This window comes from Phascolarctos cinereus, unplaced genomic scaffold (assembly GCF_003287225.1).
Source record: "Phascolarctos cinereus isolate Bilbo 61053 unplaced genomic scaffold, phaCin_HiC Scaffold_2;HRSCAF=192, whole genome shotgun sequence".
NCBI classification, from domain to species: Eukaryota; Metazoa; Chordata; class Mammalia; order Diprotodontia; family Phascolarctidae; genus Phascolarctos; species Phascolarctos cinereus.
This window is the reverse complement of record NW_027555625.1, coordinates 23,465,858-23,941,722: the sequence shown is the minus strand read 5'-3', so window position 1 is coordinate 23,941,722 and position 475,865 is coordinate 23,465,858. Positions and strand designations below refer to the sequence as shown.

Sequence of the window (475,865 nt, the reverse complement as noted above, 5' to 3'; positions counted from 1 at the left end):
CACAGGATAACTAATGTGAAAATATGTTTGATATGATTGTACATGTATAGTCTTTATCAGATTGCTTGCCATCTTAGGGAGAGGGAAAGGGAGGGAGGGAGAAAAAAATTGGAACTCAAAATCTTATAAAAGTGAATGTTGAAAACTGTCTTTACATGTAATTGGAAAAATAAAATACTATTAAGTGGGGTGGGGGGGGGAGGGGGCAGCACATTTCAACACAAGTCACTGCATTGATCATTTCCTAAGTCTTTTAAAGCTGATTGTCTTTACCGTGATGTTGTCATTGTAGAAATTGTTCTCCTGATTCTGCTCATTTTCCTTTTCATTGGTTCATGCAAGTCTTCCCAAGATTTTCTAAAACCATCCCCTTCATCATTTTTTTATAGCACAGTAGTATTCCATCACATTCATATACCCTAACTTGTTCAGCCATTTCCCAAATGATAGGCAGCCCCTCGGTTTCCAATTCTTTAGCACCAAAACAAAGGACTGCTAGAAACAGAAATTCTGTCCAAATGGGTCTGTTTCTTCACAGGGGGGATTCTTGGGAGGTTAAAGTAAATGACTTTTAAGGCTTAGATGACCTTCTGAATCTCAGTGCCTACTTTTCTAAATCCAGGAATTGTTTAATTGTGATTAAGTGGCCGATAGGCACCGGGGGAACGGAACGAATGGTGAGTGCTGCCCTCTGAATCTGCTACCTAATAGAAGATCAAGGCCGGCAGGCATGTTTTCAACAGAACTATGTACAAGTACAAAAAAAATACAGCGCTTACTCAAGCGTGCTGAGTGGGAGGCCAGAGTCAGGGAATGTCCTGGAAGGCGGGGGAGCAGGAAAAGTACATTAGGGAATATTTCCTGAAGAAGGTATCCGAGAGCTTTGGTTTCAAGCAAGGGAGGGGCACCATGGTTAGCAGGAGGGGATGGCCTGTGCCAGGAGGGTCCTTCCCAGGGGTGGCTTTGAGTCGGCAGAATGCTGGACATATGAGAGTCATCATAGGAAGCCTGGGTTGGGTGTCCGTGAGAAAGCAGCTTGTCAGATCACAGGCAGTGAGAGGCGTGACTGCAACATCTTAAAGAGGCTATTGAGTTACACGCCTTGGGGTTCCACCGGGGGTTGTTGTTGAGTCATTTCAGTTGTGTCTGACTCTTCGTGACCCCATTTGGGGTTTTCTTGGCAGACATACCAGAATAGTTCACCACTTCCTTCTGAGGAAACTGAGGTAAACAAGATTAAGTTACTTGCCCAGGGTCACACAGCTAGCTAGTAAGTATCTGAGGTCGGTTTTGAACTCAGGTCCTCCTGACTCCAGGGCTGATACTCTATCCACTGAGCCACCTAACTGCCCCCCTCCCCCTTTCTTAACTCCTTACAACCTAGCTTTCAACTTCATCATACTACCAAAACTGCTCTCTCCAAAGTTACCAGGGATCTCTTAGCTGCCAAATCCATAGTCTTTTCTCAATCCTCATTCTCCTGGACCTCTCTGCAGCCTTTCACACTGTGGATCACTCTCTCCTCCTTGATGCTCTCTCCTCTCTAGGGTTTCTCTCTCCTGGTTCTCCCCCTCCCTCTCTGACTGTCACCCCTCTCTGTCTACTTTTCTGGATCCTCTTCCAGATCACACACTCTAATCACAGACGCCCCTCGGGGATCTGTCCTGGGTCCTCTTCTCTTCTCTCTCTATGCTACTTCCCTTGGTGATCTCAGCAGCACCTAAGGACTTAATGACCATCTCTGCACTGATGATTCTCAGATCTGCTTTTCCTGCCCCAATCTCTCTGCTGACCTTCAATCTCTCATCTCCCATCTCCCTTCAAACATCTCGCATTGGATGTTCAGTAGACATCTTAAATTCAATATGTACAAAACTGAACTCATGATCTTTGTCTCCAGTCCTCTCCCACTACACACACACACACACACACACACACACACACACACACACACACACACACAATCTTCTGTATGACCACAGAGGGCACCACTATCCTCCCAGTCCCTCAGGCTCCCAACCTAGGAGTCATCCTAGATTCCTTACTATCTCTCATCTCCCATATGCAAGCTGTCACCATGGCCTGTCAATTCCACCTCTGCAGCATCCAGTACTCATCTTCTGTCCTCTGACACTGTCCTCACCCTGGTCCATGCCCTCATCACCTCATGCCTATAGTACTATTGCAATAGCTGCTGGTGGCTGGGGGGTCCTGCCTACCATAAGTCTCTGCCCCCTCCAGTTCATCCTTCATTCAGCCATTAAAGTGATTTTCTTAAGCACAGGTCCAACCATGTCACCCTTCTACTCAATACACTCCATTGACTGCCTCTAGGAGCAAATATAAAATTCTCTTTTTAGCCCTTCACATCCTAGTCCCCTCCTACCTTTCCATTCTTCTTACACTTTAATCCCTAACATATATTCTTCAATCCAGTGACACTGGCCTCCTGGCCATTCCACAAACAAGAAGATTCATCTCTTGATTATGGGAATTTTCTACGGCAATCCCCCATGCCTGGGACACTCTCCCTCCTCTGCTCCAACTACTGACCTCACTGGCTTCTTTTAAGTCCCAACTAAAATCCTGTCTTCTACTGAAAGCCTTCCTCAATCCCTCTTCATTCTAGTGCCTTCCCTCTGTCAATCATGTCCTTTTTATCCTGTATATAGCTTGCTTCATACATATTTATTTGCATGCTGTCTTCCCTGTTACAGTATAAATTTCTTGAGGGCAAAGACTCTTTTTGTATCCTCAGCACTTAGCACAGTACCTGGCACACAGTAGGCACTTTGTTGTTATCCACTCATTTTCAGCCATGTCCACTCTTCATGACCCCTTTATGGGACAAAGATACCAGAGTGGTTTGCCATTTTCTTCTCCAGTTCATTTTACAGATGAAGAAACTGAGGCAAACATGGTTAAGTGACTTGCCCAGGGTCACATAGCTAGTAAGTGTCTGAGACTGGATTTGAACTCAGGAGGAAGAGTCTTCCTGACTGCAGGCAAGGCACTCTACCCACTGCACACTTAATAAATGTTTATTGATTGACTGATCTAGCCCTAGTGTGTTTGACTCCTGACCTTCAGTTCCATTATCAGTAATAACAACAACAATAACAATAATGACAACTAAGACTTATATAATATTTTAAGGTTTGCAAAGCACTTTACAAAGGTCATCTCATTTGTTCTTCAACACAGCAACTTGGTGAAATAGGTGCTATTATTATTCCCACTTTACATATGAGGAAACTGAGGCAGTTCTAGGTTATATGACCTGTCCATGGTCACACAGCTAGCGATGTCTGAGGCTAGATCTGACCTCAGGTAGTCCTCACTCCAGGTCCAGCACCCTATTTGTCACATGCCTTCGTGGGTTGTATCACCAACTATCCATTGGACAGTTTCAACTAGATGATTTCTAGGTATCTCAAACTCCCTATGTCCAAAACAAAACTCAATTTTTTCCCCCTCCAACCCACCTCCCTAATGAACTTCCCTGTTTCTGTTGAGGCCACTAATATCATTCTTTTTTTTTTCTTTTTGGCTAGGCAATGGGGTTAAGTGACTTGCCCAGGGTCACACAGCTAGTAAGTACTGTGTCTGGGGCCGGATTTGAACTCAGGTCCTCCCGAATCCAGGGCCAGCTGCCCCCATTAATATCATTCTAATTACCTGGATTCACAAACTCAGAATCATCCCTAGTTCTTCATTCTCACTCACCATAAACATATAACCAGTTGTCAATCTTGTCAATTGTCAACAATCTTGTCAGTTGCGACATCTCTTGCAACCATCCGTTTCTCTTTACTCACATTAGCCGCCATCTTAGTTCAGGCTCTTTCACCTTTCACCTGGACCATTGCCATAGCCTCCTAATTGGCCTCCCTGCCTCCCGTCTTTCCCCTCTCCAATCCAGCCTCCACACGTGGCCAAAGGGACATTAATAAATCACAGATCTGATGGTGTCACTCCCTGTTCAAGAAGCTCCAGGGACTCCCTCTTACCTCTGGATAAATTACAGGAAAAGCAAACTGCGTAGGAAAGTTTGCAGGATCATCCTCTTTTTGTGTTCTACTTTATATATGGAAATGCTTATTTTGTTTGTTGTTTTTTAAAGTTCAGAATAATAAATCAATAAAACTGGAAAAGCCACAGATTCCCTTGGTGTTTGAAGCCCGTCACAATCCGGGCCAAGCCTGCATTTCCAGACTTATTATTCCTCGTTCAGCCAAATTGGCTCACTCAGGATATCTTGCTGCCTGCCATTGAACCTTTACCTAGCCTGTCTCCCACACCTGGAATTCCCCCTCTTCTACCTTCTGCTTTCTAGAATCTCTAGCTTCTTCCTATAACATTAGAGCAGGTAAGGATCATTGCTTAGGGTATAATTGACTAGAGACAGTAGATAAAATTATCACTGCCCTTTACTTCCTAACCTTCTCTGTGTCTTGAGATTTAATCAGCCATACTAATTTTTTCTAATAAATTACAATAATTAACTCATTTTAAGCCCAGGGCCAACATAATGGCCCCTAAGATTCAGGTGGTTCTCCCCTCTTTTGCTTTAGGGAGTTTACATTAAACAAAAATTTAGAAGTACAATCACAGTTTCTCAGAACCCTCAGGAAAAATGCTAATATTTTAACAGAGTTTTGACTCTCCCTTGAACAGCTAGGTGGCACAGTGGATAGAGTGCCAGGCCTTGGAGTCAGGAAGACTCATCCTCCTGAGTTCAGATCTGGCCTCAGACACTTACTAACTATGTGACCCTGGTCAAGTCACTTAACCCTGTTTGCCTCAGTTTTCTCATCTGCAAAACAAGCTGGAGAAGGACATGGCAAACCACTCCAGTATTTCTGCCAAGAAAACCCCAAATGGGTTTTCTGAAAATGACTGAACAACGACAACAAAAAGTTTGGCTCTCTGCCTTAGTTTCAGTTGGTATTTCTGGCTGGCTAACTCTTGGCCTCTTTGTGTTTGAGGAAAAATTCGGATTACCAGAAACATTTGTGTAAAGAATCAGAGGATGTTACAGTGTTTGTTAATAGGCAGAAAGGGAAGCTGGGGATGCATAAGAACTTTTTCTTATGACTTCCCTCAGTCTCTAAAAAGATGGGTTCATGTGCCTTCTGATCTGAAATGCCTCAAGGGTTAATGGCTCTCCTTGAGTCCTTCCTTCTCTGGGTCTCAGTTTCCTCATCTACAAAATGGGTGTTTTGGTCCTTTTTTTCCTTTGGCCTCACAGTTCAGTCCTGCTCTTTTCTTTCTCCTTTATCGGTTGTCTCTGTGCTACTAATTCTTTCTAACCCAGCTCCTAAAGCCCCTACTTCTCTCTCTGGGCTGCCAGATTCTCAGATTTCCACATTTGGAGCTGATCTCCTGTGTTATACAAATCCCACAGGGCTTAGCCAAATCTCCCCAGCTAAAATCACCACACTTCCCTGCGTGGCATCATTACTCTGGGACTTTTCACATCTAGTTTAAAGCCTTTGAAGTGTTTAGGTCTTACTCCCCTTAGACTTCAAAGCTCTGCTCAAATGCTGCCTCCTCCTTTACCAATCCCTCAGGTCTTAATACCCCTTCCCCCTCAGTTTGTATTCCCTTTGTGTGCGTTTTGTGTTGTTGCCCATGATAGGATATCATCTGCTTCATTAGACTGTGAGCGCTGTCTGATTGTGGGACTGCCCTTTGCCTCTTTTTGTCTCTTCAGTGCTTAGTACCATCCTGGAGTGCTTAATAAATGTTTATTTACTGACTGACGACTTAAGGATAGGAACCTAGATCATAATAGGTGTTTAATAAATGTTTGTTGAGTGGCTGAATGACTCCAGAGGGGATGCCAAGGAAAAGAAACCCAACAATTCCTGCCCTTAAGGGGCTTATATTTTAATGCTTTAGACTGACAGACAAAGCACTTATTAAGGCTTCAAAAGGGCCAGGCACAGTGCTAAGCACTGGGGGGTCGAAATATAAAGAAACAAGACAGGCCCTGTCTTCCAAGGGCTTACATTCTAAAGAGGAAAAGACCCCACAGAAAGGGGAAGGGGAATGCTAGATGCATGATGATGTCAACAACCTAAGCTGGAGGTCTAGATGTGGGCAAGGGGAGGCAAAGCTCACCTGTCAGAGCTCAAGTGGTTTTCGGTGGGGAAGAGAATGAGATGATGGTGGAGTGGAGAAGACATGCATGTATATGGCAGGGCTGTGAATGTTGGACCAGTAGTTGGCCAGGGAAAGATAACTTGTGGTGGCGGGAAGGGAACAGCCTGTAGCCAGGAGTAGGGGTCAGTCTATGGCTAGGGCTGTGGGCCAGCATGTGGCTAGTAAAAAGAGGGAAGCTAAAAGCCCTCATTCATTAGCCCAGTGCTTTGGAAGAGGCCTAGATTCGATTTGCCATTTTAAAGCTCACCCATAGTGGCTGCCCAGCTACAAAGAACATCTAACTGGCCCTCCACCCAGATTCCCAGAGGGCTAGAATCTGCTCCCCTTCTCACGGGCAAAAGCTAGAACGAAGCTCAGAGGTTTCTTTCCAATAGTCCAGGGGCGTCAGCAAAATTAGGAAGGAGGCCACACAGGCCAACACAAGCAGCTTCCAGTAGGTAGATATGAAGGTAGGCGGGCTGGGCTAATTGTTTTTACCAGTGGAAATGTCATAAAAACTGCTTTGTAGAATACTGTTGCACCATAAAGATGACGAGAGGGACTTTTCCAGAGAAACTTGGACCCAACGCCTGCGGTGTAAAGTGTTTACAATCAGGAGAAAGATTTATACAGAAACAACAACATTTTAAAGAAAATCAGCTTGGAAGGAATTCTGATCAGTGCAGTGACCCACCTTGCCTCTGGAGAAATGATGAAGTATGACGGTCAACTTGCTCCTGACAGAGGCACAGAATCACATTTTTGGACACCTGGAACTCGGGGACTAGCTTTACTTACCTACACTTATTTGTGCTCAAGGATTTGGGGGAGAGGTGAGGAGAAGGAAGCTAGAGAGAATTTCCCCCACCTACCTACCAAAAAAAAAAAAAGAAGAAAAGAAAGAAAAGAGAGTCATTAAAGCATTTTTAAAATAGCCCAGAAAAAGCAGAAGGAAGTTCAGAAGCAAAAGCAGATAAGGACCAAAGTTTTGGAAGTTACATGTTGAATTTTATATATATATATATATATACTTAAAAAGCAGTATGTAAACATTTATGTTTTCACAGTTCTGGTTTACTTTGTATATAGAAATATTATTTGTTTGTTTGTTTGCATTCACTAAATTCATAATAAATAAATTTGAAACAGAGAGAGAAGGAGAGGTGGGGGGAGAGGGAGAGAGAGAGAGACAGAGATACAGACAGAGACAGAGACAGAGACATAGACAGAGAGAGAGCATTCTCCTGGGATATGTGAACCTGAACTAAAGGTGAGGTCTGATGGGTGTTAACTGCCATCTAGAGTAAGAGAGTAAGTGGCAATTCAGCTCACTCCACCCTTACTGGCCGGGTAGGAACCACTCCCTGTGTGCCTTACCTGAAAAGAGTGGGACAGAAAGTCTTAAACAACTCTGAGCCTTTCAAAGGACCCATTGTCCAGTTATAGGATAGTAAGGTTGAATCTGGAAGGGACCTTAGGTCATTCAATGCAAACACCCATTTTGTAGATGAGGAAACTGAGACCTAAATAGGGGAAGTGACTTAACACCCATCCAACCCTGCTCTTTCAGCTACACTAGGCTGTCTCTTAACCAAATCTTTTATAAATTCTGCCTCTGGTCCCTTCAACAAGGACGTTGTTCCCCTCAGATTCGCCCAGACCTATGCCTGGTGCAAAAAGGGCTAAAGAAGAAATACAGTCGCTAGAGAGCTGGCCTCATATCCTGGGTTTGAGATCTGCCAGCGACAGATCTGTGTGACAGGCTGTGTGACCTTGGGCAAATCACCTAAGCTCTTAGTGCCTGGCCTTGTAGGGCTCTAGGCAGCTCTCTTTTGTGTAGATACTAAGCTGCTAAGAAGCCATCTGCCAACATTGGTAGAAGGAGCCTGGGAGTCGCCTGTACTAATAAAATCAAAGGTCCAGTCAGTATGCTGTCCCTCAAGGACCTTCCTGCCTCAGAAAGATGAACCAAGGACCTGGGAGACTGAGGAGGCACAGTGTGGGAAAAAACAATGAGAGCAGCCACGGAAAGAGTGCAGATTTTGGAGTCAAATGCCCAGGGTTTGAATCCTAGAGCTTCTTACCTGTGTGACTTTGGGAAAACCGCTTACCTCTCTAGGCCTCAGTTTCCTAATCTGTTAAACGAGTGAGTTGGATTAGATGCCCTCTGGGGGATCTCTTCCAATTCTAGATTCATGAATATATTGAAATTCAAAGGAGGGAGAGAGCGGCATTATTTCAAGTGTTCACAGAAACCTTCATGGTGTCACAGTCTGGGGGCTGTCATCAGTCCAGCTATTTAATTAGATGGATATTACAAGGGCATACAGTTGCTGGCATCTTCTAATTGTGCTGTAAGGGTTGGGTTTTTTTTTTCTTCTCTCCATGCCCAAAGAAGGTGTAGAGGTAGAAAGGAAGCCCTTAGAAAATTTAAAAACAAAAGCTACAAAGCTTCAAAGTGTGTATGAAGTTGGCTCAGAAATGCAGCTTGTGTTTTCTGAGGGAGAGAGAAAAGAAGAGAAACCGATAGAAAGGGGGGAAGGGAGAGAGACCTACAGAGGGAAAGAAACCTAGGCAAAGAGTAGTGAGATGGAGACAGAAGGAGAAAGAAGGATGGAAGGAGGGAGTGAAAGTGAGACAGAGGGAGAGAGGAAAGGAAAGGGGGACAGAGAAGGAGGGAGGGAAGGAAGTGGTGATAGGGAGACGGAGGGAGAGGGGGACAGAGAGGTAAAGAGGGAGGAAAGGAAGAAGGAAGGAGAAAGTAGAGAAAGGAAGCAGGAGAGAGGGTTGGAAAGAGAAAATGAGGGGCAGAGATAAAGACAGAGATGGAGAGAGGGAGGGATGAAGGGAAGGAGAGGAATAAAGAGAAGAGGGAGGAGGGAGAGAAAGCATACAGTAGAAAGTGGTGGCACTGATCTATGAACTATGTCTAAGCCTTACCTCCCCCCAACACCCATACCACAACTCAACAATACCATTGTTGGGGGCCATGATGAGAGCCCAAATTAGATTCAATATATATGCACAGCAGAGCTCTGAATTCCTTGTAGTCTCCATAGTGGAAAAGAGGAAGAGGAGTAGGGGGTCCCTGAGCCATGGAGCAATCCTGCCTCCTCCCAGGCATTCCAAACAATTAACGTGCTGCAGTGGTCAGACTGGTCTGTACTTGGGGGCAAAGGGGCAGCCTGGCTATGAGAGCTGAGCTTGGCCTGGGGCCACAGGGCCGGACATTCTATTCTTAGCCCAGTCACACATTCCCCATCTGGCCTAGGAAGAGTTTCTCCTTCTGACTTTATGTGTGAAAGTCATAAATGAGATCCCTACCCAGCTCAGAGCTGGTGGAGAAGCAAAGTTCTGATGGAGGATAGAAAAATAATGCTAAGGATCTCCTAAACAGAAAAGAGGGACAAATGACATGCAACTGCCATTTCTGTCCCTCCAGAGCCTCCAGGTCCTCTTCCTGACTTCCTGGTATCCAGCAGTCCTTCCTCCTTCTCGGTAGCTGCAGCTCGCTGCTGAGGCAGACAGCCTGGCCAAATTTGAAACTGCTCTGTGGTCTGCCAGGTCTGTTCTGCTGACAGCTCTAACTGCTGTGTCTTTATGACTAGTGAAGAGGAGAGGTATCAGAAGATTCCAAGCTGGGTTTACCCCAGGTGCTGTGCAATTAGAAACTGGCTGCATCAGCTATTGAGGTCAGTGAGGGATTTTCCATTACAAGAGGAGTAAATTTGGAACTTAGAGGTGTCCTCACAATATTGTTTCTCTGGTGTCTAACCTTGGGCCCATGGGGTTGAAGTACTAAGGTGTTCCCATCCACTCAAGGGGCTCTTGTGCTGCAGAACCAGGTGTTTTGTTTGGACTAGGTTCATTCTTGGGGAGCCTGACCTCTAAGGAGAAAGGGCACCCTTTTCTTACCCTCCTTCATTGGCTCACTATCCTCCCACCCTGGCATCCTCAGGGATGATTTTATTTATGAATCATGTCTAGGATTTCCTCCAAAATGAGAGGAATAAGAAAAATACTCAATATATAATATGAGTCAGGTATGGGACAGGTAATTTATTCCTGCACACCAAAGGAATGCTAACCACAGCAGGCTCACAAACTGCATTTCACTGGACAAGCTCAGGAAAGGATTCCCTAACTCAAATTCTAACTACTGTTACAATCTATCCGAAAGTGGATACTTTACACTGCATCAGCACATGAAGTAGTCTTCAGTATGCCCATCAGACATTGTACATTTCACATTGGCACTGCACTGTCCAAATCATTCCTGGCACACATCTACTGGTAAAACTCAGACGAATCCTCTTTTTGGAAGTTGCCCTGTCCAAGGCAGAAGTTTTCCCTGACACTTGCCTGTTTCTGTCACTGCCTCATTGTACCCAGAACCTCTGGACCTCTTGAATTCACAACATTGTCTCCAAGCCTGAAGATATCTATAAATTACATGAGTTCTATTGGTCAAGAGAGTTCTCACACTAACAGAATCCCATTGATATACTAAAGGTAGCATAGATATTATAGACAAAAATCTAGGCTTATAAAACAGATCAATTAGGGAGCAATTAGTTTGCTTTTAAAAAAATATTCACCGTAGGGTTTTTTTTTTAAATTAGCGACCTGAGAAATGTTATTTGAATATCTATTAATATAAAAGACCCTGTATAGGCACTAGGGTTTGGAATCGGTATATGACATGCCCACATGAGAAGGTAAGTAACAATCCAAGGTGACGGATGATAAGGGCCACATGTAGTGACCTGCTTGCTCAGGGCTCTGGGCTCTTCTAAGGGCCTTTTCTTCTGTAACCCCTAGATAAACCTATGCCCCTAACTCCCCTTCAAAGCTAGTCTTCTGCACAAATAGAATGATGCATCGGGGTATTCCCTTCTACTCCTGTTATGTAAAACGCAATCTTCTCAAGGGGTGAGATTGTTAATCTTGCTCTTGTGTCCCTGGTGTTCCTTATATGAAGGAAATTAGATATCCAATCCCTATCCCTATCCAGGGCCACATGTGTTTTGGGTCGTTGGTTTTTCTTTGACCACACCTATAATTTCACTGGTACGTGGCAAAGGCCAAACGTGAGGCCAATGAGGGGCACTATGGCTCCTGTGGCTGGAACTAGATTAAAATGCAAAAATTGGGAAATATTTAACAAAGGAAATAAAAATGCAGCAATTATACAGCATCATACTGTATCTGGCAACCTGGAGGTGGGGTGGGTGGGCAACCCCATACATTCCATAAAGCACGTACAGAGCTGCCCTGTCAACCTAGAGGTCACTTACGGCTCAACTCTGCCAGGCCTGTAGCTTGAAGCTCATGAGTGACCCTTTGTGCCCCTCCAAGCTCCTGCCGGAATGAGAAGGCTGTGTCAGAGCAGAAAGGATTGACTGACGACCCCAGAAGCCACTGACCACCATCCACTAGAGAGACTTTAAGAGGGATGTGCCAAACCCTTTTCCCCTCTCTTTCTAGCACAGTGCTTGGGACATAGTAGGAACTCAAATACATGGTGGGTTTCTTTTTTTGTTTGTTCATTTGTTTTACTCTCTGGTGAGGCAATCAGGTTAAGTGGCTTGCCCAGGGTCACACAACTATTAAGTGTCAAGTGTCTGAGGCTGGATTTGAACTCAGGTCCTCCTGACTCCAAGGCTGGAGCTCTATCCACTGAGCCACCTAGCTGCTCCCTCAAATGCATGTTGAATGATTAGATCCATCTTCTTTTCTGTCTTGCTCCTGTTCCTGATCCTGTCCCATCCTAGTTGGTCTGCAGCACGGTCACTTTATATAAAAACTGGTTTTGATTCTAAGGATGTTAAAAATAGAAAGGTCCGTATTCACCCACATATTTATAGGAGCATTTTTGCATGTGTGATAGCAATGAATTGGAAACAAAGTAGATGCCCTTCCATAAGAAAATGGCTGAACAACTGTGGCACATGAATGTGATGGAATATTACTGTGATCTTGAATGAATCTTGAAAAGCAGCATGGTATAGAAAATAGAGAGTTGGCCCCAAAGCCAGGACAACCTGGCTCTGACACATGACACATACTGACTGTGTGACCCTGGGTAAGTCATTTGACTTCTCTTTAAGTATTCAGCAAGAATATATGTTGCAGGGAAAAAAAAGTGAATCTGCAAAGGTAGAGGGAATTCCCCATGTTTACTGATTGATTGCTCAGTTATTTTCAGTCCTGTCCAAGTCTTCATGACCCCATTTGGGTTTTCTTGGCAGAGATACTGGAATGGTTTATTTCTTTCTCCAGCACATTTTTCAGATGAGGAAACTGAGGCAAATAAGGTAAAGTGACTTGCCTGAGGTCACACAGCTAGTAAATGCCTGAGGCTAGATTTGAACTCAGGAAGATGAGTCTTATCAACTCCAGGCCTGGCAGTCTATCCACTGTGCCGCTCAGGTCCAGGTCATGTCCCTATTTTACATGCCAAGCACCTGTACTAGAAGCTGGGGATATAACGGAGGACATATAAACTGATACAGAGTGAAGAAAGAAGAACCAGGAAAACAACGTACAGAATGACTACATTAATATAAATGGAAACAAGAACCACCACAGATCAAAACTAAACACTGTGATGTTATAATGATCAAACTTGGCCCCAAAGAAGAGTTAGAAGAAAACCCTTCCCTTCCTCTTCCTTCTTTTCCCTTCCCTTCTTTTCCCCTGCCTTTTTTGTAGAGATTGGGGACTTTGGTTATGGAACAATGGTAGACCTGGTTGATATGTTGATTAGTTTCACCACACTGTGTTTTTTTTTAACTCTTTGTTGCAAGAGATGGCTTTAGAAAAAGGGAGGAAAGTATTAGAAAATGAAAGTGACATAAAAACAAAAAGTATTGATAAAAATGTAATGAAAAACAATCTCCTACTTGATTTGAACTAGCTCCTGCTGTTGCCCCAAGTCTTCAGGAATTGGACTCCAATTTTTGTTCATTGGATCCTAGGATTTAGAGCTAGGAGGGACCTTATGGACCTCTTATTTTTACAGATGAACAAATTGAGGTGCAAAGATGTCAAATGTTTTATCCATGGTCACACAGCTATTATAAGAATCTCCACCCAGTCCTAGCCCATATGGCTAGCAAACCTGCAGCTCTATCCCCCTTATCTTGCTCCAGTAAAGGGCTCATTTCTGGAGGTTTGTGTGGTGCGTCTACGCTGGGTCCCAGAGAAAACCCCTGGCAATGCCCAGAGTTTGGACTCTAGCTGTGGTTCCTCAAAGGTCATTCTGAGCATTGCTTTGCAGAGGCACATGGAGAATGTCCCTGGACTTCTGAAACTCTCATCCTGTGATACTGGGCTCTGTAATCCCTCTTACAGTTAGATTGAAAGGGGGAAAAAAGAATCCAGCCACTCAAGTAGTGAGGTTCAGACAACTGTGACTGGGAAAAATCCTGCTCAATGGAGCCTGGAGCCTGGGACCCAGGAGGAGCAACTGTTGGTTGGCTGCGCCCTCTAGGACCAGCGCAGCCTCGGCAATGTCATCATACCCAAAACACCATAAGGGAAAGGTTCTTTATCCTTCTAGCAGCAAGGTGGCTTATTAAGCAAGAGGCAGATAAACAAGAAAGAAGGGAAACGTCAAAGCCTGGAAAGGCCTTGCACCTGAATATTGCAGGTGATAAAGTACTATGATTTCAGAGCCACATGGATCCTAACAAAAAGAGAAACTACAAAGAAAGATCCTTGTGAACGAATAGGGAGCTATTTACATTGGTTGACAGTGCACTGGAGTAGACTGAGTTCCATAACAGTATCCAAGGCAAGGAAATAGTCATCAACCAGATGACGGAACATAAATGGAAGCCCTGTGGAGGATGCAGTATGGACATTCCTGGCCTTGGGAAGACAAAACATCTGTGACCTTAAAGGGAAGGGGTGGTGATCTGATGTAATGACCCAGCATTAAGCTGAGAAAACTGCCAACGATGGAGCTTCTGACGAGGATACAAAGAAAAATGGTGTCCTCCTAGAAGAAGAGGGAGAAGAGACAGCCAAGATGTGCTGAGGAAGTGCCTCAATCTAGCTCTGATTTGACTGAAGAAGAAATAATTATAATATCATATGTTCAAATATTGCTGGTAAATACTCTGGTTAGACAGGTTTACACAGTTTCACTCCTATTCTTGTCTGGGAAGCAATATTTGCTATGCAGTTTCAAAAGAATATGTTAATGACTTTTATTTGAAGAAGAATGATTGATGTTTTAATTTAAGCTACAAAAAAAGAAGTAGATGGTAATGATCCTTTTATCTGAGTGTGTCTGGATGAGGGGGAAATGAATTGTCATGTTGGTCCAGCTCTTGTTATCACACAGAATATTAGAGCTTGATAGGCCTGCCAGGTTTAAAGCACCTTTAAATTTGTTGTTTGGTTGTTTTTTGGTCTCATTTAACTCTTCATGACCCCGCTGAGGATTTTCTTAGCAAAGATACTGGAGCAGTTTGACATTTCCTTCTACAGCTCATTTTACAGATGAGGAAACTGAGGCCAACAGGGTTCAGTGACTTGCCTAGGGTCACACAGCTAGTAAGTATCCGAGGCTGGATTTGAACTCAGGAAGATGAGTCTTCCTGACTCCAGGCCTGGTGCTCTGTTCCCTATGGTGCCACCTAGCTGCCCATCCAGCCTATGCTCAGCTCTATGACAGCTATCAGTTGTTTCCAGAGGGAGCCCCTTCCACTCCCGGATAGCTCCCAATGTCAGGAAGCCTTTCCCTGCATCGAGCCTCTATTTGCCTTTTTGCAACTCCCAGCTGTTACTCTTACTTGTATATTTCTTCCAGTATAGTTCTTAACACCCTCCTTTATTACATTTGAGGGCAGGTGTAAAGACTTGTTTCCCTTAGTCTGCAGATGCTTTAGTAGCCCTGCTGATGGCTGAGTGTTCTTTCCCATTACTAGCGTCATGACAAAGCTGACCTTTTAATTATTACAACACCCCTCTATTAGAAAGCAGAGAAAAAGCATGTGGAGTTGAGCAGTAGCATTCATCCCTGGCATGTTATTCAATGCCTTCACAACCAAAGAGAGTGGAGAAATGAGTAAGAACCCCAAATACCTTGTGGTGTTAACCCTCTCTTGCTTGGTTAATCTTTCTTTAAAGTGGGGCTAGAAGTGAATTCAGATTGGCCTCCCTTGGCTGCGGATTATTTTCTAATTTCCCATAATAAACTTTGATAGATCTTCCTGTTAGTGAATGCTCTCTTAAGATGGAAGAAAGCATCTATATGCACAGTCTTCTTTCTAAGGAGTCTTCTTAAACTTTATGCTCCTCACTACAATCCAGTGACGCTGGCTTTCTTGCTGCTCCTGAAACAAGACATTCCACCCACCACTCCTGAGCATCGTCACTGGGCGCTGGTCCCTCGTGCCCAGAAGGCTCTCCCTCCTCATCTGCACCTCCTGGCTACCCTGACTTCCTACAAGTCCCAACTAAAATCCTACTTTTTATAGGAAGCTGATTCTGACACTAACTGCTAGTGTCTTCAATTTATCCCGTATAAAGCTTGTCTGTACCTAGTTATTTCTATATTGCCTCAGAACAGTGCTTGGCACATAGTAGGTGCTTGATAAATGCTTCTTGACTGGCCTTTTTTATAAATCTTAATTTTTTCCCTTACAGACCTGGTTGGTCATAGTGCGGTAATTCACTGATTAATTATGGTCTGGCCTGAGAAGCCTCTGATCCATCCTCCTGGTGTAACTGAAAGAAATAAGCTTGATGGGAACTTGATTAAAAAACTCAGTTCAAATCCTGCCTTTGACACTTAAGAGCTGCTTGACCCTGGGCAAATCACATAACCTCTCTGAGTATCAAGCAACTTCCTGCTAACTAGCTGGTTGTCCCAGTGAATAGAGTAGTAGGCTTGAAGTCTGGAAGACTAGGTTTCAGATCTTGCCTTAGATACTTACTAGTTGTGTGGCTCTGGGCAAAATCACTTAGCCTCTGTTTGCTTAGTTTCCTCAATTGTAAAATGGAGATTAGGACAGCTAGGTGGCACGGTGGACAGAGCACCAACCCGGGAGTCAGGAAGATCTGAATTCAAATCCAACCTCAGACACTAGCTCTGTGACCCTGGGTAAGTCACTTAACCCTGCTTTCCTCAGCTCCTCATCTGTAGAATGAGCTGGAGGAGGAAATGGCCAACCACTCCAGTATCTCTGCTAGGAAAACCCCAGATGGGGTCACAAAGAGCTGGTCAAGATTGAGGAACTGCTGAGCAAGATAGGGATTATAGTAGCCCCTACTTTATAGGGCTGATGGGAGGGTCAAATGAGGTATTTGTCAATCCCTTTGCAGTCCTTAAAGTGATATATCAATGCTAACTATTATCAGCAATACCTAATGACTTACAGATTTGTAGCCATCTTTATTGGGTCAACACATCCGCACACCATTGAAATCATGGCCCCATAACCTCTTGCTCCTCTGTAAAGTGCCTGAATGGGATCAGTCAATCAACCGACAGTCATTGACTGAGTGCCTACTGTGTGCCAGGCACTGTGCTAAGCGCTGGGGTGAAACAGGCGCTGCCCTCACAAAACTGACGTCAGAATGCGGGAGACAGCACGCGCATATTTGGGTTTGGACGATAATACAGCCAGAGCAGAGGAAAGGAGCCTCAGAGGGGAGGGGTTGGGCAGCTGGGGAGACCAGGAGAGACCTCACTCGGAAGCTGAACCTTCAGTGCTGCTGATAATAAAGGAGGGGGTGGTACTCGGAGTGACTGACTCACAGCAGCTAGTGCATTCATCAACCCTTTATTAATTGCCTGCTTTGTGCTAGGTACAGGGCCAGCAGCCGTAGGGGCACCAGGGAAGCCCTCAAGGCATATCTTGCCACATCTGGCTTGCAAAGGACTACAGCACATTCATAGCCTGCCCTAGGCAAGACCTGTCTCTGGAGCTCCCTTCTCTCTCCTTCCTCATGCTTCTGCATGGAGAGTCCTTTTATTTCCAAAGACTAGCTTTTACTCCAGCTGATATAATCTTCCCTAAGGGTTTACCTAATAAGGACTCAAGACATTTTCTCTTCCAGAAATGCTTGTCTTTAAGTAGGGACTCAGAAAATTGGAACATCAACAACCAAAGGAATAAAGCTATAAAGGTAGAACTGGTGGTATCCTACAGGCTGTTGAGGGAAATATTTTGCAGCCAGGCAGCCTGCTCAGCCCCTCTCAAATCACACAGTGCCTGGCACATTTTGCTTTTGAGCAGTTTCAGTAGTGTCTGACTCTTCATGATCCCAATGGGGGTTTTCTTGGCAAAGATACTGGAGTGGTCTGCCATTTCCTTCTCCAGCTCATTTTCAAGATGAGAAAACTGAGGCAAACAGAATGAAGTGACTTGCCCAGGGCAACACAGCTGGTAAGTGTCTGAAGCTGGATTTGAACTCAGGAAGATGAATCTTCCTGACTCCAGGCCCTATACTCTATTCACTGTACTACCTAGCTTGCCCTGCCTGGCACATCGTAGGCACTTAATTGATTCACTTATAAGGACTGGAATGTCTTCTCTCATTTCCTTCACCTGCCAAATTCTTACCCATCCTTTAAGGACCACCTCAAATATCCCCTCTTCTATAAAGCTTTCCCTGATCTCCCCTCTTGGTACCAATGAGAAGGTCCTCCCTTCAGGACCTTCCCTCAAACTTTGCTTCACACTTCTCTGAAATGTCTATGCATTATTTTGTGTTACAGTAATCAGTGTGTGATATCTCCCACTGTCTTCGAAGGCAATGGTGGCTCTTGATTGTTGCATGCTCCCCATTGCTAGCATAGAGCCTTCCCACTCAAAGGCTTCATATTTGAGTCCCAAGGATCCTACATCTAGACTTGGAATGGACCTCAAAGACCATCTTGTTCAACCCCTTCATCTTACAGCTACAAAATCCGAAGCTTGGGAAGATCAAGGTCACAGAGGTAGTAAGTGTCAGAGGTGGGATGAAAATCCAAGACCTCTGACTAAAGCCAGTGATTTTTCCTTTGGACCAACCTGAATCTATCCTCCAAGATGGCACTTGGGAAAAAATATGGATCGATTAGCCTCTTCCCTTAAATAAAGGACTGAAAAAATTCTCAAGTTCTCTGGAGATTCTTTACCACCTTTGTCTGAGTCCTAAAGGTGATAGAGATAAGGTGGGACAACCCCTTGGTAGTGGAAGCAAATGCCCAGGAGTTTTCCCTAGGGCCCTTCTGACCAACCTTCTGGAAAAGGGCTAAAATCATAGGTTACTCACAAACTGGCCCTCTAGACTCCTGGCCAAGCTAAAACTTGGAGAAAGCCTTGGCTTTCTGCGGGCAGGGGGAGGCTGTCCCCCTCCTTGCACACAGGGGCTTTGTTTTTCTGCTCTGGGCATTGCAGAAGGCACCAAACACGCTGCTGTCTCTGTGGCTAAAGCCCCGACCTCCTCTCTTTATCCCTATAACCAAGGTGGTGACAGAGGAGCACCATGGATGACGATGGGGGAGTGGAGGCTGCCAGCAGAGCAGTTTCTGTGATTTTCCATCTTGGAGCTGGGCAGAGACCGAATAGTTACTCATTTTACCCATGGGCCATCCGAAAGGAGCAGTTACCAAGAAAGACCTGTGTTGGGCTCAGTCACACACCCCGAAAGTTCCCTCATCCTTGGCTTGAGGCTGAACTGCTGGCGGAATTCTCCCAGCAAGAATTCAGGCAAGGGAGGACCCCCTGCTCCCCCCTAGCCCCACCCATCCCTCCCTCCCAGGTCCCAGCCCCAGGGGTGGGGGTGGGGTGGCAGGATCAGGTGGTGGGCAAAGCATCAGCTTTAGAGATAGAGGCCCTGGGTTCAAACCCCAGCTCTGCTGCTCATTCCCCAGGAGTCCCCTGGGCTCAGAGACCCTTATATGAGGAGTGGACTCAAAGGCGCCTTGGCTTGACCCAGGAATCTCTTGTCCTGGCCTGCAAGGAAGGCCTGATGGAAGCATTTCTCTCTGGTTCTCTGCTGCCTCCTCTGGGAAAGGATGTAACTCAATTAGACCTTTTCCCCACTAATTAGCCCACAGGACACTCTGGGACTGAAAATACTAATGGGTAACAGTTATGATTTGCAAAGATACGAGCACCTTGAGAAATAGAGAGGGAAATTATTATTATTCCATTTCACAGATGAGAAAACCAAAGTGCTGCAGGGATATCAGATACCTGAGTCCCTTCAGCCAGGCCAGACTCAAAGCCCAAACCCCTCAGTCTGGGCATCAAATGACAACTAAGTCACACATTGTAATGGAAGGAATCCATACATGGAGATTGTGCAACAGAGATAACCCCCCCATAGTCTGGTGGCATGGGGACCATGGGAGCAGGATGGGTAAATAAGCTGTCTCATAGCAAAACTCACCTATGTTGAACACATCTGTAGCACCAACCTTCATGTGAGAAGCAGCCCAGCATGGCTGACAGAGAGCCAGCTTGGACGCCTCAAAGTCAAATCAAGAGGCATTTATAAAGGGGCAGCTAAGTGGCGCAGTGGATAGAAGCACCGGTCTTGGAGTCAGGAGGACTTTGAGTTCAAATCCGGCCTCAGACTCACTAACTGTGTGGCTCAGGGCAAGTCACTTAACCCCAACTGCCTCACCAAAAAAAAAAAATGCTTATCTTTCAGAGCCTCAGTTTCCCCATGTGTAAAATGATACCTTAGAGGGTTGTCATAATCAAATGAGATGATACATGTGCCTGCACCTTGCTTTCTTATATTCCTGAATTATTATTCGCCTCTGGGCCCTGAGAGAAAGCAGTTTCTGATGACCCTGACAGATGGGGAGATCACCCTTCCCCCTCACTAGGAATCTTGGGAATCTTGGGCTGCAGACAGCAGAAAGTTGGGTACCAGACAGAAATGTGAGCAGGAGGGAGCGCAGTCCATCTGGCCTTGGTGTGGTCGTGCCATTGTCCTTACTTAGGGTGTGCCCTGCATCCCAACCAGTCTGTGGCCAACCCTCTTCTAAGGGGGGTGGTCCCGACCTCAGGAAGCCTCAAAGGTTGCTGCTGACGCTCTTGGCCCTGAGAGGGTTTCAACACCGAGGGGATTTGTACACTGGTGTGCTAATCATGCTGGGCAGCTGTGGTCAGCTGAAGCAAGCTCTTTGTAGTTCTGCATTTTGAAAAAGAACTAGAAAAGCAGTAGTGGCCCTACCCAGAGATCTTGGAGGGAGCCGTCCTTTTGCACTGGTGGGAGAAGCTAGTTCTTCCCTTAGGAGTTCCACACTTAATAAACAATGCTGGAATGAAGTCCAGCACAGGAGCTGAGACCTGGCCAGGACACTGTGTGGTTGAGTGACTTTGGGCAATTCGTTTTCCTTTTCTGGGCCTCAGTTTCCACTTCTGAAAAACGAGGGAGTTAGCCTAGAATACGTAGCACAATGACAATTTATAGAGCAGCTTTATATCGGGCAAACCCTTCCCACGTGTCATTGGAGCCTCACAACAACCGGGAGAGGTAGGTGCTGTTATTACCCCCATTTTGCAGATGAGGAAACCGAGGCAAACAGAAGGTAAGGGACTTGCCCAGGGTCACACAGGTACTAAGTGTCTGATTCAAACTCTGGCCTCGTCCATAGTTCTGTCCACTAGAGCTCCTAGGAACATATCGGTCAATATTCTTTATTAAGAGCCTACTCCATGCTAAGCATTGCTAAGTGCTGGGGATACAAAACCAGAACAGAAACAGCCCCTGCCTGACCTCAAGAAGCTCACATTCCAGCAGTTAACAGTGGAGACAGCCTGTACATATTCATGTATGTTTGGCGTATATATACTAAATGTATATGAGACAGTTTGGGAGGGTACAAGTAGCTGGGGGTGAGGAACAGGAAAGGCCCCGGGTAGAAGGCAGCCCCCCGAGCTCAGGCTTGCAGTCATTCCAAGAGCCTGGTGATCTTTGCGATCCCTTCTAGCACTGTCCCAGGAGTCTCTGATTCCTGGCCTGGAGTCCTTAGCAGGCTGCGAGCCACCCAGAGGTCTATCTGGTCACAGAGCTGATCCCTTCTCTCCGTACTGCTGAGATCAGAGCCCTTCCTACAGACACACTCTGCCCTGTCTGGGTCAGCCTCTCCGGGACACGAGCTCTTCAGGTCTCTGCCAGCAGCACATGTTACCATACAACCTATGGGGGAGGGAGCAGTTCTAGTACAGACAGTTCTAGTCTCAGCTTACCTCATGACCTGCTCGGTAACCTTGGGAAAATCTCTTCTGGCCTCCTGGCCACAGACTTGCCACCTGGAACACAGGACAGTTTATCCAGACCCATTCTCTGGCTGAGTGAGTGTGGACTCTGGAAGTTAAGGATTTAAAACGTTCAAGAAGGGCTGTCCTCTGGAGAGGAAGGTTATTGGATATGCTGATTTTCCCCCTTTTCCTTCTTAGAGGGGCGGTTCCAAGATCCAGGAACACCTAACCCCCTTCCAAGCTGCTGATTTCTCTCCCTGGGCTATTCCTCCTTTCAGAATTTTGCCCAACCCTGGAACAAAGAAATGGAGAGTGTCAACCTTTCCACTTGACCTCCTTTTCTTGGAGAGTGGCGGAGTCATGGAAAGAGCCCGGGTTTGGAATTAGAAGACTCTGGCTCCTTGCTATCTTGGACAAGTCACTAACTTCTAGGCCTTACTTTCCTCATTTGTAAAGTGAGTGGGTTGGATCAGGTAACCTCTAAGGCCCTTCTGGGGCGAAGGGTCACAGCTTATGAATCGTGGAAGTGCCCAGCTTTGGTGAGCTCAGAGCATCCCTTCCCCTGAGCTGAACTAGACAGAGATGGGGATACGGAGGAAGGGCGAAGATGGCTCCCAGCACATCGTAGGCACTAATACTTGATTGATTGAGGAGAGGGGCAGTGGCCCTCCATCGTGTATTTATTCTCCGGGAGGTCAGTAATTGTTGTCCAAGTTCTTTACAGGAGAAAGAGCAGGAGAAAGAAGGGAAGGGGAGACAGCAGGAAGGAGAGAACCTGGTTTCATTTAGAAGTCACACTAGGGCTGGGGCTCATTATGAGGAGTCAGAAAACATAACCAACTACGGAAAATCAAAACAATGGTGCAGGCTCTTGCTCTGGCCTGTGTCTTTGGAAAGTATAACCAATCTGGCAGAGGGGAATTAGGGCTCCAGGCCTCGAATCAGAAGCAGACAGATGGGTTCAAACTGGGCTGTGCCCCATGCTAGCCAGCTGCTTTGGGGCAGATCCTGGAATCTTCTGAACCTCAGTTTCCTCATTTGCAAAATGGCAAAAATATTCCCACTACCTTCTGGTCAGGGTTAGGGTCTATTTTTTTTTAAAGGAGAGTTTTTAATCCAAAGGTAACATATGAATATGAATCATTATTAATATGCTGCAACACGTTTCCCCTAACCACACTGAAACATATTCCAAAAAGCAGAGAAGTTGATGAAGGATGGATTCCATCCACCTTGTACATCTTGCCATCAGTCCAAGCCCTGCAGGTGCACCCCTCCCCCGTACCTGGAATTAGCACCCTAGCACCCAGAATCCAGAGAGGAGTTAATCTACGCACTCAGTTCAGGACTCTGTACTGACTAGCCAGAGCAAAGTCACCTCACCCACTGTCCCCAGCCCTACCCACTTTGTACATCCCCCTCCCCACTTTCTACCTTTTGCTCTGGTTGCAGAAAGCAAAGTAGCATCACTATTGCTTCTGGAAGACTTCCCCTATAGGACTCCAGTGGACCAAACCTCCCTTCTCTGGCCACCACTTCCTTATGGGGCTTCTCTCCTCCATTAGAATGTAAGTTCCTTGAGGGCAGAAACTGTCTCACTTTTGTATTTTCAGTGCTTGGCATATAGTAGGAGCTGAATAAACATTTTTTTTCAATCATTCTTTCAATTCTAAAGCTACATTAATTCATTGCTCCTATCCAAGCCAACATTTTGGAAAGCCTTGGCTTCCTCTCCAGCCACACCATTTTCATTCCACACTTTCCATCTCTTCTTTGGTGTATTCTAATTTCCCTTAAATTGTGCAATTTAATCTAGGCAGAGAAGGAAGCAAACAGTGAATGATTTATGGCTAAGAGAGCTTGAATTACCACATTTACTAATGAGTTTCTTGTTCCCAATGATCTCTATGCAAAGCAGATTTACAGAACAACATACATCATAGAAAGTTAACAGAGGAAAGGACTTTTAAAGGCCCTCTAGTCCCCAGAGGTCCAGTTCGGGCAGGTGGAGTGCATTTATTAAGCACCTACTGCATTCCAGGCATGATGCTAGGCACTGGGGATACAAGGACAAAAGTGAAATCGTCCCTGCCCTCAGGGAGCTTATATTCTATCCGGGAGATAAACATATACATATGTAGGCATATATGAAATAAAAAATTTTGGGGGGGAAGGGAGGCATAATTAGCTAGGAAGACTAGGAAAAATCTCATGTAAGGGCTCGAATTGTGGCCATGTGAGTGGAAAGAAAGGGGTAGATGTGAGAGATATTGTGGAGGTAAAAACAAGATTTGGCAGTGTAAGAATAAGAGCTGACATTTATATAGCTCTTACTATGTGGCAGGCACATAGCTAAACACTTTACTCTTATTATATCATTTGATCCTTACAACAACCCTGGGAGGTGCTATTATTAATCCCATTTTATAGCTGGGGAAACTGAGGCAGAGGTTAATTGACTTACCCAGGGTCACACAGTTGGTAGATGTCTGAACTCAGGTCTTTTTGAACTCAGATCTTCCTGACTCCAAGCCTGGCACTTTACCCACTGTACCATGTATCAGCCCTTCTTGGGTATGTGGGGTGAGAGTGAAGTGTCAAGGATGACAGGCAGGTTGTGGACCTGGGTGATAAGAACATGACCCCGTGGACAAGCACCTGGAGGGTACTGAGGTCCTGGAGTCAGAACAACTCAGAACAACAAACCTGGCCCCGGACACTCACTTGTTGTGTGACTCTGGGCAAATCCAATCATTTCACCTCTGTCTGCCTCAGTTTCTTCACCTGTAAAATGGGGATAATAATGGCACCCGTCTTTCAGGGTTGTTGTGAAGATCAAATAGGAACATATTTGTAAAAAGTGCTTAGCACATAGTAGGCACTATATAAATGTTAGCTATCATTCTTGTGATTATTATTATTATTATTCTCGAGAGAAAAAGGGAAATCTGAAACAGTGTTTTGGTAAAAGATAATGAGTTTTGTTTTGGACATGCCGACTAGATGTCTACTTTGAAATAGTCTGCAGGCAGTTAGTGATGAAAGATACAGGAGGGACAGCTAGGTGGTGTAGTGGAGAGAACAACCAGGCCTGGAGTCAGGAGGACCCGAGTTCAGATCCGGCCTCAGATAGTGACCAGCAGTGTGACCCTGGGCAAGTCACTTAACCCCAACTGCCTCCAAAAAAACTAGAGGACAGGAGAGAGACATAGATTTCTGAGTCACTGACATAGAGAGAATTTAACACATGCGACTTTATGAAATCACCAAGAGAATACAGAAAGAAGAAGAAAAGGAGCCCAGGACAGAGCCTTGGGCATACCCACAGCTGAGGATGATGATCTAGGTAAGGTGACTGAGAAGGCACAGTCAGAGAGGTAGAAGGAGAAGCCAGAGAGAGAAAAGGGTCCTAAAATCCCAGGGATGGGACAGAAGCCGAGGAGACAGGATTTTCAACCCTGTCAAACACTGCAGAGAGACCCAACAGGGTGAAGACCGAGGAAAGGCCATCACATCTGGTACTTCTGGGGTCACTGGAGAGCAGTTTCAATGGAATGGAGAAGTCAGAAGACAGTGGGAGGAAATGAAGGGAAAACGTCAATTGCAGATGGCCTTCTCTAGGTGTTTAGCCACAAAGGGGAGAAGAGGTATGGGATGGTAACCAGCAGAGGCAAATGGACCAAGGCAGGGACTTTTCAATTTTTTAGGATGGGGGAGACATGGGTACGTGCACAGGCAGTTGGGAGGCAGCCAGCAAGGAGACAGGGAGAGAATGGAGAATCTGCTGGAGAAGATGGGATGGAGTGAGCTCACTGGGGCAGGCGAAGGGCTTAGTCTTAGAAAGGAGAAGGACCACATCATCCCTCCTTAGAAGGTGAAGTGGGAGAGAGTGGAGGAAAGCACCTGACTGACAGAAGATGAGGAGGAGGGGGAGGGGAGAAGAAGCTGCTTTTGGTGAATGGTCTCAGTCTTCTCAGTGATATGGGAGGCAAGGTTCTTAGTTGACAGCATCTAGGGAGGCTGAGTTAATGAGGGAGGTGTAAAAGAATTATCTTGCAGCAGTGAGGGCCCAAGTGAGATTTTGTAACATGAATGATGTAACATAAAATAGCCTCCACCTGACAGAGAGGACCAAATGGATAATACGTAAATAAAGTGCTGAATAAATTCTAGCTATTATCATCGTTATGGACAGCTCTATTTCTTCTTGGTAGCAATCATTCTTTTCAAGGGCTCATTATGTTGAAGCACATTGAAATAAATATTTCTCCAGTCTAAAGTCCCTTCCAGACTAACCTGAATGAAATCTTATCAATTCTTAGTCAGATTTCTAGGAAACAATTTCTTTTATTAAAAATCTCCCCCTCTCTGGGGCAGCTAAGCGGTGCAGTGGATAGAGCACCAGCCCTGGAGTCAGGAGGACCTGAGTTCAAATCCCACCTCAGACACATAATACTTCCTAGCTGTGTGACTCTGGGCAAGTCACTTAACTCCAAGTGCCTCACTTAAAAAAAAAAAGCCCCCTCTCCCTCCAGTGGATAGAGGGCTGGGGCTGAAGGACTCATTTTCCTGAATTCAAATCCAGTCTCAGATATATACTAGCTGTGTGACCCTGGGCAAGTCACTTCACCCTGTTTGCCTTAGTTTTCTCATCTGTAAAATGAGCTGGAGAAAGAAATGGCAAATCTATCCTGGTATCTTTGCCAAGAAAACCCCAAAAGGGGTCATGAAGAGTCAGACATGCCTGAAAAACAACTAAACAACAACCATTTTTCTATTAGGAGAGTCTGTAAAAGGGTGGTAACCAGACTTAGATAAGAAATACCTTAATCTAGTGAAGTTCATTGCCTACCTCACCAACATCAGCTGTGTGGCAAGGCCAGTAATAGGAAGTCATGAATTCAAATCCCACTTCAAAACCCACTAGGTGTGTTACCTTCAGAAAATCATTTAGCCTCCTTCAGACTCAGTTTCCCCATCTGTAAAATGGTAATGATGATGATGATGATTATAGAATCTACTTCAGAGGATCTTTCATATATATGTATATATATATATATGTAAATGCTAGCTATATTATTAACCGTATAGTTTAGGAAATTATTCTTTAGGCTTTGCTTACATTTTTGACTTGCTCTGTTTAAGGAAAGCAAAATTCTGACCCCCTGCTCAAATCTTGACTGTGAAATCTTCTTTCAGGAATGCTATAAATGGTAACTTTGAAATAGCTTATATTACAGAGATTTCCAAGGGCATGAAGGGACCCTGCATTTTGAATTTTAAGCAAAAAAAAAAAAGGCTTAGATTGGACTAGTTATAACCAGTAAATGTGTTTCTGGCAGGCTTGTGCCCAGAACGTAGAGAGGTCCATTTCCCCCCACCAGGGTAAATAAATGGCTTTTGATTACTCCCCGGTACGCGTCTGCACTCCTGCATGACTGGGAAGAGCAAATCCAGCTCCGCTTCTTGGAGGCCATGGTGGGGGAGCGACAAGGCAGAAGACCACGGGATACAGCGTCAAGCACATGCAATTCACCAACAGGCTGCTTCTGTGTGCCAGCCCAAGCCGCAAGGTGGTCCAGGGGTAGAGCACCCTGCACCCGACGTCCTGCCTCAGACATTTCCTAGCTGGGTAGCCCTGGGCACGCTGGCCTCAGTTTCCCGCACTGTAAAACGTAACAGCTCCGCTTCCCGGGGACGATGCGATGAGGTCACATTTGAACGCCGGGCTATTACATAAAGGCTACCCTTCGTATTGGCTCTAAGAGGCTGGGGTTCTCGACAGAAGCAGCAGCGACCGCCCCTCCCCGCCACTGGCTCCTCCGGATGGAAAAAGGGGAATGGGAGAGAAACCCCCGCGGAGGCCGGCCCCGGCGGGGAGCCCAGCCTCGGACGTGGCAGGCGGGCTGCAGGGGCGGGGCAGTGTCAGTTACCAGGGCCACGCGCCTGCCAGGCTCCCGGGGCTCAGCAGCGCGATCCCCCCTCCCTCCCCGGGGGCTCGAGCTTCTCTCCCCGCCTTCTTCTCCCACCTATCAGGCTTCCCGCGCTCGGCCCGTCCCCGCCGCTGATTGGCCGGCAGGCGCGGAGGGGGCGGGCCCCCGAGCGGCTCGCGGAGCTGGCGGCGTCGCTAGCTCAGTCTCTCCGGGTCTCCGCCTGGGGTGGGTGGAAGGGTGTGAAGGGCCAGGCGCGGGGCGCGAAGATGCCCCAGGACGGCGTTGCCGGCGGCGCTCCTGGGCAGGGGAAGGGAGCCCTGGCTGCCGCCGCCGCCGCTGCCGCCTCTGTCGCCTCTGTCGCCTCTGCCGCCGGAGTGGTCGGGCTCGGTGGCGGGGCGCTCCTGCCGAGCCCCGCGTTGGTGGCCTCCGTAACTGCGCCCGTCCCGGACCCGCTAAGGCGGTGAGCGCGTCCTCTGGGGAATCTGCGGCCCGGCGGCGAGTGCGCATGCTCCCTGGGGGTGTGTGGTCCCGGAGGGAGGCAGAGAGGGGGGGCCGACGCGGGTGGGGGAGGGCGCAGGGGCGGATCCGGGCTCTGTGATTGGTTGCGAGAAGGCAATAACAGTGACAGCTGGTTTTTGTCTGTATAGCGTTTTCTCTACCTGGTCCATTTCACTTTCTGCTCCCCTGCTGGGGGCTCGCCGCTAGCCAGTGCCCGAAGGGGCCGCAGCGCTGCCCTTAAGAGTCCTGGGCCTGCCTCCAGTTCTCGGCCCTGTCTGCCTCTTTCTCCAGGGTGACCTTGGGCAGGTCACTTAGGGCTAGCTAGGGGGTGCAGTGGGTACACTGCTGCACCTGCAACCCAGAAAACCCGAATTCAAATCCGGCTTCTGTCCCTTACTAGCCGCCTGCCTCTGGGCAAGTCACTTAACCGCTGTCTGCCTCAGTTTCCTCAACTGTAAACAACTGTGAGGCAAAAATGAAATGATATTTATAAAGCATTCTGCAAACCTTAAAGTGCTATCCAAATGCTAGTTATTATCATTATCATTATTATTATCTTCCCCCTTCTGGATCTCAGTATTTGCGCTCTAAGGTTCTCTTTTCTGGGATCCTCTGTGAGCGGGGAGGTTGGGAGAGCTTGATCTTCCTGATTTCAGGACCAGCACTTTGCCCCTTGGGCCACAGGCTGCCCCTCAGGATGCCACCTCTCCCTCAGGGCCCACTTATTAATATGAGACTTCCCCAGGCCTTAAGAGAGAGCATCTACTCCAGGGATCGTTCACGTTTTCTGTGTCTCGGCCCCCTTTGACTGTCTAGTGAAGCTAGTGTCTCCTTCTGTGTTTTTAAATCATTGTATATGTGTAATAGCAATTTAAAATGCTGTTTTTAAATAATTGAAAAAATGCTAAATTTCAGTTAGGGGCTGGTGAAAATAAAAATGCATTCATGTTCATGGACCACAGATAGTGGACCTTAGGATCAGAGCCCTGTGATATTTCAGTGTAACTTCATTATACATATGAGGAAACTGGCGACCAACCAAATAGTGTAAGAGACTTTCACATAGTCTCTGAGGAAGTGAAGACATTAGGTCTTTTTTGGAATTGGAAGGGGAAAATCTAGTCAAAACCCTTCAACCCACAGGTGAGAAAAAGGCCCAGACAGGGGAGAGTTAGGTAGCTCATAAGAGGGAAAAGCAAGACTTGAATTGAAGTGTAATGATGTCCAGTCCAGTCCTTTTTCTTTTTTAAATAACATCTGTCTGCTTCCCTGTGTGCATAAATGCTAGGATAAGGTGATTTAAAAACAGAAAGAAGATGAAATCTGGTGGAGGCCCTTTGATTTGTGCCTTTAGTGTATATAGAGAGAGGATAGGATTTCTAACTGGAGGGGACCTTCCAAATAGTCCAGTCCCACGATCTCATTTCAAGGTCGGATAGGTGGGAGTCAAACTTGGGTTCTTTGACTCCAAACTCCCACCTCACCCCCTAGACCAGAAAGATTTGTTCTTCTTATAGGCATTATAAACTATCCTTTTTTGTGCTTGCAGATGTCCTTCTATTCATCAGTTAAGGACCATTCACGGAGAGCCTAACTCTGTGCAGACCACTGTGTAAGGGTCTTCTCTCTGTCTCCTTGGAGGCATTGCTTCAACGCAGGAGGAACATCCCATCTCCCACAAATTTAGCTTAGAGCAGTTGCCTTTCCCTGCTCCTTCCAGGTCATTAGGAATGAGTTGAAAACATTTTAAGGCTGTATTTGTGGCTTAAGAGAGACCTAGGAAGTCCTCTGATAAGACCTTATTCTTTTTATATAAATAATTTTTTTCTGGTGGTGATGCAATACATGCTATAGATTTCTGGAGTAGGTTCTACAGGGGGAAGACTGAGAGTGAGGGGAGCAAACTAGCCAACAGCCCCAGTCCTGAAGCTCCGGGCTCCTGTGGACGCCCATGGGCTGGGCTTGAGGGCGTGCTGCCAATGGCCTTGATGCAGTTATTTCTCTGTGGCCTAATAGGACTGCGTGATTCATTTCCCTGGCTTGGCTGTATCACAAGTAACACGGAAACCCAACTAACTGGATTCCCATCCCGTAGAATGGGTACAACACAGTGTACAAGAGTATGGACTGTTCTCCTTAGCAGAGACAGCTCCTCATTTTTGGGGGGGGTTAGGCCGTGGGGTTAAGTGACTTGCCCAGGGTCACACAACTAGTAGACAGGTCCTCATTTCATGACCCTTCTCTCTGACTTTTTTAAAAAATCCTGGTTTTCTAATCCTGACAGAGTTTTAGTGTATAGAAATAGAGATTTCCTTCTTTGTGCCATTAAACATTAAACTGAATGGTTTATGGGCCAAATGACATAGAACTTTCCCAACATATATGGGGTTTTAGGTAGTAGGATGTCATATGTGTTTTGTAATATCAATATATTTTTTGATAATATGACCTGTTTCTTGGTCTCTTTCTAAGTCCTAAGACTGGAGATGTTGTTATGTTTTGCTTTGCCTCTAACCCAGTGCCAATGGATTTGTTTTGCTTTCTTATCCCATAAGAGGGGAGATGAGGAGAAATAGGTTGTGTCCCTCAGATAACATTTTTGGCTAATTATGGCATTGCCAGAATTAGTTGTTTTTTATGGATTGCCCCATTGTACTGTTTATACCAGTTTGCCCTGTAGAGGTACAGTAGGGTTAGGAGAAGAGGATATGGCTATGTAAATATAGTTGTGTTTTGTTTTATACAATAAATAGGTTTATGAAAAATGTCATTTAATTGGTCATATTTATAGAACATCAGTGGAATTTCTAGTTAAAGGAAGTCTGTTTGGAATCCTTTTGTTAAACCAGTAGCCCCTTTTGATTCATCCTTTGTTCCATGGCCGGCTGGCTTGGCATCGAGATGATGGCTAATTTGGGGATGATAGCAGTTCTTAAGTCCTAGAGAAGTTCCAGTTGGCCTGTGTGAATGGAGCATGACACTGACAAAGAGATACCTGTTTGAAGGATTGAAAGCTGAGAACACCAAATCCTGGTCTTTGTTACACTGAACTTGACTTCGTTGGTGGGTTTTCTTGAACAAGGATGCCTGTAGTGAGTAACCCTATCCTATTTAGAAGGGTTTAAATTGGAGCAGAACTTTAGAAGATTGCCTGGTCCATATTACCTCATGTTCAAAGATGAGGGAAGCTGAGGCTTGAATGGGTTAAGTGACTTGTCCAGGGTCTCATGGGCAGTTTCATTTATGATTCACTCAGTCACCATTAAGCACTTATTAAGGGCCAGATGAGTACCTGGCACTGGGCCAGGCTCCACTAGGACATATTCAAGTCCTGAAACAATCACAGGGAATGAGGAGGTCACATAGAACTACGTACAGAGCAGCTAGAGTGGCAGCAGGATGGCTTAGTGGGCGTCAGGAAGAGCTGAGTTCAAATTGCGCTTCAGATGCTCACCAGCTGTATGATCCTGGGCAAACTCCTTCATCTAACTAACCGAACCTCAAAGTTTTCATTTGTTAAAGGAGGGTAATAACAGAGGGCATAACAGGATTATTGTTTGGGTCAAGTGAGGTAATATCTGTAAAGGGCTATGTAAATGTTGGCTTTTCTTATAAAGAAAATAAATAGATGACTACAAGATGGATAACAGGGGAGAGGCACTCGCATTGTGTGTGGGGGGAGCTATTAAGGAAAGCTTCACATGTGAGATACCTGATCTGCGTCATGAAGGAAGAAAAGGATTCTGTGAGCAGGAGGAGAGGAGGGGACAGTTGTGAGTGGGAAGTAGAGTGGTACTATATGCAAGGGACAGAGACCAGGCCAGATGGCTGGGCTGCAGAATATGGAGGGGATGGAAGGTACACTGAGCCTGAGAGATAGGATGGGGCTGCTTCGGGGAGGGTTTTCAAAGCTCCCCAGTGGAGCTGTGCTTTACGAAGGACATCTGTCGTGTGTAAGATAGACTGCAGTGGGAGAGACTTGGGGCAGGGAGATGGATCTGGAGGCTGCTGAAATAGTCTGGTTAAGAGGGAACGAAGACTGTAAGCAGAGTCAAAGACAGGAGTGAGAGATAACTGTAGAAGTAGCAGGATTTGGCAGCTTGTTGGATATGGGGGTGACGGAGACGCAGCAGTCGAGAGCGAAGCCGAGGCTGTGAACCTGGACACTAGAGGTGATCTTTGGACAGAAATAAGAAAGTTTGGAAGAGGGCTGGATGTGTGGAAAAGAGATAATGATTTGTGGTTTGCACACATTGAATTTAAGGTGTTTTGGGAGCGTCCAGTTTGAAATGTCCAGTGGTCAGTTGGTGATGTGGAACTGAATTTCACTGGAATCTGGTCCTGGAGATAGAGATGTGGGAGCCATTGGCATGGAGATCAGAATGAAGCCTGGAGCAGCTGATGTCACTGAGGGGGAAGAGAACAGGCCTAGGATAGAACCCTTAGAGCTCTGTCTGTGTGATGGATAAGAACGAGGAGGCTCTGAGAAGGGAGAAGAACTGGGACGCAGGAAAACCTAGGGAGGAGAGGGCCCCCAGCAGGAGAGCAGTGAGTAAGGATCACAGTAAGACTGTCAGAATTTGCTTTTTGGGGACTCAGGTTGAGTAGCAGTGAGAAATTGTATTTTCTTTCCCTTACAATTAACAATGGACATTTACATGGCGTATTTAGGGGCAGTTATAGGTGGTGCCATAGTGCCTAGAATGCTGAGCCTTGAGTCAAGAAGACTCGTCTCCCTGAGATCAAATCCAGCCTCAGACACTGACTAGCTGTGTGACCCTGGGCAAGTCACTTCACCCTGATGGCCTCAGTTTCCTCATCTGTAAAAAGAGCTGAAGATGGAAATGGCAAACCACTCCAGTGTCTCTGCCAAGAAAACCCCAAATGAGGTTACGAAGAATCAGACACAACTGAACAACAAACAACATTTAGACGGCACTTTAGGGTTTGCCGAGCGCGTTTTAGACTCACAACTCTGCGCATTGATTATACTGATTTTACAAATGAGGAAATAGGATCTGAGAGGTGAAGTAGGAGGAACTGGGGTTCAGTGGAGACTGTTGGGTTTGGAAGCTGAGGACTTGGGGTGGGATCCCAGCTCCACGCCTCAGATGAGTCCCTGCTTCTCTAAGGAGTGGCCTTAGCTTCCTTACCTAGAAGATGAGGGTGTTGTATGAGGTGACCTCTGAGGTCCCTGATGGCTCTGAATCTGAGACATAGACTTGGGCCGGTGACCGGTAAATGTCAGAGGCAGGAGTCAAGCCATTCCCTTCTGCTTTCTGCCCTTCATCGTGCCAGCATTTTTGTACAGTTAAAGGAAATTAATGGGGTAAAATACTGGCACAACACAGTTTTTCTAGGATTTGGGTCGACAGGAGGATAGCACTTTCTTTTCCCTATAATTTGATTTATAGAATTGAATAGTATTGTATTCCTCAAGCTTAGGTAACTTTTTATTATTTTAATGTGGTACATTTTCCTTAATCCTCATGAGATTTTTTTAACTGCTTATTTAAGTATTGTTTTGTCATTAAAAAAATCTGTAGTATGGGAAAATGTGAGGTAGTATCATTTCCTTGTTTAATTTGGCGGTACTATGCAAAACGTTAGGTTGTAGCCCTTGGGTAGGCTCTACTACAGTGACTTTCTCCAGTGGTTGTTTGCTGCGTGAGTTGGAACATAGTGGTGAGTAGGTTCTAGTGTTCTTGAGGTTTTGATCATGACTGTTGGACCTTATTTACGTGGAGAATTTTTGTTTGTTTTAGATGAAAGCCTTAGCTGTGTTCTGTCTGACTCAGGGGCCAAGAGTGAAAATTGCCAAAGAGTCTCCTGGGCTTGGCGTCTTTCCAACAGAGTGGTCCCAAAGTGGCCTGAGCTGCCTTGGGAGGCAGTGGCTTCTCTTTCATCCCAAGTCTTTTCCCCTTTAAATGTTGTCTTCTTTCCTCTCCCTCAGCCTTACCCAGTCCAGCCTGCAGTAGTGGACAGGGAGGCTGGGGAGGTTTGTTTCAGGCCTGATCTAGTGTTTTCTGTATCTAGGGCTCTTCCAGATGTAGGGGTGGTGATTTCTTCTTGGCTAGCAGTTGACTGACGAAGAACAAATTGGTACAGGCTCTCTCAAGTTCCTCCCGCAGATCTTTTACATTAGGGTAGTTTAATTAACTTTGCCTCTATGAGCCGAGGTGGAAGAAGCAGATGTGACTGAACTAGGGATGAGGATGATAGAATCGGAGCTGATATTTGAAGAGAGAGAATTAATGGAAGAGTCTGTTCTTGATGGTGGGAGATTAGAAGGCTCTCTCACCTGCAGATGCCTAATTGTATATGCATGGAAAGGGAAAAGAAGAAACCACTTGGGGCATTTAAAAGGACGAAAGAGGAGAGTTGGAAAATTTTCCAGATTTAAAAAAATATCACTAAGTTCTTAAAAAATTTTTTTCCAGTTTTCTCAAAGTTAGCTTAAAAATCTATACAACCAATATATGTAGTGAGGCGAGTGATGGAAATGTTTTGTGAGCGACAATGAAATATGATAGATGCCAATGTCCTATTACAAATGTTTGTGTTCATATAGTTGTCAACACCAGTATCATAAAGCAGATGATAGAAATACGGAGGAAAACATTTCAATTTGTTGGGGTGACGATGTCACACTGGCGTGTGTGAATTAGAAGGACAGAAATGAACACCATGGGGCAGGCCCGAAGAAGGGTTAGACCTTGATTAATACGGAGTAAGAAATTGGGAGGCTCATAGATTTTGGCTTTCCTCAAGCAAATACCAAGCGTATGTTAGCCGTGCTGTTGTTTCTTCCTGGGAGTCTCGGGGGGGGGGGGCGAGAACTGAGATGGCTGCCTTATTTGCTTATTATTCCAGAGAAAATAGCTTCGGCCTGTGGAGTTCAGAGCTGGAAGGGACCTCCTTGGATCCCGGCTGTTGTTCAGGTGTTTTCGTCACGTCTGACACTTTGGGACCCCATGGACCATAGAGGGGTGTGCATTCACAGCCCGCAGTCCTTGGACATTGTCATCTTGTTGCACAAATGAAGAAATGAGGCACAGAGAAGAGAAGCATGTTCCCCCGACTCCAAACACACTGGTTTTCCCCACGACACCAGGTGCCTTCCGACGGCCTTCCTGAATGCAGCCAATACTTGTGTGCCGGTTAAAGTGAGGGCTCCTTCTTAGAGTTGGGGGCCGTACTCAGGTAGTAATAAAATAACAGCTATATTTTAGGAAATTGGCAACAACAGTCTCATGTTTGTTTGTTTTTATTGTTGCAATAGTGACAGGAAACATTTGTTTGCCTTTAAAGAGCATTGCATTGATTTTTCAGAGTCCAAAGCAGGTTGAACCTGGAGGGAAATCCAGGCCAGGCTAAAATCAAACAAGTGGGTCATGGAAGACCTCCTAGGAAGGGAAACCCCTTCTTCTTCCCCTCAGGAGAAACATCTTGACAATGCCTGCTGTCCTACCTCGGGAGGCAAGCCTGCTTCTAAGGAAGCTTGCTTACAAGACCCTGGGAGGAACTGGGAGCTGTGAGGGGAAACTCGTGGCCCTCCTCACTGGAGCTCTACAAGCGCAGGCTGGAGGACTGCTTGTCAGGTTTATCATATTGGAGATCTGTGTTCAGGGCTGGGTTGGAGTACAGTTATCCCTTCCGCATCTCGACGTTCCCCATCTTGGTTTTGACATGTCGTGAGTTGCCGTAAAAATTAAATGGGATTTTTTAGGGATTTTTGCGGAAGCCGCAGATGACACAGAAAACATTTAGAAACTCAGAAATGCATAAAATATATGTATAGTATTGTATAATATCAACATATTTTATCTTTTAGTAGCATAGTAATTCAGACCTCTTCTCTGGCAGGAAGGGAAGGCCAAAATTTTTACTCGGATGTTCCAGCTCAAGGGGTGGGGACTGCTCCTAACCCTGGAGATATGGAAAAGATAGCTGCACTTAGTCAGAAACTCCTTCCAGTTGTGTTGTTGTGATGTTGTTAATCAGTGACCTGGGGAATGGTTGAGAAAATTGTCCTTCCTTGCCCTGCCGTTAAAGGCTTGGAATAATAAACTTCCTTGCTTGTTACTTAGAGGGTTTGCCTGAAGCTCATCGAAGTGCTTCCTAAAGCCAGCATTTCCCCTGCTCTTATCTGGGAGAGCTCTCCCTTATAAATTGTAAATGGGCAAAGTGAGAGAAAGACTGTCATGGAGGCCACTTAATGGATTGTTTTTAAATTGGGAACTGAAATCTGCTCTGTGGATCCCAAATTCAGTACTTTTTTCTTTAGAGATTTCTCTCCATTATGTAGTCTGGGAGAAAACCTTAGCTCTCTTTGCCTACTGAGTTTTAGAGAATTGTCCTTGGCATTTCCCATCTGCTGATCCCATCATTGTGAAGGTAGTAACAGGGAATAGTGATGCCTAAGTGGCTGTAATTACTGGCTGCCAAGTGAGACTAACTTCATGATTAATCCCCACTAGGGAGTGCTTTCTGATTTTTTTTTTAAAGAATAAAACAGCTTATATTTATATAGGATTTTGCTTTCCTCTCAACAACCCTTTGAGGTAGGAGATTCAAGGGTTATTATATCAATTTTATGGACGAGGAAACTGAGGGTTACAGAGTTTAATTTACTTATGCACACCTGTTAAGTATGAAATTCCAAATCTCCTTACCCTGTGTTATTATTCCTTCCACTAACCCATTCTACTTCTTATGTCAGGGGACCCATGGGAGTGACTCTTAACATGGTTTCAGTCAGATAGCTTTGATTTGAGAAGGCTTGACAATACCTACTCAGGTGACCATAAAGGATGTATGCCAGAGTCATGAAGTGAACTGTCAGGGAAAAGGGAAGTATGAACTTCATTAGTTCATCTCTCCCACCAGGATGTGCTCTTTGAAAGACCTCTTCCTCCTCAGAGCCAGTTCATGCACAACTCCTTAAAATAGTTCTTGTCTCTGCAACTGCTTCATTTAAATGAAGGGAGTTGGATGGTGAGGGGCTAGAAGAAGAAGTCACCAACATCTGTGCTGGTTATAAGTAGTGGTAGGTTAGCAGAACTGGCCGAGGAAAGGTGTTAGAATTTCTCTAGGCACGAGAAGAAGAGCCTTTTTGTTGACTAAGTGGGTTTTTCCGTTTGCAGGTTTTACTGAGAGGATAGATAGATGCAGGTCAAACTTAGATATTTGAAGGGAAAGGCAAAATGTTGTCTTCATCTTTGGCTACAAATAAACCTGTGAAGTGTTGTGATTGTGTAGGCCTTTTCCTTGAACTGTCTTCCTAGTTTAAAAGTGACTCTTCTGGGCAATGAAAACGAAAGCCCCTGCTTGTTTGTCTCAGGTCCTCAAAACATTGCAAATAAATTCCAAACTGCCTGGCATCATATGCCAAGAATTCTTGCCCTCACCCATCAGCCTGTTCATGCACAATTCCCTAGAATAGCCTTCAGGGCAAATTGAGCGGTCACATATGCAAGTTTTTTTGGAGGTCCAGCCCTGCGCTGGGAATCTCCTTGGACTGGGCAGTACTTGGGGAGGGCTTTCCATAAAGCCCACAATCGAGATTGCTTCTCGCCTTTGACGTCTGCTCTTTCGCCTGATTAGAGTTTCTTGGTTTTAAAACAGATGTCTCGGGTCAGTGAAGAGCTGCTTTGTGGGCTCTGTCCTCCTGGCAGTGCCACCCTCTCCCTGGCTTTGACGCCGTGCTGCTGCCTCTGCTTCCTCAATTGCCGGCCTTGTGTTGCCTTTTGTGAGTAGCTTACGACCACGGAAGAGTGGTTTTCCCAAAGCCTCAAATCAACTCATGAAAAAATAGTGGCGATAATGAAAATAATTTTCTAATTTTTCAAGAATTTGAAGCCATTGAATTATTCTTCTGTAGACATGGTCCTTTTCTTTCCTTCCTCAGGTTCAAAGTCTGCTGTTTTGAACATAACACAAAACATCACAAATAGAACAACTTTCTTCTAAGAATGTAAAAGAACTTTCCAAGTATAGTGTCATTAATCCAGTCTAGTGAATGAAGAAAACTGAAATGGAGCTTATCAACAGCTGAAGGGAATGGATTCTAGGAGTACCAGATTACTCTTCTACTGTAGGCCTTCCTCTCTCTCCTTTGTTCCCCTTAATTCATTTGTTTATTACAGAGGGTACCTGGGACATAGGAATGGTCCACTCTGGCATTATTTAGTATTTATGCTGTCAAGTTGAGTTTGAATACTGGTGGAATGGAGAAAAACATTCTTCAATACTTACTATGTACCAGGGATTGTGCTGTTTGCAAATCTTGGTACTCAATTAAAAGGCCTCCTGTTTAAATTGAGGTTCTTCCTCAAGATCAGGTAAGAGGAAGGGGATGGGATGGGGAAGTATGCTCACCAAACAGCTTTTTGGTTTGTGGCTTCTCTCGCCTTGTCACTGGCATCAGTTATTGCTGCCAACTTCAGCATGGGCCACTTCACCGGTTTTGAAAAAGACAGTAAAATAGGGGGTAAGGAATTTCGGATTTCCTGAGCTGTAGCCTCAGTAGGGGAGGAGCTGGTTCACCCAGGCGGCTCCTAAATCACAGAATTGGAATGGCCCTTTGCTCCTGAGAGCTCCTGTTGTGGGTCGGGTCTTCTGCCTTGGAACCCCAAGCAGTGAATGGGGCCATGTGGGCAGTGGCATTTATATCTCCCCCTGATATACACAGAGAGAATAGTGGCTCATTGAGTGTTGGAATGGTTCCATTGCTTGTGTGTCTAGCACCTACCACATCCTGTGTACTTAAGAAGTATTTGTGGATTGAAAGAATAAAAAAGCACTTATTAGGCACCTACTGTGTACCAAGCACTGTAATAAGTTCTGGAACTATAAATAAAGAAGTAGCCAGTTCCTGCTCTTTAGGAACGTACGTTGTAGTGGAGGGAAGTGATGGCCAGATAAGTGACAGGGAATCACAAGGATTGTGAGCTGATCTTAGAAAGTCACTCAGTCATTTAACAAGCATTTATTAAGTACCTATTGCAAGCCAGGCATTGTGTTAAGCCCTGGGGATACAAAGAAGGCCAGAAACAAGCAAAAAACTCCAAACCCCAATCCCTTCACAGATTAAGGGGGGAGAAGGGTAAACAGAGAAGTAAAATGAGATTTATAAAGGGTAAATTTGAGATAATCTCAGAAGGAAGGCACAAAGATTGAGAAGGTCTGGGCAAGGTTTCTTGTAGAAAGTGGGACTTTAGCTGAGACTTGAAAAAATCCGGAAAATCTAAGGGGTAGAGATGAGGGAGAAAGCTCCAGAAATGAGGGTCAGCAAATAGAAATGTTGGGAGTGGGGAAATGGAACAGCAAGGACACTAATGTCACTAGATCATAGAGGGCTTGGGGAGTGGGGAAGAAGGTATAAGAAGACTGGGAAGGCATGATGGGCCAATTTATCTAGGGCTTCAAAAGTCAGACAGGATTTTATATTTGATTCTGGAGATAATAGGGAGCCACTGGAGTTGACTGGAAAGGGGAGTTACATGATTAGATTTGAGCTTTAGGAAGATCAGTTTGACGCTGAAAGAGGAAGGGCTGGGGAGGGAAAGACCAACCAGAAGGACATCTCAATAGTCCAGAAATGAGGAGATAAGAGGGTGGCAGTGTCAGAGGAGAGGAAGGGGGTATACACAAGAGATATTACAAAGACAGAAATGACAGGACTTGGCAAAGGATTGGATATGGGGGGTTGGAGAAAGAGAGAAGTTGAGGGCGACCCCAGGTGTGAGTCTGGGAGCCTGGGAGGATGATGGTGCCCTTGATAATAGTAAGGAAGTTAGGAAGAAGGGAGATTTTTTTTTTGGGGGGAGGAAGATAATGAGTTCAGTTTTGGACGTGTTGACTTGAAAATGTTGATGGGACGTCTAGCTCTTGATGTCCAATAGACAATGGCAGATTGAACCTGGAGGTCGAGAGAGAGATCTGAGAATCATCTCATAGAGATGATAATTGAATCCATGGTTGCTGATGAGATCATCAAGCGAAATAATATGGAGGGAGAAGAGAGAAGAGCCCAGGACAAGACCTTGGGAAACACCCAGGGTTAGCAAGTGCAACCTGGAGAAAGAGGAGACTGAGAAGAAATGGTTAGAGAGATAGAAGAGAACCAGAAGAGAGGCATGTCACAAAAACCTAGAAAGAAGAGAGTGTTAAGGAAGAGAGGCTGACACTGTCAACAGCTACAAGAAAGATAAGGTTTGAGGAAAGACCATTCGATCTGAATATTAAGAGATCGTTGGTCACTTTGGAGAAAGCAGTTTCATTTGAATGATGAGGTCAGAAGCCAGAATACAGAGAGGTCAGAAGAGAGTGAGAGGAAAGAAAATGGAGGCATCCATTGCAGATGGCCTTCTCAAGGAGTTTAGCCACAAAAGGGAGAGATGTGGAATGATAACTAGCAAGGATAGATGGACCAAGTAAGTGTTTTTTGAGATTGAGGAAGACATGGCCATGTTTATAGGTGGTAGGGAAACAGGCTATAAGAAGACAGGGAGAGACTGGAGATTAGTGAGAGGGTAGGGATGATAGAGGGGGCAAGCTGCTGGAGAAGCTGGGATGGAATGAGGTCACTTGTGCATGGAGTAGGGTTTGCCCCTTTCTCTGTGCCCTCTGGAATGCCTGCTCCATAGGCAGCAAACTTGCCTTCATCTTACGTCTCTTCCATTCCCATTCCTTCAGTCTTCTGATTCTCATTGAGACCTGGCTCCCTCCTGATGACACTGACTCCCTGGTTTCCAGGCCAGCACTAGGAGTACTTTCACTCATTCTCCTCGATTCACTGGTAAAGTTGGGGGAGTTGAAATGCCCCTTACTCCTCATTGCTCCTTCCAGGCCATCACACCATCGCTCAGTAATCTCTATTCCTTTGAGGAATCCACATCCACCATCCATTCCAAACTCTGGTAGCTGTTGTTTGCCACCCTCCAGGCCACTCCCTTCCTTCCTCAACAAACTCAGTGCCCAGCTCACGGTCTTTTTCTCCTCCCCAATACCTACCATCTACTAGAGAGCTTCAGCCTACATAGTGACACTCCCTCAGATGCCCCACCTCACAGCTTCTCAGCTTGCTTGTGTCGCCCAGCCTACTCCTCCACCTGCTCCGTCGACACACAGAGATGTTTATACCCTTGACCTTCCCCTCATCCATAGACGCACTGCTTCTATGCTCATGGACCCTGGAATCCCCTGATCTGGCAATAATCGGTTGTCATTCTACCTCTCCCTGGGCCTCCCCAAACCAAAGCTGTGGTCTACACCATGACCTCCCTTCCTTTGACCCCTCCATTTTTCCCAGGCCATCACCCCTACACTGGTTACATCCCCCTTTCCTTATCTTGACCCCTTGGTGAACCCGTTCGACTCCACACTTGCCCTCTTCTCTTGAGTCCCTTGTCACCTTATCCGATCACTGACGGTGCCCAGTCATGCCTTCCCCCCTCCCCGCCCCCCATCGCCTCTACTCCTGTGCATGTACTGATGAACGAAGGTGGAGAAACTCAGGAAACCAAGATGCTGCCATGGTCCACTACAAACTTATGTTAGATAACTCCACAGTGGGCCCTCCCTGCTGCTAGCCAATCCTTTTCTGCTTTCCTAATTAACTCACTGTCCCACTAAGTGTGGGGCAGCTAGGCAGTGCAGTGGATAGAGGGCTAGACCTAGAGTCTTTGGAAGGCCTGAGTCCAAATCTGGCTTCAGACACTTACTAGTTGTATGACTTAACCCTGTTTGCCTCAGTTTCCTCCTCTGTAAAGTGAGCTGGAGAAGGGAATGGCAAACACTCCAGTATCTCTGCCAAAAAAAAACCAAAACAAAACCCAGATGGGGTCATGAAGAGTCAGACGTGACTGAAAAACGACTAAACAACAAATCCCACTCGTCACAAGCTCGTCCAGACCTTTTCATCCCTCCTCACCCTTTCCGTGGCCACCCTTCCCTCGTCTTCTCAGCCGAGAGCATTGCTTCATGTTTCACTGAAAAGATTTAGGACATTCGCCAAGAGCTCCCTCTCTCTACTCCTCTTCTCATATCACTCAGATGCCTTCCCTTTCTATTGCCCCCCCAGCCCTGTCTCACATGAAGAGGTGGCCCTTCTCTTGGCCAAGAGCGGCATTCAGTTAACAAACATTGTTAAGTATCTTCTGTGTGCCAGGCATGGTGCTAAGCACTGGGAATACAAAGAAAGGCCAAAGACCTCCTTCCCCTTGAGGAGCACACAATCTACTGGGGAGACAAGGTGTAAATACTGTCTGTATGTATACTGTATGAATAATCTATCACATAAATAGGAAACAATCTATAGAGGGATGATGCTTGAATTCAGAGAGACCAGGACAGGCTTAGAAGCCTGGAGGAGCTGAGATTTCAGCTGCGACTTGAAGGAAGCCAGGAGGTATTGATGAGAAGGGAGCGTGTTCCAGGCATGGGAACAGCCAGTGACAAAGTAGCTGGGAAGAGCTAGGAGCCCAGCGTCACTGGATATCAGAATGGGAAGGGGTATGGAAAATTTAAGACAAGTGGAAAAGGGGAGGGGCAAAGGGAGCCTGGCTATAAAAAGCTTGGAGTGCCAAGCAGAGGGTGTTATATTGGATCTAGGAGGTGATCGAGTAGGGAGGCGACCCGGTCACCTGCGTTTTAAGAAAATCACTTTGGTAGCTGACTGGAGTGGGGAGAGACAGACTATTGGCAGGCCGACCAGTCAGCGGGTTATTGCAGTAATCCAGGCATGAGGAAATGGGGTCCGTGTGAGGTTAGGGGCAGTATCAGAGAAGACAAAGGTGAAATCGAGCATGGGTGACTAGGAAGATGGTGGTGCCCTCAACAGAAATAGGGACATTTGGAAATGGAAGAATTTTGGGGGAAAGAGAATGAATTCAGTTTTGGGTATGTTGAGTTTCAGATATCTACAGTATATCCAATTCGATAGGCAGTTGAAGATTAAAGACTGGAAGTCAGAAAAAAGATTGAGGTTGGATAGATGGATTTGAGAATCATCAGCATAGAGATGGCAATTGAATCCATGGGAACTGATGTAATCACCAAGCGAAATAGTATAGGAGAGAGAAGAGAAAAGGGCCCAGGACCAAGCTCCTCGGGACACCTAGGATAGATGGGGGTGATCTAGATGAAGATCTAGCAAAGGAGACTGAGAAGTGCTCAGATAGATAGGAGGGAAGCATCTGGAAAATCTAGAGAGAAGAGAGTGATCAAGAGGGTTAAAGGCTACAGAGAGGTCTCAAAGCATGAGGATTGAGAAGGCCATCGAATTTGGTGACTAAGAGATCATTGGTGACTTTGGAGGGAGCAGTTTAGATGGAATGATGAGGTCAGAAGCCAGACAGCAGAGGGCTAAGAAGAGAGTGGGAGGAAAGGAAGAGAAGACATCAGTTGTAGATGGCTTCTCAGGGAGCTTAGCCACAAAAAGGAAGAGAGAAATGGGATGTTAACCAGCAGAGATGGATGGATCAAGGCAGGGATTGTTTTAGGATGGGGGAGACATGGGCATGTGTATAGACAGGAGAAAAATAGCCAGTAAGCAAGCAGAGACTGAAGATAAATGATAGAGTGAGGATGGTAGAGTGAGAGGTAGAGGGGCTTGCTTCAGCAAGGAGAAAGGTAACCTCATTAGGTGAGACAAGGGGAAGGAGGAGATGGTGGCAGAAGACATTGAGTGATGTGAGATGAGGAGGAGAGTGGAAAAGGGAGCTCTTGGTGAATGGTTTCAATTTTTTTCTGTAATACATGAGACATGGTTCTCAGATGAGAGAATGAGAGGAGAGGGAGCCATGAGAGGTTTGAGGAGGGATGAAGAGTTTGGAAGAGGCCCATTGGAGAGTTGGGAAAGTGAGTTAATTAGGGAGGGGCACAAGGATTGCCTTGTAGCAGGTAAGGCCCAGTTGAAGTTATATAACATAACTTTGGAGTGGACCCCGGCAGCACATTTTGTGATTTTTCTCCAGCTTCATTTAGCAGCACTTGTGTAGGAATAAAGGCAGCAGAGGGAGGGAATAATCCAAGGCTGAAGCTTGGCCGGGCACAATCGGTGAGATGATAAGGGGACAAGAGACTCAAGAGAAGAGAACAATGTGGAACTGATGTGGTTCACCAAGGAAGGGTCAAGATGGGAAAGGACGGTGTAGGTAGTGCAGGGACAATGGCCTGGAAAAAACTGAGGGATCAAGGGACTGGAAGTCCTGGTGTGGACAAAGAGCAGGGCTTGGGATAGCAAGACAGAGGGGGAGGTGGAAGGACAATGGGTTATTCTGTAATATAAGGACATTGGAGAGTTCACGTACAGGGAAATGGAGCATGGGTGTATGACTGAGGTCAAGTGGGAGACTCGGTCATGGAAAAGAAGCACGTTGAAGAACTGTGGGGTGGCTATCAGTACGTATGGCGAAGTCTCCAAGCACGGAGATAGCAGCTGAGGAGAGAAAGACTGTGAGCTAGGCACTAACCTCGTTCAGGGTGGTAGACAATAGCTACCAGGATTTTGATAGCTATGGATTGATTGAACCTCAAAGGAATAGAGATTGCTGAGTGATGGTGTTGTGGTAAGAACCTGGAAGTGGCAGTAGGGAGCAAGATAATTTACCCCATTCTACCTCTCTCTTTCTTCTCCGAGTATCATCCTCTCTCATCCCTTAATTTTATTCTCCAGATATGACCCCTTACTCTTCAACTCACCCTGTGCCCTCTATCTAACTATCTATATATACATGCATATAATTTTTTTCCTTTAACTACCCTAATACTGACAAAGTTCTCATGAGTTATAAATATCATCTTTCCATGCAGGAATGTAAACAGTTCAATCTTAATAAGTCTCTTATAATTTCTCTTTCCTGTTTACCTCTTCATGTTCCACTGGAGTCCTGTATTTGAAAGTCAAATTTTCTGTTTAGCTCTGGTCTTTTCATCAGGAATGCTTGAAAGTCCTCTATTTCACTGAATGACCATTTTTTCCCCTGAAGGATTATACTCAGTTTTGCTGGGCAGGTGATTCTTGATTGTAATCCTATCTCCTTTGCCCTCCGGAATATTATATTCCATGCCCTGCAGTCCTTTAATGTAGAAGCTGCTAAATCTTGTGTTATCCTGATTGTGTTTCCACAGTACTTGAATTGTTTCCTCCTGGCAGCCTGTAATATTTTCTCCTTGACCTGGGAACTCTGGAATTTGGCTACAATATTCCTAGGAGTTTTCCTTTGGGGATCTCTTTCAGGAGGAGATCGGTGGATTCTTTCAATTTCTATTTTGCCCTCTGGTTCTAATATATCAGGGCAGTTTTCCTTGATAATTTCTTGAAAGATGATGTCTAGGCTCTTTTTTTGATCATGGCTTTCAGATAGTCCAATAATTTTTAAATTCTCTCTCCTGGATCTATTTTCCAGGTCAGTTGTTTTTCCAATGAGATATTTCACATTGTTTTCTAATTTTTCATTCTTTTGGATTTGTTTTACAGTGTCTTGATTTCTCATAAAGTCACTAGCTTCCAATTGCTCTATTCTAATTTTTAAGGAAGTATTTTCTTCAGTAATCTTTTGGACTTCCTTTTCCATTTGGCCAATTTTTCTTTTTAGGGCATTTTTCTCCTCATTGGCTTTTTGGACCTCTTTTGCCATTTGGGTTAGGCTGTTTTTTAAGGTGTTATTTTCTTCAGTATTTTTTTGGGTCTCCTTTAGCAAGCTGTTGACTTGTTTTTCATGATTTTCTTGCATCACTCTCATTTCTCTTCCCAGTTTTTCCTCTACTTCCCTTACTTGCTTCTCAAAATCCCTTTTGAGCTCTTCCAAGGCCTGGGACTGATTCATATTTTTCTTGGAGGCTTTGGATGTAGGAGCTTTGACTTTGTTGTCTTCTTCTGGTTGTATATTTTGATCTTCTTTCACCAAAGTAAGATAATATAGTCTGACTCTTTTTGCGCTGCTTGCTCATGATCCCAGCCAATTACTTGAGTTTTAAACTCTTTGTTAAGGTAAGAGTCTGCTTCCAATGTGGAGAATGTACTGTCCCAAGCTTCAGGGGTTTGTACAGCTGTTTTCAGAGATACTTGTAGGGACCTGTAAATTTTCAGTTCTTCCAAGGTGGTATGATAAGGGGCGAGGTGTTTACTCCTTTCCTGGCCTGTGACCACAAGTATTCCTTTCTATCCCATAACTGTGAGGAGGGGTTCCTCTCCACAGCCACTACAAGCTCCACTATGCCAGCGTTCCTCCTCACCCCAGCACCGCTGCCCAGAACTGTGACCCAGATCCACACACGGGCAAAGCAAGAGATTCCTGCCTCAGCACTGGCAAAGAGATCCCTGCAGTCCCTCCCTGATCAGCCACTGGATTCCCCCTCAGTCTGTGGGCTGGAAGCTCGGGAAGCAGCTGCCCCACCCCCAGGGCCGCGCTCTTGGGGAATGGAGCTGAGACCCTGCCTTCCTCTCTGACCACTGACAGAAACAGAGTTTTCCCACTGACCTTCTAAGTTGTCTTTGGCATTGGTGGATTGAGGAGTCTGGAAACCTCCACAGCTGCCCAAGATTCAGTCCTCTGAGGCCCGCTCCAGGTTTGCTAAGGCCTGTGTACTCACACTGCACTGTGCTGCGCTGCGCTTCCAGCCCGGTGCAATACACCTTTCTGATCAGTCATCCAGGTTGTCTTGGGCTGGAAATTTGTTTCACTCTGTCTTTTTGTGGGTTCTGCTCCTTCAGAATTTGTTTAGAGCCATTTTTTATGAGTATTTGGAGGGGTTTGGGGGAGAGCTCAAGCACGTAGCTGCTTTCACTCCGCCATCTTGGCTCCGCCTCGAAATTTTTTTTTTCAATCATCAGAAATCTACCTTCGCTCCCTTGTAGCTCAGACACCTCCCCTCAATTGAGAATGAAAGACAAAACCCCCATTACAAATATGTAGAGTTAAGCAAAACAAATTATGCCCCACAAAATGTGTCTCATTGTGTCTTTGCTTCTCTGTCAGGAGGGGAGTAAGTAGCATGTTTCATTAGTAGTCCACTGGAATCATGGCTGGCCCCTATGGTGATCGGAGTTCTAAAGGCTTTCAGAGCTGTGTGTCCTTACGATGTTGTTGTTATTGTGTAAGTTGTTCTTGTTTCTGTTCACTCCATATGAGTTCTTAGAAGTCTTCAGGTTTCTCTGAAACAATCCCTGTCATCATTTCAGTGGGGTTACCACAGTGTTCCATCCCACTTATCTCCTCAGATCCCCCTTCTTTGCCACCTCAGAGGAGCTGTAAATATTTCTGCACCTCCTTAGATATGGTTTGTTTTGCTTCAGAGTAATCCTTCCATCCTTCTTCTCTCTCTTCCCTGCCTCCTTCCCCTTTGCTCTCCTGTTTTCCTGTTGAATGAAATGTATTTCTGTACCCACTGTGTCTGTGTGTTTCCTTCTCTCCTTTGACCAGTTCAGATGAGAGTGAGGTTCAAGTGTCAACCACTGCCTGCTTCCTTCCTGTTTGTAAAGGTTTCTGTTTGTACTCTCCATGATGTGTGATGCCTTTGCCTGCTTCCCAGTGTGTTCCTCTTCCCCTCTCTTTCCAGTCTCTTTCATGGTCATCAAAGCATAATAGACACACTCCCAGGCCTTTTGTCAAGTCAGACTCCCTCCATGGCCCTCTATGGGGGGGGGGGTAGAGAGGGGACACATGGATCATCTCCCACCGTGGAATGGAACAGCTGATCCTTGTTTGGGCCCTGGTGAATTTTTCATCTCTAGACACCTTTTTATTTCTCTTCACTCCTGGGTTTGAACCTCAAATTTCTATGCCGTTCTGGTCCTTTTGTCAGGAGGCCTGTGAGTCCGCTATTTCACTGTAGACCCATATTTTTCTCTTGAAGGGCTATCCTGAATTTTTCTGGGTAAGTTACCTTGGCTGTAAGCTTATTTCCTATGCCTCTCTGCTTCTACCCATGGTGGCCAAATCACATGTGATCCTGGTGTGGCTCCCCAGTGCTTGAGTTCTTTCTTTTTCACTCCTTGCTGTATTTCCTCTGTGACTTAGAACCTCTGGGTTTTGGCCATGATGTTCTTGGGAGTTGTTTCTTCATGGTTTCTTTCAGGAGGGGCTGTTGTATCCTTTCTATTTCTACTTTGTCCTCTGGTTCCAAGAGATTGAGGCAGGTTTCTTTAAGATTTCTTATAATAAGGGACAGCTAGGTGGCGCAGTGGATAGAGCATAAGGCCTTGGATTCAGGAGGACCTGAGTTCAAATCCGGCATCAGACACATAACACTTACTAGCTGTGTGACCCTGGGCAAGTCACTTAACTCCATTGCTTCTCCTTAAAAAAAATATTTCTTATAATAAGATGTCTAAGGCTTTTTGTTTTAATCATGGAGTTCAGGAAGTCCAATAATTCTTAAATTTTCTGTCCGTGACCTGCTTTCCAGGTCAGGTGTTTTTTGATATGAAATATCTTACATTTTGCCTTATTTTTTTAGTCTTTCGACTTTGTTTTTAATATTTCTTGCTGTCTCATAGACTCATTGGCTTCTGTTTGGTCCGTTCTGATTTTCAGGGAATCAGTTGCTTAGGCAAAGGGGTTTTTTTGTTTTTGTTTTTGTTTTTTTTACCTCAAGTGGTTAATTCAGTTGAATGTCAGTTGAATCTGGGCCAAGCTGTGTTTTCCTTTGAGGCTTTGCATGTAGATGTTTTGAAGTCATTCTCTTCTTCCGGGTTTGTGTCTTGAGCATCTTTGTCACCATGACAACATTTTTTGGGGGTGAGATTCTTTTTGTTTTCTCCTTCTTCCAATTTACTTCCTGACTTCTGACTTGACGTTAGGGCTTGGCCCTACACAATTCTGGGGCAAGGTCTGGGCTAGACCTATTGCTGCTTGAGTCTGGTGAGTATTGGTGGGGACAGTTCAGGCTGGGGATCTGCAAGCTTTCAGATGAGCTGTTTGTAAAGTACAACATGAGTGCTTAATAAATGCACATTCCCTCTTTGATCATTCCCCTTTCAGTGCTGCCTGATCCAGGGCAAAGCCTGATTGCTGCTCCTCCGGTCTGAGCTCTACAAGCTCTTGATGGGCATCCATAGACTGCTCCTGGACTCAGACCCTCTCAGCCAGCTACTGGTCAGAGGGACAGGCTTCTCCCTGGTTTAGGATTCCTGCCTTAGTTATTCCTTTGCAGCTTTCAGTCAGGGTGAAACTCTGGAACTGAGGTTGTGCTCTTCTCCTTGAATCTGAACCATGGGGCTTGTTGGCTTCTCGCCATATCCTGGCTTAGGCCACCCCGGGTGCTAGGCCCCACCTCAGTTTACCTGGGTCTGTGACCTGTCTCTGAGTAATGGGTGGTGAAGCTGTCAATGGGCACCTGTTTCCACACCTTGCATGAGGTTGGAATGCTCTGGTCTGGATGTGAGACCCCTTCTTGGCCTGGTCCCCAGCCTCTCCCTCGATGCTAGTGCAGTGTGTTCCTGACTCCAGCTGTCTTCACTGTCCACAAATCTCCCTCTGCTAAGCGGGCTGGACAAAGGACTCACCGGGGCATTTCCTAGATTTCTCCATCAAGCTTCAGTCTCGTGCCTTTTCTAGATCCCTAAGGAGGAGTTTGTGGAGAGGAGCTTGGTGGAGAAGAGACTTCCAGTCCCTCTGCCATCTTGGCCCTGCCATTGGCAGATTTAGTCTTCATGTGGAAACTCCTAACCTTTAGAGCTACATCAATAAACATTTACTAGGCACCTACTGTGTGCCAGGAACTGTGCCAAGCACTGAAGAAAGGCATAAGACAGGCCCTGCCTGCAAGGAGTTTACAGTCTAATGGAGGGGAAAACACATAAAAAGAAGCTCAAAACAGGTGGGGTGGGGGCAGATTTCCTGGCAAGAGGGCACGATGAAGTTCTGCAGCTGAGTGGGAAAGGATCTCAGGAGGGGAGAGTTTCGGAGTTGACTTCATCTTGCAGAACGATGAGTTCTGGACATCATGAAATCTGAGAGGTCAGCCAGGTGGGAAGTGATGAAGCTAAATGAAAGTGGAATAGGCTGTTTTGGGAAGTAATGAATCCCCCCTCCCTGGACGCCTCCAAACAAAGACTAGAGCACCATTTACCCCATTTGTAGTAGGGATTGTCTTTGGGATGTAGATTGGACTAGAAGGATGCTGAGGTCTGTGACTCCCCTGTCAAGACCCCCAGTCTTGTTTAGCCAGGCCTGTGGTAATGGCATATTGCAACAATGGCCTTCTCGTTCCATCCTCTCCCTTCCTTACTCCGTTTTCCACCCAGCTGCCAAATAATCCTCCTGAGACACAGGTGGGACCTGGTCACTCTCCTATTCAAGGCCTTCATGTCTTTGTGTTGTTTCTGGGGTCTCCAAGCACCTTCCCAGTCTGGATTCAGCCCAACTGGTTCAGTCTTCATTTATATTACTCTCCTTTGCATTCACTGTGTTCTAGCCCACTGGGCCTATCCTGAGCTTGGCCTTCTAATTCTCATCTCTAGGCCTTCCTGCAGACTCTTCCCCTAAGCCTGCAGTGTCCCCTTCTCATTAGGCCTGTTAGTCTATCTGCTGGAACACTCAGTTTAAAGTGGCCCCTCTTCAGTGATGCCTTCCCTTACTCCCTCCCCACCCCCAGCCCCTCGTGTTGTCGCTGTTCTTTTCCTCTTCAAATCGCCTTAAATTTACGTATCTGCAATGTATTTTATCTCCCAGTGGAACCAGACCTGGAAGGTGAGGCCTCTCAGTGCATAATAGGTGTTCCATAAACGTTTGTTGAATTTAATAAAATATCCTGTTTGTGCAGTCTCTGGTTGGTTGGCCTTTCTCTGTTTCTCATGGCTCACACTGGTTTTCTTGGGGCATGAGCTTCTCTGGGACAAGGACTGTGTTGGATTTGCTTTATCCAGGCTCCTGTACAACGATGTGCGCTGATAAATGTGAAGTCATGCTCTTTGATGACCTTCACGGTAAAAATTCCAAGATTTCACAAAGAGAAGTAACGTTTATTTAGAGAAAATAAGACCAGAGGGAGCAGGAAACAGCTTTGCAACTTGTGAGAACTAGGTCAGTTTTGGAAGCTTTGAATAGGCCTTTCCCAGCCAAGTTACTGGGTGAGCAGGCAGCTCTGTGCTTTGTGATAGGCACTGCTTGCCAGGCTGGCAAGACTGGAAGAGGGGCCCAAGGCTTGGCAGCAGATTCTGGCACCAAAAGAAGGACTTCCTTCTTCAAGGAGGCAGCTGTGGGAGGGGCTCAGGAGTGGGATGCGGGCTCACTGTCATGACCAAGATTGCCTTCTGAACTTCTCCGTGATTTTAAAATGTGAGATGACGATGATGAAGATTACGTCAATACTGCTAAAACGGGGCTCTTCCCTTTGTCACAGATTCCTTCGGCAGTTGGGGGAACTCTGTGAACCCCTTTTCAGAATAATTTTGTCCTTGTTGAAGGAAATGCTAAATTTCAGGTGGACATCAGTGAAAATAAAGAGGACATTTTCCCGCAGTCATGTTCAGAGACCCCCTGACGTCTCTCCACCAACCCCAATGCACGGACCCTTATCCCCACGGAGGAGTTTTTGTCAGAATAGACAGCCTTTCCACAAAGGCAGTTCCCAACCTTTCTGGTATCAAGGACCTAAAAGTGAATCCCCTGGGGCCGCTTTGATTTAACTAGGCTGACTGACCTAACTCCCACTTGCGATCTTTCCTGCTTGGTAAGCTGGGCTCAGCCTTGGGCTGACTCGGCTGGGCTGGCATAGGCTTTACAAATGTGGCCTCACCTGCCTCCTCAATGAATCAGGAATTCATAGTAGTAACATTTTTTCAGTTATTTTAATATATTTTATTTCCCCCCCAATTACATGTTAAAACAATTTCTAACATTTTTTTTATAGTTTTGACTTCCAAATTCTATCCCGCTCTCCTTCCCCTCCCCCCTCCCCGAGATGGTAAGCTGATACAGGCTGTACATGCGCAATCACGCAAAAATTTCCGTATTAGTCATTTTGTATAAGACGTGACTAAAAGAAGGAGAAAGCGGAAAGTCTCAGGCTTCAGTCTGTGTTCAGCGATGTCAGTTCCTTCTCCGGAGGCGGATGGCACGCTTCCTCGTCAGGGCTTGGAGCCAGCGCTGCTCCGTCTGTAATGTCAGTAACTCACTGTGGTGGTGGTGGAGTCCTCGGGCGTCTGTTCCCCCCTTGCTCTCCTGCCTTCTGGGACTCGGTCAGGCAGATCGCATGTCATTCTCGCACGGAAGCGCTGCCTCCTGGAGGAACCTTCAGACGCTGTCGTTGGCGTCTGGGACGGCGTCTGCTCTTCTCCAGGCCTCCCGGCCTTCCTTCGCCCTCTTCCAGGAGTTTTCACGTCTCCGTGCCTGGCTCAGCAATAGCCAGCTCTCTCGATCCCCAAGGCCGCAGTTCGGCCAGACCAAGTTAAGTGAATTCACCATTGGCGTGTCCGTGCTCCCCCTATTGGCCACCGCTAGCACTGATCCTGCCGGTCCCGGCATCAGGCAGCCTTCAGAATGGGGGGGGGGGGTAGATGCTCAGCAGGGCCGTCCCTGCTAGGCCCCAGAAGCCACCTGTGCCTTGAAAGCCTGTCCCACCCTGGCCTTCACACATTGGAAGGAGCCTGTCCCTCTGACCCAGCCAGGCCAGCCTGGCTCCTTCCTGTCCCAGTCTCACTCCATTGCTGACACTTCTACCTCCTCTTTCCTCCTCCCCCTTTTCAGCTTCCTTTTTGTGTGATGTCCTCCCCCGTTAGAATGTAAGCTCCTTGAAGGCAGGGTCTGTATTTGTATGTGCCTGGCACATAGTAGGTGCTTAATAAATGCTTGTTAACCTGTTGTTGACTTGTGTGTGCAATATTGAGCAAGATAGTATTATTATTAAACAATAATACTAATAGTATAGTGATAGCTAACATTTGTATAATGCTTACTGTGTGCCAGGCACTGTGCTAAGAGATGTACAAAAATCATCTCGTTTGATCCTCTCACAACCCTGGGAGGGAGGTGCTGTCATTACCCCGATTTTACAGATGAGGAAACTGAGGAAAACAGAGGTTAAGTGACTTGCCTAGGGTCACCCAGCTAGGAAGTACATGAGGCTGGATTTGAACTCAGGTCTTTCTGACTTCAGACCCAGTGTGCTCTCTGTTCAGGTGAGGGGAGCAGCCTGGCCTCTGCTACTGTGTCCAGTCATGTCTATAAAAGTTAGTAACAGAATTCACCATTTCATATTCGGGCCTTTTTTTTTCTGGTTTTTTTTTCTTTGTATTGTGAAGTGTTCATGTTGTTTGCCAAGTTCGTAATGCAAAAAAATAAAACACAGTGCGGGGTCAATGATGAAGGTCAAGAAAGGCTTCCCAGAGGAGATGAATGAATGAATGAAGCCCTTAGTAAGAGCTTACTGTGTGCCCATCACTGTGTGAAGTGAAGGGGATACAAACAGAAAAGTCAGACAGCCCCTGTTCCTGCGGAGCTTCCACCCCACGAGGAAGGTGTGAAGAGGAGGGTGCCAGGTGGAAGGGAAAGCCGAGGGTCCTTCTGGGATCAGTGCAGAACATGCTGGTGTTTGAAGCAGGATTATTGTGATTGTGTGCTCTTCTCCTGCCCTTTCTGAGCAGAACAGTGGTAGCCACTACACAAGCTGTAGGGGCTTGCATTATTTGTCATGCATGCATGGGGGGTTAACCTTTGAGTTCCACATCTTGGACCCCTGTGTGCTTATGGAAAATTCCAGTGGGCTAATGGCTAGGATTATTTTTCATATGCATGTGTGTGGGGGGGTGTCCTTAGGCACAGTGTAGGGCAATTGCTTTCAAATGCCACTGAGGGAATTCAAGAAAAGGATGACCCCTAAGGTCCCTTCCAGCTCGAGGGTTTTCTTATTCTACTAGTTTTTTTTTTTTAGTGGTACGTAAAATGGCTGAGTGGTTGGATTCTAAGTGGGAGAGTTTTTCTTAAAGTATAAGTGTCTATTAAGTACCTAATACTGGAGTATATTGGGAATTTCTGAGACCACTGCTTCCTCTCAGAATGGCAAAATTTGAAGCCTCTTCATCTCTCCTGGCTATACAGTATTAAGCTCTTCATGAAACAAACGTCTTCAGTCTCTTCAGTCCTGCCCTCATTAGAAATTGTGGCCTCCTCACTCCCTTGGGGTGGGGCTGGGGGAAGCTTTGATGAAGGGGACATCAGGGCTTCCCTGCAGGAGAAAACCTGCCAGCCCCAGGAGCAGGTGCCACACAATTCCCATCTTGGGCCATGGAGAAAGAGGGACAGGAACTTCACAAGATGAGAAGGAATGGATAAGCTTCGGTCTACACTGATGGGGGGAATGGCTCTTTGTGAGGCTGTAGGTCCACTGAAATATTCTTGGGCTTTGCTGTAGGTTTCCCAGTTGGCTACTGTAAGGAGCATGTGTCTTTAGTAATAAGAACACACCCTGTTCTCCAGAGGTGATAGTTCTGGTCTTGCTGCAGACATTACATTAATGAAGATGAGACTGTAAAAGAAGCCACTATAACTAGTCAGGAAGCACCAACCTGAAGAGCGAAGGGGTTAGCTATCATGGCTGGTAATCAAGGAGCAGCTGGGTGGCTCACTGCAGAAAGTGCTGGGCCTGGAGTCAGGAAGACCTGAGTTCAAATCCAGCCTCAGACACGTACTAGCTGTGTGACCCTGGGCAAGTCACTTAACTCTGCCTTAATTCAGTGGAGAAGGAAATGGCAAAACCATTCTAGTGTCTTTGCCAAGAAAACCCCATAGACGCTATGGTCCATGGGGTCACGAAGAGTTAGACACAAATGAACAAAAATTAAGGGGGAGACTGAACAGCCTGTTAGCATAACACAGGGTGATAGTTGTAGACACTCTATGACCTGATAACCAATGTCTACCAACAGCCTCGAAGAAAACCTACTTCTGATCCCAGTTGGCTTTCGCTCCTTTAAGAGGAAGGGAGGCATTTTTAGAGTGAAAAGGACTTTTTTAAAATTTGAAGGCAGGCAAATTTAGAGTCAAAACTATCTCTATTCCCCCTCATATGTGGACTCCCAGGCTTGAGACACTCTGTGGGTGAGTACCCACTCAAGAACATGGCTCACAAGTCCCCACAGATGTGTTTACTTTTACCTACCAGCCAGAAGAACCAATATAAAACAAAAATAAAATTTAATGAAACAAGAAAAGAGGCTTCCATGCATACACAGAGTATACTTTCCCAGTGGCGTCTATGACAGCAGTGGGGAAGGTTACACATACAAAGAACAGGTATGACCAGGGAACCCTCGTTGAGGCCATACATGTGACAAGAGAGCATGAAGGGAAGGCAGACATATGGGGGCATAGGTAGACAGCATGCATGCATGTCACGTGCGTGTAGCTGGGGCACACAGAGCTAGACGCACATGGAGGGAGCCCTCTAGTGTTGTAGAATTGCCTATCCTCCTTGGCGATGTCCTGTCTGTATGCTGTGATACTTTCTGCTGGATGTTCTGTCTCTGTTTTTTGTGGTATTGTCTCCTTTAGTTGCCTCTACTACGTATCTCATAGTAACTGAGATGCTTCCTGCCACCATCTTCAGTGCTTTGAGGCGATTTACTCATCATTTAAACAGTAAGCATTTATTAAATGCCCACAATGTACCCGGCATTACTCTTTACTCCACTGGGGTGCGGTAGCTAGAAAGCCTCTCCCTGATGGGAGGCAGGTTGATAGTTGTTCAGTGCATAGCCATCAGACTCCAGCTTTCCAGGGAGCAAACAAAAGTCAGCAGAACGCTCTAGGCTAAGGCTGCCTCTGGTTCTGATTCCTTATCTCAGATAACTGTTTGACTTAAAATTAGACTGTTCCTCATTTAAATCCTTTTAAATTTCTGATTGTGAGCCTGTGTCCCCAAATCCAATTTCTGGTGCATTTTTCAAAGAACAGAAGCTGCTTGAGAAGCTGAGGTGAGGTGATCTACCTCAATCTCAAGATCCTCCTCGACTGAGAGACAAATAAAACTTAGCAAAGCAGGTGGGGTCCATATTTCTGTCTTCATTATGCATATCTACTAGCTACAAAAGTGTGGATCCTCTGTGCTCTGTAGTCCCCTTCTGTGTATTTGGATAAATCTTTGTATACGCATTAATATGGGTTCTCCTTCATATCCTCTGAGAATAAACCTAAAAGAGAATGTGGCGTTGAGAACAGTGTAGGAATTACTTCTGTGTATATTCCACACTAATTGTAACTAGGACTGACCCCGAGTGAAATTGTGAGGTGAGTGGAATTTGTCCTTAGAACTCTCTGTCTAGGTCATTTCATGGCCCCCTGTGGTGGCCCAGGACTCCTAAGTCTGACATTCAAGTCCGTCTTCACGTCCCTGGGTAGAGCTCCTGCGTATGGAGACTTAACTTTCTTCCTCCTTCTTCCTCACCCAAACTTAGTTGTTTGGGGTCCTGTTTCTTTGGTAGGTGACGGCTAGATGATCTGAGAAGGACGTCTGTTTTGTTCATTCTAGAAGGTTATACTTCTGTCTTGTTTCCCCTCACGGAATTCAACCAATAAATATTTACATTCCTACTAAATGGAGCCTTCTCCTCTGTGGAGCATTCTGGATTTGATAAAGATGTGGGAGCCCTCTTGGGGGTGGGACAGGTGCCCGAGCACTTGGGAGCCGATGTCCCAGGCACTGACCCTCAGTTGCCCTGGCTCCGGTGCAACTGCTGCTCTCTGCTGCCATCTGTTGGTCCTTGGAGGACCTGCAGCCTCCACCCCAGGAGCGGTGGGGGAGAGAGGAGAGGAGGAAGAGAAGGAGGATAGGGAGAAAGGGGAGGAGGAGGAGAAGGGGGAGAAAGATGAAGGGGAGGAGGAAGAGAAAGGAGAGGAGGAGAAGAAGGGGAAGGAGGGAAAAGGGGAGGAAGAGCAGGAAGGGGAGGAAGAAAAGGAGGAAGGGGAGAAGGGGGGAGAGGAAGAGGAAGAGGAGGAGAAAGGAAGAGGAGGAGGATGGGGAGAAACAAAGGAGGGAGAGAGAAAGAGAAGGAAGCAGGAGAAAAGAGGGGGAGAATGGGGAGGAGGAGGAAAAGGAGGAGAAAGATGAAGGGGAGGAGGAAGAGAAAGGGGAGAAGGAGAAAGAGGAAGAGGAGGAGGAAGGAGAAAGGGGGAGGGGAGGAAGAGGAAGAGAGGGACAGGAGGAGGCAAAAGAGGAGGAAGAGGATGACAGAGAAAGCACAGAAGGAAGGGGAAGGTAGGGAGGGAGAGGAAGAGGGAGAGGAAGAAGAGAAGAACGGGGGCAGCCGGTGGGGTAGCTAAGGCTACCTAGCCAGCTGTGTCCAGGCAGTTCACTAGCGAAGGCTTTGGGCATGAACACTTGAAGTGTTATCTAAGTTTTAGGTCTGGACCAAGTTGTTTCTTTGGTATGAAGAGTTTCTGGTGAAGAAACTCTCTTTAGCAGTGCAGATTGCCAGCTCTTCTGCAGCATCTGTGGCCTTGTGAAGTGGCTTGGGGCACCCAGAAACCACATGACTACTTAGCCAGAGAATGCAGCAAACCTGGCTGAGGTCTTCCTGACTTGGCTCTGGCTCTCTGTCCGTTAGGCCACACTGCCTTTGTTCTGAGTTAGGATCAAAACATGCCTTTTAATTCTTTTCCTGTCCTCGATCCAGGCCAGTCATTCGCAGGCTCCACTCAGGAAAACTGCAAAGAGACTGCCTGGAGGTGTGATGTGGACATGTTCTCACCAGTGACCAGCAAGGCTTGGGGAAAAGGGCCTGGGACACTAGAGGCTGAGGTGATCATCGAGTTTAACATCCCCTATTTTCAAGGTGGATGTGGCTGAGAATCTCAGAGAAGAGAATAGATTACTCTGGGTTTATGTGGGTGACAAGAAACAGAGCTGGGGCCTGTACTCAGGCCCTCGTGGGAATGGAATTCATTCATTTCTCCGCCTTCCTTCCTTCCTTCCTTCCTTTCTTCCTTCCTTCCTTCCTTCCTTCCTTCCTTCCTTCCTTCCTTCCTTCCTTCCTTCCTTCCTTCCTTCCTTCCTTCCCTCCCTCCCTTCCTCTCTCCCTCCTTTTCTTATTAGATTTGGAGAGATACCTGTAGAACTATTAGGTGCTTTCCTAGGTTATTGGGGGCTGAAGGAACATCTTTGTGGTGCTTGTTCTGCCCATCAGAGATGAGCTGGTTGTTGGAGCACTAGTGCTCAGGAGACGGATGGAGAGGTCTCTGAGCAGCAGCAGCAGCTCCTGCCTCTGGGAGCAGTACCTGCAGCTACCAGACAAAGGCCAGCTCTGACCCTCCCCTTCTCTCCCTTCCCCTTCCTCTTCCCTCTGTCCACAAAGGGCATCATACCTTACCTTCAGGTGCTCTTGCCCAAAGGAATGTAAATTTTGATCTCTGAAACCTAGCAAGATATCTTGGGGCTTACTGGCTAGATTTCTCTCTTAAGGACCAGGCCTTAAACCCAATTCACTCTGGCTCTCATTAATTGGCCAGCAGTGAGTCTCAGACCAAGCCTGGCTTAGTAGTCATTGTTTGGATCCAGATGGCTTGAGTGAATGTAAGTAGGAACTATTTCTATCTTGGCCAGAAAACCCAAGAGTCTTCCCCTCCCCATTGATTTTTTTTTTTGATTAGGTGAAAGAGGCCATTCTTTGTCTCATTTCTTACCTAGCCTTAATCACTACATGGGTGCTGCCTCACTCAAAGACCTTAGCTTAGCAAGGCCAAGGTCCCCCACTGCGTCCAGGGCCATCTCTGGTCATCATCTTGCCCCTCGACCCAGATGGCTCCAGAGGAGAGAGTGAGGCTGGTGACCTTGTACAGCCCTGCCTCACCTACATCCAGCACCCTTGCGAATCATGGCCTCACCTTCCTGATGTCACTGTCCTCTTGGAGAATGAAAACCAAACAACCACAACAACGCAGGGAAGGACAGGAGGCCACCCAGAAGTCACTTCAGCTGCCTGCTCACACCGAAGCTCAGAGAGCAGCAGCAGCAGCATCTTTTAAAAAAACCCCTTTGAATGTTTTCTTGATGTTCTTTTTCCATCATTGCTGTCACTTCCCAGTGACGCCCCTTCCCGACAAAATGCACCAACTCCTTCCTGGAGATGGTGCCAGAATGCCCAGAGGCTGAAGCCAGGAAGGCCTGAGTTCAGACGTGGCCTCAGACCCCACACAGGCACTTCACTTCTGTCTGCCTTGGTTTGCTGACCTGTAAAATGGGGGCAATAATGGCAGCCACCCCCCAGGGTTACCGTGTGGGTCAAATGAGATAATAATTGTGAAGCACTCAGCACAGTGCCTGGCGCAGAGTAGGGGCTGTGGAAGTGTCTGTTCCCTTCCCTCCTTCCCCCTCCCTGCTGGGAACATCTTGGAGAGCACTCATTGCTCTGCCTGGGGAAGAACGGCGTTCCTGACGTGCCTCCTCGGCCACAGCGGATCCTTAAATACACACCACCCCACAGAGGTCACAGGGAGATGTCCTGAGCTAATTATATACGGTGCCCAAGTCTTTGCTGCCCCCTTGCTCAGGGTGTCGAGCTCTGGGAGACTTGCCCATGGCCCTCATTTAGGAATGTTTCGGGTGAATGCTGGATGGCTCAGAATTCACATTCTGACCCAGGCCAGCAGGGAGAGGCAGCCTGCTTCTGCTTCTTGACTGTCTTTTCTTTCTTGTGTTTAATACAGTAATGCTGCCTTGGGAGAATTTCTTGTCACAAGTTAATCTTTAAAATGAAGTCCTTTTTGTAGCTAGGTGGGAATTACTATGAATAAATGAGGTCCTGAAGTGGTCTCATTATTTGAATTTGACCTCTATTTCCAATGGGCCAAAATCAAATGCTATATTTTACATAATTATGACTTAGAATAGTGTGAATTTGAATATAGATGATCACTTCAGGGAATTCATCACTCACACTAAAGAGGACCTACTGTAAACTGCTTTTCATAGGGATACTTAAGAAGATATACCGTTTCCCCTGGAATGTTCAAACTTTTCTCTAAATAGGGATGTCATTTGCACCCGAGCAATGTGCCTGACTTAAGACCTGGACTTAAGGTGGGGCCATGTCAACTTGTGTTTTTGGTTTCTGTATAGTATCCTAGTGTAAGGGGAAGGACTGGAGAATGCTCTGGCCGAACTCCTTGTCCTGAGTATTGGCTGTGGTGATCGGTGTGGGGAAGGATTACAAGAAGTCAGCATCGAACCATGATTCATTGTTACAGGGAAGCCAAGGCCGTTGGGCGGTTTGCTGGCAATAATATATTTGGAGTAGTCTACCAGAGGATCTCAGAGATGAGACAAGAGTTAGCTAAAAGAGGAAGGAACTCTGGGTGCTGGAATCCTCCTGGAAGTTACGGGTTGGAATTTTAAATCTCCTTTAAATGTTTCTCTTTTCCAGGTGCCAAAGGTCTGCTAGGGCATTGGGATTTCTTGGCCACCATGCTTGTACCCCATCAACGACCTCACAAATGTCTTGCTCCTACATTACCCTAAAAATATTTTTTGCTGGAGAACCCCTGTGGGGATATCTGGTTACTCCTTACCCGGTCACTTAAAGCTGCTGATTCATTACACTAAGCACACTCAGCTGTTGCTCTTCAAAGTAACATGACTGATTTTGAAAATGCAAAGTTTTGCTTTATGCAAACAACGATGGGGGAAAACAGGTTTTTTTGGGGAAGGGTAGTGTGGGTGAGAGGGTCCCAAATTCCTGTTGTAACCCTCAGGGTAAATGCACACTTGTTAGCAGAGCCTGCTTTGTCTCTCATACTGTTCTAGCTTAGCATTTCTTTCTCTAATTTTTAATATTTCCACTTTTGTACTTACTTTGGATTTGTTTCTATGTTGGTGTCCTAATTTTTTAAAAATCCACATTTAATTCATTAATCCTCTCCTTTTTTATTTTGTTAATGTATGTGTGTAAGAATATGATTTCCCCCCTGAGTTTAGTTGTATTCCAGAAATCTTGGGATACTTTTCATAATTTTATCATTATACTTTTCTTTTACCTAATTATTAATTTTTTTCTATGATTTGTTCTTTGACCCACTCATTATTTAAGATTTCATTCGGAAGTCTACATTTAGATCTGTGCCTTTTGTTTGTACTTCCTAAATTGATAGGTGTTTTTATTGTGTAAAGGACATGTTTACTACTTCTGCCTTTTCACATTTGCACTATCTCTCTGCCCTAATGCATGGTCAATGTTTATAAAAGGTATGTTATGATGCTGAGAAATCCATATATTCTTTTGTCGTCTCATTTAGAAGATATCATAAGCCTTTTCACTTTACTTGCTCTAGCAATTCATTTCATTCTGTATTTTCCTTGTCATTTATCTTTCTGTTAGACTTATTTAGAACTGAGAGCAGGACATTGTCCTTCACTTCTGTATGTTTGCACTCCTAATAAATTGTACTCCTTTTTTTTTAATAAGATTTGCTATCTTGAATTTGCATTTTTCTTAAACTTTTTCATTTTTATTTTTATTTTTACATTTTTATTTTCTGCCAGTTATTTCTCCTGTACAGGCCATACATTTTGCTTTCACAATTCTTATTTCTCTTTTAAAGCATTCAGGAACATTTTGCTATGGCTGCATGCTGTCTTGGGAATCCACAGGGTCCTCTGCCTCATCAGATGTTGATTCATTCTCTTTGTCTTACAATATTTATTCATAGATGTCTGAACTCTTTTAGCTGATTTGGAGGTCATATTCCCTTCTATTACTAATGTAGTCCCTAATGGTTTATCTGAGTTTTCTTGCTTCCTAGATCTTTGAGAATTTCAAGTTGTTTTATTTTCTTTATAATTCCCTATCGCTTGCTTTCTGATTCCTGCCCTGTTGATGGCTGGTTCCTTGGGGACTGGACTGGACAGTTCACATTTCTGTGGCTGTAATCTGCGCCCCAAGTGACTTCTAGGGGACAGAACTGGCTTGAAGTGGATGCTGGGCTCTGTCTCTCAGGCTTAAAGGAATGCTACAGATGAGGAAACTGAGGCAGACAGAGGCTGTGACTTGCCTGGCATTGCACAGCTAGTAAGTGTCTGAGGCTGGATTTGAATTCAATTCTTCCTGACTTTTAAGTCCAGCACTATATCCACTGTGCCACCAGCTGCCTCTAGCACTTAAAATACTTTTCTCACAAAAGCCCTGTGGGCTAGGCACGACAAACATTTATTAAGTGCTTACAGTGTGTGCTAGGGTTCTTTTCCAGAAGAGGAAGCTGAGACTTGGAGAGCTTTGGTGCCTGCCCCGAGATGGTGCAATCAGGACTTGGTCAGAATCAGGACTCAGACCTTGGTTTTCTGGTTCTAGAGACTGCTCCATGGGTGGCTACAAGGAACCAGGGAATTTGTGGGGAGTACTGTGCTTGGCTGTGATGGGAAGAAGAAAAGGTCTGTCTGCCATTCCAGAGAATGGGGCAGCCCCGCAGGCCTGGGCACATGTAATCTTTGGGCAAAGATCTGGGACCCCCTGAAGATCTCGGGGAGGGCAGGGCTGGGAGCACCCTGGCTGACCCTGTCCTGGCAAGTGCCTGTGTATCGAGATTGTTCAGATGAGTTCTGGTTCAGATCCCAGGCTGTTAGTGCATTAGTGAAGTAGAACTATGGGTGTGGTAGTGGGTGGTGGGTTCAGAGTTGGAGACAGAAACACCCAAATTTAAATCCTGACTCAGGCACATCTCTGTTCCTCTCTGTGCTGCGTCTGCCGTCTTGGGCTTGCCTGGTCTAGAGAAGCCTCTGGAATCTTTGCTGTGGAGGCCAGCTCCCCAGCTCCTCGGTTCTCAAGGGCCTCCTCTTGTCAACTGCATTCAGCTATAGCAGCTCCTGCCCACAGGCCTGACTTGTGGCCCCTTTGGCTCAGAGCTCCCTCCTCACCCCCTTCTGCCTCGGGAGCTGCTCTGTCCCACTCTCTGTCTCTTTTCTGGCTCTCACTTACCTCTTTCTTGCCTCCAGAGAAGGTCTGATAACGAAATTCATTCATTTTTCCCTACAAAGATAGGAAGTGGACCTGTGATGTCATTGGTTTAGGGAACTCCCAGTTGAGTAGACTCCCTCCACAAATGCAGCTCAACACTGTCTCTGACAGATTCTTACCAAGTTGCCCAGGGGCTATGATCTTCAGTGACTCGCCCATTTGGTCACGCACCAGGGAGAAGTCAGGGGTAGGGCTTCGGGCTTCCTGACTCCAAGGCAGGCTCTCTGGCCACTCTTCCCTTCAAAAGATGCTTTTTAAAAGTTTGCAGTGTTTTAAAAAGTGTTTATTGTCAGACCATACACTTCTAACATGATGCCTCTCCAGTTGTGTGGTATGTCAGCGGGAAAGTAGCATGTCAGGAACAGAAATGAAGTGGAGAGCCAACTTTCTAGGATGCTTCCATTGACCTTGATCTCCACTCCTGTGAAAGTTACCCAGCGATGTCCTCAGTTCCATGAACCAAAGGCTCAGGCCTCCTTTTTCCTTTGTCTCCCAGAGTGCCTAACATTGACCAGCTTCAGTGCATCAGTTATTTTGTGCAGCTCATAAAAATGAAATACCTTTGTTGAAGGTGGAGGTGCCTGTCTGATTAGGAATATTCTGAGCACTGGAGGAAAGATTAGCCTTTGTGAGTCTCTCTCCCTGAAATAAGGGGCTTCCTTTACCTAAATGTCAATATAATCAGAAAAACTGAAGAGTCGCTTGGAATAGCAAATCATGAAGATAAACTTGGGCAGATGTGTCACTGGCCTCTCGGGGGTTAGAGGCTCTGACCAGCTCAGTCTGTTTGAGTGGCTTCTCTGTGGAAGGAACTTTCTCACTCTTGATTCTGTAAACTCAGCAAGAAGCCTTTTGTTCTTAATTTAATTTCCCAAATGATTTCCTTGTTGGAAAGAGAATGTTTTGACCACCTCTTGGTGTGCTTAGCAGTTCCACTTCTTTGTTGTTGACTTTCTGGTTTTGAACAACAGTGACTCTTGGTGAGTTTGGGCGTCATGCACCAGCTTTTCCCAGGGACTGATCACGCCTGGATAAGCTGAGTATCCAGGTTCCAGAGCTGGAAGTCTGAGAGCCAAGCCCTTAGCTGGGGAGACTTACCAGCAACTGGGGAGTGGAAGATTCCTCTGGGACTCAGGTGGCTTAGTCATTTTACAGTGGTGGTTCCTGAACAATTTGCATTTTCTAACTGGGCGGAACTATGTAATTCATTTAATCAATTTGTTGTAGGCAGGAGTTTATCTTTAGGTTTGTAAAAATTGTGCAAGCATTTCTGTATAGTATCGATCTAAATATTCTGTCTCAGTAAAATCTATGATTCAGGCTTTACTCATTTAGAATTTGTGATAATTCAGAAAGGCCAATTCAAGTTTATTTTTGCCCCTCATATCTATGGAAGAGAAAGGTTTATGAAGCAAATGACTAGTGTAAATCATATTTAGGGGTGGCATTGAAACTCTTGAAGAGAACAAAAAACAGATAGTCAGAAGCATTCATCTGTCTTCAGAGACTCTAATCGTGTTTATGGTGTGTATGCTCCTCTTTGCTATCCTGGGTCTTTTATTTGGGTTTCTATTGGTGGATAGTTGGAGAGTTTAGCTGGGAGTTGGGTGATTTGAGGAAGACAGGAGGGTAAGGCAAGGTAAAGATGGCTAGTGAGAACTTGAGAGAGCTACAGTTCGGTTTTCCTTTCTCCCTTGCCGGATTTAACTCAGATGTTATGCGAGCGGGTTCTTTCCTTTCAAGAGACTGCTTTGGGGTGACAGAAACCAGAAGAGCCTTTGCTATGGGATATGGGAAGAGGTCTCGACCTGCTGAACGACCTGCATGTCCGAGTGATTGGTTGTCCTTTGGAGTCCCACCACGCATTCCCATTTGGCCTTCAGTGAGCTACCTTGTCTTATACAAATGTCAGAAGATCCAAGAATTTCATAGTTGAAAGGGATGTAAGCAGCCATCAGGCCCAGATTGTATCCCAAAAGATCCCCACGACAACCTCCCCAGTCATCTAGCCCGTGTCTCATTGTTTCACTCACACTAGTCCAGACACTGTTTTTTGAGGTGATTCATTCCACTTTGACTCAGACGTTCTTCTTAGTACAAAGAGGGCCAGATTTGGAGTCTGACGACTTGGGTTAGATTCCTGGCTTTGCCACTCAGTACCAAGGGGACCGAGGGAGAAGGACCACCACACTTCTGGACTGTCCAGTGAGAGGTTTGGAATAAACATGGCTCTCGGATGGGCTTTCCAGCTGTGTGCCCACATCCTAAGCTTCTGTGTACCTCGGCAGCTTCTACTTATCATTCTTGGTTCTTTCTTCTGGGACCAGAGAGAGCAAGGCTAATCGCTCCTACATGTACAGAATTCCAAGTATTTGGAACCAGCCCTTCTAGCGCCTGAATCTTCCTTTCTCTACACTAAACATCTCAGCTCCTTCAGCTGGTCCTCAAATGACCCAAAGTCATTGCAGTAGAAGAATCGATGAGGATTTATACGACACAATAAAAATGGAGAGAGGGTCTCACTTTTCTATAGCATGTGGCCATATTATACAGATGCTGCTTATGACCTAATTACTACCTGAGTTTACAAGGTAATTATTAGGTAATTACAAGGCAGTTATAACTTATTACTCCCTGGGTACTGACATTGGTAGCTGTGCAGATAAAGTTGCCCTGGCCCTCGCATACCTGTGTCCTACCACCCAAATTCCCTTTGGTGTAGGCAGACACCCTTCTGTGCATGGGTTCTGTACACCTGGGCACTTACACTAGTGGGTAAGAGCCCTACCCCCTCTTTTCATTTTGGGGGGGACAGAGTGAATCACATAGGATAAGCAGGCACAGATGAGTTGTGATCTGCATATTACCACCTTGTGTTATTTTTCTCCTCAAAGCCACCCCTCTTCCGAGACAGCTAAGAAGCCCAGTGGGTCAGACCTGAGCTGTCTTGCCTCAGACATGCATTAGTTGGAGGAGTCCAGGGAAGATGCTTACCTACCCTTAGCCACAGTTTCCTCCTTTGTAAACTGGGGTAATAATAGCACCGACCTCCCGGGGGTTGATTTAAGGGTCTTCACAATTAGCAGATGAAAGGTACTTCGCAAACCTTAAAGCTCTAGAAATGCTAGCGTTTGTTATTATTCTCTGTTACTGAGGATGCCATGAAATTCGGATGACCTGAACACAATGAATGAGGAAGAAGAAAAGGGGCAACTGTCCAGAACACTGATGTGGATACACCGGGAGTTCTGATCAGCTTCACTGTTAAAAAGATTTAAAGAAAACAGAAGTGGTCTTAGATAGCGGAGGAAGAACAAAAGAATCGCTCAGGGTCAGAACCAAAAGGCTGAGGCTGACTGTGGCTGCCCAGGACAAAGAAAGGGGCTTCTTTTGGGGACGAGAAGAATACCAAGGCAAGGAGAAGACCACAGCTCAGCGGGAGTGAAACAATGAGAAAGGATATCTGAGAAAAAGCACAATTACTCAATTCTCTTTTTGCTACCAAGGAGAACCCTCTTCATCCTCGGAAGGACAGAACAAAAATGATTAACAGGGACTGAAATGCAAGGTAAGAGGGAATGTAGGACAGGCTCTCGCTGCCCTGGAGGAGTTCAGGTCTCCATACCTGGACAGGTCTATCCAGGAGCAGTGAAAGGGTGTGTAGCACAGAGTGACTGCTGAGCTGCTGTGGGCCTCAGACAGTCGTGTCAGGCTGGAGATGGGGCAGAGTGAGTCTTCAGGATACAGGAGACGGAGCTTAATGATTCCTGGCAAAATTGAGAATGTGTCAGTACAGGCATGACTGAGGAAAGTTTAGAAGAGAAGCCAGGACATCTTCATTCAAAATGGATTTGTTATCTGCACCACCCCCCCAAGCCTCCCCACCTCTCTTCAGACTTCCTTATCACTGTTGAGGACGCTGCCATTCTCCAAGGCACCCGGATAACATTCTCACCTCTTTCTCACTGCCCCCCAACCAGTCTTCTGCCAAAGCCTGAAAAATACCTTGACAACATCTTCCACATAAACCCCCTTCTCTCCTTTGACACTGCTACTACGCTGATGCAGACACTCATCTCATCACACCTAGACTATGCAACAGCTGCTGGGGGTCTGCCTGCTCAAGTCTCTTCCCACTCCGTCTATTCTTAGCTGTCAAGGTGACCTTCCTAAAGCACAGATCTGACCATGCCACCCCCACTCAGTCATTTCTGGTGGCTCCCGTTCAAGATCAAATACAACATCTTCTGTGGGGTGTTCAAAGCCCTTTATAATCTTCCCCAGTCACCAATGACTCTTCAGTCCAGTAGCACTGACCTCCTTTCCGTTCCTTAAACAAGATGTTCCATATCCTGACTCGGAGCATTTCCTCTGGCGGTCCTCCGTGCACGGAATGCTTTCAAGTTCCAGCTGAAATCTTACTTTTCCTGATGGCTCTTCATTCTAGTGCCTTCCTTCTGGTGATTATTTCTTATTTGTCCCATATAGGATTTGTTTGTACACAAACAAGTTTTGTACGTTGTCTTCCCTTTAGATTGTGAGCTCCTTGAAGGCAAGAACTGTCTTCCCCCCCTTTTTTTTATCTCCAGTGCTTGGCACACAGTGCTTGCTTAATAAATGTTTATTAACTGAGACCACACTTAAGTAATGTATTCCAGAGGAAGACTAATGGAATGCCTCAGACAATCATACGCTTAGACTTTAGAGCTGGGAAGAAGAGCAGAGAAACAAAAGGTTAGGGGACTTGTCCAGGGTCACACAGGTGTTATGCTGCAAACATGATGAGTGACCAGACCAGTATGCACCTTATGAAACACACATGAATGAAATTTAGAAAGGATGAGGTAAGGAGGAAACAAAACATTTTATTTTATTAACAGGATAAAAATCCCTTATTGCTCCTTAGAACATTGTGATTGAGTAGTTCTCATTAATTTTGAAAAATCCCTTTGTATGTCCTAGGGGATAAGGCAGGTTTGTAAATAATAGCAGTTCTTTAGTACATCGGATTCCAGCCAACCAGGTGAATTTCTCTTCCTCTCTCCTTCCTTCCTTCCTAGAACATTTATTGAAAGTTCTACAATACTACAGTCAAGTAAGTGGTCATCACAGTCAGTGAAAATCGCTGCTTTTCACCAGCAGTCATGTTTCTCCGTGTGTCGGTAATCATCAGACACAGCACCAAAATGAATGGTCTCTGATTTAATACATTGTTCAGCGTCAATCCATTCCTCTGTATTTACCTGGCCCTTGTCACTGACATTCATGTTGTATTCTGGCTTGGATGGTTGAGTTGGATTTTGTAGGAGTGAGGGGAGCAGTGAGAGAGACAATTTGGCTGGGCCACAGAGTGTGAGGAGTCGTGTCCACTGAGACTGGGAAGCTAGGTTGGGGCCTGGTTGTGAAGAGGAGGATTCAGACTGGAATCTAGAGTCCACAGCGGGCCACTGGAGCTAATGATATCGAGTAGGGGCATGAAATGCTCAGACTTGGGTGTTAGGAAAATCACTTCGGGAGGTATGTGTGGGATTGATTGGAAAGGGGAGAGATCTGAGGCAGGGAAGCACGGGAGAGGCAGTTCCCATAGTCCTAGCAAAAAGTGAGGAGGGGCTGATCTAAGGTGATGGTGGTGTGAGTGAGGAGAAGTGGGTTCGAGAGGTGTTGTGGAGGTAAACACGACAAGATTTGGCACCTGCTTCAATATGTGAAGTGAGGAGTGGCATACCTGGGTGAATGGAAGCATGGTGGTGCTCTCAGCAGTAGTAGGGGAGTCAGAAGTGGTGTGGCTTTGGGGAAAAGACAGTGCGGTGACCTCTGCCAAGCACATTCCCTCGCTTAGTGGCTGTGTTCCCCCTGTACAACTTGTTCTGTCCCACTGAGAAAAGGGAGGGCTAGAGCTCTTCTTCAACAGTCCCTACCCCAGAGCCCTGTGCCCAGATCCATGGGGAGGCCTTCCCAAAACTCCCAGAGGAAGCGCTGGGGTTGGAAGATGGAGGTGGGAAGGCAGGAACAGATCCAGCCTTGCTGGTGCCTCTCTTTTCATTTTTTAGTTATAAAAATTATGTAGAACTTAGGCTTGAAGAGCATTTTAAAGTTTTTAGAAAAATCCCTTTTGATCTTTCAGTTTTATTTGGAGAGTTGGTGAAACTTGCCAGATTCCCCATCATTGCACCTAACTCCCTCCCATCAAATAGGCCTATCCTCCTGGGTCAATAATTCATTAATATATTAAATCAGTCAAGTGCAAAGCTTCCTTTAATGGCTTCGAGCTTATGAAGACCCCATCCTTTTTAATGTCAACATTCTGTTGGTATTAACCACAACAGTCTTTGAAGAACTGAAAATGAGTATCACTCAGAGGGCAATGCAGCAGTCCCTGGTAGATATGATCAGCTGCAATGCGTGATAGATGAAGTAAAGGAAGTTATCGAGTGACTGTGACAAGAGGAAGCGATGGGCTGCTTACATGGTGAGGGTGAGAAATGACTGGTGTAGAGTCTGAGCACTGCGCTGGTGCCTTCATGAGGTTAAGAGCAGGAGGAGAAGGCCATCACTGGCCTGGAGTCGGGAAGACCCAAGTTCAGATCAGGGCTCGGAGACTTCCTAGCTGTGTGACCTTGGGCAAGTCACTTCACCCTCTTTGCCTCAGTTTCCTCCTCTGTCAGACGAGCTAGAGAACACTCTAGTATCTTTGCTGTAATAAAGAGTCGGACATGCCTGAAAACAACTGAACACCCACACCAACAAATGAGCGATGTCCAGGGGCAGGTGTGGGTGTGACGGTGGACATCGTCAGGTCAGCCGCCACACAGTACTAGGCACAGGTGGGACAAAGACACAAACAAGCAGTGCCTGGCTTCAGGTAGCTCACAAAGGGCACACGGGACCCAGAATATGTGCAAAGAAAACCGAAGGTCCTTTTGTGGATGCGGCAGGCACTGCGAGTTGTGGGATCGGGGAGGACTTGCTGTAGGAGGCAGCCCTGGATGGGAGCGTGGAAGGAGGCTGGGCATTCAGAGTCGGGGGGCAAGGGGAAGGCAGTTTGAATTCCCAGTTTTCTCTAGGGAAGATGGGGCTAATGCCTAAGACTTGCAGAGCCCACCCCCTGGACCGCTGGGAGGGGCTGCGGTGATGCCCGTCTAGCCCTTGTTGGCCGGGAAGTTCTCTTTCTCAGTGTGAGGTAGCTCAGTTCTGTTCTTGGCTCACCTGGGTTTGAGGTGCTGAGAGGGTTACAGCAGATAAGTCCCCGACAAATGAGTTACAGTTATCATTCTCACTTTGCTTTTGAGGAAATGGAAACACAGACTAATTCAGAGCTTGAGTGACCAATTCATTGCTTCAGACATTCCAGTTTGTTGCTTCACACCAGTCCGCAGCATCTTTCCAGGAGCTCAGGGGTCTCATGAGAGTGAATACTTGTGGACTGCTCAAATCTTGGCCTGGGAGGGGCCCCGGAAGCCATGCAGCTAGAAAACGATCATTCCTGCCAGGTGGTCTTCCAGGGACCTCTGCTGAAACATTTCCAGTCAGAGGGAGACTTGGCACTGAACAGCTTCCAGGGATCTGCGATGGACAGGAGGTCAATGTTGTCTTTATGAGCAGCCCTGAAGAGGGATGGTAACTTTTTCCTCTTTTGGTGGGGACAGACAGCATTCCTTTTAATAATAATTCAGGGATTGCTCTGGCCTTGCTCTCTCAGAGTGAGCCCGGATGTATTTCCCCCTCAGGGGCTGGGGGTGTCTTTCTCTACTCATGAGCATCCATTCTAGTGAGCTACTAGCCCCCCCCCTTTCCACTTAACCAGTTAACCCTGTTGAGCATTTTCTAAAGGGATATTTATTTTGAAGATAAATCAAGAGCCGAAGTACATCCCCCCCCCCCCAACACACACCGGGAGACACTTTCTCTTTTACCAGCTTGGTTTTGAGGGAGAGTGACCCAGATGAATGCAGTTTGGACATAGTATTGGTCCCATCCAGTTCATGTCCTCATGCGGCCCTGCTGCTGGCCTGAGTCCTGAACCCTTCTCCTTCCTGATGACCCCAATCCCGATGCTGGACTGGCTGGCGGGAGTTGATGCAGCTGCCAAGGCTGTAGCTCCTGGTGTCCTCCTTCACTTTACACAAAGGACGCCGGGGCAAGGGCTCCCTTGACAGCAGCTCAGTCTTCTTGCTCTGGAGCCCTGCCAAGTGGGGAGGAGGGAGTGTTGTGGGCAGCCCAATTCTGGGGGTGTAGCCAGTCGGAAAGGTTCTTCTTCATCACCTGATCCAGCTACAGCATGTCTGTGAATGCTCTCTACCCAGGCGTGGCCCTCCATCACAGGTCACCACGACTTTGGACGCAGGTGTCCCAGCCTCTCACCTCAGCCCAGCATGCTGCTCGCCAGCCCAAAGGTCTGCAAAGCATCTTACCTGGTGGATTGGATCCTCACTTGGATCCTCACAAAAACCCTGCCTCATTTTACAGGTGAGGAAACAGGCTGAGAGGGTTAAGTGATTTGTTCAAGGTCACAGCAGTATCTGAGGCTTAGTTAGAACTCAGGTCTTGCAGACTGAGTCTAGCACCCGATTCACTACACCACTTGCTGTAGGATCATTGAAGTAATGCAAACTCTACAAGTCTGTTAGAAGCTCCATGTTTCTCCTAATTTTTATGTGGCTGGCCAGGCAGCAGTATCTGATTTCAGGATTTCTGAAATATCTGAGTTTTGTACATAAAGCCCCCTAGTTCCACAGATGGGAGAGCTCTCATCTGGGACAGCAGCAGCAGTAGCAGCAGCACAGAAGACCCTGTGGATAGCAGAAAACCACCCTAGAGGTCTTTGCTACCAAGAGCCAAAGCCTTGGGCACTGACAAATCCCTGGGAGAAGCTTAGGGTGGTTCCCCCCAACCTGCTAGCATAGAGTCATCTGGGGTGTAGGGCAGAGAGGAGCAGAAGCCCAAATGTCAGGTAGTGTCCAGGCTGTGTCTCCTGGCTAACCCAGGAAAAGGATCAGATGGGTGGAGAAGAAAAAGGAGCGTAAATGAGGGAAGGGAGTGAACAGGGGTGGGGGGCAACTGTGGAGGGGAGAAGGGCTGTTCTTTGGCTAGGCATTTATAACAGATTGGTGTCATTTTCTAGGAGCTCGATGATTTTCTTAAGGGGGCCTTGGTTGTCAGGAAGGTAGTAGGAACTCTCAAGTTTTGGCTAGAGCACTGACCAGAATTCTCATTCCAGCTCTGCCCCTAACTTTCTGTGGCCTTGGCCAAGTCACATGATATCTCTGGGCCTTAGTTTTCTCATCTGTAAAATGGTGAGGCAGGGACTGGACTAGATTAGTATTTCCCAAACTGTGTTCCATGGAACCCTGGTATTCCATGTGATACGAACAAGGATTACATATTATAAATCCAAATCTAGTGACAGCTTGTCTCTAGGAAATATTAAATTATGTATCAATGATATTTGTTAAATACAGAATTATTCAGGATGAAAAAAAAAGTTTAATTTCCTCTCTTTTGTTCTAAAGTTTCTTTACTCTTTGATTAACCAGTGGATATCCCATATCCTAGACCAGCGTTTATGCCTTCCATAAATATATTTAACATTCATATGTGTTTTGTGGACAAATTAGTTTGGGAAACACTGGGTTAAATGATATTTAATTTTTTATTTTAAAAACTTCTTTATTGATGTTTTCTGTTTCTTACATCACTATAGCAACCCATGTATCCTCCCTTCCTGAGAGCCATCTCATATGACAAATGCTAAATTTTTTAGAGAGGAAGAAAAAATCAGCAAAACTGATTGATACATTGAAAAGGTCAGAAAACACATGTAATATGTAATACCTGTGGACCTCCAACCTGTATGAAGGGGAAGGTGGGGGAAGGTCTTTTTATATCTCTTTATTTGCATTTCAGTTGATGTTCATAATTTTGTTACATATACTTTTGATTTTTTGGTGTGTTGCTCTTTACATTTACATTGTAGTAATCACTGTGTGCGTTGCTTTCTTGGCTTTGCTTTTGTCCTTCTGCATCAGCTCAGAGAGATCTTCCCATGCTTCTTTGTATTTATCACATGCATCATTTTTTTACAGTGCAGCAGTATTCCATCATATTCCTGTACCACAATTTGTGGATGGGCATCAACTTTGTTTCCAATATATTTTGGAGTATGTGGGGACTTTTTTCTTATCAATGGCTTCTTGAGGTATAAGTGCAATAATCCAGTCTCTGATTCAAAGGGTATGGGCATTTTCATCAGTTTATTTGCATAATTCTGAATTACTTGCCAAATTATATCATTTCACTGCTCCACCAACATTAACTGTTACCATTTTTTCTCATTTTTGCCAATTTGCAGGGTGGGAAATAAAACCTCAGAGTTGTTTTGAATTTAATTTCTTTTATTAGTGATTTAAAACATTTTTCGTTGTGGTTGTGAATACTTTGCAGTTCTTCTTTTGAGAATTGTTTGTTCATATCCTTTGACCATGTATCTATTGGGGAATGGCTGTTAGTCTTGTATTTATTTATGTGTCTTGGATACATAAATAATTAAGAAGTTTGATACAAAGGTTTTTTTTTCCCCATTTGGACACTTCCCTTCTTATCCTAGATTCATTAACATTGTCTGTGCAGAAGCTTTTCAGTTTTAATAATCAGAATTACTTAATTTTATCTTTTATAATTGCTTCCATCTCATTTGGTTAAGAATATATTTCTTGGGGCAGCTAGGTGGTGCAGTGGATAGAGCACCGGCCCTGAAGTCAGGAGGACCTGAGTTCAAATCCGGCCTCAGACCAAACACTTGACACGTACTAGCTGTGTGACCCTGGGCAAGTCACTTAACCCCAATTGCCTAAAAAAAAAAACAAAAGGAATACATTTCTTACCCATACTTATGAGAGGTACATGATCTATATCTCTTCTAATTTATATAATGTGATCTTTAATATTAAGGTATCATATCTACTTAGAATGTATTGTGGAGTGTGGTATAAGGTATTGGTCAAAGCCTAATTTCTGCCAGATTGCTTTCCAGTTTCCCCAGAAGTTTTTGTCAAATAGGGAGTTTTCTCTTAGGTAAATTCCACTTTATCAAACACTGGTTATTGAATTGTGTAATTCTGAATCTTCCTTGTCTAGTGTGTCCCAATGATCTATTTCCCTATTTTTTAAATCAATCCCAAATGGTTTTGATGACTGCTGCTTTATAATATAATTTGAGGTCTGGAAGTGCATGCTATTCCTACCCTGTGTCCTTAATCTTTTCATCATTTCCCTTAATATTCTAGATCTTTTGTTTTTCTTTTTTTTTTTTAATTTAATTTCTAGGGGCAGCTAGTTGGTGCAGTGGATAGAGCATTGGCCCTGAAGTCAGGAGGACCTGAGTTCATATCTGGCCTCAGACCAAACACTTGACACATACTACCTGTGTGACCTTGGGCAAGTCACTTAACCCCGATTGCCTCACTTAAAAAAAATTTTCATCATAATGAATTTTTGGGGCAGCTAGGTGGTGCAGTGGATAGAGCTGTGGCCTTGGAGTCAGGAGGACCTGAGTTCAAATCTGACCTCAGACACTTAACACTCAGTAGCTGTGTGACCCTGGGCAAGTCACTTAACCCCAATCGCCTCACCAAAAAAACCCAAAAAACAAAAACAAAATAAATTTAATTTCTATTCATTTTGAACTTAAATACAAGAAGACAAAGAAATTTCCATGTACACAGCACAACATAAAAAGAGGATTCAGTATAAAACCATGAAATTCCATTTCATATTGTTTACTTTTTAAAACTATGTAATAAATACTACGCCTTATTTTCAAAGCTTACCCTGCTTTTCTGTGCTTCCTTCTAAGTTTTCTTTTGTTCTCTGCTGTGCACTTTTAATTTTTTCCCCCCTTCCTTCTCACCCTGCCCTAGAGAAGGCTACCATTAGACACAGATACGTGTGTGTGTATGTATGTATATATCTATATCTATATCAAACCATACCATACAAACTTCTATTTACCAGTTCTTTCTCTGGATGTTTAAAGTGTCTTTCTTCATAGTTGTAGTTAATTTGGGTAATACTCAAAATGACTTAGTCATTCAGAGTTCTTAGAACAATGTTGCAGTTACTGTGTACTCGGTTCTGCTTATTTCATGCAAGTCTTTCCTTGTGTTTCTAAAATCAGCCAAGCTCATCATTTCTTATAGCTTGTAGTATTCCAGTTCCATCACAATTATATACAACAACTTGTTCAGCCATTCCCCAATTGATGGGCACCCCATCAGTTTCCAGTTCTTTGCCACCACAAAGAAGGCTGCTATAAATATTTTAGAACATATGCATTCTTTTCCTTTTTCCTTAATCACCTTGGGAAACAGACCTAAGAGTGGTATTACTGGGTTAAAGGATATAGGTAGTTTAATAACCCTTTGGGCATAATTCCAAATTGTTCTCCAGAATGGTTGGGTCAGTTCACAATTCTACTAACAGTGAATTAGTGTCCTAATTTTTCCACATCCCCTCCAACATTTGTGGCTTTCTCCTTCTACCATGTTAGCCAATCTGATGGATACAAGATGATATCTCAAAGTTATTTTAATGTGCTTATCTCTGATCAATGATTCAGAGCATTTTTTCATATAACTATATATAATTTTGATTTCTTCATCAAAAAACTGCCTGCTCATATCCTTTGAGCGTTTGTCATTTGGGGAACGACTTGAATTATACATCTGACAAAGGGTTTTTTTTTTACATATTTGAGATATGAGAACTTTATGTGAGAAATTATCTATAAAATTTTTCTCAATTTTCTCTATTCCTTCTAATCTTGGCTACATTGGTTTTTAATTTAATGTAATAGAAATCATCCATTTTATACCTCATAATGCTATCTCTTGTTTATTCATAAATTATTCTCCTATCCATAAGTCTGATAGGTAATATATTCCATGTTCGTCTAATTTTCTTATGATCTCTCCCTTTTAATCTAGGCATGTATCCATTTTGACCTTATTTGGTAAATGGTGTAAGATATTGGTCCATGCCCAATGCCTGCCAGACTGCTTTCCAGCTTTCCCAACAATTTTTACAAAATAATGAATTCTGGTCTCAAAAGCTTAAATCTTTATGTTTGTCAAACATAAAATTACTATAATCATTTGCTATTGTGTATTATATGTTTACCTTCTTCCACTGATCTACCTTTCTATTTCTTGGCCAGTACCAGATAGTTTTGATAACTATTCTTACACTAAATTTTATTAATGTTACTTTTAATTTTTAAAATGTTCAATTTGATGTTTAATTAGGGGTTTTTAATTTGTTCTTTTTCTAGTTTTAAAAATTATATACCCAATTCATTGGTCTGTGTTGTGCACAACTAGTTCACTCGGCTACAGAGCCTACCTAGGACCTAGAATTTCCCAATCACCTGAAGAATCAAGACCAGCTTGATCTTTCACTCGGAGCACGCATTGATGAGGTGGGAGAAAAGATGGCGACAACTCCGTTTATTTTTAGCAAAGCACTTACTTATATAGTAAAATAACAGGAACTCTTTGTCAAGTTACAATGATGTATAGCCCATGCTGTGCTCAAGGACGGTGCATGCACAGTCCGTGCACTTACCTACCACCAATCACAAATACACTGTTAATGTCTAATGAGTAACTAGGGAAGTTAGAGATGCATAGAATGGAGCACCAAATCAGGCAATCTTGCTCATAGATCAATCACCCGAGAGGGGCCTCCACCCATCAGTGAGACCTCATGAACAGCCTGTGGTCCTCTACATCCTTACAGATCCCTAACAATTCCCCCTTTTTGTTTTTGCTGGAGATGGATCATATGAAGCTCAGTCGCAAGGTCCTTATCCGATTAGCAATGCACCTGAGCAAACACAGTCCAAAACACAGCATGGCCAGCAATAACAAACATAATGGCAATAAAGAAGATAATAAAGACATAAGCCAATGTCCAAGGTTATCAAAGGGTTATGGAGTTCATCTAGCCAATCAAGTATATGTTGGGCAGTCTTATCTAGCATCAAATCTTCATCAGCCGCCCTCGCAATATCATCAGCAATTTTATATAAATCATCAATATCCAATGCAACAGTAGAATTCCCAAACAGCCCATTCAGATGTCTACGTATTCTCTGCCACTCCCATTGGGAGTCATTGTATTTAACATTGGTAAGGCAAATGAATTCATACCTATAATCACATTTCAAATGTGTTCTATATTCTAAAATATCCAGTTCATCACCTATTTCAATAATGGTTTCCTTCATTCCCTCAAGTATGGTAAAATTCATCTATCCTTTTTTGTGCTTGAAAACCCTTTGATACATTGCGAGCTAATTGATTCATAAAATCAGCTTGAACCATTTCATTTCTTGCAATAGATATAGATTGAGATAAAGATACAGAAGCAGTTATAATAGCTATAAGCGATACAATTCCTAATACTACACATGAAATACATCTCTTCTTCCTAACAATTGCTAATTGATTTCTTTGGTCTATTATTCCAAAAATATGATCAGAACATGACTCATACCAATCTTTGAAAATTAAACTTTACTGTAATTGACCCATTCTTTTGAGGTGTAAAATTAAATTCCTTCCCCAATCCTGCAGATGCATTCTCTTGTAAAATAACCTCAGGTATTGTCTCTCCCCATGTAGCCAGTCTTGGCCATGGTGATTTTGTCACAAAAGTCCATCTTGTTGTATTTCCTGTCTCTGCTGCTGTTTCTGTACCACTGCGACAATAACGACAAGAGTCACAGCTTGGTTACAAGTTCGTGTAGTGCCTTCTTCTTATTCTTTCGACTCCTTCGATTCCTGGCGGTCTGTGTTTTCTTTTCTGCTTGCCTTGTCCCTTCTGAATGGATAATGCGGACATCCTTCATTCTGACCCAAAGTTCTCCATCACCTGTGAAAATAAGAACAAACCCTTGCCCCCAGGTTAGCACTTGCCCTGGGCCCTGCCAGACACCATCAACGTCTCTCCACATGACTTTCATATTGTGTTTAGGAAAAAGGAATTTGTTTGATTTAGTGGTGTCACTAGTACTGTTGTCATTTCCTGCCAGATATTTCATTGCAGGAGAGAGGTTACAACTGTCGAATTTTAAATTTTATAGTATAGAGTGCAGTGTTTAATTGATGCCACGGGGATCCCTTAGCTCCCCCTTTTTGTTTTTGGAGCACCGTCTTTAATGTACGATTGGTGCATTCAACTATGGCCTGACCACGAGGATTATAAGGAAGGCCAGTAGTATGACTAATAGAGAACTCAGTACAAAACTTTTTAAAACCCTGCGAAATATATGCAGGACCATTATCAGTCTTTAAGCATTGAGGTGGGCCAGCGAAAGAAAAACAATGAAGCAAATGATTAATAACATAGCGGACAGCCTCACCCGCTTGAGCAGTAGCAAAAATAAAGCCTGAATAAGTATCAATAGAAACATGAACATACTTTTGTCTTCCAAAGGGAGAATAATGAGTAACATCCATTTGCCATAAGGCGTTAGGTGTAAGTCCCTTGGGGTTGTGTACATCAACATGAAAAGGGGGCTGAAAAGGCACACAAGTAGCACAGCGCTTAACAATTTCACGTGCTTGTGATTTTGTTATGCCATATAAAGTTCTTAAAGACCTAGCAGATAAATGTAATTGATTATGACTATTCCTTGCTATTTCCATTCATTGTTAAAGATTTATCAACAAAATCATTACCTTCAAAAATTGGTCCTGGAGCAAGAGTATGGGACCGAACATGCAAAACATAAAATTTTTCTGTCCTATTCTGTATATAATGTTGTATATCATGAAGCAACTGACAGATATTATTACCAGTATTTTTTATTATTGCAGTCTCTAGGTGTTTTAGGATTCCTTTTACATATTTACTATCTGTGATGATATTCATTGGCTCCTTATATTTGTGAAAGGCACAATAGACAGCATATAATTCATTCTGTTGTGTGGAGGTAAAAGGTATATTAATCACCTGTAATTCCTTTCTTTTAGGGCACCAGATAGAAGCCTTATTCATCTTTGTGGCATCAGTAAAGACATTAATTCCATATACAGGTTCACCTGATGTATGTGTGGGTTGTATCCAAGGCCAATTCTCAAAGATTACATGATATTTAAGGGGTTTTCCATACACAAGCTTCAAATTGATATTCACTTGCCAGTTGGGCATTGTTTGTATTGCCATTTCAATTATTTGTTGAGAAAATGGAAGGTATATGACTTCCGGATGCGTGCCACATAATTAAACATCTGTTATCAATTTTATGTATTAAGTCCCCTATCAGGACCATATAATTACTTAAAGTGTTTTTTGACTGAGATGGTAAATATACCCATTCTAAAAGCCTTTGTTTCTGATGTATTACTGCTGTTGGAGAATTTGGGGTGTTAAATATAGAAGCTTCCACGCTTTCATGCCTATCAATCCTGTTTGTGTGTGCTCCAACTACTTGTTCCTGAATATACAACAATGTTTGCTTTGCCTCAGGGGTCAGTATCCGGGGTGAATCTAATTGAGGATCACCTTTAAGGCAATCATACAAGGGTATCAATTTATAATTTGGAATGCCAACCTGTGACAAGCCACTGTATATCTCCTATAATTTTCTGAAAATCATGAAGTGTTTTCAATTTTTGTAGGTCTGTTGTTGGTGGATGTAAAACTATTTTCTCTTGAAGTATTTGATGGCCTAAATATTGAAATGGTGGATGTTTTTGAATCTTTTCTGGGGCTATTTGAAGCCCATGACTTTGCAACAATTCTTGTGTTTTTTGTAAAATTTCTTCTAACACTTCAGGATTAGGATGAGCACATAAAATGTCATCCATGTAATGTATCATTTTTAGCTTTTTGTAATGGAATAGTAAAAAAGCAATCTTTTAAATCAATAACTATCAAAGGCTGGGAAGTCATAAAGCATCGTTAATTTTCCTGACTACTTTGCAATAATAAAAACAGATGAATTTTAAGGAACCCAAACAAGTTCATTAGATTTTTTTTGTATTTTGTCAGTTTTATGGATAGAAAAAGCACAAACAGTGGGCGGAGAAAATAACAGCTCTCAGTAAATGTAAAATATTGTGCCCACAAATTAAGGGGAAGTGAATTGAGTTTTAGCTGTCTGTTATTCTAGTAGTTTAAATTCATCTTAAAATAATTGATTAGTGGCGATTTATTAGACAAGCTAAAAGTAATTAATATCTATAAAAGTATGAAACTTATTAAAAATTATCAAGGAATCTTGATTAATTTGTAACATTTTGGTGGTATGCTTGTAGACTGTAGAACAATATACCTAAAGTAAGCAAAGGGTGATACCTTTTGTACCTTGTCAGGGGTAATTATAAATCTATGAGACTGAAAGGCTTGTTAAAACTTGGGCATTAATAAGGAGAGTTTGGTAGTAGTAGGACAACTGCAAAGTTTATCATCCATATAATAAATTATTTTTGTCTGGGAATATTTCTGACTAACAAGTTTAATAGTGTTATGAACAAAATTTCGGCACATGGTAAGAAACATTCCTCCTTAAAGGATCACAATAGGAAAAATGGGAAATACTGATTTAATGAGACAACTATACCCAAATTCAAACTCAAAACAAAATTAATTATAGTTCTAAGAGTCTTTTACCTCAAGCAGTAAGTTTCACTGATTATGGCTTAAAGCCAGATACAGTTAATTATTTTCATAGAAATGCAATAAGCAATAAAGATTTACTAGGTCTCACATATATAAGAAATTTTACTTAACATCCTTTCTTTCCCACATTTAAACTTGTCTTGGTGAGAAAGCCAATTATTAGAAATTATTTATATAAAGTTGCAATTTCTCAGTAAGCTAAATGAATTGTTTAGGAACTCAATAACATAAACAAATTCTTTTCTCAGAGCAGACGACCTTGGCACACAGCTGGTAGGAGCTTTTGGCAAGCTTACAAAGTTAAGGGAATTGCCTTGTGCCCCTCCTTTTCTCTCAGAAGTAATTAAAAATTCTAGGTCTTAACTTTAAAACAGTAACTTCAAATAACTTAGTTAACAATTTGGTAATTTTCCTGAGTGATAGTTAAATTGTTTTAGCTCTAAGCTGTTCTTTAATCCTAGGTAAAGACAGAAATAACTGATTTTCTAAATGACAGTTATAAAAAATCATAGAACAAGATTAACCGACTTGATAAAATAATTTAGCTGAATTTACACAGTTATCTCACTACCTTTCAGTTTCTTTTAGTTCACATTTTAATAACATCTAAATTATTAAAAATTGCTTGACATAGCACATGAAAGTGTACCAATTTGTAATGAGACTAGGTTTTTTAAAATTTGAAACATGCATATTGCTAATGTGAATGAACTAAATTATCTTTAGATTGTGTTCCAATACTTAAAAACTTTTCTTTTTGATCTGAAGAGGAAACTCGTCCTCCTTATCTTCTCCCTCTTTCTCCCCCACCCCAACCTGGCCAGGGTTGGAATTCGAGAGAAAGGAAGAGAATATTTTTCAACATAAACTTTCAATCTTACATCCAAAGCTTTGGCCAGAGCCTTAGAATGCAAAAAAGAAAGAGATTTTTTCTCCAAAAGTTTCCAAATCTTTTACTCTCAAATCATCTATTCCTGCTATTCATGCAAACAGATTCTATTATTCTTTCTATCCATACTTTTTTTATTCCTGTATGCTTAAACTTTCTTGCCTTTTGTCAAATTATATAACAGTACTTTTTCTCCCATTCTCTCCCCCATCCACCTGCTCCCAGGAATGCGGCTGGTATTAGGGAGGGGGAAGGGAGAAAAGTCACTATCAGAATTTCAGAATCCAGTTGCAGCCCTTGGCTGCCTGGCAGTGAAAGATCAAACAAATTATAAGCATTAATCACAGACCATCATTCACACAGACACAGACAAACATAGAACAAAATGACAGGGAGAATCCAAAAGCGAAAAACTTGTCAGAAATTCCCTACACAAATGAAATAATACTATTTTTATTTTATTTTATCTTTTCTTTCCATGGTATTCTAAAACCAGGCAAAATCTTTCTTAAGGTTTTGGTTTTTATAAAAGGCAAAACAATCTGTAGTTGTATAGGGACCTCTCGTAATGCTGCTTGAGTCTATCTAACAGCTCAGGGTATGGAGGGTGTGGAGGGGTTTTGAAGCTTCAGCTAAGTCAGGATATAACCTATAAATCTTAGGTCTGTTCTCTCTCTCAGGAGAGCCTGCTCTACTATTGTTAGGTGAGCACAAGAAGAAGTTTGAGTACAGGCAGGGAATTTTCTCTTCTCACCCTGTATGTCAGCTTGCGAGCCCATTTTTATAAGATTACATATAGTGAAAGTGCCCGGGGGAACTGATTTGGGGCCTTTGGTATTATAAAATTCTGTCAATTGTTCCCCACTATCTTCCATGGTTCTAAATCCAAACTCCCTTCCCTTGGAAGCCATGGAGATGTCATATCAATACTGTCTAGAAACTCTCTTATCTCCTTGGGAGTTACTGAGCACCCCTGTTCCTTGATCACTTGGTATATTACTCTAACATTTTGTTCCTTATCTGAGAGTTTACCTAGATTTTGCCTCATGGTAAGAGATTCTCTTACCACTCTGTATCTTGCAACGGGATGCGATTCGGAGACCTCTCACAAGAAGGCTGCCTGGCTCCAACAGACCTCGGTGTCTTGATGTGGGTGTCGCGTCTTCTTGGTCCAGATGTTTCCCGACTGTTTCATGCAGCTCTCTTACTCTCCGTATCTTCAGTGCAGCTTCACGGCAGCAGTGCAGCCCCACGTTGGGCGCCAGTTTGTTGTGCACAACTAGTTCACTTGGCTACAGAGCCTACCTAGGACCTAGCATTTCCTCACTGTTATCCTTCTCACCGTCTTTTGTTACCCTATCCCTCTTCACAGATCTGATTTACTTCTATTATCTTCCTAATCTGTACCTTTTTAAGAATCCCTCCCTTAACCCTCCTATTTCTTAATCTCCTCACCCTTCTAAGAATCATTCCTTTATCCTCTTCCCCACCCTACTCCTTCTTGTTCTATACACCCTTCTAAAAGTCCCTCCCTAATCCTATCCCCTCTCCCTTCTATTTCTTTATAAATTTAGAAGACTTTTATACCCTTCTAGTTGTATATGTTATTATCTCTTTAACCCAATTCTGATGAGAATAAGGTTCCAGCGCTACCAGCCCTCCACCCTAATCTGCTTCCAAGTTCTTCCATTCACACCTTCTTTGTATGAGATAATTGCTTCATTTTACCACTCCCTACCCAGTTTTATTTTTTAGAATCATCCCATCTTACTTAACTCAACCCCAAGCCTCCTATCTATATATGCTCTTTCAGATTACCCAAGTAATAACATTCTTAAAACTACACATGACATTTTCCATATGAGAAGTAAATAGTTTTACCTTATTGAGTCCCTTATAATTAGTCTTTAATGTTTACTTTATGTTTCTCCTGGATCATATTTGTCAAATTTTCCAGTGAGTTCTGGTCTTTTTGTCACAAATACCTGATAGTCTTTCAATTCATTAAATGTCCTCTTTTTTTTTTCTTTTTCATTCAGGATTATATTCAGCTTCACTGGGTAAGTTATTTTTGGTTGCAAACTCAGATTCTTTGCTCTTCAAAATATAATGTTTGAAGCCCTTTTATCTTTTCGTGTGGAAGCAGCTGGATTTTGTGTTGTCCTGACTGTAGCTCCACAGAATTTAAATTTGGTTTTTTCTTGTTACTTGTATTTTCTCCTTGACCTGGGAACTTTGAAACTTGGCTATGATGTCCTTTTGAGTTTTCATCTTGGGATCTCTTTCACATGGTGATTGGTGGATTTTTCTATTTCTATTTTACCTGGAACTTCAGAGCAGTTTTCCTTAATGATTTCTTGTAATATTGTATCTAGACTCTTTTTAAAAATCATAACTTTCAGGTAGTCCAACAATTCTTATATTCGTTCTCCTCAATCTCTTCTCTAGATCAGTTGTTTTTCTAAAGAGATATTTCATATTCTCGTCTCTTTTTTCTTTGTTTTGATTTTGTTTTATTATTTCTTGGTGTCTTATAATGTCATTAGCTTCCCCTTGTCCATTCTAGTTTTTAAGAAGTTATTTTCTTCCTTAAGTTTTTGAATCTCTTTTTTTCTAATTGGTTGACTTTCTTTTCATACTTTTCTTGATTATCTTGGATTGCTCATTTTTTTCTTCTTTTATTTTCCCTCTACCTCTCTGATTTTTAAAGTCCTTTTTCAGGCTCTTCCAGGAACTCTTTTTGGGCTTGTGATCATTTGACATTTTTCTTTGAAGTAGGAGTGACTTTTTTAACTTTACTCTCTTCTTCTGAGTATGAACCCAGATCTTCTCTATGCCCTTTGTAACTATCTATGGTCAGGTTCTTTCTTCTTTGTTTACTTAATTATTGTTATTTTAATGACTTCTTATTATAGTCAGATTCTATTCCCAAGGTGTGGGGTATGGTGCTCCAGGTCTTAGGTCCTTCTTACTGTTATTTTCTGAGCTCTGTCTGGGGGCATGACCTCAGGCACTCTCTACACCCCAAGTCACATCCAGGCCAGGGTGCTCAGGCAGGCTGTCAGGCAAGGCAAAAGCTCTTGCTTCTTAGGGTCCCACCCAGCTGCAAACTTTAGCTCTCTGCTCTGCCCTGGAGCTGAACCCAGGCCGGCAGGGTCCCTGCCCCTCTGCTCCTGAGCTCACTGGGTATATGCTCGCTCCTCATCCCCAGCCCCCACTACTGTCTCATCGGCACAGCTGGGCCAGTGGAGGGTGCTTCAGCGGTCAGACCCCCACGCTGCCCCCAGGGCTTGTTGTCTGCAGGCCTGAAAGTGTCTGTACTTTAGGAGGTCTGGTCTTTGCCAAGGTCCTCTCAAGTTGTTTTAGGGAAGCACCTGCTCTACCCCAACTTCTAATTATTTCTGCTGCTCTAAGTTCACGCTGAGGATGTAGTTTATCTTGTTTGTGGGAGAATTTTGGAGAGCCTGGTATTTCCTGTCCTATTCTGCCATCTTCCCAGAATCCTCCTTGATTTTTTTGTTTTTCCAAATTAATTTTGTTGTTATTTTATCACGCTCTAATCCTTTGGTTATTTGATTGGCATAGAATCAAAAGTGTAAATTAATTTTGGTAGTATTGTCATTTTTATCATACTGACATGGCCTAGCCATGACCACTGAATATTCCTCCCCCTGTGTTGGTCATTCTTTAAGAAGTGCTTTGTAATCGACTCTATCCTAATCTGTTGTGTGCTTTGGGACATGATCCCTAGATAGTTTATGCATTTTGTAGTTACTTGTGGAATGGCATTTCCCTTTCTAGCATTGCTTCTTGTGTTTTGTTATTGTTATATAGAAATGCTGTTGATTTTTGTGGATTTGTCTATGTAACCTGAAACTCCGCTAAAGCTATTGTCTTATTTAGATCTTTGCTGCTTTCCTGGTGTTTTCCAAGTAAACCATCATATTGTCAACAGACAGGGACGTATTATTTCCTCCTTACTTATCTTTATGCTGTAATTCCTTTATCTTGTCTTATTGTCATGGCTAACATTTTCAGAATTGTATCAAGTAATTGGCAAAGCAGACATCCTTGCTTCACTCCTGTATTTATTGGAAAAGGGTTAGTGTATTCCTATTGCATATTATGCTTACTTTTGGTTTTAGATAGATGATTTTCTTTTTTTTATTATTTAAATATATTTTATTTCCCCCCCAAATTACATGTTAAAACAATGAAAAATGGTTTTCATGATATTAAAAAAAAGTACCTCTATGCCTCTGTTTTAGGATTTTTAGCGTGAAAGAGTGTTTCTTAAAGGCTTTTTCTGCATCTATTAAGAGAATCATGTGGTTTTGGACATTTTGGTTTTTAATATAGTTAAAATATGATATGTTGATCACTTTCCTAATGTTGAACCATCTTTGCGTTGCTGGCACAAATCCCGCTTGATCATAATGAATAGTTTATTGGATAAATCACTGCTATTTGATGAAATTTCGTTTAAGATTTTTGAGCCAATTTCCAATAATGATATTGGCCTATAGTTTTCTTTTCATATTTTATCTTTCTCTGGCTATATTTGTCTCAAAAAAAGATTCTAGTGGAATTCTTTCTTTTTCAATTTTTGAGAATGATTTGTGAATTATAGGTATTGTTTGTTTAAAAGTTTGATAGAATTCTCCTGAATCATCAAGTCCAGAGTTTTTTTGTTTGGTTTTTGGTAGTTCCTTTATAGCTACATTTACTTCCTTTTCTGAGATTCCGTTATGTAAGAGCTTTCTTCTGATAGTTTGGGAATTTTATAATTTTGAAGGTATTCCTCTCATGTGTTCTCAATGTTCTTAGCATATAACTATGCATTTCTTCTGATTATTCTTATTTCTTCTGATTTTGCTGTGATTTCACCTTGCTCATTTGTTAGTTCATTAATTTGATTTTCTGCTTTCTTTTTCAATAATTGTATTAGCTAAGGATTGATCATTTTATTTGTTTAAAAAAACTTTGTTTCATGGTTTCTGTGTTTTTTCCAATTTATCTATTTTTCCTTCTAATTTTTAATGTTTCTCTTTTGCGCTTATTTTAGTTTTATTTGTTGATTCTCCAGTCTTTTAAAAATGCATATTCACTGGGGCAGCTATGTGGTGCTGAGAATAGCGAAATCCAGCCTGCAGTTGGGAGGACCTGAGTTCAAATGTCATTTCAGATGCTTACTAACTATGCGACCCTGGGCAAGCCACTTAACCCTGATTGCCTCAAAAAAATGCACATTCAGTTCATCTACTTTTTTTTCTATTTTGTTAATGTATGGTCATAAGGGCATGAATGTTCCCCTGAGGATTTTTAGCTTCCTTCACCCCCTGCCCCTTGAAATTTTGGTATGTTGTTTCAATATTATTTTCTTTTACATAGTTGTTATTTCTATGATTTGTTCTTTAGCCCACTCATTCTCTAGGATTTCATTATTAAGTTCTCACTTGGGTCTCTATTTTTTCTTTGTCATCTCCGAATCCCTCCCAGGACAAGTAGAATTTTCAGGCACCAAAACCTCCAGGCCTCATCCAATGTGTCTTCTTTTCACTTCACCCAGAGGAGCATTCATCAGTGGAACCTCCCACCTCCCGAGCAAGACCTCCTTCCTTCTCTCCTCTTTTCAGTCTTTCCCCTTCCTCCTCTTCACCCATTCCCCTATAGGCTCTTTGCTTTATAAGACCACAGAAAGGTCTAGCCCCTCATTGCTGGCCCTTGATTTGACCCTGGCACATCACTCCCTCCTTTTGCCCTCTTTCAGGTATCCTCCTACATTGTAAAGTAATCTCACAAAGGAAGCATTCCCCTCTAGGCAGTGTGTGGCCCTCTTCTGTCTGCAATGCCTGGTCCACCTCTTCACTGTTAGCTCTACCAGATTTCCACCTTCACCCCCATCTCCTGGTGTAGATTTAGAAAGAAGTGGTCACTCTGTGGTTATTGCCATCTACATTTATTCACTCCTCCTGAATTTCTATTGTTTGGGGTGTTTGAGATGCAAACAGTTATAGTTTTCTTTCTTAAAGTGTTTCTGACTTCTTTATTATTAAATCTTTTGAATTTTTTTGTCCTGTTTATGCTTAAGCTCATATTTGCAGGATAGGTCACCCTGTGCTTCACCCTAAGCTCCAGCACTCTTTGGAACACATTATTCCATTCACTCCTCCTTTTTCTAGTGGGTATAGAATAGTCTGGCATTATTCCAATGTTCTTTCCTTTGTATTTGAAGGTCTTTCTCCGGAAGGCTTGCAGAATTTGTTTCTGAATTGAATTGTTAAATGTAACAACTATGTGTCTTGGAGTTTTCAACCTTGGGTTTTTTTCTGGAGGTGATCGGTGAATTCTTTGCCCTGGAATTTCATTTTCTATGTTCAGAAGTTCTGGGCAATTTTCTTCTTTTATTTCCTTCATTAAGGTTTTTCATGCTGTCATGTCTTCTGGAGACCTGTGATCCTTAGACCGTCTGTGCCTCCTGTCTTCAGGACCCCTATGTTTTGCCTGCATAGTGATCATATTTTCTTTGAATGTTCTAGGTTGTCTTTTACTTGTGTGTGTTTGCATTCCCCATGTACTGTTCTCTCTTTTGTTTCTTTGGTGAGGTTTGCTCCTGCAGATTCGTGTTTTTCTGTTCTGCTCGTTATTTTTGCTGTGCAGGACATAAACTCTGTTCTCTACTTCTCATTGCTTTTTGAAACCACTCAGAAACAGTGTGTTGTGGTTCTTCGTTCTCAACTTCCACAGGGTCCTCGTCTCATCAAACTCTGGGTCACTTTCCACTGTTTTGCAATATTTATTCATAGACGCCTGAATTTGTTTACTAGATCTGGGAGCCACGTCTCCTTCTGATGTTGGTGTTTTTCCAGTTGATTTATCTGTTGATGTTCCAGGTGTTGGAGATTTCTTCTTCCTGGATCTTTGGTAATTTCAGTCTGTCCTCTCCATCCTCTTATTTTCCTCTTCTCTCTCTCCCCCCACCAATTAAAATCTCCTTGGGGGTGGGATCTCAAAGCGTCTCAGCCTTCTCCCACAAGGGGCTGTTTACGGCGCACCAGCTTACGGCTCTGCCCCAACTGACTTTTGGGTGGTCAGAACTAGCCAAAGTTGGACGCCACGCTCTTTCCTCCTGGAGGGCTGCCCAGCTCTCTGCATGCCCAGGGTCCAGTGCTGGTGACCTTTGCTCTCCCTCTGTTCCTCAGTTCTCCGGCCCAGCACCAGCAGCTCAGAACCTGCTTTCCTGGGCAGATCAGAGCTGGGGTATGGGGATGGGTTTTGATGTAGGGCTGTGTGGTGTCTTTGGGTCTGCTAGTGTGGCCTTGCTGCTGGCAGTGTGCTAGGTGGGGGAGGGGTCCTGAGGTCAGTAAGCACCAGCTCCTGGATTTTTGATCTTATTTTTTACCCATCTTTTGGATTCTTGGTGCCCTAGATCAAGGAAATAGCTAACGTTTTATCTTTGGCACATTATTTCTGTTTTGGGGAAGTTTGACAGGTTATGGGGCTCAGAGAAAATGTCTAGTCTGCTTTATTGTTGCTCAAGTGATTTGGAAGAAATAGCCAACATTTTAAATTTTAGATGTTTAGCTTGAATGTATGTACTGTGAGCTGTCAGAGGTGAGGACTCAAGAGTTGGAAAGAATACCTGGGGTGCAGACATGGTCTCTTTCTGATTTCTCATGGTAGTCCAGCCTCTTCTAATCTTACTTCTCCCTTTCTCCCTTAATTTCATGATGAGATGCCCCTGAGATATTGAGGGGCCCTCTAGTGCTGGAGCTGTGTGCAGTGAACCCCTCCATCTACAGAAAGGCCGGATGGCACTGGAGGGTTTCTTAGGGATTTTCCAGCTCTCGAATTGTATAATTCCAAATAACATGGTTGTAGTGACTAAAAATGTAAAAGGAAATAGCACCTTAGGTATGAATTCAAAAGTGGAATTGTAATGCTTTTTGTTTTGACTTTCCTCCTTTATGTTGTTCCTCTTTAGGTTAGGAATTTCTTGTGGGGAGGGAGCATGTCTTTGGTGTCCTATTTGTGATAGCTCTTTGCAAATAGGTACTCAGTGATAAATCTGATTGGTAAGCGTGGTAGTTCTTCTGTAGCGCAATAGCGTCTCAAATTGTAGCAAATCTGGAGGGAACAATATTTGTGTTTATGCTGAAATACACATAAGACCAACTAGAAGGATTTTCAGTGGGGCAAAAGCAGGTGTGGGGGTGGCAGGGGGCAGTGGCGTGGCTCAGTTTTAGACGCAGGAGCACATTTAGAGGGGACAGTTCAATTCTAGTTATGGTTCTGAATAGAGAGGCAGGTGCATATGCGTAGAATTTTGCAAATGGATTTCCCCGAGTCATTAATGCTGAAAGAAAGCTTATTTGGGAAGGAAGTGGAATTATCCTCTCTACTAGCTTCTTCCTTCTTCTGTAATTAGAAAAAATAAATAGAGGCTGATTTGTCATGTTGGGATTGTACATCTTGGGAGACCTGGGATTTCCATTTCCAATTCTCTTATTCTAAAGGACCTTTTAATGAATTCTCCTTCCATTGTTGCCAGAATTATTACTAGGAATTTTTGTTCTTGGGGCAAGCAGCAGGAAAGGACCCTCGGACCAACTTTGTAATCATGGAATGAATACAAGACAAATGTAGCTACTCTGGGGAAAGAGCACCAGTTAGTTACTATAGTGATTCACAAAGGAGGGGGGTAGGGAGAGATTGGGGGGGTGTTACAGCCTTTAGGTTTTCTTCCTCCTTTGATGCTCATACCATCGAAACTGCTCCCCGTGACTCCAAGTGTCTTAAGATGAGGATGTGGTGACTGAGTGTGACTGCCCTGGGCTCTTCCCAGTGAGCAAAGGCTGGCCGGGTGTGAGATGCTACGGGTGGAATCTGTGGCTGTGGATCAGAACAGGGAAGGAAAGGAAGTCGTCCACAGGAGAACTCAGCTCACTTGGCATCATTAACATACATGAAACAATTGTAGGTAGAGTATTAGAAACAAGTTGATGGCCATGCCAGGCTTCTACTCATCCTTGTGGCCCCACCTTCATTCAGACCCTTGTCATCCCTCACCTGAACTATTTTAAAATAATTTTTTATTATTCTGAACTTTTCTCCATTCAGAGAACAGAAAAATATTGTACATGGAACCATGAATCTCAATTCAGCACTTTCTTCAATCTCGTGTGTGTGTATGTGTATTTAGTGTGTTAGTTTCAAAGTGATCCTATTTACATGTTTCCCTGTGAACTACTTTCAGTCCTATTCTTTGCACTTTTCAGAAATACATTATTGATGTTCCTAGCCTAACCCTATTATTTTGGCCTCACTTCCATTAGCTACTAGCTATCCCTTACAGTCAGCAAGCAGAATCAAGCGCACCGGTCCTTCCCTTGGACTCTGGCAATAGCCTTCTGTGATAGTTTATTGTTCATCCTTCCTTCTCGGAGAGGACCAGTGACTTCAGGAGGGCCATGAGCTGTGAAGTCATCAGCCTCACTCCTTGGGCCTCCTGTCTTTTTCCTCTCCAGTTCACCCCCAACCAACTGCCCAGGTGATATTCCTGAACTGTGGGTCTGGCTAATTGTGGGTCACTTTTCCCCTCAGCAGATTCCATTGGTTCCCTATCAACACCCCTCTGTCATTTAGAGCTCGAGATCCCACCCACTTTTTTAGACTCATTACATACTAGTCCTCTGCAGAAGCCCTTGGGGTTCAGCAGAGAGGATGCTGCCTTTGGAGCCAGAGCAGCTGGCTTCAGACTGCCTCTGTGCTTGCTGCCAGCAGCACTCCCTCACAGCCTCGGTTTCCTCATCTCCCAGATATGGAGGTGAGACTAGCTGAGGTCCTTTTCACATTACATCTGGGACCTGTGATGAACCAATCCCATGGTCAAATCCTGTTGGCCTCTTTGGAATGTCTTCTTTCCTGCTTTTTCAGCTTAAGGGCCACCTCGTACAGGAGACCCTTCTGGCTGCTCCCAGATGCTCCAAGCCCTCTCGACCTTGAGGATAGATTTCCGACATGCTCTTTCTCCACAGAATGGAAATTCCTTGAGGGTAGAGAGTTTCATTTTTTCTTTCTTTTTTTAAACATTGTATATTGATTTTTTATTCACTTCAAACAAGAAAAACATGCTCTGAATCATAGAGATTTGCGGTTTTAATGTACAAGCCTCCTTTTTTCTTTCACATTGTATGTGGAAATGCTTGTTTGGTATTAATTTATTTCATAATAGAGAAAGTGGGAAAAAAATTTAAAAAGAAATTTGAGCAATTGGCATTTTTCATCCACCTGATCTTTCCTTAAATGAATGATTAAGTCAAACTCCTTTAAGGGATTATAGATCTCTTATAGGAAACTGCAACGTTCAAAGGTTAGGTGTAATCAGTGCCATGTCCTCCTTTAACAGGGGTATCAGGGAGTTCATGCCGGATCTCTTCCACCAAAGTAACACTTTTTGATAAGCATATGTCTTCCCTGTTCTATGCCTTTTCTGATATTTATTATTAAACATGGTTATTTTTCTATTATATAGTCTAAGAAACGTCTAAGGATTCTGGTATAAAAATGGGAGACATCTTGTACAAGGGCCTACATTTTGATGTACCAAATCAGATGTTCCTTTAAAATCAACAGTCAGCATGATGGGATCTCTTAGAGTCTTTACATCTTTACACGCTTAATCGGGCAGTCTACAGACAAGAATCACTCGTGAAAGTCTGTTTCTTATCGACACCCTCAATTCTCGTATAGACATCTCTCATGAAGATTTTCTGTGGATGGGGAGTCAGTACCGGTCAGCAGTCACTGAGCCTCCAGTTGTCTTTTTCAGTATTAATGAGGTCCACGGTTTGCACTGATCTCCACACGCACTATCCAGTGCTAGGGCTTTTCTCGACACAGCAGTTGCATTCTTTCCTTCTGTGTTCCCAGTGCCTGGTACATAGGAGAGGATAGATGCTTGTTGATGAAGAAAATAGAAATCGGGAAGATTCCAGATTTGCCAAATAGATCAGACGTGATCTTGTGACCGAAGGGCTCTGTTTCGGCCCTTCAAAGTGAATTAATTTATAAAAAGTTAGTTTGCATACGCTTTTGCACAAACCTTATTTCGTACACCAGATGCCTGGATGTTCTATACTGTGGATTTTTTTTTAAACAGGAAACTTAATCCAGACCGAGGGCACGAAGGGACCTGGGAGGTCTTCCAGCGCAAACCTCGGGTTTAAACGTCGGCCACGTCTGCCCCTCCCCCAGCGCACGCGGCAGGTGTGCCTGGCTGGGTCATTTCTAGTCCGGGCGGGCTGGTGGGGGCGTGCCTGCTTCGCGCCCGGGGCCCGGGCAGAACCGCGTCTCTGTCCCCGGGGCGGGTGGCCCTCCGCAGCCTCGCCCCCTCCCCGCTCGAGCGGCTCACACAAAGACTGCCGACAGCGCCGGGAAACGGCGCGCAGAAGCCGGCCTGAGCTGCGGGGCAGAGGGCGGCCCAGGGGGCGACAACCGGACACAGAAGGGGAGCCAGGGTGCACGCAGCCCTGGCCCTATCGACAGGTGCAGGCCGAGGCGGCCGGGACGCAGCTGGCGCAAAGGTGCGGAGACGGGAGCTGCAGTGCTCGGGGAGGGGGCGGACGGGCACCGCGCAAAAGGCAAGGAGGGGAACGTCGGGGTGACCCGGTCACACGTGCGGAGGCTGGAGGCCCCCGCGGGAGCGCACCCGGGGGCCGGGGACCAGCAGGTGCACATCCAGGGGAGCTGCCAGAAAGGCAGCGCCCAGCCGGGGTCGGGGGGTGGGGCGGCGGGCGAGCGGCGCGGGCCAGCACGCATGCGCGCCGCCGCCGCCGCCGCCCTCCCGGGATCGGCGGACCCCCGGCCCTACGGAGCCTCCGAACGCCGTCTTCTCTCCGCCTCCCTGGGGCCCGCTTCTTATTGGCGCATTGGGGCAGTGCGCAAGCGCTCCCGCAGCTGACGAGCCGAGGGGGGAGGGCGGCGCAGCGACAGCGCCGATAAGCGCGCATGCGCGGCGAGGCAGCCGCGGGAGCGGTGGCAGCGGCGGGGGCTCCTATCGAAGGGAGTTGAAGAAGCCGTGGGGGTGAGAGGGCCGGGGCCGTCGGTCTGCTTGGCCTAGGTAGGACGGGGTCCACGGGGCCGGGCGAGGGCTGGAGGCGGCGCTGGCACGGGCGGAGTCCGCCTGTGGGGAAGGGGCCCTGGCGGTTCGCCGACAGGTTGGTCGTGGGGCCGGCTATTGTGTGCGGTGTCGCAGCGGCGGCGGCGGAGGCCGGCGCCTAAGATGGCGGCGGCGCGGGGTGCGGGCGGCCAGAGCGAGGCCGGTGGGGGCCGCGACCGCCGCCGCCCCCCGCACGAGCACTCCTCTCCGCCGCGCGAGCCGCGGGCTTGCGGCCGGCCCCGCTCCCTCCCCGGCGGCCGCGGCTGTAGCGCGGCCTCTGGGCTCCGCGGCTGCAGGAGGCTCGGGGCCGAGCCGGGCCCGGGCGAACGTGCGCGTGCCCCTTAACCCCGGGCCCCCGGGGGGGGCCTGACGGCGGGGGCGGGCCCGGGGGGGGGCCGAGGCCGGGGTCGGGGCCGAGACGGGTCTCCTCCGCTCGTCGCGTGCGCTTCCTCGCCCCACCCCCCCCGCTCAGACCCGGGAAGACGTAGCCTGGGGAGGGGGTCCGCGTCCCGGAGCCCCCCCCGGGGGCAAGCGTGTGTGACTGTCGGCCGAGGGCGCCCGCCGATGTGGCCCCGGAGCGACCCTGGAGCCGGGGTGAGGATGGCGCGCTGGGCCGAGCTCCGGGGGGGGGCGTGCAGGCTGCCTCCGAGGGAGCATGAAATGATACACATACTCGGATGGAGCCCGTGCTGTGCGTCCAAGCGGGCCGAGACTTTGCGGATTACCAAATTCAGTGTCTGGCAGAGCTAGCTGGGAATCCTCAGGGTTTCTAGTCTTCTCTCTGGTCATGTTAAGCGTTTCTCCAGGGAGTCTGCAGCAGATGTTTGGATTTTAACATCGTTCTAGGAAGAGTCTCTTCCAAAGAATGTCATCACTTTTCATTTCATTGTTGTTTTGAAGAATTTTTGTCTTGGAAACTACATAAGGGTGGATCTGAATTTGTTTAGTTACATAACGATAGAAAATGATGAGTCTTTAGGCTAGTAAATGAAACCGTTCGATGCCCTAGTTAACAAAAACTGAGTATGATGCTTAAAGTAATACTAGCTCTCATCATTGAACTTCGCAGCTGGAATGGACCTTAGACGTCATTTAGTCCAGCAACTGCCAGAGAGGTGAAGTTTTTTTGTTCAAGGTCATGCAGACGACCTGACATCGAGCCTTGGAAGAAAGCAAACAAGCATTCGTTTGTTAAGTGTCTGCTACAGTTCAGGCCCTGGAATAAGCATTTTCAAATGTTATCTCGTTTTATCTTCACAGCAACCTTTGCAGGTAGGTGCTGTTGTCCTTCTTTTACAGTTGGGAAAAATGAGGCAAATAGTGACTTGCACAGGGTCACACTGCAAGGAAGTGTCTGAGGTCTGATTTGAACTGAGTCTACCTCGAACCAGGCCTGCTCTATCCTTTCCAGTGCCACTTCCCTCTCACATGTTCTCCAGGGTCACTCTCTCCATGAAGACTCTTCCTCTGCTATGGTCCTCGATCAGAACAACAACTTCTGTCCGTCTGCCTGGCCACAGCCGTTTATTGGTACTTAATCCATTTATCTCACCAAGTACTGTGAGTGCTAGTGTGAAGCCCCTGCAAGGTGATGGTAGTTCTTCCTTTTTGTTTACTACTTAGACTCCAGTGTGCCTCAATGTTAAGCATGTGATACATGGTTTCCTTCTTTGGCTTTCTAGAACCTCTGCTTTCTCTTGTCATACCTGTCTCTCCAGCCACTTAACATGCAGGGGAATGCTAATGAATTCCTCAAACTTCTTGGTCTTCAGTCCTGTTTTTTCTCTTGGCCGTCTTTGATCATTCACTTCCATGGGGTAAATCTGCTTCATGCCTATGGCTCCCAAATCTGTATTTGCAGCCCTGACTTCATCCCTGAGCTTCAGGCCTCTTACCCTCCCTCTCCCCCAGTACAAACCTGCCATCTAGTATATTCCCCTGATGGCACCTCAAACTCAGCCTGTCTCAAGAACATGATTCTTTCAAAGCTGTATCGACTCTCTGACTTTCCCCTTTCTGTCAGGAACGAAGGAAACAAACATGCATTTATTAAGTGCCTACTGTGTGCAAAGCACAATGCTAAATGCTTTGCGAATAGCTCATTTTATCTTCATAACAACCCAGGGAGGTGGGCTCCCCCCTATTATACAGTTGAAGAAACTGAGGCAGGCAGGTTAAATGACTTAACCCAGAGTCACAGCTCTTCATAAAGTGACCGAGGCCAGATTGGAAGGTCTTCCCAACTCCAGGCCCAGCATTTTAGCCACCATGTGACTTGGCTATTTCTACTATTCATCCCCATGATTTAATTTGTCACAAGGGCTTAATCAACCAGAAGCAGCTAGGTTAGGTGGTACAGTGGACCTGGAGTCAGGAATGACCCAAGTTCAAATCCTGCCTTAGACACTTAGTACTTTGTAACCCTGGGCAAGTCACTTCACCTCTATCTGCCTCAGTTTCTTCATCTGTGAAATGGAGGTAACCGTAGCACCCATTCCTAGGGTTATTGTGAAGATCGTATGAGATCATATTTATAAAGAACCTTATAAATAAATCCTAGTGATCAATGTGCGTATGTATGCATACTTAACCTAATTCATTCTTCAGCTGTACAGGCAGGATGTTGTGCTAGATGACTTTGGAGGTCCCTTGTGATCCTCTCTTTTCAGGTTCTTCCATGTCTGAATCCTATAATCTCCTAGCTGGAATACACCCTCCCCTCTGAGGATGCTCTGTTAGTGCCCCAGGTGAGCCAGGTTCCGGTAACGACAGCCTGTCCACACTGGAGGGGCTGGTTGACTTCCCATCCATTTTTGCTTCCTTCATTTTGGTCTCCATCAGAAGTGCCTTCCCAGAGGGCAGGTAGGTGGCACAGTGGATAGAGCACGGCTCTGGATTCAGGAGGACCTGAGTTCAAATCTGGCCTCCGACACATAACACTTACTAGCTGTGTGACCCTGGGCAAGTCACTTAACCCCGTTGCCTAGCCAAAAAAAAAAGAGTGCTTTCCCAGGGGCTTCTCATCTTGAAAGCCCAGCTCAGATGACATTTTTCATGATGAAGTTTTCTCTGATCCCTTCTCAGAAGTGACCACATTTTTCTCTCCAGAACCTGCCTAGTCTGGTACACAATAGTTGTTTCTATACCTCTCGTCTGTCCCCCATATCATGCGTGCTAGAGACAACAGTTCTCATTTCACTTGGAAGTAAACATTTTCATCTTAACATCTATTCTCTTTGTCTTGTGGATCAAACAATGCATTGCATTTAGTTCATGGAGTTTTTTCCTTCAAGACATTCTTACCTTTAATCCTTACCTGCAATCTTGCCATTGATTGATGTGGTTAATAGTGTGTTAAATAGAATTGAATTTTCTGGGATCGTTTTTTAATCCTTTTCATAGCTTTTCCTTTTCGTATTCTTCTACTGGACTGTAAGCTCCGTGTGGATCATCTTGGCGTTTTCATGCTTCTTTAGCCTGGTGCTCTGCACGTAGTAGACAATAAATGTATTAAATTTCCATAGTAAGTAAGACATAGTGAAGCCAACTAAATTACTGAGTAGTGTCAAAGATAAAATTTTACCAAGAACTAAACATGGCTTATTAGTCCATCATATTTGAGTGCATTTTTCTGAGAATGATTTGAGATAGCAATTCTCATTAAAGGGGAAAAAGAGCGGTGTCCTTGGAGTCAGAATATGTTTGGTCTAGTTCCAATTCTTCTTTTTGAGAACGTTGGGCAAGCCCCCTACTTTACTTGCCTTTCACTTTTTTCATCTGTAAAATGGGGATAATAATAGCTGTTCTACTTAGTTTACAGAGTAGTTATTGGAACCGAAGGAAGACTCTACCTCGTGCATTTATGTAGATAGTGCTGTCAGGTTCACTCATTATTTGCTCAGGACCTTCTAAAACGGTAGTGCAGGTATTGTACCCATTGTACAACCTGAGGCTGAGAGAAGTCAACTGACTTGTATGCAGGGCCCCAATGCCTCATGGATCCTGGCTCTGTCACCCTCACCCATCGCCATCAGCTCGCAAAGAGTGGAGACTTGGGGTAACGGCCGAAGGACTTACGTGGTCCTTTGAGGTGAATGGAGTCAGTGGTCTTAGGTTATTTTCAGTTGAGAAAGCTGAGTCTCACCGAGGTTGTGTGACTTGTTCCTCGTCACCCAGTGTCAGAGAAAGGATCTGGACCCAACTCTCTGGGGCCCGAGCCAGTCTGCTGCATCTAGCTGACATATGTGAAAGTGCTTTGTAAGCTGAAGTGTGCGGCAGAATCAGCCGTTGTCCTCGTTCTGGTAGGCCTCTGCTTCCCCCAGCCCTCGAGAAGAAAGGAACAGAACAGAGTTGGGGGAGCTGAGAGCTTGTATGACACATATGACCCGGGAGTCTAGGATATTGTTTCTTTTTTTTTTTTTTAATTTTGGTAAGGCAATTGGGGCTAAGTGACTTGCCCAGAGTCACACAGCTAGTGAGTTTATGTGTCTGAGGCCAGATTTGAACTCAGGTCCTCCTGACTCCAGGACCAGTGCTCTATCCACTGCCCCACCTAGCTGCCTCCATATCGTTACTTCTAAAGATACCCTTAAGAGCAGAACTAAATTCATGGTGGTCCTTTTGTTTTGATACTTGCCAATTGCCTTTCTGAAATTTTTTATTCTTGTCATCTCCATTATCTGTCTTATTTTCCCTATCAGTAAATAACTGCCATTTTATTGAGCCAAGGATCCCAATGTCAGTAAGTGCCCTTCTGTACGTGCTAGGAATCGTGCGCAAGTTCTGGGGTTACAAAAGCAAGGCAAAAAGTTGCTGCTGTTGAGGAGCTCAGTCTAATTGGGTAGGCAACATGCATGCATGCAAACAAACAAGCAAGAGAAAGATGATAAATGGGAGAAAGACAAGAGACAAGGCACTAGCGTCAAGGGGATCAGGAAAGGCCTTGAATGGAAGGTGAGATTTTAGCTGGGAACTGAAGGAAGCCCAGAGACAGAGGCAGAGGCGAAGGGAGAGAATGTCACGTGTGGGGGATGGCTGGTTGGGGTTTGGGAAATGGAGTGTTACATTCAAGGAATGGAGACCGGTGTCACTGAGTCACAGAGTGCTCATGGAGCAGGGGATATAGTAAGATGCAAGAAGACTAGAAAGGTTGGAAGGGGCCAGGGCACGAATAGCTTTGAATTCTAACCAGATGGTTTTATATTTAATCCTGGGCGGGATAGAGAGCTATTGGAGTTTATTGACATGGTTGTGATTTGTATTTAAGGAAGATTACTTTGACAACTGTGGAGGCAGGACTGAGGAGGGAAGAGGTTTGAGGGAGGCAGACCCACCAGCAGGCTACTGAGATAGTCCAGGTGTGAGGTGAGATAAAGGCAGTACCAGAGTGGTGACAGTGTCAAAGAAGGCATGGGGGATGTGGAGTTTAAAATGTCTGCAGGACATCAAGTTTGAGATGGACAAGAGACAATGATGTGAATCTGGAGGTTAGGCGACAGGTCAGATAGATCCAAGAATCATCAGCACAGAGATGATTGATTCCCTGGGAACTGAGGAGATCACAAGTTAATAGTATAGAGGGAGAAGAAAAGAGGGCCCAGAATAGAGACCCCCAGGCCATGCCTGGGAAAGAGTATGATAGAGCTCAGGGTGGATGTTTTAGTACCTATTGCTAAACCTACTTGGAAATGTGCAGAATCTCTCCTAATTTGGATAATAGGGGCAAAGGGCTCCTTATTTCTTCTTTTAAAGGTATTTCATTTAATTAAGCTAAATTATAGTATTCAGTATACTCATGGTTGATATCAGCACTCCTAATAGGAAGGACGACCCAAAACTTCATGTGGAAATTTCCACAAATTAATTTGGGATATTATGGTATATTAATTGAGTATCAGTCCAGCTGTCATACGGGCTGAATACAGTATAAAGATGCAAGGGAACTCTAAAAGCAGGTTTTGGATGTTACAGACAACATAGGTTGTTTTTAATTTTTCACTATTCCAAGTAAAGCAGCTCTGTCTTTTATGTCCTTTTTAATAACACTGTATATGAAGACTTCACTTGAAGCCTCAGTGTCATCCTGACAGACAAGTCCTCAAGAAATACTTTGTGATTAATTGATAATGATTACATCGGATCAGAAGTTTTGTATAAAAGTAAGACCAGTAAGATCAATTGAGGTGACAAAGTTGGGAGAAAATTAGATTCAAAATATTGTTTGGTTACAGGTGCGTCGTTTACCTCTGAATTTTAGTTTCCTGATCTGCAAAATAGAAGCTAATTACTCCTCCCAGTATTAAATATATACATATATGCATGCACATATATGAATATATATTTGCTACTTTTGCCAAATTGAGGTTAGTTTTAATTTGTTTCTTGAATTTGTTAGAGTTTGGACAGTTTTTCAAGTGACTAACCCCTTGTTTCCTTGTTGATACTTTTTAAGTTGAGGGAAATGGGAATTAATTACTCCTTAATACTTTCTAAATGTCAGATTTTTTTGTTTCAGATCAGTTTACCATAAAGTTTTCCTGGTCTGTTTATATTGAATGTATTTTCTGTAGTATAACATCTCTTGTTTAATAAAATTTGGGAGTTGGATGTCTGATTGCTTGCATTTGTTCAGTAAGTATCCAGAGGCCTGAGTTATAATCCCAGTTGTGCCGCTGCCTCATTCCATAACGGGAGGGAATAACTTACCGTCTTCAGACCTCACTTTTCTCATCTGTAAAATAAGGCGGTTGGACTAAATGCTCTGTTTCCCAGATTTTTCCATTTCCAATTCCTATGCTCAACATAGACTTTTTTTATGCTGTCATGTAATTTTTCCAGTGCTTTTAATGAGTGAATACTAATCTTTCAGACATTTTTTTCTCTTTTATACTTCATATTTGGTTCCAGTGATCTTCCTTTTCCCCCATTTTTCAATAAACCAGGGTAGCGGCACAGTGGATACAGTGCTGAATTTGGCATGAGGAAGTTGGGGGCTCTGTGCTGGCTTTTGCTCTGACTTGTGGATGAGTCCCTTAAACTTCTCTGAATTGCAATTTCTTAGTTTGTAAAGTAGGAGTGATATTTATCATGTCCATCTCGATTGGAATAGTTTTGAACCTCAAATGAGGCAACATGTAAATCACTTTGCAGCATTGTAAAGTGCCATATAAATGTCTGCTGTCATTAGTTATCTAGATAATTTCTTTCTTAACTGGAGGATGTTTTGAAATTTGGCAAGGCCTCCTTTATTAATTTTATTTTTCTGGCTCCTCTTGACAGCTTGCTTGTTTTTGTAGGTGATACATCTTTTTATCTTTACAAAGTGTAACCCATTGGTGTTTGGATTAAGAATATTAATTTGGGGAATATTAACATGTTTACTGTTGACTATATTGACTTGATATAGCCATATACAAGGACTGTCCTTCTAATTGTGTAGTTTTTTATTTCTTTCAAAATTGTTTTAAAGTTGTCCTGGAATATAAGCACTGGTAGGATTTGATTGACTCATTTAATGTGGATCTCTATGAACAAGTTTGGAAAGAAAAGACTGTTTTGTGTTTTAGATTGAACATTATATAAAGGAAAGTTGAATTAGAATAGGCTCTGTCTTTTGGGATAGTGCTTTTAGTTCATAGAGCAAGGGTTCTTAACTGTGTGTGTGTGTGTGTGTGTGTGTGTGTGTGTGTGTGTGTGTGTGTGTGAGAGAGAGAGACATGAACCCCTTTGACTGTCCTGGTAAAGCCTATGGACTCTAGAATAATGTTTTTAAATACTTATAGGAAACTTTACTAAGGAAACATAATAATTAAATACAATTATTACAATATTTTGAAAATTCAAGGGCCCCTGTGGGGTGCCTGTGGATAGCCAATGAGGAACTCCTGTCATAGAACCTATTCCTTGCTGTCAGATTGGTAGTTTGTGAGGGAGTAATAATTTTACAGGCAGAGGCCTCCCAAGATCTCTTGGAGTATGTAACTTCCTTCTCCTGGGAGCCTCCACTCCCTAGGGAACGGTGAACTTTTATCTATTTTTGTGTAATTTTTTGACCAGGGAAATTGGGGTGAAATTTGAGAGTGTGAGACCAAATCACTTACTGTGATCTTTATGCAAAACAACTTTCTTCCCTTCTTCCAGGACCCTACCCCCTCTTCACTACAGTCCAGAAATAGAGACTGGAGTCTGTAGTCTGAAGAAGCTCTTTGTTACGCTAGCAGAGCACCATTCTCAATACTAGAGTAGTTTTATCTTAAACTAAATGTTAAAAGATGTGGGAGAAACTGTACAAAACTTTGCCAACCAAGACTTGGTTCTGTTTAGGTTTTTTAAAAGTTTTCTTGGATGTGTTGTGATGGTGGCACACTAGTGGTTTGTATTGCACATCACATTTTTTGATGGCTTAATATTGTAAGTCATCAAAATTTTGCTAGATAGAGTAAACTGATTTGGCCTTAATCTTAATAATCCCTAATGAGTAAACTAGACATCCCTTAGTTAACAAACCATTAGGTTAAGAACTGAATAGTAAGCACAAAGCACAGTTTTCTAAGATCTCTGGCATTGAGTGGATTCTAGCTAGCCCTAGGCTCTAGGACCCTTGTTGAATTTTTGAACTTGCCTACTTTACACAAAGTAGAATGAATAAAACCCACCTCTTTTGAGTTTGCCTTGGTGAAGGGAATTGGGTCTCAGAGCATTGCTCCTACCATTATGGAATAATTCTGGGATCTTACTTAGTTGCCCAAGTTCAGGTTACTGATAAACTAGAGATCAAATGTATCTCTTACTTAATGCCAGGAATGGGATAACAGGAAGCTCTTAATTGTCTGTGGTATTGGCCCTCACAGAAAGATCCCAACAAAATTAATGGTGGCCCTTTTAAACCCAGAAAGGCATTTCCTTTGTGCTTGCTGCTGTAGCTCCATTTCCTAATAAAACTTCTGAAACCGCTGTTTAAGGTTGACGGGTTCAGGATTATTTTTTCTTAAGAGGGGCTAAAGCTTTATAATTCGCATTTGTATAGTGATTTAAGATTTATAAAGCACTTTAATCAGCACTCTGTGGAAGTATTTTTATCTGCACTGCATCGATAAGGAATTGGAGGCCCTGAGCAGTCATATGACTTGCCCAGCCCAGTAAGTGTCTTGAGGTGGGAGTCAAACCCGTTGCTTCTGATTCTAAGCTCACCCAGCATTTTGAACTGTGTCACATGGTTTCTCCTGTCATCTGAAAATCTGGATTAAGTCAACATGTCCCTGACCAGCTTGACCATGGGCTTGACATATATTTGCAGTATGGAATATCCATGGATAAAGGAAGAATCCAGAAAATGTAGAGCAAGGTGGTGCAGTGAATACAGTGCAGAACTCTGTCATCAAGTAGAGCAGACTTCCGATGCTTAGTAGTTGTGTGACTCTTAAGCTGTCCTAGCCTCAGGGTTCTCTTCTGTAAAGTAGGGATAAGCCCACCTTGCAGAATTATGGGAACAGTCAAATGAATTAACATAGGAAGTCCCTGGCAAATCTTAAAGGGCTCCACGTAAATGCTGGTTCCCATTAAACACTTTCATAGTGAACGTTGCTGAATGTAGTTATTTTTGGTCTGTGCAAGATTTCAGATATAATGTAAAATTTAGCCACGAGTAAAACTTTTTCATCTACCGTAGTATGGGATGCAGACTGTGAAATGGGAGGATGTGCTGTGTAGTTCATTCAACATGGAGATGTTTCAAGTGCAGAGACTTGGTTCAGAGTTGAAGCTGTGCTCGTAATTCCTAAGAGATTCCGATCTCCACTGTCATCCTCATACATTTTATGTTCAGTATCTACCCTTGTTTTAGACAGCAAGGAGCTTTATGCGTTAGAGAAGTATAAGGAGCTGTCCTTAAACAATATATAAGCCAGTTGTTCAAATGACATACATACAAAAAGAATAATATTTATGGGATTTGGCCCTTCCAGATTTAAGAATGATGGTAAATTACAGCTCCTGGCCTTCTTGTTGTCTGCTTTGCTCCTTGATTCAGAATACACAGGAAGCAATTGACCCTAAAGTATCTACTGTTTTGTAACCAATGTTATCAATGTAGATAAACTTACATTCCCTTCTGCTTTCCTTTAAGCGTGAAGGGACCAAGGAAGTATCTCTGTTTTGCTGTCTTCTGTTCTGAGATGGAATTGGAAATAGATTTTCCTATGGTAGCAGTTTTACAGAGTTTATATTGATTTAACATGGAGAGTCTTAGCTGACTTAATAAAATTTATCTATCTTTTCAGACTCTGCAACCCATGTTAATGCCAAAATATTTTCATGATGTTTAGGCACTAACAGGGGTTGCAGAGTCTAAAAGCTTTTTTACAGATACCTGTTTTGAGTATTATTATTATTGTTTTATTTCTTTCTTTTGTAAGGCAGTCTGTGTTAAATGACTTGCCCAAGCTCACACAGCTGGTGAGTATCATGTGTCAGAGGCCATATTTGAACTCGGGTCCTCCTGACTCCAGGGCCAGTGCTCTATCCACTGCCCCACCTAGCTGCCCAAGTATTGTTATTGTTATTATTAAATATTTATTAAGTGCCTCCTATGTGTTAGTCACTGGGGATACAAAGGAAGGCAAAAGAGGCAGTTCTCCTTTTGAGGAGTTCACAGTCTGTAGGGAAGAGACAACATTCGGACAACTATGTACAAACAAATAAGATGTATACAGCACAAATTGGAGGTAATACAGGGAAATCAGTAGCATTAAAGGGGATCAGGAAAGGCTTCTTGGACAAAATGGAATTTTACCTGGGAGCTTGAAGGAAGTTGGGGGGCAGAAAGGAAAGACCCTTCTAGACATAGGGTTCAGCTAAAAGATGGAGTGTTAAGTTCAGAAAAAAGCCAGGAGGCCAGTGTTACTGTATCACAGTACATGGGGATGTGTAAGGTGTAAGAAGACTGGAAAGGTAGGGAGCAGGTTATGAAGAGCTTTGAGTGGTGAACAAAGGATTTTATGTAGGGAGCTGCTGGATTTTATTTTGTGGGGGGTGGGGAGTGACATGTCAGACTTGTCCTTTAGGAAGATCGCTTTGACAGCCAAATATGGAATGGACTAGAGTAGAGAGAGGCTTGAGGGGGAGAAATGAACTATTAGGCTTTTGCAGTATTCTAGATGTGAGGTGATGAGGGCCTGCACCAGGTTGTTGGCAGTGTCAAGAGGAGAGAAGGGAGCATGTACAGGAAATGTAAAATTGTCAGGTCTTGGTAACAGATTGGATGTGGGGAGAGAAAATGAGTAAAGTATAACATGTAGATTGGTAAGTCTGGGGCAGTGGGAGGATGGTGGTGCCACCAGTAGTAGTTGAGGCGTTAGAAAGAAGGGAGGTTTTGGAGAGGAACGATAATGATTTGGGTTTTGGACATGTTAAAATGTTAATAGGACATCCATTTTGAGATGTTCAGTAGGTACTTTGAATTGGGAACCTGAAGGTAAGGAGAGGGGTTAGGGCTGGACAAATAGCTGAGAATTATCAGCATAGAGATGATAATTGATAATTGAATCCATGGGAACTAATGAGATGACCAAGTGAATTTGTGAATAGTATAGAGGGAGAAGAGAACAAGGCACAAGACAGAGTCTTTGGGGACAGCCATGGTTAGCAGATGTGACTTGGGTCAAGATCCAGCAAAGGAGACTAAGACAGGCAGTTAGACAGGTAGGAGGAAGACCAAGAGAGAACAACATCCTGAAGCCTTAGAGAAAAGTGAAGAGTGTAAAAAGAGGGTGGGTCTTGAGGACATCAACAGCTGGAGAGAGGTTTAGAAGGATGAGGATTGAGAAAAGGCTAACGTTAAATGTGGCAGAGATCATAGGTAACTTTGGGGAGCCAGACTGTAGAGTTAGGAAGACAGGCATGGCTTTCTCAAGGGGCTTAGCCCTAAAAAGGGGAGAGATGTCAGGGGCTGGATAGCCGGGATGGCTAGATCAAGGATGGAGGAGACGTAGTTGTGTGTAGGAACATAGCCAATAGATAGAAATGGAAGATTAGCGAGAACGGGATGAAAGAGAGGGCAGTCTGAAGAAGATGGAATGGAAATCCCCATCACTAGAGGTGATGACAGAAAATTTGTTCTCAGTTCTAAATGACTAAGAAAAGAAAAATTTTGGATCACAACAGGTTAGAAAGTACTGTTAAAGATTGCTTATCTATGACATAACAACACTTTTTATTCTTTTTGTTTTTACATCACAGTCATTTCTGGATATCAGCCTTTCTTCCCCCCCCAAAAAAAAAAAGAAAGCACAGTGAGTCTTCCTTTATAACAAATAGTGAAGTGAAACCAACTGGCACAATAGTGTCTGACAGTGTATGTGCTCAATTCTTTACACAGAATCATTGGTAGTAAGTTGCAGCTTTCTTATGACCACCATGTACCTCCTCATTGTTCTTTGGGTAACCCCAGTTTTGATTATGATTAGCATTAAATGTTTTAAGACTGTACCTCAGTGGAAGCAGCAGTCACCAGGCAGGTTAGGAAGACTTGAAGGAAGAAGCAGGGATAGATGTTTCCTGAAAAAAGGAGTTGGTGAAAGAAAAGGCACAGAAATGTATTTATTACTGTGAATATTTGATGACTAATGAAAGTCTGGCTGAAATAGAAGGTTTGCGTAGGGGAGAGTATTGGGTAAGGGCTAGGTTTTCAGAACATTTCTATCAAAATATGGATAAAATAAAGCATTAAGCCTTCAGCTTGATATCCAGAAAATCCTTTTGGCCTAGAGTCTCATTTCTGGATAATTTCCACATAACTACTCATTGTTTGAAGTCTAGAGCATAAATAACTGGATTTTACCTTGGTGATTGATTACCCAAGTTGTCTGATGTTACATTCATAAATGTGTAAAATGTCATCCTTCTCTGGATTTCCGTAAGCCTGTTTTTTTTCCTAATTATGATTATAAATTTATGTTGTTATACTTTGGAAACCCCCCCCCCCAGTTTTCTTTTTCTTCTGAAAAACGACACTCAAAAAGTTGGTGATGGCTTGTAATTTTAGGTGGTGCAGCATAGAGATGTTAAACACATGGCCCATCTGCAGCCTGAACTGCATTAAAATGTAATTGAGAAATATTTAACAAAATGAATAAAATTACAATAGAACATAGTTAATATTACATTTTGAAAGTGTCACTATGCAGCCCAGTGTGCAGAGATCCTGACCTGCAGATTAGTGGCCTCCTTTTCTATTTGACTTGACGCCACTGGTATAGTAGGGAGGATTGCACTTACTGGCTGTGTAACTTGGCAAGTCACCGTAACCTCTTCTAGCCTCGGTTTCCTCATTTGCAAAATAGTGATAAAAGCACTTACTTTACAGGGTTGTTGTGAGAGCCCAATGAGAGAACATACATTCCTTTGCAAACCATGAAGAGCTGTGCAAAGGCTAGCTGTTATTATTACTTTTCCTAGCTTTTTGTAATTTTCTAATTGGTAATTCATAGAAACTGTTGAGCTGATTTTATTTTGTGTGATTTTTTTTCCAGTAAGTAACTTGTCCAACAAGGTGGATACAGAGTTGAGTGCTATTTAAAACCAACTGGATTAGCACTTATGTTCTCTTGATTATCATTTCTACACTTAAATAGTTTGGAAATTTAGCTACAATGAGTGAAGAAATAAAAGCCATACAGTGTGTTAAATACACAATGAGAGAACAGCCATGTTTATCACAGTGTCTTGAAATACAGTGATTTTTACTAAATACTTATTGGTTGATTGATATTTGAACACAAAATAGTTGAAGAACCTGAAAGACAGATGAAAAAATGACAAGATTTAACCTATTTGACTAAATTTCAGAAAAGCAGCTGTTGAACTAAGGCCACACCAACATTACATAAAAGCATGGAAGTAAATGAAAAACATACATTTACAAACTTGTTGAAGAACTTTGACATTTTGTCAGGGTTCCCTTTGCTTGTTTTTTTTTGCTACACAACTTGGGAGTTGGCTAGAAGGGATTATTTAAAGGGATATCCATCCTTTCAACCCCAGCTGAAGTGTCACCTCAGTCTTTTCTGGTCTTTCTCAGGCTTCAGATAACACTTGATTTTGTAATTTTGGTATACTTATATCTTAAGTGTAGCTATCTGTTTGGATGTCTAATTCCTCAAATAGGCAGTGAAACTTTGAGGATGGGAGGGGAGTGGCGACAACCTTTTGTTAATCTAAATCTTGTAATTTCCCTGTGTAGCAAAGTGCTCTGCACACAATACATAACTTCAAAAATGTTTAGCTTCCTGTTTTGTGGGAGCTGAAGCACAAATATTCCTGTGAGATTTGAAGACACTTGAAATCAAAAGTATTTGAAGAGAATGCTGTCTTTTGTTTCACATTGAACATATTTTATCCTAAAGTTTGATGTTATCTTTGGGGCATTGCAAAAGATACTTTTTATGTTCCATCTTCCAGCACATTCTGGCCCTGTAGTCCTGAGCAAGTTAATTTCGTGTGCTCAGTGATCTTAGGCAGCATTGACACTCTAAGAAGCAGAGAAGATGTCACTTGGGCTTGGTGTAGGAAGTTTCCTTATGTAGTAGTTGCTTGTACCAATGGTCGCAGGTCCAAGTCCTTTCCCTACTTTGATGTTAATCATAAGGATCGTTCCTGAACTTTGCCTACTTCTGGAGAATGAAATAAACTTGTATTTAAATTCAGAAAAAAGATTGCAAGCTACCCTGCCCAAGGAAAATGTAAAGGGGAAATTTTAGGGAGATTCTAAGTCCTTAAATTTCACTTTGTTTTGAGATGGCACATTTCAACCATATTTTTAGGAGAACACACTTTTCACATATTCTGAAATAGCTGGGATGAACTTTGGAACTTTATTGTTGACTTGGTACTTAATGGCCACTGACTGGTTTTTAGCCTGGGGAGGGGGACTTAGAACTAAAGAAGTATGTATAAGAAAAAAAGAAAAAAGAAAGAAAAGTATTGAGTGGAGGCACCTCCCTATGTTAAGTCAATGAAAAAATTTCCAAATGACTAATACCTACATAAAATTCAAATTAAGTGCTATGATTTGAAATATATAAATGTAAACCTGTTTTCTGATTTGTAAAGATACTTGAACAGAATCAACTTTTATTTTCAAATGACAAAAAAAGAAATGCTCTCTAAATCTAGTCCCACAGAGAGCATCATGATAAAGACTGTTTTCCTGTATGGAGATAAGAGTAGACACTGAGACGGTAAAAACCAGTAAATGACCATTGCTTTCATATCAGAAAGCATGTATTATTAAGCACTTACACAGGGTCAGTACCATTTTGGCTACTGGACAGATAATCTGTGGATAGCTGAACAATCAAGAACATAATAAATGCTTGTTTATTGACTACAGTAGTTTCATTCTAGTATACTTTTTTGTAAGAAAATTCATAACTAGCAGTACAAATACAGGAATTATTCAAAGAAATAAGCTAAAAGATGTTTGCGGTATGGATGTAACTACATAGAAACTAAAACATAATATATTTAAAAACTGCATAAAAATACGTATGTGGGAGTCTTGGAGTAGAGCTGGGAAAGTGGAGGGAATCTCATTTGTTGCTCTGGAGGGACAGGAGATGTCAAGAGAACTGTACTAGGGCTGGATATTTCCACATCAACCATAAGTCCCAGGAGGAGTTTTATGCTTATCTTATCGTCTCCCAGAGAACAGAGGAATGTCTTCAGAGCACAGCCAAGATGCAGGACCCTGACTTTTTGCTGAGTATGTGGACTAAAATGACTAAATCACATTTAATTTCAGGGCTTGCCTTACAATAGGTGTTGCGTAATTTCAGAGCCTCCTTCCACCCTGAAATCTCTTGCTTGTTTGTTGAAGCTTTAGATCCTTTTAAAGAAAGAAAATAAAATCATGCCAATTTGTGCTTATTCTGTATAAGGTGCGATAGAGCCAAAGGCTGGAAATAGACCAATCTGGTTACAGTCTCAGGTTTGAGTAGGGAATAAATGGGTGATCGTGTTGAAGTAGTAGAATGAAGAAGATTGTGAAGGGCCTTGGCATTCTGTGTAAACACAGAGTTTGGACTTGAGTCTTACAGGCAGTGGGGAGTCATTAAAGAATTTGAAGAGGCTGGTGATAATTATGAAAATGTTAATTATAGAAGATTAGTTAGGTGACTGCGTTTAGGCTGGATTGTAGCAGAATGGATTAACTAGTTTAATATTCTTCGGTTTACAGATGACGTGCATAAAGATATGGGAGGTATGGGTAAATTTGTAGCATGAGAGAAAAGATGGTGTGCTAAAAGATGGTAACTGAGTACACTGAGTTATAGCAGAGACCACATGATATGGAGGCAAGCACAGATGCATCATATGTCCTTGGCCACCCATGCTCTTGTGTCAAGCATAAGGAGGAGTGGGCTACAAGCTCTTTCAAGCCTAATATTGTCTGCCATAGGCTGGGTCAGGTGGCTCCTGCTTGAGAGGGGAGGAGGGGCCACAGTGTTTTTCCCCTTAATGTATCTTTAGGGAGTGTTTGTAACTCCCTGAGTATTAAACATTTTGATTGTCTATGTCTTCTCTCTTTGGATGAGTCTCCAAGAAGGTTGTGCCAGCTTATGAAAGGCTAAAAAAAAACCCCGTTAGTATTTAAAGCCAGAATTCATTTTTAATGCAAAGTTGATTATTATAGGGGTTCCAATATATTTATTTGTGGGAGTTGTTTCTCTAGTCAAGTTAAATTGCTGCCAAAAGAAAATCCTGTAGTTGTATTGCCACTTTACATTATATAGGAATAGCTAATGAACCAGTTTACTTTCTTCTAAAAAATATGGCTTGTCATATGTCTCTTAAGATGTTAAGTTTTACTGTTCTGTGAGCATGCTATCTTATAATTGAGAATTTAAAATTTTTTATTAGTTTATTATGATCTAAAGTGTTCAACATTTTTTTTTACCTACGTATTTTTGTAACATGACAACAGCTGGAAATAAATCCCCAAATCATTTTTGAAAAAAAACGAACTTTAAACTGTTTTAAGCATTGGAAGTCATTGCCCAGCACCTCGGACAGCTCTTGTTGCTCCTCGGGAGAAGATGGGGGATGTCCAATTTACCACTATGTCCGAGTATTTGTGTTTTTAAAAACAAGAAAGAGAATACTGGGATTATTGTGATTTTTAACTTTTTCCTGAAGCTTCTATTCTAAAAGCATTTGAAATTTAGCTTGATTTCATGATTTAACATTTCATAATGTTTTTCACTGGCTATAGAATCCACTTCATAAAATAGTTGAGTTAAAATGATCTAATATTTGTGTTTTAACTTTCAGCTTTGTGTTATTCTTGGAAAATTTCGCACCACTTGTGAATTCCTTGAACCTGGGCATTGCAAACCCACTTCTGTTGGGCCCATCTCCTTTGCAGTTTGCTCAGATTAAGACACAGTTGGCTCTACAACAGCTGAATGCAGTTGCTTCACATGGTTCAGCATCACCTTATTCTTTATTAAATCAGTCATTCTTGAAAATAGCCATGTCGAGACCCAGGTTTAATCCTCGAGGACACTTTCCAGGTCAAAGGCCACAAGCACCTAACCCTTCTGGGATGAAGCCTCATGGAGGGTATATGAGAACTGAAACCATGGGTATCCCAAGATTACACCCGTCAGGAAGACCCCATGGAATTGCGCAAAGATTTGGAGGCCATGAATCTTACCAGAGCATGGGCCCCCATAGGACAAATGTTCAGATGATGCAACACCGAACTGACCCAAGATTGGCCAAAGAAAAAATGGATTTTCATGAAGCCCAACAAAAGAAGGGAAAACCTCATGTTGGCCAGTGGGATGACAGTCCTCGTCCAGCGGGAACAGCAGGACTGAAACGTGGTTCTGCAACACACATTGCAGACCAGAGTCCTAAGGTACATAGTCGATACACAAAGGAAAGCGCATCAAGTATTTTAGCAAGTTTTGGATTATCCAATGAAGACCTAGAGGAGCTCAGTCGATATCCAGATGAACAGCTAACCCCAGAAAACATGCCATTGATACTGAGGGATATAAGAATGCGTAAAATGGGGCGCTGGTTACCTAATTTACCTTCACAGAGAAGTGGTAAAGAAACCCTTGGTAGTGAGACAGTTTCAAGTAATGTGATTGATTATGGACATGCCAGTAAATATGGTTACACAGAAGATCCATTGGAAGTACGAATTTATGACCCTGAAGAGCCAACAGAAGAAAATAAGAACGAATTTCAGTCCCAGCAGAATATTTCTGTGTCTGCTCCAAATGTGATTTGTAATTCAATGTTTCCGGTTGAAGATTTGATCAGACAGATGGGTTTCCAAAGTGAGTCCTCCAATAATCAGTCATTTTTCCCAGTTGATAGTGCAAACAAGATGTCAAATTTAAACATGACAGGACAGTCAGTCCTTGAACCAGTGAACTCTGTGAGCCAGTCTATTAGTCAAGCAATGAGCCAGTCACTTATTTCTTCAATGAGCCAATCTCTGATACCACCTCCTATGAGCCAGCAGTCCTTTTCAACTGAGCTAATTACACCTGTAAGCCAACAGGAGAGGATTTCACATGAACCTGGGATTAATTCATCTAACATGCATATTGGGTCTGGAGGTGGGAAAAAAAATTACTCATCAGAACCTGATGCTCCTATTCAGTCTCCATTTGGAATTGTAAAAGCATCTTGGCTGCCCAAGTTTTCGCAGGCAGGTGCCCAGAAGATGAAGAGACTTCCAACTCCTTCTATGATGAATGATTATTATGCTGCATCTCCAAGAATATTTCCACATATGTGTTCTCTATGTAACGTAGAGTGTAGTCATTTGAAGGTGAGTGGTTTCTAAAGATCACTGTATAATTCTCAGCGCCTGAGTAAATTATATTCTACATTCTGATGTGTTCTGGTATTTATTGAGAATTAAGAAATTGACAGGCAATTAAATCTGATCTTTATGTAAACTATAAATTTTTGGAGATTTTATCACAAATTATTTGAATAAGATTAAAGTGTTTCTCTGCTTGGATAAAAACTTAACCCTATTGAATCATGTGAAAAGTTGATATGTTGCATTTATCTTTGGTACATCTTTTGGAGATCCTCAGCAGCCTTGCACATACCTATGTGTTCAGGGCCAGTGACATTTAATGCTGATTTAAGTGTGTTCTGACCGGGAAACATGGGCCAGATAACTTTTAATACAGTGAGGAAATAGAAGACTCTAAACAAGTTAGTTTTCTAAGATAACAACATTTATGTCAGACCATGGACATATATGTATATATACTTTTTATTGATATATTTTGGTTTTATGTTTTCTAGTTCAGGGATTCTTAGCCTCTTTTGTATCATAGACTCCTCTGGCAGTCTGATGAAGCCAGAGGATTACTCAGAATGCTTTTGACTTCATATACAAAGGAAACTAATATTGAAATACAGTTATCAAAATATTAAAAAACAACTTCACAGGTCCCACACTAAGAATTTACCTTTGGTTTAGATTTTCCTCTGGGAAGTTCAGCAAAGCTAGGATATTATTGGCTCTTGATAAATGGAATTAATTTACTGAGGCTTTTTTTATATCTAGCATATATTTTGGGAGACTGTAAAATGATGACAGAATATGGAGAAATATAAATGTGAATTTACCAGGTTTAGGTACTTAATGGTTAGCGTAGCTGTCACGTAGTAATATTTTATAGAGGTTTTGAAGACTGTCTGGAAGAAGTAGGATTTTTAAATGATGTAATATAGTGTACTCTATTTTTTTATAATATGTGGAGTTCAGGATGAATTTTTTTTGTAGTTTGTTTGCTCTGATATGCTTGTGTAAACTATTTTCTGCTAAAATCCTTTGTAATTTGTAGTCTAAATCCTTGGGCTCAAAATATGAAGGGGAAAAATCCTTCCTACAGGAGCAGGTTTTTGTTAAAGGACCTTTTTGCTTTGTACTTTAACCACTGTTTTTGAAACCTTTGGATTTTTGCCCATGCCCAGGGTGTGAGTCTTCCTACCATCTTATTCTCATTTAGTCTAAATCCTTCTCTTCTCTTCCATGAATCACATCTTTTACTTACTAAGGATCAGCCTCTGATGCTCATTTCTGGAGCTGGGGCAGTTGACCCAAGATAACCACTGTACAGGCAAACATCTTTGGGTTGTCACCTCATTCTTTTATTTTTCATTTTCCATCATTTATTCATTCATTTATTTATTTATTGGTTTTTGGGTGAGGCAGTTGGGGGTTAAATGACTTGCCCAGAGTCACACAGCTAGTAAGTGTTATGTGTCTGAGGCCGGATTTGAACTCAGGTCCTCATGACTCTAGGGCTGGTGCTCTATCCACGGCGCCACCTAGCTGACCCCTTCTTTTAGTTGTAGCCCTTTTAGAAACAGGGTCTCTGTCTCAGTCTTTTTCGGGAAAAAATGATCTTTTATCTTCTGAGTCGAGGATTGTTATAATACAGGTTATGAGATGAAAATGAGAGCATGTGAGGGAACTCATGCCAGATTGTCATCTACACAAAATGTGTGTATTTAGGCTTGACTTTTGTATATACACACACATTTCATTTCGACTTTGGATGATTTTTAATCTAGTTCAGGGAGGTAGATTTCAGCTTGGTACCTATTAGAGGTGTCCAAATTGGAATCGGTTGCTTTGAAATCTTAGTTTCTCTGTCATTGAAAGTGTTCAAGCAGAGTCTGGTCAGGGGTGTCATAGAGCACTGTGCTTGGATGGAAGAATTGCATTAGATGACCTTTAAGGTCTCTTCCAGTTTTATGTTTACTTCTTTCTATTTAAAGATAGAACTTCATTTCCCCTCTCATGTTTCTTTAGCATTAAATTTGTCCTCATGAAGGACTGCAAAATTGGCTCTACTTTTAATCATTGGACAGTTCACTGTTGTAAAATTTTCATGTGGCAGAATGTTTAAACACTTGCAGCTCAGGAAAAAATATACTTTTTGAATAGCGTCAGGGGCTTGTATTGTAAATGTGTGTATGTGTGTGTGTGTGTGTGTTATAAATTGTCTTTCTAGGAAAGGCAAGAAAAATATACCTTGGATAAAGAAATGGAATGTAAAAAAAGCTGTTCTGTGGTTGATTAGTAGTTAGCAGTTAGACTTTTAATCAGTAAGAGAGACTGCTTGATTTGGAGCTGGTTTAGGTTCAGATCCTATCTCTGCCCTTTACTACCTATGTGGGCAAGTCTTCTAACTGTTCTGGGCCTGTGTTTTCTCACCTGGAAAATGGGATTGGACTAGATGACCTTTGGGTGCCTTAAAGCTTTAAATTGATAGGGTTGATCTTAATGATGTCAAGGCTACTCTCTCAATGGCAAATAGTAATTCAGTTTAGGTTGGTCAAATTTAGAAAATTTAGGGAGAGAGAAAATGAAAGGTTGAGATTGTTGGAAGACTCCTAAACAATACTATTCTGGGTCTTCTTGCAGCCTGTCATATAGGAAATTTCCTTTTATCCCTGAGAGATAAAAATTGCCTTCTGGACATTTTGATAATAGATGCCATTGTTTGAGATTTCTTACCCAGAGCACCAGAGGAAGCATTGTCACCTGTAGGTACTGCTACTGTTGCCTTCTTTTGGCTTCCTGTTGGGTAGGAAGTTTGTCAACATTTCCCCATTTCAGTTCCCAGTCACCATTTTCCTGGGGAGGTCTTCAAAAGTGAGTCTTATTATTCACCTAAAGGACTGCTGGTGCAGAGGCACCATATAGATGGAATAGCTTTGCCTCTTTCTGCCCTAAGGCAGTTAGTAGCCATTGGATTGCTGGCCTTACCTGTGTACCCTCAGCTGGGATGTTAGCAGTAAACTAGTATTTGAAACAAGGGAGTTGTGTACTCTTAACCTTTTGTGGGGCTCACTATATGAGATAGTTTTCTGGTTCATGTTAGAAAAACAAAACAGCATTAAACTGTATGTTTTGTTTTCAGGTGATTCACTTCTGGTTCACTTCAAGAATTATACTGGCTTTTTGTGTGCTTCACGAGCTAATGGGGTGCATTTGTTATTTGAGGGCAAAGTTCTTTGTGTTGTTATTTCTTCAACCACGTAATAATTTAGTAATGCCCAATATTTAATTCTTTTATTATATGTGTGTGTGTGTGTATGTGTGTGTATATATATATACATATATATATATATATATATATATATATAAAAACATGAACATAAACTTGGTATAACTTTAAAATGAAAGTAAACTTTAAAACATGAATTGTGTTTTTAGAATATATTAAACCATGTCCTCATGTAGATCTAATGGTGACCTCTTTTGGAAAGATACCTGTCATGAATGATAAGATTTTGATAGTATGGGTTTTATACTGTGAACATGTCATAAAGACCATTTTCTTTAAAATGTAGGTGGTCTCTGGCATTTCTTTTTTCTTTTGGCAAAAATGAACACTTATTCTCTCTGCTTGACTCTTGAAGTCTTGCCTATGAAATGAAATAAGGTAAACAAAATTTTTGTTGTAGTTTACTTATCCGCAACATCAGTAAGTTAATGATGTTAAATGTAATTGGGACTTTATTTTCTTGTCTTTGTCAAGTTTATTGAATATAAATTTTGATGTGCTACCTGTAATTAATTGTGCATTTTAGTTTTGGGGGTCAGATTAGTTACTGAAACAATTAAAAAAAATCCTTAACAACTCTGACCCTTAAGAATTCATAATTATGGTAGACATGTCATGGTATAGCATATTCTAACTTCAGTACTTTCCCCCTTTTTTCTAATAGAATTGGATTCAGCATCAGAATACACCTGCCCACATTGAGAGCTGCCGGCAGTTACGTCAACAGTAAGGAAAATTGATTTTTTCTTGCGTAGATAAGACATTTTAGAATGCCTGTTGATAACTTTCAACATGAAACGTTTTTGGAAAATACTTAAGACGTTTTCATTTAGTTTTTACTAATTTTACAGACATAGAGTGTTTGGTCTTTGTAATGGTAGGAAGAATATTTTGAATTGGCTGATGAAAACATGTCTAGTGATTTTTGCCTTACTTGCTACTGTTCTCAGGGCATAAAATCATTGAGTTGCTTCTCCCAGGTACACAGACATTTTTAAGGCAAATCTTTTTTTTGGTCTCTTCTTTGTTCTTCCAGGAAAGACCTACTTTGGAACAAATGAGTTCCTTTTTTGCTTTTCTTTATGTGTTTTAGGATTCATTCATTAGTCATATATTAAGCACCCTTGATGTGCCAGGGTTGGGTGCTGGGGAAACAGACAAAAATAAAAACCTTCTGATTACCCCCTAGGATCTCCCCCTTGGGAGAGGTCGTCATTTACATAGATGAAAGGTAATTTGAGGAAGCAGAAGATAGTTAGAACTAGGGGATGTTGATGTAGACTGAATAAGAAAAACCCAGGCCTGTCATCAGAAAAAAAGGTAAATCTTCTATCAGGGTGAGCTAGGAAAATTATACACTACTGCTTCTCCTCCTCTGTTCCCGAATTCATAAGATTTGGTACCTTCTTGGGGAATTTTTCAAGCATAAGCTTGCCCTCCTAGTCTAGGACCGGAAAGCAGCAAGGACAATAGTTACTGCCTCTTCTGTCTCAGGGGCTTTCTGAAATGGTAGCCTTGGCCCAGAGGCAAGTCTCTCGTTCCGGGCGCTGCCAGGTGTCTTGATAGCCTAATTGTATTGCGCTTTGAGGCTTTATCTTAGCCAACAAAGTATGAATAGTTGGGGAAGCTGTTTTCTGGCACCTTCCAGAGAGCTGCTAAGATTGTGGTGGTTTTTACATTGTACCATAAAAGACAATATGCTTTATTGGTGTAGAACTTGTGTGCTTGGGTCCTCAATTCCATATCTAGTGGCTTCTTGCCTAGGCCCATGTAGATATAGATCCACGGTCCCCCAACAGGTATCCTAATTTCTTCTTGAGTCTGAGAGGCTAAATTCTTCCCCAGGGTCACGCAGGTAGTAACTGTTTGCACACTCTCCAAGTTCACTGTTCATTATTTTAAGTTACTGTTGCTGCAATCACGGTCTTTTAACCCCTTGTGCTGAGGTTTGGGCCTCTCATAGAAAATCCTTAACATATTAATTTCATGCTTCAAATAGATTGATTCTAAGCTAAGTTTGAAAACGGGAGGGTGGTTCTGCTTTGTATGGAAACTATTCAAGGGCATGGAATCTTTCCCCAACTGATGAGGTCAGTTAATCATTATGCAGTGGTCCAAAGATTTTCCTCCCAAGTCATGAGAGGTGAGAGAGGAAGTCCCACCAGATCACTGTATTACCTAAAGTTTCACTGTATCTTCCGTAAATTAGTCTTATAAGGGAGTTGAATAACCCTTATAGTTAATTAACTTCATGGGTCTTGTATCTACTGGTTAAAGTTGCAATGTTGCCTAAAGAATTTTGAGACTGTAAGGGTTATATATAGACAATTATCAGGAGTCATTTATTAAGCACTTAGTATATTCCTCAAGTAGTGCTAAATACTAGGGGATATAAAGCAAAAATAGTCCTGCCCTCAAAATGTTTACATTTTAATGGGAAAAGACAATGTAAATCAGTATGTACAAGTTAAATAGAGTAGGTGGTGCCTGAGGTATTTTAAAGAACCTAATTTTATGAAAAGTACTTAAACAATTACTTATTTTTTTCCTAAAAGAAATATATAACATTTTATAATGTGTTATATATACAAGTTATAGCATACGGTAAATTTTTTTTTGTTCTTTCACATGTACCTTTGTCCTGTTACTAAATACTCTGTTCTCTCTGAAATTTTGCATACCACTTTGATACATGGACTTACTGTTGACTTAACGAAATTCTTTCCATCATCTTTTAGTTTCTGCAGTAGAACATTTTTACTTTAAAAAATGAATTGAATTATAACCTCTATTTAGTCTTTGTGTCTAAAAGAACATCCATTTTAAACTAAGAACATTTCAAGTCATAAGTTACAGGTGAATGCCTAACCCTGCAGCACAACTGAATTGTTTCTAAAAAGTGGAAATTCCTCTTGTAAACCTGGGGTGTTTGGAACAATCAGTGTTCATTGTAGTTGAAAAAAGATTTACTGTGCTTCTATAACATTTGATTTTAAAGTATCATAACAACAGTATATATTCATTAATATTTTTTTCTCAAAATAGATATCCTGATTGGAATCCTGAGATCCTGTCTTCCAGGAGGTAATGATTTTTGCCAAGTTGTTGTTGTTTTTGAGTCCTGTCCAGCACTTTATGACCCTATGGACCACAGCATACCCAGACCTTCCTATCCTTTACTGTCTCCTGAAGTCTGTCCAAGCTTGGGTTTATTGCTTCCATGACACTATCTACCCATCTTGTCCTTTTCTGTCCCTTTCTTCTTTTGCCTTCAATCTTTCCCAACATCTTTTCCAGTGAATCCTGTCTTCTCATTATGTTGCTAAAATATTTAAGCTTCAGCTCCAGTATTTGTCCTTTCAGTGAATAGTCTGAATTAATTTATTTGTGTTGACTGATTTGATCTCTTTGCTGTCCAGGGGACTTTCAAAAGTGTTCTCTAGCATCACAGTTTGAAAGCATTGATTCTGCGGTGCTCAACTTTCTTAATAGTCCAACTCTCACAACTCTACGTTGCTATTGGAAAAACCATAGCTTTGTCAGCAAGGTGTGATGTCTCTGCTTTTTAGTACACTGTCCAAATTTGCCAGAGCTTTCCTTTCAGGGAGCAAGCATCTTTTAAATTTCGTGGCTACATTTGCCATCTGTAATGATATTTTATTAAGTAGCTGTCTTCAGATAGGTTGAACTAGTAATCAGCAAAAAGTACCCTTTGCAAAAGTATCCACTCTTGATTTGTTATTACAGATTCTGTATCAAAATGATTGCTGGTAAACGTAATTTGTTTTGAATTGAACTCAGATTATAGTGACCAGTCTGAGTCACAGAGAACTGATGCGTATCAGAGGGAGATGGTGTTTAGGTTCCGTGTAACGTATGCAATTAAATGTGGCCATTGGTTTTGCTTCAGCTTTTTAACAAAGGGGGAAATTACTTTGGTTCTAAAGGGAAAAAAACCCTAATTTTAAAAAATCACTAGTAGTAGGTAGGCTATAGCAGTCTTTTCTGGTTTTGTTTTTGATAGGTAGTACTTGGATCATTATTTTTTATGCAGTGTCTTGTTAGAGTTGGTGGAATAGTCTTCTAATTGGTCTGTCCCCCTCAAGTCTGTCACCATCCAGTCCATCCTACACACAGCTGCCAGAATAATTTTCTTTAAGCACAGATCTAACAGTGCCTGTGTCCTTAACCAACTTTAGTGGCTTCCTTCGCCTCTAGAATAAATGCCGAATCTTGTTGAGTTTTTAAAACCTTACACAACCTGGTCCTGACCTGCTGTTCCAGCTTCATGGGACGTTCTTTCCCCTTTCCGTTCGCAAACCATTGGAACTAACCTTCTCTTCTTCACTCCCTCAGTTGCATGTCCTGACTGTGGCCATTCCACACTTCTGCATCCGTTCCATCCTTACCTCATCCATCCCTTAAGAAGCAGCTCAAATAACATCTGCGTGAAGCCTTTTCTGATTCTTCCCACTGCTGGTGCCCAACTGTCAAACGACTTTTGATGTATCTATATTAAATTTACATTTACACTGCATGTAGTATTATATGTATTTGTTTCCCCCATTAAGGATTGTGTCAGCCCATCTCTCTGTATTCCCAATGCTTGACACATAGTCAGGATTTAATAAATAATGCTTGGTGGGTTGAGTCCAGCTAGTATCTTGATCAAAATTCTTATCTACTAGATGTTCTCCCAAGTGGTCTGCCAGCTTCTATTGGAAAAGGGGAATCCGCTATCCTCCAAAGCAACCCGCTCCACTGGCGGACAGCTCACACTGTTAAAAGTTCTTCTTTACGCTGAGCTGGAATCTGCTTTGATTTTACTGTTCCCAGTTCTGCCCATTTGAGTCAAGCAGAACAAACTGCCTTTCATCTTAACCCTTTTCTGACTGCTTTGGTTTTCTGCCACTCACTGAGGTCTGGCTCCTTCCAGATGACTGCACCCCTGGCTATCCTTTCCAGCACTGGTTGTACAACATTAATCTCGAAGGAGGCTAGCTGGTAGTGACAGTGGTAGGGGCAGAGTCAGGAGACAGCAGTGAGGGACAAGGAGTATGTAACTCCCTCACCAAGATCAGTGAGCGTGGCAGGGGGAGGGAGGAAGGTCTACTGGGCATGAGTGAAAGTGCAGCCAGTTGGTTGGCTGGCCACATTGTTTGAATGCCAAACATACGCTTGCCTAAAAGACTGTTTTATGGAGAACTCACACAGAGCAAGCACTCACCTGGAGGTCAGAACAAGTGATGCAAGGACACTTTCAGAGTCTGTCTGAAGAACTTTGGAATTGATTGCAGGATGTGGGAGACGCTGACACAGGACTAGAGAAAGGGCTGTGCTCTGTGAGTGAAGCAGAATTGCAGTAGCTCAAAAGAAATGCGAGATGTGTAAGTTTAGAGAATCCACCCTAATGTTCATATGGACTATTCGTGCCCAAACTGTGGTAGAGTATTCCGAGCTCACAGTGGTCTGATCAGCCACAGTCAGATACACTGTATCTTCACCCAGACAGATGATGTCATCATTTTGGTCCTCTTCGAGCGGGAAGGGCAACAGCCAACCAATGCTGAATTGACGATTGGTCTCCTGATTTCCACTTCTAATGGTCTTTTCTCGGTCCTGTGTTTTCTTGACTTTTCTTCAGTCTTCGACACGACCACCCTCTTCCTCTCAGATAGTCTCTCCTCTTTAGGCTTTCATAGCAGTGCTTTCTGTTGGGTTTTTTCTGCCTACATGTTTGACCTTTTCTTCTCGTTCTCCTTCACTGGCTGCTCGTTCAGGTCATGCCCACTAGCTGTAGGTGCTTTAAAGCCGTGTACTAGAACAGCCTCTTTTTTCCTTTTATATTTCCTTGATAATCTGATCATCTCACATGAATTCAGTGGCATATGCATTTTGACCTGGATGTCTCGTACACATCTTAAACTCAGTATATGCAGTTGGCTTCACTATCTTTCCTTATATACGCACCTTCTTTTTTTCTAGACTTCCCTGTAAGTATAAAGGATACAACCATCATCCTAGTTATTTATGCCTGAAACCTCAGTGTCATTCATACTTGACCCATATGTCCAGTCTGCTGATAGATCTTGTTATTTATGCTTTTACAGTGTCTCTTTCACATGTCCCCTTTTCTCTACTCATAAAGCCACTACCTTCATTGCAGGCCCTCATCATTTATTTTATTTGTTTTGTATTCTTCATACATTTATAGATGTACATGTTTCCTCCCAGAGAAAATAAGCCACTTGGGTAGGAAATATTTAATATTTTGTTTTTGTACCCCTTGAACCCAGCACATAGCGTAATAGATAGTTATTAATGAATTGACTTTCCCAAAGAGGCTTCAGAGGAAGTATAAGAACATCAGCAGGGTTTTTGTTCTCTGTTTCCATGAGTTGCTCTCTAAAATTTAAAACAGATCTTTTTTTCCTTACCTTGACCATATTTTGGCTTTCCTCTGTAGCAGAGGTGTCAAATATACACTGTGAAGCCCAGATACCTCAAGGGCTGAGCCAAATTAAAATGTAATTGGGAAGTATTTAACAATAAAAATATAATAGAACATAAATGATGTTAAGACTTGGTTTTCCAAGTTAATATGCAGCCTGCAAGGAAACTTGATGCCACTTCTCCACAGTATATGCTTTTCAGAATATACCTAGTATTGATGGTAGTTATTCAATAAAATTTCTAAATTCCTTACAGTTTTTAAAAACCCCAAATCAGCATTTGTGGCAGTCAGAAAAGCCTTTGTGGGATGAACCAGTTCTTTACCAAATATGTATTCAAATACCTCTCATTATAAAATTGATTCCCCCCCCCCTTTTAAAGAAATAAGAAGCTGCCAGAATTTGGTGTATGCTTGCACATTCTTTGTGAAAGCTACTCTTCTGAAAATTTTAAATTAGCTTCATTCTGAATAAAATGAAATTAAGTGGGAATTTGGTTAAATCTAGTCTGTTGATTTTATTTCACAGAGATGAGGGCAATCGAAAGGAAAATCAGACTCCAAGGAGACGTACTCACTCATCTAGTGCCAGTCCCCGCCGGTCTAGGGGGCCAAGTTTTGGTCACAAGTTGCGGCGATCTCGGTCTAGGAGCCCTGGACGTTACATGCAAAATAGACCAAGAAGTCGAAGTCCAAGATGTTCACATCGCTTCAGTCCCAGACACCGGTCTCGGTCGCCACATCGATCTAGAAATCCCCTCAGGGGCAGTCCGAAGCCCCCAAGATCTGCCAGCTCAGAGTGGACATCAAGAAGACGGCCAAGGTCACCAGGTACAATGATGGCCACTTTGCTGATGATAAGTATCAGCTTATCTTAATACTTTTTCTCTCTCAGCGTTAACAAGACTTTTTTAAATAAAAAAGACTTGCCATAGTTGCTTAGCTCCTGGGTTTATTTTGTCCAGAAGTAACAGGGAGTGGAAAAGCATGACTGTATGCTCTGAATCCATTCTTTAAGTGCCCAGAGATGCATAGCAAGCATTTGAGAATGTGATCTAGTAGAAAAAGTGGGAGAGTCAGAGTCAGGAGACCTATTTTAGGTCAGCATTCTAACATGTAAAGTGCTTTGCAAACCTTAAAATCAGAGCTATTACTATAGCAAAATGTTTTTAGTATATTATAGTAAAAAATTAAAATTTAGTAAATGTTACAGGAAATGAAAAACCAGTAGTTATAAATATGCTAATCATTTTCATACAATAAAATGCAAATTACCATTCAACTTTAAAATTTATTATTATTATTTATTTATTTTGGTCAGGTGAGGTGCTTTAAAAATTTAAGTCTTTGACCTCATCACATTGTTCATCACATGCGCTTGGCTTAAATTATGTGAAGCAAAAGTCAGTTTTATTCTCTGCAAGTTCAGATATTCACATTAGTTTATCTACTAGAAAGGCAAATGGCTTTCAAATGGAATTTAATGTCTTTGTAAGAGTGTACTATTTCAGCTGTTACGTTTTAATTTCCTATAAATATTCTTAGTAACAAAGACTAATTTTGAATGCTTTGTAAGGACTCTCAGTACATTAGAACTGACCTGATATTAAGCTCTCTGGGTAAGAGAAGCCTGAAAGTTGATGACCGTGTGTCATCAGCATGCCCTTTTTGTGCACAAAGCAGTGAAGGGATTGCCGTGCCCTAGGTTTTATGATAGTGTAGTCATTAACAGCTCTAAGTCTTTAAGACTCAGGTTGTGTTTTTTCCTATCCAGATAAAAGAAACTCATTGGAAGCTGCGGTACAGAGCCTGGGAGGACATGGTTTTCCTGCAGAGTTCACTAAGCAGAAGCACTTCGAAGCAGGTGGGAAGGGAAGATCTTCCACCCAAAAGACTCTCAGCGGTGGTTCAAAACCACCCTGTAAGACTGTAGGCTCAGCAAAGAGCGAGCCCTCTTCAGCCAGTCACTCTGTTCGTCATAAAGCCAAGAATCCTGAAGATGCCTGCTCGTCACAGATGCTGGAGGAAAGTGTTCCTCAAAGAAAGGTTGGTGACTCATTAACACTTGCAATGCAAAGCTTGTTCTCCTAGTTAGCACACTCACACTTGAAGAATCAAAATCTCAAAAGTTGAGTTAGAAGACAAATAATTAACCATTTAGCCAGAAATCCCCTTTGCTAGTGGGGACATAGGAGTGATTATTGGGTCATAGAGGTCTAGATCTGAAAGGGACCTCAAATGTCTTAGGGTTTTCTGCTGAGCTGGACGTAGTGGAGGGTGGCTTAAGGGGGCTTCAGGAGAGAACAGATGGGTTGTAGTAGAGACTGTGGACATTGATGTAATCAGGAAAGAGTTTAAGGATTTTTGTGACTTCAGGACTTATTACATTTTTAAAATTGTGTCTTTGTTTTCATATCACCTATGTTATCCACTGTGTGCTTCCCAGAGAGCTGTTCTTTATGATAATTGGGGGTGTTTTGTTTTGTCTTGTTTTGTTTTTAAAGAAGAAGAAAGGAAAAAATTCAAACTAGCATATTCAGAACCAGTATTTTAAAGTCCCCCATCATAGGCAATATTCCACACCTCCCTCTTCTTTAGAGCCAGGTTCGGTCATGATAGTTTTGTAGTGTTCAGTGTTGATTGTGTTACTGTCCTCGTTGTTCCTTTACCCTTCTACATTGTTGTTTTCCTGGCAATGCTTACTCTGCTTTTTGCATCTGTTCGTTTAAGTCTTTACATGCTTCTCAGTATTCATCACGTTCAGTGGCTCTTATAGCACAGTAATACTCCATTTTGTTCACTTTACCACAGCTTGTTTCGCTATTTCCAGTCCGTGGGCATCCAAAAAAGTGATGAGTGTCATTGACCAGCTTGCCTAGCCCTGGACTATAGGTCAGATGCTGTGGATAGTATAATCCTTTTCTTGGCATAATTCCAAATTGCTTTGTAGAAGGATTGTAACATTTTGCAACTACAACAAAAATCCATTAGTGTGTGCCTGTATTGACACACCCCCTTCAGCATTGACTGTTCCTTTCTTTTGTTATCTTGCCAGTTTACTGGGTGTGAATGGAATCTTTAGAGTCTTTCTGGTGGCTGGGTTTAAAATTTAATTTCCTAATTGAGTCAATTTATAGTTTAAATTTTTTATATATGCTTTTTCTTTAAATCACAATCATTTCTAAAGGGAAAAAAAAAAAGAAAACAGCCACCCACCATCCCTAAATTTAATCCTCTTGTAAAGGGAAAAAAAAGCCAAATACCTGATACGGTGACAGAGTCCGACAGCGAGTATACATATCATTCTGTCCTGGCTGTCCGCTTTGCTTTGACACAAGAGATATCTCTTGTCATCTGTGTTCCAAGAGCATCATTGGTGTTTTATTATTGAGCTTGTGGTATTTTTTCATTTTCTGATAGGCAGTTTGATTGGGGTATCTATCTTCTCAAGGCTCTTCTGTTGCATTATCATTGTTTGTAGGGGGTTAGATGAGGTCTGAGTTGAATTTTCCTTACTCTTGATGCTGGTGTTTTTAGAGCCTGTCTTCTTGTGTTCATTGGTAGTTGAACTGTGTGTATATTAGAGAATAAGTACTGATATTTTTGGCTCAGTGTTTTTAAAGGTGTAGGGGTTTTTTTGGTTTGTTTTGTTTTAAACTTTAATTTTTATTTTTTATCATATTGGCATAGGCATTTTTTTTAAAATTTGGAAGCTGTCTGTTTTTTATTTTTATTAATCTAATTTCAGCAGTGTTTTTTATTTAACAAGCCACAAATAACAAAAAATAAAAATAAAGCCCTTATGATAAACATATATAATCAAGTGAAGCAGATTTCCTTTTAGCCATGTCCAAAAATGTAGGTCTTGTTCTGCATTTGATATCCATCGCCTCCCTGTCAGGAGATGGTTAGTGTGCTTCTTTAGTTCTCTGGAATCATGATTTGTTAGTGCATTGATCAGTGTTCTAAAGTCTTTCAAAGTTGTTTTTCTTTCTTACATTACTGTCATTGTATAGATTGTTTTCCCAGCTCTTATTTCAGTCTATATCACATCATAGAAGTTTTTCAATTTCCTTCGAAACTATTTCTTATAGTACTATACTATTCCATTACATTCATGTGATATAATTTGTTTAGTCATTCCTCAGTAGATGATCGCTTCCTTAGTTTTCTGTTCTTTGCTACTGTGAAAAAAAACTGTTAAATTTTTTTTGTACTTATGGATCTTTTCTACTTCAGTCTCTTTGGGGAAATAAATGCCTAGTAGTAGGATTGATGGATCACAATTTAGTGACTTTTTGGGCATAGTACCATGTAGCTTTCCATAATGGCTAGACATTTCAGAACTCTATTCTCAGTGCACTAGTGTGCCTGTTTTCCCAGAGTCCCTTCAGTATTTGTCATTTTCTTCTTTTGTCTTTGCTAATATGATGATTATGAAGTTAAACCTTAGATTTGCTTTAATTTGCATTTGGAGCATATTTTCATATGGGTACCAGTAACTTTGAATTCTTCCTTTGGAAAACACCTTTTGTATATCTTTGACCTTTTATATATTGGGGAATGGCTTTTAGAATGATGAATTTGAATCAATTCCTTATATATCTTAGAAATGAGATCTTTATGAGAGAAAAAAATCCCCCCCCCGCTTGTTTGCTTTTTAATTTTAACCCCATTGGTTTTGTTTGTGCAAAAATAAATTAATTTTATATAATTAAAATTATTCATTTTATCTTCTTTTATCCCCTCTGTCACTTATTTGGTAATGAACTCTTCTTTATCTGTAGATCTGAACAGTATTTTCTTCTTCCTCCTCTAATTTGTTCATGATGTGACCTTTTATATTTAGTTCGTGCATATGTTTGGAGCGTATAGTGGTATATGGTGTGTAAGGTATTGGTCTATACCTGTAATTTCCGCTGGGCTGTTTTCTAGTTTTCCCAGTAATATCTGCCAGATGGTGTGAGTCCTTAGCCCATTCTCTGGGTGTTCACTAGGCCTTCTATGTTTGTTTGATCTCCTGTATATTTGGAAGCCATAGTGGGAATAATGGACTCCTAGAATAGGAAAGAGTGACAGGGAAGTGTCAAGGGAATTTCAGGAGTGAGACAGAGAGGATTGGGAAGCATAGGAGGTTACAGTGAAGAGGAATGTTCAGAGTTTAAGATCACAGAGATAGTAGCACAATTATGCTTAGTGGTGTAAGTCCTGGAAGATGAATTGTGAGGCCAGATCATTCAAGGCCTCAAGTATGAAAATGTCTCATTCAATTAAGTACTAAACTCATTCAGGAAGGAGGCAGCCTGTCCTGGTGTCCTGTAGGTGATGTTGACCGTAGCTGGACTGATAGATAACAACACCCCCATCAGTAAAATAATATTTTGTTACAGAACTCAATAGCTGTATGTTTTCAAATCGTTATAAATACATTTAGTTGTTTAAGTCGTGGCCAACTCTCATGACCCCATTTGAGGTTTTCTTGGCAAGGATAGTGGTTTGTCATTTCCTTTTCCCGTTCATCATATGGATGAAGAAGCTGAGGCAAACAGGATTAAATGACTTGCCCAGGGTCATGACGCTAGTAAGTGTCTGAGATTGGATTTGAACTCAGATCTTCCTGATTCTCTGCCCAGTACTCTGTCTACTGCGCCACTTACCTGCCCTGTCGTAAGGATATGCTACTCTACAAATATGTATATTATAGTACAAATATTTAAAATATATAAAGATGATCAGTGATATTTTAAAAGTTCATTAATAGTATACTGCTTTTTTTTGCTTTAATTTAATTTGCAATGTGATTGAATAAGCTTTATTATTTTTTAAAGTGCTCTGTATATATCCTAAGGAACAGGTTATACTTGTAAATAAGAATTGTTAGTAATTATTCAACTAACTTGGTCATTGTATTTGACCAAACAGATAGATTTTGTGAGTTATTTTTATTAAAATAATTCTTATAATAATAGTTAACATTCATAGAACACTTACTATGTGTGCCAAACACTGTGCTGTTTTATGATTATTACCTCATTTGATCCTCACAAGCAACCTTGCTATTATCCCCTTTTACAGATGAGGAAACTGAGGCAGACTAAGGTTAAGTGACTTGCACAGGGTCATATAGCTAGTAAGTGCTTGAAACAGGATTCAGACTCAGGTTTTCTTGATTCTAGGCTCACTGCTCTGTCCATTGTGCCACCTAAATAGATCATAACAGGAATCACGTTTTCATGGTTATAATTGGTCACCATACAAAATGTAGACAGTTAACCTAAATGAATTGTCTGATTTCAACTCAGCAGAAAGTTTTCAATGTAAATACTTTTCCTTTTAATTTACTTAGTTGTGCTTAAAGTATAATATACTTAAATTATGTCTTCATGTTTGGGTATTTTCATTGTGTTTTTATATATATCTAATGAAGCTGGAATCAATTTGATTGGGGCCATTTGTGAAGAGTTTAACTCCCCCACTGAGGTGATAGGGAACTCTTGGAGTTGGGGAGAGGGGTGCTCTGGAATCAGTGTGGTCACTGCCATGCTGTGTGGAGAAGAGCCCCCCTTTTGGCAGGGAAACCAGCTGGGCTATAGCAGTGGGTCAGGTTTGAGGTGATGGTTCAGTGAGAATGGTAACTTTGTGATTGTAGAGAAAAGGAAGCAGATTTCAGGAGATGTTTGGAGGGAGAAACATTGGGCGACTGATGGGATGTCTAGGGAAGGAGGACAGGGCCCAGCTTACCAACGTGGTAGATGCTGGAGGATGCTCCACAATAGAGAATTAAAAAGAGGAGCAGTTTGAGGGTAGCAGATTATGTAAAGACCGCTGTGATGCAGGTGAAACCTTTTTACTCTTCTAATTTTCTGCAGTACGTAGCTCTTATGTACTTAGAGTTTCTGCCCTGGAGTTCAGTCTCCATCCCCCACAGCGCATTGTCACAACCACAATCTGAAGTCTTGGAGGAAGAGAATTTTCCCTTTGTCACCTGTATTGCTTAATCTTTCACTAACAGCTGCTAGAGGGATTTTTCTTAACAGCAAGCAATGTTATTTTTGTACTTGGATTTCAGTGACTCCCTGTTGCCTTGAATCAGCTATCAACTCGTGTATTTAACGTTGTTCTTTTTTTTTTTTTTGAAACTATTACAAAGGAATATCTACTTATCTTTATTATGTTGGGAGCATTTTGACAGAATCGAAGTTAATGAGAAAATTTATAAAGTTGTGAGAAAATTATAGGCAAGCTTTTGCAGATGATATTTTTTAGCAGACTACATTTTTTGTGGGCATGTAGTTGTTGGAAAGGCACAAGAAAGTATGGTCATAGTGCTTGATTATTAAAGTCTTTGACTAGGTAGAGTAAAATACCATCTTGAAAACTTTGCTTATTCTAAAATTACGCAAGATTTCTTGAAAGATTTAACAGAGAACATCATAGGATTCGCATTGATCCAGATGAGACAAAGCCGGAGGGTATATGTGTGCTCACTAAAGGTGTTTACCACTGTTGTGGAAGATGTATGTGTTCAGCAAATGCTTTTTTAGTCAGATGAGAGAGAAGGTAAAGTCCTCCAGGTAGCTGCTCTTGTTTGTGAATGACACTTGCAGTCTCCTGTATGGGATCCATAAGCTCTTTAGCATTTACTGAAAGCTTGCTGTGCTCAAGGTACTGGGGATGCAAATGCAAGGTCTAAAACAATCCATACTCTGAAGGAAGACTTTTATTTCGACCCGAGAGACAAGTATTCCTATAAATATGTAAAGAGAAAAAAATGAAATGTCTTCTGGGGAGGTTATACACTAGCAGTTGAAGAAGGCAGAGTGATTTACAATGGAGGTGAGGCCAAGTCCTGAAGAGATTCACAAGTTGGAAGCCATAGAGAGTCACTAGGGTTGGAGAAGGGGAATGACATTGTGAGAGCTATTCTGGAGGAAAATCAGTTTGTCAGCTCTGTAAGGTTGGGATGAGGCTTGAGGCTGGAGGTCAGTTAGGTGGCTTGTACAGTGACATAGGCATGAGATGATGAGGTCTGATTAAAGTGGTGGCTGTGTGATGGAAAAAAGATGTGGAGATAGAAATGGCAGAATTGGGCAGCTGATTGGGTCTGTCCAGGAAGTGGGTGGAGTGCTTCATTATTAGTCTTCTGGAGTTAAGAGGTAGTCATTGAATTGATTAAGCATTCTGAAGTCTGTCAGAGTTCTTTTTCTTTGCAATGTTGTTGCATATCAGTTCTCCTGGTTCTGCTCCCTTCTCTTAAGAGTCTTCCCATGTTTCTCTGAAACTATCCTTTTTATCATTTTTTACAGGGCAGTAATATTCCATTACATGCATAAATTTTAATTTGTTCAGCCATTCCGCAGTTGACGAGCACGTTCTTTTGTTTCCAATTGTTTACCATAACAAAAAAGGCTTCCATAAATATTATCATACATTTAGTATTTTTCACTTTGATCTCTTTGGAATATAGGCCTCGTAGTGGCATCAGTGGGTCATAGTGTAGGCTCAGTGTTAGTTTGGGGTATGGTTTCAAATTGTTTTCCAAAATGGCTGAACCAGTCCGTAACTTCATCAACAGTGTACCAGTGTGTTTGTCTTCCATGCTGGGCTGATTTTCATACGCTTGCTTTGAGTAAAATTGAATACCATATGAGAGTATGGTTGGCCCAATGAAACGTTAGTCACTGTTACTAAGGGAAGAAAAACAAAGCACTTGTGTTAATAATTGGGATTTACTTGTGTCCTCTTGTTTACAAAGAAGAGCATATGATATCTTCGTGTCATTTAAAAAGTGCTTTTCAGCATCTGGTACACTAAAATTTGGACACTGTGATTATAAGTATGGTTGGTAATTGAAACATTCATGATTTGTTAGTGTGTTATTCCTTTAACTTTAGAAGTATTGTTAATGTGAGGGTGTAGTGACTTATTTGGATTGCTAGAAATCCAAATAACTTTTTTCCTCCTCCCATACAGCCGTGGGAAGATGAATCCTTGCGTTGTGATACAATTATTCATGTATCAGAGTTACCAACTGATGGCTACACTGAGCAAGATATTATAAAAATAGTTCAACCATTTGGAAAAGTTAGTGATCTCTTGATTGTTCCATCTAGAAATGAGGTAAGCAATTCCATCAGCACTTTTGAAGGAGATGATAAAACTTTATGGGAAATGACTGGTTTTTGTTTTGTTTTGTATTTTTGTTTGTTTTGTTAAATTCAGAAATGTCTGATTTTTTTCTTTTTTACCAGCTATCTTGGGCCATCCCTTATCCCCATGATCTCCCAACCCTCTTTTAAACTAGATGTATGATTTCATTGATGTAGGCAACTTGGCTCAGTACCTGTTTTGCCATTTGATAATGTAGAGGGTTGTCAGAGACAGTCAGGTTAAGTGACCTGCCCAAGGTCACACAGCCCAGCCAGTAGGTGACAGAAGTGGGTCTTCCCGATTCCAAGACTAGCTCTCTCCAGTCTGTATGCTGTGTAGCCTTTCTCCTTTATGTGTCCTTGCTCCATGAAGGCGTGTTTTTGTGTAGTTTTACAGTCTACAATTAGTTGTGTGTTTTCTGGAAGTCAAAAACAGTGTTAGGTTTGTTGTTCAGTACCCACCTTTAATACTTCGCAGTTAAGCCTAGGAATTGTGATGAGGCAGGTAGCTTCTTATTATGAAACATAAAATGTTTGACATGGTATCCACTTATGTTGATTAATCCAAAACCCATACACTTCAGAGCTGGGTGGGACATTTATCAAGCTCAGACTTTCTGCCACATCCCTGAGAAGTGATCTTTAGCTTGTCTAGGAGCTCTTTCAGTGAGATCCCATTTTATACATTCTAGAGCATTTTCTGGTTCTCTTCTGTTCATTTGTTGCACTTTGACTTCCCTTGGATAGCTCTATACTATGATATATAGTAGTTTTCTTCTTTCTCTTATAATGGCATCTGATCTTACCTTTTTTTTTTTGATTAGATGAGTTTTAGTCTTGAATGAAGTGATTGATAATGGGTATTAAGATAGCTTTGTAAAAGATCCTATCATAAGCTTCCATCCATATGTATTGGGATACTGAGGGAAATGCTTAGTTTTGACAAAAAATATTTTATAAGACTTGAAAATCGGTGGCTTCTGACCCTGCAGCTTCAGTCCGTGGACCAGTAAGAAGTTCTCTCTCCTGCAACCCATGCATTCTGTGTGACCACCTAACTTGCTGCGTATTCTGACTAGCTAGTCATGGCTCTCCATTCTCCCTTCCCCACTTCAGTAGAAGGACAGAAAAGATGAGTGTCTGCTCTTTTCCATCTCAGGCGATGAGGATCACTGCTTCGTGGCAGGATGTGCTTTGAGCAGAGTTTGAGGCTTCTCAAATTGTATGTCTGTTTTTAAAGCGAGCTGTTTAATTTTGAACAATTTTTTTTTAAGTATGTATATTTAGTTATTTGGGAATGATTATAATATGCCATATTCAAAGAAGAATACAACACTTTTCTGTTAAATCTGTGCAGCTTGAGAATAGAGCTAGAGGCAGCGGGATCTTTTGTGTCAATAAGTGGAGTTGGCTAGTAACTGTTACCAGAATACCATTTAGTATTAATAATCACTGTCATCTACTTACTTCTTTTAGGCTTACAAAGCACGTGTCATATTATCTTTTGACCCTAACTCTGTGAATTAGATGGGTATTAGCCTCATTTTTCACAAGAGGAGTCAGAGGCTGGGAGAGGTCTCACAACTGGGAAGTAGGTGAGACAAGATTTAACCTAGGGTCTTGCCTTTATAGCATGCTTCATTACAGATAAAACCATAGGGCAGATTTTCACTTGTGTAGTGTCAAGATGAACAAGAAAAGAAGGAACCAGCCCATTGACGTGAGCAGATCATGAAATATAGGGCTAGATAAGGAAGGTGGCACAGAAGAAACGAGATCCACCTCTCATGCAGCCCGTTCTGCTTTGGGTTCCTGTTGCTTCTTTGCCCACTCTTGGCCATCTCTTCCAGGGGATGCCTCAGCCCTGCCCTCTTTTCCCGGGGGTGACTGCTTGCTGGGGCCTGCTTTCAGCCTCCCAAAGCTGTGAGTTGGAGTGCTCACAACCACCTGCTTAGCTAAGAGACAGCTTGTGAGTGCTGAAGATGGAGAGGTTGGAAAGAGGGGAGTTCAACTCTTAGACACCATAAGCATCAGATGAAAAATTAGCGAGGAAGATGAGTGCACTGAGGGAACCACATAGTCCACTTACATGTCTGACACTTTTTAAACATGGACTCTAGGGAGATGAGGCATAAACTTGCCATTTCTTTTAGGCATACTTGGAAATGAAGTTTAAAGAGGCTGTGGCAGCCGCCGTGAAGTACTGTGAAACAACACCGGTCCAAGTGAAAGGGAAGCGGGTGAAGATCAGTGCCGCAGGCAAGAAGAAGCTGCCGAGTACTGCTCAGGTAATTCATTCATTCATTCCTCAGTAAGCCCAAGCATTATCATTGTGGGCATGCAACTGAAATGTGGGAAGAAACACCACACATGGGAAAAGAGGCTTTCCAAATAAAGGTATTTCCTAACCAAGCTCTACAAATACAGAAATTTCTGAGGCTTTTTAAAAGATAAAAATCTTAATTAGAGCTGTTGCATTCTGTTATGTTTCAGTAAACTGTGCTGTACCTAGTGTTTTCTAAATATTGTGCTGTCCTTGAGAATTTTAGTTATACTATGTTGTATGTGTAGATGGTCTGTAATCTAGGAATGAATGAATATGGAACACATAGTCCCTAGACCACGGATTCTTAGCTAGAGATCAGGGAACTGGATGTTGAAATATTTTGGTAACAGTATTTTAATCTAATTGATTTTCTTTGTGACTTTAAGCATTTTAAAACGTAATTCTGAGAAGGGAAGAGATCTGTAGGATTTACCAGGCTGCCAAAAGGGTGGGCCCAGGGCCCCAGCATACCAAAAAAAGTTTTAAAACCCTTGGATTAGAACTTATTTTTTAGGGAAAGTGCCTTAGGTCAACTTCCTTTTTTTTTTTTTAAGGCATTTGGGGTTAAGTGACTTGCCCAAGGTCACACAGCTAGTAAGTGTGAAGTGATTGGTCTGAGGCCAGATTTGAGCTCAGGTCATTCTTCAGGGCCAGTGCTCTATCCACTCCACCACCTAGCTGCCCCTCAACTGCTTTCTTTAACTCTATGATGATAAACTTTTTTTTACCACCCTGAAGATTAATTATTGTGTCAGAGGGTGAAATAAATAACCTTTAAATGTTGTGTCTGCTAGAAAATCATTGCTGATGTTATTAGTATCTTTTGGCCTATCAGCCATATTATGCAGCAGCCCAAATTTTTCTCTAATTCCTTCTTGAATTTTTATTTTAGGAAGTATATTTCAGGCACAATGAAATATTTAACATTTCATTTTCAGTTTTGTAACGAGATTGAGAGTTAATAAATCACTTGTGCATCACTGTGCTAAGCACTGGGGGTATAAATACAAAGAATGAAATAATCCCTACTTGCAAATGAACTTAATTCTAATGGAGAAGACTAGTACATATAAAAATAGAGGGTGTCCCAAAAGCCTTAGGGCCATTTGAACTTTAATAGCTCAACTACTTAATAGCTACTAAAGTTTAAAACTGCCCTAAGATTTTTGAGACACCCTGCACATAAACCACGAATATAAAATTTAAATGCGTTTATATACATATGCATGGACACAAATACAACATAATTAAATACAAGGTAATATGGGAGGGTTGGGGGATCAGGAAAGGCCTTGTGCATAAGGTGGTGACTAGCAGCATCTTAAGGAGAGGAGGGAGTTTATGAGCCAGAGACAGAGAGGGAGTGTGTTTCAGACGCAAGAGACTGCTAAGGTACAGGCAGGGAAATACAGTGTTAAGAGAGCGCAAGAGTGGGAGAATCCTTCAGTAAACAGAATTTTAGTGTGCCGGGCACCGTGCCGAGCACTGCCAGGGGTACAAAGAAAGGCCAAAGAGCTCTTGAAGATGCTCACACTCTAGTAGGGGAGAGAAAGCACAGCCAAGTAAACACAAGCTGGAGACAGGATAGACAGCAGGTTGTTGAGATAGGGAAGGCACTAGAATTAGGAAGGACCATCAGGAAAAGCTTCTTCTAGAAGGTCAGATTTTTAGCTGGGACTTGAAGGAAGTCAGGAGGCAGGGATGTGGGGGGGAAACACTATAGTAAAAGTGCCTAGAATCAGGAGTTAGCGTGTCCTGTCTGAGGAACAGCCAGGACGCCGGTGTCACTAGATTGAAGAGTGTGTTGTGCGTGTGTGTAATGTGTGTATGAGCGGCCTGGAAAGGTAGGAGGGGGACAGTATAAAGGGCTTTGAACCCCAAAAGGAATATCCTAAAAGCAATAGGGAGTCACTGGAGTTTATTGAGTAGGGGAGCGAGGGATGTGACGTGGTCTGATCTGTGCTGTAGCAAGACCAGGGTGACAGTTAAGTGGAGAATGGACTGGAATCAGAGAGACCCTCCAGGCACGAGGTAATGATAGCCTGCATCAGGGTGGGGGTGGTATGAGGGGAGAGGAGCACATGCAAGAGATGTTTTAAGGTCAGAATTGACAGGCCCTTGCAAGAGAGAGAGGAAAGAATGACGCCTCAACTGGGAACCTGTTGTGGCTGGATGGTGGTGCCCCCAACAGCAAGAAGGAAATTAGGAAGATGAGAAGGTCTTTGAGAGGAAAGAGAATGAGTTCAGTTTGGGACGTGTTGAGTTTAGGATGTCTGTGGAGCATCCGGTTTTAAGATGTCCAATAGATACTTGGGAGATTCCAGGCAAGGGAGGTTAGGGTGGGACAAATGGATTATAGAGATAATTTAATCTCATGGGAGTTGATGAGATTACCAAATGAAATAGTATAGAGGGAGAAGAGAAGAGGGCCCAGGTCAGCAGCTGTGACTAGACCCAGTAAAGGAGACTGAGGAGTGGTTTAACAGGCAAGAGGCAAATCAGGAGACAGTAGTGTTCTGAAACCCTAGAGCGAAGAGAGTGATCTTGGCCAGTGTTGGTGCTTTTTTTTTTTTTTGGAATTTTTAGGCAGTTTGAGGTTAAGTGACTTGCCCAGGGTCCCACAGCTAGTAAGTGTCAAGCATTTGGTCTGAGGCCGGATTTGAACTCACGTCCTCCTGACTTTAGGGCTGGTGTTCTATCCACTGTACCACCTAGCTGCCCCCTTGACCAGTGCTTCTTAAACTGTGGGTTGTGACCCCATATGAGGTTGCAAAAAATTTGGCAACAGTAAAATGTTTGTGAATGGGCAATGACCAAAAAGTAATGAAAATCAAAAGTGTAACGAATCTGAGGTGTTTCTAGCAGTACTTGCCCAAAGCCGTGGTTCTGAACGTAAAGCCTGTGCACTTTGCACTGTGCACGTCCTCAGGCCATGCAAGAAGAATGAAAAAAGTTTTAAGAAGCCCTAATCTTGACCATGTCAGTGGCTGCAGAGAGTTTTAGAAGGATGAAGACCACAAAAAGGCCATTAGATTGACAATTAAGAGATCACTGGTAACTTTAGAAAGAGTGGCTTCATTTGAATGGTAAGGCTAAAAGCCAGACTGCAGTGTTTAAAAGCAAATGAGAAAAGAAGTGGAGGCTGAGTATAGATAGTTTTCTCAAGGAGTTTAGCTATAAAAAGGGTGGAGAAATATGGGACGGTAGGTGGGATGAGTGGATCAAAGCAGGGATTTTTTTTTAAGATAGGGAGACATGGTTATGTGTGTAATCAGTAGAAAAACATTCAATGAACAGAGAGATAGAAGATACATGAGAGTAGGGATGATAGTGTGGCAATCTAGAGAAGATGGAATGGAAGTGTGATCACTTGAACATGCAGAAGGGTTTGCCTTGGGAAGGAGTACGGCCACCTCCCACGTGAGACAGGCATAAAAGAGTACTAGTGTCAGAAGCCATCTGGGAGGGAACAGATGAGATGGGGACAAGAAGGTGCTTTTGGTGAAGTTGCCAGGTTTTTTAGTGCTTTAAAAGCTAAAGAGAGTGTTTGTATTCTAGAAACAATGGGAAACGGAGGAGAATGACGTGGTCATCTGTGCTAAAGGGAAATTACCTTGGTAACATTAAGGAGTAGAGTAGGGAGAGACTTGAAGCAGGGAAACCAATTAGGAAGCTACTGTAGATAAAGGCCTGGCCTGGTTGGTTTGTAAGGAGAGCGAGAGAAGTTTGTGGAGGTAGAAGCAGCAAGAGTTGGCAGCTGACTGGAGATGTAGGGCAAGATTGAGGAGTCTAATGTGATGCTGAGATTACCTACCTGATAGTAAAGTAGACACACTAGGGTCTTTTACTTTGACAGAAATGGGCAGGTTTGGGAGAGGGGAAGATCTAGGGGGAAAGATAAGGAGCTGAGTTATAGACAGAGAGTTTAGGGTGTCTTTTGGACATCACTCTGAAATGCCCACCAGTAGGCAATTGGTTAATGTGGGTTTGAAGCCCAAGGGAGAAACTGAGGCTGGATATGTAAATCTGGGGTCATCTTCGTAGAGCAGATAGTTAAACCCATGGGAATTGATGAGGTTACTGAGAGAGAGAGAGAGACAGAGACAGAGAGAAGGGCCCAGGAAACTACCTTGGGGAGAATATCAGCAGTTGGGGGTCATGATATGGGCATTATGAACTAGCAAAGGAGACTTAAGTATTGAGGTAGGTAGGAGGCAAACTAGGTGAAAGTGGTGTCATGAAAACCCAGAGAGATGAGTTTCCAGAAGAGGATTGTGACTGGTGTCAAATGCAAAGACAGATTAAGAATGATAAGGACTGAGAAAAGACCACCAAATTTGGCTATTAGGAACCTCTGGTAACTTGGAGAAAGCAGTTTGAATTGGCATGGTGATATCAAAAGTCATCTCACCACACTTGGGGAGTGAATTGAGAGGAGAGAATTTGACAGCATTGAGTATAGATAATGTTTAAGGATATCAATCAAGAAGGGGAGAAGAGCCTACAGTATGTGATGAGATGGCCATTTCTAGTAAAACCTGGGATAGTATCTAATGGGAGAGAAAATCCAAGAGACATAGTCCAAAAGAAGCATATTTGGAATTTACTAATTGGATATAGGGAAGAAGGGAGAGGTGTCATATTGAGGTTTGGATATTGGGTCAATGATAGTACCATTGATGGAAACACTGTTGACTTTAAGTCTGTTAGGCGGGTGTTTTAAAGTCGATCCCTTTTATTTTTAGAACAAGGATGGGAAAAAAGTAGTTTCCGAAACAAAGAAACCATCGACTTCAAAGTAAGTGTTTCCATGGCTGTGTTTTGGGATTGGGGTGTTAAACTAGGGGACTTTCTTTTAAGAATTGTTCATTTTACTGTGGCAAACCTACATTACTTTTTAATTTAAGGTGTCTGATGCCATTAATTTTAACAACAGCCATTTTTTATTATTCTTTCCCGCCCTTCCATCAACCTTCCCTTTTTTTAAACAAAGAAAAACAGTGAACCACAACAAATATAGTGATAGTCTTTCAGCCCTGGCCTGCCACTTGTCTACTCACAGGAGAGAGGAGCTTTTTTATCCTCTCCTTTGTATCCAGATTATTTGTCACGATTGTTTGGTGTTAAGGTGTTAAGCTGCGTTTTTTCCTGATATACCTTAGTTGCACAGGCCTTCCTAGTAAAACAAGATGTCTTAAAATGCTATTGTGTTACTTTCAGGTTAAATGGCACAGCTCTTTAAAATTGAGAGTAATTTTAACCTCTTGAATTTGTGAAATTAGCAGAGTTTATGAACCTTTCTACTCTTTTCATTAGAAAAGATGTGGATGCTTCAAAGGCCGAATCTGTAACATCAGCTTCCACTGGTAAGTTGATTTTTCCTGCAGTATTTCTTGACTTGATCTTTTTTTTTTTTATCTTTCATAACTTTGATATTAAACCTGTAGAGGCAGAATGAGTAAAGAGAACAGTGCTTTGTTTTTGTTGAGGTTCGACAAAGTATATTTATGAGAAAACAGCAGGGTGTGTGTGTAGGAGAAACAAACAAGTGCAAGTTAACAGCACAAAGCATCTGCAGACAAAAAGACTTGTCCAGGGGTATCAGCCTTGCTTGTTAAAGCAAAAAAGCATTGGAAGGACAGACTGGACGGGGTGGGGGGGGGAAACCAAAGCTGACTGTCCAATCCAGGGAATTCCCTTGGACCTTTAGGAAGATCCTTGATTTCACACAAACAAGGCACTACTTAGTGCAGGTCAGAAAAGGGTAGGTTCAGAGAAGAGGTTGTCATAAGAGGTAGGCATGGCAACGTGTGCAACAGGTGATAGGGAAGCTGGAGGAAAGTAAAAGCTTTCTAGAAGAACTCAGGTCCTAGAAGCCTTGAGGCCTTTTTGCTCCTTTGAGTATTAATGTGTTTTTGCACAGTATAGTAATGATCTTGGCAAACCTGAGTTGTCAAGGAAACATTAAGGTGTGTTATTTTTTGTTAAAGAACTTATGTAGTGTGTTTTAGAAGAATTCCATCCAAATAGATTAAAATGCAGTGTTGATGCTCATTCACTTGTGTGCCCAATATGAGATAATGTTATATGCAAAACCTGAAACCAGCGAAGTAATATCTATTTAAAGGGCCTTACAGTTTTGAAAGCATTTCACTGGGTTAGGTAATACTAGTATTATTTTCACTTTACTGATAAGTGTATTAGGGGCCTGCTCAGGCTGAACAAGAGGAGAGGTGGAATTGGAGTTGGTTCACCTGAGTGGTAGAAAAAGCCTTTTTGACAGGAGTGAACATGGAGAACCTCGCCACCAATGTGGGATGATTCCTGCAAGATGCAGAATTGGAATTTTGGAAGTCATGAAGAAGAAAATTGGGTGGTAAAGTGTGGAGAAAGGAGAGGGGGAGGTCTGCTGGCAGTTAACTCCCTAGGCACTTGGCATCACCTGCCATCCGAAATCAAGGACGCAGGATAGACACATCTGGGCAAGAAGACTCTGCTTAATGCAGAATCATATTAATATACCAAAGTGTATGAACTATGAGACAGAGCAGGAAGTTAGGCTGGGTTTGTGGTATGAAAGCCCGGCCTGGGGTCAGGGGATCTAGGAGGCCAGCATAGCCACTCACTGAATCAGAGCTTTACTTCTGGCAGGAGACTTCAGATAAGTTCATCTGGTCTCCTCATTTTATAGATGAGGGGTAACAGGACCTGGAGAATCAAAAACTTTTGAAGGACACACATCTTGTTATATGGTGTCACACGGGGAACTGGAACTCGGGTCTCTTCCTCACTTCCTCACTCCTGGCCCAGGGCTCTTCTTCACTAAACATGCTCCCCATGGTATTAAACCACTTTCACAATTGAGATGAAGGCTGGCTTTTGAAAACAGAAAAATAAAAACTCATTTTTACATTCTTTGAAAGCTCAACTAGATGGGTTATGGTAATGACAGATAAGGGAGATTGAGAAAGAATGCTTATTTTGAGTGAGGAGAAGATGTGCTGTGCTTATAACGTTTTCTGCTGTTACAGAATACAAGGGAATCTGCTTTTGAACACTGGAGGTAGAGGACTGGAAAGAACGAGCGGGCTTACATAGAGATTGTAGGTTAGAATCATAGGGGAAGTTGTCCAGTTTAGAGACCCAGGCTATGAATCTGTCTTGACATCAGCATGGTGGTTGGTCCTTTCCCTTGGAACAAGGACTCTGGCTTGTGTTTGCTTAGAGCTACAGATGCTTTAGAACAAAGAATTGAAAAAGCAGAAGTATTTGGTAGGAATGCTAAAGGTATAAGGAGGATGGCAAGACAGACATCTGGAGAAAAAATTGCTAGGTTTTGAGGATTGATAGTAATTGTACTTGAATCTTTTGTTTGACAATGCCAGGTTACAGGGAATTATCCAGCTTCCTTCTTGATGCCAGGCTGCAAATGGTACTTGAGTTGTCTGATAAAGTTAGGTCATTTCTCTAAGCACTGACTTGGTTTACAGGAGACTCATTTTGCTGGGTTTATATTAGAATTCAGAATCTTTGACTCCCAGAGATAGCCATTTATTTGATAATGTTTTTACAAGGAATGATGAGTTTCTTGTTGTCTCTTTAAAACATTGACCCTATTGGCCCCAGGTTGCTTTTGTTTTGTCTTGTGATTTGGGATTTATGATGGTACCTCTTTCTTGTTACTTCAGTCAACTTAACAGAAACTAGACTCGTCAAAGCCAAAGTGATTAAGCCTGCTGTCTGTTGTAGATTAGGTATATACTCAGTATGTTAGAGAATTCAAAAACATATAAGCAAAATATAGCAGTGGTGTCAGGTTTTTCACGTAATAGGGTGATCCACAGTGATGAAGAATAGAAGTTCACACAACCACCCAGAAACTTTCAGAAAATGTGATTTAGTATGTGATGTTCTATCTGTACACATAATTGTCCAAATATGTTGTGCTGATGAATGGAGAAGCAGCTTCTCATCTGAGAAATTAAATGTATCTTCAGCCCTCTCCATAAATGAGATCATATTTATAATTAACTTTTGTAAAATTGGCAAGGTAGCATTTCTCCTGCAGTTCATACATCGGATGGCCCTTCATAGGTGCTGTAAAAGTTGCAGGTGGTATTTCAGTTCTTTTACCTAGCATTCTTCTCCTCTTTGCTCAGTGCCTAATTTATCCCAGGACATGCCCCTTAACCTGTTGTAATCCAGGAAGAGGCGAGTGGTGAACTTGCTCCACATGCTCTTGTTGCCAGAAATAAAATTAGATCCAAGAGAGGACGTAGTGGCCTGCCAATCATGAAGTTGGTGGTTCTGGGTTTTTTCCCTGCCTTTGAGTTACCTCTGTCTGGGTATCAAGTCATTTGTGGTGTGGTGGTCATCATAAATATGGAGGGCAGAAACGATTTCTTAGAGGTTCCAGTAAGCATATCCTTAGGCACCACCAGGAGAGAGGATATCTGGGGCCTCCTGGTCAGGAGGTTATCAGCGTGAAAGAAGTGGGTGCCAAGACTGCCTAACATGTGACAAGTGACATTGCCAGCACAGTGGGCCTTTGGGGGAATGGTACTAGCACGTTAGTGTGTTCTACTCTTCAGTTGGGGCTGACAGGTCAGCCTTCACAGAAGGGCTTTGGCATCTCACAAAGGTTAAGCGTACCTCAGGAGAGGCGGGATTGGTTTTAGAGTTTTCCTCTCCTCACTTAGAGGTCCCTTAGTGTTCTCTGACTCATTAGTATTTGTTGGTGCTAACAAAGGCACAGACTTCAAGCCCCTGGTGTTTCTAGCCATAACTGTGTGTGGAAGCACTTTTCGAGTAGCTTTTCAGAGTGGAAGGCTGTGGTACCTGGACACTGTGGAGGGTTAGAGAAACTGAAACGGGGTTTTAGAGGAGCAACCAGGTCTGAGTCAGGACTGTTGTGGGGTCACTGAGAGTTGCTTCCAAAATTCTGTTAAATTAGCTAGGAGCCTGGAGCTGCCTGGGTTCTTCTAGGAAGGGATGTGTGGGGCATTCTAGGGTTCTAGGCATCCTAACTCTTGTAACTTAACTTCTTGGGGGCATTGTGACATCTCCCAAGAAGTAGGTAAGTAGCTTTTTCTAATAATATTTTCATTTTTTTCCTGTCCAACTGTCATTTGATTAACATTTAAATGTCCCATGTCATAAAGGTGATGGAATTTCAAGTTATGAAAGCAGTAATTTAATTTTGCTGTGTGTATTTGCTTTCATTTTTAAGACATTACTAAGGAATGAATGCTAGCTGAATACAAAGTTTTGTTTTAAAAAATGAACCAGTCTTGACTCTAATTTCTGTAATTTAGGAAAGTCATCAGTTAATAAAAAGTCTGTGATTTCCGCAAGTGCTAAAAGTAATAAAACTTCTAACAAATCAGGTAAGGCTACTGGAAACAAAAAGCAGGTTTTAATCTATTCATAATGACTCTTTAGATAACATATCATCTGAAACAACTTCTGAATTCTGATATTCCCCAAACACATTCAGCTTTCAAAAATCTGTTAGACTTGGCCCTAAATAGTTGGGTAGATTTGAATGTTGCTTTTTTTTTTTTTTAAGACTTTAACAAAGGCGTTTGGGTGAAGATCTTCTAAATCATTTAATTGAAGAACTATCTGGATCAGTGTTTGACAAGTCGGTTGTGTCATGTAGAACTGTCACTTGGTATCTTCCTTGCCATATATAGTTTTTGATTGTTGTCTTTAAAACAAGACAAATACTTTGTAAAAATTTAGATATCTCTGAGGTAGAACGAGACCGTTTATAGAGTATGCTGTTTCTCAGATTCAGTATTGTAAACAAAATATTTTTGCTATTAAAAATCTAAATCCTGTACTGTGAGTGATCCTGCCATCAGGGGAAGGACGAAGGTGAAAGCAGTGACCTTTTGAGTACCATTTTAGTCTCAATTCTGTGAAATGAGACGTGCCCACTACATTATATAAAAAGTTTTTGAAACAATGATGTCATAAATTTAATTCTCTCATTGCTTAATTAAATGATAATAATGAGAAAGAAGCCAGTGAATGAGTAGGAAAGAAAAAAATTGTTGGAGGAAGCTGAACTCCAAAATATGGCAGTACCTAGGTGTAAAAGAATGTATATGATTGAGTACGCTGTGCAAAGTATGTTGGATTAATTGTTTTGAATCTACTTCTAACAGCAAAACCTAGTGGAAAGAAGACAATAGAAAGCAAAAAACCTATAGATCCCCAAATTAAAGACTCTAATAAGACTGTGGCAGTGCCAGGTAAACTTGGACTACCATTTTAATATTTGCTTTCAAGAAACCAAAACTGCTTGAAATATACATAGTATACACTTTCATTTTTGCTGATTTTTTTTTTAAAGAGAAACTTGCACCTTTATTGACTGAATCAGATCAACCTACCAAGACTTTAGTTGACAAAGGTAAGCAGTAGGCTATTTATAGGTTAATTTAGATTTAATATTTTTTTCTTAATTAGTCTGCTTTTGTGATGCTTAATAAAGAAAATTTTCATGCAGAAAACATTGAAGCCAGGAGCATTTCAGAAACCAAAGGCATTTCTGAAACCAAGGCCACTGAGGACGCTGCTAAAGAAAGTGTTTCAGGTAGGTGAAAGAGATGAATTTTGCTCATGTGGTAATTTGGCTTGTGAACAAAAGTGATGATTTTGACTAAATTTAAATACCTTATTTATGACCAAATGAAATGTGGAATGTGACATGGTTTTTATTCTGTGGTAAAGCTTGTGGGAATTCTATAAATTGATGAGTTTTTCCTCTCTCCTTAATTCATCATTGTAAAAATATGTGCTTAAAAGGAATAAAACTGATTATCACGCACAGCTAAAATTAATTTTATCTATGTTTACAGGCCAATTCTGTAGTGTTTGTCAGATGTTTGTATAATATGACTTATCACATTTTTTTGTCTCCACAAAACTGTTTCAGGGATCACTGAAAATGAGGATTCAGTTAGCAAGGTTGGTTTAAATACTTACTTGAATTGAACCAATTGTATTGTAGTTTTTGAAAGTTGAAATTGTGGTAGTAGGAGATATAAATACCATAAATTTATTCCTTTTTCCCTAACAGACAATTTAAGATATTGGTCGTGATGACAAATTTCTGTGTTTCTTTGGGAAGTTTAGAGTTGGAGTATTTGTCTTTGCCTGGCAAATCCCTTTATCATTATGAAAATAGTTTTAAAAGAGATTATACAGGAATTCTTAAGTAAGCAGAGAACTCATTTACACCAACATTTACATTATTTACAAGGTTTTTATTGATAGCTTTTTTATATCACATCAAGTCATTTCTTTTACTTTTAATTTTTAATAGTGAGAAGAGTTAGAGGGATCTAAACCAATCCACATTCCTGTGTGTGTTGAGTGTTCCACACCCATGATGCCCCTATCTCTGTAATGAATTAAATTCCTGACTTTAAAATGTTTAAAAACAAATGTTTGAACAATATGCAATAAATGGAGAGCTAAAAGGAAATAACAGTATCATAATCTTGATTTAAAGGAAACTGAAGAAATGTGCATTGTCCTTATTTCAAATTTGCCAAATAAAGGATACTCTACGGAAGAAGTTTCTAATCTGGCAAAACCATTTGGTGGTTTCAAGGATATTTTGATTTTATCATCTCATAAAAAGGTAAGAATGTTCTTTTGCAATAAGGAAAGCTTTGATTACATGTTCAAGTAGTCAAGAGACTCTGCTTTTAAAAAAAAATTACTTCTGTGAATTGCTTACTTAGGCTGTAGAGATTTAAAAATATGAAATTAATTTCCTTTCAATTGTTAAGGAAAAAAACAAAATTTAGAATTGTCGAACTTGATTCTAGTGAACTCAAACAGTAGTTTGTCATAATGTGCGTGCTAATATACATACCATAGAATCTTCATGTAGTAGAAACTAAGTATTAATTGTGCAGTTTGTTGAAGCCAAAGGTTTGAGGTTTAAAAAAAATACAAATATTCCTCGCCCTGTAAACTTTTTTTCTAGGTCATGTTTATCAATAACTACTATAACAATAATGAATCCCACAATGAGAATTATTAGAAGATGTATACGTACATATATGTGTAATGTTTGTTTTGTTTTGTTTTGTTTTGTTTGGCTAGGCAGTAGGGTTAAGTGACTTGCCGAGGGTCACACAGCTAGTAAGTGTTATGTGTCTGAGGCCGGATTTGAACTCAGGTCCTCCTGAATCCAGGGCCAGTGCTCTATCCACTTCGCTACCTAGCTTCCCCATATATGTGTAATGTTACAGGCCATATTTCAAGCTGTCTGTTAATCTAGGTGGTTCTTCTTAGCACTGGCTTACTTTTTCCTCTTGTGGACCCTTGCAAATTAGTGAAAAGTTGGAGCTGTGGGGTCAAAGGATGTCAGACCTAGCCATTGGAATCAGTGTTTTCTGCTCACTAGAGATAAAACATTTAAAAAATAAAATACTTGGAAGCATAGTATGTTTAAACAGGAAAATAGTCAAAACAGCTTACTTGTAATGCCTAAACCATCATCGTGTCTCTGTACGTTTATATCTGTTGGAGAATCAAGTCATTGTGTATCTTCTTAGAGTTGTGCTTCTTTAGTTGTGCATTATTTCACCAGGGCAGCCACAAGGAATTGTAGGAAGGTTGTAATCTACATTACTGGACTGAGAGTGGAGGTACTACAGAAGCTGGAAGGAGATTCTGTCTTTGCGGTTTCTCTGTATTCCTATTTTTTTTTTTACCGGTTTTGATTTACCTCTGTTTATTTAATTTTCTGGTTTTTTCCTCACACTTAATGAAGCTGAGGTTAGATCTTGCATTCCTTTTAATGTAGGCTGAAGAAAAATGAATACAGGAAGGATCTGTGCTTTTTGTTACTTTGTGAAATCCCTCCACTCCGGAAGATCACAGTCCATTTATTGCTTAAAATGCATAGAGATTAATTAATGGGCCCAGGGTCGTATAGTGTCATAATCAGATCTTGCATCTGGACTTCTCAGCTTGAAGCCAAGCGCTGTCCACTGAGGCCATAATGCTGCAAGCTGATTTTTTTTCCCATTTGAAAAGGTTGTCATATTGGGTTTCGATTGGGGAAGCTAGGGTCATTGCTCTCCTGTGCTGCCATGAACTAAGCCAGCTGAGTTCCCGCTACTAAGTCTGGCACCACTCCTAGGGGCTCTCCGGGTCAGAGGGCGTACCAGGCTGCCTGAGGAGGGCTGAAATGGGGAGGGTCAGGAGTTGGCCAGTGAGTGGCCAGTTGCACTTCAGCCTGGTTAAGAGAGGGAGATTTAGTGTGCTGTGCCTTCCTCCCGCCCAGTTAAGCAGCATGGTAAAGGTACAACAAAATTGGATGCGTGGAATTGCTCGTCTGCCGTGTCAGGCTGCCTGTAACAGTTTATGTCAGGGGGAAAAATGTGCTTTCATCAAAGTCACTTGAAAAGAATTAATTCCTGAAAACTTAGGATAGTGAGTAACTCTCAAGTGGGTCGTTTTCAAAGATTTCACTGTTGAAGCCTGAGATAAATAAAGGACACTTTGAAACATTAGGCTGGTCAGAAGGAAGGTGTTGTTCCTCATCTGAAAGTGTGTTTTTTAACCTCAAACAGCCAGGATGAAGAATTCGCTGCATTCATTTGAGAGGCGGAGTAGTAGAGTGGAGTTAGGGTCACCTCGGTTCAAGTCCTGCCTCTGACAGAATCCGGCTATAGGACTAAGACAAGGCAGTGGGCTTCTCAGTGCCTGAGGTAGAGCTCTGAGAAGGGGCCAGTCTACATTGAGGGATAATTAAGTACATAAATAAATTGGAATTACTTAAACGAGAGGTCATTTATTTCAGCTATTATGAATCCAGCAGTATTCCAGTCAGTTGTGAAGGCCTTTTGCAGGTGAGATTTCAGGAGCCTATTTTATGGAATTGACACCATTTGGTCACCTGGTGCTGTTAGGAAAGGTGCTGGGTTAAATGAAGGGGAATGAGAACTTGGAAATGACCTTAAAAGTAGCTGTATGTTGCCTTGAATTATGTTGAACATTGTTTTGTAAAATGCATCGAAGGGCTACCAAACCAGAAGAGGTTGTGTACTTTATATACCTCGTGCAGTGTTTTTCAAGCGAATTTTTCTTTTGAACAATTTTTCCTTAAAATATGTCCATAGAACCTACAAATGCTGATGCTTACACAATCTAGGGGGTATGTAAGACCCAGTGTGTATGGGATATGGGGGTTGCCAGGGCAATTGGGAGCAAAATAGAGGAAATTAAACCTATTATTATAGTCCTGAAACTGCATGCAATATGCAGTAAATCCCACCAGTATTTTATTAGGAGAAAACATTACTAATATCCCATAGAAACTTCTGTTTACAACCTGATGACTATCAGACTGCTGTAGAGCAGTGTGGGAAATAGGTTTGAAGGTTGGATTGTTTTTGGAAAAAAGGTTGGTTTGTTTGTTTTAATGATGGCTATGTAAATATAGAATTTTTATTTGTCTTGTAATGTTCTACTTTGAAAGGCATACATGGAAATGAATAGGAAGTCTGCAGATTCTATGGTAAAATTTTATACCTGCTTCCCAATGTCAATGGATGGAAATCAGCTTTCAATAAATATGGCTCCTGAAAACATTAATCTAAAAGATGAGGTAAGCAGTGGCTGTAATTTGTTTTTGAGTTCGAATACCAGGAAACTTTTGTCTGTTCATAAGCACAGAACCATAGTCCTTAAATACAGATAGATAGGGAAATAACCTATTAGTTATTGGGAATGAATATTTTTAAGTGTACTGTTTCAGATTTTCATAGTCAGATTAGGTTTTCATTAGACTTTGATTTCCAGTTTTGTTCTGGGCGTGTGTATTACAGAATATATTCTCAATTTCTCTTGAATAGACCACGCTTCCTGTCTTTCAGACTAGGAAGTACGCAGCATTGTTGAGTCTTTCTTTTCCTTTCTATCTAACGTGTCATTACGCCCTCTTGAGTCTTCCTCTGAAATGTCATGCGCCTCGCTGCCTTTGCCTTCCCCCTGTCCTCGCACCTTACAGCCAGACCTTTAGCTGCTCGGTCTGCCGCCACGTCTCTGCCGGATTGACTGCCGTCTTTCCTTGTGTCCCTCGTAAAGAGCCCGTGATGGCTTCCTGCTGAATCACGGTCAGACTTCTCTGCCCGCCTCTCAAGGTCCTCCACAGTCGAGTCTCGCCCTGCCTATCCAACCGTACTTCCCACTACGTGTAATAGAAGAGCGATGGAAACTAAGGTTGGATAGGTGGAGTAAGACCAGATTTGAAAATCAGGGAGTCATATTCAACAAATGTTATTGTTGACCAGGTAAAAATTAAGTGAAAGACAGTGTCTGTGGTTTAGGGGAAGAATCAGGGGGCTGACTCAGGAAACTTGGGTTCTGGTCTCTGTTTGGCCAAGTAGTTGTGTGACCTTGGGCAAGTCACTTAACTTTTATGGGCATCAGTTTCCTCATCTGTAAAACAGGGTAAGGAGGACTGTATGAATTCTGAAATCTTTTCCAGCTATAAATTCTGTGACTATTAGATAAGAGATTTTGTGGGGAATAGAGGTACCTGTCTTAAAAATTGATACACCTGCATATTTAAAAATTCGTAGGATAAATGTCATTCATTGGAGGACTTTAGCTGTCTTTTATTTTTTTTAGGAAGCTATATTCACCTCTTTGATTAAAGAATCTTCCCCTCAGGTGAGTTTTGTTTTTAATTTGTTAATTTCCATATTTGTTTAATGGATCAGAAACCTGGTGTTTTCATTTGTCTTATAAAATCTAGGACACACCTTCTAGAGTCACTAGAGATCACCTGAACTTTCTCTTTATAGCAAATAGAGGAGGAAATAGATGAGTTCACCATGAACTCTCTATGATTGGATCCCATATAAAGTATCAAAATTGAGTCGATACTGTGACTGAGGCTTTGGGGAGTGCATGGTTGTTGAAGCTGGTCCTCCTCTGGGGAGAGAGTTTGGTCCGGGGTCTGGGCTCTGTCGTTTGATCTTGGGAGTTTAACGTGCGTTCAGTTTTTGCAGTGTGTTGCTACCATGCCTTTATGTGTCTACACAGGCTCATCTAGATACAATTCACAATCAGTTTGTGCATCTTGGTAACTTACCAGATGATGGATACACTGAACACGAGGTAGTTTGTATTGGACTGCAGTTTGGAAAAGTGGATCGCTATGTGTTCATAAATAATAGAAACAAGGTAAATATTTCTTTTTAAAATTCTAGGTTCTGAATAGGATGAATAGTTTCATCTTAAGAAAATCTATTTCAGTCAATGAAGAAATTAAATACCTACTGTGTGCTAGGCCCTGTGCTGAGTAAGGCCTATTGATACCAGTAGAAAGAGTGGAATCATCTCTGTTCCCAGGGAACTTAGGTCCAAATGGGGAAGACAGTTGCATATAAAATAGAATAAAGAGCAAATGTTTGCAAAATAGCATGCAACAAAGCAGTTGGGAGGAATAACGCTAGCAGTTGAGGAGATCAGGAAGGATTTCTGAAGATGCCTGAGCTGCACTTTAAAGAAAAGGTACTAGTAAGGAAGGAGCATGTTGCAGGTGGGGCGGGTATCTGGTGCCGGTGCACAGAGATGATGCAGTGTCCTTTGGGGGGGGGGGCGGCTGGAGAGATAGCTTGGGGCTGGGTTGTACTGGGCTTTACAAGCTCGGCAGGGGGGAGGGGGTCTATGTTTGATCTTAGAGCAGCAGGAAGCCATGGCAGTCTGTTGAAGAGATTGATGATGTGGTCGGTGTTTAGAGATATATAAGGTGGGCTGGAGTGGGGAGACGCTTGAGGAGAGGAGGCCAGGGAGGAGGAGGCTACTACAATCTAGATAAGAGGATTGAATTGGAAAGTTCAGGTGTGAGAGAGTTTATGAAGGTAGAAACAGCCAGACTTGGAACTCAAGGGATGTATGGAGTATGAGAGGTAAATGCTGATGCCGAGATAAAATCCTGAACTCACTAGGTCGGCGATGGTGCTTGTGACAGCATAGAGAAGTTTGAAGAGGGGAGTGTGGGGTGGGGGTTAGAGGATGAGCTCAATTTTTGATAGACTGAGTTTAGCGTATCTCTGAGACATGAATTTGAGATGTCCAGTGAGCAGCTGGTGGTGTGAGAATGATGCTCAGAGGAGATAGTGAGCCTGGACGCGGAGATCCTAGAGCTGTGCGCATAAACAAGATTGTTGCCAAGATTTGATGAGTTTACCAAAAGAGCAAGTCTAGAGGGAAAAGGAGGAACACTCATTGTTGGAGGCACACATGTGTACTATGAGCCAGCAAAGAAGGCGAAGAGGCCGGCTGAGACAGGCAGGAGTAGTGTCCATATGAAGCCCACAGGTCGAGAAGCACTGGCCCCAGGGAAGGGCAGTCTGATTGGACAGTTCAGAGGTTGTGGGCGATTGACGAGGTCCCAAGTCAGATTAAAATGGTTTGAAGGACGAATGACCGAGGAAGTGGAGAATGAGGTGACCAGAGGCTGTTTTTTGTAGGAGTTTGCCTGAGAAGGAAAGGAAAAGTCAAGCACAACAGCTTTTGGGGGCTGGCGGGGAAGAGGGTCAGGACACCTGAGAAGCAGCTAGTCATTGTGGGGAGGCTGAAGATTCGGGATGTTTGAGGATGAACTCAGCTAAAGAGGAGTGGAGTGGAGCTGTATCAGATTCTTTGTTGGAACATTAGCCTTTGGTAGGAAAAAGGAAATGGGGAATAGAGTGGAGGAGGTTGTCACGGGGTTAAGGAAAAGAAGGTGCTCACCTCGGCTTTTTTTAGTAAGTTAAGAGGTAAAATTCTCAGCAGAGAGAGGGAGTACTTCAGTAAGGAGAACTTGGAAGAAATTATGTGAGGAGTGAGAGGAGGAATTAGGTAGGTAAATAAAAGGATTGCATAGCAGTGAAGGCCCCGTTTGAGGCCTGGTTACATTAATTTGTAATATAACCAGTTAACACGTGGGATAAAAAGAAGACAAATCTGAATCTTTGTGTTCTTTTGGTCAGAAAACTTGTGAAATCAGCCTCTGAACTGACCAGCTACAGATAACTGAACACCTTATTAAATTCCTTATAGCGGGCCCTCTACAAGACGACCAGTCCAGCCTGTGGTTTGTGGGGGAGCATAAACAAGGAAAGAATGGAGTCTTGTTTGAGACCAGATTTTCCCATGGAAAGCAGCCTCAGAGAGAGTGGAAGCCAGCTCACTTCCCACTGTTAGGTTCTCACCCAGCCACTGACTTTGCTTGGGCCAAGTCATTGAATTCCCTCAAGTGTTATGTCAGTGGGTTGGACTAGATGAGCTCTGGGTTGCTTTTAGCTCCAAAATCTGTTCTCAAATTGATAATTATGTGGAAAATAAAGAAAAGAATATTTTCACTTATCCTTTTCATGCGAGTCCACTCCTTCAGTAGTGTAGTAATTATCAACATTTGTTTACAGATACCCTGCCTTCTATATCTCATCCTGATTTATGAAGTCTAGGTACTATAATAGCCATATCAAAGCTAAGAAATTAATTTGATTAGGATTTTGGGGCAAGAAGGGTTTGTAAATATTTTTGGTAAGACCAAAATTATTTTGATTGGAACTAATCTAGTGTTTAATATTCTATATACCTAATTCTGTGGATCTCAGAAAATACACCCTAGCAAGTTTATGCGTCCCAAAGAATTCCCTGCTTTTCTTTTTTGTTCTGTGACCTCATTTATTCATTTGGTTTGCTAACTGAGGTTATATTTAAAATGCAGAACAAAAATTCTACTTGGAAGTTTTCAAATATGGGTGGAAATGATGTTTACCCTTTTTTTCCCCTCTCTTTCTCTCTTCCATCCTCAAAGGTAATTCTTCAATTAGATAGTCTTGAATCTGCTCAGAAAATGCACAGCTTCTTAAAACAAAATCCTTTTAATCTGGGTGAAAATGTATTGACTTGTACATTATCTCTGAAGACAGGACCATCTGAGGTAAGACAAAAGTTTGTGAGCACAGTTCTTGGACTTGGTGTGAGAGGAGTTATAAGAACATCACCTTCCGGTTGAGGGTGGTTGTGAGCCACTAACTCTAGAAGAAAAAGTGTAGGTGCCTTTGGAAATTTCCCTGTGTCTAATTTTCAAAGCTTTACTTTCTCTTGATTTTTTTAATCGATGCCTGTGAGATTCCCTTACAACAAAAATTGAGGAATAAAAGCAGTTCGTCACAATTAACTAATCAGCTGCATTAGACAGGGTGTTTTGTACCCACAGTACCCCACCTCTGCAGTAATATCTATCACCTTTTTGTTTGTAGTGAGTTTTTTCTTTTTTGGTTAAAATTCTAAACCTCTTAATCTGGATTTTTTTTTTTTTGCTGCCTCAAAAATTTCCACTGGATCTTCCCACATGGTGACTCTAGAAGGCAAAATTTATGTGATGCATTATTTCATTTTTGGGTTTAATTACTCAGTTCTTCAGAGCTTGATTATTTTAAGCCCTATTTTTTTCCTAAGATCTGTGATTGATGGATCCACCTATAGGGCTCTGACAGATGGATAGTGATTCAAATGGCTTATTTAACTTGACAACTTTAAGTCACTTGAGTTTCTGAAAAGAATCATTAACAATGTCTTTGTAAGACACTTAAGTAGAAATAGCATTGTATAACTCTTTTTTATTTATTTCTAGACAATTGGGGTTAAGTGACTTGCCCAGGGTCACACAGCTAGTAAGTGTTAAGTGTTTTGTCTGAGGCTGGATTTGAACTCAGGTCCTCCTGACTTCAGAGCTGGTGCTCTATCTGCTGCGCCACCTAGCTGCCCCCTGTAGAACTCTTTATTAGTCTATATAAATCAAAAATTATTTTGAAAAAAGTTTTGGCTGCAGAATTGGGTAAGGGTGAAATATCGGGAAAATAGGACTATGGGGAAGTCAACAGGTAGTGTCAATTTCTTTAATTTAAAAGGTCCTGTTTTAGCATTTGGTGTACAACTTGAACCCAAGGAACATTTTCTATCCCATACTTTTATTAGTATAAAACATGCTAATAATCATGTAGGTCCTAGATTAATGGAATTTGATTCATTAGGTATAAAACCTAGTCTAGAATCCTTCCTCATATAATAGATTTATTTCCTTTTTATTGTTGATGATTTCCATTCAAAATTTATACTGAAGAAATATTAAAAAGAATGTATTGAGACCTTGATTATTGTCCATTGAAATTTGTTCTGTTATTTCTAATAGTTTTTTCCTTCAGAAAATTAAAAAAGAGGGAAATGTGTCTGTTTGGGTGCCTCCTATATGGAAGAGTTGGGGAGGGAGAGTGGAGGTTGAGTTTTTAACAACTGAATTACAACTGTCCTCTTACAGACTTTTAAAGTCTAGGCACTTTTTAATTACTTTACAGAGATGTTGGTACCATTTCATCAATCTCATTTTGTTGTTTTTAGTGGTTTAGTCTTCTGAAATTAAAATAATGCATAATGCTACATGGTATATTGGATAAAGAGCTGGCTTTGGGACCAGAAAGACCACGGTTCAAGTTCTACCTCTGATATATTGGACCTGTAAAACTCTCAGGGGCCCAGGCAGCTTTTTTAAGGCTCTGACTTTCAAAGCAGATGGTCTCCATTGGAAGAGGGGAGTTTCCTCATTGGAAGCTCCCTGGGGCCTCTGGGTCTGGTCCCCACCCTCAGTCCCCCAAATACCAAAGTCATTGAGATAACTTCAGTTTCATGACCTAATTTGACCTTTGTGTCTTCTGCAATCAGCAGTCTTTGGGAGTCAGTCCTTCCCTTGTTCCCATCCTCCCTTGCCTTTCAGTACGTGCTAAGACAACTATCCACATTAGAGAATGAACCTGCTCAAGCTTTAAAATGAGGTTGCTGCCCAGGAGAGAATGTTTTAAATCTTTCCTAAGCATTCCTACAATGAAGACGCTGGCATTTCAGCAACAATTTTTATGTTTTTAAGCAGACAGTGCTACTTTTAAGCCCAGAAGTTTAATATTGGGTTGTTCTATACTTGAAGTTTTTAAATGTTTTTTTCTGTGTGCTGGCACACACTGGCAGGCCAGTGAAATGTGTGGACTTCTTCTCAAAGTCATGTTTTTGAAGGCATAAAATAAAATACGAAGGATTACAAAGGAAACTAATGCTATTAAAATACAGTTATCAAAATATATTAGTTCATGGATCCCAGGTTAATAACCTCTGTTCTGTTTTTTCTTTGATAATTGATATGTGGCTTATTGAAGTAGCATGAGAGATTTTCTTCTAATAAGAACAAAAGGTCCTTTCAATGTAATTTAATATTTAAGGCATAGTCACAAGTTATTGAGGGTTTTTTTTTTGCTACTTGATATTTAAGGTATGATTATATTTTAATTTGTCTTGTTTTTTAAATAATGAAAGCATTTAATTCAGCTGAAGACCATGTAACAAAATTGTCTGGACCAAAAGTGATATCATATAGGATCTTCCAAATTAAATGAATGAAATTATATTTCAGGTTCAAACTGAGAGAGACCTGGAATCAGGAAAAGAGAGGTATGTTTTAGTCGTCTAACATTTGGTATGGTTCAAATATGTTATAGATAGATTCTTCTGTGTTTTAAAATAAAGCCTTTGTGTGTATATGTGTAGCCAAAAATGCCCCTAACCTCTGATTTGAGGTTACTTAATTAATGGACATGCAGGTCTGCTATGGTATTCTTTTCTTATTTTCTTTTTTGTTCGTTTAGAGTTTTGTGTTCTTTTTTCGGAAGATATTTCTTGGTTACATTTATTTTAAGAAAATCTATAAATGCATAGATGTACTTTAATTTGAATATACAAATATAGTGTCTTAATTAAAATAATATATTCCTAAATTGCTTTGGAATGACTTGACCAGTGGGACAACCCTTATGTGTTTTTTTATGCTTTAAAAATCAGCGCCATTCTTATTTTAAATTAAGCATGGTAATACCCTTTCATGTTATCTGTTTCATTATCATTGGCTTGAAACAAAACAAACCCCATTAGTATCTAAATTTTGTCAAATCTTTATCCAGCTGGTTACCTGAAAAACATAGGAAAACACAGAACAGTAATGACTCACTTTTATAATAACAGTTGCTTTGAAATCCTTCCTTTCCTTAAGGGAAGGAAAAGGCCTTTGTTTAATTTTGGAGGTATTTCTACCTATATTTTGTAGGCAGAAGTTATTAAAAACCAAAGAAAATAATTCAAGACGTTTTATGTTTATACAATAGGAAACCATATTCTTGAGTGTTATTTGTCCTTGTCAGTTATTTGTTTTTACTTCTAGAGTATTTAGATGATTCATTTACATTTAAGTTATCCCACAGCGTCATACATGCTTTGGGATGAGAATATACTCTGTTAGAATATGGACAATTCTTTGTTCTCCTGGATGACCCACTGTCTACTCTGAGGAGCCCTGAAAAATATGTGGGCTCCTAGTTCTTATGTTGTAGAAAAGAAAATATTTAACCATTATTTTAGAAGTACTGGTTATCAATTACATGAAAATATATGGAGAACTTTACCTGCCCAGTAGTAATGGACTTTACATTTATTCCCTCAGCACAGATTGCTGAGGGATCATACTTTCAGTCTTTTTAAATCACTCAGATATGCCAAGGTAGTAGTAATATCATCAGCATCTTTGAATGTTGAGAGTCCTCAAAGGTGGTAGACTTTACCAAAAAAAGTGTGTCCCAAGGAAAATAAAGGATCCAGAGTTAATGTTGATTTGTCCACATTTGGTCTGTGACTGGTAAACAAGTGAATACATTTTCATCTTTGCACGTTTCAGCCTGAGCTACCGACATGTGTTTGGAATAATCTTTCTTCTCAGCTTCTTAGACTGTTCTCGCTTCCACCTTGGTCCTCCTCCCTCCCCAGCTAATAGCCGCTTTAGAAATAAATATACAAGTAAATAAAAAACTATGTTTCATGGGAATTCTTCCTGCATTAGTTACAGCATTTTTCACCTCCCATTCCCGACTGAGGAATGGGAGAAGAGAGCCAGAGGATGTGATGTGACCACTGTGGATTGCATTTGCTTTTGGTTGGGTGAGCTAACCTTGAAGAAATGCTGGAATTTTCTTCGCTTTTGACAAGAGGGACCTGTATGAATGTGGTCTGTTTCATCATTATAGCTGCAAACTGAAGAAAGAAAATTTCACAGCTTTTTACCAGTCTGTATCAGTCAAGTTCTTCTGAAAACATGATTTCTTAGCAGTGTGTGGTTGAAACTCCAAAGCACGATGGAAGAGCAAGTCTTTAAAGTTCTTTAATGATATTTTGGGGGCACTTCAGAGCTGACTGAAATATCAAGTTTAGATCTGAGTTGAAAGCAGCTTGGGGTGTGTGTGCTGTGACTTTGATCAAGCTCCCTATTTACTCTGCTGTAGGCTCTTAACAGACACATGCTCTTAAGGGAATTCAATGTGGAGCTTAAATATGGGTAGAAAGTGAGGCACTGTTTTCTGAGAACCTGGACTTAAGCAGCAGCTGTAGAAAGGACGTAGAGCAAGGGCGATGGTGTCTTGCCGATGGCATTCTGTTAGAGCTGCTGCTAACAAGGTCCTTCTTGGGGCACCATGGTTGTGCTCCACCCATGTGCTTCCAAAGGGTGCGTGTGGCTTTTTTCCACCTGAGCTCTTGATGCCTAATTGTGCTTTCTTCTACTTTGATAAAGACTGTTGAACTGTATTGTTATGGAGGGGTAGGGTGGAGGTGAAAATTTGCTTTCTATTTCGGACCAACTCTGTGAGATACTTTGGGACTATAAAAGAAGCTACTTCTCCTAAAATGCCAAAACTACTTAGAAAGCTGGAAACAGTCTGGTTTTTGTTTTTTGTTTTTTGAGAAGAAAACTTGCACCTTTGGAGCCCAACATTTAAAAACAAAGATGGAAAAATAATGCCATTTTCATGAATGGTTGATATGCTTTTATAGTATAGCAGTATTCCCTTTTGAAAATGTAGAACTTCTGTATTAACGTTTACAGTGTTGTGAAGATGACAGATTTTCTTAATGAAAATTTCTAACGTAGAAGAGTCGGAAAATGAATGCACATCTTGGGATTAGGGACTAAAACCATTTTTCACTGCCTTTCTGACCCAGTGAACCACAGTTGTGTTGTTTTTTTTTTTGGTCAGTTCCTTAGGGCTCACATGTAGTCCAATAATTGAGGAATGGAATGGAGCACTTGTGCCTAGAAGTGAATCTCACAATTGAAGATGAAAGTGTATTTGGAAAGTTAGTTTTCAGGCATCTACTTTGCCAGGCTTTCTTGGCTTTATCCTATTTCTCTTTATTGGCGTATCAATTCATTTACACTTAATCCCAGCAAGTTGGAGCTGTTATCCTCAGTCCCAGGTGTTTATGAGGGCTGAATTGTTCTTCCAGTGGTGAAAAGCTGGATTTCACACATAAACAAGATGTTGCTTGCACCATGGAATTAGATTTCCAGAGCTTTAGTTGTCATTACAGCTTTTCAGGACAGTGGAAGATTTTTTTGAATGTGGTCATTGATCTGTAAGAGACTTGGTCTCCTTTTTTGAGGCCTGAACCTGCCACTTTTAGGGAGAAGATGACAATGCTCCAATTCCACCAACTGGACTCCCAGGTCGCAGTAAGCATTTGCTTTTTATGATGCACTAAGACCTTTTTGGAGGATGATCCTAATTAGCATTGGATATCTGCTTCATTACCTGAGGAGAATATAGGGAAAGATAGTTTGTTACCTGAGCTATGGAAAGCTCAAAACTTAACTCTTCTCTGAAAAGCATGAGACGTCGTAAATCCTTTCATCTCTTAAAGCACAAAAGGGAAAAAAGGAATGTTCCTTTCTGTTCAATATTCATGCCATCTGACTATCTCTTGCTTTGGGGCACACCTTCCTCCAAGTTTGCTGCTTTTAATGGTGCGTGAATGCATGTCACTTCATTTTTGATAGCATATTGGCTATTCAAGATAAGCAGTGATCTGTGAAGTATTAATGAAAAGATAGTTCTTTGGGTCTTGTCCCAAGGACAAGAGTCGGAGAAGTAGGCATTAAATAAATGTTGACAAAAAAAGGAAAATAGTGGTTCATAGAATTTTAAAGGAAGCATTTGACTTCCATTTTCCTTCGCATATATAGCTGAAGATTCTTCCTTCAGTTTTCTCACATTCTGGTAATCTGATATTTCACAAATTTTCCTCCATCTTGAATTCTCTTTAGAAAGTCTTTTATAGGGAAACCTAATTTCTGGTGGAAGTGTTCTTTAAAGTATTCTTTAAAAACAAACAAAAAGAGAAATTCTTTACCTTCCCAACCTTGGAAACTGAAGGCAAACTCATAGCCAGTCTGATGACCCCTACCCCAAAACAAGGGTGACATGTTTGTTACATGTTACTTTTCTCTCCTCCCCCCTTTCTACCAGTTTCCAGTTGTACCTTTTTAGAGGTGGTCTAGTCAGATGAAACATTCTTTATGCAAGGTTGGTAGAGAGTTAGAGCTTTTTAGGTCGCCACTTTTTGGGAAATGGGCTCTTTATAGTAAATTGAAATGTTTTCGATGGGGGAGGGCAATGTTTTATGCACCTGCCTATATACACATGTCCAGCCTCCTAAAAATCAGATGCCAACTTGATCTTGGAAAAAAAACAAACTGCTCCTAGGTCAAAGCCCTTGTTAAATAAACAAAAATAATGAGCAGAACAGTCTTACTTGTACAAGTAATTTCCCTTGATCTATAAGGAAGCTTTCCATTCTAAGGAGGATTTCTTTTTTAAAAAATTAAATTGTTCACTGATTTGCCTCAAATATTTTTAACCATTTTAACGCTGATAGGCTAGATTTCCCAATGCTAATTGCTAATGCATCAGGAAATCTTAACCGTTGGCGTCAGGAGGGTTATTTATAATGGTTGAATTCTCATCATAGTTTGATTTTTGTTTGTTTTTTGTTTGTGTTTTTTGTTTTTAAATACCTTTAGCCCTGACTTGAAAAACAATCCAGTTGATGAAAGTGAGGTGCATACAGCAGCTGATAGTTCCTCAGTTAAGCCTAGTGAAATCAAGGAAGAGACCATCCCAAATCCCGTCCTCCAAACAGAGCCTTCCACATTGCAGGAAGACACTTCCAAGGGAGAACTTGAAAGAGGAGCAGTGTGTGACTCTGACTCAGCTCCTGGAAAGGTGGAGGTGGAAGTACAGATGGAGGAGGCAGAGCTGGGGAATCCTGACGGCGCCTCTGCCCTGGGCAAGACTGAATTTACACGGGACCGTACAGAGAATTCCACGTTTACTCCTCAGGACAACGTGGCTGATCTGGAGAAGGAAGAGATGGTCAAAGTTAAAGCTGAACTAGAACCAGGTCCCTTCAGTGGGCCATGTATGGAAGAAAAGGACAGTAAACAAAAGGTGGAAGAGTCTCTTCCTGAGACTGAAGATGCCCACAGTGTGGAGAAGTCTGGAAACACCCTTTCAGAGTCTATTGGAGAAATAGCCGCAGACATGGAAACACTTGAAGCCGGTTCAGAAGTGGTGCCTCCTCTTTCTCCCATGGTCACAATACAAGGAGCTTCTACTGGGAATGAGAAGTTAGCAGTAAGCAAAGAGGAAATTTGTGATAAAAACACCCTGGAGGAAAAGGAGGGCAAGGTGATTGAATTCAAGGACACTAGAATTGAGCTGAAAGCTGCGCTGGAAATAGGGCCAGAAAGGAAACTGAAAAGAATGTAGCTGAGGATGCATCAGGTGTGGAGAAGTCTGAAAAGATTGTCGTGGGGACAAGAGAGAAAGCAGCAGAGACCAAGGAACACGCGAATAAAGGAGTGGGCCAAGCTAGTAAGCCTGACGAAATGAGTAAAACCAGTGTGCAAGTGGTGTCAAATGCCTCCTCCAGCAAACTGAGCTCCAAGCCTGGGGCTTCCACCCCAAGCACGCTCAAGACAAAAGTGGCCAGTCAGAAGAGTGAGGTAAAAATGGAAGATCAGAGGACATGCTCGAAGCTTTTGCCCAGAAGCCAAGCAAGCATGGACAAGAAGCTCCTGGGCAAAGACATGGGCTCCTTTAGACCTGCTGTTGCCAGGTCCACCCTGGGTGAAAGCAGCAAATCTAAAGCTTCTCCCAGCGGCGTAGCCAGAGGCAGTGGGCGGACCTCAGTTCCACAAGACAAGGATTACAGGGCTCTTACAAAACAGTCTCAAGAAACAGAGACTAGACCTGCCACCATGAAACGGGATGACAGCGGCAATAAGGTGAGAAAAGGCAGGAAGGCCGGCTCGGTGTAATTGTCAAGTAACTAACTCTGCTTCTCCAGCTATGGAGTAGACTGTGTAAATATGCTTTCACGTCCCCTTCCCCGAGTCCCCACTCCTTTTCCTTCAGAATAGCTGGTTTTAGGCCACAAGTCGGAAGGGACTTTTCAGCACGACAGGTAATTTGTTCATTTGCGTTGCTAACAGCTTTGGTGCAGCATTTGAGTAACAGGTTTGAAAAGTGTTATATGGATCAGGTTCTGTCAGGGAGGACACATTTTCTTTTTTAAAATTTCTATGCAGTGAATCTCCTAAATCTTATTTCTGCCAGTCTGCCTCTTGATGGGGGGAGGAAAGTTTTTGTCTCCTTTTGTGAATTGTAGCTTCCTTTTTATATCCAATCACAGATCACCTACACAGGGATTGGTTTCAGGGAGAAGAAATCTTTATCTGATATTAATGATGACTTTGTTTCAGAGACTTGGCCTATGTTAAGTGATTGATGGCTTAGTTTTATACGTAAGCATAAACAATTAATTGAGTCCACCATGAGACCATGTTAATTGCACTTGATTTAATGTTTTGGTTCTTTAAAGAAGACTGACTACCTGATTGTCTGTCCTGTGTTTCTTCATCCCTTGTCTAATCTTTCAGACTTCTGCTGGGCAGAACACTAAGAATCCTAAAGGCAGCTCTGGTAAAACTGCCAAACCTAGAGAGGTAAGGACTGACCCTTCTGTCTCACCCCTGTCCCCCACCTTGGGAGGATTCTATGTGAAAAAGTATGTGGGGGAAACAGAAAGGGTGGTGAAGAAGAAGTACTCGACTTAAATGAAGCTTTGTTTTTATTAGCTTAGAGCTCTTATATTAGACCCTTCAGGGACTAGAGGAAAGAATCATGAATCTATTACCAGTCTTAATAAGTCCATGAAACACCATAAGTTGAGTATTGTAGCTCTAGGGAGGTGTAGATAATTTAATTGAACTATTCCTGATTTATTCTCCCCCACCCCCACCCTTTTGAAAACTAAATAAAACAAATTCTGAGTCTTCCTACCTTGGCCAACCTGGAAGTATAGGGGTGGTTTGTATGAGTCCCATTGTGATCAACATGGGAGCTTTTAGTCTATTCTGTTTCTCACCTAGGATTTTTTTAACCCTCCATAGGCCAGCCCCTGCTCCCAGGGCCTCACCATATTGATGCCTGACTTAGTGCAGACACCTGATCAACTTAGATAATGGTGGCTGCTTAGAACTGAGATCAAGAGAGCCACCAGCCTCGGTCTCCCTGTTAGCTGGAGGGGGCCAAGTTACAGGCTGCACCACCATGCTCAGTTCTTAGTTGTTTCAGAGATGCAGCCATTATTCAGGGTGAGCAGAAAAACCTGCTTCAGAGTGATATTGTAAGGGTAGAAGAGGGACAAGGTGAAACAACACGTGTGAGGTACATGGGTATCTCTGCAGGCAGAGTGTAATCTGTGCCATGACACTACCTTATAAGGAAACCAATTTCATGTTGTATTTTGGCTCCCCTTAATGAATAATAGTATAGTTTGATTTTAATTTCATAGAATGATTCCTTTTCTCGTGTACCTTTTTCATTTTAGGGTCTGTGTTTTGACTATTTGAAGCATATTTTCCCATGCCTGTTTCACTTTATTCTTTTCTTTAATAGACTAAATATTGGTTTAATTGTGGGGAGATACTTTGTGTTCCTATCCTATCTAAAATTAGGTACAGACTAATAGTTTGGGGGTTTTGTTTGAAAAGCAGATGGAAAAATCATAATTCATTCCATTAACTTAGTAACACAGATCTTTGGTTTTTTAGTGTTTTCTTTTTTTAATGTAACAGTTCCCCGCCCCCTGCGCCCCCCCCCCCCGCTTTTCTTTTCAGTAAGACCTCTCTACTCTGCAAATGCAGAGAGGTTGCTTAGTTTGAATTAGAAGGGACCTTAAAAATCTTTTAATCCAACCCACACAGAGATTGGGAGACCTGAATGGTTAATATAGCTAATTAGTGGCAGATTGGGGTTGAGAATCTGTGGTCCCCTGATTTGAAATGTCTTGTTCTTGTATTGCCTTTCTGTACACTGTACCAGATCTGGTCAGTCTTAAAGTTTGGGGTTGGGGAAGACAGAACATGTCACCCCAGGGGAGAGAGAAGACAGTACTTGGAATGTTCTAGTTAAAGGTGCAAGTAATTCAAGGAGTCTCTCTTGGTGGGATTTATTTTCTTTAATTGAGAACTTATTCTCCCCTCCTCCAATCCCTCCATTATATGACTTCCAAAATAATATTGTTAAAAGCAGACTACTCGTGGAACTGCCCTCTCAAACTCTCTGGCTTTTTATCACCTCTAGGACAAACTCCTCAGCCTGTTTTCCCCCTGACATTTAGAAAGAAGATGATAGTGATCCTTTCCTTAAGAAGTATGCCATTTTTCTCATTTATATATATTTTCATATCACCTACATCTCTCAGTATATCTCTCTGTTATCCCCTGCCCAGTGTTGGTATCCCTAGTAACAAAGATTGTAAAAGAAAGACAGTTCAGGAAAACCAGTGAGCAAGTTAAGTGTGGGAGCATCTGTGATAGTCCCTCATTTCTTCAGAGTAGAGGAGGAGGTACTTTTTCTTTTGTTTTTTGTTTTTTTGCTAGCCTATTATTTAAAGTTCTTCTTCATAGGGCTTCCAACTACTTTTCATCTGATTCTTGTGTATTGCAGCCAGAATGGGCCACTGTCTGTTCTCTGAACTCGACATTTCACCTCCATACAGGCTGTTCTCCTTGGTACCCTTCCTCACCTCCTTAGAACTTAACAAGGCTCAACTCAGTTGCCAATTAATATGGTTAGCCACTCTCCCTTTCCTGAAGTTACTAAATGTTCTCTCTCTCTCTCCTTAAATTATCTTATATTTACATGTCTGACAATGCATTGATAGTACATTGAGGCCAGGGACTAGTTTCTCTCTAGTTAATAACTTCTCTCAAGTGTTTTTTTTTTTTTAGCATCGTTGATCTCCCACCATTGATTCCAACCTTATAACAAAAATTTGAGCAAAACTCCAACAACAAAATAAGAGTGTATGGCAGCATGTGCAACATTCTGTGTCCATAGTCCCCTCCCTCACCTGTCTTTGTATCATATAGTGCCTAACACATTGCCTTTCTTGAATATAGTGAGTAGGCATTTAACAGCTACTTGAATTCTAAATTAATTTCATTAAGAAAAAAGAGTATACAGATTCATTCTGTTTCTGAATTTAAAGTTTAATCTTTGATTCAATAAATAGTGTAAGATTCATGTCTTTTGTCATTTTATCTTTCTGGGCATATTTGAATCTATTAATTCAGAGATCATTTGGATCACATTTAACATATTGGAGTAGTTCATGTTATTGCAGGACCTTAAAAAGATACACATAGAAGCATCTTTGGATGATGCTTTAGGTATAAAACTTTTAAAAATAAATAGCTGATATATCCAGTAAGATGTGGCTTGCAGTTTTATGACCACATAAAATAATGGATGGCTTAAGGTTTTTATAAGATGAGATTCCTTTCATCATATAGGAAAGCTCTTTAGGTTAATAATCATGGAATAAGAATGCCATTATAAATGCTTTATCAGTGGGTTAGAAACTATAGTTAACTTATTTTGTCAATCCTCTGAAAGCCTTTAACTCCCCAGGATTGTTAATATTGAAATTGTATTGAAATTATATAAAATAGGAGCACATGTTATTCTCATGAGGCTCAAATGAAACCGCATATTTAAAGCACTACATAAATGCTAGCTGTTTATCGTTTAATAACGATAAGTCAAATGTATCCTAACTAGTTAAGTAGCTAGTTGTAGTTTATACCATTATGCTTTTACTTTTTCAGGAGGAAGAGCTGTTTCCATTTAATTTGGATGAGTTTGTTACCGTGGATGAAGTTATAGAAGAGGTAGACCCTTCTCAAGTCAAGCAGAATGCACCAAAAGGAAAAAAGAAAGAACTTACCAAGAATCCTCCTTCCTCTGAGATTAACTTAAAAAGAAGGAAAGGGAAAAGCTCAGTGTCTTGTGTTGCTGAGAGCGAGTTGTCTTTTGTTACGTTGGACGAGATTGGTGAAGAAGAAGATGCTGCTGCTCACCTGACCATCGAGTCTAACTTGGAAACGAAAGCTCTGGTCACTGTAGATGAAGTGAATGACGAAGAAGAGCTCAATGTGGAAGAAATGGTTAAAAATGCCAATTCCTTGCTTACTTTAGATGAGATCATTGAGCAGGATGATTGCACTTCCCATGGTGAACCTAAAGATGTCACTATTTTGTCAGTGGATGAAGAGCGAGATCTTCTGAAGAGGGAACCCCTCGTCACTGTGGATGAAATTGGAGAGGTAGAAGAGCTGCCTTTAAATGAGTCAGCAGATATCAGTTTTGCCCCTCTAAATCCCAAGGAAGAAGAAAATGCTGTGAGGGAGTCCATTGGCTTCATCTCTTCCCAGGTGCCTGAAGACCCAACTACTTTAGTTACAGTAGATGAAATACAAGATGACAGCAGTGATGTCCATTTAGTGACTTTAGATGAAGTGACAGAAGAAGATGAAGAGTCTTTGGCAGACTTTAACAACCTTAAAGAGGAGCTTAATTTTGTTACTGTTGATGAAGTTGGAGAAGAGGAAGAGGGAGAGAATGACTTAAAAGTTGAGACAGCTAGAAAAGATGTTTGCCCTTTGGCTAAAACAGCAGGCATTAAGAAGAAAACTATAGTCACCAAGCAGGAAAAGCCTAAAGCTTTGTACCAAGTGGGCCAGATTAATGAGGAGCTTCTAGAAAAAGACCCCAAAACTATGACTGAACGACACCTAGCAGGTAGGAACTAAGGAATGGTGTGTTTTTCTCTCTTGTTCTTTTTTAAAGATCAAAGTTTTGTCATAGTAAGCACTGAATAAGTGTTTGTTGACTCGACTTTTTCTGTTTTAAAAATTATCTGAAGTGAATCTCCTAAAAGTTATTTCTGCCCCTTTGCCTCTGAATTGGAAGTTTTGTGTCCCTTTTGTAAATTGATAGCTTCTTTTTATTAAATCTCATTAATGGCCCTGCACTGGAATTTGTTTTAACATCAAAATGCTTTGAATTTGAGGAAAGTCAATGGTATTTTAACAAATACATTTTTAAAATATTTTAACAAAAAGGCACTTTAACAAAAAACATGTTGGCATGCTATGTGAATAGTTTTTTGGCCATGGGCTAGTAAGAGCCTAGAAAGAGTTAACACTCACGGGTTATTGCATGGCCTGATTAAATATATTAAAGACACTCATCCTTGCTTAATTTCAGAGCAAAGCATGACCCAAGGTGCTTCACCTCAAGAGAAGGGGATAAAGCCAGAGAGCAAGCAAGAACACTCAGGTAGGAACTAGAGCAAAAACCAGTAGCCTTCCACTGACTTAGAAGAGAGAGCTCTTCAGTGCCCCTTGTTCATTCAAATCAGACATGGTAGGGCAGCAGAGTCCGGCTGGCATATTACCAGCACAGCCAAGGCTCCAAATGGGGTCCTTGCTTCTCTTCCCTGACTGCCCAAAGGATATCCCTTGGTGGAGGGCCCATTGGCATATCCAGCTTAGTGGGGCTCAAGGTCTTCCTCCCCAGCGTTGATTTTACTATTCCTGTCTGGGACACCTGGCTGACATGTCTATGTATTATCTCCCTGAAGGAATGGAAGCAAAGATATTTTCATTTTTTTGTCTTTAGATCTCCAGTGCTGGGCATGTAGTGTGTATTTATTTGGTTTGTCTTCCATGGCCTTTAACCTCCCAGATTCCATCATTTAATGTGATAATGCATGTAAAGTGCTTTGTAAACTTGAAAGCACTTTATACTTGTCAGGTAATAACGGAGCTTGTGCTTCCTCTTCAGTCTGCTGCCCACTCCAGAACAGTCCCTGAGGAGCATCTGGACTTCTCAGGGGTCCACCTACCTCTGCCCTTCTTCCCTTGTTACCCTTCTTACCACTCCAGGTGAATCCTTCTCATGCAGAGGCTCTTATGTTATAACTGCTTCAAACGTTTTTGAGGCAAAATGACATAACTGCTCTGCTTTCAGGGCCCATAACAAACTGGCATCAATTTGTTTTTCCCACAGGTTCTGGTGTGTAGTTCCCACCCTTTTTTTTCCCTATCACACCCATATTCTCTTTTTTTAAGCATTTCATACTGCTTGCTTTTTTTTTTTTGAGTATATGATGAAACCCATGTTACTTTCAAAACTGCCCTCTGCTGTGCATATGAAGAAGTTACTACGGCTGTCTTTTGGGTTTTGGCATCACTCCTGTTACTTCTGCTCAATTCTCCCACCTTCTTGGCATTAAAAGCCAAGAGGAGCAGTAGAAGAACCCTTCTAATATTAATGAGTGTAGTCATGTTTATGACTGAATCCACACAGTGGCTGCGTCCTTCACCTTTCTTTGGCGGGGGAGGTAATACATCTCATCCTTGGTTAGTTTGACCAGAGTTCTTCAGTCTTTCAGAGTGGTTTTTCTTGTCCTCATAGATAAATTGTTCCTTTGGTTGTCCTCCTTTTATTTTGCATCAGGTAATACTACACGAGCCTCTTACATCTTTGTTTCTTACAGCACAGTAATCTTTCATTGGTGTGCCACAATTGTTTGGCCAGCCCCCTGTTCTTTCACAGGCATCTAAGGCAACCCTTAAAAGTCTCCTTTTTTATTTTGCGTTTTTCTCTCCTTCGAACCCACCTTCAGAATCAGGAAGGGTTTTTTGTAGCTTTCTTTTCCCTGAGTGCTGTCCTTTTTAGCCTTTCCCCTGCCCCCGAAAGGTCCCCATTACCACTCTGTGCACATAGAGAAAAAAGGAAAAGAAAAAAATTTCCACTACAGGTTTCTGGAACAGAAGGGCGAAATGTATACTACTAATCAGATTTTCTTTCTTTTGAAAATCCAGGGTTTGCTACTACAACATTAAGTTATTCATCTCTTTCACTTCTCTTTAAAGCCAAAACTTCAGCTAAGAGAAGTAGAACCAAGAAAATGCCATCATCAGAGAATTTTGCTACATCAGAACCACCCAAACTAGAAGAGGCTTCGGTGAATATAGGTAAGACAGGGCTGTAAGAAAGTGAAGGTCCAGTACCAGTTATCTGGGTAGGGCTAGAGTCAGAGTCAGAAGGGACCCACATCTGAATAGGAACCACTTCAATGACATTATGAACAAGGCAAGCTTATAGTTGAAGGTTCTCAGTGAGAGGGGTGGGGACATTCCTATCTAAGGTAATTCTCCTGAGTGTTCAGTTTATTAGGATCAAGCCTAAATCTGCTTCACTTTAATTTCTGTTGTTCCTCATTCTTTCTTATGGGACCAAACAAGCCTCAGCCTTCTTCCACATGGCAGTACATCAGCTGCTTGAGGAGGCAGGCCCTCCTGTCTCTCTCTGTCCCTCCACTTCCCTTTAAGCTAAACCTAGTCACACAACTTAGAGTAGGTAACTGACCATTTAGAAAAGAAATTGACTCAGAAGGTCTTTTCATATTTAGCCAACAGTAGAAATTTTTGAAGTGAGATGCTTTTCAAACCTTAGGGGGGAAAAGTGAAAAGACAGACCAGTAGGAGAAGCCTCAAGTAGCCATTTAATCACTTGATCCAAAAAACATGCTCATATGCAGAGCTTCTTAAATTGACCAATGTCCTTGTTGGTGCTTATAGCCAAAAGTACGGATACAGCCAGACAAAAAGACCATACAAATCAAATGTGAGCAGGTAGGAGTAATAGCCTGCATACATAGTCTAATGAAGTCGAGGTTATAGAGCTAACGTGAGAGCTTCTGTGTGTGTAGCACAGTGTGAATGCAAGACAAGTAGTGCAGTGGTCCTTGCCCTTAGAGAGCTTACATAGCTGGAGATATGAGACAGAATCACAGGAAAATCACAGTACAGGGTGACCAGAAGAGATGTCACCTCTGACCTGGAACACATTGCATCATCCCTCTAGGTCTTAATTTTCAGTTGCGTTGAATGAGGGGATTTGGACTAGATACATCCTTTTCAGTTCTATGATCTTGAAGAACAAGTCTATATTGAAAAAATATGTATTGTCTAGAGTACTTATAGAAACCTTGATGGTGTCACAGTCTGGGAGTGTGGGGAAAGGGCCTCTGTCTGTCAGACTGGTGTGATTCTAGGTCTGCACAGTGGCTAGCATCTGCTTACTGCAATCGGGAGGTTTTAGGATACGTCGTAGTCACTGTTGGTGTTAAAAATTGCATAGAATAGGAAGCTGATTCAGAGAAGTGCGATTATCGAAAAGAAATAGTGCTGTGAGGGATAATAGCTATATACAAATTTCCAGGACATACAGCAATAGACAGTAGTACAGTTTAGATGGATTTGGAACTAGTTAAATGGTTAGACTCGGGAGGCTAAATTAAAGAGTTGATGTCCTTGGAAAAAGGTCAGGCATCTTGCAGGGCAATATATGATTTGTCCTACTCAAAGATTAAAATGTTAAAAGTATGTATGACATCATGGTCCAATTTGTAGAGGACAAAGCCCCAGCACACGTGGTGACAAAGTAGGGACCCAGAAGAGATTGATTAGCTAGAACATTGCACTGAATGGGAGATAAAATTGAATAGAGACAAATGTGAAACCTAGCACATAGTTACCAAAAACAAACTTCTGACAATAACAGGGTGGAAGAAGCACATGGTTAGCCCATAGTTAGCCTGTTTGCAGAAGATCTGGGGATTTTAGTGAACAGCAAACCCAGTAGGAATCTTATCAGGGTGAGAGGCTGCTGTCACACAGATGTGACGGCCCCTCGGTGCTCTGTTGCTACCCTCAAGTTCCCTGCTCTGTATTTTCTTCACTTCTAAAAGGAGAGGCTTGAACAAGATGTTTTCTAGAGTCCCTACCAGCTCTGGATGTTTGATTCTGTGACCACTTGTTAAGACATATTGTGGGAGGTTGGGGATCATGAGGCTGGTTTAGTAACCTGGTACCTGTGAACTTTTTTTTTAGAATTTTATCACAATAACTATTTCAATATAATGTGTTTCCTTTGTAATCTTAGCTATTTTATTTTAAGCATTTAAAAATATGCTGAGAACATGCTCTTAGACTGCACTGAATTGTCAAAAAAGATCCATGACACTGAAAAGGTTAAAAACTTCTGACCTTGAAGTCTCTTGCAATGGAAATTGTACAATTCTGAAGTTTTCCTCATAGCCCATTTGTTTCTGTCCATTTATGGTGGTGTTACAAATTCAGAGCTCCAATTTCTAGTCTATAGATCTTCAGGTCGTGCTATTCTATGTCAGAATGTTTCCTGTGCCTGCACACTTCCTTCCACTTTTAACCTTTAATAAAAAGAACCAGTAAATTTTATCTAGAATTCCAGCATACAGACCATCCAAAGTAATCAATATTTGACTCTCTTTTAGTCAACCTGTTAATTAATCACCCCAACCACAAACTGCCAGATCCTACAGGCAGTTCTTAAAAATGAATCTTGGTTCACCATGCATTTCCTAACTCCAAAAAATTCATAAAAATTATAGTAGAATAGATGATAATTGTTGATGAGAAGATGAAATAAAATAAAACACAGGGGCAGCTAGGTGGGGCAGTGGAGAGAGCACTGGCCGGCCCTGGAGTCAGGAGGACCTGAGTTCAGATCTGGACACATAACTAGCTGTGTCACCCTGGGCAAGTTGCTTAACCCCAATTGCTTCAACAAAAACAAAAAGAAAATGAGCATCACGAAATGAGGTGTAAATCATTGCAGATTTAAAATTCAGAGTGTTTTAAGCAGGGGAGTGGGCTGTTTAGGAGATTAGGAAAATACTAACCTGTATGTGGGGGGGGGGGGTTGTTTTTGTTTGTTGTTTTTTAAACTAAACTGTGATTTTAGTTGAAGAATCTGGATCAGAAGATGCAGAACCAGAGAAAAAAAGAAAGAAAGATGAAGAATCTTCATTAGGCAAGTAAACATCAGACCAGCGCAACAAAAAACATTGTGTCAGGTCCTTTGTGCAGCCATTGGGGGTGATGCTAAGGACGTGGCACATGCACAAGTAATTGATGATACAAAAGTTCGTGAGAGGCACTAAGACAGTGCCGTGTGAGTTCTAAGGTAAAGGTCAAAGTCATCCACGAGAAAGATCATACGAATCTTTTCTTGTCATATGCAGACTTTTAACCAAAGAGTATCCTGGCTAGAAAACTGAGGAACTAACTGTACTGGAGTTGTTTTCGGGAAGTGCCAAAATTCAAGAATTTCCCTTTGTTTTTGTGGGTGGCCTAGTAGGCTGGGTATAAATATGGTAGTGTTAGCTTTGTATCTTTCTTGACATTGAACCATCAGTGGGACTGTCATTTGAATGCCCTTCTCATCTCTTCCCTTTTGGGTAAGAGGGAGACTATATTTTAAATGTGAGTTTGTGGTGTGGTACCTGAGGGCATGTTTTCTCCTGGCTTAATGGTCTGTGACAAGGCTAGCCTTGGGGATAACAGGGTAACAAAGCCAGCCTTGCTGTGAACCACTGTATCTTCAAGCAAGTTGATGTCTTCACAGCATTTTGATTTAAAAAAAAAAACTTCAAAGGGGTGTTGATCGAGTTGGGAGAATTTCTTGGCTTTTTTTTCTAAATATATTGGGACCCTGAACTTCTCTAAGAATCATCTGGAGGCATCTTGTCAGCCTGCCATTTCCCTGGGTTTGATGAGTGCCAAAACATTCTTGTGCCCCTTGAAAGTTCTGGAATATCACAATTTCAAATAATTGTGTTTTTATAGGTTGAGGATACCTAAAAACCGTAATAAAGTTTTTAATACACACACACGTGCGTGCACACACACATCCTTTGTCTTCCTTGTCTTATCTTCCAGATTTAGATTTTCTTATACCGAAGGCTGGTTTCTTCTGTCCAATTTGTTCCCTCTTCTACTCGGATCAGAAAACGATGGCAAATCATTGCAAGAGTGCACGTCACAAGCAGAATACAGAGGTAATGTTCTGACTTCACCGTCTTGAGTCTTTAAGTGGTGCTCAGTCACCATTGGACTGCTTTGAGCACTCCACCCTTTTCACTCCCTTCTGGAGGCTATGTCGTAGTTTAAAGCCTTGTGGCGTCTGTTTTCCCTTCAGTTTCTGTTCAGTTTGGGAGCTCCTTCATAGAGTAGCATGGGACAATGACAGGAGCGGCAAATGGAGAAGTCAGAGTTCAATCCTAGCTCTGCCACTTACTGCCTGTGTGACTTTGGTCAAATCACATGATCTCTCTGGGCCTCCATGGAAAATGGACTAGATAGCCTCTGGGGGTCTCTGTCACTCTACATCTTTGATGATCATTTGTATCTGTCCTCTTACTGCCTTCTAGTGAGGATTTCGTTTATGTTCGTGGATTATGTAATTCCCTCTTTTCTCCAAACATGTAATTTTATATGCCTGATCCAAAGCCTGCCTGAATATTGGGTACCCTCCCTAATCAATGTCCTTAAGAGAATTAGTAAGGCACTCTTCTTTCAGGAAATCAGTACATTCCTAATTTATAAAAGCACAACCAATGAGGAAGAAATAAAAGAAGTTAGTAGGAACTATTTCGAACAATTTAAATTTTAAGCCAATAAAACTGACAGTATAAACGAAAGTGGATGAATGTTTGTGAAGATGTAAAATGCCCAGATCAACAAAACAGAAAAAAAAGTACTAAATAACTCAGTCTTAGGAGAAGAAATTGAAAAAGTCATAAGTGACTACCAAAGGAAAAGAACCTAGAACTGATGAATTTACAGGTGTATCCTATCAAACATTTACAGAACAATTTGAATAGAACAAATTGTTTGGAAAAAATAATAGGAAAAGTCTACCAAATTCCTAGTAAGATACAGATATGGTCTTGATACCTGAACCAGGGAAAGCCAGCACAGAAAACTATCAAACCACTATTCCTAAGGGATATTGGTGTAAAAATGTTAATTAACAAGGAGACTATAATGATGTATTACAAAGGTTATATTGTATTACTAGAAGCTTGATTTATACCAGGAATCCAGGGCTAGTTCACTGTTGGGAAATCTGTAAACGCAATTGGCAATATTTAATACCAATAACAACAAAAGTGATTATATCAGTAGAGACAGAAAAGGCTGTTGATACAACACTTTATTCCTTAATATGATTAATATCTTTTCTAAAAACAAGAATCAGCATTCTCTATAATGGTAATAATTAGATACCTTTCTAATAAGATCAGGAGTAAAGCCAGGATACCGGTGATGGCCATTACTATTCATTATAGTACTAGAACTGCTAGATGTAGCAATGAGACAAAAAAAAGTTAGGCGTAGAATAAGCACAGGCAAACAGGAAACAAAACTCACTTTTGGCAGATGATAAGATGATTTACTTAGAGAACCCTAGAGAGTCAACTAATGGAAAACAATTAGCTTAAAGTTGTAGGATGTAAAATAAACCCACATAAACCATTAATATTTCTATATTTTGGCAGCAAAATCCAACAGGAAGAGAGAAATTCCATTTAAAGTTATTGTAGAAATTAACTACATGAATATAATGACAAAGCACTCTATACAAATACAGGTCTAAATAATTGAAGAAATAGTTAATTGCTCATGGGTGGGAGTATCCTCTCATACCTCTTATTTTGAACCATGCTTGTTATTTACAGTTTTGCCAAATTCACTTTTTGGGTGTGTGTGTGTTTTAGGGTGTTTGGGGATGTGTGGTGGTGGTTGTATGTAAATTTTCCTCTACATTTGTGTACCACAGTTTGTTTAGGCATTCCCCCATCATTGAGTATCTACTTTGTTTCCAGTTCTTTGGTAACACGCAGAAAGTGCTGGCTACAGCTCTTTGTGGTGGCTAAGGATTAGAGGTCGAAGGGATGCCCATCAGTTGGAGAATGGCTAAACAAGCTGTGGTATGTTAGTGTACTGGAATATTATTGTGCTGTAAGAAATGACAAGGCAGGATGATTTCAGAAAAAAACTTAAACTTACATGAACTGATGCATAGTAAAGTGAACAGAACCAGGAGAATGTGGTACACAGTAACAGCAGTATTGTTCGATGACGTTTGCACTTCCACTAGCAGCGTAGTAATGTGTCTCTCTTCCCTAAATCCTGCCAGTATTGGCCATTCCTATCTTTTGTCAACTTTGCCAGCTTGCAGGATGTAAGGTGAAGCCACAGGGTTCTGATTTGTCATTTTGATTTTAATTATTATTTTAATCTGTATTTAATTATATTTAGTATTTATTAATATTTAATTATTGATTAATTGATGGGAACATTCTATCGTGTAGTTGTTAATAGTTGGTAACTTTGGAGAACTGTTTATATCAGGCCTGCGCAACATATGGCCCACGGGTCACTTGGAGTCCACCAAAGGATTTCAGGCAGCCTGTGAAAAATGTAGAGTTGCGTCTGCGAGATCTCCTGTTTGTCATGTGACTTATAGTAACCAGCCATTGTCAATCTTTCTGTAACTTGTTTGCTGCCCAAAGAAGTTTAGCCCCTACTGCCAAGTTGTGCAGGTCTGGTTCATATCCTTTGACCACTTATCTGTTGGGGAATGACACGTACAGTATGTTATAATTTCGTTCACATATACATTTAGACTTATTGTGGAATATGATGTAAGGTGTGGGTCTAAGCTTAAATATGTATCTTTGGATGGATGCCAAAGAGGAGAAAAGACTTCTAATAAATTTTTTTTTGTTACATATTATTTTTAACAGAAATTCATGGCCCGGCAAAAAGAAAAAGAGCGGAAAGAGGCTGAAGAGAAAAGCTCCAGGTGATCAGGAGAAGAATTCATTAAGAATTCATTTAGGGTCCAGTTGATTTTATGTATTTTGTTATCACTTAATTTGTAACTTTGTTTCAGAAGCAGATATTCATGTTGTACAAATTTCTGATTGCACTTGATGTAGAAAGGACCGTTGGGGGTGGGGGTGGGAGGTTGGGGGGGAGTATGATGGGTTTGATTTTTATATCAAATCATCTGGCCTGGAGAAACATCTTTTACATACAAGTGTTGAAATAAATGTTGCTACTGTATATTTAACAGCACCTACTTGTGTTTGTTGTTTATTGCTAAGGATCTTTCTGTGGTTGCTGTGTCTTAAAGATTTTCTTGACTGACAATTTTGTGAGTCGTTGTGGTGACATTTCATGTCCTGTTTCCAAAAGATGACTGTACTTTATCCATTTCTTTGGACCTGTGGTGTCAGAAATGTCTTCGTGGGTTAGACTGATTGGTCTGTTAGGATAAAAGTCACCTAAGTATCTGTCATAACTTGGTCTGTGACATTGTCCACCTCGAGTAGTTTGGCATGGCATTTAGTTTGGGTATGAAGTGACCATTTATTTTCTGCATTAAACCAGTTTAACTGTTAATCTTTGGTCAACTCAGAATTTTAGAGACCTACATTTTCAGTAGTTCTCGCAAAATGGGTATTTATTTTGTTAAAACAAATTTTTTTTTGTCAAGAAGTCAACTCAGATTTTTCTTGGCTTCTGGAAATATCTGTCATATTTTGCCAAGACCCAGTTATATGACACCTAAATTAGCAAGTCTGTGTTTGTTATCAGTTGGGGGAAGGGAGGATAGGGGAGACAGCTTATCACTAACCTACTTACAGTGTTGCTTTTAATGGGTACCAAAGTGATCAAACTTGCTAGGTATGAAGTTATTAGATAAAAATATAGTAATGGCACATTTATCAAACAGGGAATGTGCTGTTCACATCAATTAATTTCCCTGATTTAAATGTCCTTTTTTATTTTTTTAAAAAAAATATGGGAGTAGTTATTTGTAAAATGTATTCCATATTTTCCCGACTTATAGTGTATTGAGCTCAGTCTAGTCTTGTCCTGATAGCTTAGGTTTTCAGGATGAACATGAATTATTCTGTTATCGAGTATGATGCTTATACTTACTGTGAAATTGATGAGACCTTGGGAAGCGATGTTATTGCATCTTTACATCCTGCTTTGAAGTGTGATCATTTCTCTGAGTTGAGAGGCTAGCTGCAGAATGTCCATTGGCTTAGTCAGAGTCATCTCTTTCACTAGAACATAAGCTTGTAGAGGGCGATTGTCTCATTTGTGTCTCCCACGTTGTGTTGCATTGCACATCACAGTAACGTTTGCTCCAGAATGAGTAACCGAGAGAGCTAGTTACTTCCGAAAGCATGTAGTGAATGATCTCTGTGCCCTGTTCTCCACACTTTACAGATTCTATGGAAAGACGTCTATCAGATGAATTTAGACCAGTTAGTTAACGAGTGTAAGGGAAGATAAGATGGTAGGGATAGAATAAAGAAAAAGGGGCAGGTGAGAGCAAGCTTAGGGCTGATTAGGGAACGCTTGATATGGGAGGGCATGGGGAACCAGCATTTGTTAAGCACCTTCTGTTCACAAAGCACTAGTTAGTGGTAAGGGGAATGAGAGAGACTGGTACAAGGTGGGATTTTAACTGGTATTTGAAGGAAGCCAGGGAGGCCAGGACAGTGGAGATGAGGATAAGAATTCAGGCATAGGGGACGGCCACTGAAAATGCCTGGAGTCAGGAGGTGGAGTTATGCCAAGAACAGCAAGACGTCCAGTGGTGCTGGATCATAGAGTACCATGTAAGACTAGAAAGGTAGGAGGAGGATAATTGTTTTGAGTGTAATCTTGAAAGGAAGTGTGATGGGTATGGAAGACATACAAGGAGGGAGACAGCCTGTCTAAGTCAGAGGTACCTTGTTTTTGGTGGTGGTTGGTTGTTTTTTGTTTGTTTGTTTTAAGTTCTGAACTTAACCCACTAGACTGAACAATTCCACGTAAAGGAGAGCAGAAAATGAGGCTTGTACTTGAAATGACAAATTTATTGCCGCTTGTTTTTCCTTTAAGTGCATAATAAATTCGACCTGTAACTTTCAAAGCTATTCTGGTTGTTTTTCCTTCTGGTTTTCCATCAGTTCTCTTCTGTGCATTTAAAAAAATTCTTCAATGAGCCTCAGAAGTGCTATGCTTGAGCAATAAGAGATCAATGTAAAGAAGTCAGTAAGAGTCTGGATTAACAGGATTAGGTAATTAGACTGAATCACAGTGGTGGCTGTGGAAATGAGAAAAGACCAATAAAACAGAAGAGGCAGTGTTATGTAGGAGGGAGCCAACAGCCAAGTTGGTGGAATGGCAGGAAGCAGTGCAGTGCAGTTCCCCCAGTCACTGTGGGCCACCAGCTTTGGAGCCACAGCTCAGTCCTTCCGTTCTCTGCCCCCAGAGGAGGAGAGAGATGAGGCTGGACTCCATGTAACGAGCAGGGCCTGAGTGTTGTCACGTCAATCCCAATTCCTAGAGAAGTGATCTCACAGTCAGACCCCCGTGAAGAGTAGGACCATGCTGCCGTCTCTCGGACCCCAGCAATAGGAAAATTGTTAATACAGACCAGAACCTCACAAGGCTGGGTTAGTAACAGGTATGTAGAACGTAGCTGGAACACAAAGACTCATTCTGGGGAATAAAGTAGGAAAAATGAGTAAGCAGAAAGGCCCATGTCCCGCTGCATATGCAATGACCAACACTTGGATTATGTTGTTGTTAAGTCTCCATCTCTTTGTGAACCTATTTGGGATTTTCTTGGCAAGGATTCTTGAGTGGTTTGTCATTTCCTTCAGCTCATTTTACAGATGAGGAAACTAAGGCAAGTGACTTGCACATGGTCACACAGCTACTATTTGAGGTCAAATTTGAACTCAGGTCTTCCTGACTGCAGGCTCAGCGCTCTATCCACTGAGCCACCTTAGCTACCTCTTTTGGATTATGCCTTGGACTTAATGAAGTCAGCCTCTTTAGCAAATGGAGAAAAACCTCAGTGACTTGATTGACTTGGTACTCTGTCAGCCCTTGAAAATCACCAGAGATAAGATATCATAAAAGATCTTTTATGTTATTACAACTGAAAGGGAGATTCGTATAGGTCACCACGCAGCAACAAGTCTGACCCTCCCTTAGGAGAGGGGGTCACACCATCTGCTTACCTGTATAAGCTGGAGGTAGGAGCCAACACTGCCTTGCCCAGTAGTGAGGGGGGAGCTCTGTTACCTCTGGTATCTGAATTGAGACTTTTCAGTTGGTAATACTCATGAAGAAGGCTGGAGATGGATCTAAGATGAAATCCTGCTGGGATTTTATCTGTTCAGTGGAATTTCAGGAGAAATCTCCTGGTCACCCAACCCTCCACCAAGAGCCTGTGGCTGCATGCCATAAGCTGGGCTCTGGTACCAGGAACCTCAGAGGCAGCCTTTGCAGACAGATGAAGGAAGGGGAAACCGTGTGTGACTCCTCCCACACACAACTAAAATTGGGTGTCTGGTAGAGCACATGGAAAATAAAATCAGATGTATGCTAAATGAGTGCTAACTGCACTTCAGGAAAACAAATGATGTTCATGAGGTGAGACCTGTGCAGACTTCTGCAGACAAAGCCAAGTGAGCCCTTTAAAAATGACCTGTTGGAGGCTTTGAAGAGGAAGCAGCATGGTGTCAGAATGCTCTTGGGGCTAATAAGCCCGTACCATGCGCTCATGGGATTCCTTTTTAGAAAATTTCCCCACGTGGGGAACAATTTACATCAAATACTTTTACTCTCTCAGTAAAGGTGTATAAAATTTAATCTCTGAAGCTGACTCTTCACATTTTCTTATCAAGATCTTCAGTGTTTATATGGAGACCGTGTGTTGTTATTGTTGCTTTTTTAATTCTCTCTCCTGGTGGTCCCTTTCCCCTGAATCCATTTATAAGCTTTAAACACAGTCCACTGTCCATCCCCTCACCTCCTGTCCTACCTTTTGGTTACATTGATATAAAAATTGTAACAACTACAGTGCTGTATTTTTGAAAAAGAGGAAAATTGGAAATCAAATTAGTTTATGAGGGAGTTTGGGATGGAATAGGGGGTGTTTAGAAGGGTTTAGTGAGGGAGGGTGATGGTTGTGGGAGGAGGCTGAGATGAGTTCTCACGTTTATTCTCTGTACCCCAGTACCGTATGCTCAGTACCAAGGAGATGCCATTTTGGGGGGAAAGATAGGTGGCAGGGAGTGAGAAATCTGTTTCACCATTTTGCTCTTCTAGTCTGAGTTCAGACTAAAACTTTATGGAGTTTTTAAAGGATTTTTGTTTTTCATAAATCATAACCTGGAAAAACAATAAAATTGCATTTTTTTTTCTTTTAGAGTTAAGCTAGTTTGATGTCAGGGATGCTCAAGACACAAACCTAGAAGAGAGAAATGCCAAAACAACCATAAATATGGCTCAAGGAAACAGCCACAAAGTCAGTTATAGTCCCTAGGGAAAAAAATAATGCAAGAATTTTTTCTTTTAGAAGGAATAAAATAAAATTTAATTTAATATGAATAAAGCCTTACACAAATCCACTTGAACAGTACAAGGTGAATGAATCATGGCTAGATATCAGTTTGTTGAGGTTTAGGGGTTTAGGGATACTGGGACCCCAAAATCGCAACATACGAGTTCTGTCTGAAAGAATTCGACCCCAAGCCCTCTTTCAGCCAAAGACAAGAACATCAGTCATGTTGGGCAGACTCTTAAGGAGTCTGAATGTGAGTGAGCTATTGACTAGATTTCAAAGACTCTGAGCATCTTAATGGAGACAAGATGGTTCTTCTATACAGAAAGTCTACGGGAGAGATCTAGGAGTGGCCAAGTAGTCTATGAGGTAATAGAACTCCAGGGACCTGGACCACCCAAGGAAGAGTGGAGCTAGATAGGATTAAGGGTGGGAAGTAGCCAGAGACCATAAGGAGGCAAGACGATGGAGGGCCAGGTCAAGGGCCACAGGGAATTAGGAGCCTGGGTGCAGCCCCAACGAAAGGCCATGCGCATGGGACCATAGCCTCAGGCAAATGCCAGAGACCTGGCCACGTGGAAAAGTCCAGGGCCCTTCCCTGCCCTCCACCCCGCCACCTCATCCTGTCAAGTTCATCCCAAAATAAACAAAAGAAAGCTATGGGAGGGGAAGCTTTGGACCACAAGCTCTATTTGAAACAACAATGTGATAACATGGCAGCCAACAGCCATTGATGCAAGAATTTTTAAAGAAAAGGTTAATATAAATGGAATGAGAGCAATAGAGGAAAGAATTAAAAAAGAAATGAGTACATTAGAGACAGGGAAAGAACAGCTTAGGGGGAAAAAAAAGCTTTCCCAAGTAAGACTCCCTAAAAATTAGAATGAGCCAAGCAAAAATTAATTACTCCCAGACAAGAAATAAAACAAAATCAAAAGACTGAAAAGTAGATTCTATTAAAAAAAATTTACCTGGAAAAATTTTGGAGAAAGAATTTAAGAATAGTTGAATATCCTGAAAGCCATGGCCAAAAATAGATTCTTTTGTAAAATCATGAAAGAAAACTACCCAGACGGGACAATTGTAAAATAAAATCTATTAATGATTTCCTGAAGAAAAAAACAAGTTAAAACCCCAGGACTGTCATAGCTAAAATTAAGGGCTTCTAAGAAAAAAAGAATGCAACCAAGCAGAAAGAATTCAAGTACCAAGCAGCTAAAGTGAGAATCACACAAGATTTAGCAAGTAACATCATAAAAAAAGAATATGATATTCCAAAAGGAAAAAAATGCCTACGACCAAGAATAACCCAGAAAAATCGTATAATCTTGCGGGGAGGGAAGTGTACCTCAATAGAGGACTTTTTAGCATTAAAAGAAATTTTTTAAAATTGCCAATGGCATGCAAGGTACTTAATAACAGTCTACTAGAATCTGAAAGTAATCACAAGTTAAGAAAATCATGAAAAGTAGACACGAGCAATCAGAAGGAATTTTCTAAGGATGAACTGTTTACATTTTATTGGGGGTAGGGAGATGCTACAGGGGCATAAAGGGGATTGGAACAGATGGCCCAGGAATGGTGTTTTAATGATGAAAGCAGGAAAAGGGATGGTAACTAAAGGGGAGAAAAAGGAAGGGCAGAAGGAATTTCCTGTAAGATTTTAGGAGGTTAGGCTTCCACACCAGGATAAGAAATTCCAAGATCTTGTGGGTGGTCTGTCAACCAATCAGAAACTATAGCAAAAAACTAGTTCCTTAAGAGCAAGCCCTGGAGGCTAAACCGGTTGCAGTTTGGGGGGGGGGGTTCAACAGGGCAAAGGCTTTTTTCCATTTCCCTTGCTTAATAAAGTTGCTGAATATTAACTGACACACCCTAAGGGCGGAGATAGCCACCAATTTTGAACATGGGACCCATGAAGCGGACAGTTAACGAACATGGACGAACATGCAATGGGCTGTCCGGGAAGGGTGTAACTCAGATGAACCAGACCAATCGTAGCCTTGATGGGTGGAGCATGGATCTTATGAACGGTCTAAAAGTTCATTCCACCACTGAACCAGGGGCCATGTGCTGCTGAAGTGTGTTGCGCATGCTTCTCTCTTGAGAATGTAATAAAGGCTTTCCTTCACTCACTCACTGTAGTCAATTTTTGTTTCAGATTTTCCTAACATTTTCTTCATAATCAGGCTAGAAGTCTAGAAATGTAGAAAGGAGCAGAGGTAGCAGGCATCACCTGAAATAAACTGGTCAAGGGGCAGAGCACATGCAAAGACTAGTGTAAAATGCATTCGACTCAACGTGACAGAACAGAGGGGAGAAAAGGGAAGATTAAGAGAGGGCATAGTCATAAACCCTAAACCAGAAGGAACAGGGGTGTGGGGAGGGGAGATAGTAAAAAAAACTTAGAAGGAAGAAAAGTATGAAACTGTGATAAGGGTTGGGGGGGAGCAGGTAGAAAACAAAAAAATTTAGGATGAAGGGAAATATGCAATAGTCATAGCTATGAATGTGAATGGGACAAATTCAGCCATGAAACAGAAGAGATTAGAGTGGTTTACTAAAAATGTGCTATGTACAAGAAACACTTGCAATGTAAAGATTCACATAAAAGTCTGGCACAACATCTATTATGTTAAAATTCTTTAAATCTGTTACCTTTAAGTTAGCCCTTAGCACAGTGCTAAGCACATAGCAGATGCTTAATGTTTACTGAGTCAAAACTGAAGCTGTTCCAGAAGGTCAGACTTGACCCTGGATCAAATAACTTTAGGAGCACTGAATGCTTCCAGGTCTCCTGTCTGAGTTGTCTCTGACATCCTGTAGTACCACTACACTCTTTAACCCAAGAAAGCAGTAGCAGGATCAAAATGGGCATAAGCTCAGCCCATTACCTCTAGTAGTGCACAGAACCTGGCCCTAACATAAAGTCTAAACATAGGAAGTATTCTGGAAGAATGAGCCAATAAAAAAAAAATACCACCATAAACTTTTAGGACAGGGACAACTCAAGACACAAACCCAGAAGAGAATCACTTCAAAACATCCACAAGCAAAACCTCAAGGCAAAATACACTTTAGGCACAAGTTCAGTTAGAATTCCTGGAAGAGAGAAAGCAAGTGTTTGAAAAAAAAAGTTTATATTTTTTAAATAAGTGAAATGACAGTGCTGGGAAGGGGGCGGAAATGGAAAAGAAAGGAGAGCTATGGAAAAAAGAATTGGAAATAGAATTAGCAGGCGCAAAGTAAGGTGCAAAACCCTATCTAAGCAACAAAGTCTCGAAAATTAGAATGAACCAAACAGAAGTCAATGATTCCATTAATGACATGAAATAAAGGCAAAAGACTAAACAGAAGTAGAAAATACAAGGTATTTTAGACCAAAAACAACTGACCTGGAAAAAAAAATAAAGGAAAGAGAATTTAATAATCATTGGACTGCTTGAAAGCCATGACCAAAAAGATCCGAGACATCCTATTCCCAGAAATCATAAAAGAAATTAAAACCAGACAGTAAAATGGAAATAGAAAGCATTCATGTATCAGAAACCTCAAAATGAAAAATCTCAGAAACATGATAGGCAAAATCCAGAGATTCTAAGTCAAAGAAAACTCCTGCTAGCATCCAGAAAGGATTGAGGAACCAGTCAGGATCACGAAAGAGGAAGTAGCCATCACTCTAAAGAAATGGAGTTTGGAATATGATATCCCAGAAGGTAAAAGACATACAATCCAGAATAGCTTAGCAATAAAAACTGAGTGTAATGCTATGGGGGGGGGCAGGGGAAGTAGGGAGATAGAGCTTTCTGATGAAAATAGCAGAGCTGCATAGCAACTTTGAAATACAAACACAAGAGTTAAGAGAAATATGAAAAGGGAAGTGAGCAGCCATAAGGGACTAAACAAGGATGAACTGTTTACGTTCTAATATGGGGAGGTCCTGTTGCATGTATCTCTTCAGAATCCTGTATCGGGGTCATGGAGTCTAAAAAGAGAGAACCTAGGAGTAGCTTTGTTATGTTTTGATGACCTTGAAGAGTGAAAGGGAACAGAAAGAGGAATACTCTTCTTTAGCAATAGAAAGGGTGAGGAAGGGCTGAGAAAATTACCTCTCATAATCGGTATGAGAAAGGAAGATACAAAGGAGGAATATTGAGGAAAGTGACCCTTGAACCTCACTTATCTGGTCAAGGAAGGAAGAATATACTCACAGACTCACTTATCAGGCAAATAGAAAAAGGGGGAAAGGAAGGGGAGTATGAGAGGGTAGATTAAGGGAGGGATTAATCCTAAAGAAAACCAACTATAACTGAGGGTAGAATCCAAAGAGGTGTTTAAAAGACCAGAAAGATGAGAACCTATTTGTTCAGACATTCAGTGGAATCTGCCTGGAGATGTTTGCACTTTAGTCAGGCCAAACCTCAGCCCCGATGGTGGGGTCCTTCCTAAAGACCTCTCAAGTTGTGTTAGGAGAACAGATGCTTTACCCCGACTTTTATTTACTTCTGCTGCTCAAAGTTCACTTTGAGGAGATATTTTACCTTGTTGTGAGAGAATTGTGGAGAGCCTTGTATTTCTTGTCTAATTTCACCAGCTTCCCAGAATCTTCTTTTTCTTTGTAGTCCTACATGTTTTATGCATTTAAAAACATTCAGAGAAAAGATGCATAGTTTTCACCAGATTGCCAGAGAGGTCCATGACATACAGACACACACACACACACACACACACACACACACACACACACACACACACATATACACACACACACATTGAGAATCCCTGACCTAGGAGAAGGGTGGGATTAACAGTGTCAAAGGAAAAGAATAACAGGTCAAAAAGAACTGAGAAAAGACCTTTAGATTAAGCAATGAATATATCTGTACCCTTAGATGTTACCCTCAGAATTTCATTTGAGCAGTGACATCAGACCTAAATTATAAGGGGCTGAGAAGTGAGTGGAAGAGAGTAAAAGCAGACAAAGAATATGGACAGATTTATATAGTAATTTGTAAAAGAAACAGAGAAGGAGTACGAGAGAGAAGGAAAGAGAGAGAGAACTATAGGATGCCAGCTTGAAGGGATGGAAGAGTCAAGCGAAGGTTTTTTGTTTGTTTTTTTCTTAAGATGGGGAGACCTGAGTGGCAGGGAAGAAGGAACCTTAGATTGAAAGAAGCTGAAAATGAGAGAGGTAAGAAGATTAAAACCCAAGCTTCATAAGCTCTTCTCACCAGGTTTCCATGACATGACTTTATCCTGTTTGTTCTTCTACCTGTCTGACTGCTCCTTCTCAATCTCCTATGCTGGATCTTGGCCCATATTCTGCCTGATAAAGGTGGGGATCCTCCAGGACTCTGTCCTGCTTTTTCCCCTCCCTCTATGCTATTTTTGACTGTTATCTCATCAGCTCCCACAGATTTAACTATCATCTCTAAGCTGATGATTCTCAGATCTACTTATTCAGCCTTCACCTCTCTCCTAACCTCCAGTCTGCTATCTCCACCTGCTTATTAGATATCTCAAACTGTATGTCCCATAGACATGTTAAAGTCAACATATACAAAACTGAATTCATTTTCCTCTACCAGTCTTCCCCGTTTTTGCTTGAGGAAAGAGAAATACTGCCATACTTCATCTGTGAGACCATAATGGATTTTTCACTTACTCAAGCATTGATACCTGTTAGGGATCTCTTCAATTATATTGTTATAATCATTGTTTATATTGCTCTTTTGACTCTCATTCTTCATTATCTCAATCAACCACGTATTTATTAAGCACCTACTGTGTGCCCAACTACTGTGCCATTTATTGGACATACAAATAAAATGAAAGAAACAATCTCTACTCTCAAGATTACATCCTTTTTAAAAACTAATTAATTTTTCATTTTCAACACTCACTTTTATAAGATTTTGAGTTCTAAATTTTTCCCCTCCCTTCCCTTCTGCCCCCCCAAGACATCATGCAATCTGATATAGGCTATACATGTACAATCATGTTAAACGTAGTGATGTAAAGAAGAATCAGAACAAAAGGGGAAAACCACAAGAAAGAAAAAAAAGAGAAAACAATATGCTTCGATCTGCATTCAGACTCCATCGTTCTTTCCCTGGATGTGGATAACATTTCCCGCCATGAGTCTTTTGCAATTGTCTTACATCACCATTGCATTGTTGAGAACAGCTAAGTCTATATAAGTTGCTCATCGTGCAAGGTTGCTGTTACTGTGTACAATGTTCATATGCTTTGATCATTGTATTCTTATCAATTTGACTCAGTTCTCTATATATTTTTGAAATGAGGCCTTTAGCAGAAACATTGACTGTAAAAATTGTTTCCAAGCTTTCTGCTTCCCTCCTAATCTTGGTTGCGCTGGCTTTGTTTGTACAAAACCTTTTTAGTGTAATGTAATCAAAATTATCCACTTTGCATTTCATAACGTTCTCTATCTCTTGTTTGGTCATAAATTCTTCTGTTCAAGGAGAGTACATTCTAATGGAGATGATGACAGGGACATATCAACGTATACTGAAAGAAAATGAACCCTAAGTTGTTAACTACAGGGTGGTTTGAGGTATCAGAAAAGGCTTCATGTACGAGATGTGCTTGAGGAATCCTCTGAGGCAGATGTGAGGAGGGTGAGCATTCTAGGCATTGATAATGGTCTTTACCAAGACACAGAAATGGGAGATGGAACAGAGAGAAAGCCAGCTTGGCTGGATCACAGAATGTGGAAGGAAGAGTAATGTGCGAAGAGGTTGGAAAGATGGGCTCAGGGGGTAAAGAGCTTGAAAAGCCAGACAGAGAATGGATTTGATTCCAGAGGTGACAGGGTACTTCCTAAGCATATTAATGAATGTGGAAATGAGATGTTTAAATCTTCATGTTGCAAGAATCTAGAGCTTCCCAATTCATGCTGTCTTTCTCTCTCTGTCTCTCTCTCTGTCTCTCTGTCTCTCTGTCTCTCTCTCTCTCTCTCTCTCTGTCTCTCTGTCTCTCTCCTGCTCTCTCTCTCTCTCTCTTCTCTCTCTCTCTCTCTCTCTCTCTCTCTCTCTCTCTCTCTCTCTCTCTCTCTCTCTTCCTGCCTCTCTGTGTCTCTCTTTCTGTCTCTGTCTCTCTCTGTTTCTGTCTCTCTCTGTTTCTGTCTCTCTGTCTCTGTCTCTTTGTCTAACACACACATATTCAAAGAAACCCCAGCATGGGGTTTCTTTGAACAAAATGGGCTCCATCTCCCCCCTAAGTGTTCTGGGGATACCTATGAGGGGTTAGGATGATTCCTTACTATTTCTAGTGGCTTAAACCCCCATTTAAACATGTTCTCCCCAGTGTTAAACTACTAGTGATTGTCTCTTTTATATCAGTATCCTCTAGTGATTAGCACCCTAATATCATTTAACCAATTGACATCAATTAACTTTTACAAGGGGGCAAGTGGGTGGTGCAGATCTAGACTCAGACCCTTATTAGCAGTGTGACCTTGGGCAAGTCACTTAATCTTGTTTGCCTCAGTCCCTTTATCTGTACAATGAGCTGGAGAAGGAAAAGGCAAACCACTCCAGTATCTCTGCCAAGGAAACCCCACATGGGGTCAGGAAGAGTTGGACACAACTGAAAAAGAATAACAGCAACATATTTTTACGAAGAGATATTTACTGAGGAGATATTGAATGAACAGAAATACAAACGTCCTACCTCCTGACACCTGAGGGTGCCCTCCCTCCATACCACCTTGGTCTCTGGGCACAGGGAGCTCATACTTAGACAAAGAATTTGTCCCCCCAAGCTCCCCCTGAACGTTGCACAGCCAGCATATGGGTTCCTTCCTCTTTCAGAACCGGCATCTTATCATTAGGATCAGTCCTTGTCTGGGCTGGGTCCTGGTCACTCGTCAGGATCAGGCTGGTGGACCCCGTGCTCTTGCCCCTCCACCCCATTCTCCTGAGCTTTCAAAGCTCTCAAGATTGCAACGAGACTGACACAAATGTTCCTGCAGGTGCTACGGCCACATCTGTGGAAGACTGAGGAGGTTCTCACCACCAAAGTCCTTGCCACCATCAAAGGGTTTAACATCTGAAATGTTATTAAAGAGGCCTCCCCCTCTGCTCAGCTGCTGCCCCTAAGCATCACAGGACTTCCAGCTGAATCCTCCCATTAGAACAGCAGTTCCTCAAGAGCAGGGACTGTCTTGTTTTTCTATGGGTATCCTCAGCACAGTGCTCGACACATAGTAAGCACTTAACAAATGCTTCATTCCTTCATTCACTCATTCATTCACTCACTCATTCCTTCATTCACTCATTCATTCTCATTCATTCACTCATTCATTCACTCACTCATTCTTTCATTCACTGATTCCTTCATTTTTTTCACTGATTCCTTCATTCACTCATTCATTCACTCACTCACTCATTCATTCATTCCCTCACTCTTTCATTCACTCACTCATTCCTTCATTCACTCATTCATTCACTCACTCACTCACTCATTCATTCATTCCCTCACTCTTTCATTCACTCACTCATTCCTTCATTCACTCATTCTCATTAATTCACTCATTCACTCACTCATTCCTTCATTCACTGATTCCTTCATTTTTTTTCCACTGATTCCTTCATTCATTCACTCACTCACTCACTCACTCATTCATTCACTCATTCCTTCATTCTCCTTCACTCATGAGCCAGAAAGAATAGACACAAGGGAGGCAGAAGCACCGGGAAGGCCACCCCCTCATAGGCCACATGGCAGGTGCCAAGGTGGGGAGATGAGGAGATGAAGGCCGGAGGCTTCTCTTCCCACCTGAAGGCTGATGGAAATCCTTGCCTTCTCACGCAGATGACAAGAGGGAGACTTCCCCTGACTGGGGAGCGCTTCCATTCTCAGTGCCGACTCCCCCAGAGGTTCCTCTTCTTCGCAGCAGAAACAACACCGGCCGGCGCTCTGAATGGGAGAAGGCGACGGGGCTGCCTGGATTCCCTGTCACTGGGCAGCCAGCGAACGCGCACGTTCGCAGAAGGGGAGGATGACCCAAACCAAGGAGGGGACTGTGAGTGGAGGAAAACCCCCGACACCGAGGGGGAGGGCTCGGCAGCTGCCTGGGCGCGCGGGGCGTATCCGCGGGAAAGGAGGGAGAGGAGCTGAGGATGATGCCGCGGAAACAAAACGGAGACATGAAGGACGCTGATGTTGTGGGCAAAGGAGAGACGTTTAGAAGCGGATCGGGTTTGGGGAGGGGAGAGAGAAGTTCTGTTTTGGACACGTTGAGTGGGAGGTTTCAGCAGGACATCCGGTTTGAAATGTCCAGTAGGATACCGGGGATGCGATGTTGAAATTCTGGGAAGCGACCGGGCCCGGGGACAGAGATCTGGCGGTCGTGGGCATGGAGGTCGATCAGAATTAGACCCACAGGAGCTGACGAGTCCCCAAGTGAGCAAGTGTCCAGAGTGGGGGAGGGGGTAGGACGAAACCTCAGGGCGCACCGCGGTGAGGGTCTGTGATCCGGCTGAGGAGTCAGCAGAGGACACCGAAAAGAAGGGGTCAGATGAGGAGGAGGAGAATCAGGAGAGAGTGGCGTCGTGGGAGCCCGTAAAGGGGAACATCTCCCTATCAGTCAATCAACATTCATTCAGCTGAGTGGGTGGACCGCTGGGCCTGGAGTCAGGAAGACTGATCTTCCGGAGTTTAAATCCGGCCTCAGACGCGTGCTAGCTGTGTGACCCTGGGCAAGTCCCTTCACCCTATTTGCCTCAGTTCCCTCATCTGCCAAATGAGCTGGAGAAGGAAAAGGCAGACCCCTCCAGTATCTCTGCTGAGAAAACCCCCAACGGGGTCATGGAGAGTCAGACACAACTGAAAAATCTCTCAACTGACAAGTTCCTGCTATGCACCAGGCACTATGGTAAGCCCTGGGGACACAAAGGGAAGTAAAAGACAGTCCCTGCCCTCAAGGAGCTTACAATCTAATCGGGAGACAGCTACACACAGGATGAATAGGAAATAATTAACAGGAGAGGCAACGGAATTAAGAGGGGTTGGGGAAGTGTCTGTGGGGGGGGGTTTAGCGGAGACACAGGAAGCCGGGGAGGTCAGCAGTCAAAGGGCAAGAGGGGGAGTATTCTAGGAATGGGGGACAGCCAGAGATAACACCCAGAGCTGAGAGACGGAGGCTCTCGTTCATGAGACAGCCAGGGTGCCAGCGTCACCAGGTCAAAGCATGAACGTCAGGGAGAAGAAGACTGACTACGTAGGAAGGGACTAGGCTGGGAAGGGCTTTGAACGCCAAACAGAGAATTTTGTATTTGATCTTGGAGGCAAGAGGAAGCCACTGAGGTTTATTGGGGGGGGGGTGACATCGTCAGAACTGCTCTTTAGGAAAATCTCTTTAGTGGTTGAATGGAGGATAGATTGAAGTGGGGAGAGGCTTGAGGCAGACAGAACCCCAGCAGCCTATGGCAGTAAGTCCAGGTGTGAGGTGACGAGGCTCTGCACCAGGTTGGAGGCGGGGTCAGAGGAGAGAAGGGGGCATATTCTAGAGATGTTGCAAAGGTGAGATCTATAGGCCTTGGCAAAAGATTGGATATGGTGGGGTGAGAGAGGGTGAGGAATCCAGAGCGAGACACTGGGTGGATGGTGTTAACTCTAAAGTCCAAAGGAAAGAGAAGAGGGAAGGGGTTAAGGGAGAAAGATAACAAGTTCATCTTTGGACATACTGAATTTCAGATGTCTACTGGACATCCGGTTCAAGGCAGTGGGAGGTGAGATTTGGAGGTCAGCAGAGACTTTGGGGCAGGAAAGGTAGATTTGAGAAAGATCGGCAGAGATGGTAATTTACATCCGTGGGAGTTGATGAGATCACCAAGAGAGGGAGTTTAGTGAGAGAAGAGAAGAGGGCCCAGAACAGAACTCTGAGGGACACCTACAGTTAGAGGGCATCGTCTGGAAGAGGCCCCAGCAGTGAACACAGAGGAGGAGTCAGATAGGGAGGAGGAGAACCAGGAGAGAGCAGCGTCCTGAAAACCTGGAGAGAAGAGACCATTAAGGAGGAGAGTGATCAACAGGATCAGAGGCTGCAGAAAGGTCGAGGAGAATGAGGCCTGAGAAAGGCTGTTGGGTTTGGTGAGTAAGAGATCACTGGTAACTTCGGAGAGAGCAGTTTCGGTGAATGATGAGGTTGGAAGCCGGATTGTAAGGGTTTAAGAAGAGAGTGCAAGGAGAGAAAGTGGAGGATCAAGTGAGGTTTTTTTTTTAGGATGGGGAGATGCGTACATGTTAGCAGGCAGTAGGGACTGAGTCAGCAAATTAATGAGAGAGTGGGGATGACAGAGAGAGGGGGCCATATGTCGGGGAGATGGGATAGAAGAGGATTTCCTGAGCAGCTAGAGGGGTTAGCCTTGGTAAGCCATGGGGCCACTTCATCATGTGAGATAGGGGTGAAGGAGATCGTGACAGAAGTGGGGGGAAGGGGAAACTCGGTGAATGGCCTCAATTGTTTTTGAGACAAGGTTCTCAGCTGGAAGAGGAGGGCGAAGGGAGCCATAAGAGGTTTGAAGAGGGAGACGCAAGTTTAGAAGAGAGTGGGAGAGTGAAGGTCTGGTAGGATTGCCTAGCAGCAATCCAGGGCCTCGTTGAAGGTGGCATGACATAAATTTGTAGCGGTTGTGTCATTTTCTTTATCTTCTTTCATTGCACTCATATACCACAGTTTGTTTTTTTTTTCTCAGCCATTCCACAATCAAAGACCACTTGGTAGTAGCAAAGAACTGGAGAGAAAAGGTGGTATCATGAGTATTTTTTTCTCTGCCTTTGACTTCCTTAGGGCATGTGCCCAGGAGTGGGATCTGTGAGTCAAAGGGTATGGACAGCATAGTTACTTTGCTTACATAATTCCAATCTGATATCCAGAATGGGTGGTCCACTTCGTAGTGCCACCAACTATGTATTAGTGCGACTATCTTCCCCTAGCCCCTGTTCCCATTAGTTCTTGATGAAGCCCACCTGACTTTTTGTGACCACCAGCTCTTTTTCTAGACATCCACAAATATCCCTTATCTATCTATTTTAGAATTTTGCCAGGAATCAGTCAAGTTCATTGACCTATAGTTTACAGATACCACAGACCTGGAGGTATTTTAGGATGGATTGTGATAGCAAAATGCCTAAAAAAGAAAAGGAAAAGGAAAAAGAGACATTAATTAAACACCTAAAGAATACACAAAAGAAGAAAAAAAAACACTCCAGAAGGATTACAGACAGGGCAATGTTGTTACTACCATGTTAAATTTAATATATCTTTTAAAAATCTGTATATAACAGAAATGAACAGTGTTCATATACTGTCCTCTTCTGTTCTTTGTATACTAAAATGTCGGCAGTATTGTATGACTCAAAGTTCCAAGGATGGAATTGGTGGTCCTTTAAAATCTCAGGTCTGACATTTTGAACAACTGGCTGGGCCTCATTTTCCTTAACTCAGAAATAAGGGGGCCAGACTAGGTGGTCTTTAGACTCTCTTCCAGCTCTATTAGGGCTTTTTTTTTTAATCTTTTATTTAAGGTCATGAAAAGAAAAGAAAATTTTTAAAATAATTCATAGGGATTGATATCCAAAGACCATCTTTCTTTATAAAACCACTTTTTTTCTTTTTTACCTTTAAAAATAAAACCTATTTATCTTGATTAGAGAATCATGATGTCTCTAATCCACCCCCAAGCCCATTATCCCCCTCCCAGCACACAAACACTCAACAGTGCAGAATTGCCAAATTTCACATAGAGCTGCCATCTCTGTTTAAAACGAGATGGCTGGGGGAGGGGCTTTTGGATTCCAATTCTATTTTGAGTTTCTACCCTGTCATCAGTTAAGACCTGGAGAAAAGAAAACAGCTTCTGTCTTACGTGAACCCTGCCTGCAAAACCAATCTTCTAGCAATTGTGCAAAGGCACTTTGGTTACCAAACGCTTTCCAAAAGAGCTTATCCGCGAGAGGGATTATGTAGCAGGAGTGTCCGAAGCTGACCATTCTCAAGCTGAAGCAGGTTCACTCTACTTGTCCTACTTGTGAAATAGGGAAATCACATTTTTCTTGTAATACATAACACAGATAAAATATTGGGGCAGAAGGGTTTTTGGGGGGTGTCTGTAACAACATTATAGTTATTTAGGTCCTTATCCAATCCTAGGTTGGATGGACTGGGAGGCCACTTAAATGGATATTTCTTATTTGATCCAGCAGCCATCTAGTGAGGTAGGCAATGACTGTTGCTATCCCAACATGTAACAGAAGAAGAAACTGAGGCTGACAGTGAGAGGTTAAATGACTAGTTGGTCAATCAACTAGTGTTAGATGTCAGATTTCAGCCTTAGTCTCTCCTGAGTCCAAATTCAGCAGTCTCCATTCCATACTGCCCATCATTTATCTCGCGTCTCACCATCTTACCTGAAGAAATACATGAGATACTTTTGTCAAAGGCCTCACTGAAACCTAGGATATTATGTGTGGCATAGTCCTGATTTTCTAGTCCAAAAAGGAAATGAGGTTCGTCAGGTATGGTCTGTTCTTAATGAAGCCATATTAGTTTTTAGTGATCACTGCTTCCTTTTCTAAATGTCTACAACCCATCCTTCTAAAAGTAATCATGTGCTTTCCAATTTTGTCAGGAACTGAAATCAAGCCAACTTGATTATTCAGGGCAACATTTGCCCTCATCCAATTTAACAATTATATCTGCCAGTTCTTATATATCCAGTACCCAAGGATACAATGCAGCTGGGCCCTGATAACCTGAACTCATTGAGACCGGCCAGGTGCTTTCACCATCTCCTCATTTTCTCTTCCTTTTAAGCATTTCTGTTCTGTCCTTTTGAGCCCATGAGAAGCAGCATAGGATAGAGAGCTGGAATCTCAGCTAGGAAGGCTCAGGGCAAGGTCTTCTTCTGGTGCACATTAGCTATGTGTGGACAAAATATCTTAATCTCTTAGTGCTCTAAGCAACGCTTTAACACTAAGTGTAAGAAAAAGATTGACCTGCATTATTAGGAGTTTCTTCACCTAAGAATGCCTTATACCAAATCTATCTATCTGTCTATCTCTATCTATCCATCTCTCTCTCTCTCTCTCTCTCTCTCTCTCTCTCTCTCTCTCTCTCTCTCTCGATATCTTCAATACACATTGGTATAGTCCAATTGGGCAGCTATGTGGCTCAGTGGATAGAGGCCTGTAGTCAGGAAAACTCATCTTTCTGAGTTCAAATCTGGCCTCAAAAACCTCCTAGCTGTGTGACCCTGGTCAAGTCACCTAACTCTGCCTCAGTTTCCTCATCTGTAAAATGAGCTGAAGAAGGAAATGGCAAACCACCAATATCTTTGCCAAGAAAACCCCAAATGGAGTCATGAAGAGTTAGATGCAACTGAAAACAGCTAAAAAAATAACCACAAATTGGTAAGAGGAATTCTTGGGTCTGTCTCCTTGGCAGAGAAAACAGCAAAATACAAGTTGAATATCTTAGCCTTTCCACCATCTTCCAGTTGGAAGAGACTTGAGAAGCCACCTTGTCCAATCCGTACCTGTCAGAATTTCCCCTCTCCGGCATCTCTAGTGGGTGGTCTTTTCACCACCACTAGAAGATGTGTTGTTTTTTTAATCAATTAATTAATTTATCATTAGTTTTTAGTATTCACTTTTATAAGATTTTGAGCTCTAAATTTCCCCTCTCCCTCTGTTTCCCCCTCCCCAAGACATCTGATATAGGCTGTACGTGTGCAATAGAAGATGTCTTGTAAGAAGAAGCCCACTACCTCCTGAGACAGCCCAGTCCACTTGGGTAGAGTGCTAATGATATCATCATCAGGTCCACCCTGACAAGTAGTCTAAACTATGCCTCAATCTGCCCTGGTCCCATCAGAGATATGGCACCCATTTTTGGTTATCATCATCAACATCTATTTATTCTTTGTTTTAGTACTGGACTTTATTTCTCTGAGCCAGAGAATTTAAGAGTGAGAAAGGAACTTAGCAACCAGCCCAAACCATACCCAAGTGAAATTTCCATGATAACATACCTAACAGTATGCCTTTGGTTGAAGATATCCAAGGTGATGTAACCTAACTCCTCCAAAGGTAGACAGTTGACCTTGAATAGAACTGTTAGGACATTTTTCTAGCCACCCCTACCTAGCTGGATTCACACTCTGGACTTTATTTCCTCAGCAGCAGGCTTGCCCCCTCCACCTCCCTTTAAAATCTCTCTCCCTCCCCTTCTAGTTTCTCTTTATGTGTGGTCTTCCCCCAGTAGAATTTAAGAGGGAAGGGAATGTTTTGATTACTTGCACTTGAATCCCTTCCCCTTAGCATAGTGCCTTGCACACAGTAAGTGCTTAAAAAATACTTTCTATATCTTTCTATATATTTATCCAGTTACCTACCTTCCATCTTCTATAAGTGTCTTTTAAAAAATCTGAGTTGGGAGGTGATTTTCCATGAAGCCCAATTGGTGTCTCTGGGTAGACTCCCCTCTTCCCTCCTTATAGGAATCATGCTGCTTGGATATTCAGACTTTTATCCTTCTTTTTATCTATCTCTCTTGAACCACATCCCCTGAAGAATGTTGGTCCATTTGTTCCTGTCCAATCTTTCTTCGAATCCTTTGAAAGTGGCTTTCCCAGAACCAAGGATTCGCATCATACCATGACTGGTTTTTCTCTATCATGAACTCTCCAATGCAATGGTTACTTGCCCACAAAGTTACCTTTTGGTTCTCTGTTAGCAGCTGCTTTAAATTAGGCTCCCTTGTTGACTCTATTTGTTACTCTGACTTTGTTCATTTGAACACAGAATTGGAATGGAAGCTCCCTGAAGGCAGGGACGTTTTTTGCCTTTCTTTGTGTCCCCAGCACTTAGCACGTTGCCTGGCACATAGGAGGTGCTTAGCAAATGATTGATTGATTCTGATCTTCTTCTAGTGATTCAAACCCTAAAAGGCCACCTTCTAGCTGCAGAAGACCCAGGAGTGAGTGGACCTTGGAACAGGGGATTTTCCTGCCTGGTCTGTTTGGGTCTCTTTTCTGGCCTGATGGCCCCATGCGAGGAAGGTGGGGAGGGGTGAGATGGGAAAGTCTGCTTAGTGCACATGATGCTGCCACCATATAAATAACCAGAAGAGACACTAAATATAGCTGGAGGGATTGAGGGAGCCAGTCCTGTAGAGCCAAGGTGCCTGGGAATTGAATGCTGCAAAGAGATCTCCCCACAAGAGAGCTTTTATGTCGGACAAGCTCACAGGGAGTTGGTTCCAATAATGGCTAGGCTCTAGGCAGAAGGAGTTTACTGACCAAATTGGGGGGGGGGGGGAACCGCATAAATAATATTGCAGAAAAAAATTTAAAAATATATTGCAGGGAGCAATGAATCAACCAATCAGCAAACATTCATAAAGGGCCCATGTTTAATATTCAAAGGAACTTATGTCCTTTCAGACAACTTTAGGTCTCCATAATTAGAACTGACTCCTCTCTTTATCAAACAGCTTCACTTTATTCTACGGAATTGAAAGTAGGACAAGTATACTTAGTTTACAGTAGGAGTATTTCTCTGATTCAGACAGACACCACCACTAGGCGTCTAAGGGGCTTTGGGGCTTTCTTTTGGTTACAAAAGAGGGTTGAGATGAGGTTGATATTTGGACACGTCCCTGGTGTTTAAAACAAAACCAAGAGGCATCAACAGATCTTTTAAGTTTAAAAAATAGTGACCAACAAACATGCATTGATTGAGGGTCCATATTCTAGGTCCTGGGAATACAAAGAGAAAACGGACCAGTTCCTGCCCTTGTGGAGCTTGTGTTCTAATGGGGGACATACAGGAAGCAGATGAGGACATGTGAAGATGACCTGGTTTGAGTCCCAGCTCTGGTAGCGCTAATTTCCCTCTCTGCATCTCAGTCTCCTTGTATAAAAAAGAGGGTTGGACAAGTCTTTGACAGCCTTAATAAATGCTTGTGGAATGAATGAATAGCTATGATTTAAACTACTTTCCAGATCAATTTGTGAATTTATTACTCTCGATTCTTCCCCTCCACCCTCCCCACCCTGCCCCCCTCCTTGAATGAATAAGACTTACTTTGTTTGAGATTTCTTCCAAAACTCCATTCCAGACAAATGGCTTCTTATTAGCAAGACAGGTCTGTAGTAGCGTTTCTTAGCCAATTTTTTGTGTACATACATATATCCTTTTTCAGGATGATATTTTTAAATGCACAAGATAAAATACATGGGATTACAAAGGAAAAGTCATATTGAATGAAAGTTATAACAATATTTTTAAAAGCAAGTTCACAGACCCCAGGTAAGTATCCTAGTCCTAGAATAAAGGACTAGGTTATTTGTTCCATTGGTTAGATAGGAACATCCCCCTTTGTCAAAAGTCACTTCCTGCAGGTAAACTCACCCCCTCCCCAGATTAGCCTCCCTGAGGGCACTTGTTAAATGCTTAGGGTACACTCAGGCTTCTGTACTAGGTTTTGTGAAAGCGTGCAAATGCAAGTGAAATGGTTTCCTGGGCCAGGACTGCCACTGGTCATAGGCATTATTCCCTACAACAGTTTCAATTTTCCCTTCCTTTTTAAGAGTTAATGAACAGAGCCTGTGCCAGGCATTGCAAGCACTGGAAAGGCACAGAAAAAAGTCAATCAGTCCTTGCCCTCAAGGAACTTCCATTCTAAGTGGGGAGATACATATAGCCATATAAGTGTAATGTACATGAAATGGATAAATGGCAGTTATGGGAAGGAGGGTTCTCTGAGTGTTTGTCCCTCCCTTCGGGCCATTCAGGACCACGATCCCCTTTTTTCAGTAACTGCTTTTGCCTCGGTTCCTAAGAAAGAGCCAGTTAAAACAGGTGTGCTGGGCAAGAAATTTCTAGCAGGAGGGTGTGCCATCCATTTCCAAGAAGTCAGCAGCAAGTTGCATCTGTCCAGGGTGGGGGATTCAGTTCCCCAGTTCTGGGCATTTCTACAGGGACATGCCTGTCCCTCGCCAGGAGCCCACAGGTTCCCATTCATCTATCTTCATGCCATTTCTCTGTGCTTGATATGTGTCAGAGAAAAAAAAAATGAATATTGTACTCTGTTTTGGGGCACTGGTCTGCCAGAAACATTAATCTATATCTAGCTTGAAGAGAAAGATGTATGAGCTAGCATAGTCCCCCATACCGTCTAATGTGACTCTCTGTCCCAAGACAACTTCAGGTAACAATTGTCTTCCCTCTGTTAATTATCTCCAATTTACCACATGTGTACATATATATCACATACATATATGTACACATACATACTACATGTGTTTAGACACATTTATATTTTATGCCTATGTTTATATTTATACATATTTATATATATTTATATTTATGCATATACAAACATATGTTTTACACAAAGTTGTTTTCATGTTATTTCTCCCATTAGAGTGTAAGCTCCATGAGGGCAGGGACTGTCTTTTTGCCTGTCTTTGTATCCTCAGTGCTTAGTATAATGCCTGGCACACAGTAGGCATTTCATAAATGCTGGTTGATTGACCTGAACAAAGAAATGTTATCTTAAAATACAGCCTGGGTTATCATTCCAGAATTAAACAACCCAAGTCACTAGCCCATCCCTCCTGGATCACTCCCTTCACTTGCTCAGTTAAACCAAGTTATCTCTTTCTCTTCTATTGATATCTTAATCCTTTCTTAGTGGAGAAGAGCAATCCCTGTGGGTGGGCAGGTAAAGAGGAGACTACCCTTAGTTGGATCAATAACCAAATCCCTTCCAGGTGGAGAAGACAATGATATAAACAAAACAAAGGTTTTTCTTCATTTAAAAATAAAATGGGTGCTTTCCTTACCCATTTCCCCAAGAAACTTTCTTTGATTATTCGGTCCTATCATTTAATCTGACCTACCACCCATCTTTTCCTAGGAGTCTGGAAGAGTCTTTGGGGAACAAAATTACTTTGTAATATTTTCAGTTTTATTATAAATGGGGTTTTAGATATGCTTCTACATATGACATAGGGCAGGATCAGAATCCCCAGGAAAAGGAGGATAAAAACTCGAGTTGGAGTTACATGGACGTCCAGATCGTTTGTCGGAGGGGATGTGTTAAGCAGAAAAATCGATGGACTGGGCGTCAGGAGGTCTGGGTTCCAATCCAGCCTCTGTCATTTATACGCTTTGTAAAAGGGAGACGAAATGAGCAGCTCCCTCCCTGGGCTGTTGTGAAGACCAGATGAGACCACCTATGTGACGTGCTGCACAAACCTTAAAGAGCTTTGCAAACACTGGCGATGATCATGTGGACCTGCATAATTCCCTTTTCAGTGAGTCTCAGTTTCCTCTCTGGACAAGGAAGACAACGATAATCCTTGCACTGTCCACTGTGTGATGTTGTTTTGAAGAAGGAGCTTTACAAATCTTACAGTCCTGGGTTTCAGGACTGGAAGAGGCCTCAGAAGTAATTTGGTCCGACTTTTTCATTTTACAGATGAGCAAGCCAAGGGCCTAGAGAGGGCACTGAATTCCCCCCCCCCCGCCCCAAGTCGGGATCACTGAGTCATGTATTTCCATAGGAGACCTTAGAAGTCACCTACTCCCCCCCCACCCTCCCCCCGCATTTTTATAGATGAGATCTCCAGGCAGTTGTGACTTGCCCATGATCTCACACACAGCAGTTGAACTCTGCCTCCAAATAGCTAGCATTTCTATAGCGTTTAAGGGTCACAAAGCGCTTTACAGTAGTTTACCTTATTCTCACTATTGCAGGGCTCAGCTGACTTCCAAGCTGTCCCTCACACTAGCAGGAAGACCCCGGGCTGAATTCGAACTCCGGTCCTCTGGCTCTAGCAAGATCCAGCTCCCTCCCCTAGAAGATCTATTATTGTCGCGAGCATCATCGTTTATTCTTCTTACACGGGTCCTCGGCAGCCAGGACCCGCCTTCCTCCTCCGCTGCTTCTGGGATAGAAGGACCGGTTTAAACTCTCCGCCTCCGCGTGGCCAGTGGGTAGCCATAGGCCAGGTGCAGAACGCAATGTCACCGGGGGAGACTTGGCTGCGAGCCTTGGATTATGGTCCAGCCCACGCTCCCGAGCCTGCGAAATGACTCGACAGGGCAGGAGCCCGACCAGTCTCGAAGGCCGAGCTGCTCCCTGCTGACTCAGTGTGTCCCTGAAAGAGCTTCCCAGATCTGACTGTCCTGGGCACGTCCCTTAAAAGGAGTCGGGTTCTCTTTAAGAGCGGCCAGTCCATTGGGACCTGCTCGAGAGCGTTGCTGCGCTGGGAGCCTGAAAGTCGAGTCCGCTGTTTCCCGGGAGCCACGCAAGGGAAGAGCCGCAGACTTCCCTGGAGGGCCGGAGAGGCAGCCGGGGGCCTGCTCCAGCCGCTGTACCACTGTGCCCAGGGACTGGGCGGGCAGGGAAAGGAGGGGTGTTTGTGGGATCTCCCACCACCTTCTACCTGCTGACGACAGGGGAGGCAGCATGCTAAGGGTGTTCATCCTCCACGCAGAAAAAGTCCAAACCGGTGACAGCGACGTCAGTGACTCCTATTGCTCGGTGGTGTTCAAAGGTAAGAGGCCAGTGGGCAGAAGGCGAGGGGGACAGGGAGACCGAGAGAAACTCCGAAGACGCACATGCCAAGAATCCTAGAGCTAGAACAGGGACCTCAGAGGGGACCTGAGATTTCCCAAGAAAGAAAGCGATTTTCCACACAGGTAATAAGGTCACACAGGTAGTAAGTGATAGAGTTGGTATTTGAACTCAGAGCCTCAGACTCGAAATCCAAACACAGACTTAACAAGAGTCACAAAAATAAAGGCACAGAGTTCATCAGAGACTCCGAGAAAAAGAGCAAAACCAACTCAGAGACACACAGAGCAAGGTACACAAAGGGAGAATGAGGCCCAGAGGAGGGAAAAGAAAACCAGGGACATCGGTTTACAAACGTCGGGAAAAGGCTGCAGGAAGCGTTCTAGTGAGACATACCGCGGAGTTCAGGCCAGCCTGAGGGATCCAGGGCAGGTGGGAAGGATCCTGCTCAGCCCCTCGAGGTGTGGGGGTCGGGCGGCCTGGCCCTTCCTTGGGATGCTGCAGGATCGATCCTTCCTGATGAGGCCCTCCATTGGGATGTCCACAACAGCAGCCCGACTTCCACTGCCCTCCCTCCCTCAGCACTGCCCTGGGACCAAGGTTATTTATAACTTATAACTAGTCCCCATCCCCCCATCTCAGTTCCACTCTGCTGTTCTTGCCTTTTCTGCCTTCCTGGGCCAGGTTGAGTGACGCAGTCCTGTTCTCAGACCCCGGCTGCTGAGTGCTGTCCGAGGCCCGAGACCCACAGCCAGTGTCTGCAGCCCTGAACAGTGCTAACTGCTAGGCACTGGCTTCCCCTCCTGTCTGAAGGCTCCCTAAGGGTCGGGGCACATCCCCCCATTATCTTGAAGACAGTGTTCCCTATCTCCCTGCCAGCATAGTGTCACTAGGAACCTTATCCCTGAGCCTGGATGAGTAGGCAGCAGGACATTTCAGTGAGAGACTGAGCCTGGTAACTTCCTCAGGAGCTCTGGCCATCCTGGACTTGAAATTTGGGGACCTCCAGTCAGAAGCCTAGCAACAAAATTTTGGGAGAGAGACCTTGAGGGCAGAGTGGTCAGTTGGGTCTTAGCTCTGCCTATTCCAATGGTCCTCCCCCATAAACTGATTTTCGCCTGGTTTCCACTCCTTTCTTCTCCCCTCCCCCTCCTAGGGTTCTCTCTCAGGGCTGAGTCAGGGCCACGCCCACCACACTGGAATCTGCAACAGAATCTTTGAACATTAGCAGTGAAACACAGATAGATGCTCACTTTCATTTTCCTAATTATTAAAGAGAAAAGATGCTGAAAAATAATTTTAAAAGGACAGCCATGGTCATAGTCAGAAGCCTGGGAATCCAGCAATCTGAGTTAGAATCTTGGCCCCGATATTTGCTGTTTGACCTTGGACAAGCCTACTCTATAAAATCCGGGGTGGGAGTGAGGGTGGTTATGCTCTCTCAGCTCCCTTCCCCTGGGAACATTCTATGATCTTTGATCACAAGCACCCACTTACATGTCCCCAGAAACCCGTGTTTGTTTCTATTTAGAGAGACACAATCTTTGGTTGTTACGCTTCTTTATTTCTGTGGATGTGAAGGCTACCAAGGAACATGCACTTCCAGACCACAACAATGGAAGCATGGATGCTTTTTAGTTTCCTGCATGGGCTGTGGTCTCCAGAAGAGGCTATATCTGTCACTCCAGAGAGCCGAGTAGCTGGGAAACAGTGCATCTGCCCAGACAAGGGCAGAGTCAGGGTGGGAAGCTGAGTGTGGCTTCTGTTTGGTGAATGAGTTTTTTGCTGGTGAAAGGTAGACACCTCTGTATGCATAATGGCTAGACCATATTTGTGCGAAGACTGATGTATATACTTCTGAGGACACAGATACAGACGGGCCTCAAATACACAGAAACACATACACGGGTTCTTTCTGCTAACACTCCAGTGTGCCTGATCTATATAGAATCATACCTCTCTTAGGAAACTGACTTTGCCAAGGTCTCAGGGGTCTCCAGATGTGTCCTGGGGAGGAGGGGAGGAAGCCAGTGGCAGAGGGGAGATAATACTAGGAATTTGCTTTTGCATAGGAGAAGTGAGAAGTCACTGACCCTGGCCTGAGAGAAGAGGGGATGATGGAAATCATTTGCCTCCCCCCTCTCCCCCCCACCAACCTGTCCTACCTAGAGGAAAAAGACAGCTATCTGCATCCATCAGTTTTGGTCTGTCCCAGGACCCTTGACTCTTCCTATGTAAAGGCACTGGGGAGAAGGGAGGTATTTTTCACTCCTTGCCCTACTGTCTCATGGTCTCATCATGGTTGTTTTCTTCCCTGGACTGCATACCAGTTTGGGTGAGCTCCACACATCTTCCCTTCCTTCTAGCCCCTCCCCACCTCCATCTCCTGTATGGGTCTCAACTCCAGAGACATCTTAAATTCAGTCTGACATTGCCACCCTACTCAGCCCTTTCACTATCAGAAGCATGGAATCTCTCATTAGGCAGGGGTTGGGGGAGGGGACCTGCCATCTAATGAATACACTGAAGCTGCCCTTAAGGAACTGTTGGTCTAATTGTCTCTGCATGCTCAGGGAGCCCCTGACCTGATTGGGGAGACAGTCTCTACACTGTGAGGATGGTGGAGAAGAACATGGTTCCCCTCTACACTCCTGAAATACATAGGCTAAGAGATTGCTGATTTCTACAGGGCAAACTTTCCCAGGTTAACTCCATCTTATCTTTTTTTCTCAAAGATCTTCTCTCTCCCCAACTATTCTTTTTTTTTTTTTGAGGCAATTGGAGTTCAGTGACTTGCCCAGGGTCCCACAGTTAGTGTCTGAGGCTGGATTTGAACTCTGATCTACTGACTCGAGTCCGTTGCTCTATCCACTGAACACCTAGCTGCCCCCTCCCCAACCATTCTTGATGCTTATAGCTTTATTTATCATGGTTAGAGGTGCAACATGATATACAGAAAGCTAGAGTCAGAGTAGGTAGGCCTGGGGTTTGAGCCTCTGCTCATCTTTGACATTCATTAGTTGTATAACCATGGACAAATCACCAAACCATTCTGGGCTTCAATTTGCTCACTAGTAAACTAGTGTAGTAATACCCTATCTGAGAAAGCACTTTGTAAACATTAATGTGCTATATGGAATTTGGATCATTAATTAGTGCTTTTTAATCTGTCTTTGGCCTGTATCTATGGCCTGTCCTTTTTTTGGGGGAGGGGGGTGCCGGGACTTTATTGTTGTCTTTTTACATTGTAATCATCATTTCCCATCTATCTCCACCCCCAGTGAATCTTTTTTAATTTATTTTTATTAGTTAATTTATTTATTTTTAGTTTTCAACATTCACTTCCACAAGATTTGAGCTCTGAAATTTTCTCCCCATCTCTCTCCTCCCCCCATCCCAAAATGGCGTCCATTCCACATACTCTTTCTCCCAATCTGCCCTCCCTTCTATTACCCTCTCCTCTCATCTCTTATCCCCTTCTCCTTCTATTTTACTGTAGAGAAGGATAGATTTCTATACCCCATTGCCTAATCTTATTTCCCAGTTTCATGTAAAAACAATTTTTAACATTTGTTTTTAAAACTTTGAGTTCCAAATTCTCTCACTTCCTTCCTCCCCACCCACCCTCATTGAGAGGACAAGTAATTCCATATAGGTTATATATGTGTAGTCATGCAAAACACTTCCATAATAGTCTTGTTGTGAAAGCCTAAGTATATTTCCCTCCATCCTATCCTGGCCCCCTCCGACTCCCTCCCTCTTTATTCTATTCTCTCCTTTGACCCTGTCCCTCCTAAAAAGTGTTTGCTTCTGATTTCCCCCTCCCGAAATCTGCCCTCCCAGGCTAGGATTAATCATTACAATTCATCTGATTTAGGGGCCTTTCAGAGTGGTCTTCACTGACAACAGTGTAGAAGGGGACATATTGTTCTCCTGCTCCTTCTTTCTTTTTCTGTCCGTTTCGGTCTTCTATACATGGTCTTCTCCAATGGTTATCTTCCCAGTGGAATGATGACTTGCAGAGAGTGGCAATCATGACTGTTCCATAGACTGGGAGCTTCCTGAAGCTAAGAATCATATTTTCATATCATTGTAGAATCACAGACTTAGAGCTGGGAAAGACCTAAGGAGAAACTGAGGCCTGGAAGCTTTCAATGACACCCAAGATTGTGCAGCTAGTACATGTTTGATGTGGGATTTCAACTCTGCTCTTTCTGACTCCAAGACTAGCATTCTGTTTACTGCGCCACACTCCCTTTCCCTTTCCCAATTTAGCGTGCGACTGAAAACCCTCAGATTCATTCAACTGAAGGCCATAGCTAAATGCAGATCATCGTGAACTCATTCTGTGCATGAGCTTGGACTGTCTTGCAGCTGTCCGTGTTTGTCCTCCTCCCCTCCGTGGTCAGTCTGATCACATTTCCCCTCCAGCATGAGCAATCTTGACCCATTCCCGAATTTGGGATTTCAAGACAATGCTGGCTTCCCTTTCTCTGGGTGCCAGTCTGGTGAATAATTACACAGAGAGCTTTGGCCCTAGAGAAACTCTGGTCAATGGATAACATTTCTAGCAAGTCCTCCCTAACGAACGCATGCTTTTCTTTCTCCTTTCCCTGGATTCCACTGGAATTCACAATCTGTCCCGGAGGATCTCTTTCTCCCTGACCCAGTTCCTCACCAGATTACTCCAGGGATCTGGCCTGCCCCCGGCCCTGCCACTGCCTCCGTGCCAAACCAACCTCTCTGTGCCTTCTGACTCCCCTCTCCCTCCCCCACCTTCTGGCCTTGAGCTCTCGACAACAGGCAGGAGAAAGCTGATTCTCTGAGATTCATTCGTTCCTATCCCTAGCTCCTTACATCTTATTTCTGCTTTGGCCACATCTCTCAGATATATGTGCCCTTCTCTTCACTCACAGTCAGGCCCTCATGATGTCCCAGCCTCGTCTCTCCCCCGATGTCAATCCACCTTCTGCTCAGCTGCCAAAGTGACTTTCACAGATGGTGGGTCTGGCCACCTCCCCCACGCACCCTAGCAAATTCCAGTGGCTCTCTTTCACCCTCCAGATCGGATATAAACTCCTCTGTTTGGCTTTGAAAACCCTTCAAAAATCTAACTCAGACCCATCTTTCCAGTGGGGTCTCATATTACGGTCACTCCCCCTCCACCCCAGCTCAAAGGCTCAGTTAAACCAGCCAACTTACTGTTCCAGGTACGTGACAGTCCATCTCCCACTTTTGTGCATAGACTGTCTCCTACTCCTTGAATGACTTCTGTCTTCACCTTCACCTTTTCAAGTCCCTAGAACCCTTCAAAACACACCTCAGGTTCTGGCTTGTACTGGCCTTGCAGAGTGCTCCCAGGGTGTGTGTGTGTGTGTGTGTGTGTGTGTGTGTGTGTGTGTGTGTGTGTGTGTGACAGAGAGAGAGAGAGACAGAAAGAGAGAGAGACAGAGAGACAGAGAGAGACACACACACAGACACAGAGAGAGAGACAGAGAGAGGAGAGACAGAGAGAGAGAGGAGAGAGAGAGAGAGAGAGTGTGTGTCTATGTGTATGTGGGAGGGCAAAGACAGAGACATAGACAGAGAGACAGAAAGAGAAAGAAAGGAAGGAAGGGAGGGAGGGAGGGGGAGAGAGAGAGAGAGAGAGAGAGAGAGACAGAGAGGAGAGACAGAGACAGAGACAGAGAGAGAGAGACAGAGAGAGACAGAGAGAGAGAGAAGACAGAGAGAGGAGAGACAGAGAGAGAGAGAGAGAGAGAGAGAGAGAGAGAGAGAGAGAGAGAGAGAGAGAGAGAGACAGAGAGAGAGAGAGAGGAGAGAGAGAGAGAGAGCTACATATATCTCCCTAACAGAAAGTAAACTCTTTGAGTTCAGGGGTTCCATCCTGCAGTGCTCTCCCTCCTTACCTGTGCATTTCGTGGTCCCACTCATGGCCACCTTGCATCTGTTTTATTTATCATTAAAAACAATTATCTACTATGTGTGAAGGTTACAGGGAATACAAATTCAATGAATGAAATTAATCCCCATTAGCAAGAATTTACATTCTAGTAGAGAAAACAATTACAGTTACATGTTTAAGTAATACAGAGTAAATGTATAGAGAATAGGGCAGCTGGGTGGTACAGTGATTAGAGTCAAGAAGACTCATCTTCCTGAGTTTAAATCCAGCCTCAGACACTTGCTAGCAGTGTGACCTTGGGCAAGTCACCTAATCCTGTTTGCTCCCAGGTTCCTCATCTGTAAAATGAGCTGAAGAAGGAAATGACAAATCATTCCAGTATCTCTGCCGAGAAAACCCTGAATGGGGTCATGAAGAGGTGGACAATGAATGAATAACAAAGTTAAAAGCAGGGTAGTTTGAGAGTGACCAGTAACAGCTGAGGGGAAACAAGATCAGCTTCGTGGAGAATAAGGCGGTCCTTGAGAAGGATTCTCTGAGGAAGAGGTGAGGAGGGAGGCTTGGAGATGGGAGAACTGAAAGGAACCGAGAGAAGTCCAGCTTGGCCAGATCACAAAGCGATGGACAGTGAGGCTGGACAGACAGGTTAGGGCCAGCTTGTGTGGAAGCTAAACAGAGGAATTTCTACTTATTTCTAGAAGCAATAGGAAGCCATTGGCGTTTACTGAATAGGGTCATGAGACAGTTAGATGTGAACTTAAGGAAAACGTTTCTGGCAGTATTGTGGAGGACGGGCTGAAGTGGGTGAGGGAGACTTGAGGTTGGGGGACAGATGAAGAGGCTGTTGAAATAAATGAGGGGTGATGTTGTCATTGTCGTTGTTTGTCCTTCGTTCTCGAGGAGGACCACGACATCAGACAGGTGATGTCTTGACTTATAAGTGAATTGGATTTAAGTGAGGCAGGGCTGTGCAGAGTCACCAGCCTCAGTCTCTCCTCCAGGGTCGTTGGAGTCCAGCGACAAGAGATCAGATGACTGGAGATGACTCCAGAGGCAGTGGGAGACCTTTTAAAATTAAGGTCTTTCCCAGGTCTCAGTCTGTCTGAGGCAATCCTCAATCAATGATTTAAAGCTAGGTAAGAAATGAGGCAAAAGAAGGCCTAGTTTGCCTACTCAAAAAAAAAAAAATCAGGGGAAGACCCTGAGGGTTTCTGGCCAGAACAGAAAGTAAGAGGTGATGAGCATCTGAGCAAAGGTGATGGTGCCAGCAGAGAGAAGCACTCAGATGGGAGAGACGCTGTGATTGTGGATGTGGTGAGGAGTTTGCAGCTGGTTGGAAATGTGGGGTGATGCAGAGTAAGGAGTTGAGGAGGATGCAAAAGTTATGAAACCTCGAGTCTGAAAGGATAGTGGTGACTGACAAAAACAGAGAAATTTGAAGGAGGGAAGGGCATGGGGTGGGGAGGAAGATCCTGAGTTCGATTTTGGACATGCTGAACTTGAGATGTCTCCGGGAAATACAGCTTGAAATATTATATAGGCAATTGATGGTACAGGATTGAAGCTCAGGGATGAGGCTGTGGGTTTGTAATGGCATGTAATAGTAATTAGCTTGTTTTAAGCCTAGGGGAAATAGAATGGAGCCTAAGGTCCACTTGGTCTCCTCTTTGGCCTTAAGGAGTTTATTTTAAACAAACAATTATGCATTTAGTCACAATCCCTCTGAGCCCCATTTAGGAAAATTCCTAACATTTAGGCAGAGATTATACTCTCTAATTTTACAATTAGATAGATGGGTAGATAGATGCATAGATAGATAGACAGATAATCTAGTTAACTCCTGCCACCTTTGTGGTTGAGACAAAATTCAGTTTACTGGAAACATTTGGGTAAAGAAACAGCAGATTATATTGTAGTATCTGTGGATAAACAGACACCAAGAAGGGAAATTGAGGAAAGAGCTGACATCTTAGAACTTTCCTCAGGTCAGATCTGCTCTGAGATGTCTGTAGAGCCAATGATCCTTCTTGATATTTTCCTTCCCCACCACAGCTCAGTCCTACCTTCAGTTCCTTTGAATAGAGGTGTTGAACATACAACTTGTGGCCCACAACATTTCCATGTGTGTCCCAAATCAGACTAAAACATAGTTTGTGTCTTATTTTAATGTGATGTGTTATCTATCTATCTATCTATCTATCTATCTATCTATCTATCTATCTACATGTATTTTCTAAGTTAGTATGCTTCCCATACGGATCTTTATGTATGGTTTAGTGGCCCCTGTTTCCGTTTGATTTCAATATCATTGTAGTAGAATACCACGTTTATTTCAACCTCTCCACTTCCAGACCCTCAGAATCTCTTTCTCTCTCTGCCTCTGTCTCTGTCTCTGTCTCTCTCTCTCTCTCTCTCTCCTTCTCTCCCCTCCCATACTCGGTATTATTCTGTACGTACTTAAATATGTAAAAGCTCCTTCCTTTCATACTAATCCTTGAAACACGCCCGAGTCTCTCACATAACGGCTTTGATTGACTCCAGGAGTTGCGTGGCTCTTTTCACCCTAGTTTTTGGCTGAATGATTGATTCAGTCTCTAAGTGTTCTTACCTAACAAAGGTAATATCCTTGGGGAAGAGAGTCCATAAAAAGGACTAATAGGAAAACAGAGTGCAGTTGAATCGCAGGCTTTAAGTGCCAAAGTGCATAGAGAAGAGTGGGCTGGATAGAAAGGGGTGACCTGGCCTCCAAGTCCACCTCCTCCATTTGCTCCTTCTGTGACTTTCCTCAACTGTAAAACAAGAGGACTGACTTAAATAACACAAAGTTCTTTTTCGCTCTAATTCTGTGATCTTAGTGGGGAGTGATTGTGAGATCTTAGATTTTCCTATGTGCAATGGGAAGCCACCAAAGATTTTTTTTAGCAGGAGAGCCACATCGTATATGGGGAGCGCATACATCCATCAATTAATCAATCAACAATTATTAAGTGCCTACTTTATGCCAGTCACAAAAAGAGGCAAAAGATAGTCCCTGCCCTCAAGGAGTTTACAATCCAATGCAAATAAATATATACAAAGCAATCTCTATACAGGATGAAGAGCAGATAACAGAGGGATGGAATGAAGAAGCTTCCTGTAGAAAGTAGAATTTTAGTTGGGACTTAAAGGAAGCCAGAGAAGTCAGTAGTTGGAGTGGAGGAGGGGGAGCATTCCAGGCCTGGGGAGCAGTTGGAGAAAATGCCTGGAGCATTAGGGAGATTGTTTTGGCAGGTAGGTGAGGGATGAATTGGAGAAGGGGAGAGACCGGAGGCCAGGTCACTGAACCTCTTGAGTCCCAGCCTCCTCCTGTGTAAATTGAAGGGGCTGTTCTGGGTGGACTCTAAGGACTCTTCCAATCTATGTTGGCTTCCTTCCTTAAATCTCACCTATTAGATGGTTCTTCACCTCAATTTCTTCTGGAAGGCCTCTAACCATCCATGACTCTCATCTTTTGCTCTAGGCTCAAATCTGGGCCCCTCTAGTGGTCACTTTTGAAGAGTGAGGACCACCATCTTTAGACTTGAAATTTGGCCTACTGCCCTTAGGTTTCTGTTTCCTGTCCAAGGACAACCTTCCATTCTCACCACATTTGCATGAAAGAGATTATTTGGTAGGCCCTGAGCCTAATGACTGACCTCACCTTTCCCTTTCAGGTTCTTTCTGACTCCTTCAGCTTCTCTCTTCTCACCCTCTGGATTCACCAAATAATTCTCAAAATTCAAAATTTTGAATTCCACAATCCACCAGGTGATTTTCAAAAGCTGATCATGACAGGTTTGCAAGAGAAAAACACTTTATACATTTTTTTCTTGTAAAAGACTCTTCCACTACAAGAGGGAATTCAGATAAAAAGGTCCAAGTAAAAACTCAGACCCTTGAGCTCAGTGTCACCTCTTCTAGGAAGACTTCCTTGAATCCTCCTCCCCCCCTCCATTTTTAATATTTTTAGTCTCTTCCTATTACTTATGCTCATCATAATCTTATCAATAACAACAAACATACTGTAACCAGGTCAAAATCCTACATAAAGACTATTAGAACAAGAAGTCACTTCACTGAACAATGGTTGAGAATGATAACTGGTGCATGCTTTGTATTGGTTGAACGTAACCCAAAGTGGTTTACCTCTGGTTGAAGCCTATGAAACTGCTAAGATCCATGAGTCATGTCAAAAGGCCATTCATGGGTGATATCCACATGGATTTATCCTGTAATATGTCAACAAAGAAAAGTCCAAAAATAATAGTTGAGTTATGTAGATTTCTTTGTGGAAACGGAGAAGGTGATGATGGCAATTTAGGACCAAATCACCGCCACCAGAAATTACAGAAGAGTTATTTTTAGTGAGCCTAGACTTAGTGATCACAGTAGGTTAAATAAGGAAGTGGTGGAGATTCACTTCAGGCTATAAAAAACTGATATGTACTGAATATCCAATAAGACATAACTTGGTGGCTAGAAATACCCTATATCCTGGAAACTCTAACCGATAAACTTTCCCTGGACTGAGCCATTTTCTTAGATGGAATTATTCTTCACAATTTCCCTTCCATAATATTGATTCATAAGAACTTAAGAACATGAAAAAAATTTATTTATTTTTAGTTTTCAACATTCACTTTTGTAAGATTTTGAGTTCTAAATCCCCCCCCTTTCCTCCCCTCTCCCCAAGATGGCATGCAATCTGATATAGGCTATACATGTATGATCATATGAAACATTTCCACGTAGTCATGTAAAGAAGAATTAGAACCAAAGGGAAAAACCACGAGAAAGAAGAAACAGAAAGAGAAACTAGTATGCTTCAATCTGCGTTCAGGAATATTTTTAATAGATATCACTATCCCAAATACTCACAACCCCTAAGCTATGTATGGGATGGAAAACTTTCAAAATGTAGAGACTTAGCAGAGGAGATCAAAGTCATATGAACGGAATAAAGTACATATTCTTCCTACTGTCCTATCTGTGGTTAGTTTGTGCTGAGGATGCTTCTGAGAAGACAAGTTTAAGTACTACTCCTTTTATTTGAATACAAAAAGCAGTGGCTGAAATGTTGAATTTATAGTCAGGAAGACCAGAGTGAGCTCTGACACTTCCTGACTGTGTGACTCTGGTGTGGTCACTCTGTGTCACTGCCTGCCTCAGTTTACTCATGTGTAAATGGGGATAATAATAGTTGCTACCTCCCAGGGTTGTTGGGTTGAGGGTAAAATTTCTATTATTTATTTATTTATTTTTTTGAGGAGAAAATTAGGTAAGGTTTTGTAAGGCAGTTTGCAAACCTTGAAGTAGTAACATAAATGCTTATTATGACCATCTACCTGCACAACAGTCTATAGAACATTAAATATAAAAGCAAAACATCAGAAGGGGTACTTGTCCCAGGACCACTTTTATCTGAATTCCATAAAAAAGTTGAAAATCAAATAATAGTAATAATTATAATAATAATAATTATTATTACTTATAATAGCTGATATTTCTATATTTCTTTAAAGTTTGCATATTACTTTATGCAAATTATCTCATTTGAGCCTCACAAGAACCCAGCTAGGTCATTACTATAGGTATTATTATTCACATTTAGCAGATGAGGAGATAGAGGCTAGGAGAGTTGAGATGACTTGCCTAGTATTAATTAACAAGTTAATTAGTTAATTACCAAGTTAATTAGTCAATGCTTATTGGATTGATTTAAGTTGACTGTGGATGATGGAACATCAATTCTCTCTTCTCTGGGATGGGTGGGATCAGACAGCTTCCAACTGGAGAGGTTGTGGGGATATATGGAGTCTCTCTCTTCCAGCTACTGGCAATGATGCCACCATTCCTTCATTCTTTTTGGTCAAGCCCTTGGTCCCCAGTTTGAATGCAAATACCTTGGGAAGGGGCAGCACGTAAAGAGCTAACATCTTCATCACAATGAATTTATCAGATCCTTTTCAGGGGGGCAGTGTACTTGGGGCTGATTTGGGTCCTGGGAGTGTCATGTGGGAGAAAACCAATGGTACTCCAGTCATAAAACTTGGGTTATCAGTTATAAAACCCCAATCTGACATTGATGATCTGCATGACCTCGTGAAAGACTCTTTACCCTCTGAGAATCATTTTCCTTATCTCTGAAATGGGGATATTGATACTTTACTAGCTGCCTCACAGGGTTTTTTGAGATTTGTGACATGATCTGTATGGAAGAAAGACAACTGGATTTGGAATCTGAAGACCCTGTTACTATCACAGCTGTGTTAATCACTCCCAGCGAGTTACCTTGCCATCCTGGCCTCAGTTTCCTCATCCAGAAAATGTCAGGGATGAACTAGATGCTTTCTCAGATATAAAGGTTTACATTCTACGAAACTCTGTATCCATAAAGCAATGCTGTCAAATCCTGGCTCTGCCTCTGGCTTCAGACACTTACTAGCTGTGTGACCCTGGGCAAGTCATTCAACCCTGTTTGCCTCAGTTTCCTCATCTGTCAAATGAGTTGGAGAAATGGCAAACCACTCTAGTTATCTTTGCCAGGAAAACTCCAAATGAAATCACAAGAGTTGAACTCAGCTGAAATGACTGAATGACAACAAAATGGGGAATTTGATTAGATGACTTTTGAGGTTCCTGCCAGTTCTAATTCTACAATCCCAGTCTGTAAATGTAAATTATTGTTGTTATTATTATTACGGACTGAGGGAGACTAGAGGAGTCCTGATTTTAAGGTGGGCTGCTTTAGGAAGTTGGTAACTAACAAGAGAGCACTGGGTGCCTCAATGTGGGTAATACAGAAGGGGGTTCAAGTTGGGGAGAACATAAGAGGCAGGGATGAGGGCAATGCTAACTGCTAACTTTACTAGCTTCCCTGCTTCTCCTGGGACCAGGCTTGTTTAAATTTTGTCTGCTCTAATGGCTTGGATTTGGTGTTGGAGAGATTGAGATAGAAATTAAGGCTCAGACACTCGGGAACAGGTGTGAGAACTGAGAACAGAGGGGGGAAGAGCGGCTCTTAAGAGACAAATCCATCAATCAAGCATTGATTTAATGAAATACTTTATACATACATAGATGTATATATAATACTTTAATGAAATACACCTACTGTGTGCCAGGCACTGAGGTAAATGCTGGGGATAAAAAGACAAAAAAAGAAAGTCCATGGCCTCAGAGAGAATACATTCTCTTGGAGGAGACTTGCATTTAGAGGTTTATACAGAATAAATAAATACTAGGTGGAGAGGGAGGGAGGGAAGGAGGACCCTGGCTGTTGGGGGGTCAGGAAAGGCTTCACAAATAGGGCTGTGTGTGAACTGCATCTTGAAGGAAAACAGAGATTGTGTGAGGTGGATGTGACAAGGGAGAGTCTTCCAGGCACGGGAATAGACAGTGTGAGAGCTCAGAAATCAGAGATGGACTGCAGAGATAGAGGAGTGGAGAGGAGGTGAATTTGGGCAGATGTGGTCATACACTGAATTAGTAACAGAACTGAGACTGGAAAAAGATGCATGGTGGGAGTGATCCAGGTTCAGAGTTTGCCACAGCGTGATGGGTAAGACAACAAAGGGGGAAGCGCTTGAAGAGAAGAGGAAAGTGTAGAATTGAACTATTTCACCAACGGGTCAAGGTACAGAAAAGAGAAGAGTGTAGCCAGTGGAGGGGTGATGCCCTGAGGTGCAGGGTTTGAAGTTCATAATGAGAACTAAGAACGCCGTAGTGGGAAACAGACAAATAAAAGATTCTTGCTAGCTAAAGGCGTTTCGGCATTCGTGAACTTGGAAGGAGAACACTTGTGTGTGAGGGTCAGATCAAGAGTACCTCCATCTTTGGGTCTGGCCACCGCAGATTGAGGGAAGGCAATAACCCCTATGCCAATCCAGAAACACTGAAATAGCTGCATTTAAAATAAAAACAACAGGTTGATACGCTCTTCTCTTTTTCCTTGAAGAAAAAAAGTATAATTATGTTCATGAAATAAGCATGGTACTTCAAACGGTTGCATTACACAAAGGCTAGCCAGCTAAGTGAGCTTCTCTTGAATATTGTCTTTCCATTCAGATGATTTGTCTGCATCGGAAGAACGGCGACAGCTGCTCACACAGAGAGGAGAGTGGATTTAGACTGGCCCCTCCTGATCTCCTCCCCCAGTCCCCTAATTTCCCACCCCCCACTCCACTCCCCAAAGCTTTACTTGAATGACTGGCTCCACTCCCACCTGTTTTAGGATTTGGCTCTTGCGTTGGGCTCAGAGAAATTGGTCTCAAGTGATAACTGTGATCTCACCCTCTACTGGAATTGGGTTTGAGAGAAAGAAAGGAAAAACTCGGGGCTCAGACTCTTGCCAGCTGTTTTACATAAAAACACCAGCAGGGGCCACCCTGCTCTAAGTGGGGCCCCCAGAGTCCTTACCCTGCCAAATGTCAGAATGCCCCGTGGATGAGTCCTAGCTCTACCCCTCCTCCCAGGCCCTTTTCATATTTCCCAAAATAGGCAGGGAGGTGTAGGGCAGGGGTTCTTAATCTGGTGTCAATGGACTCCTAAAAGGTGCATGGAGAGATTTCAAGGGGGTGGCTAATTTGGATAGGAAAAATTACATCTTTATTTCAAAATCATTGGTTTCCTCAGTCATTCTGTATGTTTTATTTTATGCATTGGAAAACATGGTTCTGCAAGGGGGTCTGTAGGGTTCTTCACCAGACTGTCCGTGGGGACCAGGACACAAGAAAAGTGGAGAATCTCTGGTGTTGCGGTTAAGGGGCTGGTCTTGGAGGGAGGAAGACATGGGTTCAAATTTCACTTCTGACACTATTCAATTCAATCCAACAAACATTTCTCAAGTGTCTACTATGTTCCAAGCACTGTGCTGGGTACTAGGGATGCAATAAATCAGAAATAGTGTCTGAACCCAAGGAGCTTACAGTCTGTGGAAGGAAACAGCTGGGCCATAGAGACGGAAGCACAAGTTCTTTAGAAAGTAATTTCAGAAAGTAGAATGTGAGGGACTCAAGGAGATTCCACGTAGGAGGTGTTCTCACACCAAGCACCATCCTGTACCTCCATCTCCCTCTCAGTGGGAACCTGACTTCCACTTTCATCTGCCTCTGCCTACCAAGATCTGCCACGGAATACCAATCTCTGTTCTCCTTCCTTCAGGGTCTAAGGGGAAAAGCAAACAAAGGGTGTAGGTGGAAGTCTTTTGGCTCCCCATCTCTCTCTTGTGGCTGACCCTGCTCGGTGCTTGCCTCTGAGACAGGAGCTGGGATAGAGGGTTCTATTCTAAATTAGGGCAGGGAAGGAAAGCACATCTGGTCAGCAGACACTAGGTGGGGATAGCAGCAGAATGGAAAGTGTTCTTTCTCTTATTCTCCCTTCCTACCTGTTGACTTCCACCTGTCCAGGGACCAGAGATCCCACATGGGGAGGTGGGACTAGCTAGGGAAGGCAAGCAGGGCAGCCCAGAATGCAATGGGCATAGCAAAAGCCACTTTCTAACCTTAATTTGTAGATGTACATATTTTTAATGCAAAAAATGCCATTCTCCAAAACACTTGGACATTTACTTTGTGATTATTCATATGTGTACAGTAAAGGCTCAAATACTCTAAAGCAATCAGAACGTTCTTAAAGCACTCGGCACAATGCCCCGTACCTAGGAGAGACTACATAAAGGCTTATTCCTTTTCCTTCCACCTCTTTCAATCCACTTCCATTTATTAAGGTCCCAGCCCAAGCCTCACTTGGTCATTGGGTCCTGATGGCTCAGAGTATGCATAAATAGCGATTGTTTCTGTTTAGGTTAAAACTCTGAAGGTCTTCCTCAACCAGACTGATTTTTTTTTTGAGTAGGTAAAAGAAGCCCCATCTGTAAAGTAGGAATAATCATACCTCCTAGGATTGTTGTGAGTATCAAATGAAATAATAAATGCTTAGCACACTGCCTGGCACACAGTAGGCAATGGAAAAATGTTAACTACTATTATCCCCTCTTTTTTTTTTTTTGCCATGTGACAAGCCCATCTTCTCTTCCTGTCATGTAATTCCATGATAACTTATTTTTTTCCTGTTCTTCAAAGTTCCTCATTGGCATTCATATATACATATACATACATACACACACAAACACACACACATATCTCTCAATCATGTCAGATACACATATATGCATAGATATACATATGTATATGTAGTTTAAAAATAAATTTTGTTGATATATTTTGTTTTCATATGACTTGCATTTCTTTCTGTAATACTCCATCCCTCATAATAAAGAATTTTTAAAAAGAGGAAGGAATTCAGATAAACAAATTTAGATAGACATGGAATGTGGCCCTCCACAGCCATGCTTCCTGACCTCTGCAAAAGAACTGGGAGAAGTGTCTCCTCCTATCCTTTCTTTGGGGCCGAGCTTTGTCAATCTAATCTCATCACAATTAGTTTCAATTATTTTATAGTTCTTTCCTTTTACAGGGTTGTAGGCCTTGTCGACAGTGCTTTGTCCTTTTACCTTGCATCAGTTCATGTAAGTCTTTTCAGGCCTCTCTGTTTTTATCATCATTGGTTCTGTGTTGTGTACAGTGCCCACCCAACACTTACCTATCTATGGTGTGATCTTAATTTTAATTTTTCTTTTTCTTTTTGAATTTATTCAGTATTTTATTTTCCCCCAGTTACATATAAAAGCAATGTTTAGCATTTGTTTTTAAAACTTTGAGTTCCAAATTCTCTCCCTTTCTCCCTCCCATCCCCTCACTGAGAAGGCAAGCAATTTGATATAGGTTATGCATATGTAGAAAACATATACAAAAAAAACACCTCAAGAAAAAATAAAGTAAAAAAAAAGTATGCTTCAGTCTGTATTCAGACTCCATCAGTTCTTTGACTGGTGATGGATAGCATTTTTCATCATAAGTCCTTCAGAGTTGTCTTGGGAGAATAGCTAAGTCATTCACAGCTGATCATCTTCAATATTGCTATTACTTTGTACACAGTACATTTCAATTTTATATCAATTCATGTAAGCCTTTCCAGGGCTTACATTTCCAGGGTTTTCTGAGACCATCCTGCTTGTCATTTCTTATAGCACAATAGTATTCCATCACAATCACATACCACAATTTGTCCAGCCATTCCCCAGTTGCTGGGCATCACCTCAATTTCTAATCCTTTGCCTCCAGAAAAGAGCTGCTATAAATATATATTTTTTTGTATATATATGTCCCTTTCTTTTTTTTTAATCTTTTTTTTTTATCTCTTTTGACCTAGCAGTAGTATTACTAGGTCAAAGGGTATGATTTTATAACTCTTGGTGCATAGCTCCAAATTGTTCTACAGAATGGTTGAATCAGTTCACAACTCCACCAACAGTGCATCACTGTCTCATTTTTCCCACATCCCCTCCAACATTTGCTATTTTTTTCCTGTCCTATTAGCCAATCTAATAGTATCTCAGAATTGTTTTAATTTGCATTTCTCCAATCAATAATGAGTGAGACCATTTTTTTCATATGGCTATAGATAACTTTGATTACTTCATCTGAAAACTTCATACCTTTTGATCATCTATCAATTGGGAAATGGATTTTATTTTTATAAATTTCACTTGGTTCTCTATATGTTTGAGAAATGAGGCTTTTATCAGGGAAACTTGCTTCAAAATTTTTTTCACAGTTGCTATTTGCTGCCTGTATTTCCCCCCATTCTATTTCCCCCTCCCATTTATTCTGTTTTCTCTCCCTTCCTGTCCCTCCTCAAAAATGTTTTGCTTCTGACTACTCCTCCCCAATCTGTCTGCACATCTATTCTCCCCGCACCCTTTCTCTTAACCCCTTCCCCTCCCACTTTACTGTAGGGTAAGATCGATTTCTATACCCAATTGAGCATATATGTTATTTCCTCTTTGAGCCAATTCTTAGGAGAGTAAAGTTCACTCACTCCCCCTCACTTCCCCTCCTCTTCCCCTCCACTGTAAAAGCTTTTTTCTTGCCTCTTTTATGTGAGATAATTTACCCCATTTTGCCTCTGCCTTCCCCTTTCTCTTAGTATATTCCTCTCTCACCACTTAATTTTATTATTATATTTTTTTGACTAGGCAATGGGGTTAAGTGACTTGCCCAGGGTCACACAGCTAGTGAGTGTCAAGTGTCTGAAGCCAAATTTGAACTCAAATCTTCCTGGGTCCAGGGCCAGTGCTCTACCCACTGCACCATCTAGCTGCCCCTTTAATTTTATTTTTTAAGATATTATCCCTTCATATTAGACTCGTCATACCCATGCCCTCTGTCTGTATATACTCCTTTTAACTACCCTAATAACGAGAGTTACAAGTATCATCTTCCCATGTAGGAACGTATACAGTTTAACCTTATTAAGTCCCTTATGATTTCTCTTTCCTATTTACCTTTTTATGCTTCTCTTGGGTCTTGGATTTGAAAGTCAGATTTTCTATTCAGCTCTGGTTTTTTTCATAAAGAATGCTTGTAAGTCTTCTATTTTATTGAATATCCATTTTTCCCCCTGAAGGAGTATACTTTTTGTTTTGTTGGGTAGGTGATTCTTGGTTGTAATCCTAGCTCCTTTGCCCTCCAGAATATCATATTTTAATCCTTTAATGTAGAAGCTGCTAAATCTTGTGTTATCCTGACTGTGGCTCCACGATACTTGAATTGTTTCTTTCTGGCTGCTTGCAACATTTTCTCCTTGACCTGGGGGCTCTGGAATTTGGCTATAATATTTCTGTGAGGTTTCATTTTGGGATCTCTTTCAGGAGGTGATAAGTAGATTCTTTCAATTTCTATTTTACCCTCTAGTTCTAGAATGTCAGAGTGGTTTTCCTTGATTATTTCTTGAAAGATGATGTCTAGGCTCTTTTTTAATCATGGCTTTCATGTAGTCCAGTAATTTTTAAATTATCTCTCCTAGATCTATTTTCCAGGTCAGTTGTTTTTCCAATGAGATATTTCACATTATCTTTTCATTCTTTTGGTTTTGTTTTGTTGTTTCTTAATTTATTGTAAAAATGACCAGCTTCCATTTGCTCAATTCTAATTTTTAAGGAATTATTTCCTTCAGTGAAATTTTGTGCCTTTTTTCTCATTTGACCAATTCTACTTTTTAAGACATTCTTCTCTTTGACTTTTTGAACCTCTTCTACCATTTGGCCTAGTCTGCTTTTTAAGGTGTTATTTCCTTTGATACTTTTTTGTGTCTCCTTTACCAATCTATTGACTTGCTTTTCATGATTTCTTACATCATTCTCATTTCTCTTGCCTATTTTTCCTCTACCTCTCTTACTTGATTTTTAAAATCTTTTTTGAGCTCTTCCGTGGCCCTGGGACTGATTCATATTTTTCTTGGAGGCTCTGAATGTAGGAGCTTTGACTTTGTTGTCTTCTTCTGAGTGTGTGTTTTGATTTTCTTTGTCACCATAGTCACTTTCTATGGTCAGATTTTTTTTTTCTGTTTGCCCATTTTCCCAGCCTATCAGTCAACTTTTAGCTCTTTGTTAAAGTAGGGCTCTGCTTCCAGGGTGGAGGGTGAACTGTGCAGGAGTTTTGTGCAGCTGTTTTCAGAGATACTTCTAGGGACCTGAACGTTTTCAGTTTTTCTAAGGTGGTGTGATCTAAGGAGAGGTGTTGACTACTCTCTTGGCCTGTGCTCTGGTCTGTGAGTGACCACAGCACTCTTTTTGCCCTGGAACTGGGAGGAGGGTTTCCTGCTCCACTGTGGCCGCAAGTTCTGGTGTGTTAGTGCTCCTCCTGACCCAGGACTGCCCCCCAGGACTGGGACTTGGATTTAGATATGGGCAAAGCAATAGAGTCCTGCCTCAGTGCCAGCAAAGAGACCCCTGTGATCTCCTTCTGGCCCAGTTGTTTGACTCCCTTACCATCCATGGGCTGAGAGTTCTGGAAAATAAGGAGCGCCATCCTCGGGTGGTGGTGCCTTGAGAGATCATGGGCGTCCTCTCAATAGGGATATTTGATGAGATTGCTGTTTTCACCTGCATGATAACGGGAGTTCTTGTTCTGATATGGCTTGGAATGAGTGGTTGCTAAGATCCCTGGAATTACCCTTCTGCATGTATAGTTGTCCAGACTTCCCTTTCCTAAGTGTTGCTAATGCTTCCTTACGTCCAGAAACAGATACTGCAGGTGTGTACCACAAGTGAATCTGACTACCCTTCCCCCCCCAGGAGGTAGTGTGGGATGATGGAATGGTCACTGGCTGTGGCATCTGAGGACTGTGTGACCTTGGGCTGGTCTCTGGATCTCTTTGAGCCTCAGTTAAAATTAATTCAGGAAGACCTGAATTCAAATCCTTCCTTTGTCAAAGGATTACGGGCAAGTCACTTTATATTACTCAGCCTCAGTTTCTCATCTGTAAAATGAAGATAATAACCACAATCTCACAGGGTTTTTGTGAGGGTCAAGTGAGATAATATTGGTAAAGAGCTTTGTAAACCTTAATGTGCTATATAAATGTTAGCTATTATTATTAGTAATACTCAGTTTCCACCTTCATTTAAAAAAATTAGAGAGTTTGGCCAGATAATCCTACCGTCATACTATTGGCATATCCAGCCATCCCTGCTGGACTCTCTCTGGCCATATGGGACTTAATTCTATTGGAAGATGGAGCATAGAAGTAAATGCAAAGGAATTTGAGAATCACTGGTCTAGGAGGCACTTCAGAGATGATTTAGTTCAAACCTCCTCATTTTACAGATGAGGAAACTGAGGCCCATAGAGATGGTGAAGTGACCTCCTCAAGGTCACACAGGAAGTAAGTGTCAGAGGGAGAAAGCACTGGCAAGAGGGGAGGGGGCATCAGAAGACTTTAAGAGATGATGTCCCCTGAGCTTGGTTTGGAAGAAAGAAAAGATTGGGAAAGGAAGAAAGGAGGAGGCAGTGCATTCCAGGCATGGGGGGGGCTTAGCCAAATTTGAGGAGGAGGAAGATACAGAGAGGGCATGAAAGGGAGTTGTGAAATAAAGTCATGAAAGCCAGACTGTGAAGGTCTTTGAACGTAAGACTGAGTAATTTGTATTTTATCCTAGAGGTGATAGGGAGCCATAGAAAACCCTTGAGCAGGAGAGTTAACATGCTGGATTTCTAGTCAGAGGACTTAGTTTGTAATGTTGGTTCTGTTGCCTTCTACCTGTGCCACCTTGGGCAAGTCACTGCCCTCTGCCGGCCTCTGTTTTCCCACTTGAAATAGAGGGTTGTAATAGATTGCCTCTAAGACTTCCATCAAGATTATCTTGGCTCCTGTGTTACTCTGTGGAGAATGAGTTGGAGAGAGGAGAGACTGGAGCCAGGGAGATCTTGGAGGCTACTGCAGCAGCCCAGGAGGAAGGGAAATGAAATAGGCTTTAGAGCTGACCTGGGGCCTTGTCAAACCACCCTCTGCTATTGAAAATAAATTCAGAGTTATGAAGAACAGGCTCACAAGGAATTTGAGGAAGCTGGTCTGTTGTAGCCTGGGAATGGGCCAGCCCATATTTTTAATTAGTCTCTTGCCTCGATGTCCTGTTATGGAGGGTTCCCTGGGTTCTCAAAGGCTCTGCCAGAGGAGGACAAGCTATGGTAGGTCTTACTATGCTAGAAATCCTGGCCATTTGTCAAATATCCTCTGTGTGCAGAGCTCTGCTTTTTATCTTGCTCATCTGAGGACTAGTCTAGTTAAGTCTGCAATGACTAAAGGGATAGGGAGAGCAGGGAGTCTGAGCTGGGAGCCAGCCTGACTCTACTCCCCAAAAGTCTCCTTCCATGTTGCCCTGTGGTGCCAGGGTAAGAGGCAACTTGAGGGCTGTGAATAGAGTGCTGGACCCGGAGACAGAAAAGTTAGGTTTCAATCCTGCCTCATCTACTTGTGGGCTTTTGGTTCTGGGCCAGCGACTTAATTTCTCTGGGTCTCAGTTTATTCTAAGTTGCAAAGGATGATGGTGATGACCTCCTAAGGTGTATAAGGGTTGTGATCTGCACTGGAGAGGAGAGCATGCAGCCATGAAAAATGGAGGTATTGCTTTCAGTGATTCCTTCTTCTGGTAAATTCACTCTGTCTCTGGTGTACCTCTTGTGTGCCTTGTCCCAGCTGGACTCTAAGGAGGCACCTTAGAGAGATGGACGGGGCAGGATGTGTTTAAATACCGGACTGTGTGGTCCTACTGTAGGGGAAAAGCAGGCTGGGAGAGGGGACCTGCATTTGGAGTTTGGAGAGAGCTAGGTACCAATCTTCCCTCTGCTCTGTGTGACCTTGGTTGTTTAATTTGTCTGAATCTCCTTTTCCTCATTTGCTAAATGAAGACAATAACTGTAGTTCCGACCTCAGAGGCTGCTAACACGGGAACCAGCAGGCATCTGGCTCTTGAACTTCTGGGCAAGGCCAGTGGGCAAGATAGGAGAAGCCCCACATCGTCCTTAGTTATTATTTTTCGATGCCTTGGGGGATTTCTCTAGGGCTTCTGGCCGAAGTGACAGCACTTCAAGGTCTGCAAAGCACTTTATGGCATTATTGCAGTGGAGCCTTACTAGATCTTTGTACTACAAATGTTATTATGCTTGACAGAGGAGAAAACTGAGGTATATAGAAAGGTTAAGTGACTTGCTGAGGGTCACACAGCTAGTATGTGTCAAAGGCAAAAAGCTGAGCCCAGCTCTGCCTGAAGGTAGCAGTGGGAGAACCCTGGATCTGGAGTCAGAGGAGGAGGGTTCAAATTCTAAGCACCTGCTACCTCGATGGCCTCAGTTTCCTGATCTGTAAAGTAAGGGGGGGGGCTGGAGCAGATGACCTTTGGGGTTCCTTCCAGCTGCGGATCATTTGAGTCTTCGTCCAACCACCTGCTTAGATTCCTGGTTGACCTAGTCTCCCTCTTCCTTCCCCGTGGTCTCCCCTTCCTTTTCCCTACAATTCTCGGGCCCCCCTCCTAGTTTCTCTCTCCCAGATCCGTGCTCCTTCCCTAAACCTGGTTCCAGCTATCCCGGTAACTTCCTCCTTCTGTGTGTGGCTCGCCCTTATCTCCCCACAAGACTGTGAGCTCCAGAGGAGGGGGAGCGGGCCTCCACTGGCCAGCGGGGTACCCCCCCCAGGACGCGGGTCCCCAGCGGGTCTCTGCCCAGTTCTAGTGGTGCACAGGGAGGTGGTACTACTCGTCCGGGCAGTGGAATAGACTCGGACCCCGGCCCTCCCTCCGGAGACCCAACAGGGCTCCGCCTCGCGAGTGTCTGGTGTCCTCCTCCCTGGCAGGCTCGGCCGCTGGAGCAAAGCTGCCTCCGACTGGCCCCGAGTGGCTGCCGGCTCTCCCTCCCTCCCTGCCCAGCCCAGCCCGCCCCCCAGCGCTGCCCTCACCAGGCTCCGGCTGGCTCGGCTCTCTCTGGCCGCCCGGCTTGGGCCAGCCCCGGGCGCCCGTGCCCGTGCCCGCGCCGGCCCCTCTTTCTCTCCCTTGCGCCCGGGGCTGCCCGGCTAACCGCCCCGGAGCCATGCTTTGTTGCCTCTTGCAGCGGGCCATCAACCTCCCCAGTGTGGAGAAGAAGGACCGGCACAGCGATCCTGTGGCCAGCTTGACTTTCCGAGGTGAGAGCCCCGGGGCGGCCGATCCGAGGGGACCGGGCCAAGACCCCCAGGGCGCGGCGTCCTGGGGCTTTACTGACCCACTGGCGTGCCCAGTTAGAAGGGACCTGGGACTCTAGAACAGGGGCCCTAAGAGCCCAAAGTTAGGGAGAGCTGGAAGGGCCCTGGGAACCCAGAAGGTCAGAGCTGGGAGAAAGGACTTTAAAATACGGAATCAGAAGTGGAAGAGATCCTAGAATAGAGAATGTCACAGCTGGGAGATGGTATCGACATCAAGTCTGGGCAGAGAGACTGTGCAGAGACAGCCTAGCTCAGGGATTCTTAACCTGGAGACCTCATTCCCCCAAAGAGATGTGTGGGTAAAGTTCAGGGGGCCCCTGAACTTTGGATGGGAAAAAGTCAACAGACGTCTTGATGGGCTAAAGGGCAGCTGAGTCCCTGACGGCTGGAAAATTCTGTGATTCTGCCAATCCTTTAGCGGTGTCCATCTTATAGACCAGGTGTTCTTAACCTAGAGTCCCTGATCTGGATTTTTTCTTTTTAAATTCGATACTATTGTATTATAATTGGTTTCCTTTGTAATACTATGCCCTTTATTTTACTCATTGAACAGCATTCTTCTGAGAAGGGGTCCATAGTCTTCACTTTACTATTCAAGGAGTTTATGAGCTCCAGAATATTAAGAATTCCTGCTCTAGTCCAATCCCCTCGTTTTTACATATGAAGAAACTGAGGCTTAGTGAGAAGATGTGCTAAGACCAAAGAGCTCCTTTGGCTGCTGTGCTGTGAGTATAAAACTGATGGGCACAGAACAGCCTTCTAAGCTTTGAGTGAGACACAAGGTTTAAATAAGACATTTTTCCTTCTCTCTTGAGTTTATTTGCCAGTGATGGTAGCAATATGACAGCTACACAAATAACTGTGATAAAAATATCATAGAGTAAGTGAATTAAAGAGGTATAAGCAAATGACTCTGTGAGGTCTAACATGGGTCAAGACCATTAATTCAATGAGGGATTTGGGGGCAATAGCTATATGAGCCAGTTATTAAATTTTTAGTGGGAGCATTTACTCCTCAGAAAGTAGGCAAACTTACATAACAGGGCTTAATTATTGTTTTGTAGATTGTCTAGAGTTATGAAAGTGATGGAGAAAATTTTAATAATGCAGGTTAAGTTGAAAAGTGTGTCCTGCAGGCTTTTTTTTTTTGACAGAGAGCTGGTTGTTAAACATTTACCAACACACTTTTGGCAATAGGGCATTAGGAGCCCTGGGCTGTAAAGGAGTAGGGAGGGGAGAAGGAGAGAGTGAACATACTCCAGATACAAGGAACAGCTTGGGCAAACACAGGAAGGCAGGAAATGGGACTGAGTAGCCTTCCTGGGCTGGGCGAGGGTGGAGGCAGCTTGGATTGGGAGCTGGCCTTGAAGCCAGGAAGACCCTGGGTTTGAGTCGCACCCCTGATACATCCTGGCTGTGTGACTTTGAGTAAGTCCCTTAGCTTTTCTGGGCTTTAGTCAGTTCTGTAAATCTACAAAGGACAGAGAAGGTTTTGTTCTGCCTTGATAGAGGAATTTTCCTCAGTAGACAATTCCTATATCAATGAAACCATAAGTCTGATTAAAAAAAATGGAATGAACGGTAAGAGATGAGAAGTAGATGAGTCTGGAAAGGGAGGACAGCACTGAATTGTGGGGGGCCTCGAAGGGCTGTTGGAGAACTTTACTTTGTCCCTGTGGGGAACCATTGGAAGGTTGTGAGCAGCGTAGTGCCTAAACCCGTGTGAGGAGGGCTCTGGCAGATGCAACGGAGGGTCTTAGCTTCTGGTGCCCTGGACCAGGGGGCAGTTTGGCAGAGCCTATAGAACCCTTCTCATGATGCTTTAAATGAATTAAATAAATGACATCATGGTGTCCCCCAGCTTCCCCAGCTTCCTTCAAGCTCCAGCTAAACTTCTTCACTTCAACAGGAAGCCTTTCTGAGCCCCTCTGAATTCTCGTGCCTTCCCTTGGTTAATTATTTCCTATTTATTCTATATTTAGCCTGTTAGCACCAAGTTGTTTGTGGATTGTGTGCTCCTCAGAATGTGAGTTCCTCAAGGCCAGGGACTGTCTTTTGTCTTTCTTTGTATATTCAGTGTTAGCACTGTGCCTGGCACATAATAAATGCCTAGGCATTTCTTGGCAGCTAGGTGGCACAGTGGATAGAGGGTTGGGCTTGGAATCCAGACTTACCTTCATGAGTTCCCATCTGACCTCAGATACTTCCTAGCTGGGTGACCCTCAGCAAATCGCTTAAACTTGGTTTGCCTCAGTTTCCTCACTTGTAAAATGAGCTGGAGAAGGAAATGGCAAACCACTCCAGTATCTTTGCCAAGAAAATCCCAAAAAGGGGTCGCCAAGAGTTGGACGTGATTGAACAACAGCATGCCTATTGACTGACTGGAAAAGGAAATGAATTATATCCATCAATAAGCATTTATTAAGCACCTATTATATGCCAAGCACTGTGGTACCTGTGGTTGAGACATATACATATACACACATATATGCATACATGCACATATACACATAGATATGCACATATACATATATACAGATACATACATACACACATACATACATACATACATACATACATACATACATACATACATATATATATCCCATCCAAGTGCAGGGATTTCCTGAAATCTATCCATTGATTCCTTGGATTAAGAACTCAGGGAAGAGAAAAGGTGAGTGGGCAGGCAGGCGCAGCTATACAAAAATTCATCTTACTCCCGGATTGTCATTAACTCATATGACCATAGGTAAGTAACATCCTCTCTGGGCCTCAGTTTCCTTATTTGTACAGGGACAGTGTGACCTTGTAGATAGAGTGGATTCAGGAAGATGAATTCAAATGCTATTTCTTCCATTCACTACTGGTGTTACCTAAAACAAGGCACTTAACTGTGAGGGGTGAGGGGAAGGGGCATGCTGATAAATGTTCACCAACTGGCTGCTTGGAATAAAATGTATATAGGACACACTTTTAAATTTAATCTGCATTATCAACATCATCTCCGTCACTTTCTGAAGTCCAGACAACCAACAGAATAATACATTGTGCCCCAATTTCTAGTGCTTGTGGATTTCTGAGGTGTAAATGCTCATGTTGAATTTAATAGCTGGCTCTCCCAAGCCTGATTCAAACTTGCACCCTTGAGTTTAACCCCTGTGGGACTCAGTTTCCTCATCTGTAATGTTGGGTTTGTTGTTCAGTTGTTTCAGTCATGTCTGACTCTTCATGACTCTATTTGGGGTTTTCTTGGCAAAGATGCCAGACTGTTTTGTCATTTCCCTCTCTAGCTCATTTTACAGATGAGGAAACTGAGGCAAACAGAGTGACGGGACTTGCCCAGGGTCACTCAGCTAGAAAGTGAAAGATTTGATAAGTAAGAGGATATGATAGTAAGAAGTAAGATTTGAACTCACAAAGATGAGGCTTCCTGACTTCAGGCCCAGCATTTTTCTACCCACTTCACCCCCAATGTTGAAGTAGATGACCTCTGAAGTCCCTTTGAATTCTACACTTAGGATCCCATGTTGAAGGGCTGCTTTGAGAGTGAGTTTCCCCCTCCCCCCTTGGAGGTCTTCCTGGCCACATGCAGGTGAGTTGTAAGGGTCCTTGTTGGACTGGGTGCTTTCTCAGGTCCCCTTCCACTCATTGGTTCTGGGAACGGGAGCTTAGAGCTAAGAAGGAAAATCTGAAGAAACTTGGAATGACTCAAGATTGGGTAGCTATGCTTCAGATTAATTCCATACTTTAAGATCTGTAATTTCTTCAGTTGGTCAACTAGCATTTATCATGCTGCTTGCTATGTGCCAAGACAAGTGCTAAGACATGTGCTAAGCACAGAAAACACTAATACCAGTGGAAAAAAGTCCCTGCTGTCATTTACATTCTAATAGGAAAGTCGAAATGGCTGGGGTGGGGCATAAACATATGGTGGAAGAAGTCAGGAGAGGAGCGATTACAACCCTCTGTAATTTGGTCAGTGATCACTGGGGATAGCTATGGCCTCAAAAATTCCAAACCCCACTTCTTGGTGATTAACCTCTCCAGTTTCACCAGGCTTAACCATCCTCAGATGACATCTGTCTGTGGCTAGGTCTGCACTTCATCATAGTCCTCAAATATATGACCAATTGTTCTAAGAGTGACTTGTTCATTGTATTCCCTGTCTCCCTTAGGAGAGAAGACACTGTTTAGGAATGATTTAGGCTTGACATAAGGAATCACTTTTTTTCTTCCTCCTTAAAAGGACTTTTCCTCATCCAGTTTCAATGCATTTTAACAAATCAATAAACATACTTAATATGCAGTACTAGTAGATGGCTTTGAGGGGTCTGAGAGTATAGAAAAGGCTTCATTCAAATTTCTGCTCTGCTAGTATGATCTATGTGACCTTGGGCAAGTCACTTCCCTTCCTCTCTGTAAAATTAAGTCTAATCTAAGAGTTCTTAACCTGTTCTGTATCCGGGACCCTTTGGCAGTCTGGTGAAGCCTGTGGATTCCTTCTCAGAAGCATGTTTTTAAATACAGAAAATAAAATACGTAAGGAGTACAAAGTAAATCAATGAAGTATTTTTATCAACATTAAAAAAATAAGTTCATGGACCTCCTGTTTAAGAACTTCTGAACTGAAAGTTCATTTCTTTGCTTTTAGACTTTGAGCCTGGTGATCCTGCAATTTAGACTCAATCTTGTCCCTCAAGGAGATTAACTTCTAGAAGGAGGTACAGGGCTAGCAGTCAATCCATTGATAAACATTGATTAAGCACCTACTGTATCAGGTGCTAGGGATGCCAAGACAAAATGAAGGCATCCCTTCCTTCAAGAAGCTCACATTCTGTAGAGGACACATCATTTTGTTTGTGTGTGTGTGTGTGTGTGTGTGTGTGTGTGTGTGTGTGTGTGTAGAGAGAGAGAGACAGAGACAGAGAGGGGAAGAGGAGAGGGAGAGGAAGAGAGAAGGAGAGAGATGCAATTTTTTTTTTGTGGGGGGAAGGCCCTTGCAGCTTCAGGAATCCAGGAAGGCCTCATGGAGAAGAGGGCACCTTAGCAGACCCTTGAAGGATTCCAAGAGGTAGGAAGGAAGAGGGAGTGCATTCCTGCTGGGTCAGAACTGGGTTGGGAAGGACTTGAAATGACAAGTGAGGAGTTTGTATCTGACTCCAAGGGAGTGACATGGGCAGGGCTAGGCAATTGGGGTTAAGTGACTTGCCCAGGGTCACACAGCTAGTAAGTGGCCACCTAGCTGCCCCAGGGCTGTGCTTTAAAGGAAATTCCTCTGGCAGCGATGTGGAGGATGGGTCGGAGGGGGGAGAGATTGAATGGATAGCACAAGAGTCCAGAGCCTGGAGCAGGACAGCAACTCTCTGAGTGGGAAGCAGGGCACTGATTCAAAGGAAGCTCTGGGGGTAGAATTGATGGGACTTGGAAGCTCATTACCTCTGCTGGGTTCAAGAGAGGGAAGTGAGGAAGATGTTGAGGTTGTGACGGAAAGGATGGTGGTTGGTGGTGCCCTGGGCAGAAATAGGGGAGTCCAGAGGAGGGATGTGTTTTGGGGGTGGGGAAAGACAAAAAGTTGTATTTTGGAAACATTGAGGAGCCACATTCCAGCTGCCCCTCCATTCGCCTTCAATCCTGGCCTCTGTCTCCTGTCATTCCTACATCCTTCCCAGGTTCTGTTCTAGAGCCCCCTCCTGCAGGAAGCCATCCCGGATCTCCCAGCTGCTTGGGCTCTCCCCTCCACTCCGATTCCTCTGCTCCATTTTATATTCCATTGTCTGGGTCTCTGCTCTTTCCTCCTCCCCTCTCTCAATGTGGTGTGAGATCCTGAAGGTAACCAAGGCTGTTTTGTTTTAACTTTGTACTCTCCAGCACACAACACCACACTTTCCCTATGGCAGGTGTTAATAAAAGCTTGTTCAATTGAGTTGAAAATAAAATCTATTGTGTATAAGAGAATAAAAAACCAAAACAATGCTGTAATAGATCCCCGGAAGGAGACCTCCTTTCAGACTCTGGGGAAGGGAATCAGGGCAGTAGTGGAAGGTCACATTTGAACTGGGCTTTGAAGGCTGGTTTAGAATTTCAGCAGGCTGGGATAGAGTGGGGAGGGGGCATTCCAGGTAGAGAATGGCAATCCACCTAGCATTTATTAAGCACCTACTGTCTTCATAGCACTGGTAGAACTGAGGGAAAAATCTTTAAGAAGTGATTGACTGAGTGATCACCCTTCCCTTTTCCAAATCTCTCTCTCTCTCTCTCTCTCTCTCTCTCTCTCTCTCTCTCTCTCTCTCTCTCTCTCTCTCTCTGTCCCCCTCCCTCCCTCCCTCTCTATCTCTGTCTCAGTTGCTATCTCTCCCTTGTCTCCCCTCTTCCCTTTGTGAGGATTTATGGCTGAGGTTGGGAGTGGGGGAGGGGTTCTCCCGAGAAGAGAAGAGGAAGAGGAAGAATCCATCAAAATGAAGAAACAGAACAATGGTCATGAGTCAAACCTTGTGAAAAAGAAAAATAAGTAAATCTGAGAGGAGAGCCAGCCTTCCTCTCCTTTTCCAGCACAGCTGCAAACAGTGGCTATATATGGTCACAGACATGTCCTGAAAGATGAAATCAATGGAAGAGGGGAAAGCGACAGGGGAAGTTTAATTAGGACTTTACTAATGAATCCACCCCCAAACCAGAAAGCCAGGCTCCCCAGTGTCTAGACTTTTCTGCATCCAGGTTTCCCCATGGCCAGGATTCCCAGTGTCTAGGCCCTCCCGTGTCCAAGCTCCTCAGTTTCCAAGCTCCCCAGTGTCCAGGCTTCCCCATGTCCAGATTCCCCCATGTCCAAACTCCCCAGTGTCCAGCCTCTCCAGTGTCCGCCACCCCCACCTGCCCTGCTCTCTTACATGAAGCCTGCCAACCTGTTGATATGTGGCTGGCAGTTTGGCATTCCCTGGGTTGGAATTTCATGCACTGCTTCCCAAAATAGCCTGGAAGAGCTGGGGAGGAGGGTCTTCTTGTAATGTTTCTTTGGTCTGGTCTGCTCTTCTGGGCTGCCTCGGTGGGGATGGTCAATGAGAGTGTGAAGTTGTCAGTTTTTTTATTTATTTAATTGTTCACTCATTTTTTCAAGCAGAGATTCTTTTTAAAAAATTTTTAATTAATTTATTGTGAATGATCAACAATCACCTCCACAAGCTTTTTAGTTTTAAATTTTCCTCCCCCTCCCTCCCCAAAATGGCACGCAGTCTGATATGGGCCAAGCAGAGATCTTAATCTGGAATATGGGAACTAAATACTTTGTAACTATTTCAATACAATAGGCTTTCTTTATAACCCTGTGTATTTTATTTTATGCATTTAAACACATTCTTCTGAGTAGGGGTCCTGTCTCCTAAAGTTCCAATTATTCCATTTGGTAAGTGTTTATTAAATGCCTACTGTGTGCAAGGCACTATGCATGTTATAAACCATTTGGATCATAGATTTAGAGTCTAGAAAAAACTTAGAGGCCATCTAGAACACCTCTTAATTTTACAGATGAAGAAACTGAGGCACAGAGAGGTTAAATGATTTGTCCAAGATCACACAGGAAGTGTTAGAGCTAGGCTTCGAACCCTGGTCCTCTGACTGTGTTCTTTCCACTGTACCATGAGCACATCCTCTTCTCCAGCCAGAGGGGTGACCTCATTGTCCCCTGCCATCACAGTGACCTGTTTTCTAGAAAATGGAATGGAACAGTCTCCATTCAGCTAGTAAGATGATCTTCCTAAAGCACAGGTCTGATCACATCACCCACCAACCTCCAGTAAACTCCAATGGCTTCCTGTTGCTTCCAGGAGCAAATACAAAATAGTCTGCTTGGGATTCACAGGCTTCATAGCCTTGCCACCTCCTACCTTTCCAGTCTTCTTACACCTTCCTCCCCTGACACATGCTCTTTGATCCAGTGACCCTGGCCTCTTGGCTGTTCTACCAACAAGACCCTCCATCTCTCAGCTCTGGGGATTCTCTCTGGCTGCCCCCCAAGCCTGGAATGCACTCCCTCCTTCACTCAGACTCCTGACCTCCCTGGCTTCCTTTAAATTCCAGCTAAAATCCTACCTTCTACAGGAAGCCTTCCGCAACTCCTCTTAATTCCAGCATCTTACCTCTATTACTCATTTCCTATTTATCCTGTATACAGCTTGCTTTGTCTAGATTTGTTTACATTAGTCTCCCCTGTTAGACTGTAAGCTCCTTGAGGACAGACACTGTCTTTTGCCTCTTTTTGTATCCCCAGAGCTTAACACAGTGCCTGGCACTTAGCAGGCACTGAACAAATGTTTATTGATTGATTATGTGCCAAGCACTCCTTCTGAGTCTAGGGAAGAGCTAGAGGAAGAGCCCTAACATGTTGAGTGGACAACCCCTGTGGAAGATTGAGCGAGCACAGCCTTGGATCGATCAACAATGAGCAATCGATGGAGAAGTGCCAGGCACTGCTGTGTTAAACCCTGGGGAGACTAAGACAGAAAGGAAAGAGCCCTGCCCTTAAAGGGCTTACAGTCTTTTGTGTCCTGGAGCCCTCTGGCAGTCAGTCTAATGGAACCCATGGGCCCCTCTTCAGAAGAATGATTTTCAATGCATAAGATAAAATAAAATAAAATACACAGGATTACAAAGGAAAGCGATTCTATTGCACTACAATTATAAAAATATTAAAAAACCCCCCAAGTTTACAGATCTCAGGTTAAGAATTCTGTGTCTATTCAAATCCAGTCTTAGAGACTTGCTAGCTATGTGACCCTGAGTAAGTCACTTAACCCTGATTGGAGAGAGAGAGAGAGAGAGAGAGAGAGAGAGAGAGAGAGAGAGAGAGAGAGAGAGAGAGATGAAGGAAGAGGAAAACGGGAGAGAGAAAGAGAGAGGGAAAGACAGAAAGAGACAGAGAGAGGATGAATTCCTGAGCTAGAGAATGAATTCCTGAGCTAAAGGATGGGCTTCAGCCAAAGGATGGGCAGAATGGCAGAATTATAGAGGTGGCAGGGACCTCAGCTGCCGTCTCTAATCCAAGACGTACCCTTCAAGATTAGTCTTCACAAACACGTAACAAATGGTCCTCATGGGCCCACCCCTCATCCAGGGCCTATATCCTCAGTAAGTTTCTGAATAAATGAATGAACCATAAGGTTCCTTGTCATATTTGCTAGCAGCAATCAAACAGTCATAAGGTCATGCATTTTTACAACAGAAGGAACCTTGGGAGCCACTTAGCCCAATCCCCTCATTTTACAGATGAGGAAACTGAGGACCCAAGGGGATTGGTTAGGATCACAAGGGTAGTAAGCTGGGAGTTGAGCTGGGGTCCGTTGACTCCACATCCTTCTCTTTCCACAGTACCCTGCTGCCTCCCCATAGTCACTTGTCAGGCATTTCTTAAGTCCCAGGTTCTATGCTAAGCTCTAGGGATACAAAGAAGGGGAAAAACAGTCCTGCCCTCTGGGGCTCACAGGCTATTTAATGGTAGGGACAAACTGTGAATTAGGAGGTAGTTATAAAATACATTCAGGATGTAACTTTGGAGGTACTGGTCCTAGCAGCTGGTGGAGGGGATGGTGGGTGGGTAGGAGACTGAGAAAGACCCTCCTACAGAAATTGGCATTCTTACAGACTCTTGAAGGAAGCAAGGATGATGAAGATGGGAGATTCGATACGAAGTCAAGAGGACAGAAGATGGGGCACAGAGAGGAGGCCAGAGTAGCTGGAGGGGAGTGATGGATGCATAAGAAGACAGAAAGCCTACTTAGGGGCCATGTTGGGAAGAGCTTTAAATACCGAGCAGGAGTTGATTTCTATGCTTAGGGAGTCATTGGATTTTAATGAGTAGAGGAGTGACATAGCCAGCCCCGGACTTTAGGAAAATCACTGGCAGCTGTGTGGAGAGGGGAGAACCTGGAAGCAGGGAGGCCGATGAGGAGGCTGCTTTGGTGGTCCAGGGCAGAGGGGATGAAGGTTTGTTCCAGGGCTGTGGCTCTGGGAGTGGAGAGAAGGGATGTGGACACGTGAGGGGCTAGAAGGTATTTAACCTGAGGACAGGGCTCCGGCTGAATTACAGAACGTGAGAAGCTCTTTCCTTAGCAAGGCCTTGCCCTTCTGTGGTCCTTCGGGGATGGGAAGTGAAGGCTTCTTGGGTGGGAATTCATCGTCACTGCCGCTTTCAGATAACCATCTCTGATTCCTGGCCAGCGGGGCAGGAAGAGCTGCTCAGCCCCCTTGGCTGACACGCTTCCCCCTTCCTCTCCCTCCTCCTCTGACCTCAGGGACACTCCCTGATGGCCCCTCACATCCCTCTGCTGACCTTGGCGTCATCGTCACCACCCGGCGCTTCTTGGAAAAGAACGTTTTGTGGCTCGGGATGCTCGTCATGATTTCTCCCTCCCCAGGTCCAATCAGTTGGGTCCTGTGGAGTCTGCCCTCACACCATGTTTGAGTAAGCCCCCTCCTCCCTTTCCAGGCTTCTTACACCTTACTCCCCCAGCACGTTGTGTGGTCCTGTGACCCTGGCCTCCTCAGGTCCTTGAAGAAGATACTCCTTCTCCAGACTCGGCATTTGCATTGACTCTATCCCACGCCTGGAATTCTCCCTGTCTTGGTATCACTTGGCTTGCTTTAAACTCCAACTGAAATCTCTCTTTCTGCAAAAAGCCTTTCCTAGTCCTCCTTAAGAGCATCTGGGGGGCGCTATAGGCACAGAGCGCCGGGCTGGAGTCAGGAAGACTTATCTCCTGAGTTCAAATCCAGCCTCGCCTACTAGTTATGTGACTCTGGGCAAGTTACTTAACCCTGCTTGCCTCAGTTTCCTTATATGTAAAATGAGATGGAGAAGGAAATGGCAAACCACTCCAGTGGTTTCTTTGTCAAGAAAACTCCAAATGGGATCACTGAGTTGGACATGACTGGAAGTGACTGAACAACAAAATCCTCCTGAATCTTACTGGTTTCTGAGCAGCTGGGTGGCTCAGTGGATATAGTACCAGCCCGGGAGTCAGGAGGGCCTGAATTCAAATCCAACTTCAGACAGTTCACACTTACTAGCTGTGTGACCCTAGGCAAGTCACTTAACTCTTATGGCCTCACCCTGCTCCAAAAAAGAATCTTACTGGTTTCCCTCTGTGATAATCTCCGACATACCTTCTTTGTACACAGTGGTTTGCCAGTTGTCTTTTCCGTTAGACTTGACCTCCTTGAGAGCAGGGATTGTTTTTTGCCTTTCTTGTTATCCCCAGCACTTAGAATAGTGCCTGGCACGCAGTAGGTGTTTCTTGACTTGACTTGTGCTCTGGTCAACCTTTTTATTAGTCATTTTGATAATGCTATAGATGGATGCTTATGAAATGGGGAGATGGTTCAGAGCTGGGAGGGTTAGCTAACATGTTTGGTGACATGGCTGAGATGCCCTGTTACCTGTATAATGAGGGGTAATGGGCCTCTTCTGGTGACACATAGCTCTGGCCCCTTGCTAAAGGACATGTTTGAACCTAAGGCTGGGTCCCAGATGGTGTGTGATTGATCAAGAAGGAGGTTTCAAAAGAGAAACAGCTTCCTCTCTCTTCCTTCCATTTGTGTGAGTTTGTGAGCACATTTGGCACCAGAGTCCCCCAACATGCCCAGTGATGGGGACCATGAGGACCTACAAGGGACTGTTAGTCACCCAAGCCCTTTCTCGAGGGGCTGGAGCCACCAGAAATGGCCCGAGCAATGGTCCAGCCCTACAATTCACTGGGCACAAGTAACTCTTTGGCATCCTTGTCCTTGGGGAATGAGAGTCTAGCAGAGAGACAGACCACACATGAAATCATCAAAATAGCTTGAAATTCTTTTTTTTTTTTAGGCAATTGGGGTTAAGTGACTTGCCCAGGGTCACACAGCTAGTAAGTGTCAATTGTTTGGTCTGAGGCCGGATTTGAACTAAGGTCCTCCTGACTTCAGGGCCGGTGCTCTATCCACTGTACCACCTAGCCGCCCCCAATAGCTTCAAATTCTTACAGGACCTGAATAAATGTATAGATTAGGATGGCACCCAAAGGGAGGGAATTTTGAAGATGGGGATAGATTGGATGAATGGAGAGATGTGAAAGTACTTTCAGTTAAGGAGTGAGCAAGGCGTCGTGATAGGTATGAGGAAATGTAATAAAGAGGGGGTACAGGAGACAGGTGAGCCTGGCTGGAATGAAGAGGCCATGTTGGAGATTAAAAAGAGGCCAAATAGGGCAGCAAGGTGGCTCGGTGAATAGAGCACCGGCTCTGGATTCAGGAAGACCTGAGTTCAAATCTGCCTCAGACACAAAACACTCACTAGCTGTGTGACCCTGGGCAAGTCACTTAATCCTATTGCCTAGCCAAAAAAAAAAAAAGAGGCCAAATGTTAGAGAAACAGGTGACCCAGTTGATGCAAAGCCTCAAGTACCAGGTCCAGAAATCCGGACTCCATCTTGTAAGTAAGGAGGGCTAGTTAGATTGTTCCCGCGATCCCAGCAGAATGGAGGCTCCTCAAGGGCAGGACTGTTTGGCTGTGTCTTTACATCCCCAGCACATAGTATGGTGCTTAGCACACAGCATGCTCTAACTATGAATTGTTGAATAGGTAAATAAAAGAATGCACAGACCGTTCTAGTGTGGCTTCTCTGTGGTGAGCTGGGGGAAGGTTTTCTGACCTCCTCTGGTTTGGGGTGACTCTTTTTCATGCGGAGAACGTGTTTCATCCTGTCTTCATCTCTGGGCACGACTGAGTGGAATGCTAACTGCATCTGACACATTCTTCCTTTCTCCCCCAGGGGTGAAGAAGCGAACCAAGGTCATCAAGAACAGTGTGAATCCTGTGTGGAACGAGGTGAGGAGCTGCTCAGGCAACCTGGAATCCTGGGGGCCTTCCTGGAGGAGGCAGATTTTTAAGGGATATTAAGGAAAGGACATGACCCACACATGGGCTGGACTTACAAGGGATTCTAGGGATTCATGAAATCCTGCTGTGTGATATAAGGAAGATGGGAAAATAGTGGGCCCCTCCTTTGGTCCACTGCCACCCTTTTCAGGGCTTGGGGTCAGAAAACCCTGGGTTCAAATCCTACCACAGCCACTTACTAGCTCTGTGGCCCAGGACAAGTCACTTTACTGCACTAGCTTCAGTTATCCGCCTGTAAATTGAGGGACTTGGATGAGATGATCTTGGAGGATCCTTGTAGCTTGAGATCTAAGACCCTTCACCTACTAACACCCCCTTTTTGAAAAAAAAAAAAGGAGTCCACTCAGTGATATCTGAATGTTACTCTGGGAACTTCGGGCTATCAATTAGGGATTCACTAATTAAGGATTAGGGGCAGCACCTGGGCCTCTTCCTTCCTCCTCCTCCTTTCAGACCAAACCCACCTCCTCCAGGAAGCCCTTTCTGATTAACCCCACCCATTCAAGTCTCATCTTGCTCCGGATACCTTTTCTCACCCCCGACCCCAGTGCTGGGTGGCATTAGAATGTGTTTTCAAGTCTGTTTCCTGGATGTAAGTCCTGTTTCCTCCATGAGGCTGGCCTGAAGGGACATGAAGGAGAAAGAAAGCTTCCGGAAGGAATGTTGAGTCTGATCCGGGGTGGTGATTCCGACCAGACCAGAAGGGGTCTTCAGATCATCTAGTCCAGGGTGGGGACTTGACTGAGTCCAGGTTTTACAGAACAAATCCTTGTACTAATGGGATTTCAGTCAAAGGGCCGCACTTGAGGACCTAGAGGCCGCAGGTTCCGCACCCCTGATTCTAGTTCATTATTGTGTGGATGGGAAGTTTGGGAGCCCTTAGCCTAGAGAGTGGCTCGGCTCCTGCCCCTCTGGTCCGAAGAGGGAGACGCAGTCCTTTTCTCCAAAGAGCTGTGGTCCAGTGGGGGAGATGGCTCATAGGGGGTATCGGAAGAAAGGCAAGCATCCCTTTTGCTGAGAGGGGAACCGCTCATTGACTCTGAACCCTAAGAAAGCAGCCAGGTTCTCCGGGCGTTTCTCAGCCAGCCCAGCTTCTTCTTGTGGCTTCTTCCCAGGTGCTGATCTCTGGGCTCCTAAGCTGGTGTGGGGGATGGGGCCATGACGGGGCAGAGTCCTGCCCTCCCCTATCTCTCTGCCCTCTCCATCGGCATGCTGCTGCCAGGGGCCCTGGGCTGTCCTGCTGATGCTGCCCTTTCTTTCCTTCCAGGGATTTGAATGGGATTTGAAAGGCATCCCCTTGGACCATAGCTCTGAGGTGCATGTGGTGGTAAAAGACCACGAGACAGTGGGAAGAAACAGGTGAGAAACAACAGGGTGCCTGAGAAGGGTGCTGCCCCCTTGGGAAGCTGCAGGACCCCGGCTGGCCTCCTAGCATACACGCTCTTTTATTTTCATTTTTTGTTATTCTTTTTCCAAAAGAATGCTTTTATTTTATTTTTCTGAATTACGTGTAAAAACCATTTTTAGCTTTCATTTTTTGTAATTTTTGAGTTCCAAATTCCCTCTGTCCTCCTTGAGAAGGCAGGCACTTCGATGTTGATTATTCACGTGCAGTCATGCAAAATATCAGCTTTTCTTTTACACCCGGGCTGTGCCTGAGAGCTTATAAGAATAATAGCCAGCATCATGGGACTGTTGGATAATACACGTATGAGTACCTTGCTGGTTATATTATTATTTCTTAGTTATTATTATTAATGAAGCACTTTGAGGTGTTCAAAATACTTTACATACATTATCCCATTTGAGCCTCAAAATAACCTGCGAAATAGGTGCTATTATTATCCCCATTTTGCAGTTGAGGAAACCGAGGCTGGGGAGGGTAAATGACCTGCCTGGGCTCACACATTTCCTGAGCAGGATGATGGGAGACCAGTGCCTTTGTCCAATATAAGAAATCCTCCTGGGAGGTCAGGACGGGGGAGCTGGGAGTGGGTGGGGAGGGGCAGAAGACTGCCTCTCTGAGCCTCAGTTGCTGCATCTGTAAGATGGGGGATTGAGGCTGGAGGTCCCTGAGCTTTCTTCTAGATGTAATATTTTGTGATTTTTCTGGAATAATTTGGCTCCTTAGAGTTCCCTCCCTGTGATTTAACTAAATCAGAAGAGTGTTGTGTTCTGCAGGCGGGAGGTATGAAAAGACTTTGCACTGGAGAATCTCAGAACCTTAGAGCGGTCTGACACCCCGTTTTAGGTATTGCTTGGGAAAATATAGCAAGGACAGAAGTGCAAAAGCATCCTCCCTGTGACCCCTGTCAGGGCACATTCTCCCCTGGGGAAAAGCTGAAAGAACTAAGGGGCTGAGGTACAGCTGCAGGGAAGATGTGTTGCTAGGAGCACTTCAGGACTCCTGGTTCCATTCTGGGAGTTCCCAGCAAGTTTGCTGGCTGAGGGTCTCCCTTGCTCAGCTGGGCTGGCTCCTTCCAGGATACAAAGTCTCCCCTAACAAGTCAGTCCACTGCTGGGTGGGGTCATTGCTGCACTGGCCCCTCATCAGCCTTGATTCCAGTTCAGTGTTTCCAAAGCAGAACTCATTGTCTTTCCTTGCAAATGTCCCTTTCTTCTGAACTTCCCTATTACTGTTGAGGGCACACTTCATCTTCTGGTCCCCCAGGTTCAAAACCCGTTGTCACCCTCAACATCTCTCTCCTACTTAATTCTGACTCTAACTCCAAGTCAGCTGCCAAATCTTGTAATTTATCTCTCTGCTTCATCTCTCACGTTCATCTCCTTCGCTGCATTTACATAAGCCACCATCCCAGTTTAAACCCTCATTGATCCTCCCTTGGACCACTGCTGTGCTGTCCTGATCGGTCGGTCTTCCTTCTTCCTGTTCTTTCCCATTCTCATCCATCCTCCACTCAGATGCCAAAGTGATTTTCTACCAGTGTAGATTTGATCATGTCACTACCCTGCCCAGTGAATTCCAGTGGCCCCCTATTACCTTTGGAATCAAAGTGTTTCACAACCTGGCTCCTTCCCACCTTTCCAATCATCTTTTTTAAACATTTATTTTATTTTTAATTTGTGGAGTAAAACAAGCACTTCCATAACACAGTACAATAAAAAGATGATTACACATGAAACTGCAAAATCTACTATGTACAACTTGCTATTCCTTTCAAATATACAACAAAATTCTTATGTAAATTTCTTTCCTTCTACCCCTCACACACATTCTATTGTGAATGGTAGAGATGGCTACCATTAGACACAAATAGGTATATATGTATATATATTACATATACATACACATACACACATATATATGCAAAATTATTTTATACATACTTCTATTTATCAGTTCTTTCTCTGGATGCAGACACCATCTTTCTTCATGTCTTTTATAGTTAATCTGGGTATTTATAATAGACAAAATAACTTATTCACTCAAAGTTCCTTTTAAAACAACACTGCTGTTACTGTGTACAATGTTCTCTTGGTTCTGCTCATTTTGCTCTTCATTATTTCGGGCCAGTCCATCTATGTTTTTTCTAAAATCATTGAGTTCATCATTTCTTATAGCACAATAGTATTCCATTACATTCCTATACCAAAACTTGCTCAGCCATTCCCCAACTGATGGGCATCCCTGCAATTTCCAGTTTTTCGCCACCACAAAAAGAGCTGCCATAAACATTTTAGAACATATAAATTCTTTTCCTTTTTCTCTAATCACCTTTGGAAATAGACCAAGTAGTGGCTATCTCTCGAAGGCCAAGATAAAAACCCGCAAGGGTTGCCATAGTATCTAGGGTCTTCTTCTCTCAACCACCTGAGGGATATAGATTTTCTGTGAATATCAAGAGTAGGATTAATTCTGTAGGTGGGGAGTAGAGGGTATTCTAAACAAAGGGAATGACAAAGTGGTATTGCTGAGTCAAAGGGCATAGGTGGTTTAATAACTCTTTGGGCATAATTCCAGATTGCTCTCCAAAATGGGTGGATCATTTTACGATTTCATCAACAATGAATTAGTGTTCCAGTTTTTCCAGGGGTTCCCCTCCAACACTGGTCACTTTCCTCTTCTATCATTTTAGCCAATCTGTGAGGTGTAAAATGATGGCTCAGGGTTGTGTTAATTTGCATTTCTCTAATCAGTAATGATTTAGAGCATTTTGTATGACTATAAACTGTTTTGATTTCTTCATCTGAAAACTGCCTGTTCATATCCTTTGACCATTTAGCAACTGGGGAATGACTCATATACTTATGGATTTGACAAAGTTCTTTTTATATTTTAGATATGAGACCTTCATCGGATAAACTATCTGTAATTTTCCCCTCCAATTTTCTGCTTTCCCTCTGATCTTGGCTACATTTATTTTATTTGCACAAATCCTTTTTAATTTAGTGTAATAAAAATTATGAACAAATCCTACTGCCTTGTATGATCTACCTGTACCTTGCACATCTCACTTTATCTCCCATCTCCATGGCTGGAATTCTTTCTCTTCCAACCTCTGATTTTTATAATTTTTGACTTCCTTTAAGATTCAGCTCAATTTTTACTTTCTCCAGGAAGCCTTTCCTACTCCCCCCAGATGCTATTATCACCCCCTCTAAGGTTATCTTTCATTTACTCATATTTATCTTAAGTGTTATCTCCTAAATAACATTTGGGTTCCTTGAGGAGGACTGTTTTTGACTTCTCTCTCTTTTTCCAGCACTTAGAACAGTGCCTAGCACATACAAGATGCTTAATAAATGCTGGTTGACTATTTGCCTTCATATCTGTAGGGCTTAGCACAGTGTCTGTCATGAGCAAGTGCTCAAGGCTTGCTGGTTGATTGACTGATTACTCTGTAAAACCCAGAAGGAAGCTTAGTGGGTGAAGGGAGGTGAGGGAAGGTGAATCTGAGCATGCTTTAAAGACCAGTCCTCATTGGCCACACCTCCCACGACCCCTAAATTGGCCTCTTTGAAATGAGTGATCGTGGTCCTTGGTTCAATTCCCATTTACACAATCTAGGCTCCCACTCAAATGGACAGTTTGCTGTTTGCCATCTTATACTTTCTTGCCTCTGAACCTTGGCTCAGGCTGCCTTGCCCTCCCAAAATCTTGTTTCGCATCCCAGCCTTAATTCTCTGCCTGTTGAAATCCTATCTGACCAGTATTTTACAGAGGGTGAAGCCACCTGTTGCTGTCCATCCTAAATCATTCAGATCATTCCCTGTTCCCAAAGGCCAGAGAGTAATAATAAGGTACAGTTCTGGGGCCTTTTATCAGTGATGTGGTGCTTTTCTTAGAACATCCCTGGGAGGGGAGTAGAGAGGCAGAACAGAATAGAGAGGCAGAGTGCGAGAGGGTTGGCATATTCGACTTGTGGTCGGAATGATCTGCATTCAACTCCCTCTTTAGACACCTACCAAGCTGTGTGACCCTGGACCAGTCACTTAACTTACTCAGCCCCCAGTTTCCTGGACTCACTGACTTTTAAGGTATCTTCCCGCTCTAAATCTGAGATCGTGTGGTCATGAGCATTATTATCCCCACTTAACAGTTGAGGAAATAGTCTTAACCAGGGGAAGTGACTTGCTCAAGGTCACAGGGCTAGTAAGTGATGGAGGCAGGGCTTGGTTCCTGAATCTGCTGCTCTTTCTTTCACACTGAGCTTGTTCAGGCAGTGGTCACCGTTGGAAGTCTGCTCTGGCCTTCTGGGTCAAGGTCACCTCAGCAAGTGGTGTCAAAAAGTCAGCCCTCGGCAAAATTGTGACCCCACCACGGTTTGCCTTCTGGGCTCTCCTTAAAACCCTTAGTGAAGTGCCTGGCATGCAGTAGGCACTTAGTAAATGCCTCCTTCCTTCCTTCCAAATCCCACATTTGTGGCTGACGCATGAAAATCCTGTCTTCATCCTCTGTCAGTGATTGTGTGCTCATCAGGGGATGCCCTTAGCCTCGCTGTTGTTGTTATTGTTATTAGAATTCAATTTAATTAACAACAAACATCAATTATGCCCCAATTTGTACCAGGCAAAAAATGAAAAAATTCCTCCTTTCAGTGAGGAATTCTGTCCTATTAAGGAGACGAGTTTTACATGTAACAATAAGACTAGAGTGATAAAAGAAAAGTGAGGTGACCCCTGCCCTCAACGAGCATACATTCTATTGTGAATAACAATGTGTGCCCACATGAGCAAATACCCGATAATTTTAGGAAGAGGGCAGCACTAGTGACTGGCGGGTGTCAGGGATAGATTAGCGGAGAAGGTGGCACTGAGCTGAATCGCGAGTCCATCTCCCACCCTTTGAGAAGGCAAGCAATATGATACTCGATATACATATGAAGTCATGCAAAGCATGTTTCCACATTAGCCATGTTGCAAAAAAACAAAAACAAAAGCAAAGAAACAAAACCCAATAAAAATAAAGAACGTGAAAGAAGAGATGTTTCTATCTACACTGAGTCCATGAGTTCTCTCTCTGGAAGTGCATAGCATTTTTCATCCTGGGTCCTTTGGGGAATTGTCTTGGAACATTATATTGATCAGGGTAGCAAAGTCTTTCACAGTTGATCATCATTACCATATTGCTGCTAACTATGGATGACGTTCTCCTGGTTCTGCTAACCTTACTTTTCAGGAATTCATATACGTCTTCCCGGGTTGTTCTAAAACCATCCCCCTCGTCATTTTTTATAGCACCACAGTGTTCCATCACAATCATCCACCACAACTTGTTCAGCCATTCCCCAGTGGATAGACATCCTCTCAGTTTCCAGTTCTCTGCCGCCACAAAAGAGCTACTGTAAATAGTTTTGGACAGATGGTTCCTTTCCTTTTTCTTTGATCTGTTTGGGACGTAGACCTAGTAGTGGTGTTGCTGGGTCAAAGGTATGCATGGCTGTATAGCATAGTTCCAAATTGTTCTCCAGTTGTGAACCAGTTCACAACTCTGCCAACAGTATCCCTGTTTTTGCACATCCCCTCTAGTATTTGCCATTTTCCTTTTCTGTCATGTTAAGCAATCTGATAGGTGTGAGATGGTACCTCAGAGTTGTTTTAATGTGTATTTCTCTAATTATTAGTGACTAAAAGCATTTTTTCATAGCTTTTGATAGCTTTGATTTTTTTTTTTTTGTGGGGAAGGCAATTGGGGTTAAGTGACTTGTCCAGAGTCGCACAGCTGGTGAGCGTTACGTGTCTGAGGCCGGATTTGAACTCAGGTCCTCCTGACTCCAGGGCCGGTGCTTTCTCCACCGCTCTACCTAGCTGCCCCTAGCTTTGATTTCTTCTTCCGAAGATTTCCTGTTCATATTCCTGGACTATTTATTGATTGGGGAATGGCTCTTATTTTTATAAATTTGTCCCAGTTCTCTACCTATTTGAGAAACGAGACCTTTATCAGAGAAATTTGCTCTAAATCCCCCCATTTCTTGCTTTCTTTCTAATTTTGGCTGTTTGTGCAAAAATTTTAAAATCTAATATAATAAAAATTATCCGTTTTACCACTCATGATCCTCTATATTTCTTGTTTGATCATGAATTCTTCCCTTCTCCATAAATCTGACTGGTCAATTTTTCCGTGCTTCCCTAATTTGCTTATGATATCACCCTTTATGTCTAAATCATATGCTCATTTTGACCTTATCTTGGTATATGGTGTGAAATGTTGGTCTATGCCTAGTTTTTGCCAGACTGCTTTCCAGTTTTCCCAGCAGTTTTTGTTGAATAGTGAGTTCTCACCCCCCAAAACTTGAATCTTTGGGTTTATCAAACATTAGATTGCTGTGGTCATTTACTTCTGTATATTGTGTGCCTAATCTATTCCATTGATCAATCTCTCCATTTCTTATCTAGTACCAGAATATTTCAGTGATTATCTCTTTTTAGTATAGTTTAAGATCTGTTACAGCTAGGTTGCCTTCCTCCTCCCTCACCCCTTTTTATTCCCTTAATATTCTTGACCTTTTGTTCCTCCGGATTTTTTTTGTTGTTTTTCTAGCTTTATAAAATAATTCTTTGGTAGCTTGATTGGTATGACACTGAACAAGTAAATTAACTTAGGTAGTATTGTTATTTTTATTATATTAGTTTGGCCTACCCATGAACAATTGATATTTTTCAATTTGTTTAGATTTGTCTCTATTTGTGTGAAAACTGTTTTGTAATTGTATTCATATAATTCTTGTGTATGTCTTGGCAGGTAGACTCCCAAGTATTTTATATTGTCTGCAGTTACTTTAAATGAAATTTCTCTTTCTATCTCTTTCTGCTGGGTTTTGTTGGTAACATATGGATATGCTGATGATTTATGAGAGCTTATTTTATGTCCTGCAACTTTGCTAAAGTTGTTGATTATTTTAAGTAGTTTTTTAGTGGATTCTCTAAGTATACCATCATATCATCTGCAAAGAGTGATAATTTTGTTTCTGCATTACCTATTCTAAATTCCTTTGATTTGTCTTTTTTTATCGCCACAGTTAACATTTCTAGTACGATATTGAATAATAGTGGTGATAACCAGCTTTCTTGCTTCACCCATGATCTTATTGGGAAGGCTTCTAGTTTGTCCCCATTACAGATAATATAGTTATTGATAGTTTTAGATAGATGCTACTTATGATTTTAAGAAGAACTCCATTTGTTGCTATGCTTTCTAGTGAGTCCTGTTGGCTTTTAATGCTTTCTCACCACTGGACTTCCTGTTGCATTTCCCAAGGACTCTGCTTTCTGCTCTTTTTCTCAGTGTTTTTGTTTGACTAGTGTTTCCATCCCTAAGCGCGCTCTCTCCCTCCCTCCCTCCCTCCCTCCCTCCTCTCTCTCTCTCTCTCTCTCTCTCTCTCTCTCTCTCTCCCTCTCTCTCTCTCCCTCCCTCTCTCTCTCTCCCTCTCTCTCTCTCTCTCTCCCTTCTCTCTCTCTCTCTCCTCTCTCTCTCTCTCTCTCTCTCTCCTCCCTCCCTCCCTCCCTCCCTCCCTCCCTCCCTCTCTCTCTCTCTCTCTCTCTCTCTCCTCCCCCTCCTCCCTCCCCTCTCTCTCTCTCTCTCTCTCTCTCTCTCTCTCTCCTCTCTCTCCTCCCTCCTCTCCTCCCTCTCTCTCTCTCTCTCTCTCTCTCTCTCTGTCTCCTCTCTCTCTCTCTTCTCTCTCTTCTCTCTCTTCTCTCTCTCTCTCTCTCTCTCTCTCTCTCTTTCTCTCTCTCTCTCTTATTGGTTCTGCCAGCATTGACCTCAATGACCCCATTCTGGATAAAGTGACTTCCTGTGTCTGCTTTCTATAGCCCTGATAAAGCTATCTCTTTTAGCAGTCGCTTCCAACTCTTCCTGTCTCTCATTCCCACTCCAGTGTCTGATCCCGGGATCAGCCACTTGTCAGTGATTTTGATCAATCCACCAACAGCAGAACTGGGGCCCCCAATCTCAGAACAGAGGGATGTTCATTTCAGCAAGTGCCTAGACCAGGTGGCAGCTGGGTGGTGCGGTGAATAGAGAAGTGGACCTGGAGTCAGAAAACTCATCTTCCCAAGTTCAGATCTGGCCTCAGACACTGGCTGCCTCAGTTTCCTCATTTGTAAAATGAGCTGCAGAAGGAAATGGCAAACCACTCCAGTATCTTTGCCTGGAAAACTTCCAAAATGAGGTCAGGAAGAACTGGACACAACTAAACAATAATAGCAACATTCTATCACGCCCGTGAGCCGCAACTTGTTCAGCCATTCTCCACTTGCTGGGCATCCCCTCAGTTTCTGTTTCTTTGCCAAAAATCATTGTGGAATTGTTGGTACCAGGGTGTCTGTTTTTGTCAGCATGAATCAGTTAGTGCAGGTTGAAAGTTTTCTGTGTGTTATGAAATACCGCTAACAAGATCTGAGTGTGACGTGGCAGTCGAGAAAGCTAATGCTACCGTAGATTGTGTTCCTAGAGGCAGAGTGTCCAGAATGAAGGAGAGGAGTGTCTTCTTGTCCCCTGTCCTGGAGTACTGGGTTCAGTTCTGGGGACCGCCATTCAGGAAGTGTGTTCATCAGCTGCAGAACCCATGGAGGAGGGCAACCAAGATGGCGATGGCCCTTGGCATCCAATATGAAGATGGCTTTGGGAACTGGTGCTGGGCTTAGCCTGAAAAAGAGAACAAGTAGCCAGGTGGCCCAAGTGGATGGAGGCAAGAAGATGTGAGTTTGAATCCAGTCTAAGATGCTTATTAGCTGTGTGATCCTGGACAAGTCACCTAGCCTCTGCCTGTCTTGGTTTCCTCCTCTGTGAAATGGGGATAATGATAACGCCTTCCTCGGTGGTTGTGAGGATAAGATGAGATAATATCTGTAAATTGCTTTGCAAACCTTAGAGCACTATGTAAGCGTCAGCTGTTATTTTATTTCATTATTATTAATATGATAACTGCCTTCAAATATTTGAAGGGCTGTCATCTGTAGGAAGAATCGGATTTTTTTTCTGTCGGACCCAGAGAGTGGGAAGTGCTAGATTCATGCTGTATGTCTTACCCAGAAGAAACTCCTTTATAGCTCGCTAGAGCTGTTTAAAAAAGTTGTGCCTTCTCTTTGCCCCAGCACTACTAGGACTAGTCTATGCTCCAAAGAGGTCAAAGACAGAGGGAAAGGACCCATATTTCTAGTAGCTCTTTTTTTCAGTGGAAACTAAGGGCTTCCTCATCCAATGGAAAACAGCTAAACAAGTTATGATGAATGAAGATGATGGAATATTATTGTGCTGTAAGAAATGATGAAGGGGATGATTTCAGAGAAACCTGGGAAGACCTGGCTGGACTGATGAAAAGCGTCGTGAACAGGATCAGGACAATCATGTACACATTGACAACTACCTTGTAAAGAAAGCCTTGGAGAGACTGAATAATGCAATGATCGACCACGGTTCTAGAGGACCAGCGATGATGAAGCATGCTACCCACCCCTGACAGAGAGGCGAGGGACGCAGGGGAAGAAGAAGACGTGTCCTTCTTGAATACGGCCAATGTGGGAGCTTGCTTTGTTTGCATATTTGTTACAGGGATTTTGTTTTTGTTTTTTCAGCAGAGAGAGAGGAGAAAAGAGAAAAATAATTTTTTGTTCATTGAAAGGAATAAAATTGAATTAAAAAAAGAAAAAAATGGGAATCAGTTGGGCAATAGGAAGAGAAAATGAATCCTAGGTCAAACGTCTTTTAAAAAAAAAGTCAGGGGCAGGTAGGTGGTGCAGTGGATAGAGCACCGGCCCTGGAGTCAGGAGGACCTGAGTTCCAATCTGGCCTCAGACATTTAATACTTACTAGCTGTGTGACCTTGGGCAAGTCACTTAACCCCATTGCTTAGCCAAAAAAAAAAAGTCAGATGGTCCCTGCTTAAAGGTGCGCTGGTTTCTCCCTCCCTGGAGGCCCTGGAGGTCTTCAGGCAAAGTTGGAAGGGGCCGTTGTCAGGAATGTAGCAGAGGGGATTGAGGGTCAGCATGGGCTGTGCTGGGTGGCGTCTGAGGTCCCTTCCAGCTCCCAGATTCTGTGAGTGTGTGATGCATTGACCCTGTGCTCGGGAAGCTCAGATATCGTTGGGAAGATGAAGCAGGTTCACGAAACGGTTCAAAAAGAATTCAAAGAAGGGCATATAAAGTGAAGATTTTGAGGGCAGCCCCACAAGGTCTAAGAGTTTGAAGACGGACAAGAATAATATGGGCTGGCCAGGGGAGACATCCTGGAGCAGGTGAGACTGGAGCGGGGCCTTAGAGATGGGGACAATTTAATTATTCAGAGAAGAGAGCCACAGAAGAGTGTTCTAGGAGAAAGCAGTAAGCAAAGGCCAGTGGGAAGGAACGTGTGAGGCACATTCGGGGGATGACGGGCGGTGCAGTGTAGGTAGAGTACATGCAGAGAGATCTAGTGGTGCCTCTATCATGGAGGGCCTTGAATGCCAGCCTGAATTAAACCCTTTAGGCCACAAGGAAGCAGGGAGAGTGACTGGGCAGAGACTTAATTAGCCTGGGTTACGTAGGAAGGGTCAGAAGGCACGGAGAATGTGGAGCCACACATATTTCTTAAAACTGTCCTTATGGCAGGTAGCAGCCTCTTAGAGCAGGCTCCCAGCACCTATTCTTTTAAAGGGCTGCTATCTTCACAAGGGAAGTCTTTGAGCTAAGTCTTGAAGGAAGAGATAGGGGAAAGATGAGAACAAAAACAGAAGGGGAAAGTCATGGGTAGAAATGACATTTCTCCTTTTTAAACATATAGCATGGAATGTCAGAGCTGGGAGGGCCTGAGAACATAAAATGTCAGAGCTGGGAGGGGCCTTAGAACATGGAATGTTAGAGCTGGGGGGGGTCTTAGAACATGGAATGTCAGAGCTTGGAGGGGCCTTAGAACAGGGAACGTCAGGGCTGGGGGGATCTTCAGGACCCACAATGCGAGAGTCTCTGACGGGCGGTTTTCATTAAGTCCCACTGCTCTGGTCAGTGTCTCCCATGTAGCTAGGCCATGGTCTCCTGCTCCCTTTACAGCCTTCATTGACACTCCTCCTCTGGGCGTGACTTTCTCTTTTCTCCCCCACACACAACTGAGCACAGTTTGTTTCTGTGCATGGGCCCAGCCCGGGAGCTTAGCCCAAGGTTTACAGGCCAGTAAACAGCAGGAGAGGGAGTTTGTTTTCAGAGGGAAAGACTGACGCCTCCCCAGGCTCCCGAGTCAGTGAGCCGCCCGCCTTCTCCTAGTGAGAAGCATCCTACCGGAGCTGGCTGAAGCCCTTCCCCTAATCCCGCCCCCCGCCCCACCTCTCTTAACTGGCCCGTTCCTCCAGGGAGAGCCACGGGAGGAGAGCTGGGAGGGGCCTCAGAGGTCATTTAGTCCACCCCCCCACCCCCATTTGACAGGTGAGAGACGCCCAGAGGGGAAGAGACTAGTCCAGGGTCACCCAGGCAGCAAAGGCAGAGCCAGGAGCCAAACCCAATTCTTCCGACTCCACTCTCTTTTTTTTAGCCTCCCTTTCAGGGCACTACCCTCCACCAAGTAGGCAAAGTTTGGTTCCGAGGGGCCCCTCGTCCCCCTTCTGATTCCTCACTTGCCTCCATGCTCTCAAAATTCGCCAAACATTCACTAGATGTGAACTATGTGCTGGACTCCGGAGAAGACATGGAGTTTAGATAAGGCATAGTTTAGATGTAAACAGATAACTAGGACACGCAGCATTCCTAGCTAAGTTCATTGTTGTTAAGTTTTTCATTCATGTCTGACTCTCGTGACCCCATTTGGGGTTTTCTCGGCCGAGGTACTAGAGTGGTTTGCCATTTCCTTCTCCAGCTCATTTTATAGATGAGGAAACTGAGGCAAGCAGGGTGAAGTGACTTGTCCAGGGTCACACAGGTGGTGAGTGTCTGAGGCCAGATTTGAACTCATGACTCCAGTCCCGGTGATCTATCCACTGTGCCACCTAGCTGCCCACTAAGTTCATTAGAGAGGGGCACACGAGGTGCTATGTGAGGTCTGTCCAAGACAAGGTGTCCAGGTGCCCTCTACCTTTCTGCTTCTATCCCCATCCCTCTCTACTCTGCCAGGATTCTTGTCAACTCGTTTCATGCCACAGCCAATAATGGCTTACTGTCTCACCTCCTAGGGAATCAACATGGTAATGCATTAGTGCTTTCAGCCAAAAGGAATGAAGCTGTAATGGGAGAATCAAAAGTCTGCGTGAGTGAGCTGTGAGGGGTGGGGGGAGGCAGCTTCTTTTTCTGCCTGCCTGTTTCCCCAGGCACGAGCCTGCTGTCTTCTGGGGCGTCACTTCCCTCCCAGGACAATGGACTGAAATCCCCTGGGGAAGATGGGGAGAAGGTGGTGTATTGTAAAAGTCCACCGGACTTGGAAGGAGAAGCCCCTCGTTCTGATCCCCACTCGGTCACGACACGCTGTGGGACAAGATCTACGACCTCTCGTGTTTCTCTTCAGTCAAATGAGCCACTGACATTAGAGGATCTCAAAGGTCCTTCTGGATCAGAAGCAGCCACGGCCCTTCCCCCACCCCGTCCTCTTTTTACCCATCTGTTAACTGAGGTGGTTGAACCAGGTGGTCATTAAAGTCCCCTTCGAAGAGTCTCATTAGAGGAGCTTAGGGTTCAGGGCCAGGAAGGGGCAGAGCTTGGCTCAGACTTCTGATTCCCAGTTGGGCATGAGTTTGTCAGAACTGCTAATGCTTAATGGGCTGCTTGGTTCCTGGCCAGCATTTGTGTGTTCTCTGGGGACAGGGAGGCCAGCCCTGGCTGCTTCTGTTCTGAATGTGTGGGTGCGGACACAAGTCAGCACAGCATTTCCAAAGAGTACTGGAATTAGAGCCAGGAAAGTTGGGGTCTAGTCCCAGATCAGTGGCTTACTGTCTGTGTCACCTTGGGCGAGCTACGTTGCCTCAGTTTACTCATCTGTCAAATGGGATAATGTACCATTTGCCTCGAGAAAAGAGCTTTGGCAAAACCTGAAAGCTCCAGAAATGGGAACTTATGCCTTTTGCTATTTTTTCTGTTCTCATTCTTCACATATATTTGATGGAGCTCACATAAAACAGTCTTGGCACAGGTCACTATCTTGTCAGTCTCTTGTGTTTAATGTTTTCAGTTTTGTTCCTATGTGGTTTTGGCTCCTTCCGCTAGACGTCTCTATTTTGAAAGCTGGTCATTCCACGTGGTTTGGAGGTAATGGTTATTTGGGAAGGTGATGTTTATTAGCAATATTTTTCTTGTATTTTCATGCATCAATGTTACGGCTTGGCAATTGTGGACAATAGTTTTGTCTCCACTGATGCTCTACCTTCAAAACTTTTTTTTTTTTGGTGAGGTCATCAGTTAAGTGACTTGCCCAGGTCACACAGCTTGGAAGTTTCAAGTGTCTGAGGCTGGATTTGAACTCAGATCCTCCTGACTGTGCCACCTAGCTGCCCCTCCTTTCTTTTATTCTCAAGGATTTTTTGGAGTCTCTGTTGGGGCTTGACTGGTTACTAGTTTGTGACGGAGAGCTAGCTTTTGATCTATGGTCCAGGGCACCAGATTCTACCTTTCCAGGTATTTGGTAGATTTTTGGCAATGGTTTTTACTGCTTCCTTGCATAATCTGCATCCATCCATCCAGGTCAGTCAGTCAACAAGCATTTATTAAGTGCTTACTATTTGCCAGGTGCTGGCTAAGTGCCAGGGATGCAAATACAATCGGGAAGAAAGACAGTCCCTGCCCTCGGGGAGTTTACATTCTAATAGGGTTGTTGGGTTGTTTTCAGTCATGTCTGACTCTTCTTGACCACATTTGGGATTTTCTTGGCACAGATACCGGAGTGGTTTGCCCTTTCCTTCTCCAGCTCATTTTACAGATGAGACTGCTGCAAACTGGGTGAAGTGACTTGCCCAGGGTCACACAGCTAGTAAATGTCTGAGGCCAGATTTGAACTCATGTCTTCTTGACTCCCTGCCTGGCGCTCTATCTGCTGCACCACCTAACTGTCCCATTTAATATGGTTAGATGTGCATAAAAGGAAGCTAAAGGGGGAAGGAGTTAGAGAAGGGACCCAGTGCTGGGTATGATGGAGAAGTCTAGGGTGCAGTCTGGTGAGAAGGGAGGAGATGGCTGGCCTGGTGCCTTAGAACCTTTCTGTAATTTCTTGGAATGATGGGTTGTCATTGGCACTATCATAAACTCCACTGTTTCTGTAAGCACGTCGCCGCGGCTCGTGTATATGCCAGCCTTGTGCATCAAGAGATTGATGCACTCTGTTGATAAGGCTCCTCCTCCCTTGACTTGGAAGCCATGCTCAGTTCTCTGCATAATAATAAAGGCAATAATAGCTAGCATTTACATAGCATTTACATAGGTTTATAAAACACTACATGCATTAAGTTATTTGATCCTCACAACAACCCTGAGAGGTTAATGCTATCATTATCATCATTTTACAGAGGAGGAAACTGAGACAGATAGAGGCTAAGTGTCTTGCCTAGGGTCACAGAGTTAGTAAGTGTCTGTGGTCAGATTTGAACTCAGGTCTTCTGGACTCCTGGCCCAGTGTTCTATCCCTCACCTAAATACAATAGAATAGTTTCCCATGGGACTGGTCAATGCTCTAGTGTTCTTACTACCCTTGGGTTTATTATCCAGCCAATAAATTGCACTCTAAACCCCTGGGACTCTTTGGCATGTGCTTTTTGCTAGCTAATATGTTGTTTTCTAGTATTTATAGATTTTTGTTTATTTGAGTGGTAAAAGCAGAGAACGCTTTGTTTCAAATATCTAACTCTAAGAGACTGTAGAGGCCACTATTGTCTCTTTAAGAGTGTAGGAGCGAAGGAGTAGCCTGGAAAAAGCAATTTATGCTGTTGGTTTGAAGTACAATTGAGAAATGTATTACAATGATGTCCTTTTCTCTATCAAGACAGGAAAGGGTATGTTTTATCTGTAATCTATGAAGACCTATGTAGAATCAGTGGAGAAGACAGGACGAAGGTCATGGGAAAGTTCTTCCTTCACAGAAATTCATAAGTGATAAATTATAAAGAAAATTCTCTGAACACTTTGCGAGGAGTTGGAAGTGCAGTATATTTTGAAAAGACTGTTCCTTTGATTACCTTAGAGAGGACAAGTGGAAAGGACTAATTTAGATTAATTCCTAAAAGATTAAATTTAACTCTTATCTTGAGGAGAGATATGAAAAGATTCTTAAGAGACTTTTTCAGTATCAGGGATGAATTGAGTGGTGTGAGACTGAGATTTCAGACAGATGAAGAGGAGTCATCAGCCATATTACACTGAGTTGAAAGTGACCCTTGGCTGTGCACAACTGGATAGACAAAATATTTTAAATAGTTAATTAAATAAGAATGCCTTTTGTTAATAAACTTTACATATTTAGTAATTTAAATATTTAATTATGGAGAGATATGGGTAATTACTCATGAAAATTATATTTCTTCAGTTTATTAAGTAATTAATATTTTATGAACTGGATCAGGGATTTGGACTAATTAGTTAATGAATCAATAAAAGTTGGCCAACATTTATTAAGCATCTACTATATGCCAGATAATGTGCTAAGGATATGAAGAAAGGCATGATACTTGCTGCCTTCCAAGAGCTTACAAAATGGAGGAAGCCAATATAGAAAGAAGCTGAAAAGATGGGGTGGGGAAAGGGTACTAAATTGAGGGAGGATTTGATGAAGTTCTGCAGCCAGGTGGGAAATGGTCTGAGGAAGTATGAGTTACAGAGCTGAATTTATCACATAGAATGACGAGTTTTTGGAAACCATGAAATTCAAGTGATTAGCCAGGTGGGAAATGATAAAGTGAATGTCCTGAGTACCCTTAGGAAATGGTGGTGGATGTGGGAGGAACTCTCCAATGCCTGCCCCCCTCCCCCACAATAAGAAGGAAGGGACCTCAGGGGAAGGGGTGCTTAGGAGGTGTGAGTGTCAGAGATAATTTTATCTTGCAGAATGATGAATTTCTGGGATCATGAAAAACAGAGAACAGCTAGGTGGGAAATGATGAGGTGAAGTTCCTCATCATTAATGAGAAAGTGATTACAATTTTATGAGTGAGAAATAAATTAACCAAACATTCACAGATGACTCTAGGGCTTGGGAGGACAAACAAACAGAGTGAGAGAATGAATCAAGTGACCAATGGAGGAGTGACCTACCAGGTGAGGTGGCAGGTCCCTGTTATACCTTGCTGTCTATTCCATTCATACCTGTTACGTGGGTTACTGGCCCATATTTCCAAGCATCGTTGGTTTGCTCACTTTTTGTGATGCATTGTGTTAAAGAACACTGAATCAGTCTTGAGTCTGGGAGGAAGCTTTTCTTAGTAATTCATCCACCATCTTGAAATGTTTGAACCCATAATGATAAATCTTCTTCAGTCTAGATACCTTACAGTTTTGCACAGAAGCTAGAGTTTGTGCTGCGTCCCTTGATAGAACCATTCTGTCATTCATTATGATAGGAGTTCACTTGGTCCCTGTCCCATGTTTGAGCCACCTTGGATGTTACTGTGTTGGACTTCTTGCAACCATACGGATTACCAAGAAATTTCCACAGGTTCCTTTTTCAGGAGTTCTCTCTTTTTCCTGTTCTTTTCTTTATTTTTCAGTGGTGCCAAACTCAAATAGAAATGGGGATCACTCAGCCTATGTAAGGATTCCTTTGGGCCACATACTGACTTAGGAAACCAGATGTGTGTGTGTGTGTGTGTGTGTGTGTGTGTGTGTGTGCATAATATATACACACACATATATATATATATATATAAATATATATACATGCATACATACACACATATATAATACATATATACACTTATATATTATACATATATTTTAAAGGTAATACATTAACACATTAAAATCAGATAGGAATTGCATCTTAATCTGATTCAGACTTCATTAGGGAGTGTTGTGGGCTGTATGTAGCCCACAGGTAGTTTTTTGGACACCTCTGATCCATACTATAGTTTTTGCTTGATGTCGAACCATCTGTTTTGTTCGTGGCATCTATTTGACTCCTTATATAATTTTGATCTTTTGGCTTTCACTTTCAACTGTTGATTAAGGGCTTCTCATGGCGATTTTTTCTTGGTCTTCAAATGCTTTTTCAAGCTGCTTCTGTGTCATCTTTCCTCTTAGTTCCTTACTATGGCAACACATGTGTCCTGTTGGGTGTAGGTCTTAACAAGATGTTACTGCTTGATCAAATACCGTGGGAAAATGTAGTCATTCATGAGGGTTATGGCGAGTGGTAGTCTTTAAAAATCACTCTGTTTTGGTATAGTTGATCTCCTGGTTGGATTTGTGCTGTCAGCCTGAGAAAAGACTTTATTGAAATTCTCATCTTAGTATGCCCATCTCTTCTTCAGAATCACTTGACACATCAGCATTGTTTTTATTATCAGTTTTGTTGCTAGGTTAGACTCTTTTGGAGTTTGTGTTAAATGAAAGTTTTCAATTACTTTAGGGTCCTCCCCTCTCAAATTTAGTAAACTCCTTGATTTCCTCTGTACTCCATCTAATCTGGGTTTAGAGGCACAATAAATTTTTATGACGGTGCTGCACTGATATATTATATATTGTTATAGTCACATGATAAATACTTATTAAGTATTTATTATATTCTGTGTGCCAGGTTCTGTGCGAAGCACTGGAGATATAAAAAGAGACAAAAAGTAATTCTTGTCCTCAAGGGGCTTACAATCTAATGGAGGAGACAGCCAGCAAATATGTACAAAGAAGCTATATATGGGATAGATAGGAAATTGATTAAGAGAGAGAAAGTGCTAGAATTAAAAGGGATTGGATTTTAGTTGTCACTTAAAGGAAGCCTGGGGGAAGCAAGAGGAGGAGGAGCTGAGAAGGAAGAGCGTTCTAGGCATGGGGGACAGCCAGAGAATGTCCCTGGAGCGGAGAGAATGTGTCTAGTCAGTGGGATAGCCAGGAGGCCAGTGTCATGAGATTGAAGAGTATGTGGTGGGGAGTGAGGTATGAGAAGACTAGAAAGGTAGGGGGTGACTAGGGCTTTGAATGCCAAACGAGGATTTTGTATTTGACCCTCGATGTAGTAGGGAGCCAATGGAATTTATTAAGTAGTGCAATATATGATCGGAACTTATGTGCCTGGGAAATGAGGGTCTTTTATTTAATTTAATTTAATTTATTTTATTTTCAGTTAAGCAGTATTTATATATAGACACACAAAAATACACCTGGAAAGCACTGGTCAATAAAACACAGTGAATGTTTATTGTCATTGAAAGCTGGAAAAAGCAGCTTCTACTCTTGAAATATAGGACTCTGTTTTTCAGACTTCAGCTCCAATGGCTGGCCTGTCAGAACACGTGGGTGGCTTCCCCTCCCGCCTCCCACCCCAGAGGCATTTACAACTCTCAGCCTTATGGTGTCCAACGTAGTTGGAAGCCTGAGTGGTATTTTTGTTTCCGAGGATTTTCACGGATACTATATATTGTTTGGTTGTGTACAGTGCAGGAAACTCCAGAGGTTCTGAACATTTTTGAGGTTTTGTCCTACCTCACGGTCAAGCAGGAAACCTTTAAAAGTCACGCAGGGGCCTCAGCTTGGAGGATGGGCTTTTGGCCGTGAGCCTGGGCTAGTTCCCTGAAGGGAATGACTGTTATCTCTAGCCTGGCCCTTTGACACTTCAGTCATTGTTGGCTGTTTTCTTTGAATCATGATCTCCCAGTTGGAAGGGACCTCAGAGGCATGGTGTCTGACCCTACTTGAATAGGAACCCCTTCCATAACATCCCCAACTCTTTCATCTTTCATGTTGAAGGCCTCTGATGAGGAGATGCTAGTTACCTCCTGAGTCAGTCTACTCCACTTTGGGAGAACGGTACCTCTTAGGAGATCAGGGCCTAAACTCATCTCTTTGCAACTCCAGAGAATGACAAAATCTCAGAGCTGGGAGGTAGCTTCAGAAGAATAACAAATGATTCGCTTGCAGACCTACAGGGATGGGGTCACACTTAATGCAACCTTGGGTGAGCTATTTCGCTTCTCAGCCTCTGTTTCCTAACCCATAAAATGTGTCTGATGGTACATGGCTTACTTCACAGGTGGGGATGGAAAAGCTCTTTGCACTATAATACTGTAGGAATGAGAGCAGTTAACAATCTGGAGTGTTGTGTTCATTTCTTGGGATCACATGTTTTGAGGGTCATTAATAATCTGGAGAGTATTTCAATGAATGGCGCCCAGGGTGGAGCAGTGCCTCAAGCTCATGGCACACGGACATGGAAAGTGTAGCCTTTCAAATCTCTGTGGGTCCTCATCCCAACTCCTGCTTGTGTATTAAGTGGAGTCCCCACAGGCGCCTTATTCTCCTCCTCAGGATTCTAGGGGTACTCCTGAGGGGCAGGGGGGTATCTTTTTCTGTTACTGGCTCAAGCCCTCATTCCAGTGAGTTTTCCCTAACATCAATTGCCATGATTAACTCCCAGTATCATTTAATTAATTAATATTAATTAGCTTTTACAAAGGAATATTCGTTGAGAAGCTATCGCGAGTAGGTGCTGTAGTTTGTAGAAGCTCTTGCAATTCTAGGTTCTGTTTACACAGAAGTATAAACACATTCCCTTGAAGTGGGGGCACACTCTTACCCCAGGCCACCCATGTCCTCGCTGGGGTGGATTCCCTTTCTCAAGTTCCTTTTCATGGGTGGTATGGTTGATGGCTGACCTGCTCCCCATTGGCTGCCATAGTTGATCGATAGCAATCTTTGGTCTTGGCAGACTTTGGCACAGATTCTCTTCCCTGGACCTTATACTGATTTCTCTCTTTCTTTTTATACATCTAATATGTCTTCGAGTAGTTTATATGGTTTGGTTGGGGGACAAGAGACTCGCATAAATTGAGCAGTATGAAGTTAGTGTAAGGCAGCAAGCATAAAGATCTAACCCTGGGTCTTCAGCCTTTTTCTAGGGATTAAGTGCCCCGTGATGGAGACTGATGGGGAGTGCTTTACCCCAGCCTCTGAGGAAAAAGCGATCCTTCTCACCCAGTCTTGGCCTCTTTCCTTGTATCTTTGGTTCTATGCCCTCTTCTCTCCTGTAGGTGGATTGCCCCTAGAATTATCCTCTCTGTCTCCAGTCTTCACTCTCTCCCTATTTACTGGCTCATTTCCTGCTGCTTGCAAACACACCCAGGTCTCTTAACCTCCCCTCCACACTTGACACTATCATCTCCTTAAGCATTAGTCCTATATCTCTCTTCCCTGGACTAAAACTGCTAGAAAAGGTTTTTGATACTTTCTCTGCATCCACTTTTTCTTTTCTTGCTCACTCCTTAATCCTTTGCAGTCTGGTTTTGACCTCATCATCTATATTGCACCACCTAATTATGGATGGTACCCCAAGGTTCTATCATGATCTCCCCTCCCCTCCTCTCCTCTCCACCATTACGTTCATATCCACATCTTGTTCAGGCATTCCCCAATTGATGGGCATCCCCTCAATTTCGAATTCTTAGCTACCACCAAAAAGCAGCTATAAATATTTTTATGCAAATAGGTTCTTTTTCTTTTTCTTTTGTATCTCTTTGGGATACAGACCCATTAGTGGTATTGCTGGGTCAAAGGGTACGTACAGTTTTATAGCCCTTTGGGCATAGTTCCAAATTGCTCTCCAGGATGGTTGGATCAGTTCACAACTCCACCAACAGTGCATTAGTATCCCAATTTGCCCACATCTTCTCAAACATTTATCATTTTCCTTTTCTGGCATATCAGCCCATCTGATAGGTGTGAGGTAGTACCTCAGAGTTTTTTTAATTTGCGTTTCTCTAATCAACTGTGCTTTAGAGCATTTTTTTCATATGACTGACCATTTTTTACACCACAGTGTGTCTTGCTCTTGATCAAGCAGGTTGCTGGCCCCTCACCAGGCACAGCTGCTGGCAGACTTTCTCATGGACTTGGAACTTTTGTAAAATTCACAAAATCACAGCTGTTGTCAATATCCCTTTAAATCTAAGAGCAAGATTAAACCGATACAGCAGTGACAGAAGCAACAGCAGAGCAACGCATTCATGGCTTCATGTGTTTTTTTTTTAACCATTCCAAATATATTTATTAATTGTTTTTTACTCAAGCAAAACAATTTCCAAATTAGTCACGGCTTCCTGTTGACCTAGGTGGGGCAAGTAGGCTGCTGGCTCTCTCTAGCTCTGTCTCTGTCTCTTTTTCTGTCTGTCCTTGTTTGTCTCTGTCTCTTTCTGTGTATGTCTCTCTCTCCCCCCAGAGGCTTACATTGGCTATTGCCTCCTCGCTGGAGCACAACCAGAGAAAGAGATTAGGTTCCCCACACTGGGAGTCTTGGATATGAGTGTGAAGCCAATTGATGAGGCTTATTTTTTTCACCACCTGAGAACGGGGCATGCAACATCACATATACCTAAGCTCTGAAATTCATTCGGGAGCTCCTACCAGGCTGATGACCGTATACAAGCTCCTAGGGGCTGGGCCCTCCACTATACGGCTTTCCATATGAAGGTTGTCATGAGGGGAGTGCCTTGCCAAATTTTGACGTAGTACTGAGTGTGCTGTTATCATCCTAGCCTGCTGAGGAGCCCTGTATGGAGAGCTGGCCTGGGGATCAAGGAGATCTGGGTTCAAGTCCTGACTCACCAACTGGGTCATAGAGGGTGCCAACCTGCATGGGTAGAGCAAGACCCCCAATGGGAGCTCTCAAGGTCTTTAAAAACAGACCCTATTATTAGCTGTGTGACCCTGGGCAAGTCACTTAACCCCAATTGCCTAAAAATTAAAAACAAGAATAACAACAAAAAACAAACCCTAGCTTAGCCACTTTATCCTTATGTACTCCAGTAGAGTGTAAAGTCTTTGAAGGAGAGAAGTGTCTCACTTTTGTGTTTGTATCTCTGGTGCTAAGCACAGTGCCTGAAATACAGTAAGTGCATAATTAATGTTGATTGACGATTGACTCGGGCAGCTTCCTAGATCTGATCTCCTGTTTCTCTGGGAGGATCGGCATCTGGAGGGGAGAGTTCCCCGACTGGTATTCTGTGTCTGTCTCCCGCCATCTTTTGTCCCTTTCTTCCCTCTTGCCCAGGTTTAAGGTGGTCTGCAGTGCTGAGAGGGAGGCAGGGCTTGTGGACTGCTCAGTAGTTATTTGTGGGTGATATTGTCACTTGAAAGAGAACAGATTCAAAGAAAGTCAGAGGTCATCTGTTCCAACCTCCCATTTTATGTGGGTCCAGGGGGGAAATTACTTGCCTTACTTACAGTTGCCTGGTGGCAAAACTGGGGTTCTAAGGTAGCATTGACCCATTTGTTCCTTCTTCTCCTTGGTCCCAATGAAGGAGCATGAGGCTTGAGTCTGTGTTTTGAGAGTGTCGATGGTGGGTGGGATGGGCATTCTGGAGGGGGCATGAAGGATGCATCCAGATAGAAGACTCTGTCACCTACTATATCGTAGTTTTCTGCTTGAAATGGCAGGAAGAGAGAGAAAAAAGAAATGATATGAAGAGCCATCTTGGGGTAATGAGTAGGAATCGGGAAGACCTGGGTTCAAATTCTGCCCTCTTAATCTATCAGTTTTCTCATCTGTATAATGGGGTGGTTGGGCTTGCTGGGCTCCAAGTTCCTTTCAAGCTTCATAGCTCCATGAACCTGGGGAGATTTAAAAATGAAACTTTCTGATTTCCTTCTTTATGATATCACAGATTCAGAGCCAGAAGGCCCTCAGAGGTCACATGCCCCAACGCCCTCATTTTGCAGAGGAATGCAAACCCTTAGCGTCTTCCCAGAGACGCTAAGCAGCTTGTACAAGACTCCCCAGGAGATCTGGATTTGAACCTGACTCCAGACTGTACCCCACGGCCTCCAAACACTTCCCTAGGAGGCCTTCTCTCCAGATCTGTTTCCACCCCTGACCCTGGGGGGGATTTGGGCCCGTCTTTATTTTTTGGGGAAGGAACGTCACCTTATAGTCCATTCAGTGCGGTCATTTGCTTCCTGGCCGAGGCTCTGCACTCCCCTCCCACACTAAGCCCCACTCCTGCCGGCCCAGAGATAGCCATCCCCTCCTCCTCCCTTCCTTCCTCCTCACATTCCAGCGTCTTTAGAGCCAAGAGAGATGCTTGGCGTTCTCGGGGTGTGAGAAAGCTGCCCAGGGCTTTTGTTTCTTCTTTTTCCTGTGTTGGGGGAAGAGGCCAGGCCGTGGAGAATGTGGCGTGACGGAGAGAGCCCCTGTTGGGATCCAGAAGGCCGGCTTCGAATTCTGATTCTGCTGTGTTTCATTCTTTGCAAAAATCAGGGGTGTGTCTAGCTGATCCCGAGGGCGCCTCCCTTTCTACATTCTGCCATCCTTCTGTCCCCTGCTCAGCGATCTTCAGTGGGGAGGGATGGGAGAAGGATCCTGCCTCTTATCTTCCTGCTTGTGCGATCTTGCACAACTTGTTTCTTTGGGCCAGTTTTCCCAACTGTAAAACCAACCCATCAACAAGCATTTATTAAACACCTACAGTGTGCCAAGCAGTTTGGGGGCATTAGATCAGATCATAGAGGGCATCAACTCCAACCTTCTCATTTTACAGATGGGGAAACTGAAGCCCGGAGAGGTGAAATAACAGCTTTCTCCGAGTCACAAAGCGAGTGTCTGATGTGGGGTTTCACCCTGGGCCTTCCTCCTTACACGTCCAGTGCCCTAGCCACTGCCCCACACTGCCTTCTAATTACTGCAGCCGTCTCTAAGGTCCTTTACCGCTCCAACATCCTATGCATTTGCATCACCAGGTGGTGCAGCAGACAGAGTGCTGGCTTGGAGTCAGGAAGAGCCGAGTTCGAATCCTTCCTTGGATGCTTCCTAGCTGTGTGGCCGTGGACCAGTCATTTTCTCTCTCAGCCTCAGTTTCCTCATCTATAAAATAGGGATAAGAAAAGCTGGACCTCCCGCAGGTCAGATGAGAACACAAGTGAAAACCTTGCCAATCTCCATAAATGCTGGCCGTTATAATTTAGGGGAGCCAGAAGAATACCTGTGGTAGGTGCTTAATAAATGCTGGTTAAACTGGTTTGAAGGAGTGAGGCACTTCCTCTCCCTCCTCCCTTTCCTCCTCCCTCCCCAGGAAGGTCCTCCCCAATGCCTCACTGTGCCCTGGAGCTGCTCCAGATTCCCCCAAGGCAGTGGGTTCTGCCACACAGAACAAACTGATTTGTCTCCTAGCTAGTCTCTCCCCCTCGGGTCTGTCCTCCACTTGGCTGCCAAATTAATCTTCCTAAAGCACAAATCTGAGCGTGTTATCCCTTTCCCTGGCTCCTCATCCCCTCCAGGATCAAACATAAAATCGTCTGCTTGGCGAACAGGATTCTTCCCAAGCCGCCCTGCGCTACGCCTGAATCCCTGTCTTTTCCACACACTCAGTCCTGTGACCCTGGCCTCCTGGTCGTCCCTCCAAGACCCTCCACCTCAGGTTCCCGACATTTCCTGGGCTGCCGCCGTTTCTGGACCACTCTTCCTCCTCATCTCTGCCTGCTGGCTGTCCTTCTGGCTGAAATCCTGCCTTCCGAGACCAGCCTTTCTTAATGCTCTGCCTTCTCACTCTTATCTCCTGTCCATAGCTCCCCTATTACACTGTGAGGTCCTTGAGAGCAGAGGCTGTCTTTTGCCTTTCTTTGTCTCTCCAGGACTTGGCACACAGTATGCACTTAATATTTATTTACTGACTGAGCAGTCTAACTAGTTGAGTATAGGGTAGCTCATCACAAAAGATGGGCTTCTAGTTCACCCATAAAAGATCGCCTGAAGGAGTTGGGGTGCTTAGGACTTGGGTGGAGTTGTGAGGAGAAGACGGCTGTGCTGTGTACTAAGTGTTTAATCAGTGCTGTTGACAATCCAATTTTTGCCCCCTGAGTGACAGCCCCAGTACCTGGAGCTTTGTCTCTTCCAGAAATCCTGCTCCCTCCTTTTCCAAAGGTTTCCAAGGAATGCAGAAGCAAAAGGAAGAGGAAGGCCATAGATTGGCTCTGATTAGGGCTAGTGATGGATGCCTGGTCCTAGGAACAGGAAGCCGAGAGGCTCCCGGAAAGGGACATGGCTCTGGCAAGCCATTTGGTTATACAGTGTGTCTTCTGGGGAATTATGCTTAGTTGGGAGCAAGGATCTCAACAAATGGGAGGAAATAACAATTAGTCAATACCCAGCTACCCCTGGGGGCCAGCTCAGGCCCCTCTCCTTGCTCTGGAGGTATCCCTCCGTTGGCCCAAGTTGGCTGTCAGGGATGACTGGCTGGCATTTACGCTGTTACAGTGACGGCTGCTTCCTTTCCAAGCTTCCGGCCATTGTGTTCCCCACCCCCTTCTTCCTGAAATTCTCCCCTTGCTCACAAAAGTTCCAGGGTCTCTGGGCTGGATGGGGTCTCAGCAGCTGCTTAGCCTGGTGTATACCAGATTAGAATCCCCTCTGCCCATCCCCACAAGGCTGCTGCTCATCAGGGGAGCTGATGCAACCCCCTGTAGCGCCACCCCACCCCCCACCCCCACCGTGATCTGTTTGAGTGATGCTGATTTTCCCCTTAAAGCACGACTTCCTGGGCCGGGAAGGCAGCTGCCTGTCATAGATTTAGGGCCAGAAGCACCTTGACGGTTATCCAGGCTTCCAGGCTTTGCTGAAAATCCCTCCCAAAGCAGCTCCTTCCACATTGGGTAGCTCTAAACGTTAGGAAGTTTTCCCTCAATTCATGACATCATAGCATCTGAAATGGGCTTTAGAGGCCACTGGCTCCAACCCCCTCAACGGCAGCTGCAACAACAGGGGAGGAAACTGAGGCACAGCCTTGAACCCAGGCTCTCCGACTGACTGCAGCACTGGGACACCTCTCCTTTCCAGTTAAGGGGCCAGCCTATTCAAACCACTCTGTTCTAAACCCCCCGTTGGGTGACAAAATGGTGCGGGTCCTGAGCACGCCCTTGGGAGCTGATGTGATGCCTGCTTTGGAGACTCTCTCTCTTGTCCAGACTGGAAGAGCCTCAGTCTCTCCTCTGGTGGGTAAGAGAACTTAGATAGCACTGAGGGATCTAAGGAAGCCTTCTCCAAGCCTTCAATTCAAGTGCCTTCCCTCTGTTAGTTGTCTCCTATGAGCTGTTAATATTATTATTCACTATTATCTCTGTTAACTATCTCCTACATATAGACAGGATGAGTCCATAACTTGTTTTTACATCTTTATTTCTTGTCTCCTTGTTTAGACTGTGAGTTCCTTGAGAGTAGACCTGGGTTGGCTTTTTTTCCCCCTCTTTTTTCATTCCCTGCACTTAGCACAGGACCTCATAGGTGTTTAATAAATGCATGGCTGCTCAGTTATCTTCTCACCCAGGACCCCTCCTTAATCAGTCGGCTAATGCCTTGCTCCTGGAGGCTCACCATGTTGGTATGGGACAGCGAAGACACCCAGCTGACGTTGGTCTTCTTGCAGCTCAGAACTCCTGAGTTAAAGCAATCCACCAGCCTCAGTCTCCCCAGTAGCAGGGATTGCCCTTCCAGCAGAAACTAGGAGTGAGCAGGAAGGTCTTCAAGCAGAGACTTGGATGGCCACTTGTCAGGGACATGGAGAAGGGATCCCAGAAGGCCGCTGAGCCTTACTTTCCACCCCTGAGCTTCTGTGAGGCTGGGAAGAGATGGCTTTAGGCTTGATGGGGGTGACACCCCCAGTGGTTAGAGCTGTCCCACAGTGGTATGGGCTGGCTCAGGGGGTAGCGGCTCATTCCCACTAGAGGACTTTAGGAAGCAGCCGGATGAATTGGGACATAGTTGAATGCGTCCTTGCTCAGCTACAAGTCAGAGATCTCTTAGCTTGGCCAGTATATGGTTCTCCTATTCTGAGTCAAGGGAAGCCATGTCAGAAGCTGAGGCAACAGAGGAAAGCTGTCTTGAGGATTTGACCTAAAAGTAATAATAGTAACAACAACAGTAATAGTGATAATAGCTATTAACATTTACCCGGCACTTTCAAGTTCGGGAAGCACTTTACAAATGTCATTTTGTTTGATTTTCACAAACCTGGAAGTTAGGCGCTACCGTTGTTCCCATTTTACAAATGGGGAACACAGGCTGAGAGCAGTTAGTAAATGGCTGAGGAGGGGTTTGAACTCAAGTCTTCCTGGCTCCGAGTCCGGTGTTCTATTCACTGTACAGCTTAGCTGTCTTTGCAGTGGGGAAATGTTGCAGAGAGGCTGAGTTCAGTCTGGCATCAGGAGAAACTTCCTACAACTGTGCAAAAGGGGAATGGGCTGTTCTAAATGGTGGGGTCCCCCTTGTTTGGAGGCAAAGCCCGGATGACCGCTTGTCTAGGATTTTGTCAAGAGGATTATTGTTCAGATGTGGGTCTGTCTCTGAGAATTTCCTTCCACTTGTCAGGGAGTTCTTGAGACAAGTTTCTCTCCTCTAAGTTTGGGCCCCAGGACCCGAGAGTGATGGAGATGCCAATAACCAAAGAAACTGTCTACTTCAGGGGTTTTAAGCCTGGGATCTCTGAACTTTTTGAAAACCATTTTGATAACTGTTTATTAAGATTATGGATTCCATTGATAATTGTGTATGTTTATTTCATGCATTTAAAAGCATTATTCTAAGAAGGGGCTGTCCAAGGGGTCCGGGCCACAGAAAACAAGCCCTGAGTTCCACCCCTGTGTTTTACAAGTGGGGAACCTCAGGTTCAGAGAGGGAATGTGACCCAGCTAGTGAGGCCACTTGCCTGGGGTCTCCTGCTGTCTGGGTATTTGCTTTGTGTTCAGAAGCAAGGCTGCTGGAAGTACCACGATGCACCAGGGGCACGTACCCGCCAGAAACACCTTGCATTCGTTACGTGTTTGATTTTGAATTAATTTTTGGATGTTGTGCATTCAGAAACCTTTTACTGTGCCAATCTTTTCTCGACCCCAGTTGGGTTCGTGACCCACAGTTTAAGAAGTGCTATACATGCCCCAAATCAGGCTGGTCCAGTGCTTCGGTCTTGGGGCTACAATGATGTAAGACATTTATGGACCATCCAACATTTAACAGCTAGTGGGCACGTGGAGGATAGAGCACTGGGCTTGGATCTCAATTCAAACTCAGTCTCACTCTCTTACGAGCTGTGTAACCCTGGGCAAGTCACACACTCCCTGTTTGCCTCAGTTTCCTCATGTGCAAAACGAGGATAATATAGCCCCTATTTTCCAGGTTGGCTCAAATAAAATAACACCTGTAAAGCCCTTAGCACAGTGCCTGACACACAATCAGCACTATATAAATGTTAGCTGTTATTATTATTGTTAGCGAAGGTGGCTAGGTGGCAAAGGGCACAGAGCGCTGGGCTTGGAATCGGGAAGACTCATCTCCCTGAGGTCAAATCTGGCCGCAGGCACTTACTAGCTGTGTGACCCTGGGCAAGTCACTTAGCCCTGTTTGCCTCAGTTTCCTCATCTGTAAAATAAACTGAAGAAGGAAATTTTGAGCCACCCAGTATCTCTGCCAAGAAAACCCCAAAAGGATTCACAAAGAGTCACAGATGACTGGAAATTCAACAACAATAACAATTATTGTTGTTGTTGTTGTTGTTATTATTATTATTAAGCAAGGAAAGGGTCCTCCGTTAGCACTTGTTCAAGTCTATTGGTAGTCCCTGTGAGAAGCACCTATTATCCTTCTACCTTCATTAGAGGGTGTTTGCCCTCCTGAACTCCGTGATCCAGCAGAACTGATGCTCCATTTCCCACCTCTGAGCCTTTGTACTGGCTGTCCCACATGCCTAGGATGCCTTCTTTCCTCACTTTTACTTCTAAGTCCCTCTCTTCTTTTAAGGTGAAACTTGGGCAACATCTTCTGTGCCAAGTCTTTCCTGATCTCTCCAACTGCTCATGTCCTTCCTCCCAACTCCCTTGGATCTAACTTTTTGGTAATCTTTGTTATTCACTTTACGTTTCTGCTGCATGCATTTTTATACATACTTTTGTTTCCTCCATTATGATGTAAGCACCTTACAGGCAGGAATGGTTTCATTCTTCAGGTTTCAATCAATGAACAAATATTTATTAAGCACCTACTATATGCCAGGTGCTGTTGTAAGTGCTAGGGATATAAGTACAAAGAACGAAAGAGTCTCTATTGGTGATGACCGTAAGTTCTAATACAGGAGACAAAAGTATAAATAGTAATTTAGTAACTCCATTTATTTGTATGTACGTATGGACACATGCACATACTCACACACACACACATGGTAGTTATCTGTTAGCTTGGGGGAGCACTGTTTTCCTTGTTATCTCTTGTCATTATGACTGCACCTAGCGCCGCACCTGGCCCACACCAGGTGCTTAATAGGTCCCTGTTGGGCGACTGATGGGTTGGCTGAAAGTGTGTTGGCTCAGAAGGATGTAGTGATGATACCAAGGGCAGTGGGGAAGCTAAGCTAGTGATCTAGGAGGACACCAACAAATAGGCTGGGCTGCTTATGCCTGGGGGGACTGGGAAGCTTAGTTAAAGCCTTGACGTCTTCCCCCCTCCCCCAGGTCAGTCAAGTCTCTGGGATAGTTTCCAAGTCTTTTAGTCTAGCCCTCTTGTCTTGGACTATAGCAGATATTGCACATACCACAACAGAGAACTCACTACCTAAAGAGGCAGCTTTATCCATTTTCTAGGAGTGGGGTAGACGAGATGGTCTATTTCTTAACTTCTCTGAGACTCACTTTCATCCTCTACGAAATGAGGATGCTAACAATACCGCTTGCTTCACTGGGCTGTGAGGCCTGAACGAGATAATGTTTGTTAAGCACTTAGCCAGCGTTTAATTGCTCTATAAATGCAAGCCAGATTTTAAAGGCCTATTTCATAGGTACAAATTTGCTTTAAGATCCTGTTTTGGTCTTTTTGGATAGCTCTATTTGTTAGAGGCACTGAGATATAGTGGAAAGATGATGGGGCTCGGGGACAGAAGATTTGAATTCAGATCCCAGCCCTGCCTCTGACTACATGTGCATGATTGCCTTAGGAAGCAGGATCCTGGGAAATTCCTTCTGCATCTTTGGTTTGGATTTTTCCTTCATGGTCAGAGAGAATGGAAGATGGTGAGGCTGGGTAGGTGAATTGAAAGGAAGAAAGGCAGGAGCCCAGGCCAGATTTTTTGCCTGAAAAAGATCTGGGGATCTTAGAGAACTGCAAGCTCATAGGATCATAGATCTAGAGATGGAAGGTAAGATTTTAGCCGGGACTTGAAGGAAGCCAGGGGAGCCAGGAGGCAGAGATGAGGTGGGAGAGTGGTCCCAGCATGGGAGACCCCTAGAGAGAATGCCTGGAGTCTGGAGATGGAGCATCTTGCCCAAGAAACAGCCACGAGGTCAATGTCACTTGGCCGGTATTTTGTAGAGAAAATTCCCGATGGACAAAGTGCCTGCTGAGGCTTCTTCCCATTCTGAGACTCTGTCATTCACCCAGGGCGATCACGAATCACAGACTCCCATTTGTGGGTGCACTGCTTTTCTTGGTGATAATAGGAAGTGCATCCTCTTCCATCTTTGGGCTCCAGCTCCCTCTAAACAAGCCCTACATTCCTAGGGTGAGGCTCAAGTGAGTCAGCCATGGGAAGGGGCTTGGTCATACTAATGGAAATTTTCATTGCTATAGAAAGGTCCTATGTATGTTGAACTGAAATCTCTCTAGCCTCCAGAGCCCAAGGCGTGCCCCCTGGAATTCCAAAGGACAACTATGATCCCTCTTCGCCATCATCTTCCTTCATGTGTTTGAAGATAGCCATCATATCAGACTTAAGTCTTCTCTCATCAAAGTCCCACAAAATAACCCTTGGTCCTTTGATCAATCCCCACATCTCTTTTCTCTCCATCTCTTCAATCATCTCTGCCTGTGTTTTTCACTGGATCTGCAGTGGGAATTAGGGGGTCAGCTTTGTGTTGGGTCAGCGACCATTCTGTACCTAGATTTAGGGCTAAGTTCTTGGTTGGGGCAGTGGTCATTCTGTGGCCAAGGTGAGAGCTATTGTGAAGTGGGTCAGAGTCTATGTTGGGAGCTAAGGGTTCAGCCCCTATCAGGGATCAGTAACCTGTTAGTGGCCAGGGTTAGTGGTCAGTCTCAGTTTGGGGTTAGGGACTCCTCTAGCCAGACTCAGAGGCCAGATGAGTTCTCTTGTGGCAGGGATTGGAGGTCAGCCTATACTCTAGTCTAGACTGGGGTTTAGCCAGCCAGCGTCCAGGATTAGGGGCCCACAGACCCTTCCTCTCTCAGCTTTCCATGGCTGGGACGCAGCTAAGAAAACATGAGAAATCATTTTCTCCTCCTTTCTGGGGGTGGTTCGGTGTGTTCCATTCCCCAACTTCCCTTTTCCCAGCTGAAACGATCCCTTAGAATTTCTTTTTAATTTTATCATTAATGAACTGATTCATCCCTGTATCTGCCTGGGGGACATTATTGGGCATACTACCTGAGGTCAAGAAGTCAAATATATCCTTGGGGAGACTTGTCCGCTGCCCGTGGGCAGCGACTGGTTCTCCCAAATTCTCTCTTGGTTTTCCTCATGCGTCATCGCAGGACCAGTCCTTACGTAGCGTACCTCCTTATCTGTGCACATAGAATGGAAGCTTCTCGAGGGCAGCAAGATTTCATTGTTTAGCCAGTGACTAGCATGGTGCCTGGCTCATTCTAAGCACTTAATGAACGCTCGTTGATGGAATGACTTCCTGGGACGGCATTTTGTTGGGTCCTTCATTAGGCGGTGGTGGTGGGTGGACAGGGGCTTCCTGGGGGAAGATTCCTACTGGGAAGTGCAGCAGCTTCCTGAGAAGGAGGTCCGGGTCATCAGTTTACATATACCCACCTCTTCCTTCCCGTGTGTTCCCTCCTCCCACCTTTCCTGTCTCTCTGTCTCCTCCCAGGTTCCTGGGAGAAGCTCGAATCCCCCTCCGGGATGTCCTCGCCACTCCGAGTTTGGCTGCCAGCTTCAATGTCCACCTTCTCGACACCAAGAAACAGCCGACAGGGGTAAGTGCCGGACTGTTATCATCAATGAGAATACTTTTTCTTTGGTGAGGCAATCGGGGTTAAGTGACTTGCCCAGGGTCACACAGCTAGTAAGTGTCAAGTGTCTGAGACTGAGAATACCTTTTATTAATGGCCAGTGGAAGTCAGGCTTCATGGTGAGCCTCGGACAGGATCACCTTTGAACCTCACTAAAGCCTGTGGGAGCAGAGAAAAGGATGGATAGGGAACCCAGAGGACTTGGCTTCAAAATCTGGCTCTGCCACTTTCTAGGTGTGTGACTTTGGGCAAGTCATTTCCCTTTTTCAGGCCTCAGTTTCCTTATCTGTAAAGTGTTAGACAAGATGGTCACTGAAGTTACTTCTAGCTCCAGACCCTCCCCTAATTCCCCAGGGAGGCCAGCAGAGTCAAAGTCTATCCTTGCCGGGGATGGTTGTTTAGAGAGAGGTCAGGGTGGGAGAAATTGGAGGCTTGGAAGAGTGGAGAGCATTCTAGACTCTGGAACATCCCACCTGGGAGGGACCTTAGACGAAGCGCAGAATGGTGCAGTGATATCCCTGAGGTCACACAGAGAACGAGACCCCAGGCCGGCTGTGATGATGGAGAGGTGTGGTACCTCTGGGCTCCCAAATGAGCAAGCTTCCTCCATCTGCCTGTCACAGAAGGGACTTGTCCAAGGTCTCACATCCAGCTTGGGGCCAGGACTGGCCCTTCATGTCAGAGGAGCTGCTTCTGGTTCCCCTCTTAGATGGTGACTTCTTTGAAGGCAGGGACTGGCTTTTGCCTTTTTTTTTTTTTTGTCCCCAGCCCTTACAACAGCCCTGGTACATAGTAGGAACTTAATACATGTTTATGTATACATCGGTCCTGGTTTCAAGACCAGCTCTCTATCCGCTATTCCAGGCTACCCCTTTTACATGATAATCATAATTAACATTTAGAGCTTTAAGGTTTGCAAAGCACTTTACCTTCAATTCTCCCAACAACACTGAAAGGTAGGTGCTATTGTTATCCCCATTTTACAGATGAAAGGTAATGGCTTGTATATAATCTGTGTTGTTGTTGGGGTTTTTTTTTTGAGGCAATTGGTGGTTAAGTCACTTGCCCAGGGTCACACAGCCAGTAAATGTCTGAGGCCGTATTTGAACTCAGGTCCTCCTGACTCCAGGACTGATGCTCCATCCACTGAGCCACCTAGCTGCCTCTCTATAATCTACTTTTTTTTTTAAATTATGCTGTATGAAAGAAATTTATCCTGGGAGATGAAAGGGGCCAGGAAGCCTGGGGTCAAATCTTGGCCCTATGGGACTTCTTGCACCCGGATCTCTTTCGGTCTTAATTCCTATGGTTCTGTGAGTGTATTTTCTTTCTTGGGAGAAGTTGCACTGAAAAGACAGACCTAGAGACACCAGTGTTGGACTCAGGGGAATGAAGAGCTAATGGGGGAATTTCAGGCATCCTGACAAGAGATGGGAGGGGAGTGGTAGAAGGCACCCCAACATCATCTCTTTAAAGCTTGGAGGGATCTCAGAAGCCACCTAGTCCAATGCCCCCCATGTTACAGAGGGGGAAACTGAGGCCCAGAGAGATGAGATGATGGGATTAAAACTCAGCTCTCCTGGTTCCCAAATCTTCTCCTTTGCCCTTCTTGGCTTCCCTGTGTTCCCTCTGGGTGGGGGTGAGAGTGGAGTAAGAAGGTTACTGGGATACTGAACGAAGAAAGACCTTTGTGCGAATAGGAAGGCCTGGGGGACTTGGGGGGTTCTGCGGGCTCACTTCCCCACGCGGGCAGAAGTCCGCCTCTTGGTTCCTCTTGGTTCCTCTTCTGCCTTCTGTTTGGATCTTCTCTTTTGGGGACAAAGGAAGCGGAAGAGAGTGGGGTCAGGCGTGGGTCCAGGATGGGACGAGGCAGAGCAGCCAGCCTTCCACAGCCTGGCTCATCTGCATGAGGAACACGCCTCCAGCAGGTTGGGGCGGCTGTCCCCGTGTGGGGAGCCGGAGGTCAGAGTGGCGCTGGCAGAGGGCTGGGTCTGGGGGCCAGCAGAGCCGCCCACGGCTAAAAGGAATGGAGGACGCTGGAATCCCAGGACTTAAGAGACAGAAGAGACCTCACAGGTTCAAAACCCACATTTTACTGGTGGGGAAACAGAGGCTTAGACATGTATTTACTCAGGGTCATGAAGACAGCTCTCTCTAGATCATGGGAACCTAGATGTAGGGCTGGCAGGAGGTTCCCTAACGCAAACCCTGATGTGGTAGTCGAGGTCGCACGTGCGGCAGATCCATCCATCGGCCAGCTCGTGTTTGTTGTTGTTACTGTCCGGTCATTTCATTGGTGTTTGTCTCTTATGTCATGGAGGTGGAAACAAGACTTGTCTGCCGATGGGGTACTTACAGTGAGGGAGGGTCGGCACTGAGCGTGGTGCTGAGGCTGCCAAGCCTGGTTCCTTGATAGGGCAGAGGGAGAAGATGCCGTTGGGGCCCCTGGGTTACAGACCCACCCACACCCCAACTTTGACCCTTTGGGTCATTGGCCCCCTCCTTCTCTTCCCATCTCTGCATGCTCTTCTTCATGGAGAGCCTCCTGGAGGCTCCGACCTCAAGCGGGGTTCAATCCCCCCACAGGGAGGGCGCTAGGACCCACGTCCCATAGCCAGAACTCTGCTGGGCTCTGGACTGCCTTCATTTTCTCTCTCTTTGCCTTCAGGGCCAATCACTGCAATCCCACGTGAGGCTATGGCCAGACATCCCTGCTCACTGCTTACACTGACTCACTCCTTCAGCATCCATCCACCCACATCACTCTCCGATCACTCTCTTACCAAGGTCTCCTGGGGCAAGTCACTCTCTCCACTAAGTGTCTCCGTCCACCCCAGTAAACCCTTACCACCCCCTCCATCATAAACATCCAGGGCTGGCTATCCAATTGGACCCAATTACCAGCTTCAGGAAAGTGTTCTGTGCTGTCCTTTTTTCATTTTCATTTTCAGTTCCATATTCTCTCCCTCTCTCCCCCATTGAGAAGACAAAAAATACAATTGCCAATGTAAGCTTGATGTCAGAGAGAGCTTAACGCTCAGAATGATCCCCAAATGGCACCGGCTGCCTGGAGCCAGATGCCTAGTGGGCTCTCTGTCACTGGGGGGCTTTGGGCGAAGTTGCGGCTTTTGAGGTTCCTGCCAGCTCAGAGACTCAGACTCTTAGTCACGTTTTGCCCTTACCACAGACTGGTCCAGCTTTTCTCATTTATTTATTGTTTCTTCCCTTAATTTCATAGTGGAAACTTTAACCATAACCTTGTGTCCTTTTAATGAAGGGAATGGGGGTTCTAGAAAGTCTGGGACAGAAAAGGGATGTTTCAAGTGGGGGGCTGGTGATAGAAGAAGCCTATGTTTTGGGGGCTGGAACAGAAGTTGCCTTCAACTTCCCAGGGCATCTGTGTGAAGAGCCACCAGGCTAGGGGGGAGCTGGCCTTCCCTTCCCTCCTTCCCTGCTCTGATCCTTGGAGAGCTCTGTAGAGTGATTGGGGGTGGGGTGGATCCTGGATTCAGGCCTGGAAGAGACCCCCAATCCCTTCATTTTATAGATGATGGCACCCTTGACAGTCACAGGCACGTGGGATTGCCACTTAAGAAGGGGTAGTCATCACAAGTGACTTGTCCAAGGTCACGAAGCAGTGGGATTTGAACCCAAGGGGATCTGATGAGATCACCAAGGGAGGGGGTCTGGAGAGGAGAAAGAGGGGATCAGAACTGAGGCACAGACAGGTTACAAAGGGTCACATAGTAAATTTCAGAGAGCTTAGAATGAATGAATAAATAAGTATTTATGAATGAAAGAATTATTATGACCACAAAACAGGATGCTAACAAGTACAGACAAAGGAAGTATAAACTGAACGGGCCACATCAATCCAGGAGAAGGCTTGTTTCCCCATCAGTTAGGATGAAGCCAAGGAGGCTTCCTGGATGAGGTGAATTTGACATCTCTATGTCCTTCAGTGACTTCTCTAAACTCCCATGGCTCCCCATTGCTTCCAGGTTCAAACATAAATTCTTTCATTTGGCTTTTAAAGCCCTTCCTAACCAGTATCCAACCAACTCATCCTACAGGGAATCTCAAACAGTCTTAGTGATGTTTTAAGTGCTAATACTCTAAAACTGCACCAAGGATTTTTGGGGGCAGCTAGGTGGCACAGTGTGTAGAGCGCTAGCCCTGGAGTCAGGAGGACCCGCGTGCAAATCTGCCTCAGACACTTACTGGGTGTGTGATCCTGAGAAGTTGCTCAATTTCTCTTTGCCTCGGTTTCCTCATCTATAAAATGAGGATAATAGTAGCACCTACTTCCCAGGACAGTTTTGAGGCTCAAATGTGACAATATTTGTAAAGCTCTTTGCTCAGTGCCTGGCACACAGTAGGTGCTTAATAAATGCCTGTTCCCTTCCCCTTCTCTAGACGCAGCTCAGATGCTGCCTTGTTCTACATAGAGACTTTTTTTTTGGGGGGGGTCCTCCAGCTGCTCATGCCCTCCCTCCCCAAATTATATGTTCTGTCTATACTTGCGTATGTAGATGTGGTCTCCTCTTCTTTTAGAATAGAAGCTCCTGGAGGGCAGGGACGGTTTCATTTCTGCCTTGGTGTCCCCAGCGCAGTGCCTGGCACACAGTAGGTCCTTAATCGAGGCTTATTGATTGGTCAATTTAAAAGAGCTGTGTTTTTAGATATGAGTGTGTCTCCCACTTATCACATCAGGGCTTGTCCAGGGCTTCCAGACTGTGCTTGTGAGTTACCACCATCAAAACAGCGACTCCTTCAGAGGCCAGAGGGCGTGGAGTGACGATGCCAGAGCTCCGGATTTGGAATTACATAATGTAGGTTAGACTTCTAGCCCTGTGCTTGTACCTGGGTGACCTTGGGCCAGTGACTTGCCCTTTGGGCAGCAACTTCCTCGCCCGAGGGCTTCCCAGATCCCTTGCGAACCCTGAGGTGATGGCTCTCTGTCCTCACTGAGCCAGGCTGATAGACCCAGCATCTGTCTCTGCGGTCCTAGGACTGTGCATTTCGATCTCATTGAAGTAGGTACTGTTATTATGCCGATCTTACAGATACAGCCCATGTGAGCTCTTAGAATCCTTCTTTCAGTTTCTACTCCCACTGAGAAGTCGAGTCCCTAGAACTTGTCTACATCTCCTCCTCCCCAGGATTCTGGAGTGTCAGGGTGATTCTAACATCACTGGCTTGAGCCCTCGCTGGTGTGCTTCTCCCCAGAGATGAGTAGTTGAGAATGATTTGGTCAGCCGGCCTTAAGGAACTTTTAGAAACTGTAAGGACAATGGATACAAAACATCTCCCCCACAAGCACATACAGAGTCCAGGGGAAAGCGAGTGTGTGACAAGAGAGTACCTCACAGTCAACTGGTTGCTGGAAGTTCTTTTCTCAGATTCATGGGGTGAGTAAATCCCCCTCAAACATAATGAAAGATTTCCTTCAGTCTGCCCTTGGCTCTGGAGGCACACTCTGCTCTCAGATGATCCAGGGATACTGCTAGGGGGACGCCTGTAGGATGATGGCACGCATGATGTTCTCGGACCTTTTGTCATTTGCAAAGTCTTCCTCTGGCTAAAGCTGGAGTGAGTGACCCAGCCCAGACCAAAGCTGAGGCTTCTCCTTCCCCCCAAGAGGTGTGCTGTAAAGTCACCCATGTTCCAGGTTCTGGAATTCTTCTAGTTTTAACTAGCTTGAGAATTTATACACGACTCCTGGGGTACAACCAAGGTTCTTTGGCTTATACAGACAGGATTCTTCTGTAGCACCCCTCTCATTGGAAAGGCTCAGTCCAAAGCCTCTGACTGATTGGTCATTTCATCACTTATTTTAAGGGCAGTGGGGTGTCTTGGCTGAATAGATGACAATCATCTCTATCCTTACACAGATAAGTAAACAGGCTCACAGAGACTTTTCCTGGATCATACTGCTAGTATGTGTCTGAGGTGAATCAAACCCAGGTCTTCTTGGTTCCAGGTTCAGCGCTTTCTACCCCACCCCACACTACCTTTGACACCCAGGTGCACCTCCATGCCATGACCAGGCTTCTGAGGCCTCGGGTAGAGGTTTGAGCATCTGAAATGTGCATTGTGCATGGGATCGGGGTGTCCCAAATCTAGGGCTGGAAGGCACTTTAGAGGTTAGCCAGTTCAACCCCTTCATTTTATAGATGAGGAAACTGAGGCCCAGAGAGGGAGAGAGACTTGCCCAAAGCCACACAGGTAGAGGAGCTGAGCGGTGCCTGGTACGCAATAAGAGCTTGTTATCATAAATATAAAATAATTAATGCTTGTTGACCGACCATGGACCTCAGGGCTCTGGCTCCAGACTGGAGGCTTTCCCCACTACCCCATACTTCCTCTTGTGATCTTTCCTCCTCTTCATTTTCCGGGAGATTTCCGAAGTCTCTTGACTCTCTCTGGCCCGTTTCATCCTCATGTACTTCCCTGTGGAGTCGACATCATTTCAACGATAATCGTCTGATAGAAATGATTGCGCTTGGGTTGGTCAATGGGCGACATCTAGTGGTGTTTTCGGTAGTAGCACCAAATGAACCTCTTGCTGCCCTCGCCACATACCTTCTCTCCGATTTCCTGCTTCGCAGACTTCCAGGGTTTCAGTCGCTCATAGGATTTAAAGGGAGGAGGGATCTTCGGGATTAATTGGTTCGTTTTTCGGATGAGTTTCCAGGGGAAGAGTGGCTTTCTCCAAGTCACCCAGACAACAAGGGCAGGGCCAGAAGGATGGATGGGATGGTCCATGAGTGCCTGCCCACTTTGAAACTCTGTGATGCTGAGACAGCTCGGTGACCTTGGGCACATCTCTGCAAAAAAGGAAGGGATTGGACCAGAATATCAGGCGTTCCTAAGCTGGGGTCTGTGAGCTTTTTAAAAACAAATCTTTTCATAATTGAAATTATGAAATTATGGCTGGTGGTCAGTAAACATTCACCAAGTGATGACTGTGTGCCAGGCACTGCCCGCTTGGGATACAAATACAAGCAAAAAGAAAGACAGTCTTTGCCTGCCCTCAGGGAGCATCCATTCTAAACCAGCTTTATTCAATATACTGGTTCTCCTTTGTAATCGTGTGTATTTTATTTTACGAATTTAAAAACATCCTTCCAGAAAAGAGCCCGTGGGCTTCGCCAGATCGTCCACAGGGTCCAGGCCATAAGGATAATCTAGAACCCTGGACTGGCCCCAGCTCCAATGTTTTGTGCTACCATAAAACCAATTTTAAAATAAAAATGTGTTCCAGTGTGGTGGGTATGTGGATTCGTCGAATGGCTTCCCCGCCCCCCCCTTTTAAGTCTTCATTACAAAGTATGGCTGCATGGGGAGGAAAAGTAAGGGGAGAAGATATACAAGGTGCCCCCAAAATCGTAGAGCAGTGGGAAACCCTGTATGGAAAAGTGGATGGGATATGATCACAAAAGGCACAAAAAACCGACTGTCCCCTTCTGACCTCATCAAAGAGGGAGAGAAGGGCAAACCTCGTTTCTGCCCTTTTGTGCAGGAGCGCGGGTCCTTCATGCTGACCGCCTGAGGCAGGCTCTGGCAGCCCCTTTCTTGTCTTCCTCCTCCTCTGCCTCGGCCCTCTTTGCATTCTGTCTCAGGCTTCATTCACTTCACTTCACTGCCCTTCATCGCACACACTGCCCGTGGCAGCCAGCCCAATTCATGAGTCTTTTGTCCTCCATGCCTGGGGAGCCCTCCCTCTTCCCTCCTCCTCTGAGAATCCTTTTCTTAATTCAAAGCTGTGCCTCCTCCTACAGGAAGCCCTGCCAGATCCCCCTTGGGCTTACTGTTCTCTATCTCTCCTCAAAGTGGATTGCATTTATTTTTGTGTCCAGTGGTGTGCTGGTAAAAGTTTAACAACTGGCTCTCTGAAAGAAAAAAAAAACAAAACCCTATATACTAGATGCATCACCTAGCACAATGCTAGGACAGGGGCAGCCAGGTGGCGCAGTGGATAGAGCACCGGCCCTGAAGTCAGGAGGACCTGAGTTCAAATCCGACCTCAGACCAAACACTTGACACTTACTAGCCGTGTGACCCTGGGCACGTCACTTAACCCCAATTGCCTAAAACAAAAACAAAACCACAATGCTTAGCACATAGTAGGTGCTTAATAAATGCTCATTGGATAGAATTCAACTGTGTTTGTAGCCTTGGTACCTATTATAATGGCTGGTATACATTGGGTGTTTAATGAATGCTTGTTGATAAGGTGGTTGTGAGGACCAAATGTCCTAATGTCTCTAAGGAGCTTTGCAAACCTTACAACATTGTATTAATATGAGCTACTAGTGGATTAAAATCAGTTTCTTTCATTTGAGTTGAATTAGTTTCAATAATCATTTATTAAGCACTTAGTGTGTGCAGAGCTCTGGGCTCAGCCCTTGGGATTGGAAGAAGATTGAATTCCGTGCTATCCTACTTCCCCCATCAAAGAGTAACTGTGGGGAGTGAAAGGAGGCCCAGGCTGGAAAAGAAACAGAGTCACAAGAGGTTTGAAGAAGGGGTACCATGGGATAATGGTATTGGTTTTGAGGACTTGGATTCAAATTCTGCTTTATGACCTTGGGCAAGTCACTTGACCTTCTTGGTCTCAGTTTCCTCAGCTGTAGGATGATGGGGTTGGACCAGCTGGTCTCTGAGATCCCTCCCCTCACTGGAAGCTGGAATCCTATGACTCCTACTATTCCTGAGGGGAGCCAGGGGCCGGGAGCTGGGGGTCGGGGACAGGGCTGGGGCCTGACATGCCCGGCAGGGATGGCCATTGCCTCCCCTCACTGTTCCCTCAGACCTCAGCGCAGCCTCTATCCCGGGCGGGGGTGGGTCTGGGGGCGGTGCACCTGGTGACCCTAATCCTCGTGCTCTCTCTTCCAGGCGACTCTGGTGCTGCAGGCGTCTTACATCCCTCCTCCTGGATCTGTGCCCCTGTTTCCTCCTCCTCCACCACGGGACACCTCTCCTACCCTGACTGAGATGGACTCCGGGGCTGGTAAGGATCACACTTGTCCACCTGCTTAGTAATCTAGTGACACCCCAGGCTTCCCAGGTGTCCTGGAGCGGGCTCCGCCCGACTCCGGGCTGGGGACAAAACACGGCCAGTCACGGCCCCTGGGGGCAAAAACACCTGGAAACCCACCTGTTGTCTGTGAGAAACGCTGTCCCCCACTACGGACTGAATGGATTTGGGGGTGAGACAGCGAACGGGAGCACTGATTAATTATTGTTCCAGACTTACAATTTCCTTAGATCAGGAGAAACTCCTGGGATGGAAATTCCTTCCCCTGATGGGCAGATTGGCAGATGAGCATCATTTATTGTCTCAGAGAGCCAGTCGGGCCCCGGGAGGCTCGACTCAGATGGCCTAGCCTATAGGGTCAGAGGAAGGATTTGAATGCAGGGCTCCTTGACTCCAGGCCCAGCTCTCTAACCACTAGGCAAGACTGCCTTTCTTCTAAGTGATCGGCCCGTTGTAAATCATTCGGTGGGTCAGCCAGCAAGCATCCATTACCTGCCTGGCCACACAGCGGGTTGTCACCCAGGTTGAATATCAGCATATCACGATCCTATAAGACATTAAGATCTGCAAAACATCTGTACAATCATCATCTCACTTGATAATAAGAGCCACTGTTTGTTCAGTTTTGAGCCCAGGGATGGAATGCTGGATGACCTGGGTCCAGATCCCCTCTTGTTACTCTATTGCCATGTGATCCTGGGCAAATTACTTGCCTTAAGCCTTAAGTTCCTCATCTGTAAAATGGGCTGATCCTTGGAACATGCTGTTGCCAGGCTCCTGTGAGGTAGTGAGCTCCCTGTGACTGGACACAGGCTGGATGTCCACTTGGTCATTAGGGAGGGAGTTCCTGTGATTTTATATGACAAAGCCGATGTTTGGAGAGGCAGTAGAGTGGATAGACGGAAGTCTTGTGTTCAAGCCCTGTCTCTGACTGCCCAGGCTTTGGGAACCCAAGTAAGTTTCACTGCCCCCAGGCAGCTCTCTGAGGCAGAGGAGCCCAGAGGAAGCGGCTGATCTGCATTGGTGGAGGGAGTTTACGTACCAGAAGGTCTCGGAGCTGATGAAATCATGGCTCTGGACAGAGAGTAAACCAAGCCCCCAACAGCAGCTCCGCCTGGGAGGTCACTGTTAGCCCCATCCCTAGAAGGAGCCTGTCATTTATTCACTGCATTCGGACTCAGGGAGACAGGTGCCGCTTACCCTCCCCAGCTGGGTGCATGAAAAAGCTGAGTCCAGACAGACGTGGCCCTGCTGGAGGCCACACAGCCCGTGGCTGGCAAAACTAGGTGTGCCAGCCAGGGCGTCGATTCTGCAGCCCCAGCGTCCTTCCCCCGGGCTGTGCTCTCTCCTCCCTCATGTGATCCAGGAGGGAAGATGCCTCCTCAAGACCTACCCTTCAAGGTTTGCCGGACACCTTCCGCAGCCCTGGGAAGTCGGCGATTACTCTCCCCATTTTATAGATGGGGAAACAAAGGCAGAGAGGTTAAGTCACTCAGGTCAGAGGCAGAATTCCAATACAGATCTTTTTTATTCCAATGCAGCCGGTGGCTTTGTGGCTAGAACTCAGGGCCCAGAGTCAGGAGGACCCGAGTTCAAATCCAGCCTCAGACACTGACTGGCTGTGTGACCCTGGGCAAGTCACTTAACCCCTGTCTGCCTCAGTTTCCTCAACTGTAAAGTGGGGATAATACCAGCACCTCCCTCCCAGGCTGGTTGTGAAGGTCACGAAGCCTTCATTTCCCGGTACATGCCTCTGCCCCTTCCTATCCAGTCAGTTATCCCTCCTAATAAAGAATACAAAATAAAGAGAGAAAGAGCAGCTGGGCAAAGAGGACCGATGCTTCCAGACAGTTTCACAAATCTGTAGTACTCCACACCCCTAGTCCCCCACCTCAGTAAAGGAGACAGGGAGGCTCGTTTACTCATATCTTTTCCAGGGCCACGCCTGGTCATTATAATTATTTAGCATTCAGTTTTGTTAGAGCATCTGGGTGGTGCAGTGGATAGAGTACGGGGCCTGGAGTCAGGAAGACTTGAGTTCAAATCCAGCCTCAGACACTGACTGGCTGTGTGACCCTGGGCAAGTCTCTTCACCCTGTTTGCCTCAGTTTTCTCATCTGTAAAACGAGCTGGAGAAGGAAATGGCAAACCACTCCAGTATCTCTGCCAAAAAAACCAAAACAAAACCCAAATGCCAAAACCCAATGCCAGCTGGTGCCCCCTTTACCACTGACAACCTTAGAGAGCTGACTGATGCTGGGAGGAGGTAAGTGAGGGGTATGCAGCCGGCCTGTGGATGGGGTAGAATTGGAACCCGATTCTTTCAGGCCCTGAGTCCAACTCCCTACTCACTTTGCCCTTCCTAAGAACTAGAATATGCTACAGATGACAGGTACAGGCCGGTGCTGCTTGAGGTCTGAAGGAGAGCTCATTTTCAACTTGGGGTCCTGGAAGGCTTCTCAGAGGAGGCACCCTCTGAGCTTGGCCTTAGGCGGTCAGTCTTAAGCAAGCATTTGTTAAATACTCACCAAGTGCCTGGGGCTCTGCTGAGTGCTGGGGACACCAGGAATGGCACAAGACAGAGCTTACAGTCTAATGGGGGAAGACAGCATTCAGTTACGGACAAACAAGGTGTATGTAGGATAAACTGGAGACGGTCACAGAGGGAACGCAGTAGAATGAAGGGGGTTAAGAAAGGCTTCCTCTGGAAGGAAGATCTTTTTTTTCTGGGCCTTAAAGGAAGCCAGGGAGGCAGAGATGAGGAGGGATGGAATTGTAGACACAGGGGACAGCCAGTGAACATGCAAGGTACAACAAGGAAGCCAGTGTTCTTAGACCAGCATTTGGGGGAGAGGGAGGGTGTAAAGTGTAAGAAGACTGGAAAGGCCCACTTCACTAAGTGAGGTGCAAGGGGAAGGCATTCCAGGTCGGGGGAGGGCAGCATAAGCAAAGGTACGGAGGCTGGAAATTGTGGTAAACTCATGGACTGAGAATAAAGAGTCATTTAGTGTGGCTGGTGTAGGAGAGTAGTGTGAGATAAAATTGCAAATGTAGGTTTGTGCCTCATGTCAAGGGTCTTGAACGCCAGAGTGAGGACTTCAGAGAAGGGTGAGATGCATTGGGACAAAGGGGTTAGAGAGGCTCCGTGGAAGAAGGGGGGGAGTGTCTCGAAATCTAGGTGGAGGGAAGGAGAAATTGATTTTTCTGGTTGGTGGGGGTGGACCAATTGAATTCAATGACTTCATGGAGTTTTATGGAGGAATCCACATTTATTAGCTGTTGCATGAAGAAACTGAGGCCTGGAGGAGCTAATCAGGGAAGCTTCCTGGAGGTGGCAGACTGCCAGCCAGATTTGGAAGGAGGGCAGGAGAGAAGTGACTGGGGAGGGGGGCAGGGAAAGGAGAAGGGAGGGAAGACTGGCTCGGCCATCCATGGCCTTCACCTGCTCTCCGGCGGTCTGCGCCCTGCCCTGTGCTAGGTGTGGGACAGAGCCATGAGGAGACGTGGTCCCTGCTGAGTGAGAGCACGGTCGACACCAGATACTCAGGGAGGAAGTGGCCAGCCCCCGTGGGTGAGAAGGGAGCCGGAGTGCTACCCCTCCTCTTACCGCCTTCTCTTCCCCATGTAACTCCTCACTCACCTTCATTCAGCAGCGCGGGGTGGGCACGGGCTATCTTCACTCTTCCAACTGTCCGCTAACTCAACTGACGTCTCTGCAGTTCCAGCTGAGGGTAGCTGCTGTTTTCTTCACCACTCTCTCGACTCGCTTAATTTCTACGGGACACAGGGTGGCAGGGGTGAGGTGCCTGTGGGCTTTTGGGATTCAAGGAATCGTGAGGGGGGGCCAGGGCTGACCGCCTCTCACAGTCTCCCTCTCTCCCTGTTGGCGGCTGGGCAAACACAGGGGTAGAGGAGGACACGGAAGACCAGGGTCTCACTGGAGATGAGGCAGAGCCATCTCAGGACAAGAGTGCTTCCCCCAAGCCGGGGGGCCCCGCAGCTCAGAAGAAGCTTCCCCTGCACCCAGCACCGCACCATCCAGGGGTCAAGAGGAGGAGAGGCTCCTCCAAAAAGCTGCTGTCAGACAAGCCTCAGGACTTCCAGGTGACCATGTGTGGGCAGTCTGCCTGTCTGTCTGCCTGCCTCTCTCATGGCCAATCAGCACCTGCTTACGCACACTCAGTACCTACCATAAGGCATCCCTGAGACAAGGAAAGGTCTTTATTAAATCACAAAAGTCAGACATATAGATTACAGCGTATGGTATGCTGGAAAACCACATGAAAAATGCTATTTTTGGGTCGATGACGTGGGCGCTGAGTCTTAATAATCGAGTATTTTGGCTGGTCAGTAACTCAGACTCAGGATGGAATTACAGAGCACCATAACTGTTCTGCTGTGTCTTTGCCAAAAGGCTTCAGTCTGAGGTTCATCTTTCCATCACAGTAGCTAACATTTAGCTAATGCTTCAAGTAAGGTCTGCAAAGCTATTTTCATATGTTAGCTCACTGGATCCTTACAACAACCCTGGGAAGGAGGTGGTATCATTATCCCATTTTACAGATGAGGAAACTGAGTTTCAGAGAGGTTAAGTGGCAGATTGCCAGCAGGTCAGAGTCTAGATTTAGAGCTGGGAGGAACCTCAGGGGTCATTGAGGTCAGTCCCTCTGTTTATAGATAAGGAACTTGAGGTGTCCACAGAGGTTACGTGATTGGCCCAAGAACACGTAGGGGGCAGATCTGGGATTTGAACTCGGACCCTCTGATTCCAAATCCATTCAATTCAATTTAAATCAACTAGCATTTATTATAGTCCTACTATGTGCCAGGCTCTGAGGTGGGCACTGGGCATGAAAAGACAAAAATGAAAGCAGTCCCTGTTCTAAAAGAGCAAGAAGCAAATATCTATAAAATATGAACAAAGTCATTGGGGAGGAGGGCAAATTCTAGCAAGAGAGTCATCAGAAAGGTGTCCTGTGGGAGACGGCTGTTGAGCTCAGTCCTGAGGGGATCGAGGGGCTCCAACAGGTAGATGTGAGAGGGGAGAGAATTCTAGACTTGGGGAATGACCCATGCATGGGCAGGAAGAAGTAAAGATGCCCAAATGTGGGACTGGGTGCCTCAGGAGGTAGTGAGCTCCCCATCACTAGAGGGCTGCAATTGAGGCTGGATGACTACCTGGAGAGAATACTGTTTCCATCCATCCATCCATCCACCTATCCATCCATCCATCTATCCATCTATGTCTATCTATCCCTATCTGTCTATCCATCTAAATCTTGATCTTTTCACTCTATGGAAGATAGATAAATAGACAGGATGGATAGATGGATAGATGGATGGATGATGGATAGGTGGATAGATAGATGGGTGAATGGGTGGGTAGAGAGACAAATAGACAGGCTGACAGATATAAAGAGAGATAGACAAATAGAAGATGATAGAGAGTAGAAAGGGCATTAGCATCAGGATCAAATGAGGTGAGATATACACACACACACACGCATACACACACACACACACACACACACACACAAGGGAGCTGGCTGAGTGACGCAGGGGATAGAACACTGGCTTCCCCAGCTTGTTTTCTCATCTGTAAAATGAAGGGAGTGGACAAGCTATCATCTAAATTCTCTTCTAGCTCTATGAGGTCCATTTATCTATTTCCTTCATACTTCTGTCTATCTCTTCATATATCTATCTGAATATCTGTCCATCTCTTTGTCTATCCATCATCATCTATCCATCTACCTCTCTCTTTTCACCCATTTATCTCTATCTAGCTATTGATCCAAATTTGTCCATCCATCTATCTCTATCTACCCATCTTTATCCATCCATCTCTATCTGTCTATCTATCAATCCATCCCAAATGTTCACATGGACTATTTGTGCCCGACCTGTGGTAGAACATTTCAAGCTTGTATTGGTCTGCTCAGCCACAGTTGGACAACTGAAACTTGACCCTGACATAGTGATGTCATTTTGGTCCTCTTTGATAACATAGGAAAACAACCATCCATTTATTTATATTTATCTATCCATATCTATCCATCCATCTATCTATCTATCTATCTATCTATCTATCTATCTATCTATCTATCTATCTATGCCCATTCATATCTATCTACTATTCCATCTGTTTATATATCTAAATCTCATTATCTCCCCCCTGATAAATTTATCTACATATTCATCCATCTACCCATTCTCTGTTGTGTGTTTTTCACCAGGAGTAATGTGCTTACAAAGCACATTCTTTTAAATGACCCGATGACAGGTCATTCTATGAAGCTAAGAATCCACTATGCTACTAAAAAACTTCAATAAATAATGAAACAACTCTTCTTTCTGTACTCTCTCATGTCACTTCTCTGAATTTCAGTTTCCTCTTCTCTAACTTGGGGTGGGGCAGGGAAGAGGGGAATGGGATGACATGATTTTAAATTTCTTTCCACTGCTGACATTCTATGATTCTCTGACTAGCTGAGGGAGAGACACCATGGTTTAGCCACAGGGCTTGTGAAAGTTCTATGAAGAAAAGACTTGAATTATTTAATAATTTTGTACTTTAAAAATACTATTATTATTGATTAAAATGAGTAAACATGGCCAGACATTGATTCCCCCCTCCAATTTCCTACTAGGGGATATCACATTTAATGTCCACTTTCACAGAGGTGATAGCATCAGATTATGGTCTTTGGGGCCATTTTTGCTAAAGACTTAAGGCCTCGTTGTATTTTCACAACCATGAGCATAATGATGTTTGTCCCATGGCCAGACGGCAGAAGGCCAAAAGCTCAATCGATATTCTTTTCCCTCTCTGTTTTGGATTATAAGATTCCTTTAGGATAGGGTCCCTATCATAGATAGCCTGGCCCCATCACTTGTACAGAACCGCTGAATGTCAGAAATATGAGTGACCTTGGAGAAAGGGGGTGTGTTGTTAATTATTTTATTCCTAACTCTTCTTTTAAATGACCTTTTGGATCATTCATCCTTTGGCCTTTAGTGGGATTGGTTTTTGAATGTGCCTTGACTGTCTCAGAGAATATCTTTTCTTCCTTCCTGTTTCCCCTCCCCCATCTTGGGGTGTTTCCTTGCTTCCCTGTGGACCTATATCTCTGCCTGCAGGTCAGGGTCCAGGTGATAGAGGGACGCCAGTTACCCGGGTTGAACATCCGGCCGGTTGTCAAGGTCATGGCTTGTGGTCAGACCAAGAGGACGAGAATCCGCAAAGGCAATGGTCCAGTCTTTGATGAGGTAAGAGACACACCTCGGGAACCTTCTCTCCAACGCTCATGGTGGTGGTGGTGGGAGAAAGTTCACTGCTGCTATTTGTTGATGTTCTGGGACTTTTCTCTGCCGATCTGGAGTCATTTGTTGTGATGAGTGTTGAGCCTTGGTGTTAAACCCAAGCTCTTTCATGACTGGATTTCTAGCAGTTTATAAGGACCCTCTTCAGAGATGGTAGCCCCGAATTCATGACCAGTAGAGGTGCAGGAATAGCAAGACTGAATCCGAGTCTCCAGCTAGACTCTAGAGTCCAAATCGAACACTCTTTCCATGACATTGCATGGAGTCTTCATGAGTTGCTTTTGCCAAAATGATAACAAACAAACAAACAAATAAATAAGATAATAAAATGCACCATCACCTAGCGGCCACCCTTTGGTGATGAGTCTGCCTTTCTCCCATCTCCTGGGAAGCCCTGAGGGCTGGTCTTCATATGGTAGACACTCATTTACATTGGGCCCTTCCAGCCTGTGGGACCTACCAGAGCCCACACTTCATTGGCATAGCCTTTGAGAGTCTGGGGTTCCCTCCATGCCACGATATAGCAGAGGGTACAGGTCTTAGAGTAAGGCAGGTCTGGGTTCAAATCCCACCTAGAATTTACAGGCTGTGTGAAGTCACTTAACCTCTTAAGCCTCAGCTTCCTCATCTGTAAAATGAGTGGTGGGGGGGGGGTTGGATGCAATGGCCTTCCTACTCTAGAGCCATGACCCCATGAGGGATGGTTGGCCTGTCCCCATTGATTGCTAGGACAGCCCCTTCTGGAAAGCCAGGTTTAGTCTTACCAGGGTAAGCTCATAGAAGAAAAATCTGTACCCAGGCCTGAGCCAAGAGAGCCATGGGGAGTCTTGGGAGGGCGCAGACTGGTAGAGTTAAAGGGGGACACTGCCTTGAAGAGGGTGGTCGGGGGCTCAGCTCTGAAGGCTGGCTCTCTCCTCCCCCGGATAATTCCTTACAGAATAGCTTACAACATCAACTTAACAGACCTCTGAGAAGATCCAGAGCAGGGAGTTCAGATTCAGAGCCTGGGAAGAAGGGAGGGATTTTTTCAGGGAAATTCTGCCATAATTTTTGAGGGAATTTTTTTGTTGATGGAAGAGTGGACGTGGCTTGACCTGGCTGAGGAGGGAGCATCTGACAGGTTATTAGAAGACTGGTTAATTACTTACTCCCCTCCCCTCCATTCTCCCGAGTCCTATCAAATGATCTTGTATGTATTTAGCACCTGTTTAGTCTATAATGATACGTGTACATGTTGTTTCCTTGAGGGTGGGGATGTTTCCTTTTTCCTTTGTTCTCAAAGTGCCCGGCACATAGTAGGTGTTCAATAAATACTTCCTGATTTGTTGACTGATTGATGAGACCTATAGTCTCCAAAACCTAGCCTCCAAGGTTCCTTCCAGCTCTGCAACACTGAAGTCTTGTCTTCCTGTGACTGTGAGCTCCTTGAGCACAGGGCTGGCAGCCCAGGGTCATCCACGTTATGGTCACTCATTGTTGGTGAACTTTAAGGGGCTTCCTCTTCCTTGGGGTGGATGTTTCACAGAATCTTAGAAATTTAGGGGCAGTGGGGACCTCAGCCCACAAGTGACCAGAAACTCCTTTTCCCACATCCTGGACAAGAGAGCATTCATTCACTGCCCAAAGAGCTGCACCGAGGGAGAACTAGCCCTTGTCCCGTTTCAGGATGGCATTAATGATTAAGGATTTTAAAAAATGACGTCAAATCTAAATCTGCCTCTTTGTAGAGCTCATTGCTCCTTGTTCTTCTCTCCGAAACTAAGCAGAATTAGACCAATCCTGCTTCCTCTTATGCGTGACAACTTTTCAAATACCTGAAGTCAGTTAGCACGTCTCCCCTGTTTCCCATTTTTCACTATTTCAAAGAAAGCCACTGTGAATATTTTGGTACAGGTAGGTGTTTCCTCCCTTTTAATAATCTCTTCAGGGAGGAGGTGAAACTAGGGCAGGCTGACGACGCTTTATTGCAGGGTGCTGAAATTTACAGAGTGCAAAAATTTAACATATTTGCTCCTTTTGCAGCCAAAAGCCAGTAGAGTGACTAGTTTCCCCTCCTGCTCAACTAAATTTGTCTGAACTCTTAAATGATTTTCACCTCATGAATTACAAAGTTGATTTGTGTTATTTGCCCTTGGCACCAAAATTACTAAGGATATAACTGCAACAAAATTACTTAGGATGTAACTGTGGCTTTTGAGGATACTTGGGTCAAACCGGATGAATGATCTTGTGTGTATTGTATCTCACCAGTCCCACTCCAACCCCCACCTCCTCCTCCTTTCCTCCACCATTGCCCAACTGTGAATAATGACCAGTTCTTCCTTAATGTGTGTTTTACAGACCCTTTTCTTCAATGTCTTTGACTCTCCAGTGGAGCTGTTTGATGAAGTCATCTGTATCACAGTAAGTAGAGGGGTGTGTGTGTGTGTGTGTGTGTGTGTGTGTGTGTGTGTGTGTGTGAGAGAGAGAGAGAGAGAGAGACAGACAGACAGACAGACAGACAGATGGGGGGAGAGAGGCAGGAAAAGAGAGAGAGAAAAAAAGAAAGAGAGAGAGAGAGAGAGAGAGAGAGAGAGAGAGAGAGAGAGAGAGAGAGAGAGAGAGAGAGAAGAGAATACCTGAACATGCATAAAATAACATTGAAGACTGCTGACCATTTTTGTTCAGGATTAAGACAAAGGACATGCATGGGGTGGGGAGTGGCTATCAGATTTTCAGATGGCATAAACCTGGGAGGGATAGATAACCTTTAGGACCAAAAAGATCTCAACCACTCAGAATAACCAGTAAGATGAAATGTAACAGCGATACATGTGGAGTCTTGGGTTTGGATTCAGAATATCGCCTTTGCACGTCCGAGTGGGCTTGACAGCCGTTTTTGTGTGTTTTAATTTTCCCCCTTCTTCCAGGTAGTTGATTCCCGATCACTCAGGACAGATGCTCTTCTTGGGGAGTTTCGGGTAATTTTCGTGTTTGCCTATCACCATCTCTCAATTATCCCTCGAGAGGGGTGTGGATAATCCACAAATCATTTTTCTTTGGCTTTGTAATATACGCCTGTGTGCACACACATGTGCATACTCACACACATACACACACAACTGGATTTCCTGAGCTCCCATTCTCTGAGGCTGAGGATATGCTAGTAAATATTTAACAACCAGATCTCCAAGGAAAAAATACTCACAACATACCTTTAAATTTAATCTGCGTAATTAGTATTTTCTCCTTCACTTTCTTAAGTCTAGACCATCAACAAAACAACATGCCAAGCCCTGACTGGTAGCATTTGCTGATCTTCGAGGTGTAACTACTCACACTGAACATCCCACAATTGGCTTTCATGAGCCGGTTGGAGTTAGCATAGGGGTCTAAATACATGCTTCTAGGGGGAGGGGTAAGGAGTAGAGGAAGGAGGAGGGAGACTGTCCTAGGGCTGGCTCACTGTTCCCCTGTCTGGTTAGGTGATTTAAAAATAGAGTCTTTATGACTGCTAATTCACCAGTAAAGAGATGGAAGGTTTTCATCTCTCATTACTAGTCAAATAAAATACATTTTTATTTTATGGGAGACAATATACCCTAATGCAATTCTAAACATTTGGGGGGGCAGTCTGGTGAAGCCTATGGACCCCTCCTCAGAATCGCATTTTTGAATTCATACAATAAAATTGATAAGATTATAAAGGAAACTACTTATAGTGAAATCCAGTCATGAAAGCATTAAGAAAACAATTTCTCAGCCCCCAGATGAAGACCCCTGCCCTTATGAATAGAATACTGGACATGGAGTCATAAGCTCTTGGGTCTGGAGAGGGAAGGTCCTCAGAAGTCATTTAATCCTATCTCCTCATTCTACAGATGAGAAAACTGAGGTTGGGAAGACCTTGGTGTGAATCCCCGCTTAGGCATTTACCAGCTGTATCATTATGGACAAATCATTTCACTCTCAGCCTTAGTTGGTCCATAAAATGGGGAGAACATGTGGGCACGGTGGCCAGAGGTCCAAGAAGGATCTTGGATTCAGACCTTCCTGACACCTAGTGACTGTGTGACCCTGGGCAAGTCACTTAACCTCTAAGGGCTCCAAAGTAACTTCACATGAATTTCTTACTTGCATTGGTGGGAGGAGTTTATAGAATCATAGATTGAGAGCTGGTGTAGGTCCCTTAAAGACCATGGAGTCTAAACCCCTCATTTTCCAAATAAGGTAACTGAGGTGCAGAGAAATGAAATAACTTTCCTGGGGTCATGAAGCTGATAAGTGGCTAAGGTGGAATTCAAACTCAGGTCTCAGGTCATTCTATCCACTAGCCCATCTTTGTTTCAGCTGCTGCTGAAGTCACAGGTCCAACCTTCCCCAATACAAACAAAGAAAAACATTTGTATGTGTACATACGCATAACATGTACAACATGTACAATATTATGCACATTAATATTACATGCACAAAGTATGTGTAATATAACATTGTGTGTATAAGGCATGTAACAATGCAACATGATGCATCTTACATATACATATATAATGTGCATGCTATATGCATGTGTGTATATTGCACATGTATGTGTTATGTGGGTGTGTATATATATATATACTCTTTGTAAACATTGAAGTGCTATGTAAATAGTATCTATAATTTTATTTCTATCAATAAAATTCTCAGGGTCAATAAATACTAATTTCCACGTCCCTGAAAAATTCTGTCTTACAACATGGACTTATTCCTCACCCATTCTTTAAAATGGAATTTTAATTGCATCTCTAGGCCCACATGCCCTTTGCTCCTCGACCCAGGTTGGGAGGTTAATCATTCATTTTTTTTTTGTTTTGAATTCCAGATGGACATTGGATCAGTTTACGCAGAACCCAGTGAGTTAAAGGGGCCGTCCTGGCCACCTCCCAAGTGGGGGTGCTGGGGAAGGCTTTGGGACCCATATTTCCTGTTCCCTGTGGGCTTCCAAATTGAGCAGAGAAGGATTTGTCTAGGCTTCAGAGTTACAGACTGATAAGGAAGAGGGTCCCCCCACTGATTAATCAGTATGGACACCTCTGCACATAGAAACAGCTGCCCATGGAGTCCTTCCACCCCAGCCTTCTCCATCTAGAATCCCAGGTCTGACAGGGGTCCCTAGGTGTAGTTTAGGGGAGGTTGAGGTTACCCTCCCTGTTGCTATTACCATAGGGCAGGGAGGGTCCCCAATTTTTTAAACACCCCTAAATGACCTGTGGGAGGTCCCCTTCCCAATTCTATTGGCCTCTCTAGCCTGGGACTTCTACTCTGGGGAGTACCTCTTACCTTAAATCCTAACAAGGGTGTTTGCTGGTTAGTAAGAGATAGAAGACCCGAGGTTCCAACATCTGTGACTTCCTTCCAGAACCTAGAGCCTGACTGGTAGCAGGGGTCTGGCTTACGTGACCCACTGGGGACCTCTTAACCCAGCTTCTCTGAACATCCGCCAGGCTTGGAAGTTTGTGTGCAGAGTATTGGGGCAGGACTGTCAGGCACTGAGCCATTATTTTAAGGAGAGGGTGGGGAGGGTGGTCACTAATGGATCCCCTCTCTTATAGGACACGCCTATCTCAGGAAGTGGCTACTGCTTTCAGACCCTGATGACTTCACAGCTGGGGCCAAAGGTTACTTAAAAGTCAGCGTTTTTGTACTGGGTCCAGGAGATGAAGCCCCTGTAAGTACTGACCTTCTCAGGCACATTGGCCTGGCATGCACGGCCACATGTGGCCTGTGGTTTTAAAAGGCTTCCCTTCTTGGCATCATGTCTGTAGCCTGGCACCATACCTGAGGGGCAGCAACTCCCCACACTGAGGGGGAAGCTGAGGCCAGGGAGGAGAGTGACATCCCCTAGGTCACAGAGTGAGTCCTTGGGAGCATAGAAGGAAAACTCAGGGGTTCTGGCTCCCAGCCTAATGTTCAAGGAAGATAACCTAACTGCTCTTCAGCCTGGCAAACCTAATCTCTATGACAGTCCGCCTGCTTATGTTCATTCTGAGCCCTGCAAGCTGAGATGCTCCATGCCCCATCAGAGGATGCGTGTGTTTCTTGTTGTCTTTAGGCACAAGACCCCAACTCTCTCATTTGCCTTTCCAAAGGAGGCAGCTAGGTGGCCCCTGGGATAGAGTGTTGGGTGGGGTGTCAGGAAGACCCTAAGTTCAAACCTAGCCTCCAGTACTTACTAACTGTGTGACCCTGGCAAGTCACCTAACCACTATCTATCTATCTATCTATCTATCTATCTATCTATCCATCCATCTGTCTGTCAGTCTGTCTGTCATCTGTCTTTCTATTGTCTGTCCGTCTATCTATCTTTCTATCATCTATCTATCTATCTATCTATCTATCTATCTATCTATCTATCTATCTAATCTGTCTGTCTGTCTGCATCTGTTTATCTATCTCTGCCTATCTTTGTCTGTCTGTCTTTCCATTTATCTATCTGTCTATCTAATCTTTGTAAACCTTAAAGGGCTTTAAAAATGCAAGCTATCATGATTACTCATCAGCCTCTTAGACTAAAGGTGGCTCCACCCTCCTTGGATGGCCTTTCACCTCTGTCCAATCATTTCATCCTTACAGTAACACCTGTGAAGTGAGCAGGGCAGAGATTATCATCCCTGTTGGACAGATGAGGAAGGAGACCCAGAGTGAGTGACTTGCATAGGCTCACAGCCAGTTAGTGGTAGGACTAGAATAGAACTGTCTTGTCCTAGGCTGGTGCTCCCAGCCTTGGTCTTCTGCTTCCCTCCAGCCCTTTAAAAACAAAACAAAATAAAAAACAACTGGACATCAGCATTCTGCGTCATTCTCACGTCTGCTTGCAAGCCCACCTTACTAACCCATCTTTAATTTGGATCTGGTCTGGCGTTTGCTTGGCTTCCCAGATGGAAAAGAAAGAGTCCATGGAAGACAAGGAAGACATCGAGGGAAATCTGCTCCGTCCCACTGGCTTGGCCCTGCGTGGGGCTCATTTTTGTCTGAAGGTCTTCCGGGCTGAAGATCTGCCCCAGAGTGAGTCTGGGAAGTCTTTTGGAGCTTAGAAGATGGGCTAATGAGAGGGGGCGGCTGAGCTGGGCTAGGGCTGCTGAAGACAAGCCGCTCGTGTCAATGGCTCTTTGAAAGCGGGACAAGGTGGGCCGTGTCTCTTGTCTCTTCCACCACACTTGTGAGATTGTAGCCAGTATCTGGGGAAGCAGCCTGCCTGGGTCCTCTGGGGTTGGCTGGATTCCTTCACAGACAATTTGTCCACTTCTGTTCATAAAGCCCATTGTTTAAGAGAGGATTTCTGCCTGGATTGTGGTCATTGGTAAATGAAAGTGTGTTTGCATTTCTGTCTCAAAACTAAAAAGACCAGGGTTCTAATACTGCCTCTGACACTGTGAGACCCTGGGCAAGCCATTTAATCTCCGCATGCTGTGGTCTAGCCTCTAAGACTCTGAGCTGCTGAGAAGGTGGTGATCTGCCTTGGTGGAGGAAGTTTCCTCATCTGGTAGTTCCCTCTGACGAGGAAATGACAGGTCCAGTCCTGTTGTTATTGTTAGGTGTCACACCAGCAGGATGGCTGGATGGTTTGGGGGGCCTGGCGTCCATGTAGACCCAAGGGGTCACTGCTGAGGCACCAGCAGGCAGGAAAGGGTGCCATATCAGCCTTGTAATAAACACAGCTCCCAAGTTTTCAGGGAAATGTGCTGTCCCTGGGGACACATGATTGCTGACCCAAACTGCTTACAACTAGAACAAGCCAGGCCAGGGCTTGGCTTCTTCCTTTACGGTTGAGAAGCCGCTGCTGCCGCCATGAGCAAAAAGCCTGAACCTGTGTCTGGGGTCTGGGGTTCTGGGGTGGGGAAGAGCGAGGAATGAGCCAGATTCTTGTACAGGGGTGTGAGCACCCACACTCTCCCTCACTGGCAAGCGTCTGGAGTGGCCCCAGCCCTGCCTCGCTTTACCCACAGCCCATCTTAGGATAGGGATGGTGACTTGACCTGTGGGTCACTGGCATACAGAACACGCAGCTGAGAATCCTTCCTTTACCTGTCAGCACCTTCTCTGCAGCTAAGGGAGATGCCTAGAACCCTGAGGGGCTGTGACTTGTCCAGGGTCACACAACCAGTGTGTGTGAGGCAGTTCTTAGACTCAGGTCTTCCTGGCTAACCATCCACAGCCCCACACTGCCTCTCTGCCATGTAGTGATTGCTTAGTCTTTAATTCATTCTTTCTTTCCTTCCTTCATCCATCCATCCATTCATCCATCCATTTATCCACCCATTCTTTTATTCATTCACTCATCCATCCATTCATTTGTTCATTTTTCTATCCATCTGTTCATCCTTCCATTCATTCATCCATCCATTCATGTTTTCATCCATGTCAAAATGGAGCCCCAAGTGTGGGGCCTGTGCGCATATTTGTGTATCTTTTCCCCTGGCCATGGAGAGATAGCATGACATGATAACCGTGATGATAATTAGAAAGACAATGAAGAGAACTTCCATTTCTTAGGTCTAATGAGTGAGACCCTGGGGGTGGGGTGGGGGAGGGCCAAGGATGGAGGGTGTAGAGACTGGACAGAAGAACTGATCCCAGCCTTCTCTTTCCCATCCAGTGGATGATGCTGTGATGGACAACGTGAAGCAGATATTTGGGTTTGAAAGCAACAAGAAGAATCTGGTCGACCCCTTTGTGGAAGTCAGCTTTGCAGGAAAGATGGTAAGGAGGCACCTCTTGGAGGGGGAACAAATCCTGGCTCACCTTGTCTGAATTAAAGCCTGTCTGGCCAGATCCTGTGGGATGTTGGAGGGGGGAGGAGGAAGGAAGGAGAGAGAGGAGAGGAGAGGAGAGGAAGGGAGAGAGAGAGACAAAGAGGAGAGAGAGACAGACAGAGACAGAGAGACAGAGGAGAGACAGAGAGAGAGGGAGGGAGGGAGGGAGGGAGAGAGAGAGAGAGAAAGAGAGAGAGCGAGAGAGAGGGAGGGAGAGGAGACAGACAGACAGACACACAGACACACAGACACACAGACACACACACACCATTTGTCAAGAGTCCATTAGGTGCCAGACACTGAGCTGAGTATAGGGAGTACACAGACAGGAGTAGGACGTTTCTGATCCTCAGGGAACTCACGTACCATTGAGGGAAGGGAGGTGAGGGGGATAACATGTATACACACAAGTAAATACAGCATATGTACAAAATCCATATGAATTCTCTCTCTTTTTTTTTTTTGATGGGGAAGGGGAGAGTGCTGGCGCAGTTGGGTGGGGGAGGGGTATGGATTAGGAAAACCCTCTGAGAGGTGGCACCCAAGCTGAGTGCTGAACAGAGGTTGACTGACATTTAAAGAGATGGTCATGATGGGAACAGTCTGGACAAAGGTAGAAAAGTGGGAGATGGGAGGTAGCTAGGTGGTTCAGTGGATCATCTGCTGAGTAAAGGGCTGGGAGTCAGGAAGCCAGAGTTCAAATCCTGCCTTGAGTACTTCTTAACTCTGTGACCCTGGACAAGTCACTAACCTCCCATCTCTCAAATAGGGATGATAATAGCCCCTACCTCACAGGGTTGTTGTGAGAATCAAGGAAGGTAACCTGGTAATAGCTTTGCATACCTTACAATGCTCTATAAATGTTGGCTGCTTGGTGGCGATGATTTAATTTAGGGAGAACAAAAGCAGGGAGGCCAGTTTGGCTGGGATGTGGACTCTGTGTGTGTGTGTGTGTGTGTGTGTGTGTGTGTGTGTGTGTGTGTGTTACATGAACTAAGTCCAGGAATTGACCTTAGGGCTGGATTATAAAGATTTTCACTGCCAAGGGATGGGCTATTTTATTCTAGAGGCACTAAGGAGCCTCTGAATCTTTTTGAGGAGGGGAGTGACTCAGTCAGATCTGTGTTCTGAGAATGTCGATGCCGCAGCTCTCTGGAGGCTGGATTGGAGAAAGTATTATTGTAGATAAAAATTTTTCCAACTTTGCCATTTTTCTTCCTGCTTCTCTGAGTAGGAAGTACCAGTCTCATTGGGCAGACAGAGAAACTGAGGCCAAAGTGATTAAATCATGAACTCATAGATCTAGAAGGAAGCTCAGAGGCTTCATTTTCCAGGGAAGGAAACTGAGGCTCCAGTCAATATATGGGCTCTTGGTAAAGATCTATAATAGGCTGACTGAAGTGGCTGGGGCTAGGAGAGGTGAGTGACTTGTTCAAGGTCATGCTGGTAGTAAGTGTCAGAGATAGGATTTCAGCACAGGTCCTCCAACTCCCAAGCCAGCATTCTGTTGTAGCAGGCTCCCCCCCCCCCCACCCAGCAAGTCCTTGGTAGTCACAAACTTCATTTCTAGACCCTGGTCCTATTCCCTCTCCATTGACTGCCTCTCTGAGGCCCCGGCAATGTTTAAAGTGCCCCTACAACCCACACTCGAGTTTCCACTCCTCCTTTTTCCAACTCTAATAATCTTTATTGACGTGAATATAGCACTTCTGAGGTTGCAAAATTTTATGTAGATGGCTCACAATAACCCTGGAGGGATCTTATTCTCCCCATTTTCTAAATGACGAAACTGAGCCTCAGAAATGATCTGCCTGTAGACACAAAGCTGGCCGGAGGCGGGATGCAAATCCAGGTCTTCCTGGGTCTAGCACAGCGAGCTGACTCCAAACCTAACACCCTCTCAACCCTGTCCAGCTGCTTATAGGTGGGAGAGGCGTGGGACGAAGAACCTTGGAGGGAGGGGCTACCCGGCTGTGTGACACTGGGCCGCTCAGCCCCCCTCTCTGGGCCTTGGCAGCCTCACCTGTGTCGGGAATGCTCTGCAAGCAGGTTCCTTCCAGCTACCTCCCAACAGGCCTCCCTCCGCCCCATAGATTTTTGCCTGCCATGCTCATGTCTGGGGAGGAAGGCAGGGGCCGAGGCGCGCGCATGGGGGTAGTGTCCGCCTGTGTGATGTGGCTTTTTGCAGACGCTGGGGCCGCCAAGATGTTACAGCAGGAAGCTCACCTGCGGGGAGCCGGGAGCCGGGGGCCAAGCTTTCCCTCTCTCCAGAGGAAGGAGGGGGGCGGGCGGCCAGGACTTCCCCTGCTGAAACTCCATCCCGTTCCCCCTTCCTCTGCCCCCGGGGCTCCTCACCCCATGTCTCCAGGCCCTGCCTTCTCCTCACATCGACTGCTCCCCAGTTTGTAAGCCTTTGGGTAGCTCGCAGGAGGGGCTTTGGCCACACGCTTGACTCTAAAGCTGCCGACCTGCAGAGCTCCCCACCCCGGCCCCCCATATGCCTCCCCTGTCTCTGTCCCTGCTTTCCTTCTGCCCTCTTTGTGTAGATATGCATGTCCTTCTATCTGTAGTGGGCTGTGTGTGTGTGATGGAAAATCATAGCCCGCGCCTGTCACTCTGTGTGTGTCTACATGGAACATATGTTTGCATGTGTGATGTCTGGGTACTAAGCGCTCATGGTCGCTGTATGAGGTGTGTGTATCAGCGTGTGTCTGTGCTGGGGACATGTGATGTGTGTGCTTTGCTCAAAGCTGCGGCCTGCCTGTCCCTCTGTGTTTGGATGGGGCTGAGGCCACCCCCCCCACGCTCCCCCCCTTTCTGGCTTTCATAGCTCCTGCGTGGAGCCCCCAAGGATGCTGAGCCCCGCCCCGCCCCGCCCGGTCCCGGCATCATCCTCAGCAGTTCCCCATCTGCACACATCGTGGTGCTGCTGTCTAAGGAACAGCCCGGGCAAAGGCGGGACCTGGAGGCTGCGGAGACAGCCCAGCCGAGCCCAGGAGAGCTGTGTGCACCCCGCCTGGCGCTGCTCCGCCGGGGTGGCCGCAGAAGTTTGTAAAGAGACCCCCAAAGGAGAGGAGCTGTTCAGGACATGCGCTTGGAGGGGAGGGCGGAGCCGTCAGCCCCCTGCGGTCCCCCATTGTTCTCCTTGTGCGCAGGGGTTGGGGCCGTTTGCTGTACGGGGCTGGCCCTTGTCCCCTCGTCCCCACGTCCGCACAAGCAGGGCCCGTCACAGATTCTCGCTCCCTGCCCAGGGACGTTGGAAATCCTTTGGAGTGACAAGGCCTCTGCTCTGGCTCATGAGAGAACAGAACCCCGGGGTCCCTCCAACCTCTCCTTATAAAGCCTTCGTTCCACAGAACCAGGGATGGAGGCTCGCGCGCCCCTGGACGCTCCAGCCCTGCCGTGGCGTCGCGGACACTTTACAATAGCATTTCTTGAGTGACTTAAGGCCTGCAAAGCTCTTTACAAATACCATCCCCTTTGGTCCTCACAACCACCCTGGGAAGGAGGTACCATGATTATCCCCATTTTACAGATAGGGAAACTGAGGCAAACAGATATTATGAGACCGACTGAGGCACGATGTGAACCCAGGTCTTCTTGAGTCCAAGTCCAAAGCTCTATCTACAGTGCCACTTAGTTTCCTAGAGTCAGGACACCCACCACTCCACCCCCACAGATCACGGAGCAATGTCATCCAGGTGGAGGTGGGTCGGGCAAGAGGAGAGGCGTCCAGTGTGATTCAGGGCCTAGGGGCAAGGCTTAGTGCCCAGAATGTTGGAGGGGCTGGTCATGCTATCCTGGAAAAGAGTTGGGGTGGGGGCGGCAGAAGGACTTTGGATGAAGGGCAGTTGTGGAAGAGACTGGTCCTGTTCTGCTTGGTCCTGGGGCAGGGGCAGAGGATGGACGTGGGGGACAGGCGGGTGTAGGCTGGGGGTCAGTAAAATCGTGCCCGCGGTGGAGTGGTCCGGGCAGGAGGTGGTGGTTTCTCCAGCTCTGGAGATCTTTGGGTGGAGGCTGGGATCTGGAGACTCTTACTAAGGTCCAGCCTCTGAGGTCCCAGCATTCAGTGATTCTGGGATGGGACCTGGCCCAGCGTCGGCCTTGTAACTGGGGAAAGATTTCAGTCCGCTGGAGGCCTGCAGACCACTTAGAAGGGTCCAGAGAAACCACTACACGCTAGGGCTGGTGTTGAGGGAGGCAAAGGGCAGGACCCAAATACTGTTTTCCAAGGTCCTGATGCCAGACACATGACCATCCTTGAGAGTTCTGGCTTGGGAGTCAAAAGACCGGTTCAAAGTCTTGCGCGCACACTTTCTTTCCTGAGTGATGCCAAGCAGGCACTAAGGGATACAGAGAAAGACAAAAACCAGTCCCCGCCCTCGGGGGACTGGTTCAGTTTAATGAGGGAGAAAACTTGCAAACAAACAAGCTTAGGCAAGATAATTAGGAGATAATCAAGGGAGGGAAGGCTCTAGAACTAAGAGGAACTGGGAATGCCTTCTTGGACAAGATGGGATTTTAGCAGGGACTTGGAGGCTGGCAGGGCAGCCAGGTGGTGTTGCTGTAGACACACTCCAAGGCTCTGTTCAGCCCAAAGTCTTATGATTCCAATACCATGACCATTCCTTTGCATTTTATTTTTCTAGCTCTGCAGTAAGATTTTGGAGAAGACAGCCTATCCTCAGTGGAACCAGACTATCACACTGCCAGCCATGGTGAGAGGGCTTGAGGAAGCGCGGGGCTACCGGGGGGGGGGGGGGGGGGGGGGGGGGGGGGGCTTCTGTTTTCCTGCTCTCCTCAGTCCCCAGGTGGGCTTAGTGGTAGAGAATTCTGGTCCCAGCCGGCCCTACTTTCACCCTCTCCATCTTCCTGAAGCCCTTGGCCAACCCACTGGTCTCACCCCATTTGGCTAGATTAACCCAGGAGGTCAAGGTCATTGGCCGACTGTCTGAGCTAACCGGCTCCTTTCCTTGACCAAGGGCTCCCAGGGTGCTCCACAGGGCTGCTCGAGTTCCTTTTCCAGGAGAACCGGATCACTCAATGCTTCTCTCCTCTTTCCTCAGTTTCCCTCAATGTGTGACAAGATGAAGATTCGGATCATGGATTGGTGAGTGCTTTGTCTCTGAACTGTAGAATTTTTAGAGCTGGAAGCTTCTGGGGATAATTGAATTTTATGAGTATTTTTTAATGTCTACTCAATTCAATTCAAGTATTTATTAATCACCTACTGTGAGCCAGGCACTGTGCCAGGTGCTGACAAGGGATGCTCATTTATTTTTCATTGTATTTTATTTTTAAATTAATAAGCAGTTATTTTCTCTCTTTCCCATCTACCTTCAATTTAAAAGAAAAAAAGAGAAAAAAAAAAACAAATCCCTTGTTAAAAATATGCATTGTGAAGCAAAACCAATTCCCACATTGTCTGTTCCAAAAATGTATCTCATTCTGCATCTTGACAAGTGATATTTATATAGTGCCTTTTAAAGACTACAGCATATTTTACATAATTTCTTCACTGGACCCTCCACAACCCTGTGAGGTAGGTACCCTAGGCGTCATATACCCATTTTACAGATGAGGAAATTAAGTCCAAGAGAGAGTAAATGCTTTGCTCATGGTGACAGTGGTACTAACTGCCGGAAGTCACATAGGGAGGAAGTGTGGTATGGTAGGAAGAGCACTGGGTTTAGAGCCAGAGAACCTGGGTTCAAATCCTACTTTGGGCCTCTCTGGATCTCCGTTTCCTCATATGTAAAATGAGGAGGTTAGACTCATTGGCCTCTGAGGTCCCTTCCTACATCTATGATCCTGACAGAGCACAGATCTCTCTCCCACCTCCACTAGCAGTTCTTTATGCCTGAAATGCACTTTCTCCTCATCTCCATCTCTAGATAGCCCTAGTTTCCTTAAAAACTCAGTTCAGCTGCCACCAGATCCCCCTTCCCTCCCTAGCTGCCCATCTCCTTCCATCCCCAAACCATCTTGTATTCATATTCAAATACACACACACACACACACACACACATAAAGGTTGCATTTGCTCAAGTAGAATGGAAGCTCTTTGAGGGCAAAACCTGTTTCACTTTTGTCTTTGTACCCCTAGCACCTAACACAGTATTTGGCACACTGTAGATACTTTGTAAATGTTTGCTGTTCGATTGATTTAAATCCAGTTCTTCCTGCTTCCACGTCTAGCACTCTAGCCACCATACTATGCTGTCTCTTCATACAGAAGCATGGTTCTTCCTTCCCTTTGGGAGCTCAAAGCCTAGCTTGAGATGAAAGGCACATACATGGCATCTACACAAACACACATGCATACTTGACAGTACCAAATGGCTTACAAACAAAGGCTCGATGGCCACTGGTCGGGGATATTATGGATGAGATTCTTGGTCAAAGACAGGTTGAGTTTGATGGTCTCTGAAGACCTTACAATTCTGACATTTGGTGATTCTGTAGTACTAAGCTGAAGAGTACAGATCTTACTGTGGTAGACCGGAGCTGCCAGGAAAGCCTTTCTGGGGAAAGTAGGGACAAGATCTAGACCTGGAAGCATGGGGTAGGATTTTTGGACAGGCAGAGAGGAAAGGAGAGGGCATGGCAGGCGGGGGACTCAGCTTGAGCAAAGATGCTGAGGTGGGCATGAATATGAGGCTATGTGGAATAAGGAGAGCCCTCTGGCTGGAACAGAAGGAGGGATATGTTGGGGGAAAAGGGGAAATAAGATTAGGCATGTGGGCAGGGTGTGGGCCAGATGAAGCAGGTCTTGTCAAAACTAGTCTGAGAAGTTTGGGCAGGATGTGATGAAGGTTAGAGAGCCAAGGAAGCCATCCCCGTGTCGAATGGACTGCAGAATCTGGGTCACCACTTACAGGGCATGTTCCATTCAGTTTGATTCTATTAGCCTTTGTTAAGCACCTACTATGGTCCAGGCACCGTGCTGGCTACTGAGAATACAAAGACAAAACAAAACAGCTCCTACCTGGGGAAAAAAGCACAGCTAAGGCTGTGTACATGAGGTGAGCCACAAAAGGAGGAAAGGGAGGAGGACGGAGAGCATTCCAGGCATGGCTTGTGCGGAGGCATATGGGTCGGGGATGGAATGTCGTTTGTAGGGGGACAGCAAAGAGGTTGGCTTGGCTGGTCTACAAAGGTTTTGCAGCTGGGAAAGGCATGTTTAAAGTAGAGTTTTAGGAATCATAAGAATTCCCCTTGGACTGGAGGGGACTTCTAGAGGTCCTCATTTCTGGCCCCTTGCCCCTGGGTTGGGCCACATTCCAGCCACCCCAGGTGGAAAGAAGCATCCCTTGTGTGTCCCTGAATAGCCTCGCCAATGGGGACTCCCTGGTTTTCCTAGGGCCCGGGTCACAGGACCTCCTAACAAGGAGGACAGGGTTAGGAGGGAAGAAAAAAAAAAGATTCCGGCTCACCACAGAGCCGTTCAGACATGTGCCAGGTTCACAGGAATAAAGAAAACAGCTTGTGGGAGTCTTAAGAGAAAATCAAAATGAAAACGGGAGGGAGTTCAGCGGTGGGGAAGAGTGTTCTGGGGCCCAACCACTGGTATGTGCCACTGGGAAGTGGTCTGGAGGAGCCGGAGCTCTGGGCCTTGAGACATCTCTTCCTTGCAGCTAATTGTGTGTGTGTGTGTGTGTGTGTGTGTGTGTGTGTGTGTGCTGAGTTGTGTGCTTTTTGTGTAAGTGTGAACAGTTGGGGTTTCTGTGTGTTTGCTTGGGTGTGGACATGCAGGCACGCCTGTCCAGCTTGTGTCCATAGCTGGGCATGTCTGTATGTGCCTCTGTATTGGTGTGTGAATGTCCCTGTGTTGCATGCATCGTACGTCTCTGGGCTATGTGTGTGTGTGTGGGGGGACTGGTCTGTGGACTACGCAGGTTTGGCTATGTGAGTTTGTGTCTCTGTGTTGTGTGTACATTGCCTTTCTCCGCACTGCTTGTATGGTGGTGTGTGTGTCCGTGTTTTGTGACTGCATGTGTCCTGGACCACGTTTGCGGATGTGTTGTATACAGTATGTGACTGGTTAGAAGCTGTTCACAATGACTGGCTCTGGGCTGAGTTTGTTGTGTAGGTCTCCACAGCGTACATTGTGTCTTTGTGTGTGTGCTACGGACACTGCCCATCTCTGGGTTGTGTTTAGGTCTATTTGCATTGACTGTCTCAGGGTTGTGTCTGTGGGGTGGGATGTGTGTGTGTGTGTGTGTGTGTGTGTGTGTGTGTGTGTGTGTGTGTTCAGCATATAGCATAGCCCTGATACATTACGGGCCCGTAGCCGGGGGTTTTTGGTCAGGCCTGGGAGTCATTTTTATTGTGAATCTATTTTGAGATCTTTGGCATTTTCCAAACCCCCCCCCCCAAACCCTCAAACCTATGTCTTGGCCAGCAAGTTTCCTGCCTCTGCAAGCTGCCCTCTCCAAGCCGCAGGCTGCTTTCTTCCCAGCACACTCAGATAAACTCGGGGTGACCTGGCTCCTGGAAGCACGCTGTCTTCCAGGGGGTCAATTTTCCAGTTTCTTGGTTTTCTTTATTTTTTTTCCTCCTCCTGGCCCAGTTAAACCAGAAATCCAATTCTCCTGAAAGCCTCCGTCTTGCCCTAGGAGCTGGTTGCTGGTTAGGGTACAGGCCCTTGGTGTGGTAGATGAAGCTGGGTTTAGAAATACTTTTGGCGATGGGGAGCAGGGGGGAGCCGGACAATCTTCTGATCTGTCCTGGGAACCAGCTTGGGAAAAGCTGGTGTTCAAGGCTGGGGGCAGAATTCACTTCTCCCTGGCCTACTTTTTTCTCCTTCTGGAGCCTGGAGTTGGAATCTTTAAAAAACCCAAACACTGAATTACCTCCCAGAGAAAGTGTTGATCCAGGGAGTGGAGGGGGGAGGAAGAGGACAGGAATGGAGAGATGGAGAGATAAAGACACAGAGAAAAAGGCAGAGGCAAAGATGGAGAGATGGGGAGAGAGGAATCCTGAACAAGCACCTACTATGTGCCAGGCTGTATGCTAGGCATTTACAAATATTATCTCCTCTGATCCTCACAACCTTATGAGGCAGGCACCTTAATTATCTCAATTTTACAGCTGGAGACACTGAGGCAAACAGAGGTCCACTGACTTGCCCAGGGTCACACAGCTAGTAAGTGTCTGAAGGTAGATTTGAACCCAGGTCTTCTTGATTCTAGACCTAGCACTCTATCAGAAAGAGACAAGGGGAGAGAGAGAGACAGAGACAGAGACAGAGAGCTAGAGACACAGAGAGAGAGAGAGAGAGAGAGAGAGAGAGAGAGAGAGAGAGAGAGAGAGAGAGAGAGGGAGAGAGAGAAAGAGAGAGAAAGAGAGAGAGAAAGAGTCTTTGTTTAAGGAATGCTTCATTCTTAGGGGTTCAAAATATAGAAGAGATAGTTACTACCATGAGGGAACTCCCATTTGGATGGGGTGATAAATTTGTAATCAACAGAATTATCAAAGTCCTTAGAGAGGAAGGGTCAGAGGGAATGGGTGTGCCCAAATCACTCACCTGCTTAAACCTTCACTGGCTCCCTATGGCCTCTGGGATCAAAAACAAATTCCTTAGCCCTTGAAATCAACTAATCAATCAATGAACAAACATTTATGATGTGCCTGCTGTGTGCCAGACAATCAGGAATGTTGTAGAACAGTATAAAGAACACTGGCCTCGGCAAGGATCTTAGCTCGTGTTTGCCTCAGTTTCCTCATCTGTAAAATGGGCACACAAGTGGCGGTATTGTTGTGAGGCTCAAATGTAACCAAAGCCCTATTTGAATGCGCCCTATTATTTTCATTTCCGTAGCCTGTGGAGTGGGCAGCTTGGGAGACCCTCCCTCCCTCTCCCCATTCCCCGGGGCTAAAGGTTTTTCTGGAACCTCATTCTAGGGATCGCCTCACTCATAACGACATCGTGGGCACCACTTACCTGTGTATGTCGAAAATATCTGCAAGTGGAGGAGAAATAGAAGGTGAGTCCTCTCCTGCCTCTCTTCTCTGCGTCCCTTCTTCCTTCTTCTCTGCCCCTGGTGCTGGGTGGGACCGAGAGCTGTGGCTGGGGTATTTCTGTGCCCCTGTCTGCTGGGGAAACTGCTTCCGAGGGAGCTCTCTGGTGCCTCGCCCCCACCAGCCTCGCTTCTAGTTTGAGAAGTTTCAGAAAGCCCCGTCTGGCTGGACATCCCCAGGTACCCAGTAAACATTCATTAAGTGCCTACTGCGTACCACTTAACTGCGCTAAGAGCTGGGTCCAACTTATGTGACCTTGGGCAAATCACTTACTTACTCTCCCTGGGGCCTCGGTTTCCTCATCTGTAAAATGAGGGGATTGAACTAGAATGACCTTGGAGGTTCCTCCTAGCTCTGGAACTGTGATCTCTACCCTTCCCTGCCATGATCTGTCTCAGGCAATGCTCTCCCCCTGAGAGGGGGCAGCCTAGAAATGCAGACGACTCTATCTGTTTAAATGAGGTCCAAGGGCTCTGTGTGGTTTCCAAGACTGCAGATAACCCCACGCTTGGCGTGACCCATGTCGCGGTCCCTGGCTGTGGCCAAGGGCGGCGTCTCAGAAGGTTGCCTGAGACGATGCTCCTCCGGCTGCTTGCAGTTCTTTAATTTCCGAGGTGTTGCACCTGTGGTGGGTGTGTTTTTGCCGCTAGATGGTGTGTGTGTCAAGGGTCTCTGGGAGCATCAGCATCTCTGTCAGATGAGAAGCCAGGCTCGGCCTGCCCCTTCAGAAGGGAGCAACTCAAAGCCCCCAACTCCCTTCTCTCCCCGCTTCAGCTCCTACAGGAGGGACCTTCATGGACAGTCAACGAGCCACCCCCAGAGGCAGCCGGGAGCTCGTGAAGTGGATCTCTTGTACAAAAGTGTCTTGTTGCTCGTCAGGAGGTCCCAAGCAGGGAGTGTGCTCTTGTGTGTCCTCAGAGACCCTTTCCCAGGCCCCTCTGGTTGGATTTCTGCTTTCCAGGGCTGTGGCTTCTGACCAGTACCTGGGAGTTACAGGATCCAGGTTCGAACGTCACCTCTGGCTTGACCTCAGAGTCCCCACACAGATCACTATGACCCTAACCTTTTCTGAAGCCTGGGATGGAAGATTTGGTTTTTAACCATCAGTCGTTGTTTTCCAAAGTGTGCTATGGTCACCCATTCTGGGAGTCAGACTGCCATTTTCCTAAGAAACCAAAACCAGGGCAGTTAGGATAGAGTGGGAAGCTTGGCATCAGGAAGAGCCGAGTTCAAGTTCTACCTCAGACCCTAGCTGTGTGAGCCTAGGCAAAGCACTTAATCTGTCTTTCTGTGCTCCTGGTCCCTTATCTGTAAAGTGAGGATAATAATTGTTATTGCTTACTGGTGTCCTATTCTTTGTGACACCCTGGACCATAGCACATCAATATTGTCCTGGGGTTTTCTTGGCAAAGACTGGAGTGGTCTGCCATTTCCTCTTCTAGTGGGGATAATAATAACACCTACTTAATAGGGTTTTTGTGAGACTCAAATTACAGAACATAGGTATTATATATTATTATACTATATTAAGTATATACTATGTAATATATTATATATATATAGTATTATGGTATATTAAGGTATGTTATTGTTATTGTCTGACTGTTTGGCCCCAGTCTAGAGGCTTTTGGGACCAGGAATGACTATACCTCCGTCTCTTAAATTTTTACTCCCCAGACGTCTGGTTGCTAAGGCTTGTTCGGGTCCACCCACCTCTAACTGCAATTCTTAAGACAATAGATTACTTTTCTTAGATGCCACCGCTGCTGCTTTGAAAGATTGAGTTGAAAGATTAATTGGTTTTCTGGAAAGTTACTCTGATGTTTTAATGACCTGCACATAAGTTAACAAAGCCTGTTCATCTAGAACCATGCATGCTAAATTAACCAGAGGAAATCCAGTTTTCTCCCCCTGTGGATAATCCAGACTTCATTTCTGTTTGACCTTCCCGGGTGTTGGTATTATGTGAATTCCCCCCCCCCCCCCCCCGCCCAGTTCTTTATTCTGTCTGGCTCAGGGTAATGGCCTAATGAGTCTGAATTCCCTGCTGGCCAGGAGAGGGCAAGCTAGGCAGAGGGAGAGTGCAGGATGTAATTAGTCATTCCTGAGAGTTTGTCTCCTGGACGGTTAATCCGCAAAGAGAAGATGGGTGGATGGATGGCATTCTCTTTGGGAAATCGTCCTGTTTTATGCTGAGATAAGTCCTGATGGGGTCTTGGAGGTGCGGGTGGGGGCCACTCGGGGAGTCCCCTGGTATCATCCTCTCACGCTTGGCTCTCCCTGGGGGACAGAAGTTATTTGTCCTTTGTTCTAGAGGGAGTGGGTTAAGCCTGGAGAAGTTCTCAGGTCGGAGGGCTGGGAGGCCGGCGTTGGGTTCTTTCAGTCTCACCAGCCTGGGTGGACCCTGGGTCTGGGGATCTTGCGTCCTCTTTGTAAGCTGTGTTTTCTCTTGTACTTTGGGAGGGAGACTGGGACTGATTAGAGCTTTTTATAGGGTGTGATCTGCTAGCTGCCCTGTCCTGGCACTTTATGGGGAAGTGAGGGGGAAGGGGAGGGAAGGGAGGTGATGCTGCCCATGGTGGGGGGTGGAGTTGGGGCGGGGGGATGCTTCTCAGATGTTGCTTGGAAAAAGAAAGACTTGAAGATCCCCGAAGTAGACCAGACCTCAGCGATCACAGAATAAGACGGGAACGTGACATCTCTGGCCTCATCCCCCCGCCCCACTTTCCTCTATGCTTGCATCCCGAGCAGCGGAGGATGGGGCTACAGCGAGTCCGTCCGTTGACAGAAAGAGACAGCGGGTGAGATCAGTGGTCAGTCTGCGGACAGGGCGAGGGGTCAAGGTCAGGCCTGAGTCTGCGCTGTGGCCAAACTTCAGGGGGGAGTCTGTGGCGAGGGAACAGCATTTCTCTGGGTGAGAGGCCAGCTCCTCCAGATGGCATTCAATCCTGTGACCTTGGCCTCATTAGCACTGAGTTCTAACCACTGAGCAGCCTGGCCCGGTCTGTTTGTAATAATCCAGCAGAGCTTAAGGCTGAATCTGTTTCCTTCTCACTAACAGTCACTGATGCTTTCCTCGGAGCTGCAGCAGCTCCTACACCCTCCCCCTCCCCCCGACTCCCCCTCTGCCTAGTTATTGCTGAGAATTGTTCTTGCTCGGGGGGCCAACTTTCCCCACCAGGGACGCACATTTCTGGGGGACATGAAAAAAGCTATGAGTTATTATTCCCGTGGCTTCAGCTGTTACTAACCTGAATTCCTGGGTGAAGGGCCCCTCTCCCGAGAGCACATGGACTGAGCAGAGGGGCTCCTGGTCCTGAGCACATCTAGAGATGTGGCATCTCGCCCCGTCGCCCTGACCCTCCTTGCTATTTCTTATTCCATTTCCCTCTAGTTGTTTGACATGCTTGCCCTCCCTCCCTCCCTCCCTCCCTCCCTCCCTCCCTCTCCTTCCTTCCTTCCTTCCTTCCTTCCTTCCTTCCTTCCTTCCTTCCTTCCTTCCTTCCTCCCTCCCTCCCTTCCTTCCTTCCTTCCCTCCTCCCTCCCTCCCTCCCTCCCTTCCTTCCTTCCTTGTCACCTTACTCTTGATATGGTCTCACCTTTTGTTAAGAGCTTGTTGAAACCTGACACTCTCGTCTAAGTTATTAAATAGAGCTCCCATCTTTGGGTCACTCACAAGTCTGATGTCCATGCTTTTGATGCTTTGGGACAAGCTATCGATAAAAAATGTTAGACAGCACAGGGCTTAGGACAGATCCCTGGGAAACTCTCTTGACAGAGCCTTCCCAGGGGGCAGCTAGATGGTGCAGTGGATAGAGCACCGGCCCTGGATTCAGGAGGACCTGAGTTCAAATCTGGCCTCAGACCAAACACTTGACACTAGCTGTGTGACCCTGGGCAAGTCACTTAACCCAAATTGCCTAAAAAGAAAAAAAACTGCGAAAGAAAGAAAGAAAGAAAGAAAGAAAGAAAGAAAGAAAGAAAGAGCCTTCCCTGCAAGCTGACCCTGAGATAACTTCTTTGCATTTGGTTATTCAGCCACTTTCAAGTCCACCCAAATCTGTTGTCATCTAAAGCGCATTGTTACCTCTTGTGTGAAAATGTCCTGAGAGACTGTTAAGCTTTGTTGGGATCTAGCTAAACTCCGCTCCAAGACAGAGACAGAGACAGAGAGACAAAACAAATAGACAGAGTGCACACTCCAAAGTATGTTTCCTTCACCCACCTAGACCTGTTGGTCTAGGCTTGGATTTTGTTTCCTGAACTTATCTATTTTCTCCTTTTTACCTATTTACTCCTTTTTCTGTGGTGTACTCTCTGAACAATATCATTTCTTTTTTTCCCCCTTATTGATATTTACCCAAAAGTTCTCCACTGTCCTTCCCCATTCAGGTTCCTGGATTTCCTCACATGAATACATCTTCTTTAAAAAAATTTTGTGAATTTAATAAACACCAGAGAGGAGAGAATATATCTATATGAAAAAGAGAACAGAAAAAGAGATTTACGTGTCCACCTGTGAATCATATAACATATAGCTTACTTCTTAAAAAGGCACGTTACAAATTCAGCACATTATTTCAAAGCTGTCCTGCTTATCTGTGCTTCTGTATGCACTTTAGTATGTTCTTTTCTTTGCATTAAAAAAATCCAAACAACCAACTTTTCAATGGCCCATTTTTTTGCTTTAGCATATTCTCTTTATACATAAAATCTTAGTTTATGTCATCTGTCTCTCTCTCTCTCTCTCTCTCTCTCTCTCTCTCTCTCTCTCTCTCTCTCTCTGTCTTCCCTATTTTGACCAAGATGAAAATGCAGGGGGCACTGATAGGCCCAATCCCAGTGATGATTGGCACGGGACCTTGGACCTGCTCTGTTTTTGCCTTGGGCTGGTTTGCCTCTCCTTGGGCAGCCTGCTTGCCCCCTACTCATCATATTGGTGCCAGAATTAGTGTGGTCGCTTGATTGGCTTAGCCCACCCCAGCTCAGAAGGCCCGAGCTCAAGTTTTCCACCAGCCTCAGCTCCCCCGGTAGCTGGGATCCCAGGCGGGCACTGCCATGCCTCTCTTTCCTCTTTATTTTAAATATGGCATTTTCTCCCACAGCCGCATTTCGTTCTTGAGTCCCGGCCCACCAAGTCTCCATGATATTTATGAGGTTGACTTTTCCTTCTTCTGTTAGGACGTCTCATTGGTGTGCTGATATTGGGCCTGTGGATTTTGGTGCTGTCCCTTCTTTCCTTGCTTGTCTGTCCCCTTTGAGTTATTGGGCGTCTCTCATGCTGTTTGTCTTCCTGTATGGCAGCTGCTGTGCCGTGTGCCGGAAAGCTTGGTAGATATACGCAGGCAGTCTTCTCCTTCTTCCTCCCTTCTTGGTTTAAAGCCTTATTGATCAGATTTACAGGTCTCCAAGGCAGCATATATTTTTACCCGGACTCGTTAGGTGCATCCCATCCCTGGTCCCACATCCGGTAGTCCTTTATTTTAAGTTGTGGTCCATAAATCCAAATTCCGTCCCATATACCACCTTCTTAACCAGCTGCTCCCATCCCAAAGTTGACTTTTCTCTTCCAAACCTCCTCCCGTCTATCAACAGCCATAATTGAAACACCACCTATGCCCCCGAGGTCTGCAGTTTCTTGCCCATGGCTTCACCATCCTATCAGGATCGTGTACGCATCTCCATCAGTGGAAGTGGGGAGTGGGTGTCAGATTTAGAGGTTCTCCACTACGTCCTGGGAAGATGCCCAGCCTAGGCTTGAGCCTTGTCCTCAGGGAATGTGGACACACAGCTGCACCCCTAGATCCTGCTCCTGAGGAAATCCACTTCGATGACCATTGTCACGGTCATCACCATACATTTTCTGAGAGCCTACCATGTGTCATACTCAGTGCTGAAATGAAGAGAAATAAGAAATGGGCCTTGCCCTCCAGAAGCTTGCAGTCTAGGTGGTGGTCCTAGGAGGAAGAGAGGGAGCTAAGACTCATGCACAATATGAGAACGAACATACGATAGGATGACAGATAAGGGCCAAATAAGTGGCGTGGTCTCTCAGAGCCAGAGTAGGGGGAGCTCTCTGCGGGGCTGGAGTGGCCAGAGGAGGCTTTAAGAAAGATGTGGGTGGGACTAGAGCTGGGTCTGGAGGTCTTCTAGATGAAGAAACAGGCAGAGGAAGGGTATAGGATGTGTGGGAGCAGGGTGCCCTTCCCCCACCCCATCCCATGACATGAGCAGACGGACGGACGGATGTTGCTAACCAGACACACGAGAGCAGAGGAGAGTTTGGGAGGCACAAGGTACCGTGGACCGAGCACAGGCTGTGAAGGCAGAGATCCTGGGGTCAGGGCCCCCCAGGAGGCTTACTCCCTGTGTGAGCCTGAGTAGCCAGCCTCATTCAGGCTGTTCCTTCTTCGGTAAAATGAGAGGGTAAGACTTGAGGTCTCTTCTGGTTCTAGAGCTGTGGTTCTGGCTGTGTGACCTTGGGTAAGTCATGTAAACTCCCCAGGCCTCAGTTTCTCCTTCATCAAATGAAGACTCAGGGGGTGTCTGAGGCCTCTTCCAACTCTGAGCCTAGGATCCTATGATTTAGTGCTTGGATTACATGCAGCTCAAGGAGAGGGGTGGGGAGGGGGTTGGAGGAACCCCATGATTGCCTGAGATGGGATGTGATGGAGAAAGGGAACCTGGCCTTGTTGTCAGGATCAATCTGGGTAGGCTTCCTGGAGGAGGAAGAGGAGGAAGAGAAGGAGGAAGAGGAGGAGGGAGGGGAGGAGGAGGAAGAAGAAGAAGAGAAGGAGGAGGAGGAAAGTTTTCAGGGTTTGCCAACATCATCTCTAAGAGGACGTTCTTTCCTTTTTTCTTTTTTTTTTTTTTTAACCTTATCAGGTACGGTATCTCTGATGGAGACCTGGGCTGGCTCCCTTCTTAACCAACATGTTCTGGGACTTCTCTTTATCAACTAATTCCTTTAAGTAAACTCATCACTGCCCTTGCATGAGCTGCTCTGTCTGCTGCCTCCTGCCCGACTAACCCAGAGCGGCTTGTGTGTGAGGGAGGGTCCTGGCCTGGTCCTCTGCCCATCTCTAACAACATCCTTTTCAAAGCCCTTCCCATTTGTTATCTCACTGGAACCTTCCAGCGGTCTTGGGAGGTAGGTTGGATAAAGTCAATTCAATTCAGTTGGGTTTGGCTCAGTTCAGTCTGTTTCAATCCAACATTTGGCATCAAAACATCGATATAGTAAGGCTCCTACTGTGTGCTAGAGAGACCGTGTGGTGTAGGGGGTGGAGAGTTGGCCTCAGAGCCAGAAGAGCCAGACTCCAGCCTGTGGCAGGCACCTTCTGGAGGCTGGACCTTTAACGAGTCTCTAAGCCTGCCAGATTACCCTCTGAGGGTATAGCTGCAGAGCAGGTTCCCGTTTGCCTCGGCAGGGGCTCATTCCTCAACCAAGGGCTCCTTAGACCAATGGAATCTGAGTTCCAGGCCCTTCTGTGCCAGGGGCAGACATCCAGCTCTGGACTCAGCCCTGGCTTCAGTCTGCACCTGGGATGCGCACCGGCTCTGGGACTCTGGCCAATCATTGGACCCTTACACAGACTAGAATTTGGGCGACAGTTACTGAGCTGCCATGGGGGAAGGAGCTTGTCATTGGGAGTGCCCCTCCCCCCCCAATGGGGTGGAAATACAAGGAGGAAGCAGTCCCTGCTCTCAGGAAACTTAGATTCTGCTGGTGGTGGCAATGATAAATATAAAATAAATCCGGTAAATAATATGTGCAATAAGAACAAAAGAATCATTTCAGGCTGCTGAATTGTGAAGCACTTACCAACCAGGGCCGGCATTCTTCGCGTTGTTTTTTCAGTTTTTTGGGCTCTGGACCCCTTGGGAGATTCCTCAGAATCATGTTTTCAAATGCATAAAATCGATAGGATTACAACGGAAGCCAATTATATAGAGATTCAGGCATCAAACTTTAAAAAAAAAGCCAATTCTGGGCCCCCAAGTTAAGGACCCCTGAACTGGGTGTCGTTTGGTACCGAGGGAGGGGACTGAGGCAGGGTCGAGGGTGAGTAGGCCAGCCGGGGCCAGACCCCAGGCCTCCCAACTCCTTGGCCGTCTAGCGCCTGTTTCTCTCCGAGCTGTTGGCCTGCCTGGCCAGTCTCGGATGAGCCAACTTGGGAGGAGAACGAATGCAACGTTGGGTAAAGTGAATTCTGTTTTCCGAGTGACTCATGACCCTCATTTCCAAGTTGCTTCGTCATGGTTTCTTGACGTGAACAGTGGCTCCTAACGCTGAAGCCATCTCTGCCTTCCGTGGGCAGCATCCCTCCTCGTTAATGAGCGCTAAATGTGCGTAAATGCACCGGGGAGAGTCGCTCTGGAACGGACCCTTTTCTAAAATAAAGAATGGTCTTCCGCATGGGATAAGTCACTTGGGAGAGCCACAGGCTGGAAAGCCAGGCCTGAATCCCCACCCGGGGACCTCAGGGAAGCCTGTTAACCTTTATAAATCTCATTTTCCTCATTTGCGAAATGAGATGCTTGGATGAGACCAGGGGTCCCTGGACTTGTTTTTCAATATTTTGGTAACTGTATTTCCATACAATGGGTTTCCTTGGTAATCCTGGGGATTTTATTTTATGCATTTAAAAGCATCCTTCTGAGGAGGGGTCCAGAGGCCTTTACTGGACTTACTGCCAGAGGGGTCCAGGACATAAAAGAGGTTATAACCCCTGGACTGGGTGATCTCTGCTTATTCCCAACTCTCCCTGCCTTAGAGGTGTGGAAAGGGAATCCGAGAAGCTGGGTTCAAATCCTAGCTCTCTTGTGGTCTTGAGCAAGCTACCTAATCTCTCTAGCTCTTGTGGTTCTGCTATAAAAGAAGGGGGAGGGGCAGGACTAGATGATCTGCATATTATAGCAGAGAGAGCAGGGGCTCTGGGAGAAGAGGATCTGGGTTCTAATCCTGCCTCTGCCACTTTCTACCTTGGGTGTGTTAGTTTTCCCTTTTTAGGCATTTTCTGTTTGCTAGCCTGTAAAATAAGGAGGATGGATTAGGCGACCTCCAAGACCCCCCCCCACCCTGCCCAGTTCTGTCCCCAGAATGGAAATGTCGCTGGGGATATAGGCATGGACCTGGCCCTGCTGAGACCGAGAAGAACATGTTAGTGACACCCCTCATCATGGCGGCGTTGGCTTTTTCCTTCTTGGCCTCTAGTGGTGGGAATAATAATTATAAGCGTCCCTTCTGTAAGATTTATAAAGCACATGCTGCATAATAGGTATAGGAGGTACATGGGGAATTATCCCCCTTTTACAGTTGAGGAAACTGAGGCCCAAAGACTTGAAGTGACTTATCTAGACTAACAGGGGCTAGTGAGTGTCAGACGTGGCACTTGAACCCAGGTCTCTTGACTTCCAAACACTGTCATGTCGAGAGGCGGGGGTGGGGTGGAGGCCAGGAAAATGAGTCCCCTGGAATAGTTCTGGCCCAGAGAATGCTTCCTGTCTTCAGGGTAGCTAAAATCACTTTCGTTCATTTAATCAAGAAATGCTTACTAAGCGCCTAGTGTGTGCGAGGCGCTGTGCTAAGTGCCAGCGATACAAAAAGAAGTAAAAGACAGTCCCTGCCCTCAAGGACTTTGCAGTCGAATGGGGGAGCTAGCGTACAAACGCTGCGTACAAGCAAGACACAGAGGGGATCGATAGGACATGATTAACAGAGGGAAGGCCCTGGAAGGCTCCCGGGGAGGGTGGGGTTTAGAGGGAGCCGCGAGGTCAGCGGTCGGGCGGAGGAGAGAGCGGTCCAGGTACATCGCGCGGAGGACGCCGTCTGCACGCCCCTCCCGCCGTCCCTCACACAGGTCAAGGGTAGAGGTGGGGCTTCGCTCGGCTTCCAGGTGTCCGCTGCCAAGGTCGGGCAGCTGGGGCCGCTCTGGCCGAGGGCAGCTCGACAACCCAGACGCTTCTAGTTCGGCTGGGTTCACTGCGCTTTCAGAGAGGGTCGGAGACGGGAATGAGTGCGTGTTAGAGGTCGTTGGGCTCAGCCCCCTCCTCCGGCACAGGGAGGAAACTGAGGCCTGGAGAAGGGGAATGGCTCAGCCGAAGGGGACCTCAGAGACCATCCTGTCTCATTTTATGGGGGAGAAGCCAAGGCCCACAGAAGGCAAGTGACTTACCCAAGGTCACACCGGTAGGAAGGGGCAGAAGGGGGCTCTGAATCCACTGCTCTTTCCACACCAGGGAATTTTGAGTGTTTTTGCCTCCTTAGTGACGCCACCGCCTTCCCCCATCGATGCTGCACGGATTGCGGACTGGTCTGGGAGGTCTTTCCTAGCTCCCTTCTCTCTTCTCCCTGGGAGGTCAGAGCTGATGCCAGCCTCCCTGCCGCCAACCTGTGTCTGCTGGAAAGTGTTGTGTTCTGAGAGGCAGAAGACCCCTTCATCTGTACGAGCCTCACCTTGTTTCTCCCTTAAATGGGGATAGTACAACTTGCCCTGTGTCATAGGTTCAATACAACAAACATTTATGAAACACCTACTGTGTGCAAGTCAAGAAGCTGAGTTAATAGTTGTAGCAGCTAGCATTTACAGAGTGCTTTAAAATTTACAAAACCCTTTATAAATATCTTCTCATTTGATCCTCACAACAAGCCTGGAGGGGAAGAACGATTAAGAATTATAATAATAATGACTCACATTTATAGAGCACCTACTGTGTGCCAGGCGCTGTGCTAAGCACTTTACAAGTCTTATTTCATTTGAGCTCCACAAGAACCCTGGCTGAGAGGTGCTATTAACGATGATACCGATAATAATACCTAACATTTACAGAGCCAGGATGTTTGTAATAATTTATATTATTTTGGTCATTTACGATTATAATTAGGATCCTTCCTAGCAATGCTGCCCAGGCATTTCCAGGTGATGGTGGCAGATCCTCGCAAAGCCCCTCCCTCTCTTTGGGGCTCGGATCTCAGTGGGGTCTTATTCCTTTCCCATCTGTAGAACTGAAATGGTGGCTTAACGGTGTCGAGGTCCACAGTTCAAAGGTAGTGTGCCCAAAATGCTGATCAGCCCAGAGGGGAGAGTGGCAGGCCTGGAGTCAGGAAGACCCAAGTTCAAATCCCGCCCCAGACACTGACTGGCTGTGTGACCCTGGGCAAGTCACTTTACCTCTGTTTGCTCGATTGTAAAATGGGGATGGTAATAATAGCACCTGCCTTCTAGGGGTGTTGTGAGGACGAAATGAGATGATATTTATAAAGTGCTTTGCAGACCGTAAAGTACTGTAGAAATGCTACTTGCTGCTGCTGCTATTCTTATTGTTACGCCTGTTATTCTTATTGTCACACTTGGCTGAGGAGGCCAAGGGGCATGGGGCACCCTGACCTTATTACTGGGGCTTTGGGGTGAATGTGGGTACACACGCAAACACACATGCATTCACTCAGTTACATACCGCTCACACATGTGTGTGCAGATAGTCACACAGGCACGCCTCACTGGAGAACGCGCTGCCAGACTGAACCAGACACACAGAACATACCACACAAGCATACCCATCTCTAAGATACATACATATTGACCTACGCAAATATATGCAGTTACATACATGAGCAGACACATGAAGATGGGTACCTGCAGTCCCACACATACAGCATACGTGCATAGATCGCACATATGTGCAGTCACTGTCCGTACCTGTCATCTACACTTGGGCCATGAGCTCTTTCTCTGTTCCCTGGAACTCCCAATGAGGAAATCAATCTCTGAGGCTCATGGGCTCAAAGACTCAGCTTGTGTTACAACTGGAAGGCTCGTTTCTCATCCTCAGACTGAAGCAGGGACATTTGGGCAGAGACACGGCATGGTTAGACCCCCCAAGGCTTAGGGAAGGCAAACCTGGTTGGTCTCCGTCCCCTTAGATGGCACTTCCCTCCTTAGAGAGACCCCCCTGATCATTGCTGTCTCCGTTGGTAAGGTCAGCAGGCAGTAGGGGCAGATAGTAGCACTACTGGGCTGTGAGAAGGTCTACCATATAGATAGATAAAGCATTTATTAAGCGCTTACTGTGTGGCAGACACTGCTGGTGTGTGAGAATCTGGTCTAAGCAGACTGAACAGGTGCTGGAGCCAAAGGGTGGGGCATGGAATGGAATGGGGGGCTGTCTTAGGTATGCTGAATGAGCCATAGATTAACTTGCCTGCTCCTCTGTCTGTCTGTCCATCCCTCCATCCATCTGTCCGTCCACCTGTCCACCTGCCTGTCTGTCTAAGCATGCATTCATGTAACCCACCTGTGGATGACAACCCCGTCCGTGTCCATGCTAACCCTCTTCTCCATTTCTTTACACTTCAGAGGAGCCGCCCGGTGTGGCCAACCCTTACCGTGCCTCTGACCGTACGTTGCTTGCCTCCCGATGGGGAGAAGGAGGGATTCTTGGGCTGGGGTTCCTTGGGAATTCAGGGGCGGGTGGTGTACTGGGTGGCATTCTTTTCAGTCCGGGATGAGCTGGGCGGGAGAGAAGGAACGCAACCATTCATTAAGTGGCAGCTCTGGCCAGGCACCGAAGATACAAGTACACTAGATAGAAATCCCTCCTCCCAGGGAGCTTACATTCTAATGGAGAGAGAAGTCCATTACTAAGTACTGAACACTTCTCTCCCTCTCCCCTCCCATTTCCACCAAGTTTCCTTTTTTTTTTTTTCCTAGTTAGGGGGCTGTGGCAGGTGCAATTCACTGGTCCAGTCTGTGCACTGTACAACACAGTGGAGACAGAGAGACAAAAGCAATAAAGATGCAAAGCGAACCAGTTCTGGCCCTCAAGGAGGTTACAATTTATCTTCTTAGGCCAGAGTAGGAAAGGAGGAGAGAATTGTTTCTCTGGAGCCCAGTGGATAATCCCCAAATCATTTCCAGTCCATTACAATGATTCCATTCTCCCTCTCTTTGGTGAATTTGGCTTCCTGAGGTTTTGGGGTCCAGAGGGATATTAAATGAGTCTCCCATCCCTGACTCTATACTCACCAACTGTCATGGATGGCTGGCAGAAATGGGGCAGCCGATGGGCAAGAAGAAGGCAGGAGAAGATGGGAGGATTTGCATATAGGCAGCCAGGTGGCTGATATACATGGGAATGGAGATCTGGCCATGTTTATGCATGTTTACATTAGCTCCCATAAGTCAGGCCCTCTCTGGCTGCCTCCACAATGTTCTGACCAGTCATCACGTGCCAAGTTCCTGCCCGAGGCCGTGGGCCTCCCTCTCCTAATGCCCCACCTCTCCTGTTAGCTTTGTCTTTCACTCAGCAATTAGCTAGGACCACCAGTGCTGAACTATCCTCTTGGGATGGCCATTCCCTTCTGGAAGACCAGGAGTGACCTATCCCAGGCCCTATCTCAGGTCATGCCATAGGAAGCCAACAGAATCCAATGTTTCTTGGTCACAGAAAAAGCCTCCTTTAGACATAGGGTCCCATTTTGTTTCAGGTCCTCTCCCTTTAGATGGAGGCAAAGTACTCACCCTTAAACAGAGCCTTGGTCTGAGAGAGCAGACAATTGCCTCAGTATTTAGGGAGCTCTTGGTTTGTTAGGGCCAGCTGTGGTTCCTGTCCCCAGGGTGAAATTAGTCTCTACCCAGCAATATGTCCTTAGCTATCTCAATGTCAAGCTAGGCAAAATGACCTTTGCCTTCCTATTCTTCCTATTGAAAGAATATCATGGCTCTTGGTGGCTGGAGTTGGGATTCCCATCACTCTAGCTTCCACTACCATCTTCTTCTTCCTCCTCAACAACTAATAATAACAGCAATAAAAACAGCTGTTGTTTACCACCTAAGGTCCAACTTTCAACCTTTACCAGAAATCTTTCAGGCCTATGGTTAGGTTTCCTTTAGACCTTACTTGAGAAGTCATCTTATCCACACCAGGGTGTCCTAATTACTACCCTTTTCTACCTTTGGGGTGTTTTCCCTTATGACTGCCATCTCAACAAAGGGACAGCCCAGTCTATCTGAGCTTCTAGAATGTAGTAGCTAAAGCCCCAGGCTGGGAAATGAATGAATGAATGAATTAAAAAGTAACATGAATGTTAGTTCAAAAATTTTGACATTAGTGCCAGTGAGATAGTATAGAAGAACGTCTGTTCCTAACCTTTATCTTTAAACCTTGCTCCAACTTTATTCCTAAACGGAACACCTACTGGACAGTATTCAGTGTGCATAGATGGTGTTGAGATTAGGCAGCTTCGTTTTTGTTCCTTGCCTTTCTCTCAAGGGGCAAGAGGCCATGACCCTGAGGGTTAGGGAGCACCTTCCTTTCTCCTGTGTTCCTTTTCCCTAGGAGGAGGGAGCAGTCTTTACTTAGATCCCTGTCCATTTGGTCCCATAGCTTGGCCTCCTGGGGATGGGCTTGGCCTAAAATCTGAAATTAGCACAATTAGCTTTGACAGTTGCTCCAGCCGATGCCTAGGCCTTGGATGGCTACTCTCCAAGATGGTGAGGTTTGCATGGGGTGTATGTGGCAGGGACAGCGTTGGTGAAGTGAAACATGAAGGGTCTTGGTCCCATGACAAAGGTAGGGTTCAATGAACACCATTTGAAAATTAGCCTTGGGAAGAGGATAGGGCCTGGGGATAGGAGAAAATAATAAAAGTTGGTAATTGAAACTCAAGGATAAAGATAGGGGTTCAAGGCCAAGGATGGGAACTTGAGAACCTGAGATTGCCCACCAAGAGTCAGGGATGGGGAGTGTGGACTGGGGATGGGAGTGCATGTAGATTAGTGTTACTGGCTTCAAGGTTCCAAAGCTGGACAGTGATGGGAGCCTGGCCAAATTCAGGCTGTGAGCCACTCTCCCTGAAACACCTGTAACTGATTCTCTTCTGTGGCTTCCTAGTTGACGATGGCCTGGGTTTCCTCCCTACCTTTGGACCCTGCTACGTGAACCTTTATGGCAGTCCCAGAGAATACACCGGCTTTCCTGACCCCTACGAGGAACTCAACCTAGGCAAGGTGAGGCTGAGGCTGCTGCCAGCTGGGAGGTATGGGATCAAATGTGGAGAAGTGGTGGAATGGTGGTCTGTCTTGGGGGCTCCAGACAGTGCTATTCGGTGAATTAACTCACTAGGGTATATCCACTGGCTCCTGGCTATGGTGCATTTCTGTCAAAATAAATATTGATTAAGCACTTACTATGTGCCAGGAACCATGTCAAACGCCAAAGATGGCATCTTTCTAGGGCCACGGCCACAGGGACAGATTCCATTCCCCCACCCTCAGCCATTCCCTGTCTCATGCCTCAAGTTGAACCATCACCAACAATGTCCTCTCATGTTGGCCATTTTGAATATCCTCCATCTTGCTCCCTCCTGGAACAGGCAGTGACCAGACACAGGCTTAATCAAAGAATCAATCAATAAATGCCCACTACTGGCTATGTACAGACTTACTCCTTGACCCCTCGGGTCTGAATCTGTCTGACCCCAGGATCCAGTCCTTTTCTGACTTAGGTCTCGCTCTCCTGGACTCCCTGAGGAATCTGACTTATCTTCCTGACTTAAGCCGTAGGTGTCCCCGCCTCCCTCCCTCTCCTCCCCAGGCCTGAAGATACAGGTCCCATCTGTCTAAGTGTCCAGTGTCCTGCCCAGACCCCAATTCCTCGGAGTGTCTGAGCTGAGTGTCCAACTTGTCATGTTTAGTTCCTTTCTTCCTTCCTCTTTCCTTTCCCCCGTGAGTGCTGCTTTCCTGGATGCTTCTTGTGTTTTATCTTTGGGTTAGCTGGATTTTAATTCCTTAGCCTAAAAACCACCAGCCTACTCCTCTCAATCCATGATGCCTATCAAGATATAGAAACGTGGATGAATTATCTAGAGAACAGCCAAGAAGGACGCAGATAGTAGGTGGTTTCCTCCTTTGCCCCCAAATAATTGTGCTTGAAGACTGAACTCAGCTAATGGCCAAATCAAGCTAAGAACAACGAATGGGATTACTAGGCTGAATGTTTAAGTGAAGGCTTCTGTCTTTATCAAAATGGTGAACACATGACAGGGTATCTGTCATGGGTCTGAGTCTCCTAGTCTAAAAGAGTCAGATGTAAGACTTGGGAAATGCAAGCATGTTTCTCAAATCTTTGGCTCATGGCTGTGAGCTAGGTAGGAGCCCCTGCTTCCTTGAGTAACCTTCCGAAACAGGGAGACCATGGGGTCACAAGTAGAGAAAGACCTCCAAGACCTCCACTGAGCCTGACCCCCTCATTTTGCAGAGGAGGAAACTGAGGCAGGCCTAGATAGGTTGCATAACTTACACAAGATCGTTCATGTGCAGAAGGCGAGGATTTTCTCATTGTTCTAAGTTCACTCTGGACATTAACCAGACTCGGTTGTTAGCTGGAACGCAGACACAGCTACCACGGGGAGAGGATTATGGGTGGGAATTGGGCTTAAGACTTCACTCTCCCTCTGTGTCCTATTCCTCATCACCTAAGGGCTCTCATGGCCCTCATTGCTCCATTCCTCTCTGCATACAATGTGCTCTATTGAACAATTAAGAGCGTGTCCTCACATCCACAGTGTAAAAGCCCTCCCCAAGCTTAGGGCCTCCCCCACCCCGTGAGTCCAGACTCTTCTCTCCCCTTTCCAAGTAGTGTGAACAAATTACCGAGTTTCTTCCTTCTTAGGGAGAAGGCGTGTCCTACCGTGGCCGGGTGCTGGTGTCCCTGGAGACAAAGCTGGTGGAGCAGACAGAGCAGCGGGTGGACGACATTCACGCAGATGACATCTTACGGGTGGAGGTATCGGTTGTGGGATTAGAAAAGCGATCCCGTGCAGGCTCTGTCCAGGACAAGGGAGGTGAGAGGAGCCTTGGCCAGGGCCATGGGTGACGTCAGAGTCTGAAGCACTGTATTCGAGTCCTGGCTTGGGTACTTACTCCCTGTGTGACTTTGGGCAGATGTCTTCCTCTTTCTAGGTCTGTTGTCCTTATCCATCCAATAAGGAGGTTTGACCAGGAAGGGGACCCTTCTAGCTCTAGGGCTCTGATTCTGGCATCCCCAACTGGGGTTAAAATACCTTCCTTGCCCCTCGTGGGGCTGTTTGTGATGATCAGATAAGATAATTAAAGCAGCTTGAAAAATGGAAAGGGACAAAAAAATGAGGTTTGATTGTTATATTCACATAATAGTAATATTATAATTCTTTTTTTTGGGGGGGGAAACCCCTATTTCATTGGAATAGGAACTCCCAATATGGAAATTTCTTCCACTGATACAAGTCACCACCTGCCTGGAATTTAGGTTCAGAGAGTTGCTTGGGGCACTCAGAAGTTAAATGACTGGTCCAAGATCACAGTGTGTGTGTGTCAGATATGGGTTTTGAACCCAGGTCTTCATGATTCTAATGCTTTCTATCCACTTTGCTTTGATGACTTTCTTCTTCTTCTTCTTCTTCTTCTTCTTCTTCTTCTTTCTCCCTCTTCCTCTTCTCCTTCTTCCTCTTCCTCTTCTTCTTCTCCTTCTTCTCCTTCTCCTTCTTTCTTTTTCCTCCTCCTCCTTCTCCTCCTCCTCCTCCTTCTCCTTTTTCTTCTCCTTCTTCTCCTTCTTCTTCTCCTTTTCCTTCTCCTTCTTCTTCTCCTTCTTTTCCTTCTCCTTCTTCTTCTTCTTCTCCTTCTCCTCCTCCTCCTCCTTCTCCTCCTTCTCCTTCTCCTCCTCCTTCTTCCTCTTTCTCCTTCTTCTTCTTCTTCTTCTTCTTCTTCTTCTTCTCTTCTTCTCTCTTCTCCTTCTCCTTCTCCTTCTCCTTCTCCTTCTCCTTCTCCTTCTCCTTCTCCTTCTTCTTCTTCTTCTTCTTCTTCTTCTTCTTCTTCTTCTTCTTCTTCTTCTTCTTCTTCTTCTTCTTCTTCTTCTTCCTTTTCTTCTTCTCCTTCCCCTCCTCCTCCTCCTCCTCCTTCTCCTCCTGCTCCTTCTTCATCATCATCATCATTATCTTTATCTTAGACCTGTGATTGAATTTCTACAGGGAACTCTCAGTATGGGAATTCCCTCTCCCACTGGAGAACTGTTGGGGGGCCCTAAGAAGCAACGGGTCTCCCCCAGGGTCCCATAGCTAGTATGTGTCAGAGGCAGGGCTTGAACCCAGTGCCATCTTCTTAGCTTCAAGTCTGGTCTATACCACACTGCAGTTATTGTAATATTATAACAGCCAATATGTATTTGCTGAGCAGCTTCTGTGTGCCTAGGACCTGTGTTCCAACCTCTCCACTGACACCACTTATATGAGCATGGGCAGATTCTTCCATGGCCCTACTGTGTGTGGCAGTGCCCATGGAGTCCTTTAAGGTTTATGCCCAAAGATGGGGCAGCTAGGTGGTGCAGTGGATAGAGCACTGGCCCTGGATTCAGGAGGACCTGAGTTCAAATCTGGCCTCAGACACATAACACTTACTAGCTGTGTGACCTTGGGCAAGTCACTTAACCCCATTGCCTAGCAGAAGAAAAAAAAAAGAAAATGGCACAAAGGTTTATGCCCAAAAAACACAAACTATGACAGGTGGAAAGGCTTTGAATATGGGCCCAACAATGGATTGTATGTCTGATGACCCAGGACTAGACTATATTGCCATGCTGGCTACAGGGGAATTATTTTTCATCCATGAAAACTAATGACAACTGTCTGACAATGAGGTTTCAATCTTTATTTCTGGGGCACTGAATCCTTGAAATATTGATTCATGGGTGAGATACAAAGGTGAATCCGATAAGTCCCCTGCCCTCAAGAGGCTTACAGTCTAGCTAGAGAGATTCAATTCAATTTAACAAGCATTTATTGAGTACCTGCTAAATGTTAGGTGCTGTGCTAGGCACTGGGGATTCAAAGACAAAAATGAAACCACTCCTGACATCAAGGGGCTTCCATTCTCCACAGATCCGTCAATACTTGAAGGATTGATGATTTTATATTCGTGGAATCTCCCCACACTGGTTCACTGCAGATGGGCTGGGTCATGGTCTTGGGAGTTGATGCGGCCAAAAGAATCAGCCTGGTGACCAGCTGGTGATAATTTCTTTAGAGTTTAGGTAGTCCTCAGACAACCAACACAGGATATACAATGAGATCAGGAAAACCTGGGTTCGAATCCTGACACCTGTGTGACTCTGGACACACCCCCTCTCCTCTTAGGGCCCCCAGGCACCTCTCTAAAGACTCCACATGGCCTGGATTGGAGAAGGACGTTCTCGAGACCTGTGAATCCCAGGCCTTATCCCCGCTGTTTCATAGTCATTGAAATGCTGGACTTGATGGGCCCTACAGTCCTTTCCAGCTCTGTCGAAGGCTCTGCCTTTGGTGCTGGGAGAGAGCAGGAAGAATCCAAGTCAGAGAATCCGGGTTTGAATCTTACTGCTCGTCCTTGGTGGGTCACCACCTCACAGGACCTTGGTTTCCCCCAAAGTAAAACGCTGGAGGGGGACTCTGAGGTCCCTTTCAGCTTTAAGTTCAGAACCTCGTGCTCCTCTAGTCCACCCCCTCCCTCTGCAGAGGAAGCACTGAGGCCGCTGGACGCTAGGTGATCGGTGTGGGGTCACACAGGTAGCAAGCATCCTGTCCTGACCCTCTCTCTTTCCCACTCTCAGAAGTACCTCAGGAGGCGGAAGTACTCCCTGTTTGCCACCTTCTACTCGGCCACCATGCTTCAGGATGTCGATGACGCCATACAGTTTGAGGTCAGCATTGGTAATTATGGGAACAAGTTTGACACGACCTGCCTCCCGCTGGCCTCCACCACCCAGTACAGCCGGGCTGTCTTTGATGGTAAGGCCTGGGGCTGAGAGTCCCCTGGGGCAGCAGTGGAGCAGGAGAGACCCCCAGACTGGGGTGCGGGGAGCTGGGCCCTGGGAGGTGGATGAGGGGAGAGCAGGGCCTGGACACGGGGGAGCCCGTGTGACGTGTGGGAGGAAGGGGAGTGGTTGGGATTTCCTTTAACTCATCCTTCTTGCTCACCAGGTGCTAAGCTCTGTCCTCTCTTCTGCTGGAGGCTTGTTTAGACTGCAAGCTCCTTGGGGGCAAAGACTGTCTTTTGCCTCTTTTTGTATCCCCAGTGCTTAACACGATGCCTGGCACTTAATAAATGTTTACTGAATTGAACTGAACTTCAAGTGTCTAAATTTGGTACCTTGGAGCCACGGTCTGCTGACCTGCCCTAGTAATGGCTTTGGAGAACGAGATGTGATGGGAGCAGGAAGGACAGAAGAGCCCTGGGGGAAACCCAAAGCGCCCAGACCTAATAGGGGTTCAGTCCTTTTTGATGTCAGCCTTTCCCTCTCCTCTCCTCTCCCTCCTCCTCCCCACTGTCTCCCTCCTTCTCCCTCCCCTCCCTCTCTCCTTCCTCTCCCTCCCCACTCTCCTTCTCTTCTTCCTTCTCCCTCCCCTCCTTCCTTCTCTGTCCCCTCCCTATCTCCTTCCTCTCCCTCCCTGGTCTCCCTTTCTCCCTCTTTCTCTCCTTCCTATCTCTTTCTCCTTCTGCCTCCCCCTCTCTTCTTCCTTCTCCCTCCTTACTCTCTCCCTCCTTCTCTCCTTCCCTCCTCTCTCTCCCTCTCTCCCTCCTTCTCCCTCCCTTCCCTCTCCCTCCTTCTCTCCTCCCCTCCTTTCTTTCCCTCTCTCCCTCCTTCTTCCTTCCCCTCCCCATGCTCTCTCTGTCTCTCTCTCTCTCCTTCTTGCTCCCCACCTCCCCCTTTCCTTCGTGTAGTCTTAGTTACCCAGGACCTGAAGGGTTCAGTGACTGACCAGGGTCACACAGCCAGTGTATGTCAGAGGCAGAACCCGAACCCAAGGCCTGTGACCTGCGGTGCATGCTGGTAAATGTTTAACAACCGTTCTCTGAAAACGCAGGGCACCCTTTTAAATTTAATCTGCAATATCCACATTGTCTATATAGCTTTCTTAAGTCTAGACGATCAGCCAGGCAATGAATCAGGCCCTGATTGGTAGCGTTTGTCACTATGCCTGCACTGAACATTTAACTGTCACCTCTCAGGAGCCCACAAGAGCTGGCAGGCCCCAGGAAGCCCCTGCCCCTTCAAAGTGCCCTATGGATGGGGAGCCCCATCATTTCTTCACTGCAGCTTGAGGATCCGGTCTTTCTTCTTCTCTCGATCCTCATCCTCCCCTATTTCTGATGGGTCCCACTGTCCTGTGCCCCTCCTGGTGCTGGGCCCTGGAGTCCCTGCTGGCCGAAGCCTCGGTCCTCAGCCGGGCATCTTTGCCAGATGAGGCCTGGCCCTCTCCCCTTCCCTGCCGCTGCCTGACCAGGGCAAGCAGGAGCCTGCAGCTGGGGATGAGGGCACAGCTGGGCCGGCGTTCTCAGAGCGCTCTCCACCAGCTGGCCCTTGTTGACTCGGGCACTCGGCCCAAACCACCAGGGAGGTTGCCCTGGGCCACATCTGTGGCATCCGTCAAGGCTGGCAAAGGGATGGGGTATGCTCGTGTTGTTCACTCATTGCCAAGGCCAACATGTTTTGGTATGCCAATTCTTTTGATGGCTAAGAAACCCTCACATGGACAGCAGCCTCCAGTTAAGTGAGTGGCCCATTGGGTGACTGAACAAGGATCAACCTAGGCAGAGGTTTGGTCACTGATGAGCAGAGGGGCATCCTGGAGGGGGGAAGTCCAAAAGGACATCACTCTCATGCCCCAGGATGCCCAGAATTGTGAGGGGCTGCCCTTATTTCCTCCTATCGCCATACTCAGTCCAGCTTCCTTCTTTCCTCTCCTCTTTCCAGGATGTCACTACTACTACTTGCCTTGGGGCAACGTGAAGCCCGTGGTTGTGCTGTCTTCCTACTGGGAGGATATCAGCCACCGGACAGACACACAGAACCAGCTGCTGAGCATCGCGGACCAACTGGTGAGCCCCACGTGCCCCAACCCTCCTGAGCCTCTGCCCTTTCTGTCCAGTGCAGGCAAAAGACTGTGGACATGGAGGAGAGAAGGCTCAGAGGGCGCATGCTAGGGGCCTTTGAATATTCAGGCGGTCAGATTTCCCAGAGGACAGAGCACATGATAATGGCCCTTACCCCGCCTCCCAGAGTTGTTGTGAGGCTAGAATGAGATGATACTTTTACAAACCTTAAACTACTATGGAAATGCTAGCTATTATTGTCATTGTTATTATTTAGGAAGCTCTTATGGGATAGAGGGGTCAGCCTGGTTCTGCTTAGTGCCTGAACTATGGATAACGGGGAGAAGTTCCCAAGAAGCATATTTAAGCTTGTTATATCAACCTCTTTGGCCTTCACTTTCCTAACCTATAAAATGAGGGGGTTAGATTAGCAGCACCCTAGCAGTGGTTAGGATTGCCAAGGGGAAGGACGAGGAGAGGGAGGCTTATGACGTTTGGGGAGAATGCCTACACTTAGGATTCGGGAGGAGAGAGAGGAGGGATGGTCACAGAGTGGGAGGAGAATCAGGGAAGCCAATGACAGAGAGCTTTAAGAAGAGGAGGCTGAAGAACCAGTGATGAGGTATTGGAAGAATCATCCGTGTAATGGGGATCAAGCTGTGAAGAGCCTTGAATGCCAGGGAGGGGAGTTGGAACTCAGTTCTAAAATAAGCAACAGGAGTCATTGGAATTTTTTTGTGTGTGTGTGGCTAGGCAATGGGGTTAAGTGACTTGCCCAGGGTCACACAGTTAGTAAGTGTTATGCATCTGAGGCCAGATTTAAACTCTGGTCCTCCTGAATCCAGGGCTGGTGCTCTATCCACTGTGCCAGCTAGCTGCCCCTGGAATTTCTTGATTGGAGCTGGGGAGAGGGAGACCTAGTGAACTCAGTAGTACTTTATTTTTTTTTTTAATTTTTAAAATTTATTTTGATTTATCAATAATCACTTCCATACGCTCTTGAGTTTAAAATTTTTCTCCCCCTTCCTCCCCCCCCTCCCCAAGATGGTGCACAATCTGATATAGGCTATACATTTACATTCCTATTAAACGTATTTTCACATTAGTGAAGTTGTAAGTAAAACTTAAAACCAATAGGAGGAACCATTCAGTAGTACTTTAGTCAGGGACTCTGCTTCCCTTCTTTTCTTTTAAAAATGTTTCATTATCTTTTGTTGTTACGTTGCGAACATTCCCCCTCGCCCTCTCTCAGAGAGCCGCAAGGAGGAGTAACGAAAGAGAAAGTCAACCAGCCCAGTGTGCTGTCATGCGTGGCCATAGCCTCCTCCCTTGGCCAAGAAGGGAGGGCGCTACCTCCTTTCTTCTTGAGGACCAGTGGTTCTCGCTGGTCACGATGACTCGGCAGCCATGCTGGTGGTGGTAAATGAATACATTTACATCTTTGGGGCCGTCACTGATCTTGTTTGCTTGGCTCTGTTGACTTTACTCGGCATCCATTCATCCATTCATCTAACTCTTTTCATGCCTCCCCATGGCCGTCCTGTTCACCCGTTTCTTATAGCCAAGCGATATTCTACTACATTTGTGTGCCCCAACGAATTTAGCCATTTGTATTGGGGTAGATGGGTCCTTTCTTTGGATTTTGATCTTCCTGGGGGGCATATGAGCTTTCTGTTTCATTAAACAGAGCTTTCTGTTTTAATAAGTTATACTTTATTTATAAGTCAGTCCGTCAATAAGCATTTGTTAAGCACCAGCTATACCCCAGGTACTATGCTAGGTGCTGAGCATACGAAAGAGGGCATGGCTTCTGCCTTCCCCCAAGGAGCTGCTCACAGATCTAATGGGAGACAACGTATCAAAAAATGTGCATGTGTGAAAGAGAAACTGGGTCGTGCCTGGGGGTGTACAGTGAAATGGGAGTGGGGGCTGTCAGGCCCTTTCCTCTTGTGGTCATTCAGTCTCTCTCTTTGCCCTCCCCCGGGGGACCTCTAGGAAGCCGGCTTGAATAAGGTCCACGTAGCCCTCAAGGCTCAGTTCTCGGCAGAAAACCTTGATGGCCTGGTGGCCGAGGTGATTGACAACCTCATCTCTGACTGCAGGTATTTATTGCTTTTCTCACCTCTTCTCCCTTCCCCCGCCTCCCCCCCTCATCATCCCTGACGCTCAGTCTGTCTGTCCTGAGTGGGAGTGCAGGGGGTGCTCGGCTGGACGGAGCGTGCCTGGCCGCCTACTGCCTTCAGAGGTTTCAGAGCCAAGGCACGAAGTTGAAAAGGTGATACTTAGAGCAGGTCATAAATCTCCCGGCTGCCGCTGCCGGTCTGCGCCTGTCCTGGGCCCACCTGAATGGGCAGCATTGTGTCTCTGATTGGGATCCCTCATGGGATCTCCAGGAGACGCTGGCAGCCGCGCCTTGGCCCCCTCTTGCCTTGCTGGGGATGGCGCTGGGGGTGATCTCTGTGTCCCCTCCCAAGATGACGCAGAGGACCGGTTTTGTTTAGCCTCTCATCGGACAAGGCTGGCTGTTCGTTTGAGCAAAAGGGAGGCAGGGAGGGCAGTATCAGAGAAATCAGATGAGATCAGGGGTCGAGAGTCGGCTCTGAATTGGTAGGACACAGATGGCAGCACAGGACAGGATCAAATGGAATGACGTTGATAAAACGCTGAGCAAGTGCCCGGCATGTAGTAGGCACTCTTCAAACACGTGTTGCCTTCCCTTCTCACCCTGAGTCTGTGAAATGAAGGCTGGAATAGAAGAGAAGTGAGGGGTGTGTCGGAGCTGATGGTCCACCCTCTGTACCTTAGGAGACTGTCTTAGGGAGTCCTCCGAGCTTCAGGGAGGCTAAGAGACTTGTCCGCGGTCATACAGCCGTAGGTGCCCAAGGCAGGATTTGAACCCAGGTCTTTGTGGCCCCAAGTCTGGGGCACTATTCCCTGGGCTGGGCTAGGCTTTCCCTTGTGTAAAATTGCGCATTTGTGTCAGCGGGCTCACGGAGGAGCGCACCAGTGTGCGTGTGGGGGGTCTCTGGTTGTCTCCCCGCCTCCCTGAGGAGGCAGAATGGGGTGGAAGGAAGAGAGGCTGGCCCAGAGCTACCCATGAAAACACATGGTCTTGCAAATGCTGCACGCCGTGATCTTCTCACTCACTCATTCATCCGTTTATTCACGAAGATTTATTGAGCAAACGGCTGTGTTTGGAGAGCTCTGAGCTAGCGCTGGGCGGGTATGGGGAAGCCGGGCCATTCCGGGCTGTCGGATGCACACGTGCGCGGTCCACCCTGGGCAGGCGGTCGGTGCGCAGAGCCGCACGCGGCTTCACCCGCTGGTCAGGCGCCTGCTCGTTAACGGGCCAGTACGCGGTCGGGATTCAAGGGCAAACAGTCCCTGCCCTCAAGACGCTGCCGTTCTGCTGTCTCCCTTTTGGGAGATGCTCCATTGCTGCTGTCCCTCACCCCTCAGCTGCTTCTCCCGGGACAATGTCAGCTCCCAGAGGGCAGAGATTCAAGTTTTTGTCTCTGGATCCCCAGTGTCTGACATATTGATCGATCACAATCAATCCAACGAGCATTTATTAAGCGCCTACTACGTGTTAGGCATTGTGCAAAGCACTGGAGTTACAAAGATAAAAACTAAACACTCCCTGCCCTTGGGGAGCTGACGTTCCATCCGGCAGACGATATTCCCCGGATATAGATGAAAAGTTCTCAATCACTTAAGAAATGTTTGTTGATCGACTGATGGATGACAACAGGAGCTGCAGTTCTGGGAGGGCTGAGGCGCTTCCTCCCTCCTTTCCCTAATGGAGGCTAACTTCGACAACCTGATTGAAAGAGCACTGAACTGTCAGTGAGCAAGCATTTATTAAGCACCTGCTGTGTGCCAGTCACTGTGCTAAGGTCTGAGAAAACAAATACAAGAACAAAGAAAGACAGCCCCTGCCCTCAGAGAGCTGACATTCTAAGGGAAGCAGCTGAAAAGTGGGGAGGGGAGGAGGAAGAAGGTACCCGGAGGCGAAAGGGCATGGCAGAGAAGTCCAGAGGAGTGAAGCCTGGTGGGAAACACTTGGGCTCTCTGCTCTGATACTAGCCTTTGTTTTCACTGCTGGAGGAAGAGAGGGTTGGGCTCCTGGGATTGCCAAGGAGCCTTAGAAGTCAGTGAGGCCAACTGCCTCATCTGTCAAATGAAGCTTAGTGATCTGCCTGGGCTCACACAGCCAGTAAGTTTGAGGCAGGATTCGAACCCATATCTAGCACCCTATGTGTTGCACCACTCTCAGTTCTGAGAGCCCAAGACTTGGCCTCCATTTGACGCTGTTTCAACTCAGCCACAATTTCACTGAGTTGACTTTGTGACTGTGAGCCGGTCATTTTCCTTCTCTGAGGCCTCGGTTTCCCCCTCTGTAAAATAGTCCCTTGTCTCTGCAACATGACATTTTTGGGGTTTGGGTGGGGTTGTCTTTAAGACTCCTTCAGCCCCCCCCCCCAGTAACAATTCCTGGTTAGATTTCTGTCTGACACCAGCTGGGTGACCCCGGGCAGGTGACTTGGCCTCTCTGAGCCTCAGACAGCTTTCTCAGACTGTCGCCTGCTGAGGTGTGCAACCTCCGCCTGCCCCCACACATGCCTCTCATCACCCGTCTGCCCCTGGGGAGCTCCCCAATGGGCAGGAAGGACGCAGACAGAAGCGAAAACTTCCCCAGGAGCTTAGGGGAGAAATTCTGTCTAGAAACACAGAGATTGTGTCTCCCATCAGACCAGGCCCCCAGCAGGGGCTTTCAGCTCAGGGTCAGGGGCTCCCCGATGCCGGGGGCTGGGTCTCCCCATTCAGACCCTTGATGTCTTGGCTTCTTCTGATGCCGCCGGAGGTGGAGGGCTCCAAGGCTTTGTCCCAGACGTCTTTGTGGGATTGTTTCGAGGTGTTTTCATATCCTGTAGACAATTCCTGTCCCTGTTTCCAAAGCCAGACAGAACATTTGCGGGGACTCCGTTACCTTTGGTAGCATCCACTCTTCTTTTTGCATAGCCATCCCCCCACCCCATCTTCCTGGGTAGATAACCGAGTGGTGACTGTCCTGGCCCTCCCCACCTTCCCTGGCATCGGCCTCCTCTTGGAGTTTTCCTGTTGATCAGCAGGGGCCCAGGTCTCTCCTTGGACTGGGGGGTTGCCAGGTATTTGCTCAGAGAGCCTTGGCTGGGCTCATGGCCTCCCTGAAAACCTCCCCTCTGTGGCCGATCTCTCAGCCTCCCCCACAGCTGCTGTCCCTTTGCCGGAGACATAAATCACCAATGCAGGCTTCTTCTTCCAAGCGGCTTCCTGAGCTTCTCTTCAGCGGCCCCAGGAAGGGTCTGCTCCCAAACTGGCAGGCCAGGGGTACCTGGCTGGAGGTCACTGTTTGGTTCCTTCTGGGAAGGACCCCCAAGTGCCGAGCTGGAGCAGCGGAGAGGACCCCCGCCCTCCCGCTTTCCCCAACCCTTCCCAGCAAGCACCAGAGCTTCCTCTTGGCCAGGCTGTGCTGTGCTACGTGACCCAAACCAGGCCCTGGGGCTTAGGTTTCCCCAAGATGGAGCTGGCTCTCGGTTCCCCCTCCCTGCCCACCCCCCTTCAAAATTCAATTAAAAAAAATAACAGGAAAAATGTCGTGAGGCTGAAGGCTGCCAAGGCAGCGTATCTGGCGGGCGGGCAGGCGCTGGTGCCGCTCGGGCGGTAATTGCTTCTGCATAGCTTGGGGAGATTGGCAGAGAAATAAATCAGTGTGGAGCCAGGAGCGGGGAGCCCAGACAGGGCTGCTGCTGCTGCCTCTGCTGCAGAGGGGAAGGGCAGGACGGGACAGGGTGGGTGGCTGGCTGACCGTCCCCTGGAGTGGGGGGACGCTGGGCATGGCTGCCTGGGCTGAGCTGGGGGCTGGGGCTGGGGGTGCAGGCAGCCCCCTTTCCTCCCTTTCCACACCAGCATCCCCTGGCGCTCTTCTGAGGATGCCCAGGAGGAGTGGGTGGGTGAAACCCCCGGTCTGCACAGACTTTAGTCATTCAGACCTCCCCTTCATCTGGAAGGGAACCCCCCCACCCCCGGGCAAGGACCCTAGATCACAGGGCCTCAGACTTGGGGTGCTTATGGTCCCCTTCCAAGAGGGAGCCTTTTTCCTAATGGGGAGCAAATGCTTCCCCCTCCCCCTTCAGGGAACCCCTAGTCTGGGGAGAGCTATCAATACCCCATTCAGTCTCCTCCCTACTACACTTTGTGAGGTTCTGTTTCTGGTTCTTGGTCTCACCAACCTGGGGGATCCTCAGGGCCAGAGGTGTGGCTGGAGGGGTGTACTGGTCTTCAGGGGGTTAGCCTGAAGCTATCCTCAGCCATTAGCCTTCCCGGTCTGCCTGCCACGGCCTATCAAAGTAGACATAGAACTTAGTCATTTAAACAGGAGTGCCTGACTGCAGTGTGTCCAGCCCTTTGCTCACTTATGTTGAGGGTTCAAATCTGGCCACGGACACTTACTGGCTATGTAACCCTGGGCAAGTCGATAGACCACTTTTTGCCTCAGTTTCCTCAACTGTGAAATGGAGATAAAAATAGCACTTTCTTTCCAAGGTTATTGTGAAGCTCAAATGGGATAATATTTGTAAAGTGATAAGTAGAGTACTCAGCGCTAGTAGGCAGAGAGCAATCAATGAAGCACCTACTGTGTGCTGAGAACTGTGCTAAGTGCTGGGGATACAAATGTGTAAATTCTAGCTGCCATTATTATCCTCATTTTACAGACGAGGTTGAAGTGACTTGCCCAGGGTCACACCACTAGTGAGTGACCAGGTGTGGTCTGAGCCCAGATATTCCTGATTCCAAATTCAGAGCCCCATCTACAAAAGGCCTCGTGGCGGGCCATAGTGGAAAGACAGTTGGCCTTGGAGGCAAGAGAGGGAGGTTCAGGTCTCAGCTCTACCACCCACTAGCCCGTGAAACTGAGGGTTTCCCTTCAGGGTTCTGAGACTCAGTTTCCTCATCTGTAAATGGGAATAATAATACCACACAACCTACCTGCCGCTGTGTTTTTATGGAGAAAGCACTTGGTAAACCTTATTAAAAAAAACAGACATTTTACTGATGCTTTTGAAAGACGTTTCTGTCATTTTCCAGTTGGACCCTGAGCAAAACGAACCCCTTTGTCATGTCTGACCACGTCTGCCTCGCTCTGCCCCGGGAATCCCCCCACCTCTTCCCTGAGAGGAGGGAGGAGGCATGTTTGTTCCTGGCATCACACCTGTGCCTGTTGTCTCTCCCCCCACGGACAGCCAGCCTCTGGTGGACGTCAGGGAGAAGCCTGCAGCTACGCACCTGGACCACTACCTGTACCGACTTCGGACCAGCAACCTGACCCAGATCATGCACGCCGCCCTCGAGCTAAAGCACGCCAGCGCCTGTGACGATCTGACTGTGGCCCTGGAGCAGGCGGAAGACTGGCTTCTGCGGCTCCGGGCCCTGGCCGATGAGGTAGCCTTGGGTGGGGTCAGTCGAGCGATGTTAGCGCTGGAAGAGGCTTCTTTGGGATCAGAGCCCATTCTGTTTCTTCCTCGTCAATGAGGGTTGGGGGTTCAAGGCCTAGATTTCCTTTGGGGTCTCTTCTATCTCTAACTCTCTGCTTCTCTGTACTATCTTGGGCAAAACACTTGTCCTTTTTGATCTTTTCCTTTCTCATCCCTAGACTAATGTTGATAATGGTACCTGTCTTCCAGGACCCTGGGAAGACAACATGAGAATATTTGTCAAGTTCTTTGCTGTCCTTAAATACTGCTATGTAAAGGCTAGCTGGCAGCTACTTACCAGTCTCTGCTCTGCAGTATTAAAGGCTTTCCTTATCCCCTTTTCTCACAAGGTCACCAGGACACCCCCTGGAACATTCCCCCTTCCCTTCTCTCTTTGGACCACTGGCCCTCAAAGGGGTTAGATATTCACAAGAGAATGTAAGCACCCTGAGGGAAATATTTCTTCTGTTATTGTATGTCTAAACGCCTCCCTCATCCTAGTAGGTGCCTTGTAGACGCTTGCTTATTGATTGATTTATGGATTGATTGAAGAGAAGAGCAGTCACAGAAATCTGAGACTGCTAGAACGTTACCTGTTTAGGAGATCAAGCTTCCTAAGTAGAAATGAGTCTACTATCCTAGGATTGAAATTGAGCCAGAATGTCCCATGGAAGTCCTGGGATGGCAGGACCATGAATTGAGAGCTGCAAGGGAGTTTAGAAGGTATTCAGTCCAAGCCTCATTCATTTTGCAGGTGAGGAAACTGAGGCCCAGAGCTTGAAGACCTCCTTTGAGGTGCAGGAGCCAGGGCTGCCAGGCAGATGGGATATGGGGCAGAGGCCAGTTCTCCTCTGGGGAGACAGGAAGTTCCCTTTGGAGGGGGGCTGGAGACCCCCCTGGGGGAGGTTGGAGACCCCTATGAGGGAGGCTGGGGGGCTGGGAGGTAGTAGGAGAGGTTGTTGATTTATTGCAGTCTGTGCTGAGGTAGAGATTTGGAGGATGAAGGGAAGAGGGAAGGCTGGGGAGAAGAATTTCCGGAGGAGTTAGCTCTCCCAAAGACTGGGGAGGGTTGGAAGTAGGGAGAATTCCAAAGCAGAAGGAAGGCTTCCAGAAACATTCATCCTCTAAAGCTAACTTTGGACTCCTTCCCTGTGAAAAGGAGCTCATGCCTGCAGCTTGTTAGCTCAGTGGTTAGATCCTGGTCCTAATGAGGCCAGGGTTATGGCTTTAGTCTCTGTTTGGGCCACGTAGTTATAAGGAAGAAAACTGCTCTGTGACCCCAACAGATGCCTCCTTCCCCCACCTAGCTCTGTGACCCCAGATGGATGCATCCTTCCCCTACCTAGCTCTGTGACCCCAGACGGATGCCTCCTTCCCCCCACCTAGCTCTGTGACCCCAGATGGATGCCTCCTTCCCCCTCCTAGCTCTGTGACCCTAGACGGATGCCTCCTTCCCCCACCTAGCTCTGCGACCCCAGACAGATGCCTCCTTCCCCCTCCTAGCTCTGTGACCCCAGACGGATGCCTCCTTCTCCCTCCTAGCTCTGTGACCCCAGATGGATGCATCCTTCCCCCACCTACCTCTGTGACCTTGGGCGAGTCACTAACACCTTTGTTTGCCTCAATTTCCTCAAGTGCAAAGTGGGGATCATAATAGCACATACCTCAGGATTTTTTTGAGGATTAAATGAGATAATATTTGTTTTGGCTCACAGTAGGCACTATCTATCTATCTATCTATCTATCTATCTATCTATCTATCTATATCTATCTATCTACACACATACATATAAATGCATATTCCCTTTTGGTTACAAGTAGACCCCCTGATCTTGGCCATAAATTGACCCCTCATCCTAGTCACAGACTTATCCCTTAATCTCTGCTAGAGAAAGGACTTAATCTGGGGCATAGATTGAACCTCAATTAAACCCAGGTCAATAAGCATTAATTGAGCACCATCTGTATGTTAGGTATTCTGATGGGCACTGGGGATATAGCCCCTGCTTTCGAGGGACTTACATTCTCCTGGGAGAGGGGGCATATGTATAGGGCTAAGTATGTATACAATAATTTTTCCTTTGCCTGAATCAGTGATTTCACGAGGAGAGGCACAGGAACTCTCATGTCATATCAGGACCTTCTTCTACTGGGACCAATGAGCACTTTGTTGACAATTTATAATGCTAGCCTGTAATAATTAAGTGACCTGCCCAGGACAATGCCTTCAATATGAGTCAGAGGTAGGATCTGATCCCGGGTCTTCCCTGGCTCTAGGGCCAGATTGCTATCCATTCCCAGGCTGTCAAGCTCATCCCTGTGGCTGACCTAGAAAATCACAAATTAACATGAACTATGCCATATTTGTACTTATTTAGTTAAATATTGCCCAATTACACTTTAATCTGGCTCGGGCTGTGAGTCTGACACTTCTGCAATGTAACACATGGGCCTTTCTCCTACAAAATTATATAGAGAAATATGTAATTATGCAGAGAAATCATTTCAGGGGCCGCACCCAATAGCTAGAGGGATCCAGAAAGAGGGATACACCGCCCCAACCCTGTGGGTCCACCTCCCTCAGGAGATACCTTAGTTATACTTTGAAGGAAGCTAGAGGTCCTATGAGGGAGGGCATCCCAGGCATGGGAACAGCCTGAGCAAAGTCATGGAGGTGGGAGATGGAATGTCACATATGGGGAATGTCAAGAAGGCCAGTCTGTCTGGAATACAGAGTTTTGAGGAAGATTCACATGCAGTCATGGATAGAGCGCTGGGCCTGGAGTCAGAAAGATCAGAGTTCGAATATGGTCTCAGACACTGCCTAGCTGTGTGACCCTGGGCAAGTCACTTCACCCTGTTGGCCTCAGTTTCCACCTCTGTGAAATGGGGATCCTCATAGCACCTGCCTCCCAGGGTTATTGTGAGATCCAGTAAGATGGTGGATGTGAAGTGCTTTGCAAGCCTTCAAGAGCTATGTGAAAGTTAGTTTTCGTTAGCAATAAAGATTTACTGAGTTCCTCCTATGTGCCTAGACCTATGTTTCACACTGTGGGAGAGACAGGAAGAGGATCAGATGGGGAAGGGTCCCTCATTGGCACCTGGCCAGGAGTCCCCTCTCCAACAAGTCTGACAAGTGTTTGCCTCTATCAAGGTTTCTATCAAGGGATGGAGGCAGATCGGCATCGTTATCAAGCTTATCCTGGCACCGAGGCTGAATGAGAGGAGGGAGACGTGAATGTGGGCAGGGGGTGGCCTGGGAAGCGTACTGGAGGACGCTGGCCTGGAAGGAGGAGGAGGCGGCTCCAGTTAGGTTGTTTTCAAGAGTCATTCAGGCCGTCCACGGCAAGCAGGGATGTCCTCCCCAGCTCAGTCTGGTCATGGGTCCTTGATTCAAGGGATGAAAGGATCCTCCCTCCATGCTCTGGGATTCTGTTGGTTTGAAAGCTCTTTTCACTGATACCGTTATACCTGACCGGTCATTCTTGAGTTGCTGGAGCCCAAGATTTCATGAGCTTGTGGCCAGCCCTGTAAGGCCACTCACCAAGTCTCATCTTCAGACACCATGTCACAGTTGGAAGAGATCTCAAAGGTCTTTTACCTGAACAAAAAGTCCCCTCCATCCCTGCCTCCCCGGGGGTCATCTAGTCTTTGCTTGGAGAAACTCACCCCCCAACAGAGGGGAACCCTTTCCTGCTCCTTTCACTTTGAACATTGATCTAATTGTTGGGAAATTTGTTTGTTTTTTTCCCATAAGAATAGAGATAGAACCCGTGATTTTGATGGTATAAGGAACTCCCAGGTGAGGGACTGCCTTCCACCAATGCAAGTGGGCACCCTCTCTGCAACTGAATAGTCTTAGAGCCAAGAGCACTGAGATATTAAGTGACATTACCCACGGTCACATAGCTAGCATGTGTCAAAGCGGGGACTTGAACCCAGGTCTTCCTGGACGTGAAGCTAGCTCTCTAGGGGCAGCTAGGTATTACCCTGGAGTCAGGAAGACCAGAGTTCAAATATGGTCTCAGATACTTCCCAGCTGTGCAACCTGGAGCAAGTCATTTAACCCCTGTTTGCCTCAGTTTCCTCATCTGTAAAATGGGGATAATAATGGCACCTACCTTCCAGGACTGTTATGAGGAGTAAATGAGATAATATTTGCGAAGAATTAAGCGTAGCACCTGGTATCCAGTAGGCACTATATAAAGGTTAGCTTTTATCATTATCATTATTATTATTATTACCCATTCCTCCGGGGATTTTTCTTTTCCTATTATAGAGCCTAAATCTTGTCTCCCCATCTCTTCCAACCCAGTGCTTTTAATTCTGCCCTCTGGGGCCAAGTGGAATAAATGGAATTTCTTCAGATTCTTGAAGGTGGCTCTCATGTCCTTCCTAAACAGTCCAAGACCCAGCCCCTGCCCTCTGGGCACTTCCAGTCTCTGAAAAGCCGTGAGAGGACAATGGAGGAAGGCAGGAAGGCTCTGGGACCAGACTGTGGTCTAGACTTTGAAGTGTTCCATTTCAGGGAGGAGGGCAGGATGCGCTCCATGGGAAAGGCTTCCCGGAGAAGGTGGCCTTGCAGGATGGTTGGGATTTGGCAAGGTGGGCTGAGGGAGGGAGGCTGCCAAAGATGTCTGGGCTGGCGTTGGGCCGTGGGGGCCCCTCGCCGGGGCTCACAGCATCCCCCATTGTTCTCCCCCTTCCCCACCCTAGCCTCAGAACAGCCTGCCCGACATAGTGATCTGGATGCTTCAGGGGGACAAGCGCGTGGCTTACCACCGTGTGCCAGCCCACGAGATCCTCTTCTCCCGGAACGGGGCCAAGTGCTGTGGCAAGAACTGTGGGAAACTGCAGACGATTTTTCTGAAAGTAAGTCTTTCTCCCCTGGGGTCCTGGGTGGCTTAGCACTCCCCTGGCTTTCCTGGACTGGAGACCCCACCTCCCACTCGCCACTCTGAAGACAGTGGGCCTGGGGGAAAGCCAGATACCCCAGGGATATGGGCAAGAACTCTCTGAAAACGGCCCCCTGCCCCCTCAGCACCCCCAAGCACCCCAAACCCCGCCACCTGAGAGACAGTCTATTGGGCAATGGGCTCCTCTGGTCTCGTGTATGTAGAGCCAGAAGGAACCTCAGAGGGCATCCAGTCCTAGCCCCTATTTTACAGAGGAGTAAACTGAAGCACAGAGAGGGAGGAAGGCCAAGATCACACAGCTAGTAAGGAGCAGATCCAGGATTTGAATCCTAGTCAGAGGATCCTAGAACTAGCGCTGGAAGGGGCCCCCAAGGCCATCAGACCCAGTGTACTCATTTTACAGATGAGGAAACTGAGGCACAGAGAGAGACAATTTGCTCAAAGTCACAAATTAGTAAGCAGCCTTGTCAGGATTCGAACCCAGTTCCTCTGACTCAAGCCCAGCACTTTTTTTGTGACTCCCAACTGTCTCATATATTACTGTGTCCTGTGGTTCTCTGCATGTGTAGAACTATAGCATTTAGAGACGGGGAAAAAAAAAACCAAACCTTGGAGATTATCTAGTCTAACTCCTGGTAAGTTACAGATAGGGAAACTGAGGCCCAGAGAGAGAATCCTAGATTTTGGACGTATAAGAAAGGAACCTTAGAGGTCATAGAGTCCAATTCCTTCATGCAGGGAAGTTGTCCAAGGCCATGAAGGTAGGAAGAGACAGTGTCAGAATCTGAACTCAGGATCCAAAGCCAGTTCTTTTTATGGTCTTCAATGGAGGGACTGCTTATTTTCTTCGGGGGGCTCCTTGAGGGGGGGCCCAGGCCTCCTCTAACTGACTTGGGGGTGTCAGAGGGTAAGGGTCACATTGGGAACAGGAAGGCACCCCTGCCTTCCGGTACCATTCTGTGGTCCACCAGGGTTCTGGCCTGGGTTTGGGTCCTCCACAAACCCCCCGCTGTGGGGAGAAGGGGCCTGGGGGCTGCACGGTCTGAGAAGAGAACACTCCCTCTTTGGGAGCAGCTAGCCACGGACCTGGGCCTTCCTCACCCTCAAGGTTTCTGGTCCGCGGCTAGCTTTTCTGTTTATTCTCCTGCATCCCCTCTGCCCCTTTGGGAGGGGTCTGCCCGGCCACTCAGCAGGGGAGCAGGTGCTCGGCGCTGGGGCCAGCTGCCTTGTAGCCAACACTCTCTGTGGGCCGCCCACAGGCTCATTAATTTGGAGAAAAATCCGACAAGGCCGATTTGGCCCCAAGAGCATGTGGTCAGGACATGGGGCTGTTGGGCTGGCCAGGCTCTTAGACACCAGAATCCCGGGGCTCTTTTGTGGGGACAGGAGGGGGTGCCTCTCACAGGCAGAGCTGGAAGGGATGTCAGGACCCCCTCATTCCATGGAGGAAGAAGCCGGTTCAGCCGAGACAGAAGGACTTGTCAGTGTGTGTCTCTGCCTCACTGACTTCTCCCTAGAGCAGAGCTCAGGTTAATCAGAGAAAACTTCCCGGAAGAAAAGTCAGCATCACGGAGCAGAAAGAATGCCCCGTTTGGCATCCGAGGCTCAGGTTCAAATCCTGGCTTCGTCCCTTCCTTTTGCTCGACCTGGGGTGAACCCATGCCCCCGGGCCTCAGTTTTCTCCTTTGTAGAATGGGGAGGGTTCTAAGGTCCCTTTAGCACTGCGTTTTGCGGGGAAGGGGATTATGGAGTGAGCCCTGTGGCAGGGACCCAGGCTATGGCTCCGACCCCCAGACCCCACAGCATCAGGGAAATCTAAGCTGAAGATTTACCCTGGCTCCAAGTGTGAGAAAAAAAATAGAGGGAAAATTGTTCCTCTGAGTCTTCCCCACTCAGCTCATGAGCTTCTCCAGAGTGTCCTGAGTAAACGGAGAAAAAATGTTGGCGGGGAGCGGAGACCAAAAAAACATTGGTGTTTCTCCTCTTCAGCCGAGGTCGGAAAAAATGATCGGCGGCCCAGAGAGCAGAACCCCAAAGTAGACATTTCTCCAATTGTCGGAGCTATTTTGGGGAGAGCGGGCTGGCTGGGGGGGTGGGCCCCAGGGAGCCCGGTGGTGGGTGGGAATTCCAGCTGTCTCTGTTTGGGGGGGGGAAAGGACACAGCTGAGTGATGAGTGAGAGAATGAGCGATGGGGGGATATTTCCACAGTCAGAGGCTTGTGCTGTGGGGGGTGCGGGCAACATCTGGGCCAGCGGCCTCTCCTTTCCCCGAGGAGGTGAAAGCAAGTGCCGCTCAGGCCGGCAGGGGTGGTGAAGGGAGGGTATGAAATAAGAGCAGCCCTCCCCAAAGAGGCAACAGGGACGGGGCCCAAAGACCTGGGTTCAAGGTCCGGCTCCATCACGCGCTGCCGCCACTTTGGGGGGGGGCAGCAGTGAGCGAGCCTCTTCTCCTATCTGAGCCTGTTTCCTCCTTGCCTGGCTTCCTCATGGGGCCGTTGTGAAAATCAAGTCAGGTCTTGATGTAAATAAAGTATTCTGCCTGTGGATAGCTCTGAGACTCGTGGGGGCAATACGTAAGAGCATGTTTACAGCTGGACAGGATCTCAGGGGCCATTCAGCTCAGCCCTGTCTTAAATGAATGAATGAATGAATTAAAATAATTATTAATCGCCTACTATGGGCCAAGCACTGTGCCAAATGCTGGGGACGGGAATACGAAAGCAAAGACATCTCCTGCCCTTAAAAGGCTTACAGTCTAATGGGGAAGAAAAAGGGGAGTGGGGACCAAGGTAGAGTCTGAAAGTTACAAGGTTGGTAAGTGAGGTCATAGGGAAGTAGGTTGACACACCCCTTCTAGCCAGGTGAGGAAGTGGAGCCCAGGGAGTTAAGGGTTAACACAAAGTCACTGAGCTATTAACTGTAAGAGGTGACATTTGAACTCAGGTCCTCCAACCTGGCTCTCCTGCTGTACCACACTGTTAACTAGAAAGCGCCTCTCCCCAGGTTAAGCGACTTGTCCAAGGTCACACAGGTGATGCGTGGCTACTAAAAGATGACAAATAGTAAGCGAATAAACACGTCATGAAACTGTAAGGCCAGAGAAAGAGAAGGTTGTTTTCTTCCCTGTCTTTTTATATATCGTCTCCCCCATTAGACTGTGACCTCCATGAGGGCAGGGACTGTCTTATACCTTTCTTTGTGTCCCCAGTGCTTGGTACAGTGCTTGGCACACAGTAAGCACTTAATAAATGTGTATTGACTATGGACAACTGCCCCCCACCCCTCACCCCCCTCTCTGTGCCCTCACCCTAAATGTGTTTCTAACTCAGGAGTCCCAGGAAGAAAGTTTCTAATAAGCTAATTTTCACTGAAGTCACAGAATCGTGAGGTTTCAAGCAGGAGCCTTAGAGATCTCCCGGTCCATCTTGCTCATGCCCCTTTTTTACGGATGAGGAAACTGAAGCCCAGATTAGGGAAGTCACACAAGTCATCAGAGCTGGGATTTGAAGTCAGAACCTCTCTGTCCCCTAAAGCGCACTGGTGTCAGGGACTCAGTGTCTCCCCTGCCTAGAGGGTTTGGAAACTTCTGGCCCCCAGCCTGGAGAATCATGGCCTTCTTGCCTCCGTCCTCACCTTCATGGTTGTCCCGAGCAGCAGACACGGTGATGGCACTTTGGTCCTCCTCTACAACCACCACCCTCAGCACTTAGCATGCCATCCAGCACATAGTAGTAATACATATATATTGACTAGCGACTACGTACATCCATTCAACAGAATGTAAGTTTCCTGAGGGCATTTATTAGCTAGAAACCAGCTGTGTGGCCCTGGGCAAGTCACTTAACTTTTGTCTGCCTCCATTTCTTCATCTGTAAAATGGGGATGTTAGTAGTATCTCCATCCCGGGGTTGTTGTGAGAATGAAACGAGATGACGTATGTAAGGCACTTTGCAAACTTTAGAGAGCTACGTTATGATTATAATGGATGCTTTCTTGTTCTGTCATTTTCAGCCCTAACTCTTCATGACTCTATTTGGGGTTTTCTTGGCAGAGACACTAGAACAGTTTGGCATTCCCTTCTTCAGCTCATTTTTACAGATGAAGAAACTGAGGCCAAGAGGGTGAAGTGACTTGTCCAAGATCACACAGCTATTAAGCGTCTGAGGCCAGATTTGAACTCAGGAAGATGAGTCTTCCTGACTCCAGACCTGGCGCTCTATGCACTCTGGCGCCTCCTAGCCGCCCCAGATAGTGAATGCTACATTATTATTGTCACTATTATTACCATCATCATCTTTGTATGAATAGCCCGCAGCACGGAGCCTGTGCAAATTGTAAGTGATTAATGATGGATTGAATTAACGATAATGATAAAGAGAACAATAATACTCCTATGACCATCAAAATAGTTTTCCATTTCTAAGATCTGATGGGTAAAGTGTGGCTCAAGCCCATTCTCGGACCCATGGGAAGAGGGGTCACCCTTGTTCTGCCTGGCCCTGGAGGGCAGCCCTAGGAGCAGAGGGGGAAGGGGCAGGTTTGGGCTGGAGGTCGGCAGACATTTCCTGACCTTGAGCGCCATCCCCCTCTTCCCCTGCACCCTCGGGGGGTGGGGGGTGGTAGGCTGCCTTCACAGTTGATGAGTACCCTTTGCCTGGAGATCTCCAAGCAGAAGAGCTAGATGATGACGTACAGATTATTTTAGAGTTCGATTCCTTGTTCAGGTATGGCTTGGATTTGATGACAGCTGAGTTCCCTTCCAACTCTGAGATTCTGTGATTCCGGGGATTATCGGGCTAAGTGGGGCTCACTCGTAGCAGCCCCAGGGAGACCTTCAGGCTTGGCTACTGTATCTGCACCTCACAGCCCATAAAATCATGGAGGTAGAGCTGGCTGGAATCTCAGATATTAGCTAGTCCAGCCATCCCATTTCACAGATGAGAAAACGGATGCTTAAATGACTTGCCTAAAGTCACAGAGACAGCGGGAAGCAAGAATCAGAGTTCGAACCCAGGTTTTCTGCTGCTAAACCCAGTGCTCCTTCCACTAAGTCCTGGTTCTCTGTTGTGCATAATGGTTACCTAAAGGACCAGAGAGTTGACGTGCCCCGCTGGAAGACACACAGGCTGTTGGGGCTGGAGATGCGATCAGGGGCATTTTCCTTCTGCCGGTCCTTCCTCATCAGTGTAGAAAGTAAACTCTTCCGGGAAAGAACCGTCCCTCTTTGGTCTTTGGATCCACACCCAAGCCCATAGGATCCACTTGATAAATGGTTGGTTTTGGAATGGCCAATGGTTCTATCTTCCCCAAGGGCCACGCAGTGAAGCGGGCTGGTGCTCTAGAGGGAGGGACTCAAGGGAGCCATTAGCTTCTTGAGGTCAGCCTCCAAATCTCTCGCCGGGACCATCTTTCCGACTGAGGGGAGATGAGGGTCCGTTTTAGGGGCGGCGGGTCTTGCCTGAGGGCAGAGGGCTAAATGAAGGAGCCCTGGTTTTCTCTCCTTCCTCGTCTTCCTCTATGTTGTCTAGTACCCGATGGAGGGAGTGACGGGGTCCAAGATGCCAGCTCAGATCCGGGTCCAGCTCTGGTTTGGTCTCTCGGTGGACGGGAAGGAGCTTAACAAGTTTGCTGAGGGGAAGCTCTCTGTCTTTGCTGAAACTGTGAGTAGCTGCCCTTCCCTCTTCTTCCTCTCTCTCCATTCCACTCCAGGCTGGATCAGAGTCCTGGGCTGCTCCCCTCCCCTCCCATTCCAGGCTCAGTGCCCCTTTTCCTTTCCCCCATCTAGTATGAGAATCAGACGAAGCTGGCCTTGATGGGAACCTGGGGGACCGTGGGCCTCACCTACCCCAAGTTCTCTGATGTCACCAGCAAGATCAAACTGCCCAAGGACAGCTTCCGCCCATCTGCTGGCTGGGACTGGGCTGGGGACTGGTTTGTGAGTCCCGAGAAAACGTGAGTCTGGGGCTTTGAGCAGCCAGGCAGGCTGGGCAGGGAGAGGGAGGGGTGGCCGAATGACAGCAGCGTTCCGATCAGTATGGACGATGTCTCTGTGTCTCTCTCCCTCCTCGCTCCTGCCTGCCTGCCTGTCTCTGCCTGCCTGTCTGTGTCTTTGCGTGTCTGTTTCCACTCTCTTGTCTACCTGTCTCTCTCTCTCTGTCTCTCTCTCTCATTGTCTTACACTCTGTCATGCCCCCCTGAACCCTGGCATCCCTGTGACACGTATCCAGACTCCGTGGTGGGAGGGGAGCAGAGCTCTTCTCAGATAAACGCCTCTGGAAGGAGGCTTTACCCACCCCTCTGACCGACCCCCTTTTCTTGGCCCAGGCTGCTTTACGATGTGGACGCTGGCCATCTGAGCTTTGTGGAGGAGGTGTTTGAGAATCAGACTCGACTGCCTGGAGGCCAGTGGATTTACATGAGTGACAATTACACAGATGTGGTAAGGAGGAGCACTAGGGATGGGGTGGGGGAAGGTCCTGACCACAGATTACAGAGGGGTGGTCTGGGGCACAGAAAGGCTGAGACACTGACCTAATCACACAGCCAACCAGGAGCTTGGCTTTTTGTGACTTTGGGGATTCTTCTAGGGCTGTTGCTTAACTCTGTCTCCATCTTTTCCTCTTTATGTTTCTCTTTTCCCAATCTTTTCCTTCCTTTCCCCCTCTGTCTTTTTCTTCCCTCTCTCTCTCTTGCCCCATCTCTGTTTCTCTTCTCCCTATCTCTCTCTTTCTCTCCCCTATGTCTTTCTCTTCCCTGCTCTTCTTTCTCTCTCTTTCCTCCATCTTTGTTCCACTCATTTCCCTCTTTCTCTTCCTTCTTCTTCTCCTCTCTTCCCATCTCTGTCTCCCATCTCGATTTCTTAGAATGGGGAGAAGGTGCTTCCCAAGGATGACATCGTCTGCCCTGTGGGGTGGAAGTGGGAAGATGAAGAATGGTCCACAGATCTCAACCGAGCTGTTGATGAACTAGGTAGGATGGCCTGGTGGTTTGGTATGGTGGGGGTGAAGTGGGTCTCACTGCCTGGAGGGGAGGTCCCCTTCCTGCCCATAAGAGGCAGTCCTGCCCTGACTGAGTTATTTGGCCTCACTCGGTGGGGCCACTCTTTGGGGGCACCACTGGCCCTTGGGGGTGAGCAGTCCACTCTCTTTGACCTTGGATGGTGATGCTGGTAGAGATGCAGAAGCCAAGGCAACCCACTGGAAACACACTCCACTTAAGCGAGCATTTATTAAGTGCCTACTGTATGCCTGGGTGCTGGGTCTGCAATGACAAAAATGGAATAATTCCTGCCCTCAAGGAGTTGAAGCCGAGGATTCTATGAGCAGCTAAATTGGGCCTGGTTTTAATGGACCACCTGGGAACCTGCAAAAAAGGACTATATCACTGATAACTAGGCCTCAGTTATAATAGGCAGTGTAGAACACTGGAAGAAATACTGGATTTGGAGCCGGAGGAGCTGAGTTCAAATCCTAGCTATGCCACACACTACCTGTGTGATCCCTGGGCAAGACAGTTAATTGATAGACATTTATTAAGCTCCTTCTGTTTGTTAGGCGCTGGGGATACCAAGAGAAAAACAAAGCAACTTCTGCCCACAAAGAGCTTACGTTCTATCAGGGGAGACAATGTGTACCTGTCTATAAGTGTGTACAAACGTCTCTGGGCCTCAGTTTCCTTATCTGTAAAGAGTGTTGGACCAATGACCTGTGAGGTCCATCCTGGCTCCAAATCTATGATCCTATGACTTTATAGGCTCCCTTTCAGCTTGAAAACTAGGATCCTATGATCAGTCAATCAGTGAACATTTATTAGGTACCTACTGTATGCCAGGCACTGTGCCAAGTTAGAATTCCCTCTTCCGTATCTAGAACTACTCATCCTATCCCCAGATGACCAGGTCAGGGGGTCCAGAGTCTAAAGCCACAACTCCTTTCTTCTCCCTGGCAAAAGGCCCACAGTGTCCCTCTTCCCCCATGCTCTGGGGTGGTGGGAAACTCTTATGTTAAGTCACCGGGGTGCTGGTCTCTCCCAGGCTGGGAATATGGCATCATCATCCCACCTGACTGTAAGCCAAAGAACTGGGTTCCAACTGAGAAGATGTATCACACCAGCCGCCGCCGTCGCTGGGTACGTCTTCGAAGGAGAGACATCAACCAGATGGAGGCGCTGATAAAGGTGAGGCCAGGGAGGTGCTGGCAGGTGGAGGACCTGGGAGGGTTCAGGTCAATCCCACTCCTATTCCACTGATCACAGAGTCAGAGAAGGAGAAGGGGGTGAACTTCCTGTGTTTGGAGTCCTGAGGATAGAGAAGACCGAGACTGCTCAGAGAGACCTTGTTTAATAGAAAAATAGATAGATCATAGTTAGGTAGATAGATGGATGGATGGATAGAGAGACAAATGGATGGATAAATAGATCATATATAGATAAATGGATAAATAGACCATATGTAGATAAATGGATGGATACATAGCTAGATCATAAACAGATCAGTAAATGACAGATGATAGATGGGCATATGAGAGATAGGTGATAGACAGATAGCTAGATAACACATTTATTAAGCCCTTATTATGTGCTAGGCACTGTGCTAAAGTTGGAGATAGAAAAACAAGCAAGCAATATAGTCCTTGCCCTCAGGGGGCTTATATTCTAGTGGGCGAATAAGGGTATGTGGGAAAGCAGGGGCAGGGAAGGAAATTAGCTTTTCTATAGAGCCTACTCAGTACTGGGCACTGTGTGGGATATGGCAAAGAGCCACCCAGGAAGTCTCACAGGGGCTCACCTGTCAGAGCCGAGGGTCTGGAACGAATGGACGTCCAAGTTTCTGGGGGAGCTGATGAGGAGGAGATGGCAGGAATTGGCATGGGGACCTGGGAGAAGGCTCACCTGTCAGAGCCGAGGGTCTGGAACGAATGGACGTCCAAGTTTCTGGGGGAGCTGATGAGGAGGAGATGGCAGGAATTGGCATGGGGACCTGGGAGAAGGCTCACCTGTCAGAGCCGAGGGTCTGGAATGAATGGGCGTCCAAGTTTCTGGGGGAGCTGATGAGGAGGAGATGGTAGGAATTGGCATGGGGACCTGGGAGAAGGCTCACCTGTCAGAGCCAGGGGACAGAGGGCTGGAGGAAATAGGGTGCGCTGGTCTTGAGGAACTGGTCTGATGGAGGAGCCATAGCCTCTGTGACACCCACTTGGTCTATTAGCTGTAGCCCCACCAAGGTCAGCCTGCTCCCAGCTGCCCCCTTTCTTATGACCTACTGTGTGCTTAGGAGAGCAGTCATTCCTTAGAGTCTGATCAAATTGGTCAACAATCAAAAGGGTTTAGTGAACCCCAGCCTCGAGCCAAATTTTGTGCCAGGAGCTGAGGAACAAAGAGAAAGGAGTCCCTGCCCTCAAGATGCTTGCGCTCTGAAGGGGAGACAATATGTCTAAAAGTGTGGCTATCTCCAAGGTGGTTAGGAAGGGCAGCCAGGTGGTGCAGTGGGTAGAGCTTTGGGCCCAGAGTGAGGAAGACTCATCTCTGAGTTCAAATCTGGCCGCAGACACTGACTAGCTGTGTGACCCTGGGCAAGTCACTTCATTCTATTTGCCTCAGTTTCCTCATCTGTAAAATAAGCTGAAGAAGGAAATGGTGAACCACTACAGTATCTTTACCCCAAAAATTCCAAATGGGGTCATGAAAAATTGGGCACAACTGAGCAGCAAGTTAGGGAGGGAGGGCAGCTCTGCGTCAGAACAACAGAGGAAGGCACCTGGATTCTCCAGGCTATAACTTCCTTCCTTGAGGAGGGACATGCAGGGAAGTGGAGGCAGAGTCTGTTGGCCAGACCAAGCCTCCAGTCCTTCCCTCAGGGGCTCAGTTCAGTGCTAGACCAAAGCCAGGCTACGCTGGCATGTGACTTGAGCCAGACACTTTGCCCCCTCCTTACCCCAGCAGCCTCAAATGTTCCTGGGGCTGGAGGTGATGCTGGGACAGAGCCAGGGGCCAGGCAGGGCGTCCCAGGAAGCCAGACTGTGTGCTCCTCGTCCCCTGGATAAAAGGCCCAGAGAACAGGGCCCCTCAGCCTCCTGCCACTCCTGGACCCAGGCCCTGCACACTGTAGGGTGTTTCTTAGACTGTCTTCTCCTCTACCCCCAGTCACTTTGTATTCCCTGTGCAGATGTTGTATCTTCCCATAGAGTGTAAACTCCCTGGGGTCAGGATCTGTCTCACTTTTGCCTTTGTGTGTTGCTTCATACAGTGCCTAGCACATGGAGACAGAGATAAGGATTAGGCTTTGGTTTTAAATAGTGTAGGGGAGCTTCCAGGGAGGAAATCTTGCCACCAAGGCGGGTGAGAGCCTTCTCTGCAATTTATAATCTCAGGGAGCCATAGAGTATGGAGAAAGTACATGACCTATTCAGGACTATGCAGCCAGGATGTGTGATTTGAACCCAGATCTTCATGACTTTGAGGCCAGTTCTCTATCCATTACACCACAATGCCTCTCAGTGGCACACACTGGGCATTTAATAAATGCATGTTGATTGACTGAGGGGTACCAGGTACTCTTCTATGCCAGGCCTTCCACCTGTGAGCCTCTGGAGGTGGTGGTGGTGGAGAGAGCAGTTGTACATATGTATGTTGTGGGTGTCTCCCCTTTGGATGTCTCCATAGGACCTGGGATTTGGAGGGTGAGAGATTGGGGAAAGGGGTGTATGGGGCAGGGTCATGGGAGAGACATCATTATAATAATTCATGTTTTTTTAAGCCTTTTGAGGTTAACAAAGCCCTTGCTCTGTGAGGGAGGTAGTATAGATATCCTTCTCCGCATTTTACAGATGAGAAGAGTAAGGCTCGGAGAGGTTAATTGACTTGCCCAGGATCAAAGAGGCAAGATTAGAACCCATACCCCGACTCTAAGTTCAGTCTTGTTTGCACTCTGCCCTAATGTTTCTTATAGCTCCAGGCATGGGTCCCAACCTTTGTGTCTTGCCCCCCTGCTCCATTCCCTACACTCCCCTTCTTTTCTGGAACTTTCTTGGGGAAAAAGGAAGCCTCAGACTTGGAAGGAAGGGGATTTTACTTTTCCCTCATTTTATCTTTGTTACTTGTATGTTCTCTGCCCGCTGCCTTCTCCCTCCAAGGACAGCAGGTATCCTGGTATGCCTGAGGGAGACCTGGTCTAGAGGACACCTTCCCATCTTCTCCATCTGGATGGTACAGATAGGGAAGGAAACAACAGACCGACAGACAGACCACATCAACAGGCCGATGTTGACTCTGGGCACTGAGACACCTGGATCCCACCTCTGACACCCACTAGCTGTGGGATGGTGCCTTGGTTTCCTCATCAGTCCATTAGCAGGCATTTATGAAGTCCTCGTTCTGCTCCAGCCTTTCAGGAAGTTTGCAGTCTAGCTCGGGGAGACAACATGTAGAGATGTACATTTATAAGACACAGGGAGAGGGACTGGACTTTTGATTTCGTTGGTAGAGGGAATTCCTGCATAAGGAAACTCCCTTTTTTCAATGCGGGTTGGCACCCTCTGTGCAGCTTAGAGTCTTAGAGAGTTAACCAGAGCACTGAGAGGGTGCCCAGGATGTGTCAGAGGGACATTTGATCCCAGATCTTCTTGGCTTCAAGTCCAGCACCCTGTCCGCTACTTAAATAAGGAGATGGGGGAGGCCCTAGTGACTGGGGAAAGTCAGAAAACATCTCCTGTCAAAGGCATCCTTGGAGCTGAGTTGTGAAGGGAGTCATGGATTCTATTGGTGGAGGTGAGGAGGGAGTGCATTCCAGGCACGGGGTACAGTCTGGGCAAAGACCCAGAGGTGGGAGATATGGGATAGTGAGCATGAGAACACTAAGAGAGCCAGTTTGGCTAGACCACAGAGCATGCAAAGTGTAGTAATGTGTAATAATGATGGAAAGGCAAGTTGGTCCTAGTAGGGACAGCATAGTTTTTATTGCTGTTGTCTGTCCTTTGTTCTTGAAGAGGACATGACAGTGGGAGGGAACAGGGGAACACCAATCGATCATATGGTATTGCATCCATTTCACAGATGTTTTACATCTTCCTTTCTTCTTCCTTCCTTTCCCTGCAGCACAGAAAGGCAGAGTCGGAAGGTGAGGGATGGGAATACGCCTCTCTCTTTGGCTGGAAGTTTCACCTGGAATATCGAAAGACAGATGCCTTCCGTCGCCGCCGATGGCGCCGTCGCATGGAGCCCCTGGAGCAGACTGGGGCTGCTGCTGTCTTTGCCCTGGAAGGAGCCCTGGTAGGTGGGCAGATCCGAGGTGGGATGGAAAGGAGCTCTATGGGAAGAGCACAGCTTCATACCACAGGAAGGGAAAATGGACTACCCTTAAGTAGGAGCCCAGAGAAAGTGCAGTTATATATATTTCTTGTTGTTATTCAGTCGTTTTCAGTCCTGTCTTACTCTTCATGACCCCATTTGGAATTTTCTTGGCAAAGATACTGGACTGGTTTGCCATTTCCTTCTCCAGCTCATGTGACAGATGAGGAAACTGAGGCAAGTAGGGTTAAGTGACTTGCCCAAGGTCACACAGCTAGTAAGTGTCTGAGGCCAGATTTGAATTCGGGAAGATGAGTCTTCCCAACTCCGGACTCAGTGCTCTATCCACCATCTAGTCCAACTTAGACACCAACTAGTCGTTTCTAGAGGAGAAAAATGAGGACCAGAGATGGGAATGAAATTATTAATTATCATCAACGACATATACTTGGAAAGCACTTTAAGGTTTGTAAAACGACAGCCCCATGAGGTGGCTTGTATAATTATTATCACTGTTTTACAGATGTGGAAAGTGAGTCTAGGGTTAAGTAACTCATCCCTTTTCACATAGTAGCAAGGATCTGGGATTTGAACTCACGGATTACAGTAGGTCCAGTGTTTTCACCCCTTGGGAAATGAAAATAGATGGGGGGTTGGCAGGGACCTTAGAACACAGAATGTCAGAGCTGGGAGGGATCTTAGAATGTGGAATGTCAGACCTGAGAAGGACTTGAGAAGCCTAGAATGTTGGAGAGAGAAGAATCAGAGCATGGATTATAAGAGCTGAAGGGCACCTTAGAGGTGACAGATGAGGAAACTGAGGTTCAAAGGTGACACGATTTGCTGAAGGTCACACAGGTAATAAGTAGAAGAGATAGGAGTTGAAACTGTTTTAATTAAAATGTTTTCAAAGGTTAGATCTTGCAATCTTGCCCAGGCTGGAAGTTCCAGGGCTCAGTGGGTCCCAATCTGATTGCCACAGGAGACTTCAATTACCTAGGAACCTCTCCTTGAACTCTGACTTAAGGAGACAGTGCACGTATTCATGGAACGCAGTCACAAGTAAGGACAGAGTGAAGAAAGGCCCTTTCCAAACCAAACAGACTAAACTTCCCAGAGGCTCAGAATGTGGAACGATCAGTCAAATGGGTTTTCTGAGATGGGCCTCTCTGCAAACTTTGTGACTTCAGCCAAGTCACTCGACCCCTCAAAGTGTCAGCTCTAGAGCAGGGCTGGAGTACATTTGATCTCCAAATGTCGGGATGGAAAAGTAGTTTGAAACGTGAAAAAAGATGCTGAGGAAGGTCAAGGACTGGACTTTGTGGCCTAAGTGTTCTGGACTAAGAATCATTGAACCTGGGTTCAAGTCTTTGCTCTGCTACTATTTCTTGTGACCTTGGGCAGTCACATTCCGGCTCTGTGCCTCAGTTTCCTCTTCTGTAATATGAGGTGGTGATGAGATGCCCTCTTGGTTCTGACATTCCCTATTCTAAGGCTCCTCCCAGGTCTGACATTCCTTGTTCTGAGGCCCTTCCAAGCTCTGACATTCTCTGTTCTAAAATCCCTCCCAGCTCTGACTTTCTATGAAGTTATGAATTGTCCAGATTTGTTATCCAGAATTATTATGGCTACTCCCCCCCCCCATCTTTTGATGGGACATTGATTGCTAATACGGGCCTTTGTCATGGCTCTGAGACTCTGGACAAAACTCGCAGACTAAAGGAAGGCCCATTTTAGTCATTAGACTAGACTTACTCAGGCATGAAAGTCTGTAGTGGGGAGACCTTTAAGTAAGATTTTCAACCAGGTTAAAATTGAAATGTTTTCTGGGTAAGTATCAATTAACCCCACATCCTATTCCTCACTCCCACCCACAATTCTCTAAATTTTCTGGATAATTAAGTTTGATTAGTAAACTCTTTGGCTAATGTCCAACCTCTGGCTGACATAGACAAAGACTGGCTGATAGATCAGAATTTGAAACACACATGTACACACACACACACACACACACACACACACACACACACACACACACACAATTATTTTTGCATTGGCCCTAAGAAGAGTTAGCAGCCTTCAGCCCTATCATTAAACAAATGTTCTTTGACAAGCTCATACTTACAGACATTCATCACTCAGTTCACTAGTGAATAAACATTTATTAAGCACCAACTGGGTGCCAAGCCCTGTGCTCAGTGCTGAAAAGACCAAGCAAGGCCATGGCTCCCGTCCTGGAGGAGTTCACGGTCAATTGGAATAGTAAATTGTTTCTGTACCACTTGAAAGTCTCTGAGGCATGTTGCTTGTGTTACTTTATCCTCACCACAACCCTGTAAAAAAGTGGGTACTGTAATTATTGCCATTTTGCAGATGAGGAAACTGAGGCTGTGAGAGGGTTAGTGACTTGCCTGGGCCAGGGGACAGATATTGGGTCCTAGTTATAGATCTGGAAGGAATCTCAGAGGCTGTCTGGTATAACCCTCTCATTTTACAGATGAGGAAACTGAGGCCCAGACAGAGTCAGTGATTTACCCTAGGTCACAGAGGTAGCGAATAGCAGATGGTCTGTGTAAACTCGCATGACTAGAGAGGGCTGGATGGCATTGGGCCAACAGGCCAGTTTGTCTGGGATGTGAAGTGGGTGAAGGATGAGTGGTGTGGCATAAGTGGGGAAAACAGGTGCGAGTTAGACTGTGGAGGTCCTCCAATGCTTGGCTGAGGAGGTTATGGCCATGGTGTTCAGTTGTTTCAGTCATGTTGGCTTCTCCATGATGCCATTTTGGGGTTTTCTTGATGAAGATACTAGAGGGGTTTGCCATTTCCTTCTCCAGCTCATTTTACAGAGGAGGAAACTCAGGCAAACAGGGCTCAGTGACTTGCCCAGGGTCACACAGCTAGTAAATGTCTGAGGCTAGATTTGAACTCAGATCTTCTTGACTCCAGGCCTAGCACTGGAGGATAGCTTGAGGGGGCCAGAAATGTAGGGACCGGAAGCAGAGAGAAGAGTTAGGAAGCACTCTATTGGAAAAACTCAAGTGAGAGCTGATAAGGGTCTGAACTCAAGTGGGGGCCATAGGAATGGAATGAAGGGGGTTCTTGATTTGTTCTGGATGATCACTCACCCCCTGCTCAGTTTGGGGGTGAAGCCTGGGATGTTTCTCAGACAATCCACTCACAGGGGTGTGTGTGCAGTCCTGCATGTATTGGAGGCCAGGGGAGAGCGATCTGACCTATTTCCTTTTTCCACTGTTGTGGTCCTGGCTTACCTCTGCTGTATCTTATCCCCGTCTTGTCCCCTGGTGACCACCATCCCTTACCAGCTCCCCCCACTGTCCCTCAGGGAGACCCCGGTCTGATGGGGGAGACTGGAGAAGGGCCTTGGCCTCCAGACCCGTGGTGCCCCGGGGCCCTTTGTGTCTGCTTCCCGCTTTCCCCTTCCCCGGCACGTAGTCCTCTCTCGCAGTGCAGGAGCTCTGGGGCCTGGCCTTTCCTGTCCCCCTGTGAAGACAGCTCCTTGGAAGCAGACCCTGTCTGGTAATTAACACATGCAGCCTCAGCCCTCTCCCCGCTCCCATCCCCACCCTATTGGCTCCTTTCACAGAGCAGGAGGCCTTGGCTCCCAGCCTTGGGCCAACGGTAATTGTCTGCAGTCTCCATCCCGAGCATTATTTTATTTGAGTATTATTCTTTTTCCAGCTAATATCCTGGCGTTCCCAAAGACACCGGGTTTCATAATCTTCCTGGCATTCCCAGAGAACCTGGGAGTGGAACACAAAGCCGCTATTATAGCAAATTGCCTCTCTCCTCCTCCTCCCCTCCACACCCCTCCTCGGCCTCCTGCTCCCATCCAGCTGCCCCTCTGCTTGACATGCAGGGCTCCCTGGGAAAGTCAAAGCAAGTGACTGCGCTGGATGAGCTCACGGAATTAGACTGTCTCCCTTGGCTCAGGCCGGCTCCTATGCCCTTGGATTTTTCCAGAGTCCATCCTCTTCTCTTGGCCCATTTGTCTTGGGAGGGATGGCTCAGAATAGCTTTTTGAGGCGCTCGGGGCTTGGGCAAGGAGAGGAGGGGAGGTGCTGGTGGGGAGCCCGTCTTCCCAGGAGCACTTATGGGGAAGCCCGAGCCAGAGCCCTCAGCAACACCCCTGCCTTCTCCTGGGCCTTCTGCCCACCTAGGAACACAGTCCTGCTGGGTGGAACAGAGGACTTGATTGAGCGAAGGCAGAGAACCGGTGGCTAAGATCGCTGATTGAGGGAACCTGGCTCTCTCCTCTCCACCCTCAGTCATCCCCAAGAAACCCCAGATTAGATGTCAGAGGGATCCCAGCCCAAGAGCTGAAAGAGACCTCTGAGGCAAAACCCCTCATTCTCCAAGTGAAGTGACTTGTCCAGGGTCACCTGGCTTGTAAGTGGCCCTCCCTGGAGGAGAAGTCTGCTCTGCCTAGAGGAAATGGACCACAGGGAGACTATGGCCCTTGACTTTGGGGTGGCCTTGGGCTGTTGATAGAAACAAGCCTTGGCCTCTGGAGCCCCTAGTCTGCTAAGTAATCTAATACCTGTTTTCTGGGACTCAAGTCATGGTGGGAAAAACTTGTTGCCCTTAGGAAGTCTTTGGTCTGCTTTGCTCCTTGCCTCTCCCCTCTTCCATATCTCCCTGCCAAGGTGGCAGCCTCCCGGTGTTCAGCTTGCTGCCCCCTCCCCAACTGCAACTGAGTTGAGGTTACTTCCTCTGGGCAGGAAAATTGATGGCTATGGCTCTGGGTTCCGCTGTGCCCCAAACTAGCCTCGGGAGACTTTGTCTTGCTTCTGTTAAAAAGGCGTTCACCGTCCCTTCTGGGGTAGGGCCTAAGCAAGGTCACACTTGATTGTTTGGGGTCTATGAGGAGGCACTGAGGACCGGGGTCCAGCACGAAGGCAGAGCCTTGTCCCCAACTCTGGCTCACCCAGCCCTCAAAGCTTTTGTTTTCCTGGGGAGATTGCATTGGACCTGCCCAGCAGGCAGTGGCCTCGGGCTAAGCTGGATGAGAACTGGTAGAAAGGAGAGAAAAGGAGTTAGGGAGGAGTCTGCTCTGGGGTCAGTGTTGGAATTTCAGGCCTTAAGCACCCCCCTTCCCCCATTTAATCTGAGCTAAACTGTAGTGAGGTGGTGGAGCCTCAAAGCACCTGCTAACGTCCCCAAGGAAGGGCTGGGCTTGGCGCCAGAGCCTGGTGTGTGTGTGTGTGTGTGTGTGTGTGTGTGTGTGTGTGTACGCAGATGTGCCCCTATGTGCCCAGAAAGGTTTATGTGAAATATGTGTGTACATTTGGGGGTGTGTGTATGTGTGTGCCTGAATTGTATGTGCATACTTGTGTACACTATTTGTGAGAACTGAGTGCACATTTATATATGTGAATTTTATTTTGTTCATTTATTTTTTGGGCAAATCCTTCTGCTGTCTGGGCCTTGGTTTCCTCATCTGTAAAAGGGACAGCATTAGGCTAGGTGGCCTCTGAGGTCCCTTCCAGCTCTCTGTATCTGTGCTTCTCTGATCCTCCTTCAGTCTGCCATCTGTCATCTTAGCAGCTGCTCTGAGGCTCCATGTCCTCACTTTTTTTAAACAATTGACTTCCAAATTCTTCCCTTCTCTCTAGCCCCTTCCCCATGCGTTGAGAAGGCAAACAATATGATATCCATTATACGTGTAAAGTCATGGAAAGCATGTTTCCATATTAGCAAAAAGAAAAGTGCAAAAAGTTTGCTTCATTCTGCACTCAAAGTTCATCAATTCTTTCTCTGGAGATGCTTATCATTTTTCATCCTTCAAAATTGTCATAAATCATTATATTGCTGAGGACAGCTAAGTCATTGTACAATATTGCTTTTGCTGTGTACAATGTTCTCCTGGTTCTGTTCATTTCACTTTGTATCAGTTCATGTAAATCTTTCCAAGTTTTTCTGAAACCATCCTGCTTGTCATTTCTTATAGCACAATAGTATATTCCATGTATCATATACCACACCTTGTTTAGCCATTCCCCAATGGATGGACATCCTGTCGATTTCCAAATTTTTGCTACCACAAAAAGAGCTGCCATAGATATTTTGTACAGATAGGTCTTTTTCCTTTTCTTTAATCTCTTTGGGATCCAGACCTAGTACAGGTTTTTCTGGGTCAAAGGGTATGCACAATTTTATAGCCCTTTGGATGTAGTTCCAAATTGCTCTCCAGAATGGTTGGATCAATTCACAACTCCACCAACAGTATATTAGTATTCCAGTTTCCCCACATCTTCTCCAACACTTGTAATTTTTCTTTTCTGTCATTTTAGCCAATTTGATGGGTGTGAAGTGGTATCTCAGAGTTGTTTTAATTTGCCTTTCTCCAATCAGTAGTAATATAGAGCATTTTTTCATGTGACTATTGATAGCTTTGATTTCTTTGGAAAATTCCCTGTTTGTAGACTTTGCCTGTCCTCACTTTTTCATGGTTGGCTCCCTGCTGCTGGCTCCCTCCTCTCAAGACCTCAGTTCCACCCAGCAGCCTGTGTTCACAGGTGGGCAGGGGGCCTGGCAGAAGAGCAGGGCTGTTGGAGAGGGCTCTGGCTTCTGCTGTCCCCTAAGTGCCGCTGGGAGCACAGGTCCTTCCCGGGGTGCAGAGAAGGGCCCCCTCCCAAATCATGTTGAAAGCTGAGATCCCCTCCTCTTCCCTGCTGCTTCTTGTCTGTTGCCTGCTACGTTCCTTTTGCAGCCCTGTCCCAGAACTAGGATTTTCCCATGGATATCACCACTCACCAGCCTTTCCTAGACCACGGGAACCTCTCTCCTGCCTCTGGAAACTCTGGCTAAACACGGCTGTCCTTTTGTTTGAATCCTTAACGTTGGCTTTTCTGTTTCCTTTTATGCCAGAGTATTAGTGGAATGACTAGGAGATGAGAGGCAGTGAGATCCATCAGACCGTAGCCTTCCTGGTGGCAGAGGCTGGGTTTTCCCTACCAGATCAGTGGCTCCCTGATGGCGTGGGCTGTGCTTCTCCCATATGAGTGTAGGCTTCCAGAGGACAATGGCTGTTTTTCTCCCATCAGATAAGATGCAGGCCATGCCTCCATCCTCCCTATGTCTATCCTCTATTCGGGAGTCTAGTCTATATTTTTTTAACAGGAACATAGGATGAGGAGATAGAGAGTGGGCACCTGGGGCAGGGGGCAGACACACATCGATACATCATTATCGTTATCGTTATAGCTAATGTTTATATAGCGCTGACTGTATGCCAGGCCTTGGGCTTCATGCTTTATAGTTATTATCTTATTTAACCCAAACAACAATGCTATTGTTATCCCTGAGGAAACTGAGGCAAACAGAGGTTAAGTGACTCGCCCAGGGTCACACAGCTAGTAAGTGTTTGAGGCTGAATTTTAACTCAGGTCTTCCTGACTCCAAGTCCCGTGCACCACCTAGCCACCCCTACATCCACATACCTAAATACACACCCACATATACGTGTATATATATATGTATATGTGTATGCACATACATACATGTTCATAGGTGCTCGCACATGTAATTCCAGCATATCCACACAGGCACACACACCAACCCACAGGACTGTAGCATGCAGTTTCTCTGCATGACCCTGCACTCTGCCCCTCTTTTCCCCGGCTTCTGCTTTTGATCCCCATGGGCTGGGGTTCCATATTCCATTCCCCCTGCCCCACCACTGACCCTGCCATCATTCTCTACCACAGGCTTAGCAGGGAGCGGGCAGGGAAACTTGTGGTTGTGGCCAGGGCCGGGTTGGGGTGAGGGACAGTGTCCAGAGGCCTCAGCCCAGAACTTAACAAAGTTAGGAGCACTGAGGCAGCTTCTATTGGGTCTGCACTTGCAGAATGGGGGTCTTTGCTTTTTTTTTTCTTCTTCTCTGAAAACAAAAGCCAACACAACCAGAAAGGGAGTCATCCTTGGTGAAGGTGACCCCCCCCAGGAGGCCCCAGAGGCCACTGCCTCAGGGCAGGGAGGATCTGGGGCCCAGGCTCTTCCACATTCCCTCTGTGTCCACAAAGACTCTGGGACTGCAGAGGTTGTTGTCGCCTTGCCCACCTCACACTCTGGTTAGAAAGGAAGGCCTTCTCTAGAGGGTCCAGCGGGCCTGGGAGAGGCAGGAGGGCTAAGCATAGGATAAAGTGCCACTCTGTACTGAGTGCCGGGATGGCAGAACTGAGCAGGCAAGGCAGGGCCTGCCCCAGGACAGCACTGAGAGGGGAGCTTGGAAGTGGAAGGAAGCTGGGGGCGGGGAAGGGAAGGCCCAGTCATCTGAGGCATGAGTGAAGGGAATGGAGCCAGGAGAGCCGAGTTTCAGTGTCTCAGGTGGGAAGGGGGAGGGCCAGGAGGAGGAAGAGCCTGGAGAATCAGTGGAGGCGTGGTTCTCTTTGAATCCCCAACTTCTTTCCCAGCCCAGCTCCAAGGCCCCCCTCCACCCCTGCACGTGGACACGTGTCCCTCTTAGCCTGAGCCTCAGCCTGGGGACGAGAGCTGGGTCCCGTCTGGTGGACGTGGCCGAACAACGTACCTCTGCTGTTCTCTCTCTCTTCCTCTCAAAATGCCCTCACATTTCTGTGGCCCCTCAGGGGATCGTAAGCTTTTTGTGGACAGGAGTATTTCCTGTTTGTCGTTGTACCCTCAGCACTCAGCACTGTCTTGCTCATAGGAGGCACTTAATACACGGGTCAGGATGGGTCTCTCACAATGGACACAAGTGAAAACCTTTGATGAGGAAGGAGTCGAGGTGGGGGAGGAGGCGGGGGCCACCTCCAGGGGACTGCTTCGGTTTATGGAACTGGGAGCACTTTTGCAACATGTCCTGGGGTCTGTCCATGGTTATTGACAGCGCTTAGTACATAGTAGGGGCTTAATAAATGCCTGTGGATTGATTGACTGTTGGTTACCACACACTGCCCCCCTGAGTCTGTCCTGAATCTAGATCCCCTCTCTTTGTATCCACTTTGGGATCCTGTGGGTCACAGAGCTGGGCCACAATATTACCCTTCACCTAAAGGTACCACTGGGAAGAGGCGATTCCTCCCAGGAAAAATGGTGCCCAACTAGACTCTGTGACATTTTTCCTTTTCCTGTTCATTCATGCATTCATTTGTTCCCTTTTTTGTACCAGGCCAGGGTCACAGATACAAAAACAGAATGATCTTTTCCCTTAAGGGGTTTACATGCTTGTACCAAAACCCTATAAGCCACTGTCACGGCCATCTGGGGGAAGTGCCCTCCACATCCACGAGTCTCTGCCCACTTGAGTGACCACTGAGAAAGCAAGAGAGCTAAAACCCCACTAGGGTCATCATGGTCAAGCAAAACAAACCCTCAGGCTGGCCACGTCCAAACACCACGTCTCCATCTACGCTCTGATATAGACCCATGGTTTCATGGCAAGTCTCCCAATGCAAGTCAATAGCTTCTTTACCACTTAGAGTTATCTAAAACACTGGGAGGTTTCAGTGACCTGTCCAGGGTCCCAGAGAGTGTGTCTCAGGTGGGGCTTAAACCCAGGTCTCCCTGCCTCTGGGGCTGGCTCTCTAATCCATGATCCCTCTATGTGTATATACACACATATGTATGTATTTATATATACATTGGTGTATGTATTTGTTCCTATATATGTGTGCATGCATGTGTGCTCACAACCACATACACAGCCCCTGTATCCCTTGGCCCAGAACGACTGTCTGAAGCACTCGGGTTTAAACAAGGAGATGAGGGTATGAGGTAGGGGTGGGAGGAGCTGTGTTCCTAGGAGCGGGGCAGCCGCAGCCCTCTGACAGTAAAGGGACAAGTCGTTTCTACTTCTCTGCCACGTAGTGCAAATATGCCCCAGCCTGAAAATGAGTTACGTTTGAGGTTCAGATTTTGTAAAGTGAAATTCAGTAACATAAATGGGCTTATATTGATGGTGACCATCTTCCCCCCATCCCTCAGCCTACACTGCCCCAAGCCCTAGGTTATCTGTAATGAACTTTTCTATAGTATGGCCACTCCAAGGTTTAACCTTCTCATCACCATCACACGCCATACCTCTTTTAACACTACACTGTCCCCTTTAATGCTCAGTCACCTGTTGATCCCAGAAAGAACCGAAAGGGAATTGAGGCTCCTGTCTCAAACTCAGGGTAATCTTGCAGGAGAGTTTTATTCAAATGAAATACTTCTATCCTTCTCCAGCTCTCTGGGGAATATGTGAACCAAATAGACATTGTAGAAGGAGAGAGGTTTACTAAGGCGGAGTGGTGATGCCGGCTTGCCCTCCTGAGCTTAGAATGGAACGAGAGAAAGGAGCTGCGTAGCTGGCAATAAGGAAAGAGGGGGTGACATAGGCAGGCACCCTCAGGCCCTCTCAAACCAGGTCTTCAGCTTCATTATCGGTTTGAAGCAAAGCCATTCTATTCCTCTCCTCCGAATTCATTTATTCAGCATCTGTGAGGCACAGGACACTGTGCCCAGTGCGGAGCCTGCAGAGGCAAAGTGGAAAGCAGATAAAACATAGATAAGGAAACAGCAGATAGCTTGGACAGGGTGATAACCATTGGGGGTGGGGGGAATAAGGAAAGCATTCCGCCGGGTGGACGGGCCCTCGGATGTCCAGGGCATGGGTCTTTCCAAATGTGAGTTATCGTGGACTGGGGAGGCAGGCACCTTCTTCCCCCCGCTGCAGCCTGGAGTCCCCTTCGTGGAAAGTGGGGAAATACAGGTGTGGGTTGGGAGAAGCATCCACATTTTCCTCCCTTCCCTTCCCCTCTGTACATGCACTTGGATCTGGCTGGCCAGTGCATACTCTCTCTCTCTCTCCTCTCTCTCTCTCTCCTCTCTCTCTGTCTCTCTGTCTTTCTGTCTCTCTCTCTCTCTCTCTCTCTCTCTCTCTCTCTCTCTCTCTCTCCTCTCTCTCTCTCTCCTCTCTCTCTGTCTCTCTGTCTTTCTGTCTCTCTCTCTCTCTCTCTCTCTCTCTCTCTCTTCTCTCTCTCTCTCTCTCTCCGCCCTGTTGCTCCTCAGTGATGAATGAGTCCCACTCCCAGCTTCCCAAGATGCTGTCTTTGGACAGCTACTAGCCTAGCTTCCTTTTCTCTCTCTGATCCTCAGTCTCCCCCCTTCTCTTTCTCTTGGGCCCTGCTCCTCTTAATAAGTCTGTCCATTTACCTGAGCCTGGGACGGGATGGGGGAGACCCCGCAGATTGGATGCCCCATTTCTTCCAGGCCTCAGGGAGCACTGGCAGCCTTGACCGGATCCCTCCCCCCTTTCCCCCCATTCTCTGCTTAGACAGAGGCAGCCCACACACCAGGACCACAGCGGGGAGTGGAGGGGAGGCTGGGCTGGGCCCGGCCAGGGAGTGCTGGCTTGGGTTGACCTGGCGTGCTCTGAAGGCAATTAGCCTGACAGATTTAGTGCTCCCGTTGGGATGCTGGTGGGGCCAGGCGGCCTCCAACACAGCCCTGTGCTGGCCTAGGGTGGGACTGGCTCCCCCTCCTTCCAAGAAACAGGGAGCAGTTCTGTCAGACGCTTTTCATTGAATGTGCCCTGCACGATCTCTAGGATGGGATATGAGGGGTCACCTCTGGGAGTCCCTTTCTCAGGAAGGAGGAAGAGCTCTGGGCTAAGGCCCTGGACTTTGGTCCCAAGGCCCAGATCTCTGATTTCTTCTTGGGATAAGGAGGGCGTTGGAGAACATCATCTCCAAGGCCTCTTCCAGAACAACCTTCTCTGACTTTCTGACTCCTGAGTTGGGGCTTGGCCAGGTTAGAGTGAGTTAACTGTGGGCACAGAAGAAGATGACTTGGACCAGGGCTCCTTGTAGTCTTTCCCGTCAGACCAGTTGCTCCTAAAGGAAGGGCTGAATCTCCCACGTTAAATCGGGACATCCCTGAGGGCAGGTTCTTTGTCTCCCCCCTCAGAACAGGGGCTCCCTGCGAGCAGTAGCTGGGCCTTCCCACCAGACCAAGGGCTTCCTGAGAGGAGACACCACGTTTCTTACCAGTTGGAGGTGATTAGTTGTATCAATATAGAAGTCTTTATTGAACACCTACTGTATACTTGGTGCTGTGGAAGAGGAAAGGAGAAGTGATTTTTTATCTCCTCTCCTTGGGAAATCTCACATTTGGGGCAGTGAGACTCCATGAAGCAATAGGGACCAATGCCAGGCCATGCTGAGTTGTGTGGTTCAGGGGAGAGCTATTGGGTGTCAGAATAGAGAGAGAATCCTCTGAATTGGACTGGAAAGAGAAGACTTCTTGGAAGTGGGACTGAGGTTGGGCCTGGAAAGATGAGTAAGGCTTTGGGTAGGCGGAAAGGAAGGCCAATCCCAAAGCAAAGGCCTGGAGGGAGGGAACGAATGTGTTCTCTGGGTAGTGAGGGGACCTACCTGCCTGAGGTGAGGAGTTTGTGTGAGGCTGTGAAAGGAGGCTGGTGTTGGATTGTGTATGTGCATGTGTGCATGTGTGCGTGTGTGTGTGTGTGTGTGTGTGTGTGTGTGTGTGTGTGTGTAAGGGGAGGGGGGGCTTTGATGCAAAGCTGAAAACTTTGCCTTTTCTTCTTTCTGTAGGTGATAGGTTGCTATTGAAGGCTTTTGAGCAGGAGAGCAGCACAATAAAAGAGATCTGGTCAGGGATTCAAGTAGGATGATGGGTCTGGAGTAATGTGGGAAGAGTGTGAAGGCAATGGAGTCGGGGTCAGGAGACTGACCTTGTCTCTGGGGGTTGGTCTGTCCCCTGGGGGCTCAGCATGTCTCAGGTGCCCGGTCTCTTCTCCTCCCCTTAGGGCGGTGTATTGGATGACAAGAGCGAAGATGCCAAGTCAGTCTCCACCTTGAGTTTTGGCGTCAACAGGCCCACAATTTCCTGCATCTTTGACCGTAAGTGGTCTTGGGTCATGTGTCCAGTGAGGGGGAAGGGAGGAGAGGGGCAGTGATGGGGGCCCTTGTGTTTGTGGCTCTCTCTGTACCCGGATGTGGATGGATGTAGCCTGAGTTTTTGTGTCCCTGTAGATGTATGTGAATGAGCGCGTCTGTGTGTATGTGGATAATTATGACTCTGTCTGTGGGTCTTTGTCTATTTGGATGGACCTGTTTTTGTCCATTTGTTGTGTGTCTGAGTGTGAAGTGGATGACTGTATCTCTATGTCCTTGTATTTGTGTGTCTTTATGTATCTGTATGTACATATGTGGATGCATGTGCATATGAATCTTTGAGTTAGTGTATCTTTGTGTTTAATAACATCTGACCTTTTATAGGGCTATAAGGTTTGCAAGACACTTCAGAGACATTCTCTTTACCCTGGCCAGCCATGGTACCTCCTCCCTCTATCAAGAGAATCCTGGGATCCTAGAATATTAGAGACCCAGAAGGGGCCCCTGAGTCTAACCTGAGTCCCCTTCTCACTTCCCAAGCCCTCTGAACTTGAGTCCAGCAGCCATACCCGGGTGCTCACCTTCGTTTTCCTCTCTTTCCCCTTCCATGAAGATGGGAACCGCTATCACCTCCGCTGTTATATGTACCAGGCACGAGACCTGCCCGCCATGGACAAGGACAGCTTTTCTGGTATGTCCATATGTACAGGCCTACCTTGGGAATATGGGGACAGGGGTTGTGGGCAGAGAAATCCTTCTGTGAGATGTCTTCTTGGATGGCAAATGATAGAGAGGACCTCTTTCCTTAAGACAAGTCCTGGGAAATCTTCTTTTTTGAGAGGAAAGGAAACAAGACATATGTCTCATTAGGTCCAGCCTAATTTCTTTCAGGCTCTGGCCTAATCTTTGGGATTGCTTTTGGCCTAAAAGTTTGGGGTTTGTGGGCATTGGTTTTCTCCTGGAGGTCATGCCCTTGCCCCCAACTTCAAACTTTGTGGCCTCATCCTAGACATCCGTGGACTTGTGGGATATGCAGGTAGCTAAGATTAGTCTCTATTTCTCAGAGCTGTTAGGATCAAGTAAAGGACTTTGCACACCTGAAAACATGCTATGTACATGTTATATACATGCTTGCTATTAGCTACTATATAGAGGCAAGGATTGTATTGTTTTTCACTTACCATCAAGGGAATAGGTTATAGGGCATAGGTCAGGGCCTTGAGAATAGTAGGCACTTGATAAATGCTAATTAAATAAGTGAATGAATGAATAGGACATAGTATAGGCACTGAGAGTCTTGTACACAGTAGGCATGTAATACATGCTCGTTGAATGAATGAATGAATGAATGTGTAGGACACATACAAAAGTCATGGGCCAGTGATACTGATGACAGAGCCATACAGATAAAAGAGGTCCAGCTGAATACAGTACAGAGTATATCTATAAGCTATGTATACATCCATCCCTCCCTCCCTCCCTCCATCCATGCCTCCATCTGTCCATCTATCCACTTGATCTTTTTATTCCTTCAGACTTCTGAGAGGAGTTGGTGAGTTTTTCATGGAGCATGGAATGAGAAAGAGGGCCATTGTCACAGGCAAGAGGAGAGAAGGGGAGCAGCCAGTAGGGACTTATGTGGGGCTCTGTCTTGTCTTGAGCTGACTCTGAGAATCCCCATCCTTGGCAGGGGCTGGGGCTTTAGCACAGAAGGCAAAAAGAGAGAAGGGGCTGCTGGTCCAGTGGCTCAGCCCTCAGGACGACAGAGTGGGGGGCCGGGAGAGCGCCAGCCTGGAGAAAGTTCAGCCTCAGCTGGAAGAAGTTCCTGGGAGCTGCTGGCTGCCGCCTGCCTGCCCTCCCTCCCCTGTCCCTGCACAGAGCCATATTTCATCAGCCCGGGAACTGTCAGGCTGTGACTGATGATCCCATTAGCCCTCCACTCTCTTGGCCCTGAGCACGCTCTCCAGCACCCTGGGCACATTTGGAGATTTATGAGCCGTCACCAGGGGTGGTGCGTGTGTGTGTGTGTGTGTGTGTGTGTGTGTGTGTGTGTGCATGTTCATTGGAAGGAGGAGAGTAGCCAGGAGTCAGATGGAGTGAGTTGTGAGACATATGGAAAAATTGGGACACAGCTTAGTTTTCAACACTTTGGAGAATCAGTTTGCTACGTAGGCCGAGTCTTGGCTAAGCCCTGACCAAGCGGACGAGGTAGCTCATGCCCTCATCCTTCCATGAGCTCAAAGTGACTTCAGCTTGGCCATGGGGAGACCAGCAGGGCTCGCCTTGGGTAGGAAAGACAGACTGCTTGGGGAACCAGGGAGAGGCTGTGGGAGCGAGGCCGAGGGACCCGGCCCCTTGGGCTGGGCACAAACAGGTCACCTATCTCCTCCATCCCTGTGCTGCTGCCCACTTGAGGACCAGGCCGTCCTCATTGTCCTCCAGCTTTTAGGCCTGAAAAGGTCCTCTGGAGGTCTTCTTGACTTTCGCCCTAGTCAGACCACGAGTGGAGGGCTGTGGTCAGCATCCCATTTCAGGAAGGATATTGGTAAGCTGAGGAGTGTGCTGAAGAGGGCAGCCAGGATGGGGAAGGGCCTCAAGTCTGTACCACAGGAGCATTGAGGGAAGGAAGCCTGGAGAGGAGAAGGCTCAGGGGAGGGGGTGGGGGTCGTGAAGGCCGATACATGGAAGAGGGATTGGCCTTGTTCCGCCTGGCCCCAGAGGACACTACTGGGAGGGGAGTGGGAGGTCGGGGTGGGGGGGAGATCAGAGGTAATGTCACACTTTCCATTCTGCCCCCTTTGCCCTCCCCCCCAAAATAAACACTCTGCAAACTTTCGGGGGCTTTGCCAGGCAAACTTCCTTGAGGCTCCCTGTCGGGTGTGAATGAAAGAATTGATTGAGTAGCCGCTGGAAAGGAAAGCTGAGGCCAAAAAACCTCCAGTGTTTATTTTCACTCCCAAACACTAAATCAGGGCTGTTTCCCTGCCCCCACCCCCCCAGTGAACATGCTTTGAGCCGGGGTGGCTGGGCCGGTGAGCAGGGCCAGGTGGGATTTTCTGATGGAACCTAAGCTTCAGGTGGGAACTTTTTTTTTTTATCTCAGTGGGGAGGATATGCTGTAGGAGTGAGCTGGGGTGAGGCTGTGACTCCACAGGGTCCCTTTGGGAGAGCACTCAGCCCTTCAAGCGCGGGTGCTGAGGGACGAGTCAACGACACTGACCTGTGAAATCTGACTCAGGAAAAACTCCAAGGTTTCGACCTTCCCCTGCCCCGCCACGCTCTTCCTCGTAGCCCACCTGAGCTGGACAGCATCTCCTTCGAGGACAAGGCAAAGCACCAGCCTGAAGGGAACGGATTCTCCCTGCCCCCTGGCGCTTCCTGCTGCTACACCTTCCCCATGAGCGTGGTCACTAGGTCCTTAAGGGTCTCGGTTTAAAAGGAGGGGATTTCACCATCCCTTCCCTTCCAACCCTCAGTCAGAAGCCCAAGAAGTGGACGTAGGCAAGGGGCTTGTCCATGGGACGTAGTGGAAGGTCCTGGGTTCTTGTCCCGACTGTACCAACGGATCACATGGCCTTGGACAAGGTCCGCAACCTCTGTGAGCTTCAATTTCTCCATCTGTCTTTGGGGAAGAATAATGCTGACCTGGCTTACCTGGGGGGGGGGGATGTTGAGAAATCTCTTTGGGACCTCAGTATCATCATACAGCTGTGAGATCTTGGCTGAGTTCCCTAACTTGCCTAGGCCATAGTTTACTCTGGGGTAAAGTTAGAGGGATGGGCTCAATGGCACCTGAGGTCTCTCCCAGCCCTAGATCTGGTATTTCCGTGGGGGGTCCCTCTGCTAGAGCATTGAACCCCGGGCTTTGTAACTCAGGACTTCAGGAAATGCGCCATTTGGAAGTGCCCTTGGAGGGCATCTGGGCCAGCAGTGTCCAAATCAAATAGAAACAGGGTCTGCTCAGTCATACATAAGCATCCCCGTGGGCCACATGTTGACTTAGAAAACCACATATGTCTATATGTTTCTTCTTTTATTCATATATTAACACATTAAATTTAGATGGGAGTGGCATTTTCATCTGTTTCTGACCACATCTGGGGGGCCTCGTGCAGCCTCTGACACCTCTGAGTCAGGCCAATCTCTATTGGTGCAAGAATACTATCTACAATATCTCTAGCCACTGCTTGGAGACCTGTAGTGACGGAGAGCTCACTACCTCCCAAGGCAGCCCAGGCCCCATTAGGACAGCTCTCAGTGATAGGACTAAAATCTGCCTCCCAGGACATAGCTCCCAGACCTGCCTTCTGGAGCTGGGAATGAGAGAGCTTAAGTCAAGGTTATCCTTTTCTGTTCAGTCTATTACCCTGGGCAGCCTGAAGGTCAACATCTGACCTTCTAAGCACTTGCTTCCATTCCCCCTAACTCAGAGGAAAGCCTCTGAGGCCTGATGGGTAGAGGGCTGGTCTCCAAGACAGGAAGACCTGGGTTGGAGACCTGCTTCTGTCCCATACCGCCTGGGGGATCCTGGGAAAGTGCTCTGTGGTCACTTCTTTCAGACTTGCAGTTACAGACTGGTTGCTGCTCTGAATGAGAGGAGGGGCTTTCCAGGCGGATGGAATCACAGGGTGGACCAGGGAGGACCCAAACCCACCAGTCAGGGAAGGTGTGGGCTGGGTGGCTCTGCACAGGCTGGTTCTGGGCAGCAGTCTGAGGGTCTCTACTGGAGCTGACTAGTGGAGCCAGGGAAGACGCCAAGGTGACCTGGAGACTTTCTCCCTCTTTTCTCTCTCCTCTCCTCTCCTTCACTCCACACTCCTAGGACTCCTGACCTCCTCAGCAGCTCCTCCTTTCCTGCTTTTCCAAAAGAAATAAAAACAATACCTTGCATTTCTCTAGGACGTTGTGGGGGGGGGGCGGTCATAGGAACATAGGTGTAGAGCCGCAGAAGACATCAGCGACCATCTCATCCCATCCCTGCCTTTCATTTTTGAGGAAACTGACCCCCAGATGCATGTCCCATGTCATGCATGTAATTAGTAGAAGAATGCACTTTCTCTACGACAATACCAGGCACTTAGCTTAGTGCCCGGCACACAGTAGGGACTTAACATGTGTTTATTGACTGACCGAGGCTCAGCTACCTGATGGTTAGTGTTAGTATCTGAACCCGGGTCTCCTGCCAAGTCCAGGGGTCTTTTCCACTCCACCGGGCTCGGCTGCCTTCCTGAAGGAGTCAAGGCGGCTCTCTTCTGGATTTCTCCTCCCCACCCTCCCCCCTTTCTCCCCTCCAAACACTTTGGGGGGAAAACCCAGGGCAGCCGTGAACAATGCGGCAGTGTCTGCTCACCACAATGCCTTTGTTGTGTGTGCGCGTGTCTGTGTGTGCGCGCGCGTGTTTCCCCCTCCCGGGGGTGCAGGCGTGCGTGCCTGTGCGTGTGTGCATTTTGTTTAAAAGGCCCGCTTCCCAAGCGTTCCCCTGTCTGCCCCGGCCCATGGGGCAGCTGGAGGGGAGTCGGGGTGGGGGTCCAGCAGCAGCCCAGGCCCCACCGCTACAATGCCCAATTGTGGTCTTTGTTGAAACGCTAGCGGGGCTGGGGGCCTCCCGCTTATAAAAATAAAGCATCGGGGAAGGAGTGGGGGGCGGAAACAAAAGGGGCTTTTTGGAGGGGCGGCCTTTAATATACTGTGGCTCTATTTATCCGAATGTGGGCTCCCTTCCCTTCCTGGAATCAGGGAGAGGTTCTCTGCCGAGCACGGAGCTGATGATATCACGGCCAGACGGGGCTTCATTAAGCGCACAGACGCCGCTGGGCCGGGCCAGGGGGAGCGAGGCAAGGGCCTGGGTCCAAGCTCCTGCCGCAGCCGATGCTGTGTGTGTGCTTGCGTGAGTGCATGCTCGTGTGGATGTGTGCGTGCATTGGTGTGTGTGCGCTTGGGCATGTGTACACGCACGTGTGCTTTTGTGTGCATGCTTATCTGCACGTGCCTGAGTGCAGTGCACACACGTGTGTGTATGCATTTCTGTGTGAGTACTTGCACGCATGCATTTGTGTGCGTGCTCGTGTGAGCATGCCGATACGCATGCGTATGGGTATGTGTTGTGTTCGTGTGTGCATGTATGTGCGAGTATGGGTGTAGGGAAGGTGGTCCTAGCCAAGGCTAAGGGGGCTTGAGTTCATCCTGCCTTTCCCTATTACACAATCCACTTACTGCATTTTCCTGCTCCAGAACCCAGATCATTAATATATAGAGAGATACATAGATGGATAATTAGATACCGACATGGGTAGTCAGCTAGTGGATAGAGTGGGGAGCTTAGAGTCAAGAAGATCTGAGTTCAAATCCTGCCTCCAACATTTACCAGCTGTGTGACCCTAAGCAAGTCACTTAACCTCTCTCTGCCTCAGTTTCCTCATCAACAAAACGAGGATGATAACAGTGCCTCCCTCTCAGGTTGTTGTGGACCCATTTTAAAACAATCGTTTTTTCCAATTTTTAACATTTGTTTTTTAAAATTTAAGTTGTAATTTCTTTCTCTTCCTCTTTCTTTTCCCCCCTCATTGAGAAGGCAAGCAATTTGATATAGGTTATACATGTGCAGTCATGCAAAACATATTTCCCACATTAGCCATGTTGTGAAAGAAAACAGAACAACTCCCCCCCCCCCACCGAATAATAAAGTTAAAAAAAGATGCTTTGATCTGCATCCAGACTCTATCAGTTCTTTCACTGGAGATGGATAGCATTTTTCATCGTAAGTCCTTCAGAATTGTGTTAGATTACTGTATTGATGAGAATAGCTAAATCATTATGGTACAATGTTCTCCTGGTTCTGCCCACTTCACTTTCCATCAGTTCATATAAGTCTTTCCAGATTTTTCTGAAAGCATCCTGTTTATCGTTTCTTATAGTATTCCATAATTCACATACCACAACTCATTTAGCAACACCTCAACTGATGTGCATTCCCTCAATTTCCAATTCTTGCCACCACAAAAAGAGCTGCTGTAGATATTGTTGTACACATAGGTTATTTCACTTTTTAAAAAAATCTCTTTGGGATACTGACCCAGTAGTGGTGTTACTGGGTTGAAGGGTATTCACAGTTTTATAGCCATTTGGGCATAATTCCAAATTGATCTCCAGAATGATTGGATCAGTTCACAATTCTACCAACAGTGCATTAGTGTCCCTATTTTTTCACGTCCCCTCTGACATTTGTCATTTTCCTTTTCTGTCATATTAGCTGATCTGATAGGTCTGGGTTGGCACCTCAGAGCTGTTTCAATTTGCATTTCTCTAACCAACAGTGATTTGGAGCATTTTTTTTAATGTGACTACAGATAGCTTTGATTTCTTCATCTGAAAACTGCTTGTTTATATCGTTTGGCCATTTATCAATTGGAGAATAACTTGTATTCTTATAAATTTGACTCAGTTCTCTCTCTAGTTAAGAAATGAGGCCTTTATCAGAGACAAGCTGTACATTTTTTAAATTTTTTATGATTATTGTGTATTTCCTTCCATCCTATTTTCCTCTTGTTTATCCTTCTCTCTTTCTCCTTTCACCCTGTCCCTCCTCAAAAGTATCTTGCTTCTGAGTACTACCTCCCCCAATCTACCCTCCTTTCTATTATAACCCACCCCCACAACACACACCTTCCCTTTCTACTTCCCTGTAGGGTAAGATAGATTTCTATACCTAAATGTGTATGTTATTCATTCTTTGAATAAACTCTGATGAGAGCAAGGTTCAGCTGTTGTCTGCCACCTCCATCTTCTCCTCAACTGTAAAAGCTTCTTTACACCTCTTTTATGTGAGATAATTTACCACCTTCTACCTCTCCCTTTCCCTTTCTCCCAGTGCATTCTTCTTTCTCACCCCTTAATTTTATTTTTTAGATATCATCCCATCATAGTCAACTCACACCTGTATCCTCTGTCTATATGTACTCCTAATTGCCCTAATAATGAGAAAGTTCTTAAGAGTTACAAGTATCATGTTCCCATGTAGGTATGTAAACCGTTTAACCTTTTTGAATTCTTTATGATTTCTTTTTCCTGTTTTTTCCTGTTTACCTTTTTATGCTTCTTTTGAGTCTTGTATTTGAGAGTCAGATTTTCTATTCAGCTCTGGTCTTTTCATCAAAAATGCTTGAAAGCCCTTTATTTCATTAAATATCCATTTCCCCCCAGAAGGATTATGCCTAGTTTTGTTGGGTAAGTGATTCCTGGTTGTAATCCTAGCTCCTTTACCTTCTGGAATATCACATCCCAAGCTCTCCTCTCTCTTTTAATGTAGAAGCTGCTAAATCTTGTGTTATCCTGACCATGGTTCCACAATATTTGGATTGTTTCTATCTGGCTGCTTATGATATTTTCTCGTTGACCTGGGAGCTATGGAATTTGGCTATAATATTGCTATATAATAAAATTATAACAAAATTTTCATTTTAGGATCTCTTTCAGGAGGTGATTGGTGGATTCTTTTAATTTCTATTTTGCCATATGGTTCTATGATAGGGCAACTTTCTTTGATATTTTTTTCCCCAGTTTTTTTTTCTTTTTAGGCAATTGGGATTAAGTGACTTGCCCAGGGTCACACAGCTAGTAAGTGTCAAGTGTTTGGTCTGAGGCTGGATTTGAACCCAGGTCCTCTTGACTTCAGGGCCGGTGCTCAATCCACTGTGCTACCTGGCTGCCCCTCTTTGATAGTTTCTTGAAAAACGATGTCTAGGCTCTTTTATTTGTTTTTTGGTCATGTCTTTCAAGAAATCCAATAATTCTTAAATGATCTCTCCTCATTCTATTTTCCAGGTCAATTGTTTTTCCAATGAGATATCACACATTTTCTTCTATTTTTTTCATAATTTTGTTTTATTGTTTCTTGATGTCTCATGGAAACGTTAGCTTCCACTTGCCTATTCAATTTTTTAAGGAATTATTTTCTTCAGTAAGCTTTTGTACCTCTTTATCCATTTGGCTAATTCTGCTTTTTAAGGTATTCTTCTCTTCATTGGATTTTTGTGCCTCTTTTGCCATTTGACCTATTCTGTTTTTTAAGATGTTATTTTCTTCAATATTTATTTGTACCTCCTTTACCAAACTGTTGACTCTTGTTTTCATGATTATCTTGCATCGCTTTAGTTTCTTTTACCCATTTCCCTCTACTTCTCATATTTGATTTTTAAAATCCTTTTTGAGCTCTTCTAGAAATTCTTTTTTTGAGGTGTGAGACCAATTCACTTTTTTCTTTTCTTTTCTTTGATTTTGATTTTTTTTTTTTTGGCTAGGCAATGGGGTTAAGTGACTTGCCCAGAGTCACACAGCTGTGTCTGAGGCTGGATTTGAACTCAGGTCCTTCTGAATCCAGGGCTAGCGCTCTATCCACTGCGCCACCTGGCTCCACCAAATTCACTTTTTTCTTTGAGGTTTTGGATATAGCTGTTTTGACATTGTTTTCTTCTGAACTTGTATTTTGATCTTCTTGGTCACCATCGTAACTTTCTATAGTCAGGTTATTTTTTATTGTTGTTTGCTCATTTTTGAGCCTTTTTCTTGACTTTTAACTTTATGTTAAAGTTGGGCTCTGCTTCTTGGGTGGAGGGGGTACTGTGCCAAACCTCAGGTTTTTTGTGCTGCTGATTTCAGAGCTAATTCTGGGGGTTTGTAAGTTTCTCGTGCTTCCAAGGTGGTGTGATCTAAGGAGAGGTGTGGTCACTACTCTCCTGACCTGTGCTCTGGTCTGTGAGTGACCAGGGCCCCTGCTCCTGCTAGTGCTCGTCCTCACCCTGGGATTGTGACCCAGAGCCATGTATGCGCAACACAACAGAGTTCTGCTCCCAGTGCCAGCAAAGAGTCCCCTGCACTCTCCTTCTGGCCAGTTGTCCAACCTGCTCACCATCTGTGGGCTGAGAGCTCTGGAAGCTGCCACCCCTAATTCAGTCACCCTCGAAGCCTGGCTTGCCAGGAGAGTCCTGGGCTGGGCTAGACTGTGGTTCACTCCCCAAGTCAGACAGACGACCTTCCTGCCGACCTTCTGAGTTGTCTTGGGCTGGAAAATCGTTTTACCCCATCCTTTTCTAGGTTCTGCCGCTCCAGAATTCATTTTGAGGTGTTGTTTTAAAGTTACTAAGAGGGGAGAGCACAGGTGAGTCCCTGCCTTTCCTCGCCATCTTGGCCGGTTCCATTTCGTGGACACTAAAGCCCTACATCAATGTTAGTGATTATTATTATGGATTGATAAAGCCTATGTTATGTACTCATGTTGTGCCGGGCATTGTGCTGAACACTGAGAAATACAAGCAAAAAGGACATATTTTAATTGGTGGGGGGAGACAACATAGAAAGGAGGACGAGAGTGTGTGGGATGAGAATGGAAGGGTCCCCATTGTTCCTTTGTTTATCTGGAAGATATCAAATCCTGCCTCCCACACTCATCAGCTCTGTGACTCTGGACAAGCCAATTAACCCATCTGCCTCAGCTTCCTCATCTACAAAATGGGGGCAGTGAGAGTACTTACCTCACAGGTCCTTGTGGGGATCAAAAGAGATCATATTTGCAAAGTGCGTTATAAATCTTAGAGCATGATATAGATGCTAGTGATTATTATTAGTGTTAGAAGATGCTAACGCTGCTCTTGGCCAGGTCTAGGGTTGTAGGCATCTCTTACCCTGCCTGGGTCTGTGCCTTGGAGGCTAAGCCAGGAGTCAGAATGTCATAGGATGCTGGAAGCTCCATCCAATTCAACCCTCTCATTTTACAGATGAGGACAGTGGGGCCCAGAGAGGTTAAGAAATTTTTCCAAGGACACACAGTTAGTTAACAAACAGAGCCAGGACTGGTACTCCATGGCCAGTGTCCTCTTCATTATTCTGATATCTCTCCAGAAGACCTGACCGACCACTCCTCCTCCCCGCCTTATCCCCATGATCTGAGAAAGGACAAATGGGCAGCCCCATCCTCCTTCCTCAGAACCTGCCCTATCCCCTAGGGCAAACATTCAAGGCTGTTTTCAGCTCATGGGAGATCTAGTCCCCAAATCTGGCTCTTTCCCTCAGCTTTTCCTGGGTGGTCCCGAGTGAGGAAGTCTCTTCCTTTTCTGTCCCCTAAAATTCCTCCCCTCACTTCCAGTTATCCTTCACTGACCTCAACGCTGCCTTCTCTGTGCACTGAGCGCCTCTCAGACTCTTGCCCCTGGAGTCGAACTGTGACCATGCGCCCCTTTCTCTCTGCTGGACTCAGCGGACCTCATGCCCCAGCACGTACTCTTTGACACAGTGATGCCGGCCTGCTAGGTGTTCCTGGAGGAGACGCCCCGTCTCTCAGCTCCGGGCATTCTCCCTGGCCGTGCCTGCAACGCTCTGGCTCCTCATTTCCCCCATCCTGGCTTCCTTCCAGTCTCTCCTGGAAGCTTTTCCCCATCCCCTTTAACTCTAGCACCTTCTGTCTCTGGATTATTTCCCGTTTATATCGTCACTAGCAAGTTTGTTCGTAGTTGCTCGCACGGCTGTCTTCTCCGTTAGACTGTGAGCTCCTCTAGGGCAGGGACTTTATTTTACTTTTCTTCTTATTCTCAGTGCCCGGCACATAGCAGGTGCTTAATACATGCTTACTGACGCTCAGCTGTGGTTCTGGGAGCCAAGCTGGGACCTTGATGTCTTGCATCAGTATCCTCAGGTAGAACTATGGCCAGGAATTCTTAGATCCTGAATTAATTAGTTGAACAGGATTTGGTAGTGATGGGTGCAGAGAGCACAGCGTCCCGGAATGGTGCAGAATACTGGCTAGGTGGTGGCCCATCCCCAGAGAGGCTGACCTGCTTCTCACCTAGGAACCCTCGTCCCCTGGGAGAAGGGGGGGAAGGGGAGGCAGTAGGTAGTGGGGTACAGCAGGGGAGGAAGTAAGTTGTGCCTGAAGAAAAAGATGCCGTGTGGGCGGCTGGGTGGCGCAGTGGATAGAGCGCCGGCCCTGAAGTCAGGAGGACCTGAGTTCAAATCCGGCCACCAAACACTTGACACTTACTAGCTGTGTGACCCTGGGCAAGTCACTTAACCCCAATTGCCTAACAACAAACAAACAAACAAATAAAAAAGAAAAAGATGCCGTGGTAAAAGGGTCTTGGAGGCAGCTGCCTGGTCGCCCCATCCTCGTTCTGACGTCCTGTCTGTATCACGTCAGCTACTTCCAAGGACCAGAATCTGAGTCTTCTCCCCATTCGGAGATGAGCTCCCTGCTGGACTGCCCACTGAGGTCTTCAGTCTTTTCATTTGCAGAGATGACCAGCAGGTCCCGAGCCGATGACCTGGCTCAGGTGACCGGCCCCACCCACTTCTCCAGGTTCTCTTTAATGATTCCTGGCAGTCCGCAGTGGCTTGACTCCTTTCCACCATGAGTCAGAGGTCTGCTTTCTCACAATTTTGTCCTGTCTCTTCTTCCTCATTGCCTGACGCAGACCCGTATGCCATCGTCTCCTTCCTCCACCAAAGCCAGAAGACGGTGGTGGCGAAGAATACATTGAATCCCACCTGGGACCAGACGCTCATCTTCTATGAGATTGAGATCTTCGGGGACCCCGAGACTATCTCAGAGAACCCCCCCAGCATTGTGGTGGAGTTGTACGATCATGACACCTACGTGAGTCTACCTCCCTCTGGCTCTTCCACCCCACCCAAAGGTCCTGTCTGAAGCCCAGAGCAGCATGAAGAGGTCCTTGTGATGAGGAAGGAGGCAGTCTGGTGCAGTGGCCAGGACCTGACTTAAAATCAGGAGAGCTTGGTTTTGAATTCTGCCTCTGACTTGGGTCAGATCCTTTTACGTCTCTCCCAGCCTCAGTTTACTTATTTGTAAAATGAGGGTAACAGCAGCATTTACCTGCCAGGTTTGTTGTTGTTAAGGATCAAATGAGATGTTTATCATTTCCGTATATATCTTCTTACCAAACCCCTTCCTGCCTTAGAATTGAGCTCTCCCTGTAATAAAGAAAAATAGTTAAAAAGCGACTCATCCAGTGACGCACTTGGCAGTGTATGCGACATTCTGCCCTCACGGGCCCTCGCTCTGGTGCTGAGACGAGGGAGGTGTGTCTCTCTGCCTGCTCTCTGGGGTCCGCGTTGGTTTTTCAGTGACTCAGAGCATGGCTTGTGAAGCCAGACTCCTCCGCGTTTCTCCTAGGGCGCCGATGAGTACCTAGGACGCTGCATCTGCCGACCCAGTCTGCACCGGGCGCCGCGGCTGACGTGGTTCCCAGTTGTGAGGGGAAGCCGGCCTGCCGGGGAGCTGCTTGCAGCCTTTGAGCTCATCATGAGGGAGAAGGTGAGACATTGTCCATGGGAGAGCGGCAGAGCGGGAGGTGAGATCCTGGGTCTGGAGGCTTTATGCTAAGAGAGTTGGCTGGGTCTGTCCCTAGGGGCCCCGACGTAGCCACGGGCTCAAGTCACGGTTGCTTCCTCTCAGTCAGGAAAGGGTACCCATGTTGCAGCAGAGTGGGCTTTATCAGGGAAGGCTGCTGGAAGGAGGTGTTTTTTGAGTAGCGTTTTGAAGAAGGTCAGATAAATAACTCAGCAGAGAGGCTTTTTATGGGGAGGTTGGAGGAAGGATTTCATTGGAGGGGGGAAATTGGGAGAAGCATCTCATAGCCCCACTTTATGGAATGGATAGGAATGACATTTTTTCCCCTCCTTTTTCCTGTAGCCAGCGACCCATCACATCCCTGGTTTTGAGGTAGGCACTGTTCTTTTTCCACTTTCCAAAGAATCAGTAGAATGTTAGTATATGTAATTGAGAAAAAAATTAAAAAGAGAAAAAACCCTTAGCAAATATTGGCCAGGCAAGGCTGTCACCATCCAAGAGCCCAGGCTCACATTCCTAGGACCGCTGCCGCAGGGATGTAGCCCCCTTTCCATCTTGTCACCCTCCCGAGCACTGAGAATCAGCTGTGGCTCTCCCTCAGTCGTGACATTAGGTGAGCCCAAAAGCTCTTTCCTGGCTCTGTCCTGGGTGGCAGGCCAAGGACAGAGCAGTCACAGAATCCAGCCATGTCTGGCTAAGCAAATGAACCTCCATCAGACAACGCTGGGGAATTTGACTCTTTTCTTAGCCAGGCCATTCTAGCTCTGGTTCCTTGAGGAGTTTGTCTTCTCTTATTATTGTTGTTACTACTATCAACAGCATTATCATTAATATTATATCACCCAGAGCCCCCAGAATACTTGGCCCAGGTTCGAGGCACTTAGTGTATCCACTGAAACCCGTATCTTCTGAGCCCCCATTAGTGTGGCTCTTTTACCAAGCCAACTAGAGAATACACTCATTTAAAGGTAAATCAAATATCATAGCAAAATAAACAATGGGAAAGATTCCCCTTGAACAGACTTCACAGATTATCCTCCTATGAATGGAGGAGAGGACCCCACCACCCCAAATAAGCATTAAAAGGCATACCTGTTGGGAACCATGTGGCCAGTGATCACACAGGAGGGGGCACACACCTAGGGAATGTGTGCAGCCTCATTTTCTGGTTTACAAAGTGCTTTCCTCACAATATGCCTTTGAAATGGGTAGTATGAATACTGTTGTCACCATTTTACAGACAACAAAATTGAAGCCCACTTAGGGAACAGCTAGTAAAAGGCAGAGCTGGCATTTATAGCTCAGTCTTCTGATTTCAAATCCAATTTTTTGAATACTTCACCACATATTCTTTGTAGAGTTTCTGTCCAACTACTTCTCCTTTCTTCAGCTCTTACACAGTCTTGTGCACAAAGGTCTTTGTTTACACAGGACACTCAAAGGCTGATGATCCCATCACCTCGCCATCTAGAGAAGTTATAGAAGACAAGATTGTAATATTGGTCACCCTCATCCCTTAGCCTTGGCAGCCTCTACTAAGGTCTCCTTCTTCTGATGGTCAGGAACATCTTTCTTTTATTTAGCCTGAGGAGTCATATTTGGGCAGCTATTTCTGACATACAGGTCATCCAGATTGTGGGTTTGTTGAGGAGATAGAGTTCCCATTAGGTAATCAACCGATGACTGCACTGCTTATTATGCTAAGCTAAATGAAATGGTTCCTGCCCTCAGAGAGCTTGTGTTCTCTTGGGGGAGATATCAGATGTGCAGCTAAATAGGCAGCGTGGTTCTGTTTGGACATGGAGCCTGGAAGACTTGGGTTACTATCCTGCCTTTCATACTTACAGGCTGGGTAGTTCCAGGAAAGTCACTTGGTTTCTCTGAACCTGTTTTCTCCTCTGTCTGTAGTACTTCTCTCTCTCTCTCTCTCTCTCTCTCTCTCTCTCTCTCTCTCTCTCTCTCTCTCATTTCCAACTACATTGGATCTTCCTTTTTAAAATTTATTTTCAGCTATCTATCTATCTATCTATCTATCTATCTATCTATCTATCTATCTATCTATCTAGATATCTATTCATTCATTCATTCGTTTGTTTGTAAGGCAATCAGGGTTAAGTGATTTGCCCAGGGTCACACAGCTAGTGTCAAGTGTCTGAGAAGGAATTTGAACTCATGTCCTCCTGACTCCAGGGCTGGTGCTATATCCGTTGCGCCATCTAGCTGCCCCTGTCTGTGGTACTTGGAGTCCCTACCTCAATGGACTGGTCTAAGATGCAGATGAGATCCTGTTTGTGAAGCTTGTTACAAACAATGTAAAGTGGTCCATGAATATTAATGATTATTAATGAAGGGTTTATTTTCTTTCATTCCCTCTTTCTTCCCCTCCTGAAAATTAAACGACTTTAATGGAATAAACCAACCCACGTGACGCAGCCGGAAGAGATCTCTGGTGTTGCAGACGAGGTGAGTTGGACCACTCTGGGTAATGTGCCAGCCTTCTTGGGAGCTAGTGGTAGAAGGGGTTGGGCGAAGTTCCTTTAGTAAGATTCACCTGGACTCTTATTGTCGGAGAGACAAGAGAAGGGGCAGTTAAAGCCCCTTGACCTCAAGAAACTCACCAGGACAGGGTCAAAAGAGAGAATAGAATAAATGGGGGGTAGGATAGGATGAAGGAAAATATATTTAGTTTTTCACAGCAGAACTACTATGGAAGTGTTTTGCATAACTGCACATGTATAACCTGTATTGAGTTGCTTGCCTTTTCAATGAGGCTGGGTGGGGAGAGAGGAAGGGAGAAAATTTGGAACCCAAAGTTTTAAAAACATATGTTAAAAAAAAAAAAGAAACCAGAGGTGATCCAGATATTAAAGGCTATGAATTAAAAAAAAAAAAAGAAAAAAGAAACTCATAGACCTGGGACTTACCCACGCAATGAGAAAAAGCTGCAGAATGGTATAAAACCTACAGCCAATTGGGAGGCACACGTTTTCCAGAGTCCAGGAGTCAATGCAGGTATGAGCAGCTTCCTGGAGGAGGAGGTGTGAGTGGTTTTCCTCTGACCAGGGATAAGGAAGATGTGGAGGAGAAGAGTTGGAAGGTACCGGGCATGAGGAGAAAGAGCAGGCTAGAGGAAGCAGGGGGATAGGAGACTGGGGCTGGAAAGATACCTTTAGGCGAAAGGCAAGGTTGTCCTTTCAGGCAGTCAATGGGCATTTTTTGAGCGACTACTGAAGCAAGCAGAGGATGGGCTGGAACAAGGACAGTGAGGAGATGAAGGTCTGAACTCGGGTGCTGGCTGTGTGGATGTGGAGAAGGGGACGTATGTGATCGCTGTGGTGAAAACAGCGATGACGAGATTTGCTAACGGATTGGAAACGTGGGGTGAGAGCCAGGGAAGATTGAGCATGACCCTGAGGCTGTGAGCCAGGGGGCAGTGAGGTCCTTGAAAATAACAGGAAAGGTGAAAAGAGTGGAGGGTTTGGGGCCGGGGAGGGTAATGAGTTCAGGTTTGGGTGTGCTGAGTTTGAGATGATCTTAGCCAAAAGGCAGCTGGTGATGCATGACCTGGAGACAATACCGGCAGTATCATGTTCAGCCTGGGGCACCACATTTTAGGAAAGAAACTGATAAATGGAGTGTTCAAAGAAGGGCAAATAGGGGGCTAAAGTCCTTGACTCCACGCCTTAGGAGCAGCATTTTAAGGCACTAGAAAAGAAAAGACTGGAGAGGTGAGACCTAATGGCTGTCTTCAAGTGTTTGAGGGGCTGTCATGGAGAAAATGGTTAGATTGATTCTGCTTGTCCCCAGAGGAGGGTACTAGGAACATTAGGTGGGAAGAGCAAAGATTTAGGCTTGACGTAAGGAGAAACTTCCAAGTGCTGAGTGCCGTCTGTCCCCAAGTAGAATGAGCTGCTGTGGAAGACCGAGAGTTTCTCTTTCAATGGAGGTCTTCAATCAAAGTGGGGATGACCACTCGTTGGGGGGGGTTTAAGGGGGATTCTTGGATCAGGTGATACTTGAGGTCCTTTTTGACACTGTGGTGCTGAGCTCTTGTGATAGTCCACTCTTTGGGGGTAGCCTTCATTACCAGGCAGGAAGTGAAGAGGCTGTATTCCTTTAAAAACTGGGTACAATTAATCATTCAATCAGTATTCGATCCAATCAATCAACCAAACAAGCATTTATTAAACACTTATTACACGGCAGGCACTGTGCGAAGCGCTGGAATACAAAGAAAGGTAAGACGAGTCTGTGCCCTCAGAAAGCTTGCTCCCAGCGGGGATATCCAAACCAGCAGCCTCTAGAGACCTTTCTGGACTGACCTGGCACTGAATGTTGGAGGGAGAAACTGACTCGGGAGGAGACCCCTGGTCTGGGGGCGCTCATTTTGTGTTACATGCTATTAGAATCATCCCTGGGTCATGGCGAGAGCCTCTGAGCTGTCTTCCACACAGCTCAGCGTAATCTTCCTGAGGCACATGTCTGACCGTATCGTGCTGCCCCGCGCCTCTAGGACAGACTGCAGACTCCCTGCTCTGAGTTCCTCCTGTCTTTCCGGCTTTATTTCGTGTTTCTCCCTGTCCTGTATTCTATTTTCCAGTTAAGCTGTTTCCCAGATTCTTCACACAGATCACCCTGCCCCCATCCATGGAATGTTTTCTGTTGTTGAGTCATTTTTCAGTCATATCCTAGTCTCTGTTGACCCCATTTGGGGTTTTCTTGGCAAAGATACTAGAATGGTTTGCCATGTCCTTCTCCAGCTCATTATACAGATGAGGAAACTGAGGCAAACAGGGTGAAGTGGCTTGAGCGGGGTCACACAGTTAGTAGGTATCAGAGACCAGATTTGAACTCAGGAGGATGAGCCTTCTTGACTCCAGGCCAATGGCTCTATCCACTGCCCTATTCATAAAATGTAGGCCCTCCTTAAGTGCAAGGTACAAAGGAAAAAACCCCCAAACCTCCCAGCACACGGTTCTTATTCTTTCTTTCAGTCTCCTTCCTAGCCCAGCCCCACTCCTCTGTCCTCTCCCCCTTCTCCTCCCGTCTTCTCTTTGTTCAGAAGACAAAAGCAGGGCACCATAGCCAGAAGGAGTAAAGTCAAAAAAGCTCTTCCATTTGGGATTTCCTGAGGCCCCTGTGTGTGCTGGGACGGGGACTAAAGTGTGGAGGAGAAGGAGGCCCCTTGCTCTCATTGGGAAAGGAGGTGATCCCGTCCTGGGGGCAGTGTGCAGCCAGGGGTCTGGAGCTGAGGGCCAGCCTCCCGGGTCCAGCTGCTGTTAGTGAGGGCAGGAGGCTAGAGTAGCATCCACCCCTCCACCCCCCGGATCCACCCTAAGGGGCTCGCTCCGATGGCAGAGACAGAGACCCACTTCTCCCTCTGCATGCCAAGTGTGGGGAGGAAAGGGGGGTCCAGATGCTGACAAAGACCCACCGGGGAATTGTCTCCCCTAAGTCAGAGGTGGGAATGAACCTTGGTTTTCAGGAAATTTGCCAGGAGCTGTTCTACCTGTCTCCCCCCTCCCCAACGCCCCTAGAAAGTTGGGCAATTTATTTTATAAGTTACTAAATCCTCCCCCTGGTCCCCACCCCCAAACCTGGCTTTGATTTAAAATATTGTTTTTTTCTGGGAAGACTAATTAGAGCAGCATGGTATTCCTAATGAGCTCTCAGACCACAACAGGGACACACAATGGCAGTCTGCAGGCTTTGGTGTTCAGACGAGGTCCTGCCCGCTCCGGTGGTGGCCGTCGGGAGCTCCCCAGGTGGGACAGCCAGGCACCTCTGGCCATCTGGCCTGCTCAGAGGCAGCTGCAGCAACAGACGAGTTGCTGGTCAGTCCTGTCTGACTCTTCATGACCCCATTTAGGGTTTTCTTGGCAGAGATCCTAGAGTGGTTTGCCATTTCCTTTACAGATGAGGAAACTGAGGCAGGCAGGGTGACTTGCCCAGGGTCACACAGCTAGTAAGTGTCTGAGGCCAGATTTGAACTCAGGAAGATGAGTCTTACCGACTCCAGGCCCAGCGCTCTATCTGGGTTCAAATCTTACTTCCTCTACTTTCTAGCTGTGTGATCTCAGGGAAGTCATTTAATCTTAGATTCCTCATACATAAACGAGAGGGTTAGAAGAAAATGGTTCCTTCTGGCTCTACATCTGTGGCCCCACATCAACTCACCTCTCCTCATCTATGAAATAAGGATGTTGGACTAGATTACCTTGGAGGTCCCTTCTGGATGCAGAGCTGTGAGAGCTGATTGTTAAATTTCCATGGTGAGCATTTAAACCTCAGAAATCGGCAAACTACAAGTCAGGGTTTGATTTATCATTTTGTTGATTGTCCAGACTTTAAAAAGTGATGGGGAAAATATTAATAATGAAGATTAAATTTAAAAGTATGTCGTACCTACTCACTGCCCTTCAGCAGCATGGCTAGTGGTAAACACTGACCAGCACAGCCCCTCCTTCTGACGTGAGGGCTGGCCTTGTCGGACCAGGGCTCTTCTGGGCAGCAGGGTCACTGATGGGAGCCAGATCAGTTAGGCTCATCGAAGAAGCCCTGATCATCCGGCTACGAGGCACTCCCCACCTACAGCCTACTAGAAATCTCTGTAACTACTACAAGTAGCTAGCATTGGTATAACACTTTAAGGTACGTGAAATGCTTTATCCAGGGTAACTCATGTGGAAGCTGAGCATGATAGGGGCAGACAGCGGCAGTCTTTGGGCTCTATTATTCAGACAGGCTTCCTTGCTCTGATGTAAGGATAAAATAAGATAATATTTTTAAAGTACTTTGCAAATCTCAAGAGCATAAGTGAATGCTAGCTATTATCATTCTTCCAGTTCTCTAGAAATCCTAGCCATCTTTATCCTCATTTGAGCTTCACAATGATGCCGTGAGATAGGTGCTGTTATTTTCCCCATTTCGCCAATAAGAAGACTGAGGCACAGAAAAGTTCAGTGACTTGCTCAGTCACACAGGCAAAGTTCAATCTCGGGTCTCCCTGATTCCAAATCCGGCACTCTCTCCACTGCATCACCTATGACACCTCCCACTATAGGGAAGTCACGCTCTTAGAAGACACTCTGTGCCACCTTTGAACGATTCCTGTCGCTGGAAGTCACTGTGGCCCAGGGCACACAGGGGTGGGTGTCTCTGGGTGTTCTTTCTATCCCCCATCCCTTAAGGTCCAGTCTGTGTCCCAAGCCCTCAGGACTGGAGGGGGATTACCTCCATTCCCATGCACTGGGTCTGGCATGAGCAGAGCTGGGGGTTAGGGTAAAAGACAAGAGAGGGGCATCCAGGTCATGAGGGACCCCCCGATCTAGTCATGGAGACACAGTGTCTCCCCTGGTGGAGACACAGGCCCTGACATGAGGGAGCCCCTGACCTAGGGCTGGCGTTGACTCCTTGCTCTCAGGTTGTCCTGTCTAACATACGTCTTGTTTTATGTTGGTTGTTTAAATCTTGTCTCCCCATTAGACTCCGAACTTCTTGCGGGCAGGAATTGTCCTTTTTCTTTGCATCTCCAGTGCTCAGCTGTTGGGGGTGGGCTGGGGCCCGTCATTGGGACTCCATCATTGATGCAGGCTTAGGGGAGAGCGAGGGCCAAGGCAGTGAGAGGCCTGAGAACCAGGGACGTGGATGAGTGCGACTGGGCTGGAACCAATATCAAGGGGACCAGCCTGAAAGAAAGCTGGACAGGGAAGTGGACAGTCTGCCAAGGAGGGCCTTGAATGCCAGAGTCATAGGCTACTTCATAGGGAAATAGGGTCATAGGAAAAAATCGAAGAAGATGCCAAAATTTTGAGCCTGAATGATGCGGAGGATGGTTGTGCCATTTATAGAATTATGAAAGCCAGGGGGTGAGGGAAGATGGGCAGTCTGGTATTGGGTATCATGATAGTGAGAAGCGGCAGGACATCCAGGTGTTCCCTCCTCTGCACTCACAAGGCTGTGACCCTACCTCCAGCCTCCATATCCTCTTGTCTGACTACTAATTAGTCTTCCTGCCTTCTCTCTCCACTGCCCAATTGATTCTTTACAATGCTTCTGAAACAATCTTCCTAAAGTACAGCTCTGACCATATTACTTTTTTAAAAAATTAATTAATTTATTTTTAGTTTTCAACATTCATTTCCATAAGATTTTGAGTTCCAAATTTTCTCCTCATCCCTCCTCTCCCCCCACCCAAAGACAGCATGCAATCTGGTATAGGCTCTACACACACATTCTTATTAAACCTAGTTTCACATTAGTCATGTTGTAAATTAGAACCAAGGGGAGAAACCATGAGAAAGAAGAAACAAAGAGAGAGAGAGAGAGAGAGAGAGAGAGAAGAGAGAGAGAGAGAGAGAGAGAGAGAGAGAGAGAGAGAGCGCACAAATAATATGCTTTGATCTGCATTCAGACTCCACAGTTCTTTCTCTGGATGTGGATGGCATTTTCCATTATAAGACCTTTGGAGATGTTTTAGATCCTTGCGTTGCTGAGAAGGGCTAAGTTTATCAATGTTAGTCATCACACAATATGGCTGTTACTGTGTACAATGTTCTCCTGGTTCTGCTCATTTCACTCAGCATCAGTTCATATAAGTCCTTCCAGGTTTTTCTGACCATACAACTTTTTGTCACTCAGTCTTTTTCAGTCATGTCCAACTCTTGGTGACCCCATTTGGGGTTTTCTTGGCAAAGACATTGGAGTGGTTTACCACTTCCTAACCTCTTTAAAAAAATCTTCAGTGGCTCCCAAGAGCCCTGAGGATAAAATCCAGTCTGGCTCTAGCCTACCTCTGTGGACATCTCTACTCTTCATGGAGTCTCAGTTCCAGACAGACAGGCCTGCTTTGTGCTCCCCAAACTTGGGCCTCCATCTCTGTGCCTTTGAATCTAGAGACCAGAATGCCTGATGTGCATTTCTTCTTCCTCCGTGCACTTCAGAATCCCAGCTGTCCTTCAAGGTCCAGTTTTTACAATGGGATGATTTTCCTGATCCCCTAATTTTTACTGTTTTTTTTCTTTCTCTATTTTTCTTCTATGTTCATATTTTCCCTCAGTGGAAAGGTCTTTGAGGACAGGGGCTATTTCACTTTTGTTTTTGTATCTCTAGTACCCAGAGATGTACATGATAGGTGCTTAATACATCCTTTTAGCTTGAACTGAGGGCTGTTTGTATAAGGGTGTAGTAGCAGCATTAGTGGGGGTGATCGCCAGAAGATAGAGTGTGCAGAGGACGGTGAAGGGATGTGCTTGGCTGCAACAGGGGGAGTCGTAGAGATGAATTGAGCCTGATTATGGAGGGCACTGTAGTGCAGACAGAGGGATATGGGATTGATGGAGGGGACAGTCAGGAGCCATCAAATGTTCTGAGCCAAGGATGTTACAGGGAAGGAAGTGGTGCAAATACAGGTGAGTTGGGCCAGGTGGGAGACCAGAGAGGATGCTACTGTAAAGGGCGAATCCAATTCAGGCCAATAAATACTAAAAGCTTGCATGTTGAGAGCTGCCTTCCGAACCAGGATTCCACCTCAGTCTTTGGCTAGGGGTGTGACCTGGAGCTGGTCACCTCCTTTCCTCATCCGTGAAAGAAAGAGACGCCTCCTTCGGGTCATCCGGGTCAACACTTATTTTTGCAGAGGAAGAATCAGGACGTAGAAGTCTCTGAAACATTCTGGGGCAGCATGGAGTAAAGGGGGGCTTCCCAGAGGCCCCTGGGTCCCTGGGAATGATGACCTGGGCCCAGCATCGGGACTTTGACTTGTTCTAACTGCCTTCTTTATCTGTTGTTTCCTGTCCTCCTTTCCTGGGCCTGGCTCTCCGAAGCTGTGTGCACCTGCCTTCTTCCTCGAGGGTCTCATCCAAACGGTACTTTTCTCCCCTTTACCTCCCTGCCCCCATCTCACCATCGTCTGGGTTTCGGAGATCTTGTGAGCAAATTGCATTTCTATAAAGTGCAGCAGATTTTAAACGTGCTTGGGGTGGGGGGATTCCTGTTTAAAGGAATGCAGCTGCTCCTGAGCTCTCCTGGAATGTGGAAGAGGTCAGAGATGGGGCCCAGACTGGATACTAAAGAGAGTGAAGGGACCCGGACAGGAATGTGTTCTGCCAGCAAATGGGCGAATTCGCCAAGTCCTGCCTGATTGTGATTTCCCTGGGCACTTCAGGGGAGATAACAAAACTAGAATGGGGAAAGAAGCTGGTCCTTGGGTTTTCCTGGCTCGCTGCAGCAGCTCAGGGGGGAAGCTTCCTCCTGTCCCGGGGACAAAGAGGTGAAAAGAACAGGGACAGAACCCCAGCCAGGTCTGTGTTCTAGGGATAAAAGAAAGGCAGGAATAGACCCCTGGGGATGGATACACGTAAGTTAATGCAAAATATACCCAAATGAATGCAAAGTTACAAGGACAACCTGGTGTTGTGTTTAGAGAGATGAACTTGGAGTCGGGGAGAAAGCATTTATGTAGCACCTACTACATGCCTGGCACTGTGCTCAGGGCTTTCCAAATATCATGTCATTTGATTCTCACAACCTGGGCAGCTAGGGGGCACCATAGTGCACCAAGCACTGGGCCTGGAGTCAGGAAGACTCATCCCCCTGAGTTCAAATCCCGCCTCAGATACTTTGTGGCCCTGGGCAAGGAGTCAAACAAAGAGCCTGCTCTCAAGGAGCTCCCATTCTAACGAAGGAGACAGCATACAGACAGCTGTGGACGTACAGGTGTCTACAGAGTAGGTGGGAGGTAGCCTTGCACTTCTGCATAGAACTTTCATGCTCTCCCATCTAGGTTCCAAGAAGCATCTTCCCTACTCATTTAAAGCCCTTCGCGGCACACTTGACTTCCCTCCATGCACTCCCTTCATCTGGCTACACTGGCCTTTCTGCTGTTCTTCACATGCCGCACTCCATCTCCCGATGCCAGGCTTTTGCCTTGGCTGTGCCCCCCTCCACTGCATCCTGAAATGCTCCCCTTCATCTCTTCTCACAGCTTCCCTGGCTTCCCTCAGGATGCTCAAATCCCTTCTGCAGAAGGTCTTTCCCATCCCCCCTCACCCCACCTCCCCTGCTCTCATGCCCTCCCTTCTCAGATTTCCTTTTGCCTATGCTTCTATCTCTCTTTGTAGGGACCTAGTTATTTTCATGCTGTTCCCCCCACTAGAATGGGAACTCGTGAGGGCAGGGGCCCTCTTTTTACTTTCTTCATGCTTAGGACAGTGCCAGCACATAGTAGGTGCTTAATAAATGCTTTGGGCTTGATCTCCTTCCCTACCTGCACATTTCCATTCTTTTCTTCTCTTTTCATTCCATATCATCCATCCTCCCTTTGATTCATCAGCCTCCACTGAGTCCTGGGACCACAGCGCTGGGGCCAGGACCAGTGTCTGTGGGAGGCAGGGGCAGGCTGGTGGAGGAGGGGCAGAGGAGGGATGTTTGAGGGCATTGACTGCTGTTCAGTGATGACTTTAAAAATTCTTTCAATTATTGCGTCACATGTAAAAATCTCTCTTTCTATCTTTGTCTCTTTCTGTCTCTCTAACTCTCTATTTCTGTCTCTGTCTCTGCTTCTCCATTTCTGTCCCTTTGTCTCCATTTCTGTCTCTTTCTGTCTCTCTGCCTCTCTGTGTCTGTCTTGGTCACTTTCTTTCTGTCTCTGCCTCTCCATTTCTGTCTCTTTGTCTTTGTTTCTGTCTCTGTCACTTTCTCTTTCTGCCTCTCCATTTCTGTCTCTTTGTCTCTCTCTTTCTGTCTGTCTCTTTCTTTCTCTCTGCCTCTCCATTTCTGTCTCTGTCTCTCTGTTTCTGTCTCTGTCTCTGTGTCTCCATTTCTGTCTCTTTGTCTCTATTTCTGTCTCTGTCTCTCTGTTTCTGTCTCTGCCTCTCCATTTCTGTCTCTTTGTCTCTCTCTTTCTGTCTCTGCCTCTCCATTTCTGTCTCTGTCTCTCTGTTTCTGTCTCTGCCTCTCCATTTCTCTGTCTCTTTGTCTCTCTCTTTCTGTCTCTGCCTCTCCATTTCTGTCTCTGTCTCTCTGTTTCTGTCTCTGCCTCTCCATTTCTGTCTCTTTGTCTCTCTCTTTCTGTCTCTGCCTCTCCATTTCTGTCTCTGTCTCTCTGTTTCTGTCTCTGCCTCTCCATTTCTCTCTCTGTCTCTCTGTCTCTGTCTCTCTGTCTCTCTCTCTCTCTGCCTCTCCATTTCTGTCTCTGTCTCTGTCTCTCTGTCTCTGTCTCTCTGTCTCTGTCTCTGTCTCTCTCTCTCTCTCTCTCTCTCTCTCTCTCTCTCTCTCTCTCTCTCTCTCTCTGTGTGTGTCTGACTCTGCCTCTCCATTTCTGTCTCTTTGTCTCTCTTTCTTTCTCTCTGCCTCTCCATTTCTCTCTCTCTCTCTCTCTCTCTCTCTCTCTCTCTCTCTCTCTCTCCTCTCCATTTCTGTCTTTGTCTCTCTTTCTGTCTCTGCCTCTGTCTCTGCCTCTCCATTTCTGTCTCTGCCTCTCCATTTCTGTCTCTGTCACTTTCTTTCTCTCTCTGCTTCTCCATTTCTGTCTCTGTCACTTTCTCTCTCTGCCTCTCCATTTCTGTCTCTTTGTCTCTCTGTCTCTGCCTCTGTCTCTGTCTCTCCATTTCTGTCTCTGTCTATTTCTGTCTCTGCCTCTCCATTTCTGTCTCTGTCTCTCTATTTCTGTCTCTGCCTCTCCATTTCTGTCTCTGTCACTTTCTTTCTCTGCCTCTCCATTTCTGTCTCTTTGTCTCTCTTTCTGTCTCTCTGCCTCTCTGTTTCTGTCTGTCTCTTTCTTTCTTTTTCTCTCTGCCTCTCCATTTCTGTCTCTTTGTCTCCATCTTTATTTCTGTCTCTGCCCTTTATCTCTCTGTCTCTTTCTTCCTCCCTCCATCCTTCCCCCTCTGTAGATTGGAGACACAGACCTCCCATACCCTCCTCCTCAGAGAGAGGCGAACATCTATGTGGTCCCCCAAGGCATCAAGCCCGTTCTTCAGAGAACGGCCATTGAGGTGAGCTGGGGTTCAGGAGATGAGTGGAGGGAGAAGGCCCAGGTGCTAGGCCCTCTCCCATGGCTGGTGTCCCCCCCCCCCCCGCCCCTACAGATCCTTGCCTGGGGCCTCCGGAATCTGAAGAGCTACCAGCTGTCCAGCATCACATCCCCAAGCTTGGTAGTGGAGTGCGGGGACCAGGTCATTCAGTCCTGCGTCATCAAGAATATCAGGAAGAACCCCAACTTTGATGTCAACACCCTCTTCATGGATGTGGTGAGAGGCTGGTCCCCTGCCCCGCCCTTTAGATGCCTTTAGGTGTCTGGGCATCTGGAGGCCGACTTTTGAGCCTCCAACCTTGTTTCTGATTCACTCTGTGATCTTGGATCCTCTGGCTTCCGTACTTCTCATTTGGAAATATGGGAAGTGGGTAGATCTGTGTTCTTGGAGTCAAGAAGATCTGAGTTCAAATCTCAACTTGGACATGTCTCTAGCCCTGAGACAAGAGGCAAATCACTTCCCCTTTCTAAGTCTCAATTTCCTCATCTGTAAAACAGGGATAACATTAGTACCTACTTCATAGGGTCGTAGTGAGGACCGAATGAGATGATATTATTAAGCGATTGCCAACGTTAAAGCCATTATTATCATAGGATAAGTGTAAGCGCATGAGCGGCATCCCCTGGCTTCTGCTCCACCTTCCCTCACACTCGGGTCTCAGGGCCTGATGGGGTCTCCATCATTCTTCTTCAGATAATGGAGATCCGCTTGTAGGTTTATTCCAAAGCAGAAAGCTTGCGGCGCTGCTGAGGAGGGTGTCTGGGATCCTATCCAGAGCTCATGGCCTCTCCCTCTCTCTTACCCTGCGATAGCATCTGCCTCGGGAGGGGATCTACTGCCCACCCATCATCATCAAGGTCATTGACAACCGCCAGTTTGGACGGCGGCCCGTGGTGGGCCAGTGCACAATCCATTCACTGGAGCAGTTTCTGTGTGAGCCATACTCGTCCGAGAACCCCCCTCCTGAAATGAGCTCCGGTACGGAGGGATGGGGCCCGGGTCTGCTGGGGAGGTCACGGAGGGTGGACACGGTGGGGGGATATGGAGGGGAGAGCTTCATCAGCCCCATCCCCTGGGATGAAGGCCACAGTCTTTACGGGACTCTCCCAACGTATACTTGCTTTCTTGGACTGTAAGCTCCCTGAGGGTGGAGGGCGCATCTTCTCCAACAAACATTATAATCCATTCTGACAAACATTTATCACATGCCTGGCTTGCAGGGCACCAGGACCCAGGGTACTAAGGTGAAATAGGCCACCATCCCTGCCCTCAGGGAACTTGTAATCTAATACAAGGATAAGATGCAAACCCAGATAAGGTCTTCTCTTTTCTCCCCACTGTGGAGCTGAACACAGCCATAAGCACACAGGAGGCCTCTGGGAAGACTTGTTGGAAGAGGGATTAATGAGAATAGGAGCTGGAAAACAATAGAGAAGGAGAAAAGAAGAGAAGAGGGATGGAGAGATTGTGGGAGAGAAAGTGAAAACAAGAGAAAGAAGAGAGGGAAAGAAAGAGAGGTAGAGAAAGGAGATAGAAAGGAATAGCAGGAGAGGGAGAAAGAAAGGAGAGAGAGTGGGAGTGAGATAAGGAAAGAGAAAGAAGGAGCAGGAGAGAGGTATAGAAAGAAAGAGGCAGAGAAGGAGGGAATCAAAAGAGAGAGAGAAGAGACAGAGACGAAGGGGGAAAAGAGTATAGATGGGATGAGAGACAGTCAGAGATGAGAGACACAGAGACAGAGGAGAATCAGAAGACAGACCAAAATCCAGATAGGGAGTGGGGAAAAGGAAAAAAAGAGAAAAAGAACAGGGAGAAGGAGACACAGTTGTGCACATAACAGGAGCACGAGTGAGCGGTCCCCAGGAGCCCCCATCTCTCTGGGATGATGCCCGCCCCCGAGGACCCCAGCCTTGGTCTACAGTGGTGGGTTGAGCCCACAGGGAGGTGGTACCTGCTGGGGGCCCATCTCATGGCTGCCTTTCTTCTTTCCCGGTAGATGATATTAGCCTCGTGACCTCCCGGGATGAAGTGCTGATTGACATCGATGACAAAGAGCCTCTCATCCCTTTCCAGGTAGGGCTAGAGCTCAGGAGCTGTGGCTGGGGCCAGGCTGGAGGCAGCTCTGACCTCCATCCTTCTCCTTTGCCTTTCTCCTCACAATCATAAAATCTTTTTTTTTTAAACAAAATATTTTTGTTTCCTTAGATATTTCCCAATCACCTAAAAATAATTTTAAACACTCATTTTAAAAAAAATCATCGAAAGGTCTTCATGCATCACCTTCCTGGATGTCTTACAGAATGAGGGACACAGGTCTATCCTCAGATACCTCCAGGCTCATATGGATAGACAGTTACTGACCTTAAGGAACCCCAACTCTGATGGGGAGACTCAGGCCCTGCCCTCGGGGAGTCACAGGCCTGATGGGCAGAACTGCCTTCCTGTCCTCAGGGCACTTGGCCTCCCATGGGGATCAGAGTGGGGTTCCCTGGTCTAAGATGAGCTGTGGGAGTCAGGGAAAGGGAATAGGGTGAAATGATGGCCTGGGCAGTGAGAAACAAAGAAGCCTGGTATGCTCTTGTCCCCTCCCTTCTTTGGAACCCCCCTTAGGGAAATTGGGGAAGATGCCCAGTTTGATCCCAGACGCGACTTAATTGGGCCTTGGGAACAGTTGAAGGAGGGAAGGCTTGGCCTGGGTTCCTGTCCTCTGGCACACAATCCACCAGAGAGGCCTCGGGGCTCCTCCATCTCCCCTACTGCTCTTCCCCCAACCCGCACTGGGCCTGCCTGAAACCTCGCTTCGAATGTCAAACAGCCGTGTCTGTGGAGGGTGCCAACCCAAAGACTCCTGTGAAAACAGAATGAGCCCGAGGGGATGGGAGGGGAGTCTAGGGAAGAATCATCATAATAATGAGGATAGCTTGCATTTTTGTAATTTGTAAATGAGCAGCATTGTGCCACGGTGGACAGATCGAAAACTGGTGCCCACCTGCATTTGTTACCAAGGCAATCAGTCAAGCAATATTAAGTACTTACTATGTGCCCAGTACCGAGATTGCAAGTTGAAAGAATGGAACAGTCCCTACTCACAGTGAACTCACCTTCTAATGGGGGAGAGAGCAAACGCATATGAAAATGTAGTGTGTAACTCAGAAGTTAACACCTGCATATATACACGTAAATATACTATACACACACAAAGTCCTGACTATAAGGTAGTTTGGGAAGGAGGGAGGGCAGTAGCAGTTGGGAGGGTCAGGAAAAGATTTAAGCAGAAGATGGGCTTCTTAAAGAAAGAGGAATTCTCTGGCGCAGAGATGAGGAGTGAGCATTCTGGGCTCGGGAACTAGCTGGGTCAAGAGCAATGGAGGTCATGAGTGAGAACCGGGAAGAAGGCCAACCTGCCTCAGAGTGTGGGAAGGGGAGTGATTTTCAGTGAGGCTGGAAAGGAAGATGGTGGCCGGGCTTTGCAGGGCTTTACAGGTCCGACAGAGGAGTTGTGTTTTATTCTAAAGGCCTCCTACTGGAGGCCACTGGGATTGGTGGAATGGAAGAACCACATGGAAGGAGTCGCTTAAGGAAGATTATAGGTATGTTTTGACTCGACCAGAGTAGGAGATTGAGAGGTCTGAGGCAGGGAGACCAATCAGGAAGCAGGTACGATGAGCTAGGCAGGAGGAGATGAGCTGTGATGGTAGCTGTTGTGAGTGCAGAGGTATCATAGGTAAGAGATGTGAAGGTAGAAACAGCGAGATTTGGCCTCCAGTTGGAGATGTGGGGAAGATAGGACTGCTACAGTGCACTTGGAGTCAGGAAGACTCAGTTTCCTCATCTTTGAGCTGAGCTGGAGAAGGAAATAGCAAACCCCTCCAGTATCTTTGCCAAGAAAACCCTAAATGGGGTCACAAAGAGTCGGACGTGACTGAAACAACTGAGCAATAAATGAAGATGTGAGTGAGAGTGAGGAGTTCAGGACGCTGGTGAGATTATGAACCTTGGAAGGGTAGCGGTGTCTTCAGTGGGAACCGAGAAGTTTGGAAGAGGGAAGGCTTTGGGGGAAAGACAAATTCAGTTTTAGACATGTTGAATTGAAGATGTCTGATAGGCAATTTATGTTCCAGGATTAAAGGTCAGGGAGATATATAGATCTGAGAATCATTTGCATAGACTAATTTAACCCATGAGAGCTGGTGAGGTTACCAAAACAGAAAGCGTAGGGAGAAGAGAGCTGGGACAGAGCTCTGGGCGGGATGATGTGGTCGGCGAACCAACAAAGATGGAGAAGGAACAGTCAGAGATGTAGGAGAGTATCTAGGAAGAGAGCGTGGTCAACAGTGTCAAACATAGACCCGTAGGGTAGGAAGGATTTATACTGTGAAAAGACCCCAGACACAAGATGGGTCCCTGCCCCCGTCCCTGTAGTTTTCAAAGTTCTGGGCATACCTTATCTGAACGGAACCTCGTGACAGGCTCCTGAGGTAGGTATTATCATTATCATCATCATCATTATTATTCCTGTTTTACAGATGAGGAAACTGATGTACACAGGGAGGAAGTGACATGCCAAATCCCAGAACTAGGAAGTGTCAGATTGGTTTTTGAGCTCATTTGACTGTAAGTCCAGCATGCCGCCTCCTGAGGATGAGAGGTGGACCTGCTGGAGATGGAATCCTTAATTAACGAGCATTAATTAAGCATCTACTATGTGCCAGCCCACGTGAATAACACACCTACTGTGTGCTGGGCCTGTAGTAAGTCCTGAGGATACATTCTTGCTCTTGAGGAGCATGGTCCCTGCCCTCAGGGAACTGTAGTTCCACCAAGGGAGGCAACGTGTACATAGATAAGTGGGTACAAAATCCTGAGTTTACTGTCTTGTTTTAAAGCTCCCAGAACACTTCACAGGCATTATGTCGTCATGCCACCTCCCATGTCATTTCCGTTTTATAGATGAGAAAAAACCTCAGAGGGGTACAGTGATTGGCCCAGGTCACATGCTAATAAGTGTCAGAAGTGGGGTTTGAACCTGGGCCTTCCGACTTCAAGCCCGGTGTCTCTAACAGTCCCAGCACCTGGCGACCACGGAGGAGCCTGTGGGTCGGAGGGGGTGCTCAGTCACTCAGGCCTGGGGCGCCTCACCTGCCGGTGTCTGTGTACGCACACCCAGAAGGATGGATGGAAGCTCTTCCGACCCTGAATGGAGCCTGAGACAGCTGAAGTGACTTCCCAGGATCTCATAGCTAGCTAGCAGTGGTCGGAGGTGGCCCTTGAACCCAGCTCTCTTCCTGTCCCATCCCTCTGAGGCTCAGTTCTCTTACACTGTTCCTTCTTTCCTGGACAGCCATCCAACACCAGCCTGGCTCACTTTACCCAAGGACTTTCCACGCCCACTGCTGTTTGTTCCTCTCAGCCCCCTTCAGGAGACAGCTCAGGTGGTCTTATCCCCTTTTTGCTGATGGGAAAACAATCTGTGAGGGGGAAGTGGTGTCCCTGAGTCCGCAGCAGGTCAGTGGCTGGCACGGGGCTGGAACGTGGGTATCCCGGCTTCCTGTTCAGCGCGCGCACACACACACACACACACACACACTTTCACACACACAAGCTCACACTTACACAGCACATCTTTTCTGTCTCTTCCTTGGTCTCTGCCCAGCTCTGTTCCTTTCTCCCATCTCGCTGTTCCTCCTCCACTGATTCTTGTTAGTTGGAAAGACGCACAGAATCCATGCTTAATCCAGACCTCCACTTCCCTCCCCCAGGGCCCAGGTTCCCATCTGTTACCCAGATCTGCCCCATACCCTGCCTTCACCAGGCCCTTGAAGCGCCTAGGGGGTTTATGTGTGTCTGGGATGAGGAGGGTGGGGCTGTGACCATAACCCCTGCACTCTGCCTTGGGGATGGTGCCAGAGCCCATATTACGGGGAAGGCGACTGAGGCAGACCCATTGTTTGGTGGCTTTGAAGCTGGAAGCTTCCACACTTCTGGAAACATCCCCTCCCACTGGAGGCCCTCTCCCCAAGTCTGCCCCTCCCCAGACTCTATCCCGAATCTCTTTGGAAGGGACAGCCTTACACATGGGCCACTCCCCAGATCTCCCCAGCCCTTCAGTCACCGGGTCTCCCATTCTGCCATTAACACTCTCTAGCATTTGTATTGTACATTACAGTTTACAAAACACTTTCAAACACCTTATCTTAATTATAGCCCTGGGCAGTAGTTAGGGCTCAGCTCCAAGGGAAACTGCCCACAAAAGTGAGAGCTGGAGGTGGAGTGGAGGGCCCAGCAGATCTGCAGCTCAGGCCTCCTAAGCCTCAATCCAGACTTCTTCAAAAAAAGTTTTAATTTTTTTTATTCAATTAACAAACACTTAGAGTGAGATCCGGATTAGCACAAAAAGGGAATTCCTGAGAAGCAGTCACATTATTTAAATTTTCATTGCCCATTTCCACTGGGCTGGAACCAATGACTGCATTTTTCATATAGTTATAATTTTGAAAAATGCAGATCCAAACGAGGTGACTATTTCCTGGGGCCTTGTTGTCGTTGTTTAGTTGCTTTTCAGTCATGCCCAACTGCTTTCTTGGCAGAGATACTGGAGGGGCTCGCCATTTCCTTCTCCAGCTCATTTTACAGATGAGGAAACTGAGGCCAACAGGGTGAAGTGACTTGCCCAGGGTCACCCAGCTAGGAAGTGTCTGAGGCCGCATTTGAACTCAGGAAGAGAAGTCTTCCAGACTCCAGGCCCCATCCTGTGTCCACTGCTCCATCTAGTTGCCCCGGGAGTTCATTACACGCAATGATGGGCCCTGGGTGTACTGTGTTTTTGTCTCACTTCCCCTCTCCCCCCTGAAAGAAAGAAACACTTAAAATGCGTGTAACAGCTGTGGTCCAGTCAACACGTTCCCATGACGGACGTGCCGGCAAATGGCATCTCCTTCTTCATCTTTAGTCCGTCCGCTCTCAGCTGGGAGGCGTCTGCTGTCATTGGTTCTCTGGAATCATGGTTCATCATGACAGACACAGGGGACAGAAGAAGGACTGATGAATGGCGCTTCAGGGGTGGAAGGGACCCCAGAGGCCATCCGAGCCAAGCCCCTAAGCTTACCGAAGGGGATCCCGAGGCCCAGGTTACATAGTGGAGTCAGAGGATCTGGGTGCAAACGTCCACTCTGCCTCTTACTGAGGCGCTCAGAAAAATACTTCTTATTCCGGGCCTCAGTTTATCCATCTGTAAAATGAGGCTGGTTTAGACGACCTGTGAGTTCTCTCATAGCACAAACTCAAAGATTAAGTGCTGGATTGTGAATAAAACCATAATGAGGGGAGAGAGAGAGAGACAGAGAGAAAGAGAGACAGAGGCAGAAACAGAGAGACAGAGAGACAGACAGACAGAGACAGAGGGAGAGACAGAGACGGAGAGAAAGAGAAAGAGAGAGAGAGATGTCTTGGTGGATTGGAGTACTCTGGGAAGGCTTCTTGGAGAAGCTGGAGCGGGCAGGATCTGGTTCCCCATGGTAGAGGAGAGAGTCAATGACCCATTAACAACATACTCTGGGCTCTACCTCTGCTTTCCTTTGGAAATATGGGTTTGGGTATTCTGCTTCCTTATGATGGCAAAGCAAGAAAAAGGAGGAACTGGAGGGAGCCTGAACGGTGCGGAGAAATGAGGTGCGAAACATTCACTGCTGAGAGTCACCCCTTTGTCTCTTAAAATCCAGGAGGAGTCAGCCCTGGGAGCCTCGTGGAGTGGGGAGGGGGCTAGATAGGGATGCATTCTCCCTGATGTGCTGGAGAGGAGGTGGGGACGTGTCAGAGCCCCACTGTCTGACAGGAGCCTACTTAGCCTGGCATGGGGCCAAGCTGACAAGCTTCTATTAAGCGCTTACCTGACCCAGGCTATGTGCTGTGTGCTGGTGATACAAAGGAAGGTAAAACAAAACAAAACACCCCAGACCCAGTCTCTGCTGTCAAGGAACTCATAGACTAACGGGAAAGACAACTTCCCCAAATGATGATGCACAGATGATGTACACAAGATAAATAGGAGATAACTCAGAGGGAGGGCACTAGGATTCTGAAGAATTGAGAAAGGTTTCTTGCAGAAGACTTTAGCTGAGACTTGAAGGAAGCCAGAGAACCCAGGAGGCCGCCAGTTCTCCTGAGTGGCAGCCACTTGTAGACAATTGTAGACAATTTCCCTAATTCCTCTTACTATTCACTGATAGATGTAGACCAGTGGAGGACTTACCAAACTTTCCCATCCCCATCCCCCCCCCCCAAATACAGTGTGCCTTCCTGGACCCAGACTCCAACGGACAGGCTTTGAGGGAGACATATCACCCCATACAACTGACCAATGCAATTTGGAATCACAGCACTGAGATGAGGAACATCCTGGTTTACACAGACCTGTGAGCACCTCGGTGGCAAAAACAGATAGTCTGCTGTGCAGGGTTCTCAGTAGGTGCTTAATAAATGCTTCTTGACTTGACTTTGACCAAGTGGAGACAAATGACCAGAGTCAGATCACCAGCAGCACCAGGAACGTCTCTCTTGCTGGTTCTTAAAGGCTAGGCTAGTTTCCTTCAGGGTGGGGTGGGAGGGCATCAGATGCCCGTCTCAGCCATTTTACTCCAGGTTCTTTAATTCTTCACGCTTTCATGCTTCCTCTTTCCAAGCACATTAGGCAGACTCTGCTGGTGGTGATTCATTTGTAATGGGCCTAGCTTTTGTTGCAAGCACATGCTTGTGTTTTCTATCGATCATGTCTATGTCTGCTGATAGATGTGTGCGTGTTTGGAACAGAGTAATTTCCCTATTGTCAGGGACCAGGCTCACTGACAGCACTAATTTGTCCATACTAACATAGATTCGTTTAAAGCTTGTCTAAATTGGTGGAGTGGGGTGTGGCTGGGAAAATGGGGGACACAGAGTCAGAGACTTTTGCAGGTTTTTGTAGTAGAGATGTGCAGAAGGGAGACATTAAATAGACTCACACTGGTAAATCATGGGATCATACCTTTAGAGATAGAAGGGACCTTAGCTCCTAAACTTGGTGCTCCATCTCCTACCTCTGGGTATTTGTGCAAGCTTTCCCCTCGGCCCAGAATACACTGTCTGCTCGTATCCGTCTATTAGAATTCTTGTCTACCAGATTCAGACCAGGTGAAGCTTCCTTGGTTCTCTGCAATTAACAAATGCTTTTCCTCTCCTCAAATTACTTTATATTTGCTTGTATCTATGTACAGATTGTGACCATACACAGTAGAATGCCGACTGCATCAGAAGAGGGACTCTGTTTTATACCCTTACGGGCTGGCATGGCACCTTGCAAGTCAAGAGACATTTATTAAGTGTCTACTATGTGCCAGGCATTGTGCTAAGTGTGTGCCTAGTAGGTGTTTTATAAATCTCTTGAATTCATCCCACTTATTTTACAGAGGAGTTAATAGAAGCTCAGAGAGCTTAAGCGATTTGTCAGAGGTCATTCAGATAGTAAATAGCAGAAGCAGGATTCACACCCAGTGCCTGGGACTTCAAATGTGATATTCTTTCTCCTGGGGCCATACCACCGCTCCTTGGCCCTTGCTTGTACTGAACCAACAGGAATACAGATACAGGGATGCCAGTGTGGCTGGCTGACGACCTGGGAGGCCAGGGCATTTGAAGAGTGAACAAAATGAATATTGAAGTTGCTGAGTATGAGGGCAGGGGTAGGTGTGAAAAGGAAGATGGAGAGAGAGAGAGACAGAGAGAGACAGAGAGAGAGAGAGACAGAGAGAGAGAGAGAGAGAGAGAGAGAGAGAGAGAGAGAGAGAGAGAGAGAAAGAGAGAGAGAGACAGAGACAGAGACACAGAGAGAGACAGAGACAGATAGAAAGAGGCAGAGACAGAAGCACAGAGAAACACAGAGACAGAGACAGAGAGAGACAGAGATACAGAGACAGAGACAGATGCACACACACACAGAGACAGACAGAAACAGAGAAGAGGGAGAGAGAAAGACAGGTGGGGAGAGTGAACTGGACATTGCCAACAAGAAGTATTTGGGTAATGTTGACAGATGGAGTGCATTTTGAAGAAATAAATGGTTGACTAAATGTTTGAAAAATTTAGAAAACCGTTTAGTAAGTGCGTGCCAAACCTTGTGCTAAATAATGAAGATACAAATAGCCACGAAGAGCAGTTTCTCCTTCCGTTCCGATCAGGATCAACAGCACACACATATATAGGAGGTTTCCCCTGCAGGACAGGTGGAGAGGTCCAGAGATTCTTGGGGATCAGGGTGGATGGCGATGCATTCTTTTGGAGGGGTGGGCGCAAAGGGAGTGTCTAGAAGTGGTAGTAGGGAGCAAGGAGTACCTGACTCCTTGTGTGTCTCAGGGTCGAGGCAGGGTTGAAGAGGGTGGCCAGGCTGAGATATCTTCTGGGGAAAGCTAGCTTTCCGTGAGCGCCAGGAGATGGAAGGGGGCCTTGGATTTGGAGAGGAGATGGTTTCCTATATCCTAGGAGAAGGGCAGATCAAAGGAGGATGGGGACTGGGTAGAGACAAGACTGAGCTGGGCAGGGTTGGAGAAAAGCTCCCCCTTGTACGCACTGCCTCAGATCACAGGGATTAAGGGAACAGGAAGCAGGGGTTTGCTCACCACAGGGCAGGGAATCTCAAGTAAAATAAGCTAGTAGGTTCAATGGGTTAGAATTCTGGGGGGATGGGGTCTCCCAGATTTTAGTCAACTGAAGCCCAGAATGACAGGGAAGGTGCTGTGTTGAAGGAGACCCCAGTAGTGTCTCTTTCTTGCCTCTAGATGAAAGCTCTAAGGGTGCAAGCGGCAGATGGGAAGATCTATGGCGAGGAGGCCCCACTCCCCCAATATCCGAGGCACTGCCAAGTCCTTCCAGCCCTTCCCCAGCACCTTTCCACCCACACAGCCGTCACCCTGGTCCAGGCCCTCACCAGTCTCCCTCCTGGACCACTGCAGGCTCCTAATTGGCCTCCCTGCCTCCAGTCTCTCCAATTCAGCCTCCACTCAGCTGCCAAAATCAATCTTCCAGAGGCACCGATGGAAAATAAAATAGAGAACCCCTGGCCTGGCATCTAGGTCCTTCCCCACTCTGGCTCCTGCCTAATGACCAGCTTTATTTCACATCACTCCCCTTCACACGCCCTCCATTCCAGCCAAGCGGGGTGACTCCCCATGCTGAACTGTTCCCCAGCTGTCTCCTGCCTCGGTGCCCGGCTGCTTGCTGAGTGGGACACATTCTTTTGTCCCAGCCTGGGGTACCGTTGTCTGGCTGTCCCATGACTGAGATGTCCCTTGGGAATTTCAGACTGTGCTGGTGCTGTCTATCCAGGCTTCTTACTGTCAATATAGTGGGCAAAAGAAGTGCCATGAGGTACAGAGTTAAGACAGGGCGACTGCCTGGAGACTTCTACCAGCCAAGGCTACCAGAGTCAGGGTTCTTATCCTGTTTCTGTCCCTCACTATCTGTGCGACTATGGACAGATGACGACATCTCTCCAAGCTTCAGTTTATCCATCTGCAAAATGGGGATAAAGTACCCTCTGTCTGAGGTTAAAACAAGACAACATATAAAGGAGCTCTGTGAACCTTAAAGAGCTATATAAAGATCAGCTTTTATTATAATTTTCACCTGAAGCATCTGGGAAAATTTATCCTAATTTTCCAGCTCGCTAAATCTTCTCTTCCCCTCCCTCTGCCTTAGTTTTTTCACATCTTTAAAATGTTGTTTAAAAAATGTGTTTTAAAAATGTTTTAAAATGTGTTGGACGAGATGGCCTTTCTAGCTGTAAAGCTAGGATCCCAGCCTCCCCAGCCTGGGCCTCTGGCCTGGTGTGAGCTTTCTGTCCAGCAGGATTCACTCTCTCTATGCATCACCCTGAAAATATCCCCAGGACCCAGCCTCTGGCAGAGCTATTTTGGGTCCTTCTGGCTCTAGGTAACCAAGCATCACTGGAGACAAAGGGTCAGGACCCAGAGGACCCTGGGCACTTCTCCAATCCCTGTCTCCACCCCTTTCTGACAGAAGTAACCCAACCTCCCACCCTGGGGAGTGGGTTGGGTAGAGGGAGTGGCGGTGCCTTTCCTTAATTGCCACTGGGGTAGCCTGGAACTCCTGACTGGCTGGTAGACCCAGACTGGGCCTCCCTTCCACAAAGGAAAGCTAGGAGGGCATTGGAGGGAGGAGACAGGAGTTTCTCAGCCTGAAATACAGGCAGCGAGATGGCTCGGTGGGCAAGTTTCTGGAAGTAGAGTCAGGAAGACCAACGCTCCAGTCCTGTCTCAGGCACTCACTAGCTGTGTGACTGGGCAAGTCACTATGCCTCAGTTTCTTAATTTGTAAAATGAGATGAAATAGCATAAGTGAAACACTTTGCAATCCTTAAGGAACTTTATCAGTGCTAGCTGTTCATGTTATTATTGATATTGTTCTGCCAGCTTGGAGACAGGGAGATCCTAGGGATGTATCACGATGCTCAGTTTGCCAGCCCCCAGTTTGCCGTGCTTCAGGGGTCCTGAACACCCCCCACCTCACATCCCAAGCCTTATTCTAATTGGGGATGCTGACCTTCTGGACGAAATGATTGGTTAACAGTTTTGAGTCTTGTCCTAGGCTGTTTAACCCACAAGACTTGTTGAAGATTGGACTGCCAAAGTCACCCACTGGGTCACTAAGGGCCATGAGAAGCACTTAATACATCCTTTTGGACTGATGGATCAAGGCTGTTCTTAGGGGGACTGAAGAGTTTATGAGCTTTGGTTTGACGAGTGATGAGGTGGGTTGACCAGACATGAGAAAAGCGGAGCTGTGAAGGAATTCTCTCCTCTCTGGGAAGAGTCTGGAGCATTCACGTTGGGAAGGGCAGGAACATTTCCTCAATTTCCTCCTTCCAGGCAGGGAAGATCTTCCAAAGCTCACTTTTGACCACTCTCGACCTTGCTGCCATTCCGTCCTTTAAATTGAACAGGTAGAGACTTCCTGGGAGGAGCCAAGCACCTTGGTTCTGCACTGTCTGGGACCAGACCAGGTGATGAAAGTCTTTAAAAGCCGGACAGGATTTTATGTTTGATCGTGGCGTTAATAGGGAGTCACTGGAGTTTATTGAGGAGGGTGTGTGTGTGTGTGAGACGTGATCAGACCTGTGCTTTGAGAAGATCACCTCGGCAGCCGAGCGAAGGATGGACTGGAGGAGGGAAGACACTTGAGGCAGGAAGACCCACCATTGTCAATAATCGAGGTGTGAGATGGTCTGTGCCAGGTTGTCAGCTGTTAGTGTGGGCAAACCCGTGACAGTTTGGAAGAAGGGGCCAATCTGCAATCAAATCAGCATAACCATTTCTCTGGGGAAAGGAATCGCTCTTCTTCTTTTACTTGCCCGCCATCTTTGTGATTTCCCATGTCATCTCTCTTTTTCCTGGCCTCTGCTTCTCTGTAATAGTTCTCTTCCCCCTTGTGAGCTCCTTAAGGGGATTTTTATATAGGTATCCCCACCACTTAGCTCCGAGTTTGACACACTTGAGTGCTTACTAAATCCGTTCATGGATTGTGGATTTGATGCAGCGGAGGAAGGAGCTTAAGATCTGTCCCTACTCTGGTGTTTACTACACGTGTGACTTCGGGCAAATCGCTTCCCCTTCTCGAGGGCCTTGACTTCCTCCTGTGTAAGATGAGAAGGGTGTAGTGGGTGACCAGGGATCCTCCCAGCTCTGAAAGCCTGCAATCCTATGATTACCGAGGGCGTGGGTTACTCAGGCCTGTCTGGCCTCGCCTCCTTGACCCCCTCCTCCTCCCTGACTTCCCTTCATGTCCCTGTTCTTTCTGACACAGGGCAGCTGAGAAAGCCCAGCCAGGTCATTTTGCTCCTTTTCCAAACCTCTGGGCCAAAAGAAGCTGGGGTGAGGTTTTTGGCGGCCTGTGGGGAAGGGGTGGGTGGGGATGTGTACGTCTCAATTCCCCTGACCTCCCTGCCCTACTTCATGACAACATATGGTGAGAAGGAGACAGGAACAGTTATGACAGCATCCATTTTCCTTTCCTCTCACTCACACCCAGCCCTGGTTTCCCAAGTTGGGGTAGGATGCCATCATTTTGCCATGGTGTGTCAATACGGAGGGGATTGACTTGTGATGGAGAGTGGGTAGATATGTTTCTGGCCTGTGACCTTGAACATGATACAGAGGGCAAAATGATTGCCTTCAGGGCCCCAAGGAAGACTGGGTGACACCCTTGGTACCATTGTTGTCTTTACCATGTTATTGTCATCATCATCATCACCCCCCCCCGTCTCTATCAAAACTACTTAATGAGAACCTGCTATGATTGTTAATCAACAGCCTCGCCGTTACCATGATCACCACCATCCCATCATCTCCATCAGCTAGAATGCCTTCCCTTTACACCTTTACCTCTTACTTACCCAGAGAAGGTGCCACCTCCTACAGGAAGCCTTCCTTAACCATTCTGGTTGTTAGTACTCTCTTCTTTCTCAAATTATCATTCATCCAGGGATGTCCCCTAACCCTTATAAGTACAGTTTTAAGCTGCCAAAGTACTAGGGCTTTAGGAACACACTATATACCTGTTGGCATGTTGTATTGTACCAGGAGAATGTAAACCCCTTGAGGGCAGGGACCATCTTTCATTTGATTTTGAAGTATGGATAGAGAGCCAGCCTCAAAGCCAGGAAGACCTGTGTTCATTTCTGGCTTCTGACCCATACTGGCTGTGCGATCCTGAGCTGAACCTCTCACGGTTAAGTTTACACAATGTTCTAAGACCATGTTACACCAACTCACCTGGGAGTCCCCCATACTGGTGAAATCATGGGTCCAGTCCCTATTTCCATCCCCAACACATAGCAGTGTTTGGAGAGGCTTGGATAATAACAACATAACCACCACTACCTCCATCATTCGATTTAAATAATTGAAAACCTACTCTATGACTGATAATTCCCACCATTTCCATTGCCACCATTGCCATCACCGCCATCGCTATTGCTGTCACCGTCATTGCCATAACCACTACTGCTGTTTTGATGACCATCAGTGCCATCACCACCATTGCTACTGCTATCATTATCTTCATCTTCCCTATTATTATCACCCCCATCTCCATGGCCATAATCACTACCGTCAACCACATCTCCATCATCAGATTCTTTCTTTCAGGGACATACCAGATGTTGCATTTCTCCTGTTGAGATCTTTTCTGGATCCCGACCAGGTGCTTTTAGATATGGATGATTGATATGGACTTTAACCCTATTCTCAATCTGTCAACCAAGCAAATGAGGACTTATTGAGTACTGTCATATAGCCAATCTGTGCCACGGGCAGTGAAGGAAATGAGGGAAGGGCATATTGATTGAAGTATTTCCCAATCTGGGTGTTTCATGAAATAGCTAGAAACAGTGAAGTCCAATCATACCATCAGGGCGATATCGCTATGGACTGGCATGGTTGGAGAAAGCTTAATGGAAGGTGCCAGTATTAGCTATGGAGAAGGTTTCCAGGCTGTTATAAACACATAGATGGAAGGGTTAGAGCAACGGTGCCAAGTACTTAGAGATGTGTATGCCATTTCCAAGGTCAAAAGGATGCCTGCCCCCTTGAGAGGCAGCGTTGTTTATGGGAAAGAGCCCTGGACTTGGAGTCAGTGAACCTGGGTTCAAATCCTGGCCCTGTCATTTACTCCCTGAGTTGGGCATCAGTTTCCACAGCTGTCAAACAAGGAGCTTTTAAAGACTGTTGTCAATGAATTGGAATAAAGGCATAAATTATAAAATTTTCAGATGACATAGAAGTGGAAAGCATTGCTAATAAAAAAAGTAGGCTCCCAAAAGATCTTGACAGGAGAGCACCATGAGCTAAATTGAAGAAGATAGGATTTATAAGGGGAAAACTGTAAAGTTCTGTATTTGGGCTTTTAGAAATCAATTAGGGAGACGTTAAGTAGCAGGTTTTCTGAAAAGAACCCTGGGGTTTTAGTGGGTTGCAAGGTCAACAAACCAGTCAATCAACAAGTATTTTTAAAGTACCTACTATGGGCCAGACACTGCTTTAGGCACCGGGGATACATACAAAGAATCCCTACTTTAAGGTCTCGGTGGAATAGAGTGACCACAAAGCTGACATGAGCTTGGGCTATGCTAAGGGAGGTCTAATGTCCAGGAAGATGGTCTTGTGAGCCAAGGGCGCCATAGTCCCTCTGACTCTGGGCTGGTTAGACTACATCTAGGGTCCTGTGGAGCTATAAAATATTGATGAGCTGGAGAGTGTCTAGAGCATGTCCATGCCAGCTGAGGATTTATCAGAGTAAGTGGGCAGAATCTTCAATGTGTGCTATGATCTCTGCCTGCATTTCATGCCCATCATTCCATCTGCCCTCTAGAGTTAGCTCCAGAAAGCATTTTGGTTTGAACCAGAGATATTTCTAGATCAGGAAGAGTGACTGATTCTTGCCCCATCTTTAATCTCTAGTATTTTTAATTTGCCATATAGTTAAATCAGAGGTTGTCCCATCTCATTTAGGGGGATAATGTCAACATTATCCACCGAATTTCCTAAATGATGTCCAATGCCAGTGTGCTTTGGGAAGGTCAATTCCTTGCTTAACTTTGTTCAATAATGCTAATTTAATCTTATTCATATTTTGGATGAATCTTTTCTGAAAGAACTTAGGGCTTATTGTGATTAATGTCAAGAATGGCCAGTTGTAAATATTAATGTTTATAACACAAATGATTTTTCTTATTTTCTTGGGACCTCATGGGTGAGCTCCATCAATTCACTTTGGGACAAAGACTTGTTGGTACTTTGGTCAGTAATACCTGTAGAATAGAGTTCAAAGTTTTATGCCTAATTCTTTAATAGAAAATCCTTGATGAGTGTGACTGGTGATTTAGCCAAGCTTCGGTGTTTCCTCCATGTTTTATTTTGTTCTTCTGTGTCCTCAATGTAGCTGTATAAGATTGGAAACTCTTGAAGGAAGGGAGAATGGGAGAGTGGTAGTTGCTGAAAGGAGGACATGGCTGGTGTTAACATGCTTGGGAAAAGCCATGGGGGGGGAGGGGGAGAGAGGGAGAGGAAGAGGGAGAGGGAGAGGGAGAGGGAGGGAGAGACAGAGAGAGAGAGAGAGAGAAAGAGAGAGAGAGAGAGAGAGAGAGAGAGAGAGAGAGAGAGAGAGAGAGAGAGAGAGAGAGAGAGAGAGAGAGAGAGAGAGAGAAACCTTTAGAATTTGCATGCATCTCAGAGTGGGAGTTCCAGACCATGTTGTATGTCCCTCAGTATAGTAACCTGGAATAATGGAAAAAGCACTGGTTATGGAGGCAAAAGACTTGGGTTCAGATCTTGCCTTTGATGTGACCTGTGTGACCTTGGCAAATCGTTCCTCCTTGGGCTACAGATTTTTAACTGTTAAATGAGTCAGACTATGGCTTCTAAGACTCCTCCCAGCTCTAGATTCAGTATATGACCTTGGGCAAGTCATTGACTCTGTTTTCCCATATATAAAAATGGGAGGTTGGACTCATGATGGCTTCTGAAGTCCTTGTAGCTCTAGGACTATGATCTTTTGTCTTGATGGAGGAGATGATGAATAAAATGTATACACACACACGCATAGAAACACAGCCAGATGTGCACACACATACAGAGTTCAAAATCTTTCCTGACGCGGTCTTTCTTTCTTTGTCCTTGGAACTTTCGGAGCCTCGGGCGGTCTCCCCAGTGACAGCGCGGGGGAAGGCAGTGGGGTGTTCTCTAGTGGTGAGCCCGGGTGACCCGCCCCCCTTCCCTTTTCCTTCCCCCTGCCCCAGGCCTGCTCCTCATTAAGATCTATTAGTGCAAGCCCCGAAGGCTTGGGGTGGGGCTCCTAGAATGTCCTGGCAAGAGCCCTCCCCTCAGCATCTCGACCAGAGTCCCGGTTAGATGTGGTGGGCAGACGGTTCCCGGGCTGGCCGCGCCCCTGTCCCCGCTGGCGCCAGCAGATCCCCTCCACACACTCAGACAGGGAGCTGGGCCGAGCTGCAGCGGAGGGGTTTGGACAGCCCTTGAGAAGCCAGGAGGGAGGAAGCAGAAGTGGGATGGGGAGGGGGGCTGGTGGAGTGGGCAGGGGAGCTTATTTACACAGACTACTTCACTGCTTCTCAGCTGAGCAGGAATTGGGGAGCTTGGGGGTGGGAGGAGAGGACTCTCACCCTACTCCATTCCTAACTCAAGGAATAATTAAGCATCGAGGCTTCTCGAACCCTCCGCCCTGCCGCTGTAGGGAAGGGGTAGGGGGAGAAGATAGGAAAGCGCCCGCTATGCGCCAGGCTCTGTGACTGGTGCTGGGTTTACAAAGGCAACCTTGAAGCAGTTACTGCCCTCGGGGAGCTTCCATTCTATTGGAGGACGCTGTAGAGAGGTTGGGGTGGGCCCGCATGGCCCCCAAGTCCCTGCCAGCGTGAGATGATTCCCTCGGGACATCTCCTGTTAGGGCGGCCAGCGCTCACCCGCTCTTCCCCAGGCCCCATTACATCCAGTCCCTTCCTGAATCCCAAACGGGAACGTGTAATTTCGGAAGCTGAACTGGACCTCTGTCAGCCCTGTGTTTAGTTCTATTTCTTTCCTTCCTTTTCGCTTTCCCCGTGACCTTTTCCTCCTGTCTCTGGCCTTCCTTAAAAAAGAAAACCATGACAAACTTCATCCTAAACACGGAGGCTTGCTCCGAGTCTGGAGATGGAGGTGGGTGGGGCGGGGTGGAGCCGGCTGGGCAGCCCTGCCTCTGCGGTCACTCAGCTGGAAGGGACCGGACCTCGGGTCTCCATTTGCTATGACACCCTGAGCGGTAAATCCCTGAAGACCGTGAGCTCCTCCAGCCCTGGCTGATCCTCTTTCTCTGATCCTCACTGCCTCTGCGACTTTGGGCGTTTTACATCCCCGGCCTCAGTTTCCTCATCTGTAAAGTGGCCTCTTAGGTCACTGCTCGTTCTAGATCTGAGATCCTAGGAGAGCTTTTGACACACAAAAACCTCCACCCCTAAAACCTTTCCTCCCAGGATTACAACTCTTCTGGGAGCTCCGGGGGGGGGGGCTTAAAACTGAAAGTAACAGTGTGGAGGAGTGGGCATGGAGTCAGGAAGGTCTGGACTCAAATCCTTCCTCAGCTGCTTAGTAATCGTGATGGCAAAGCAATGTGCAAATATTATCTCATTTCATCTCACAACACCCTAGGGAAGTAGGGGCTATTATTATCTGCATTTTACAGATGAAGAAACTGAGGTTAAGTGATTTGCCTAGGGTCAACAAGTGTCTGGGGCTGGATTTGAATTCAGGTCTTTCCAACTCCAGAATCAATGCTCTATTGAGCCTAGCTGTGCGACCCTGGGCAACTCTCTTAACGAACCTCAGCTTGTTCATTCATATATGGGTTTTGTAGCAGCAACCAATGAGATACTGTAAGTAAAGGTCTTCTCAAACCTTAAAGGGACAAACAAATGTTTATCATTATTATGATCAAGTCTAATCATTATTATGATCTAGTCTGATCTCTGAGGTTTGACCGAACACTTCCCCTCTAACCATCTTGAGGGTTACTGCTCTGGAGGGACCTCCAGGACCTTCCTTTACAGATGGAAAAGTGAGGCTGGGGATATGTCCGAGTCGCCTGGGCAGTTTGGGTCAGAGCCCAGATTTGAACGACAGGACCAGAGATTAAGAGAGAGAAGATGCTTCAAAAACTATCTAGTCTAGTCTGGTCTCCTCATTTTACAGGCAAGGAAACTGAGGCTCAGTCTGAGGTCATCCAGGGGAGTAGGCATCAGAGGAAGAATCTCAACCCAGTTCACCTCCAAATTCAGTGCTCTTTCCAGTAGACTGCATTGCTCACTGCCTTCATCTTATAGATGCAGGGAGAGCTTAGGTGGTTTTCCTAAGGTCAGTCAGGAGTGTGTCTGCGCTTGGCCAGCCAAGTTCCCTGATTCCCAGACTCACTCTCTTTCTACTGTACTGTACCTCTACTTGGTGTCCTCCCCGGCCCCCCAAACACTGTCTGAATGCATCTCATTGACTCACCTGAGAGCTTCCATTTATTAACTCTGTGATGCTGGAGAAGTCCTGTGCTCTCTGTGGGACTCTGATCTCCCCCTGTGAAATGAAGATTGGATTGGACCAGATTCACAGGGGTGGGGAACCTGCTGCCTTTGAGGCCACATGTGACCCTCTAGGTCCTCAAGTGCAGCCCTTTTCCTAGAAGGCTGCATGTGGCCTCGAGGCCACAAGTTCCCCATCCCTGGACCAGAGACTCTGAAGCAATCCGGGAGTTCGTGTTGATGACTGTATTTCAGTATGACTGGTTTCCTTTGGACTCCTACGTATTTCATTTTATTCTGTTAAAAACATGATTCTGAGAAGGGGTTCACTAAATTGCCAAAGGGGTCCAGGGTCCCCCAAATGGTTTAGACCATCTCCCAGTTCTAAATTCATGATCTAATTGCTTTACTTGTTTAAGCAAATTCTTTCACTTTTCTGAGCCTCAGTTTCTTCCTCTGTAAAATGAGTGGAGGGGAAAAGACCAGGGGATTAAGTCTTATCCAGCTCTGCCAGTCTGAGCTTCTCCAAGCCCTCCCTGACTTTCTTTCCCCACAACTTGAACTCAACAGTGGGTGTTCCCCTCCTACCCCAGTGCTTTCTGCGCCACTCCCTGTCGGGAAGAGAAGAATATCATGAGACTTGTCTTCCCCTCCCTTCTTCTGTCTCCCAGGAGGGTCCCCAGATCCCAGTGTTTGGGGACAAAAGCCCTTTTCAGGATTCTAGCCACAAATCCTGGCCCACAGATCCATCGCTTTCCATATGGAGGGAGTCTTTTCCTTCCAAGCCATTCTCCACTCCAGAACATTCCATGCAGGGAGGGCTGGGGATGGCCCCTGGGACCAGGTATCGGGAAGCAGCTGACAGGTGGGAGGAGCATCTTCCTACCCTTGGTGGTGTTTTTGTCAGTGACTTAGGTCAAGACATAGAATTCATTTTGCTGCTGGTTGGGAAGTGGAGTGTACTGAAGAGAATACTGGGCTTAGAGTCAGCAGAGACCCAGGCTCCAATACCTCCTCTGAGTCTTTACAGCTCTGAGATCTTGCACCAGCCCTCCGGCCTCAGTCCCCTCATTCATAAAATGAGGGGGTCTGGTCTCGGTGGTCTCTTGGCCTAATATCCTCTGAACCAATAAACACAGCTAAGGGATATTAAAGTTGGTGACAGCCGGGTGGTGCAGTGGGTAGATCGCCGGGCCTGGAATCAGGAAGACCTGAGTTCAAATCCTGCTTCAGACACTTACTAACTGTGTGACCTTGAACAAGTCACTTCACCTCAGTCTGCCTTAGTTCCCTCATCTATAAAATGGGGATCGTGATGATATCAACCTCACAGGATTGTTATGAGGACCAAACGAATCGTATTTGTAAAATGCATAGCACAATGCCTGGCAAATAATAGGCACCTATTCAATGCCCATTTTCTTCCTTCCTTTAAGTCAATCAGTCAGCTACATGACATTTTTTTAAGCGTTTCCTGGCATCGGCTAAGTGCTGGGTTAGAAAGGGAGGCCCAGACAGTTCCTGCCCTCAAAGAGTGTCCATTCCAATGGGGCAGACAAGCATGAAACAAGTCTCGGTCATGATAGCCATTCCGCCAGACTGGATCCTTGAGCGTGGGAATGAGCGTGGGGCATGCGTGTGGGGAGTGCTAGACACCGCATGGCTGGCCCAGAGGATGAGTCCTGCTTTCTCCAAGGGTGCGCTCTCTGGCCCCCAGGGCAGGTCTTTCTAACTGCGCTGCTAACTCACCTGTTTAATTTGTAGCTTGCAGATGGTATGCTTGGCTCAGCCCCCATTGACTTGTCGTCTTCTTCGTCTGGTGTCCAAGTAGGTATTGTCAACTCTTTCTTCAGTGGGGGGAACATGGGGGTGGATGCTTCCTAAGGTCCCACTGACCTCAGCCAGCTCTCGATTATCTGTGCAGTAGTAAGAGGGGTCGAAACACAGTTGAGTCCCAAAATTGCGGCCACTCTTCAGGGGATTTCAGAGTTGGTTCTGCGGTTTCTCTCATCAGTGGCTTGTCTGTGGTGCTTTGCTCAAAATTGGTACCACAATGGGTCTATAGACCCAGAGCCCTCACCACTGAGGCAAGATGCCTTGAGAAGTTTCAGTTTACTCATGTACTAATTTATTAACAATTCCTTTACAACAACCTTGTAAGAGTGGGTCACACAAATGTCATTATCAAAATTTTTGCAGATGGGGAAGTTGAGGCTTAGAAGTACAGAGAGAGAGATAGTCCAGTGAGAAGAGCACTGGTTCAGGAGTCAGGGGAGTCAGGTTCAAATCCCACCTTTGACACTTGCCATCCTGAATGGTCAACATCTGTGAATTGTCAGAGAGTTGAACTGGACGGCCTCTGCGATCCTTTCCAACCCTCAAATTCTGTGATTCTATGGAGGCAGAAGGAAGTTGGATTAGATGACCTCAATGTCCTTTCCAGCCTTGACAGTGAGTCACTCAGGGCCTCCTAGCAAGTGTTGGGGCCAGAAGGCTAATTCGTGCCCTTTAGCTTTATGGTCACTGCTTGGTGGCCTCTCAGATCACCCAGCTGGTAATGGAGAGTTGACTGGACAGGGACACGGAAGGGAGGGACAAGGACCACCAGCCTCCCTTGCCTTCAACAGCTTTTCTTTCTCCCTGGCAAGTGTGGTGAATGGATGTCCTCAGAGGGATTCTTAGGGACTGGGGAGACTGCCTTTGGACAAATTCTACTTTGGTCAGAGCCCGTTTCTCCTTAGCCCCATGTCTAGGACCAGATTGAGCCCCAGGGTAGTCAGGACATTGGAGGAAGGGACAGGACCCCAGCCCTTGGGGAGCTCCCAGTCTGATGGGGTAGGTAGGCCCCCTCCTCTTGGGGATCCCCCCAGTCTGGTGGTAGAGACAGGACAGATAAACTCACAAATGAATCTTAAAATAAGAGACAAAATTATAATAATACTAATATAAATGACGTAATTATTATGTAATGAATAACAATTAAGGGTGATGATCATATATAGTTCCCATCTTTATAGCCCTTTCCTGTTCATAAAGTACTTTCCTCACTAGGACCTAGGAGAGATGGGTAGTGCTTATTCCCATATTTTTTTTGGGGAGAGGCAAGTGGGGTTAAGTGACTTGCCCAGGGTCACACAGCTAGTAAGTGTCTGAGGCCGGATTTGGACTCAGGGCCAGTGCTCCATCCACTGTGCCACCTGGCTGCCCCTTATCCTTACTTTACAGCCTCTGAGGTCCCTTTCAGCTCTAGCCCTCGGGTCCTGTGACTTACCTGGGGCGGTCCCACAGCCAACGAGTAAGAATGCAGGGCTCTGAGGCTGTGGTTTAAGTCTGGTACTCCTTCCATGACTGTATCTCTCTCGAAGCACATCAGTTAAGACTAGCAGGGGAGCAGCAGGTCAGTGGGTGCCTTAGGCCACAGAGGTGGCTGCAGATCTGGGAGGATTTCTCAGAAAGGGCAGTTCTTAGGGCCAATCTCTTCAGCCTCCCCACAGTCCCCCCCAACTCTGCCTCAATCCTGAGGCAGCTGCTGTCAGCCTGGAGAGACCACGGCCCTGGGGCGGGGATGCATGCATCCTGTGGGCAGCCTTAGGAGCAAGCACACAGAGAGATGGGGGGCACACTTGGACATGAGCAAGTGTGTTTTCTCCACTAATATTCCTCCTTTCTTTTTCCCCTCCCCAGCCCCCCAGGATCCCTCCCTCTCCCTACTACCCAGAGGGGGTAAGGCTGGTATCAGGCTCAGAATCAGCCACATGGTATTCTGGGGCAGCTCTCCTGTGGGCCAAAGTTGTGGGAGCCAGAGCTGAAAAGGGATTCACAGGCCTGTACATCTGGGCTTAAAGGGCAAAGGCTTTCACGGAAGTACAAATAAAAATGGTGCCTGGCCTCAGGGAGCTTGCATTTGATTTTTAAAAAGTATACTTATGTTTGTACGTCCTCAATAGAATGTGAGGTTCCCAGGGAAGGAACTGTGATTCTTTGTGCCTCAGTCCCTGTGCCTGGCCCATAGCAGGTGCTTGGTAGATACTTGTGGACCGAGTGATTATCATGTTATCACCCACAGTCATGTAGAAGAACCAGGTCCAGCAGTGAAGCAAAGTAGGACGTGTCTGGGCTCTAGGGACGCTGCCTGTTTGTTGGGGGACACATGGGTCTCTGCTTTCCAGAAGGTCCCCGGCTTGATAGAGTAGGCATGGTGGACAAGGCTGGAGCCCATAGCAATGATGACAAAAGGGCCATAAGAGGGGGTGCAGCGGGTCAGCAATGTCAATGGGATGGAGAACGGACAGAGTCAATCTGGGAGGGCTTCCTAGAGAAGCATCCACCGCCAGCCTCCTCTTTCTGTTTGGCCTTCTTTGTAAGGGTTCCTGTTGGTACATCCACAATCGATGTCAGGAATCATAAATTTACAGCTTGCAGGGATCTTAAAGGCCACCCCACCCCTTTACCTATGAGGAAACCAAAGCTCAGACAGTGTAAGTGACCCATCCCAGGTCACACAGGTAATAGGTGCTGGAGTCAGGACTGGAACCCACATCTCCCTCCTTTCCAGTTCAGACCCACTCATTGTATGTATCTCAGCACTTCCTTGTCTCACAGTCTTTTTTTCTGGGGGCAGTGGATGAGAAAATGCTTTTTCTAACAACAGTCCTTTGCCAAATGCGCTTAACTACAGCTTGGTTGCAGCCGGTCACCCAACATCCGTGTGCAATGGATAGAGCCTTGGGCTTGGAATCAGGAAGACTCCTCTTCCTGAGTTCAAATCTGGCCTCAGATACCTACTAGCTGTGTGACCCTGAGCAGGTCACTTCACCCTGTTTGCCTCAGTTTCCTCATCTGTAAAGTGATCTGGAGAAGGAAATGGCAAACCACTCCATTATCTCTGCCAGGAAAGCCCCAAATGGGGTCACAAAGTGTCAGACATGACTGAACAACAGCAATATTGACATCCAGTGTCATTAATGCAGAGCCAGCTAATTTGGGAATTAGTGATGGTGCAGACGAGGCCCAGCCCGGCCTTCATCTGTATGAGAGACATCTGAGTGGTGGGGCACGGTGAGGCCATGCAACTGGTCTTCGGACGACTGAAAAAAAAGTCTTGTGACTTCCTAGTAACACCCCCAAAGATGAAGGGAGTGTTGAAGAGAAGCAGGCATCGTGCAGCACCCAGTGGCACTTTCTAGTCTGGACTTGTGATTGCATCAGTGAAAGTGAGCCCCAGCGTGGAAATTCCTTCCAGTGATGCATATCAGCAACTCGGCTGAGATTTAGAGCCCTGAGAATCCCTCGGGGGCACTGAGAGGTTAAGTCAGCCCCAGTCAGCAAAGGGGGGCGGTAGAACTCGAACCCAGTCCTTCCTGACCCTGAGGCTCGCACCCTCTGAGCGCATTGGCATATACCTGACAAATGCCCTGTAGATGAAAGCAGGCCCCTTTCAGACCTTGATCGGGCCGCGGTGGCCTCAGTCAGCACTTGAAAGCGGCCGCGCTGTCTTTCCCCAAGATCCTCCGATTGGGGGGTTGGCCCGCTTGGCGTGCCCCCTCTGCCTATCGCGGCGTGTAATCTGGCCTGGTCTTCGGTGAGTCATCCGTGGCAAATCCAAATCCTCCATCAGATGACAAGTGGAGGCGAGCAGGAGGGGAGGAAAGGGAATCCGAGCCTGGGTCTGTAAGCTATGTGGAATAAGGCGGGCGCATACTTTACGGTCTCTCCCGTTCTGGGGAGCTGGAGTCCACGCCGATATTGGATCCTGCTGCTGGAGGCCGGAGCAGGCTCTGGGCGCCTGCCCCTCCCCCGAGCTCTCCCCCCAAACATTCTTGCGGTCTCCCGGGGGGGCCCACCCCTTCTCCCCTAGCACACCCCGCAGCGGGGATGGCTCAGGGTGAGACTGTCGCCTGGCAGGAGCCCCAGACCCGATGGGGAGAAGCTGGCCTGAACTCCTCACCCCCATTCCCCACCCTGCCTCCTCAAGAGGAGAATTCTAGAGCCTTCGGCTGGAAGGGTCATCCTGTCCCTCCCCCTGCCTCCATGCTTGCCCCATTGATCCCATCCCAGAGACAGAACACATCCTCTTTTCCAGAATTCAGGCAGTTTAGGGGCTGGAAGGGACAACACCAAGACACCAGGCCATGAATATTCGTCCTGAAGGCAGAGCACCTGGGGTGGGGGTGGCCTGCCGAGATTTTTAGCGTCATTCTCGAGAAAAGGCCGCAGAATCACAGAACACTGAATCCCAAAGTGGAAAGGGATTCCTTTCGGCAGCCATCTGCTCCAGCCTGGGGCACACGGAAGAGGGATTAGCTTTCTGCTTGGTCCTAGAGGCCAGAACCAGGAGCACCTGGAGAAGCTGCAGAGAGGCAAACTGAGGCTGGACTTTAGGGGTAGGTGACAACAAACATCCTCACACTTGGAGCGAAGAGGGGGGGCAGGCGCAGCACCCACCTCCTAGGGCTGCTGGGAGGATCAGGTGAGACCATAAAACTAAGGTGTTTAGTGCTGCACCTGGACCATAGTAGGGGCTGAGGGTGCAGAGTCAGAGTAGTGCTTTTTCCACCACTCTCCTGGGAGAAATGATATTCCCTGCCCCCAATGAGCTTACACTCTAATAGGGGAGGCAGCCCAGAGGGAAGGCTTTGCTTTTGCAACCTCAGCTCCAAAGCTCATTGGTATGAGACTGTCTGGGTGTGGGGCTACATTCACATCAAGTAAAAATCTGCCTCTTTTCAGCTTCCTCTGATTTCCTTCAAGTTCTGGTCTCTGAGATAACGTAGTCAGTCAATAAACATTTAGTAAGCAGCAGAAATCTAATGTTGCTTCTCTTCGACAGTGCTGGAAGCCAGCCATCATCAATGCTTATAAGGAGGGGTTGGAAGGGCTTTGCGTTTCTCAGGATGCTGGGCCATGACCTGATTTTTAGGGGCTCATCCTTTGCTTTGCCTCTTCTCTCCCACTCCCTACCCCACAGACCCATCTCTTCTCTCCACCTCCCATTCTGCACTTCTCCAGACTCATGTCCACGGATTCTCCCAAAACAGACCAAGAGTGTCCTCAGATGTTCAGGCTCCGGTCCTCTCTCTCCACTTTTTGCCACTTTCCCTTTGGACTGTTGGGGGGTAACCAAGTGTTTTGCCTTGAAAGACTCGTCTTCCCAGCTCCAGCTGTTTGGAGGACTGAGTGAAGGCAAACAGAGAGAGGGATGTCAACAGAGACTTCCAGGAGGCATGAGGGGCCCGTGCCAAGAGCCAGTGGAAAGGCAAACACCTGGCTAGGGGATGGACCTCGAGCAGTCATGCCCAACATTTTCACAACTAAGAATCCCCGTTTAACGTCAAAGGATGTTGAGGACCCCTATGTGATGGCTGCATTATTAGCATTTGTGGCAAAGTGGAGGGAGCATTAGGTCTGAAGCCTTAAGACCTGGATTCAGATCCTGCTGTCTGGGGTGATCTTGGGCAAATCACTTCACTTTCTTGGTCTTACTGTCAAACATCTGCCAAAGATGGCTGATACAGAGGAGAAGAGAGGCAGGAAGGGAGAAGGGTAAAGAGGGAGGAGGATGGGACAGAGGGCCCAGGAAAGTGAAGTGATCTCACAGGTAGTTAGATCTCTACCAGCTTTAAATCTGCCATCCTGTAATGCTAGGATTGCAAAATCCGATGATAAGGCTTTAAAAGAGTTTGGTTTGATTCAACGCACATCAAATTCAACAAGCTTACTACGTCAGAGGCATTGGGAACATAAGGAGCGAGAGGAGAAGCAGGTCCTACCTTCGAGAAGTTTGGCAGGGAGCTTAAACACAGCTACCGATATTTTCGGAACATTTACGTATGTGCTCAAGGCATGATTTATTCACCCTACAGAAGGTATACCTGCTATTTAGACTGGGTCTTTCAGTGAGATGGACTCCTGTGATGACTGTGGTTGGCCCTGGGTTGGAACCACCGGTCAAGAGATGGCTGTCCTGGGAGGGAGGGCACACGGGCGTGGATAGACCTTTGTGGAATCAAAAGAGAGCCCAGTCAGGGACCTGTGTTGATCTACCTGTCTCTATGTGTGTGTGTCTCTGTCTCTATTTGTATGTGGACACAGATGGCCATGGTTACTTGGCCAATGTCCTTTGGGGGGTGGATATGTGTGTGTTTTTGTGTGTTGGCATGGGTATATGTTGACAACGTATATCTCTCTATATAACGATCTACATGTGGACAACATATTTGTGTATTCACATATATACACACATGTACAGATAAACCTTCAATGTGTGTACAGTAACACACCCATGTATGTATATGTACATGCATGTACACATACACATGAATTTGTGCATGTGTGTTTATAAATACGTGCGGGTGTGTATGTGTTTGCATGTATATACATATGCACATATACACAAATATGTGTATAGATGCAATATGTGTATATATAATCTGTGTGCATGTGTGTATGTGTGTATGAGCCTGAGTCAGAGGACCTGGATTGGAATCCTGCCTCTTCTACTTAATAGCGGTGTGATGGTGAATGGGCTACTCTCCTCGGAGCCTCAGTTTTTCCTTCGGGGATTTGGAGAGGGCAAGGAAGCAGGCAGAAAGGATGGTGGGCCAGCGTCTGCTCCAGCACACTACTCCCTGGGACCCCTTCCTCCCACCTCATTATGCTCCACCCCTTCCCCGTTTTAGATCCAGATCAGAAACGTTGATAGTTATTCCTGGAAACTGAGGCTCTGAAAGGGGAATGTGTGCTTCAGATTTCTTCATGCATTTATCTGTACGTATGTGTTTCTGTCTGCATGCACTGATGTGCCCATCTGTGCATGTGGTTTGCTGCATGTTTGTAACTGATTCTTGACCCCGGAGCAGCAGTCCTCTGTTGCTTTATAACCTCGGGGGCAGGTCAGACACAGCACCCAGCTCCAAACCTAACTGCCGAAATCTCTTGTTTCTTTGGTGCTGCAGAAGACCCTTCTGGTGAGTGGGTCAGACAGAGATGATCCCTGTAGACTCTGTCCCCCTCTGCCCCCTCCTGCCCTGGAACCGTGTGAAGGAGGGCCCCACTATTGGGCATCTCCTTTATTGTGGGCTCATCGATCCCCCTGGTGTCTTCCACTCCCTGCCTTTGGAATGACCTTGGGAATGCTGGGGATCAGCTGGGAAGAAGATCCTGAAATGTCCAGTCAGTCATCCAGAATTTATTAAACACCTACTATGTGTCAGGCACTGTGCTAAGTAGCTTAACTTCTATTTGATTCAGTTTCCTCATATGTAAAATAAGGCTAATAAGGCACTTATCGCAAAGGGTTGTTGTGAGAATCAGATGAAATCATCTTTGTAAAGTGCTTAGTACAATGCGTGGCACGTAGTAGATGCTATATAAATGCTAGCTATTATTATTATTCTGGGAGCTGCCAGTCTATCTCAGAGGTTAAGACATACATCTTTCTCGGTCTCTGAATTGGTGATCTGTGAGTACAACCAAGACGGCTCAATGCAATATAGATTGGTATTGCCTGAGTAGACTATGGTGCTCTTTAGGAGAGTGGGCTGTTTGAGGTAGGAGGTAGATTTGGTCAAGAAGACACGTGGTTGAGTCTGTCAGGTATTCGGATTCTGGAACTGATAAAGCCCTGTGTTAATGGAAGCAGTTGTTCTCAGGGAGGGCTTCTCAGAGGGGGTGAGCTTTCTTGCTTTTTTTTTTTTCTTTCAGTTCTCAGAGCAGGACTGAAAGCTCAGCTTGGCATGTTCTTTTTCCTGAACCATCTTTCTCTCTCCCCACCCCGCAAACCCTGGTCCCCTGTTCAGGAGGAGGAGTTCATCGATTGGTGGAGTAAATTCTATGCCTCGACAGGAGAGAATGAAAAATGTAGATCTTACCTGGAGAAGGGGTTTGACACTCTGGAGGTGAGCACTTCTTTGTGGCACTGAGCCTCTGTGGGTCCCTTTAACTCACTGAGATTTCTCCGGCTTGGTCTGGGATTCAACCCAGTAGTGAGGATAAGAGGAGGGGGCAGAGACATGGTGGTCCCTGGCCTGGGGAAATCTCAAAGTCAAGTTGGAGGACGGGAAAGCTGCAGACCCACAAGATAATTAGGGTTAGAACAATGAAAAAAGAATATGGGGTTTGGGCCGTGCGAGTTATAGAACGTCCCAGGATCTTAGCGGAATCTCTACAGCACCCCTGGAGGTCAGCCCCCTGTCCTGGCCAGGGAGTCATCCAGTCCCTTCCTGAAGGCCTACAACAAGAGGGAAACTACCATATGGCTAGCCCTAATGGTCAGGAAGTTTTGCCTTACAGCGAGCCTAAACCAGAGATCACTGTAGACAGGGGTAATCATGAAAGACTTCTTGGAGGAGGTGGTGCCTGAATGGGACCTTAAGGAATGGGTAGCACTTGGACATGGAGAGTGGATAGGTTTCCCTGTGGGCTCCAAAGGTCCCAAAGCCCCATCAAAGTCAGCTGGAGCCTTGTACTCATTTAAAATTATCGCATGTTATATATTCAAATAATTCCTTAAACAGAACACTCTATTCTGCTACCACATGGATAAACACCCTTCCCTCTGCTTCCTTCAGCTGCCTCTCCTCCCTCTTCTATCTTTCTCTCATCTTCTTCCTCCATCTCTCAAACTCTTTTTCGTCTCTTCCCTCTTCATACTTTCTGACCTTACATCTTCCCCTCTCCCTTCCTTTCCCCCCTCCTTTATCTTCTCTCTTCCATTCCCCTCTCTTTCTTTTTCCATTTCTGCCTTTGAATTCCCCTACCTGTTTTTTTTCCTTTTGGCTTCCCTCTCTCTCCTCCTCTTTCCATTCTGTCCTTTCTCTCCTCCTTCTTACTCTTACCTCTTCCTCCCTCTCTTTTCTCTCCACCATATTTGGCAGGTGTATGAAACTGAGTTGGAGAATGTGGAGGACTTTGAGGGTCTGTCTGACTTTTGTAACACCTTCAAACTATACCGGGGGAGGACTCAGGAGGAGATGGAAGACCCATCTGTAATTGGGGAGTTCAAGGTAACGAGGCCCTCATGGGCACCTTTGGCACCTGGAATTCTTCAGAGTTTGTGTTTAAGGGGTCAAGGGTTGGGTATTAAGTATTATGGGGATATCTGGTCTTGTGGGGAAGAATGAACACACAGAATAGATGTCAGTGACTGTGGTAGTGATGGTCATGAGGATGAGATCAATGATGGTGGTAACGAGGATGAAGATAATGATGATGTTGGTGGTGATGGTAATGATGGTGGTTGGTGGTGTTGAGAGAAAATGATGAGGATGGTGGTGATGGTGCCCACACTGGTCATAGAGATAGTGGTGGGGATGGGGTTGGTGGTGGCACTTCCCATGGTGAGGGATGTGCAGTGACCATAGCGATGTTGCTAATGATAGTGACCTCAGTGGTGTGGATAGGGGAGTGGAGGAGTTGGCACACAGGATGATGGGGAGGGTGCTGATGGTGCTGACGAGAACTAACTCCAGTCTCTTTGCAGGGACTGTTCAAAATATATCCCCTTCCAGAGGACCCGGCTGTCCCCTTACCCCCAAGGCAGTTTTACCAGCTGCCTGCCCAGGGGCCCCAGGAGTGCCTCGTTCGTGTTTATATCATTCGAGCTTTTGGCCTGCAACCCAAGGACCCCAATGGAAAGGTACCATCACAGGTCCCATGTTCCCCCTCAATTGCAGGGCCTCGAGCCAAGAGGCAATAGAATTTAGTCCTTCCTGAGCTCCGGGGAGCCTGTGGTCTAATAGAGGACCCAAGAATCACTCATGAGACAAAACAGGACACATAGAATTTTAGCAGGTCAGAGGAAGGAGACATCCATTGGTTTGTGCTTCCTGGAGGAGGTGGCCTTTAAGCTGGGCTGGAAAGCATGCGTAAGTTGAGGGGAATAGAGGTAATTTTTCAGAGAGGTGAACAGTATAAGCAAGCAGCCTGTGCAGGGAACAAGGATGAGACAATCCCAGCAGGATGTGCGGTCAGCCTAGACCCCGTCTCAAGTTCTGTTATGAACACTTACTAGCTCTGTGACCCCAAGTGAATAACTCAGTCGCCCCATCTTTCTGCTTTGCAAACTTTTAAGCACTATTAAGTGTCCGCTGTGAGTAAGGAATGTCCAGCTGAGAAGTCTGGCCTTGTGAAGGCAACTGGTGCAGTGGACAGAGCATTGGGCCTGGAGCCAGGAAAACCTCGGTTAAAATTCTGCCTCACCTGCTTGCTAGGCTCTCATGTGTGGGCCTCCAGTCTCTGAGCCTTTCCAAGCCATGTGTAAAACGGGGATAATAATAACACTTCATACTCAGGACCGTTGTGGGGGTCGAATGAGATAACATATGTTGAGAATGTCAAAGGGTTATATAAATGTTAGCTGTAATAATGATTGTTAGTAGTTATAAGGGGTGTGCCTTACTATACCTGTAACTAGTAGGCCACGTTATAAACCATGTGGAGCCAGGGTCAGGACCAGTGGACACCAGCCGAGCAATAAGTATTGATTAGGCCCTTCTGACCTCCCATTTCTCCTGTCCCAGCACAGACAGGCTGAGAAATGGAGGAAAGAGCTTAGAAGGAGTTCAGAGGAGGTGGATAGAGTTAATAGTGATGATGGTGATGATGATGGTGGTGATAACGATAATAAAGAAGGGCCTTGGAAGCCATCTAGTCTAAATTTCTCATTTTACAGAGAAGGAAACTGAGGCCCAGAGAGGTTCAGTGACTTGCCCCAGGTCACAGAGTAGTGTCAGAGGTAGAATTGGAATCCAGGACCTGTGACACCAGAGTCAGTACTCCTTTCCCAAGACCACATCACCTATAGAGGAATTTTCGACATGTGTTAGATAACCCATCCCAGCTGTTTTTTTTTTTTTATCGGTTTTGTCCCCTAGTGTGACCCTTACATCAAGATTTCTGCTGGGAAAAAATCAATGAATGACCAGGAAAACTACATCCCCTGCACTCTGGAGCCTGTGTTTGGAAGGTGAATGAAGACGGCTCCATGAGGGACGAGCTGGGAGTGGGGAGGGAATGGGGGCAGCTTCAGTCACGGGCCAGGGAAGGGGCGGGGGCCAGGGAGACACCCCTGAGGGGCTTATATCGTCCTCTCCGTTTCCTTATGGTATCCCCCAACACAGCATTTGGCACATAGTAGGTCTTTAATCAGTGCTCCTTCTCATGTCCCCACGAGGGAGAGAGAGTCAGGGGGAGAGGGGGGATGTCCCAGAGAGGAGACAAGCCACTCATTGCCATGGAGAGAGTGGGGGACTAAGGGCTGGGCTCCTCACTGGTTAATTTTGGGTTGGGGAAAGCCACAGAAAATGTGCCTTCAGAGGAACTTTTCAAGGCAAATTCTGGTGTGTGTGTGTGTGTGTGTGTGTGTGTGTGTGTGTGTATGTATGTGTGTGTGAATGTGTGTGTGAGTGTGTGTGTATGTATATGTATGTGTGTGTGAGTGTGTGTGTATGTGTGTGAAGACCTCAGCACAACACCTATGTGGTGACAGAGACTGAGGGACACAAAGAGACCATCCTGGTTGTGGGGACCTCCTAGCAGAAGGGCAATCTGGTAGTTTTAAGAAATGACACTGTTCTTGCTAGGTTAGTGCTAAGCGTGGCTGCTTCTATACTGCTGGGCTGCAAGGGCTATGGGTAGCCTCTAATTTTTGGTGTCACAGGAGCGAAACTCTGGTTGCCCTTGCCTAGTTGTAGCTCTACTAAGAGCAAGGTCTTCTTATGCTTCTCTTGTTTCCATTCATTAACAGACCGTAGCTATGTCTTTTCCCAAAGCAGGATGGAAGCTTGGTCATTCATTCATTCACCAACCCAGATGGAAGAGATAGCTCCTGCCCTTATCTATCCATCCCTCCACCCATCCATCCATCCACCCACCCATCCATCCACCCATCTGTCTGTCCATCCATCTGCTCATCTATCCATCCATCCACTCTCATCCATCCACCCACCCATCCACCCATCCACCCAACTGTCCATCCATCCATCCATCCACTCATCCATCCACCCACCCATCCACCCATCCACCCAACTGTCCATCTCTCCATCCAACCACTCATCCATCCATCCATCCCCTCAGCCATCCACCCATCCACCCATCCATTCATTCATCTCACCCATCAATTAATTCATCCATTAATTCTTGTATTCATTCATCCATTTGTTCATTCATGTATTCATAAATTCATTTGTTCATGTACACATTCGTTTATTCACTTATTAAACCATAACCAAGTGCCTGTGCTTAGCCACGGACAAGGCTACTTTGTAGGAGAGACAAGAAGAGAGGACGTGGTCCTTGCCCTCAGGGAGCTCCAAATCTACTTAGGGCAATAAAATGCCTACCAAAGCCTGGAGTAGAGGCTGATTCAGTGGTAGATGTGTGGTTCAAGCAGTAGGTGCTGATGGCCTTCAGTGGACGGAGAAATTCCTTATTCCTATGGGCTGACGATGGAGGCGCCAACTTGTCCGGCCCTTCTCTGATTGGCTCTCTTCCCTGCAGGGTATATGAACTGACCTGCACCCTTCCACTGGAGAAGGACCTCAAGGTCATGCTATATGATTATGACATCCTCTCTAAGGATGAGAAGATTGGGGAGACGGTCATTGACCTGGAGAACCGATTCCTGTCCAAGTTTGGTGCACGATGCGGTCTCCCCCAGACATACTGCGTGTAAGTGCCTGGGGCTGCCATGCCATAGTGTCTCCATGGGCCCTTCTGTCAGCATTGAAGGGTGTTATGGGCAGAGTCCACACACACACCTATGCAGGGGTGGAGTGACGCATGTGTGGATGGAGATGTCTGTGTAGACATGTGTCCAGTCTGCCCCAGGGCCCTGTCTCTGCATATCTTCACTTTGCCTTTCTTGGGGCCTTAGTTCGGGACCGAATCAATGGAGAGACCAGCTCCGCCCAACTCAGCTCCTGCATCTATACTGCCAGCAGAACAAGGCCAAAGCCCCCGTGTACCATGAGAACCGGGTGGTGTTCCAGGACACAGAGGTCACCCTTGAAGACATCAGTGAGTCTCAGCTCTGTCCTAGCCCCAGGGCTTGCCTCATTCCTTAGCATCATCTCCCAGCCCTTCATGACTTAACTAATAATTCTGTGCGTGGAAGGATTGTGTTAGATGACCCTGAGATCTCTCTGAGTTTGGACTGGAGTGGAAAGAACACCTGCCTGGAGCAGGGGATCAGAGTTCAAATCCTGGCACTGCCACTAGCTAGCTGTGACCATGAATGAATGCTGTTGAGTTATTGCAGTCCTGTCTGACTCTTCATGATCCCATTTGGGGTCTTCTTGGTTTTTTGTTTTTGTTTTTGTTTTTTGTTGTTTGTTTTTGGCTAGGTCATGAAGTTAAGTGACTTGCCCAGGGTCACACAGCTAGTAAGTGTCAAGTGTCTGAGGCTGGATTTAAACTCAGGTTCTCCTGACCCCAGGGCTTGTGCTCCATCCACGGTACCACCTACCTGACCCCCCATTAAAGGTTTTCTTTATAGAGATACTGGAGTGGTTTGCATTTCCTTCTCCATCTCATTTTACAGAGGAGGAAACTGAAACAAACAAGGTTAAGTGACTTGTCCAGGGTCACACAGCTAGTAAGTGTCTGAGGCTGGATTTGAACTCAGGAAGAGGAGTCTTTCTGACTCCAGGCTCCACACTCTATCCATTGCACCACCTAGCTGCCCTATGAATGAATGAGTCCCTTCCTTTCTCTGGGCTTCAGTTTGCTCATCTGAAAAAAAGAAGGATTTTGGACTGGGGTGATGACTAAGGTCTTTGCCAGGTCCAAAGGTCTGTGGGCAGGGAGGGCTCCGTGGGGGAAGAAGAACTTAAATGAGGCCTTGAAGGCTGGAACTGCAAAGGGGGAGGGGAACAAGCCAGAAGGCCATTTGTACTTGGAAGGTGGAGCCCTAGAAGTGCGGTGTTTGACCCCAGTGAATCAGCTCTGATGGTGGAGTTTCAGCCACTGTGTCAGGCTCGGAGTGGGGAAGGTTCGGTTACTCTTTTCCACACAACATCTTGGGTCCTGAAGAAGCAGCCAAGCAGAACGGTTGGTAGTCTGGACTGAGACAGCAGGCAGCTAGCTACTCTGCTGGTGTCCAAGCTGGCTGGGCTCCTTGCTAACCCCATTCTGGGATTTTTGATCTTTTCTTTTTGGCTCAGAGAATGGCAAGGTGGCGAATCCCCACCTGGGTCCGGTGGAGGAGCAGCTGGCACTGGCTGTCCTGAGGCAGCAGGGCCTTGTCCCCGAGCACGTGGAGAGCCGCTCCCTCTACAACCCTCTGCAGCCAGACATTGAGCAGGTAGGACCAGCAGTGCGCTCCCCAGTGACCCAAGCCCAGGCCGGCGCGGCCCCTGCCGACGGGACACAGCAGAGAAGGGTCACCGTGCATCCCCTGGGATCTGCCCTGAGGTTGGCCCAGGGTCACTCTCGCCCATGCTGTCCTCATGGACTGGGAAGGCTCCCAGATCTCTGAACCTCCTCTTAGTGACCCATGAGGTTATGACCTTTGGGGGCTTTCTCCCAGTCCTTCCTGACTCTGTTTCTGGGCAGAGAACATGCATTTATTAAGTACCAACTGTACATGAGACACTCTTCTAGTCATTGTGGGTACAAAGATGAACATGAAAGTTTACATGTTGTTAGGGGACAACAGTCTATAAAAACAGAGGATGCTCAAGTAGGGGATGATGAGGGCCGGGAAATAGTGGAGGCCTGGGGCCTGGCAAGATGAGGCAAACAGCTCTCCTGTCAGAGCTGGGGAAAGCAGAGATTCCAGGAGTCCTCCACTGGGGAAAGGAGGACAGCTTTGGTCTTTGTCTCTGAACTTCTTCCAGGATCAGAGGAGGGGGTGGAGGTAAAGAGGGTGGGGCTGGTCCGATGCTGCTCATTACTAGCTGTGTGACCCTGGGGCAGGTCTCTGGACTTGTTCCTGTCTAGACTTCATCTATTCAATGAAAGTGTTGGACTCGATGCCCCCAAGGTCCCGTGCAGCAGAGATCTGATGATTGTCACCTTCTGGGATCTCAGGCTCCGTCCTTCCAGAATACATCTTGGCTTGGCTTCACATCTTCCTTCTCACCTTCTAGTCTTTCTTGACTTTCCTGTGTGTCCAGCCCTCCTCCAGGCTCTGTAAGAGAATGGTGTCTGCCCTTAGGGAGCTTGGAGAATAGTTACAGAGACTAAAGATGCAAAGAAAACATGGGAATATAGCACCGACGGAATCCATTGGCTGTAGAATTGACAGCTGGAAGGGGATCTTAGAGATCACTTAGTCTAGGAGTTCCATGGACCTGTTTGGGATCTGTGGATAGATTCCAGGGGGTCCACTAAATACGAGGCAATTTGGGAAAGAGGGCACCCTCTCTGTGGATTAGAGGGATCAAGAAAAGTTTCACGAGAAAGGATCACCTTAAAGGATAAGGTTTCATGAGAAAGGATAACCATCACCTTAATCATCTGTTCTAGAATTTTCCCAGGCATTGATGTCAATCTCATTGGCTTATAGCGGAGGCCAATGCCGTAGGTTCTACTTTCTAGACCATTCTGCCATTCTTTCAATGGCTTTTAAACTGAGCATCTCTGGTGTGCAAGGCACCATGTTACTGTCCCTGACTGACCAAGACTGGGTTGGGTATCTGTCTGTGGTCAGAATTCCGGAATTGGTCTCTAGCTGGAATTAGGGGCTATGACGGTAGAGCTAATTGGTGCCAGGTGGGATTCAAACCCATGACTTGAGATCAAACGCAAACTCAAACCAGTGAGTTAAGTAGCCCAGGCAGGGCCACGAAGGGTGAGGGGGTTAAATGGCGGCAGAAATAATCATAGATGTAACTAGGATGGGAAGATGAGCACTTTGTTTCTTCACTGGGTAGAAATAACTGAGCTCAGTACCCCAGGCAGTCTCTTCTCCACTCCCTCCCCAACAAGTGGGCTCCTCCGAAGGGGCCCGATGGGATGCTAGGGTCTCTCCCCCTAAGGGGCCTTTAATCTTGAGTTCCAATTTTGAAGCTCTCTCCCAGGGCTCTATCCCAGGGCATTATTTGTCTTAAAGTGTTGCTTTGAATGGCTTTTTTGGGTACTTGATTCAACACAGGATGCCTTGTGAAGGGGGCTCACCAGCCCCAGCGACCATTTTTTTCTTCCTCTGCTCGAACTGCTAGAGAATTTGTCTCCATGTTGAAGAAAGGCGGGGTGCATGTGGAAGAACTGATGGGGGTTCCAGGGCCAGGACAGTTGGGGTTGGGGATTAAGTTAACCCTGGGGCAGTAGAAAGCTGGAACAGAGTAGGAGTCAGAGTGAGGGTGGACAGCTGGGTCCAGCAGGAGCAGAGAGAGGGTCTGAGCCAACAAGGAGGAAGGGGCTGCTGAGGTGTTCTGATTTCATGGGCCAACTCTCTCCGTAGGGAAAGCTGCAAATGTGGATTGACCTATTTCCAAAGGCCCTCGGAGCACCTGGACCTCCATTTAAAATTACACCCCGCAAAGCCAAGAGGTGACTGCCTGTTCTCTGTCTGGGTGTCGGGCCATCTGTCCAATGCTTTCTTTGTTTCAGTTCAGGAATTAATTGGGAGCCAGGGTTAGGGGTCATCTATCGGGTGGGGATAGGGGTAATTCTGGGGCTATGACAAGAGGTCGCTCTAGGGACAGACTGGAGGGGCTGGTCTTTGGCCAGCATTTGGGGTCAGAGCATTTTTCTGTGAAAAGTTGATGGCCTGGGGAGTCATGAGGCCTAAGACCCTGGCCACTGTGGGCTTCAGGCTCCCCAAGGCCATTTGGGATCCTTCACCTTCCTTCTGCAATGAACCTGGGTTAATCTGCATCTTCCTCTCCTCACCAGGTTTCTCCTGCGATGTATTATTTGGAACACCAAAGATGTTATCTTGGATGACATCAGCATCACCGGGGAAAAGATGAGTGACATCTATGTGAAAGGGTAGGAATTACCCCAGTGGTCTCATGGTAGCTCCCTTCATCATCATCATCATGAATATGCATTTATTGAGTGCTTACTGTATGCAAGTCACTGTGCCAAGCCATGTGGGTACAAAGGACAGCAAAAACATGGTCTGTGCCATCAAAGAGAGTGCATGCGAATGTGGGAGACATGCTGGGCTCTTGGGGGAGACAGGGCCTACCCCTGGAGGAACCCCCGGCCACGCCCTGCCTTCTCTGGTCCTCTGCTTCCTTATCTGCCCCATATCAGGTTGGATGGATTATTTCTCATGTCCTGGCCAGCTCTGGTGTTTTAGGATCCTGGGAGTTGTGACTTGCATACAGAAGATTGAAATGAGCTAATGAGGATTTGTGGTCATTTGGCCTTTGTCACCTGAAAATAATGCACTAAAATCTCAGCTAGAATAAATGAGGATCCTGATCGCTGTCTGTGAGGGGCAGACACAGCTTCTGACCTTAGGGAGCCTCTAATGTGGTGAGGGAGCTGAGAGGCTGTAGTCCCTTGCCCTCAGGGAGCCCGTGGTCTGATGGGGAAGACTCCAACCCCATCCTCAGCCCCTAGTCTGATGAGGAAGACCCCCAGCCCTATCGTCAGGGAGCCTCTGCTCTGATGAGGAAGACCCCCAGCCCCATCCTCAGCCCCTAGTCTGATGAGGAAGACCCCCAGCCCTATTCTCAGGGAGTCCCTGGTCTGATGAGGAAGACCCCCAGCCCCACCCTCAGCCCCTAGTCTGATGAGGAAGACCCCAGCCCCATCCTCAAGGAGCCCCTGCTCTGATGGGGAAGACCCTGGCCCCATCCTCAGGAAGCTCCTCCTCTGATGGGGAAGACTCCGGCCACATCCTTAGCCCCTGGTCTGATGAGGAAGACCCCCAACCCCTATCCTCAGGGAGCCCCTGCTTTGATGGGGAGGACCCGCAGCCTATCCTCAGGGAGCTCCAATAATGTCTTTCTCTGCAAGTTTTCAGTAACCCCCTTGCAAGGAAGGAGGGGAACAGTCTAAAATGAGAAGTTTTATTTTAAAGAGCTCAGGAAATCAAAGAAATTGAGAAATCCAGCGGCTCACCCTTTCCTGTTCACAGCTTTTCCATTTATGACACGTTCTGTTCCTCCAGGGGCCAGGGGAGAATTCTTCCCCCTAAGGAGCCCCCCTCACCTGCCTGAGGCTCCACTCATCCTCAGTGTCCTCAGCCTGCAGACTGTGCTACTGGGTCAGTAAGAGGCTGCCAGGCAGTCTCCCACTGCAGCCCAACCAGTGCATCCCGCTCCAAGTCCATCTCCCATGTGAAATCCCCTATTAACATGAAAGATGCAATGGTTGTGGATGAGGGAATGAACTTTTAAAAGGGAATCTGCTTTATGCAGGCCCTCCCTTGTAGGGTTTTTAAAATACAAGGTCATCAAATTTAGAGCAGAATGGTGCTGAGAACTTAGAAAGCTGGGACATGGAGCACAAAAGTCTGAGCAGGAGGGGAACCTAGAACCTAGAAAGGCAGAACAGAATGTCAGAATAGAGAACTTAGAATTTCAGAGTTGGGAGGGAACTTAGAACATAGAGCTTAGAAGGTCTGAGCTGGATGGAACCTTGGGATATGGAATGTTAAAACATAGAATACAAAATGTCAGAGCTGGGAGGTTCTATAGAACAGGGAATGTCAGAGCTGGGAGGGAGCTTAGAACAGGGAATGTCAGAGCTGGGAGGGCCCTTAGAACAGGGAATGTCAGAGCTGGGAGGGCCCTTAGAACACAAGATGTTCAGACAGAACATAAAATGTCAGAACTGGAAGAGCCTTTGGACAACATCTATTTCCAATAACATCGTTTTACAGAAGAAGACAGAGCCCCAAGGGGTTAGGATTAGAGCTGGGAGGGACCTTGGGGTCCAGCTGCCTCATTTTTTTGCAGAGAGAGAAGTTGAGGCACATCGGAGATGTTAAATGACTTAATGGGTCACCCACGCAATAAGTGTCTGAGGTGGGATTCAAACCGGGTCCACTGACCTCAAATCCAACTCATTTGGAGAAACCCCTCAACTATCTCCATCTATTCTTGGGGAATAAAATGCAGAAATATAAGCTGCATGGATGAATGCTGTGAGGTGGGCTGGTGGCTGCTTAGAATCCAGAAGAAAAGGACATCAAAAGAATGGAAGCTCCGTGAGGACAGGGACCCTTTTATTCCTGTCATCGTACCCCCCAGGGGCTGGCAAGTAGGTTTTTCATAGGATCGTAGGACTCAGAGTGGAAGGGACCTTCAAAGCCCTTGTAGTCCAACCTCCTCATATCACAGACAAGGAGACTGAGGCTCAGAGAGGTGAAAAGTTGCCCAGAGTCAGAAGGTGAATGGCAGAGCTGGAATTCAGACCTAGGTCCCTGAGTCCAAATCCATGCTGCTTTCCCAGGACGATGGTGTTCCATTGCATGGAAGACAGGCACCTGTGCTGTGGCAGAGGTGATGTCCTTGTGCACGGCAGGGGCAATGTTTGTGCTCCATCTCTCCTTCCTTCTTCCCCATCCCTCCAGGACATGATGAAGTGTTTCTCTCATACAAATCCCAAGTCTCTTCTTATCTCTCTCTAGTTGGATGCTTGGCTTTGAGGAGCACAAGCAAAAGACGGATGTTCACTATCGCTCGCTGGGCGGAGAGGGAAATTTTAACTGGCGGTTCATCTTCCCCTTCGACTACATACCTGCCGAACAAATGTGCGCAGTCTCCAAAAAGGTGAGAGCAGCCCCTCACTCTGGGTCGCTGTCAGCATCTCCACCGCCCCCTTGCAAGGCACCAGGACCAACTTGGAACCTATTGGGCATACGCAGACAAATGCCCTGGGGAGCCTCCATTCAGTGGGACAGCACAGTCTGTCCTCCCAGGAGCCCTAGGATGAGGGGGAGGAAGTTCTTGGTATCGTGAGGGAGAACAGGACACATATCACCCACAGAGACGTGTGAGTGGTGAGCTGAAACTGACTAGGAATAGTGTAAAGTCGTACATTTGGGTTTAAAAAATCAGCTTCACAGAGACAAAATGGGGGTGGCATTTCTAGATAGCAAAATCTCTGAAAGAGATCTGAAGGTTTTAGTGGATCACAAGCTCAACATGAGTTAGGAGCCAAAAAAGCTCCTGGGAACTTAGAGAGGCCCAGTGTCCTGATGGGCAACTAGGTGGCACCATAGTGCAGAGAGTGCTGGGCCTGGAGTCAGAAAGTCTTATCTTCCTGAGTTCAAATCCAGGCTCAGACATTTGCTAGGTGTATGACCCTGGGCAAGTCACTTCACCTTGTTTGCCTCAGTTTCCTCGTCTACAAAATAAGCTGGAAAAGGAAAAAGCAAACCACTCCAGTATCTTTGCCAAGAAAACCCCAGATGGGGTCGTGAAGAGTCAAAGATAACTGAAAAATGACTGAATAGCAGAAAAAGTATTCTCTCACTGGGTCAGATCACATCTGCAGGACCTTTTTTCTTTTTGCAATGAGATAATGTAAACCCTGCAAGCTCCTTATACAAACTAGCCCTCGTTATTACTGGTGCCACATTTGAGGAAAGATCATAGGGGCTGAAAGGGATTATAGAGGGTTATATATATTATAGAGGTCTAACTCCCTCACTTTACAGATGAGGAAACTGGGGTGCCAATAGGCTAAGTGACATACGTAGAGTCACGTAGCGAGTAATTCAATTCACACTCACTCTCTTAAACACAGAGCCCTTCCAGAGGCAGGTGAGTGGGATGTTAAAAGGTCTTGAGAATGGGCCATATAAAGATCAGGTTGGGAAGAAGCCTGGTGTAGTAGATAGAGTGCCACATTCAGAGTCAGAGGGACCTGAGTTCAAATGTGACTTCAGGCACTCACCATCTGTGTGACCCTGGGCAAGTCACCTAACTTCTTAGTCCCAGTTCCCTCATTTGTAAAATGGGGATGATACCAGCAACCGCTCTCAGAGTTGTTGTGAGGATCAAGGAGATATTTGCTAAGTGCTTTGCAAACTTTCATAATCGTTATCTTTTACTATTGTTATTTTAAAGCATGATCACCAGGCTGTTTAGGGGCTTCCCCTGGCCAGGAAGGTAAGGTGTGGAGGAGTGTCTGTTACAGATATGTTGGTAGCCTTCCAGGGTACAGTCAGGAGGGGTGAACCTTGACATATGAAAGGGGGGAAGACAGGACCGAATCCCTTGCATTTCCCCAGTGATTAAGTCTCTGGAGACGGGTCTAGAGCCCCTGGAGAAATTTCAGAGGGTTCATGAACTTGGATGGGAAAATTTTGTGTATTCTATTTTCAATATACTTGGTTTCCTTTGTAATCCTTTGCACCTCATGCATTTAAAAGCATTACTCTGGGAAGGCGTCCATGACCTTCACTAGATTGCCAGAGGGGTCTAGGACACAAACACACGGGTCCTGAGAGGTGATCGCTTTGTAAATATGTCACTGGGCTGCTGGGTTTGGGAGCTGGGGCAGAGACTGAAGAGTTGGGCTCGTGGGATGCTTGGCTGAGTTTTCTGTGTGTTGATTTTCCATGACAACCCCCTCCCAGGTACTAACGTTCCCTCCTTCCCCCAATTAATTTTGTCCTTATTTTTTATACTTATGTCCATATGTCCATCTATTCTATACTTATGTCCGTTTTTACACATATGTCCATATGTTGTCTCCTCCAGTAGAATGGAAGTCCCTTGAGGTCAGGGACTACTTCATTTCTGTCTTCATATCCCCAGTACCTGGCACAGAATAGATGCTTCATAAATGTCAATTGATTAATTGACATGATTGTCACCTTCAGGTGTTTGAAGGGATGTATTGTGGGAAAGGGGTCAGCCTTAGTCTGCTTAGCCCCACAGGCTCTGTGTCAGGAAAAAACAACATTCTAACAATTATTGCTGTCCCGAAGTGGAATGGGTTGCTCTGGAAGATAGTGAGGCTTCCCTTCGGGGAGGTATTCAAACAGAGAGTGGAAGAGCATTTGTCTGGTGTGTCATAGTGAGGCTTCATTTTCAAATATGGTTTGAACTAGACAGTCTCTGAGGTCCGTTCCAAATCTGAGACCAAGGAAGGAATCAGGGCTCACTGAAGAGTCAGCTCAGGAAGAGATGCAGGAGATTCTGTGATTCCTCTCACCACACTCACGACTGCCGCCATCACTGTTGCCATCATCATTATCATTATCCCTATAGCCATTGCTACCATTATCACCCTCATCCCCACGATCAACCTTCATCTTTGTAGCCAAGATCACCATTGTTGTCCTCAGCCCCATGACCACATTCATTTGTCATCATCATCATCACCATTCCTACCATCACTGTCGCCGTCATCACAGGCACTACTCTTTCCATCCAGATCCCATAGTCACCACTCCCTGCACTCCACCACTGCACCATATCCTGTTTCTAATTATATTTGCCTGGGTTTGAATCAATGCAGCTAATTGGGAGTTTTGAAATGCTACTCTAATGGGAACCTCAGTCTTTAATGTCAATGGGTTGATTAATTCTAAAGCCATTAGCCCTATAATTACTCTGCTATGACAAGTATGGAAACGGACAGATGGGAAACAGATGTGGGCATGAGAGGTCAGGGAGCCATATAGGGAAAGCACGTATGGGGAAAACCATCCTGGTAGCCCAAAAGAAGGAGGAATGCCTTGGAAGAAAAGAGAGATAAGGTTGTGCAGTTGTGCGATCTCTTCTCCAGGCCTCAGTAACTTCACCTGCAAAATGGGGTAGTAACATTTACAGTGCTAACCCTCTAGAGTTGTAAGAATAAAATAAAATTTATTCATTCAATAAACCTTTATTATAATGTATTTAAAGTGCTTTTCAAACCTTAAAATATTCAATGAAAGCATAGGGTCATAAAACTGCCTCTGTCATCACTGGCATAGTCAGTCCTTAAGGTGTTGTGAACCACTTTACATATATGATCTAAGTTGATCCTCATCACACCCCTGGGAGGATCACCCCCATTTTACAGATGAGAAGTCTGAGGCACAGAGCAGTTAAGTGACTTGCCCAGGGTCACACAGAGTTGGTAGATATCTGAGTCTGGATTTGACTCTAGGTCCAACACTCTATCTACTGGGTCCCCTTGCTGCCTCTCACTTGGAGAAGTAACGGGGGCATTGTGGGTGGATGTCTCATTCCACCTAGGGCTCATATTGAACTGTGTGATGCTGGGCAAGTCACTTAATCCCTCAGACTATGAGTAACAGAATCATTGCTGGTCTAGTTCTGTGGAGGGAGTTTACACACTGTAAGTTCCTTCGGTAGCTCCCCCAACATGCATTCACTTAGGGAGGTCTGTGCTCTCTTTGTTCTTCTGCACCTTCTTTCCTTTCCGGGGGTGTGGAATGGCTGCTGCTACTCTTGTTGGGGTATGGTGTGCTTCCTCATGGGTGCCCCAACCATTTGCTTCCCTCCTCCACCCAGCAGGACCCTGTCTAGCCTAGAAAAGGAAAGAGTCAGGGAGGAAGTGAGAACTGTCTTGAGGTGTCTGAAGGGCTTGTCATATCCAGGAGGGGTCAGATGTGTTCTTTTTGGGTAGAAGTTGCAAAGACACCACTTGAGGACGATGTTGGGAAAAGTCGCTAAGAATGGCAGTATCTCAAAGGAGAAGGGCCAGCCTGGAGAGGCGGTGGGAGGTCTTCTGTGTCTGGAGGTCACTGAGAGGAGGTTGGGTGACCACTTGTTGAGCATGTCATGAGTGGGTTGGACCAGGCATTGGTCGAGACCCCTTTGAGCTCTCGAGTTCTGTGACTCCGTGAAGTGACTAACCCACAGTCATCCTGCTAGTAAGTGTCCAAGGTGGGACTTGAACCCAGGTCTCCTGACTCTCATATTAGAATTCCTCCTGTGCCACACATGTGTAGCTGTCTAGATGGGACATTTCTGTCTTTGAATTAGAAGCAGGTGTAAGGGTACCCTGAGGGAGGAGAGTTGAGTCCCCCATGGGTCTGCCTTTCCAGGGGTTGCCAGCATCCAGCCTTCTGGCAGGTGTGGCTTCCTGACCAGGTCAGGACACAGCACCTCAGAGAGGCCTCAAGGAACCAATTACCCCCGTCCTTTAAATTCCAAATAGCTGAGTACAAGGTGAAAAGCTGTGGCCAGAAACCACAGAAAGGGCCTGGTGTGTAGACCATAGATGGCAGAAAGACAAACAAATATATATGGAAAAGCAGAGCTTCAACAAGACGTCTGATTGCAACCTAAGAGCGTTTTTTTGCTTCTTATTTTATTTTAAAAGGGTTTTTTTTAGCTACTACAACCAAAGTTGAGTTTTCTACTTATAAACAGGGAAATACCTCAAGTAGAACACAGCTTAAAAGAAACAACAGCAAAAAAAGCCTTCCCAAGTAGCAATTAGCGTGCCTTGTTATAAGGTCTGCCTTTCTAAATATACTTGTTTGTCCCTCTCCCATGTGTGGGTCGTGCCGGCCTCTCTCCTCGTCCCCACATCTTTTCACCTTGTCCTGAGTTACCATTAGGAATTGTGAGGACCACAGTTAATTACATCCTCTGGGCCTCTCTGTTTTTGGCCCATGAAATCCAGCGCCTTCATCCGGCTCTTTGCCTCTTCCAGACTAAGACCTTTCTTTCGGTGGAATGAACCCCGTGGCTTCTCTTTCCCTTCTCTCTTTCTTTCTGAGGAGCCTTGAACGCCTGTCTAAAACTGATGCATAGGCTAGAACTGCCTGCCCTTGGCTCCTAAGTGGTTCTAACTCCCTGAGGGAGGCTGCTGTTATTTTATTGCTTAAAGGGGCTGAACTTTTGTTCTTTGTTCTTTATTCTTTTTTTTTTTTTTTGGTGAAGCAGTTGGGGTTAAGTGACTTGCCCAGGGTCACACAGCTATGAACCTTTGTTCTTTCCGAACATTTTTGAGACTCTCAAAGCGAGATGTGGATGAAACAGAGAGAAACTGATTTATTCATGCGGGTGGGGCTGGCTCTGGAGACAGAATTCAGGGGTGGCTTAGTTCTACGGAGTCCTCAAGTCTTCCCTGCCCCTCTGCCCTCACAGGTCATCATCTGGGAAGCCTCCTTGAGTGTATCTCTCCAGCGTCTGGCTAGGATTCTGACCTTTGAGGTCAAGCCCCACCTTTGACACCTCCTGGCTGTAGGGTCCTGGGCACAACATTGACCTTCTCAGGGCTCTAGGCTATATAGACTGCAGAGAAGGTGCCAATCTGTACTGGTGGATCGAGTTTCCTCTTCTGAGCGTTCCCTAGATGAACAAAGTCATGGATCTAGTCCTTATCCCTATCCTGAACATCTTCATGGTTGGAGAATTATAGATCTAGGGCTGGAGGGGACCCACTGATGCCCTCAGCTCTAAGTGCCAACCCCCCTCATGTTACCTTCCCCCTGCTTCATATTTATTGTGTATGTTCTGGTTTATGTACACACACACATATAAAAATGCACACACATGTTACCTATACACATATATCAGACACAGAGATATACATCTATACATATTCCCCCACTAGAGTAGAAGCCCCTTTTGGGCAGGGACTATTCTTCCCTTTCTTTGTATCCCTAGCATGTAGCACAGTGCTTGGCATACAGCAGGTGCCTAATAAATGCTTATGGGCTGATAAATCTTGACCAGCCCCTTCATTTCTCATAGGAGGAAACTGAGGCCTAAGGTCACACAGGTAGGATAGATATCAGAAGTGAGATTTGAACCCATGTCCCCTGACTGCAGAGGGAGGGCTGTATTTACTGTACTACACTGCCTCCCACCTGCCCTTTCTGTCATCAGTTACCACCCTAGTTCAGCCCTTCCTCCCAGATTGTCCTCCCAGCTTTATCTCCTCTCTTTTACCCATCTTCCACATAGCTATCAAAATAACCTTCCTGAATCTGAGGTGTGACCGTGCTGTTCCCTCTCTTAAGAACCTCACAGTGACCTGTAGGATAACTACAGGTTAGCCACGAAGGCCTGGCATCTCACACTTCCATGTCTTTGCACAGGTGTCCCTGCATTCTCCCTCTTCAACTCCAACTCTTAGAGTCCTTAGGTTTCTTCAAGGCCGATCCCATTTGTTGGTCTCCCCTGAAGTTGTTGTGTATAAACTTGTCTGTGCACATATCGTAAGCTCTTGTACCGTAAGGACCATCTGTCCTTTTGTGTCTGGGTCCCTAGTATCTAGCACAGCTCCTGCTTCTCTTAACAGACACATTGATTCGATTGGGTTGAGTGTTCTACTATGTGCATTTTATGGATATAGCTGAATGTGACCGGAAGAGAGCCAGGCTCCGGGGTGTCCCTTGACAAAGGGCATGGAAGGAACGTAACTATGGCACATAGAGGCTCATTAAAGTGGTTTGGTTATGAGAGATGACCGTGTGCTGGTTTACCCATTTTTTTTTTCTGCTAGGCAATGGGGTTAAGTGACTTGCCCAGGGTCACACAGGTAGTAAGTGTTATGTGTCTGAGGCTGGATCTGAACTCAGGTCCTCCTGAATCCAGGGCTGGTACTCTATCCACTGCGCCACCTAGCTGCCCAATCCATGTACTGGTTTATAAGTGAATGTCTGGGGCCTTCTTTATAAATGTCAGGGTATGACCCCCATTGACTGAGCCAAAGTCAAGAGAAGGCATGGACTTCTACAGAGGCAGAGTGGGGAGTGGGGAGAAAGATTTAGGGGAAAAAATGCATCCTTCCCTTAAGATTTAAAACTTAGTAATAATAATAATAAAAAAAAAAACCAAACAGTAGGTGAGGGATAGGGAAAGAGGAAGAGATGATAGAATGGTCCCCAGGGTTTGGCTGAGATTATTATTACAAGTGGTGGCCTTTGCTGATCCATGAGGTGGGTTCCAGCAACTGGTGCACGGGCCTGAGTGAGGGTCGGGAATCAGGCTGGTCTGAGAAGGCTGCAGTTGGTGACCTCTGTGGGATCCCTTCTTGCCGCTTACACATACTTTGGCCAGTTCCCACAGCTTCTGGGTAAGGTTAAGAGCTAGCTCTAAGATACCCCTTGGTCAAGGGGTAAAAAGTAAGTGCACTGCCTGCAGGAGGGGCAGGGGTACTGTTGGTGGAGACACGGTCATCAAGGAGGTGTGGGATTACCCTGGAGCAAGGATTGGACCACTGTGGACACAGATAACGTTAAGTTTTTAATTATAAAACACGGGATGAAATTCTTTATACAGTGAGGTCATCAGGCATTCAGAAAACACCTGTCACTTTAGCCAGGAGAGTTTTCCTGGTGTTAGTGACTGTGTGTGCAAAGCGCCTTGGAGACCAGGGCTTTCCAAATTCTAGGAACCATCCTTACATAGCATGCTGTGTGTAAGGCAACAGTGGTGGAGCTGCTGGGGATGCCCAATACCTGCTTCCGAGGAGGAATGTTCATTTTATCCAATGGGATGGCTGTTTATCTTGTTTTTTCTTTGACAATGTATGTGCCTTTCCGCCTCTGTAGTTCCCCACCTCTGTAGCCAGAGGAGAGCAGAGCATTTCATCTTCTATTCCCTTGGGAACAAGACTGATCTCTTAGAGTTGTTTAGTTTCCATTGCTGTGGTTGTTGTATATGTGGTTTTCTTGGCTCTTCTTCCTTTCCTATATAATTATTCAGAAAAAATTTCCTATTTCTCTGATTTTTCATTTACATGATTTTTTATGGCATAAAAATATTTGATTACCTTCATGTACCATAATATGCTCTTCCTTCCTACCTCCCCTCCCTTCTTTCTTTCCTTTTTCCTTTTTCTTTCTTTCTTTCTTTCTTTCTTTCTTTCTTTCTTTCTTTCTTTCTTTCTTTCTTTCTTTCTTTCTTTCTTCTCTTTCCTTTTCCTTCCTTCCTTCCTTCCTTCCTTCCTTCCTTCCTTCCTTCCTTCCTTCCTTCCTTCCTTCCTTCTTTCAAACAGGTGATATGAGCCTTCTGATACAGTCCTTCTTTCTGTCTTTACCTCCTTGGGGCATGTGCTCAGTAGTCAATACTGGGTCAAAAGGTGTGAACGATTTAGCCTTTTTCCTTGCATAATCCCAAACTGTTTTCCAGAATGGTTGGACCAGTTCACAGTTCCACCAACAGTGTATTAGTGTGCTTGGCTGTTTATTTTTCCCCTACTGCCTGTCCAAACTGACTGGACTCTAGAAGGAGAGTGGGACCTTTCCCTCTCTGCTCCTTTTCGCCCCTCGGGCCATTGGCTGCTGCAGCCTGGCTGGGGCTGTCTTTCTCTAAAACCAAGTCCTGGCTCTGACCACAGAGAATTTCTCGGTGGGAAGGAAGGCCAGAGGACACAGCCGACTGCCAGCTTGTTCTAGGAGAGCCAGGCTGGGGGCCTGGGTGAGAACCGAGGCCACAACCCTGCCTGCAGCTGTTAACTTCTCCCGAGTGACTCCAGTCCTCAGAGACCCAGCCACAGACAGTCCTAGGGGCATTGAGAAATGGCAGAGAGTGAAGAAAGGTGTAGGAGGAAGAGCTTGGCAGGAGGAAGCCTTGGTCTCAGCTCTGTCACCAACTGGGTTCAAGACCCTGGGAAAACCATTGCTGCAGGCTCTATGACTCTCCGCTTCCTTAGCTGTACAAGGACACTGTACTCAGAGCGCTGCTCTGTGCAGCAACTAAGCAGCAAAGTGGGTTTTGCCCATCAATTGATCAGTCGATGAGCAAACTGTTATAGACGAATGTCATGGACTGTCCTGGTGCTCTAAGAGATGACAGCATGGTGTAATGCGTGGAGAACTGGCCCCAGTTCTCCCTGACACATCCTGGTTGTATGATCCTGGGCAAGTCACTTAACCTCAGGGCTGCTCAAGGCAGTTCTCAAGCACATTAAGTTGCCGAGGAGGAACTTATCTATGGTGGAAGAAGGAGTCCTCTCACTGGGGGTTCTGCAGACCCTGACCAAAAAAAAGTGAGAGAGAAAATGCGAGAAAGAAAAAAAATTAGAGAAAGAGAAAGGGAGATTTCTAGAAATGATGTTGAGAAAAGAAAGAAAGCAGACCCCAGAGAGCAACATCCACAGTGAATCCAGCAATGTAAATGAGAACATATCAGAAGAATGCTTTTTTATGCCGTAAGGGATGGTTCATTTTGAATGGGGGGGTATAGGGAGCTATTTCCAAAAATGAATGTGCCAAAACAGAAGATATAGCAATCAAACTTTATTTTTTAAAAAAAACTTCAATTAATAGACATTTATTTTCTCAAACATATTTTTATGTTTAAAATTTTTATATTTTTAACATATTTTTATTTTATTATTTTTATATATTTAAAAATTTTTGTATTTAAAAAATAATCAATAAGATATGGTCATGTATTCGATGTGGGTGATGAGAGGGAGCCAAGGTTTTCAGCCTGGATGGCTGGGAGAATGGTAATGTCAACTCACCAAAATGGGGATGTCTGGAAGGCAGGCTGTTTTGGAGAAAAGATGTGAAGTTTGGTTTGGGGTATGCTGAGACAGTCAACAGAGGGAAGGGACTAAGGAAGGGAAAGACGGTGAGAGGGTGAGATTTTATCTTATTTTTAAAAATTTATTTATTTTTAGTTTTCAACATCCACTTCCATAAGATTTTGAGTTTTAAATTTTCCCAATTTCTCTCCCCCCACCCCCGAGATGGTGTGCGATTCGATATATGCTCTACATATACATTCATATTAAGCATATTTTCCCATTAGTCATGATGTAAAGAATAATTAGAACTAATGGGAGGAACCACAAGAATGAAGCAATAAAACAAAACAGCCCAGAAAAGGGAGAGCAAATTGCATGCTTCCATCTGCATTCAGATTCCATATTTCTTTCTCTGGATGTGGATAGCAATTTCCATCAAGAATCTTTTGTAGTTGTCTTAGATTCTTGCATTGCTGTGAAGAGCCAAATCTATCAAAGTCAGTCATCCCATAATGTGGCTGTTGCTATGTACAATGTTCTCCTGGTTCTGCTCATTTCACACTGTATCGATTCATGTAAATCTTTCCAAGTTTTTTTGAAATCTGCCTGCTCATCATTTCTTATAGCACAATAGTATTCCATCATATTCATATACCACAGCTTGTTCAGCCATTCCCTAACTGATGGGCATCCCCTCAGTTTCCAATTCTTTGCCACCACAAAAAGAGCTGCTATAAATATTTTTGTACACGTAGGCCTTTTCCCATTTTTATGATCTCTTTGGGACACAGACCTAGAAGTGGTATTGCTGAGAAGGTGAGATTTTAGATGAGATTTGAAGGAAGCTAAGACCGATAGGAAGTGGAGAAGAAGGAGGAAGAGGAGGAGGAGAGAGAATCTTAGGCATTGGGGATAGCCAGTGAAAATGACTGGAGTTGAGAGACAGAGTGTTTTGTCTGAGAAACAGCCAGCAGGCTGATGTTCCTGGATCACAGAGTCTATGTTGAAATGAGGAGACTTGAGAGGGAAGAGAGGGCCAGGTTATGAAGGGCTTTAAAATCCAGATGCAGAATTCTATGTTTGATCCTAGAGGTAATAGGGAGGCATTGGAAGAGTGCTGTGTATGTGTGTGTGTGTGTGTGTGTGTGTGTGTGTGTGTGTGACAGAGACAGAGACAGAGAGACACACACAGAGACACACAGAGAGGGAGAGACAGACAGAGAGACAGAGAGAAAGAGAGAGAGAGAGAGAGAGAGAGAGAGAGAGAGAGAGAGAGAGAGAGAGAGGGAGAGAGAGAGAATATCAAGATCAATTTGATAGTGGAATAGAGAATGGATTGGAGGGGGGAGAGACTTGAGGCAGCATACTCACCAGCAGCTATTGCAGTAATCTAGGCATGAGTTGATGAGGGCATGGACCAGGGTGTGGGCAGTGTCAGAAGAGAGAAGGGGGCATATTGGAGAGAAGCTGCAAGGCACAGCTGTGTGAAATTGATGAGAAATGTTGCCAGTGGGAGGTGCTATAGAGGTGAAATCTACAAGAGATGCTGGAGAGATGAAATCTACAAGCGCATTGCAAAGGTGGAATTGATGGGCCTTGGTACCATATTGGATATGGGGATAGAGATATGGTGAGGAGTCCAGGATGAGTCCTAGGTTGAAAGTCTGTGGGACTGGGGGTATAGTGTTACCCTCTACAGTAATAGAGGAGGTGGAGGTGAGGGGAGGCTTTAGGGGGAAAGATAATGAGTTCTGTTTTGGACATTCAGTTAGAAAATGTGAGATTAGAGGTTAGAAGAGAGGTCAGAGCTGGACAGACAGATCTGAGAATAATCAATATAGAGGTGTTAATTGAATCCATGGGGGCTGATGAAATCACCAAGTGAAGTAATAGAGAAGAGAAGAGGGGCCCAGGACAGAGCTTTGGGGGATACCAGTTCCTGCTCGAAGACTGAGTTTTCTCTTCATTACTCTAACTCATCTTATTTGGCATGTATGTGAGATATGGGTGTGAGCCTCCTCCTCAGCCTGGCTGCCCTCCTCTGGAGAGTTTCCAGCTTATCCACGTCCTTCCTAAAATGAGGTGCCCAGAGCTGAACACCATCCTCCAGATGTGGCCTGATGAGGGCAGAACGAGACACCTGATGAACTCAAGTCCCACGGAGGCCAGTTAGGGAAGACGAGAATCAGTGGCAAAGCATTAGGATCTTGCTTTGAAAATCCAGCCCCTCCTCCTTGGCCAGCAGCCCCCCACTCCCCCCAGCCTGGGGCCCAGCACACCCACTGGGTCCAGACTCTGCCTCTGCCCAGGCCGCATGTCTGCCAGCACCACAATCCAATAAACAGCTAGTAAAAGGCCTCTGGATGGGAGAGGTAATGAGCGAAGCGCCAGGCTTGGGGCAAGCGGGGGCACATTCCCCTCGGCGGGGTCCCCCCATCCCAGCTGCTCCCATCAGGAACTGTCTGAGCTCCTGGTTCATTACTGGCCCCATAAAACTAGCCCTGGGGGCTAGAGTGCAGACTGGCCTGAGCTGGCCATAAAACCCACGCCAGAGAGGGGAACCACCTGCAGGAGGGAGCCCCAACCAGCCTGAGGCCCAGGCAGGGGAGAGAGCTGGGCACAGAGGGCAGAGGACAGAGACGAGGCTATGACCAGAAGGGAGGCCAAGGGCGCTGTCTGAGGCCAGAGTTCGGTCGTTGTCAGCAATCAGTCTGGAGCCAAGGTCACGGATCAGCTGGTGTCTGAGGTTTGGGGGTCAATCTATTGCTGGAGTAAAACACCCTTCCAATCCCAGGGTTGAGAGACAGCCTGATGTAGGGAAAGAAACCCCTGGTTCAAATCCTGCCTCTGACATACGGTAGCTGGATTACCCTGGACAACAGCTGAGCCTCAGTTTCCACATCCATAAAATAGGGTTAATAATGCTGACATTATACCAAGGCCCTCAGCATGGGTAATCCTCCCGTGCAAGATTTGAGGGACTCCACAGACAAGCCTCATGCAGGATGAAAACAAACGGACGGGTTGTGATCTGTACCCTTGCAGTGAGTGACCACATGAAGGAGATGATTGCCCCACTGAAGTGTACCAGCCTCCAAGGTCTGTTGTGAGGGTAAAATCACATAAAGTGTGAAAAGTATTTCACAAACCTCCATCACCTAGCACAGTGCCTGGCATACAGTAGGCACTTAATACATGCTGACTGATTGGTGAATTAAGGTACTTTAAAAAGTAAGTTGTTGTTACTGCATCAGCTTGTGGCCAGGTTTAGGGGTTACTCTGTGGCTGGGGAACATAGAGGAGAGAGAACTAGCTGCCACTAGTTCTAATGGACCCCATTAACAACAGCATACCATAACCACTGAGCTAATGGGGCTCATAGGCCCAATGGTGCATTTAAGGTGGTGATGAATTCAAATCTAGCCTCAGACACTTACCAGCTGTGTGACCCTGCTCAAGTCACTTCACCCTGTTTGCCCTAATTCCTTCTCTGCAAAGTGAGCCGGAGAAGGAAACAGCAAACCACTCTAGTATTTTTACCAAGAAAACCCCAAATGGGGCATGAAGAGTCAAACATGATTGAACAGCAGCGACAGTCATAATGATAACACAGGAGCAAGCAACAAGCATTTATTTAGCCCCTGCTGTATACCCAGGGATACGAAGATAAAAGAGAAATGGTTCCTGCCCTCAGAGAGTTTCCATTCTACATAGGGAGACAAGGTATGCAGTAAAATGCCGGGGTCTTTTGATGTTCAAAGGAGGGGGTCCTATTCAGGCCCAAGGTGGTCTGAAGCTTAAGGGGTCATGGAATGGTGGAGCTGGAAGCATCTCAGAGGTCACCTGGTCCAATCCCAGAGGAAATGAGCCCAGAGAAGTGATCCGGCCACCTTGCAGAATGGAGATTTCTCCAAACTCCTCTTCCAAAGTTGTTTCTAGCCATAGTCTTGGCCCCCTTTGGGGGAGTGACTCTGCCGTGGGTGGGCTCTAATGTGGAAAGGAAGGTGGCTTGGGACTGGGTTCCATCTGTCTCCTTCCAGAGAGTAGGGGAAGGGTCCAGCCTCGTACGATGCTGGCTGGTCTGGTTTGTCCAGTCTCCATCACCTGCACTAAGGCTGCCTTACTTCTATAGCATGTTGGGAGAGTGAGCCTCCCTTGTCACTTGGCAGCCCCTGGTCACTCCCTTCCCAGGACCCCGTTCCTCCGCTGTCTCAGAGCCTCCGCGCTGGAACCACCTTCCTTCTCTCCTCTGTCAAACTGCTTCCCTTCTCTCTTTCCCAATGCTGCTGGAGACCTCTCTCATTCGCACAGCTCTCCAACCTAGAGGTGCCATGTCCTGGTCCATGTCTAACTCTCTCCTTTCTGCCCTCCCTGGCTTGGGTTACAGGAGCACTTTTGGAGTCTGGACAAGATGGAATGCAGGATGCCTGCCAATGTCATATTCCAGATCTGGGATAATGACAAGTTTTCCTTCGATGATTATTTGGGTAAGTGGGATTCTTCACATGAAATGTCCTAGAAGCAAGAGGGAACCACAGAGGGTTCTTAAGGAGGGGAGTGACAGAGTCCTATCAAGTAATTCAATTCATTTCAATAGCCATTTATTAAGGGTGCAAGCACTAGGGATCCAAATGAGAAAAATAAAGAGAGCCCTTACCCCAAAGGAGCTTATGATTTAATGGCAGAAAATATGTCTGGAAAACTAGGCTGGAGCCCCGTGGTTTCTCCTGCCCAGAATTCACAGAATCCCAGACTTTCACAGGTAGAATTTCTCAGCTGCCGTCTCTTCCAGCCTGACACAAAAAATATCCTTTCCCCAGCCGTGACTTGAAGTCCCCCAGGGAGAGGAAGCCCACCACCCATTCCACGTGGGCTGAGGTCTAGTTGTTCTCCCAACATCAAACCTACATCTTGCCTCTTTGTAGCTCTCTGCCTCCCCCATGATTGCTCTGGGTCCTGCCCTCTGGATCCGAGTAGAGCAAGTTTTATCCTTTGCTGGCATAACCTTTCCTGTCCTTGAGGGCAGGCACCATGTTCTCCTGAGTCTTCCCTTCTCTGGATATAGCATGCTCTCTCTCTCTCTGCAGCCCACCCTCACATGGTCCAGGTTAGAAACCCTCCACCAGCCTGGCGGCCCTCCTGGACACTCACCATCAATGTCCTTCCCAAACTGTGGTGCTGAGCATTAGCTTCCCTCCCCTCCATCTCCTCCACGTGCCCCTTTCCTCCCCTTCGGGTACTATCCCTCCGCCTGGCATGTAATCCTACAAAACCAAACAAAACCAAATCCTCTTCCCTTGACATTCTTGCCCGGATGTGATGATGATGGTAGTCAACAGCTAGCTTTGATACCACACTTTAAGGCTGGTAAAGCACTACAAAAACTGGTCATCTTTTCTGACAGTACAATGCTGAATACATGCTAGGTGTTTAACAGATGTTCACTGACTTGACTTAACTTCTCTTAGCTCAGATGCCATGACTCAAAGGCCTCTTTTGCACTTGGACAGCTCTTATCTGTTATTTTGGTGTTAGGAGGGCTCCTGAAAAAATTGTCTAGTTTCTGTATATGGACTGTGAATGATAGATAGGCAGAGGAAGAGAGATAGTACGGTGCCGTGGCTAGATTTCTGGGCTTCCTGAATTTGAATTCTATTAATGACATAAGCATCAGATGTAGCTGGCTGACCAAGTCACTTAACCCTCTCTGAACCTCAGTTTCCTCATCTGTGAGATGGGAACAATAATGCCTGTAGTGCTTACATGTCAGGTGTGTTATAAGGCTTGAGTGAACACATAAAGCACTTTGCAAACTTTAAAGAGCTAAGCTCCTTTCTCCTCTCTTTCTTCTTCCTCCTCTTCCTCCTCCTCTTCCTCCACCTCTTCCTTCCTCCTCCTCTTCCTCTTCTTCCTCTTCCTCCTCCCTTTCTTCCTCCTCCTCCTGCTCTTTTTCCCCTTCCTCCTCCTCTTCCTGCTCTTTTCTCCCTTCCTCCTCCTCCTCCTCCTCCTTCTTCTTCATAGATATGTCTGTTTACTCTCACGGTCTGGATAGGACTTTTAGGAGCTGGAGGGGCAGGGCTGCTGGGCATGCCATGCCAATCAGACAGGTTTGTCAGCTGATCTTTTGTTGCTTTTTGTACCTTCGTACATCTGCAATCCTTTGGCAGCTAGGGAGAACAATGGGTAGAACTTTGGACCTGAAGTCAGACCTGAGTTCAAATCCAGCTTCAGATACTTACTAGCTGTGTGATCCTGGGCAAATGGGGCCACAAGAGTCAGACATGACTGAAAAACAACTGAACAACAACAACAATAATTACTCTCCATCAAACCTAGGTTGTGGGTGTATATGTACATAAAATATATATATATATAATATATGTGTGTGACTGTATTTCAATATAATTGATTTCCTTTGTAATTCTCTGTGTTTTATTTCACACACTTAAAAACATTATTTGAGAAAGGGTCCATAGGCTTCACCAGACTGCCAAAAGGATCCATGACACACAAATACACAAAGTTAGGAACTCCTGTCTTCCATGAGGTCCCACCTGGCTTGGCTTTGCACTCTTTGCAATCTGCTTTCTCCAAATATAGGACATGTGTCAGGCTGCATGTGGCCAGATTTCTTCTCCTTCTCCATCACTGATTCTAGGAGGGAGCAGTCACTTCCCTCCACAGTTCTCATCATTCCTCCTAATTAAGTAGGTAAATGGAGGCAGAGATGGATCTTTCCCAATCACCTTATTAATCCTAGTGCCTTCCTTCTTTTTTTTTTTTCCTGTTTATACCATACGTAGCTTGTTTGCACATATTTGTTGCTTATTGTCTCCCCCACTGGGCTGTAAGCTCCTTGAGGCCGGGGACTCTCTTTTGCCTCTTTTTGTATCCCCAATACTTAGCCCTGTGCCTGAAACATAGTAGACACTTAATAAATGGTCATTGACTGGATCAAGAGGTGGGTAGATAAGTACACTGTAAGTAGATAGTGGAAGTATGAGTAGATGAAAGGATAGATGGATGGATGGATGGAGGGAGGGATGGATGGATGGAGGGATGGAAGGATAGATGGACGGATGGAGGGAGGGAGGGATGGAAGGATAGATGGAGGGATGGATGGATGCTAAGTAGACAGGTATATGAGGCAGCATGGCCCAGTGGATACAGCGCAGGCTCTGATGAGTTCAAATTCTGCCTCTTGTTGCTTATTGGCTATATGGTTTTAGGCAAATTCCTTAACCTTTCTGGGCCTCAGTTTCCTCATCTGTAAAATGAAGGGGTTGGGTAAGATGGTCTCTGAGCACCTTTCTACCTCCTGGTCTGTGAGATCATTGTGGATAAGTGGATGGATAGAAAGGCATGTAGAGAAAGAGTTATGGAATGGGGGTAGGAGATGTAGGTGGATGGATGACCAGACCAGAAGAGGGTTAACTGGAGAAGCAACTTCTTCCCTCCTTCCTTCCTTCCTCCTCCTCCTTCCCTCCCTCCCACCCTCTCTCTCTTCCTTCCTTCCTCCCTCCCTCCCTCCTTCTCTCTCTCTCTCTCTCTCTTCTTTCCTTCCTCCCTCCCTCCCTTCCTCCTCCTCCCTTTATCCCACCCTCTCTCTCTTCCAGCCTTCCTCCTTTCTTTCCTTCCTCTCCTCCTTCCTTCACTTCATCAATGTCCCACTGTATCCCTGCCCCTTAGGGAGGCCCTGGAATAATGAAGCCTGTATCCCTGTACCAGGTTCAATTCAGCTGGATCTCCACCGGATGCCCAAGCCAGCCAAGACCGCTGAGAAGTGCTCCCTGAACCAGCTGGACGACGTCTTCCACCCAGAACACTTTGTGTCCCTTTTTGAGCAGAAGTCAGTCAAGGGCTGGTGGCCATGCGTGGCTGAGCTGGGAGAGAAGAGGATACTTGCGGTGAGTCTTCACTGCCTTTTGCTGGGTTGGCAAGGGTGGCATCAGGGAGAAACGCCCATTAACACGGCCATCCTCCCACCGCCTCTCCGCGTGCCCAGGCACACATGGAGCCCCAGCGCCCATGTCAGTCAGACAGTTTGTCAAGAAGCTTTTATCTAGTGCTTACTGGGTGCCCAGCATTGTGCCACGTGCTGGAGATACCAATTCAAGAAAAAAGAAAGACAGTCCCTGCCCTCAAGAAGCTTATGTTCTAATTCTCTCCTCCCAACACATTAAAGGGAGCTGCAAAGGGAGGCAGGGTGGGGAGGAGGTGTACCCAGCCTGAGCCCCTCCTCAAAGGCCCCGGGAGAAGCTTATCGATAGAAGAAGGGGGCTGCAGGGGCTGAGGGAAGTGTCAAGGTGAGAAGGCCACAGACACGGGGCAGGCCAGCACAGCAAACAGTAATTAAGCGCTTACTGTGTTCCAAGTAATAGGGGCTGATGGAGCCCCAAGGTTTAGCTAAGATGAATCCCCAGTCTGAAGGAGCTTACCAGGTTGCTACCTGCCTTCCCCACCCCACCCCCCCCAATTACTAGTGAAATAGAAACGCCTTGAGAAAAAGCACTGATTTTTTTGGTTTGTTTGTTTTTGAGTCAGAAGCACCCAGCACAATTCCTAGCACATAGTAGGTATTGAATCTTATGGTTTTTTTCTTAAACTATGCAGCAGTGGGCTTAAGCTGAGTGTAATATGGTGAGGAAACTGCTACGATTGGAGTCAAAAGACCAGGGTTCCAGTCTTATGGTGAGGAAACTGCTACGATTGGAGTCAAAAGACCAGGGTTCCAGTCTTGCTGCTTAAAATCCGGCTATATCCCTTTAACTTCCTTGGACCTCTCATCTGTAAAATGAGGGAGTTGGGCTGGGTGATCTGAAGGGACTTTTGAGGCATTTGCTCTGTCATCCTATACAATGGTCTCGAAGGTCCCTTGCAGGTCTCTCTAAGACCCCTTCTGGCTCTGACCTTGAAGTCCATTGTTGGGCCCAGAATTTCTCCAGTTCTGATATTTTGTTTTTGGCTCTCTCAGCTCTGATGTTCTCTGTTTTGAGGTTCTGTGTGTCTTCCATGTTTTTTGTTCTGTAGTAGTTTCCGGTTTAGATGTTTTGTATTCTACAGTCTCCAACATTTGATGGTTAAAAGGCTTTTCAGGGGGCAGGTATGTGGCGCGATGGATAGAGTACTGGCCCTAAAGTCAGGATGACCTGAGTTCAAATCTGGCCTCAGACCAAACACTTGACACTTACTAGCTGTGTGACCCTGGGCAAGTCACTTAACCCCAACTGCCTAAAAAACAAAACAAAAGAAACAAAAAAAGGCCTTTCAGCTCTACCAGGAAGCTTCGCCCTCTTGGAAAAGTCATGAAGACTCATAGACTATCAGGGCTAGACAGTTCAAACTCCTCAAGTGACTTGCCTGAGGTCTCACAGCTAGTGAATGGCAGAAATGAGGCCTCTGAACCAGGTCTTTCTGATTCCCACAGCCAGGGCTCTTTTCATGAGGCCGCTCAGCTTCCCACCTAGTCCCTCACCATTTTTTCTCTAGTCAGCTCACTCTCTAGTCTCTCCTGGTGTGGTCAAACGGATGCCTCCTCAGCCTTAACCAGATTCCCTCTGTCTCCACAGGGCAAGTTGGAAATGACCTTGGAAATCGTTCCTGAGTCAGAACATGAAGAGCGGCCTGCTGGACTGGGCCGTGATGAACCCAACATGAACCCCAAGCTTGAGGAACCGAAGTAAGAGATTTATCTGCATTTAAACCTCGGCTCCATTGTGTGCATTTTGGGGGTGCTTGGGTGCAGGGCAGGAGTCAGCAGAGGGTCAGAGCCCCAAGATTTGTACCCCCCCGGCCCTCCCCCATCTGGCCCTGGTCCTTTGCTCCCTCGGGGCAGTGGTTTGACTCACCCCTCTGACCTTGGCCTTCCCCATTGTCACAGGCGTCCAGACACATCCTTCCTCTGGTTCACATCCCCGTACAAGACGGTGAAATACATTGTCTGGCGAAGGTTCCGGTGCTTTATTATCATTGTCTTCGTCTTCTTCATCCTGATCCTCTTCCTAGGAATCTTCATCTACGCTTTCCCGGTAAGGAGCTGGGGAGTGGGGTGGGATTACGGACACAAACCACTGCAAACCAGAGCCTCCTTCATCCTGAGAGGCTTGGGGAGGGGTGGAGGGGAAGGAAGGAGCCCTGAGCTGGTGGGAGATGGGGTGGGGGTAGGGGGAGTCAAGGGAGGGAGGCTGGGGAAGACAGAGCCCCTGCCCATCGGCAGCCCCTGGGGTGCCCTGGGTGCCGTGGGGAGAGCTGGGAATCATTGCTTAGGAAGAGCAGAGTTAGAGCCCAGAGGGGAGACAGGCCCAGAGGTGGGTGTGTGCCCCACCCCGTGGTGCCCTATGGGCCTTGTGGGAGTTCAGGCACCAGGGAGCTCCTTATGAACTGGGAAGGAAGAGGGGGCCCTTTAGCTCATAGGGACAGGGACATCTCAGAACTGAAATCCGCTTTGGAGGGCAGAGTTCAACTCCCCTAATTTTACTGGGACCCACGGAGGGGAAGGGAGTCTTGGCCAAGAGCAGTCACGCAGCAGCAGGTTGGTGGCAGAGCCAGGATTTGAACCCAAGTCTCAGGTTCAGGGGATTTTACCCCTCTCCCCTAAGGCCTCTTCCCCTACTGGCTCCAGCCAGCCTGGGCCCTGACCCAGTTGGGAAACCTCACTCTGAAGGGAACAGAGCTGGGGAAAATCGACAGCTCCAGGCAGTCTGGTTGGATTCCACTCATCATTTGCACGCCCCCCCCCCCACCTCATCCCCACCAGCTCGAGGAGGGACCATGGCAGGGGGGTGGAGGCTTGGCCAAGGAACCGGTTTGATTCCAGAGCTGGCTTTCCCTGGGACAGCCTCAGAGAACATCCTGTCCCAATTAGAGGCCCCTGAGTGCAGGGGTGGGGGGAGGTGGGAGAGGCGGGCAGGAGGGATGGAGCAGGGGATCCTCGCCAGGCTGGAAGGCCTGTGCTAATCAAGGGCATTGCCATTTGTGATTGCCTTCTCTGGGGCTGGCCCCAGGACAGTGAGGCTTCCATCCAGGAAGTCATCTGCCCCCCTTCTCCCCTAGCCTTTGAAGCTGAGCCCACACCGGGTTTCCAGGGATGGAAGTAGATGGATGGTCCTTTCCTTTCCAACTCCCAGGGCAGAGAGTGGGGATGGCTGAGCTTTCAAGGTTCCTCTGCCCTGAATTGTCTCCCATTGTGGGCAGACTGGGTAGGGGGAGACCCATGGAATGAGAGGAAGAAAGAGGTCCCTGCCCTTAGGGAACTCTTGCTGTGATGAGGAGACATAGTTTTTGTCCTGGGGAGGTCTTAGCCTAATGCAGAAGACTCGAGACGTATTTTTTAAAAAAGATCTAAGAAACAGAAACAAACAAACAAAAAGAATAAGTAGGGGCAGCTAGGTGGTGCAGTGAATACAGCATTGGCCCTGAAGTCAGGAGGACCTGAGTTCAAATGTGGCCTCAGACCAAACACTTGACACTTACTAGCTGTGTGACCCTGGGCAAGTCACTTAACTCCAATTGCCTAACCAAAAAAAAAAAAAAGAGTAAGTAGAGATTAAGATATATCCTGTAAGCACCAAGTATTACTGGGTTAATCAAGGAAGACTTCTTGGAGGAAGAGGCTTTTGACCACATTTTGGAAATGAAAACAAGGATTAGCTGGTGATGGGGCAGAGGGGAAAAGGGAAGAGCTAGATATAAGGACTGTTCCTTTTCAGGGGAGAAATGGGGCAGGGAGATGAAGTTGGTGATGGGGGTGGCAAGTTTAGAATCTTAGGTAGGGGGTACAATTCTTGTAAAATAAAGTACAGTTAGGGTTGTTAGGCTTGGAAGGAGTACCCGAGTTCAAATCCTGCTGCAGACTTAGTTGTGTGACCTTGGGACAGTCTGGACTTCAGTTTCCACATCTGTAAAATGGGTCCATTCCAGCTCTAAATCAATGCCCCTATAAGGCTTATGTGAGGTAGGGGCAAATAGAAGTTCTGAAATGAAGATTCCCTATGTCCAAGAGGGAGCAGGAAAGGTCACTCCTTCTCCTTCCTCATCTCTGGTCAGGGGACAACCTCCAAAGTCAATTCCAGACTCAAATCTGACTTCTCCTTTGCTTCCACAGCCCTGTAGAGCAGCATTCTCATTGGTCTTGTTTGAGGATCCTGGCTCTGGGCTGGAAGGGGCTCAGGGTACCTAGTGCAGCCTTCTCATTTGATACTTACAGAAAACTGAGACCCCAGAGGTTTAGTGATTTATCCAAAGTGATGAAGGTTCCAGCTGGCGCTGAGGCTCACTAACCATGTCTCCCTGTTTCTTGCCCTTCCCTCTCTCCTTCCAGAATTATGCTGCCATGAAGCTGGTGAGACCGTTAAGCTAATGGCTGGCCCACCTGCCTCTGGAGATGCCCCCAGGAGGTGCAGAATCCTGGGTCCCCACGCCTCTCTTAACCACTGTCCAGCCCCTCTGATGCCAAAACCCGGCCCCAGCTCATCCAGGGAGTGGGAGCTGCCTCAGGCTTGATGAACGGGCAGACGTGAAGCAGTGGGAGGGTGGTCCCTCACCTCAGGACACCCAGGCACTGAAGGGTTCCTCTCTCCTGACATCTCTAGCACTCCCCCTTTGGGTCACTCAGATTTTTAGAACAAAGTGGAGTTTAAGTGGTCAAAGTGGCTTATCTAGGGGTGTGTGTGTGTGTGTGTGTGTGTGTGTGTGTGTGTAGGTGCTTCTGTGTGTGTATGTATGTGTGTGTCTACCATGATGTTTTCTGGAGCATGAGCCAAACCTGCCAGGATGGAGAGGGTGATAGAATGAGGTCCTCTTTTCTTTTGAAACAGAGTAAGAGAGTGCAGGAGGGAGAGCCTGGGGATGGGGAGGAAGATGTGGCCTCCTTGAGAGATTGTCAAGACCCAGGCTGTGGACTCTGCTTTTCTCTTCTGGCTTTGCCTTCTGGGGCTCCCTGGCCATCTCTCTTCCCCACCCCCCCTTCACCTTTTTGCTGCTTTTACAATCCCAGGATCTCGAAGTTGGAAGGGACCCTGGTGGTCGTGCAGCCCAAACCAAATGTGAGAAAGAAGCCCCTTCTCCCACATCCTCCCCAGTGCTTGTCTCTGTCCTCACCTCCTCTCTCGAACTCTCCCTTCAGCTTTTCCTCCCTTGTCATCAGTTCCTTCCTTCCTGTCTGTGGAGTCAAATAGAACCCCTGATTTCTGTCCTCCTCCTCTCGCACCATCACTTCTCTCCCTCCCTGCCCATTTCTTGCCTTCTCAGAATCACAGATATCAGGGTCGGAAGGGACCTCAGAGGTCTCAGAATCCCCCTGTAACATACATGACGAGCGGCCGATCAGCTGGTCAGCAAGCATTCATGAAGGGCCTGCTGTGGTTGTGCCAGGCCCTGTGAGAGGTTTGGGAGTATGAACCATCAAGTCAAGAAGTATTTATCATTAAGCACCTACTGTGTGCCAGGCACTGTTCTGAGAGCTGAAGATATGAAGAATTAAACCATCCTTAGGCTCAAGAAGCTTGCCTCCCCTCTCACTCCCTCTCCCCTTTCCTCTTCTTTCATCCTGTCCTCTCTCTCTCCTCCTCTTTCTCCATCTTCCTGTTCCTGCTTCCCCTTCCTCATTCTGCTTCCTCTGCTCCTTCCTTTCACCTCCCCATGCTGCCTCCCCCCATACTCTACACTCCTGGGCTTGGGCTGGGGACCTGATATCTCTTTCTGGCTCCCCTGGCCACCCACCCTCTTAGGACTACTTGGCCATAGTTCGTTCTTCTCTGATAAGATGTACGGTCTATGGATCTGTGCATGAGTGGGAACTTGGTTGGCACAGTGCTTGGCACGTAGGAACTTAATAAAGGCTTGTTGATTCGATTTCTTGATAAGAGGGAGAAGGAGGATTTTGGAGTAAGTGAACAACAGCTAACTTAAAAAGCAAGTGGGGGAGGGGGTCTCACTCCCTTTTATCCTTTGGAATACTCTTGACTTGGCCAGATGGGAGTTCAGGGGGCCTCGTCAAACAGGTGTGATCCTTGTCATGCTCACTCGTAGAGGCTCGCTCCAGTTCTTCAAGCTGACCACAATTCTGTGACCCACAGGGGTGTCCCTGTGTCTGAACCAGATGCTGGGTTTTAAGTCCCAGGCAGCAGCGCTCCTGGCAGGGTCTCTCTGCCTCTCTGGACAGCACTGAACAAAAGGAGATGCTTAATAAAAGGCTTTTGGATGACAGCAGTGTTTTCTGACTTCCTGGGGGAAGGGCAGCAAGAATGAGCGGCCCCCAGGGTCCTTTGGAGTCTAATTTCTGATTCTATTCCATTCCAAAAACACGTATGAACGTTTTTGTTCTGGGGAAGGCTGGGCACTGGGTGCTGAGGTTTATATAGCTAAGAAAAAATAGGCCCTTCCCCTCAAGAGCTTTTACTGCACTGAGGTTACAGTATGGGTAATGTGGAGTGTTGTAACTGGTCCACAGGGAGGCCAGAATAGCATCTTCCCCCATCTTTTAATTCCTGCCAGGAGGGGAAGCAAAACGTTGCAGCGAGACTGCTCTGCTGTCCTCAGAGAAAGAAGGTATGGGCTAGAGTTATGTCTATCTGCTTCCTTAAATATGGTTAGTCTAGGGGAAGTGACTAAGGTTTAAACTCAGCTCCTGATTGCTATTTCTTCTTCTTCTTCTTCTTCTTCTTCTTTTTTTTGGCTAGGCAATGGGGTGAAGTGATTTGCCCAGGGTCACACAGCTAGTGAGTGTTATGTGTCTGAGGTCAGATTTGAACTCAGGTCCTCCTGACTCCAGGGCTAGTGTTCTATCCACTGCACCACCTCACTGCCCCCTTTGATTGCTATTTCTTAAAGGGAAAAGGAGGACCCTAAGCTTGAGTATAAATTCAAGGCTTGGCTCCCTTCTCACCAAATACCAGCTCTACAGTGAACACACATAGCAAATTGCAAAGAAACCCATTTATTCAAGTCAAAAGAGTAATAGGAGTCAGAGAAAGTAGACACAGGAGAACGTGTGCCTGGCAAATACAGATGAAAGTTCTCCTTTTGAGAGCAAGGTAAGTCAGAGAGAGAGAGAGAGAGACAGACAGACAGACAGACAGACAGACAGACACCCACCCACCCACCCACACAGACAAGAGAAAGAGAGTGCCAGATCTCTAAGTCTCTAGTGTAGCAATCTGGATAGGGACATGGTGGAGAAGGCCAGCTCCTCTTGTGTTGACTTCTTTGCAGAGTCTTTCTTTCCCTTGGGTGACCTGAAGAGAGGTTGGCATTGCAAATCTTCTCTCACAAAGTTGGAAGCCAGAAGAGCCTGAAGTGGCCCTGTTCTCCCCCACATCTCTTCCTGATACTCACGCAGACCTAGGACATTGAGGAGGAAGTCCTGTACTAAAGTGCTTTTGAGACAAGTGAGTGTAGGACAATTTGAGGAGAGAGTAAAGGCATCATGAAAGGCTTCTGGGAGGAGGCAGCCCTAGGGTTGGACTCTGAAGGATGGTTAGGTGTAGGCAGAACTGGGCAGGGAAGGCTGTGAGCCACAGAACAAAGGCAGGACTGACAGGAAATCACCAGATTTTGAGCTGGATGGGACAGAGTGATCTTCTAGTTCATCCCCTTCCCCATTTATAGATTAGGAGTATATCAGAGCCCGGGTTTGAACTAATGTCTATTTTTTACCCCAAATTCAGTGGGCTTTCCCCCATTACCCTTTGCTCAAAAATAAACTCATGCAGTTGCAATATATGGCTCTGGAGAAAGAGTTCTCCACCTTTTCTGTGTTCTGGACCCTTCAGCAGTCTGGTGAAACCCATGGACTCTTTCTCAGAATAATGTTTTTAAATATGTAAAATAAAATACACAAATACAAATGAAATCAATTGTGTCTAAATACAGTTATCAAATTTTTTTTTTTTTGCTTTTAGGCAATTGGGATTAAGTGATTTGCCCAGGGTCACACAGCTAGTAAGTGTCAAGTGTTTGGTCAGAGGCCGGATTTGAACTCAGGTCCTCCTGACTTCAGGGCCAGTGCTCTATCCACTGCGCCACCTAGCTGCCCCCTCAATTGTTTTTTTAAAGTTTGCATTTCCCCAGGCCAAGAGCTCTAGTCTGAGGAGGGATTTGAATTTGGGTCTTCCTGATCCTCAAGTCTAAGTTTCTATCTACTAAGTCAAGGTGCTTCTAATGGACAAACAAGGGTATGTGGAAGCCTTTTTTTTTAGGGTAGATTTAAAATCTGAGCATGTCTGTAGATAGAAGGGAAGGAGCCAGTGGAAAGGGACAGAGTGAACACACAGGAGGAGAGGGAAGAGTGATAGACACCAAGAGGAGGTGGGCAAGGGGGGCGGTGGCTGGTGGCATCAAGGACACAAGTGGAGAGGTTGGCTTGCCAAAGAGGGAGAGTGCCTCTTCCTCTGAGGGATGAAGGAAGAATTCCAGGGCTGGTGTAGCTACACAGACATGCTGAGCAGGGAAGCTTGGGGAATTGTTGCCAGATGGCCCAGCTGGTCTCTAAAGTGGGAAAGCAAGATGGGGGAATGATGGGCCTTGAGAAGAATGGGAGAGATTTGGAGGAGTGTCTCAGAGCTGAAGACCACGGTTTCCATCCCCATGAAACCTAGACAAATCAAGGCCATGTGGTCCCTCCCACTCAATTTACAGAAATGGAAACTGAGGCTCAACCTAGTTCCTCACTCCATCCTTCTCTGAAAATTTCAGCCTGTCTTTGAGCCTGGAATTCCCCCATTACTGGAGCACCATTCTTTGGAGCATTGCTCCTGCTTAAATGTAGATAGCCACACAAGGGGAGCACAAAACTGTTGGCTGTGGGGAGTACTTTGCATTCTTTCTGAAAGCAAGCTGCTGACTAGGCCTCTATGGAACTGGACTCAGGGTGAGCAGAAGTTGTCGTTGGGCAGAAGGTGAAGGGGCAGAGGCAGCAGGACTTGGTGGGGGGAGGGGTGGGGTGATAGAACATCATCTGTGGAGTCAGTAAGACCTGGGTTAGAATTCTGCCTCAGACACTCACTAGCTATGTGAACCTGGTTGAGTTACTTGTCTCAGTTTCCTTATCTTTAAAATGAGAATAATGATAGCACCTACCTAATTCACAGAGCTGTTGTGAGGAGCTAATGAGAGAACATATGTGAAGTGCTTTGCAATTCTTAAAGCCCCACATGGGTGTTTATTATTATTATTTTTCAGAGCATAGGGTATTTCCTGAGGAGAATAGACAAGTGGGGGAACTTTGAGGAGAATGACTGTACTGTGAGAAAAAAGTGGGGGGAGGGAGGAAAGGAGGAAGGAAGGAAAAGGGAAAGGAAGGAAGGAAAAGAGAAAGGAAGGAAGGAAAAGAGAAAGGAAGGAAGGAAAAGAGGAAGGAAGGAAGGAAGGAAGGAAGGAAGGAAGGAAGGAAGGAAGGAAGGAAGGAAGGAAGAGGGTGAGGATGCTAGAGGGGGCACTGAAAAGTGAATTGGAGAGCACTCAAAACTGGTGTTTTCCTTTGTTGCCTTCTTTCTCCATTCTCTCCTCTCTTTCTTTCTTTCTTTCTTTCTTTCTTTCTTTCTTTCTTTCCTATTTCCCATTTTTCTTTCTTCTCCTCTCCTGTCCTCTCTAGCCTCTGCTGTCCACTCTCTTCCTTTCCTTTCCTCTCAATTTGCCCAGGGTCACAAAAACTACACTCGGAACCCAAGTCCTTTCTTTGGCTCTAACGTAGGACTTTTTCCACCTTATCATGCAGAAGTCTTCCACAAATAAATGCTAAGAAAACCAAAAACAAGAAATATTTGTTCCAAAACTACAGAATCCCAGATTCTCTCTCTCTCTGTCTCTTTCTCTCTGTCTCTCTCCCTACTCCACCCCCCCATGGGGAAAGTTGAGCAGGAGACACATCTGAGTGATTCTTGTCAGGGAGAGGTGGATCATTGTGGGCTTCCTTGCTGCACTTTTACATTTACAGCTGGAAGAGACTTAAAAGCCATCTAATCCAATGCTTTCATTTAACAGATAAACAAACTGGGGCTGGGGACTGAGAGTGAGCTACCCAAGGTCCCACACAGAGTAAAAAGCCAAGATAGGATGTGAGCCCAGGTCCTCTGCCCCCAAATCCAACAGACTGGGGGTTTTATTTCAGGGCAATTTAATTCACATTTATTAAGCACCTACTGTATGCAAGTCCCTGCTCTCATTGCTATTTTTTAAAAATTCACCAAAAGATGGATCTAACCCTGCCTCCTTTCACGTAGGATTTGAGTCACAGAAATCAAGCGATGGGGTAAATGAGGTCCTGTTGCCCTCTATGAACAAACTCTAACATTCCTTTGCGATCCTTTAGCAGGTTCCATCAGCCTGTCAGCCATGACCCAGAGCCCAGGGGCAACCTTCATTCCTCCTCCAGGTCCTCCTTCCCTGCCGTGCTGAGGCCCTTCGAGATACCATCTCAACACCCTCTCTTTTTACCCCGACCCAGCAGAGCTGTCCCACCCTGCTGCCTCCTCTCGGCATGTGTTTCATAAATGTGGGATTACGGGATTTCCAGGGGAAGAGCAAATGGGGCTGGGCCAGGGTGACAAGTCTGAGGAGATTTGTCAGATGTGAAAAGGGAGTATGAGGGGTCTTCTGAACTGACCCCCCACCCCTGCCTCAAGGTCCTTCCTTCTTCCTTTTGCCCTGTTAAAATGCTGGAATTTCAATAGCGCACATATTATACATACCTAAGGACTGGGACCTGTGGTTTTGATGTATAAGGAACTTCCAGGCAAGGAAGCTCTCTCCACCAATGCAGGTGAGCCCTGCCACATGGATCATCTTGGGTGATGACCTAGGGCAGAGAGGCCAAAAGATTTTCCCAGGATGAGCCAGCCCTCTATCTGCTACCCCTCATTCTTTTTCATGTGTCTGTGTATGTGTGCATGTATGTATTGTGTGTGCATGTGATACATCTGTATTAGCTGTAGGTACTCATTAGATCCTCACAGCACCCACATGAGGTTGATCCTGAAGACTGGCCACACAACCTGCAGTCCTAGGGAATTGGCCAGGCATTGAGAAACGACTTTAAAACTCATTACATTTTACTTTCAGTTACCCAGTAGGCAATTAGTAAATGCTTGCTTGCTTGCTTGCTTGCTTGCTTGCTTCCTTCCTTCCTTCCTTCCTTCCTTCCTTCCTTCCTTCCTTCCTTCTTTCCTTCCTCCCTTCTTCCCTCCTTTCCTTCCTTCCTCCTCCCTTCCTCCTTCCCTCCCTCACTCCTTCCTTCCTTCCTCAATTTCTGAGGCTGGCGGTGTGGGGGTGGGTCTCTCCCATCAGATTGGGGACTCCCCTTTGTGGGGTTATTCTGTCTTTTACCAAGCTCCCCCCATATTAGTCATCTTCCCTTCCCTGGCTTTCCAGGAGCTCTGCTCCCAGAGGTTTGCCTTCTGGTGAGTTTGCAGTCTGTCTCTGCCTCTTCATTTAGGTGCTTCTATTTTATTACTAAGAAAATACACACACACACACACACACACACACACACACAGAGAAATGCAGAGACAAAGAACAGAAAGGGAGAGATGGAGACAGAGAGAACCAGCAAAAGAGCCACACTCAGCCTCGGGAGTTTCCACTGTTGGTTAATCACTCCCAGCAGGCAGCAGCGAGCCTTTCCCATCACTCTCCCCACCCCTGCCCCCTCCTCTCCCCACCAAAAAACTTTAGCTTCAAGCTTGGGGGATGGCGACGGGTTGGGGAGACAAACACAAATATTCCATCCTCCCACTCGGAATTCTGCTGGAAGCCAAGGATGGGAAGGAGAGGAGCAGCCTGCAGTCACCTCTTCCCCTGCCCCAAATCCGGCGGGGGAAACCCCAAATCACATTTTTCCTTGTAACCTGAGCTGGGCAGCTTATTGTGGGCTGAAGGTCAAGGTCTTTTGGGCCTCAGACTCAAGGAAGCAACCCGTCAGACCACGGGCTCCTGAAGGCTTGTGTTTGCCGGTCAAATCGGGGGCTTCCCAAGAGCAAGGTTCATCTTTTCCATTAGGGACACTCTGAGACACTTTCCCAGAGGGGCCTCCCTTTGTCTCCTCTAGTCTACACTACACCCTTTTTTTCTCTCTCTTACCCCTTTGTTCTTCCTTTTCCTATTTATTCTTTTCTCCTATTTTGTTCCCCACTCCTGCAAACATCTACCAAATATGCCAACCTTCTCCATAAGCAGAGTAGTCGGCTATCATGAGGGGCTAATTTTCTGTCCATCCTATCAAATAACCAGAAGATGAATGAAATGGCTTCCAATGTGTCTCCTGGGGAAGTCACAGGATATGGAATCTGTAGCTACCTGAGCCCATTGGGGAAGGGAGGACAATGATTAAGAGGGGGCAGGGACATGCACCAGGTTCCATACTGCCCCTCCACCCCAAATCTGATCTTGCTTGGCACATTTTCCTCCATGAAAGTGGAGGCTGCAAATTCCCCTTCACTGGAGATACCCAAGCAAAGGCTGGGGATATTATTAAAAGTGCTCATGGACTATGGTGGGAGGGGGTGGAGTGGGATGAAGTAATGACCTTGTGGAGGAGCTGGGCTAAGTTCACATTAAGTGTCCTTTTCCCTACTTGTCACCCTGAGGTGTCCCTTCCATGTTCCTGAGGTCTTCAAGCCAAGTCTGGCTGACCACTGTTTGGTATCTTGTGACCCCACCCTCCCTCAACCCCAAGACCATTAGCTCCTTCAGAGCAGGGATCATCTCAGTTTTGTGCTTGTATCATCCTCAGTGACTACCACAATGCCTGGCACGTAGCAGGCATTTAATAAATACTCGTTGATTGATCGATCCACACACACTTGCTGACTGGTCATAGAGGGATTTATCATTCAGATATGATTTTACTAACAATTCCTCACTGTTTTCATGCAGTCCTGAATTTTATTAAGTATCAAAGCCAAAATCATAGTCTTGTGGCACGCAAACACCATTGTCTTTCTTTTTTGGAAAATGGGTCAGCATTTGCCCTTCTCCAGTCCTGTGGCTTCTTCCTCCCTTCCCACGGTCTTTCAGAGATCACTGCTGTGGGCTCAGCCATCCCATCTGCCAACACCTTCAGTCCCCCCGGGTCAGGGAATGTGAGCTTACAAGAGCAGCCAGCGCCTTCCTGCTAATCTTGGGTCTCAACTCCCTCTTAGCCATTTTTGTCCTGGTTTTCAATCCAAAACTGGTTCTCTTTGGCAGCAAAAACAGAAGCCAAGTGAGGATTAAGGTTGTTTGCCTTCTCTCCACAGTCAGTTCTCCTCATCTAGTCAATCAAACCATCAGAAATTATTAAGTACCTACTGTATGCTCTGCACTGCTGTAGGGAGAAGGACAAAAAATGAGATTATCCCTGTCCTAGAGGAGGTTTGGTTCATCAAGGCAGGGGCCCTGTCCCTTCTTAGCTCTCCTCTTTTCTTCTTTATAGCTTAAAAACAAAGATCTACCCTTTGGGGTTGGCTCAGATCCTCCAGTCTCAGCTTTTTCTGAGATCTAGTGCTTCTGCTGCTATCCATATTCGACTTTTGTAGTCATTTTCTGCTACCTGGTCTTCCTTAGACATACTCACACACACACACACACACACACACACACACACACACACACATAAAATCAAAGTCAGTTAGAGAGTCCCCTGTGCATCCACATTGATCTCTTAAAGACAAAGCTCTCCTTCTCCATCACTGGAATCATGTCTCTGTGTCCTCCAGATTGAATTATTAATAGTTTCTCTTCCCTCCTAGACTGACTTCCCCTATAGAATTTTAGCCCACAGGGTCCTTCCTGTCCTTTCCCTTGGAACTCTTTGCTATCTGCTCTCCCCAAATCGAGGGTGCCAGAGTTCCTTTCTCTATCACAAAATCTACTCTCTGAAAAATGTAAGCTCCTTGCAGCAAGGACTTTTTTTGTTTGGATTGGCTAGTGCTTGGATCATAACTGGAGTTTAAGGAATGTGGAATTAAGTTTCTGAGCAAGAGGGTGATACTGTCAGAGCAGGGAGGGATCACAGGACCACAGACTTTGAAGTGCAGGGGACCTCAGAGGCCATCTACCCCACCCCCTGTATTTAAGAGATGAAGAGAGAGCCTAGAGAAATGGTGTGACTTACCCAAGGTCACATAGTGGCCTGGTAAGTGTCAGAGGCAGGATCTGAACCCTGGGCTTCCTGACTTCAAGCCTGGCCCTTTACCATACCATACTGCCTGTCTAGGAGGAGCAGGCAGATTATTCTGGAAGCGGTGAGAAGGATAAATTGGAATTAGTGGCAAGGATACCAATAAGGAGGATATTGGAAAAGAGGGCGTGGATGTGTGAGGAAAGTGGAGTGTACATGTATGTATGTGTGTGTGAGTGGGGGAGCATCTGCCTGCTTCTGACTCCGTGTACACCCCTGTGTATTTGCACGTGTCAGTGTGTAAGTATGAGTGAGTATCTGTGTGGCGGTTTCTGTGTATGCATGCTTGTGCATGCGTGTCAATGCCCCTATGAATGCACATCAGTGTGTATGAATCTGCATCTCTGTGTTTCTATGTGCACGTATGTTTGTCATGTATGGCAATCCCCTACACATGCGTGTCATGTGTAGGGATGAGTAGGTATCTGACTGTTTCTCTGTGTGTGAATGTCAGTTTTTGTGATCTGTCATGTGAAAGGCTGTCTTCACATCTGTGTGTGTGTATGAGTGTGACTGTGAGTGTGAGTGAGAGTGTGGGCTAGTCCTGGTTGCTCTGGAGTCTTTGATGCCTCTCTTCCTCCCCCCTCTCCTTCTCCCTCTCCTCTCCCTGCTCTCTCTCCAGCTCTCACCTGACCCTCATTAACTCAAAGCGTAAAACCCATTTGTCTACATCCCCTGCCGGCACTGCAGCCCCCAGCCCCCCAGCTTCAGTCACCCTCTTCCTCCCTGAAGCTTGCCAGGCAGGCCCCTTTATGAGCAAGGCGGATGCTAGGAGACACCTCCCTTCCCCTGGTCCTGATTTCCTCTGAAACTCGTTAGGGTTCAGGTGACATTTGTGATGGCCCTGACTTCTGCTGGGCTCTGAGGACCCAGAACGAGAAGGGCCAGAGGGTGAGGGGAGATAGCGTTCTCCTGCCCTGGACTGCTCCCTCCCCACTTCCCAGACCCATCCCAGCTGGGGCTGGAGAAATGAGGAACCCTCCCCTGCCCCCAATATGGCTTCCCATCCTCCTGCCACGTCCTGGACGTCCTCAGCCTTGGGGTTACTTCTTTCCTCCCTGATGCTGTCTCCAGAAGGCCCAGCTTCTCACCCCTCATCCTTGAGCTCTCTGCCGTATCTGAGGCTGCTGACCACCGTCTGTCTCCTTCAGGACACTGCTGTCTCCTGGCTGTCCTCCTACCTGCCTGACAGCTCCTTCTTCATCTCTTTCACTGGCTCATCATCCATCACTGACCCCCTGACTCTGATTGTTCCCTCCCCTCCCTCTCCTCGGCCATAGAGGGCTGACCCCAAAGCCAGGAAGGCTCGGGTTCAAGTCCTATCTCTGACACTGGCTGGGTGAGTGACCCGGGACAAGTCTAAGACTATAGAAGTCAGAGGGGTTCCAGCCTATATTGATAGAGGGCGCCTCCTCAGCAGGGGAGTTACTGAGACCAGAGAGCCAGGTCCTGAGGGATTGGGGCTGGGACGGGGGTTGAGGAGGAGCGGGAAAGGGAAGTCTGAGAAGTAAATAGGAAAGAAAACTTGGTTCCACTTCAGGCATCCCAGCTCAAAGACAGGAGTCCTGGGAGCCGGGCGTATAACCCCCCAGTCCTTCCTGCAGGCTGTCCCATCAGACCAGGGGCTCTCCGCTCCTCTTGTCAGAGCCGGGGGCTCCCTGATGACACAAGCTGTGTCCCCTCCCCCTTCCCCCCTTTCTTAGGGGACTGTGCCCTAGGACTTGGGTTGGAGAGACTAGGGCTGGGTCCCCCAGGCTGGCAGGTTTTCTGAATGGAAGGTGTTCCAAGGAAACCTTAGCTGGCTGGGCTGTTGGGTGTATTTTTCTTTCTTTCCCACACAATTGGCAGGGGGCCAGCAGCATTCAGGAGTTCAGAGACAGAGCCTGAGGGGAGGGGGGGGCTGTGGCTGGGAGACCCCTCACCAGCTTTGGAGTTCTCATTAGGCAGGAGAAGCCGCAAAATTGTTCCGATTAGCGCTTTATGGGTTTTATAATGCAAAAACCTTCCCTGGTAATGAGTACCCCATGGCTGGGGAGACAGGGGACCTGAGAGCCTGGTGGCCTGGGAGGGCAGTTGGGGAAGACTGAGGGGGGGTTATCCCTAGGGAGAAGTTGGTCCCATCTATATGGGAGGTCAGGGGACCTTGGCAGAAGAGTGAAGTCAGAAGATTACTGGATTTGGGTCAGAGGACCTGGGTTCAAATTTGGATTCTTTTATAAGCTGCCTGGGTGACTCAGTGACAGTTAATTCCTCATCTGTTTAATTGGGGGGGGGGTTTGGACCAGATAGCATCTGTGATCCTAAAATGAGCAACTTCACCTAGATCAGGGCTTCTTAATGCTTTTTGTGACTTGGGTCCCTTACCAGGCCGGTGAACTCTGTGCACTCTTTCTCAGAAGGGGTTTTTGAATATACACAAAAAATAAGGGTCTACAAAGGAAGCCAATTATACTGAGCTACTGTTATTAAAATAATTTTAAAAGACAAATTCACAGACCCCAGGTTAAGACCCTCTGGGCCTTTCTAGATTCATTAATTTATTTATTCAATATGCTTTCATTAATTGCTTACTTTGTGCCAGTCACTGTGCTAGGCAATGTCTTGTCTGCTAAAATGCTCTCCTGCTAAATACGGTGCTTGGTGGAGTCTGGAAAACCTGAGTTCAAATCCAGCCTTAGACACTAGCCGGGTGATGCTGGTCAAGCCACTTAACTTCAGTTTGCCTCAATTTCCTCAACTGTAAAAGGTTGATAACAATAGCACCTCCCTCCTGATCACTTGAGATCTTTGTAAAGTGCTTAGTAGAGTGAGTGGCACACAGTAGGTGCTTATGTAAATGCTGATTCTCTTCTAAACATGCCTTCTCTGAGCCTTCGGTGAGGATGAGTCTATGGGTGGGGTCTGAGGCGGCTGGTCTAACTGTAGGGTTTTCACCAACCCTGACCCCATGGCAGGAACAGGAGAGAAGGACTGGAATTCTGTTCAGAATCAGAGGGAAAGACTCAATGGCCTCTCCAGAGTCCCTGCTCAGGGGAGTACTGCCCATGGCTAGGAAGGATGGGAGAGTTTGAGTCATGGCCTCTCTGGAGAGACAGAAGGGAAAAGGAGGAGGGTGGGGCTCAAGCCTGACCTTGGGGGTGGGATCATTCCTAAGGGAGGGCTCTCCTGGGGAGGGACATTGGCTGTGACCCGAGAGAAGCTGAGTAGGGAGGGTGTGGAGGCGGGGGCCCCCAGCTCCCCAAGACTCAGACCCCTCACCGACAGCCCCTGCTTTGGCCCCGATGATTCATGAGAGGCCGCCGCTGACCCGGTAAAAATAGACTTTTCCACCAGCGGCCGTCACCACAGCCTCAACTTTCTCCCACTTGATGCTCTGCCAGCACTCGACTACAGTGAGACATAGACCGCCAGGGCCTGCCCACCACTGGCGAGAGCCGGAGCCCATGAATGCCTCAGTGTTTGCAGAGGGGACACCTCAATTCTCCCCCGGACACTCATAAGCTCCCCCTGGCCTTGGTCACCCCTGAGAAGCTGCTGTCTTTGGGGAGATGGTCCTGGCCTCTCCCTACCCCTTTCTAGCTCCTTGGCCCCCCAGGCCTAGGATTACCCCCTCCTCCTTAACTATAATAATTATCTTTCTTTGATTTCAGACCCTTTTTCTCTCTTTCCTTCATCTAAGGGAATGATGGAGAGACAGATCAGTCTCTGCCCCCAGGAAGCCCTTGTCTGATTCGGGGTGGTGGGATAGAGGTGCTACCCCCAGAGAGTCTCTGATCTTGTGTGTGGGAGACCCAGCTTCAAGGTGACAAGGAAGGAAGTGAAAGATTTTAGGTCTACAAATAGCCCCAACTGAGCCCATTGGACCGAGGGACAATGAGCCTGCTGCCTTCATCAGACCACATCAGGAACATGACCCAGTTCTGGGCACACCATCTTAGGAAGGCCATGGGGAGCATTGGGGAGAGGGCAGCCAGGATGGTGAAGGGCCTGAGTCTGCACCATGTGAGCATTAGGTGAGGAGGCTGGGGTGGTTTACCCTGGAGAAGAAAAGTCTCAGTGGGCTGTGACAACTAGGTTTCAACATCTACAAACCTGTGTTCTAGGAGAGACTTATCTTCCTGGCCCCACAGGGCAGACCCAGGAGCACTAGGGAAAAGGTCAGTAGGACTGATTTCAGAAAGAACTTCCCAATGGTGAGAGTCCAGAGTAAAGACGTGGTGGGCTCTTCCTCACTGGAGGTCTCCAAGCAGCAGCTGAAGGACTACTCATTGAGGAGGCCCAGAGGACTGCAGAATGATATGTCGGCCAATCTGGCCCCTGGGATCCCTTCTCATTCTGGGATTATGAGATTCTGGAAGCCTAGGAATGGGAAGGGGCCCCCAAACTAAGGAATGATAAAGTCTCCATTGTGGCTGTCTTAAAAGTGTGGACCTCCTGAGGGAGGTGATAGGGGCCAGGCTTAGCCAGACGACCTCTGAGGACCTTTCCAGCACTAAATCTATGTTTTGATGAGCCTACGATTGAGGTCATTTAATTTGAGGGTTCTGAGAGATCTATTCCCCCTCCCAGGCTAAGATCAGGGGCTTTAGAGCCAGAGGAAATCTTAGCTTCACTGCACTCAGCCCCCTACCCTTACAGGTGAGAAAGCAGGCCCTGAGGGAAAGCAATAAACCCAACTTCTGACTCCAAATTAAATGATTTTTCCATTCCACCATGCTCCCTCTCCTGCATAGGCTTGTCACATTGTCTCAAGTTCCACCATTAATGCACTGTCCAGGCTCCCCACTCTTCCCTATCCTCCCATGAAGAACACTTGAAGGAGTGGCAAGGGTGGGGAGGCAGCAGTGGGGCACAGGAAAGACCACTGGACTGGGGAGTCAGGGTTCCTGGGTTCAAGTCTCTATGAGGCTTTGGACAATTCATTCCCTTCTCTGGGCCTCAGCTTCCTTAAGTATATAAGGAGGGGTTTTAACTGGATCATTTCTTCTGTTAGTCTCTGGGCCTAGGACTATTCATGTGTATTCCAGGCTGCGAGGGCATGGTATTGGGGTGGGGGGTGGGAGCAACGGTTGAGATGACTCCATCGCTCCTTCCCTGCCTGAAATGCACCTCCCATCCCAGGCCCCGACACCCCTTCCTCGGTTAAGGGAACACTCCGTCTGTCCCTAGCTGCTCTCCAGCTGCCTTCCCCTGCCTCTGCTCATTTCAAGTGGGCTTGGGCTGGGATCCTGGGCCTGGGCCTTGGGAGTCCCTCTGTCCTTTTTCCCCTTGGTTGGTCTGGCTGGGGACTGGAGGCAGGCCAGCTGACCCCGGGCCGAGTTTGTGAAGGGCTCCCATCCCTAACTGTGTCCTGTCCCTCCACCCCTTTCCCCAGAGCCCTGAGGCTCTTGCGGTGGGTAGGTCCTGGGAATTTTCTTTTGAATTATTATTTTTTCCATTCAAAGACTTCCTGTTGTGTAGGGGGATCCCCATGGGCTCCCATGGAAGCCTCAGCCGTTGGAGGGAACAAAGGAAGGCTTGCATGGGTGGGGAAGCCCCCAAACCCCAGCCCTCATCCTTGCCAGGGACCACCACCACAACCAGCCCCTGCCTCAGGATAGAATACCTACCAACTGGGCTTGTGGGAGATGAAAGCTATTCCTTCAAGACCTTTTCACCTTCATACCAGGGAGTTCATTCAACAAATATTCCTTGAAACTACTATGTCAAAGACCTGGGTTCGAATCTCAGCTCTGATACTACCTGGGTATGTCTACAGGCCAGGGCCCTCTGAGCCTCAGCTTCCTCATCTGGAAAAGAGACCAATGATCCCTGACAGGCCTGCCTCATGGGGCTGCTGTGGTACTCTAACCAGAGTTTTATAAACAGAAAGAGCTTTGTAAATGTCAAAGCTCTGTGTGAGGCAGTGGGGTATGCTAGGACGCTCTGGGAGGACTGAGTTCAAATCCTGACTCAGATATTTACTGGCTGAGTGACCCTTTGACAAGTCACTTCACCTCTGTGCCTCCGTTTCCCCCTCTGTGAAATGAGGAGGTTGGACCAGATGGTCTCTAAGGGCCCTTCCAATGAGAAATTTAGGATACTTCAAGCCTACTTGTTCAATCACTCCCCTCTCTGGGCCTCAGTTTCCTCCTCGGGACAATGAGAGCTGTTGGACTAGATGACAGGTCGGGTCTCCCTTGAGCTCTGAATCCTGCTGGCCATGACCTGCTCCCTCAGGCTATTATGACTGACCAGTCCTGGCTCCAGGCTCTTGACCCTTTCCTCTCTGCTTCCTTGGGCTCCTGAGCTGAGCTGAGCATCTCCATCGGCACTTTCTGGGTTCCCTCCTAGCCCTGCTCTTCCTGTTTCTTCTCCAGCCCCGTAGTTCCCTAAGGACCATGCTGGCCTATTGGCTGGGGATGGACTTGGAGAGGGGTCTCTGGGAAGGTGCACAGTGAACTCCTGTGCTGTGACCACCCTGTGATCTTCAAGCTGAACTTTACCCATACCCTCTGGCCCCCAGCCTTTCCAGGATACATCAACTTGTCCTGGCCTTCCCTGTCCTGCCCCTCCTCCTCCTCCTGCTTTATCTTCCTTGCCTCTAAACTCTGGCTCACCCTTGAAAGCCTAACTGAAATGCTGCCTCCTCCTCCATGGAGCCTTGTCCAGCCCTCTGGTAGATAATGGACCCAGTGACCCCTTGTGTGGGTTACTCTAAATGTGTGCTCGTCTCTAATGCTCTTCTCATGTGCATGTGTGCTCTGGTTCTTTGTGCCTGGGCCTTACTGCATTACCAGACACTGAGTGACCTGAGATGAGGGACCTGTACTGTCTAACCCTTGCACACATACACACACACACACACCCGCATGCACGCATGCATGCACGCATGTGCACACACATTTCCCCAACTCCAGAGCTCTGCATTCAGTAGTAATGGCTGTTAATGAATAACAAATTCTCGTTCTGTTGTATTGTACCATCAGCTCTTTCCATCACTGCCCCGGCCACCCTGGAACATTCATTTAATTTCTCCAGGCTTCAGTTCTGTCTGTCTGACTCAGGACCAAGTGGTTCCTGCTCAGACAGAAATCTCTGCTCCATCAATCAACTGACAAGTATTTATTAAGCTCCCACTGTGTGAAAGGCCATGTGCTACTAGACTGAATCCTGGGTCTTTGGCTATGTCAGTGTGACGGCCTCCCTCCCCTTGCTGGTCCTGGGCCTTAAATGTCTATGAGTTCCATCCCCGCTCCCTTTCCATCCCAGTCATGAATCTGCCCTGTCGCGTCTGCTGTGGGTGGGGACATTCACGCTGGTCTCTGCCCGCTGCACCCATTCCTGGTGGGTCAAGTCACATCACTCAATGTGCTTATAGGGTCAGGCTGGGGGTTCCCCCTATCTGTTGCCTGACTATGCAGGTGGGGCTCAAGCTTTCTGAAAGCTCTCTGAGGAATTCAGCCATGGGATCATCTCACCAGCCTCCTGCCTTGGCCCTGAAGTGGGGCCCCTCTGGCTTTTAAAGACCCCTCCCTCCCTACCTCCCCACAACACACAGATTTCCTGCAGTCCTGCTGTTCAGTGCAGCCGATACAAGCTAACATCTGACAGCTATTGGTGGGGAGGCTATGCTGGAATCAGGGCTGGTGAATGGGGAGGGGGTGGGTGGGGGAGGTGCTGATGTCCCAAGACCCTCTGGCTTCTCTGCCTATCAGTGGCAATCAGTATTAGTGGTGGGATAGGATCTTAGCATCCTTCTTCACAAAGGCTGTTTCCCTCACCAAAGGCTGCAGGAGCCAGACAGTAAGCAGGGACAGAGGTCTGAGGAGTGGGAACACTCTTCCTGGTCTCTTGGCCTCAGAGTCCTTAAGGCAGGTTCATCTATCTCCAAATACCATGGCTCCCTCCCCCCTACTTATTTCTCCTCCACCTTTGTACAAATTTTGTTCAAGCCATCTTCCTGACTTCTCCAGATTGCAGAGATTTGGGGTTCTTTGACTGTCTGGAGTTCTATGCTCAGACTGACTGTCTGAACAATACTCTTAGAATTTAACCATCTTCTGTTTTCTATTTGTCTTTGTTTTGTGTGATTTGATTTGATTTAGCTTGACTTAATTTGAGCTAATCCAATCTAATCTGACCCAGTGGAGTCCAATTGGACAGGGTGCTGAATTTGAACTCAAAGGACTAGGTTTAAATCCTAGCCCTGCCCCTGCCCCCTGAGTGACCCCGTGAGAAAGTCACTCCCTCTTCCTCTCCAGGCCTCAGTTTCCTCATCTGTAAAATGATGGCGGGTGGGCTTGGTGGCCTCTACAATCCCTTTCAGCCTTACATTGATGACCCCGTCTATGAGCAATTCAGCCCATTCCATAAACATTTTCCAAAGTTCTTCCCGCATCTAAGGCACTATGCCAGGCCCTGGCAAGGCAAAGACAAAAACTAAACAGTCTTTGCCTCAGTCTTTCAATCAGCAAATATTGTTTCTGGTGCCAAACTCTTATATTCACTGGGTCATGCAACAGGAACTCAGTTAAGTACATCCCAAGGACTTATTTCCAGACCTGAGGAGGTGTCCATCAGCAGAGGGAATGTCCCCCATCAATGCAGATGGGCAACAGCTTGGAAACATTGGGTTTTAGAGAGTGGCTTGGGGGCAGTGGGAGGGTGGGGAGCTTTCCCAGGGTCCCCTGGCCCTTGTGTGTCAGAGGTGAGACCCAAACCCAGCTCTCATTGACTCAGAGTCATATGCACAAATGAGCACCAGGTACTTTCACGAGGAAGAGAGTGCTACTAAATGGGGGAAGGGGAGAGAGATCAGGAAAGGCCTGATGTGGGAGCTGGGCTTTGAGGGAAGCTTGGGATTCTGAAGAGAGGAGGGAGGGTACTTCCAGCTGGGGGCCCACTTGTGCAAAGGAAGGGAGGTGGGGGACAGAAGGTTGAGCTTGGGGCGTATTTACTGAGGCAAAGGAGTCTGAGCACAAGGAACACAAATATGTTCCTAGGAACAATGCAAACCATTAAACTGAAAGAGAAAAAACAGCCGAAGGTCACGCTCCTCGCCCATTCAGCTCCAAGGGTGTGTAAGGGGATGGGAGGGGAGGGGTGTTGCTGGCATCAGCCTGGCTCGGTTTAATCTCTTCCAGTCAATGTGCAGAGGGGTGGAGGGGGTAGGGGGGACTCTTGTGGGAAGGATTAATTAGCAAGGCCAAGAATTCTCCCATTGATGGCGGTAGGTGGAGCCATCCCATCAGATTTGAGGATCCAGGAGGAGAAGGGTGGAAAAATGGGGGAAAAGAGGGAGAAGAGGAACCCGGAGGGAAGGGATGTAGTCTATCTGGGGCTGGGGTTATGGGCCAGACTGAAGCCAGGGTTAGGGGGTGGTCTGGGGTCTGGATTAAGGGTCAGTCTGTGGCCAGGGTTGGGAATTGCTTATAGAATCATCATTTTAGAGCCAGAGGGGAGCTCAGAGACCAGCCAATTCAACTTCCTCATTTTGCAGATGAGAAAACTGAGCGAGGGATAGACAACATGGTCAATGTCACACAACTGTTAACTGGCAGAGTCGAGGTTTGAGCCTGGGTCTTTCACATCTACATCCATCGCACCCTTCCACCTCCCTAGGCCAGAGACAGAGGTCCCTTTCGTCTGGGTCAGGGTCAGCCTGAGTTACAGAGGCCGTAGCCAGGGTTAGGGGCCAGTACGAGGCTGATGTAAGGGGTCCCGTTCCCCCCTGCCCTGTTCCCTCCATATCCACTCACTCTCTCCTCTCTGTCTTTCCCATTCCTTCCTTTTATTCATCCTTCAAGGTCAGCCTCAAACCCTATCTCTTCCAGGAGGCCTCTGTACTGTACTCCAGTCTAGCCACATTGCTCAGCACTTGCTGGAGTAGGGGAAAGCATGCTGGGCGGGCCTGGAGTCAAGAAGGAAGGGGTTCAAATACTGCCTGTCCCGCTGACAAGCTGTGGGAAAGTCTATCAACCTCCTGAGCCTTGGTTTCTTCATCTGTAGAAGAGGCATAAAATAACACCCAGAGGACTTAATCATAGGGCTGTTGTCAGAATCAAAGGAGCACCTGTAAGGCTATACAAACCTTAAGAAGTTTTACACACACACACACACACACACACACACACACACACACACACACACACACACACACTTTTATATGTTCAGATGTTATTGACGCCATGCCTCAGCTACCTTTCTCACCCTGGAAGATCTTTCTGCCTCAAGTCCCCCTCTTCCCATCTGTACGTTACTCTCTTTTGAGTAAATGACCAGGCTGGCCATCCTTCATTCCTCTCCACGCTCTCCTTCTGACTCTATAGTCCTTGCCACCACGCCTGAGAACACATGCCTTCCTACTCCCCTTGCCCTTCTCCGCTCTTTTAAATGGGTCTTTTTCTCCCATAAGAATGGAAGCTCCCTGAGGTCAGGGGCTGCCTTTCTTTTTGCTTATATTTATATCCCCTAGCACTTGGCACAGTGTCTGGTACACGGTAAGTACTTAATAAATGCTTGTTGACGTAAATACTTTTACCTTGTATCATTCTTCAACCAAAATTGTTGAGTCAGGGAAGGACCTTTGAGGTTACCTAAGCTAAGCCCTTCATTCATGAAGCCAAGAGTGAGGAAGAGACTGCCTCAGGGGCAGAGAAGAGCCCAGTGGCCCTTGTTTTGGGGTAGAGATCCTTTTTCTCTACCATGCTGTCTTCTTTTTGGTTTTGTTTCATTGATGTTTTTGTTTTTAAATCATTTTCATTTCCAATGATAACTCTTCCTTCCTTCTCTTTCCAGAGAGTGAGCCCTGGTAACTAAGTATAGGAATAATGTAGGAATAGGGATTGGACTTGGGGACATTAGGCAGTCCCAGGTGAGGAAGCTCCCTCCAACAATGCAGGTCAGCACTCAATCTTTAGGTTAGCATCTTAGAGTCGCTTACAGCATTGAAAAGTTGTCTAGGGTCACACAGCAACACTACATTGGGGTGGGGGGAGGGAGAGAGAGAGAGAGAGGAGAGAGACAGAGGGAGAGAAGCAGAGACAGAGAGACAGAGACAAGGAGAGAAGGGGAGGGAGGGGGGAGGGAGGGGAGAGGAGGAAAGAAAAAGGAGAGACAGAGGAGAGAGAAGAGGGGTGAAGGACAAAAGGAGAGAAAAAGAGAGAAAGGCAGAGAAGCAACTCAGCAAAACTAATCAAAATATTAACTAAATCTAACAGTATATACAATGTTCCACATCATAGCCCCTTACCTCTGCAACCGAGCAAACAACCAATCAATCCATAACCATTTATTAAACCAGGCGCTGTCCTAGGTGCTGGGAATGTCAGTACGAAGAATGAAGCCATCCCTACTCATGGTGAGCTTTCATCCTGATGGAGTAAGTCTGCAAAGACATATGTATTTATTTATATGTATACATATATGTAGCATAGAGATAGTGTTAATAAACAATTCATAGGTAGAGAAAGAAAGGATGGATGATCAAACCGATGTCTTACTGGTTTATATAAT

At 45.8% G+C, this 475,865-nt stretch overlaps 2 protein-coding genes, 1 long non-coding RNA gene and 1 pseudogene across 13 annotated transcripts; all 4 read left to right on the top strand.

Annotated features, from left to right (window-relative positions):
* Positions 1 to 27,513: 27,513 nt before the first annotated feature.
* ZNF638 (zinc finger protein 638) lies at positions 27,514 to 174,875 on the top strand. The gene is given in 30 exon segments (XM_021001129.2): positions 27,514 to 27,764; positions 110,807 to 112,328; positions 116,264 to 116,325; positions 118,645 to 118,683; positions 122,580 to 122,881; positions 123,825 to 124,096; positions 131,024 to 131,170; positions 133,353 to 133,487; positions 138,271 to 138,323; positions 138,842 to 138,891; positions 142,840 to 142,911; positions 143,698 to 143,784; positions 143,886 to 143,945; positions 144,042 to 144,128; positions 144,471 to 144,502; positions 145,050 to 145,181; positions 148,038 to 148,166; positions 149,192 to 149,233; positions 149,609 to 149,749; positions 152,376 to 152,501; positions 155,022 to 155,059; positions 159,507 to 160,236; positions 160,239 to 160,772; positions 161,427 to 161,492; positions 164,664 to 165,636; positions 166,105 to 166,176; positions 167,778 to 167,879; positions 170,692 to 170,760; positions 171,669 to 171,787; positions 174,542 to 174,875. Coding segments are annotated over 30 exon segments (6,450 nt in total). The 5' UTR covers positions 27,514 to 27,570; the 3' UTR covers positions 174,605 to 174,875.
* A 2,695-nt stretch (positions 174,876 to 177,570) lies between these two features.
* LOC110218380 (F-actin-capping protein subunit beta pseudogene) lies at positions 177,571 to 178,449 on the top strand (annotated as a pseudogene).
* A 9,878-nt stretch (positions 178,450 to 188,327) lies between these two features.
* On the top strand, positions 188,328 to 196,182 carry LOC144455725 (uncharacterized). Its single transcript, XR_013484419.1, has 2 exons — positions 188,328 to 189,061; positions 195,945 to 196,182. It is a non-coding gene; the product is annotated as an uncharacterized LOC144455725 (long non-coding RNA).
* A 2,656-nt stretch (positions 196,183 to 198,838) lies between these two features.
* On the top strand, positions 198,839 to 456,421 carry DYSF (dysferlin). Of its 11 annotated transcripts, none has more exons than XM_078149256.1 (58): positions 198,839 to 199,757; positions 236,132 to 236,187; positions 237,527 to 237,618; positions 269,656 to 269,761; positions 278,699 to 278,813; positions 282,319 to 282,411; positions 282,745 to 282,944; positions 285,981 to 286,109; positions 288,504 to 288,566; positions 289,073 to 289,123; positions 291,004 to 291,034; positions 291,734 to 291,849; positions 293,060 to 293,186; positions 294,778 to 294,881; positions 299,584 to 299,652; positions 300,001 to 300,044; positions 304,841 to 304,923; positions 317,317 to 317,358; positions 319,853 to 319,968; positions 321,632 to 321,745; positions 324,578 to 324,755; positions 326,723 to 326,847; positions 328,837 to 328,943; positions 334,125 to 334,323; positions 339,072 to 339,227; positions 344,800 to 344,931; positions 345,057 to 345,223; positions 345,596 to 345,710; positions 346,135 to 346,240; positions 347,304 to 347,446; positions 351,362 to 351,535; positions 364,344 to 364,437; positions 365,045 to 365,122; positions 376,890 to 377,071; positions 377,609 to 377,749; positions 378,128 to 378,157; positions 380,219 to 380,248; positions 387,610 to 387,651; positions 390,679 to 390,780; positions 390,874 to 391,035; positions 391,632 to 391,797; positions 392,813 to 392,889; positions 412,676 to 412,738; positions 420,709 to 420,807; positions 421,786 to 421,914; positions 422,391 to 422,546; positions 423,784 to 423,875; positions 425,408 to 425,578; positions 425,784 to 425,926; positions 427,072 to 427,211; positions 429,315 to 429,403; positions 429,749 to 429,844; positions 432,444 to 432,585; positions 446,604 to 446,703; positions 449,945 to 450,123; positions 451,786 to 451,895; positions 452,097 to 452,244; positions 454,536 to 456,421. In XM_078149256.1, exons 1-58 carry the CDS (start codon positions 199,670 to 199,672, stop codon positions 454,572 to 454,574), a joined length of 6,441 nt encoding a protein of 2,146 aa, XP_078005382.1. In that variant the 5' UTR covers positions 198,839 to 199,669; the 3' UTR covers positions 454,575 to 456,421. The 11 variants fall into 11 exon arrangements, with proteins under 11 accessions (XP_078005382.1, XP_020856835.1, XP_020856837.1 ...); XM_021001168.2 differs by lacking the exon at positions 198,839 to 199,757 and adding an exon at positions 222,931 to 223,277; XM_078149260.1 differs by lacking the exons at positions 198,839 to 199,757; positions 282,319 to 282,411 and adding an exon at positions 222,931 to 223,277.
* Positions 456,422 to 475,865: the final 19,444 nt, after the last annotated feature.

What these genes read in the sequence shown, in the direction of transcription:
- DYSF (XM_021001168.2), top strand. Translation starts at nt 223,184, where the DNA reads ATGCTTTGTTGCCTCTTGCAGCGGGCCATCAACCTCCCCAGTGTGGAG. An exon ending in CTTCTTCGTCTGGTGTCCAA is followed by an intron (nt 412,739 to 420,708) that starts GTAGGTATTGTC and finishes TCCCCTGTTCAG; the next exon opens with GAGGAGGAGTTCATCGATTG. An exon ending in ACACCCCGCAAAGCCAAGAG is followed by an intron (nt 429,404 to 429,748) that starts GTGACTGCCTGT and finishes TCTCCTCACCAG; the next exon opens with GTTTCTCCTGCGATGTATTA.